Raw genomic sequence first — 576,716 nt, 5'->3', positions numbered from 1 at the left:
GCTGAATAAACCATTCCCTATGGGTCATGGTGCTTCATCACAGTGATAGCAACCTTGACTGAGACATTTACACACTCAGAATATTTTCTTCAGACATGTCTGCTGAGATTTTTTTCTTTTATTAAACCTTTGTTGACTGTTCAGTATATTTAAAAGTGTCTGTCTCGACTAACCACCAGGAAAATGCAAATCAAAGGAACAATGAAATACCACCCCACCCCTGTAAGAAGGGCTATCATCAATTAGACAAAAAAAAAATCTTCTCAGAAGAGATGAAAAAATTGTAAGAGAAAGGTGGTAGACTCCAAAGAAACACTGCCTTCCAGACATAACAGGACTGATCACATAAGAACTCACAGGACTTCGCCAGCCCATTGAGGCTGATGCACAAGAGAAGTTAGCCAACACCAAACAGACTCCATTGCTGTTTTTTCTTTTGGGGGGCATCATGCGTTTTGTTGGGTGTGGTATTTGTTTGTCTTGTTGAGGTTTTTTTTTGTTTGTCTATTTTGACCTTTGTTTTTGGTTTTTGAAAAATTTTTCAGGGAGAAGAAGGGTAGGGAGGGAGGAGGGGAAGATCTTGGAATAGTTGGGGGAAGAGAAAGAATGTGATCATCAAAATATACAATAGATAAAAAGAAATAATTAAAAATTTATATTAAGAAAAGATCCCACAAGGCAGATTGACAGGAAAGAGTACACCACACCAGGCCTGACGCCTGAGTTCAATCCACCTGACACACTTGACAGAGGGAGAGAACTGACTCTGAATGCTTCCCTCTGACATCCATGCATGCTGCTGCTGCTCCGTGTGTGTGTGTGTGTGTGTGTGTGTGTGTGTGTGTGTGTGTGTGTGGTGTATGTCTATATGAGTGTGCATGAAAATGTGTGTCTTTCTGTGTGTGTGTCTATATATGTGTGCATGAGAGTATGTCTCTGTGTGTCTCTCTGGGGTGTGTGAGTGTGTGCGTGTGTGTGTGTGTTGTGTGAGTGTGTGTATGGTGTATGTGTGTGTCTCTCTATATATGTGTGTGCATGAGAGTGTATGTCTCTGTGTGTGTGGTGTGTGTGTCTCTATGTGTGTGCATGAGAGTGGTGTGCATGAGAGTGTGTGTCTCTGTGTGTTGTGTGTGTGTGTGTGTGTGGTATGTGCGTGTCTCTCTCTATGTGTGTGCATGAGAGTGTGTGTCTCTGTGTGTCTCTCTGGGATGTGTAAGTGTGTGTGTGGTGTGTCTATATGCATGTACATGAGAGTGTGTGTCTGTGTGTGTGAGCGTGTGTGTGGTGTGTGTGTGTCTCTCTCTATATGTGTGTGCATGAGAATGTGTGTCTCTGTGTATGTGTTAGTGTGTGTGTAGTGTGTGTCTCTATTTGTGTGCATGAGAGTGTGTGTCTCTGTGTGTTGTGAATGTGTGTGTGTGGTGTGTGCGTGTCTCTCTATATGTGTGTGCATGAGAGTGTGTGTCTGTGTGTGTGTGAATGTGTGTCTATATATTGTGCATGAAAGTGTGTGTCTCTGTGTGTCTCTCTGGGTTGTGTGAGTGTGTGTGGTGTGTGTGTGAGTGTGTCTATATATGTGTGCATGAGAGTGTGTATCTATGTGTTTGAGTGTGTCTATATGTGTGCACATGAGTGTGTGTCTCTCTGTGTCTCTGTGTGTGAGAGTGTGTGTGTGTGTGTGTGTGTGTGTGTGTGTGTGTGTGTTAACAAATATTAACTAGGATGCAGGGGAAGGAGAACCCTTCCACACTAGTGATGGAAAATATGTTAGTACACGCCATTAATGGAGTAGACAGCATCGGTAGACTGTGTACTCAGACACAGACATACTGTTGCATATTAGTACGCATCTTTGGTGGAATGTGTAATATTGTATTGGTGGATATGTTTTAGAAAAGCCATTATGGAAGTAGCATGGATTCCTCAAACCCTGAAGTTAGAAGCACTATATGACAGAGTAATATAACCTGGGTTTATGTCCACATAAAATTAGCTAGTCAGCTGCATGCCCATGTTAGCGTCTGAAGCCCACCGAGATATTTTGACAAGCTTGGGAACCAGTGGGTCATGCCTTCCACAGAGTACAATTTGGTGACCAAAGTGAAGAACTAGAAAAACAAATGAAAGTAGCTACAAAAAATTTTTAACTTCCCATGTATATCGAAGAGAAATCAGCTATTTATGGCCCATTGGGGGAAAAAATACCCTTCTTAATATTAGAATTATTGAAATAAAATGTTATGATCTTTAGGAGAAAATTATGTTCCTGCTCTTTCCCCAGCACAATACATCACTTTACTGTCTGAAGAAAAGACTTGGCGTCTAATTAATATTGTTCTCTCGCTTCCCTCCATTCGCCTTCTATTTCCTTGACATTAGATTTCAAATTACACATACGGAACAATTTCGAACACTCAAGATTTACAAAGAAAGAAACTTGATTAATTCAAAGTTTTACTGTATGTACCTACAATTTCCCAGTAGTCCTATTTCTCAATCAGAATTTGAATAATCTTTATAACGCGTATTCCCCCAAACTCAAATTTAATGACTCACTAGGTTCAGAAGGAGAAACAACAGCTGCAGCTTGTCCCGCCGCGTCGTTCAGTAATGACAATGTTATACCGCATTAGCAATTGTGACATTAATAAAAAGGAGCCCACAGGACTAGCCAGGGACAGCTGACTGTAGTCAAATGTAGGTCAGGCTTTGTTTGCTCAGAAACTGGTAATAAATTCCCAGGTAAGTGCTCTCGTGTGCCGTGCATATATGTCAGGAGCATAATTCCAGCCTTACTAAATGATCCACTCTTTTAAGTTCCTGGAAGCCATTTTTGAATTATTGTTAAGCATTTAATTCCACTGACAAACCTAGAGGCTCCTTGAAATTATTAACTTCTGTGACATTACAGCAAGTTTTTCCCTTTAGGCAACACTTCAGAACACCTTGGCGGGTTTCACATTCACCTCCTCGCTCCTGAAGTTCTTAGCAGAAGAGGCTGGGGGTCACCCTTAATTTACAACATAATCATGGAAGAAATGAGGTTAATGCTGAGGAAAGCCATCTGCCATCGCAAAGTTCTCGTTGCCTCGGCTGAACAATGAAGTCACAATCTCCACCCAGCCTTGCAATTGGCTTCCTACAAAGAAATGCAAAGTCTGAAAAGAGACTTCAAGATGTAAATACTTTGAAAAGCAGGATTTTGACTAAGAAATGAAGCTACATGGCCATTAAAACAGCCACAAGCACAAACGTTCCAAGCAATTGCATTGATAATGTCTCAAAACCAGAAAAAAAAATCAACGCAATGGGGGGGGGGGTAACAATGACACCCCTTACACAGTCAGCAATAGAGTAGGACCACAGACCCACACAATGGGGGGATAACGATGACGCCCCTTACACAGTCAGCAATAGAGTAGGACCACAGACCCTATATAAGAATCAAGGGTGAGTCTCTAAAACCATTAAGATTGGCGAAGGAGTTACTCCAAATGGTACGAAATTTGACTCCACGCATATAAGTGATAGAGACCAGAGCAGGGGAAGCATCGCATGCAAAGAGAAGGACAGCAAATGAAGAATGGGGAAATATTCTAATCTTGTTGAAGTGATGCTAAGTGCAAGTCTCATCAGTCTGTGTACTACAGTCTGATCTACAGCCAAATTATGCCTTTGCAAATAAATAAAAAGCGGCGTGCGGTTGTTATGCAAACTTTTCAAATCTATGCGAACATTAAAGTAAGCTTCCTCCTTTAAATCCTTAAGTAGCTCCGGAGCACTGTGAAGTCTTTGAGCTTCGAGAGCAAAAGGAGAGGAGATGCCACCTGACCAAACAACCCAAGTGAAGATAGCAAGTGACATCTTCAATGAGTGAAATACACAGACTATTTCAGTTGACATGCATTTTAATTTCTACTACATGGACATAGAATACTACATGTAGTAGAGCACTCTGTGCTCATGAATTGGGAAGATTAGAAAAATACAAACGTGCATTAATGGAGTTAAGTACTTGACGATAATTTATATTAAAGTGAAGAAGCCGTTGTACAATGAATCAAAACTACTAAGTGATACAAAAATTATTTGTATTTCTAATGCTCAGCAGAGCTTGCCTGACTCTTCCAGAATAAACATTGTCCCTCCCACACCAGGGATTTGGGATCTGATCGCAATGGTTAATTACTTGGGGAGTTGGTAGGTCTGTTGGTTTCTTCATTGCACCATCTTCTCCCTTTAAAAGCCACTGTATTAGCATAGCCTGAACATTTCCCAGCATTCACTGGGCTTGCCACAGTCAGAGCTGGCTTTCAATGCACAATCTGGTTGTCACCGGTGGCTTCAGGTGTGTCCACAATCTGCCTTTTTGTGCATGATCTCATGTCACTTCTCCTTGACTTCACATCTGTATAGAGGTCTCCACCCTGAGCAGCTGAATGGCCTTTGGGCCATTGCCACTGGGCCATTGCTCATGCTGCCCTTCCATTTAAGCTTTGTGTCCAGCTCATGAAGACTTTCCAGACTCATAGATTTAGCTGGGTGGCACAGAGAACCCCCATTTTCCCAACTCAGAGTAGTCTGTTGTCTCACATATACCACATTGTAAGTCTAGTTCTTTTTCCACTGTGCGTCTTGTCTGGAAAAAACATGGTTTAACCCTAGCTTCAGAAACATGGGGCTTCAAAACTTAGCTTCCATCAGTCTAAATGTAGCTAGTTACTTCTTTCTGTGTTCTGATCCTTCATCTGTTAAAAAATCAAACAGAAGCCAGGATTGATGGTACATACCTTTAATCCTGGCACTGAAGAGGCTGAGGCAGGAGGCTCATGAGCTCAAGGTCGATCTAGGCTATGGTAATAATAACAATAATAATAATAATAATCTTATTTATATTACATATACATGGGTATACATTAAAAATTGTTCGTCTTATACCATTGTCATTGTCAAGAAATTGGGTTTTATATTAAGTGTGTGTGTGTGTATAGACAAGCATGTATATATATATATATATATATATATATATATATATATATATATAGTCCAACATACATTTTAAATGCTCAGCAATATTTGCCTGAAAAGCAGCTACCTAGCATAGAATAAACTCTCTAAGTCAATGAATTACTGGAAAGGTTTTGAGGAATATAGAGAAACACCAGAAGGCTGGAGGTGGATAACTTTTGCTATTTTGAAAACAGGATATAATTTCAGTTTTAGAAACCACAGAACAGTGAGAAACATGTCAATCTGAGGAAGGAAGAGTCGGCTTCCTTAAAACAAAGAAAATTGGACAACCATTTCCGGTTTGCACAAGAAAAAAAACAGCCTATGTCCATACCCAGACCTGTATGTGTTACTGAGACAACCCTCATTCAGAACAACCCCAAACTACAAAAGATCCCAGCAGAGAGATGTTCTATGCCTACCACAGAAGATGGTGTAGGAATGGGAAAGGGAATGCTGTCTACAGAGTGAGAGCATGGGCTTCAAATAATCACACAGACTGAAGAAACTCCAACACAAAAGGCACGCACACTGCGATTCCATCTACGTGAACCCCTACAAGGTTCTAGGAAGGAGATGGATGGCGCCCGGGGAGTTGTGATGGGCCCCAGAGACTTAGGGGAGCAATGCCAGGTAACAGTATGTCCTGCCTCCTGAGCAGTGGTTTCGATGATGTAGGCATAATTCTGTCAAAACTCACCAAATTGTAGACTTTAGGCCATCATCTTTTAAATGAGACAGAAATGGTTGGAACACATTTTCAAGGAGAAAATGGCACAACTATTACACTGTTTTTCTTACTTCACCAAGGCCAAGGGTTACAGCTCTGGTATCTGCAAGCTATGTGATGTGTCTAGAGCTCAGCTGGACCTGAGAGAAGCTGACGGAACACGCTGCTGGGTCCAGTGATGGGTGCTGGCCTGGAAGCAAGGAAGACAAAGAGCTGAGTAAGCATCCTGTAGCATCCCAGATTCCCAGAAGCAGACCATGGGGTCCTGTGCCCACCCTGTTAAACCTTTGTACCAATTACTTGCGTGAAAACCCTGAGGGCTCAGCCATCAACTCCATGTTGACTGAGTAGAAATGTGTTAGATGCAGTAAGGATTTAAAACCTAAGAGAGGCTGAAACAGTAGCTTACATATAAGATGGAAGTCTAGTGGACACCTTTTTCTTTTTTGAGATAGGTTATCTTTTGGCTTTGGCAGGCTTTGAACTGACTAGCACCTAAGGATGAACTTCATCCCCTGATCCTTTAACTTCCAAGTGTTGTGATTATAGGCATGGGCCACCACACTCAGCTTAGACCCAAATTTACTACTAGTGACCCAAACTGAGCCAAAAATTTGGCTTTCCAAGTCCCTGTTGCATCCACAGGGCATCAGATAAAGTAGCCTTGGGGGCATAATGGGTTTTAAGCTCAGTGTCAATCAATTACAAATTGTAACATGTAAAGAAGTTAGCAAGAGCCTGGGTTGTATCATGGCATAAGGTTCAAGAGAGAGTGAAGGCCTTGTTCTATCCATTATAACAAACTTAATATTCAAAAATATCACATTAAGTTTTGGGTGAGTAACTGAGCTGTAGAGTATGTGAGAATTAGACCGCAGCAGGAAGAAACGAGTATCCTTTCTAGCTTTCAGCTCCCTAAAGAGAACGCTCATGTCCCACTGGCTCAGAATCACTGGCACCTGCCTCCATTCCTGATATGACTATCAAGAACATTGTCAAAGGAAATGGTGTTATTTACTGACAAGGCTTGGCTCGGTGTCAAATAAGTAATGGAAAATATAACAACGGATGTTTAGCCTAAAGGTAGAAGACAGGAGAACAGGAAGAAGAGGGTTACTGAGATGGATCCATTGGGGGACCCAGAATCTTTGCCACATCCTTTCCTCATGCAGCAGAGCTACATTCCCCAGCCCCTGAATCAAGACTGAATCTGGGGCCACGTTGACCAACAAAGTGAAGGAATAGTTGCCAGTTCTGAGCCTATTTGTCTAAAAGAACAAACAAAAAAACTGGAAACAGTCACTTTTTATTACCTGAAAGCCATCCGGCATGTTATAAGAAAGCCCAAGAATCTACCAGGGCACGGTCACAGTTGGTAGAACTGAAACACCACGTGCACTAACCAAGATGATATCTTCTGCTAAAAGGTAGAGGCCACTCGGCCTGTGTAAAGGGCTTAGAAATAAATGGTCCCTTAGCTAAACAGCCACTCTACTTCACTTTCTCCACTGAATCTTGTGTGAAACTGTTAACAGAAAGTTACCATTGTGGTGTAAAGGAGCACCAAGTCCATCCCCATGAGGGAGTCCCTTGGATGTGGGACTATGAGTCCAAGCACTATAAAACAGTCACTTTTTCTACAGAGTCTTCTATAAAATGTTTAGTAAAGAAGCCACTGGTGTGGTGCAAAGTCATTACATTCCGAAGTGGGTGGTGATGCAGCGGCAGACAGCTTAAACAGTAACCACCTAAAACAGAAGAGGGACCACCATTAGCACCTTCCCTGAAATTATAATCAGAAGAAATGTGCAAAGTTAGGACCAAGGTATAGTTGTAGAAATTTCTTTCAAGATTAAAACCTTCCACCTTGAAGGAAAGCTTAAGAAAGATGGAGTGAAATAAGAGAAAGACCCAGAGATAAAGTATTCCCGCCTATAGGATGCTTGTCAAGCTTAGGAAGTGTACAACTCAAAGGCTTCAGGAAGTCCCTGCAACTGACCAGATTCACTCGGTTCTTCACCCTAAGCACAGCAATATAGTGAGGGCAGCTGAGAAACACTCTCAGACTCACCGAGCTGCCTAGATAAAGCAGAAATCAGCTAAGCTGCCTGAAAGTGGCTCAGGCCAACTGTACTGGCTGGCACAAGCTAGAGTCTTCAGAGAGGAAGGAGCCTCCATTGAGAAAATGCCTCCGTGAGATCCAGCTGTGAGGCATTTTCTCAATGAGTGATCAATAGGAAAGAACCCAAGCCATGGTGGGTGGTGCCATCCCTGGGCTCAGGAGCTGGGTTCCTTAAGAATGTAGCCTGAGCAAGCCAGGAAGCAGCACCTCTCTCCAGCTCCTCCTGTCTCCACAATTATGTTTGAGTGCTTGTCCTGACTTCCTTCCATGATTAACAGCAATGTGGAAGTGTAAAAACCAGATAATCCCTTCTCTCCCCGACTTGCCTTTTGGTCCTGGTCTTTCATCACAGCAAATGGAAACCCTAAATAAGACAGCAACTGGGTAACCTAGAAAAGACACTCTGCCTACAGGGTTGTGCAGTGTGCACTAGGTTCCCAGCTTCCATCAGCTGTCACCTTTGTTGGGGTGGGCTCTGGTGATGTTGTTGTCTTTGAGTCATTTCTGTTCCTGTCTGTAATTCCTCAACCATCGCCCTCACTGGTTTTTATCTCCTTGTCAACTTGACACAAGCCAGTGTTATCTGAGATGAAAAAACTACAACAGAGAAAATGTTTCCAGAAGACTGGCCTCTAGGCAAGTCTGTGGGGGCACGTTCTTGATCCTAAGATGAAATAAACCCTTTGCTCCTCAAGTCTCTTTGGGTCAGTGTTTTATAATAATAGAAACCCTAAGATATCCATATTTCTGTAAATAACTCCAGTAAAATTCATTGGTTCATGAAGTTGGACTTTGGTAGTATCGTGATTATGGAAACCTGAGTTGTTAACCCATGAAAATCTAGAAGAAAGGTTCATTCATCTGATATATAACCTAAAGTTTTAAATTCGTTTCCACCCCCAAGATTTGCTGATAAATACACAACATAATTACCAACTGAATACACAGATGCTCAGAAGGAAAAACAGTTCACGGAGAGATGGATGGATGGGTGAGTGGATAGACAATGCATTCAGACACCAAATACCTAGCACTGCCTGTCCGCAGACAGATTAAGCTGGATCCTATACAAAAGAAATAAAAATGCATTTGCGTCTCCAAGAATCTGCCAACCACTTATCTTGAATGGCCAGATAGATGGTGCATTTTTATGCTTATAAAAGTAATTTTCTAAGGAAAAAAATGAGAAATCCATATGAAAATCCCCTCATTTGTTCTGACTGACTGACTCTGAGCAGAGGTCACTGTGGCCTTGCCTCTGGAGGAATCTGATACATTTAATACAGCACTGCTCTAACTGCCAGAAAGCCACAGACCAGTCCAACAGGAGGACTTGTGCAATAGAGGCGCAGGGATGAGCTAGAGTCCTCATTCCCCACTGCCTTTCCTCCCAGCCCCTTCTTCTTCCCATATTGTGTGTCCCATGCCTTGTGCCTCTTTTCTGAACCCGTGGCCAGGCAACACCGTCTTCTAGGATTTCACGTGGATGGAGTTGCATCATAGGTGTTTTTGTCGTGTTGGGATGTCTTCACTCTGTGTTATGATTGTGAAAGCCACACATACTGTCGCCGTCAGCAACATGCTCCTTGGAGCGAGATGTTTCTGCAGGCCTCTGGCCAATACACACTGTCCTCTCAGTAACATGACTCTTCATGGCCAAGACTCTGTTTAAATAGACTTCCCAGCCCGTCCAACACAATATATTCCTATCTTTAAGAGTGAGACTCTGAGTTCTAAGGAGTGGCTTGCATGTTTTCATCACCAGAAATTCGATTTTAAAAATGTACATTTGAAATCCCAATCTAATACACAGGATAGATCTAAAACTGTATTTATTTTCCTGTATACCTTGCATCCCAGTATTATCTATTTTGCTTGAGTTTTCAAATTGTGGGTGAGAACCTACCCACTAATTTGAGTTTATACAATCGAAGGACCTTAATCAAATAGCAACATTTGCAGGGGTTGTGGCGGAGGCCCAGGGCCCCCAAAATGTGTTACCAACACAAAGAGACAAAAATCTTACCCCCAAAACCTATAAATAATGCTGACACTTTCTAAGAATGAAACTAGAATTCCTACATAATGGATAGGATAAGATAAACCAAACTGCCATCACTCATTAGGATCACTCATTGAAGGAAATCTGGAGCTGCAGGGATTCAAATAAAGTTGTGTCCTACTATATGAGTCTTCCAGAGTTCTGATTTGCCATGGTTTGGACGACCCCGAGATGCCCATATATTTGAATACCTGGTTTCTAGCTTGGGCACTGTTCTCTAAGGCTGGACAACTTTGGGGAATTGGCCACTGGGGTGGCCTTTCTAGTTTATAGCAAACCAACCTCCTGACCTCTTTCTTTTTCCTGTCCTGGTAGAGATACGATCGAGCTGTTAGCACACACTCCTGCACCACAGAACTCCCTGTTGCCTTTCTGTCCCCAATGACAGACCATGTGCCTCAAAACCACAAGCTAAAATGAGTCTCCTTTAAGTTGCTGTTTGTCAAGCCTTTGGTCACAGTGACAAGAAAATAATATATAGGGCAGTGGTGGTGCACGCCTTTAATCCCAGCACTCGGGAGGCAGAGGCAGGCGGATCTCTGTGAGTTTGAGACCAGCCTGGTCTACAAGAGCTAGTACCAGGACAGGCTCCAAAACCACAGAGAAACCCTGTCTCGAAAAACCAAAAAAATAATAATAATAATATATAATTCTACTATAAAAATTCGAAAATGATGGTTTCCTATTGCTTTACCTGAAAAGAATATCCCCTTAATAGCAGACTAACAGACACTAATGACATCAGGGTTCTGTAAGTTGGAAGTCAAGTGATAAGAACTAAGCAGGTGTGGCTACATGCCTGTAGTCCCAGTCCTAATGAGTGACGGCAGGAGGGTCGTGAGTTAAGAGACCATCCGAGGCTACCTACAGTTCCAAGTCAAGCAGGACAATGAGCCTGCCTCAAGAGGGGGAAAAGAGCTTATAGCCGAAAGAAAGGTGATGTCGACTCCCCAACACATCACGTCTCCTTGGCAACGGAAAACCAAAGTTGTGCCTAAGACACTCTGAGCTTAGTGATACCCACCCACTTCTCTTCATCTACTTCCTCTAAGCAGTGGAGAATATAGACATTCGCGTCCCTTCTGTGTCTTCCTAAGGAGGCAAGAACACGCTGGCCAGCTGATTTAAACATCTCATCTACTTACCGTCTATATCTCTCATTGTAACTAATAGACAGGGGTCTTGATTAATACACACCAGTCTCATGGGTTTGATAACATGATCCTTTCTGTGCTGAATGAAAAGCCAAGGTTGTGGAAGCAATGAAGCGAGCCTGGAGTCAGACAGCACTTATAGAGTGATGGCACTCTGGAGAGATGGCGGCACTCTGGAGAGATGGCACGGGCAGCCAGCCAGCCTGTCTCAAAGAAATCCCTCTCTCAACTCTATCGCTCTGTTTGTGACAACTTACTCCAAGGTTAGTAAGTGACAAACAAAATGGCAATGCATTGGCTTCTGAGAGGGACACCTTGGCTGGGTATTTCTCTAGTGAGCTAGATTGAAGGAGGCTGTTGATTAATTTTCAAAAGATTACACAATGTTTGTCATACAGCCTGATAGCTGGCATAGCTCATATTACTGACCAGTTTTAAGGCTTAATTTTTTGTTGCTTGCCTTGATGTCATTTATTCACCCCACATATGCTGGGTAGCACCCACATTCCATGATCACAAGCCTGGTAAATATTCTACACTCAGGGGCTGCACATCCAGAGAGAACAAGAAATTGCAAATCACGGTTAGGAACAGTGCTCTGTATAACATAAAGTCAGACCAACTCAGCTGGGGTGATGCTATACACATCCAGTCTCAGTTCTTGGGAAAGATGATGCAGGAGGATCACTTGAAGCCCCGGAGTCTGAGAATAGCAAGACTCTCTTGTCAAATAAAACAAATAAAAGCTTTCAAAATAAGGACAATGGTCACAGATTTCATGGAGCCGTGGAGTTCACTGGAGGAAGGCTGCAAGGAACAACAGAAGGTCACAGAGCAGACTGGTGGAGAATGGCTGATCCAGGAAAGCACACAGGCACCTAGATTATCTAAGCAGTCATGGCAGCTTTAATGAGACATATTTGTCTTTAAATTCTTGCTTTAATTTTAAGTAGAATAGCAGAGTGATCAGATTTGCAGTTTCCCATAACCCTCCAGGAAAAGGTGCCTGGAATGAAGAGGTAAATTAGTGTACTAGAGACAGGGTCCAGTGAGGCTATTTAACCTTGAACATAGGATACTTTCAGGGGTGGGAGCTGCTTAGAAGGTAGCATGGGAAACAGCGAGCCGTGTTTCATTTATTCATCTTGTTTGTATTGTGCTCTGGTTTTTGCTAACAAAACCGAAGTTACAACTGATATGAACTCTTGCCTCAGGACACACAAATGCTTCTGATGATAATAGGGAAATCTGTTTTACTTAAAAACATACTTATAGCTCATTTTTATTCGTTTTATATAATCGTAAGGCAACTGCTTTTATAAAGAGGGATTGGTTAGAAGTGCTGATACCTAGCAACTTCACACTGTGTTTGCTAAACCATGCCTAAGACGATCGCTCTGCCTGGGTGTCCAGTTCTATTGAAGGCTTTTAAGGTCCAGCCTTAAAAGTCTTCACACATGTTTCAAAAGAGACACTACAGTAAGTGAAAGAACGAAGTCTGAGGGCTGCAGAAAAAGAAACTTCTCCCATGTTCTTTCTATTTATATGCTCTTTATTGCTCTGTTTCTACTCTAATAGCCCTGGCCTACTTCTGATGCCTCCTAGCTTCTCCTTCCTTAGTCTAGTCTCCCTAAAGTCTCTCTTCCCACAGAGGCTTGAAGCAAAAGAAGGAGTTATAAGAATAGCTCTCGTTGGTCAAAAGCACATCCCTAGGCTTAGCAATAAGGGCAGAGCCATTGCCATGGCAACATAAGGATCCAAGGTTACAGAGGTGAGACTGTGACCAGAGAATGGTGGGTACAGTGAGATAAGCTTTGGAGACACAGTTCTTTAGTCAATAGACTGGCAAGCAATGGGCATGCTTTAAAGTTAACGTGAGGTCAGCTTGGGACAACACTTTCCTATCTGCTGGCAGAGTGAATCCAAGACTCCCTTGTTCGCTATCTTTCTGAAAGCTAAGACTCAATAACTTTAGACATTGCTATCATTCTTGTCCTTGGGTGTCTGTGAAGGTCTCCATAGAAGTCTCTTTGCCTGGACACTACCGCTGACCAACTGTCTGCCAAGGAAGATAATGACAGGAGAGCAGAAGTTTATATAAGGAGCTGGTTGAGAGACTGAGGATATTGTCTGTGATTACTTTCTTGCCAGAATCGTGCATTGATGGTAAAGCAAGCCAATACACCAATGCATAGGGGAAACTGTGTCCTGTAAACAATGGACACACTGTAGTGCTGCGGAAAGAACCCTCAAGCTGTAGTGTGGGGGAAGAAATCTGCAATGAGGATGGTTAACACTTTCAGAAGGCAGCATTCCTTATTGCCCTGCTAGATAAGGTATCTCCATCAGCTGGGCACCTCCAGTAAAGTATCCCTTATCACCTTGCTAAATAAGGTCCATGAGATATGCATCTCTAACAGGTTGACCCTAAAGGGCTTTCTGAGCCCTCACTGCATAATTCTGTGGTCTGTAGCACACTTCCCACTTATTCCTGGATTAGGAAATCCCTGAAGCAGTTCCAGGTGGATACTGACGACACCCGGGTCCAGCATCCTATACCAGTGGGGAACATGGCTGTCTAAGTCAGGACTGACTGCAGATCTAGGGTGTCATTCAGCTTACATCACACAACACAGGACGGTCTGGATGTGCAAGCAACAGGGAAGACACAGGGCCAGTAGTCAAAAGCAACAACCAGAGATCAGAGAGAGGGACATTTGGCAACACAGTAGTGTCACCTGCAGGGAGTCGATGACAACGAAATTTCTTTCTCTCCATATGGTTAAGAAGAAGCCATGCTTCTGTCAAAAATAGATCCTATTCCTTAGTTTTAATAGGAAGTGGGTGGATCAAGGTCATGACAGGAGAACCCACGGAGACAGCTGCGCTGAGCTGAGCTTGTAGTTCATGAACTCTGGACCAATAGCTAAGAAGCCTGAATGGGACAAACCTGGGCCCTCTGCATGTGGGTGACAGTTGTGTCGCTTAATCTGTTTTGTGGGCACTAGCAGTGGGATCAGGACCTGTCTCTGGCACTTGAGCTGGCTTTGGGAACCTTTTCCCTACAGTGGGATGTCTTACACGGCCTTGATGCAGAGGGAGGAATTTGGCCCTGCCTCAACTTGATATAGCATGCTTTGTTAACATCCATGGAAGACCTGCCCCTTTCTGAAGGTGGAGGTGTCCCTTTCTGAGACAGAGGAGGAATGGATAAGGGGTAGATGGAAGGTGGGAGGAGAAAACAGGAGGAGAGAAGGAAGGGGAAACTGCAATTGGTATGTAAAATAAATTAAAAAAATATAGCACTTTGTGGATATAAGACCATCTACTAGCCTTTCAGGAGATATATCCCAGAGGAAAACTGACTCTCCCTCCCTCCCCATAGCAGTCAGCAACTGCCAAAAGCCCCTTGTTGAGGGTGGGACTTCATCAGCTCCTCCCTGTGCATGCTAGCTTCACGCTGTGCAGGTTCTGTGCACATGGCTCCTTTCTAGAGTATACAAAAAAAGGTTGAGACATTGTCTAAGATCTGACTGTATTATCTCAATGGCAGAACATTTCTTTTCTAACATTTCTGTTCTAACATTCCTTTTGACCTGTATGATTTATGAAAGAAGAGAAAACTTACGTTGCCTCTGCTCCTTATAAAACCTGCGGGATGTGGCTTGTGGTTTTGTGAGATGTAGCGCATCCATTGTTATAGTAGTTAGCTTTCTGTCTTGACAAATCACCTGATAAAAGCATCTCAGAGGAGGAGGGATTGACTTTGGATCATGCCTCGAGGGTACCATCTGTTATAGCAAGAAGGCCCTGGCAGCTGCTCACATTCCGCTCAGTCAGGAAGCCGCATGATCAGTGCTGGTACTCAGCCCATTCTCCTTTTTATTCATTCTGAGAACCTAGGCCATAGGATAGCTGCACCCACTCAGTTGAACCTCTCCAGAAATGTCCTCACAAACATATCCAGAAGTGTGTCTCCTAGGTGATTCCAAATCCAGTAAAGATTAATGATCATAGTAGTCAATTATTTCAGAGCTATGGAGTAAAGCCACCGTGGTGCTTGAGAATACCCTCCATAGGTTCATATGGAGGTAAACGATGCTGGGTGTTCTTCTGTATGCTATGAATATGTGTTGCTTTTACTGGTTCATGAATAAAGCTGTTTCAGTCAATGGCTAGGAAAAACATAGCTATGCAGGAAATCCAAACAAAGATGCAGAGAGAAGGAAGGAGTTGGGGAGATGACATGTAGCTGCTGTAGAAATAAGATGCCAGAACATTACCAATAAGCCACAGTCACGTAGTGATACACAGATTAGTAAAAATGAGTTAATTTAATTGTGAGAGCTAGTCAGTAATAATTCTGAGCCATTGGCCAAACCATTATAACTAATATTAAGCCTCTTAGTGTTTATTCAGGAACTGGCAGGCAGGAGACAAACCTCCATTTACAGGTAAGGCCTTGTTTGGATAAAGTGTGACTTTATTGTAGGAGACATGGCCTTGTTTAAAGAAGATGTGTTACTGGGCATGATCTTTGAGGTTTCAAAAGTCCACACCCACCCAGTTTCAAAATTCTCTCTCTGCCATGTCCTTATGAGCCAGACGTAAGCTCTTGGTTACTGCCCCAGTGCCATACCATACTTCCTGCCATAATGATCATAGACGATCCCTCTGAAACTGTGAACAAGTTCCCAATTAGCTGTCATGGTCGTGGCATCTCTTCACAGCAATAGAAGACTAACTAAGACAGCACCATCTTTAATAAACAAAAAGCTGTCAATAATTACTGCTCTGTATCCCAAATAATTTTAAAGCTTCCAATCAATAGTCCTTGAGTTTACTAAAGAAAAGATGGCATGGAACTTTTGCCGTTCTTAGTAAAGATATTTTAGGCAAAAAGTTCACTTTTCAGTGACAAGATAGTTATATGTATGTAAGTGATAGAACAAGTGTATAAAGATGTCTTCTGCCACTTTCATGTCCTCTCAATAAAGGGCAAACACTAAATCAATGCTTTCCATCCCTTAAGTCCCTAGGCTAATACTTCTCTTTATCTTTTATCAATTAACACTGAAATTGTTTCAACTGTAACTTAACAAAAGGAAGATGAATGAGTCTAGACTTTAGAGCAGTTTCATTTCTGCAATAGCAAAAATTATATTCTTATCATTAAAATCAACTAAAAAGTCATAGCAAAACAATGAGTCTTATCTATTTGAGATGAGTAAATAAAGGTACAGAACCTTTTGAAAATGTAACAGGAGTATAACAAAATCTCAATCTTGGCTATCTATTGTTACATCACATATTACCACTAGACAAGACCTTGTCTCATGTTCTTCCATGGATAAAGAGGGTGGTTGTGGTCTTTCAGGAAGCTGTCCTCGGAGTATTGGCCAGGTCCAAGTTCATCTAAGACATGTTCTGTGGCTATAGTATGGTTCTAAAATGACTCACTAGCTGGACTGGGAAAAGATACATGTCAGGAGGCTGTGGGTGGAGTCATCACACGGCCCTCTCCACAGGTCCAGCATGTGGAGAGACTTGAGCATGCCCTGAAACGTGTTAACTGGCTTCTGCAGGACCAATGACCCAGGAACAGGCTTCTGCTGACATAATACCAATGTCATCCACCCCTAGTTCTCTCATTATTTATTCATTTGACAGCGAGTCAGTCACTCCTCACACTGACGAGGAGAAAACATGGGTCATTATTCGAAGGAAGAACTATCAAAGAAATTTTGAACAAATTTTATTACCACAACAAGCTTCTACTATAATATATAAGAAAACATAAGTGGAAATAAATGTTAAAAAATAAAAGTTAAAATATTAAAATCAGTCACGTTTGTGTATTGGAATTAAATGACTGTATTATCCATCTGCTTTCAATATTCTACACACTACTGCCCTCTGCTCAGAGCCTGGAGCATGTTGTTATACAGATTGTATTCAGTGCTCTTTTAAGACTTATAAATGTCATATTGTATTCAGGAGTTTCCTGTTACTTAATAGGAGGATTCCTCTTTTCCATTTTAAAACTATCAAATAAAATTCATGATTTAAATTATAAAACCTCAACCCAAATGACAGAGAAAAACAGTCATTTCTAGTTATCACCAGTAGTGATGGGAACTCATGTGTGGATGAATCCATCCGCAGCTATCTGACTATATTCACAGGGGTCCTGTCAGGCAGCTGAGGAAAGGAGATATGCAGTGATTGGCAGCTGCAGGTGGGGTATCTGAGTACAGGTGAGGTTCACAGCAGGCCCCAGGAAGGAATTCCTGGACCAGAGGCTGAAGTGGTGCCCTGTGCAGGCTCTCAGGAGCTCACTCTGGAATTCCTATAGCTGGTTCTTCTAGATGCCCCACTGTGAGTTTTCCAGAAGACAGGTCAGCAGGAAATGACTGCATGAAGAGTCTAACTCAGTTCCCTCCTTCTGAATCTTCCCTCCCATCTGGTGCTACCCTTGCTCCCACTGATACCCTCTGAGCAGACTATGCCTGTGCTCTACACCATCCCTCTGGAATCTTTCTTACTAATGCTAAATGTCCATGCCCCCATTTCTGAGGGGTTTTGTTTCATTATGTGATGTGGGAGTCTCCTCTGTGTGCTGTGATTACCATTAATGAATAAAGAAACTGCTTTGTACCTATAGTAAGGCAGAACTTAGGTAGGCAGGGAAAGCAAGGCTGAATGCTGGGACAAAGAAGGGCAGAGTCAGAGAGACGCCACAGAGCCACTGCCAGAGTCAGACATGCTGAAACTTTGCCAGTAAGCCACTGCCACATGGCGATACACAGATTAATAGAAATGGGTTAAATTAATATGTAAGAGTTAACCATTAAGAAACAAGAGCTAATGGACCAAGCAGTGATTTGATTAATACAGTTTCTGTGTGGTTATTTCAGGTCTAAGCTAGCCAGGCAGCCAGGAACCAACAAATGGCCTCCCTTCTCGAGCAATTATGTATTTTCAGAAGAGTTTATATCTACTGCATTCTTCAGAGAGACATTTCTTTTGAGCTGCTGGACTACTTTGACTAGAAACACAAGCAGTTGAAAGTGCTTGGGAATTGACATCTCACACATTCACATCTCACACCCTCACTGCTACCATTCCCATGAACACACATACACCAATAAGCAAACACACACTCACAAACATACCATTGGGGGGCTGGAGAGATGGCTCAGTAGCTAAGAGCACTGACTTGCCTTCCAGAGGACCCAGGTCCAATTTCCAGCACCCACATGGCAGTTCACAACTGTCTGTAATTCCAAGATCGGACACCCTCACATAGATATACATGCAGGCAAAACACCAATGTACATTAAAAAATAAAATAGTAAATTTCTCATCTTTATCCCAGTTTCCCTGTGTCTCTTCCTAATAATCTCTTTGCCCAGTCTCAGCTTCCAGGGTTTGCTTCTGAAAGTGAGAGCAACCAAAAGATGCAAGGCAATAAACTAGTTGGAGAGCAGAGAGGAGAAAACCTCCAATGCACAGAACGTTCCACCTAGAAAAAGCATTCCCTATTTGAAAAGGCCATAGCATTTTGACTAGGAAATGCCAGAAGAGAAATCCAATCTGCCCCATAAAAAAAGTTCATCTAGGGTCCAGGGACCAACACAAGATTTAACTTCAAGGGGGCTGGAGAGATGGCTCAGTGGTTAAGAGCATTGCCTGCTCTTCCAAAGGTCATGAGTTCAATTCCCAGCAACCACATGGTGGCTCACAGCCATCTGTTAATGAGATCTGGTGCCCTCTTCTGGCCTGCAGACACACACACAAAATATTATATACATAATAAATAAATATTTAAAAAAAAGTTTTCTAAAAAAAAAAAAAGATTTAACTTCAAAATTAGACTCGGTTGAGGGAAAATCTGCTGACAGAGAGAGAAAGAGCTGCTAGGACAGAGAGGCAGCAGCCAGGGGAGGGTAATGTATAGAAACCATAGGAACTGTTTTCTAAAAGGGGTGCCAGCTGTGTTTGGTGAGGTTGAGATCTAAGAACAGAGAACCAAAATGAGAGTCTTCAGTGCCCCTGACATGTAGAATTCTAAAGAGCAGGGAGAGCGATATCAGCCTAACGTAGGTGGCAGAATGATGAAACTCCAGGAAGGAGGAGGGAACGTTTGCTGGGTGTTTGAATGGGTGCAGTCAAAGGAGACTGACTGGCGAGAAACGAGAGAGCAGAGGAAACTTTTAAAGAATGTGCGAACGTAATGGCAAAAATGATTCGAAGCAAAAGGAGCCCAACTGATGCATAAGAAGAGAGGCCGAAAAGAACATGACTTGGGCAGCTGAGAAGGGTGGACCCAGAGCTCCAAACACCCTTTAACGTGCCCCCAAGTTCTGGGAGAGTAAAACAGGTTCTTCTCAGCAGCCTGCCTCTGCCGCCTCCTTAAAGGAAGGAAACTGCATTCATGTCACAGAGAAAACTCACCCTCCCCGAGGAACAGATTGAAAGACTCCTTGCCGAGCCACACAGAAACAGTGACAACACACACAAGATTTACTTCTTGCCCTATGTGCTTTGGATTAATAGTCAAGGCAAGTGAGAGAGGGAGACCTTGAAATTAGAAAAGTACATTTCTCCTCCCTTTCCGCCTATGGCACCTGTGCACGCATCTCATTTCAGGAAAGAGTTTGCTGCCGGGAAGGTGGCAACGGCAACATTTTTGTGATCACGCCAGTGCACGCATGGAGATTGTGCCTTCCCAGGCTGCTCTCAAGGGTAGTTCCAAAGGGCTACCAGTCCAACACTAAAACTCCCGTCAGTCTTGGTTAGCTTTCTATTGCTGTGATAGACACCATGACTAGATTAACTTGGGTAGGAAAGGGTTTATTTCACATTAGGCTTCCATCTCACGGTATATCAACGTGAGAAGTCAGTGCAGATTCTCAGGCTGGAAGCTGGAGGCAGGAACGGAAGCAGTTACCCTAGAGAAATGTGCTTACTGGCTTGTTCCCCATGGCTTGCTCACCTTGCTCTTTTTAAGCAACCTAGGATGACCCGCCCAGGGGTGGCGCTGCCCACAGCAAACTAAGCTGTCCTGCATCAATCATCGATCAAGAAAATGCCGCCACAAACAGGCTGAGGCATTTTCTCAGTCCAAGTTCTCTCTTCCCACATGACTCTAGCTTGTGTCAAGTTGACAAAGTACGAACCAGCACATTCTCAGGGCTGCCATGCAGTCTGGGATCCTATAAATAAATGCTTGTGGCTATCCCTTTCCTTTCATGCTTGCAGCCTGATCCGAAGGGCCGAGCTCCTCTGTGATCCCTTCCTTTAGCATTCACAGAAAGACTCTTAACAATGACTCTCTCCCACCTTTAATTTCATACTGCACTCTCTCTCCCTGGGATCACAGCTTACACCAATTCTTCTTCCTATGGAGACCCAAGATGCACCCCAAAACTGGTATCCTGCCAGCATACCAAAGTCAGTCTTTATCTTACACAGATAGCATTGTTTTTCAACCAAACACTTGGCATATAAGAAGCATTCATTCAAATGTCTGTGCTTTCTAGAAGTAGATAATTTAAAAATTACTGTTATTGGTAGCTAGGCTAGTTTGTAAATGATTGTCATAACTTCTGAAAGATCTTGGCACTCACTCATAGCGATCTATTCCCCATTGAGTAAGCAGAGTTCAATAGACCATTATTCTTGTTGTTTGTTCTGTTCTAACAAATGAATCACAGTGTACGGTTGCCAAATGAATGGGGCTAGAGTAACAGCATGGCAGGAAGGCAGCAAAGAGTGCCACCTAAGCCTTCCATGTCAATGGGGATCTTGGCTACAAGCTCTGGCTTCTCTTAAGCAGCAGGGAATTTAATTTGTCAATGTGATTTAGGGGGTGGGAAGAAGAGGACTGGCAGAATCAACCAAAGCAAGCTTCAGAATTGCTTATAAAGGCCAAGGAATCTCAGGGGCTGAGAACATGAAACAGGACTCAAGAGTCCTGGTTAGACTCTTTCATGGTTAGAAAATCATGGGGGAAAACCAAAGCTGCCATTGCTCCAGCCAAGTCACAGCTTTTGACATTTAGGTGTCCAACCTTGGCCTGCAGTCAAAAGTGACCATCTGTCTGCACCAGGGGAAGAAGACACGAGATCTTGGATAATGGCCTTGAGTGGCAGGAGGAAAGGTGTCCCCATTGTTAAGGCAAAGAGTAGAAAACATTCCTTCAGAGAAATTCAGAAGGTATTACGTGCTGTGTACAGAAAGGGGGAGAGCTTAAATGTAAAAGTCATCCCTTATTCTAGGTCTGACACCAGCTCTTCTCTATTATCTCAAAATGGTTGCTTCAATTGTTCAATGAAAATGTTGGAACAGTGAGTTCTCAGCCATGGTTGATGAAGGAGTCAGCCCCAAAGTCCAGAGGCCAAACCCAAACTAATCAAGTTAGAATTTGGATGGCAGGACTCAGACATCAGCATCCTGTAACACTCGCTGTATGGTTTTCATGTTCAGTCATTGTGACGATTGACTGTATTAGCAGAAAGCCTATACACAGCACAGCACAGCAGAGTTAGCTGAAGAGATGCCCGCCCCTTCCCGGCTGGTCCCCTGGATGGCTCCTTAGAATCCTTTAACTGCCTCTTAAGACAAATTAGACATTTGTCAACTGTTCAGGTTCTCTCATCGCTTCACTTCTACCTGTCGGGCTGGCTCATCCTTCAAAAGTTGATCAGGATCCCACCTCGTCTGTCCTGACATCCTGGTCCGCCCCTCATCTCTTGCTTGCTTTGCTCAGATGATTCCTAACTGACCTTCCTGCTTCCACCCTTGCTGCCTACAGTCTGTTCTCAGCACGGCAGCACGACTCATTGTTACATAAGATAAAGCAAGCCGTGTTCCTGCTCTGCCACTGAACGAATAAAGAACAAATATTTGCCGATAGATATACGAAGCTGAACAGCATGGACCACTGCTCTTCCTCTGACGACTCCGACACCGCAGGAGCCGTTTGCCAACAAAAGAACCAGAATTACACAAGGAGTAGAGTCCCTTGGGAGATCAGTGTGATAGAATCAAACAAGCTAGTTCAAAGATGTATGCATATTTTATATTTGTATGTGTATGTCGATTAGAATATTCCACAAACTCTTAGATCATAGCAATATTAAAAATATAATAAAGCAATGCAGAAGCTAGCAAATATGAACTTGTCCCATAAAACCTTCTTAGAAGATAATTCTGTTTCATAGCATTGCTATTTTGCTTATTCAGGAAATAGTGATGTAAAACCAAAATTATTCATTTAATAAAGGGACTGACAAAGAAGACGTGAATAATAGTGAAAATATTTTATGTGACTTTGAAATACATTATTGACCTTTGTGCAGCCTGTCTTTAGTTCTACTGATTTTAACTTAGTATTAAAGGGCATGCACCTTTTCTGGCACCTGTTGTTTCAAAGGGAAAGTAGTCTAAAATGAGTCCCCGTGGTTCACAAAGCAGACAATGTGCAGGAAAAATGACCTCTGTCACTTTCTTCAAACAGAGAATCAAACACGCTGTGGAGACAATACACAATAGGGAACAAAGCGCAGGGCTGTGCACTCCTGACCCACTTAGGCACAGCAGAGAAATTCCTAGGAAACCCTGGGCTGGCTGCCACGTGAATTCTGAGCCAAGGTCAGATTCAGGAGGGAGGTAAATCCGATTCCTTTAAGACTGTCTGAAACATTTCCCAGAACAAAGATACTGACTTCCTGGGGATTGTAGCCTGAATCTGGGAACTGCCTGCTACCTGTAAAAGATGAACTAACCACAGAAAGTTATAATGTAGCCAAGGGCGATCCACACTGCAGCCACCAAGCTTGAGGCAAATGGATTCTGTCCTCAGTAAGCCTTTGACTAGAATGTCCCTGGGTTTGCCTTAATCTCCACCCCGGTTCACAGCAGCCCTCCTTCATTTAAGAGCTTCAGGGATTAACTGTTCAAGACGCTTCTGCTAGTTTTCCACAGCTTTGGTGTTATAACATATAACAGAAGGGCACTCTGATGTGAGGCTGAATCTCCAGCCATCTTCATGAATCCTGCCTTTTCAAACCTTGGCTGCGCAATGGCTCTCAACCCCTGGCACCTCCGAAAGACAGCAGACTGACTCAGGGTGAGAAAGTCACCTCCAAGGAGCTAGAGTTTCCATTAATTTATAAGAGATTCTCCATGAATGAGAAGCTGAATTACAGTATAATTCAGTGGAGCCGATAGCCTAGGAGAATAAGGCAAAATAAAACAAAACAACAGCCAAAACCAAGAGTTAAGAGTTAATCACACGACTGTAGAGATGAGGAGAGGGTGCAGGGGAAAGAAATGGCAAAATCCGTGCTGCTTTGAGCCTGTTGCCATGAGGGATCCTACAGAACAGAAGGTGCCTGTCTGTCCTCAACACGTGATCTGAGAATCACTTTCTTGGGGTTCTCCCCAAGTCTCGTGGTGCTTACAATAGTGACATGGAAACAATGGTCCTGATTTCTGCTTTGTGGCATTTTTTATAAAATGTTTCCTAAGCAAAAGGAGAACAGAAAGTTGCATTTGGCCCTCCCAAACTTTCAGCTTTGCCTAGAGAAAGGAAGAAACGGCAGCCCTCCTCTGAGTGTGGGTCCCCCACCCACGCAACTGACATCTACACAGGTGTCCGCAGCCACACAGCAGATGTTTGTCAGTGGGTACTGTGTGCCAGAGCCGAGTGAACACGTATAACCACCCTGATGAGCTTATACCAGCCACATCACTTTCAAAACTGTTTTCTTACAGGTTCCTCTGATCTTCAGACCATATTCGCAACAATTTGATTTTGTGCCACTGAGGGCCAAGCCTATAGAGCCTTGCATTCAGTAGACAAATGTTTTACCACTGAGATATATATATATATTGCAAGAACTCTGTGAGCTTAACTCATGCCCACCTCGTGATTAATGTAAGCCCCTTGCAAAGCGGTTCCTTTACATCACTGGTTTCTCACCTTTAGGTTAGCTGGGTTTCAGCTTTGCATTGTCTAAGTTCATCGCAATCAGATTCTTGCACCATTCCTATACTATGTCTCGGCCCCGCCTACTGCTATACTCTGCCCTGCTGAATGTATATATCCCTTAGAAAATGCTAGAGGGCAGTATGACCCTCGCTCCTTCACAGAATACCTGTTTTGCTCACAGGATGAGTATATGAAAGGTTTGAAAATCACCAGGTTCTGCCTAAATCTTCCCACAAATGCATATGGATGCTGTGTGATCCATTTCTGTAAGATTCCCACAGCTTGACAGAGTTATTTTCTGTTGTTTTTGGATGTTGCATTCATTCATTTTTCTCTGGACTCCTCAGAATCCTGCTGTCTGTGTTTAATCAATGCTCCCTATTCCTGTTATGCACTGGCCTTTATTTTTTTAAATTTTACTATTTATTTGCTTTTATTTTATGTATACTGCTGTTTTGCCTGCATGTATGTCTGTGTACCACATGCATGCCCAGTGCTGTGGAGTGCAGAACAGGGTTTCAGAACCCCTAGAACTGAAGCTAAGAGTTGTGAGCTGCCAAGTGGATGCTGGGAATCAAATCCTGGCCCTCTAGAAGAGCAGCCTGTGCTCTTGACAGCTGAGTCACATCTCCAGCAGCACATCAGTCTTGATTTGTAACTCTTCACTCTTTTCTCTACTTCCTGAAAGCAAATTTTCCATTTTCTTTTCACCAGCTCCTTTCTTTCACTCACGATGGAGTAAGGCAGAGCATGCATGCGGGTGCTGCTTCCTCCACAACAGGAAGGCTGGCTCCTCTAGCTCCTGGTTGTCCTTTCCCTCAACCTCGTGGGTTGTGCCCGAGGCTGACTGCCTAGAGTCAGTGATGTGAGGGGCAGGTAAAGGCATGTCCAATAGAGAGCTGTCTGTGCCCAGTCCCTCCCAGCACTGGCAGGGCTGCAAGGCTTCCAGCTTTCCACTTCTGCCCATTTGAGTTTGCCAAGCCTTCATGTTAGGTAATAGCTGTGGCTCCACCCACACTTTTCTCGGTCTTTCTGCCAGCTTCATCAGGGACAAGCTTTACCACTTTGCTGGGTATCTTTCTTGTAGATTCAGTCTGAAGCCAACTGCTTCTCGGGGGTATTAAGCCCGGCTTTCTAGGTTGCAAGGAGTGTAACACAATCTGTACTGGTTTCCTTGCCAATGTTGTGGTAAAACACTCAGGGCAAAAGAGAAATTTAGAGGCAGAAAGGATTTATTTGATGTATACTTACAAGTCACAGTCCATCATTGAGGGAAGTCAAGGCAGGGCCCCAAGAAAGAGCTGGAGCAGAAACCATGGAGGAACACTGCTTGCTAGCTTCCTTGGACATAGCCTTCCTATAGCGTGCTGGGCCGCCTACTTGAATTAACAGCCAAGATAATCTCTCACAGACAAGCCTACACACCAACCTGAGACAGACACATATTCTACCAAATCTCTTTTTTGGATGATTGTAGGCTGTGTTTAGTTGACAGGTAAAACAAGCTAGAACAGTCCCCAACAGCATGTTCCATCTGAGTCTATGAGACAATTCTGGACAGACTGGGGGTGGGGGGACAAATAACGTAACCAGAGATCCCCTTCATGGGTTTTGCATGCGGATACAATACCCTGGCATTCTATGAACATTTCCTTTCAGGAAAGGTGCAGTCTTCAAATTCTGGGGTTTTGCTTTGCCACTAACAAAAGCTGATCAGCAAATACAGACAGGAAGCCTCGGTGAGTGGCTTTTCCAAGCTGAGTGTGATCATCTGTGTTATAGATGGAGTATCCTTCCTGTGGTACAAAGTGACCTCAAAAGTTTATCAGTGGTTACATTTGTAGAACAGCCTGGTGTACAGTCAGTAAAGCATGTAAGCGTGTAGGAAAGGCAAGGGATGGCAGGCCCTGGGCAAACTCAGTAAGGATGAGGGTTATCACAGCTACAAGTCATAGGCAGAGAAGCGGGAGAATCCAACCAGGGGATGCTCTCAAATGCCTGCATTAAAACCCGTTAGACTCTCTCAATGGCCTCATCAGAGAGCATTTATTCTTTGAGCTCTTTCTTTATCTTTTTTCTTTTTCTTTCTTTCTCTCTTTCTTTTTCTCTATCTTTCTTTTGTTTTCAGTTTTGGGTTGGGGCTTGGGTTTTGTTTTGTATCCAAGGCTGGACTTGAGAGTGATGAACCCAGCCTTTGTTTCGCTTTCAGACATCTTGATTTCAGACAGCTCTTGGAGTGTCTAGAAGCACAACATGCTTTAAGTCATTTTCCATTTTGTCAACATGACGCCTTCAATCATCTGGAAACAACCTAGAGTTTCATTTCGCCTTGGTTTTGGTCCTGTGGCCACACATGTAGAATCTCCCTTCAGAAGTGTGACAAAGTCCAGTGTTATCTGACCTCATAGGCAAACAATGCTCTTACCTTCCATTTACTCCTCCACCTGACTATGGTATCTGAGGCCAGGCTACTGTGAAACACAAGTGCTTGGATTCACATGGTCCCGTATGCACAAATCTACACAATCCTTTGTAATAAAATCTCCCTTAAAGCTTGAAGATGCTCTCACTTGCTATTCATGAGAGCTATCATTATCTGTGTGTTACGGATGCCAGCTGAGGAGAGTATGTGGAACCTCTACCATTATCACCTCTGAGTTATGGATGACAGGTAAGGAGAGCATCTCAAACCTCTGCAGCATCCTCTGCTCTGGATCCCCTCTGATAATTTCCCCTTGCCTGCCCTCTCTCGGGCTCTGACAATATTTCCAACTTTCCGCCCAAATTTGCTTGCTCAGTTTTGCAGGCTTTCTTCTGTAGATCCTTCACTCTGCGTCACCGGGCGAGGGCTGGGCATGACCGACACACTTACCGCCACCATGCCCTCCCCCGGCCTGCATCCCTGGCTCCTGTCCCGCTTTGCTCTGAGTCCTCAGCTGAAAGCCAGGCCCTCTCACTCCCACATCAAGGCTGGAAACAGTCTGTGCAGATCCCTGGAATCTCCAGTTACCTGGGAAAGGAAGGCAAATATGGGCAAAGAGATAGGGCTGGGAAGACAGAAAATGTGGGGTGACTATGTGACTGCCAGCCCAGGCAGCCACAGGCTCACATCACACAAGAGGTGACCTTGAGAAGTGTCTAACCCTGGACACATCTGTTTATCGGCTGCCTAAAGGACACAGTGATGATGTGTCTCTTTCCAGAGGCAAATATTAAACAAGCCGAGTGTAGATGAAGAATAAGCATAATGCTGGGGTTGGGTAAGCTGTCATAAATGCTAACTACCATTATTACTGCTGTAAGGTCAAAGGATGATTAGATGATGGAGCTCAGAGCTGGATCTTCTGCTTTTTCATTTCATCTTTAATAACATGCAATTACAGAAAGTATACGATGGTAGACAGACACGGCTACTAAAGAGTCCTTGGCTAAATATGGAAATATTTGATTAAGAGCTTATTAGAGGTGAGGAAAATATTATTTGCCCTAGATAAATAATACTTAGAAATTTCTATCTGAAGTTCCGTTTTAGTAGACTTCTCTGGCAGGAAACTTGCAATTGGTGGGGTGAGATTCATCCTAAATGAAGACGTATTATTAAATGTGGTGCCTCTTCCTATGGATTTACAAGGACACACTGTAGAAAGTATCCAGAACGGGGGCTTTTCTCCTGATGCAGATAAATTTTCAATCACTGCATGGAGTCCTACGTACAATTAACACCAGCAATTTTGCTTGGGAAGCTGAGCATGGGTCAACTGAGGCATTCATGTTTGTGACAACATTGGAGTCCCAAGGGTCACTTCAGGGCTTCGCTATAGGAGTGAATTCCCTTAGAGCACAGATCCAGAGGTGACCTTCAAAGGCCATTCTCAATACAAGTGACTAATTGTGTGGGCTCATGCAGAATCTGTTTAAAACTCCTAAGATTTTATGGTAAGTTTTTATCTTCTCTGATCAACAAGTTGGCCAAAGTATATATTGTGAACCCAAGTCTTTATGATTTTGACACATTAGCCTATGTGAGATTCCTGATGCTGCTACATGAAAAGAGATGTGATTTCTCTCAAGTTACACAGTTATTTCATATGTTGCAAGATTTTAAGACTTGCTTCCAGATTTTTTGGGCAAGAAGATAAATTATAGGGGACACTAGATTTCTGAAGTAATCCATATAATATCTCTAAGAAAAGAAAGAGAGAGAGAAAGAAGGAAGGAAGGAAATAAAGAAAGAAAGACCAGTGAAAGAAAGGAGAGGAGAGGAAAGGGGAGGGGAGGGTTGGGAGAAGAGAGGAGGGGGAGGAGAAGAAAGGGAAAGGGAAGGAACTGAAAGAGAAGGGGGGGAAAGGAGAGGGAAGGGGAGGAGACAGGAGAAGCTTGGCTGTGGCTCCCGTATCCAGGGGTAGCCTACCCTGTCAGCTGGGTATCATTTTATCCTTCTTGTTCTGCCAGTGCCCTTGAAAACACACAAAATCCATGGAACATTGAACATTGAGCAATCAAGCCTCATCCGCATGAGAGAATGACAACTCCAGTCCAGTAACTGGGATGAACACCCCACATTCACAAGCCCATTTGATGCTCATTCCAGCCCTGCCATACAGATGCTATTAGAAAACACATCTAAAGATGAGAATGCTAAGGCTCAAAAGAAGCGCACAAGTGCTCAAGGATAGACTATGAGCTGAAAGAGAAGGATTCTACCAGACTCCTGCATTCAAGAAGTCAGATGTCTGCTGGATTGGTCACTGATGTAATGTCCTTTTTTTTTTCACTGGTTCTGGAACACTCTAAACAAGTCCAGCAGCTGGAACCTTGCTAGAGTACTCTTTTGTCTTTAAAGGTTGACGGTTGTGAAGATGACGATGGTGGTGGTGGTGGTGATGTATGTATCTGTGTATATGTGTGGTATGTGTGTGGGGCTGTGGAGGTGAATACAATAGTATCCATGTGGAAGTCAGAGGGAAGCTTTCAGGAGTTGTTCTCTCCGACTGCCATGGGCTTTGGGGAAGAAACCCAGGTCTTCGGGTTTGTATGTGTATGCCTTTCCTTCTGAACATCCCCTAACCCTGAACGTTCTTCTTCTGCCTGGTTTCTAGCTGTCATTCTCAGCTCTAGTGAATGCTTCTTTTTTGGAGAGATTCTGTTGGTCACATGGGATGCTCAGAATTGTCTCAATCCAAGCAAAGGGAAGGTGGCGGAGTTCATCTCCTGAGGACCACTGTTCCGGGGCATCCCTAGCATCCTCTACCCTGCCTATCAATTAAAAGTCATAGAAGTGACCTGCACCCACAGTCCCTCAACCATCACTCAAAAGTAAGCTTTAAGGTCATTTAATCTATGCATTCATTAATGTCCCAGAGAACCAGGTAATTCCATGTGATTTATTGGTGTAGGAGTTCCTTCTGTGTGTGTGTGTGTGTGTGTGTTGTTTTCATTGGTTAATGAATAAAGAAACTGCCTTGGCCTAGTTGATAGGGCAGAACTTAGGTAGGCAGAGAAGACAGAACTGAATTCTGGGAGGTAGAAAGCAGAGTGAGAGACACCATGGATCCTCTGCCTGAGCTAGACGGCAGTTAGAATCTTTCCTGGTAAGCCACTGCCACGTGGAGATACACAGATTAATAGAAATGGGTTAAATCAAGATATGAGAGCCAATAAGAGGCTAGAGCTAATGGGCCAAGCAGTAGTTTAATTAATACCATTTCTGTGTTGTTATTTCGGGGCTAAGATAGCCAGGAGGCAGGGACGAACAAGAGGGCCCTCCTTACAACACTTTATAGTACATTTATTTGTGTGAGAGTGTGGGTACGTGTGTGTCTGTATATGCTTATCTGCGGCCTGCCTGTCCCTCTTCAGACTCTTTGCCTTTTTCCCTTCATCTGCCTGTGCTGGCTTCTCTTCCTCATGAGCTTGTCTTACTGTTGCTGTTATTGAGACATGATTTCAATATAAAATGCACACAATTCAGCTCTATGAATATCTGCATAACCATGTCTTCCATCAAGGTAACTATTCCTACCCGAGCCATGCCTCCTATCCATGCCTACCCTCTCAAAAGAGCTCAGCCACTGCTGATGGCACAGGACATTTTAGTCCTGATACTTTCTTAACTTTTTTAGGTTAACACACTCCAGGTAAGACATTGCCATCTGCCCACCCTGTCATTCAAAGCAAAATGAGAAGGCTCAGGCTCCACTCTCTGGCCCTTTGGCTTAGCTACAGCAGTGACTCTGCCTAGGGGCTCAAGAAATAATGTGACAATGTCTATACACAACGTTGGTGGTCACAGTTGAGGCTGAGATGAGAACACTGCTAACATCCAGTGGTATAAATCACTCTGCTTAGCATCATTGATACACTAGACAGACATCAGTGGGTGATGCTGCACCTTGAACCAGCTGTCAAGTCTGATATCTGACATGACCTGGGTTTGATCCCTGGGTCCTACATAACAGAGGAGAGAACAACTCCCACAGAGAGTACTCTGAACTTCACATGTGTGCTATGGCATATCTGTGCCAACCCTCACACGTACACACACATATGCACAGGCACACATACACACACACAAGCACATGCTCACACACATACATACAGGCACACACATAGACATGCATACACAGCACACAGAGGGGAATCTCACATCAAGTTTCATATTAAAATAAAATGAATACCAGCATCATTATTTTAAATGAAATGCTTCTATATCTATGAAAGAGGGATAAATTTTAGCTGATGGAAATTCGAGGAGAGTAAATGGAATTGAAAAAAATTTTCTACAACTGTCAACTGCAGATTTTCCTACAGAAAGACTGTGGCAAGACATTTTTTAACAGCTTGTTCTGGATCAGGTTTCTGGGAAATGTATAGCTTTGTAGTGTGGGGCAAACTCTGTGTAAGTAGTCACTGGTGCCTCTTCACTCTAAAGTAACAAACACCTCAGTCAAGAGTGATGATGAGTTCCTGTTTGCCCCCCACCCTAGATTTTAAGGCTTCTCTTTAGTCTCATTTTCATTGAGATATAATTTCTTGTTTGTTTTTCAAGACAAGGTTTTCTTGTCCTGGAACTTGCTCTGTAGACCAGGCTTGCCTTGAACCCAGAGATCCACCTGCCTCTATCTGCCAAGGGCTGGGGTTAAAGGCGTGCACCGCTAAGATAAATTTTACAAGTATGTGGAACACAATTTGAAAGAAAATGCTTATAGAGTCATGATGCTTTTTTTTTAATGTCCGTTTAGCTTAATCAGAGTTTTGGAAAATGCTAACAACAAAGCATCCATATCCTCTCCCTCACTCTCACAGCAAAGTACATCTGTATTATCAGACCGAGAAATGAGGTGTTGGGGCTTGAGAGAAGTCTCAGAGGTTAACGGTACTTGCTACTCTTCCAGAGGACCCAAGTTCAATTCCCAGCACCCACACCATGCAAATAACTGTGAACAACTTCAGCTCCACGGGATCCAGTAGCCTCTGGATCCTAGGACACATGCACTCATGTGCACATACTCACACACTTGTGTGCCAACACACCCACACACACACAATTAAGAATAATAAAACTTAATCTTAAAAAGAATGATTTATAAAAAGATTTATTTTAAACAAGAGAAATGAGGTGTTTCGTGTAAATAAACTTTCCACATGGATGAAGCGTAGCCTTTTAGGGCAGGAAACATAAATAATTTTTTTGAAAGCACAAGAATGTTGTCCTGTCTGTAGAGTACCAATTATATTTGTGCTTCAAGACTTCATCTCTCCTGCAGAAGACTCTCTCATCAGAAGGGACCATCTGGTGGGATTCCTGTGGAATGCCATTACTTCTATATGTTATGTCAATTCTGACTATGAGTTCAAAGGTATATAAGGAGACTTTGAGTTTTCTCACTTAAGACATCAAACCAACACATGACAGACAAAAATGTGACAGAAATAGACACTTGGAAAAGAAGTAGGCACATTGATGTGTTTAACTGTGCCTGGCACATCACATAAGCAAATGTTACTGACTGTGACATTCCTGGAGAAGAATGTGTAGCCATAAGGGCAGAGAATGTGCTCATCGGCTGGAGGATGCCCACCCACCCTTGAAAGTTAAGGAAGGGCGCTAGAAGGCCATGGTTTGCTGGACTCGTAGCAGCAGTGTCTGGAAAACGATGTCTTTACCCAGGAGACAGGCTGTCTGACAAGGAGTGGGTCTATCTAATGTGCCTGATGGAGGTGTACTGACACCCATTATTCTTCCTTATTCTCATTCCATACTCACTGATCTGAATTATAAATATGTTTTTCAATTGAGAGATCATCCATGCTGTGCACACAACAGATGGCAATATGGTTCCATGTTCTAAAAACTGGATTGGTTGAGGTTTAAATCACAATCTGGGTTTCAGTGTCAGGTGACCTGAACATAGAGAGGCAACTATAGATTCCATGTTGACCTTCTGGAATGTTCAATCTCCTGTCAGTTAAGGAACTGGCATTTACTTCAGGCTCTGTGAGTTTCCTGAGCCAGGGAAGAATTCAATAAGGCATCCTGGATTTAACATATCCTCCCACTGCCGAGCATCACACCTACGTCTCCTTCAACTTCAGCCACATTTGAAGCATCATTTTGATTGCTCTATATTACAACCATTCAAGCACTTGATCACATTCACTTGTGAGCTCCATAAGAATAATCACCATCCTTGTTACCATTCCATATGCTTTTCAATATATGGAGTGTGGACAAGTATTGTTATACATTCATAGCAGGCGTGTGCCAACTGAGAAACATATTATGGAGATGAATAGATAGGATTTATCAAAATTTAGGTGTTCACACATTTTGACAAATTCCACCATTCAACACGTACTTAGAGAAAAATTGTAATTGTGTATAATAGATGTGAATAAAACTGATGTCTAGTAGGCTGGGGATGGCTATAAGGAAAGCATTTGCTTCAGAAGCATGAGGATCTGAGTCCAGATGCCCATGCGTAAAGAGCCAGGTATGAGAGCAGAGACCAACAATCCCAGGCCTGGGGCTGAGAAGACTGGAAGATCCAGAAGGTTTGGTTCCCAGAACCCAAGGACAGTTTCCAACTGTCAGTTACTCCAGTTCCAGGGAATCCAATGCAAGCCGCTAGCTTCCTGTGCACAAGTAAGTGTACTTACATATATACAGGCAATACATAAGATGAGGAGTCATAGGGGAACATGTCTATGTCAATCTCTGACTTGTGCATGTGCATGCTTGGGCATATGCACCTGAGAATGCACATGCAAAAATGTAATTTTAAGTTGTTTAAATCTTGAGAAAATCCACACATCTATCAGCAGGAAAACCAGACTATATCCCTTCTGTTGCATACTAGTGACCAACTGAAAATAATAAAAGAATTATAATGTGCTTACTTGGAAAAATCCCTAAGCCAAAATTTTAAGCAGATACATTCACATGTGCACATTCACATACACACACACACACACACACACACACACATACACACACACACACACACACACACAGGATTTTAGGATACTGTTCATGTAGACAAAACAAATCATAAAAAAAAATCAAGATCCCACATCTGGGTACATCTACACACATACCAATGCACAGAAAAGTTCTATTAGTTACCTTCCTAATTGCTGAAATTGTAAACAAGCAGAAATTTGAGGGAGAAATGAGTTTTGGCTCACAGTTTGAAGAGATACAGTCCATCGCAGGATGACTTGGCAGTGGGAAGGTGAGGTATCAGGCCCTGCAGCACCCACAGTCAGGAAATGAGAAAGATGAAAACCTGTGCTCAGTAGCTTTCTTCTCTGTATTCACGCATTTCAGAACAGTAGCCCATGGAATGATACAACCCATAGTTAGCATCAGTGTCCCTGCCTCAATAAATCTAACCTTGAGCCCCTTCAGAAACATGCTGAAGTCTACGAGTGTTAACCATCAAGGAGAGGAATGCTAAATATCCTGATAGCTATGGCAGGCCCATCAATGGGAAAGTGGAACCCTAATTTAGAATTAAGGACTTATTGGTCATGGTTCTGCGTGATTTTTGTTGTTGTTGCTGTTGTTGTTTTGTTTTATTTTGTTTTGAGACAGGGTTTCTCTGTAGCTTTGGAGTCTGTCCTTGAACTGGTTCTTGTAGACCAGGCTGGCCTTGAACTCACAGAGATCTGCCTGCCTCAGCCTCCCAAATGCTGGGATTAAAGGTGTGCACCACCACTGCCTAGTTGGTTCTGCGTTTTAATAAAAAACACATGTTCATGAATGAAGCGTGGGATCATAGTTAACTTTTAAAATTATAAACAGTTTCACAATAGTGTAGGGAAAGAGACAAAGTGACGTCACAGCTCTGGATGAAACACAACTCCTCTGCGAGCTACCTCATGCAGTGTGGTGTTTCACCACAGCCATAGAAACCTCAGCTAAGACAATGGTGCAACTGGTAAAAGCATTTCCATTTAGCTTAAGACCCAAGTTCAAGGCCCAGTACCATCATGTAAGAGAAAGCCTACATATCTAGGTTGTCCTCTCCCATCACATACATGACGCAACACATGGACACCTGCACAGAAACATACACACAAAATAGCTTTCACATACACACATGCACATACACACATACACACACAAGGATAAATAATATACAGTTGATATAACCTTTAAGTAACATCATTGTAAATAACTTGAATTATTAAACTATATTACAAAGCAGTGAAATCCTAACAGAGCTAAAAAAAATAATAACCCCCAAATATGCAAAGCAAACACTGCAAAAATAAAGGGCAAAAAAAGTCCTCTGCTAAGGAAGGAAACTCCCATTTTTATGAGTACACATTGAAAGAGGTGCTTAAGAAATTTTATTTTTATGACTCTACCTAAACTCACATCGATGTTGCAGTTAAAAGCTAGATAAAACTGCCACTGTCTGAGCTGCAACTTGACTGTCTTCCTCTTCCTGAAATTGAGAGAGTTATAAGTGGACAGTTCAAGGAATCACCGAGGACTGAAGAAATTCTGCTGGTCAGGAGGTATGTAATCACCAGGGGCCTTACATAACTCAGAAGTACGAAACTGTGTCATTCTTGAAAAAAATGAGTGAAATTAGACACCATCAAACTCGGTGAAATGAACCAGATTCAGGAAGAAAAAGATCAGGTTTTCTCTCGTCTGTGGAATTTAGATTGATCCCTAAGGTATGATAGTAGAAAAGGGGTTGGTGTTTGAGAAAGGAGGAGGGTTGGTTGGGGAGGGACAGAGAAGAGAATGGGGGTGAACATGATGACACTACATTATATATAGATATAGAGACGCCGGCATAGAACCCATTTGTGGTGGTTTGAAAGAAAATGGCCTCCAAAGGCATGACACTTTTAGGAGGTATGGCCTTGTTGGAGTAGGTGTGGCCTTGTTGGAGGAGGTGTGGACTTGTTGGAGGAAGTGTGTCTCTGCAGGGATAGACTTTGAGGTCTCCAATGCTCAAGATACACCCAGTGTCACCAATTCCTTCCTGTTGCCTGTGGATCAAGATGTAGAACTCTCAGCTCCTTCTTCAGCACCATGTCTATCTGTACATCATCATATCCTGCCATGAAGATAATGGACGGAACCTCTGAAATTGTAAGCACCCCTCCCCAGTGAAATATTTTTCTTCATTAGAGTTGTCATGGTCATGGTGTCTCTTCACAGCAATAGAAACCCTAACTGAGACACTATTCTTTTATATGATGAATAGATGATAAGAAAAAAGAAAATACAGAGCACTTCCAACCATCAGAAATTCTCCTTCTTCCTTTCCAATCCCTGATCCTCATTATCTCCCCTAAATTAATCCTGACTTTTAGGACCATTTTGTCTTCGAACTTTACACAAGTAGAATCACATTGGGCATTTTACTTTTTGTCCTTTAACGTATCTTTGAAATTCATCGCTGTCTTTGCAGAATTACACAGTTCATTTTCACTGCTGTGCAGTTTTCCATTCCGTGTTTATACCACCAACTATAGATTCTTGCGTGCCTCCCCCAATTTTGTAAGTGGAAAATTCAAGCCCCAGTTTGTTAGCGTAGCCTTTAGAAGGTAATTAAGTCATGAGGTTAAAATGCCCATAAGTGGGATTGAAGATCCCATAGAAGACATTCTCAAGAGTTCCCTCACCTCTTCTAGCCTAGAGATAATAGGTGTCTATGATCTATGGAATGGGGCCCTACCAGACTCTGGCTTCCAGGCATCCTCATCTTGAACTTTGCATCTTTCAGACCTTTAAGAAAGGAACATTGTTAAAGACATCTGACCGGGGCCTGCTTGTTATAGCAGCCCACACTGACTATGACTTCATTTCTTAAGCATCCATTTTGCTGCTCTTAAACAAATGTTCTTGCCAGTTACATCCATCACAATAAAGCAGAACAATGGGTGCCCTTAGATCCCAGGAGTATGCCAGCACTCTGAGAAGTGATTTGACCTCTCTATGGCCCAGCAGTTCTGCTTCAACTAAACATACACATAAATATATGTGCTTGGCCTTTCTGCTTCTGTCTTCCCACAGAAATCTTTGTATTTTCCTTCCTCTTGCGTGAAGGGTACTTTTGAGCAGAGCAGATTGCTAAGTTTGTTTTTACATTGATTTTCAAAGTCTTAAAACCAGGACAGCCCAGCCTGGGCTTACATTATGATAATAATATGTCATATTTTGAAATGTAGCCTCAAAAATTGCCATCCCCCAATAACTATGCTTATTTTGTACTTAAATACGGATTTGTAAAACTGGGTTTTGCAATGCTTTTGAAATGTTACCATGTTAAGATAAAGAATGTCTTAGTGGTTCAGGTTTCAAATATTGAGAAATAATTCCTATGTGCACATGCGGTTTTTTACCCTTACTGCTCAGCTTGTGATTTTATAAAACATCTGTGAGAAAGAAGATGCTCCCTAAATTTCTGTTTAACACACACGGCATATGGAGTAATTTCTCTGACTTTAACATGATTTTCTACGGAACAGGAGGTTTGGAGACCACGGAAGGAGCACTTATTCCCCATTGTTTTCGCTACTGGCATCCTTAGCAAGGCCCTTGTATTTTTTAAGTTAATGAAGTGGGTTTCAGGTGCTATTAACTATAATCTCAGATGGCGATTCGATCATTAGTGTGGCTAATTATTAAATGGAATATTCACTGCAGTACTCAAAGGCATATTAATAAGAGCTTAGATCAAAATGTTGTGTGAAGACCATAAGCAAGGCATCCACAGCTCTGACATAAAGTGCGAGGAAGGGGATGGGGTGCAGAGGAGTGGACGGGGCACTCCTATGCTCGGGGTGATGTGAACAGTCCCGATGTTTACTGTACACAGTTGCTCATGGCCAGGATTACCTCGGCTAACTCACACGGGCCATAAAGCACCTTGTTTCCTCAGTATCTCCAGTAGTGTGTCTAAATACAAACGTAGCCATTCTGTGTATCTCATTTATCTGGAACTCACATGGCAGGTATGGTAATTGACATGCTTATTACAATGAAAATAAAGCAGGGTTGATGCTGCTGTTAATGTTCTCATAGCTTCACTCTGGTGAGCAAGAACATGAATTTCTTTAGGCTAGGTCCCTGAAGCAATAAAACTCAGCTGTCCATCAGGCAGTGAAGAAGAAGCAAATGTACTGGAGGCGTACAATAGAACGTTGCTCAGCAATACGAAGCAATGAGACGATGCTCTGTGCTAAAATGTGGATGGACTTCACAATATGAGGGTAACTGAGAAAATGTGGGTGTACTGTATGGTTCCATCCCCACAAAATGTCGACAGAAGACAAGTTTAGAAAGACAGAGTGTGTATTAGCGGCCGCCCATGACTAGAAGTGGGATGGGAAGTGACCGTTGCTGGGCAAAAGGTTTCCTTCTGCTGTGGTGGGAGTGGGTGAATTAGAAAGGAGTGTTACACACACTGGCAAAGATGCTAAAAGACGCTGGCTTATTCACTTAGATGGGTAAAGTGTGGAGATGGAAATTAAGTACCCTCAGAAAGTTGTCATTAAAAGTAATAATAATAAAATAAAATAATGTTTTTAAAAAGATTGACCTTTGAAATGATCTGGGACATGGCTGGTCAGCCATGGTCTGTCTTCTGTGCACACGGTTCTGGTTGTCTTCTCTGTGGGTCCAGTGTAGCCAGGTAAGGTGGCATGAGCTTGTAATGCCAGCACACAGCACCGGGCATGATGGCATGTGCTTAATTGCCAGCACTCCGCAGGTTGAGGCAGGAGGGCCAGAAAACTGTAAGCAAACCTGAGCTACATAGGGAGACCCTGTTTTAAAAAGCCAAGGCCCAGAGTACGGTCTCATGGTAGAGTTTTCCTAGATTGTGGAAGCTCCTAGAGCCTATTCCAAGAACTAGAAACCTTTCTAAGGGATGGAGTGATAGCTCAGTGGTTAAGAGCACTTGATGTTCTTCCAGAGGTCCCAAGTTCAATTCCAAGCACCCACATGAGGTAACTCACAGTCATCTGTAATTCCAGCTCCAGGATTTCAACATCCTCTTCTGACCTCCATGGGCTCTAGCACAGGCATGTTCTCTCTCTCTCTCTCTCTCTCTCTCTCTCTCTCTCTCTCTCTCTCTCTCTCTCTGTCTCTCTCTCTCTCACACACACACACAAATAAATAAATAAATATATAAAATGAGTTTTTAAAACATTTCTCATGCTGCATCATCCACATTTTCAAATGTTAAAACTTGCTATGCAAAAATATTAATAAGACCTAATAGAGTATGGAAAGATATCCCATTAGCTGACATGACAAAGGATCCAAGAAAAATTATAAAGTAATGCCACCTCTTCAATTTTTTGGCTCGATGGGGAGCACAATTGGCTCACGAGGATTTATTTTTTTTATTTTACTTTATTTATTTTTAATTAAAATGGTATTATATCATTTTCTTCTTCTTCCAGTCTCCCCCATGTCTTTTCAAATTCTTTAAAATCCTTTTATTCAAATCTTGGTCTTTAATTCTTTAATTATTATTGTTAGACACATACACACGTGTGTGTGTGTGTATGTGTGTGCAGATATAAATGCAACATGTTGATTCCACTTAGTGTTGCTTATATATACTTTTTTAGGACTGATCCCTATGGATTAGATCCTTCACAAAGTTTCTTTTCCATCTAGGAGCCAGACAAATTTTTCTAAGCCTAAAGCAGATACACAACTTCTGCTGGGAGCCTCATGCTCTTAGATCAGTCTATAGATCACTCCTTTGTGTGTTTTGTTTAGGACAGGGAGGTTTTCTTTGGGTTCACAACTTGAGGGTTCAATCTAGCAGGAAGGCATGTTGGCAAGATCATGAGACAGCTGTTCATATTGTATCCACAGTCAGGGAGCCAGGAAGTAGAAGGGACTAGAGTTGGTGATCAGCTCACATATAATAAATGTATGTACATATAGAAATCATTTTCGAGAATTCATACAAATAGAAATGCCTTTTTATCATGGTTGCCATCTACTCTCCCTTTCAACCCCTCAGAGACCCTAGCCACATCCCCCCATCCTTTCCTGCCCCCTTTTTAATAACATAGTAAGTTCAATTAGTGTTGCACCTGTGCACAGGGGCATGGCACAATCCAGTGAAGCATTTGAAACCTATGTGTGGCTACACCCTTGTAGACAAGTGACTCTCCCCGCCTCAGCAGCCATCAGCTGCCAACAACGCCCCAGCTAGGGGAGGGGCTGCTTTTATCTTTGTCTTATTCCTGTTAACACATTTGGGTCATAACACATGACCTTCCAGACTAGTGACAGAAAGAGAAACCATCTCCTTGGGCATCTTGGGGGGTCCCAAATCTGGCCTATAGGAAACTGCTCCACCTGCAGAGAGACTGCCATGGACCACACAGTTAATAGCAGAATCCTGCTGCAAACTGACATCCAGGGAAAGAAGAAAGGAACGTGAATTTACCAGCACCTTTCAAGTTGCCAGAACACACCAAAATAATACCACCACTGTTGTAGGAGGGCTACCCGGCTAGCTTAGACCCAAAAGAATAACACACAAACTGTACTAAGTAAATCACTGCTAGGCCCATTAGCTCTAGCTTTTTATTGGATAACTCTTTCATCTTAATTAAACCCATGTCTATTAATCTGTATATCGCCACATGGCTGTGGTTGATCGGAAAATTTTCAGCATGTCTGACTCTGGAGGCTCCATGGCTTCTCTCTGACTCCACCTTCTTCCTCCAGCATTAGTTTTCTCCACATAACTCTGCTTCCCTATAGATCTGCTATAGGCCCAAAGCAGTTCCTTTATTCAGTAACCAATAAAAGCAACACATAGACAGGAGGACTTCCCCCACCACACCACCTAAGGACCCAGGATTCACATCACCCACACCATAACAGGTTTGATGCCTGCATGTCTCATATCTGCAGTGGGATGAACTCTTGGTTCCACTGGATGCCCTTTATTAGGTCCCTCTAAACCTGGGACCAGGGCTAAAATCCCACCTCCTCATTTAATCCTTTCTCAGAAAACCCTTCACAAAGAACGCTTTGCCACATTCTTGCCACATATTCTTATCACACATCTGTCTGCCACAGCTCTCTTCTGCTCCCCACTTGTCCCATGATGACTGTTAGTCCTCTTTTGTCCATATGCATTAATTACTTTATCCACTGCATCTAAAGCTCAGAAGAGAGAAGGAGAGCTGCTCAGTGGGAGAGCACTTGCCTAGTCCACAGAGGCCCTGGCTTTGGTCCCAGCATAAGGAATGATAATGAAGCACACAGTGGGCGCTAAATGTTTCCAAGATGAGCAAATGGGAGAAGGGGTAAATGATGAACTGATAGAGACTAATCCAGATATGCTTTCTACCCCAGATGCACGATACACTTGACTTTACTATACAACAAAAGCATCATTTCGGATTGATGAAAAGGATTTGTTTCTAATAGTTCCTTTTGAGATAGATAAAAATTTGGAAAAATTAAATTAGCTGCTTATAAAGTAATACATAATAGATAGCAGATGGCTTAAAGAGTTTAATACAGGAAAAAAAGGCTATTGTATAAGAAGAAAATGGGAATACAATTTAATTATTTCATATGGAAAAGGATTCTCCAAAGGCAAAAAACTACTTTCCTAGGATTGATAAGTTTGATAACACAAAAATTCTTAACTTCTATGCAGCAAAGCCATTATAAACAAAATTAAAACTGCACCATAGAGCTGAGGCAGATGAAAGGAACCACACATGGAGAGCAGTGGGATGAGATCTTCTGCACACAAAAGACATTCAAAGATAAACACAGTGAAGAGAAATTCTCCACCCAAAAATCTGACTGACGTTAAGAAAGAAAGAATTCATTAAAAGGGTACAGACATTTTCAATAAACCTAGGAGGTTAACTCAGTAAGTTAAATACATGCAGTTTAAGCACAATTTGCCAGTCAGGGAGGTGCTAAGTTAGCACAAGCACTAGTATTGGCCAACACAGTCATCATTTACTCTCGTTCATTTAAGTATAAAGTGATGCAGCCCAAGAGGTGACTGGGTGGTACCCAGCAAGCATCTTTAAAGCATCGTTAACCATTAGCCACCTGATTCCAGTTCTTCTAAGGTAGTCATCCAAGATGTGCATCTAAAAGTCAGTGTCTCCACATGGAATAGAATGGCTGCATTACAAGAGAGACAATGAAACATTCTCCCTAAAGTACATTCTAAAGGGTAATTAAGAAATTACAAATGAATGGTTCAGTACAATCTGGATTTTTACAGACTTTAGCTTTTTAATTAAGTGTGTATGTGTGTATTTGTGTCTGTGTAGATATGAGCATTTGAGTGTGAGTTTCTAAAGAAGCCAGAAGAGGGCCTAGATCAGGTGGGTATAAGCCACCAACATATGTGTGTTAGGAAATGAATTCAGGTCCTGTACAATTGGAGTATGTGCTCTTAGATCTCTCTATCCCCTCACCTCAATTTTTTAAACATACATAAGTGTGATGTTTAGGTTTAGACATCAACTTGACCCAATCTAGAACCCCGGGGAAGAGTCTCCAAGAGGGACTGTTGAGAGTAGGCTGTTGCAGGCTTGTCTGCAGGAGAGTATTTTGATGATATTAGTTGATGGAAAGACTAAACTGATTTTAAAAATGAGAAAACAAGCTGAGCAATGGCAGGTGTGACTTGACTGTGAACTTGACCGGCTGCTTCATGTTCCTGTGGCATTAACTTTCCTCCAGTGACAAGCTGTAGCCTGGAATGGTAAGACAGACAAGCTTTTCTCTCTTAAAGATGATGGGGAGGGAGCTGGCATTTTATCTCAGGAACAGGAAAGAAAACTAAGGCAGTATATAATTGTATTGTGATGGTTCTACAAGTAGAGGTAAGTAACACTGTATTATATACACACACTGTGCTGGTGCCAACTTCTTGGCTTCTAGTACTGTGTTACAGTTATATAAAATGTAACTATGGACTATAACTTGGTGAACTACACACAGGACATACCATGGTATTTTTTTAAGGATTTATTATATATATAGTGTTCTGCCTGCAGGCATGCCTACACACCAGAAGAGAGCACCAGATCTCATTAGAAATGGTTGTGAGCCATCATGTGGTTGTTGGGAATTGAACTCAGGACCTCTGGAAGAGCAGCCAGTGCTCTTCTCTGAGCCATCTCTCCAGACCTCCATGCTATTTTTTATAACATCAACTTTTAGAGTATCTATAATCATCTCAAAACAAAAAGATTTTATGAACACATGTAACTTAGAAAAGTTCACTAAAATTCAAATTATTGTCCCTGCCAGTTCATGATATTTGAAGTGATTTTTATTTTCATCTCATTTTTAAAATTATTTCCCAGTGTAAAATGCATTTATAGGGAGAAAATATTGTGTTATTTTTAGATAATGTCAAAACCTGAAGATTCCCCCTGGGGGGAAAATGGCCTTTTGGAGTATATGTTAATGCTGCATACCTGTATATACTGAATATAGGTGTGAGCAAAACTGGATGGATAGATAGGTGGTTAGTAGGTAGGTAGATAGAGGTGGATAAATACTGGAATGAATTATCACATAGTGCTTAGTAAGGCAAAGAATGTGGCCGCATGAGCAACAGGCAGAGCTTCAGAGTTAATTATCACCCGCTGACCAGCTCTGTATCACATCTTCACAATTTTGTGTTATCTACTAAGCCACGATACAGGTGCCAACTCTAGCAAATCTCAGAAAAGAGTTTCCTTTTTCTCTTGTCCATCCGCTTCAATTCAGTGTCCTTCACCTCCTTCCCTTTCCTTGTCTCTATGGGTTTAGACTGAAGTGGTTTGAAGTAATTAATTCCCAGTTTCAATCTTGTTTCTCTGATCCTCTCTTACCCCAAGTAAATCCTGTGTAAGATGGAAATACTAGCTGATGTATCTGGGGTTGTTCTGATTGAGGTATGTTCTGGTTTTATAGCCCAGGTTAGCCTCTAATTTTGTAGCCCAGGCTAGCCCAGGATCTTTTTCACTTGGTCTCTTGAATTCTACGATTACCAGTTGGTTCTTAACAAATGCAAATTCTCCCTTTGATATCAGATATACTATGATTCCTTCATGCGGTTCTTCATCTCATAAAGAAAAAGAATTTAAAAGAACAGTCTCAAGAGGAAGCCAGAGGACAATTTTATTAGTGTTTCAAAGAAAACCACCAGACAGACAAGCTGTCGATCTTGGGAGCACACCGGAAGAGAACAGAAAGGAAAGGGAAAACAAGAAAGCAACTCCTGCTCACGCAGCACAGAGTTCTGACACACTGGAGACAAGCAGCAACACAGAGGGGGCCTGAATGCTGAATACAGCATCTCATTAAAGGAGTAATGGTTCTGTCTGTCTTTTGTCAGGGCTTGTGGGGAGTCTTGCTGATGACAGTCTGTCCTTCCTGAAGGGTGTGGATCCTTGGCCCAGTGATTGACAAGCCTTACTGCATTCACTATTAAGGGAGGAAACAATGGCTTGTCTATATCTAGATATAGATTTCATTGTCAGCATTACCAGAACTTTTCTTTCTCCACTTGCTTTCCTTCCCATGTTCTCAACACTTTTTTTGAAGAAGAAAAAAAGAGCATTTCTTTCACTGAGTGGGTGCTTACTTTCTCATCAAGGCCACATTTTAATAACCAAGCATGTGTGAGACTCTGTGAGAAAGGAGGGGATAGAGGGAAGGACCCAGACAGTCATCACTAAGAGCCCAGTGGCCAGTATGAACAGTTCCTCCCAAGTAGATCAACCAAGAGCACCCGTCTTGAGAGCTTCTGTGGGTCCTGAGGGGGTTAAGGCCATTCTGCATGTCAGCCACTCTGTAAAACACCTATGTTTTGGTTCAACGGTGATCATTACCAAAACTATAGCAATTTGTTTTCCAGAACTCAAATGACTTGTCTGTCTAGACTCTTGCCCTCCTACTGCCACGGTCAAGTCAGAGCCAGCCTGACTACAAGCACCAACTGTGGACTACTAATCACGCGCATAGACCCTCGCCACTTCTTAGGAAACCTATGAGCAAGGGTGGTGGCTCTGGGCTATGCCGCTGTCTGCCAGTCTGTCCAAGGCATTAAAATTCTCCTAATAAGTCTTTTACTCGAAATGACAGTCCACACCAGTGTCCCCCTTGGACTCCCAACCCCAAACCTTTCACTGTTCACTAAGCACTGTTCCTTCTTCCTGTGACTTTGAATGCTGCCAAATGCCATTCACAAGGATTTTAGCAAAGAACAGCTTTTCCAAATGGCCTGTTTCCTTAGGATCCCCAACATTGCATCCTGCATTTCAAGTGGCTGAAATCAAACATTACATCAGCCTGGCTGACTGGGGGAAAGGAGAGGGGAGGGACTGGATCTGCCTCTAAAACAAGCTGCTCCTTAAGTCCTTAAGATTCCTGCACAACGTGGCTTTGACCGTTCTCTGTCCATGGAGACACAGAAGCAAGGGTTTACAAGCTGTCTGGACAGCCCTTGTTTCACAGGTCACCCTTCTGTGCCCACCCCCACCAGTTAAATGAGTCTTTGCTCTAAAACAATGATTCCTGAAAAAGGCCAGCCTGTCCTCTCAGAGACCAAAAGGACAGGCGAGGTCTACAGGAGGGATGTTCAGCATACAGCCTCCGTCACTCTATAACCCCTCTGCTTCCAGCCCACAACAACCCTCCAGCAGTCTCCACATTGTTAATCTTGGACATTTTTGGCCTCCAGCCCATGTTTACTTCATCTTTGCTTGAGTCTAAATAAACAGAACAGATGTTATTGCACTCAAGCAGGTAGAACCATTGCTAAGGAAACTGCAAGGAGTGAATTCGGAGAATTTCAAATACTGTGACCACTAATCAAAATCAAAATACATACTTGAAAGAAAGATGTTGGGAGGGGACAGGAAATTCTGTTGACAAGAGGAACTTACCAAACAGTGTGCACCCTATAGAAAAATATATGTGCATGCACTTACAGTATGTACACTGTAGAAAAAGAACATATGCATGCACTTACAGTATGCACACTATATGAAAAGAATGTGTGCATATATTTACCCATCAAAGCGACCGGAAGGAATGATATGGATACAAAGCTCACCTGTGACTTGAATTTCATTCTTTTTGCTGCTCTTATTCAATACAGTTTTGACCAGAAACATCTATTCTATGTGGAAAAGAATAATAAATGTATTTTAAGGCATGCTGCTCAAGGATGAAGTTCCAGGATAATTAGGGGTTACTTACTGATTGAAAACTATGAGGATAAATTAATGAAATGTTATTCCAAGGACCTGCCTTGCCAGCAGCTCTTGAACCTTAATACCACTGGAATATATCACAAGATGAACCATGACATGCAATGCACTCTACTAAAAGGCTTCAGCCAAGCACATCATCAGTCTACGGGGGAGGGGGGGTGCTCCTGCTATTCAGGGACTCCAAGCATCTTTAAAATATATATTTTATTCTTTGAAAGCTTCATATATTTATACAACTTATTTTGGCCCTCTCTAATCACCACTACCTCCCTCCTACCATTGCGAGCCCACCCACTCTCCTAACTTCATGTCTTCTTTATTTGATTGTATTAATAACATCCTGAGCCCAATTAGTGCTGCCCTTTGCATGGCGTGGGGCCAACCACTGGGGTATGGGCAACTTACTAACCGTGTCCCCAAAGGAGAGTAACTCTTCTTCAGTAGCTACAACTGCCAAGAACTCTTCCTCTAGGGAAGGGGCTGCAGTAACCTCTCTCCTACCCATGTTGAATTTTTTTTCAGTTCTTTCATGGGTAATCAGGCGCTGCTGGGAGGTGATGCACGCAATGGCATGTCATATCCCAAAGCCAGCATTTCATAGCTTTCCCCTCATGCAGGCTCTTGATCACTTCCTGCCTTCTCTTCCTCCAAGTTCCCTGAGGGAGGCTGATGTAAAGAACCCACTGACATGCAAGCATTCAGCTATGTATATCCAAGTATGTTTTTTTCATGATTCATACATTGCCCTAACATTTGGCCAGTGACTTGTTTCTCATATCATTTAAAATAATGCATCACAATCGGCAGCATACAAGAAAATATCAATAAGGGAAATTAACCTAATAGTCCACTTAGTGTTGTGGATGGAAGGTTGGTGCCCCCCCACACACACACACATTGAAAGGAGACAGGACTTGTGGGAAGATAACAAGGTCATGGAGGGAGGCCCTTCTGTATGGGTTAGTGGCCCTTAAAGAAAAAACCTGAGCACTAACTGGCATCCAAGACGCATTTTAACATTTAAATCCATAAGATTCTGTCACTGGTTGAGAAAACAGTGCAAGGCTGGTAGCCTGTGACACAGAGGAATCTCCAGACTGTACGTCAAGAACTATGTGACGTCAACTGATAAGCTACCCACCTTGTGAGCAGTATTATTTTACAACAGCCTAAGCAGAGGGAGACAGTCAGCTAGACTGCAATTCCAGGATAATTTCTCATGTTTTGATAGTGAAAAATTTAAAATGATTTTAAGTTTCCAAGTTCCCTGCTTGCACAGTTTCCCCCCATAGGTCCAACTGGCTGCCATCACACAGGTGTGTTATGATGCTGCATAGTTTCCCCCATACATCAGACTGGCTGCCATCACAAAAAATATATTGGGATGTTACATAGTATCCCCCATACATTTGACTGGATGCTATCACATAGATGTATTAGGATGCTACATAGTTTCCCCCATACATCAGACTGGCTGCCATCACAAAAAGTATATTGGGATGTTATATAGTATCCCCCCATACATCTGACTGGATGCTATCACACAGATGTATTAGGATGCTACATAGTTTCCCCCATACATCCCCCATACATCCGACTGGCTGCCATCACACGGATGTGTCAGGATGCTCTAAAAAGATCAGCCTGCTTCTCTCTCTTTCACCACTTATTATGCATTGTATACAGTTTTGATCTAATGTTGGAGGCAGGCTGCTAAGTGTAGGACTTATTTATCCCTATTATGTTTGAAATAAACTATCCATAATAGTATAATCTGTGAAATGTTAAATGTTAGAAAAATCTCCTCGGCTTTGGCCATATCAACTCGCACTCACGTGATTTCGGAAATTAAGCAGAGTCAGGTCTGGTTAGTACATGGGTGGAGACACTGCACAGTTCGAGAGTACGTCATTCCTAGTGCTCAATCCAAACTCACTTCTTCTTTAACATTGATGCTCAAGTCTTTTGGTCCCCAGGGCTCTTTATACATTTTAAATTACCAAGAACCCTCCCAAAACCTATTTCTTAATGTGGGTATTCACTAACATTTAACTACATTTTAAATTAAAACAGAAACAATTCATAGAATTGATTTATAAATAAAAAATTCAGGAGATGGGGAAGTAGTTCAGAGGCTAAGATCACTGACTGTTCTTCAAGAGGACCTGGGTTCAATTTTCAGCGCCCACGTATTGGTTAGCAATCATCTAATTCCAGAGGCCTGACACCCTCTTCTAACTCTTCATGCACTGTGTGCACAACATACACAAACATACATGCAGGCAAAACACCCTTATGCATAAAATAAATCCCTTAAAATTGGTTAATTAAAAACTTAAGTCATAGGTGGGCGGTGGTGGCGCACGCCTTTAATTCCAGCACTTAGGAGGCAGAGGCAAGCGGATCTCTGTGGGTTCGAGACCAGCCTGGTCTACAAAAGCTAGTTCCAGGACAGGCTCCAAAATTACAGAGAAACCCTGTCTCAAAATATCAAAAATAGCCAGGTGGTGGTGGCGCACACCTTTAATCCCAGCACTCGGGAGGCAGAGGCAGGCAGATCTCTGTGAGTTCGAGGCCAGCCTGGTCTAGAAGAGCTAGGTCCAGGACAGGAACCAAAAGAGCTACGGAGAAACCCTGTCTAGAAAATTAAAAAAAAAAAAGATAAATAAAAAATAAAAATAAAATAAAATTAAGTCATTACATTGCCATAAATAGTATGCTTCATAAAAATTAATTATAGTTACCAAAAAGAAAAATGTTAAGAAGTAGCAATATTTTACATTTTTATATATCCTTTTAATGTTTGGCTTAATAGAGGCCATCTGGTTATCCTGTTCAGCAGGGAGGGCACAAAAACACAGCTACATAATGTCACCCTCAGCAGCCTCAGGAATTCCCCAAGAGGTTTCAGAACCTCAACTTAGGCCCAACAGGAGTTGACGGCTTCCATGAGGACAGAGAGACATACATGGATTTATATAGGAAGGTGAAAAAGATAAAATCTCCTGAGTAAATTTGGAGTGTGGCAGTCACAAGAGAGGGTAGAAGAGGAAAGGAGAGGAAGGGAGGGGAGTGGAGAAAAATGTATATTCAATAAAATAAAATAAAAAACTCAGTGGCTATGAAACTCAAAATCCTCTTCAATGTTACATATATGTGTTCTGAAATTGGATGTCCTCTGCTCAAATATCAAAGGAATAACCAATTAAAAAGTAATGCATAACCCGTGACTTTTTTTTCTGAACTGATATTTGTCAAACAAAAAGAAACCATTTAAAAAGAGTTTCAGTGCTGAGTATGGTCAAACACTTAGAATACTGGAACTTAGTAATCTGAGACAGGAAGACAAAAAATGTTTCCATAAGACCAGGCTGTAAGGCATTTTCTTAACTAGTGATTGGTAAGGGGAAGGCCCAGCCCATGGTGGGTGGTGTCATCCCTGGCCTGGGTTCTGTAAGAAGGCAGGGTGAACAAGCAATGAGGAGCAAGCCAATAAGCAGCATCGCTTCGTAGCCTCTGCATCAGCTCCGGCCTCCAGGTTCCAGCCCTGTTTGAATTCCTATTCTGTCTTCTTTCAGTGATAGACTATGAGGTGAGAGCATAAGCCAAATAAGCACTTCCTCCCCAACTTGCTTTTTGGTCATGGTGTTTCACCACAGCAATAGGAACCCTGACTAAGACGCTAGCCGACCTACTAATCAGAGTTGGAGGCTTTTGTGAAAGATATTTTCATATCAGCTTAAGCACAAGAGTTAAGAAAACAGTGCTCAGAGGAAAGTAAGTGTGGGTGGGCACCTAAAAAAAAAAATCACAAAAGACCCAAGTGTGGATATGAGCTTCTCTTCCATATAAAGAAAGCAGCTGATTGTTTTAGGATTAACATAGATTCCTTTTTGGAGACTTCCCAGCTAATCCGCCTTCTTTTGATATGTGAGATTATAATGCAGCACCTCTAAGGAGGGAATTAAAATCTGATAAGGTAAAACCAGAGACCACTGGGAGTGAGCAGGGGTTTAAACAGGGTTTGTGGAGAGATTCCTGGAAAACAGCAGGTTTATGGCTGAGAAGGGAGAAGGTTCTTAAGTAGCTGTTAATTGTGCTGAAATTCTACCTTCTCTACTGGCAAGAGAGGTCGACTGGATTCCCGATTCTTCTTCCATCTCCAAGATTCTTCCTGCTTTCCTATCCTGCCATGGCGTCTGCTTCTGAAATCACTATGGCATTATCACTTAGCTTCTAGAAAACCCCACTATGTGCCCATTGAGAAAGAATGAATGGAAAAGACAGAAGACATCTTAGTGGCATTAGTAACGTGAACTCTCTCAATGAGTCTCCACAGACCATACTCAGAACAATTGCCCTTCATGAAGCCACCTGAGACGTGGAATTTGTGCTAAATAGGCGCTAAACACAGGGTGCTGTTTTCTAGGTCAAGACGCCATTTCTCCACAAAAGCGGTTTCTGTCTCTATGAAGTAACAACAGACTCAACTTCCTTGGGCTTTTCAGGAAAACATAAAGAAGACTGCCTTGCCTTCCCAATGTCAGACTAGGCCAGGTCCACAAGCATGTTAGCAGACCCCAACCCTCTCCATCTCAAAAAGACAATGTCTGTTCCTAATTTACCAAGACACCCCTGAAAAGTGCCATCTCCATCACTGAGGGCTCCTAAGGCTGTCGTAAACATATCGCCAGCCTCCAAAGAAAACCGTGTTCTTAGTCAATGAGCATCAGTCAGACATCTGGGGCCCTCTCTACCTCTTACTTCCCTGATTCCTGTTTCCATGTTTTTCTTAGTTCACAGAAGAAAGGTTCTGACCTTTCTCCGTCACACACCACTGTTACATAAGAGCACTTGCTTGCCATTCTCTACCGCAACAATCATTTCACAATCCACCACCACCGAATTATCACCTAAAATGGTTCTGAAATAGCATAACGAACACAGAACATTAATCTGGGGGGGAGCCCTTCCACTCACTCTGCTGGGCCTAAGTTGACTGATGCACCCCAGTTCCTCCTGGAGGCATGCTGACCAAGAACATGTATGCTGACTTCTGTATTGCTTAATGTTCATGGCACAGTGACCCTTGTGACCAGTGCGCACACACCTTGCTCAATGGCAGGACTGCACCAGTTTCTAGATACATTTTTTTTTTTTGCTTGCAATGTATTAATGTCTTTTTTTTTTTTTTTTTTTTTGGTTTTTCGAGACAGGGTTTCTCTGTGGCTTTGGAGCCTGTACTGAAACTAGCTCTGTAGACCAGGCTGGTCTCGAACTCACAGAGATCCGCCTGCCTCTGCCTCCCGAGTGCTGGGATTAAAGGCGTGTGCCACCATCGCCCGGCTAAGTATTAATGTCTTGTGTGCCTTTTTATGATGATGATGATGATGCAATTAGTTGAACATTCTCTGACTCGAGGAGGATGAGGTGATACTGCTCTTGCAGAGGAGCGGAGTTGGTCCCCAGTAAGTCTGATGGGTCACAACTGCCTGTGACTCCAGCTCCAGGGGAACCGATATTGTCTTTGAAACTCTGCAGCCGTCTGTACTCAGGCATACACAGCCACTCACAGACATATACATACACACATAATTAAATATCATGGCAAATCTTTTTCTTTTTAATCTCAGAAAAATGCTTCCAGAAAGTTTCAGTAAAATCAAATCCCAGAAGAACACTAGAGTTGACTCATGCTTGGGTGTAGCAGTTTTTAAAGGACAAAAGAAATGACCACATGATAGGAGGGTCTTATTTTCTCTTAAAAAAATAGTTATTTACAGGGCTGTTTTTAACACTTTTCTCAATACTTTGAAAATTCTATGATTCATAATGGATCCATTTTATATAGGAAACATAGTATGTACTTGAGTCAACAAATTTATATTTGAAGAAATTATTCTTGCCTTATAATGAAAAATTGAAAAGGGAATATCCACTTATATTTCAAAAATAGAGCTGGACTGTTTTCCATGGGATTCTCAATCAAGGAGATCAGATCCTAGTTAAACCTGAAATGGCCTCAGCAAGAATACACGATGCGGAACTGGAGAGGTGGCTCAGCAGTTAAGAGCACTGGCTGCTCTTCCAGAGGACCTGGGTTCAATTCCCAGCACCCAAATGGCAGCTCTCAACTGTCTATAACTCTAGTTATAGATCCAGGGGATCTGACACCACCCTCACACAGACATATGAGCAGGCCAAACACCAATGCTCATGGTATATGTATATACACACATAATATATACATATATGCACATATAATGAAATATATATATATGTATGAAAACAGATGAAAGAACCTCTGTGCTGTCTTACCCTTCACAAAATTGCTTGTGGTATTATGAAGTAGTGTTTATTGCAAACTATAAAGTTTAGAAAGCAAACTCTGACTGGCCTAAGCCATCAGGAGGGGTGTGCGAAATAGACAAGGTGTGAGTCTGGTGGGGAGATTTGCTGAGTGTGGTTCTTTCTCCTGTACTCTGTGACTCTGCAAAGATGGTGCTGGATGACTTGAGTGCGCCAGTACATCCCAAACCCAATTCACTTTCCCACGTCTATGCATTTCCAATTTTGGAAACGGAGACTGCACTTTGGTTTCCTGGCTGCCCAGGCCCAAATAATCACACAGAAACTATATTAATTACAACATTAATGGTTTGGCCTATTAGCTCAGGCTTCTTATCAGCTAACCCTTACATTTTAAATTAACCTATTTCTATTATTTTATATTTTACTATGAGGCTCATGGTTTGCCACCTCTTGCTTCTTGGGCAGCTACATGGAGTCTACCTTTTTCAGCAGCTACATGGCAACTGTCTGACTCTGCCTACTCTCTTTCTATATATCTATTCCCACCTGGCTATATTCTGCTCTGCCATAGGCCAAAGCAGCTTTATTCATTAGCCAATAAAAGGGACACCTATACAGAAGGCTATCCCACATCACCAATTGTGCTGGCATACCCGCTGGTCCTTACTTTTATATTTCCGTGTTTGACTTTGCAAATTCCCATCCAACTGCCTCTGTAAAAATACCTCTTCCTCGTGTCTAACAAGACTACTTTGCCAATTCCAGAGTCCTCCACCATTGACCACTCTGCATGTGAATCTCTTTTTTTCTGGCTTTTATTAAGTCTTTCTTCCCTAATTAAAAAAAAAGATATATACAAGTGTCAAAAAGACTGCTCTAACGATTCTATGATGTGTGTATATGTTTTAAAATTATGTAAACACACTTTAGCACATTCTATTTTACAAGATTCAAGATCATCACTCATATCTACATCCCTAGGCCTCTTGAGCCCTTTGACCTGGAACTAGCTCTCATAGACCAGGTTGGCCTCAACAGAGATCTGCCTCTGCCTCTCAAGTGCTGGATTAAAGGCACGTGCCACCACCACTGGTCTTTTTCTTTCTTTCTTTTTTTCTTTATTTCTTGGTTTATTTATTTATTTATTTGGAGCTCAAAAATTATTATAACATTGCCTGTGCATATTCCTTCATCGTCACTCTGCTCCTATTCTTCTCCTGGGAGTTTAAAGGATGGTTCCTCGCAGGGCGGTGGTAGTGCACTCTGGAGGCAGAGACAGATGAATCTCTGTGAGTTCAAGGTCAGACTGGTCTACAGAGAAAGTTCCAAGACAGGCTACAAAGCTACAGAGAAACTCCAACTCAAGAAACCAAAAGAAAGAAAAGAAGGATGGCTCCTCCTCATTTTCAAAAGCCAGGTTAAGTTATACTAACCCACAAGGATGATGCAAGACTTAGCAATAATGGAAAGGGTACATGAACTACTCCTGTAACCAGATTGGTGACTACCCTAACTGTCATCATCATAGAACCTTCATCCAGTAACTGATGGAAACAGATACATAGATTCATAGCCAATCACCAGGCCAAGCTACAGGACCACAGTCAAAGAGAGGGAGATGGGAGGGGTTACGTGAGCAAGGATGGTCAAGATCATGACAGAAGAACCCACATCAACAGTTGACCTGAACTTGGGGGAGTGCTGGGAATCCAGACCGACAGCTGGGACTGAGCCAGGCCCTCTACATGCGGGTGACAGTTTTGTAGTCTGGTTAGTTTTTGGGACCCCTGGCAGTGGGAACAGGATCTATACCCAGTACATGAGCTGGCTTTTTGAAGCCATTCCATATGGTGGGATACCTTGCTCAACCTTGATGGGGTGAGGTGGAGGGCTTGGTCCTGCCTCAGCTGAATGTGACAGGCTTTGTTGACTCCCCATGGGAGGCCATACCCTTTCTGAGGAGTGGATGTGGAAGGGTTGTGGGGAGAAGGTGGGGAAGGAGGGAGGAGGAACTGTGGTTGGTATGGAAAATGAAATATAAATATATATATAATATACATATGAATATATATTATATATATATTTAAAAGCCACGTTAAGTATTAAAGGATTACTTCCCAGGAAACATACCACTAGCACCCAGGCAACCCAACCTTGCACCTTCCTGTGCTGACTCACTTCGTCCCTGTGCCCTGTCTCCTTGTGAGCACACAGCATCAGCCTACAGGTCTTATCTATACTTACTAAGATTTCCCATTTCCTCTGGGATTCGAATGCCACTGGAGGATGGTGAGTGTCTGCTTTATTTGCAAATGCCCAACCAAAGCTCTGCAAGGTGCCTAGTATCATGGATATTCATACAAGGAAAGGAGGGAGGGAGGGAAGGAGGGAGGGAAAGGAGGGAGGGGAAAATCCATATTTTTTTCAGGAAACGTCAACTTGAAACACTTCAGTGAAGATATTTTCAAAGTTTTCTTATGGCAGTACATAAAGAGAGTACATGAATATTTTTTCATTACCTGAACAAGTAATACTTTGCTATCTTTAAGAATCTCATGCACATCTTCTCTTGGAAGAAATGGTTGATCGTTGTTTTTGAATGCAACAAGGTTTCCAAAACATTAGAGGTATCCAATTCTCTATCTTTGAACATTCAGCCTGATTCCTCACTAATTCAGTTATGTTAAAACCTCTGTTTTCTGAATTTGAAGAGCCCTGAGTTTTGCTTTGAGGATTCCTCCTGCAGAAACGGTGATGGACTTTTCTATTGTATCATTGGAAAACACTCGTTTTCCATTCTTCCTCCTCCAACGTGTGGCTGTGTGCTCTGCTCATCCTACTCCAGTTTGATGTTTCTCATCTTATTTCCACAAGGGAGGAAAAATAATAGTTATTTCCCCCCTCCCAAACAGCAAGAATATTCTACTCGAATTACGGTTTGTACCCGAATAGCAACACTTTCTATTGACTAATTCTGTAGGTCTTTCTTCTGTCTATAACTACCAAACTTCCTTCTTTGTATCTACACACATTCTAGTGGTTTTTAAATTTTCACATAGTATTCCTCTGTCTTATCATCTGCTTCCCATGTATACTAGAGATTATATTAATAACAATTTTCTTCCTCATTATTATGGTGCTATGGTTTTTTTCAACTATACTCAACCTACTCATTTGTGTGTTTATCAATTAATCAACCAGCATGTAGGGCAATAGCATGGCCTCCCAGATAAGTGATTCCTTAACTTTCTTAAGCATATAATTAAATCTTTCAACATCTCTGCTCTACACTCTCTGTATGGCTCTATTCTCCTGGTCAAACAGCATTTTAGTTTTTCTTATGCCATTTCTACTTAGAAAAGACAATAAGGCCACAGAACACAGGCTTCAAACACACAAAGGGCAAAAGCAGATAACCCATGAGAGTCAAAGAGAAATGGAAATACCACAAAAAAAAGAACAAGAAATTAGTTGAACTCTTGGGAAATGTCTCTCAGGAAGACCTGTTAACAGTGGGGAGCAACTGAGCCAAGGCAGTGTTTTGTAAAGACAGCTATTCCACTATGGCGTCCCTCTAGGACTTAGGCTGATGTCTGATACAGACAAGTGGGGATGGTTACTAATGTCAGAGGACATTGTGGACCACGGAGCACACAGAATTCCAGACAGCCCAGAATGCACAGTGCATGTGGCACAATAGAGCAGGTGCAGATTACCCTGACATAAAAGGATGAGTCTGGATTATAAAGGTAATTAATTTGCAATCCCACGCCTCTGTGGACTATGAAGACAGTTGTTGTGGGTGGTTGTGGCCTTGTTGAAGGAAGTGTTTCACTGGCGGAGATTTCAAAGCCCAAGCGAAGCCCAGCGTCTCTCTCTGCTTCCTGCCTGTGGATCTGGTAGAGAGCTCTCAGCTCCCTCTCCATCGCCCTGCCTGCCTGCATGTCACCATGTCCTGCCAATGACGATGATGGTCTACACTGCTGACACTGTAAACAAGTTCTAAATAAACAATTTCTTTTATAAGAGTTGCCGTGGTCATGGTGCCCCTCACAGGAATAGAACAGTGGCCAAGACACTAATCAAACTTATAAGAGAAACAAAACTTTCCCTAAAGAGTACCTCCTGCCTTCAGGATAACTCTTAATAATGAGCCATTGTTATCTGACTTAGAATTTCGCCTCCTTTTCAACTTAAAACATTTGAAGCTCAGACCAAATCTGAATGAAAATAAATATGTAAAAACTTCATCTATATCCACTAGCATGTAAAGCAGCAAGAATTCCTCCTCTTGATCCATGGTGGTTTTTGAAAACGCTTTTCTTCCAGACCATATCCCACAGCAGATACTGGGCATGACTGTACTGCTAGGCACCCGCTGGGCAGCAAATGAGATCCACGCGTCTAATCCTAGAGACATGTCCTCATTTACAGGCAGTTTGGAGGGGAAATATCCAAGCCCCATCCAGCCTGTCCAACTGCCTTCTCTCACGACAGAGAGAAACTTTACTAACTAGCACAATTATTTTACCACCTACTGGAAAGTCTGAAGTAAAAATTTTCCTCCCCTAGTGCTAACGAGAACTGGGGCTGATTCCACGCCTGTGAAATGAAAAGCCACAGTAACCCGATAGAAAAATCTTTTACAAAGTTTGCTTTTATGAACTAAAGCAAAAGCAAAAATTCTTCAAATTATTAAACCATTGACAACTCCCATTACAACCATTCAGAGAAATACCAGTGATAAATGATTGATTTGTCTACGTTTGAACTGGCCAAATCCCCTTGAAATAGCTGAACATTCCTAACTGAGAAGTGAGCGGCCATTAAAAGATTAAATTACTGAAATGAAAAATAATGTTCACACTCCAGCATACCAAAACTGGCATCTACAAATTACCCGTTTCCAGGCATGGTGGTGCATTCCTTTAATCCCAGCCTTCAGGAGGTAGAGGCAGGTGGATCTCTGCAAGTCCAAGCCCAGTCAACAAAGTGAGTTCTAGGGCAGCTAGGGCTGCATAATGGGACTATGTCTCGAAAATTAAACAATATCAATTAATATATTCAACTAAAAATCAGGAAAGTTAACATTATTATCCCTTTTTGCAAAGAGTGTCTACTGTGATTAAGAATCACGAGGAGGGAGGAATACATTAGTTCACATTTCCCTCCCTTCTCCCCAGTAAAATTACTGGTAGAAAAAGAGCCACTTCATCTGTACGTATACAATTTCACACACAAGTTCAACTCTAGCTTGCGTACACATTGTGCAATGACTCTCGGTACTAGAAATGACCACATTTCTCTGCATTGTTCTGCAGCCCATTATACCGAAGACCTGAGTGGTGTTACTCCGCCCCCGAAAAGATACAGATAAACAAGATATTCCGTACTTGCATCCAGGGGTGACATTTGTAAGTGCAAAGGGTCTTAGAACATCCACATTACCATCACTGAGCACATAAGGGAGGAGCTATGGTAACGCTGCCAAAATCTTCAGGGCTCCTTTCAGGCATGGGAAGTCAACAGAATATGATGAACGAGCTCACACATAAGCCACTGATTTGATGACATCTAAAATATGAAGAGATGGATGAAAGAAAAAGCAGCAATAGGAACCCAGGAGGGAGCAGGTTTGACAAAGCTCAGGACACCACGGGAACAAGTGAGGGTCGCGGAGCACAGGTTTAGGTATTTTATACTCCATAAGCCCAGAACAGCTTGGGGGTTCTCATTTCTCTCTTAAAACTGTCAATCAAGATGAACATCCTCTGACTGTCCCCAAAAAGGTCAATTTCACAAATGATAGTGTGCCAAGGGCCTTAAAATGTCAGAGGTCAAAGGTCTAGAGGACCACAACCAAGATAACCAAACATATCCTAACCCAAGCCACTTGATCACCCCACATCTCAGTTGTCCAGTCCGTGTGTACATGTCACCCTTCAGATGACTGAAACACTAGCGGGGAAAATGAAAGTCCATCGATTGAAATCAGGATGTGTACAAACCTTAGTGTACAATAGAAAGATGAGCAAATGTCTCAGAGTGGAGTTTGAGTATCTGTATTTTGTAACTAATAATTTTCGGCCGTACTAATGTTTAAGTGGGTGAATTGAAGGTAACTTTGGAGGGTGGAGGATAGGGTCTCCCTGAGTATTTCATGATAACCTAGAACCTGGGCTAGAATGTAGCCCAGGCTGACTGGTGATTCATTATCCTCTTGCCTCTGCCTCTTAAGTGCTAGTAAAACAGGAATGTCCTACCATGTATAATTAGTGGCATTAATAACTTTTTAATGTAGTATATGGTGTGTTTTTAAACTCTCTCAAGTTAAGGTTCAATATTAATTATACTATAGAAAAATTTGCTCACATTCAGTGAGAGCTTCAGGAAATCTAGGGCCATTCAAACTGTACATAATTTATTTCTTTTATTATTCTTGTTTCTCTACTAAATATGGATGTATGTAGAATCATTGTTTTAAACATAAATAATTTGTACATATGGATTTTTTCCTCTGAAGATTACTGTGGGATGCCACAATTGTTTGGTAAGATTTAATGTATAATTACTGTTTCAGAAGTGAAAGCCTATTAAATATATATGAATAAGAAATACTTCCATATAATATATAGCTACAGATTAATGTGGAATTTATGGCTCAGTTACTGTGAGATCAAATGTGATGGCTATTCTTGGTTGTCAACTGGCTACATCTGGAGTTAACTAAAGCCCAAGCATCTGGGTTCAACTGTGAAAATTTTTTTTTTATTAATTAAATCATTTGAAGTGGAAGACCCACTTTCAATCCAGATCTGCTGAGTTGGGAAGAGGCACCTTTAACAGGGGCTACACCTTCTTCTGGCAGCCTCTATAAAGGTCATGGAAGAGGAAAGCCTACTCTCTTTACCTGCTTGTGCTTGTTCTCTCTGTAAGGCCATTGCTTTGCTGGCATTAGCGCCTGCTTCTTCAGGATGGCAGTGTCTACTGAAGACCAGCTGGGACATCTGGCCTTGTGGGCTGAACAACTACTAGATTGTTGGAGTTTCTGTTGGTAGACAGCCATTGTTAGACTTGCTGGGCCACAGCTTGTAAATCACTCTAAATACATATATTAGATATTCATTATATACAATATATATTTATTCTGCAAGTTCTCTACTTCTACAGCAGTGATCCTCATCCTTCCAAATACCGCAACCCTTTATTGCAGCTATACATGTTATGGTGATTTCCCCCCACCCCACCCCCGTCATAAAAGTATTTTCGTTGCTACTTTATAACTGTAGTTTTGCTACTGTTATGAATCATAATATAAACATCTGTGTTTCCCAATTCGGCAGCCACTGCGAAAGGATCACCCCACAGACTCTGCGTTAAGATGCAGTGTGAGTTGGGACCTTTGCGGCAAGTCCCACGGCGGGTGAGGACCGCGATGGGAGGTAGAATATGCTGTGCAGACAGAGCTCGAGTGTAAAGTTTTATTAAAAGGGATGAAGGAAGAGAGAGACAGAGAAGTGGGGGAGAGAGTGGGGAGCGGGAGAGAGGGAGAGAGGCAGAGGCCCGCCTGCCTCTGCCTCTTTAGAAGAATGGTGGGGAAGAGAGAGATCAGGAGCGGATGGACTTTGTCTCTCCAGGGGACCTCTGCACCTTGGTACAGCCAGGGAACTGCTTGCCATACTCAGGGGGGTGACTGCCAGGTTCCAAGGAGCACCTGGATACTAACATTCTGAATCACTACTCTAGAGAGCCCTGGATAATACAACAAACATCAAGAAATAGATTGAAATGCTTTGCAAAGTGATAAATTTGAATTTGAATTTGCAAGTGAGTTTTCAGAAAACAAAGAGAATTAATTTTTGTTTTACCCATGCTGTATCTTTCCAAAATCATAATAAAAATATCAACTCCCTGCAAACTCACAGGCTACTCTGGCTAGGAAAGCGGCAGACATTCTCTGGGGACCCACAGGCCATGCTGAGCAGGGAGGCAAGCTGGGTAACTGCAGATCTTCACCTCCACCTTCATCCCCCCAAGTCCAACCCCCCCAGTCTCATCCCCATTTCTTTAGCAAACCTTGCGCTGTGGCCCCTCCACACTTTCTGCCCCCATTCCCAGGGGACTAACTAAGCAGACTCTAGAGGAATCTCCTGATTTCCTCTCTTGTAAAGCACCTCTACCACCCAAACACCTCCCCATACCTAAGTCCCAAATCCTAACACATAGAAATACATCTTATCTGGAACCCCCACTGCCCATACATATCAGGATGCCAGAAGGTTTTTCTATAGGCAACACACAGCCACTACACTTTCCTAAAAACCACAGAGGAAAAAAAAAAAACAGAAGAAAAGACACCCACATGCTTCTTTGATAACAGTCTAAAAACACAATAAATTACAGCCCCATTGGAATCTCCAAATAACCCAGGTTGTGGCCAAGACTATACTCCACAAACTGACAGGCCCCAGTGCTAAATCAAACACCTACACGATTCACTGAACATAGAGAGCTGGTGTCTACCTAGAGCCTTCACCCCTACGTTTGAGCATCTTTGGTATGCTATGAGAAGAGGAATGAAAACACCAACTCAGGCACAAACACTTTATTTACAATGGTGTACGACCTGCAAGATATCCTGGGGCAATAGTGGCATAAACTTTGCAGGAGTAACCAACCAATAACTGATTTGACGTGATTTCATCCACAAGATGAAACCCATACCCAACCCTGCTTAGAGCTGATAGTAGATAGCCCAGGAACCTAGGGTAAAACCAAGAAACAATGGTCTAAAATAAGAAAAAAAATAGTGAAAATGACTCCTAATGATATTTTTGCTATACTCAGAAATCAGTACCTTGTTCAGTTAGTATCAGAGAAGCTTCCTCCTGCAGCAAATGGAAGCAAATTTAGAGTCCCAAAGCCAAACTTATGCAGAGAGTGAGAGACTTTGGAACACTCAGTTGTAATGGTTTGTTGCTGTTGTTGCTGCTGTTGTTGTTGTTGTTTTAACTCTTTTGGCTCTTTGCTCTTTGGGAAACTGCCACCTAGCTTTCAAACAAATCACACGGGCGGTCTTAGCTTGGCTTCTTTCTAGCCAGCATTTCTTAAGTTATCCTGTCTACCTTTTGCTACCTTTATTTCTGTATATCTTTTCTTTACTTCTTACTTTGTGGCTCCCTATGTAGTTGGAGAACTGGCCCCTGATATCCTTTATTTCTGTGTATCTTTTCTTTCCTTCTTACTTTGTGGCTCTCTATGTAGTTGGAGAACTGGCCCCTGATACCCTCTCTCCTTCTTTTTTCATACTTTGATCCTCTATCCTCTATTTATTTCTCCTCCTATTTATTTTCTCTGCCTGCCAAACCTGCCTATCCTTTCTCCTGCCTTGCTATTGGCCATTCACCTCTTTATTAGACCAATCGGGTGTTTTAGACAGGCAAGGTAACACAGCTTCTCAGAATTAAACAAATGCAACATACAAGAGTGCAATACATCTTTGCATCACTAAAACAAATATTCCACAGCATAAACAAAAATGTAACACATCTTAAAATCATATTCTACAGCACTCAGCCCTAAATGGGATGTCTCTATCAATTCCTCCCTCAGTGCTCAAGCAACCCTGCCAAAGAGGATGCAGAAACAGTGTAAAAGTCAGAGGGGAAAGAGGACACCAGGAGAACAAGGCCCTCTAAATCAACATGAGCAAAGCTCAGATGAACTCGCAGAGACTGACGCAACAGGCACAGGATCTGCATGGCTCTACACCAGATCCTCTGTGCTTATATTATGGCTTTTAGTTTAGTGCTTTTATGGGATTCCTGAGTGTGTGACTGATGGGGCTCTTACTTTTGTAGCTTCTCTTGGGCTCTTTTCCCTCTGGTAGTTTGTCCTATCCAACTTGTGTGTAATAGTTTTTGTTTTATCTTATTATGTTTTATTTCTTAAGAATTAATTAATAGGGTAAGGGTAAACAACTTGTGACAGTTTGAAAGAAAACAGTCCCCCGAAGGAAGTGGTATTATTAGGAGATGTGGCTTCGTGGGAGGAAGCGTGACACTGTAGAATTCTCCATTCCTTCCCCAGCACCGCGTCCGCCTGCATGCTGCCATGTCCCACCATGAGGACAATGAACTAAAGCTCAAAAACTGTAAGCTGCCACCAATTAATGCTTTCCTTTGTAAGAGTCACCGTGGTCGTGGTGTCTCTTCACAGCAATAGAAACCCGAACTAAGACACAGCTGAACCGACCTTTGTTCTCTATGCTACTGGGGGAGGTAAAATCAGTTTTCTCCCGTGGAGTGAAACTGAGTGTCTCAATCAGTCCAGGGCAGGCCTCACGTTCAAGAGTAACTGATCAGTCTGCAGTGGACTCCACAGTTTGTTTTCTGTGCTTATGTGCTTTTATTTGGTTACAGTTTGGCAGGTTTTTTTTTTTTGCCTTATTTTGTTTCTTCCTGGGTGGTGTTTTATTTTATTTTCTTGGTTTGGGGGAAGATTTGTTGTATTGATTTTGTTTGTGTTTTGAGAAAGAACTTAAATTTGGGTAGGTCGAGAGGGGGAGAGGCTATGGAAGGACTGTGGGGAGGGGAATAGTATGATCAAATATATTTAAATTGTAAAATTCTTTTAAATTATAAAATACAATAAAGAATTTTAATGTGAAAAAGTAAAATGTTATGACGTCAATGACAACTTTTTAACTATAAGACTAAATAACAATTTTGCAGAAAAGTAGATGATGAAATTTTAATGAGAGTTCAAAGATTTAAGCAAGTACACAATCATATTTTAGATCAAAAGATTCAAATTTGAAAAGATGTTGTTCCTCTGTGAAGTAACAAATGAATATAATATAGTACCAAAGCCCAATCTGAGACAATCTGGGGTCTTGAAAATTTATTTTATTTTTGTTTAGAAGAACAAACATGAAAATCGAATATTTAAAACTAGAGTGAAAAAATGATGCGAGGAAATGAATTCTGCCAGGTTTTGAAATATACTTGAAAAAATACAAAAATGAAAGGGGCCCGATAAGGAGCCAGAATAGACATAAAAATCACCTTACAGAACAGTGATAGTAAGTGGCTAGCGTGTTAATGGGCCTTGTACCAGAAGTATTGATGGGTCTCAGCAAGCCTTGCTGGAGGGGTGGAGAAAACTGCATGGCAAGATGTTAGAAATATTGTTCTTCAGACATGCCTTCACTCAGAATAAAACACAGGTGGATTAAAGATACAAAGATAAAAGCTGTAAGTATAAGCACACAAAAATAAATTGTTCATAGCTAAGTTAGGAAAAATATTCTGATCATGACATAATCTGAAAAACGCCAGGAAATCCAAGTGGGTATAATAACAAATAAGAAAACTACGGAATGACAGTTGGCAAAAATGTTAAAACTAAGTTAAATGAAAGGACGTTGCAGTACATGGGGCTCAATGTCCACCGTAAAATGAGATGCTTCTTTCAAAATTATTCAGCATCAAGGTTGAAAATGCAGGGCATGCTCCGGCATGGTGATTGCAGGAGTTTACTTAGTGAATGTTTTACAGTGAACGGACAAGCTAAGGGACACTGTCTTAGGGTCTCTGTTGCCGTGAGGAGACACCACAGCAGCTCTTACAAAGAAAAATATTTGATTGGGGTGGTTTACAGTTTCAGAGGTTTAGTCCACCACCCTCATGGCGGGACATGGTGGCGTGCAGGCAGACACAGTGCTAGAGAAGGAGCTGAGAGTTCTACTTCTGGATCCAAGGCAGCACAAGGAGACTGTGTTCCACACTGGGTGTAGCTTGAGCCTTTGAGACCTCAAAGCCAACCCCCATAGTGACACACTTCCTCCAACATAACACATCTACTCCAACAAGGCCACTTCTCCTAATAGTGCCATTCCCCGTGGGCCACGTATTCAAACACATGAGTCTGTGGAGAGCATACCTATTCCCACCATCACAGACACCAACCATGAGAGTCAAATGGATCCAAGACCAGCAGCTGCCCTGCTGGAAGCCATTCTCCACTTCCAACCACAAACGGCAAAGGAATGAGAAGGTACTAGAAGCCAGGGTGAGCAGAGACCCCCAGATAGGACCTGTGGTCTTCGCTTGGATGGAGTTGACACCTACCAACTTGGCAGACGGACCAGAAGACCGAGTGCCTTGACTTCCCTTTACTCTGCTCTGTTCAACTCCTACTAGTGACTACAAGGACTGGCCTAGGAGAAAGTCCATCTGGGAGCAACAGGCCACTGAGGCTCTGGAAGTTACAGAGAGTAAGAACAGGAAATGAGGGCAGAGGTAGGAATGGTAACATTCCCATTGGAAAACACTAAAATAATTATTTTATCTGTGCAGAGGAAGGCACAGAAGCTGAAGATTCAAAAACCTGTTTGTAGGTATATGAAGATTTCCACGCTCCTGAACATCAAGTTGATAAGCAATAGGAATATCCTGCAATCCAGAAGTTCTACGACCAAGGCTCTGCCATTCAGAAATATAGAAGTGTCTTGTGTGTCTGTACACATTCACATATTATAAATATTTATCATAACATTGCTCATTACCATGAAAATATTGTAATAACCACAACTTCCATTGCTATGAAATGAATTAAATATGCTACTGTATTTATGAAATGAACTAAAATGCTTACAGTAAAATTGATTATTCAAGCTCATATCCCTCAGCCAGGAAAGATGGTGGCAATAAACCACTCAGTAAACAATTACTATATAAGAGTATATTTGTGCAGAAAACAAATCAGAAAAGATACATGCCTAGAGGAGATGGTAGAATTATAGACGACTTGCACTGATTAGTTTTGTTTTTCTGTCTATGTGGCTTTTCAAACAGTAGAGTGAATTATTGTCTTACAGAACTCATTGTAGGGAAGAGAAAAAATGATGTAAAAGCAACTCTGACAATAGATTTTTGGGAAATTTCTATGATTTGGTTTCTCGCTGGTTTTAAAAAGAAAGTGTGTGTCCTTTGTTCTTAGCCCCAAAACACCAGATAGCGTTTGCGTCAGGGTAAATGAGGGCCACAGTAATCAAAAGCACAGGGAACGAAGAACCGTAAATATTCGTGAAGGAACTGCATTTGGTGAGGAGAGGAGAAATAGAGAAAGGTCTATTACGGAGTTGCTTCGCCCACAAAAGGGATAAGACCACTACTCTTCAGCCTTGTCTTTTACTGCAACTTCTAGAACACAATGTGAGCCTCAGAGGACAGATCCCAGCACAAACTACAGACTTTATTTCTTGCTAAGTCAAAACGAGACTAACAGCATTTAAACCAAAAGGAGCATGACACACACACTGTGTTGCCCATGTGTGCAGACAAACTGAAGTTGAAAAAAAAACCTTACTATCAATTGGATTAGCTAGTCATTCTTGGCTATTAGGGAAAGACAATTTATTCATAGAGACAATCAGAAAATTAGTCTATGAAATAAAATTATGTGTTGCTCTGGAAGCTGGGTTTAAAATCTCAGCTTCCAGCTCCAAGTTAAAAATGATAGACTGACCAGCGTGTCTGTGTTCATTGTCCTAGAATCTCTCTGCTGATGGTGACGAGCCCACGGGCGGGCGTCCCCTGGCAGATGGGAGACTGCAGGAAAGTCTCTAGAAGGCTGGTGCTGGGGAAGGGAACACAGCGCAGTGTGCAGACAGAGGCAGCTCTGGAGATGAAGCCACCCAGTTTCCCGAGATAGAGTCAGAACCTAGAAGACTTAGAATCAAAGGTCAAATTACATTGGGAAAGTGGGAGTTTTATGAAGACCTAAAAGTAGGAAGACCAATTGCAAGTAAATGTGGCAGCCATTTTTTTAAAACGGCTCCAACAATCCTTAGTTCGTTATAGTCACTTGCTTATCTCCTTCCTGTATTAAATAAGAAACAGCCTGATGTGGCCAACAGAATATAGCAGAGGTAACAATAAATCACGTCTTGATTCTGATGCAAGGTAGTAAGAGTATTCCAACTGGTTGTCTTGACTCATACACCCCAGAGAAGCCCGGATGTCATGCCGCATGGATTCCAAAGGCATCCCCAGAGAACAAAGGAGGAGGCGAGAGGGTCAGAGAGAAGAAAGAATATCAGAGAGGCAACAGAAATGTGACCCCAGTCAGGGCAACAGTGGCCAGCTGTCTGTTATGACTCAGCCCATCAAGATGACTTGAGGCATGAGGATTCTCTTCACTGGAGAAGTATCTCATGAAACTCCAGCTTCTTGACCACACACCTGACCTCCGACCCCTCCCCACCCCACCCTCATGTTTTCTCTCAGAAATCCCTTGTCTTTCCTGGGACTTTCAGGAACACTATCCAAGCCTACCACTTAGTATCTTCAGGGAGAAAACTCTGGTGGCATAGAAACAAGGAAACATGTCCCACAAAAGATAGGGAGCATGTCCAAGTCACAGGAGCATCAAAGACAAGATTAAAATGGAACTATCAGACTCAGCAGTCTGTATCCTCTGTCTAACCTTCTAAACTCAACCTTCCAGGAGCAAGGCCTTACAGCCGGGCAGCCCAGCATTGCCTTGGATCCTCAGCTAAGTGCAGACAGCTAAGGCTTCACTTCGGGCAATGATTTGTAGTCTCTAGAAGAAGGAGGAAACGTTCCATGGGGATTGCGGGCCTTGGGAATCCTGGAATGCGCTTTGCTTCATAAAGGTCACATTCAAGCACATAGAAACACACCTTAGAAACACTGATGAGATTCTCACGTTTATCCTGAAAATATGGTCTTTGCCTTCAAGGGTAAAAGTGAAGTCCTGGGGTTCTGAAAGCAATGCCTTTCTGGAAGATGTGATATTACCACACTGTTTCTGAGGAAAGGATGTTCTGAGGACATGGTTCTCAACCTGTGGGTCACAACCCTTTCTGGGGGTTAAATGACCCTTTCACAGGGCTCACCTAAGACCATCGGACAATACCAATATTAAAGTTGTAGTTCATAACGGACAAAATGACAGTTATGAAGCAGTATCAGAAACACTGTTAGGGTTGAGATCACCACAACATGGGGAACTGTGTTAAAGGGTCACAGCATTAGGAAGCTTGGGAACCACTGCTCTAGGGAGACCGTGGTCAAGAGCCAAGTACGCTGGGTGCAGATGTCAGACTTGGGAAATGACCCTGGCGGAATTCCTTGAGCTATTAAATCAGAGTTTTGGGCTAAGCGGCCGCAGGCCCAGCTGCAGAGCCGTCTGTTTGGGTTGCACAAGTGCAATTACTAGAGTTCATTGAATTATTTATTCTCCACAGCGTACAAACATCTCGTAAACTGGCTTATAGCATTCCCTCACTTAGAGATCAACTTTTTCCTCTCTCAGTCAAACAAAGAGGAATCTTAATTAAACTGCTTCCCGAATTACCACAAATTTAAAATTGGTAGTGTCGCGATTAATGAGATTTTAAGATATTAATAAATTATCTTAGATTTTGAGAATAAGCGGTAACATCTCTGTGGTTTCCCTGTCACCATGTGACACCTCTAATAACCACATAGTCACTAAGAACAACAAAGCCAAAATGTCTTAATGCATAGTGAATTAATTCTATTCTCTTAACTATGAGGAGAGCTACATGTTTTGACAAGCTTTTTAAAACACGCCCTTTTTCCTACAGTTTATTTTGAATGCAGTGAGACTATCAAATAGGTTTTATGGCCCCAATAATAAGTTTCTCCACTGACGCAGTAAGCCAGACCAAGCTGAATTGAAAAAGTATAACAACAGACATATGAGCAAAGCAAATTCCAGACCGGTTCTCAGGTCCCAGAGATGGAGGCCAGAGAAATCATGTGCCCAGGCCAAGGCAGGAAAGTTTTATAGATTGTAGGTGAGGGGTGACGATGTGTCTGCCACAAGCTGGGTTTGTGCCCAAGGGTGGTCAAAAGCCGAGCATGTGGGGTCTTGAGTAGTTGACAGCTACAGGGGAGGAAGCTGCAGATGTCATCCAGAATGCGGGACTGGGGTTTTTGGTGCCTTTCCTTTGTTCAGAGACTCTCTGAGCAGATGGGGTTTGGAGAGAGAGACATGGGAATGGGGCTTCCTGGATGCTGCAGGGGGAGCCAGAGGCTCCAACTGAACAGTTAAAAAGTTACAAAATCTCCTTGTTGATTACTTGATCTATCAAACTTTGAAAAATGCTCAATGATCATAATAAAATCTGTAGAACAGCAAAGCCTTAAAATGTGTATTTCAAACCAGCATCCTTCCAAGAGGAGAGAGATCACACTAATAAATGCCCCAACATGGTAACTAACTACCCCAGCATAACGACTACCCCAGTATGATAACTACCCAACATGATAACTACCCCAGCATGGTAACTATCCCAACATGATAACTACCCCAGGGTAATAACTACCCCAACATGATAACTACCCCAGCATGGTAACTAATTACCCCATGATAACTACCCAACCATGATAACTACCCTAGTGTGATAACTACCCCAGCATGAGCCTCTGGCCTTAGCACATTAAGTAGTGTGGTCAGCCAAGCTCAAGAGTCCCCATCCTGAGAATATACCCTGAATAAAAGCTCTCAAAGGAGAAAGATAAGGAAATCGGCATTCACCGCTATGGAATATATGTTACTGAGAACCAGCAAGAGCAGGCTGAGGGGAAAAATGAGATATAGATATGCTAACTCTGTATAGCGGATCATCATAAAGATAGAGTCACAGAATCTAATGTCCTGAAAACATACTGATAACTGTGAGATCAGAGAGAATTCAGATACACATATGCGCTGCTCTCACAGCCAGATACACATACAAATATGTTTATATAGGGAAGTGAGCACCTTGTGGAGTAAATGAAAAATGAAAATGAAGGAGCTAGAGAGATGGCTCAGCAGTTAGGAGTGCTTGCTCCACCACCACGAGAGCTGGAGTTCTGATTCCAGCTCCCGTGCAGCATGCCAGGTGGTTCTGCAAACGCCAGCTCTGACTGGGTCGGAGACAGGGGATTGACAGGCTTTGCTGGTTTCCAATCTAACACAGAAAAAGCCCCAAAGGAGAGGCACTGCCCCAAAGAACAGGCAGAGAATGACAGAAAGGGACCTAGGGGTCTACACAGGTACATACCTGCACACCAAGTGCACAGTCACAGACACACAAACAAAGCCAAAAACATAAAAATGAAGGGGCACCTGTCCAAAGTGATCAAGAACCCAAGGTAACAGCAGAGCTCTAAGCAAAGCCAGAATGTCCTACGTATGGAGCCCTGTGCCACTGCCAAGGTCCAGCCAAGAAGACTAAAAGGCAACCTGAAGAAAAAGTGTGAGCCAGCAGCTTGCTGGTAGGGGCAATGGGTTATTTTGTTTGTTTTGTTATCATTAATATAATGTTATCTTTTGTTTGAATTGAATTTGTTTCAATGTATTACCAGGCAACACATTATAGTGAAATAAACTTTGTCTCAGCAACACGACCATTTTATGACCCCCTGAGAAAAGATGCCCCACTCTGAGCCTCAGTTCTGATGAGGCACTGTTACCCAACCACTGTTAGCATCCAAGTATACCTGGCCCCACCCCTTGATGGCCTGAGTGTGTCACCCCTGTGCAGGGCAGACAGTACCCTGTCCTTTTAAAAGGCAAAACTCTGCTTACTTCTCTCTCTTCTCCCTCCCCTCCCCTTCCCTCCTCTCCCCTCCACTTCCCTCTCCTCTTCTCCCTTCCCTTCCCTTCTTTGTAATAGTTTAAGTAAAAATGGCACTGTTACCCCGAGTGGCTGCAGGGGGCAGTGGGTCCTGAGACCATGGTGGGCCATGAAGGCAGCCAGTCCTAGGCAGGTAGCCCCTGAGTGGCCCATGGACCACGAGGGGCAGCAATTCCCACCCAGGCAGAGAGTCTAGGCAGGGAGCTGCATGGCAGATGAGAGACCTCGGTGGGGCAGCCAATCCCACGAGGAGCCACAGCCCCCACAGGTAAGAGAAAGAAGGATAGGCATGCCATGCTGTGTAAGTGGGTATTTATTTAGTGGGTTATAGAGGGGAATGGGGGAAAGGGAGAAGGGAGAAGATCAGAGAGACGCAGAGAGAGAGAGAGAATCAGAGGGGTGGAAGGGGAGAAGCAGGGAAAAGAGAGCAAGGTAGAAGCTGGCCCTTCAAGAAAAAGACAGAAAGGAAGGGGCGCAGATTAGAAACAGAAGGAAGATCTGTCTGCCTCAGTGGTAGACTGGAGTGGGAGTGGGTGGGGCTTGTCTCTTAAAGGGACAGGACAGACCATTACACTCTTCTCTTCAGATGCTCCTGTCCCCAGAGGCCAGTCTCCCCTTACCCTTTTCCATTCCCCTCTCTCAATAAAACCCCCCACATAAGTTCTGTCTGCATGGCACGTCTGTCTCTCACCTGCTGTCTGTCTCTCACCTGCCATGGGTTCAACACCATAGTGGGACAACTTGGACCCATGAGGTCCCTCTCTCACAAAATCGCATGAGGCACCACATCCTAAACAACCACCCTTCACCCCTGTAGATGTGGATGTGAGCAGCCGGTAGGCCTGTAGCAAACCGAGGGAAATTAGTCAGGGTGCCGCAGTCTTGACTACCTCTTGCAGCAGCAAGACTTCAAGAGTTGGTTTTGGCTTCTGGGACCTAATTCTCTTTCAAAAATAACAGATTTTTCATGACTTAATCATGACTAAGTGTCCTGTGCAGGGGAAGTTTACCTATTTGCAATTTTGACTTTTATGTTCTGTTTGGGATTTTTGTCTATTTTTACCCATTAAATTTATTCCCTTCAAAATAGGAAACGTCACTGTGCAGTCAAATAATATTATGCCTATAAGAAGGCCAAGAAGAAAGTTCTAGAATCAGAGTAGGGTATCTGCTGAGAGAATGATTGAGAATTTTCTGTGTGTCACCGAGAATAATATCTGGCATGGCATGCTGGGTGTGTGGCTCCAAGGGAAAATCCTTGCCTGGCATGCGAAAGGTCATGGGTTCCATTCTTACCATGGCAAAAACAAAATTTAAAAGAACAGGATCTGGAGTGGCTTTCAATGGAGTTTGCTGTGGCCAACCCCAAAACTAAATAGGAAAAACAGAGTGCCTATAACTGGCAATCAAACAGACTCATGGGCAATTTCTTCACCCAGGTCAGCAGGACACCCTCCATGAAATCGGCAGCTTGGCTTTTCTGCCATGGATCGTTGTCCTGGGTCCTCACTCCCTGGTGTGGGTCATGCACTTGCACAATCTGTGGGAGCCAGTACCTCCCTAGTGCTCTTCTCGGGGTTGCTCCCATGCTGCAGTTTATAGCATCTATCCATATTTCTGTATTTTTGGCTCTAGAACCAAATAATTTCCCCTTAAGAGTGTTTAATTTTAAAGAGAAAAATCTCAATCGTCAGCAAATAATTATGTTAATTGGATAGAATCTTTAATCTGACTTCCAAATATTCCTTAACAAGATGTCAAAGGACCGCTAGTTATAAATCTTTGGATGACATAAATAGGTCTTTGCTAGTTATGCTGTCTCATCAAACCTTCAAAAGATCTAAAACTCACTGTTACCCATTCTGTTCCTATTCCAGAGGAGATAAAATCCCACCCAGAACCCTGGACATAAACTAGCTCAAATCCAGCATGCCAGTCTTCAGCAAGCTCAGCCGGGGGGGGGGGGGACACACAGTGGAGGAAGGGAAACTAGGGCATAGGGGAAAGAAAGACCTGAAAGGTGGCTCCTGTCCTGGAAGCCGTAGGATCATCTCAACTGATGTCACTGTTTCCAACAGCAGTGACACTCTTATCAACTCAGGAATTCAGAGCTGGTGGAACATATGGGTGGGGTACTAGCAACTACAGCTATGCACCTAGTGGAGATACAGACACTCAGACATCTTCACCCAGACTTACCACATAGTAAATTTCAGGAAGATCCCAGTTGATCTGTAGACTCAGGCATACTTGAAACGGGCAGTCTATTCCAGCCGATCCCATGCCCACATTGGTTTGATGTAGCATTTCTTTCCTAAGCAAAAAGAAACATATCAGAAAGTCAGAGTGTTTCCAGGTATCTCTTAGAAGCTATAACACTTGATCCTTGAGACATCTGTCCAGCCCTTAAATGGGTTTCTGCCACGACTGCTCATTAGAAAACTGAGACGCCTTCTCCACCTGAATTTATATTCTGTAAATCCTACATTGTACCCCAAAGCACTTAGGAAATTTGCTGGGTCAGATTCTGTTTATCACCATGACTTAAGCATGCTGTAAACATTTAGTGTCTAAGTTTAGATGATGATAACCATCCTGAACACCATGAGGTAGAAAGTTCCATGTACAGAGAGCATCTCGCTGTAAGGGTCTATGAAAACCTCAAGACTTTTACCGGTAGTTCCTGTAGATAGAAAGTTTGTCTGCAATTCAACTTTGCTTCACACATGAACACAAGGTAAGTTCTCAGGAATGCCATACTGTGAAAATTAAGGGAAAAGGAGACTTCATTTTAACCAAAATTTTTACCAATAATTATTCATAAGGGCAGCACTATGCCTGGTAATTTAATTGCAATTCAACAACCTGTACCAGGCTCCATTTGCAAACATTCTCTTTCATAGTTCAGTGCTCTGGTGATGTCTTCATGTTTGTGAACCAAGCTACCAAAAATGTATTTCAGGAGCCCACAGCATCAACATTGCCTACCCGCCTATGAGAAATGTGGACTCTTGGAACCTACCCCATAGCCACTAGTATTAGCTGGTTTTCTTTTTTTTTCTTTTTTTTTCTTTTTTTGGTTTTTCGAGACAGGGTTTCTCTGTGGCTTTGGAGCCTGTCCTGGAACTAGCTCTGTAGACCAGGCTGGTCTCAAACTCACAGAGATCCGCCTGCCTCTGCCTCCCGAGTGCTGAGATTAAATATTAGCTGGTTTTCTGCTACTGTAACAAATAACAGAGATAATTCAATTTGATAATAAAGATTTATTAAGAACAAAAGGTTATTTTTTAATAATAAAAGGATAATAAAAGGTTTATTCTTTGGTTCAAAGTTTGGAACGTTTCTGTTGCTCTGAGCTTCTCTGTGTCTGAGTAGCCAGAGACAGGAAGGGGCCGGACCCCAATATTCCCTTCAAAGTCATGGTCCTGTGACCCATATCATTCGCTAGGCCTCAGATCCCAAATGTTCTACCACCTCCCAACAGCACCATACCCTGTGGACTGTTGGGGGCTGCAGACCCCTGGCCCCTTGACTTTCTTCGCCTGCCTCAGACTCTTTGCCTGCTGGAGTGAACTGAGCAAAACAACTTGTTGTCCTGTGTTTGCAGCTGCTCTGAGCACAAGACCCTCATGAGTTCCTCATGGCAGGGTAATAAATTCTGCAGGGTTTACAGCTGGAAATCCCAAGAACTGGGGTGTGGCTATCAGTTAAGGATCCCTATATAAGCTTCCCTGGAGCACAATAAAGTTGGCCTTCTTGTTTCAAGGATGATCCGTGTCCCCGTGTCTCTGCTGTGTGTGTCTGTGTGTTTTTAAATCTCCAGAGTAGTTCCTGGTTCAGGAACCATCCCATAGTGCAAGCGCTACAGGGGACCAAGTATTCATCACATGGACATGTAGGATATAATGGAGGAGAAAGGAAGTCGGCATTTTAATGTATCCACAGTAAGTTGGGGAAACACTGTGAAGCATTGTATAATAAAATATGCATTACTTTAAAACTTTGTTTCTATGTTCCTACTTGGGTCAACCCAAGACCCAGATGTGGTTCTGGGTGGTAACTGAGCTGGTCAGTCTGGGCTACTGGAACCACCCTCCTCAGACAAGGCATGAAGACAGCTCTCCTAAGCCCATGCCATCAGGGCCAGTTCAACTGTGTGCAAGGTGAGGGGTGGGCCATGATCTCAGATGTCTGACCAGACCTGGGGATCCACATGGCCATTGGTGGTAACAGTAACCATGAACATCAACTTAGACCCTAATTGTAGCAGGGTCACAGACCCAGACATGTCCCTCAGCAGCAGCCCAGACTCAGATGTCACCATGGCCCATGGTGGCAGCACTGGCCACTCAGATCTATATGTCCCTGACTGTAACATGACCCTCAGACCTCCACTTGACCTCAGGTGATGGCCCAGATTCTGGGTATCTGCATGGTCTTTCATGGTAACAGGAGGCACAGGTGTCAGCACAACCTGGTAGAGCCATGGATCCAGATGTGGGCCTACACTGCAGCCTGAGACCCAAACATGACCATGGCCCTGGGTGGCAACACGGGACATTCAGATTTGCCCGGTCCCTGCAATAACAAGGCTCTCAGATACCAGCATGGTGAATGACCAGACCTGAGCATCCATGATGCCTTCGGTGGTTACTGAAGTCATGAGCATCAACACAGACCCTGGCTGCTGTAGGGACACAGACTCATACATGGACCTTGGCAGGAGCTCAGGTCTAGATATCATCATGTGTCCTGGTGGCAGCACAAGCCACTCAGATCAGAATGACCCTGGCAGTGGTATAACCCTTGGACACCAAAATGGTCCCAGGTGGAGGCTCAGACCTCAGGCACTGTTGTGGGAGCTGCGGGCCTGCTTTTCGTCCCGCCCGGCTCCCGCACGGCTAGCTTTACACCAGAAATAACAACACACAAACTGTATTCTTTTAAACACTGTTTGGCCCATTATATATAGCCTCTTCTCGGCTAACTCTCGCACCTGGACTAGCCCATTTCTAATAATGTATGTAGCGCCCCAAGGTGCACTTACAGGGAAGATTCTAGCCTACGTCCATCCTGGGTCGGGAGCTTCATCACATCTGCCCCAGAGAGGAGAGCTATCGAGTCTGAGCTCACTTCCTCTTCCTCCCAGCATTCTGTTCAGTTTACTCCACCTACCTATGTTCTAACCTATGAGGGCCAAGCAGTTTCTTTATTTTTTAACCAATGACCTTCCTCCATCAAGGCACCCTTGTGGCCTTTGGTTGCAATGTGGGTCATGGATGTCAACACAGACCCAGACATGACACTTTCGAGCAGGACATCACCCTGGCCTTAGGTGGCAAGGAGGCCACCTACATCAGCTTCATCCTCACTGCCTTGGCTTCCTCAGCTCTGCCTCTTTCCACAGCACATGAACCTGTCTGCTCCTCCTTCTCTCCTGTTTCCCCACCATGTATTTGCTGATCACAATGGCACCTTGTTATCATCCAGGCAAACGCAAACCCTTGGGGACCTGGCAGAGGCAGAGTGGTCATGCATGGCTCTATATGCAGGTCGTGCCCTGACTCTGTACACAGGTGCAAAGGTCCCTTTAAGGGACAAGTCCCGCCTACTCCTGTCCTCTTTCCACCATTTCTCTGGGGAGGCAGGTCTCTGTCTCTCTCTGTCTCTATCTCTCTCTTTCTCTTCTCTCTCCGCTCACTCCCCTCCTTTCCTAATAAACTTCCTTCCCCATGTAAGTCTTGCCTGGTTGTGTGTTTGTCCCATGTCCCCACCTTGCAGCCCCTGGTGAGCATGTGGGTGTACTCAGCCAGCTGGGACTATGAGGACCCAGGCTGGCCCGTGGCTGTCTTTCAGCCGCTTGTGTGGTGTGGCAGGAGGCAGGCCTCTTTCTACTATTTTCTACTTTATTTTTTTTTTAAGGAAAGTCTCCCACTGAAGCTGGAGTTCACCGATTGACTGAGGGCCCCCAGGATCCTTCTGTCTCTGTGTCCAAGTATCCACCATGTCAGACTTATTTTTCACCTCAGTGCTGAGGATCTGGACTCAAAACTTCATGCTTCTGCAGTCAGTTACATCCCTGCTTCCCAGACTCATATTTTTTTTCTGGTTTTTGGAGACAGGGTTTCTCTGTAGCTTTGCAGCCTGTCCTGGAACTAGCTTTTGTAGCCCAGATTGTCCTCGAACTCACAGAGTTCCGCCTGCCTCTTCCTCCCAAATGCTGGGATTAAAGACGTGCGCAACCACCGGCCAGCCACATATTCATTTTTAAAAGTTGTGTTCCTATATAGATCATTTTGTTAATGAATGCCAAGTGGTGGGTATAGCAAAATGTTTGTTTGAAATGGAGGAGATAGGGACAGGATTAAAAATCACTTCACTGGGACCTAGCCATCTGCTTAGCACTGGAAACTACTTTATAACCAATGACTAGTTACAGCAACCAGATGGATCCTCAAGGCAATCCCCCGTGGTGAACACATCCCAGAGGTCCTAAGCATCAACATTATCTTTGTTGACTGGCCATACTCTTTCTCCTGAAGGCCAGACCTTTGGCTAAATTAACCCCACTCTGCTACATAATGTTCTTCCAGGCCCATGCAATTTTCTCAATCCCCAGGACATTCTGCAAATAACCCCTCCACAGCGAGGAAGAAAACACAAATACGGCCCAGATGTATTCAAACTCGAGGATTCTTTATGAAATTGTCTGAGTGTGCAGAATGCTGCATACACACCCACATCCAGCTAAACACAAAGCTACATCTCCAAGGCAATATATTTGGCAAGTGATCTGGCAGAGACGCATATGGTTGGCACACACCCTTGTGTGATATGTCATCTCCCTGTGGCATAAACACTTAGAAAATTATTATAATTTTACAAGATGGATGGATTGATCATAGTTTGAATTTTGCCACGAAGAGAACTTGGAAGCTTACTTATCAAAGTTTTATCTTCACAGATCATTTAGGAAGAGGTAATCATTTCTAAATACAGTAACATTTAGTGTGGGTAGCAAGCTGAAGCTACCGCAGGAGCAAACTTTGGGGCTTACACGATGTTAGCACGTTTGCATTTCTCAACGCTGAATTGTTGCTTCCCATGTTTCTCAGCAATCAGAGAAAAGTGATTCATTTCCCATCTTCATATCCTGGCGGGAACGTGTTAAAAATCATTTACAAGAATGTCTTGGGTAAATTCTTCATGAGCACTAGAATTTGTTTGTTTATTTTTATTTTAACTTCCCTGCACTGAGTAAGTAACCTTCAGACAGTGGCTTCTACCAGACACAGACCTTGCTTCACAGAACAACTTAAAGACCTCCAAGATGGTGCGGGAGAAATGGCTCAGTGGTTAAGAGTACTTGTTGCTCTTCCAGAAGACTTGAGCTGGGTTCCTAGCACCCACGTCAGGCAGCTCACAACTGCTATAAACCCGGTTCCAGGAAATCTGATACCCTCTTCTGCCCTCCCCTAGGACACACAAGCACACACCCAAAAATAAGATAAATCTTTAAGGAGCCTCCTAGGCTATACAGCTACAAAGCAGGAAAGGACATTTTTGGAGTCAGACTACCAGTGTTTATCTGGTTCTGCCAGCTGTGAGCTGTGTGATTCTAGTCCACATCTCAGCCCTACAAACCAGTTTCCATTTTCAGTGCAGAAGGGGTGGATCAAATGTTACTGTAATATTAAGTTGGGAGCATCACTCCAGCCCCTGGCCTGAGAGTTGCCTTGGTCCAGACTCCAACTCCCAGTCTGCTGAGCGCTGACCCCTCCCTAGAGGAAGGTCAGGACCACTCCCATAGGCTATTTAGGCTCACACTGTAAAAAGGAACATGTGGTTTGGGGTTTTGCGTGTGTTCTTCCTCTGTCTTCCCTGCCATACTCCCGGCCACCCAAGAGTGCTGCATTTATTAAATGCGGGCATTTTTAATTCGATCTAATCTGGTTTGATAGGAGATGTTTGCACCAGCGGAGAGGCCCGTCTTATGATTCTTCCTAACAGTTACCAGTTTCCTTCCATCCTTGCCATTTTGTGATTATACCCAAAAGCCAAGCAGTGGACGTGTGCAGCACTCTGTCAGCTGTCAGGCAATGCTGCCAGGGCTTCGGGTCAGCTTTAGTATGCACTCAGCTGATTTCTCAAACAGTTCTCTCAAGCCTTGATTATATTTGCTTATGGGGGGGGGGGGAGCAAGGTTATACTTGACAGAAAAATCACACCTAATCAATTGCTGAAAGAAGTATTTTAGCATTTCTACCCTCATGAAGAAAATTAGCATTTCTAACTAAAGAGTTTGGAGAGGCAGACCTCTACAGGTGGTCCTGGAACCCTGCAGCCATGGGAGGCTGTAGAGCAGGCAGGCCTTGAAGAACCCAAGGGGAAAATTAATGCTTGCAAATCAAGTGACAGTAGCTAACTTCCTGAGGATCTAAACCTTGCCTAGTGTCCAAGCTACCATCGAGTTTTTTTTTTGTAAAAGCTTGCTCATAATTTTACAATAGTGTACAGCAGGTGGTCAGCAAGCTGTAACCTTCTTTGACAATTTAAGAAACACACCAAACTGTAACGTGTGCACAGCCCCTGACTCAACAGTCCTGCTTCTTAACTCTAGTCGACAGTAGTCCTGGTGTGGGTATAGAAAGATAGGCGTACGGGGGTATTTCCTGTAGGAACGTAGGAAAAATGGCAGACGTCAAACAAACAGCCCACCACGGAAAGGCAGGTTTCATCTGGATTGTGAATTGCCCCACAATTCGTACCAAGGATTCTCGCATATTCTCAGAGTCGTACATTCTGTATTCATGTGTCATGTGTCTGTGAATCAACGCACATACATACGCATGCACTTCATATACATCTCTCATATGTATAAACGTGTTTATTTGTTAATTGTATAAATTTGTTTCTCCTTGCATTTCATTATCATCCCACTTGAGCCTCCTCTAATCTTCAGTAATTCCTTGGCTTTCTTTGGCTTTTCATGCCTCTGACATTTTTGGATCCAGTTAAGTCGTAGAATGTTCCTCAACTAAGATATGTCTGATATTTGCCCATGATTAGATTATACAGTCATTTTCATTTAAGTAAATACAGAATGGCATTGGAGACCTCGGGATATTTTGCTAATGGAATAAAGAAGATTTTTTTTCCTGGCCACAGCAGGAAAGAGGTGATCCTCTCAAGCATATGGTTTAAAAGAAGAGACGACTTTGCAGAGATGTGGACAGGGTGAAAGGAATGGCGTGGCTTGAGGGAATCAGCACAGGACTACAATGCTCAGGAACTGGCCACAGCGGGAAGCCTTCCAAGCCATAGACTGAAGAAAAGGGAAGAAAGAATAGATTGAAATGGTGAATTAAACAGAGGGGCAGCAAGTAACCGCTATCATCGCTATCATCACGAGGATCCTGGTTTAAAACAGAGGACCGGGATTATAAACCCCTGGTCCCTTATCACCACTCAACAAACCTTCTGCTGATGTCCTGTGCCCCTAGTCAAAACCAACCAGATACAAGGAGGCTGAGGAATCAAGGCGAAGCAGCCCACAGAAGTCAGCTTTCGGGTGGACTCTGCAGGCAGGAGACTAGAGAACAGATCTTGAGCAGAGGACCAGAATGGGAGCAGTTCTGCTATCTAGAGATAGGAAGCAAGATGGCAACTTGGGTTTTCTCATAGTGCAGAATTCCAGCAGAGGGTCAGGGCTGAAAAAAGGAGGAGGAAGAGGAAGAGGAGTGGCATACTCCCTATCTTATGGTACTACCTCCTCTCTTAGAGACTTCAAGTACCTTTTACTGTTTTGAATTTTGTGAATGATATGTAGCAGGGGTGTTGGGGGGAACAGCAAATATGCATGTGTGTGCAGATGCCTGCAGAGATGAGAGGCATTGGGTCACTTGGATCTGGAGTTACACACAATTCTAAGCCATGAATGTGAGCGGTAGGAATTGAATGCAGGTTCTCTGGAAGAGTGGTACCTGCTGTCACCCACTGAGCCATCTCTTCAGCCTTTTCCCAGTGATTTTAAAGCAAGGAACTGCCAGAAAAATACAGAACTTCTCTCCACCACCTGGCTCCTCTCCAACCTACGTAAAAACAGAATTGAGAGGGGAGAGGGTGGCCTATTTAGAGTGGAGATTTACAGAAGGGGCAGAGACATCTTCTCTCCTGAAAACAAGGTAGAAAATCCCACCAGGGCCTAAGGGAGCCATCAGCACTGAGCCGGCTAAATCCCTAAAGGGCGGTGTTGCACTCCCTAGCTGATGTCCGCTCAGCTGCTCCCCCCACCCCGGCTCCTCTGCTGTGTGCCCACTCTGGAGAGATGTGGAGAAAGGCGGCAGGTGAGTGGAGATGAATGCAGATGGAGGCAGTGTCGACATCTCCTCTGCCACTTCCGTTCCTGCCTTCTCAGAGTTATGAACGGTGGGATCTCACTTACCTTTGCCAGGCTAGAGGTGGGTCGTTTTGACAAGCATGTCAAGTTTGAGACAGGAAGATGTCTTCATAGAATCACCATGATTGAATATAAAAGAATATAATATCCCATTAACAAACAATAACGTGGCTCACATCTAGAATATCAGCCACTACAGGGCAGAGAGTTGCACGTTCAAGGCCAGTGGGGTAATTTAGCGAGACCTGTCACAAAGATACAATTTTTTTTTTTTTTGGTTTTTCAAGACAGGGTCTCTCTGTGTAACAGCCTTGGCTGCCCCTGGAACCCACTCTGTAGACCAGACTGGCCTCGAACTCATAGAAATCCACCAGCCTCTGCCTCCTGAGTGCTGGGTTTAAAGGTGTGTGTCACCACTGCCCAGCTACAAAAGTACATTTCTTTAAGGGCTGAGGCTATATCTGAGTAGCAGAGTACTTGCCTAGCATGCCAGGCCCTGGGCTCAATATGGGTAAAGTATGAAATAGATTCCATGGTGTGAAAATACATCTAAGAATAACAAGCAGAAATTGATGCCAACCAACCCTTGATGGAAATGGGCTTTGCCAAGGTTGTGTGAAACTTCATTTACCCTCATTGGCCTCATAAGCTGGAACAGCAGATTCAACAAACCAAGGAAAAGCTATAAACAATCACCTCCACCATTCCCATATAGTGTTAGGATCTGCTGGCCTGCCACCTAGGTATTCTGTCCCTTTAAGAGATAAGCCTTGCCCACTCCCAACTCCCCCACCCCTTCTGTTGAGGCAAGCAGATCCCTGGCCTCCTCCAGTCTGTGTTCTCTCTCTCTCTTTCCCCCTCTCTTTTTTCTCCCCACCTCTACCTCTCTCTCTCTCTCTCTCTCTCTCTCTCTCTCTCTCTCTCTCTCTCTTTCCCCCTCTCTTTCTTCTCCCCACCTCTACCTCTTTCTCTTTTTCCCCCTTCTCCCCTTCCCCCTTTCCTCTCCATAACCCACTAAATAAACTCTATACTCTACAGGGTGTATCTCTCTGTCTCTCACCCACCATGATCTTCCACCTGCTATGGGATCTTGAGGGACTGCCCATATCTTTAAAAAAGAATAACACATAGACCACACAGCTAAAGGCACACTCAATCCTAGCCACCACTGCGCTGGAGCAGACACTTCTCCTCCATCCAGCATTTAAGACTACAATTGCAAAACCAAACAGGTCATTAAAAGCAAAACCAAGCTGCTTAAACACAGGAAGTTACAATCGAGGTGAAAGCTAAGATTTCACTAAGGAAGCTATACACAACCTAACCAACCAACAAACCAACAACAAATGTTGTGCAAATGGCACACTTAAGAGAAAGACCTTTTTTTAGAGAGTAGTTTCATGTCTGTGTTCCACTGAATTGTGCACCTCAATAACTACATCCACACTTTGATGCACACCTTTAATCCCAGCACTGGAGAAACAGAGGCAGGTGGACCTTTGAGTTCAAGACCAGCCTGTGTTGTCTGAAGTTTCTGTCCTTCCTAGTTCCCACAGTCGTTAAGTCCCAAATAATCACACAGAAGTCTGCATTAGATATAAAACTAATTGGCCCATTAGCTCAGGCTTCTTATTAACTTTTATAACTTATATTAGCCCATTACTCTTGCCTATGCTAGCCATGTGGCTCGGTACCTTTTTCAGCGGGGCAGTCACATCTTGCTTATTCTGTGGCTTGGTCAGGACTGTGTCCTCTTCGACAAATTCTCTTGTTTTCATTGCCCTGCCTCAACTTCTTGCCTGGTCACCCTGCCTGGCCAATCAGCGTTTATTTAAAATATAATTGACAGGATACAGACCATTGTTCCACAGCAAGCATGGTCTATAGAATGAGTTCCAGTACAGTCAGGTCTACACAGAGAAAACCTGTATCAAAAAACTTGTTACTAAAAAAAAGTAAGCCAGGTGGTGGTGGTACATGCCTTAAATCCCAGCACTCGGAAGGCAGAGGCAGGCAGATCTATGTAAATTTGAGGCCAGTCTGGTCTACAGAGCTAGTTCCAGGAAGGCTCCAAAGCTACAGAGAAACCCTGTCCCAAAAAAACCACAACAACAAAAAGTTAAATGTATTCAAAATTGTGTTAATTACACACATGAAGGAAAGATATAAGAAGTTTCATGAACTGGAGGCAGAGGTAAAATTTCCTGTCTTATCTGCCTTCTCTGCCATTTGAAGCTCCTGAAAGTTCATTTGTCTATTATAGAATTATTCTAAAGGAAAGCCAAAGGGTTTTCTAGTACTTTTTGTACGAGGCATGGTTGGCTCAAGTGCTAGTAATTTATCTTAGGGTCAAAAGAGATGGTACATGCAAAAGCCTTTACCATTAACCTTTTTAGAAAAGATGTTTGTGTGGTTTGCTGTCCTTAGTGACCCCCATCCCCATGACCTCCTTTCCATGTGTGCCTTGCCCTACATGCAATCATTCTTTTATTTTACACGGTGTTTTTAGAGATCAGAACTCTCCATCACTGAAATCAGCATTTCTCTCCTGGCTCCTCCTCCTTGCTTGGTTCTCAAGTGCCTGCTCACCCTGACCAACCACTCCTCAGAGCCCTGCTCATGAAATCCTGGAGGCCAAGCACAGGTCAGTGGAAGAATGTAGAATGTATCAGAAAACCTCAGCCACTTCCTCCTGCGTTCCAGCTCCTGTGACCTCCTCAGCTGTCACCTGCTTCCTTTCCAGGCTCTCACACAGATTACACAGCCAGGCTTTCTGAGGCCAGCTGGAAATGCCATCAAACAGAGCCCAACGTTTCACCCTGTGAACGTCCTACAGATATTTATGGAAGGCTGAAGAAGTATCTAGCCTGGGTTAGGGGTGGAAAGGTAACTGGGAATAAGGCCAGATCTCGCAAGCCACACTTCAAACTCAACCTTCCAGATCAGTAGGATCCTGTCTCCCATGCCAGCAGGGATATCACCCCTTTAATACACTGTTATCTTCCAAAATGGGTATCATCATGGTAATATTTGGTGTTAATAGTATAGTTTCTGGCTATGATAACCTGTCTCTCATGATCATAAAATAATGGCAATGTGATCCTATTCTTATAAGTAGTGAAAGCTGCTAACTGTGAATTTTAAAGTCTGTTTAACATAAACCTAGACATGCCTGCGGCTCTGATCCTTGATCCAGAACAAGGTTAGCAAGGACCTCAGAACTGTTGTCATGATTGTCATGATTGCCACAGAATATCAAAGAGCTCAATTCAGTTATGCAATGAGCGTCTTTGGCACAGAGTGGGATCTGAACCTGATCAGCGGTCTGCAATTCTAGTTAGCACACTGCATGTAACTCCATCTCCCAGGAAGGATACAGAGGGTCTTGTGCTGATGGCTGCAGTGGTGACTGAACACAGGGCCAGACCCCAGAGTTACACCCCCAGCCTGCAGTGGTAGCTGGAAATAAATGGCTTGCCGATCATCCTAGCAGTCTGCTAATTGGTGCTTTTGAAAAAAAAATTTAATATTAATCCAGATATGTGTATCTTTAATTAACTTCTAATTAATTTCTCTTTTATCAAAATGAATCTCCTGATAGAATTGTTTCTCTGCATTTAATTTCTTTCATCTGAGAAGAAAAGAAACAAAATTTCAAAGAAAATGAAATTAGTTTAGAATAGAAAGGATATTAATATTCCCATGACATATGAAACTTACCTCTGACTCTCCCTACAGGACAGACTCGGAAAGATTTCTGTAGCGAGGTCATCTTTGTGTCGTGTGTGGGGATAAACATCCTGCCTTGTACTTCAAAATTCTGAGTAGGTTTTTGTTTTTTTTTTTTTTTACGATTCTTTTTAGCAATTAGCTGATCACCAAAGAGTAACCAATGACGCCTTCTGCTTCTCAGATGACTTACAGATAAAGTGAGAAATTGTGTGCTTTTCTGTGCTTCTGATTTGCGGTTTTTAAACAACTGCTCTTTCTTTCTCCTTCAAATCTGTTTCTGTTCCCTTTCCACTCAGCTGGAGCTGACTGTTTACCCTTCTGTCGCTCCCTCTCAAATCCTGTTCCTTTTTACAGGAATTCTCTCAAGTCTTGTCCTCCAAGAAACTCTCGCCAAACTGACTTGACAATATTTCCATGGAGCCGGATCAAAACTTCCAAGAGAGGGAATGTGACTGCAAGCCAGACCCTTATCTTTTTATAGAACAGAATAAAATCCACCAGTGTTGGTCTTGCCCTGAATAATGTTCGTAGCCAATGTCACATGCACTAGAGTTCAGCAGGACAATTTGGAAACAAAATACCCTGGGTGAGTCTACGGCCATGCCACCCTGAATGTGCCCTGTCTGGTCTGATCTCGGAAGTGGAACAGAATAAGGCCTGGTTAGTACTTGGATGTGAGACCACCTAGGAATATCGAGCGCTGAGAAAAGAAAAACGCCCTGGGTGAAAAAGCCACGAGGAAGAGCCAGACCATTTCAAAGCAGTGAAAAATCCTGCAACAAATTTAATTCAGCCACCAAATTGCAGCCCATAATTGATAATAGCAGTGAAAAGAAAAACGTACAAGTTAATCCTTAGGCACTGTGCTTTAGATAGATATTCAATTATGGGAAACGCATATAATAAAATACACCAGGAAATTAATGCCTACAAAACTATTAGCCTTTTCAATACCCCTTGCATTTATTTCAATATGTGTAGGAAGGCATCTAATAGAGATGAACTCATTTGTAGTTTGAACTGCAAACCTAACCCGCAAAATTAAGCATTACTGTGGGCGGTGGTGTACGCCTGTCAACCCAGCACTTGGGAGCCAGAGGAGGGGGTGAGTTTCAGGCCAGCTGGGCCTACACAGGGAACCCTTGTTTAAGAGAAAGTTACTAACAAAGATAAGTGATCGTTTTCAAGTACTCATCTAGTCAGTGTGTACACAGGATGCTTCTTCCGACCCCAGGAAAACCAAACCGTGACTTGAAAGTATAGCTTACTCATAGCAACGCTGATTAAAATCTCAAAGAAATCACAGAAGGGCTGGAGAGGTGCCTCAGTGGTCAAAGTATGTGCAGCACTTGCGGAGAACCCAAGTCCAATTCTGTACCTACATGTAGCAAGTTACAGCTGCCTGGAGCTCCAGACCCAAGGGATCTGACATCTCTGACCTCTGTGGACATCTGCACTGATATATACACAACCACACAAAACACACACACACAGATACAGACACACAGATACAACACACACAGAGAGACACACATAGATACAGAGATCACACACAGACATACCCACAGACATACCCACAGACACACCCACACGGACACACACAGACACACCCACACAGACACACTCACATAGACACACACAAGCACACACACAGATACAGATACACGCATACAGAGATACACACACACAGAAACACACCCACAGAGACACACATACAGAGATACACACAGAGACATACCCACAGACACCCACATAGACACACAGTCACACACACAGAGATACACACATAGACATATCCAAACACACAGATACACACACAGACACACCCACAGAGACACACATATACACAGATGCACACAAAGACACACAGAAGACACACACAGACATATATACACACAGACCCCACGCACAGAAAAACACACAGAGACACACATATACACAGATACATACAGAGAGACCCCCTCACACACAGACACAGCCCCCCACAGCCAAACACGACCACCATATTCACCCACACTAGATTAAAAATAGATTAGTGAGGCAACGGTAGAGCACACCTTAAATCCCAGCACGCAGAAGGCAGAGGTAGGAGAATCTCTGTGAGTTCAAGGCCAATGTGGTCTACAGAGTGAGTTTCAGGACAGTTAGGGTTACACAGTGAAACCCTGTTTTGAAAAAGAAACAAAATAAATAAATAAAGTAGGCACTGGAGAAGTTGGTCAGCATTTAACAAAAGAGCTTCTAACACAGAGACATGCCAGCTCCCACAGTATCCCATAGCTCCTCCAAAAAGATGCATCGTTGCAAAAAGACCTTCTGCTTTAAGGCTTGCCTTTTTATACAGCAAAAAGTGGCCTTCAATTTCTTCAGCTTTCTGGATGCTACCTTGGGGAATCAATCTTCTCATCCTACCAAGACAGGTAGACTGAGTCTCCCCCACACCCCGACATGAAAATCTTCAGGCCTCTTGTATTCAGCAGCTTACGGCAAGCACTGCTTCTAGGCTGGTGTTCTCCAGAGACTACAGAGAGACTTGGGATTGCCTGTGTAGCTAAAGAAGCTGTCTCATTTATCCTTCCCAAATCTGTCTATTGGCATTTGATGACTTAAGGAACTGGTAGCTCATTACTTCATTTGTTAAGTTTCCTGCCAAAATACAGACAGGTGTGCCCCTTTACAGGCTTCATAGTCCAGGACTAACAGGTTTCATGTATAACTTCAGAGGTTCAGAATTTCCAATTCCGTTTAATTGTCTTCTAAAATGTTCATACCTTTTAACCTAAAGCAACAGCCTTTTGCTATGACACCAAGATGTAAATCTGTTCCAGTTGTCTTACAGATACATACAGGTTCCTGGGGAAAAAAAGTTCTGCTGCTGTATCAAAAATCAGGTCTGGTAAAAACTAACAGCTTCCAAAGCCTATTTGAACCTCACCCATTTTCAAGCATATTTTACAGGTCACTTCTGCTGTCTGGGCCAAGACCAACTTATAAAGTGCTCTCCAGATAATACCAACACCTACACCAGCTCCTGGGACTTCACCATTGGTATCAACTCTCATGGATCCAGGACACCTACCAACTAAAATCTGGTTTTATCTGCTATCGTGTCCCACTTATACACCTGAGCTTCACCTATACAACCAGGACACTTCTCTGTCCCATTCTTTCTGGCAGTCAATGACTCTTCCCATGTCTAGCCCCATTCATAGGGCCAAAAATAACAATATATTTTTCTCCTAGCCAGCTGCCTTCTCATGTCCCTCAAAAAGCAGCTGCCTGAGGTCTCCAGGATGACAGTAAAACGGATGCCACTCCAGCCACACCTCTCGCTGAGCATGAATGCACCAATTCTTAGCTCTCTCTTCTCCCACATCTCCCCATGCCTGCTGGAAGCAACCAGACTTGAGCCAGTGCCCCCAATATCCAAGGAGTCTAAAATGTTTGGTTGAGGGGCTTTGCCTCAACTCACTGGCACCCCTTTATCCAAAAAGTCTGGAATGTTTGGTCGGAAGCATCACTTCAGCTTCCTAACACCCCTTTATACAAAAAGTCTGCACTGTTTGTCTGGGGGCTTTACCCCAGCTCCTGGCATAAGCTTCCTCCCCTGGGAGTTGCCTCAGTTCAAACTCCACCTCTGAGAAAGCCCACCAAACGGTGACCCGCTCCCCAGGGAGAATCAAGAAAGCCCACCAAACAGTAATCCCTCTCCAGGGAAGGTCAAGACCACTCATACAGGCTATTTAAATGCCCCCCCCAAAGAATGAACACATGGTCTCTGGCTTTCATGTGGTCTTCCCTCTCTCATCCCCTCTCCTCATTTTCCCGGGGCCACCCAAAAGTACTCCATTATACATGAGCATCTTTAATTTGGTTTGATTTGGATTATTTGCATCGGTGGAGAAGTTCATCTTCAGAAAATACTTAGCAGAAACTGGTAAAATTAATTTCAGTGGTATATTTTACTTAGTACATCCAACTATCAATTCTTTAGTAAATATTTTTAAATGTTAATGAAAGTCAGCCATAGTGGCTGCTGGCAAGATTGAGACAGGAGGATCACGTGAGCCTCGAAGCTTGGGGATAGTGTGGGCAAGACGCTGGCATCCAATGTGGTGACTTGAATATCTATCTCAACATAGAGCCTGGGAAAGCTAAGAAAAGTTATCGACAAGGAGCTAGACATTGTGAATGTAATTCTTACTTGATAGTTGTTCTTATTGTATATAATTTTACTCTATCAGAGTTAAAGCCTTTCCTTTTTATTTAGAAAAAAAGAGGGAAATGTGGGGTATCTGTACATTGTGTAAAGGTGTATGGCTGTGGTCGCTATAATAAAAAACTGAACGGTCAACAGCGAGGTGGAAGGTATAGGTGAGTTTTCCAGGGAGAGAAAGGAAGAGGAGGAGGAGGAATCTAGGTACATAAGAGAGGCCAGGAAACACAGAAGAAGCAGGGTAGACAGTACATGACAGAAGGTTGATTTAGAGAAATAGGCTAATTTCAGTTATAAGAGTTAGTTAAAAACAAGCCTACCCTAAGGCCAAGCTTTCATAATTAATAAAAGCCTCCATGTTGTTATTTGGGAGCTGGCTAGTGGGACAGAGAAAGTTTTGTTACAAGACCCTGTTTTAAAAAAAAATCAATGAGCTCTTTCTCATTTTGTGTTCTAACATGGCTTTTAAAAGTCTCGTGTAAATTTTACGCTTATATCACATCTTGATCGGGAACACATGTGGTTCCTGGCTAACACATGGCTTTGTAGCTAGTGACCTATAAACTATTGCTCCCAGCACAATGCTAATCCTGCTTCTTGTGTCTCAGGTCACGACTTTATGATAGGTGAAGAAACACAGGAAGCAGAGACGAGGCAGAGAGAGGAATGGCAAGGAAAGGGAACTAAGGTGAGGGCGTTGGATTAGACCCAAGTACAACTGTCCACCCCCACTCATCCCATCACCTACTGAGATGGGCTGAGGTTTTTCATCTGCACAGAAGAAGACAGTAGAATTCCTTTGTCATCTTCCATCCCCCGCCAACCCAGAGCCCTTCTTAGACCTTTGCAAAACCCTGATTCCTACCGGCCCTGATCAGATTCATCTTCCTGATACTCTTCTAACCTCAGAGCATCCCACACATGGTGAGCAAAGCCCAGGGCAGCCTGCAGAAAATGCACAGCAGAGACAGCAAGTGGAACGTGACTGGACTGGACTGTGCCTGAGTACATCCCGTTGCCACAACAGTGAAGGAAATAGCCAAGGGCCCAAGGGACAGGAATGTTAGTGAGACTGAGGGGTGGTACATAAGCCACATCTGATGCAAATAGGAAAAGAATGAGGAATGACTAAGCTACCAGGAGTGCCTGCCTTCAGGCTAGCAAACCAAACTAATTCCATCTGATGCCTTAAGTCACCAAACAGGTGTGTGGAGTTACAGCGCGCCTGGATCTCCAGCCATCCATCATTTCTTTGATCTTCAAATCTGATTGTTGTGGGTGACTGTCTCCCAGCCAAGTGTATAAACTGATGACATCACTGCTCCATGGTGTAGTTAAGGGGAAGGTTTTTATTGTAGATATGAGGGAAAGAACAGCCAGAGGCAACCAGAAGAGTCCAGAGCAAAGAGAAACAGTAGTAGACTAAACATGCCCAGCAGACTGGACCTGGCCAGGAGAGAAACAGGAACAGAAGGGGGGGCAGAAAGAGAGGGAGAAAAGAAGACCAAGAGAGGAAGGCAAAGAGAGTGTGGGTGAAAGAGAGAAAGCATAGCAAAATAGAAGGATTATAAAGGAAAATGAAGAGCTGGGCAGGATGGGTGGAGCACATGAAGTGGAGAGGTTTAGGGTAGGGGGCAGGGTGAGAAGAGCTGAGAAGAGCCAGGATGCCAGCAAGGGCTCTGAAATATATAACAGGTATCTGTGGTACTGAGGAAGCCTGAAGAGCAGCACATGCTTTGGAAAGCTAATAGGTGTCACGGATACCCATCTGTCTTTCCTTCCAGTGAAAAGGGAAATGCTTCTTTTTATTGAGTTTCACAAGTTCCTGAGGATCCCTGGCTTTTGTCTAGAATTGGGGGAAATGGAGTTTCCTTCGGACCTGACACAAAGCAACCCCCTCTTAGGACTTCATCGATTTCCAAAAGAATTATCCCAGCTGGACCAGAAGACAACCCTTCATGGAGGGGTGAAGAGGGTCATGAGATTCCCAACTTAGCAACCAGCTCCTCTCCATAGCTCTGTCTTAATTGCGCGTGGCTTCAGGGAGGTGAATATAGGACAGGGAAGACTAGTAAATGGGGTACCCATCTATGAAGCTAAGGTGAAGTCCTCATCCATGCTGGGTCAAGGCTTTCCAGGGGCAGCCTGTTGAGGGGGAGGAGTATCCACACCCCTGTAGGTAACCGCTTACCTCTGTAAGAAAGCCCAATAAACTCATTGGTCCTCCAGAGTGAACTTTGGTGGGATCATGCTTCTTTTTGTCATTGGGACCTTAGGAAAAGAGGTAGATGTGTGTGGTCTGTTAATATGAGAACTTCTGAGATTTCATATATGTCTCTCAATTCCCTTCATATCTGTCCTCTCCTCCTTCACATTACTAATCCCCAAGGTCCTCAGACCTCAGGTATGCTCTGCCAGGGGCCTTCCACTGTATCCCTCTGCAATATTGCCCAAAGATTCCTGCAAGCCTGTTAATAGGTTTGCCTCCATATCAGTTGTGCTTCTAAAGGGAGTGCCTAGAAGCCGCACCCCCTAAATCCTTGTGGAACCCACACAATCCTAAGACCCTGTGGCCCAGCACAGTGCTGAGTGTGGAGTAGAAGCTTGACCTTTTCTCTGGGGGAAAAAAAGTGGGAAAGACTACTGAGGTCCCTAGTTGATTGAACTCACTCCTTGAGAAAGTAGGAGTTGGGTCCAGGCATGAACTAAGGTCTCTAGTGCTGAGGCATACAATGTCCCATCATCTTCAATATTTGTGTGTGTGTGTGTGTGTGTGTGTGTGTGTGTGTGTGTGTGTGAATGGCTTGGCTAGGATAAACTCCTTTCTGACATGCAAAGATGGGAAGGAAAGTTAGTGTATTAGGATGTGACCAATGTAAAAGTATAAGAGACTTTGAAAAGGATTGTGGTTTAGAAAGTTCTAGAAAGTCCTATGAGTGTTCCACAGGAGGTGGGAGGGATGAGGCTCGAGGTAAGCATGTGCTCCTGTTTATCAGAACCCCTTGCTGTTGGTCTTACCCCTCACCCAGAACAGTGGCAGACGTTCGGATTTTATTTTGCTCCAAGGTCTCTTTGGAAGTAGCTTGCTGACAGGATCCCATAAATGGATCTGCATGTTCCTTTTTCACTCAGGGTAGAGTTTATAACATCCTTGATTGGAATGCAGCCTCCTCTTGAAATGCACAAAATGCCACGTGGCTTGTTCTCCCTTGGATGGAGGTTGCTGGGGTCTGCTTTATTCTCCAGCTTGTTTACATCCCTGAATGTCTGTTAAAGGTTACAGGAGAGAAGTTGGTATAAACGGGGCCACGGAACCCATAACTCTTAGATGATTGACAACCTTCTATCATAGTCTATAAATTTTATCTAGTGTATTCCTCGAAGGCACTGACTGATCTTGCCATGCTTTTATGTATCTATTGTCCTGTGGTGTCTCCACGAATTAACACCTATAGTAAACAGCAGGGTTCTGTCAATGCTGGCTCTTGGAAATAAATATAAAATTGACGCTGCTATCTATAGGTGACAGCCTTTAGTTTACACACACACACACACACACACACACACACACACACTACTGAAACTCATAGGGAATGGTGCAGATTTATAGTCTGCACACACCTAAGCCCCACACAAGCCAAAGGTTAGCTTCAGCCATATACGGCAAGCGGTCAGCGGGTGATATGTGGGTGGGTCAAACTGAGGTCAGCTTATGTGTGTTAAACGCACACTAGTTTGTAAAGACATAGCACAATAAGTATAATTAGTTCATTAATCATTTTATATTATTTATTGTACTGATTCACATGAGAATCTCGTCTGACTTTTCCATCTTTAATATAGCTGCTAAAACTCTAGCCCCGTGTACGGCCTGAGTATGTGGCTCATGCTGTGTTTCTATTACACGTGGCCACATTCCGTAGTCACTTCTATATCCCAAAAGTCACTTATTCCAAACATCTGTGACCCTTCCCTCTCAGAGCTTTCTCCTGGCACCAGATGCTTATTGGCCCGTGCAAAAGAAGTCAGAATTTCTGAGGAATTAATGCTTCAGAAGCAACACTCACTAAATGATAAGACAGAGTTGGGAAATGAAATTCTCTTGCTTCCCAGTAGAAATAACTCTGAAGTTCATATTCTGTGCTGATGCCCAGGGATCCCCATGTTGTGTGCTGATGCCCAGGGATCCCCATGTTGTGTGCTGATGCCCAGGGATCTCCATGTTGTGTGCTGATACCCATGGATCTATATGTTGTGTGCTGATACCCAGGGATTCCCATGTTGTGTGATGATGCCCACAGATCCCCATGTTCTATGTTGATGCCCTGTTGTCTGGGTTTTTGTCCTGCCTGGTTTCTGTCCTCCTACCAGGTCCCAAAGAATCACATAGAGGTCTACATTAGTTATAAACTGATTGGCCCATTAGCTCAGGCTTCTTATTAACTCTTATAACTTTTATTAGCCCATTATCCTAGTATATGTTAACCACATGGTTCGGTACCTTTTTCAACAGGGCAGGTCACATCTTCCTTCTTCCATGTCTGGGCAGGACCGGAGAGGAAGGGACTTCCTCCTTCCCAGAATTCTCCTGTTCTCATTGCCCTGCCTCTACTTCCTGTCTGGTTGTCCTGCCTATACTTCCTGCCTGGCTACTGGCCAATCAGCATTTATTTAAAACATAATTGACAGAATACAGAATTGTCCCACACCAATGCCCAGGTATCCCCATGAGCTCCAGCTGTCTGTGGTGATGACTTCCAGGTAGCTCACCCTTTGCTAGCTTCCTTCCCCCTCCTGTCTCACTTGCCCACTTCCCTTCTGATGGGTCCCACCTTTCCCTTCAAAATATTTGCACCCGAATCCTTCTTTTAGCTTAGGAAAAAGGCCCAAGATGAAGGAATTAAGTAATTACTTCATTTGTGTGCATATGTTTGCTTACCGAAGAATTGTGGACTTTGTTTATGTTTGGATTTTGTGGGCCTGTTTTTTTGATGGTGTGTTTTGAGAGAGGGCCTTACTATGTAGTCCTAGCAATTCAAATATACAACAATCCTCCTGCATCCACCTCCAAGTGCTGAGATTATAAGCATGAATTCCTATGCCCAGCCAAGAATTACTTTAGTCTATTTAAAATCACCAATCTTAAAATAATTGAAAAAATTAAAAACTTGATTCAGATCACAGTTAATTATCAGGAAAGCAAATACTTAAGTGCAGATCTTCCTGACCCCAAATCCCTTCCGATGATTCCTGTCCTGTGAGTTCTTGGTTCTCAATAGTATCTTTTGCCTATGATGGGGCAGTTGGCAACTATCAAATCATCTGAGAACGACCCATACGGCAAGTATGGAGGGCAAGAAGAGCCCCTACACACAGCTGACTGCTGCAGGCAATGCTGAGGACCCACCCAGAGCCCTCTCCCCCAACTGTGTTCTCAACTCCTGGACCCACTTCAAAGTCAAGTGTGTATGTGGAGGGACAAGGAGAGCAAGAAAGAGCAAAGCAAAAGACATCACTTCCAAGATTAGGTCCTAAAAACTCTGTAGCTTCTATCTACATGATCTCTGGCTTATGCTCTCTTCTTCGCAATTCACAGACTAAATTGTTCTCTCCTCCCTAAAACACCCAATTCCCAATCTGATAATACTTGTAGGAAAGACCTCTGAGGTTGTAATCAAGTATAATAGTAATAATAATAATGATAGTAATAATAATAACACACACCAGAGACATCTGTGTTTCTCACCATTCCCACACCAAGCAAAGGTATATAAGTGCACAGGTTGAAAGCAGTGTCTACGAGGGAGGCAGGGATCATTCACCACACATCAAAGCCACACCGGTACTTGGTACCTTATTTGAATGTTGGCTTATTAAGCCACCAGCCTATGGTACTCCCTCACAACAGCCAGTATAACTTGCCTGGCTTGTCAGCTGCTAAGAAGCCACTTAAGAGAGGTTTATTTTGGCTCATGGTTTGAAGGTGCAGCTCGTCTTGGTAGGGAAAGGTTTGAGGGTGCAGTCTGTCTTGGTGGGGAAGGGTTTGAGGGTGCAGTCCATCTTGGTGGGGAAGGCATGCAGCAGAAGCAACAGGAGCTTGCTCACATGGGGGGAGATCAGAAACCAGAGAAAGGAAGGTTCCATTGTCCTTCTCCCTTTTTTCTTTGCACTCTTAGTCTGGGACCCTGGTCCTTGGGATGCACTGCCCACCCTCAGAACAGACCACCTCCTTCAGTTACTCTGTCACACCAGAGACATGCCTCGCTAGGCATCTCGCAGTCCAATCAAACTGACACCTGAGCCATCCCACAGCATCAGCTAATACACCTTGTCACAGAGATAACCTGCAGAGAGGCCCCTGTGTGCAGGGACCAGAGGATTCTAGCCAGCAGGGGACTGAGTCCGGAAGCTGAGGTCCTTCGGTTGGACACTAGTCTGAGCCAGCAGACGGGGTTCCTCCTTGTGATAGACTGAGCAGAAACACCCTTCTGTGAGATGCTGAGCGTTTGTTGTAAGACGTCAGATTTTGCTGGTAATTGTTTCATAACAATAGATAGCTAAAACATAAGACCTGCAATATTAAAAGTAAGTAGGTGGGTAAACTAAGCCATGAGGATCAACTCCAAGTGCACAGACACTTAAAAAACAGAGAAGGAATCAGATAATTCTAGGACGAGCCCAATGGGATAGAGATTTCTTTTACTTGTTACATTTTTTATTCATTTTACAAACCAACCACAGTTCCCCCCCACACACACACCTCATCCTTCATCCACTCCTCAGAAAAGGTAAAGCCTCCCATGGGGAGTCAACAAAGCCTGACACATCAAGCTGAGGAAGGACCAAGCCCCTCCCATCTGCATCAAGGCTGAGCAAGGCATCCCATCATAGGGATCTAAAAAGGCAAAGCAGCTAGGGAGTTGGCACCATAGCTATGCAAACCTGATACCGTGAGTTCAATCCTCAAAGCTCAGGGAAAGGAGGTAGGAGAGAACCAATTCTGCAATGCTTTCCTCTGACTGCCACATATCCAATGTGATATGCATGCCCATCCACCCACCCACAGCACACACATAGAGACAGACAGACAGACAGACACAGAGATACACACACATGCCTACTCAGCTCTCTCCTTCTCTCTCTCTCTCTCTCTCTCTCTCTCTCTCTCTCTCTCTCTCACACACACACACACACACACACACATACAGAGAGAGACAGAGACAGAGAGAGATACACACATGCTTACCCACTTCACACACACACACAGATTCTTACAGATACACACACATACACATACATACACATACACACATGCACGCGCGTGCACAAACACACAATGGAAAGCAAGTTGTTTTAAGGGCAAAGGCAAAGAATAACCTTGTGTCCAGATGCTCTCTAAATCCTAAAACTGGGAATTCAAGGCTTGACTGAATTTCTACACACTGAGGACCAAAAGATTTGCTCCCAACTTTCTATAACCAGTAGGTACTATGGTGTCTTCCTTGGGCTTACAAGGGAAGTGGACTCAGGCAACAAGGAAGTGCAAATAGTTAAGAGGAGAAAATACCACTGGAGAAGTGAGGCAAGAAAAAGGGGCTGGGCACTAAAGAATGTAGGCAACTGAATTTTAGTGCCCCTTTGGAATAGGAATAGATGGATAGAGTCCAGACCTTTGAGGCTTCCCTTCCAGAAGTGAAGGAGTCAGAACGTCCATCCACTGTTTCCCACCAGCTACTGCTAGGGAGATTATTGATGCCCCGGCACCTCTCCCTTTGAAGACATACGGATGCCATCCCTGGGCCTCAGTAGCATGTCAATGGTCAGGAGTGTGACACCAAAGCATCTGCCACGTACCAGCCCCTTGACACAGCTTAGAATCATCATTCAGTCAACAACGCCATACGATCTCACTAAATGCAACTTTTGAAACCCATCATGAAGATGCATTGAAATGAAGAGACCTGAAGCTCTCCAGTTCAAGTGCATTTAGTCTCACGTTTGCTTTAACTGGCTTTTCTTTTCGCTGAAATAGGTTTGATTCTTCGAGTTTAAGGACACACTGACGAAGCAGATGTTAGTACTCTGGCAGAACTTTTCTCCATACACTAGTGGACAGCTGAACTTTGATAAAGAAAGTTTAGCTGTAACGTGTGTGTATGAAGCACAAACTCCACTTGGTGAAACGACATGTTTACAAAGAGCCTGCGGTGCCTGTTAACTGTTACTGAGATGCTGAGAAGCCTACTTTGCCTGCTGCATGGGTGCTCTACCTCACTACATTTGCAGGAACTGATATGCAATTCAGAATACTTTATTGGGGTCTGGGGACACGGTTAATAGAATGCATGCCTCGCATGTACATGGCTATGAGTTCAATCCCTCATACAACACACAATGGCATACGCCTGTAAATCTAGCCCTTGGGAGGTGGGGAGAGGAGGATCAAGAGTTCAAAATCAGGCTAGCTTGAACCGCATGAGAATCCATCTAAAAAAGACTAAGTTGTTTGGTACACCTGTGGGTAGAGTCATTTCTTCTCATTTCCCTCTCCCGATGGATCTCAATCTTATCAAGTCTGAGTCTCTGGCCTTTGCTGCTGCGGCCACTGATCTGCCCATTTCTCCGCCGCTGCACTTGGTAGATACTTGAAAAAGCTTGAATTCAGTGATGCAAAGGACAAGCAGGCTAGAGCATCAGATGTTCCAAAGACACATCCCTGAAGGATAACCAGGATACACACTGCTATGCTCCTGCATACGTACCAGTCGCAAGCGCTTCTCTATCTAAAGGGCTACCATTTATTGTAGAAAGCTTTATAGAAAAGGCTGTCCCAGCATAACAACTCTGAAAGGTTTGAAAAGAGCATGGGCTTTGTTTGCTTTGGGGTGCGGAGAGCATGTTGATATCTGTTTTAACTCCTGATTGGAGTCAGGGACCTTTCAATGGATGCTTAGTACAACAGAGTCAAGTCTCCTTACTGTAGAATAGGTTTAAAAAAAGAAAGAAAAAAAGTGACCCTCAGGCAGATCATCACTTTAAAAGGCAGAGATAGTTTGATGGGGGAAATGGTTCCTGTACAAAGATTGCAGCAGGGAAATGCAGCATTACTTCAAAGCAAACATTAGTGAACTTTGTACCAAAGCTAACAGTGCCTGTGAGTGTTGAGAAGCTTACTCCAGAGACGTTGTACAAATTCCTCTTGCTCTTTCTTTCACATCCCATTGTTTCAGTAACATTAAAAAACTTGTGATGCTTTCAGGCGCATTAAACTAAAATTTGAGTGTCCTTTATGCTTTTTTGTGAATTTTACTTTAGTTAAAGCTGTTACTCATAAGGAAAAGAGATAGAATGGTAAAATGTAGCCCTTAGGTTATTCAAAATAAACCCTGGAAAAAAGCAAGGTTGGTAATGTGACTGAAGCGGTAGCTCAGCTCTAAAGTGCTTGCTAGTTTTGCAACTATGAAGACTTGAGTTCAGATCCCTCAGCACCCATGTAAAAAGCCAGATGCCTGGGAACATGTCTGCAGTCCTAATTCTGGCGAGGTGGGGATGTGTTGACTGAGCTTTCTGTCCTGTCCTGCCCGGTTCCCACAGTCATTAAGTCCCAAAGAAATCACACAGTGGTCTACACTAATTATAAACTGATTGGTCTAGTGTCTCAGGCTTCTTATTAACTCCTATAATTTATATTAGCCCATAATTCATGTCTGTCCTAGACATGTGACTTGATACCTTTTTCAGTGAGGCAGTCACATCTTTCTTCCTCTGCATCTGGGTCACGACTGCAGACTAAAACGTCCCTCTTTCCAGAATTCTTGTTGCTCCACCTCTACTTCCTGCCTGGTTGCCCCACCTATACTTCCTGCCTGGCTACTGGCCAATCGGCATTTTATTAAAAATAATACAAATGACAAGATAAAAGACCATTGTCCCACAGCAGAGACAGGTAACTCCTAGATCTCACTGGCCACTCCGTCTAGCTGAGCTCTGGGTTCAGTGAGAGACCCTGCCTCAAAACAAAAGGTAGAGAGTGATTGAGGAAGATACCTAACCCGTGAGTGTAAAAAAACACACATTCTTAAACACATGCTTATAGACACACAACACATGCCCACAAATCAAGACAGGTAAAATGAAGAAATGACAGCTGGCATCCTTGTGAAAAGAATGGTAACACATTCATTTAAACAGTAAATGAACTAGAGGTTGGAAGCATCCCATCCACTTTTCATGACTCTGTTTCTGGAAACCACAAAACTAGAGATACACTTAAATTGATGAACAAGGGCCAAAGAAATCAGGCAGACTGAAGTGGTTAAAATGAATAGACACACACCACTTCTCTAAAATAAAAATACTCAAATACCCTGAAAATTGGTGAAAAATAGAGATCTGTAGAGCACATAAATTTGGCTATTATCATGATGCCCAAATTACCTATACACAAGCTGGGGCACAGTGGTGTAGGCCTTTAATCACAGCACTTGGAAGGAAGAGGCAGGCAGATTTCTGTAAGTTCAGGGTCAGGACTACTTAGACATTCAGGCTTCTCCAAAATACCAACAACTAATAACAGCAACAACAATAATAATATATCACCTATATACAATACACTCCGATGGTCTGAAGTATTTATGACATTTTGTTTAGTTTCCCTGGAGCCCCAGCAAACTGACAGTTCTGAAAAAGATGTCAGTTCTACCCCATTCGTAAACAGGCTTGCATTACTGTTAAAGGAAGAAAAACCCAGAAAAGGATTTCTGAGGCCCACCTTCAAGGCAAGTCACCCCAACCCCAGTCGGGAGTCAAACAGGAAAGTTGCCATGGAGAGCGGAGGGGTTGTCTATGAAAGAAAAGAACAGTAAAGAATGAAGGCAGGATCTTGGCAATACGGGGAGCCAATCAAGCACCAAGCCGGCCATAGTCTGATAGCCTAGCTTGCACCCCTAAAACATCATCAAACAGGTCTAGGGGTTTCACAAGCAGAGCCTGAAACAAGCAGGGGAAATGGGGTAGCTCAGAGGCTAAGGCTAAGTCTGTAATTTCTAATGTTTCTTCTATGGACAGCTTGGGTTTTGTTTGTTTTATCTTTTTTACCAAAACAGAAAATCAAATTAGTAGAGTGAGTTAAGAAAAGAGGCCAAGTCCACTGGCAGCTTCTGCTGTTGTCCTGTGTGTGGGCCTTGTCATGGACCGGGAGACAGCGGTCCAGCGTACCCACTCGTGGATGCTCCGTCTGCAAGACTCAGTTGCTTCTCCACGGAATTCCTAGCCATCAGGCCTTGTCTGCTAGTCTTTCCCGAAGATCTTTTACCGAACATGAGGTTCCCTGAACAGCAACAGAAGCCGCAATCTGATTTTCTGGTTTCAATATCCAACGCTGGAGAGTAAGGCATTGCCTTGCAGTTTTCTAAGCCCGGCACAGTTAGTCACGGAGAATGTGAATCTGGAGGCACGGACACCCATTGCTATGCTTTCAGCGGTCTCCTCCAAGCTCAGCCTGAAGCGATCTGCCAGCCTGCACTTGCGCTCTGTGCCGGATGGCAGCGATCAGCGGAGGGTTCCCAGGATCCATTAATCAAATTCCTTTCATGGGGCTGGAGGCAGTTCTGTTTGGGGAGTTGTTAAGCAGCTTTGTCCTGATCATCTTGAGTTCCTATTTGCCAGGGTGCTGAGCCACCCATTCATTGTCAGCGGGGCAAGGAGCTCTGCCCAGACAGCAGCTGCCGTGCCAGTTCAATCTGAGAACGCCTCTTGCTGAAGGTTTCACAAGAGAAAGGGGGGGGGGGGAGCACAGCTACTCCGGCTTTGCATTTCCCTCGCTCAAAATTATTTTCTTTGCAAACCTTCGATATGGCTTTGAAGAGGGTCAAATAATGACCTCATTCTGGAGGCCCCAGGCCACCCATTAGCACCCCTGGAAAGCTGTCCCCAGTCTTCTCCTAGACAGCCCTGGTCTCCAGATGACCCAACTACGGGCTCAGCCCAAAACAACTCCAAACGTCCTGCTCGGCATTTGCTAACAGCGGACTCTGTTCTGCTGAGTGGCTAGTGCTACTTGTTTGGGATGTTATTACTTTTTTATCCTGTGGCTGTGATAAAATAAAGACAGCTTAAGGGAGAGAGAGAGCTAGTTCTAGCTCATTGTTCAAGGGTACTGTCGGTCGTGGCAGGGAAGTCGAGGCAGCAGGCCCTTGAAGCAACTGTCACATCATGTCTGTAGTCAGAAGACAGAGAGCGAGCCACGAGCTTGCTTTCCCCTTTTGCTTCGGTCCAGGAATCTAAACCCAGGGGATGGTGTGGCCCTCTGACCCTTTCCACCTCAATCAACTCAAGATAATCATCTCCCACATGCCTGGCTAGGGACTTAGCTCTCAGGTGACTCTGTCCACTCAAAAACTAACACTTCCATTACTGATACTAACAAGCAAAAAACAAAACAACAAAAAAGGATGCCTTGTTACCAAAATAGTCATCTGCTTTGGGTGCTAATTGCCAAGCATGAAGGAATAATCGAGAATCTGCAAATGTAGCCCACTTCTCACCACCAGATCTGATTTTCACAGAGCATTCAGTCACCATTCCACATCCTAAGCATGGAACCATTGTCTCTATAGAAAGCCCCACGAGCCACCGTCCGACCATGTTCCTCTGGTTTCCACATAATGACCCCAGGATCTGACAGATACTTTTAAACCCAGATTTACCGCCTACGTATTCCTCCAAGCTGCCGAACAAGTCTCAGAGTTCTCTGCGTTTCAATTCTATTGTTTGTAAAATTCCAATGACTCATTTAACAAGCATTGAGTGCCTACTACACATCCATCACTCTGTGGAAGCAAAGAAAACAAACAAAGCATAAAATTCCAAGTTATCATGAAACTTGAGCTTTTATGGATTGTTCGAGATTGTTTGGAAGAATACAAGAGCTAACACACAATATTATTGTCCCAAGGTAAACACATAATGTTGGTGTTAACGTATATACAATATAATAATGTATATATAACAATAATAAACTCTAATGGACATGCTAACAATACCAACACATAGTAGGTACCTAACGCTACGTCCTCTGGCCGGTGAAGCTCCATTCCTTTTGTCTCCTGGTGGAAAATGTATGGAAAGAATATGAGAAAAATGTGGGGTGTTGCCTCTTACAAATCAAAACAACACGCACCTCTAGGTCAATATTCCCTTCAACTTCAGGTTGCGACATGCTAGTGAGCTATAAAATCAACTAAAGCGGGGAAGTCCAAGGTTCTCCTTAACAAGCAGGCAGAACGGAGAGGAACTGGACAGAATAGGGAGGGGCAGATGGGGCCAAAAGATATGAGCGGACTAGAAACAGAGCGCACACAAGAATATAACGTCAGGATCCAGCAGCTGCTTGGGCCACCAGGGCCTTGGGGCCACACTCCCTCCTCATAGATACTCATGTCCCCCTGCCAAAGACACTGTCTGTGAATCTCTAGCTAACAGACGTCCAGACTCCTGGGTTTCTCATCTGGAAAAGTATTGGTGGCCACGTCCCCCGCTCCCCACCCACTTCCCTGCCTCTGGCCTGGGAATTAAGGACCTGACTTCAGTCTTATGCTATGAAACCAGTCAAGTCCTCAGGAAGAAGAGGAAGAGACTGCCCCTCTGCCACACGGGCCATGATTTCCTCTCCACAGCCCTCACCATGCCGTCTGTCTCTCATGCTGGGGCCTGGGCTTTCCTTCGAGCTCCTGCCACCCTATTGTCTACCCACCTGTCCTGTCTGTGGCATTAACAACTCTTCTAATAAACTCTATCTCCCCCGCAATACTATCTTAGTGTCCCTCTCAAACCGCATCTGAAACTTCATAGTAAAAGCTAAGCATCAATTAATGCTTCTGTTCCCATTGTGAGTGTGTGTGTTCGGGTACACTAGTACACGTCTCTCCGTTAGGATAGACAACACAGTTTTGGCTATAGGGAACAGTTTTTAAACAAAGGAATCTTTTCTCTACTTTTTCTGTTACCCTCAAATTCCTAGCTTCTTACCTAATATTTAGGATGGTGACAACTCTAAACAGGTGTAGAGAGATACATTTATTTTTGATAAAATGAAAAAATCTATAGAGCATCAAAAATTTGGGTGTTATGTCCTATTATACACAACCATTTCCCAGCGTGTAGTGTGTTGAAGTGGAATAGGTACAAGGAAGGTTGACATAGGGTGTGTGCTTGATCCTTGTTGGTAAAATGTCCAAGACAATAATATCATCTCAATAATCTCTAAACTAATATGCTTGCAAGATGGTATTTGAGATGATTATGAATGATATTAAAAGAGAAAGTCAAAATACAACAGCACAGCGTGAAGGCAAAGCAGATACATGGGGCACTTGTCCGCTCAGCCCATGGGAAGGGCTTGCCCAGGTGCCCAGATACCCAGGCTCACAGGCACAGTTTGCCTCCTAGAGGGACACTGGTTTCACTTTGGCATGTAGAGCCTTGCCAAGATTCTAGACCAGCTTAAAATCACGTAAACCAGACGGGCACAGCAGCTCCAATCTAGGCCCACATTTCCCATCAGTATTATACTGGTTCAAAGTTTAAAGTACATTTAACTATGCTGTGTGTGTGTGTGTGTGTGTGTGTGTGTGTGTGTACACACGACATGGCATGTGTGTGGGTGTCAAAGGACAACTTACAGGAGTCAATTCTCTCTTACCATTTCGAAGTCTGGGGATCAAACTCAGATAGGCTTGGCACCAAACCCCCTTACCCACTGAGCTAAATTTCAATCAGTGTCACTTTCACACCGCTCTCTCCCCAGTGTGAGTCACCTTCTAGTGCAGTGGTTCTCAACCTGTGGGTCATGACCCCTTCAGGTCTCCTAAGACCATCGGAAAGTACAGATATTCACATTATGATTCATAACTGTAGCAAAATTACAGTTATGAAACAGCAATGAACTAAGTTTACAGTTGGGGTCACGGCAACATAAGGAGCTGTCTTAAAGGGCTGCAGCATTAGGAAAGCTGAGAGCCACTGCGCTTTTGTAAACTAACCTCATAAACCACTCATGGGGAATCAGCAGGCTTCCTTTTTTTTCTTTTTCTTTTCTTTTCTTTTCTTTCTTTCTTTTCATTTTTTGGTGGATTTATCCTAGATAGTCTCAGAATCAGCATTATAGTTCAGGCAGGCCTTTGGCTTATGAGCCTTTTGCTTCAAAATCCTGAGTGCTGAGATGAGAAGACATGCTTTACACTTAAATCATTCGGCTTTTTTATTTTATAAATCCTTATGACTTCTAAAAGGTAAGTACTCTAAATTATTTGCATGTCTTCTCAAAGTGACATTTTTAAGTACAGAAGAAGCGCATAGGGAATGACAAGGTGGCTAAATGTATTGACAAACAAGCTGGAAGTTTTAAAAAATATATGTGATATAAAAGAGCATTATTCTCTGCAAATCCTTTTTAAAATAGACCTATTAGTGAGCCTAGCCTCTTTATGACTTCAAAGTAAAGATGACATCAAATGACATGCTAAGTTATATGTAACATTACTAATGTGTCACAACACTAAATGTAACTCCTACTAGTGACAGGGAAAAGTTATTGGCATCCTGTTGTGTTGGCTACACTAATAGCAGAAAAAATTCCATACTCGAGGGAGAACTAGTGAAAGCTGAACACGTGACTACATGATCTCTGAGTGTGAACTCTTTTTCTCTGTCTGTACAAAGAGTACATAGATTGAAGATTTAAGGACCCTGGACTGCCGAGAAAGATGGCTCTAGATGTCTTTCTTCATGGTTACCAAAAAGTCCCGTGGCTAAGAGTTCAGCCACTTAATTAATATGTAGACCAACAATCATGTAGAACCTGTTCTTTAAACTTGAACTTATTATTATTATCAATATTAGAGAAATTCATACAGTATATTTCACCATATTCTTTGCCATTCCCCAACTCTTCCCAGATGCTCCCCAACACACCCAACTTTGTGTTCTTTCTCTCTTTTATAAATAAAAAGTAATTAAAGGATAAAAACACCAAAAAACATGGATTCCAATTTGTGCTGGTCATCTTTTTTTCTTTCTTTTTCTTTTCTTTTCTTTTGAAGGGACTAACAGTACCTTGTAGGGAAGAGTTACTCAAACCAGACAGCTCCACTAGCTGCACATCAAAGCATTCAGCCACAGAGGCTGGGCACAGGGCGTAGGCATCACAACAAGGCATTGCCTAGGGTGCTACACACAGCTCTGTCTGCTGGGCACTGCATAACCTTTTCAGAAGCAACATTCCCATTGCCAACTCTAAGGGGACAGTGTTCTGGGACTGCTCATTCTAGCATGTTCCCAAATCTCAGGGTTAGCATGAGAAAATGACATCCAGTTAGCATAGAAGCTGATCATACACACCCTGTGTATCAATAACAATATGTCTGATTAAACACACCCTGTGTTCTGATAACAATATGTCTAACCATACACATCCTGTGTACTGATAACAATATGTCTGACCATACACACCGTGTATACTGATAACAATATGTCCGATTATACACACCCTGTGTACTGATAATATATCTGATTATACACACCTTGTGCACTGATAACAATATGTCTGATTATGTACACCTTGTGTACTGATAACAATATGTCTGATTATACACACCCTGTGTACTGATAACAATGTCTGATTATACACACCTTCTGTACTGATAACAAAATACACATCCTGTGTACCAATAACAATATGTCTTATTCAAATTTCAACTTTGCCCTATTTATACAATATCAGAGAGAGTCTTCTAGATAACTTTCTCATCTGGACCATTAAACCTACCAACGAAATTTTATTTCTAACATTTAATGTGCTCACTGAGGAAGTCTCTAGCATTGATAACATAAGTAACATGTCCGCCAGCAGTAGCCATTCCTGAATGGCAGCCTCTTAATTCAGTCTGCTTAACAACATCTAGGTGGTATAGTCTAGCAACTATAGCTGGTATATGAATTAAAATGAGCACAAATATATGTATTTGTCACAAAAACATATTGAACACTGTTTGTGTTTGGGTTTCCATCCTGTGAAGAGGCACCGTGACCATGGCAACTCATAATGGAAAACATTTAACTTTGGCTGGCTTACAGTTCAGAGGTTTAGTCCATTGTCATCATGGCGGGAAGCTTGACAGCAGGCCGGCAGACACGCTGCCAGAGAGTAGCTGAGCGTTCTATGTCTGCATCGGTAAGCATCAGGAAGAGACTGAGCCTGGTTTGAGCTTCTGAAACCTCAGAGCCCACCTCCAGTAACACACACTCCAACAAGGCCACAACTCCTAATAGTGTCACTCCCTAATGACTCAAACATATAAGCTATGGGGACCATTCCCATTCAAATCACCACAAACACTTTTCTACATTACAAGTCAAGTACCCAATTATCAATACCTTGACGAAAATCTATTAAGTTTTTAACCTACTGTTTTAGTTGGGGTTACTATTGCTGTGTTGAAACACCATGACCAAAAGCAACGTGGGGATAAAAGGGTTTATTTCACTCGTGGTTCCACAGAACTTACTGTCATCAAAAGCAGTGTCCTCAAGCAGGGAGGAACCTGATGCAGGAGGCAGGAGCTGATGCAGAAGCCATGGAGGGATGCTGCTTACCAGCTTGCTCTGCCTGCTTTCTTATAGAAATCAGGACTAACAGCCCAAATGGCCACAGGCACAATGGGATGGACCCTCTCCCACCCATCACTAATTAAGAAAATGCCCTACAAGTTTGTCTACAGCTATCTTATGGAGGCATTTTCCAAATTGAGGCACCCTCCTCTCTGACTCCTCCAGCTTGTGTCAATTTGACATAAAACTAGTCAGCTCGCCTATCATATTATTTCTGAAGACCTCCTGTAAACATCGTTGAAAGACAATCATGGAAATTTTACCATTGCATTTGGGTGCTGTGGTTTCCCCTTCATTAAATGCTATTTTGCAAGCTTTGGAGAATCCCCGATGTGTCCTGAGGTTTTAAAGGAATCAAATCCAGGAGGGAGATACTGTCATCCCCCTTAGGAACCATGAAGGGATAGAGTCTCTAAAAGCCTGTCTTCTGTGCTCAGAGGATCAAAGACCGGAGCATGGAAAGATCAGGATGAAAACAGAGGATAGCGTTGTTCTATGGTGACAGAGACTTCAGCACAACAGCAGGATGAGTGAAGTTTAGATCTTTGGGCATAGGTTTTTATCTGCCAACCTGGCATCAAACCAGTCACAATGTCAGATAATCACAGTGTCAGACAACAGTGTGCGTTCCACAGCCTGGTGAAATACAGTTGAAAAGCAGCTGGAAATTCATGAAGGTAAGCGTTTACCTAACCCAGGGAAATGGTAACTGAAACAGGGGAGAAAATGCATAGGGAAAACAGGCAGCTGTAATAAAAAGATGGAAACTCAGTGGGTTCTCATAAAAACAGAGCAATATCCCATCAGCTCTCTGGTCAGGAGAGAACCTCTTTTCTGAGACCAAAACAGGAAAAAAAAACCCTGATTTTCTAATAGAAGACAAACTATATTATAATCAAAACAAAGATAAAAGGACTCGGTGATAATCAGGATTATATTTTAAAATACTATTTTGTTTTTTTTTTTTTGAGAAATACTTAGAATTTCCTTTCCAGCATCCATGGTAGCACATAGGGTCATGTGACTAAGTTCTGACCATTTTAGATGTCATGATGAACTTCATTTTGTACCTAGCCAACCTTGCGCTCTTTCCTCTACTTTTTACAGCCTTAAAAACTGAAGGGTATTGAAGTTGCAAGAAAACAGGATCACAAAGGACCTGGGTTTCTAGGGGGGAAAGCATAGAAAAAAATCATTGTACATAAAAAAATACGGTTATTTATGAATACACTTTTATAAATGACTGTTCTACTTCTTTTTACTTCCTTTTCTTTTCCAAAATTCATATAATAAGCAAACATCATAAAATACTGATGTTATTATCTAGCAATTTAATAAATAGTAAAATCTAAAAATACTTTTTAAAATGTGATTTATTTCTGCTGTCTTTTGGTGAGTCCAGATGTGTGGATTTATGTGCGCTTAATCATAAATATAGTCCAAGCACTCAGAAAAAGGCCAAGAACATTGTTATCATGGTCCAGGACCAGCCCAGACCATAAATTATTTCTCAGAGCAGTGGGGAGGCATGGGAATAATTGAGGCACAGCTCAAATGACTTCATCAGGAGGGAGTTTTCAGGGATCTCTCATGAAATCTTGCAAAATTTAAACTGAGGGGGAAATTCCTTAGCATTCTGTTTCCTAGGTAGCCAGGCGAAAGGCTGAGGTCATATCCACACCTTTCTATGCCCATTTTGTCATGTCTTCCTATCTACGCCTGCTCTGTCATGTAGACTGAATTAACATCTCTTTCCCAGGTGACCTCCCAAAGTACAAAGAAGAAGCATAGCGACATTAGCATATCCTGACCCTTTGTTTAGGATGGGGTCAGTTTATCTCGGAAGGCTAGGTGACCACCTCCTGTGTGGCCAGGAGGTACAATGTAGAAATATGGACCTATCTAAGATGGCCCTACACATTGTCAGCTTTTAATAAAAGCAGTTTGGAAGAGTGAATAGCTTCTAATCCCCTCAACATGTTGTTCGTTTGTCAATAACCCTCTCGAAATTGTTTCTACTCCAACTAAACCAAACAGTGCAAACGAAGAATTCTTAGTCCATCCCTGTGCTTAAAAAGCATCCTGCAACTGTGGTCCTTACCTCTATCTGCTATTGTGTCCAAGAGCACGACCAAAGACTGCACCTGAGATGTCTTGGATTGTCCTTAGAGAACATCATAGGACCCACTCATTCAGATCTTGTCATCAACTAAAACCTTCACGTCTTCACACAATTTGTGGCCAAGCCTGGTTTCACTCATTCTGCTCTAACACATTCTTACCTCTAAATGTTAGACTCTAAACTGATCCTTGTTAAATTTTGTCTTTCTTGTTTTGGTCTGTTACTGAAGTCCCTTGAGAGGATCAGTGTATCAAATCTTGTATATTTCTTGCCTCTCCACATGTGTCTTCTGATGGCTTTATTACTTTCTAAGCCTCTTGAAGTTGAGCATAAAACAATTAAATAGCTAGGACCCAAGAGAAGGATTCTGCTGAACACAGCTAGAAATCTCTTCCAAGGGAACCCTGATCTTCACTAGTGGGCTGTGACGAGCAAAAAAAAAATGCATTTTAGACACTAAAAATAGCTTAATCAGGAAGCTCATTTCACCCAAGACTGCACCTGATGACTAGAACCCCACGACATCACTTACTCAAGATAAGGAGACACAAGACTAGAATCCCCTTGACACCCACTAGAGAGTATACATGAGCAGAGACCAAGGAAAATGCTCTGCTCTGCACCTCTGCAGAGACACCACCCTTCTTGGTGTACCCTGTGGCTGGAGAGTCTCCCCCAGTTCCTGACGCTTCCATTAGAGACTGGACCTGACCTTTAGCTAGGAAAAGACACATAGGTGAGCAACCCTGGGGAGATAGGCTTAGGGCTGTAGTTAGGAACTTAAGAGTATGAATCTAGTGTGATGACCCTCAGCATAATAAGATTTAACTTTTGTTATAGCAACTACATGCACCTACCTTCTTGCTCGTGACACGAGCCAAATATATTCAGACAAAGGGAGATGTGGACTCTGTTCATCTCTGACCATGAGTGTTAGAGGCTTGGGGAGATTTTAGCCTCAGTGAGAGGGTCTCATATTGTTTCCAAATGATATGACTAGGTATAGTCTCGGTCTCAGGGCACCAGCTGGGAACACAGACTTCCAAATATGAGCTGTGGCGGGGAGGGCTTTTCATATTCAGATCCTAGTAACTCCCTTTCAAGTTCAATTTTTTTTTCCTTTGGGGGGCTGTATGAAGAAGAGGAGGAAGGAGAGAAGGGGAGAAACAGAAAGAAGAGGAGGAGGAAGATGAGAAGTCTGTTTTAGATTTATTGCCCTTGGATTGAATCAACACATTGCTTTCTAAGTGCTCAAAACCAAGTGATTAAAGATTTATCATCAAATGTGTCTGTACAAAGATTTTAGCTGTACATGTCTTTAGTTTTCAAGGTCTGTATGTGCCCCTTTTAGAGGATGTAATGAATGACTTCTGCCACTCTCAGAGGCTTCAAATACTATCTGCCAAGATTAAGTAATCCCATGTGAAATTCTATCTGTATCCTGGAGTCGGGTTTTTTTAGATGCTTGAGTTACTTCAATGCTATATAAACAACCATCCAAGTGGCCACTCTCTTAACTACACTTACCAATTTTCCCCTTGGTAAGTGTCAATTCCAAATTGTTCATCTTGGGTGCCTCTTGACCTAGTCTTCTTCTCACCTCCCTAAACCCTGTTATATTTGCATACTTAGGACTGATGGACCCTTCCCCTCTTCACTGACTCCCTCCTCCTCCCTCTGCCTCCACAAGCACCACCCTTGTCCCAGCTGTGAAGAGTAAGCAGAGACCACACGAACTCTGGCAACTTCTGCTCCAGGTTTCTCATTGGGAAAAACAGAGGAACAGGTTTTCTCTGTGTTCACGAGCTTGGGAAACAATCACGCCTTGTATCTTTCCACCTGTCAAATCTGCTATAAATGTCCTAATGGATCCCCTCGACTCCTGGGCTGCTCTCACAACACAGAGGTGACACATCACCCACACTCCAGCAGCCAGTTAGGGTTCGCTCCTCCAGGGCATCATTTCTACCTCTTTCTTCCAAAAACACCTAAAGTGACCTTTTAAAATGTGAGTTAAATTATGACAACCCTCAGCCCATAAAACATTAATAACTGTATAAGAGGAGAATCAAGATTCCAGACTCAACTCTGAAGCCAGACGGCTTGGGTTTAAATCTCTACTGTGGCACTTGGAGTGTGATCTAGTTCAAGCCATCTAATCAGCTAATCTTTTTACAGTGCTTTAATGATGTCTAATTTAAAGTAAATGTGATTGATGCTTCTACTGTTATTTAGGATTAGCATATCCAACAACATTCTGCTTTTATTCTTTCTTTTTTGGGTGTTTTATGTGGTTTTTGAGATCAAATCCAGGTCCTGTGTATGCTAAGAGGATGCCACATTTCCTAGCCTACCATCCGGTCTTCATCAATGTTACCCATCATCGCCATTGTGACTGGTATCGTTACCATTGACAGGGCCTGCCCAGGGTCTCTCTTTATCTCCCCAGGATCATCTATCAAGTCTTTTACCTCTAAATAGGGAAAAAAAAGGCACTCAAGGTCATTTGTGGTAGATTAGGACGTCGTTCAATCAATGCCCACCCCTCCCCTTTACCTCCATTGGAAAACTGGCACTTGTTTCTATGACTTGTTTTAGACAATAAGATATTCCTCCTGTGATGTGGAAGCTGGGCCTGATACAGTTGGCCTCTGCTCTACACCCTCTGCTGCCTCCATGAGAAGCGTAAGTCCTGGGCAGCCTGTAAGTCACAGAAATCCTTGCCTGAGATGCCCCGCAATCCTACCAGCCACCCGTGTGTAATTCTTCCCTAATTGCTGATGGCCCAATACTGCAGTATACGGGCTGGGAGGGTACATAGAAAGGGGCTCCATCTATGGGGAAGCCATCATCCATTCTGGAAGTCTTTCCAGAGAGCGCTGCTGTGTTGGGGTCACCCACACTCCTGACCACAGCCCCTCAAGAATGTTCTATGAGTAAGCAGATAAACTCAATGTCTTCCAACTTCATCAGAACTGTACTTTGGTTTGTTCTTTGGACCTTGAGCGGAAGGGGTAGATGTTGTTTATATCACCCTAGGGAAGGGATTCTCATCCATTCTCTCATCTAACATAAAATCAAGCAGGCTTGTATGTGTGTGCATCCATGTGTCTGTGCGTGTACGTGTGCATGTAAGCCTGTGTGTGTGAAACAGAAGGGCACTGGTCTGCACATCAGGAAAGCAATCATTCATAATAGAAAAGGGGATAAATGAAGTTATCATCTTTTCCTTTTCTCCTAGACAACATCTAATAAAGAAAAAAACTACTTAGCCCTAGAGATCTTAGTTCTACATCCAAATTAATCCTCCCCTCGCCCTCAAAGATGTCCATTAATTGGGCATCAGGGTAATGTTTGCCTTAATACTCAAATATTTGCCTTACATTTTTAGTTAAGATCTTTTATAAATATGTCCTCTAGGTCATTTTGCAGATTCATGACACGGTCCTTCCTCCTGATGAGAACAATGTCAAATGGTTATAGCTGTGGGTTTGATGACAGTCCCTCTGGGTGTACAACAATTGGGTCTAGTCTATTACAGAGTGTAGCTTATTCTTCAAAGAATCCGATTGTGTGTTAGCCACGGTGGATCTTTCTTACTGTAGCTTAGGTTAATGGTGCAAATCTCATTCCCACATATCAAACATATAAGCGTTTAAGCAACTCCTTTAAAGTTAGAACTAAGTGGAAACAGGTGATGGATTGGGTCAGTCCGGACACGGTGGCTGTTTTCTAATCAGGAGCTATCCTGTTACTTTATCTCCTTGCTTTTGAACCCCATGGAGATAATGACATGTGACGTTGGACTGGCCTCCCGGGGTAAAGGAGGACTGGGCTATTTGAAGGTAATATTTGCCATTTTAGACTTCACTGACCTGTATGAAATGAAAACTGCAATGGTTTTTTTAAATCCACACTTCAAAGGTTTTGTTCTCTTCGGCTTTTGGCCATGACTAAGGTTCACTGGGTTTATGCTTGCTTTGTAAAATACACAAAAACTCCTACATGCCGATCACTAACATGTTAGCAGTATAACAATATCATGATCTGTTCAACAGTCCATAGCCAAAAGACAGAGCACAATCCACCTTCCAGCTGAATGAGCAAGGCCATTCTGCAAGACTAAAGATAGCAGGTGTCCCCTGAAACGTCAGAATACCTTATACCTAGAAGAGCCAGGGCTACTTCATGAAAGTCTTTGGATCTCTCATTTGTTTGCTTGTGCTTTGTTTGTTTGTTTGTTTATTTGTTTTCCTCAAGGGACCGAAGCTAGCACCCCTCTTAGTCTGGGACACAGTTGAATCTGCAGGTCAGCTTCTACCCCAGTGAGTACCGATGGATTTTCACATTTGCCTGAGTCTCAGAGAGGAGCTTGAGAGCAGGGGCATTTTTGTCCTCTCTAAAGCACTAAAGAGCCTCACATCATCCATCTTGTCTGCCCTCCAAGCATAACTCAGGGGCGAATGTGGGAAATTATGGGAGAGTGATATAGCTAGTAATGGGATTTACATATTTTTAAGAACAGTTTCTGACAGAAACAAATGTTCGTGATGGAAGTTTCCTCTCCACAGATAAAACACATCAGGTTGAGGTGGTTGATTTAAGAGGCACATGGAAAGGCTTTCTCGCAAGAGGCACAAAATTATCAATCAAACTGAAAGCTGCAGTGGAGGTTTAGGACAATTCTTACTGCAAATAGCAACAAATACACAATCACTCTTTGGTGCCTGCAGGAGGCTGGATCCAGGACATCGTACAGATACCAGAATCTGGGATTGCTCAAGTCCCTTTCATAAAATGCCATAGTTTTTGTAGTTAGCCTATGTATGGCCTATACCTTAACTCCCCCACCCCCATCCTGGGTTCCATGTGATGTTAAACCTGACATTATGTCAATACTTGTTATGTTGAATTGTGTACATGATAAGGACATGAAAACAAGCACACATGTTCAGGACAGATAGTTTTTCCTTGTTTTTTTTTTCAACATTTTTGACTTGATTCAATGCATGGTTGTAGAACCATTAGTATAGAGGGTTGGCTTGGCTATATTATGAATATACTTACATATGTAATATACGACTGTACGTAAATAAAGATGAATCCTTTCTTAGAAAACGAATCCTAATATCTGGGAGAGAGAAAACACGTTTCTTGATAATTCTTGCACAAAAGAAATGTTTTTTTTTGTTGAGCAGTAAAATGCTAACAGCAAGGTGTCAATGAGTCTTTCAGAGAAGAGAGACCTGGGTAGAGTGTGAGCCATCCAACCCTGAGAGCTGGCTGGTTTTTACTAGGGTGTGAGAACCTTGCACAGATGGAGACTTACTCACATTTATATGCTGTTCTACTAGGCTTGGGGCTTTGATATGATTCCTGAGAAGGATGGGATTCTCCTTCAAACACTTGCCATCCCTCCCTAAAGGGAACCTCATTCCCCAAGAGAGATCAGACCTTATACTCTTCTAGTGTCACCAGGAGGCTGTCCCCCTCCTTCTGTGTCAGCTAGCAATGTCCCAGGGAGAGGCTGCTCCATCAGCCTGATCCCACCGCGGAGATTTCGGCACAGAGCTAGCCCATCATGTACCTGTAGCATAAGCTGGAAATGACCCTGCTGGGGATTGTAATTGAAGCAGAACGGTCTAAGCTTGCTGACACAATCAGACTGATGGATTAGGGTTTCAACCGAGACTCGGGAAAATGACGTTTTCAGGCTTATGGGAGCCCAGAGGAATAGGTCGTTCATTCTCCTGTAAGTTCATCTCGTTTCTCACTTCCTTTCCATGTCTGTTTTCTGCTTCCAGACTTGAGTTTTACAGAGGTGCTTCTGCAATATTTGCCTTCGTATTAAATTCTTTAGTGTAAACCCAAAGTATTTAGAAAACTTCCACAAGCCCTGTAGCCAAGTTCTCTGATACGGGCTTTCACATCTTGCTCCTCTGTCATTGTGTTGTGGGTGTTATATCCACCTGCGTGATCCTTCTCCGATTAAGTTGCATCCTCTTTTGTAAGACAAGTGGATGGTTGTTTCTTTACCTCATCGTTGATGTGCCTCAGCATCCTCCAATAAACACTTGAAGAACTTGCCCCTTAACAAGCCAGCTCATAATTCAAAACTAGCGGCAGCACTCAGGAAACTGAGGCAGGAGGATTGACATTCCAAGGTTACCACAAGTCAGTCACTCAGTGAATTTGAGCCAGCTTGAGCTACAGTAAGACTATCCAAAAAAGAGAAAAAGAGAGAGAAAATTTTATTTTGTTTTGAGGAAGCCAGAGTTATCCAAAGAATAAAGCATGGATTGTTAGGATTTTAAAGGTGACAGAATTTCTTCTATATTTTTCCTATTGTCTAATTCCCTTCTGTTGGAAAAGAATTGGATCTGAGCTAGCCTCGGCTATTTGTGTAACACAGTGAAAGCAGGTCACATGGAGTGCCATGCAACTTCAGGACTTGTCAGTCTAAATCAGAGAGGGCAAGGCTACTTCCCCATTCCTTGGAGCCCTCGCTCTAGGGCCAGGATGTGAGCACTGCTGCTTGCCTGCCATGCTGTGAAGGTCAGGCTACACAGAAGAGGTTCCAGGAGACAGCCCCAGAAAAGCTTAGGTTTGTGATCATCCCAGGCTATACACCAGACACATACCTGGAGAAGATTCTAGAAAGTTCCAGCACTCTGCTCTTGTTGTCATGCCCAGTATTTTGAAGCTTCTGAGATGAGTACTAGATCTTATAGAGACAAGGAATCCTCCCTCCACCCTGTGGAAATCTCCAACTCATAAGATCCTGGAGTGTAATAAAATGTTGCTTTATGCTAATAATTTAGGGTTGGATATGCCAGGGCAGGTAACTAGAGCTGTCTGTAAAAGTCAACCTGAAGCCAGGGTGCAGCACAGACAGCCACGAGGAATTGTGTGCACGCGTGCTTTTCTGCTTTGTTTGTTTTCACTAGGGTGTAACAGCCTATCGACTGTGGGGAAAATACTCCCTAGGAAGAGCAATCTGGAAGACGGGAGTATTAAAACGTCAGACAGAGACACAATTGCATTATTAGCAAGCATTTGCAACACAGAAGTGCGGGCACAGACAGAATCCCAGGGCCGATTACTTCATCACACAATTGCAACCTAACAAAAACACCAGTCAGAATCTGCGATCACAACGATGAAATCAATACTGCCTCTAAAATACATTACAGGGCACTTTAAAATAAATAGATCAAATCTGCTTTAAATTGATCCTAGCTCGGTGTGGAGCACAACCGCTGTGCCAATTTTTTACATCCAAAACCAAGAGTCAAGAGCAACCTGCAGCTGTCTGTGGGGACACCAAGTCCCACTCTTGAAACTCGCGCTGTGACACACTCGACCATGTCCTTCACACTCCAGAACAGATATGGTCATCGCGTGGGTCTCCGAAATTCTGCTGGTGAGGGAATAAGAAGAGGACATTCAAACTGTAACTGCTGCAGAGCGGAGATGAAGCTGAGTCCTCGTTCTTGCTGGATGAGTAGCTAAGAAGGAGACGTTGCAGTTCTGGGTCCTGGGTGTGGTTCTGTTTGAGCGTCTCTTTTGCATATATATATATACATATATATACATATATATATGTATATATATATATATGATGGGGGAGAGTCTTCTGTTTTGTGTTAATTTCATTGGTTAAATAAAGAGACTGCCTTAGCCCTTTAATAGGACAGAAAATTAGGTAGGCGGAGTAAACAGAACAGGATGCTGGGAGAAAGAAGCTGAGTCAGTGAGTTGCCATGATTCTCCCACTCCGGACAGATGCAAGTTAAGATCTTCCCTGGTAAGCCACCTCATGGGCTACACAGATTATTAGAAATGGGTTAGATCAATATGTAAGAGCTAGCCAATAAGAGGCTGGAACTAATGGGCCAGGCAGTGTTTAAAAGAATACAGTTTCTGTGTAATTATTTCGGGGCATAAGCTAACCAGGCGGCTGTTAGCTGGCGGCAGGAACACAGCCAGCCACTCCGCTCCTTCAACATATATATGTGTGTGTGTGTGTGTGTGTGTGTGTGTGTGTGTGTGTATAACATTTAGCTGATGTGCACTTACCACGGGCTTACTGGCATCTCTGTTGCAGGCCACAGAGCATCTATTTTGCACTATGAGGGTGGCAGTCATGGCATGGACCCGGCTCTCCTATTTACATATTAATAGAAGTAAGTGTATACACCGAGGACATAACCACTCCAAGATGTGATCGAGGGGAAAGTTTTTTAATTGTAGATATGAAGAAGGGAACAAGCCAGAGGCATCTGGAAGAGTTCAGAGCAGGAAGAAAAAGTAGTAGATGATCGATCATGGCAGCGGGGCAGGGGATGAGTGGGGGTGCGGGGGATGCGGCAAGCAGAGCAAGAAAGGAAGATGGAAGAGAGGACCAGGGGAGCCAAGAGAGCACTGGCTAAAATGTTATATGGGAATGAGAAGCCTGGAGAAGTTAGGGTGGGTGGCAGGGTGAGAAGAGCCGGGACGGCAGCATGGACTCTGTAACAGGTATTAGGGATGCTGAGAGAGTGTGGGGACCAGCATGCACTTGGGTGTTTGAATAGGCACCACCGTTAGCCACTTGTTCTGGGTTCATTTTGAACCTGACCGTAATCCAGAGAGGTCTAAATGTAACTACCAGGGCTGGAGAGCTGGCTCAGCAGTTAAGAGCATTGATGCTCTTTCCGAGGACCCAAGTTCAGTTCCCAGCCGCCCACCACCTGTACCTAAAGCACCAGAGACTCTAACGCCCTCTTCTGGCCTCCACAGGCACTGCATTCACATCCACATACCCACACACAGAAACAATACACATAAATAAAAGCCAGACATAATGCTTTTTAAATGCTCTGGTAAAAGTAATTTCTGTACAAAGCAAGAACTATTTGCTAAAGAATGAAAGGCCTGTCTCATTGGGGTTAAACTCAATTTAATTTGGACATCAAATTGTCTAAACCATATACTGATATTGTAAATCTATAATTATAAATTTACACACACACACACACACACTTCCTTTTTAAGAAGTCAGCTTCCCCTGACAAAGGAGCTCTTGATTACATGGTTGAAGTCCCTCACCATGCCCTTCAGGTATATTGCCTGATAGCAATGCACAGTGAATATTAATGAAATCACAGAGTATAGTATATTTGATGTACAAATAGAGGTAGCAGCCCAAGAGAGTTTGGGCTGTGGTGTCCCCAGCTCTCCTAACCTACTTCCAAAGTGTCCATTTTCCCTGATCTCGTCTTCCCACTTTTAAAAGCTGCCAATGTGACTTTACTGAGATTTGAAGTATCGCCTTTAAGATCTTCGTTATTTGAGCCTTATCATGAGTTGTGGGGTGCAAAGGTTTAGGTCTCTAGGTAAGCAAATGGTGCCTCTTGGTGAGTTTGAAATCACATCGTCCATAGAGGAGGTGGGTTTCACCTGCAAACGTGGCAAGCGCAGCTTCATTGGTCCCCTTTGCAGCTGGAAAGCAGACTGCTGCCGGCAAAGGGCTCGTTCAGTGTCTCTGGCTTAGCAAGGGCTTCTTAGATGTCTGAGCCCTGATGGAGGGCTGATGGACTCCAAAGTCTGACAACAAACCCGCAAATGGAAAATGGTCACCAGGTGCCTTCGAAGCACAAAGCGCTACGGCCTAGACAGCTACACCTTGGGGCAACAGAGATATGCAGAAGTTGTGTTCAACATGAGCATCAGGAAAGGATTTTGCTATCAGGATTCAGGAGGCCCCGTTATTTGCCACCTCTGTCTCCGTTCTCCCACTCTTTCCCCCCACCCCAACATTTTGTCCTAACAAGGCTCTGGCTTTGGTTTGATTTGGTTGGGTTTGCTTTGGTTATAGGCAGTTGTGGGATGGGACTCAGGATTTTATACACACTAGGCAAGTGCTCCACCCCTGACCCCAGGGCTCTGACTTTTTTTCAGATATCACCACCCCGTCTTCCCCAAGAAGCCTCATCACCAGTTCTTGAAATAATCTTGAATCCTCTAAAGTTGCTATCATCACCCACACCCGAATTGGCAGACAACTCAATTCTAGCTAAGAAGATTGGAAGTGGGACCTGCTGGGGCTCAGGGACACAGCTAGTGGTAAAACAAGGGACCTGAACTCAGTCCCCAGCAACCATGTTGAGCAGCTCACAACTGCCTGTAACTCCAGCTCCCAAGGGATCCATGTCCCTCTTCTGGTCTCCATGGTAACCTGCATACATATGGCATACACATACATACACATTTATAAGTACAAATAAATAAATAAGTTTCAAAATAAATTTAAAAACCAAATAAGTTTCTTTGTTTTTAGAAGGAAGGAAGTCTACTAGACGCCGTTTGTTTTGGAGAAAGTTTCTGCTCTCCTAAAAGAGAGGTGGTCCCTTGGGCTTTGCGCGGTTTAAATGACATGTCCACAATCATCTCAGGTATATGAATACTCGGTCCCCAGCTGGTGCTGCTATTTGGTGTACGTAAGGGGCGTGGCTTGTTTAGAGAAAGTGCAGCACTGCAGGAAGGCTTTGAGAGCTTAAGGATTCTTGCCATGCCTGGTGAGCTCTCTGTGCTTTCTACTTGCTTTTCAAGATGTGAGTCTCTCGGCTTCTGCCCCTGCCATGCCTGCCATTTGCCGCCATCCCAGACTCTTACACCTAGAAGAGTAAGCTCAAAGAAACCTTGTAAAAGTTGCCTTGGTCATGGAGCTTTATCAAAGGAATAGAAAAGTATCTAATAGAGCCCCCAAAGTTGTTTTTCTGGGCTGAACGTGACATCTGTAACCGTGCATAACCATGCCAAAGGCTGGTGTCAACTCTACTGAGTATCTCAGAGTGACAAGAGAAAAGAAAACTGTGTCCCTGCTTACATAGGCGAGCCGCTGAGTGTTCCTATTGCAAGGCCATCCTCCCTCGACATTCTCTCTGTTTAATCCAGTTCCTGTGTGTCTATGTTGTTTTTTCAATCTCTGCCCCATCATCTGACTAAGAGGAAGATGTCTGCCTTCCTACTCCCGCCCCCTCTCTCATCTTCAGCCCAGAAGACACCAAACACCTTTTCTCTCACTGACAAGGGGGATCCTAGGAAGCTGGCTATCCCTGTGTGTCTAGAACTCATCCTGTCTCATTCTGATGCAGGGCATCCATGTGTAACAACAGCTAACTTCAGCCCTTGGCTTGGCTCAGCAGGTCAATTCCTACTGGATGGAACCTGAGGACCATGGGGATTCCCACACATAAAGGTATCTCCATCAGGTTCCCACCATTAAAGCCAAGTTACTGTATCACAGCGCAATACCAGCTGGCCCTGTCTGTGGCCACTGTAAGCTCACCCGTGTCCTGTGGAACAATGTGATAATCAACAGGCACTCTAGGAAATCACGAGGTATATAATTTGTCACATAGCATCCGAAAGGAAATAAAATGGAAGCCATATACAAGAGCTTTAAATACACAAAACCAATAACACATCTGGGTCCAGCGGTCTCCAGTACACACGCTAAGGAAGGTTCACAGATTTTCAGAGGTTTATAAAACTCACTCAGAGGAGCTGGAGTGCTGTTGTGAGAGAGGGCCTGGGTTCAATTCCCAGGTCAAGCGGCTCACAGCTGAATGTAACTGCAACTCCAGGGGGTCCAGAGCCCTCTTCTGGATTCTTCAGGCATCTGCACACACACACACACACACACACACACACAGAGGCAAGCATGCATGCACGCACACATGCAAATGAACACACACGCACACACACGTGTGCATGTACATATAAGAACACATGCACACACACAAATGGATGTACACACACGCACGTGTGCACACACACAGACACACACACAATTAAAAATAATACATAGTTTTTATAGTTGGAAAAGAAAGATATGTGACAGAGGTCGGATGTGGTCCTCCAGACCTAAAATATTCACTGCCTGACTTTACAGAGTTTGGCTGGCCCTGCCAGGTGTCGTCAGCTGGGTTTTTCTGTGCAGGGACAGGTGCACCGACGTGTCTAAAGGCACTCCAGACTCACTTCGGCCACCTCTGGGCCATTTCCCAGCTCCCCCCCAGTCCTAGGGGGTCAGTCTGCTCAGGACCATCTCAGTGTCTCTGCCTTCTGCGTGGGTGTGATGACAAGGGATGGTGCTAGGAGCCAAGGGTGGGGGGGTGGAGGATGGTGGCTCCCGGGGTCCCCTGCTCACTCTCAGACAGGCTGGGTTCCTCAGCCACCAGAGACACCACATGAAGGATAGACACTCTGCACAGCTGTCTCCTAGGGAAGCCAGCAGCTGATCCCCAGGGCCACTCACATTGTGATATCCCTGTGACTTTTCCACATTCTGTGACGGGAGTGTAATGGTCTCTTTCATGAATACTTGGAGCAAATCATGAGAGCAGTTGTGTCTGCTTCCTGCAGGACCCTGACCAATAATCCCCACTTAATCTGTTACAGTGGAGAGGGTGGACTAAGGCTTGGGGAACAGAAAATCTTGCTGGATCTAGAATGTGTCTGTAGGCTTCAGTTACAGAAGGGCTTGAACCGAAAATGGCAAGTTGTTAACACTGAACGGCATACACACACATAAAGTTTGATCTGGTATTGGTTTATATTCTAATGGCTCCAAACCAAGGCTTTGCCATCCTTACTGATTGCTCAGATGATTGAGGCTATTTGTCTGAATTTTTTAAAAAGGGCAATCAGTGTGGTTAATATTTATTATTAATTTTTTTACATTTGTTCACTAGGAATACACATACATTTGCACAGCACATGTGTGACGGTCAGAGGACAAACTGAGGGAGTTGTTTCTATCCTACTATATAGCTTTGGGGAATCGAATTCCGGTCATCACATTCAGTGGTAAGTACCTTTATCTTCTGGTCTACCTTACAGGCCCTCGGTTTTGAACACCAAGAATCTGCCTCACTAACCCCAGTTGGGCTTTATTGGCAAGTGAATCACTTAACCAGTCCCTCCTTTAGTACAGCCCGCAGGTCACAGCTCCACACGACCTGTCTTGCTCCTCACCGGCCAGGACACACAGTCACACAGGCAATGCCGCCCAGGGCATCTCTGCAGGCACTGTTGTGTGTGTTTGCGTTTCATGGCTCCCAGTCTCCCCAGACCTTCACAGCAGGCTCTGTGTGGTGTTTGGGGGATGAAGTAATCAGCTTTCCCTGCCAGTACTTATAAAATGTCCTGGCTTTACAGGACAGCATCTCCTGTTGCTTCGGGAACACGTCCAGTTAAAGCGAAAACTCTGGACGGAGAGGAAGGAGCCAGTTTTATAATTATTGCACTGAGATCAACAGGGAGAAAATTTAAGGTCATGATGAGAAGAAAGAAAAAAGTTTGTCTTTGAACATTGTTTTTCCTTAAGTAGGGTGACTATCTTGGATCTGTCAATGAAGGTACAAACAGGACAAGCTTATGTTGCCATACTTTATACGGAAAACAGCCTACCCTGACCCACAAAGTCCCTGCCGTCACTTGTCACTTCCTCTACTACCAGGCAATGTCGTCCCCACTGCCCAAGCTGCTCATGTTCATTGTGCCTTCTTCTTCTTAAAGTGCTGGATTTTAGGAAGAAACCTTGGGAGAGTTATGGGCACCCAGTGATTTTTACTTGTACTTCATTTTTTACTGGCTCTGACAAGATTTTTAATCTTCATACAGCAGAAACCAAACCCATGCAAGAACAACCTGTCAGGAATACTTACAGCCTTGCCGTTAACTCTCTCCTGAGTATGATTTAATCAGCAAGGTGCTGCTGAGGACGCATATAACAGAACACGGCAAAGGCTACATGTTAATGCCTCTGTGGGCACCACGGGAGGCACGCGAAAGGGCAGGGCAGAGAGTGAGAAATGATTATTATTTAACATTTATTAATCCTGGGTGGTGTGTTCAGCACCAACCAAAGCGGAATGCCTTTCACATCCTGTGCACTCCTTAACAAAAAGGAAAGGCCATCACGGGCTCTCCCTTTCTCTAAATAACAAGACGCAGCAGAAATACCCTAAGCCCATAAACGAAGACAGAAAAGTACCAAACTAAAAGCCAAATGGAATGGCGAGGCCTGTGTCCTTCACTCACAGCATGTTTCATTGAGAGCACAATCTTGGGCATCTAGACTCAGGTCAGTCAGATACAGCCTGGGGCTCTACCTGCAATTTACATGGGGCTTCCCTAGGACACAGGTGTGTGTGTTTGTCTCCAGATTGTGCGTGGTGGGAGTTGTGTACGTGTGACAGGAACAGCATGACCTACAATGCAGAACTGCCATCTGACCTTTTATGGAAGAGATTTCTTGACCCCTTGACCTAGTTAGACCGGAAGGAATCGTTTTTGTCGATCTAAGGTTTTCTTTATACATTAATATCGTCACTTGTATGTATTTGCTCAAAATCAAGATTCAGCTTGATTCACCAAGCACATCTTAACAGGCCTGTGCATTGGCGATCAAATGGAAGATACACACCACAGTGGCAAGGTGCCCACCAGAGTAAAGGTGTTCTGTGCTCCGTCCGTATAGCACCGGACAGTTCTGCAGCCGTTTCTCAGAGCTGAACAGTCTATCCTGGGAGGAAGTGCTCCGAGACTCACACGTTCTAATGGGAAGCTCTTAAGACTCAGAAGGCCAACAACTTACAAGTCTCAGGACGTCACTGAAACTTACCTGGTGGCCAAGAAGGCACCCCCTCAGGTTATAGAAGCAGTGAGGACTGCGGAGAAGAGTCAGCTGGGTGCAGTTGCCTGTGAGTCACGCTGGGAGCTCCAGGGTTGCAGCCTTGACTCGTCATCGCCATGTTGGGGTGGGCTTTCAGTAACGCAGCTGCCTTTGCATTACCCATCCTCCGAGTAACCCCAGCAAACATTGGTTTACCAAGCTGAACTTGGGCGGCTCTTTACTGCTGTCTGCCGTCAGCTCCCTGTATGGGGTGAGTAGACATTTGTGCACATCTTCCGGGAATAGGGTCCCACAGTAAAGGTCTTCTCCCAGACACAACTAGTGGTCCTGTGTAGCGGTTTTGATGAGCCTGGCGCTCATAAGCTCAGATATTTGAATACTTGGTCCCCAGTTAGTGAGACTAATTTGCATAGGCCTAGGAGGTGTGGCCTCACTGGAGGAATTACATCATTGGGGGAGGGGCTTACATCACTGGGGGAGGGGCTTTGAGACGCAGAAGCCTGGTGTTACTTCTAGTTCTCTATTTCTCGCTCTCTCTCCCTCTCCCTTCCTCTCTCCTTCCATCCTCCCTTGCTTTCTCTTGTTCTCCCTCCCTCTTCCCCCTCCCTCTCCTTGTGGTTACAATGCCAGCTCTCAGTCGCCAGCATCCAGCTCCAGCTGCCCTGACTACTGTTAGCTACCACGCTGTTGCCCCCATTAACAGCCCTAAGGTTTTGGTGCTGTAAGCCCAAATAACCCCTTCCTTTTCTACATTGCCTTGGTCGGGGCATTTGGTCACAGTAAGAGCATAGGAGAAAAGCAACGAAAGTCTTTTTCTCTTGGAAAGGCCAAAGATTTGAATAGACAGCTAAAAAAAAACAAAAACAAAAAAACGCAAGCTCACCCCAAACATCACTCTCTATAGGATAACAAATACCCCATGCTTTAATTTCTAGAACAATTCTAAATAGCATTTGAAAATTATTCAGCAATAATGGAGAGAGTGCCTGACCTGGCTTTCTCCTGTAATCAGATTGGTGACTACCCTAATTGTCATCATAGAGCCTTTATCCAGTAACTAATGGAAGCAGATGCAGAGATGCACAGCCAAGCACTGGGCCGAGCTCTGGGAGTCCAGCTGTAAGCAAGGGGCGGGAGGGTCAAGTTCATGATGCCGAGGAGCACAGAGACAGATGACCTGAGCTTCTGGAAGCTTACAGACTCTGCATCTGGGTGACCGGTGTGTAACTTGGTCTTTTGTGGGACCCCTAACAGTGGGACCAGGACCTGTCCCTGATTCTTGAGCTGGCTCTTTGGAACCTATTCCCTATCCTAGGATGCTTTTCCCAGCCTTGCTCCAAAGGGGAGCTTAATCTTGCCTCAACTTGATATGTCTGTCGTGCTTTGTTGACTCCCATAGAAGGCCTTACCCCTTCTGAATGGAGACAGAGGAGGAGCAGACGGGGCGGTGGGGCAGGGTAGGAGAAAAAAGAGGGAGAGGAAGGAGGGGAAACTGTGGTGGGTATGTAAAATAAATAAATAGAAGAAAATTATTCAGAGCACTGAGATATTTGTGAGGATTAGTTCTAGGCCGCTGAGCTCTTGAAAAACAAACAAACAAAATATGTCATTTGCAATCCACATCTTTAGTCTGCGGTTACAGTATCTGAGCCACACACAGTCCGGAGCATGATAAAATCAAACAGCATTGTTGACTCAGAGGCTACAAATGGCTCTCTTTTCATGAATGCAGAGCGAACACTGTTGGCAAAGTCCTAGCCTGAAGGGTTGCTCTTGAAGGCTTTGAAGAAATACTTTTATCACTCCAACAAATGCAGGCCATTGGAAAACTCCTTTTTCACCTGGCTAAGTGAGTAATGGTGTTTCTGTCTTCCAGATACATGAAAGGATGTGGAAGGAGTTTGTCATTCGGGGTTTGTTTGCTAAAGCTTCAGGCCCTAGTTTGTGCTTCAAAAACTGAACCCAGTGACTTCATTTCCAAGCTTAGCACCCAGGGCTGTGTTCTAGGCTTCTGACAGCTCTCCTGGGCTTCCCGTGGCAACTGCATGACAATACCATTGAGTTTGAAGAGGGAAGAAAAACCAGAGCCTTTCAGGTGCTAGTGCTTCATGAAACTATCTTAAAAATCAGACTGAACTAAATTGCTGCCTTTCTCTCACAAGTATGCCTTCATTTTGTAATGGTTTTCAAGCTTCCATTCCAATAGGCTACCTCCCGCATCCTCCTCAAGGTTGAACATGAACACTTTTGTAGAAGGCACTATGAGGAAAACATAAGTGTTTTCAGATAACTGATACTAGGTTTTTAAAAGGGATTTATTTTATATGCAGGCATTCAGACATACCATATATATATATGGTATATATAATACACATTATATTAATACACAATTTACATATTTGTATACACACACTATATATATATAGTGTGTGTGTGTGTGTGTATACACCACAAGTATGCCTGGTGCCTAAGGAGGTCAGAAAAATATCCAGGTCCCCTGGAACTAGAGTTAGAGCCAATTGGGAGTCACCATGTGGATGCTGAGAATTGAACCCAGGTTCTCTGCCAGAGCAATAAGGGCTCTCAAGCATTGAACCTGCTCCCCAGCCCTGGTAATAGATATTCTTTTTTTTTTTTTTTTTTTTTTTTTTTTTGGTTTTTCGAGACAGGGTTTTTCTGTGGTTTTGGTTCCTGTTCTGGAACTAGCTCTTGTAGACCAGGCTGGTCTCAAACTCACTGAGATCCTCCTACCTCTGCCTCCCGAGTGCTGGGATTAAAGGCGTGCGCCACCACGGCCCGGCTGGTAATAGATATTCTTAAACAGAAGAAAACTAGCCCAAACCAAGAGAGTTTGTGTCCTACTGCAGCTCTGCTGACTGACCAGGGAACTGGCATCTGTTTGAAAAAAAAAGAAGTAATTCAAGCCTTTCTCTCCTGCTTCCAGTCCAGCACGCAATGGTGATGAATGCCCGGCATCTACTGCATCCTTCGTATAATTGGCTCTAACTTTCCTCTAGCCTCATTCTCTGCCAGGGAAGGGAAGAACACAGCACAACAGACATGAACGTCACTCTTCTTGATTTAGAATGACTTGTTAGATCACTGTGAAGAAACAGTAGCGGGGTTCTATTAAGGAATAGCTAAAGGGGAGCTAAAGATCTGAGGGTAAAGAAATCTACTCACAACAGGTTCCGTCTACCCATAATTCTTCATTCTTCTCTCTTCAATTCATCATTTTTCATTGTTCCTTCTTGTTCTCCCTTGTTCTATATTGTTCTTAGGGCTACATCTGTTCTACCCATTACAAATGTCCCAAGTCATATTTGTAATGTTCTGTCTCTTTAAGAGACAAGCCACACCCACTCCCTTCCTGCCTGCAGCCTTAGTCTCTTCCTTTTTTTCTGTTTCTCTCTCAAAGAAGCAGCTTTTGCCTCTCCCCACTTCTCCCTTTCTCACCCCTCTCTCTCTCCTCTCCTCCCCTTTTTACCTTCCCCTCAATAACCCACCTAATAAATGTTCAACTTTACTCTGCATGGTGTGCCTATCTGTCTCTCTCTCACTCACCCTCGGCCACCACATGGAGATATGCCATGTGGTCTCGTGTGCAGTCCCTGCCTGAAACTGGATGCTTTCACTGCCCACTGCTGGAGACTTGCACCATCCCGGGACCTACTATCTGCTGTCCCTGGGACCCTGCAGCAAGCTGCCGGGGACTCGCAGCAAACCCTTTACATTGGTACCGAGACTCCTAAACCAGGTTTTTTTTATTACTCCAACCATCGGCTTCCATTGGTGAGTCTCCCCCCCCAATTCTGCTATGGTTGCTTCCCTCAGCTAAAATTGTGTTTGGACTGACCCGGGGTCAGTCAGCCCACTCTAGCACTGTACACTCTGTGTGGTACATTCAACTGGGGGCCCAGGGTCCCTCAGATTCTTTCTCTTTTTTTCTCTCACCGTAAAAGGCCACTAGGAGAGGCCTCTAGCCTCTCTGGCTTCTGAGTCACCCCGACCAGATCCAACCAGGCCATAGCACCCCCCCCCCAGGGTCAGGGGACACCCTCCCATGGGTCCCTGTGGTGTTCACACCAATTTGTACCCTGCCCACAATTTCAACTGTGGGTAGCGAGCCATCCATGTCTGTCCCCCGGCTATTTCAATTCCAGCTGTGGCATGGTGCAGCTTTTTCAGTTCCAGCCTTTTGCTCCCCTCTGCGACTGTGGCACGACAGCTCAGCCACAGGCAGATCACACCTCTAGGTCTCTTACTAAGCTTAAAATCCCTGCAGCTCAAAAATTGTGCCCTTTTCATACAACATGTGACTGCCACCATTTTGATTGGGGTCAGGTGACTTCGCAGCCGTCTTGGCTGAGAGCCAGGTCAGATGACCAGGTTCTCCCATCTTTACTGAAGGACACCCTGCCTTGTCCCCTGGTTTACTTATCTTTTTTTCACTAAATTCCTCTTGTTGACTCTGTTACATGCGTGTTTTGCACAGTGGCATGCCTTTGGTAGGGCCCACCAAGAGCATCCACTTTCCCCAATTCCTCTTTACTCTGTGTGTGTGTGTGTGTGTGTGTGTGTGTGTGTGTAGTGTTCATACATGTAACTTAAATGCACCCGTGTTTACTATGAAATGTTATAATTGTTCATTGCATCTCATTTCAGACTACAAAAACAATAAGTCTCAAGTTTTAAACCGGTATGTACTTTTAAGTCTCTTATAAGAATACTTTATATTTAATCCAACCTTCATTTAAAGTTTTTTAAGCTGTTCTCTACTATTGCCATTCTGTCATTAACCTTCTATTGCAAGCAGGGTTTTTTTTTTTTCTGTCTTTTTACGAGTGTAAGTCTTACCTGTTAATTTGAGAGCCAATGCAGTCAAGCTCAGACCCAACCTTCCAGGCATATTCTATACTGTAGTTATACCAAAAAAAAAAACAGCCCTCAACTGCTCAGAGATCTGGAAAATATAGCATTTATTAAAAAACTTTTCATAACAAAAAGGACAGGTTGGCTCCCAGCAGCAGCACTTAACTTCCTCCAAAGAAGACAGAAGACAAATGGACACAGAACAACGTCCATCTGCAATTTGCTTCAACTGCCGAGCGCTGACCACTGGGAAAAACTGCCTTTCATCTAAACTTAAGATCTCTAGAGGTGAACAGAATCACTGGAAGAATTGACAGCCTAGCTGCTCAGGTCAAGGTAGGCTTGTCTTCCTACAGATTTCTTAGCCCACAGGATCTTTTGGAGCCTGGCAGGCCCTGCGCTAAACAGCAAAAGTCAAATGTGACCTTCAGCAACATGGAGGACCCTGAAAAGTAGCTCTGGATGCCAACCAAGTAAGTTCTCTGTCATTTTTTAATCAGTAACTCAAGTAAAATTTTATCCTTCTCAAAGAACTCTGAAGTAGTTTGACAGCTGAGAGAGAGGTTTTGTCAGTATAAAAGGACATCCTCACCAAACAAATTTCAGATCAAATCTCTCTCTCATGGTGCCTTCCATAGTCTTAAAAATACTTTTCATTGTGCAAAAATATCTGTCACAGTCATTCTGACATAGATAATGCTACTGTTTATACAATGTATATGTCTAAAACTTCTGTTTTCACAACCCCAAAAAATTCTAGTGAGTTCCAGGGAGCCAAATCGAAGGATCTGCCTTAAACAGATACATCCCCCTCAATTCCCTGGTCCTAAATTTCTTTTCTTAAACTTAACTTTGTCCTCTGTTTTGCCAATACCTTAAAAAGGTGTAAGAGACACCAGACATTTCCATACTACAAACACCAGACAGTAGCAAAGAGACCAGCTATGCCAGGATGTGGCCAACACCCAGCCTTTTCAGGTTCCACCCCCCCCCAAAGACAACACCCACAAATAAGCAGGAAGCAGCCTTGAGAATCTGCCAACCCCATTCCTTTAACCTGTGGTGCCTAATCTCCTGCTTTTTATTATAATAAAGAAATGGGAATGTAATGTTCTGACTCTTTAAGAGACAAGCCATGCCTACTCCCTTCCTGCTTGCAGCCTTAGTCTCTTCCTTTATTTCCATCCCTCTCTCAAAGAGGTAGCTTCTGTCTCTCCACTTCTCCCCTTCCCCCTTTCTCTGTCTGTCTCTTTCTCTTCCCTCTTCTTCCCTTTTCCTTCCCCTCAATAACCCACCTAATAAATGTTCAACTTTACTCTGCATGGTGTGCCTATCTCTCTCTCTCTCTCTCTCTCTCTCTCTCTCTCTCTCTCTCTCTCTCCCACCTGCCCCCAGTCACCACATGGAGATATGCCGCATGGTCTCGTGGACAGTCCCTACCTAAAACTGGCTGCTCTGGCTGCTCACTGCCAGGGGAACTTACACTGTCCTGGGACCCACCACTGTCTGCCGTCTCCAGGACCCTGCAGCAAGCTGCTGGGGACTCGCAGCCTGCTTGGGACTGGCTGCTTTTGGGACCCCGCAGCAAGCTGCCAGGGACTCCCAGCAAACCCATTACAATATTTACCTTTAAAACCAGCAATTCCCCAGTCCTAGCAGGTTCCAGGGCCAGGATTCTTTTGCCTATAAAAAAAAATCAGATAAGAGTTTTTACGCACATACACAGATCCGTGGGAGTGGCTAACACAGATTCGGTGAACTCCTGAATGGAGAAAGTTAGTTAAGAAAGGAATTAAATTATCTGGGAAGTCTAGAGGGGAAAGTTAGTGCGCTATGCTGCATTTTGAGGTGGTTAGTAAGAGCTAGAAGGCTTATTTTCTGTAAAATGATGAAGAGGGCACAAATTGTTTAAATCAGAGCGCCACTTCTTTTCTCCTGGTATACACAGAGGATACCAGGTAACCAGGCAACCTACATAAACAGTCAGGGAGAAGCTGATAGCTCTTGATCAGACAGCGCATACACAAGGCACTGTAGTTTCTATGGGCCTAGATCTGGAGTTAGACTTACTGCCCTAAGCAAAGAAGAGACCCAGGTCTCTAAATGATCAGTTCTAGGCTATGCTGTTATCAGCCGTTCTGATCGTGGGGGTTGTGGGTCTTTCTCTGGGTTGCAGTTCATTATCCCTTCTGCTGTCCTTGAGAGCCCTGAACTAAAGTCATTAGTAAACTGAGGTGAACATGAGCATAAGGAGTTAAGAATCTTTTAAGTGGGGTAAAACCAGAGTAGCAGCTTCGGCAGGCAGTAATTCTATGTCCTTGGAGATCTGTGACTATCTTAGATGGGATGCTCTGTGCCTGGACCCTAAGCGTTGACCTGCTGATAAAGATAATTGCAGGAAGGCAGATCTCTGTGCTTTCCTAGGAGAGAGGAACAAGACCTGGTCAATGGGAAACTGTCTTCACTAAACAGTTCTAAACTGTGGGAATTAATCCCCATATATGTAACAGAAAAGAAGTTAGCTACAGCAAAAAAAAAAAATCTACAGCCAAGGACAGCCACTTTACTCACAAAGCAAAAATGCCAAAAAGCCTCGCCTTTTGGTTTAGCCTTTACCAGCTTCCTTGGTCCTGATAAGTTGCTCGTGAAAAGATGGCTGAGCAATTACTGTACAATGTTGCCGCTTGTAGCAAAACAGGAAGCTTGTTTTCTCTGCATCGCTTCACGCAAGCTTTGACATACTCTCTAGGGCTATGTCAAGGAAGAGAATAAAGGATATTTTTTAAAGAATGTAGAACTCTGGAGCCTACAACTCAACGCGATGGTACACTGTGGAAACCATTTTAATCACCCACAGCATGGTGCCCACGGAGCCTCAGAAGCTACCCCCAAGAGAGGGTGTGGGGTGACTGGGGATCGCAGGTGCAGAGGCAGAGTAAGGCAGGAGATTAGTCAGGAAAGCCTAAGCAAAGTCTTACAGAATTAATAGATGACAAAACAAGTTGGCAAAAGGGAAATGTTTAAGCTAGAAACCTTTGGCCCAGGGCCAACTGAGCCCAGCTCATGCCCCCGGCACAGCACAGAGGCACCCTCAGAATGTCCCAAAATATCTCTGACTCGTTAGAATACTAACTCACTGGATCCTGGGTGGAAGATTCAAGAAACCAATGAGTCATGCAATGCATGAAGTTGTATGTAGAACCACACACAACAGATAGCTCTTACTCCAGAAAGCCAACCTTATGCAAATGAGCCAAGAATTCTGTGTCTTGTGGCATAAAAGCCCTCATCTTTGCACAACCTTTGCCATTGGAGCTTCTGAACTTTCTCTATGCCCTCCCGCAAACTGCCTCCTCCCTCGAAAGCAAACCTTTCTCTAATAAGTGATCTCTTCTGCTCCTATTTGTGCGTCTCTGTCCAATTCTTTGTCCCAGAAGACAATAACCTGAACTCCTGCAGAGGTGCCTACCAAATCCACTGATACCAATAAGGAAAATTAAAAAAGGGAGGGGCGGGCTTTGAGGAGCCTTGACTGATGAACTGAATGTAGTTAATAACCGGGTTGGGAAACTCTGTCAGAATGACTTGGAGCATTCAGCATCTCTGCTATCAGGAAAGATCAGGACCATCCAAGCAAAAAGAAGACAATTAGGCAGACCATCCTTTCTCTGTGATGAGGAAAGAACCTCCAGGAGGTGAGGGGTCTCGGAGAGAGAGAAGAAATTAAAAGCAATGGAGCACACACTGCATGCTGGTTGTTGCCCAGGAATTTCTTAAACGGAACCTATATAAGAAGCCGCAAAGATAGTAATATCCTTGAGCAATAATTCCTACTTTTCAGTCATCTGAGTAATACAATCAAACCCAGGAGGGGAAAGAAAGGGAAAATGTTTTGACAGTGTCACAGATCAACAATAGCTGACTACCCAATGTGGAAAGCTCAGATAACACCTCCACTTTTTTTTTCCTAACTGGCCCAGGCTGGTCTGTGGTCTTCGTCATCTTGCAGGCTGGCATTACAGGTGTGTGTCACCAGGCTGGCCTACATTCCAACATCTGACACCTAAACTACCAACTTTCATGACTTGTGCTCCAAATTCCACTCAGGCTACAAGCGACCCCATTTGTGGCTGTTTCTCTTCTCCATCCCTCTTCTTTCTAGCTTCACCTTCCAGATAGTTCTGGAACTCCCTCCAATGGAACCCGCCCCTTAAGCTGTCACACCAAGCATGCCTTCTGTCTTTGGAGTCCATTCTCTCTCTCATCTCCTCATAGTACTCTGTCTTTTATTGTCTTTAAACTTGATTCTTTGACCGTTTCACGTGTGTATATATTAATCATATTTACTCCCTGCTCCCTACCTTTACTCTCTGTGGATACTCTCCCACATATCCCCTCCCACCTTCTGAAGAGTTCTCACTCTTCACTGTAACCCACCAAGTCCATGTAATGCTGCCTGCTGCAATGCTGACTGACCTTCTTAGCTTGATCGTGTGCGGGTAGCCACAGCTACAGTGAGTTTGTACTGCAATGACCACGTCACATCCAGAAGACACCACTCACAGCACCCGTCCCTAGGCTCTTCACATTCTTTCCTCCCGCCCCCTCATACTGCATCCTTGTCTTTCAGCTCTCGGTGGAGTGTCTCTTCTGGTTCCCCACACATTCTCGCTAGTGTGTGCTCCGTGGGAAGCCTGCCCTTTGACTACTTTGTGCTGGGTAGTGTGAAGGAACACATGCTAACACTTGTTAAAATCCTAAGAAAGGCTTTACTAGAGACAGCTGGGGTAAGAGTTAAACCATAGTGGAGAGCAGACTCCACTTCAAATGCAGCCAGGATTAACAAAAGACTGGTGACCAAGGAACAGAGTGACAGGGTCCGCAATGAAATCAACTGAGAGAAGACACGAAGGGAATTACTGCTGAGCTGACCTAATGGGGTTCTTGTTGAAGGCAAGTTGGGGTGATCAGAGATCAAAAGTTGGGGAAACTTGGCAGGCCCCAGGGAACTCCAGGAATGCCATGGTTGGGTCTATTCAAGAGGAACAGGCAGAGAAGCTAACTAAACCTTGATGAAGAGGAGAATCTTTGTTAGCATGGAGTTAAGAGCTTGAAAGTTCTTGACCGATGGATAAATGAACTATTTCTTTTGCTCCAAAGGAAAGGAATAGACCTGATGTTTAAATTATTTCATTGTTTTGCTTTCTACTTTGACCTCAGGCCTATAATACCAGTACAGACAAGAGAAAACAAGGAAAGACTGCCAGTCAATAAAGTGTCTATGATCTGGCAAAACAATCCTCAAAAAGCCTAATAATCAATGATGTTTTTATTATTTAATTATTCTCCAAACATTTATAGAGTACTCACTAACACAATGCACTGGTTACTCTTTCAGGAAGACAGGCAAATACAAAGGAAAGAGTCTGTCTCCAAGTTCATTGTCTACTGAAAACATTGTCATTATCCATGGACAGACAGGGTTTGGGGAACAGTGTTGGGGTTACTGAGGTGAAGAAGGACAGGAAGGGACCACCACTTGGCAAAGGAGAGGAACAAGAATGATTCAGCAGAAGCCATTGTGAGAGTTTCCTAAGTCAAGTACCTATGATGCAACCTACGTCAGCAGGTACTAAGCCACTCTGTCCATCTTCCACAAAAGGACAACCCTAAGCCATGGGTTGTATGAGTCACTTTCTCAAGGAAGCCCGGAAAGGTGTGGGTGGGTGGAGTCAAAGGTCTGTGTTGCGCTTAGGCAGCCAAGCAGTGGAGCAGCTGGTCCTCCATGATGTGTTCAAACTGGAAAGTATGGCTGCTCGCAAATAAGAAAGCCAGTCCAACTGTTGCAGAGTGGATGTCAAAGCAGAAAACTTGGCCTACCTACCCATGAGAATATGACCTTCTAATGAACTCAGAGAGATGGGGAAAGGAAATGCACGCCTCACACACATGGTCCTGCCACAGGACAGATGCTCTCATGGACAGATGTTCAGACTTCCCACAAGAGAAGAGGCCAGGAGAGGAGAGGCGGTGAGATGCTCAGCCCTGGTACCGTCTAAGCATGCTCTCTGCTCTCTATGGAAAGGTGTGTGAGCCACAAAGCTGAATAGGAAACCAGAACAATGCCTATGCATTTTTTAATTTTTATTTTTTTAATTTCAGCATAACAACTATCTGAGCTTATCATGACATTTTCCAATAGTTAGTAAAAGAAAGTAGGTTTTTTTTATGCTCTTCAGCTTTATGTGAAGAGCGTCACACCTCAGTAACTATATGATTCCATGCTGGAAGAGCAGGAAGGCTTACAAGGAGAAGACTCTCGGTGAGAGGCAGGATGAATGGCAGCGGGGACTTCAGTGCATGTTCTTGGGGACTGTGTTGATTGGAAGCTCCACTTTCTGCATGTGGAAACAACTAATAAGAACTTGATAACAGCCAGACAGGTATCTGAGCCTCAGGAGAAAATTACAGATGGAATAGATACCTCTGGGTGCATACGAGACTTTTAAATCTAAATTGAATCTTTATTTAGAAATCAATTTGTGTGGGCAGACTCATGGCCCAGGAGTATTTGTTTGTTGGTTTATGAATGTTTCAAGCCAGTGGTTTTTTTTTCTCTTAAGGTTATAAATGACTCTGACTAAATAAAATATGAGTATAGATTTGTGTAATAAATACGCCTATGACATTATCTGTCTATTTGTCCTTTAAAATATACAGACTTTATCTAAAAACAGTTATCTAACTATCAAACCTTTTATTTTATAAAATTATATTGTCTGTAAATAGCTCACTTCTCCCTATGGACTCCGAAGGAACTAAAATAATAGAACTTCAATTGATTCTGAAGGTTGTGAGGTCAACACGACTCAACTTCCAACTACAGGAAAAGCTAGGGAGAAAGATATAACCTCTATTTCCTGTAACAAAATAATTTGCATAATTTATTTTTAAAGAAAAGGACAGATAATCTTCTCTAAATCTTCAGGAGTTGATCCTTTTTATATCACATCTCTGTCCTGAAAATCATAGTGTCTTGAAGGCTAGAGAGATGACTCGGGGTCTCCAGTTGCTCTTCTCGAGAACCCAAATTCAGTTCCCAGCACCCACGTTGGGAACCTTAGAGCTGCTTGTAACTCAGTATCCAGGGAATCCTGTATCCAAATACACACACACACACACACACACACACACACACACACGCAAAGATAAGTAAATAAAGATTTTTAAATTTGGGTCCCTGTTCTGGCAACATCAGCGTGTTGACACGGGGAAGGCAGGGAAGACGTTCTCAGCACCACATTGGACAAGGACAAGGAAACTGACACATCCTGGGTCCAGGACCAGGGCTGCCAGTCACCAACGTTCATTCTCACCCCCAAAGGAGAAAATCAACTGCATCTCCTTAACATGATACCTGAGGAGTCTAGAATAGTGCTCCAGTTATGATGACATCATGGGCCTATTGAATCCAGCTGGCTTGGGAACAAATTATAGCAGGGGTATGTGGAGAGTAGAGACCACATCTCAGCAAAGACAAGAACTGGAATCTAAAAATAAATGTCTGTGAGGAGCTACAGAAGCATGTCCTCTGGCTAGACAAGATTGCAGCAGAGATGGGTGGTCTCGGAGGGATCTGAGTGTAAATGAGCAACACAGCTTCTCAGTAGCACACAGAGAGAGAAATCCCTATTCCTCTCCCTCTCATGATCATAGTAGCCTCCAAATTGTAAAGCAGTATTTACTTAGATATTTAGGATCCTATGAGAGCACATAACAAGAAGACTTTCCAGAAAAAAAAAGCAGAAAAAAAATTCAACATCCTGGAGAAAGAAATGTGGAAATCAGAAAAGCAATAGCTGTACCAAGCAATAAGGTAGCAAGGAAAAGATGGATTTTAGCTAGCATCTCCGTAAGTTGGAAGTGATGGGTGTTTAGTGCTAAGCCTGGCATCAAGGCTTACAAGCAGAAGTCAAGCCCCATTTCTTCTCGATCATCGAGTTTCCTATTTAAGGTTCTCTTTTCCAGCGAAATCTCCTGCTGTGCTCCAGTATTTCTTAATTACATTTTCATGTTTTCTGCTGTCTTGGCAGAATGCTACAGAAAGTAATTATGGAGCTAATAAAAAGAATGAAAACTTTTTCCTTTAATTCTCCCAAGTGTCTGCAACAAGGCAGAGTTGTACACAGACACTTATATAATTTGTTCTACATTTGCTTAGACAGATTAATATACCATATGCCGTTTGCAAAGGAAATGTGGATGGCGAAAATAAAACGCGAAAGGAAAAAATAGTTGCTGCAGACCAAACTTCCCTTCAAAGCCACCGTGGAGATAACTCAAAGCTAAAATTAGAAAAGCACAAGACATTTCCAAACTGGCCTTTTTTTATGACTAAAGGTATAGTAAACATTTTTGATAGGAATGTTTATAAATATGGACAATATTAATCAATAAATAAACTGGAATATTCAAAAGTTCCTGTGAACTCCATTCTGTATTGAGGACTCATAGTAGCCCTAATTGTTTTATCCCTTCTCCTTATACAGTGATAGTGTCCTCCTGTGATAGTGTCCTGGAACTCTCTCTGTATACCAGACTGGCCTTGAACTCATAGAAATCCACCTGCCTCTACCTTCCAAGTGCTGAGATTAAAGGAATGCACTGCCATTACCCAGTGACTACGAACTAATTTAATAACAAATTATTGTTGATGGAAACCACTTGTTTGTTCCCAGATGCCCACACCCAAAATAAACACACAGAAACTATATTAATTAAAACATTGCTTATTTTGTTAGCTTATGTGTATTTCTAGCTAACTCTTACATCTTAAATTAACCCATTTCTATTAATCTGTGTATTACCACATGGTTGTGGCCTCCCAGTAAGGTTCCCTCTGATGTCCGGTGTCTGTCTCCCATGGCAGTTATATGGCTTCTCTCTGACTCTGCCTACTCTTTCCTCCTCTATCTGCTTGGAATTCCTGTCTTGCCCCATTCTGCAATGCAATAGGCCCAAAGCAGCTTCTTTATTAACAGCATACAGAGGGGAATCCCACATCACCTCCCCTTTTCTGTCTAAATAAAAAAGAAGGTTTTAACTTTAACATAGCATGATTACATACAAGAAAACAGTTATCAAGCAAGAATTATAGTTGCAATATTTGTATCTACTTTATCTGTTACCATAACAAAGGAAAACTATAACTATCCATTCTTCAACTCCATCAAAAACCCCAGAAGGATGTAATATTACCTAAGTAACAGGAAGTGCATTGTAAGCAAATTCCAAAACTCTAAAAGTGACAGAGAAGTCTTGCTGCCTGGATAGTCACACAAAGTTCTTCTGTAACTTTGGGTCACCCATCTTCAGACTACAGGCCCATAGTATCTGACAGACTTTTCCATGAAGCAGGAAATTTCAAATATAGTTCCACCTCTACTTGCGTGGAATTCACTAAGTAGGCTAGAGTCAAACGCAATCCTGTTGTTGCTGCCTCGTGACTCAGTGCTGGAAGTTCAGATGAGGCTCACCATGCTCCAAGATCATTTGATACGGCTCCAAGACCATGGACAAATAAGAAAGCATTAACTTTAAGTTCTCTAATAGTTTCATTTTTATGCTTCATCTTTCATCTATCTAGGATTCATGTTGGCCTTATTTTATAAGATTTTGATTCCTTTCCTTGCACCCAAACACTTGACTCTCCACTTTCTATTTCTGTGATTTTTTTTCAAGCACATTTTTAAAAACAGTGTAAAACGTTCTCCAAGCAGAATGTCCCTTCCAGCAGAAGCCATTGCATTTGTTACAAGTGAGAATGGAGCTGTCCTGGCTGAAGCAGAAGCAGTGATGGTCATGGAAGGGGCTTTTGCATGGGCCTGGAAGAGTCTACACAGCTACCTGTAGTTCATTAATTCTTTCTTCACTCATGTACAAACTTGTCCTAGATAGACATGAACAAGCGTCTGTTCAGCCCTCATAGGGGGCCAACGGCAAACCACAGTTTGATCCCACCAATGTCCCAATTGGCAACCTGACTCATGTATGGGTGTTTCTCGCAGAGCATCCATGAGGGGTTACTTACAGGAGTGTGTGCGGCTCCAAAGTCTCCAGGTTCTCACCCCAGCACTAATGACCACTTTCCCCTAGCTGCATAGGCAGAGCCCGCCGCTAGGATAACTTTTCATGGACTGTGTACTCAAGTCCCTCCCAAGACCTTGAAACCACGGTGGCTTGAGCAGGATTCCACATGGCTAGAAAGAAGGCAGGGCAGGTTGGCTACGATCTCAGGCAAGGTCCTCCCACCTCTTCTTCTGTGCATCAACATGAACAGGCTTGACCTTGAAAGTCTCTTGAAAAACAGTCACAGGTGCACCGATGATAAGAATGCTGGTTGTTATGTTCAAGGGACAGCATTCTCCGGCACTTACAGATCGAAATGCCACTGTTGTGATACATTCTTGCCTGGCTTTGATCTGCTCCAATCTTCACCTTGTATCCAATTCTTTGTTCATCTGTGATTTTGCCAATGCCCTGTTGCTTTAAATATTTTAACTCTAAAACACACTTTCTCATGTATGCTGACATACATACACATCATTCTTTCAAAAATATATTTGATACTGTGTTCTTTCATAGGGAGGCACCATGTGGTTGCTGGGAATTGAACTCAGGACCTTTGGAAGAGCAGGCAGTGCTCTTAACCACTGAGCCATCTCTCCAGCCCCCTGTGTTCTTTCATAGTCGCATCTGAATTTTTTTATAATTTTATCAGTCTTATTCACTCCCATAACTGAGAATAATATTTCAGAAGGATCATACCAAATTCATGAATTAATCTGAGACTGACTGACATACTCATTTTGAGTTTTTTATTAAAAACTGTAATCTAATGATGCAAATTTCAATTCAGTTTTCCTTTCACAGAATTAATATGAGTTTTATGCATTTATTACTTTTCCATACTGAGATTGGAGTCATCATGAAACGTTTCCTATCTCACTATGATCAGTTAATTAAAAAAAAATATAGTTCTTTATGTTCTTCTTAGTGATTGTCAGGTTGTTTGCTTTGTTGTTTAGGATCAGTATCAAATCATTATCACCACACTGCTTCTTTTTCAAATTGAATTTAATTTCACTGGATAAATATTTCAGGAAACGTTACACCTACACCATACAGCCGCTAGAGACAAAGGTACCTCAGGTACTAGATACTATATAAAGTGATTGGAATGCATATTGCAAGATGTTCGCTAAGAAAATAGTTTTTCCTCCCTAACTTTAGGCCTTTTTAATTTTTTAAAAGTAAATGGGAGGTGGAGGTGCTGAAGACACACTTGGTTGGCAAACTGCTTGCATAGCCAGTATGAAGGCCCATTCTGGACTCCTGAGAAACCAGGCATGTGGTTCACGATTGCAAGCCTTAGTGATAGAGAATAGGAGACAGGAAGAGTACTGGGCTCACGGGCCAGCCAGTCTGGCCAAATGAGCAAGGCCCAGGTCCCAGTAGGAGAACCTGTCTCACAAAACAAGGTAGGCAGGCTCCTGAGTGACCACCGAGAGGGGAGAAGGGGTGGGGCAGACAGACAGTATGGTTGTTTGTTGATGGTTTGCTAGTTGCTCAGCTACTTACTTGGTTGGTTTGAGACAGGGATTCTCTTTGAAGCTCAGGCTTACCACAAAGCTCACAATCCTCTGGCCTCAGCTTTCCACATCCTTGAATTATGAATAATGATTTTCATCAACTCCTCTTCCCACAGTGGACTGTTCTGCTCCTCTCAGCAGTGGGCGTGATTAATGGTATTGATAGCTGTCTCCCATTAAATCATCTCTGAATTTATGGACATTATTGGTTAATTTCATACTGTTCTTTCGTTCTAATGCTGGATTTTATTTGCTAGAACATTTGAACAAATTTTGCTTTTGTGTGTGAGAGAAATTAGCTGATAGCATCTGAGCTTTTGATACTTGGCTAGGAATTGCGATCCCTGTTACATTAAACCTTAGATGATTTAGAAGGCTAAATTTGATATCAACATCTTAATAAAGTGTGTGCTTCCAGGGTAAATTGCAAACACTGCTCATTATCAATTAATGATGAAATATTCTATTTATATCTAAGTGAAGTTCCATAAGACAAAAAGACTCCCTGGTGAGGTTAGGCAATAAGTTGTCCTAAAGATAATGGGAAAAACGGAGTGCAGTTAGTATATTAATAGAAAGTTACAGGAGTAATCTACCGTAAAAACGAGTATTAAATCTGATAGACAAGAATCACCTCAAATGTGAAAGCAGACATCAATATGGAGTAATGGAATGGCTGTGAGCAGGATTCGCTCTCTCTGCGGAACTTGTTGACTTCAGGTGTCTCCCTGGATGCTCTCCCACTTCTCTATGATAGTGTCATGATTGTAGGGTAAAAGGGCCAGGCAGAGAAACCCACCCTGGCCCTGAAACCAGAGCTAGCGAAAGAAACACGCCCTGACTCTGAAACCAGAGCCAAAGAAACACATTTTGGCCCTGGAACCAGAGCCAGTGAAAGAAATATGCCCTGGCCCCAAAGCTAAAGCCAAAATGCTTTAAAAAAAAAAACCACAACAATAAACAAACAAACAAAAACTGTGAAAGAAACAGTTTGGCCCTGAAACCAGAACTAACTCTGCCTCTTACCAACTAAACTAACCAATCCCGGATTCAGAAAACTAACCAATCCCTGAGCAGAAAATCTTCTCCCTGGGAAAACTCTGCCCCCAAGAAGCCCTATATAAGTCCCCCTCAAATTCAGTCGCTGGCTGTCCTTGACCACCCTGGCAGAGGCAGCCACTCTCCTGAACGCCTCCTTGCCAAATGCATCTTTCTTAAAAGAGTTTTGGGTAAAGGTCTTATTTTGCAGGTGCAGAAAAGAAGAACCTTTGCTGAGACTTTCCCTTAGAGGAGCTGAGCATAAACACCAGAAAAACAGTTACATCAGCTAAGAAACTCCCAAGGGAGTGTAGCAGAAAAAGTAACTTTTCACCAGAGCAGGAGGAGATTGGTCCATTTCTGCAGGGGCTTCCCCTTTAGCAGAGCCAAGCAGAAGAAGTAAGATCTTGGGCTATAGCAGCAAAAGGAGATAGATCTGCTAGGACATTCCCTTAAGGGAACGGAGCAGAGCTCAGCTGGAAGTGCTCTGTCTAGGAGAGGGTCAGGATTGCTACCTCCCCCCCCTCCCAGGGAGACCATCTCCCCCACTGCACCCCAGCTCCAGATAGCACCTGTTTTCCCAAAATACCTTTCCCTCCAGTTCTCTCCCTTAACAGCTCCAGGCATCTCCTGACTTCCCATCAAGTCAGGATACCTTTCCCTCTAGAGCTCTCCTACTCCAGTCTCCAGAGCTGTCCTTCCGCAGCTCCAGAGCTGTAACACTTGCTTACAGATCTCTCTAGGGACAGTTAGTTATAAAAAGCAGAATTATTCTGTGGTCATGCCAGGGTTCCGTTCCCAGATAGTCCTCTCAGCCTGGGTTCAAGATGCTGCAGCAGAGAGGCTCCTGTGTGCAGACCAGTCTGGTGGTACCCATGGAAATAGAAAGGGCCTTGACGATCCATTTCCTGGTTCTCTGCCTTGCCTTTTCCAGACATCCTGAAAATCAATCAAGAAGAAACCTTCCCTTAGGGTCCTGGCTCTTCTCCTCCTTCCAGGGAAGTGTTTTAAAAAAAAAAGCTAAGAAGTATACATAGCCTTTCTCTGATGTAGAATAATCCTTTTGTAGACTGTGAATATATGCCGTTGTGATTGGTTTAATTAAGCTGGGCGATGATGGCGCACGCCTTTAATCCCAGCACTCGGGAGGCAGAGGCAGGCGGATCTCTGTGAGTTCGAGACCAGCCTGGTCTACAGAGCTAGTTCCAGGACAGGCTCCAAAGCCACAGAGAAACCCTGTCTCAAAAAACCAAAAAAAAAAAAAAAAAAAGAAGCTGACTGGCCAAATAGCTGAACAGGATAAAGTTAAGCAGGAAATTCAGACTGAAAATGATGGGAGGAGGAAGGGTGGAGGCTGGGGAATTGCCAGTCAGACAGAGAGTAAGCAAGACATGCTGGAGAAGCAAATGCCACGAGCCTTGGGGCAGCATATAGATGAATAGAAAGGGGTTAATTTAAGTTGTAAGAGCTAGTTAGTAATAAGCCCTAGTTATTGGCCAAGCATTTATATGCAATATTAAGTCTCAGTGTGGTAACCTGGAAGCAGGCTGGTGGAAAAGGAAAGCTCCAAGAGTTGTGACTTCTCAGAGTGACACAGCTGAAAAATGAGAACCTTGTTTCTATAGATTGACAAAGAAACCTGAATGGAAAAGAAAATGAGAAAAAGCTCTGGCATCCAGGATCTAGCCTTGAGAGCCTACACTGGAGGGAGGCAGAAGAGATGACAGACGACAGTCTCGACACACACACAGTGCTGAATTTCTCCCTAGAGGGACTCGGAGTGCAGTTATATGGACTGGTAAAGGCTCTCTAAAGTGCCTTCTGAAGCAAACTCACCGTGTGTACTTGATTTTATGCTTATCTGAGGTGACTTTGAGAGGCCTGTGGGACTTACAGAGAGGTTAAAACCACCCTTGACTATGTGGTAACCTAACTACCACAGGAGTTGAACCCATTTCCCACAACAAACTAAGAAAAAAAAATGTGTTTTAATGTCACTAAAAAGAGAAAGAGAGCCTTGTGTGCACTGCAGGCCTCTGAATGGAGACAGGAGACCCAGGCAAAGGCAATTGCCGGTTAGGTTCCTGTGAACTGGGTTACTTGGGACAGAGAGAACTGAATTCATGCATCCGGAAAGGAAAAGGAAGAAAGAAAAGTATGTCGAAATCCAAGGAAGAGCTCTTAGAGCAGAGAAGCCAAGGAAAAGAGTCTGGAAGTGGTCACCACTGGAAGCAGAACTGGGTAAGAACTGGCAAAGAGATGGTGTGAGCGTTGGCAAGCACCTAGCCTTCCCAGCTGTAGGGACTTTGCTCACTGTGTTGTTTCCCGTCCATGTGACCAATGCCGACTCAAAGAGGAAACGTATCAATAATGTCAGCCTCCAGTACAGATGCTGGAGCTGTCCCTGACCACAGATGTGCTCTGGGTGCGTCCATAGTAACCAAATGACCATGGCTCTCCAATCTGTCCTTAGCCAGACTTAACAGCTAGGTTCAGGCCCCAGCCGGCTATTCCAAATGAGCAAGCAACTCAACACATTTCTTCTACTTCTCCCAGCAAACCACAGGTCTGCCTTGCCAAGGAGCTGGGCTGCTGCTCCATCAGATCAGGATTGGCAATTGCTGTCAACAACCCCTGAACTTGAATAAGGGCAGGGCAATCAACCCTTCGTTGGGCAGATTCAGCTCCTCTCCCATAGGTTAGCATCCGTGGAACACCCCAGGAACTGAGCTGATTTCCTCAGGGTATCATCTGGTACCATCCCCATCCTCCCTGGAACTTGCTAGAATTACTAATTTTGCAGCCCCATGCCAGCTCCACAGAAGCAGGAATTCTCCAGGCAGAGGACCAGAGGGTATTAGCATATTTTTCAGAGTATTCTGTGTGTTCTAATGTTTATAAGCCATCATTCTAGAAGTACGCAGGTTGCCAACAGCCCTACCTTTCTGGCTCCCAGGGATTGCCTTTAGGTGACCACCTTTACCTAAGCTGACTTCTTAACCCTGCTCACCCAAGTCATCGCTATTGCTTTCTTGAGGAAAGAGTGTGAGGAGATTCCTCACACTCAGTGGCAGAGCGCCTTCTCCAGACTTGGTGCCTTGGTCAGCAGGTGAGATGGAGACTCCTGACCCCGTGTATCCATGGTAAGACTCTTCTTCCTTTCCCTTAAACGCAGCCTCCGTCCATTATCTTCACTGCATCTGCCAACACCAATGCTTCCGTGTCTTTATTACTTTGTGCGGGAGCTCTCATCCCCATACGCGCCCGCAAACCCCATTTTCACATGCACTTTCCCCATTTCCCTATTCCTGACATACATCTATGAAGCCCAGAGGAATTCATGGTGGTCAGCAGCAGCAGAAGCCTTGATAAACTCAACCTCCCCTTCCCTCCCAGTGTTTTCTCCATTTTGATATGGTGGCAATGGCCTGGCATTCGGATTCTTACGTAGTGGATCTCATGTTCCAAGGCCTGAAGGTGGAACAGGAGTCCCTCATGCTCCTCACTGCCACTTCCTGCCCATTTTCCTCTGCCCCTCCTCCCTGACTGAAAGGCCAGCATCCATTTCCTGGTCCACTGTTGACACCTTCTTCAGATTTGCACATTCATACCTGTTCTCTGAGCTATCTCAGCGTCTGCTTCTTTGGCTGTATCCTAGATCTCATGATGACCAGTGCTTCATCCGTCCAGGATCTCAGACCCAGGAATCCCACTCTCATGGTCACTTCCTCTCCTTCAAGGTCACTTTCAGACAATGCAACAGTGCTTCAACCCAGCCAGGACCTTGTTCATCTCACTGCTGACTCTTCATTTCCTAGCCGGCCCAAGACTTGTGGTCTATTTTTAGATGACTCAGGGAACCCATCACCTGTTCTCTCACCGACCCCTGTCTAACTTCCAGTCATGCTGGATCCTGTTCGGCAGTGAACAGTTTCTTCCAGAGTCTAAGGCCCCAGTCCCTTTGTGCCCCCCCCCATCTTTCTCTTCAGTCTGTTGGTCATCACTCCTGTTATCAAACCCTTGTGGATTAACACCCAGACACGCCTTGGCACTACCCTTCCTCTTTGTACAATGGTCAGTGTTTTATTAGCATAAAACCACATCCTAATGAAACACACAAGAAATAACCTTTTAGTCTCCCACCCTCTAGCACAACATCCTTCTTTTGATTCGACCTCTCTTCTTTATTTAAAGCCTGTCACCTTTTTAGCAGTGAATGCTCGGGGAGGATCTATGATCCAGAGGACTGTTCACGTCATTTAGGTTAAAAAAAAAAAAAACGCATGGCAGCTTCCCTGGATGCAAAACTGTAGAACAGGAGTTGGAAAGAAATCCAAATGGCTGAGGGGATATGAATCTATAAATATATTTGAAAATAGTCTAGCAATATAATAGTAATAAAACTGAATCTTCTTTCCAGGGTAAGAAGCATTATCATAGGCATTCGTGGCCAGAATCACCCCTTTCCTGAGCTGGAATTTATCTTCATTTGATCAAAAACCTAAGATCCTTTCATTTTCCCACTACAGTCAGTGCCTCAATTTCAAAGGCCACTCACTGTTTCTGATCTGATATCAATCAGGCTGACTCAATACACACAGAAGGAAAGAGAAACGCTTCCCAGATGCTGCTGCCTCCTTTTCCCAGAAACACAGACTGCAGGGGCCTAGCTGCTAAAACACTCCTGCTCAATGCAGAAATGTAGACCTGGGGGCTCAAGTAAGCCAGCTTCGTATGGAGAAAGTGCAATATCTACTGAAAGGAGCAAAGATATTAAGTTCAGGGTGGAAATTTGTCTGATGTACCTAGATGAATCCCTTTGTTTCCAACCCAATCGCTCTCCTAAGACCAGGCTTCCTAAAAGAAAACTGCCAGGATATCAGGGGAGGTATACATAAGACATTGAAGCTAGCCAGGAGCTCAAACACACACACACAAAAAAAAAATAAAAATGTGTTCAGATACATAATACATGCCAGGACCTGCACAACCATTTTGAAAACAGAGCAAGCAACAGTCTAGAAAGGTGATCAGCTGTTAGGAGCACTGGCAGCTGGGCTAGTGTTCAATCCCAGCATCAGCGTGGAGGCTTACAATCTGTAACTCCAATTCCAGGGAGATCCAATGCCCTCTTCCTGTCCCCAATGGCATCACGCACACAGGTGGTACACAGACATACATGCAAGCAAAAGGTTCGTATATAGAAAATAAAAGTGAAAAAAAATGCAGCAAGTCCCACGACTCTCTCAGCTTGAAGAAAGAATGGCCCACGAATCTGGTGTGTGTCCACACTGCACCCTCCGCTGAGGAACTTCCAGCATTCTGCTTCTCGTCCCTGCGGGGCTGCAGGCTTCATCCTGTGAGACAACACCAGCTAGCGTCCACAGCAGAGCTGATTGCTCCCTGGGTATAAGGGACCTCAGGAGTTTTATCATAGAAGCTGCCACGTCATGGCAATAAAGTAGGAGTAAAATAAGATTCACCTCGTTTGACTTGTTTTGTGAATGAATTCATTTTAGCCATTTTTAAAAGCAGAAGTCACACACTCTCCCTGAAGACACACATAGACTGCATTCTGTGCTGTGCTCATTTGGATTCATTCACTCTTTCCCATCTGCCAAACAAATGTCTATGGTTTTCCACAAAGATTTTCCTACTTTTTATAAAATAATACTTTATATACTATTCTCAACAATTTATATCTTGCCATTAAAAAAATGTATCACACCCATGCCTTTAGATCCAGAGGTATGCTTTGCATTTGATTTTAGCAAATTTCAATTTATTGCTCTAGAGATGAACATTAAGGACTCATTCCAAGTTTTTGGTTACTGTTGCGATCTACTTTTAAAAATACTGTAATGTAGGGAACAAAGGAAGCCCTGAGGGAGTGAAGGCCGAGTGAATGTGTGTTGACACCGGCACAGCCATGTCCTCAAGGACCCCCAAGACCTCAGATCAATGGGACAGTTTGGCAAAGTCATTGTACACATGACCCAGGATCATTGCTAATATCTATGTTTGACTAACCAGTGTGCACAAAATCTAGCAGCTGCATTTTCCTTCTTCCAGATGTCACAGCCTGAGACGGCTTGCCTACAGAGACCTGCTACCAAGATGAGCTAACCCCTATTCTTGTTCTGTGCTTGCTAAGGTTCAGGTTGCCGTGATAGCAATTGCAGAACCCTCCTGATCCCAGCCTCACTCTTCGTGTCTCATGCGTCCATGATTTCTTCATTTGCACACCACCCCAGAGGATTCCAATAGATTTACTTCTCTTGGTGCCTTGGGTACGCATAGTAGAAGTCATGATACAATAAGATGTAGCCCGAACACAACAAGAGCTCAGGGGTGGTACACATTGTTTATAACAATAGTATTGCTTATTACCGAGTATGTAATCATGTAGATTACACACAGAACAGACAGGCCTCTTTTCAAGATACAGGACGTGTGTACCAGCCAATGAAGCTCCATTACGCCCTTGCCTTACCAAACCCGCCTCCATACTGTAGATCAGCCATCATCCTGATGTCTGCTTTGTCATTTGCTGCACTTGAATCGTAAGGTTTGTATTCTCTTGATCTGGCTTCTTTTGCTCAACACACTAGGTTATTCCACCTTATTATATGGATAAAATCATAGTAAGCATTTCTCTTTCTTCTCTCATGAATGCAAAGCAGACATTCATCCACCAAGCTACATTCTAGCCATTCAAAAACAATCTTTTCTTTCAAGACAAGATTTCCTAAGTTGCCCAGGCTGACCGCACAGTTGTGATCTTCCTGCCTCCGACTCTTGAGTAGCAACAGAGTACAGGATGCAGCACCAACTGCTTCCAGTGCATGGGCTGTGTCCCTTTGTGTTACAGTGCTTTGTAGAGAACACTTAAACTGTTGCTGATACTGTGTGGTAATATATTAATCCGTTTTTTTTTTCTGTGTAGCCCTGCTTGTCCTGGAACTCACTCTGTAGACCAGGTTGGCCTTGAACTCACAGAGATCTGCATATTTTTGCTTCCCAAGTGCTGGGATTAAAATCAAGCACCACCACCACCACCCAGAAAATGTGGCGGTTCTTTATCACAGGAAATAGCTGCCTGACAGCATTTTAACTCTTTAAGCTAATTTTGTTAGACACTGCCAGCGACCCTCACAGTAGATGACAGGGTTCACTCACCATTTCCCCAAATTTACTTCATCCTGACGGAGCTCCTCAGCTCTCAGGAGAAGTTTCTCTTAAACAACAAGCACCTGAACAAGGGATCTCTTTAGACTCACAGTTCAGAGGGATGAAACCCATCATGGATGGAAAAGAACAGTAGCAGGGACACACTAGCCCACAGAAGTAAAGAAAGGGGAAGTAGGAACTAGGAAGTAGAAACGGGGGCATCTTGAAATCTAACTGGCTCTCTACTTCTACCCCCCCCCCCTTTTAATCTAGTCTGGGACTCCTACCATGGATGGTGCTACACACATTTAGAGTAGCTCTTCCTCAATTAAGTTTCCCTGAACACTTCCTCACAGACACGCCCAGAATTATGCTTCATTAATGCCCTAAAGGCCTAGATGTTTCTTCAGTCAATAAAGCTGTCAACTGATTTAACAATCACAGAAAAGACTCCTAGGTGATGAAAAGCTGAGCAAGGCTTGCTTCTTAGTCCTCCTGTGATTTTTCTGAACAGAGAAGAGAGCCCTGCAGTTATCGAGGCTGAAGGTTTTCATGTGGTACAACAGGGAAGGTTAAAATTAGGAGGTCAGGTTAAAGCAGGTACTGATTTCGCACAAGGGTTGGCTGGATTTAGGAGGGAGGCATGGGAGAGCTGGGCATAGTGGCACACACTATTAATCCGAGCACCTCGGAACAGAAGCTGGTGGATCTCTGTGAGTTTAAGGGCAGCCTGGTCTACATAAGCAAATTCTAGGTCCCAGCACAGACAGGGTTATATAGTGAGACCCTGTCTCAGAAAAAGAGAGAGAGAGAGAGAGAGAGAGAGAGAGAGAGAGAGAGAGAGAGAAACAGTGTTCTAGACAGACATATGAGACTAAGCAAAGCCTAAGTGCTCACATTAAAAAAGACTGTAGGGATAGAACAGGGTCTTCCTAGATGCACACACGCACACACGTATGAACACACAAATGATATATGAACTGGTGAAATTTGAGTAAAATCTACAAATCAAATGCTACTATATCAAAGCTAACCTTACTGATTTTGGTAACTTCTCTATAAATAAGAATTTTAGTTTTTAGGAAATACCCATTAAAATTTGGGAGATAGAAAAAGAATAATGTCCAAAACATATTCTCAAATAGTGATGGAAAAAGAAAATAGGAAAACAATAGGTAGGTAGGTAGGTAGGTAGGTAGGTAGGTAGGTAGGTAGATAGATAGATAAATAGATGATAGACAACAGAGCAAACATGGGAAGATATTAAAAATTGGTGAGTCTAGGCCGGGCGGTGGTGGCGCACGCCTTTAATCCCAGCACTCAGGAGGCAGAGACAGGCAGATCTCTGTGAGTTGGAGGCCAGCCTGGTCTACAAGAGCTAGTTCCAGGATAGACTCCAAAAAGCTACGGAGAAACCCTGTCTCGAACCCCCCCCCCCCAAAAAAAATTGGTGAATCTAAATAAAGAATATATGAGGGTTTCCATACTAAACTTCTAATTTTTCTGTAAATTTAAAATTATTTAAAGGTAAAAATTTCTTGTTCGGGGATAGTGGCACACGGTACCTACTCAGGAGTCTGCAGCAGGAAGGCCAGAAGTTCCAGGCCCTTTCTGGGAAATTTAGAATACCCTGTGTTATTGCAAGATAAAATAAAAAAACAAAACACATGATTAAAGTGGGGTGATCTCAGTGGTAGATGACAGGGTGCCTGTCTATCTCCAATGGAGAAGGGATAGTTCTTGAAGAGGGAAAGAAAAAGGGAGGAGAGAAACTGAAACAAATACTTTTAATTAATACTCAGAATACAAAACTGTTGGAGGAGGGGGCTGCTTGTTCATCCTGGCCACCCAGAACCAAAATAACAACTCAGAAACTGTATTAATTAAATCACTGCTTGGCCCATTAGCTCTAACTTCTTTTTTGCTAACTATTACATATTAAATTAACCCAGTTCTATTAATCTGTGTATGGCCATGTGGCTGTGGGTTACTAGCTAAAGTTCTTGCATCTGTCTCCAGCTGGGATACATGGCATCTCTCTGAGTCTGCCCTTCTTTCTCCCAGCACACAGCCTAGCTTTCCCTGCCTAGTTCTGTTCTTCCCTGCCATAGGCTCAAAGCAGTTCCTTATTCATTAACCAATAAAAGCAACACATAGACAGAAGGACCTCCCACACCACAAAACCCTAACATGGTGAGTCAAGAAGCAAGATAGCTTAAGGGCCTAACTTGCTCTTAGTTTAACAACTCAGCTTCAAGGGCACTAAGCAGGCCCTGAGAGAACCGTACAGTATCTCTGAAGGTGCAACCCCAACATGACGCAGTCACAATCTACCTGACCCTGCCTCCCAACATCGCCACACTGAGGCCCATATTTCCAGAGTATAGATCTCGCTCAGATTGTATCCCCAACCCTGCCAATGAGTTCCAGAGTTCAGAAAACCCATGTGGGAACTGAACTTGGCAGGGAAGTCCTGACAGGAAGCATTGGTGTGACGAATGTCTCTGAAAGCTTTCCCCTACTCAGTCACTACGATGGCAACATTTTCTAAAGAAATTTCATTTTAAAATTTCTTCAGAGACCAGGGGCTGAGGCTGTAGCTCAGCTGGTACAGTACTTGCCTAGCACAAGGCTTCGGCGGCTTCAGCGGCTTCGGCTTCAATGCCCAGCACCATATAAAACCAGGCATCATGGTACATGCCAGTAATTCTGTATTCAGGAAGCAGAGGCAGGAGAATCAGTTCAAGGCCAGTCATAGTGAGTTTGAGATCAGCCCTGTCTTCCTAAACACACACACGCGCACACATGCACGTGCATACACACACATACACACACACACAAACCAAAAAATTGTTGTGGGACAATCTTTTTGTACACTGTGAAGATATGTCACTCTGATTGGTTTCATAAAAAGCTGAATGGCCAATAGCAAGGCAGAATTTCCAGGCCCTGGTTGCTGGAAGAAGAAGGCAGAGACTTTAGGAGACACAGAGCAGGCAACATGGACATTACAAGTAAAGGTAACCAAGCCACATATAAGAAAGGAGATTAAAACGTATGAGTTAATTTCAGTTGTAAGAGCTAGCTAAAAACAAGCCCAAGCTATTGGCTAAGCTTTCATAATTACCAAAAAGTCTCTGTGTCATGATCTGGGAGCTGGCTAGAGGAACAGAGAAAGGGCTGTTATAAAAAAAGATAAAATTTATTAAAATATTATCATCTATAAGTCCTTTGTAATACTATAATAGAATGAGGCTGAGTATTGATAAAGAACAGAAATTTATTTCTACTTTGGGAGCTGAAGAGTCCAAGATAAAGGTCGCAGTGAGTCTCCTCATCTGGTAGGGATAATTGGCTGGTTCCGAATCAGTGTCTCAAGGCTGCATCCTCCTGAGGGAAGAAGCATGGAAGGGAGAAGAGCAAAATAGTCTACTGTGTGGTCTGGTTTTTTGTTTTGTTGTTGTTGTTATTGTTGTTGTTTGTTGTTTGGTTGGTTGGTTCCTCACATTGTTATCCAATCTAGCCTCCAACTAAAGATCTACCACCCTCAGTGACAGCTTCCCAAGTGCTGGGATTACAGGCATGTGCCACCAAACTCAGAACGAAGCTTCCTTTTTGATGATTTTATTTTTATTAGTCTATGATCACATGTAGACATGCGTGTGCATATGGATGTGTGCGTGTAAGCACACATACCTATACAGGCCAGAGCTGTAATAACCTCTAGAACTGAAGATACAGAAGGTTGTAACCCACCTGAAATGGGCCCTCTAGAAGAAGATTAAGTGCTCTTAACTGCTTTCTCCAATCCTGGAAGCCTCTTTTCTGAGAGATTTAATCCCACCTCTGATGGGAGGAGCCTTCATAAACAAGACCCCACCTCTTTAGAAGACCACTTTGGAAGGGTCAAGGTCAAACCACGCAGCAATTCCAGCGGGAGTAGACACACCTTCCCTGCCCCTGAAACATGGTATATTAACACCGGTTTCCTATTAAAAGCACCCAGCCAGAAGCCAGAGATGTTTTTATTCAGCGCAATGGTGGAGGTGTTGCGTAAACTCCAGCTGTGGCTCACTGTCAGCTCAGCCAGAAGGGCAGGGTGACTGAAGGGCTGACTCATCAGCCCTGTCCCCAGCAGCTCAGACACAGTCATCCTCTCAGGCTCACCAACACCAAGCGAAAGCACTCTCTAAACCTGACCGTGTTCTACCACGTTGTCTTTCAGCTAAGAGGACACAGGATAAGTAGGAAGTGGAAGAGGGACAAACTATTCATGAGTACCCACGATGCGAGAGAAAAATATGTAAACAATTTTAGATATTTCTAGACTTCCAAGCAGACATTCTAAAATACCTCCAAAAAATTCATGTATTCAGCCATGAGACATAAATAAAACATATGAGTGGGTGTTTAATCACAACGACAGTAACTATTAAAATTGCTACTTATTGTTAGAGAGTGTGTTGGTTTGAACGAGAATGGCTCCCATAGGCTCATATATTTGAATGATTGGCCCCTGCTTGGTGGAACCATTTGGCAAGAATTAGGACTGTGGTCTTGTCAGAGGAGATGTGTCACTGTGGGCAGGCTTTGAGATTTCAAGAGCCCACCTATTCCTGGTTCACTCTCCCTATTTCCTGCTTCTGGATCAAGATGTGAGCGCTTATGGACTGCTTGCTTGCCTGCTGTCATGGTCCCCACGAGGAGTGCCATGGACTCTCCCCCTCTGAAACTGTAAGACCCAAATAAACTCTTTCTTCTGTGAGTCGTTGTGGTCCTGGTACCTATAGCAATAGGAAATTAAGACAGAAAAGAAAAGGTTCAAATCAAGAAGTTCAGGGGGAAAAACGTAGAGGACAAAAATCGATAAGGAAGGTAAATGAATCAACACACACATCCCAGCGTGCTGCATGTCCACTTGCGGAAGGATCCTGAGTTGAAGGCCAGACTCAGCTACACAGTGATTGAGGCAACTCTGAGCAACACGAGGTTCTGCCTAAAGACAAAAAAAAAGTAGAAAAATGGCAACATAAAAATAATGCCAAAAGTTTTATTTCAGAATATAAGAATAGGTAAGAGGGTTAAGACTCCAGATCGAGCAAACAAAGCAGCAGGACACACACAGCTGAGAAGTAATATAGGCAATATAAAAAGCACGGAGATCTTGTTTTATTCTAAGCAAGCTTTTTGTAAGCTGAAGCTTTAAAAAAGTGAAACACTTAAGAAAATGATTTATAGTCTTGAAATAGGTGTAGCTGTTCCAATAGCAATAAAGTTGGGCTGGGAGTGTAGCTCAGAGATAGCCCGTCCATCCAACAAGCCAGAGGCCATGGGCTTGATTCCAAGCACAATAAAATCAATCGTTTAGTGAATTTAAAAATAGAAAACAGGAATGAAATGAATATGTAAAAAACAAAATAAATAAAAATTGCCTCTGGCTTTAGTCTATTTGTCAAAGACATCTTCCACTCTCCCAACTCTGCCTTTTACTTTCTCCTTGCACTTTAGACAGATTTACACTCTAAATAAAATTCATACATTGCCTTTTTACTTGGCATAGTGAAGAAGGCAAGCTTAGACCTGTGGAACTCTCCTTGGGAAAGAAATCCAGTTCACCGTCTTCCTTGTCCAGCTTGAGGTGGGACACATCCTGGTAAAGGAGAGACTAAATAGCCCAACTTAGACCATGTGGGCACCAGCACTGTGAAAACTAATCCAGCCTTGAAGCATATGGAGGATTGGAGTGTTTGTATGCCTAAAATTATGGAATGTATGACCTATTTACACACAGATGGTCCAGAGTTATGCAACAGCCCACCCGTGCATAGGGTACCGTTCCACCCCCATGCCATGCGTTGGAATCTGCTGCAGACCCAGAAAGAACCTCAGAAAGGAACTGGGCTACTTGAGCTAAGCCTGCTCTGCCCACTCACACTCTGTGGAGTGTGTTCGCTGCTCTTACCCTTGCTTTTAGTGACTCGACCTCTCTGCTGCTGCTTCCCTATGTCCTGTTAAAAACCGCAAGAAACCTGAACACTGACGCAGAGGAACCTTGGGACCCCTCCAGAAACCAGACGAGCAACTGTGCCCTCTCTTGGAACTAAAGCTCCTTCTTCGTGATGTTCGTGAGAGCTGGAAAGCATCGGCTCTTACTAGGGTGCTGATATTAGACGTGTACATGGTTAATGCTTTCTGGGTTTGGAAATCACCACCCAATTCAACTTCTTTGTCCATTAATAATTTTCTACTTGGGGGTATTTTCTTCATCCTCATTGAATCACTCTGTAAAAGGAATTTTACCTGAACCAGCGATGTCGCTTTCCCAAAATTTATGCCACCCACACTTAACACCAAGAACTTGACAGTTTCCCTCTCCAACTGCGCTCTGCCAGTGTCTGAGTGAGTCATGCCATTTATGAACTAAAAAAAAAAAAGAACTCCATATGTGAACACAATGTCTCAACTGAAACGTCTGTGAACTAGTGACGCCATTACAAGTAGGTATTATTTTCATTTCCTGTTCTAGATTACCCTGTTCATATGATGAAATTTTTTTCACCTTAACCTTTAAAAGAACTCCTACAGGATAAGAATTCAGTCTTTTGCTTGCTGTGATTGCCACGTGCTTTTCCTCCTCATTCTCTTTAACTTTCAGAGTTTAGCACCACTATGAATAAAATACTCTGAGATTTTCTTCAGGTCTAAAATTTTAATCAAAAATGTCCCGTATTACTTTTCTCTAGCTTTGTAATTCTTAAAAATAAAATTAATTATTTTTCTAATGACAAAAATCTTAACCACCCACTATAGGAAAGTTGATAGAAATTTAAAAAAAAATCATTTTCAAGTCACATTTTTTTTTAGAAATTCAGAGAGAATTTAATATTAGGAAATCTATTAATGGGTTTATACTAATATATCATTAAGATAAATCACATGATCTATGTAGATGTCCCTAGATAATAAAAATAACAGTAGTCTTCAATATAAGAAAAAAATCTGTATAAAAAATATAAGTAAAGAAAGAAAGATTAGCACAGGCAGAAGAAAAAGAGAGAGCAAAGAAACAATTGAGGAAGTGGATGAAACCAAAACCAGTTACTTGAAAGAGTCAATAAAGCTGAAGAGCTTTGAACTAGACGAGCAAATAACTGGAGAGACTAGATGACTGAATTCCAGAATGACGAAGAACAAAACTGCTGACCTCACATAAGCAAGACAGAGACTGAAGGAATTCCAGGAGCAAGTGCACAGCAGCCAGGTGACCCAGACAAGGCGAGCGTGGGTTCTCAGGGATGCCGACCTGACAAAACAACTCTACAAGCAGAAAACAAGAGCGAAGCTACGCAGAGACTAAGTTAGAAATCAAGACTTTCTACACAGAAAACCCTAGCACGGATAAAAATGGAACGCCCTTGCCCACAAACTTCCTCCCTCAAAACAAATAAGAAGAAAACTTAACTCATTCTGTAAGGTGGTATCCCGTTAGCCACACCAATGACACCAAAGAAAAAGCCACAAAGCAGGATTTGCTGGGAAGGCAGATACAAATGAGCTCACTCCAATGTGAAGAACAGAACTGAGATGCATATGTAAGAGGTTTACACATATTCAAGCAAGATTTACCTGGGAATACAGCTTTTCCAGCATACAAAATATCTCTAGGTTTTGTGCCATAGTACAAGATTAAAGAACAGAAATCAAATGATCGGCAAATGCACAAAAAGTGTTTGACGCTGTAGGAACTGATCTGAGCAATAAGCATTCTCAGTCTTTTCTTGAAAAAAAAATATTTATTAGTATTTTGTGTGTGTATGTGTGTGTGTGTGTGTATGTGTGTGTGTACACATGAATACAAGTGTCTGTAGAAGTCAAGTTGCCTGAAATGGATTCTGGGACCAGGAATTGGGCTCTCTATAACATCAATGCACGCCCTTAACTGCTAAGCCATCTCTAAGGACCCTAAATGTTATTTTCTCGATTATCAGTAGATTCTAATGTGGAGGCAAAGTAAATAGCCTTTACTCTGTCTCTGGTCTATGTTTTGAGATAGGCTCCCTTCCTAGAGATCAGCTTGCATAATTTATTGCAATGGTCTTGAGCTACTAACATTAAAAATGGTGAAATTCCTAGATCCAGGTGGATTTTATGTTGGAAAACTTATCTGCCTCCTTCTTTAGGACCATCAAATCGCACAACTAACTACAAGGGAATACTAGTTTTCGTCAGTGTTTTGACTGTGTGTGAAAGAGTAGGCTGTTGAAGCAATTTGATCTATACACAACCTGTGAATATGTTTGTAGTTTGTAAAGAATTGCCCTCATAAAGCCATTAAATTGTGCCAGAAAATGATTGACATATTATCTTGACCACATCATCCATGAGTGTAGCCAGAGATTTTTCAAATGCAAGCAGTGGCCAGAGAAACAGCTGGTGTCCTTGGCTCAAACGGGATGCTTTAGATTATGAAGCAATGAATCATCCACGTCACCGGTAGAGCAACTCTGCGAAGATCTAACAGAAAATAAGGGAAGGTTCATTCCAACTCACTCTTCCTGCCAAGCTACTGAGGTTCTTCAAAGCTACTATCAAGTATATCAATGCATAAGCATATTAATATAACTAATTAAATATGTGTTAGGAGCATTCATTTTTATTCTTATCCCACTGAAGGTAGATCTGCTTAAATCCAACCTTTTGTTTCCCATTTGAATACTCCATTTGGGCTTTGGCACTGTGATACCAAAATTATTTTTGCACGGCTTTTTTTTTTTTTGAAGCGTGGTTCAAGCTGTCTATATATTTGAATGGCACCATTTGATACATTCTCTATACACCCACACGCCATCATAACCGTCAAGATAACAAGCATCCTCAAAGGCCTCTGTGCCCTTTCATGATCCTTCATGTTTATGTCACCTGGGCAAATTCTGCCACTAACATTAGCTTGGATCTTCTGTGACTTTTAACAAAATTGGATCATACACAGGTGCTTTGTTGGCCTCATCTCTTCCGCTCAGTGTGATCGTGCCGAGACTCGGCCATGCTGTAAAGTGGATTGATGGGCCATTCCTTTTTTAGCCAAGTAATATTCATTTTATGGATAAACCCATGTCTATCCATCCTGCTGTTTATGAAGGAGACGTTTGCGCCATTTCCAGTTTGGGGTTGCTAACAAAAAGCCAGTAGAAACAGTGAGGCACAAGCGGATGTCCTGTTATCTATTTTCCTTCCTTTAAAAATAAATCCTTGCAGTAAAATGACTAGATTACAGTCAGATAAATGCTTAAACATTTTTCTTGTCTTGTTTTGTTCTGTTTTTCAAGATAGGGTCTCTCTATGTGGCCTTGGATATCCTAGAACTTGCTCTGTAGGCCAGGCTGGCTTTGAACTTACAGAGATCCACCTGCGTCTACCTTCAAGTACTGGGAATAAAGGTGTGTGCCACTACTGCCTGGCTGACTAAACGTTATTTGATGTCAGTCAGTGTCTAGAGTATTCATACCATTCTATAATTCTGCCAGCCACATATGCCAACTCTAACTGCTCCACGTGCCGAGCAAGACTGGGTGGCCACTGTGGCTAGTCTGAGCCCTTCTAACTGGCGTGTAGTCGCATGTTAACTGGTGTGTAGTCGCATGTTAACTGGCGTGTAGTCGCATGTTAACTGGTGTGTAGTCACATGTTAGCTGGTGTGTAGTCGCATGTTAACTGGTGTGTAGTCGCATGTTAACTGGTGTGTAGTCGCATGTTAACTGGTGTGTAGTCGCATGTTAACTGGTGTGTAGTCACATGTAGTCACATGTTAACTGGTGTGTAGTCGCATGTTAACTGGCGTGTAGTCGCATGTTGACTGGTGTGTAGTCGCATGTTAACTGGTGTGTAGTCGCATGTTAACTGGTGTGTGGTCGCATGTTAACTGGTGTGTGGTCGCATGTTAACTGGTGTGTGGTCGCATGTTAACTGGTGTGTGGTCGCATGTTAACTGGTGTGTAGTCGCATGTTAACTGGTGTGTAGTCGCATGTTAACTGGTGTGTAGTCGCATGTTAACTGGTGTGTAGTCGCATGTTAACTGGTGTGTAGTCGCATGTTAACTGGCGTGTGGTCGCATGTTAACTGGCGTGTAGTCGCATGTTAACTGGCGTGTAGTCGCATGTTAACTGGCGTGTAGTCACATGTTAACTGGCGTGTAGTCGCATGTTAACTGGCGTGTAGTCGCATGTTGACTGGCGTGTAGTCTCATGTTGACTGGCGTGTAGTCGCATGTTAACTGGCGTGTAGTCACATGTTAACTGGCGTGTAGTCACATGTTAACTGGCGTGTAGTCGCATGTTAACTGGCGTGTAGTCGCATGTTAACTGGCGTGTAGTCGCATGTTAACTGGCGTGTAGTCGCATGTTAACTGGCGTGTAGTCGCATGTTAACTGGCGTGTAGTCGCATGTTAACTGGCGTGTAGTCGCATGTTAACTGGCATGTAGTCGCATGTTAACTGGCGTGTAGTCGCATGTTAACTGGTGTGTAGTCGCATGTTAACTGGTGTGTAGTCACATGTTAACTGGCGTGTAGTCACATGTTGACTGGTGTGTAGTCGCATGTTAACTGGCGTGTAGTCGCATGTTAACTGGTGTGTAGTCACATGTTAACTGGTGTGTAGTCACATGTTGCAGCTTCATTTCTGTTCTTACTGTGTTATAATTTATATTATTGTCATTTATATTTTATACTTATATTTTATCTTTCATGAAATATATTTATATTTTTCGTTTTCTGTTTCTGTAGGGACTGATAATATTTAACACATTCCACAAGCTTATTTGCCATCTGTATGTCTTCCTGAGTGAAGGACCCACTTAAATCGTTTGCCCATTTTAATTGAGCTCTTTTCTTGTTTTGAATACTAAAATTCTGTCTGCGTACTGGTTACAAGTCATTAAACAAATATTGTTTTCCCCAGTCGACGGCTCACTTGTATTTTTGTTATCCTAACAATTACTTTGAAGAGCAGAAGTTTTGAAATTTCATGAAATCAATCTTCTCTTGTCAGTTTTGCCCTTGGTAGCATAAATCTAAGCAATATTTGTCTGGCTTAAGACCCCAAGTATTTTTTTTCTTTACTATCATCTACAAGTTTTATAGTTTTACATCTTAGGTCCAAGAGTCGCTTGTGCTATTTGTATATGATGTAAGCAAGGCATAAATTAAAGTCGTTTTTTTAAAACCTTTTTCAGCTTGCACTTGAGTCTAATTCCTCTAATCCCTTCCGTCAGTGGCGTCCCTTCTCCATTGACTTGCGTCGGCACCTTTTACAAAACTCACTTGTGGCCAACAAATGTATGTCTTTCAAAATCCTCTCTGATCTTCCCCTGGTCTATTGTTAAGTTTGATTGCAATACCACACTGTTGTAAGGCCTGTGGTTTTTCACACAGAGTCTTGAAAGGAGGCGTATCATTTTGAGCCAGTTTTGACCGGTTCCAAGGGACCAGCCCTTCACGAAAGCACAATCACAGGCGGTATGATTAGTACTAGATATTCATCAGCATCAAATTCAAAGTAGGAAGCCCATCTTCAGAGAGAGACACTCCAAACCATGCCTGCTCTTCGACACTTGAATCTGCTCGTGAGCTCTGCAGACGGTTGGAGGTCTGCAGGGATGAAGGGTGGCCCTGCTCTTCCTGCTGACTTCTCGCTCTGATGAACATCATTCTCGCTAGTACTGCATTTTCACCCCAGAAGCTACCGTGCCTCCCCACACTGGCAAGCCAGATCCCTTACACTCGTGGACCTCTATGGTGGATACCCAGTTTTGTCAGCGCAATCCCTAGAATCCCTATCGTCTTCCCAGCGTGTGTTTTTGATACCTTTGCCAAGAAACAAGTGGTCACATCTGTGTTGGCTTATTTCTGGGTCTTCTATCCCATTATGTTTATCTGTGTGGCAGTTAGTATTATCAACCTGACAAGACCTAAAATCACTTGGAAGATAGGCCTTTGGCCTTGTCCCTGAGGGATTATCTTGATTGTGTTCATTAAGGTGGGAGGCGATGTTCATTGAGGTGGTGCCCTTATTTCCCTGGCTGGGGCTTTAGACCACATAAATGGAGAACAGAAACTGAGCAGCAGCATGCATTTATCCCATTCTGTTTGCTGATGGTGGATTCAGTGTCACCAGCTGCCTCAGGCGCCTGCTGCCATCTCTTCCTCATCATGATGGACTGCACCTTGGGCCGTGAGCTACAATCAGCCTTTCTTCCCCTAAGCTTCTCTTGTCAGAGGTGGTTTATCACAGCAACAGCCAAACAAACAAATCTGGAAAAGACAGTCCACAGAGCTCTTTCCAACAGTACTAGGTTGCCTTGGAGTCACTCTATCTCTGCGGGAGAATTTGGGCTCAGGTCCTAGGCAGCTCTCATGGGGAGGGCTTTAGTCCTCCCTGATCTTGTAGGTGTCCATGTGGTTTCTTGGGTTGTTATTTCCAGTTCTGAGAAGGATGACCTTGGAAATTTGCTTGGAACTGGGTTGACACTGTAGATTACTTTCAGTAGTATTAATTTTTTGTGAGGCTGACACTGTTCTAAAAGTATGTTAATAAAATTTTAACTCTAAACAAAATTACAGTTATTTCACAAATGAAGATCTTGAGGATTTGAACAGAGTGGATGGGTTACAGAAGATGCAATCACTGTGTGAAGGAGGATTTACCTGGCTAAGCATTTCAGAATAGGAAATACGAGAGTTTTACAATGTTTACACTGAAGGCACCTTAAGGACTGCTACCAGTAGGCTTCAACCTTGGGAGCAAACTGGCCTCAAGTGCAGATATTTAGATTTACTGAAGTTCCATGAGGCCTGTTCTAGCCCATCAGCTATATGGAGAGACACTGAGTCAAAGAGCAAAGGGAAGCTCCCACGATCGTGTCCAAGATTACAAGGCACCCCATTTTGACCTCGAAGAGTTCTTTGCAGGAATGCAGACTCCAATGGGAGAAGGCTTACCTAAAACCCACAAGTTCCTCTGGTCCTTTATATGTTTATAAACTGGGCCTAGGGGTGCATACCTGTAATCCCAGCTGCCAGGGTGGCAGAGGGAAGATCAAAAGTTCAAGGTCATCCTCAGCTACAAATCAGTCTTCAGGCCACCCAGGACTGCATGAGATGCTGCCTCAAAATATAAAGTATTATAAAAATATTCATGTCTAAGACAGATAGAAAGAGATAAAATTGTTTCTGATTACTTTTCTTTGAATGTTTAAGACTAGATGTAACACCCTTAAAAGAACTGATTAGTTTTTAGAATTTTCAAAACAACTCTGAGACTTGACAACCACAATATTAGAATGTGGTTATTAGAATGTGGTTTCTCTCCCCCCCCCCCCCAGCCCCTCTTCTCCCCTTCCTCGTTTCCTCATTTTCTGAATTGGCATAGTGCAAGTCCACACACCTACTGATCTCAAGGATAACAAAGAGACAATGTGGACCCCCTTCTTTTTCTTTTTTAAATTGTAGAGTGTCAGCATTGTCTTTACTCATAAGTTAGAAACTTAAAGAAAACAACCCTTGACAGAACACATCACAGACAGAGTGAGTCCCTCCGTACTCCTCAGCTGCTCTGAGGAAAAGTGTATGGTTTTTTAATTTATTTATTTTTATTTTATGTGCATTGGTGTTTTGCCTGCATGTATGTCTGTGTGAGAGTGTCAGATCTTGGAGTTACAGGCAGTGGTGAGTTGCCATGTGGGTGCTGGGAATTGAATCTGGGTCCTCTGGAAGAGTAGTTAGTGTTCTTAATCACTGAGCCATCTCTCCAGCCCCTAGGTGTATGATTTTTGAAGGGATAGTCTCACCTAAAAACTGAAGAAATCACTATCAGTAACCTCATGATTGTTTTCAGAATTAAACAACACTTTGAACAGTGTGTAGCACACAAAAGTTATTGAGAAAGTGTTGTGCCCCCTTTCCCACAGCCACTGAAATGTCTTGTTTATTCTGTTTGTTCTAAATTAAGGAATTCCACCACAAACAACAGAATGTACCAAGTGGTTCACTTGAACTGAGTGATCTGTCCCAGAGGATCCTGAGCAGAACAAAGAAAGTGCTGGCTCTTAGCTGGGAATAGTTCATGACCACCAGCGTGCCAGTTCTAATAATAAAGCATCAGCAGGCTATTTTACAGAGCCAATTGAGACGATACTGAAGTTCATAACAAGATTTAAAAAGTCATTTAGGAATGTACAGGCCATAATTTTAGTACTCAGAATCTGAGTACTAAAGAATTTGATATCGATCTGGGCTACCTAGAAAAATTCTGCCTAATAATTAATTTTTAGGGGACCAGCAAGACGACTCAAAGGATAAGGCCCTCTCCATGCAAACCTGCAAACCTGGTGACCTGAGTTAAATCCCCAGAACCCATGTAAAGGTGGAAGGTATAGTATAGACATACACATACACACATCATACACACACACTAATAATATTTTTGAGTACAGCCAGAAAATGTTGAGAAAGAAAAATATAAAAAACTATTCTACCAGTCATTGGGCGTTTGAGACATCCCCAATAATTAGAACAACCCTGGAGTGTGAATAAATAGGCGTACCCTTGGGATGAAGTACAGAAATACACCCAGCTTCGCGTAGAGCCCACAGCACGCGGAAAATGACTCTTTCCCCCAGTGGCACTGAAGTAAAGGATGGCCTCTGGGGAACGAAAAAGGATGAGCTAGATTAATTCTTCAAACCACACACAAGCACAGATGCTAAATGGGTCAGAGAGTGTAGACGAGCAAAGCAAATTCCTCCTTAGCTTACCTGTATTGGACATTTTCAATGACTAAATATATAAATGTAATAAAAAGAGAAGCTTGGTGAATTTGGGCACCTAAGAGCAGATTTATCTGCACAGAAAATAAGAGAAACACACGTCAAAAGGCAACAGACAAACCGGACAGAGAGTTGTAACGTGTCACACCCAGAGAGACAATAAACACGACAAACAGACTCAAACTCAGGGACAATAGGCCAAAATCCTAAAGGAATTTATGAAAATGCACAAAGAAAACCTAGGGTGTAAAAATAGCCCTGGGCTGCAAGGGCTAGGTGCTGCTGTTGCTGAGGTGAGGTCCTGGAACTGTCCTGGGGTGTTAGTCAGGGTCACTATTGCTGCCATGAAACACTGTTACCAAGAACAAGCTGGGGAGGAAAGGGCTTATTTGGTTTATACCTCCACTGTTCACCACTGGAGGAAGTCAGGACAAGAATTCAAACAGGGCAGGAACCTGGAGGCAGGAGCTGATGGAGTCCACAGAAGGCGCTGCTTACTGACTTGCCGTCATGGCTTGCTCTGCCTGCTTCCTTATAGAACCGAGGACCACCAGCCTAGGAGTGACACCCCCCCCATCAGTCACTAATTAAGGAAATGTGCTACAGGCTTGCCCACAGCCTGATCTGCTAGAGGTATTTTCTCAATTAAGGCTCCTTCCTATCAGATAACTCCATCTTGTGTCAACTTGACAAACAAACAAACTAGCCAGCACATAGGACTTAAAGTCTGTAGCTGCTGAGGACCCTTGAGAGAATGTGCCCCAGCTCACCAGTAGAAAAGAGAAAAGTGGGGTATGCAGTTCAGAACACAAAAGACAGCTCTTGCCCTGTTATTCCAGACAAACACCTGCTTGCCCTGGGACAAGTGGAAGGCCTGGATTGGACTGTGGAGCCTTCAGTTGATCGTAGGGAGGGCAGGGTCAGTTCGGAGACTGGCTGCTGCAGAAGGAACTCATCTTACAGCTCAAGGAGGATCTAGCACAGCTCTGTGAGCTCAGTACCCAGGTCCCACTGGCTGAAGAAGCAGTGTAAGTATCGCAGAGACTCCGAGAGCCTTTGGGTCTCCCTTTCTACACTGTTCTCTCCTGGTGACATCACACATTTCTGTAGGGGAAGCCCCAGCCAATCACCTTGCTTGTAGGGCGGGGTCCCCTGAGGATATTTTTTACTAATAAATATTGCTGGTGTGCTCCCCTCCCCTTCCCTTCTGCTTTCCTGTTCTCCGCAGGAACTTCGGTTCTGTAAGTCTTTTCCTAATTAAAGCTGAATATTTTATTATAATTTCTGTCTGCCGTTAATATTTACGCCACTACACATTTCCACGTGGGCAGCTGTCTTCAGTCAGTATTCTATTGCTGAGAGGACACACATGACCATGGCAGCACTTATAAAAAAAATTTAATTGGGGCTGGCTTATATTTCAGAGAGTTAGTCCATTATCATCATGTTGGGAAGCATGGTGGCACACAGGCAGACACGGCACTGGAGAGGTAGCTGAGACTTCTACATCTGACTCAGCAGACAGCAGGAAGAGAATCACTGAATCAGACTTGGGCTCTTGAAATCTCAAAGCCCACTGTCTTAGTTAGGGTCCCTATTGCTCTGAAGAGACCTCATGACCACAGCAACTCTCATACAGGAAAACTTGAGGAGGTGGCTTACAGTTTCAGAGGTTTAGTCCATTATCATCATGGCATGGAGCGTGGCAGCATGCTGGCAGACATGGTATTGGAGAGGTAGCTGTTCCATGCTGATATGCAGGCAACAGGAAGTAGACTGAGTATCACTCTGAGAGAAGCTTGAGCAAAAGAGACCTCAGAGCCCACCCCTATACTGACACACTTCCTCCAACAAGGCCACACCTACTCCAATAATCCCTCACCTCCTAGTGTTACTCCCTCAGCATTCAAACCACCACAGCAGCTTCTAGGTGGCATACAGTAAGTCCTTCTTCCAGGCTCTCATCATCCTCCAACCTGCCCCATGTATTGTGTGACCTTGTACTATCTCTGCCATTCTGGCCTCTATTAGTTCCTTTTCTGTTGTGGTGTTAAAATGTCATGGCCAAGGCAACTTAATGAAGAAAGGGTTTGTTTATTTTGGCTTACATTTACAGAGAGGTAAGAGTCCATTACGGCAGGGAGCATAGCAACAAGCGGCAGGCATGGCAGCAGGACCTGGAATCTGAGGGAAGCTAAGAGAACAAACTGAACGTGACACAAGGCTTTTAACACTTAAAGTCCCTCCCGTCAGTGGCGTATTCCCTCCAGCGAGGGCAGCCCTCCTAAATCTCCCCCAAACAGTGCCATCAATTGGGAACCAAGTGTTCGAAAGTCTGAACCTATGGGGAACTTTATCATTCAAAGCACTACGAGGCCCCAGAATGATCATTCTTAAAGGGAGGCAATTTCCATGGGTTTTGTAAATGTCAGCTATGGCAATTCTAAACTAGAATAAACCTGAAGACTTTTATAAGCTCACCCTGCTGCTGTTAAGGCCTGACCTGTATTACTCTTCATTGACGACGGAGTAAATGTGGTTCAGCCGACAGGGAGATAGGTGATGTCCCACCTGCCGATTCTGCGCTCACTGTGCCAGTGCCCATAAGTCTGGAAAAGGAAGCAATCCAGACCTGGACCAAGCCTGGAGCTGGGGATCAGCCTCAGAACTGCATTGTTCATTCATGTGTTTATCAAAGGAATAGGGTGAAGTTCTGGGTTCTGTTTCCAGATGCTGTAATCAAAACTCCAAAAGATTGTCACAGAAAATTTGAAGCTTTGAGAAAACTTTCTGTAATCCTGAATGGCATTGCAATAACTTATGAGTACCAATGGAGACATAAACGTAGCTTCTCCTTGCCCCCACCTTGCCTTGAGTCCTTAATTGGAGACCACCACGGTTCACTTGTACTGAACTTAGATTCTACCGTATGACCCAGGATGCAGGACAGGATTACTAGAAGCAGAGTGGCCTTGGGCGCATTCCAAGCCTTCTGGGGTCATTTACTCACCACCAAAAGTAGAAAGACTGCTTTTTTCAGAGTATACTCTGACTGTGTGCTGAAAACCAATTCAAGGTCAATCTTCACGCTGACACGGGGGTGTACGTCGTCGAAGAGCTTCGAGTCAGCCAGGGGCCATTGAATAAGGAGAGGACAGACACAGATGGATGCTTTCTCCTCACGGATTTACCTCACATCCCTGAGGGAAGTCATGGGAGGAACTTGAGACAGAATCCATGGAGGAACACTATCTGCTGACTTATTCATTGGCTCGAGCTCAGCTAACTTTCTGATATATCCCAGTCCCACCTGTTTATGGATGGTGTTGTCCATGGGGGCCCCCCTACATCAATTAATAATCAAGATAATCTCTCAGAGACACTGGACGGTGGCAAGCCTTCAGTTGGAGTGCCCTTTTCCCAGGTGACTCTATGTTGTGTACAGTTGACGATGAAAACTAACCAGGATATAAAGCTAGATCTTATCGCAAATAAAAGCAATCCTTATGAACTGATATAAATTTATTCCCAGGGTTTATTGTTATGCAACACATAATGTTTATGTATAAGATGCAGCAAATTAAATATGTAATATAGATAGGGGCACAGACTGACAGCTACCTTCAAGCAAGAACTCATCAGTGGGTACTAAATCTAAGGGAACACTCATGAGAGACAGCGTACCTGCATGATCTTAGTGGGTGTCCCACCTATGGCTACCCACTGAGCCATTTTACCATACCAGGCACGGCTTTGTTTTAAGCCTAATAATTCTTTATAGACCTCAAATATTGCAATTTTAAAAGTTTCTTGTACATGCACTTCTTGTTCAATTTATTTATTCATAAATTACTATATGCTTCAAAGAAATATGCTGTTTGTTCGCCTAGTAAGCTGAGTCTAAATAGCCCTTAGGGGCCACCAGTAAGTAAGATTGTATTGGGGATTTTATTTTATTTTTTTCAATGTTACTCTGCATAAGCACATGTAACCATTACTATAGCTATATATAAAAGTACCACTGACTAAAAAATGAATTGCGAAAGTTAACATTTAATTTCCTGCCATAGCCTGTACAAACAGAAGGAAATTTCAAATTTGTGAATTTTTGCTGTAGACCTCAGGTCATGCCCTTATAGCTCCAATTTATTTGTCTCTAATTGGCATATAATAATTTCAATATTGGCAAAGAGATAAAACGAGAACCAAGAACAGTGTCAGAAGAAAGAAAACACACATACGCAGCACATGGGGAAGGGACAAGGCATGTGTGCACACACGAGGCAGAGGATATATGTGTGCGACCACACATTAGGGGAAGGAAGAAGGAGAGGCATACATACACACAGGAGGGAGAAGGTGTGCACATCCACACGTGGGGGGGGAATGTATGGGGGATGTACGAGGGACATATGGGGAGATGTATGGGGATGTATGGGGGATGTACGAGGGATGTATGAGGGATGTACAAGGGATGTACGCGGGGATATACAGGGAGGTATACGGAGGGTGTACGGGGGATGTGTTGGGGGATGTATGGGGGTGTATGGGGGGTTGTGGAGGGATGTATGAGGGTTATACGGGACATATATGGGGGATGTATGCATGTATCTGACCCACCTTGTTCGTATTTTGATAAAAGGAAGTCTTACATTCTTAATCACAGAGAGCAATGTTTTTACATTTTTACAATGCTTCTGTTTGCTTAGCATCAATTTGTCCTATGTAGGTTAAGATAAAACAGGGCTTGCACAAAAGATTGCTTAATTCTTGTACAAGCTTTAAGCACTTGCTTTAGGAACGGGTGTTAACCACAGTAGATGCTGGGCTGCGCAACATGCTCGGAATCTGTAAGGATTGCCAGCTACCAACAAAGCAGTTTCCTTTCTGCTGTCACCATGTGCCACTCTTTGAAGCCTTCCCTGGGGAATATTCTTAAACAAGCTTAGATAGAGCTTGTCATGGTGTTGTGTAACCATATTACCGAGCCGTTCAGAGCTTTGAATCAGCCGTGTATCCTTTGTGTGGCGAAGAGAAACACGCCGCCAGGAAAGGGCACGGGAGCTGATTTTTATTTTTTTCAGTTTCTCGCTGCATTGCATATGTAATGGCTGCACAGGTTATATGTGACTTTCTCTAACCACGCTGTCCTGGAAATACATGTGTATAAATGTTTCTAAATACTAGCTTGGTAAACACACACTACATGCTCAGACTGTGTGACCTTCACCATTGCTGTGATGTACTGTGGTTTCCTGACCCTCAAACTCAACAATGTTCTGCATGTGAGCAGGAGCTCTTATTTATTTCTTTGTTTTAATTTATGATTAATTACAGAGAGATAATTAAAAAAAAACTGTCTCAGCTTGTCTTTGGTGTTTATATAATTTCCTTTCGGTACCTTAATTTATGATGAAGCGTAGTAATAATTCAAAACAACTATCTGAATGGGGGTTAGTGTTCATATAACGTTCCAAACTATATCAATTATTCTATAATGCTCTGAAATTATACAGCAAAATCAATGAGATTATTTAAAGGCAATTGTAGAAGAAGGGGAAATCCAGTACATTAATTTATCTAAAAACTAATTTTCTCGGACTGGAAAGAGGCCTCAGGGAATAAAAGCACTTGTCACCAAGCCTGGTGGCCTGAGATCCACTTCTTCAAGCTATCCTCTGACTTTCACGAGCATAGCATGGCGTGACTATGCTTGTAAGTGCTTACATGAACACATACACACACAACAAATGTAAAATACGTTGTTAAATAAAATAAAATTTATGTTTTTCTTTCAAACCTTCAAACTAGTGATATATATATTTGCTCTGGTTTTGGAAGCACTGACTTAAATGTTGAATGGCAATACCACCACAGAGTGATACACAAATAGTCTTTGGGAACATGAAACTCGAGGAAGGAACACTGGCTCTGTTTGGGTTTGAAGATGTCCCTAGAATAAACCAGAACTGTAAAGCGACAAAGAAAAATGGAGACAGGGATGGAACTTTGTACCTGTACAAAGCAGGGATTCGTACGTGCTTGGCGAGCTCTCCACCACTGAGCCGTATCCTCAGCCTTTGGTTTGGAGACAAGATCTCACCTTGCAACCCAGGCTGATATCCATCTTGTGATCTTCCTGCTGTAACCTCCCATGTGCTGAGGTTACAGTTACATCCACCATGATTGGTGGCGCATTTGAAATGTCCTATAACTTTGCCTCTAGAATGACCAGTCTAAACCATGCGAGCTCTAGTATAATGCTCCAGAATGTTTTGTCGTTAACAGTTCCCCAAAACCAATAGTCACGTGTTGGCTGGTTTTATGTCAACTGGACCCAAACTCGAGTCATCGGGGAACAGGAAACCTCATTCAAAAAAATGCCCCCAGAAGACCAGTCTGTGGGCAAGACTGAAGGGCATTTTCTTGATTGATAATTGATATGGGTGCTGCCACCCCTGGTCCTGTGGGCTACATGAAATCAGGTTTAATAAGCCATGCTGAGCAAGCCGTAGGGAGAAAGCCAGTAAGCAGCATCACTCCATGGCTTCTGCTTCAGTTACAGCCTCCAGATTCCTTCCTTGAGTTCCTGCCTTGGCTTCCATCAGTGGACTGGACCTATAATAAATCAAATCAGCCCTTTCCTCCCCAAGTTGCTTTTGGTCACATTGTTTTTTCACAGCAACAGAAGCTCCAACTAAAATAGTTACCACTGTACTTGTATCATATGTCTCTAAGTAGCATCCTAAACACACTGTATTTCTCTTGACTCCCCACACAGTTTTATCTGCCTTTTAAACAGGAGGCATCTGAGGTAAATTATAGAAAGGTAACTTATCAACTAATTAATTAAAGGTTCATTGTAAGCGGAGACTGACCTTTCATTTCCACGTCAACCCAGACCCAAATAATTGCATAGAAACTATATTAATTATAACACTGCTTGGCCAATAGCTTAGGGATATTTCTGGGTAACTCTTATATCTTAAATTAACCCATTTCTATTCATCTATGTACCACCATGAGGCTGTGACCTACTGGTAGGTTTTTCTGGTTTCTTTCTCCTTCCGCAGCTACATGGTATCTCCTTTACTCCACCTACTCTCTTTCTCTCTCTCTGGTCATATTCTGCAAAGTCATTGGCTGAAACAGATTCTTTATTAACCAATGGTAATAAAACATATTCACAGCATACAGAGGGGAACCCCATATCATCTCCCTTTTTCTAAATAAAAAGGAAAGTTTTAAGTTTAACATAGAAAAATTACATATACAAAACAGTTATCAAGCAAGAATTATAATTACAATATTTAGTCCGTTTACATTTGGCAAATTAAGGAAAATACTCTATCATCTATCTTATCTTTGTGAGTCTAAAGTTTTATAACTAATTTATCTTTTATCATAACTAAGGAAAACTATAACTATCCGTCTTCAACTATTCAAAGACCCCAGAAAATTATATAATATTACCTAAGTAAATAGGAAGTGCATTGTAAGCAACTTCCAAAACTCTAGAATTGACAGAGACATCTCGCTGCCTAGACAGTCACCCAAAGTTGTTCTTTAACAATAGGGCATCCATCTTCAGCCTACATGCCCACGGTATCCAGCAGACTTTTTCATGAAGCAGGAAATTTGAAGATAAGTTCTGCCTTGTAATGGCAAAGTTCATCAGTTGCTTTCTTCTGTGTCCTGTAGAATGTCTGACACTTTCTTCAGTGGCACAGGAACCCTGAAGGACCATCCTGTTTTGGAAAGTTCAGCAGCCACTTTTCTGTGGGTCTTGCATGTCCGATTCATACAGCATTTCATTGTAATTTGTAATCTTCTTGATGGTTCATTTAAGGTACCAAGACACCGCTTCCTCCTACCTGTGCCTGTGGCACTAATCTCAAAAGATTAGCTTAAGAATTTAGAACAGAGTTAAATGCATTAGAACACAGAAGCATAGAAAAAAGTCCTACAGAGCTAATAAAGATTTTAAAGATGCCATACTCAACATTTAAAAAGGAAACTGAGATCCAAAAATTGTGAGCTCTTCTGAATTTCAGATAGCTATCTGAAGGCACAGGGTGAGTCAGGAATACTTGGAAAGGGGCTGACTCCATTTGAGAACTACATAATGATAGTAAGAAAGAGAAGCTTTAGCAATATAAGTAGCTAGGCAGCGCTGCACAAGGTCCGTAAGTGATGATGGCTGCTGAGGACTGCTCAGAAAACACCCTGTGGCTAGAAGCACGAAGCCAGTGGGACAGAGTTGCTCCTTCAATATTGCTCCCCACAAGCAGCAATAAACGAGCTCCCAACCATCACCTCAGAATTTATCTTTAGACATTCTTTGTGAGATGCAAACATGCTTGATTATTAAAATTTTTACCAACAGAAAATAGCAGCCCTAGTCAGTCATGGTAGCTCACCCATAACTTCTCAGAGTTCTGGCGACTGCAGTAACAGTCAACTCAGAGTGAGTTCCCAGCCAGCTTGGGCTACAAAATGAATTTTCTGTTTCAGTGAACAACAACAACAAAAAGTTCCAACATAGAATCTGTGGTAGTTTGGATGTAATTGGCCCCCATAATCTCACAGGAAGTGGCACTATTAGGAGGTGTGACTTTGTTGAAGTGTGTCACTGTGGGGGTGGGCTTGGAGGTTTCCTAGGCTCAGGATACCGCCCAGGGTCTCAGTCCTCTTCCTGCTGCCTGCAAGATGTAGGACTCCCAGCTACTCCTCCTGCATCACGTCTGCTTGCATGCCAACTTACATGCCACCATACTCCCTGCCATAATGATAATGGGCTGAACCTCTGAAATTGTAAGAGAGCCACCTCAATGAAATGCTTCCCTTTGGGGGCTGGAGAGATGACTTCCAGACAGCCTGAGTTCAATTCCCACCAACCACATGGTGGCTCACAACCATCTGCAATGAGATCTGGTGCCCTCTTCTGGTGTGCAGGCGTGTATGCAGGCAGAGTGAACACTGTATGCAGGGCAAATACATAAATATTTAAAAGTTAATGTTTTCCTTTGTAAGCGGTTGCCGTAGTCACGGAGTCTTTTCACAGCAATAGAAACCCAAACTAAGACAGCAACCTTCAATCAAATGCACAGGACAAACATTGTGACTAAGGAGATAGATTCACTGTATGACCAAAATCAGCTTAGAGGAGAAAGGGGTTTGTTTAATATACAATTCCCAAGAGACTGCTGTCCATCATGATGGGGAAAGCTTGACAGCAGGAGCTGGAAGCCAGGCATGGAAGTCAGGAAGCAGAAACATCATGTTTCATCCACACACAGAGCAGACCCAGAGAACAGGAAGTGGGCCCATCTATAAAACCCCAAAGCCTGCCCATAAGGATGTCCTTGGTCCAGCAAGGCTCACCTCCTAAGGGTCATATACCCTCCCCAAACACAGTGCCGCCAGACAACTGAGAACCGGGTGTTCATACACGGGAGCCCGTGGTGGGGAGGCCATTTCTCATTCGAACCAGCACGCTTTCCAAGTGTTTCCACAGTGTGACTAAGGATGCAGCATGGGAATGAAGGACAGGAACCTAGTCACCCTGTGACTCAGAGTAAGCAGAGAAAACCTTTCGCCTTCAAAGTGAAAAATCCCCTTCTATTTTAAGGAACACTCCCCCACTTTAAAGAATCTCTTGGGTGAGTCACAATTACATCATATTCTCCCGGGACAGCCGCGTTCCAATGAATAAGCCTTTAAAGCACTGATAAGAGAAGAAAAATGTAATCTGACATTGAGGAAGGGAGCCAGACCTTTGCAAACGCCCTGTCTATTCTGGCCTCCTCAGTCCACAGAGCTGTCATGACTACAGTAGCAACAAAGATTCCCCTGGGGCTCCGCAGGCTTTTTTGGCAGCCGTTGGCCCCATAAGGCCTCTGTGTTGCCTTTACGCGTTAATGTCTCCAGCCTAGGAAAGTGGACATTGCGGTGCCTTGAAAGCTTGCAGCTTTCAGGATTAAATCATAAGTGTGCACTTTAAGCCAGGCTGGAAAAAGATATATATGAATAGCTGCTGTTTTCTCATCCAACCAATTAAAATGCAAATGGTGGTACCCAAAATTACCACGGTCTACGCTCCAGATGTTCCCATCATTCAACATGCTGTTCTTGCTCCGTGTATCCTCTTGTCTCTCTGAATTTACTCTACCACATAACCTTCCTTATGAAAACTACTTGTTTCTTAAATAATTTTGTTTCATGTATTTAAGGAATTAGAATTTTAAAAACCCCCTCATTTTCCTAAGTAATAAGGAAAATAGATCTTCATTTCCATATCTGCCAAATCAATTATGGTGAAATAAATTAGCGACATATGAATTGGCAGATGACCTATTTTTATTAAGCTACATCGATAGCTTTGTAAAAATAAAGGTGGCCCAGTTTCCCTCAACAGTGGGCAGGCAGAGCTCTGAAAAGGACCCTTAAGAAAATAAGTAAGGCTCTGTGATTGGTTCCCAAATCCTCTAGTGAGGTCAACAATTCTATTTTGAGCCTCTTAGGCATCCATACACAGACACACATACCAAGCCCAGGCTCCCTCCCCAGAAAGAGAAATCCCTGCTGTGGCCATGGAGCATAGAGCATGTTTCCAAGCAGAACAAGGGTCTCTTGTCTGACAGATATCACTCAAGGATTTCAGTGCAAAAATGAGCAAGACATACACTTACCTTCAGAAGCAAAGTCAGCGTCTGCACTATCCATGCTTTTCACTTATTCTTGAAACACAGAGAAACCTGGGATCCTCAGATTTTAAAAAAAAATGGCTTAAGTCAATCTCATCTCATAATCCTGTGATGAATATTCAATGGTATATCTTGGACACCTCACCTATCTCAGGGGTATATGGTGATAACTGTCCCCACGGATGCGGACTCTGCATGGTTTACAGAAGCAGCTTCACAAGAACTTATAATTTACTGGATCAAGAAATGCATGTTCTAATGGTATATTCCAGCCATGACAGAGGGACCAAAGTCACCAGGGACTCTGGCACTTCACATTGGAACTAGGCTAATTTCAGTTCCCAAGGAGATCTCACTTTGAGGTGGTGACAAAGTCACCAAGAGCTCCAGGCTTGCCCGTCACTAGCTTAGGAACTCCACTAGAAATACACTTTTGGTCCACATCTCAGAAGTGATGCTAATTTATCCTGCAGGGGATCATATTCCCACTCTTACCCATCCCGTGATCACATGATGGAACGTGTTCCTTAGCTGGGCCAGTAGATGGGCTGTGGGAGGGATGGTTTCTGTAGGAAGGTGGCTGCCATTCAAGAAGGAAAAAGGATGCTGATAAAGACAGAGATGTCCACTGAAACAACAGTGCAAGGCTGAGCGTGAAGGATCTGCAGCAAAGACAGTCAGAGGGTGCTAAGAAAAGTAGACATGAGACACGGAACTGTGGTAGAAGGAAGTAAAAATCCTATTGTTGAACAGGATCCTCTAAGCAAAATAGCCACCGTCTTTATCTGATCGACTTGCCTGTTTGCAAGTGTCAGTCACAACTGGGCCTGTAGACTTGACATTCCCTCAGAGAAAGAATGGTAAGGAGGGTCATTGGAGACTCACCCAAGTGTCCAGCCATTCCTTCCAGCTGTTTGTATGCAAGTCTGCCCCAACTACACATGCCTGAAGGTACTAGGGATGTGGTTCTCAACCTTCCTAATGCTGCAACCCTTTAATATAGTTCTTCATGTTGTGGTGACCCTCAACAATAAAATCATATTTGTTGCTATTTCATAACCGTAATTCCACTAGGGTTATGAGTTGCTATGTAAATATCTGATATGTAGGATATCTGATATGTGACCCCTTTTTTTGAAAGGGTTGTTTGGGCCCCGAAAGGGTTGTGACCCACAGATTGAGAGTCACTCAGCAAGGGTTGGTAGTCTGAGGAAGACTAAGAGAAAGGGGGTCAAGCCTCGCTGCTGTGGTAAAGCCATCATCTGTGATGGGTATGTAGGAATTACATTCTATTCTTAGCCAGTGTTCTATTGCTGTGAAGAGACATCATGACCAAGGCAACTCTGAGAAAACTAAGGGCTTGCTTACAGTTTCAAAGGTTTAGTCCATAATCATCAGGTGCTGGAGCAGTAGCTGAGAGCTACAACCTGATAGAGAGGGGGGGGGGGTTTGGCATGGGTTTTTAAAACCCCAAAGTCCATCTATTCCTAGTGACATACTTCCTCCAACAAGACAACACCTCCTAACCCTTCTAATCTTTTCAAATAGTGCCACTCCCTAGTGACTAAGCATCTAAAAGTATGAGCCCATGGGGTCATTCTTATTCAAACCATCACAGTAGCCTTGCACTGCAACTATCTGCATGTTCCTGTTAGGGACCCTTCACCCTGGCTCTGTGAGTAAACCCAATAAACTCATTTGATTTCTCTGAATGAATATGGATGAAATTAAACTTTTGTTTGTCATTGGGACCTTATGAGGAGGGAGTAGATGTTTTTTATGTATCTATCTCCAGGGAAAGGAATTCTCATAGCAGGGGCGCTTCCAAAGCCACTGATTCAGAAAAAAAGCTCCTGAACACCCCTGGAGTAATTAATCACAGTCACCCTAAAATCCTGCAGAGCAACTGTAGGGTGTCTACCCCAGCGGGGAGGAAACGGGTGCCCACAAAAGCCTTGCTCAGCCTGTGAATTCTCATAGCAGTGCTACTATTAACACCCAGAAAACTGACCTGATCCAAATGCTCACCGCCTGAGTATGAATCAATAAATGCAATATAGCCATCCAATGAGACATTATGTGGCCACGGAAGGGGACGAGGAAGTGTGGCTATGCATTCCCATGTGGATGGATCCCACAAACATGAGCATTAAACAAAAGAAAGTAGACTCCGGAAGGCATTTATCCTATGACTCCTTCCACACCAAGTGTCTAGAATAGCGAAGCAGAGATAGAAAATGGTCCTGTCGTTGCTTCGGGAAGGGGGTTAAAAAAGAGGACAAGGAGGTAAAGGCATGGAGCTATTTTAGAGGAATGGACTAGGTTGTAGCTGTCCATGCCTATGAACAGACTAAAAAGGTTCTGAATTGTATATTTTAGCTTCAGCATCCGTTTTGAAGGTGTGTGGTGCTGGGATAAAGCCCGAGGCCTCAGGCATGAAAAGCAAGCGCTGCACAGCAACAGCCTCGACTGAGCTCTGCATTTTAAACAGGGGGATGGTTCGGCTGGTGACTCGTGTTTCAAGTGCTAGTCTTACAAGACAGCATTAAAAAAACAGGCAAGACCTCAACATGAGTAGTGCCAACTTCAGTATGTTTAAGGCTGAGGACTCAGTAGAAGCCAGGCAGTGGTGGCGCATGCCTTTAATCCCAGCACTCGGGAGGCAGAGGCAAGCGGATCTCTGTGAGTTCGAGGACAGCCTGGTCTACAAGAGCTAGTTCTGGGATAGGCTTCAGAGCTACAGAGAAACCTTATCTCGAAAAACCCAAAATAAATAAAATAAAGTAAAATGTTACCTCACTTGGTTTGCCGAAGTGGTAGTTATGTGTGCCTACAATTGCTATTGCATGGGGCCTAGACTCCCTTTCCAGACATAAAGCATGGATGTCTACCTACAGCTTCTGGAAGTGTACCTGCTGGTACCCCTGTGCATCCTCTCTGGGGATGGTCCACCCTGGCCAAATTTGCCTGGATGCTGGTTATGAATATGAGAAGACCCAGAGACATGTCAAAGTCTCTGGAAGCCCTCTCTTGTATGCAAAGACTTGCATGAAGCCTTTGCTGACTGCATCAGATCCTAACAGTTAACCCACCCTATCCAGCTTTCTTTTTCCCTTCCCTTCCCTTCCTTTCCCTTTCCTTCCCTTCCCTTCCCTTCCCTTCCCTTCCCTTCCCTTCCCTTCCCTTCCCTTCCCTTCCCTTCCCTTCCCTTCCCTTCCCTTCCCTTCCCTTCCCACACAGCCTGCTATCCACAGTACCCAGTCCTCACCCAGAACGTTGTGGGTGTAAATAAAAGACCAGAAAACTAGACTCTAGAGGACCTTTATGGCTATCTGAGGAATGTGCATTTCTGTGGGCTACAGGAAAGTCTGAATGGTTAGCGTGGTTGGGGAAAAAGAACTCAGGAACTAGGTCAAAAAATAGTCTAGAATAAGATGTGACAAATGGCAAAGACACAGGTTAAGAGATCAGGAATATGGATCAAGGGAGGTTATTGGAGGTTATTGGAGACCATAGGGATTAAGGAATTGCAAACAAAGGAAGGGAGAGGGGTGGCAAGGTCACTTAGGCTAAAGTGCTCGCCGTCAACGCCAGTGATCTGAGTTCACTGCTCAGAACACGCCAGCTGGAAAGAGAGAACTGATTTCATCAAGCTACCCTCTGTCTTCCACACGTGTGCACACACAAAACAAAGGCCAAGAAGGTGTGGGCAGAAGGAGGAAGGAGAAACAAGGAAACTTTGGGAAACATTGTAATAGAATCAATTGGTTTTCAAAAGGAAGATTACAGTTGCTTAATGTAGAAGTTTGAAAGAGGCATCTCACGGATCTGAGACTACACTTGAGGAGGGCTTGTCCTCAGCTGCTGCTGCTGCTTTCTTTGTTTAAGGGGTCCCATGACGACGTGATATTGCTCCAAGCCAGTGATACTAGGACTGGACATGCAGGATGCAATGAAGATTGGAAGTGTTAAGAAAATCACACACAAGAACTCACCTCTGCTGCTACAGTGAACTACCTCTGCATGTAACAAAGCATTGCAAGAAAGATGGAGTTATAACAAGCAAAGAGAAAAGAGCACTGCCTCCATAGCCAATGCCACCACAGCTGCCACCACCACCTCCACAGCCACCATAGCCACACCACAGGCCTCACAGTAGTGACTACCACAGCCACAGCCATTTCCAGTCACCACAATCACCACAGCCCGACCACAATCACCACCACCACCACACCACCACCACAGCCTTTTTGGGTCCCACTGGTGTTCCTGACTGGCATGCTCGCATCGGCCACTTCTTCTCCAACATCTTCTGCTTCCCCGTCTTGTAAGGGAAGTTCACACTCGTTTCTCCTTATAGTGTTATGGGAAAGATCAGTCAAATAATACTTGCAATCTGGCCTCCAAAGTGAGGTTCTCCCCCAATAGGGAGCAGAGGAAGAAAGAGGAAGTCAAAGATAACAGTTAGTGATTGTCTTTGAAGGGGTCACAGCTCAGGCCAGGCTGAATTTGTTCAGGCTGTGTGAGTATCCTCCAGATCTGTTTTATTCAACATAGAGAGTTTGTGGCCTTGCCTGAGAAGAGCAAATTCTGCGTCAGACCATACTACTTCACTATTACAGGTTTGTTTGTTTGTTTTGGTTTGGTTTTTTTTTCTGGGATAGAAAATAGACAGGATGATGAGCAGAGAAGACTAAATATGCCCAGGAGCTGGGAAGAAGCTAAGAAACGGAAAAACAATGAAGTCATTGTCCTCTATTTCTAGTACCCTCAGGGGCTGGTGGAGCACTTGCCTTTTGTAACCATGGCCATGTTCCATCTCCAGTGCTACAACAAGTAGCCATGATCGAGCCCAAGAAGAAACACCAAAGGGTTGTGTGAGCTGAGCGCAATCACACTCCCAAGACCCTGGACTCGGTAGGAATGAATGATTGGCAGGGGCTGAGAATTTACATTTGCAGCAGGGGCCCAGCTAATGAGGCTCCTACACTGTGTAGAAGGTAAAAGCTCAACAATATTAAGAGGATGGTGTGGAGAAATTTATCAGACTTTCAAGATGCAATTCAGGGAGCTGATTTGCATCTTGAAATTTGCCTGATTTCTCTCTCGAGGTCAGACCCACCTTCTGCAATCCAGTCCTCCACGTCCTATGCCCCCTGGCACATGTCTGGAGGCAACAAAAAGGGCCACAAGCAACAGCTCGGGTTTTGTTCTTCCGGAGCTGCATGAGGAACCACAGGGTTGGAGGTAAGCGCATCAATGCCCTACTCTGGCCCTGGGTTTTCTTGTGTAGGAGAAGGAGCCTACCGACAGATGGGGGCAAAGCAGGTGGCACTGGTCAGCAAGCCAACTGAACAGAGATTCAGAAGTGAAAGAAGGGAAATACAGCAAAAGCCATCTCTCCCACCCACACAGGGTTTCTGTCCATGTTTAGCCTTTAGCCCTATTTTTAACTCATAAAGTGCTTACCTACCATGCCTGGAGCCCTGGTTCAATCCCCAGTACTACCTAAATCAGGTGGGGGTACACACCTATAAACCTGGTACTCAGCGGGTAGACATAGGAGGCTCAGAATTGCAAGGTCACTCTTTGCTACACTGTTAGAGGCCAGCATGGGATACATGAGACCTTGTCTTAAAAGAAAAAAAAAGTTGCTATTCTTTTACCTATCTGCCTCGTCTTTCAGCAAGTATCTGATGTCCAGCACATACCCTCTACAAGACAGATCTCAAAGAAAGAAGATCTTCCTGGGGCTGATTTCTGACTCAGTGGTAGAGCATTTGTCTAGCATTTGTGAGTGAAAACTTGGGTTTAATCCCAGGACCAAATAAATAAATCCTGTTCTTTCTCAAAAATGCTAGGTCTGGTGGGAAAATACGGTGGTTAGAATATATGGTCCCCTACAGATTGTTGTATACTTGGTTTCCAACGGGTGGCACTATTTTGGGCTGCTCTCACCTTCAGGAGAGGGGAAGCTAGCTGCAGAAAGTGGGTTGCTGGAGTCTTGTCTCAGAAAGTTCTTGCTCCTGACCTTTACTGCCTTTTTCTCTGCTTCTCATACCCTACCAAGTGAAGATGCTTTTTCAACACACACTCACGTCCACATGACGCTCCACCCATGCTTACGGCTACACAACCATGGACAGAACCCTTAAACTGTGAGCAAATCAACCCTTCCTCCATTAAGTTACTCTCTGGGGTATTTGGTACAGCCACAAGAAAGCCTTTGCATGGAGACAGACCCTGTGGTTGGCAGAAGACTGTCAGAAGCATCGTTCTGGAATTCCTAAATCCCAAAGAGTATATGAACGTCATGAGACGACAGAACATGTCACTCAAGACAGAACTGCAGCAAAATGAAAGAAAACCCTCTCGCTTCCCTGTGTCCTGTTGAGAGAAAGCAAGAAAGTCTTCTGTCAGTCCCCTGGATAAGAGATTGACATTTCGAGGTTAGATGGCTTTGGAGGGTTTTTCTTTGTTCAGGGACGGAGTGTCACTATGTCACCCAGGCTGTCCCCCTCCCTGAGTGCTAGGATAACAGTTGTGTCCCACCATGCTCAGCTTGCTGAGTATCTTAACACCTAAAAAGGAGCTCTGATCACCTAAAAAAAATTTCTGAATATTTGAAAGTCACAAGAATAAAATGTCCCCAAGTTCCTGCCAAACCATGGGCGGGAGCATGGCATCATTGTTGAGAAACTCTTGACAGACAAATAAAGCCAACTCTTTCTTGTCCTCGTCTTCCTGAAGGTGTCCCCTCTTCCTGAAAACAGCGAGCCCAGGGTCTCAGGGCCACATATACTAGAACAGGTATGTTTCTGCTTCATGCTGCCATCACAATCAATAGCATCTCACACCAGCTGGCCCGGCGAGCGCTACTTAAACTGCTGTCGTTCTTTACCGCCGAAGTGACTGGTTAAGAATTAGTCTCAGAGTAGAGAAGGTACCAGCTCTGTGGTTTTCTTCTTTGCTTGAGTTCAATTAGTGAAAATGAAAGCTGTCGGGGCCTTGAAGGAATTTGCTTAATCCACTTGTAATTCATTTGTGGGGATTTGTTTAGTTAAAACTGGGTATAATAATTCATAAATGTACTTAAAATGGTGCACATAAACTATACTAGCCACAACGCTCTGAATGCTTCTCTACATACACACACCACACACACACACACACACACACACAGAGAGAGAGAGAGAGAGAGAGAGAGAGATTCTACTCGTGCCTTGAGGCATTTCAAACATTGTAAGACACATGTTAGTCTTTCACGGCATCGGTGCCAATATGTATATTTCCTAAAGATATTTATCCTTAGAAAAGCATATAAATTGGTTCATTTAGACTCACTTTTAAACAAGAGAAAAATTTTAAAAACCTAAGAGTTCCAACCTTGTTTTGCTCTCCTTCCACGGGTCATTACCTCGCATCAGTGTTCATCCAGTGACATATTCAGGGCTCTGTTTGTGGGGTCTGCAAAGCCTAGCTTAGTTGGTCCTCCCGGCCCCTTCAAGATCCTGGCTTTTCCTGGGCCTTGAGAAACCACAGGGGATTTTCAGGGAACCAAGTTGTGTGGCAGCTTCTTTGTTTTTTTTTTTTGTTGTTGTTGTTTGTTTGTTTGTTTTGTTTTAGACAGGGTTTCTCTGTAGCCTTGGAACTAGCTCTTGTAGACTAGGCTGGCCTCACTCACAGAGATCCGCCTGCCTCTGCCTCCCGAGTGCTGGGATTAAAGGTGTGTTCCACCACCATTTTTAACCTTAAAACATGTCATTCTGATTCTTTCCCTGGACAGAAATCATAAAAGACAGGGAGAGGGATAGGCCTGTCCCAGCTAACATTCTTCCTTTCAAAGGATACAAAGTGTCTGTCCTTGAAGTACAGGCCAGTAAGCTAGGCTAGCCTTGTGGGAGGCTTTCTCCATGGTAGAATGCGGCTCTGTGGGGAGGACCCCCAATGCAGACCCAAGCCAAGGTCCAGACCTTGGAAGAGACTGATTGTTTTTGTTACCCAAACAAAAAGGGTCTAAACTATAGAGGTCTGTGCACTGGCAACAAGGACCATTTAAACTCTATTAAAAGTTCCTAGACTCAGCCAGGCACACTAGCACAGGGCCTGCAATCCCAGCACTCAGGAGGTGGGAATGGGAGCATCAGGAAGTCAAGGTCATTCTTGACTAGACAGTGAGTTCAAGCGAGCTGAGCCGGGGAAACCTTACTTTAAAACAACAAGGATGTCAGAAGAGCAAAACCCATGGAATTTTGCCAACTTCGTCACATCTATACATGTAAGGATTGTATTAATTCTAGTCGCTTTTGTGCTTAAATGCCAAATGCTGTTTCTAATTCAGAAGAAGCAGATGAGGTATGAAGCGGCACTCATGAGGCTATTACCCCCATGTATAGCGCAGTCTACCAGCCCGCCCCATCACTGCTGCAGACTTGCTCCATACTCACCAGTGCCCCTCCCAATATGGAAATAACCCCACCCACTGTAGTCCAGAAAACGTTTCATGAAGTAGCTCACCAAGACTGGGGACTGTGTTTTTTGCTTTTAGTAAATATTTTCTTCTCAATGCCTGTTTGTGATACTATTTGGAAAGCCATAGACAAAAGATGGAAGCTTACTTTTAAATGTGAACTGAAAACTCAAACATTCAGACTAAGGTACCAGGTCTGTCTATCACTGCAAGTGTTGACGGTACCTGTCATTTTGTCCCAGAGTTCTAATTAGAGCGTGTGCTTTAGTTCAGGCAATTCGCCCACATTCACCAATTCCTTCTTCTTCTTTTTAATTTTAAACTAAAGAATGAGAGGTTAAAAAATACTATTTCTAAGTTATTTTAACCAAGGAATATGTATGAAGAACAGAAGTTCTATTTTCAAAGATACTTGAAATGCTGAATTAACTAAGCTTCTAGACAAACACCCCGCTGTTGCCTTTCTGGAATTCTTGTCTCCTTCATCTGACTGTTCAATGGGAAAAGACCTTGAAATTCATAACTGATTTGGTTGTTCCAAAGGAGAAATGCAGCGGTCACCCTGGGCACCCCACCAGCCTTGCACCCCAGCGCCATGGTCCAGAAGCAGTGCTGGCTGCTCACAGCTCACCCTGGGCACCCCACCAGCCTTGCATCCCAGCGTCGTGGTCCAGAAGCAGTGCTGGCTGCTCACAGCTCTCAGCCACTCTTTTCTCTGAGAATTGCCCTCAGCCAAATTGGAACCATCCAGGACATCAGGCTGTGACCTGCGGTTGCCACAGGGACGGCCCCCATGCAGAAACTGACTGGTCTGAGGGTACCACTGCAGTCCCTTTGCCTCCAGGGGACCTGACTTTGCCTCAGTTGTATTTCCAATCGTCCCCAGGGAACTGGCCTGCCAGTGTCTCCACATCCTTGCCTGGCTCCTTCCCTTCCCCTTGTCCCTCGCCCATGAGCCCTTGCAGTAGGAACACTTCCCCAGTAAATCACACAAATGGAAACCTCTGTCCCAGGCTCTGCTTCTAAGGAATCTGAATTTAGATAGGGCCATAACAAGAGATATCTCCAAAAGAACTATGGCTGCTGGTGCTGTGGAATTAAACCGCAGAAGCCTTGCCCTCCTGTCCCGTATTTTATACAGAAAAGCTTACTTAAAAGCTATATTTGAATCCCTATGACATTAGAACATTATTTACCGTCTGTGATAGTATTAAATGTACTATATTGGGAGAGTCTCTGCAGAAATCCTTTAACAAAATCTCTTTAACAAAAGCAGAAGAGAAAAAAAAAAACCCTAAAAGAAAAAACATTAAAAGCATCTAGAGACGCATCTCAGCGGAGGGTACATGCCTAGCACATAACGGGCCCTGAGTTCAAGTCCTAGTACCCAGAACTAACTAAATAAATATTTAAGTAGTGAAATATTCTTTCAATATATACCTGAAGAAGCAATATAGAAGAGATACAGCAATAAAAAAGACTGCTTTGGGTAGCAATGAAGCTGGACACAAGAGTAACATTTCTAGATGTGGATTTAAAATAAAACTGAAGACTTTTTAGACAGTGACAGCAGCTTCTTAGGCAGCGTGTCCGTGGCTTCCAATTGCGTCCTACCTGTGTTAAAACACAGAATTGGTTCAGGTGTCTGGCCGACACCAAACAGGGTGATAACTGACCACCCAGTCCTGGGTCTGCATTCTCAACGCTCCCTCAATGCTCAGCCCTCCTCCAACTAAGTCTCTTTATAGAAGGAGAGAGATAGATGGAGGCAACTCTCTGTGTTTTCAGCATGAACGAAAGGACCATCCATCCCGCAAATACTGGTTCGTTATGAGCAAAAGACCTGTGTTAGGTGTTACATGGGGCTCAAAGGAAGCTACTAGAACTAGAAGACCAGAGCCATGCGCAAACCAGGTAACCACACTTGGCTGAGGCACACTGTACCATGTGGAACCTCGACATGTCAGTTTGGTGACAGGTCCACCCTCTCTGCCTCCCAAGCTCTTCCTTTATCTATTCAATTTTTCTCCAGTGAATTTTTCTCCAACCCTTTTTACCTTCTCTGTCGCACCCAACACGGCTCCAGGGATGGACCTGACTGGAGCAAAGGATGAAGAAAAGATAAACACAGAGATAAGCAGAAAAGCTGGATTTGGCTGTACTGGGCTCTCTGATGGAGAAACAGCAGCACTCAGGATGCTCGGTGTATTTATTTTATGTAGTTGAGCAGGAAGGCTGGGTTGTTGTATGCAGCTAGATCAAGGAAAGAGGTTTGGCTGATCTAAGTAGGAGCAGTCTCTGTAAGGGATTAGTCTTCCAGCCATAAATACCCGGTGAGAGAAAGCTATAGCGGACATTTCTTCACACACTACCAAATCTGCTCATGGATCCGAGGGAGGCTTTCCCAGGCCTCTGAGCCTCACACTGGATGGGAAGACTTTTCTGTCTTCCCATAAATCTGAGGCTTTGGGGTCCTTAACCTGGCTGTGCCCATATCAGCGACACACATTCACTCAGAATTTTATTCACTTAGGTTTCCTCTGCTCTCCACATTTCTCTCAAATAAATTAGAGAAATACCATTCCTTAAAAGATACACATAGCATCTCGAATCCACGATTCTTTTTTTTTTTAATTTTATGTTCTCTGTCTGTATCATTGTATCACATCCTCTTCATTGTATACTTCCTCTGGACAAGAGAGTAAACAGGATAATTCACTTTACAATGTTATGGCTTGTCTAGTCAAAGAATAAGAAAGTATCCTAGATTCAGTAAAAATTGTTCAATTGCAAGAAAACTCAGCAGGTCTTTCAACAGTTCTAAACTTGGCGTGTGTCAAAGTTGGACCTTGTGCGCTGGCAAAACAAATACACCTAAAGAATTCACTTTTGTTTACCTGATATCATAAAGGAATACAGAAAATCATTGCACCCATACATGCACATGACAAGAGACAGTTATTTTTGTCAAGGCAGGAGAAAAGAGCATGCCGAGAGCCAGAGGAGAAGTAACACCTCTAAAAGACAACCCCCCGCAGTGACCTGTTTCCTCCAGGGAAGCCCCACTTCCTTAAGATTTTAGGGACTCCCAAAGTAGGACCACTAGCTAGCACCGAGCTTTCAAACCATGAACCTGTGTGGGAAGACTTCAGCTTCAGGTAGAATGTCTAGTGTCACCCTGCAACAAGAGGAAAGCCAGAGCCTGAAGCCACATTTCCGCTCACCGTCTCCAGCTTGCCTACTCAAGCTTGTGGGACATCTGCATTCATGAAGCTATTTCCCCCTTCCTTCTTGCTCCATCCGCTACTCAAGATAACAACAATAAGACCATCCTTCCAAAAAAAACCTAAGCTTTGGGGCACTGCCAACAGCTCTACCCTCTGCACCAGCCAAATCTTTAGGCAATCAGGTAGATAATACATGGACCATCACTGCAGGGACGGTGATTACTAAGGTAATTACCAACTGACCTTCTTCCTCCCTCTGTTTGGCAGGCAGTGATGCTTCAAAGACACAGGATTCTCCTGGCCAGAATGGTCAGCAGCTGCTGCCATAAATGAGGGTGAGAGGTTGATGCAAAGCTTATCTTGCTAGCATTTCAAACGTCGGCTTTTGAAGTGCCCCAGTATATGAGAGGAGAAGAACGAGCATCTGCATGATAAAATGTGCTGGTCTCTAGGCCCACCCTTTATTTAGTCTCTGCTTCATGACTTCACTGCTTATTTTCTCATCTGAATTGTGCAGGGGCCGGAAATTAGTGTTCCCAGCTTGGGCATGTCATCTTATTCCCCTGGGCACCTTCCTACAGGATGTTAAAGTATACATTTTCTCTAGTCCTATCTATTGTGTCAACATTCCTACATATTACTTACTGGTAATAAATGTCTAGATCCATCACTATGCATGACCCTTGCCAATCCATTGACTCTGTGAGTTACAGAGAAGCAATATTTAGATGCTAATATTTTTTCTAACATTATCCAGAATGTTGAAAAAAAATTTGAAATACACACGTAAGAAACAGTGCATATAACAATAACCAAACACTAAATGCTATTACTGAATCGATTATTGATTGCTTATTATTCTACCATTTGGGTCTCACTCTGTAACCCACACTGGCCTCAAACTCTTGCATTAGTCTCCTAGATGTTGAGGCTACAGGCATGAACTTCCATGATCAGCAATGAATTAGTAATGGGCTCTGGGAGGGCAGAGATCTTAGAGGAGGCGCGGACAGAACACAGTGATATATAGGTTGAACAGGAAGGGTTAAATTGGATGGAACATGCAAGGGAAGGCCAGAAGAGGAAAGCCTCTGGGAAAAAATTGAATGGAAACCAACTATTGTGGTAAAAATAAAATAAGATTTTTACACACACACACACACGTTTAAATGGAGTTATTCTATAATGGGGGCAATAATACCTCAACTAGACATCATAGCTACCAAATAAAAACACAGTACCAGGAAAGAGTTATCTCTTTTTGAGTTGTTAGCCAATGGTGTCCCCTAAACCCCTCCAAACATTATAGATTATTAGTTACTCCCCACAATGTGATGATAAGATGCTGTTGCTGAAGACACCACATACATTCGTCAGAACATGGAGAAGCCCAGCTGGTACTGAGCTAGAAACTTCTCATAGGGCTGCAAGGTACAACATACACAACCAGAGGAGAAACCATCTGTTTCACCGACCTATGAACTCTTCCATCCACAAAGCCTGATATTTGTGATGAGATGTGCCCACTGGCACTTATAGTAGTATAAAAAAACACTTTTCTTTTAGAAGAAAAAGCTTTATTGTTGTCCAACAGTCGAAATGGATGGGAAAGTACAGGTCTAGCCGGCAAACACTGCCCTGATTGGCATCCTTTGCCCATTCTGGTGGGCATGAATGGACCAACAGTGCCTCACCACTCTACAACACTGTTTTCCCAAAGCCACCCATCAGCTCCAATCCCCCGTTCTCGTCCTGAGACAGGAGATGGGGCCTGCTGCACAGCACCCTGGCCACCATTCTTACGGCACAACCCTTGACAAGTCCATCTTCATGCAGCAGAAGCAGCTGGACTGGGACTGCCCGTAAGGACCCATAGCCACCAGTATCTCATTAGCTGCTGCGGTCACCCAGCTCCACATCTCACACTACAAGACCCACTGTTGGATTGGATTTGAAGCCCACTCCACAAGATGGAGCACATACCTGATACTATCAACAAGGACAAGACTCTAGATAGGTTCCAGGCACTAGGAAAAGACCTACCGCTATTACTCTGCTAAATAAACATGGCAATAAAGTGCCATTAATAGCATGCAATAGCTAAATAGATAAATGCTTAGCTCAACCTGCATCCGAGGAATTTCTATTTGCCATAGATAGCAACTGTGATGGCTATTCTTAGCTGTCAGTTTGACTACATCTGGAATTAACTAAAACTCAAAAATGAGGGCATACCTGTGAGGGATTTCTGCTTAACTTGAAGTGAGGAGATCTATTTTTAATATGGATCTTTGAGGTAGGAAGCCGCACCTTTAATCCAGATCTCATCTGGACCACACCTTCTGCTAGAAGCTTGTCCTGGGACATGGAAGAAGGAAGCTCTTGTTCTTTGCTTGCTTGCCCTCACCATGCTAGCACATCCTTCAATGGCGTTGGAGCCTACTTCTTCAGGATTCCAGGGGATGCTGAAGACCAGCTGAGACATCCAGCCTCCTGGACTGAAACACTACCAGATTCTTGGACTTTGCATTCATAGCCAGCAATTGCTGGATTAGCTAGAGTAGAGCCTGTAAGCCATTCTGGTAATCTCTCTCTCTCTCTCTCTCTCTCTCTCTCTCTATATATATATATATATATATATATATATATATATATATATATATATATATATATCTTAAGAGACAACTTTTACTTTTACATGATAGGAAATTTTAACTATATGCAAAAGTTGAAAGAACAGTTCAATGAATTCTCGTGTACTGATCACATCTTCAACAGTTTTCTGGAGACAAACTTTTCTGTTCTGGGCCTGGGGAGTTGCAGGGTTGGACAGTCAAGTCTCCCTTGTCCTTACCGCCAGGGTGAGTTCTCCTGCATTGCCTTGACTAGTTCATCCTGTGCAGGAATGAGCAAGGGAAGGAGGCCAGTTCTCCTGCTTTCACATCCAGAGGGTCCAGTCTTCCACACCTCCACCTTCAGGGCCAGCTCTACTGCGTTGCCCAGGTGTGGTATAAGAGCCTCTTTCCCAAGTGCTGCAGCTGATCAGGGGCAATGACAGCTCTTCTGGTTCTCATGACCTTGGGACCAGCCCTCCCATCTGCCTCAGGCACTGATGGGGGGGAGGGCATCTCTCCCCAACCCATGCCACCACAAGACAGATGAGTAGTGGGGACAGCTCTCCTGTGCTCACAACTTCAGAGCTGGTTCACCCACATCTCTGCTCACAGGATTGTTGCCCAGGCAAGGCACACGGTCTGATCTCCTGAGTGTTGCAGCTGGTGACCTCCCTCACTTATGCCAAGGAGTTTATCCTTCTATAGCAAAACCTCAGCATCTGCTGAGGACTATGGGGTACATAATGAAGTGACATTGGGCAGTGGCAGAGCATTGCTGTTTCTTTAATTGAAAGCAACAGCCACCATGGACCACAAAGCCAATGAAACTGGGGTAGCCCGGCAATGACAGTTTGGCCTTTTTCAGCCCCACTGTATTCCTTTCATTTATCCCCTTTGCTTCCTCTCTCTTCCTGACAGTACACATGAAATCTATATAACAATATCAGCCCACACTGTAGGCCTAAACTACAGATGTAACAAGAAACCTTCAGAACTGACTAACCTCTAAGGCTTCCCAAGCCAAGAGATTATGCCTTCCTACTTATTAATACTATGTCACTTCTAGAGGAGCCTCAGGCATAACCGTATCCATATTCTGCAATCATTGCCCAGACAGGCACTAGCGATGACAGGATGAGCATCGTTTCTTTAGTCCCTGTATGCTCACAGGCTGACCAGAGATGGTAAAAGAATGGGACCCCCTCTGTGTGTGTGTGTGTGTGTGTGTGTGTGTGTGGCAGTTCATTGTAACAGGTAGGAACGTGTCTGGCCAGTTCAAGGAAGTTCTCTCAGTCAACTGCTATCTCGTAGGTATCTGTTCATAAGTAAATATGATCATTAGGGCATGATGGGAACTTCCTAAATTATAGAAGCTTCTTGCGCGTGACACGGTGCTGTGAATATGGTTCTCAATGCTGGCTGCCAAAAGAGCCCTCTTTTTGTCTTTGTGAGAGCACAGATAAAGAGAAGTGCACTCGGTGAAGAAAAGATCCAAATGGTCCACCATCCTGAAGAGTGTTTGGGTAGTACTTGTTTTTGTTAGGACAAAATACGCATGAGTGAATACGGGTTTGGGAGTGCACCTTAGAAGCGGGGCTCTTGCATAGCGTGTTAGGCCCTAAGTTCTGTCCCTAAAATGGGTATAAAATAAAAAAGTGAAAGTTAGGATTTGAGAAGGAATGGGGTTTGAGATTTATAACATTGTGCAGACAGATAGGATATGAGAGCTTGGCAGACCATGAGATCTGTAGGGTTTCAGCCCTGGTGGGGACAGTGGAGTCTGGCTTTTGAGGGGAGCAAGTAACAGGCTTGCTAACAGGGAATGGGAAGTTGCTGTGTCCTGAGTAAATGGGTCCAAGGACAGCTGCCATCACCTCAGTAAACTAAGAGACACCGTTTTCCTATATTCCTAGCAGAGGCAAGTGTTTGAAAAGACCCAAAGACATTGCCAGATGAGAAGCATCTGGAAGAACAATGTGCCTAGTTTGTATGGCACTTGACAGCGGTCACGTGTCCTGTTTGTAATCTGTCACTGTTCAGGCTGTATGTATGGATTGGGCATGATACTAAATGAATAAATACTAAATGAAGTAAAACATTATTAAAAATTTAAAAGCTAGCCAGGCCGTGGTGGCGCACGCCTTTAATCCCAGCACTTGGGAGGCAGAGGCAGGCGGATCTCTGTGAGTTCGAGACCAGCCTGGTCTACAAGAGCTAGTTCCAGGATAGGCTCCAAAACCACAGAGAAACCCTGTCTCGAAAAAAAAAAATTTAAAAGCTGAAATCAGCTTACTACAGCTCTATGATAATTAAGGCTAGACATGTATTTAGGGAATTATGGTCAAAATAAAAGGAGTCCAGAGACAAACCAAGGTGGTTGGGTCAGCCCTTCTTATAACAGGTGTGACCATGGCCAGTCAGTCCTTAGCCAGGTGTGACCATGGCCAGTCAGTCCTTAGACCAGGTGTGACCATGGCCAGTCAGTCCTTAGACCAGGTGTGACCATGGCCAGTCAGTCCCTGGACCAGGTGTGACCATGGCCAGTCAGTCCCTGGACCAGGTGTGACCATGGCCAGTCAGTCCTTAGACCAGGTGTGACCTTGGCTAGTCAGTCCTTAGACCAGGTGTGACCATGGCCAGTCAGTCCTTAGACCAGATGTGACCTTGGCCAGTCAGTCCCAAGACCAGGTGTGACCTTGGCCAGTCAGCCTCTAGAACAGGTGTGACCTTGGCCAGTCAGTCCTTAGAACAGGTGTGACCTTGGCCAGTCAGTCCTTAGAACAGGTGTAACCTTGGTCGAACAATGTCACTCTGAGGTTCATTTCCAGGAATCTCTAAACTTTAGGTATCTGAGCTGCCCTTTTGGATTGAAGAATACTTTAAACTATTGAAGACTCTGGAATAGAGCATGATTCACTAGGATTGATGGGAGACGACCCTTGAGAACATCCATATGAGTCTAAGGAACACAGGATAGCATAGGGGGAAATGGTTTGCCGTCAATTGCAATAGCTTCTTAGCTGATGGTCCAGAGAGTGTTGGAATGAGCACAGGTTTCAAAGCTGTCCCAATCAAAACCAAAGGGGCCTCGAACTCTCACAGTGACTAGCCATGGCCCAGGACTGGCCTTCAGTTAATGGCAGTTCATGAGGAAGGATACAAACTTCTCCTAGCCACAAAATTAGTGTTTCAGTCATAAATGAGCAATCTGGGCAACGTCTACTATGAAGACCACAACATCGTATTTCCCGTCCCAGGAGAATGCTACATTTCACTCAGTTGTGTGGTCTGATGTCCATGACCCAGGCAAAGGATTTACACGAGTACACAGCAATAAACTGTCTTAAGAAACAGACTCAGAAATGAGGGTTTGTGAAAGTGCTTTATAGGGCAGTGTCTTCAACCCAACCCAATGGGAATGGGGACAGAATGGAGGCCAAGCACAGACATGCATGCCACAGTCCTACAGGTGGTTATGGGGATTCAATCCTATGGAAGAGCTTGGAGGACAGAGTAGGTTCCTCCTTAGTTTGTCTCCATCAGGGTACAATAGGGGTGGCTGTCATATCCATATGTCCACACTCATTAGTCATTGGTTAGGAACTGCTTCTGAGAAATTTACCCTTCCAAGTTCCTGAATGTAGGAAAACTGGAATCTGCTAAAGACATCCCTTCAATGGAGAAATGGGTACCATCTCTCCTGGCAGTAAACACATTCAGGAACCCAATACCATCAAAGTGGTCAAACAGAATGCGGTAGGTAGAGAACTCACTGGCCAAGACTATACTGATGGGCCTCTAATCAAAACACAGGCTGTTTTCTTAAGTTAGAACTGAGTTTCGTGGTTCTGGTTCTTTCTCTCATCCATGCTCCATCCAACACAAGAGGACAAGCAATATATTTTAGAGGAGAATCAAAGTACTGCAAAGTCCTAGCTGGCCTTAAAGAACCATACTCTTGCTTCAGCCACCAAACCCTGAGATTACAGGTATGTACCACCATATTTGACCAACAAAAAATAATTTTAGGTGAAAGCAACTTTTTTTTTTTGAGACAGGGTTTCACGAAGTCCAGGCTGACCTTCAACTCACTATTATAAGTGAGGATGACTTTGAACTCCCGATTCTCCTATTCCTGCCTCTCCAGTGTTGGGATTATAGATGTTTAACTACTGGTTAGGACAAGAATCCACATTAACAAAACACAGTTTAATTGTTATTATTATTATTACTAAAATTAATCACAAATTCACCAATACTTTATGGAATGCAGCCTCTTGAACTTGATTTTTTAAAATACAAGTTTTTAAATCCATGTGTGATTTTTTTTTAAATCTGAGATGTTTTGTTTATTTGCATAATATTCAGAAAGTTTACTTTTACTTCATTTTTTAAGGGTGTTCTAGGTATCTTTCCACTGCAATAACTTGTAAATTGCTTTTTTAAGTGACTTAGAAGAACATTCCGCAGTGCTATTCAATACATGCAGGGGTGAGGCTGTAGCTCCAGGAATAGCTGCCATCTCTCTACTAAATCTCTTTGCCTCTTTTAAGTATAAGCTATTTCATCAGGGGACTTCTATCATCGCCTAAATTTTGTATTATATCTCATTTCCAGAGTATTCTGCTTTTTTTAAAAAAGAAAAATACTAGCCCTAGATGTATCGCAAGGACTTGGGTATCTGGCACTTCCTTCTGTGGAGGACACTCTGAGGACAGAAGTTCTGCTTTCTAATGATAAGGAAAGTGGGAGGAAGCGACATTACCCACACTAAGCATTGGCTTTCTTTCACAGAGAAAGGTGGGGTTTTGGAGGGCACCCAGGAAGGCAAGCTTTATTAGCTGTGCTGTAAACAGACTGCATCTGGCTCTCGGGGTCTCCTGTGACATTATTGATCCTTTCTACAGAGATCTATTGGCAGTGTTGTAAAGCTGGGCCAGAGGCTTTATTCTCCTTCACCCCATGACTATTTTGAAGGAAAAACTTAAATTTAATATCAGGCTTCTCCTTTGATGTTGTTAAAAATGAAATGCCCTCTCGATTATCTTACTAATCCCTATTCTACTTGATAACATACCATTAAGCATGTAGTTTTGTAATATGTCTAGATGTAAAATCTGTATATGCTTCATAGAGACATAATTTTGAAACATCAGGGTATTTAGTGAAAGGTTATGAATACAATGTTTTCTACCAAGTTTCATACCCAGCACCACAAAACAAAGAAACATACAAAACAGATCCGACCAGAAAAAAAAAATCTTTCAAAGACCATGTTGTGAAGCCCGCTAATTAAGAGTATTTATTTATGTATTTTGCAGCACTGGGAACAAATTTGGAGTTGTAGTAAGCCTGTACGCTGTTCGGTTTTAAAGTTTGCATAGTGTGGGTCTAGTCACATCTGGTCAATTACATACAATTAGACCTGCTCAAGTAGATTCGATTAGCAATACTCAGGATAATGAGAAGGATAGATCAGAAGGTCTATAGAACTACCTATAATTTAGGGAGAATCGAGGGGAAATTTGATCACTTTCCTAAACATTGCTAAATACTGGTTTCTATATATCATATTACTAAGTCTATAAATTTCTATGAAACCCAGAAAACCCTTTAATAACTGAAAGCCTCGATAGACTCAGACAATTTAGCCCTGTTATAATCCACATATTTTTATCTGCACAGTGCAAAGACACAATGTCACATCGCCTGTGCTTTATCTGACTTTGATTGGGAATTCAGCTATGCTTCTTATTCTGTTGAAGACACACTGAAACCAGACAAAAGATCTGAAGGTAGCAAACAGGAAACAGATATTGATTTCCTTTATCCACCCTAGTCTCTTTGTATCTTCCTGTATTGTACCATGATGGATTAGGCCAGCGATAGGTTCATGGCTGCTACCAATTTGATGGGCTTTGGGGAAAAACAAATCTGAGCAATATTATAGTGAAGCAAAGAATCTTTAAAACCAGGTCTGGGGCAGTGTGATAAGTAGCAAGACTTATGTTTCTTCATCGCACATTCCCTAACCTCCTACTTAATACCATACTTAGCTCTCCCCTATCTTTTTACTACATACACACACACACACACACACACACACACACACAAACACATATACATATACCAATAATAATCAAAGGAAAAGAGACCATCAATTTAAGAAGGAGTGGAGGGGTCATGGGGGGGGGGGATTGGAAGGAGGAAAAGGAAGATGGTGTTATATTTATATTTTAATTAAATTTTATTAAAATTTACATATATTAAAAAACTTCTTGGAGCTCTTTGATAGTCATTAATAAAAGAAGAAGGCGGAATAAAGTAGTGAGGTCAGTTTACCTGACCTCATGACCGTGGCTGCTCCACCCTTATTCCTTTAAAACCTCTTTTCTCTCTCGGAAGTAAATTATTTACAGTATAATTTAGCACTCCTTGTCTTCGCCCTACCCCACGTCGTCCTTTTAAAGTCTCCCGACTCCTCATTCTCTTTCAGGAGAGAAGATGAAGTCTGACCATTGGAAACCTGAAAGCAGAACAATTGTAGTGAAACGTAACCGCAGGTTGACTGTCTCTCAACCTGACGCCACCAGAGATGGCCATGAAGGAGGCATGATCCAGTTGCTGAAGAGATGTTCCCAGAATGACGGTGACTTGTATTTCCTTCTGTTACATGTATCAGAGCCACAACGGTTGCCCTTCCTCTCTGCCCGTAAACTCTCTGTTCTGCTTTGGGAGTGAACAAAGCTAATAACAAACAATTTAAGTGAAACCATGACCTTTGGGTCATTTCTCATCCTGCATATTTTCTTTGAGAACGGTTCTCACGTAGTCCAAGCTAGCCTTAAACTGGCTTTGTAACTGAGGCTGGCCTTGAACTTCTGATCCCGCTGCCATCAACTCCTAAGTACTGGAACTATAGGCAGGCACTACCATACCCATTTTATGCAGTGCTGGGGATCGAACCCAGGCCTTCACTCATGCTAAGCGGGCACTCTATCCATTGAACTTCCTGCATCCTAAGGCTCTCTGTGCATGACTTTCTTTTTATAACAATTATATTTCTGAAGTATGATTTGCATGCAATAATACTCACCCATCTAAAGTAGATAGCGCAAAGATCTCCGACATTATGTACCTGTGTGAATAGCTCTACAGCAACTATGGTTTACTATCCTAGTTCCGTCCCGATATTTTGCAATTAAGTTTATCACCTATGTGACCTCCTGGCCACACCATCACTACCATCAATCTGTCCTTGGTAGTAAGTTTTACCTGCTCTAAACCTCCTCATACTAACATCCATGTAAAGTTGAGCCATATTGTGGGCCCTTTTTTCGTGTGTGTGTTTGGCTTTCCCTGCTTAACATAACGTCTTTGAGATGTACCACTGTTTGTTAGCCCGTCTTCTTCTACATAGATACTTGGATTATTTCCAGTTCAGAACTATCATCAACACAGTGTTATCACCTGTGTACAGTTTTTCTTGGGCATACATTGTCTTGGTAGAGCCAAGGGTGGGATGTACACAAATGCTTTGGAGAGGAACTGCGGGGGCCACCCAACAGTTTATAATAATCTAAACGATTATCTAAAGTGGTTGTATCATTTTACATACTCGTCAGAAATGTCTGAGAGCTCTAGTCTCCCAGTGTAAATGGTACTGTCACCTTCCAATGCCAGCCACTTGATTAGGCGGACAGTGGTATCTGCTTATGATTTTAATGTGCATTTCTCTGACAAATGATAAGCGTATTTTAATTGTCACTTGTGCAGCTCCTTTTCTGAAGTATCAACTTAAAACTTTAGCTTATTTTTTAGATTTATTTATATATTTTATATGTAATATGTTTGCTCCTTCACATATATATATATATTCCATATGTATATATTCCATACACACACATATGTGCATGTGTGTGCCCCATATACGTACAGGTACCCACAAAGGCCAGGTGAGGTGGTCAGACCCCCCAGAACTGGATTTTGGTGCTGGGAACCAACCTGGGTCCTCTGCAAGAGCCGTAAACCCCCTTAGCTGCTGACCTGTTTCTCCACCCCCACTTTACCCTGTCAAATGAGTTATTTCTTTGAGCACTCACTATACTTCTGATACTGAACTCAGTCAAGTGTTTTATTCTAACAGGCCCTAGAGACAGCAGCGAAGGGTGGGGCTGGATTTTGTCAGTGGGATGTAGACGTTTGCCCTGAGCCGGGCTATGGAGTCTGAAGCCTGGTATTAGTAGTCCTCTGGCTGCAGTTTGGTATGATGGACTGACAGGCATATGTCAGTGTATGTATGTATGTATGGACAGACACAGGCTCTGGAATCTCTCAGCCGTAGTCCACAGCTGGTTCCAGCACTTCTTAGAAGCATAGAATTGAGCAAAGTGTCCAGCTCAGTTTGCTCTATTGTAAAATAGGCCCGAGATGATGTAGATGATCCTTAACTTCTACGGAGGGTTCCATCCCAATAAACCCATCAGACCCTGAGGATTTTGTAAGTCCCTCCTCCTGGATACATGGTTAACTGGGAGTTGAGGCTCTTTACTGTTACCCGCTATCTCTAGAGAGCACATCCCGCATGCAGCGGGCATTAAGATGATAAAATGCGCTTGGAGAAATGGCTCAGCACTCAAGAGCGTTTGCTGCTTTTGCCGAGGACTCAGGTTGGTTCCCAGCGCCCACATCAGGCAGCTCACAACCACCTATGACTCCATTTCTAGGGGAGCTGACAACCTCTTTTGGCCTCTGTGGGCACCTGCAAGTATATGGAACACATACATACATGAAGGTACCAACATATACACATAAAAATAAACGAATATAAAAAGGCAAAGTATTTAAAAATGTATTTCAGAAAAGAGCTATACAAATGGCAACAAGAAACAATTAAAACGTGTGTATCATTTGTCCCAATGCAGAATCCTAATGCCTGTCATGGTAACAGCGGCATAAAGTGGAAAAGCTGTAAGCTGAACTATTACTAAGGTGAGGACCATCTTACTGACTTCATAGCATGACTGTGGCCTCTAAACAAAGCCATTTCATGCACCCGTATAGTCTAAACACAAAGTAAACATACAGAGAATCCTTGTGGAATATTACTATTAACAATGGAAAGATTTGTTACATTTGTTTATGATGTATTTGTTTAATTATATAAAAATGTGTTGCTGTTTCACCTTGCCTGCCTAAGGCACCTTATGGGTATACTAAAAAACTGAACGGCCAATAGCTAGGCAGTAGAGGGCTAGGTGGGGCTGGCAGGCAGACAGAATAAGTAGGAGAAATCATCTAGGATCAAGAGAGAAGAGGGAGAGAGAACGAGGGAGACTCCTGGGGCCAGCCAGCCAGCTGCCAGACAGACAGACAGACATGGAGTAAGCAGGGAAGTAGGACTTAGAGAAAGAAAGATAAAAGGCCCCAAAGAAAACGTAGATGAAGAAAAGCAGGTTAAATTAAGTTATAAGAATTAGTGGGACAAGCATAAGCTAAGATCAAATATTGATAATTAATAATAAGATCTGGGAGCTGGTTGTTGGCACAGGAGAAAGCCTGCGATAGAGAGCGTTTGCTTTTACCAGATGAAGAACCTAGGGTTGCTCAGTAAGCACTCACCCGCCCCCCACACCTCACATCATCCCTCCCCTTCGGTTCTCAATCCATTTCCACAACTAGACCCTAGGTCTAGGAGGAGTCTCTATAGTCCTGATAGAGACTATAGTCTCTATAGTCTCTATTAGGAGACTTCCTTCGCTCTTGCCAAGGCAGTAGAAAAGGCACGGCCCGGATTTAACCGATCATGCTGTCATTTGTACCAATTAATAGCAATTTTCTCTTTGGAAGTCTAGTTCACTTTAGAGTGTTTCAACCTTCCCGAGGACATTTAAAGCCTATGAGAAGGGAATCAACAAGCCCAGCGGGAGCCTGGAGCCTTAACATTTGACCATCTGGTTATTTGATGTCGGGGCAGAAAAGTAGTTGCTCCTAGTCATTTTTTCTAGGAGAAGCAGAAGGAGTAAAACTTTAGCCGCTTTTATCTTTAAACTTCAGGAAGCACTAAAACTCCTGAAAGATGTTTTTTGGTTTTTGGGCTTTTTGGGGGGGTGTTTTGTTTTGTTTTAAGAAGAAACCAATAAGATGTCTTAGGTTACTTTAATAAAGGACAAAAGATATTTGATGATCTCAACAAATACAGAAAATTGAAAAAAAACCCCTAATACCTAATGGTAATAAAAATTTTCAAACTAAAAAATAACTTCCTCAACCTAGTATCTTTATCAGCCAACATCATATTTCACTGTGAAAGACTGTATGCTTTTCTCCAAAGTTCAGGAACAAGGTAGGCATACATAGGAGATAGCTTAGCATGGGATAGCCCCCCTCTTGTAATAGGCATGAAGAGGCTATAGCTTAGCTTAGGATAGCCCTTTCTTGTAACAGTTCATTTGGCCACCTAACTCCTTCACCTATACACACTATGCACACATATCCCAACACACCTAACAAACTGTGAACCTCTTTTCCACCTCTTGTCCTCTTATCTCTGAAAAGTTGTGTGTTCCCCTAGCCTTGATGGTTAACTCCCAAATTTGTACCGTTTCTATTCAGATGAATTCTTGACACATCCAGATTTCAGAACGGAAGAGTAGATTCAGCCTGAAGAGGTATGGGGTCGTGTGTCGTCTGTTAACCTTTCAGGGAGAATCTCCTATTTATTCACTTTGATTTATGCATAATTAGGCATGCATATGATTAAGATCAGCTGCGTAATGGGAAGGGATATGCACAGTAGAGAAATTATTAGTCTAATTTGTCAATCAGGATACAGATCCACTCAAACCACGTTCCTTAGGAAACAGCCTCGCCCTTGAGTAAGGAACCACGGCCCTTAGTAACCAACTCCTCCTCCATGAAAGGAAGCCCTGGAAAGTAACCAGGCCCTTGCGCATCCTCACTGGAATCCACACAGCGTCAGCCTCTACTACCTGCTCTATAGCTTGGATATCAAAAGTTGTCTTGCATCTACCGCACATCTGTGTGAGCCCGGTTTTCAGTTCTGTAGCTAAGTGGCCAAGAATCCAGAAAAACTGGACCCAACCCCAACCACCAGAAGCCGTTTCCAACACTTTTATTCAGCTATTTTACTGAAATTTCTATAGTTAGTGCCACAAAAACAACAACAACAAATAGAGCAACCTTTAAAAGGTATTTGATTGGAAAGAAAGAAATAAAGCCGTCTTTATTCTCAGATAACATATTTTTATATGAAAATCTTAACGTCTTACTAGAACTTAAAATGCCTGTAGTAAGTGTACCAAATCAATGCAAAATTAAAGTGTATTTCTTTATACTAACTGAATTGTCAGATGTTTAAGTTATGAAAATAACTGTGTCACAATAATTGCGCAGAGAACAAAACACCTGAGAACAAATTTAACAGAAGAAATTTAAGATGTACATACTGAGAACTATTAAACCTTACTGAAAGATATTAAGGGATGTGTGCACGGGGGTGCGGGTGGGGGGGAAGACAGTTCATACTCAGGGATTGGAAACGTTGTTTGCCCTCCCATTGAGCTGAAGATTGGAAGACAGCTGTATCAAAACCCCACCAGGAGACTCAAGGAAGGAGCTCAAACAGTTGCTATCATAAGCTCTCGTGGAGCCACGTGGCAAGGAAATCCATGGTCGTGTTTAACTGGAGCATTCTTGAGAAGCTGAGAGGTGGGCTCCAAGTGGGCTCATGGATACGGCTCCCTGGATGCTTGAGAAGGAATCACAGAGGGGTCTTCAAAGCAGCGCTTCTCAAACTCTTCCCTGCCATGGACCCCTGGGGCCCTTTTTAAATGTAAGCTCAGCCTTTCCAAGAAGGTTCTGGGTGATAGATAACTAGTGATGAGCAGGGACAAGGGATCCTGCTCAGCTGGCCCTAAGGGCAGAATTCATCTGCGCAATGGGAATGATATGTGCTTTGCTGGAAGACATTCTGGAGTTGTCAGGGCTTCACCACCCAGATTCAGATATTGGTGATGGCTAAAGTCAGCAGGCAGGGTTTGCAGGTCTGGTTCTTACGGAGTTCATGGTCCTCATTTTGATATAAGCTGATGCTTGCAAGGCATTGCTTAAAGGGTAATAATAACTGTATACAGGAGAAACATAGGCGACACAGGAGGGAAGGTGTGACCTGGTTTCACTTCTGTTGCTCTGACAAAAAGGTGACAATGGGAAAAGGTTTTATTCTTACAGTTCAGGATGCAGCCTATCTGAGGGGACCTGAAGGCAGGGACTTGGAGTAGGTCACATCATAAACAGTGTGCTCAGCTTGATCTCTCCACTCGTATGGAATGCAGAAAGCCCTGCCTAGGGAATGGTACCACCCACAGTGGACTTGTTCTTCCCATATCAACCAATCCATTCACCCAGACAAACCCTGCAGGCCAATCCAATAAAGATGATTCTTCCACGAGACTCTCTTCTCAGATAATTCTAGAGTGTTTGATTTGAAAACTAAAGGTAATCACGACGTGACGACGGACTCATTGCTGATAGAGCATTTCAGAAAGAAAGTATTATCTGTACAGAACATTCAGAAATGACGTGGGTTTCATAAACAAAAAGAAAAAGGCTCCAGACCTGGGAAACAGCACACCTGTATTAGAATGTATCTTACAAAATGGATGCAACAATCTCTCTAATTCTACGTGTTCTCCTTGAAGCTTTCGGCTCCAGAACCAAGTGGAGAACTCTAGTTCCCCACTCAAGAAGTCTTGGTGGATTCTTAGGGTTGTTCTGGCGAACACTGTGTGGGATGTGACCCTGTGTGCTTGTGGACCTACGCTGGAAAACACCATGTGTCTAATTTGCTTTTCTTGAGATAAAGTTACCATGCTGTGAGGAAGTCAAGCAGACCACGATGTAGCACAGCGAGGAAGACCTGAGTCTTCTACCCAAACACCCACTGAGATCCTAACCGACAGCCAGGCAGCACCAGCTTCCCAGAGGATTGAAACATCTGGAAGGCAGGTCTCCCAGATGTCGGTCCAAATTCTTCGCATCTGCTTGCTGGTGCAAAGGGCAGAGCTAAGCCATTTCCACGCATCTCTGACCAAATCTCAATTCGTGAGAAAAGCAAATGGCTGTTGTTTTAGCTATCAACAGGATAATAAACTGGGAGTGGTGTGTTCTGTAGCGGGAGAATTCCTATGCAATCACTAAAGGTAGAGAGGTGTGAGACAGGCCACAGTTTAAATATGACACAAACAAGGGTGCGCTTACTCAGAACTCAGCTATTAGAAATAGAAACATAAAAGTGCGAGACATGTTGGGACTGTTAAATTTGTGTTGTGGGAAAAAAAATGTTTGGTAAGCAAGCTATTAAATGTGATATGGGATGAGGTTGTAGTGTGTAGTCAGCCGTGCTCGGACTAATTATCATTCATGGCGAGGCCAGAAAGTGTGCGAGATAGAAATGTAAACATGTTTAGGTAACAAACATTTCCTTTTTCTAATAAAGGAAACGCTTATTGAAAAAAAAATATTAGGGCTGGTGCTGTGGCTCAGAGTCAACAGTACTCACTTAGAATACAAAGCCCTGGGTTCAGTTCCCAGCACTGCCATGGGAGGTGGGAGGTGGCGGTGAAGGTGGCCTCCTGTACTTATAAATCCCAGGTAGTTTGAAAAGAAGCCGTTTCATTTCATTGTTTTTTTTTTTTCCAGCGAATTGGGAGAATGATACAATTTCAGGAACAAATAAACCCACCTGACTTTTAAAATTATAGTGCGTGCGTGTGTGTGGGTGTGTCTGTGAGAGTGTGAGCATGTGCCTCGTAGTGCATGTGTTAGGGCCAGGGGAGAGCTTGCAGGAGTCAGTTCTTTCCCGGGACTGGAACTCAGGCCGTCAGGCTCTCCGGCAAGCCCTTCACCTGATGAGCCATCTTGGTAGTTCCTCATGTGAATTCTTTTATGGAAGGAAAGCCCGAAGGGAGTGGAGGAAGCCCCTAGGGAGTGAGGTTCTGAGTGAATGTGTGATTTTGACAGGGATCCATAGCTTCTGACCCACGTGAAAATGGCAAAGTCCCCCACCGTGGTTAAAGCTCAAAGAGATGGCAAAGTCTTTGTCGGGTCCATGTGCCGATGTTGATAGGGTGTGTAGAAGATGCTCACCATAGCTTTCTCCCACCAGGTATTTACGGCCTGGACACTGATCCCCTACAGAGAGTTCCCTACGAAGACTGGCTAAACCTGTCTCCTTGATTGAGCTGGGTACACAAACCCTACCTCCTTGTTCATCTGTGTGTAATAGCCCTGCATCTTTGTTCAACTCATAACAAACACACAGAGCATCCAGGGGCTGTGGTCTTCTGTACATGTACTGGATCTCTCAGTAAGCCTAGTTTGTTCTCTCTCTCTCTCTCTCTCTCTCTCTCTCTCTCTCTCTCTCTGTCTCTCTCTCTCTCTCTCTCTCTCTCTCTCTGTGTGTGTGTGTGTGTGTGTGTGTGTGTGTGTGTGTATCTGGCTGCCTGGGTGTCCTTTCTTCATTCCTTCACTACCCCAGTCAAGCCAACTCCACGCAAGGACTCAGCAAAGTCCCTATATTCTTGCGATAAAAGTAGATAATTTGTCATCAATATCTTTGTTTTCCCCAATGACACAATTCTGTGATTCAATCAAGAAAAGGTAAAATTGATGACTATTTTTTTAAAAGCTGAACACCTTGTTTTTTATGGGCTATAGCAGTAACTTGAGGGGTAAAGGTTTACCACATGGTGAACTGAAATGAGACTGCAATCTGCTTTCTTGGCTTTTAAGTCTCCTAAAACATTTTAAAAAGTTACTTTGACCTCGATTTAATGATGGTTGAAAATTAATATTCCCACAGGAGATGGAAATTCATATGACATTCAGTGATCGGGAATGGCAGGCTTCCTGGGTCAAAGAAGCAGGCAGCTCCCTGTGCTCAGCTGAGCAGACGTCTCTTGGAATATTGTGTTCGGTTAATGGGACTGTATTTCCAGAGAAACGTGGACAAATTAGAGTGTGTTTGAAAGGGGTGCTTTAAACGATGAGGGTACGGCAAACCACGTCACGTGAGGGACAAGCGAGGGCAAGGATGCGCTAACTTCAGAGAGCAGTTCAGCCATTTATAAACAAGGCAACCTTCCTACAGAGGGGCTGTTAGCAAGGCTCCACAGCCCCAAAAGCATGGTGCGGAAAGAACTAGGAAGATCCTCGGGGGGGAAAGAATCAAAGCTGTCGTGGACATAGCTGGCAATCAATAGAGACAGTCCTGTTGCCCGAGGCATCTGCAAACTTTTGGGAACGAAGTCTAAATTGGAGGGTAGCTGGGCTTAACATGCTTCAAGGCCATTCCACAAACCAGACCTCAACCTCCTTACAAGTCCCCATAGTGGCCCCTCAGAACACAGCCTACTTCCTTCTTTTGTCTCCAGGCCCCAGGAAGTGGTTGCACTTCTGCAAGTCTCCGAAGGGTATGAAATCCCAGAGATCATAGGCTTTCTATAAATGGCCAAAGTCACTCCCCACAAATGGTCTTAATAGCACTGTGTGGATGCCTCCCTGGGCAACCCAGCCACCTACACTCTGTCCACACAGGTAACGTGCTAGCCTGTGACATCCTCCCTCCCATGTGTTGAACATACAGGGTTTGTGGGCAAGATCCTAGCTAACTCAGTTAAGTCTTTGTCATAGCGTCTTCTTCCTAGACTTAGACCAACATTACAGGGCTCGAAGTGGGATAAACAGGAATCGATGAACTGTAGGTCTTACCTAAAAGTACCTTTATCTTGGCTGGTTTTGCTTCTTTATCCTTCAACAAACTTTTGTTAATTTTTTGGGGGGTGTGTGTGGGGGAAGCCTGTTCTCACAACACTCCTGGTTCTTCATTTAAATCACAGCCTCCTGTAGAACCTATTCTACTACCCTGAGTAGCAGTCTAGGTTGAGGCTCAGTGGACTGCATCTGAGGTCCTTCTGCCCTTCACCTACCTGCCTCTCCACACTCATGGAGAGGGCCAGAGACTTCATGAAGTCCCAGAAAGCATTCTTCAGAATATATTCTGAATCTGCGGGAAGTACTAAAAATCTTCTGCAGTCTTTGAAAGGGGTGTTGATACAAGCACCTTTGAAGTGATGACCCCCCCCCCATGCTAGAGCTCCATAATTTGGGAGAAATGGATGCATTAAAAATGGTATATTTAGTCTCTTTATGATCTTGAGGGTGATGTCTCTTTATACTAAACAAGATGCAGGGACATAGGTAAGGTGTGACCTCTGCACTGGGCAATTACTGTAAAACCAGCTGCCACAGTGGACTGCTCTGGGAAAGCATTTACAAGACAAAACGGTAAGCGCATGCACAGTCTGTGCATTTCTTGTGTCTGTTGCAAAATATCGGATGAGAATCAAGAGAAATGTGTGGGGAGCATTATTTTGGACTATGATTTGAGGGAACCAAGTTCAAAAGGGCAGGTCAGTCACGGCAGCTAAGTGAGAGGCCCAGAGTCTACTGTCAAGAGACAGAGAGCAGACAGGAAGTGGGCCTGGCTATCAGACTTTGCTCCTGACCTAACTTTCTCTACCGAGGCTCCATCTCCGAAAGGTTGCACAAGCTTTCAAAATATACCGAGATGGACAGCTAGCTTCTTTTCTCCACCAAGTTCACACATGACCTTCTTTTCAGCGCCATCTCGACCCTGGGATAAGGATGTGGAGGGAGAAGGAACATGAGTGTGAACACCAGAGGCAGGCATTGCCAGGAGCGCCACAGAGACTGAAGACTGCGCGCACATAGGGGCTGGGGGTGGAGAACCAGCCACACGTGGGCATTCATACCGTTCAGACTTTTAAAATTTTATCTGTTTACTATTGTGTGTGGGCATGATGAGGGGGAGGCATGCCGGCCACAGCCAGCACGTGGAAGTCACATGACAACTTTGGGGAGCTGGTCCTCTCCTTCCATCTTTATGTAGGTTTGGGGGATGGAACTCACATCACCAGGCTTTTGCTGCAGGTGTCAAGGTCTGTTGAGCCGTCTCATTAGGGCTGGCGTTCACATCTTATTAAATATGACATGTTACAGTATACAACATATTAATAGTGCACGGCAGCCTGGGCCAAAGTTCCAGACCATATGAAGTCAGAAGAATCGGCTCTTCCATCCCTGTTAGAAACTCATTTATTTGTTGATTTATGTAGCTACCATTTGCTACCTGTGTACCAGTGCGGTACTAAGTGAAGGGGAGTTCAGTTGTCTTCTCTCTGTGTGTCTCTGTCTCTCTCCCCCTCTCCCTCCTTCCTTTCTGTAAGGTTTTACTCTAGCTCAGACTGGTCTGGAACTCACTATGTAACCCAGGCTGGCCTCTAACTCATGGGAATCCTCCTGCCTCAGGTTTCCAGATGCATTGCATTACAGAAGTGAGCTACCATTTTAAATAAAAGTTTGTGTTGTCCCTTCTTTAACATCTAGACTATTGGTGATCACATGAGCCTACAGACTTTAATCAAAAGATCATTCTTTTCTTTCTTTCTCTCAGGGTTTCTAATTTGTTCTCCATGTTAGGGATAGAACTGTCAGCCTTGGACAGGAAGAGCAAACGCTATACTACTGAGCTACAATTCCCAGTCGGTGGTTTTCTTTTTTCCTTTCTTACTTTCTTTTTCCTTTTTTTTGAGGGCGGGGGGAGAGGTTTGAGACATGGTTCTCTGTGTAACAGTCCTGGCTGTACTGGAACTCACTTTGTAGACCAGACTGGCCTCGAATTCACAGAGGTCACCTACCTCTATCTCCCAAGTGCTGGGAGTAAAGACATGTGCTACCACCGCCTGACAGTCTGTGGTTTTCTGAGACAGGGTTTCGCCAACCAGACAAATTCATGACCCTCCCAAGTGCTGGGACAACAGGTGTGTGTCACTATACCAACTCCAGCTTTCTAATCATTGGTCAATCCGAGCTAATAGATGTTTCTTCCAAGGAGTAGAATTGATGTTTCATAACCTCTTCTCATTAAGTGCCTAAGAAGGATGGAGGCTCACCAGACAAGGGGCAGAGTCCCTCACAGCGTGACACTTTCTGCTTACATCTCATCTTGTTACTCCCAGAAAAAAAAAATTGTCCTACCACTCATCCAAAAAGATAAATAGTGACTCTACTTTCTCCTGAACTTTTCTGTGAGAAAATCAGAGGGATCCTTCAAACATTCCTGTTTGCCAGTTCTGCTTAGAAGCGAATCTATATTAAAATTCAGAGACAAGAGACGTAGGAAGGATGGGTGAGTTCACGATGACAGGATGATATAACGGAACTGCAAACATGAGGACAGTGGAGAGGAGGAAATAAAACAGAGGGGGGAAAGGAAGTTCTGTGGGAGGGGCAGGAGGGGAGAGCGGTTGGTCTAGGGATAAGCAATGGTAAGCATTACAGTCTGGAAGGCTGGCTGGGGGCAGAGGGCTGAGGAGGAGGAGGTCACATAGCCATTAGGAGAGCTTTGCTCTTGATGCAGGGTGCAAAGCCATTGGCATTTTTGAGAGGAAGAGAGAAACAATTCAACCTATGTTTTAGGGTTGCATTTTTCTTCTTTTCAGAGCGGCCTCCAGTTTGGTGTTTTTCTGCCTTTGTCTTCTGACTACTGAGATCACAAAGCTGGTCCTGCCACTCTGGCTGCCCTGCTTTAAGAACTTGTGTGTCTCTGCACCCCTCCCTCTGTGTGTGTGTGTGTGTGTGTGTGTGTTTGGCGAGAGCATAGGGAATGAAAAAAAAAACAGGAGACTTCCACTGAGATTTCACAGTAGTTCAGACTGGGGAAATTAGCAGTAAGTAGGAAAATGGGAAGGCATAAGCATTTCTTGAGGGGGTTGATTTGAGAATTTCATATAAAAATTCAATGTATTTTCATCATACACTACTTTCTATCCCTCTCTAAGTCCTCCTGTATCTCTGCCCATGTCCCTGTCTCAAATCTTAAATCTATGTCCTCCCATCTCTTGAAATACACACATACACACACACACTATTGAGTTCAGGTCACGCTGCCTATATAATATGTACATGGTTGTAGCGCTAATCATTGTGGTGTGGGCAACCTTTCTTGTCCCCGAAGAAACCAAGCCTCCCTCAGAAGGCCTTGACTTCTTCTTGTAGCTCCTCCACCAGAGGGGCGGCCTTGTGAGTTCTCCCCATCTATACTGGCATTTTGACTGGTGTGCTTTCGTGCAGGCAGCGACACTATTGACAGGCTATGGGGACGACATCCCTGCCACACCCGGAAGACATTATTTTGCTGTCCATGTCTTCATCTTCCTTAATGTTCTCTGAGTCTTGGGGTGTAGGGGTTGTGTTACAGATGTCACATTTTATAATAGGCACCCACAGTTACAAAGCGCATAAATCTCGGCTTTGACTGGCTGTGGCTCTCTGGAATAACGTTCAACAGACATAGCAGACGACCGAATCTGGAGAATTCGCTAGTGAGTTGAATGCAGAGGATGAAGTTGACAAGGACCTGGAACACGCAAGTCCTCTGAGGACCAGGTTTTCCTCTCCGTTCGTAGTTATAGCCCGACTACCTAGACTCAAACTAGAACCTGGCACACAACAATTCGTGTTTCTTAAATGAATGAAAAGCGCGAATCAGACTTGTTTTCCTGTTTTGAATTTTGTAAAATATCCGTGAACACATCTGCAGAGTGACAAAACCCTGCTGAAGCACAGTTTCAACAGTATGGCGGCGAAGTCCCTCAATTGTTTCCACAGGATGGAAGGTGACATCACCGATTGTATCCCCACGCCCCGCTGTCAGTGACAGAAGTACAAAGAAGCCTTGAACATGGCTGGAGCAGAAGGTACTTTCTGATACAACGTCCAGTGTAAGGCAACAGCACACGCAGAAGCACAGGATACCAGAGGAGGGGGAACTTGCATGCCTGCTTAGCCTGTGGAAGTCCTGGGTCAAATCCCACATCAAAACAATTATTTTTTTTTGACGTTTCAAAACACAGGTATGGCTTTGCTTTCTGTATTCTTGAAACATAATCAGGAGAACGAAAATATGCGAAGATTTCCTGAGGGAAGATGAATTTTTATCCACACTTAAGACAGTCTATGAAAGTGTTCTATTTGATCATATTCCAAATATGATGCATTTCTGCTAATACACCGTACCACATCTAAGACATCATGTGACAGATGTAAGTGGCCACACAAACAACAAACCCAGGGCTCACCCATTTTGAACCCTCCCACGTATCCTCGAGCTGGCATTCCTGAAGACGCAGGTGCTGTCTTCTTGTTCCTCTGTGGTGTTCCAGGCCAGACACCACTAGCTGCTTTGGGCAGTTTTCAGGAAGGTGATTAATTCAAAGTCCGTTCTTGAAGAATGCATCTGGTGGACGCATTTTCTGTTCCAGACACAGGCAATGGCTCTTGCCTTGCTCCAGTCTGGGGTCTTTTTGGCACTAATTTCTTTAGGCTGTCTGATCGACTCAGGACTTCTCATGCCCCAGGGTGGCCTATGGCCGCTGGCAGGCTGGTCTCCCCACCTATGTATTGACTAGCATTGATCAAGTGACTTAGACTACATTGGGTCTGCTCTTCTCATAGATGGGTATGGAGGTCTGTCATCAGCTGCTCTACCGAGCAGGACTACTGCACAGTCTCAACAGCTCCCAAGTCTCCCAACAGAAGTCAAGAGCAAGCCTAGAACACAGTTGTTAGGAGAGGTTGGAGGTGGGTGTGTGAGTGTGTGTGTGTATATGTGTGTGTGTGTGTGTGTGTGTGTGTGTGTGTGTATTTGGTGGTGGGGTGAGTTATGGAAGTTGAGTTTACAAAACATGAGCATTTTTTTTAAGTGGCTATTTTGGGCCACAATGACAGGGGAACCTGATGTTCCTCAGGCCACCCACAGCAAGGCTACTACTGTCCCACACCGGTCTCTCTGGCTCAGAGGCAGCCTCCCACTCGCTCTGATAGTGTTGCACCCTTCTTCCCCGCCCTCCCATCCTCCCAGGATCCCATGGTGGCAGCCTGAGTTCCAGGACAGGACCAGGCACACCCGGAGCCTCCCTCCCTGCAGCAGCTATGGGGTAAACCGAGGCTTCACCCAGGCCCACGTGAAGTTTTCCCACCGCGGTGCAGGTGGGCCCTGCGCGTGCACGAGTTGGTGGGTGCACGGTGTGGGGAGATTCTCCTTGCCCCCCCCCCCCCCGCTCCCCTGCACAGCACCCTCCTGGGGAGCGCCCCCACCCCTTCGTCCGCGTGTCCCTTTAATGCGCGCGCTCGTCAAGGTCCTCGCGTCCCTCCCCGCCCGTCGCCGTCCAGCCTCGATTTCCCTCCTTCCTTTTCCTTTCTCCTTCGCCCGCCTTTGCCTCCTCCGGCCCGGCCTGGGACTCAGCTGTCACTTTACTTTTGCGCGCGCACCTCACCGGACCCCGCGCGGGCACGCGCCGGCGGGGGCGGGGCGAAAGCGCGGTGCGGGCGCGCGGGCGCGCCGCCGCGAGGCCGACGTGGGGCTCGCGCCGTTTCGGGCTCTCGGGGCGGGCAGGGCGAGTGCGCGCCTGGGAGGGGGCGCGCGCGGACGGCCGGGTGGCGGCGGCGGCGGCGGCGGCTCGCGGAGGCGGCGGCTTCACTCCGGGACTCGGCGTCGGAGCCGCGGCTGGAGCGCGGGCGGCGCCTCGAGGTGAGTGGGCGCGGGCGGGCGGGCGTGGCCGCGGCCCGAGCCGCGGCGGGGGGCGCACGGGGACCCCACGCGGCGAGGGGCTGCCGGGCGAGATCCCCGCCCCCGCCGCGGCCTCGGCTCGGGCTCGCGCCCGCGGCCCCGCAGGCCTCGCTGGCCCCTGCGCGTGCCCGCCGGGGCCCGCGTGCCCCTCCCCCCTCCCGCAGAGTGTGGCCCTCCTCCGCCCTCTAGGACCCCTCCCCTCCCCGCCCGCGCCCGCCACAGCCGGGAACTAAGTCTCCGCAAAGTCCAGGATGGATGTCGCGGTGCAAAGTGCCCGGCTGTCCCGAGCTCTTCCCTAATTGCATAATTGCTGCACGAGGTGTCCGTGCGGGCGAGGACCCGCCCGGGAGCACCGGCTGGGTGTGTGCGTGATGCCCCGGGGTGGGGGGCGTCGCACTGGTCTTTTGTAATGCCTGGTGCTTGGCACAGTTTGGCTCCGAAGCCGGTTTTCCTCTGGCTTCTCTGCAGCCCCCACTGGCTTGATTAGAAACTGGATTTCCCCCTGCCCCCCTCCCCCTTTGCTCCTAATGTTTTGATCTATTTACCCTTTTCCAATTTTAATGATCATAAAACCTGGCTTCTTGTGGCTCTTTTCCCACGACTAACCAGAAATGCCCTATCCATCTTCCCTAAAGGAAATTAAGGCCGCATTAGAGACATCATCACCCTGGGCTCGGTGGTTCTTGGACCCATTTGCTGGTTTGTAGGACTCTTTCACCCCAACCCTTGTATTGTGTAATTTTGAGGGTCTACGAAAGTATTTCCATTTTAAAGTACAAAAGGATGTGCTAGGACTTACCTCTGGTTACCTTACTGTTCAGAAAGATTTTTAAAAGCTGGTCTTAGTTTTAAATCCTTGGGTTTTGGAAAAGCACGCTGTGGAAATGTGATAATCGAATCTGAATCTTGGGAATCCAAATATTTGTCTTTAACTCAGGCAGCTGGGATGCTCCTGGGCGCTTTGCAGTTTCCTATGTGGGCGACGATGAAGATGGAGTGTTTTCATATGTCATACCTTGAGCTGTTTCCCTAGGGAACGGCTCACTTCCCCCCAGTCAAGAGCTCTACTGTTGTTTTCTGCATAAATATCTTTTCAGTCATCTGAAAAGCTGGATAGCTCTACATGTTCGGCATACAATATAAAATATTTTACATTTTGGAAAAGTTTAGAAATCCCAAGTAGTTTTTCTACAAGATGCTGAATACAAGTTCACATTTTCCTGTCGTAGCAGCTTAAACGAGTACTTCCTTTTTCAAGTTTTTTTTTCTTTTATCATCACATCTCATGATTTGAGTAGTAATGTGGACTTGACTCTTGTTAGTTTCATCAGTGGGATTTGCAGCCAGATTCTTTTCTTTTTATGGAAGAGGTGAATTTCATTCACCATGCTGGTAATTTGCAGAGTCCAATCACCACATAGAACACCTAGCGAAGAAAGCTTAGAAAATCAGTGTGTTTGAATTCTTAAATGTAACATGTTTTTGGAAAATCCACCATATTATCTTATGTTTAGTTAGGAACTAAGGTTTACTTTGAATCTGAAATGAAAATACCACTTTAGGTATCTTAAGATCTTTGAAACTGTCATTGGAGGATATATTTGTGTGTAGAACCCTGGAATTTAACATCCTTTAGGTTGGGTAATCGTATGGAATTAGCTCTTTAGGAATTAATTTTAAAGTGCCTGTAAAGATAATATTTAAAAGTTTATATTCAGGGACTTACTCATTTATACTTTAGAGAGACAGTTTTATACATATAGTTAATTAGAATGATCTATAGAATATTATGTTTCATAAAAATTCATTGTGCCTGCGTGTGCAATCACTTTGCCCCATATTTTTTTCTGTAATCAAGGATTCAGAAGACACTCAAACGACATTCCTTTATTTTTTGACTTCTGAAAAGGAGATGCGAAACCTTTATTTCTAAATGATTCAATAATGATTATCAGTGGCCTTGGATGGATTTGTCTTTTGTAGGTCAAGCTTTGGATGAAATAAGGTATCTTAAATCAAAAGTAGAAATAATTTTTTTAACTGTCAAACTGTAGAAATTATGCTTCTATTTAGACATTTAAATACTTTCCGTGGCAGTTTTGGATTGAACCCAGGCCTTCACATGTGTTTGGTGAGTGCTCTACCACTGAGCCACACCCCCTAAGCCATTCAGTAGTATTTTTAGTAGTTTCTCTTCTGGTATTCTGTAGTAGTTTATGAAACTTACGGCATTTTACATCATAGAGTATTCTATTCGGTAATTCCATAGTTGACATCTTATTAGGTGTATGTAAATGTGTGTGGCTGTATGGATAACTCCGTGCACAGCTGGGCACAGCTGTGACTTGACATAGCGCTCGTAGCTGTGGCTTCCGTGTAAGGTAACTTTTTCTGTGGTTCCTGTGTTTGCTGGGCGATGGATTGCCTCAGGTTTGGGATACATACCACGATTTTTCACTGGCTCACATCTCTTAAAAGTTTGCCAGCAGCACCTTGCCCTGAGAGACCTAACCCCAAGAGCGCTGCTTTTTCTTTCCCCATACATCTGCTCTGTCTAGCATGCTACAGTGCACATACTTACAGGGTTTTTAGCTTTTGGTATATTTTAACTCAAAGAAGCAAGCTGAAAAAAAAGAATACAAATATTAAACCCAATAATAAGAACGTTAAAGTCAAATAAAAAAAATGGAAGAAAAACCAAGAAATATGCTCAGACTTTTAGAGCTAGACATGAAACACACTGACATCAAATTTCAGTGTTCTATTAAGTGACTTTATTGTCATAAAAGGTGTCGTAGCCATGGAGAATGATGCTCTCCATTTCCAGAAGAGGGAGGAGAGTAGGCCCGGGTTCCCATGAGAGCCTGAGAGCTATTGGGACAGGCTATAAGGGTCTATTAGGGCTGAGGGTGCTGATGTTATGTGTGATGTCTTCTATAAGGGACTGTTAGGGCTGAGGGTGGCGATGTTATGTGTTGTCTTTTGATGCTTCAGCTCTGTGCATCCCGATTCTTCCGGTCCTTGGCCGTGCTTATTTGTCTTATACAGAGACGTTTGTCTCATGAAACTCTGCTAGAGGCCTGTGTTGAAAAATCACCATGGACTGATGATGGTGAGAGCTGATCAGAGTTACTGGGGCATGCCTTTGGACTAGGTAATGATCGTGATGGATTGCTTTAAGTGAGGCTTCTGGTTTTGGGTGCACTGAGGCGTACTCTTGGCCATATCAGAAGCAGGTTGAGTTCAAAGTTTTAATTTAAGAGTCTTTTTCAAGAAGAATTTAGATAAATCTCCTCCCACCCCCTTGTGTGTGTGTGTTGATGATGATGGTGATGGTGTTGATGGTGAGGGTATTTGTCACAGGCAGTCTCCTTTTTCAAAGACATGTCTGAGCCTTAGCTATATGATACCCGAAGTGATTACTGGTGGCTTGAGGCCCTGTAGAGTCCGGGCATGAGTTTTGTCAGTTCAGTTCTGGGTCTCTCCGCTTGTTGGGTCAGACAGGATGTAATAGCAAGGATCAAACTGGGGTGATTGCGATGGAATGAGATTGGAGGAGGGATATACTTTTCGCTCTGTGCGTTCTTGTGTCTGTTATCCGGGTTACAAAGGCAGCCTAGGTATCAGGGCATTGAGGAAATTGAGTTGGTAATCGGAGCTGCTCCAGGAGCATGAACTCAGAGCAAAGTGAATTTCCAACCTCGAGGGTGATTTCCTCCAGACTGAGGGGAAAAAAAAAAACAATCCATCAGTGTCTCAGTCCAGTCTCTATCTCTTGTGAAACGCGGTTGCTCAGTGGAGCTGGGTCAGTGCCCACACCCTCGTAAGCTTCAGTTCTTGTTTGGAATCATGTGGCTTCTGTTCTGTTATCACAAAGGTTACTTAAGACAATTTCCCAGCTTAGAGGATTTTAACCTTGGCTCAGCTCTGAGGATGTATCAATTGTGAGTGTGGCAGTGTCCTGTTTCTCAGCCCTGGGCCTCCTTGCAGTGACTTGCCGGGACACTTTGCAGGTCTGTTTACCCTGTCCAGACTTCCCATAGCTGAGCACAGAGTGCGCAGCACAGTGCCCGTGAAAATTAGACTCTGAATCCTTTTTTCTCTTTCTGCCTTTTAAAAAGATCTACTTACTTTTATTTTCTGTGTATGGGGTTTTGTTTGCTTGTATGTCTGTGTACCACATATGTGCCTGGTGCCCAGGGAGGTCAGAGAGGGTGTCATATCTGCTGGAGCTGGAGTTACAGACCGTTGTGAGCCACTGTGTGGGTGTCGGGAATGGAGCCCAGGTTCTCTGCAAGAGCAGCCAGTGCTCTTAACCTCTGAGCCATCTCTCAGACCTCTTCTGGTGTGTCTTATGCCAGTCCTTTTGAGATGTAACTCACCTTATGAAATTAGTCTCCTCATTTTTTGTATATACTGGAGCTTGAACTCTGTTGACATGCGCTCTGCCCAAACTATACCTCCACCATCTTAAAATGTACAATTTAGCCTGGGGGTTGAAGGTAGCTCAGTGGTGCTTGCCTAGCATGGTGAGACCTTGGCTTCAGTCTCCAGCGCCACAGAAGCAAAGCCAAACATGCTGAGGCTTTTCTACTCTGACCTCCGCTTAAGTTAAGAACATTGCTATCACTTTCTGTCCATTAAAAGTCACTTCCCTTCAGTCTGTCTCTGTCCCCATGCATTTACCTGTCTGGACATTTCTTACAAGAGAGCTTTGCAGTCTGTGGTCCTCCTGACTGGCTTCTCTCAATGTAAAGATTCAAGGTCTTCCCGCTGAAGCATGCAGATCCCAGACTTCATTTGTCATGTGGCTGCACCACGCTTTACTATCAGTTAGAGAATGTTTGAATTGTTTCCACTTTTTGTCTCGTGAATAAAATTCCTACCAATATTTGTGTCTAAATTTTGCATGTATTCGTAGAAGAAGAGTGTGGGCCACCCCCAGAGTTACTTGTTTTTATACCTAGTTTGACTTCCTTCGCGTCTTAGGTTCGTTTCTCCCCATTCTGGATGTTTCCTGTCCTAGTCCCTCCCACAGCAGAATAAAGGAGGCTTCATCCTTTGTTCCAGGATCTAAAATGTCCACGGAGGCACAGAGAGTGGACGACAGCCCAAGCACTAGTGGAGGGAGCTCCGATGGGGATCAGCGGGAGAGCGTCCAGCCAGAACCCGAGCGAGAGCAAGTTCAGCCCAAGAAGAAGGAGGGGAAGATATCCAGCAAGACGGCTGCCAAACTGTCCACCAGTGCCAAAAGGTACCCAGCTCCTGTCGGCTTTGTGTTTGCCCTCAAGTTAGAACCCTAAACTCAGCTTTTTGCTTGCATTTAGTTACTTTTCTGGAATGAAGATCATAGAGTTTATATATTTTCCCCACTTTAATATAATTTTTATATGAGTTTTTAATTGTGAAAAACTTTTAAAAGCCAGTTTAGAGTCACGGCATATTATAAAATCCGTACTTGTGGTGTATTGATATATTTCTATCTTAGAAAAACATGAGCACGGCATTATAAAAGTCTAATTTGATTTATGGTTATTTGATCGTGAATATATTTTTCCATTCAGTAACAGAATAGACATTAGAATCATTTGACTAGGGATGGGGAGTGGGGACATGGCTCAGTGGGCAAAGGGCTTGTTGCTGAGTCCAGATTAGTGTCACCCCTATAAAAACCAGGCATGCTGGGGCACATCTGTAACCACAGTGCTCTGAGTGGGGATGGTGGGGAGAGCGGAGGGAGTATGTGGGGGGGGGGGACACAGGTGGGTCCTGTAACTCACTGGCCATCAAGCCTTGTCCAGTCAGTGAGTTTAGTGAAGAGATCCTATCTCAACGACAGCAAAAAACAAACCAAGATGAACAGGAGTGAATGGGGAGATAACTGATGTTGACCTCTGGTTTATCCATACGTACACACACATACACACACACACACACACACGTACACATACACACACACATGCACACACACATTCTCACTCTCACAAATACACTTGTGCACACATGTACGCCACTATTGGAGTAATTGTTAGTGATAACCCTCCCAGTTGGTAAAGTCAGAAACACTAGTGTTAATGCATCTTGATTTCATTACATTTGGTGGGGGCTGGTCTTGATGCCAGCTTCCTCTCTCCCTAGAGAATGGAGAGATCTGGGAAGGAGATACTTGGATGATGCTCTATCGCTACTTCAACCTCTTACAGTGATCGGCACATCAGCGGGCTCAGAGGGAATCTGCTTTGATAGCATTATATTATAGCCTGGTGCTTGGAAGATAATTTGAAAGGCAGATTATGTTCTGTGGACTCGTGCTTCCTTGTGATTTTATGTTCATTAATACCCTTTTAAAGAATAAAAATAGCAAGTAGGTGTTAGTTTAACTTTCTTCTCATCACATGTAACTTCAGGTTCAGGAAACACTCCTGAATGATGGCTTTATAAACCACAGGAAGATATGATTAGGGAATGCATTTCCTCCAAACCAGAGACTGTGTCCTTCTAACTGAGTCCTACCCAGAGGCCCAGGGTGAGCCTTTGTAGGCCCTCTGGCGAAAGTAATGGTGACTGGTCGGTAAGACGTCCAAGCTGACTAGATACAGGGTATCCAACTGTCTGATATCCTGCTGTGACGCTGTGATCCACAGATGTGTTAGGTCACCGTCATAGCTGTTCTGATGCATGCAGCCTAAGTACGCCTGCCTGAATAGCCACTTTTTCCATGCCGGAATCTCTGACCACTGGTGAGAAATTTGTATAAAGGCAGATAGCTCTCGATATTTACACGTTTACACTGGAACACGCTAGGGCAGGAAAACGTTTCTGTTTCTCTTTGCTGTTATACCCTGTGTCCAGGGGTCCTTAGCCGGGTGACTTTTCTCCCCCTAAGGTGGAGTGCAGACACCTGCTCCTGCTAAGTGGGACTAGGATTGGGTGGATGAGAAAGGCCAGGAATGGAGCAATGTAGCATTCAGGTAAAAACTGGGTTGGGGTGTCTGGGTAAAACTGTTCAAATCCAGGTCTTATGTAGTTCCATCTAGAAACTCAATGCTCATGTTTTGTAAACTCAGCTTCCATAAAGCCAGCCCCGAGCTGCCGACACTGAAGGTTTTCAGAACTGCTTCCAGCAGGGGCGAGAGAGGACGAGATAGGTCTGTGGGGAGTGGTTCTGCTGGCCTGTCCTCTCCTCCCCTATGACAGGCAGGGGAGAGAGAGGATGAGACAGGTCTGTGGGGAGTGGTCCTGCTTGCCTGTCCTCTCCTCCCCTATGACAGGCAGGGGAGAGAGAGGATGAGACAGGTCTGTGGGGAGTGGTCCTGCTGGCCTGTCCTCTCCTCCCCTGTGACAGGCAGGGGAGAGAGAGGATGGAGACAGGTCTGTGGGGAATGGTCCTGCTGGCCTGTCCTCTCCTCCCCTATGACTGTTGAGCACTAGAGATTTTTCGTTTCTCTGGTTGGGGGTATCCCTACAAAAAAATCCTCAGGACAAAGCCTGCCTTTGAAGGAAAGTATGCTGTTTAGTGTGGAACCATTTACCACTGTGTTTTAGAAAGCACACCCTAATGGTTTCATGAATCAATTATGGATGAAAGGCCCCCTTCCCCGCTTTTTTGTTTTTGGAGTCAGGTTTTCTCTGTGTAAAAACTATCCTGGCTGTAGGCCTCAATCTCAGAGATCTGACTGCCTTGCCTCCCAAGTGATGGAACTAAAGGCGTGTGTGAAAGATCCTCTTTCTATAGGGGATAAAACCAACTTTAGAGATGGTTTTCTGTGCCTCATCCTGGTTGCCATCCAATAGGAAATACTGTTAATGCTGCTATCTGGTAAGTGTGTATAAAGTAAAGTATGTGAAGCCATTTTACATGTAAAAATGCTGCTTGGTTGCTAAATTGTTTATATGAAAAAGTAAGGTTTGTTTTTAAGGTTCTAAAAATGTGGAAAAATGGAGAATCACGGAGGGGAAGGGGGCCTCCTCACACTCACGCACTGACCCTGTGCCTAGGCTGGTCAGCTCACTCTCTTCTTGCTGTTTTAAAGCTTTGGGCTTGTTTCAGAAATGAGGCTTTCCTTTGGTTCTGGGGTTTCACTGAGGACCTAAAACAAAATTTTAATTTGTATTTTTTTTTAAAAAAAAAAGAGTCACTATTTATGTGAAAAGTCTTCCTGAGTGCAATAATTCTGTGAGATAAGAGGCAGCCACAAAGCTTGTACCCAGGAGACACGATCTGCTTGGAGCCCAGGTTCTAGTACTTCGTAGCTCTCTGCCTTGGACACAGCGTAGGGTCTCTATCTAGTCATTCTTTCCCTTGCTTCAGGATGGGGATGTGCTTGAGATAGACCCAGACCGTGTAGCCCAGGCTGGCTTTGAACCTGAGTGTCCCAAGGGCTGGGGTTACAGGTATGCTACCGTGCCCAGCTCACTCAGTTTTCTTTTTTGCAAAATTAAGATAATGGTGCCCTTCTCAGAGAGGTGCCATGAGTTTGTATTTTGCTTATAGTGAGCTCTTGAAAAGAGTCCCGTCAGCGAGCCTGCATGCCAGTTACTGTCTGCGAGGATATTTTTCAGTTCCATTTGGTGCAAGTGTTGGCACAGTGATGCATCTCAAGGACTTAGTGTTGGTGTTCTAGGGCTACTCGATGTTGTAATGAACCCATTTTGTAGTAACTCAGGTAACGTGCTTTCCACTTAGGGGCTCAGTTTCTAAGTGAATTGTAATGCTAGAGCTTTAAGATTAATAATTACTGTAATAAATCTACTATAATTGTAGAATTAATGTGTTGTAGAAATGTTTCCTTAAAATATCTCATTCTTGAGGTATCACAGAATAAGGTTCTACACATTTAAGTGTTGAAACAGCAGCCCGAACTTCTGCATTTTTTAGCGTCCAGAGGGAAGGTTACATTATGACACATTGCTCTTTGAGAACGGTTTTATCTTAGTGTGTCCCTACCACAGTTGCTTCTCCTGAAGTGTCTATGCTGCTCTGTGATATTTGCAAATATGTAGTTGGACAGTTATATGATGTCCAAAATGACAAATGTATACAATTTTGATTAAATTACTAGTCAGTTCCATAAAGCATCTATTTTGAGTCCTCATTGAATTGACTCTGCCTTGTTCACATTGGTATTTCAATAAATATGAATTTTGAAATCAGATTTATTTCAGATTAGTTTGCTCAGAGTTGACGTTGTATTGTCACTGGACTTTTGAGTGTAGTGCCGTTCTAGAAGGCATGTTAGGTTTTCAGCTTCACACTTTTGTTAGGCTGAAAGGTGGATTTTAGTGTGTTCCAGTGTGATCTTTTGTTCTATGATGGACTCTTCAAAGTTTGCTTATAATGACTGTGTTTCCTTGATGTGCACATTTTAAAGCTTTTCCATGTTTTCTGATCGGCAGGCATTTTACAGTTGATGCACACTGTGAATTGATGATGTGTCCTAGGTCAGCGGTCTCTTAAAATGACAGGTCCCTGGTACTTCTCAGCATTCAAAATTAAATTCTAGGCTTATGTGCAATGGCAGTTGTTTTATTCTAGAGACTGTTTTGTCATTAAAAGTATGAAAATAAAATTAGTGTGATGCGTTCTTGAGAACAAGCTGTCTGTGGCAGGAAGTGCTTGGTTGGTGAGGAGTGAGGATGTGTCTATCTTAAGGCATGCAGTCTGGGAGGGTATAGAAGTCTAGATGTAGGGGCTGGAGAGATGGCTCAGCAGTTATAGAGCCAACAGCTCTTTCGAGGACCCCAGTTCCATCCCCAGCACCCATATCAGACCGCTCACAACCACCTGTAACTCCAGTGTCAGGGGAGCTGACATCTTTGCCTGGCCTCCTTGGGAGTCTGCACACATACAGCTTACACATATCTGGACATACACAGAAATAAAAATAAAATTATAGAAAAAGTCAGGCCTAGCATTGGGAGACAGAGAGAGGTGGATGGGTCTCTGTCAGTGCAAGGCCACCTAGGGTGACGCAGTGAGAGTCTGAAAGGAAGGGAGAAGAACTTGCAGGCATGGTGAAATGTCTGTGCTGCTGAGGCTCCCCTCCCTGTCTGTCAGCCCAGTGTTCTTGCTGTGCTGAGCCCTGGGTGAGCGAGGGAACTTCCTCTAACCCAGATTTCTGTGTGCGTGTTGTACATGCGTACTGCTTCAGTTTCCTGAAGTGTATTCACAGAGCCCCCATCCGTCTAACTTTGGTTCCTCAGGTGAGTCTGAATGAATTATGACTGTTAACCACCCCCTTCCTATATCTTCTTTTTAAAAAAAATCAGCCAATAGCCTCACAGATTGACAGCATGGTCTGCTCATGCCCTCCTGGACACAGCATCATGTTAGTTACGTCAGATAAACTGGCACACAGGTGAACTTGGCTTCTGGCTCTCTAGGGAAGAGTGTGCACTTGCTAGCTTGACTATCAGAATCTTGGGTTATAGCATATCGGATGATGGGAATCAGAAACACAGCCGGTTATCTTGTTGGCTTATGGCTAAGACAGTTGTTAAAAGTAACCTTTTAGTTTGCCTTAGAAGAGAATTAATTGTCTCAGTCTTTCTTGCTTATGTGGAGTAACCGGCCTTAGTTTCCTTCCTGTAAATGAGGGTGGATAGAGCAATACTAGAGAATTCTGTGTGATTTGTTTAATTCACTCTTAGTGACCTCAGATCATCACATCAAAGGTCCCCTTTAAGGGTGAAGTACTGACACTTTCTCATTGTGTCTCACCCCAGGGACAGGACGTGAAATAACTCTCCCTTACTCCTTATTTAAGACAGAGAAACTTAGTAGATTCCACAATCACAGTTTTTGGAGATTGAATTGAATTGCTGTCATTTAATATAGCAGGGCCCCTTGCAATTGTTTAAATAGCAATTCTTTGTATAATCCTTTCTGTCCAGAGAAACAGCCATTCTTAGGTAACGGTAGCTCAAAAATACATTGTAATCTATTGACTTATTGTTTAGAGTTGTCGAATTTATCAGGAAATCACTTTTGTATTGAATAATATATGGACCCATGGATGCTGGGAAAGAAATTTGGGTTCTTTGGGGGGAATTCTCTGACAGGAAATTAGGATTTTTGTCAGATTCTTTTTTGTTTTTCAGATTGGCTTTTTGAAAATCCAAATAAAGTTCTTTTAGGTTAAAATAGTTTTCAGCTGGGTGTGTCTGGTACACGCCTGTAATCTTAGCCCTTTGGTGTTCGAGCTCAAATCGCCCAGCTATACTGGGTCTCAAAATCAGGATTCTTTCGTTGTTTAAAGGTGCTCTTTGAATGCTTGCTTCTTGATTCCTTTTTCTAATTTTAGAAACAGTTGATAGAAGTCACTTGTGGGCTGCAGAGATAGCTTAGAGGTTAAGGGCATGAACTGTTCCTGAAGAGAATCGAAGTTGCATTCCCAGCACCCACATGAAGCAGCTACCAGCTGTCTGTCACTCCAGCGCCAAGGGATTGGATGCCACCCTCTAATCTGTGTCTGCTCTCATGTGCGTGAGTTTACAAAGATATGCATGCTATACCTAATTAAAAACAAAAGAGAAGACACATTTGAAAAAGTCACACATCTCTCAAGCAAATCACCCAAGGTAGGGAGTTTTTTTCTTAATAGGAAGCAGTAATATTTTTGCCCCTGCTTCTTCCAGATAGCCCCCACAGTTTAGATTATTTTTAAATTTATTTTTATTTTTGTGTATGTTGGTGTATCGCATGCATTGCCTAGTGTTTAGAGGAGGCTCGAAGAGGCCATTGGATCCCTGCAATGGAGTCATGGGCAGCTGTGAGCTTTGTGTGATTGCTGGGAAGCAAACCCAGGCTCCTCTGGAAAAGCTAGTACTTTTAATCTCTGAGCTGTCTCTCCAGTCCTACACTTGACAGTTTTTGAAGAAACCTTGTAGATAAATCTGGTTTTAACCCTTCTTTTAAATTAGCAAATTCTACCTTTTGACATCTTGCTCTGAAATACTAGTATTTACTTAGCTTACCTAGCGCTCTTTATATTCTAAACAATGTATTTAAACTTCCATTTCCTTCACATTCCCATAGTGTTTTTTTGGTGCAGACCTTGACAAATGGTGATGCTTATACTGTAATTGTGTGATAATTTTTTCCTGCTACCCCTCATTGACCTGTAGATTTTTTTTTTAAGATTTATTTATGTTTACTTCATAGGTTTAAGATTTGTTTTCCCCTAGGAGGCCAGAATAGGGTATCAGATCCCCTGAAACTGGAGCAACAAACATTTGTGAGCCACCTTGTTGGGTGCTGGGAACCAAGGTTCTCTGCAGAAGAAGCGAGTGCTCCTAGCCGCAGAGCTGCTTCCCCAGCCCTCCGCCCTGGGAGTTATTAGCTATCATTAATGTTACACCTTCAAGGGCCAGCGTTTGTGATGTTTACATGGAATAGCAGCTGCACCCAGTCTTCTGTGCAGTCTGCTAATAAAAGGTCAACCAGTTGTCCGGGTGTGGATGGTCAACCCAGGCGGAACAGCGTGGGGAATTAGGTTTCCTGCAAACTCCCTGTGACTCCCGAGCTGCAAATTAAGTCAGAGCATTTAGTTAAATAGATCAACCCCTTCACATAACATGTCCTTTGATTAAAAATATACTGCATTTAAGCTTCCTTCATACTTGATTTATGCTTTCTTGCATGAGTTTCTTTTCCTTTGGGGATTTTAATTGTTTTTTTTTCCTGTCCCTTTATCCTTTAATCATTCATTTTAAGTTTTATTTTTATTTTTTGGTGGTACTGGGGTTCAAACCCAAGACCTTAGATACTCTGGGCAAATGCTATTTCACAAAACTACACCTCCATTTGTTTTGAAACTTTCTTATGTTTGATACATTCTAAAGCTTACTTTCGTCAATTACAGCCTGTGTGGTTTCCACTTTTCAGGCTCTTTTCCTTTGTAGTTTATTCTCTTGCATTTTTGCACTCCCTTTTCCTGAATGAGGATGTGAGTCTGCCGGTGTGGTGCTCAGCTTGCCTTAGTTAGCCCCGACTCACCCACTGCACCGAAAAGCCTGTTTTATGCCTCTTTTCAGGCCTTTGGTACTTGTTTTTTTTTTTCTTTTTCACTTTTCAGTCGGCTTATTCATATGCAAATGGTAATTACCAAGTGTTGAGGGTTCATCAGGCTCCTGCTTGTTAGCCTGTTCACTTTCTAGAACAGGAGTTGAGGCACACAGAACAGGTGAAAGCTGTGGCTTTGCTGGTGTCTGCAGCTAGGGGCCCAAAGGAAAACTAAAATGAAAGGTTTTTTTTTTTTTTTTTTTTTTTTTTTTACTTTATCAGTCTTGATCTCTGTCAAAATACCTCAACCCTGAGTGTGGATTAGAGACAGGAACATTATGGTTGTGTTGCTCTTTCTTTAGGAAGCTAGTAGCAGTCCTGTGGGAGGAATCATGTTTACGTTAGTCGTTCATTTGTTGGCTTAAAAGATATATAGGAAGAGGGTTGGCAAGATGGCTCAGCAGATAAAACAGTTGCCACCAAGCCAGACAAGTTGAATTTGATCATGGAGCCCACAGGAAGAAAGGAGAAAAGTAATCTCCCAGGTTGTCCTCTGACTGTGTGTGTGTGTGTGTGTGTGTGTGTGTGTGTGTGTGTGTGTAAGAATACAATAAAGGATCACATATAAATAAACGTAAACAAAGATATAGAATGAAGTAGTTTGAGCATGCATGTTATTCAAACCTTCTCAGCTTACTTAGTTAGCTGTCACTCATGCACTCTCCTCATAACCTCACTTATGAATGAAGCTGCTTTTGAGACTGCTGTATTTGTTGTAAGGTGTGAACCGTAGATAAGAGCGCCAGCGGCACTCAGAAAGCAGTGGGGGCCCCACTAGTGTCTGAATGCACACAGGTGTTAGGTGTGGCTACAAACCCAAGTAGAACACTGTGCATGAATGGACTGGGGTGTAGCTCACTGGTAGTGATGTGTTTAACATCTACGAGTCCATGGGTTTCATTCCTGGAAACAGCCTCCCACCCCCACCCCACCCCATAACATGAGAATAAAGGCAAGTGTCAGAATATTTTCTTTCTTCATGTCAGGCTCATGCAATGACATTAAAATACTGCATGCAGCATTCAGGTGGAGGAGGAGGAGCTACTTGTTCATTTCCCAGCCACCCAGACTCCCAAAATAACCACACAGAAACTGTATTAATTAAATCGATGCTTGGCCAATAGCTTAAGCATATTTTTAGCTAGCTCTTATATCCTGAACTAACCCATCTCCATTAATCTACATATTGCCACATGGTTGTTGTTTACTGGGGAAAGTTCCATCCAGTGTCTGTCTCTCACAGGGCTACATGGCTTCTCCTGACTCCGCCTTCTTTTCCCACATTTAGTTTAGTTTAGTTTTCCCCGCCTACCTCTGTTCTGCCCTGCCACAGGTCCTAAGATCTATGCCCTTTATTAAATAAGGGTATCCACAGCATACAGAGGGGAATCCCACATCATTCAGGTGTAATGTATACAGTATTCAAGTATACTACACACTCTATTTAGGTATGATGCGCACAGAATTCAGGTATTTACAGCAGAAGGAACGGATGGTGTCAGGCTTGAAAGCTGCAGCCAGCTGTGACTATTACCCGCGTCTGGGTCTCAGGTTGGAGTTAATACTTACATTTCTTTATCAGTTGATTGATCAGCCAGGATGTTTGATTCAACTTAGTGTGTTCAGCTTATTATCCTAAATGGGGGTGTTTTAAGACAAACCAGAAGTGAGAGTTTGTGTTAGAATTCTTACGACTTCTAAATCACATGGCAGCTGTTTGGAATTCAGCTCAACATTTTGGTAAATGCTGTTAATTTTTTTCTTATCTGAACCCCCAGTTTTGAAGTCCTGCAGTGGATCTAGCCGCTTGCCTATCTCTAGACACTACATAAAATATGGAAAATGGAAAAATTGATTGATTTTGACCCAAATTGAGGAGAGAGTCTTTCTCAGCCTGCCTTTATCTTCCCTTTCAAGGCTACCAAGAGTGGATAGAATAAAACCCAGAAAGTATACACACGAGGTTTACGCTTTCAGCTTGGGCCACTGAGCTCAGGGCAATGTTAGAGCTTTGGAGTAGAGTAGCAGAGGGGTGGGGGCGTTTGCTGTCTCTTGTACCAGAGCTCTGTTCCCTGAGAGGAGCTAGAGCTGAGAAAGACAATTTTCTGTTTTGGAAAAATAAAAATCCTCATTCTGAGGGTTGATGAAGCCATAGTGTTGCTTCCGTTGTGGAATAATGGCTGGCATGCCATTGGTGGATGGCTTCCTGCTACCCCGAGTATGTCCATTTTCAACACGGGGAGAAAGAAAGGGCGATTTTCTTGCAGTAGATGGTACTTCCTGCAGGTTAGTTTCTCATAAATGCGTGTGAATGGGAGACAGAGCTGTGCAAGTACAGCCTACTGAAACAGGTTGAGTGTGAAGACGTTTCAACATGATCGTTCTTGTCTTCTTTTAAAGAATTCAGAAGGAGCTTGCAGAGATTACGCTGGACCCCCCTCCGAACTGTAGGTAAGTACTCTGGTTTCATTTTCCTGTCTATTTTGTAGAAGGTGCATTTGAATAAAGAGTGAAGACAGCACGGTGGCTTGGACTTTAAGGAACCGGAGAGCGGGGTAGTGATCGGCTGTGCGCAGAAACTCTCACAAGCGTGACTGTGCTGTACTGGCATTGTTTACAGTGGGGCTGTGCCCTCGTGAGGTGTTGGCATTACAGGACAGTACATACAATTATCTCCCGTTGGAAGAGATTTCTTGGCCTTAAATGATGTTTGTAATGTCGTAGAATGAAAGTATGGCTAAAATATTTGTGTTTGATAGTTAACTCAATTTAACTTGTTGGAAATTGATTTTCAAAAGCACCAAAGCTCTCGCGGGTTTTTTTTATGCTTTATATCGTGTCTTTGGTTCTTGGTTGAGCTGAATAGTAATGAGTGGTTTGAGGCAGTAAGAGTGAAATTTTCTTTTAATGACTGCATTTCCCGTATTTTTTCTGGTCAGTGTTTATTTGGAGGAAATAAAAGTATTTGCCCAGAAGTGATTGATACACAGGTACATGGAGGAAGAAGAGAAAAATAACTTCCTGCCTGTGCTGGTCTCGGGCCAGCATGATAATTGGATGGTGGCTGTTGGCTATTTTAAGCCCTTTATTTTTGCTTTGGCTCATGAGGTCAGTATTGGAACCAGGCCAACATGGAGTTTCCCTGCCTTAAATTGAATGTCTCAAACATTGACGGTGAGAGGGCAGATTAACAAAGGACAGTGTTTCCCGTGTTGATTCAGTACAGTGCTGATCTTCTTTATCTCATTTTCATATGAAAATGAACCTTTTGCCGATGGTCACACGGATGTGTGGGTCCTTGGTGGCTTAGTTTCGTCTGGGAAGAGTTCTGATGAGGCTTATGTTTGCAGTGACTCTGTTTGGTTCTTTACTTAAGCATCATGCACAGTGCACAGAGCTGCAGGGATAATGTTCAAATGCTGTGCACTTAAGTGAGTTTCTTTGTGCTGGATAAGACCATTTACTGTCCGACTCTGACATGCTTGAGACCTAGAGTACAGTTATCTCAGGTGATAGAGACTGACTTGGGGAGAAATTCAGATGGAATTAGATTTAAAAAAAAAATTCTTTCTTGGGATACTGTTTGTTTTAATAATGTTACTTTTTTTAAAAAGAAAAAATAAACTATTTCAGCATATATATTTGTAACCTTTAAAAAACTAGTTGGTAAATATATAGTCTTCATTTTTTTGCTTGAATTATTATGTATTTGATTGATTCATAGTAAGTCTGTTCACCTGTATTTCTTTTTGTGGTATTGAGGGTAGAACTTGGAGCCTGGGATATGACAGACAAGCTCCCTACCACTGAACTGCATCTCCACCCACTGTTACTTTGAGACAGGATCTCATTATGTATCACACACCGGCTTTGAACCCTTCCTCTTCCTTCCTCAGCCTCCTGAGCACTGGGATTGCATGCATGTACCCCTGTGCTCAGATTAGCCCAATATAGTTCACTAGAAATGTGGTTAGCGTCTGCAGAAAGAGAAGGATGATGAACTCCGGTTTGCTTTTGTTCAGAGCTGACAATAGCTTTGTGGTTGATGTTTAAAGGATCTGGTGTGCGGACTAAGGACCTAGCTTACGATAATATAGCAAGTGAATGTTTCCTATGTGATGGGGGAGTCCCTCCCTGAGTCTTCATGCAGCTCTCATTTCCAAAGAAATGCTACAAAGTCTGTCCTTTGGTCCATGGACAGTTTGTAGTCAGCTCTCCCAGATGACGCTGCGGGGCATGTTTGGGGCTCTACTTGTTCACTCAGACAGGGAGGGGAGGAGGGTTTGATCTCTGGGTCACCTGGCTGTGTCTGTGGAGGTGTCACTTTGCACACAGTTCACGACTCAATCTGTCAGGCTAGGTACGGAGGCTCTGGGTTTTGACCCCTATTTTAATGTGATGTCTTAGTTAAAAAACACGAGGAACAGATTGAAGGAACAAATTTTTAGCTATCATGGAGGCCTTGAGTGAAATAGCTATTCCCCCACTCCAATTTCATATTCAGTGGAGACAGCCATAGTTGTGTGAGCCATTTCCAGAGGAAATTGTCTTGTAGTAGAGTATTGGCTCACTCCACCCATGCGATCTCCCAGTGACCTCTCCAGTAGTTCTTCAATAGAGCGCCCACAAGTGATTTAACAGGCTAAATTATTTTATGTAGGAAAAACACGTTTGCACGTGTTAAATTTTCTTTGCATGTTTTACTCTTGAGAAAGGTAAAAATAAAATATATGTTTTTTTGGGGGGGTGTCTGTGTTTGTTTTTTAAGGTGGGTTAATTTTTCCTTTATCAGTTTTCTTTTATGTACATCAGAGTGTAAATGTTTCAAAACAGTCAACTGCATTATGTGTCCAAGAAAAGGTTTCCGCTCATAGAATCTGCCTGTGGGGTCATAGCTAGAGGAAATTCTCCATCCCTTCTGAATTAAAATGTGTATGAGGTGTGAGATCGGAGCTGAACTGCAGTTGTTCTGGATTACCCACACCATTTGTTAAAGACAGGGCCTAGCTGCTGAGTTGTCTCTTTCTCTGCCTTTCTCTCACCGTTTTCTAAGTTTCTGGACAAACTAATGGATTCCATCATGGCTTTCTCTTGCATACATGCTGTTATACTTTGTTCTAACTTGTCCCTCTCTCCTGCTTGCCCCTCCTGTGACCCTTGCCCCTCCCAGTGGTTCCTTTTCTCTCTTGAGTCCTCCCTCCTGCTCTCTACCACATAGATCTCTTTATGTTCTCTCACCAAAATATTTCCCCACTGTCTTCAGGAGTCCCTCCTTTTTTTTTTTTGATGGCCTGCATACATGCATGTGCATGGACACACACACACACACACACACACACACAGAGTTTTAAATCTAGGTTCTACATGTGAGAGAACACGTGGTCTTTGAGTCTGTACACATTGCTTGACATAATAATTTCCAGTTCCATCTATTTCCCTGCAGATGTTATGATTTCGTTTCTCTTTACAGCTGAGTAACATTCCATTGCGTGTAGGTGCCACACTTTTGTTAACCACTCATCAGGATCAAACCTCAGTAAAGAGCCATGCGCGTCCCTCTGGTGTGTGTCACTTTGAAGGTCTTTGGTGATACTCTAGTGGCCCAGATGGCTTATATGGCAGTTCTAGCTGTGTTTTTTGAGGAACCTCCATACTGATTTTCCATACTGGCTACACCAGTTTACCCTCCCACCAGTAGTGAACAGGGTTTCCTCCCCTCATACTCTCTGGCAATTGTTTTCAAAGTAATAGTCATTCTGCCTAGAGTGACTGGGATCTCAGAGCAGTTTTAATTTGCATTTCCCCCCTAACTAATTGTGTATTTGACACCTTTTTTCAAGCGTTTATTGGCCATTGTATTTCTTCTTTTGAGAAATGTATTTTCAGCATACTAGCCTGTTTATTAATTGGATGATTTGTTCTTTAATTTTTGCTGTTCTTTATATATTCTAAATATTAATTCTCTGTCTGATGTGTATTTGGCAGAAATGTTTCTCATTCTATAGGCCATCTCTTTACTCTGAAGATCTTTCCTTAGTAATCTCACTTGCCAATCCTTGGGATTATTTCCTGTGCTTCTGATGAATTATCTTGACACCCCTGTTGGGAATCACTGTGTTGTAAATATGAAGATTTATTGCTGAACTCTCTGTTCTTTCTGTACATGTGTGTGTGTGCGTGTGTGTGTGTGTGTGTGTGTGTGTGTGGCTTTCTTATGCCAGTACCACACATTCTGGTTAGTGTGTCTTTCGTGAGCGTGAACCGGACTGTGTCTATCCTCCAGCTGGCATGCTTCTCCTTATCTCTCCCCATTATTCAGGTTTTCTTGGCTGTCACCTCTTCTGTGACACTGACCCACTGTAGAGATGAAGAGAGTAAGTTAGTAGAGGAAAAAGAATGTTCTAGATCATTGTTATTGAAACAGTATGAAGGGAAGGTATTCGTGTGTGTGTATGTATGTGTTTATGTGTATGCATGAGTGGGTATGTATGTTTCTTGAAACCGTATTGTAGCACTGGAAATCCGATTTCCAGTAAGTAGGATTCTTCTGTGCCTGTCTGTGTGGTGGTGTCTTAGGGAGAGTACCCAGTTCAGAAGTCTTGTTGGCCTCACAGCTTTTTTCCCTTCTGGTTGGTTGCTGTAAGAGCAGAATAACAGTCTGTGGATGTGGAAGAATGGTTGTACGAGATATTCTTTTTATTGCTTGGAACTTAAGCACCTTGCTCAGAGTTACACAGACAAAAGCAGATGATTTGAATTTAATAGATTCAAGTGTTTTTAAAATGTTTTATATTTTTTGAACATTTCATTCGTTTCTATGATGTATATTGACCACATCTACTACCACACCTCCAACTCTTCCCAGTACCCCTGCCCCACCTCCTTCCCAGCTGTGTGTTCTCTTTTATTTTGTGATTATTAATAACCCTGAGTCCTGTTACTCCTACACATGAGCACATGGGTGTGTGCCCATCCAACATACCAGCAACCACATCCCAAAGGAGAGTGACTCCCTCAGCAGTCACCAGCCACAGGTAGCCCCTCTGATAGGAGTGTGGCCCTTCCCCATCCCTGGTGCAGTGCAGACACCATAGCTCCTGTGATGTGATGCATCCTGCAGCTACCTCATGTCCAGGAGTCCACATCCCACAGCTCTCCTTCCCAGCCGCTGTTGTTTCTTTCTGGAGTTCCCTGAGCCTTGGGAGGTTGATGGAGAGGACCATCTACAGTGGTGGACTCAGAGTTATTTATCTTCAGCATTGTGACCAGTTAGAAGACAGCATTACTCCTTCAAGAAGAAAATTCTTTAACCAAGGTTTAGAGTGGCGGGGCTCTGTGGCTCTGTGGCTGTGAACATCTAGCATAGTGTTGACCACGTGATCACTAAGCAGAACAAGTGTGTTCTCCCTTCTCTCCCCCACCCAGACCCGTGATCACCTCAGTCAAAAGCATTTATATTCCTTTAGGACAGTGGTCCTCAACCTATGGGAGGGACCCCTTGGGAAGGAAGCATATTAGGTATTTACATTACAATTTATAACAGTAGCAAAATTAAAGTTGCGAAGTAGCCATAAGTAATTTTATGGTTGGGGTGACCACAACGTGAGGAACTGTATTTGAGGGTCACAGGATTAGGAAGGTTGAGAACCACTGCTGTAAGCATTCCCATTTATACTCTTGTTCTTCACCTCCCTTTTGGTTTTGAAGGTAACCCGTCATTGCTGGCAGAAATGCATGTCCTCTTCTCTTTTACCTTTGCCTCAGGGTGACTTCTCAGCCAAGACACAGCCAGCACATGGCCTTGCAGGGCGGTCATGGGTACATGTGCTGCCCCTTACCACAGCCTTGACAACTGGTGGATCAGAAATCCTTGCCTCTTAGAGTTGTGTTTGCTCATGGTTTCTTCCCAGCAGCAGAAACTTCAATGAACCGGGCAAATTCAGGAAGCATTATTGTTTCTATAAAGTCACCAGAAAAATTTCTTGCTGTTTTATTTAAAAATGTTATTTTTCAAGTCATTCTTTAGACAGTATTTATCTTCTGATAGAAATGCTGCATGGTAAAAGGGCTTCAGTGACCATTGCCATTGTAGTTTCTTTGTTTTGATTTTTGTTGCTTTTAGAACATATCAGGACGTGCGTGGAAAACATGTATTAAGTAATCATGCTGGGATTACATTTTATAATGGCTGTAGAACATTTTATTATTTAGTGTGCTCACACATATACCTGGGTATTATTTCAGGTTTATTGCTTAACTACTTCAGATATAAAGTGTCATATTACTTTGTAATATGCAGTGTTTGAACTTCCAGAGTGCTTTGTGTTTTAGTTAAAACTTTTGTGTCTCTAAATTATTTCCTTACAGTGATTATTATAGTTCACCAATTTTTATTTTTTTAATCAACTGATCATTAATCAACTTGAAGACAAAGCTTCTTGTTGGCACATTTTAAGAACCGTACAAATTTTGATTTTTGCATTTATGTTATTAAAACTTTTCTTTTGGACTGTTTTTTACAATCCAAATTTACTTAAATTGTAAAATTGAATAATGTGCTATCTTTATAGGTGTATCCAGGGCTTTATTTGTGGACAATCAGTAAATTATTCTAAAACGTCTCTGTGCTGATTGGTTTCTGTGAACTTGACAGAAGCTGGGAAGAGAGAACATGAGTGGCAGGCTGGCCACAGGCAGTTTCCGACCTGAGAGGGCCCAGCTGCTCACAGCGCCACCCTGGCAGTGAGCCTGGGCTGCCTAAGAAAGCAAACTGAGCTGGCCAGTAAGCAGCGTGCCTCTGTGGTCCCTGCTTCAGTTTCTGCCTCCAGGTTCCTCCCTTGAGCTCCCTTTCTGGCTTCCCTCAGTGATGGACTTGTAAGCCACATAAACCCTTTCCTCTCCCAAGCTGGGTTTGGTTATGGTTTCATGTGAGCAACAGAAATGTGACTAGAACAGTCTCATCGAGCCAGGCAAACCCACAAGCTAGACTCCGTCTTCTGCTGTTGTACCCATAGGAGGATTCTGTATGCTTTTAACTATGTGAGAGAAGAATTTGGTCATAATTTGAAATGACCGAAAGAAAAGGACTAATCCTCATGCAAGGGCCCCCGCCTCGACCTACACCCCTTTCCCAGAGCTCTTTTGCTGCCTGTGTCCTGATGTTTGGGGTTCAGCCGTTTTACACGTGCTGCCCACTTGGGCAAGAGATCCTTTACTTATCTGCTGTTTCAAATCTTTGTGTGCAGATGATTCTCAGGATGAATGGGAAACAGGGAGGTGTGATTCCTTATCGCGAGGAGCTGGCAGGCGTGGGATGCTTCTAGCCTTGGCGGCAATGGGCGTGCTTTGTCGGTGTTTTCCCATTTAATCATTATGAGGGTCAGCTGATGTTGATATTAGTTTTAGACACAGTTTTACAGATGGGAAGACAGTCCCTAAGGACACCTACCAAGTGACAGACCTAGGATTTCGTCCTTGGTGTTTCTGACATCTGAACTTGCTGTGAGGGCTCACTTGGCTGTTTCCATAGAATTGCCACATTACAATGCGCTCTCGTTCACCTTAGAACTGTGTGATTTGCGTCCTGGTTCAGAGTACAATGACCTGGGAACCGTAAGCGGTGATCTAGAAGGTGACGGTTGAAGCTGAAAGCATTGAAGTGTCAGTCCAGAGCTGGCCCAGGCTTCCGGGAAGCGGCAGGACTGTTCATGGCTTCAGCAGGTCTGCAGGAGGGCTCAGAATGGACAAGTAGCCTGGAGAGAAAAAGGATAAACTTGTATTTTAAGAGCATGAAAACAAAGACATTAAATTAACTACTATGTTAAATTGTTGTCAAATCCCTTAGACATTGCTAGTGTTGATGTACTAGGTTGTTTTGCTTTTCAAGGATGTCTTAATATAGTGAACTAAACTTTGTGTGTTTTACTGTAAAATTGTACATTTTGGGACTATTCCAGTAGCCTCCACTATCCCTGGGTAGCTTTAGTTTTATATTATGTTGCTCAAGAATTTCACACTTCTTCCTGAAGGCAGATGGATCCTCAGGTCCACACTACAGTTAGCAGATTCATTCTGTTCCTGAGCTACATCAGTGGGAACTTAACTCACTGTGTAGATATGGTGAAAAGAGGGAACATTTAAAAAGCACTATGTTTTCATCAACTGTGAGCCCCAAATAGAGTTCCAATAATATTTTAATGGACAGTCTTTTGAATATAAAATTTAGAGTTTATTTGTCAAATACGTAAGTATAAGTGTGTTAAAAACAATTTAATGCATCTCAAAATGATCATTTGGTAGCTGTGCTTGCTACTTTTATGTTAACTCCACACACGGCAGAGCCATTTGGGAAGAGGGAACCTCAGCTGAGAAAATGCCCCACCAGCCTGGCCTGTGGGCAAGGCTGTGGTTTACTTTCTTCACTAATGATTGATGTGGGAGGGCCCAGCTTACTGTGGGTGGTGCCACCATGGGCTGGTGGTCCCGGGTGCTGTAAGAAAGCACTGAGCAAGCCATGAGGAGCAGGCCAGTAAGAAACATCCCTCCATGGCCCATGCAGCAGTTCTCGCCTCCAGGTTTCTGTCATGACTTCCTTCAGAGATGGAGTGTGACCTGACACCTGTGGGATGAAATAAGCTCTTTCCTCCACAGTTGCTTCTGGTCATGGTGTGTGTCCTAACAGTGGAAACCCTAACTAAAAACGTAGTTATCTAAAATTAATGTTTTGCCATCTTCAAGTCATGTGTGGCCAGATGCATCCACCTTTTAAGAAGAAAGCCATCGGACGGTTGTCAGATGTTTGAGCTCGCTGGGATGTGGGTTAGTGGGATGGCTAACTGAGAGAATGTATGAATAGAGAAAGCTTGTTCTCCGGCTCACAGTATTCTGTTGTTTTTCAGTTTGCCATTGTTTTAAGCAGTGCTGTGTTTTCAGTTGGTGGCTTGTCACATAGGAAAGTCTGAGTCAGTTCAAGGTGGTATTGGGGACTAGGAGTAGCAAAGTAAAAGTCTATCTGTGCAGGAATGTGTAAGGTGGTGACATGTTCAGAAAACCACCTGTACTGGCAGTAGTGAGCAGGACAAGATCTAGAAGGTAATTTTGAGATCAGTAGTCATTTAACATTAAGTACAGTGTTAGGTGCTGGTATTCAGTTATAAAGGAGACACAGGGACCTACAGCCTCTATGGAGTTTATGTTTCAGCCGTGAAGACTGACCAGGAATTGTTTCAGAACAAGACAAAAATGAAAAGCTGCCTTTTAAGGGAAGGGGAGGAGTAAACAGATCTCATGGTTGCTGTGAAGAACAAGTGATGGGTTTCAGAGTAGGATTCTGTTTCTGGTTGGATTGGAGAGGCACTTACCAGAGATTGTTCTTAAAGTAAGAATTCAAAAAAGAAGGGATAGAGATGTTTATGTGCCAGAGTCCTAATGCAAACACAGACACAGCATAGCCACAGCCACAGCCACGGTACAGCCACAGCCATAGCCATGGTACAGCCACAGCTATGACACAGTCACAGACATAGTAACAGCATAGACACAGACAACACAGACACAGCACAGACAGTACAGACACAGACATAGTAACAACAGCACAGACACAGACATAGACAAAGACACAGACACAGACAACACAGCACAGACACAGACAACACAGCACAGACACAGACAACACAGCACAGACACAGACATAGACAAAGACACAGACACAGACAACACAGCACAGACACAGACAACACAGCACAGACACAGACATAGACAAAGACACAGACACAGACAATACAGCACAGACACAGACAACACAGCACAGACACAGACATAGACAAAGACACAGACACAGACAACACAGCACAGACACAGACAACACAGCACAGACACAGACAACACAGCACAGACACAGACAACACAGCACAGACACAGACAACACAGCACAGACACAGACATAGTAACAACAGCACAGACACAGACAACACAGCACAGACACAGACAACACAGCACAGACACAGACAACACAGCACAGACACAGACAACACAGCACAGACACAGACAACACAGCACAGACACAGACATAGTAACAACAGCACAGACACAGACAACACAGCACAGACACAGACATAGTAACAACAGCACAGACACAGACAACACAGCACAGACACAGACAACACAGCACAGACACAGACATAGTAACAACAGCACAGACACAGACAACACAGCACAGACACAGACAACACAGCACAGACACAGACAATACAGCACAGACACAGACAACACAGCACAGACACAGACATAGTAACAACAGCACAGACACAGACAACACAGCACAGACACAGACAACACAGCACAGACACAGACATAGACAAAGACACAGACACAGACAACACAGCACAGACACAGACATAGTAACAACAGCACAGACACAGACAACACAGCACAGACACAGACAACACAGCACAGACACAGACATAGACAAAGACACAGACACAGACAACACAGCACAGACACAGACATAGTAACAACAGCACAGACACAGACATAGTAACAACAGCACAGACACAGACAACACAGCACAGACACAGACATAGACAAAGACACAGACACAGACAACACAGCACAGACACAGACATAGTAACAACAGCACAGACACAGACATAGTAACAACAGCACAGACACAGACAACACAGCACAGACACAGACATAGACAAAGACACAGACACAGACATAGTAACAACAGCACAGACACAGACATAGTAACAACAGCACAGACACAGGCACAGACAAAGACACAGACACAGACAATACAGCACAGACACAGACATAGACAAAGATACAGCACAGACACAGACAATACAGCACAGACACAGACATAGACAAAGATACAGCACAGACACAGACAATACAGCACAGACACAGACATAGACAAAGATACAGACACAGACACAGGATCTGCAAGGCAGCTGCCAGGATCCAGACTGCTCAAGTCTCATCTGTGAATGCTGTGTGGCCCATCGACTTGTGTGCCCATCTTTGTGTCACTTACAATGTCCAGCGTGGTATCAGTGCTCTCTGTGTAGTGGTTGTACTGTCTTGCTTAGGGATGATGACAAGCAGAAGAGCCTCTCCTTTCAGAGCAGATGTATCCTCCACCCCCTGATTATTTTCTTAGGTGATTGAATGCACAGGTGCCTGAGAGGACCAACTCTCCATGCCATAGTGTCCAGGATGTGGGAAGAAGTCTGGTGTGGCTGGGTCAGAGGGGTGTGAGGAATGTCAGGGTGCTCCAGAGGGGTGTGGAGAGTGTCAGGGTGCACCAGAGGGGTGCAGGGAGTGTCAGGGTGCTCCAGAGGGGTGCAGGGAGTGTCAGGGTGCTCCAGAGGGGTGCAGGGAGTGTCAGGGTGCACCAGAGGGGTGCAGGGAGTGTCAGGGTGCACCAGAGGGGTGTGGGGGAGTGTCAGGGTGCTCCAGAAAGGTGCAGGGAGTGTCGGGGTGCTCCAGAGAGGTGTGGGGAGTGTCGGGGTGCTCCAGAGAGGTGTGGGGAGTGTCGGGGTGCTCCAGAGAGGTGCAGGGAGTGTCAGGGTGCTCCAGAGAGGTGCAGGGAGTGTCAGGGTGCTCCAGAGGGGTGCAGGGAGTGTCAGGGTGCTCCAGAGGGGTGTGGGGAGTGTCGGGGTGCTCCAGAGGGGTGTGGGGAGTGTCGGGGTGCTCCAGAGAGGTGCGGGGAGTGTCGGGGTGCTCCAGAGAGGTGCAGGGAGTGTCAGGGTGCTCCAGAGGGGTGCAGGGAGTGTCAGGGTGCTCCAGAGGGGTGCAGGGAGTGTCAGGGTGCTCCAGAGGGGTGCAGGGAGTGTCAGGGTGCACCAGAGGGGTGCAGGGAGTGTCAGGGTGCTCCAGAGGGGTGCAGGGAGTGTCAGGGTGCACCAGAGGGGTGCAGGGAGTGTCAGGGTGCACCAGAGGGGTGCAGGGAGTGTCAGGGTGCTCCAGAGGGGTGCAGGGAGTGTCAGGGTGCACCCTGGGCAGCACCACCCACAATGGACTGGGCCCTCCCCCATCGATCACTAATTAAGAAACTACCGTACAGCCAGATCTTATGGAGGCGTTTTCTCAATTGAATTTACCTCCTTTCAGATAACTCTAGCTGTGTCAAATTGACAAAAAAGAAATAGACAAACAAACAAAACAAAACAAAAAATCCACCAAACCACACAAAGAAACGACAAAACTAGCCAGCACAACAACCGTGGGACAGGAGGACCTCCAGGGCAGGCTGCTGTGAGCCTGAGACTGAGTACACAGGTCTTAGTGAAGACCCCTAAAGTTCTCCACGAATTAAATGTTTAAGTAGCTAGTAAAGCAAAATGCCACCACAAGTGCTCGCTGTCCTCAGCTGTCTGCTTGCATTGACATTTCAGGAATAGCTGCTTTCATGTTGTCTGATTCAGGCAGATTCTATAAATGGATTTGGGAGGGGAAGCTTTTATAGTGGGAAACAGAGCTGTCCATCTGAATGCCGACCAATCAGGCTCGCAGGCCTAGGAATGCTTTTAAGAGCTCACAGATCATTCCGTGCTGTGAATGGAACAGACAGAACCAGTTGGGCATATATCATTATTATAGTCTCTCTCTAATGAAGTGTTTTCCCCTCCACAAAAATCATTGCTAGTGGCCTGTCAGTTTGTGCATGGCTGGCTCTCATCTCTTGAACACAAAGTTAAGTGAGGCCTCATCACTCCAAGAAGGAGCTACTGGGAACGTTCTAACCACAGAATAGTAGAGTCTCCCTTAAAACCAGGCTGGCTTAAGTCTGCTCTCAGACATGGCCTGTGGCCTGGGGGCTGCAGGTCTCTCTGGTCTCAGTCCTGCTTGCTGCAAAGACTGAGCAGAGTCATGAAGTCTCTTTACACTGGCGCTCAAGTGTGGCCTTTGCTCCACTCAGACATCAAGGCCTGCCTTAAGCAGCACATGCGTTTATAGTGAAAACTCAGGGTACCCATGGCACCTGCTATTATGAGGTAGAGGCACTATTACACAGTGGTGGCTTCTCCAGAGACTGGACAGGCTGATTCTGTCTGTAACCTCCTGGTCTAGAGATGCAACTTCTGGGGACTCAGTTTCTTTGTCAAGCCCCATCGGGTGTCTTGAGGATCACATAAGTTAATGCACACACTTTTTAATTGGGGTATTGCTTATAACGTATGAATGCATGCACTTTCTGATGAAGGCATATGCACGTATTCATGCTCTTAATGTAACGTTGTGTGTATAAAAGACATACTCTTTCCCACATTGCCGTGGTCGAGAAGGCCGCCATGCTTTGCTCTAAGAAGGTAAGCATAAAAGTCACCATCTTGTTCCTTCAGTTGTCACTATCAAACCATAGAGGTTTTGTGTTTGTCATCTGTATGTGGATATCTTATCGGGTTCCCTGATAATAATAAAAGGAAGATGACTAGAACATTCTTTAGGCAGAATTTACTGTTGTGTTATATAATTTACTATTAACTCAGTAGGCTTTTTTTCATGTTTAGAAAACTCATTAATTGAGGTTATGCTTATTGTCAGCTGAATTCCTTCCTGGGAATGTAATTATGCTCTCCGTGAGGTACTTTGCTTTCTTATAAGTTTGTGAGCTGTTCGGGTCTAATGTCTCTTAGCAGAATCAGAAGGTTAGGGAATTTTAAAAGTATAAGCTCCTGTTTAAGCAAACACACACACACACACACACACACACACACACACACTATATTTACAAAGCAGATCCTTGGTTTATTCGTTGGTATTTCTTGAGAAGGTGAGCTTAAGTTAATTTTTAAGCTTGCATTTAACTCTCTAAGGGGAAAAAGATATATTTTTAAAAAATTCTTTCAGTTACTTTTTGATGACACAGCTCAGTGAGCATCACAATATTCCATGTTCCTGGGTTACCTGACATTTTCATGGCTGTGGAGATGTGGAGGTAGTGTAGGAGGTAACCTCTAGACTTAATTGTTATACTTGGAGGGCCGTATTTGAAACAATTAGAAAAATCATTGGAAAGCATACAGATGTGTGTTATAGCAGTAAAATAATTTTATTGATTTACTGAAAACCTAGTGGACACTTTCTTTTCATCGGTGTCGAAACCTTTGGGCTTCAGTTCAAGATCTGTCACTGCAAGGCTCAGCAAGTGCTTGTGCCCTGCTTATGTCAGAGGTGAGCTACGATAACGGATATCCATGAAAGCACAGTTAAATAGAAATATGTCTTCATATTTTTGGATGGAGGATGCATGGTAGCAATGAAAAGGGACAGAACAGCAAAAGCTGGAATAACTGGGGACCCCAGCTTGAGCTGTGAAGGGGAGGTGGTACTTTCTCTCCTGGGGAAAAGAAGGTTCCTTTAATTACTATGTAGGATTAATAAGACCGTTGGGGAAGGGATTTCTTTTAGTAAGGTGAACAGCAGATCCAGTGCCTTTTTGGAAGGTGAAGTGTTTTCTGTGGGTACATTTGTTAAACAACGAAAATATACCAAGTTCTCAACTTTTATATTTTTTTCATTTAAGATGTGTTTTAAAAATGAGTTACCCTGTCTTCCTTTAGCAGTCTCATGTGTATAGCATCTTTCTTGCCTGTTTAGGACTGTGTTGTGAACTTCAGTAATGATCTGTCATCTGTTGATCAGTCTTGGAAATACTTAGTTATTGAAGATCATGGGGCTTTGCCCTAAGTCCTAAAAAGGGACCTCACACAGCTGTAATTTGGAAACCAAAGGATCCAAACTCATATAATCCACCTTTTAAAGTGTCCAATTTAGTGTTTCATTGCTAACAAGATGTATAGCTGTCATTACTGTTGCTTCCAAAACATTTTCCTCATCACAGACAGAAGCTCTGTTACCCCACCCCCACCCCAGCAGTCATGCCTTCTTTAACTTAGTATAATGTAAGCATTCAGTTTTGTAATGAATGCTAAATAATTAGGTGAGGGAGACGTCTCAGTTAGGAGTTTCTATTATGATGAAACATGATCTTTTGGTGAGAAAAGGGCTTATTTCAGCCTACAGTTCTACATCACCAGCCACCATGGAAGGCCATAGGACAGGAACTCAAGCAGGGTAGGAACCTGGAGGCAGCAGCCGAAGCAGAGACCAGGTGGAAGGGTGCTGCTTCCTGATTTGCCCCCCATGGCTTGCCTGGTCTGCTTTCTTATAATGTCCAGGACCACCTGCCCAGGTGTGGCAGCACCCCCAGTGAGCTGGGGCTACCCACATCAGCTGTTAAGAAAATGTTCCACAGGGTGCATCTAATGGGGGCATTTTATCAGCTGAGGTCCCCTCATCCCAAATGAGTCTAGCTTGTATCACATTGACACAGAACTAGCCAGCACAGGAAGAAAGGCTGAAATGAGAGAAGGTAGAGAGAGGCAAGGTAAGATTAAGTTATAATCAGCAAATACTAAGGATGGCATTGTACCAAGTGTGCGAGGCGCTGTGCCAAGTTTACCAGGTGATAAGCAGTGGAGCCTAAAGGGCATGCTGGGGCATGGAGTAGTTCAGAACTGCCCAGGGTATCAAGGGCCAGGATTGATCCCTACCACTGTAAATGAATGAATGAATGAAGAAATAATTGACACGTTAAATAATAATAATATAATAAAGGCCAGCTGACTTTTTCTTTGGTTGGTAATTTAGATTTTGAATACAAGAGGTTGTTTGCCTTCTTTACGTTGAGAGTTATAGAATGAACTCTGAAGGGGATCTAGGAAACAGAAAATCAGCTTTCGTGAGAACAGTTAACCTTGTCTATTTTGAGGCAGGAGCTCAGGGGGTGTAGGCTGGCCTGAGTTTTACAGTTCTCTGTCTCAGCCTGCCAGGGTCTCCATGCTCCATACCCCACCCTCCCCCAGCTGCCTTTCTAGCCGTCTTTGACTTTTCATTTTGAGATAGGGTCTCACTGAATTACTCAAGCTGGCCTTGAACATAGTTCGTATGTTAGGCGGGCCTTAAACTTGTGATCATCTGTACCAAACTTTATTTTTGGGGGGCCATTAACCAGTCCCCAAATCATGACATGGAGACTTACGAGTTTTGAAAGTTTTGCCTTGGCTTATGCTTGGCTAGCTTTTTTTTTTCTCCTTTAACTTAAATTAACTTGTTTCTCCTCATCAACATTTTGCCTTGGGGCTTTTTACCTTTCATTCTATATGTCCTCTTTCTGCTGGCTGGAAGCTGCCTGGCTGGCCTCAGGCATCTCCGTTTCTTTCTCCCTCATTCTCTCCTCTCTTTTTCTCATTTTTCTTGGAGTCTAGATTTTTCTTCCTAGTCTCTCTGCCCACCAGCTTGCGCTATCCATCTCCTGCCTAGCTACTGGCCATTCAGCTCTTTATTACACCAGTCAGGTGCCTTAGGTAGTCAAGGTGAAACAGCAACACATCTGTACATAATTAAACAAACACAGCATAACCAAATGTAACACATCTTTGCTCAGTTAAAATAACATTCCACAACAATCCTCCTGAGTGAGCCAACTAGCTGAGATTACAGTTCTGTGCCACCAGATCTAACTTTCTGTATTTTTTAAAGTACATGTTGTACAGAGAAGTTTCTGTCCCAAAAGCTGCTCTAAAATAACCAACATGGAGACTAAATAATAATTGTAGATGCTCAGCCAGTAGCTCAGGCTTGTTACTAACTAGCTCTTACAACTTAAATTAACCCATTTCTATTAATCTATGCATTGCCATGTGGCTCACGGCTTTACCTTTCATCCAGCATGTCTTGCTCCCTCCGCATTTCCTGGTGACTTCCCTGACTCTTCCCTCGTTCCCAGAATTCTCAGTTTGGCTGTTCCGTCTATACTTCCTCCCTGGCTACTAGCCAGTCAGTTCTTTATTAACCAATGGGAGTAATATATATTCATTGTGTACAGAAGGATTATTCCACAGCAATGTGACTCATTTCTGTCTAGTTTTCATATACTGAGGGATATAGGGCACTTGCCTCATGTCAGCGCTCTTGGGTTAAAATTTTTTGTGTTCGAGGGCAGCGTAGTTCATTTGGGAAATTCGGAGACTGGGAAAACAAGGCTCTCAGTACCATCCTGCTTGCTGATCACTTCATGTGTAAGGTTGCGATGATATGCTAAAAAGATACATTATTGGCTGGCAATTCCCTTTCATGTGCTGCGTGGGCAAACCTCGGTCAGCCCATTTGACTTGTCTCTAAATTTTCATTCTTGGGTAGCAGTTCTTAAAAGCTATTTGAAAGCATCTCCCTTCCCTGTTTGGTAAATGACCCTGTATATGTCAGTGATACCCAGTTCTGTATTTGAACTGTATTACAGAATCAGAACAATAAAAAAAATGATGAGGTCCTAAACTGATGAAACATCTGATATTTGATGTAGTTGGAAATAGAGGGAGCCATTTATTTGGTCAGCCCCTAACTTAGGTTATGTTTGATGGCATCGTACAGCTGCCAGGCAGTTTATCAGTCACTTTTCTACTGCTATGAAGAGACAGTGTAACCAGGCAACTTATAGAAGAGTTTGGGGGCTTACAGTTCCAGAGGGTTGGAGTCCATGACTGTCATGTTGGGAGGCATGGTAGCAGGCAATCAGACATGATGGGGAAACATTAGCTGAGCATTTACAGCTCATCCACAAACAAGGCAGAGAGCTAACCAAGAATGCCATGGGCTTTTGAAACCTCAAAATCCAACTCCAGTGGCACACCTCCTCCATCAAGGCCACACCTCCTAATCCTTCCCAAAGAGTTCCACCAACTCAAGGCCAAGCATTTGAATATATGAGTCTATGAGACACATTATCATTCAGTCACCACACAGTGTGATTGCATTAACTCTCAATATGCTGAGTTTTTCTTAAAAAACCATATTATCCTGAAAAAGGATTCCATTATTTTGTTAAAGGTGAAAACCTATGGATGTTGAATGGCTTTGAGTCTGTGGAGTGCTCCATTCATGCCTTGTTGAGTCTGCATGAGCTTGCTAAGTGTGCAGTGAAAACCACATTGAAATCTGACAGGATCTGTTGACATTTTATTTCTAAGCATTATAATTTACCTTAGGGTGACTTGAACCTTTTATATTGTGGAATAATGAGTTAGCCTATTTTCTCTGTTTGCCAATATTCATTTTTAATTATACACTGAGTGAAATTATTCTTCTAGGATATCTTAAAAGTTCAGTGAGGATTTTTGATAGTGTTCTGGGAGTTTTATGATGAGGCAGTACGTTGATGTACTAAGTGAAAGTTAATAATGGAGAAAATGTATTATATTGTCAAATAGATGTTAGAAGTTAAGGTTTCATTTTATTGATTAGATTCTATTTGTGTGTAGCTGTCTGTAAAATAAACGGTCATCTAAAATTTGGCTCCTAAGTGCAGCTGCCCACTCGGTGCTTCGTTTGCCTGTGTAGTAAAGCCTTAGAAACGACAAGTACAGACTGAGATCCTTTGCACATCCCTTTTCTGTGACCAGAATCCCTTTGTAATTAGTTAATAGCAAACCTGTCTTCCCAGTTAGGCCAGAGACTTTGGGGTCACTGTAGGGTCACCAATGATCCTGGGGCTCATCCATGTTTGCTTCCCTTTTTACTCTAAGTTGTCACCCAATTTTTGTGGCCCTGTCTTCAGAATACATCCCGAGTCTACTTAGTTCTCTTGCTTTGTGGTTACTGTCCTGGCCCAGGGCACCTTCAGTTCCTGATTCAGTTGTTGCCACAGCCTCCCGGGAGGTCTCTGTGTTCGTCCTTCCTTCTGTACAGCCTCCTCCCGGCAGGTCTCCTTGTCTGTCCTTCCTTCTGTACATCCTCCTCCTCCCGGCAGGTCTCCTTGTCTGTCCTTCCTTCTGTACATCCTCCTCCCGGCAGGTCTCCTTGTCTGTCCTTCCTTCTGTACATCCTCCTCTCAGGAGCTGCCCAGTGCTTTGCTGAGAGCCAATGGCTTCCTGCCCTTAGATCACTCGTCTGTGGCTTGCTCGCGCTTTCCCCCTTCCCTCACCTTCTGCCCTCTGGACACTCTCCCTCCTACACTGTCCTCTGCCTTCCCTTGGTGGCTCTTTCCTCATCTTGTATTGCTCCCTTCCTGAACTGGCGCGTGGTTTTCCTCAACTCTAGTCTCTCTTTCAATGTCACCTCCTTCTGTGGTTCCCATACTGCTCCCCGAGTCTGTCTTGTGCTCTGCTCTGTTTCATTAGAATAGAACTCCAGACATTGACCTGTCTTGTTCCTCTGCTGTTCTGTGCTGTGTGTTCTCTTCGATTTAGTTGGAATAGTGCCTAGAACATACTAAGTATTTAGTACCTGCTCCTTATTGATGTGTATTGGCTAAAGAATATTTAGCATTACAGAAGCCCCCTCTTCTACTGTTCATGCCTCTGAACAGGGATTTCTTTCTTCTTTTTGACTGTGCTAGAGCTCAAACAGACGTGCCCAATATATGCAAGACAAATGCTCATAGAGCTATACCCTCAGCACTCATGCGGTGGTTTTAAAGTTACTGTTAACATGATCATTACTGTCATACAAATAAAGGGCATTCAGTGGCCTATGACACAGACCTTTGTTCCTTATGGAAGGTGTAAGCCAATGATGCCTTTTCATACTGCATTTTCTAGTAAAATCATAAGCATTCCACAGAGTCATGATGTATGTTTAGACAAGAACTGTTTGTTGATTTTGTGGAGGAGAGTCTTAAATTATCTCTGCAACCTTTGCACTCATGAATTAAATGTCTCAGAGATGACAGTCTCGATGTTTTATGAGAATTGTTAGTATTCAGAAGATCATTTTATACGGCTGAGTGCTTAGAGCACTATGGGTATTCAGTTGTCATACTGCAGCATGAAGTTGCACATTCTGACTCAGAAGCCCTCTGATGAGAAGATCTTACTTCTTAGTTCAATGCACTGTCTTTATTGGAGCCCCCCCCCCCCCCCCCCCCCGCTTCTTCACCAAAGCCTGTGATCCTGGTGATTGGGTAAGTGTTCTCATATTGAGCTGCTCCCATGACCTGGAAAGTCCCTCAGGTTCTTTAAAAAAGAATCACTATAGTATTGTGTGTGTGTGTGTGTGTGTGTGTGTGTGTGTGTGTGTGTGTGAGAGAGAGAGAGAGAGAGAGAGAGAGAGAAGGTACTGTGGAGGCCAGAAGAGGGTGGGTGCTGGAGTTACATTTGGTTGTGAGCTGCCTGCCATGGGTATTAGGATCCAAAGTTGGATTCTTTGCAAGAGTAGTAAGTGTTTTAACTGCTGAGCCATCTCTCCAGCACCCCACCCTCCCAATCTTCAATCCACTTATAACTGCTTTATTTGAGGTAGTAGTGCTGAAGCAGAACTAGCCGTAGGAAGATTAAATAGCTATCGTAGTCAAAGGGAAAGGCCATTGCCTTGATGGGGTGTTTTGGTAAGTAAAACAGTTTAGCTGTCTCATTAATGCCAATATAATGCAAAGATGGTTTCGGTGCTGGTGATAAAGTCATCCGGTGAGCACATATGTGTCAGATCACAGCCTCAACTGTTAGGAAACCAGCAGTTCTGCATGGCAGGTGATATAACCTCATTTTCCTCAACAAAAGCAACCCTACTCCTCTGTGGCTTGTCTTACTATTTCGGCTTTAAGGCACTGTGGCTCAGTGTTCATTCAGCAGAAGCTTGGCTTTTGGCTTTGAATTTTCTTCCATGCTAGGACACAGGAAAGGTACACTTGGTACTGGGAGCAGCATGGGCGGCAGCTCCCACATAATCACATTGACCTCACAGGACCTCAGTCACATGACCACATGACACTGCCCAGAGTCGTCGGGTGGATGGGGTGCATTCTCATGTTCTGTATATTGAGTCAGTTTACTGTGAACCAGGAACTGTGTGTGGATACTCAGTCCTTGAGCCCCAGTTCCCAGTGAGACATCCCCATTGTCTTCCACTGGCCCGTAGGGTCTTCCTGGTTTTTTACAAATTTTATATTTGATACTCTGCATTTTCTTTAAAGGTCAGCGTGTACCTACTTTAAAGTAGCGGCTTTACTTCAGAACTCAGTGTTTGTTAAGAATGATACTGTTTTGCGGCTCAGCCAGAAGTTGTCCCTCTGCTAGTAAGAGCACAGTTCTATTTTGCCACGTTTACTGACATTTTTTTCAGGCATTAATTAAGCTAATTAAATGTCTGAATACCTTTGTGCTGCTTAAGACATCTGAGATAGGTTTTACACAAATGTATTTCTTTTTCTTAGCTCTCAGGCCTTCATGATGAAGGATTTCCAAGTTACATTCCTGAAAATACTAAAGCTAACAGGAGCCAGTGGCTTCTGTTTCACCTCAAGTTCAGTTAGCTAAGGTTCCGCCTTTTATGTTTGCGGTCTCAGCAGCTGCCTTTCATGAGAATATCAGGGTGTGCCAGGCTCTCACCCGTCCGCTTCTCTCTCATGCTCAGCTGCAGCTCGTCAATGACTCACGGGTAGGATTTCCCTTTCCTAGCATGGAACATTTGAAAGCCTCTGCAGCCTTTAACTATTTCTTTTTTTTTTTCTTTCATTAGGAAAGGAGAGAGAGAGAGCACGCACAAAAGCATTTTGAGAGAGAGATTCATTGTGTAGTTCCATGCTGCTTTTTAATTTGAAATCTGGTAATACACCAAGCCACTATACCCAGCAAGAATAAATTCTAAATCAGAAAAAAATTTACAACTTGCTTAAAGCAGCAACTACAACAGTATGTACTTGGGAGACTGTCAAGGTGAAAAGCATTGTGCAGAAAATTTAATCAAGACGAGACAGTTGTCAAGTTGGCCTTTGCATATAAGATAGATTAGTATCGTGCTTTGCCCAAGTTTAGTTTGTATATACACCCTCCTCTTCTGGCAGGTTCCATGCCTCTCTCTGTGGCGGACTTTTCAGTCTCTGTGTTCATTATCTTCCTTAATGAAGATTTTTACAGTCAAAATGGAAGCGGGCCAACTTGTTATTGTTAGTGCAGCAACATAATTAACCATACAAGGTTTATTTATTAGGGCTGAATCCTAGAACAATGCCTCAAAGAGGAAAACACACAGAGAAGATTAGTAAGTAACAGCCATGTGTGAGGTTGGCTGTGCTGACTGCCTTCTGAGGATTGCGCTTACATTTGTAAACACGTGCTTAGATTCTGCAGATGATAGCAGCCAAAATATTTCATTTTAATTGCCATTTTTATTGACGTGTTATAAGGAAATAATGGTGTTTTGCTTGGGTAAGTGATTATATCGGAGAAGAATAATACATACTTTTAAACATCTTTGGGACAACCAAGAGTGTTTGAGGTCAGAGTTTTCTACATTACCTTTGCTGAGTCTGCCTTCGGCTACACTGCAGGTAGAGGTTTGCCCCAGGTCTACACTCTACAGAGCTGTCAGCATTGTGTGCAGTGCATGTGTCTACATAGGTCCTGATTTCAGTTCCAGAAAACCTTCCTTTCTCTGCATGTTAATACACTTGGAAAGAAAGATTTTGGGGGGAATTTAGTCTGGTCTAGAAAACACCATCGATCAACGTGAACAATCAGTATGGCTTTGTGAAGGTATTCAGAAAGTTGAGGGGCATTTGAGAGCTACTGGAATTCCAGTTCTCACTATATATAAACAGGAGGGTATAGGTGAACTAGCAGAATTCTTGTCTGGCCAGCAGTTTATATGTGGCTTAGGAGAAGATACAAGGAGATATTAAGTTCTCCTGTGTAGACATGCCGAATGCTGCCTTTGCCTTTATTCAAGTGTTGTGATTTCCTTATCAGCCACTTTTTATAGATGGAAAGACTAAATTTCAGAGAGCTTACATTGTTGAGGTCATATGAGAGCAAACTCGAGATCCTAACTTGAAATTCCATTCTCCTCTTGTAAGTCATTGTTTAGAAGTCAGCCAAGTTAGAATTCCTCCAGAGCTAAATGGACTGGCACAGACTCTTGACAACTTTAATCAAATACGATGCTGAGCATCATAAAGATGAAATAGATCTTGTTTAATTCTCCATTGTAGCAGTTCAGATGGTGGGGGGGGGGCTTCTGAGTCCCATAATAATCGTATGAGAAATCGACATCAAAAGAATAGCCAAGCGATGATTGGTTACATCAGAAAAGATTTAACAGTTCAAGAGAGTACGTTCATGTTTCCAACGCTTTTTACATTTGTTCTGCCAAATAATTGGTTTTGTTCCTTTCTGATCTGCTTCAAATGAAAGGGGAAAATGGCTGTTGGAGGTCGGGAGTCATCATGAATGTTTGTGCACACTTCTTTCTCTCTTCCTCTCGTTCTCCAACCCATGGACACACGTGGCTGAATAGACACTCGAGCATAAGAAGAGGAGCAGTTCCCACAAAGCAGTAGCTTCAGAGAGATCTCAGAAGCTATGGACATAAGCGGAGGAATGTGAGCAGAGTTCCTGGGGATTACCAGTTAGAGTGAAGCACAGTGGCCCCCCATGGTGACCACTGCAGACCACCAGGGTCATTGGCACAGAATAGCCTTTTAATCACTGCTACTAAGGGAGTGACTTCCACAGCAGAGACTACATTTTAAGTTATTCCTAATACTGTCTCAAAAAGTCAGTTTCCAGAGACTACAAGAAGAGGATTTATGACTGAAACATTCTAAAAGGACTAGTTTTATATTATTGATCTGCTACTTCACTGTCTTACTCTTTCTTTGTTGCTGATATTTAGATAAAAACAATATGTCTGTATACTGTGCCTCTCAGTACATCATTTTAAAAAAGAAGTGGTTTAGAACAAGGAGGAAGACTTCTCCATCAATGTGGCAATTTTTTTTTTCTCAAACAGTGAGGTGAATTTGGAATCTTATCTGTGTACCTCCTCAAGATATTAGCTTAGGAAGTAATTCTAACATTTTTTCTCTTCCTCTTTTTATTAAAGGGAGTAACTTGTGTGAAGTCACTTGCAGATTCATATGTGACTTCCTTCTTTCTATTCACATAGCAGCTCTAAGGTCCCTGTTAATGTCTCAGTGTTTGACCCCGTGGTGGGCTGCCATATGAATACAGTTGGGATCTGTTGCAGGTACACCCCCCCCCCCCATAGACCCTGAAATGTGCCCTCTTTTCCCACTGTTGCAGAGTGTCATATGTTACATTGCTAAATTCTGTAGCTGACTGCATTTGTCTTCTCACAGAAAAGCAATTACTGGCCCAATAGGTCCTAGGCTCATTTATGCCTATAGATGCATCGATTAGCATAAAGACAGACCCCAGAGAGCATCCTCCACCCTCGGGAGACTCATTAGGCAGCGTGGACAGGAGCAGCTCTCCTTGTAAGTAGATAGGCGAGAGAGCTTTCCCAGCCCTTTGCGAAGAGTGTCCCCTCCTCTCTGCCATCCTGAACTGAAGAAAGGATTAGGGATCAGGTGAGGTTTAAGTTCTGCTGACTGGGTGAGAAACTAAACTTTTAGAACACACAGAGCATCTTACCATGCAAACCTCTTTTAAAAGTTTGCCACATTAGCAGCTGAGGAGCTAGACCAGAATTCAGTCACCAGAAGCCTTTAGAAAAGCCAGGAATGGTGACATTCATGCGATCCCAACACTGGGAGGCTGAGACAGGTGCTGAGACCCACCAGCCTACGGTGCAGAGTTCCAGGCCAGTGGGAAAACCTGTCTCAAAAACAGGTGGACGACCCCTGAGAAATAATACCCAAAGTTCTCCTTTGCCTTCTACACACATGCATACATGTGCACATGCAAATATCATTTGCCATGTTAGAGAAAAACTATATGCAGTATTACTGTTGCGTGGCACCAGACACATTAGGAATTTTTCAGGGACACGTCACCTCATGTGAACTGCAGCTTTAACCTGCAGAGTTCACTCCTCCTACTTTATCCTGTTTGCATTGGGAGAGTGCATAACTGAGGAAATAGAGAAAGAGTGCAGGTGAGCCCCTTCTCCCTGACTGCGCCCCATGGTGGGAGCAGCTCCCTTCTGATAGAAATGTCACTGTCCTGAGTGCTGTGAGCTGAGACAGACAGCTGTTTGGCAGAACTGGAACACACACTGTAGGCCCTCTGGAAGCAACGCTCTTTATAAAAGACGAAGTGACCAAAGGAACTGCAGTTCTTGTCACTTACATTAGACTCTAGAACCGAGACAGTAAGTGAATTCAAGATGATCCCAGCAGAGCTAAGCCAAATCTGCGTGCCTGAGAACAAGGACTGAAAAATTTTAAATAGCTGGTAAGATACATGCAGAGAAATAGCTTCAATCAAAGAGTTGTCCTTAAAATTTGCCTATATTTCCAATTTTAAAGTTTTGGTCACTGAGAACAAGAGGAAATAGAGGATGGATGAAGAGAAACATAAACTAGGTGATAAATAGGACATTGATAAAAGTGTATATTAGCTGAAGCTTGGGGTTATTTTAATTAACTTTGTTATGGGCATTTTATTTTTGTGGGTTCTTTCCTTCCTTTTTCCTTTTCTTTCCTTTCCTCCTTTCCTTTCCTTTTTTTCTTTTCTTTTCCAAAACAAGGTTTCTCTGTATAACAGTTCCATCTGTCCTTGTAGACCAGCTCTGGTAGACCAGGCTGGCCTCGAACTCACAGACATCTGCCTACCTCTTCCTCCCAAGTTCTGGAATTAAAGGTGTGCGCCACCATCACCTGGCAAGGGCTGTTTATTTTAAACAGAACGCTAACCTTCTCTTTGAGGAGTGTCTACTTGCTGAAAGCTAGATCCTAATCAGTTAGATCATGGAATAACGGAGAGTGCACATGTCAGAGTTGACCTGAGAGACTTGACATCCCATGTGGTCCAGCTGGGCATGGAAGTTGTTCTACAGCATCCATGTAGATGAGCTCACTTGGCTGTCAGCAGCCTAGGGATGAGGCAGTTGCAAATAGAGACTAAGCAGAATGCTCAGCTCTGGAGTAGGTGAGCATGACTCAGATGCAGAACCGTGCAGAAAGCAGCTCTCTCTGTAGTCTGTGCTCCTTTCTGTGACTGTTGCACATACGGAGGGCTCAGATTCCACTCCAGGCAACCCAGAATGGCTGCTCTGAACATCTGGAGTCTGACTGCCCTCAGCAAAAGCCCTTTGGTTTTTGTACAAAAGGAGTTTTAGGAGTGATTTTGGAGAGCGGCACAATAACTTTATCTCTAATGTTATACCAAAGTAGATCACCAGGAAACCATTTAACCCTAGCTTTTATACTTCTAATTGGATGTCTGTACGGGATGTGTCTGGGCCTTCCCCATGGGTAGCCTAACCTCAGCTTTGGGCAGTAGGCAAAGGAAGGGTCTCAGGAACGGCTGGAATGGACTTTCAGATTTAGGGAGGGACTTTTCATGGGCAATGAGAATGGTGGGTACCGAAAGCATCCCTCCTGGAAAGGCTTGGTCCTTGATTGGTTGGTTATAACTGTGAGATGGGCCTGAGGGGTTGATTTGTTATCTGTTGACTGGTCTTGTACGTCCCATTGGACCTGTGGCCTCCTGTGTGACATGCAGGTGTTTTTAAAAGTCTGCATATTTCATTCCTAGAAGCTCTTTCAGTACAAAGATTCCTGCCTTTCCTATAAAGTGGCACAGTGCATTGTCTCTTACTGTGTTTAGCTCCTGTCATCAGAATTCACGTGACAGTCTCTGAGAATTTATTTTCAGAAGGCATGCTTCCCTCCTTATGATCTGGCATGGCTCCTCTGTGCACCAGAGAATTATGTAACTCATGTTTTCTGTTTGCTCTGGCTTCCAGGAAGCTTGGAGTCAAGTTTCCTTTTAATTATAGTAACTTTATTAGTCTGTGCCTTTGATGTGGGGAGTTTCTTCTCCAAGTCTCTGTAGCAGAAGTTTCAATCCATCCGCTGTAGATCTACTCTGGAATCTCACGGGTGCCTCTGAAGTTACAGGTAAGATTGTTTGCAAACAGTGGGCTTGGCAGGCAGCATGCCCTCAGTGTTCCCAGATTTTCAGAGACTTCTGCCAAGGACACCCCCAGTTCCCCCAACCACTCTCTGGCTTGGCTTTCAGTGGCCTGTCTGTAAGCCTCTGATAACCTCCTAACATTACCCTTGCTTGTCAATTTGTCCAGAAGTTAAAAAGCAGCCTCTTTTTAATCTCACAGAGGTTAAAAACACCTAGCCTTGAACACAGCAGGGGACTGTACAGGGATGCCAACTGTGGAACAACTGCAGTTATTATTATTTTTTTAATTATTAATTTTTAATGGAAACAGAAGTTTCCATCTCTTTTTAAAATTTTATTATTGTTTATTTGTCTGTGTGTCTCTCCGTGTACTTGCTTGTCTGAGTGTATACACAAGTGTTTGTACATGAGCATTAGTTTATATGTGTACACACAGAGGTCAAAAGAGGATGTTGACCCCTTGAGAGCTGAAGGTGCAGATGCTTATGAGACAGCCTGGCATGGGTGCAGGGCTTTGAGCGCCAATCTTCATGAGTACAGCATGCGCTCTTAACTACTTAGCCAACTTTCCAGCCCAGGACATAACTAGTGAGTAGTGATTTGCTATTGAATTATATTCAAACTCAACATATTCCAGCCATAATAAAAATGAATATATAGAAAAAATTATTAAATCACCCTCTTTAGTTTTAAATGTAAACAGAAAATATGACACAACCCTAACCATCTCTCTGATGTGTCAACTAGGGGATGTAACTCTCCCGATATGCGGGATAGGGTTACCGCAATTATTTGATTTCGTCTACTTAGAACAAGAGAAATTTACTGTGACTAATCTTAAAACTGAAAATTTGAGGTGCTTCAAAATCCAGGGCAGTTTCAGGGCTGACTTGCTCTGGGGGAGAATCGCACACCCTACTGACAAGTCAGGGCACAGGTGCGCTGGAGCCCTGCAGGAAGCATCCTTCAGCTGGGTGGAAATGGCTGGAAGAAGTGTAAGTGAATCCCACTGTGGATATAAAAACATTCTCAAACTGAAATCTGGGTGCCTCTGGCCCCAAGCATCCAGAGAAGGGACACCCATTCAGCATGCTTGTTTCGGTGTCTCAAAACTCACCAAGATTAACTCTCATGGGTGCCACCCTCGGTGTTGTTGTGGGCCTTGAGATGGAGATTAGATGAACGGATATTTTGCATACATACTGCAGCCTAGGGAGCACATGTATTATAGCTTATTATTTATTTATTTATTTATTATTGGTGCTGTGTTCTCTCTCTCTTCCTTTTTTTTTTTTTTGTCTAACCATTTCTGTGCAACAGAAAATTACAATTGAAGCTGGGGAGATGGCTCAGTAGGTAAAAACATTTGCTGTGTAAGCATGAGGACCTGCCTTCAGATCTAGCACCCACATATAAGCGGGCATGGTGATGTATACCCTCTAACTCCAGTGCCAAGAGATAGAGGATCTCACTGGCCAGCCAGCCTAGCTGAAATAGCAATTACCAGGTTTGCTGGTTAACCTTGTCTTTAAAACAAAACCCAAAATATAAGACGGAGAACAGTAAAGGTAGACATTTGATGATACCCTCTAGCTGCTGCACCTACATACATGTGCACAGCCACCAACTAACTGAAAAGGTAGTCAGGCTAGAAAAGAGGAATAAAACTGCTCCTCATTGGGTGATATCTAGGGTATTTAAGTTTGTAATCTCCATATATTAGTTTTCTATTGTAGAGTGGGTGATTGACAGGAAGGTACCAGTAGCAGAGTTGGATGCATGACTTGCATCTGTGTAAGTGATGGTGTGGGTTTTGTTTCTTAGTACAAACAGTGCACAGTGTGAAGGCGACCTGAGGACTGTGACGAATATCACACCATCCTAGTGTCTCTGAGACTGCCGACTCTATGAAAGGGAGTTTGTGTGACCACCAACAGATGCCAACACGCAGCTTGCCAACAGAAACAGCTTTTCTTAAACCATGCGGTTGTTGAGTGACTCTATTGCTGGGGACATGAACTAACTTTTACTCACCCCAGATAGGGATTCGATGATAGCTCAGAGGAAGATACCACCGAAGTACAGCTTGGTGAACAACGAGTTTGCTGAGGTTACTTTCAGGAGCAGAAATGACTCAAGAGTAGCATCTTCACCACAGCCCACCCCAGCATGGATGATAGCTTGTGGAGCTGGAAAGCCGGAAGGCAGAGCACAGTCTGTGGGCTGCCTGGCAGGTTGGAAATGTCTCTTCCAGGAAGTTTTGCTGGCCTTTGTCTCTTCTAGGTGGTCTCTCAGCAACAGTACTTACTGCTTATGTAAGCATGAGGAAGGAGGGACCTAGTCCATCCAGTCAGTTTCAGGGACTTTGTGAAGCTTTTGAGTTGTTTGCTTTCTGAGTTTTGAGGAACAGGGTGGAAGGCTTCCTTTAGAACATCCTGCCCTAAAGGCTTCCCTGCAGCATGCAGCTCTTCCTCTTGCAGGAAAATGCTGCACAGAAGGGGTTTATGTTCCTGCAATGAGAGAGAAACAGATCTAAAGGTTGTCTTGCTATTGGTTACAGAGTGCCTCTTGCCTTTTGTGTTTAGTTTGTTAATTAATTTGGGAAGAGACTAATAAGATTTCAGTAATGGATAGCTAGCATTTCCTAGTCCTTTAACAAAGACTAGTTAAGCACTCACTGAGTGCTGCATATATGAAACACACTGCAGTAGATTATTGGCAGGTGCAGAATGGCCCATCTCTCACTCATAAGTTAAAAGGGTAGGCTAAAAGAGGCCTACATTAAAAAAGAGTAAAATGAAGATAAACTTAGATGGTGAATTTTAGAAATGTTATATTTTTTATATTTATTTGTTTGTTGTGTTCATGCGTACATGCATGCGTGCATGCACATCCAATGTGTGCCATGTCATGCATATGGAACTCAGAGGACAATCTATATCATACGGGATTTGCAAATCAAGTTCATATCATTAGTCTTGTCAGCAGGCATCTTTAGTGGGCTGTGCGTGTAAAGTTCCTGCATCCTGATAAGCCTCTCGCTGATAATAATCCAAATCAGACCAAATCAAAGCAAATTAGAAAAAGTCCAGGTTTAATGGATACCAACACCCCCAGATGGCTTTCCAGCATCCCACCCCCGGGAGATACGGAAGGAAGATTGGGAAACCACGTGTTTGTTCTCTGGGGGAAGGGCAGTTTAAATATGCTGTGGTTTTGAGAGTCTCTGGGGAGGGGGTCATCCTTTGGCAGACTTTCTCGGGGGTGGAGTCTGAACTGCGGCAACTTCCAGGGGAAGGAACTTGGGATGGAACTTCCATCCAAACATTTCAGACTCTGGATATATGGACGCCAGTGGCTGGGGTAAAGCCTTAACCCAAACATTCTAGACTCTTTGGGTATATGGATGCCAGGGGCTGGGGTGAGGCTTCCACTCAGCCATCCCAGACTCTTTGGGCATACTCAAGTCTGGCTACTTCCTGTGGATATGGGGCAATGTAGGGACAGGGAGAGTTGGGAGTTGCTGGGCTCACACTCAGCAGGAGGTGTGGTGGAGAGGCATCAGGTTTACTGCCATCCTGGAGATCTCAGGCGTCTATTCCCTGAGGGAGATGAGAAGGCAGGTTGCTAGGAGAAAAAATAGATTGTTAATATTGGCCTTAGGAATGGGAAGAATTCATAAGGGAAGAATGGATGGAGAAGTGCCCTGGTTGCACAGGAGAGGCAAGGATAAATGGATGAGATAAGAACAGATCTGCCCTTTAAAACACAATTTCAGATGCTGGGTAGGTGCTCATTTGAGCCTGGAGAGGTGATACCAATGGTGAAGTCTCAGGAGCTGGTGCAGGTGTTGGCCTTATCTGGAGAACCCTCTGGTCTTGGTCCAGGCAGGAGGAGTGACCTGTAAAATATGCTCAAAAATGGATGGGGGTCAAAATAGGCTCTGGAGACTGTTAGTTTTTACCAGACCTGATTTTTGATACAACAACAGAACATTTTCCAGGTATTTGTAAGACAGCTGTAACTGATTTACATCTTGGTGTCATAACAGAATGTTATGGCTTTAGGTTAAAAGCATGAATGAAGGCGTAAGTCATAAACAATGCCACACCAGTTTGGAATTATGATTAATAGGGTGGTATTTATTTAAAGGGGAAAAAACTTACAGATAACAGTCAGCCCTCTGCGCAACCAGGAAGGTAGTCTAGTCGCCAGTGGAGCAGGAAGTGAAGAGAGAGAGGAGAGGGAAGTGGCCGCTTTTTTAAAGAGAGAGAGACCACGCCCCAATGGGCTGGTATCTCAGCAGCTATAGGCTGGAGGAACGGGAGGACCTCCCGCAACACATGAACATTTTAGAAGACAATTAAAGGAAATTTAAGTTTTTGAATCTCTGAAGATGTATCTGAAACCTATTAATTCTGGACCATGAAGTCTGTGAAAGAGGCACACCTGTTTATATCTTTAGCAGGAAACTTAACAAATGAGGTAATAAGCTACCAGTACTCTTCAGTCATCAGATGCCACCAGACAGATCTGAGAGAGACAGGTAAATGAGCAGAAGCGAGACAGCCTTTTCCAGCTTCCCTGGCAATCCCAAGTCTCTCTGTGGTCTTTGGCGAACACCAATCTCAGAAACAGTACTCACCTTTAGCTGCTGAGTCCAAAAGGCCTCGCAAATTTTTCTGTGGGGGTAGGGTTCAGTCTATCTGTCTTGGCAGGATGAGGCAATTGATCTCCTGGTATAGTATCCTGGAAGCTGATGAGGTGAAAGGCAGGTTTTTTGCTGTGTGGGTGGCTTTTCCATACCCAAAGGCAAGCCTCCATGTGAAAGATCTTCTGCAACCATGCATCTCTTTGGAGGAGCTAGAGGATTCTGCAGGAGCTGGCATGTCTCTGTCATAAGAAGATCTTCTGTTAAATGCCACGCTCTCAGATCTGTAAAGGCACTTGAGAGTTAGGGTACCATTACCTGTCAGATATATTTAAATTAGACATATAAGTTAAATTTAGACATATAGTTTACCCAGTTAGTTACAGCTTACCAATGTCAGTAGAGGCAAGAAAATTAGAATGAATATTTCAGTAAGCCATAGTATATTGGAGGCAGAATGTCCCCTTGTTAGGACCAGTGCATGTGGGTATATTTACCAAAGATGGCGTTGAGGTTTCTGTTTTGACCTCAACCAAAAATGGTGGCTCTCCACATTTGTATTTTTCCAGAGCTGTTGTAATCTGGAGTTAAAAGTTTGACAGATCTTAAAACAAGCACACAAATACACAGACACGAAACAAGCATACTGTTGACACATTATTTACACATATATATTAACAGATAGACGAAAAAAACTTTTTCCAGGAAACTGTATCAGCTGAACAACTTAAAAATCTTGGAATAGGCAGGAGAAGCTGGGGGAGCACACAGGTGGTTCCCACTGAGGGCCAGCTCAGCAGATGCTCCTGTAAGAGAACAGAAACATAAGGACAGAGGTGAAGGCAGGGCATAGTTTAAGGCCAGGCCTGGCTACATAATGAGGCTTGTCTCAAAACAAAATGTAACAGAAAAAAAAAGGGAAGGTTTATTGCTGCTCATTGTCTGGTGGTACAAGACGGAGGATGCGTGGTGATGCCCTTCTTGCTGGGAGGTTACTGTGCAGTAGGAGGCACAGGTATCTGAGTATCTTTTAGTTTTCTTCCCTTTTATAAAGTTAGCAGCATTCAGTCACAGGAGCTCCACTGTAATGACTTTGCCTGATCCTAATCCCCCCCCTTCCACCCTGCCTGTGAATACGTAAGGGGATTAAGTTTCCCATAATGTGAAGTCTCATAGTGGGGATTAAATTTCAGCCCATGAAGACTTGGAGAACACACTTAAACCTTACAGCAAGCAGTCTGTCTGTCCTGGTCATGCCGGGCGGTCCAGAGAAGTAAGAAGTGGCAAGAAGGTTGCTAGGTGAAGTCAGCCTGTGAGGGAAGCCTCGTGAGCAGACTGGAGAGCAGGTATTTCCCCAGCCTAGATAATGGCTTACAGGGGAGGTACCAGGGTAGAAGACAGAAAACACTAGAGAGAGCGATAAAAGCCCAGAAAGTTTCATTTCTCCTACCCGTGAGTGAGTTACTGCTACAGTCTGACAATACTTACTCCTCCCCATGGGCTTTTTGGACCTGCCCCTCCTGTGGTTGAGGTAGCAGGGACTGTTGGCGAGGAAGAGAGCTTGGCCTTGGTGGGCAGTCATTTGAAACTTGGTTGGAGTTGGCAAACAGAGTTAAAAGCTGAAGTCTATCCCAGAATATTCCTTTACACTGTGTGAAGGTGTGTCACTGTGGCTGGTTTAATAAAGAGATGAATGGCCATTAGCTGGGCAGAAATAGGTTAGACGGGACCTCTGGGGACAGAGGGGATTTGGAGAGGAGGAAAAGTGGGTTGCCCGCAAGACGTGGAGGAAGCAGGGTGGGCAGTGCAGAGTAAAGGTAACTGAGCCATGTAAAAGAGCGCAGATTGAAAAATATGGGCTAATTTAAGTTACAAGAACTAGTTAGGAACAAGCCTAAGCCAAGGTCAACTTTCAGTATTAATAAGAAGTCTCCACGTGGTTATTTGGGAGCTGGCAGGTGGGACAGAGAAAGACTGGCTACAGAAGCCCAAAGGCTTGATCTGTGTTACTTTTGGGGCCACACTGAAGTTAGGAACTAGACCTTATGTATTAGCTAGAAAGGGGCACGTATACTCAGGAAATGGACCCTCCCATTCCAAAGGGTTAGGACTGGGGATATGGAAAGAGAGAAAAGTCACACTATAGTTCACTGTAGTTGCACAGAACCACCTAAAAAGCTCAGCTGCCTGAGCGCTAAAGAATACACGAAATAACTTGTGTAGGACCCAGAACTCTTCAGGGGTCTAGAACATGAAGCCCATGATGACAGAAGCAGAAGGGGAGAAATCACAGAGGAAGGACTTACGCAGCTCAGTGGGGCCAACCACCCTGTGGAAGGAGGGGGGCTATACCCCTTTTGTAAGGGAAAAACAGTTTTTCCTTAGGCACCAAGGGACCATGTATCAAAATAGTGGTCATGGTAACAGCTCACGCTGTTTTTCCCTGAAAAGCCTTGATTGTAGGGGTGGGGTCTCCCATAAGCTCACTCTTGTGGAAGCCCATATTAGCTCAAGCACAGATGCCAGAAGAGTCTCAGGTGGGTGAGGAAAGGAAGCTGAGAAGTTAGGGGCACTGACTGCTCTTCAGAGGACCCAGGTTCAATCCCCAGCACCCGCATGGTGACTCACAACTCTCTATAACTCCAGTCCCAGAGGATTCAATGGCCTCTTCTGGCTTCTGCAGGCACTAGGCCTGCTTCTGCTTCACAGACATGAAGGCAGGTAAAAGATTCATATACATTAAATAAACAAAGAGACTCTAAAAATGACCCACTTCCCTACTCCCAACTGTCTACTACCATAGCTCCTCAGTAAGGCTGGAACCTGGAAGCCGTGAATGAACTTGCTGACTTACAGCTCATTTCCTCCCTTTTCTGCATAGTTTATTTGAAATGGACAAAGTGCAGACTGTTTAATGCCTGGTCCAGATGTTAGCAAACCTGACTGTTCATTGAATAATCATTGCTTAGAAGCCTTTTGATAAAACATGCAAAAACTCTTTTGATAAAATGTTACTAATATTGTTTTAGGTCTGTGAGTCTGGCTCAGTTTTAGAGAGAGCATTTATCTTGCATGAGTAAAGCTCTGGCTTTAGTTTGCAGCATTGCAAAATAAAGTTATTTTTAAAAGATTTATTTCATTTCTTTTTATTATATGTATGTGGGGTGGGGGTGGAGTATGTGCTCATGAGTGCAGGTACCCATGGAGGCCAGGAGAAGATAGCCTGTTCCCTTGTCCCCTGGAGTTGGTGTTAGTAAGCCACTTAAAGTGGCTGTTGGGAATTTAAGCTAGGTCCTCTGTGCTTTTTCCTATCCAGTAACTGTGAACTGCTGAGTTGTGCCCATCCCTGTATGGTGCTGGTATCTAATCTTGGAGCATATTTAAAACCAATGACAGTCTGTAAAGTAGCATTTTTTTTTAAGTTCTGAAAATTCATATTGTTAGATTGCTGGGATCATTAAGAAAATGAATTTTAGTGTCTGCATATTCTTGTGTCTGAATCACCCACACTTAATCTCTGATCAGTAAGTGGAGGTCTTTACTTTTAAAAATGATGGTCTCCTGGGAAGCATGCTTATTAATATTATGCAAAGTTCTCATCATTTGCTTTTTATCATTTTGTAAAATCCCATTTATTTATGTTTTGTGGGAGGAGGGGAGTGTTGCCACAACACTCATTTTGTGGAAGTCAGAGGACAACTTGGAGAAGCTGCTTCTCTTCTTCTCCCACATGGAGTGTGGACTGAACTCAAGTCCCAAGGCCTGGCAGCAAGTGCCTCTTCCTACTGCGCCGTCCTTACTATTTCTTTATAATAAATGCTGTGGACTTCATATAAATGGAGTAGAGCTGTGTCGAACACCCGCTTTCGAAGAGTTGTAGTCAATGCTGCCTAATTCAGCATCTATTCAGTGACACAGAGCATCCAGTGTGCTGATGGTAGCCAGGCCTTTATGTGGATTATTCAGTTTAATCTACAAGAGGACCTTATGAGATAAATTGTCGGCATCTGTGTGGGAACATGCAGATACCTGCTATGTTCAAAACCTGGTGCTAGGCAGTGTAACTGTAATGAGCAGAACCATTGCTGATGTCCTCTTCTGGAGTGAAGAATACAGCTACCGATGCTCTCTGGCGTATGAGGTTGGTACAGGCATAGGAAGAGAGATGTGGGCTACTCTGACAGAAGAGCACATGGGATAAGGGAGGCAATGACAGAAGGGAATTAGCCTTTGTTTTGAGTGGGTTTTTTTTTTTTTGTGAGATAGGGTCTTGCTATGCAGCATCATGCTCAGTCTTCCAAGTGTTGTGTGACAGGTTTAGGTGACCATACCCATAGGAAAACTACGTCTGAAGAAAATGCCTCTGGAGCCCATAGTGAGTGTCCAGGGTGGAGGAAGAGAATTGTAGGCAGAGGGGTCCCTTGTGCAAAGGCCCTGGTGGGATCTGAGGAAGATGTGTTCCTGAGCAGGGCAGCCAGTGATGCCAAGGTCCCTGGAGGAGTTCAGCTGAAGGTGCCCTGGTGCTGCTGCAGTCTTTTTTGGCCAGGTTAAGGGCATTGTTCCTTCTCTAAGAGCCTTGCAGAGCTTAGAAATGTTTCTATTAGAGGAGCCCCAAGAGAATAGATGCTTAAAAACCTTTACTCTGCTTGGTGAGTAGACTGTGGACTTGGAACTTGTGTAAAATTTTATCACCCTATGGTTTCAGTATCTTCATTATTGTCAGTTAACAAGTCGAGAGCACTCACTTTTTTTTTTAATTAAAAAGAAACCAAAACAAAATTTAAACTCTGTAATTGTAGGGTAGGGATGGGGTGGGGCGAAGGACTGAAGGGTGACCTGGGGACCAGAAGGCAGGAATTGATCTATAGCTCAGAAATCCTACTTTGCCATCCTGATGGGAAGACTGAATTTGTGTTTGAAGGAACAGATTCTAATTCATTAAAAAATGACTTTTTATCTTTGTGTTTATAATAAACCATTTTATCTGATTTTCACAAACCACATTTGAGACTGTTTCTGGTAAGGACTTACCAAAAGGTACAGAGTGTTTTCTAGACTGATATGGTGTGGTGTGAGGGCCAGAGTGCAAAGAGATAAGCTTCTATTTCTTTTCTTTTTTAAATGTTTCACTGTGTTCCTGGTAGAATGAAGCCTTTGGCTTATGTGCACAGACTGGCTCCTGGGCATGCTTCATGACCCCAGTTACTAATGTCTATGGCTTCTGGGCATACTCCATGACCTCAGTTACTAATGTCTATGGCTTCTGGGCATGCTCCATGACCTCAGTTACTAATGTCTACATTCTGCTTTGTTTAAAGGCACAGACTGTATTTCTGTAAAAGGCATATTTCTTGAATTTTTCGTTTTAGTTTTAAGAAACAAACATGTTATATACATTGACCATTCCTCCCTCCCTTTCCTCCTCCAATTCCTCCTAAATTCCTTCCCTCTAATTCCATCCCTGGGCCCCCTATTCTCAGACTGATAACCTCTTCTTCTGTGATTAATATTGTTACGTGTGTGTGTGTGTGTACAAATATATAAATACAACTTGATGAATCTGTTTTTGTTGTTGTGTGTATATAGTTTTGGAGCTGACCCCTTAGCTTTGGATGACCAGTTAGGTAACCATTACTCTCCCTTGGGAGAGGTTATCTCATCAGTTGGCTGCCTCTAGTTCCTTATCCAGTGGCATGACATGGTGACATCTTCTCCTGTCTTAGTAAGCTTGTCTGTTGAGGATTGCTATTGTTCAGATGTTCAGATCTTGTTTATGCAGCCATTCCTATGAGGGACTGATTGACAGCAGACTTCCAGTTATTATGGCTCTTACAGTCTCTTCTGTGGTACTTCCTAAGCCATAGATGCACGAGCTGTAGTGTAGATGGAGACCCAGGCCCCCCATGGTTCATTGTTCTCTGCCTTGTGTCCAGCTGTGGTTTTCTGTGATGGTCCCCTGTGGAAGAAGACCACTTGTTGGTTCCTGGCTGCTCAGCCCCAAAATAATCACACAGAAACTATATTATTTAAATCTCTGCTTGGCCCATTAGCTCTAGCTTCTTATTGGCTAACTCTTACATCTTAATTTAACCCATCTCTATTAATCTGTGTATCACCATGAGGTCGTGGCCTACCAGCAAAGTTTCAGTGCATCTGTCTCCGGTGGCAGCTCCATGGCTTCTCTCTAACTCCGCCCTTCTTCCTCCAGCATTCAGTTCAGTGCTTCCCACCTAGCTCTCTTCTACCCTATCAAGCCAAGCCAGCTTCTTTATTCCTTAATGATAATCACAGCATACAGAGGGGAATCCCACATCAAACCCCATTTGCTATAAAGAGAAGCTTCTTTGATGATGTATAAGGATGAGATTTATAATGTAGTTAAGAGTTATGCTGATATAGCAGAAGTTCATGACCTCACTAGCTGACACAAGTTAGCCAAGTTTCCTTTTGTTGAGTAAACCTTAATTCCAGTTAGGTAGCTGTAGGTGACTACCGACATGTGAGTGCCACTTGTCACAGCTTTATGCATCTTGCCAGGCTAGTCATTGTTGTTTCATAGGTGTCACCGCTGGGTTTAATTGTCCCCCGTCCCCCTTAGCAGTTTGCAAAATATTTTATGGTATCATGGAAGCTAGACCACAAGAAGAAGTCTTGATCCTGATTAGGTCATCCAAATCCTGTGTCCTAAGTGTGTTATATTTTCAGCAGCAGGGACTTATCTTCAGCCTCTGAGAGAGCCATAGTCTGTATTGCTTGGGAAACACTTGGATTGCCCTGACCAGTCATTCAAAATGAGATTTCTAATCCTGGTCCTGAGGATTTTGTTAATCTATGGTTACTATAGTGAACATTGTTAGTATCAGTCTTAGTGGAATAACTTCCTTTAAGTAATACATACACATAATGTATTAACAATATATACGTATATTACATATGATTTTAGATAAATATAGAAGAATTAGATTTCTTGAGGTTTTATCAAACAACCTTGGTATTATTTGTTCCCTCTCCTTCCTTTTCCTTCTCCTTCTGTATTAACCCCTTGGTTTTATTCCTGCCTCATATTCCCTATATTCTGCTATATATATCACATATATCATATATATGTCTCATATTCCCTATATGTATCATATATATGTCTCATATTCCCTATATCCTACTATATAGATCTCATATATGTCTCATATTCCCTATATCCTGCTATATAAATCTCATATATATGTCTCATATTCCCTATATCCTGCTATATAGATCTCATATATATATCTCATATTCCCTTTATCCTGATATATATATATCTTATATTCCCTATGTCCTGCTATATAGATCTCATGTATGTCTCATATTCCCTATATCCTGCTATATAGATCTCATGTATGTCTCATATTCCCCATATCCTGATATATATCTCATATATATATCTCATATTCCCTTTATCCTGATATATATATATATATATATATATATATATATATATATATATATATATTATTCCCTATATCCTGCTATCCCCTCTTGAGTGCTCTGTCTGTCTCTTTATACTTTCCTGTTTTTTGTGGTTTCTCCATGTACGCTCATATCTAAGGATTTGGAGCTAGAAACCACAGCTGAGAAGGCATATGTGACACAGAACACATTTTTAACATTGAATATTAGAAAGCTAAAATTACAGTTTTGTGGAGAAAGTTAAAAATAGTTTTTGCAGGGAAGCAAGGTGACTCAGCAGGTAAACATGCCTGCTACTAACCCTGATGACTTGAGTTTGATCCCAGGAACCATGTGGCTAAAGACATTGAAGTCCTACAGGTTGTCCCTTGGACTGCCATACTCATGCTGTGGAACATGTGTATGTGCCCCAAATACATGCATTAAATAAATAAATGTTTAAAAGAATGTTTTTTAAAAAATATTGCTTTTGTAATCATGCCTGCTACCCTGTAGGACATGTGAATCGTCTCTTGTGGTGGGGTAAAGGCAGACTTGTGTATATATACCCAGCTCACCCCTTCCTACCAGCGTGCAACCCCTGGATAAAACCCATAGGCAGACTCTGTGGCTTGTGTCTGGAGGTTTAGTAATTATGAACAGATTAAAATTGAAAGTTACTATTAAGATTTTGTATTTGGTTACCCATTTCCATTGTGAGCATTTTTGCCTGTGTAAAATCGTATTTCTGTTTCTAATCATGACTATGCTTTCTGTTTTTCATGATATAAATGAGAACTGGTAAAGGAAAGCTATAGTTCTTTATGCTGTTAATATTTTAGCAAAATGATTTTTGTATCTGCTTAGGAAGAGACACAAGGGGGCTTTGCCTTCTTTTTCATTTTACAAACACATAACAAAACATAAGGATGAGTTAATTTAAGCAGTTGTCATGTTTTGGGAAAACAAAGGCTTTGGTGAGCCAACCCTGACAGCAGACCGTGTGCCAAGTCCTGTAAACCATAGCAGATGGATCAACGAAGCGTGAGGCCAATCAGATTTAACCATAGTTGAAGCCGTACAATAGGTTAATGATCATGCAATGGGAAGTAAAGTCAGGTTTTAAATAAGCTACGTTAAATACAAAGTAAGCCATGGAAGTATGTGTTATCCCACACCATGTGCAGGACTCTGACTGAATTTTCAGACACTGGTTGCTGCGGGAGGCAAGGTGTGCTGATAATAAGATTCCCAAGATAATTGATGGTGTGGGTTTCAGGCAGTTATGATTTCCTGCAGGTTTCAAAGGTCAATGGTTTTATCTGTGTATTGTGTTTACTCTATAAACCCCTCAGGCATCCAGCCCAGCTAAGAACTGTAGCCCAAACCAATACTTACTTTTCTAGGGTCAACAAAAGTATTTTTCAGAGGAATAAAATAAGCATTTTCATTTTAAAATTTGTCAAAATATTATGAGAAGTTAATTACATAAGTAAGCCTTATCATGAGTTCCAGAAAGAGTGGTTGAGGGGATGAAGGAGGTGTTGGAGGGGTGGAAAGGTGCAAATACATTGTCCTCACAAAACCTTCAAGTTTAATAACAAGCCTTAAATTAGGAGCTGCGGCTTAATTATAATTCTGTTGTTAACTGTTTGTAGTCCAGACTTTAGTGTTTAATGAGATTAACCTACTAAATGTTTGGAGAATTCTAACCATGCACAGGCTACTCTCCACTTGGGGCTATATTATTGAGCAATCTGTAAAGATTGGCCCCATTGCAATCATTGTTTGATGTGCTCAGAATCTGCAGGCCTGAGAACTCGTACCCAGACTGCCGAGAGACTGGCATCATGGTTGTGTGCCATGGTTTATGGCAATGCTTTATTACTTACTCGCTGTGATGCCCACCTTCAGACTTGGCGTTCCAAAGCACTGACCTAGTAAAAGTCTTCTATCCAGTGCTATCCAGTTTGATGCTATCATTTGGAATTAAGGTAAATAATTGCTGATTAGTGAATGGGAAAGTTTGCAATGGATAAGGATCAATGCTTAGCATTTGAGAAAAGACTAACTACATTTCAGAGATCAATACATGCAAAAAACACTTGTCAGAGGGCATATCGCTGCACAGCTGTGTGCATGTGCGAAACATGATATGTATTAAATTCATCATGCCAGTTAATATTTCTGTCTTAAGTATATGGAAAGTCATCAATTTCTGCCATGAAAGTACAGTTATATAGTTAAGGAGTCTCCACTGGAAGACAGTATGAGAAGGGGTTTGGAAAGTCACCGAGCACGTGAAGCTAGGTGACTCGCTCAGCCTCCTTTAGACTCTAGTCTTGTATAAGACTAAAAGCATTGCAGATCCACGAGGAGTTATTTTGAGGAGTCTAAGTGCCAGTAAACAGAAGCTTACAATAAACACGTCTATTCAACTGTCACTGCAGTCTGTCTTTAAATGTGTAATTTGTCTAGGTCATGTTGTATTTGTACAGAAACATCGATTGAATTGAATTAAATGTCTGCTTCCTAAATGTAGCTCTGAGGACGTATTGAGCAATTGTGCGACTACATTAAATTATAAACAGCCGTCTCATAACTATTAATTAATGAAACCTGAAACCAATTTAGAACAATAAAAAGAATTGATGAGTGTTAGAATTCAGCAGTATATTTTGCATAAATAAACTGGAAAGACCTAAAAAGCCCAAATGGCAGCAGCATGGAGCCAGATGTAGAAACTGGGAGGTGTCGTTTATGATTTGTTGATAGACTTATTTAAACGGGGATGCTTGTGTGAATTTGCTGCTTTCATGTGGCTTTTTAAAAATGAATTTTACTTTATTAGAATCGACATACACTGGGCTAAGTTTTGAGTCATGATATCAAATTTTAAGGCTTACGGGTTGGATATAATGATCTCATTTAAATTATATTTTGAAATTATAAACATGGTCTTAAAATACTTTCACTTTTAAATTATCATATCTTTCTTTGATTTTTAAGGTATGTGGCAGATTTGGTTCAGTTAAGCGAACTGGGGTTCCAAAACCTCGCAGCCTGTTCACCGTTGTATCAGCTGGATGCTTAGACTCCTTTGGCAGTCTTTGTTGTCTTTCTGTCACCTGGTAAATGTCCAGGCGTGCAGATTTGATTCAGACCACTAAGTCACGTTGTTAGGTGGCTTTGATAGACAGGAGAACATTGTGGAGAGGATGGGGCTATAGAAAGGAAGGCCATAGGCACTTCTAATGACCTGTTGACCTTTCCGTTTGTAAAGGATTTGTCTGCAAGGCTTATTTTACTCTCTCCTTGGATCTCTTTGGTATTCAGATTGCTAGTGGTGTGGCTTGAATAGCATTAGTGTTTCTCAGGAAATCTGTGTGTACACATGCTGCAAGCTCCCTGCCTGCACCCTGTGGAGGGGGAGGGGTGCTGGCAGGACTGACCTCATGCCTGGGAAGTCTTCAGGGACTGTGAATGGGTATGGTCTCTATCCCTTCTCTGTTCAGTGTTCACTTTTTTCTAAATGGAAGTTGGCAGCTGAGTTTGGAGGATGGCATTTCCTTGATAAACCTTTGCTTTGATTTGTTAGCTCGGATGAGCACTCAGAAATAGCACCTCAAAAAATTCTTTTCTTTGATAGAGTCTCACTCTGTAGCCTAGGCTGGCCTCTTGCCCCGGCTTCTTGAGTGGCGATAGGCATGTGCCACCATGCCTGGTCTTCACATTCTGCAACAGGACATTCACAGTGTCACCTTGTCATAGTTGTTCAGATATTTAACTTGACTCAGTAAATATTTGTTGACTGAAGAAGTAAATGGGACATTGGCTTCTGCCGGTCTATTTCTCGTTCCTTTTGACTTCTTCTACACTAGTGCGGCCTCTCTCATTTCGCATCCAGAAGTCTTGATGGTGCCTCAGTTTGTGTTGCTGTACTTTAGCAGTGTAGGAGACGAGTCTGCCACGTGTGCTGTGCAGTGGGGGCAGGCGGCCTTCCTTCTCTTTGTGTCTCACACAGTTGAGTTATCTTCCTTCTTTCGTTCTTTCTTTTTTCCTTTTTTTATTTAAGAAACGCAAGCATTAAGCCTGTTAGGAGAATTGTACCCATAAGAACAGACACCAGTTACCTCCATTGCATCATTTCCAAATCTCTGACCTGGGGCTGTATGAAAAGTGAGGGGCAGTCAGTAGCAGAGGCTCTGTTCAGGTTTGCAGTCAGCATCGAGTCTGAGGTGACCAGATGATGGGTTCTCATACAGTTATCACCAAGACCGCAATTGCTCTCCTGTTAAATGCCCCCTGCTGTGTGTGTGTGTATATTTGTGTGTATGTGTGTGTGTGAGTGTGTGTATATGTGTGTGTGTGTGTTTTGGAGCTTTCACTAGTGTGTGATGTCTTGTTGCCTATGACTTGGTTTAATAGAATCTACAGAGTAGGCGTGCTTTGTTTGCCTCCCAGGTGACCTTTCCTTCCAAGGGAGGGAAGGAAGTTACTGAATCTGGCCACAAGTTGTTATTGAGGCAGAAGACTCAGAGATTGTGACAGGGAACCTAAGAAAGCTAATGTAGGAGAGGGAGATGGATCTAGGCTCAGTTTCAGGGGTATCGTTGCTTGGCCCCACATCTTGAAGCCTGAGATGACGAAGAGCATCGTAGCTGGGAGGCTGGAGTGAAAGAGGTGTTCTTATCTCACCTGGTGCTGAGTAAAGGCGAGGGAGGCCAGGCCCTCCATACCTGGGCACAGCTGCAGTAACCTTTCTTTGTAGAACCCATCTCATTCATTAGCTGAGGACTAGGCTTGCAGCCCAAAGACTTCCTGTCTGAGCCGCCCCAGGGACACTTTCACTGTGAATACCTAGGTCTTGGTGGCTCACCTAGGAAGCCCTGAGCATCTAGATCATTGAAGTTCACGTGGCTCTCCTCACTGTTACCTTGAACAGAATCCAGACAGTGTGATTTGTCTTCAGTTTTACCTGAAGTCTCCATAGACAAGTGTGATTTAAGCGGATATTCCTACTGTGCTGGGCAAGCGTAGCTGCTGCTTTAAAGCAAGGCCCCTGTTTCAGTTCTTGGCTGAAATGCTGTCATTTCTACTGCTGAAAAGTCACCTCCTGTCCTCCAGGGAAGCATTGATGGGACAACCTGGAGCAGCGTATATTTGGTTTCACTCCTCACTTTATACAAGATTAAAACTGACCCTGGCAGCTCACTTTTGACCTTAGATAGATCAAAGAGCAAGTCCAGTGATGTAGCAGAAGGTACAGATGTGCTCAGGTAGAGATGCTGGCTTGTCTTAGCAACATAGAGAGGTGGGTGAGATGACTGAGAAGGTAGAGGCCCTTGCCACCAACCTGACGACCTTAGCTCAATTATCTGAAATTCTGACCATCGCACACACATCATAGACGCTACAGGAAGGCTGCCTTGTGCACGGGTCTGCAAACTAAAAGTTGAAGTAGCTGTTTTCTCAGAAATACAGAGAGCCACGGTCACCTGTGACAAAAGTGAGTGAAGCCCCAGTGTTACCGCAAAAGTAATTTTTCCTTTGTTGGCCATCTTAAGGGCCACTGGATGACCGAGCACGCCATACCGGAAATCACAATTCAGCCCCTCATCGTAGATGCCAGTTCCTTCGTCTTCGGCAGCTTGAGCTCCTAGCGGTTCCTCTGTATCACTCACTTCATCGCTTATGTTCTTTGAAATGGGTGCTAAGGAAATTCTTAATCTTTCTAATACCGGCCTTAATTATTAGTTTTAGTATATTGCTCAAGTGTAAGCATGACTATATTGATAATAATTTCTAAATGAACCTTCAGAACTTTGGTGGTATTATTTAAAGATAGACTTTAGGTAGAGACTTTAAAATTATGGAAAATTTGTTTGAGAAACCTGCCCGCCCACTGAAATACTTAGAAAAACTGAAGTAGCTTTCATTTCATAATGATAATTGAGAATCAACTCAAATATCATGTGTGTTTTTCTCTCATTTCAAAGCAGTTCACTCTGCTTTGATGACCAGTTTCCCATTATAATTCTGGCATGTACAGGAAGCCGAGGTGGACTTCCATGGAAGGAAACAGCCCTTTTTGTGGGTTCACTAACAATGTTTCAGTTGTGGTTTTCATCAGAAGAGCAGAATTAGCTCAGTGCACACACACGCATGGCCGTGCATGCACACAGCACACTTATTTGACTTGTAGATACTGTCTGTGTTTGAGTGCTGTACAACCATTATCTGTCAACAAAAGTTAAAATGTTCTGGCTTAGGTGGTAGGCACAAAACAAAGACAGCGCCAATTTATATGGCTGCAGCCATTTCGCTTATGCCACAGACATCAGAGTACTTCATGGTACCTACTTGTTATTTATGGCTGGACATGTGTGTATTTCCGCACTTGACTCGCTGCTTAGGCTACTTTGTGTGCCCTCCGTCTGAGTGCCGAGCTCATGGAGGAACAGACGCTGGCAGAGCAACCAGTCCAGCTGAGACGGGAGCCTCTGTTTCCCACCTCGGCTGCTAATAATTGTGTGAATAGTTTGATTTGATTGTCTTGCCACCAATTCAGAGCTTGAAGTAAGGAAAATTGACATCATTTTTTTTAGTTTGTAGTAAGACTCAATTTCCTTATTAAGTTAGAGATGTGGGCTTTATAGTGAGAAGAAGCACTGAGAACTGACCTGGGAGTGCCAGGAGAAGCCACGCCCACATTTCCATCTCCAGTTCCTTGTGATTGTTACCCTCCCATCCTCCCTTCCCTTGTTCTCCCGCTCCCCCCATCTCCCCTCTTTTTCTGGCTAATTGTATATCTGTAATAATGGACCAGGTTTCTCAAAAGTTGGTTTATTTGCCTTCCAGGTTCCAGTTAATTTTCCTTCCTTACCCCTCCTCTCACTGTGTGGGTCTTAGGAATTTCTCTCGTTTTAATAAGACCTTGTAAAAAGGTGTTTGTCTTTTCCTCCCACGTTTACTTCTTTACACGAAAGCACCTGAGAGTCTTATTTCAACTGGAATCAAGTTTGGCAGGCAAATGCTAGTCACTATGATAGTTCAAAAAACACTTTAGTGATCACATTTTTATTTTGTGGATCTCATTAAATAGCTGTGGCTTCAAAGTGGTCACTTATAAATGATCATATTTATGGTGGTTCTCTGAAAAGGTTATGGTATTTTAAGACTAAATCGTGAATTATAAACCCCCCCCCCATTTTCTTTAATGTTTGGCAGCTGTAACCAGATGTAGAACTTATTAATGTTCAAGAACTGAAGCAGTGGCTCAGATTTTAGAGAGAGTCGTAGGAGTCCAAGGCTAGATTAAATACGTGTGGTTATTTCTGTGACTTACATTTTCTTCCGAGTGATCAGGTGGCCCCTCTAGGAAAGGGAGTGTTAAGAATCCTAGCCTTGAGTTCTTATGCACACCCTAAAGTACTGCACGTGGAAGTGAGATGATCAGTGGGGTGTCCCCAGGGCCAGAGTCAGCCAAGCCTGGTTTTCAAGCCTGGCTTCATTGTCTGCTATCTCTGTTCGTCAGAGGACAAAAGCAGAAGTGAGCTGAAGCGCTGCAACTGCTGCAGGGCCGGGCATGCAGGTTCTGCAGGGCCAAGCATGCAGATGCAGGCTTCTTGCCCTAGGAAGCTATTGTCTGGATTCTTCTCCTTGAGGGTGGGAGACAGATACCAGATCTTTCATCACTTTCCATTGCCTGTGGTTGATTTAAAACGTTATCACTCTTTACTGTGAGGAGTCTATTGTACACCATATTAAATAGGCAATAAAGTTGGAAGATGATTCTATAGTAAGAGAAAGAAGCCATTAAACACTAATGATATCACTTCATAAAAATGGGCTTGCTGTCTTTTTAAAACATGCTTTATAATGGAAAATAGTAAGTTTTGATCCTTTGAAGACAGGTATTCTTCTGATATTTGGTATCTGTTAATCTCAAATTTTACTGTGATTGAGACAGATTATTAGCTGGCAATAGCAAATACAGTTCCAAAAGCTTTTGTATTAGGCACTGTGTGGAATACCTGTGGGTTTTTCCCCCACTCATTCAGTCATTGGGCAATGGTGTCATCCAGCTGGACCAGGCCATAGTGGTGATGGTGAGAAGATGCATGAGTCACCGTCACTACATACATGGCACATGACTCTGTAGGTGGTGACTGTCATGTAGTTCTGTAACTTCTGAGGGTTAGGAGAGCAGGTGTGTAGACTTGTTAGCCTGACGTCTCCCTTTTGACATCTCTCAGAAGGTTGCTGCTGGGACACCTGCTGGCACCTTTCCTAGTATTTATGTGTATGAAAACGTTCTGTTGTGTATATGAGTATATATGTCACCTTTCCTAGTATTTATGTGTATGAAAACGTTCTGTTGTGTATATGAGTATATATGTCACCTTTCCTAGTATTTATGTGTATGAAAACGTTCTGTTGTGTATATGAGTATATATGTCACCTTTCCTAGTATTTATGTGTGTGAAAACGTTCTGTTGTGTATATGAGTATATATGTCACCTTTCCTAGTATTTATGTGTGTGAAAACGTTCTGTTGTGTATATGAGTATATATGTCACCTTTCCTAGTATTTATGTGTATGAAAACGTTCTGTTGTGTATATGAGTATATATGTCACTTTGACTTGAACCAAAAGTGATGTCTGCTGTGAACACTCTGGTATCACCTGAGGCTTTGCGAGGCTGGGGTATTTCAGCTCCTTACCTGTGAAATTGGACAGGGGCTTCTTTCCTCCTCATGTGGCCTCTTGCTTCAGTACCCTCCAGGTGTGGTGAGCTTCCAGCAGAGCAGGGAGTCAGAGAGGAGTAGGGAGGTAAAGAGGCAGAGGAAGGATGGGGAGCCCAAAGGCCGTCTATACCTTCAGGGGGGCAGAGGGGCAGCCTCACTTCTACTGCATTTTCTCATCAGAAGCAAAGCACTTTCAACAGAAGCGGGTTTGCACTTCCCCTAGAGGAGGGTACCATGACTCAGGGGTGGGAGTGACTGCAGTTCACTGTCGTGAGATGTCGCAGGGTTGCTTCCATGCTGACAAGAGCTGGGAAGGCGAGTGTATGCGCAGAGCTGCCTCTTTCGGAGAAAGTGTGGCTAATCCGAGACTTTCTGGGTTGTATATTCTAGTTTTAAATAGCAGATCTGTAAGCAGACTGGGCAGGCAGGCCCCCAGCCAGCTTCCTGTCTGTTTTGCTGCTGTTCTCCCTGTCGTTTGAGCTGAGACTGGGCCATGCTTACCACCTCCCTCAAGCAGCCCCCAGAAAGGCGCATCTTGTCCCTTAGCAGTGTTCTAGGGAGGTCACCTTCCTCTGTTCGACAGGTGATCCTCTGAAAAGGTCTGCATCCGTTTTTACCTAGTTAACATTTCTTTGGCCTGAATCCTCTCTCTGAATCAAGACCATGTGTTTGTTTTAGCTCATCAACTTTTAAAAGTCTGAGATCTGTCTCTCAATTTAACTTCTGAATGCTTTATCTCTCCTCTCCCTTTTCTCTCCCTCTCTCCCTCTTTCCTCCTTCCCTCCCTCCCTTTTTTCTTTTTCTCAACATGAGTTTTCTTCATTGAAAATAGAAAGATTTAATAAAAGTAAGATAGTGCTGTCCATGAGCAGGCACAACCCAAACTCCTCTGTGTAATAATGTTTAATTCTTAGATGTTCTGTAACCAAAAACTAACCTCTCTTTCCATTTTTTAATAGGTTTTTTTTTGGTTGACACCTGACCATAGACTATTATAGATAACCTAGATTTGGCAGGTCTGGCATTGTGATGTTTAGTGTTGATCGGCTGCTTAACAAGATCTGAATCTCTTAGGAGATGGCTCATGAGCGTAGCATGTTTGTTGGGGGAATTAATCTTGATTATATTAATTGATGTGGGAAAGCCTGTTTGCTGTGGGTGGTACCATTCCCTAGGCTGGGGCTCCTCCACTCTATGAGTGGAGAAAGTGAGCTGAATGTATTGACTAGAGAAGCCTCGCTGTCACAGGGTCGTGGCAGCAGCTGTGTCTGAAGTCTTCACCTAGGGACAAACAGGTTTAGCATGTTGGGTGGGGCTAGGTGTTGTCATCTGCTCCAGATACTGATCTGGGGTACAGAGGTTTGCATACTGTATTCTGCATTGGCTGCTGTTATAATCAACCTTCCTCTTAATTCCTCATGTCTGATCCACCAGTAACTCTACCAGCAGAGTTTCCTTGAAATTCCCTTCTCCCCTGTGCACATAGACAAGATGGAAACTGTCACCTTCACCTTGAGCTGTTGTATGCTGTAGGCCCCCACTGCTTACATATTACCCTTCCTACATATTACACCTCTTACATGTTACCCCTCCTACATATTACACCTCTTACATATTATACCTCCTATATATTACCCCTCCTACATATTATACCTCTTACATATTACCCCTCCTATATATTACCCCTCCTACATATTATACCTCTTACATATTACCCCTCCTATATATTACCCCTCCTACATATTATACCTCTTACATATTACCCCTCCTATATATTATCCCTCCTACATATTATACCTCTTACATATTACCCCTCCTACATATTTACACCTCTTACATATTACACCTCCTACATATTATTCCACTCTAGTCTCACACAAGTTGTGGCCAGATAGCTGCTGGCCACCTCCCCTCCCTCACTAGCCTTGTTAAGATAACATTCCCTAATCATTTACAAAATCTTAGCAAAGAGTAAGAAAAAAATCCCATATCCATACTTCAAAAAGTATGGGACTAATTTAGTACATTCATACACTTTTGCACGTTTCCCTTTAAAAGATAGTCTGTGCTCAGCCACTTTCATTTCCCTACAGGTAAACTAATGTACTTGTAGATGTGTCTACCATGGACATGTTTGAATTGAGTAATGCAGGGTGCTCTGTGTGTGTGTTTGTGTGTCTGTTTGTCTGTCTGTCTGTGTGAGTGAGTGTGGCTAGTTTATTTTATATAGCATATTTCAAGGTTGCTGGCTGCCAAGGACTCTGTCTGCTTTTCCCGAGGAGCAGCCTGGACTTGTGAATGGACTTGTGACTTTAGAAGGCTTTTCTTTGCCCCTCCATTCCCCGTGAAGCTCCACAGGTCATGTCTCTGGGGTAATGCTGTTGGCCTCTGCTAATTTCCGGATAGGTTAGTTTCCTGTTTCCTAGGGTAGCTGCCACAAATCTTCACATACTGTTTGCTTTGAAACAGTAGGAGTCTGCTGCATCCTAACTCTGAAGGCTGGAAATCCAGAGTCAAATACTGGGCAGAGCTGTGTTTCTTTAAAACCTGTAGAGAATTCTTCCTCAACTTTTCTGGCTTCTGGTGTTTGCTCAATGCCTCTGCCTCTGAATTTACATAGACTCCGTCTTCATGTGTCTGTGTATGTTCTTCTGTGTATGTCCTTAGTACCTTCTTATTAGGTCACCAGTCACTAGACAGAGCCCACTCTGGTGACTAAAGGCTGGCATCCAAGAACTCCATGTCCAAAATATGTAGCTACAGATTTGGTAGAGGGGTTAATAAATCTTCAGCTTTTGAGGTAACACCATTCACCATAAGATTAGCTGCTGTGCCTTTGTATTGGGGTGGGGGGGGGGCACACATTGCTTCTTAATCGGATCCAGAGAAAGCTTGGCTTCCTGGAAGGAGTGGGTCAATCGAATCTGTAAGACACATGTGCACGCTCTCCTGGGACTTGTACATGGAGCAGGAGCTGGGCATGAGTAGGGACTTGTTTTTCCCTGGTGTTTTCCCAGACCTGTGTTATGAGCGATTGTGTGAGTGTCCCCACAGGAGTTAGGAGCTGACCCTGCCATCCTGCTTTCTAATAGTGGGCGGGGGGTAGGAGAGGCAGATGGACATTCCTGGCTGCTGTCACCTGCATGGGGTAGGTTTCTTTGGGACAGAGGTGGGGGTGTGTGACACATGCTCATGTTATCAGCTGCTGCACGGTCCAGGAATGGCTTTCCTGCCCCAGGAAACGGTGAGCGGTGAGAACGACTGATGGACCTGTAACAGGACCGTGAGGAGGCTGCGAAGCTCTGAGTCAAACGGCCCAGCTTCCGCTGAGCGTGCAGCTCATCGGGTGTTGTTGAGGACATGAGGTACAGTTGTTGCAGGCACTTTGTCTGCAGAGGTGGCCTTACTGTGGAGAAGGAAGGAAGCCTCTTTAGGCTTCTTTATCACCACATTAGCCACCCTGCCCTGGATGGATCTTTTTTTTTCTTTATTGATTGCATTAATCTCTACATTTTTCTCTGGTCCCCTCCCTTCCTCTCCTCTCACATTCAGCCTTCTCCCATGGTCCCCATGCTCCCAATTTACTCAGGAGATCTTGTCTTTTTCTACTTCCAATGTAGATTAGATCCATGTATGTCTCTCTTAGGGTCCTCACTGTTATCTACGTTCTCAATGGTTGTGAACTGTAGGCTGGTTTTCTTTGCTTTATTTCTAAAAGCCACTGAGGAATGAGTACATATATTTGTCTCTCTGGGTCTGGGTTACCTCACTCAATATGATGTTTTCTAGATCCATCTGTTTGCATGCAAATTTCTATACGTCATTATTTTTTTTTCTGCTGTGTAGTACTCCATTGCATAACCGTACCACATTTTCCTTATCCATGCTTCAGCTGAGGGGCATCTAGGTTGTTTCCAGGTTTTTGAAGCACTGCTTGGAAGAAGGCTGGATGCCATGAATCAGACTAATCGTGGGGAAATGACTCCCATTGGTGCCAGTTCCCAAACTATTCAACCACTGAGAAATTTTTAGGATCCATTATCACAAAGGCCAAAATTGTTTCCTAATTCAAAGAATGTCTCTTTGTATTTACACTGTGAAACATGGAAAATCTTAATGCTTTGAGAAGAATAGTGATAATATTTAATTTCACTAAGTCAAACTTTCTTAAAATACTAAGTCACATCAGGAAAGCTGAGCCTTCTTTTAGCTAGACAGTGGAATTTAACATAATGAGCTAATGATAGTGCATCTCCTTCTCAGATTCTTAATTGATGGAACTATCACCGTGTGGGCTGTGGGTTTTTGTGCTGAGTGGTCCTGCAGGGCTGTCTGCATGGCTTATTGAAGAATTTGCTCCCACGGGTTAGTCTTTTTTCATTTCTTGGTTTATGTAAGCTCAGCACCGTAGGTAGAGAAATCTGGAATGGGGAATAGTCCCAAGTTTCTCTTACTTTACACAGACACAGGACTACTTTTAGATGTAATCACGGAGTGTCTTTCTGTGGTTTTCCTAAAGCTTTTAGGCTGTGATTTATGGGGTGATGATTAGTTCCTGTGTGTGTTCACTTACTGCTAATGTTTTCCTCCAGTGTCAGACACGCTTGAGCCTTAGGTTTTATTTAGTATCATTTTGATGCAGTAATTGACTCCATAAAGGTCATGAAATTTGCTGACTCTTACAATTAAAGCAAGAACATGTCTAAGGCAAGAGCAAACCACAGCACTTCTACAAATCCATCGCTGCAGCTTATATCCAGAATCACTAGGAAATGCCATAGGTTTTCTTTAAAACTTACTGTAATTGCTTTGTCTAGCATTAGTTTGACATCTATTTCAGATATTTGGTTTTAGGCTTAACTAAATGCTATGAGGCCTATGAATTTTGTGGTTTTTGGATGAGTATTTCTCTTCTCAGCGGTTATGGTTCAGTAAAACAGAAACTAAGTTATTAATAGCACAGATCAATATTATGCATGTCAATTATTACTCCTTTGAATCCACAAATCAGATATTTTCTAGTGTCAGTATTTATTAGGCCTTAACAAATAGTAATGGACTGTTGATTGACTGGTGGTTCTATATGGCAAATGCCCTTGTCTGCGTGCAGGCCTGAAGCGTGGGAGCCGGTGCTGTCTCCAGACAGTGGACTATTCACACACTCCATAGTCCAGATACCCCGGGCCTCAAAATCTACAATTCAAAGTTCACAACTTTTTCTTACAAGAAATGAAAAAAATGGTTTTTAAAAATTTTTTTTAAGTCTACAAGAGCTAGTTCCAGGACAGGCTCCAAAACCACAGAGAAACCCTGTCTCAAAAAAAAATTTTTTTTTTAAATGAGTTTATTAGGAGTCAATTGACAAGCCTCTAGAGCTAGTCCTGGTGAAGCAGAAGTTACACGCTGCTTGTGGCCCCTCCCCCACCTAGTTAACTTCTGTCCTTTAGTTTCAGCTCGGTGTCATCTTCAGTGTCAAGACTGTCTTGTGCCTTTTCACCGCACTCTGCTCTCTTCCTGTCTCTCCCTCTCTTACCGCGGTACTGGATTGACTGACCTGAGCCGGAGATCAAATGGATGGATGAAGAAATGCTCCAGTCTTGCTGGGGTGTTGTAAACTGTTTAGCCAGACAACACACCCTTCCAGATTCTGAGTTAGCTATGCAATGGTAAACGTTTCTTAGACTAACTCATACTATGTTTGTTGTTTTTATTGCATGAATATTCTGGACTCGAGTTAGTGCTCAGTTTATTACTGCTCTTCTTTATTGCTAAGATGCATAAGTTGAATATGTGACTACTAAAAATAAAGGATGTTTGTTATTCATGAAGTTAGGGTTTTTTATATGAAAAAATAAGGTTTTACTTTTGAGGGATCTCATCTTTGCATAAAAACTTTTAAGTTGTTATGTTTTTATTAATAGGATGTTTCATATTTTAATATCATTCAAATTTTTTAAGCTGGGCAGTGGTGGCGCACGTCTTTAATCCCAGCACTCGTAAGGCAGAGGCTGGCGGATCTCTGTGAGTTTGGGGCCAGCCTGGTCCACAAGAACTAGTTCCAGGACAGGCTCCAAAGCTACAGAGAAATTTTGTCTCGGGAAAAAAAAAAATAAGGATGAAGACTTGACCGCCCCAGTAGGTTTTCAAAGGACCAGACTTCCTGTTAATGAGGGAGAGAGCTGTCAGAGTTGTCTCTGGTAAGTGATGATGAGGGTCTGACAGCCCATATTCTCTCCTAGCTCCGCTGTCTCCTGTCCCCTTTAGCCGCCACTTTCACACAGGCCTCTGTTAGCTGCAAGATCGGAGAGTGGACTAGGAAATGAGGCTCACATTCTTCCATCTTGTTACACGTTACACAGCCTTAAGTCTTAGGTGTGAAGAAAGTTCAGAATAAAAATTACTCTCTGTGTCCTCTTTGTTTCTGCTTCCGTTTGTCACAATTAAGGATTTATGTAGACTTTTCCAAACCAGCACTGTAAGAAAGAAGAATAGGAAGTGGTCCCCAGGTTTCCAAGATTTGTTTCCCCTACGTCTTTCTTTCAGGAAGAAGAATTACAAAGAACGAAGATCTGTGTGTATTCTGACTGTAATTTTGTGTGTTTGTGTTTTGTCGAACTGAGTGTTACATAATGAATAATAGAATTGGGCACATATGATAAAGACTGTGGCTTTTATGTCTGTGCAACCATCCACACTGGAACAGAAATTAAGCCATAAATATTTTAACAACATGAATTGCTTTCCACCCCCAACCAGGACCAATCCTGATGAAAACCGGATTTGCAGACTCAGAGTAGATGAGAGGCAGAGTGCCTCGCCATCGTCAGGACTGCAGCAGGCTGGAGCTGTCCAGGCACAGAGGAGTTTGACCACCGACAGTGACATTATTGCATCGTTCACACTTTTAAGAATTGAAGGTTAAGGATGTAGGTCAGTGGTGCCAAGGCCCTAGGTTCAGACCTTATTATTCACCAAAGGGTGAAGAGAAACAAACAACCCTCCCCCACTCCACCACAAAAGAACAAACAAGAAGTCACAGTAAAACTAACATTTATTTATTTGTTGTTATTATTATGGGGTGATGGTGTCAGAATTTGAATTTAATAATAAAATGTATTTTCATGTGGTAGATACTTTTGAAAATAATATAAAAAATAAAAATATTCACTTTGTGTACTCTTTTCCCAGCTTGCTGCTCAGCTGGAAAAAGGAGACATGTGCAGATCACTAATCATCATCACAGTGCCTTCAGAGGCTGGTTTTCCAAAGAGGACATCCGTGAGCATTTCACGTTAGGATCTGAATGGTTCCAAGGCCTTTGTCCTCCCAGTTGTAGAGAACAGCAGAATATGTTTTAATGGGATAACTGAAATAGTTTCCTCCCTCCTCCTTTTCTTGGATACTTTGAGGAGCAGGGAGGGGCTCTTGTTTTTAAATCCAGACCTGTAAACTTATCATGTGCCAAGGAGTCTGAATGTGTGCCTAAGCATCTGTGGGGTGCATTTGTTCACCTCCCACATGTACGACATGTAAGCTGCTCATGAGTGTGCCCTGAGAAATGCATTTCCAGCTCACCGTATCATTGAGTTTCCACTTTGGTAGAGGACAGAGCATTATGAGACCACTAGGTTACCAGTCTCTTTCATATCCTGGCATAATTGTCATTACTCTTTTTACTTTGAAATGTCCTGCTTTGTCTAAGTTTTAAAGTTACACTGTGAATCACTATATTACCTTCATACCAAAGCAGTAGTCCTGTCTGTCTTATTGAAAATAGATTCTTCATTCTTCTCTCATGCAATACTGTTGCGGGAGCTCCTCCCGCTCCTTCAGCCAGTAGCTGCTGAGATACCAGCCCATTGGGGTGTGGTCTCTCTCCCTTTAAAAAAGCGGCCACTTCCCTCTCCTCTCTTTCTTACTTCCTGCTCCGCTTCCGGCGACTAGACTCCCTTCCAGATTTCGCAGAGGGCTGTTGTCTGGGACGGTGATCTGTAAGTTTTTTCCCCTTTAAATAAATAACCATTCTATTAATCATAATTCCAAACTGGTGTGGAATTGTTGTGACTTACACTTTCGCCTTCATCTGGCGCCCAACGTTGGGCGCCATTCTGTAGTAGGAGCTGCGGGTTGCATTCCGCCACCCAACTCCCGCCACCGGCTAGCTTTACCTGAAATAACAACACACAAACTGTATTCACTTAAACACTGCTTGGCCCATTAGCTCTAGCCCTTACTGGCTAATTCTGATATCCCCATCAACCCATCTCTAATAAACTGTGTAGCACCGGTCTTATCAGGAAAGATTCAGCATGTCCGACCTGGCGGCTTGCTTCATCACGTGCGTCTGCCCGGGAGAGGGGAGCATGGCCTCTGTCTGAGGCATCTTACCTCACTTCTTCTTCCTCCCAGCATTCTGTTCTGTTTACTCCTCCCACCTATGTTTTAACCTATGAGGCCAAGCAGTTTCTTTATTACTTAACCAATGACCTTCCTCCATCACAATACTTCCTGACCACAGTTTTCCTTCCCGCTACTCCTCCCAGCTCTAACCCATTTCCCCTCTCCCTTAGATCCACTCCCTATTCATCTCCCTTCAGAAAAGAACAGGCCTGTAAGAAACCACAAATACAACAAAACAAAATAATATAAGACAAGGCCAAAGCACTCACACTGATGCATTACAAGGAGGCAGAATCACAAGAGAGGCAAACAAATCAAGGACACTCCCAGTCCCGCAGTTAGGAGTCCCACAGAAACACCATCTAACAGCCACAGCACATGCAGACCCTGGGCTTGCTGTGTTAGGTCTCTGTGAGCCCGTCTGAGCCCTGCTAAGTTGAATCAGTGGGCCATATTCTCCTGGTGTCCCATCCCCTCTGACTCCTATGATCTTCTTTCTACTCTTCATTGGGATTTCCAGAGCTCGGAGGGGAGAGACCCAATGGAGACCTCTAGTTTAGACTCTCTCTGGATGTTTGGCTGTAGGTCTCTGTATCCACTCCTACCTAATAGCAGACTTCAAATGAAGCATTCTGGAAATTTAGAAGAAGGAGAAATTTAGTGTGTGAGGTGGTGAGAGATGAGCAGGTCAGAAACTCAACACAATGTCACCTTGATCCAGTTGAGAAGGGACTGCTGTTTGACAGTCGGAAACTCTCAAATAACCTGATCAGTTATTTCACATATAGATACATATATATTTTTTTATGAATTGTGGTCTTTAAGAAGACAGGGCAGGGGAGCATTCATTCTCCAGCATATTCATGTCCTGCCTCCACCACACCCAGATTTCCAGCTTGAGCTTTTGGGGACTTATTAAGCTTTTTAGTTTCAGCATTGAAAAGAGAAGAATTCAAGATGTATTTGCCTCTTGCTTTTTCTAACTCGCCCCTTTTTGTAGGAATATTCTATATTAATTGACAGGAAGGCTCTGATTAAAGTCAAACATCTTCTTTAAAATGTCTGAAGTTGTGTGCAGCTTGGCTTTAGAGATTCCCCACAGTCTATAGTGGCATATAAAGTGTGATTGACAGCCCTGGATGTGATTGTTTTCTCCATTTGCTCCAGCCTCAACTCTTCCATTTTGTCAGTAGAAACGCTGGTGCTTCTTAACTTGGAGAGGCTCTTGGAGAAAGCGGTGCAGACAAAAAATGGTTAATGTATCTACAGCTGGGTTTGTCCATGGGAATTGCTTGCCAGGCTGCCTCTCTGGGGCCTGTCTCTGCTCTTTCAGACAGCACAAATGTACCCCGGCATTCTCTCCTTTTTTCACTAAGCAAGAGTCTCTCTTGTCTAAGGATACCACAAAACAACCAATGTAGAATTTTTGGCTCACAAATACTTTATAGAATTGTTAGACCAGTCTCAGATAGGAAGAAGGGATACATGATGCAGAAGTTAGAATCACCTTCCTGATGTCAGGACTAAAAGCCAGTGATAATCTAAGAAGTTCTGGCAGAGTGTGAACATTTGTAAAGTTCAGATAAAAGCTCTGGGGTTGGCCTGGGGTCACCCCTAGGGAAGGCACAACAGAATCTGACAGTTAATAGAGTATTTTCCTGATGAAGGCATTGAAAAGGGGCAGAGAGCTGCATGTGTGTGACGTCAGGATATGTGAAGGTGGAGCACTGTGTGACGTCAGGATATGTGAAGGTGGAGCACTGTGTGTGACTTAAGGACGTGTGGAGGTGGAGCACTGTGTGACTTAGGGACGTGTGGAGGTGGAGCACTGTGTGTGACTTAGGGACGTGTGGAGGTGGAGCACTGTGTGTGACTTAGGGACGTGTGGAGGTGGAGCACTGTGTGACTTAGGGACGTGTGGAGGTGGAGCACTGTGTGTGACTTAGGGACGTGTGGAGGTGGAGCACTGTGTGACTTAGGGACGTGTGGAGGTGGAGCACTGTGTGTGACTTAGGGACGTGTGGAGGTGGAGCACTGTGTGACTTAGGGACGTGTGGAGGTGGAGCACTGTGTGACTTAGGGATGTGTGGAGGTGGAGCACTGTGTGACTTAGGGACGTGTGGAGGTGGAGCACTGTGTGACTTAGGGACGTGTGGAGGTGGAGCACTGTGTGTGACTTAGGGACGTGTGGAGGTGGAGCACTGTGTGACTTAGGGACGTGTGGAGGTGGAGCACTGTGACTTAGGGACGTGTGGAGGTGGAGCACTGTGTGACTTAGGGACGTGTGGAGGTGGAGCACTGTGTGTGACTTAGGGACGTGTGGAGGTGGAGCACTGTGTGTGACTTAGGGACGTGTGGAGGTGGAGCACTGTGTGACTTAGGGACGTGTGGAGGTGGAGCACTGTGTGTGACTTAGGGACGTGTGGAGGTGGAGCACTGTGTGTGACTTAGGGACGTGTGGAGATGGAGCACTGTGTGACTTAGGGACGTGTGGAGGTGGAGCACTGTGTGACTTAGGGACGTGTGGAGGTGGAGCACTGTGTGACTTAGGGACGTGTGGAGGTGGAGCACTGTGTGTGACTTAGGGACGTGTGGAGGTGGAGCACTGTGTGACTTAGGGACGTGTGGAGGTGGAGCACTGTGTGACTTAGGGACGTGTGGAGGTGGAGCACTGTGTGTGACTTAGGGACGTGTGGAGGTGGAGCACTGTGTGACTTAGGGACGTGTGGAGGTGGAGCACTGTGTGACTTAGGGACGTGTGGAGGTGGAGCACTGTGTGTGACTTAGGGACGTGTGGAGTTGGAGCACTGTGTGACTTAGGGACGTGTGGAGGTGGAGCACTGTGTGTGACTTAGGGACGTGTGGAGGTGGAGCACTGTGTGACTTAGGGACGTGTGGAGGTGGAGCACTGTGTGACTTAGGGACGTGTGGAGGTGGAGCACTGTGTGACTTAGGGACGTGTGGAGGTGGAGCACTGTGTGTGACTTAAGGACGTGTGGAGGTGGAGCACTGTGTGACTTAGGGACGTGTGGGGGTGGAGCACTGTGTGACTTAGGGACGTGTGGAGGTGGAGCACTGTGTGTGACTTAGGGACGTGTGGAGATGGAGCACTGTGTGTGACTTAAGGACGTGTGGAGGTGGAGCACTGTGTGACTTAGGGACGTGTGGAGGTGGAGCACTGTGTGACTTAGGGACGTGTGGAGGTGGAGCACTGTGTGTGACTTAGAGACGTGTGGAGGTGGAGCACTGTGTGTGACTTAGGGACGTGTGGAGGTGGAGCACTGTGTGACTTAGGGACGTGTGGAGGTGGAGCACTGTGTGTGACTTAGGGACGTGTGGAGGTGGAGCACTGTGTGTGACTTAAGGACGTGTGGAGGTGGAGCACTGTGTGACTTAGGGACGTGTGGAGGTGGAGCACTGTGTGACTTAGGGACATATGGAGGTGGAGCACTGTGTGTGACTTAGGGATGTGTGGAGGTGGAGCACTGTGTGACTTAGGGACGTGTGGAGGTGGAGCACTGGGACTTGGACATGTGGAGGTGGCATTTGCTTTAGGAGTTTGGTGAGATTTAGGAATATGTGAAGATGAAGTTGTTTGGTTGATGCCATGAATTATAATTGTGGATTTTTAAAACTTCTATGTGTAACAATTGGTTTACATATTTCCTCAGTTAAACAGAACAGTGGTCATAATACAGATGAAGAATACAGCACACCTTTTCTTTTTTTGTGACCTAATATGAAAATACATGGAACATTTCTGGATAGTATGACAAATGAAACTAATCACACCAATAATCTTGACAACTAGATTTCCTGATTTGTGAAATAGGAGGTTAAATAATTCTCAGAAATGATGTATACCTGTGTCTTTGAGTCTGTGTTAATAAGGCCCCTGTCATTGAGCTCAAATGTGGTACCCTCAGTCAGCAGTACTTTTGTGTACATGATTCAATTGAAGACCATATCACAGTGCAGGTCCTCCGTCACCTGCAGGTCGGTCCTCTGTCACCGGCAGGTCCTCCGTCACCTGCAGGTCGGTCCTCTGTCACCGGCAGGTCCTCTGTCACCTGCAAGTCCTCCATCACCTGCAGGTCCACCTGGCTCATATTTGCTGGAATAGATGATATTTCTGTTTCAATCAGCTGTCTCTTATGATACCACACCTAAGCTGAAGAAGAGAAGATGTTGTTCGACCTAATAGTTCCTAAGGTTCAGGTCCAGGATCAGTTGGTTCTGTGCTCTGGGCCTGTGCTGAGGCAGCTCTTTTGGATGGGAACATGTAGCATAGCAACCTGCTCACCTCAAGGTAGTTGGAAAGCAAAGACAGGAAAAGAGAAGGGAACAGGGCCTCAACATCTCCGGTGGTCCAGTGACTTTACTGTCTTCCCCTAGGCCCTATTTCTCTGAGTTCTGCCACTGCCCTGGGACCAGCATTTGTTCTTAATTGCTCGAGTCACTGGGGGACATTAAAGATACAGGTTTTAAGTTTCTTTTAAGAATGTGTCAGGGCGACTTTTGATGGAATTTTTAGTGCTTACTGATACAAAATTTTAAGATAATAATTCATACATATGTGTTGTGTGTGCGTGTGTGTTCAAAGGTATGTGTGTACATATGCATAGGAATGCATGAGAGGCCCGAGGTCTAGATTGGATGTCTTCCTTGAGACTTTCCGTGTTATTTTTTGGAACAGGTTTTCTCAATGAACCCGGAGTTCATGGTTTTGCCTATACTGACTGGCCAATGAGCTATAGAGAGCTTGCCTCTGCTCCCCAACCTCAACTCTAAAACTGGGATTGCAGATGCATGCTACTATGTCCAGCTTTTATGCAGGTACTAGGGAGCCAAACTCAGGTCCTCGTGACTCAGGTCCTACCTTCCTAACTGAGCCATCATCCCAGCCGCACTATGGGAGTTTATTGTTTGATAATAAACACTACATACAGCTGAAGTGAAAAGTTGAATGTTGCATTGAATCAAGCCAAGTGGACAGGTGTTGATGGAGCTTCTGACACGAGCGAGGCTCCATCTTCATAGTATGTTGTAGCAGGGGCTGCTATGCAGTTGTATTGTTTTCTTGTCACCTTGACTTTTCTGAAGGCGATTAGCAACAAAACTAATATTGCATCGCAGCATAGTGGCAAGGCTGATTCCTTGCCAAGAAATTGGTGTGCTGTGCAACAGGTATCATGCCAGACTGCGCTGTGCGAGCCACGCAAGGGTTCAAAGAGCTTTGTGGGGGACTTGGGAGTCTCTGCAGTGGTGTTACCACTGTTATGCAAGCTAATCACATAGCAGCTGACTGCAGCTCCAACAGCTGCGCTCACCATCCAGTCGTGCTGGTGTATAGATGTCAGAGCCAGCACCTCTCCTGCCAGGGTGTTTTCCATCATGGCTTCACTGTCACTGCCAGTTGAAGATCCTCCTAGTTGTCTCCAGGGAGCCTTGTCTCACATAGGCCTTTGTTAAAGAGGACTTTTCCGGGAAATCCCCCCAAACCTTCATTGTGATGTTGATGAAGTCTGTACTCCTCTTAATGTATTTTAGTATTCTCAAAGTGTTGCCACACTCAGAAGATGGAGAGATCCCCCATTTAGAAAAGTAAGTTGCTACAAAGCACCCTGCTTCTGTCTTAAGTGGTGGCTCACAGAACAGGATGATCTCAGCCTTAACTGTGTATAAGATTGACTTAAACGTGCGTACTCCCCTGACACTGCCCCATAAATTTCCATGCAGTAACTGGGGGATACACTAAACACTGTGGCTGTCAACCATTCCCTGCTGCTCCAGAATGGCACTCACCTCCCCAAATACCCAAGCCCTAGCGATTATACAAGCTAAAGTACCAATAAACACACACAGATTTGGTCAGTGAATATGTGTTTATGAGCCTTCAACCTCTAGGGTTTGTGAGGTGGAACTTGGGAAGCTCTTGTGTGAAAATTAACACCGAGAGATTAGGAGTCATCAAAAGTAGTATATTCTGCTCTTGAGGGATATTTGTTTACATTGAGAGATGTGTCTCTGCCTGAGATGCCTTCTGATTGGTTTAACAAAGAGCTAAATGACCAATAACTAGGCAGGAGAAAAAAGGAGGGACTTTGGGGCGGGGGAGAGAGAAAACCAGGAGGAGGAGTCTAGGTTGCGTAATTTCACCAGCAGACTCGGAGCAAGTCGGATGTGTCCTTCTAAAAAGAGGCAGCTGAACCATATGGCAGAACATAGATTTAAAAGGGGGGGGGGTATTTAAGGTATAAGAGCTAGTTGGGAAAAAGCCTAAACTAAAGCCAAGTTTTCATAATTAATAATAAATCTCCTGCTCATTATTTGCAGGCTGGCAGTTCAAAGATAGTCTGACAAGAAAGCTTGCTACAATGCTTGATGGTTGGGACACATTTATCTCAGTGACAGTTTTTAAAACAGACATACACTGGATGGTAGCACATGCCTTAATTCCATCGTGCTGGAGGCTGAGGCAAGAGGAGGCCATGAGTTCAAAACCAGTCTAGGGCATATAGAGAATCCCTGGTCAACCAGGGCTGCACAGAGAGGCCCTATCTCAAAAGAGGAACGCTCCAACAGAAGAAAAGAAAACAAAGCTTTTGACATGTGCTGCGTACAAAGGTCCTCTTCTAGCTGGAGTCTTGGTATGCTTTAGATGCTTTTGATTGTGCTTACAAGGAAGGAGAGCTTAGGGGTTACCCAAGCAGGAACACGGTGGACGGCTTACTCTGGAGAAGGATGGAGTCCAGGTACCTCCTTTGCTCTACAGCACTTTATACACTGGCTTTGGATGTAGATTAATTCTGGAATAAATGAGTTAGGAAAAATACTTGGAGCCCTACTTTTATGTGCTTACATAATTGCTTCTAGGATGAGACCAAATTTAGAGGCGTTGGCCCAAAGCACACATTTGAGGCTACTTTGTTTTGCCTAAAGAGTTTATTATTCCTCAGTAAGAATAATAGATAAGAACGGATTTGATAGCACAGAGAAAGGTTAGAATGGCGTTGCTATACTATGGAGTTATTTTCAACTATCCTTTTTGGATTCTATAACACCTGGTATTTTCTGCATGGCCATCACTACCAAACCTAATAATGTAAAGCTTTTACATGCTGTTTAAAATATGCTTTAGCCTTGGGTTCTTTTTCCTGCCCCTGCTGTCACTCAGTGCACCGGTTCACATGATATCGTGTCTCTTTAGACTCTTCTATATGGTGCAGCTTTCCTTGACTGATATTAACAATTTTGGGAAACAGCTTAGGTATTCACAGAATATCTCTCAAATGTTTTATGCCTCTGTGTACACACACATACGTGCATACGTGTGTGTGTGTGTGTAAGAGAGAGAGACAGACAGACAGAGAGAGTTTGTGTGTTTATGATGTGGCCATTGGTACCTAGAACTCACAGAGATCATCTTGCTCTTCCTCCTAAGAGCTGGGATGATTATACCCAACTCAGATTCCGTCCAGTGTATTTGTTCTGATTAGACTGGACTTTTAGAAGACAGTCACTTCCGTTTTCTCAGATCCTGTCAACGGTAGGGATAACCACAGTGACATCACTGACAGGGCTGAGGTTTGATTGTGGTATGAGTATGTGAATTGGGTTCTCCATTGTCTAGCAGCCGACCTCGCTCAGTGCACTGTAGGTTCAGAAGTCCCCATGTGCAGTTCACATGTGATGAGTCAGGAGCTGTGCTCCTCCTCACACAGTTCCATATGTGCGTTTTCATTTTCATTCCCAGCCAGTTCTGTATTTTCTCATTTACGTTGTCAAGGCTTCTTTGGAACATGCATTATTCATTATATGTTGTTTGAAGATTTTCCCATTGGGTGTCTAATAATTTGTACTTTGATTCTTTTATAATAGAAAAGACACTATGATTTTAATTCACTCAAATTTTTGCAAGTTTCTTTACAACGCAGGGTATAGCCTGTTTTGATGACTGGTTTTAATAGGCTCCTAAAAAGTGTAACCACTGGAAGAGTGTTCTGAACGTAGTTACACCCTGCTGTTGGCTGCTGGCTCAGTTGCCTTATTGAGTTTCTGTAAGCAGTTTCGTCTGTTGCCAGTGGACGTTCTCAGCCACACTTTTAGACTTATCTGTTTCTCTGTGTAGTGAACACTTCTGTAGGATACTGTTACATCTTCCTGATGCTGAGATCCTTCTGTCAGCAGCAAGTTCTGCATTTGCCTTCAGCAGTTTTCTTTGTTTTAAAGACTACTTTTCTAATCCTGATATAGCCACTTTGCTCTGTTGTTGGTTTTATGATTTATCCATTTCTATCCATGAATTCCATTGAGTTACTTTGGACTTTCAGAGTAAATTCCAGCTAAGTTCAGAGTCAGACTTCTGACACTTCTCTGCCTCAGCCTGCCAAGTGTTATGACTACAGTTGTGCACCGCTATGCCCAGCTTTTCAGCTAAAGTTTAAATTAATTTCTTAAAAGATGAAATTGACGGCAAGCGGGTAGTCCAGTGGGTAAAGACATTTTCACCATGCTTGGCAACCTGATTTTAATCCCTGGCAGGGCTGACCCTACAGATCACCTTCCGACCTCTACACGTGTACTGTGGGGCATATGTCCGTCCAGCTATACATAAACACACAAAAGCAAATAATGGTTTATAAAATAAAATGAATGAATTTGAATCAGATAAGTTTCTCCACTTTTAAAGTCATAAGTGTGTGTGTGTGTGTGTGTGTGTGTGTGTGTGTGTATGTAAAGCCTTATATTGATTTGAAGTAATGATCTTTAACTCTTACCATATGGAGAGTATTATGGAATAACTGTGTCTGCTAAAGAGGTTGCTGTGTGTTCCATGTATCCAGTGCACTATGTTGTTTAGACCCTGAAAGGGAAATGTGTGCATGATGGTGATTAATGAGAAGCCACTGAGGGACGATTGCAGTCATGTGATCACGAACTGTAATGGTCTGTATGGTCACTTACAGAAAGATTGACAGGGCCTAAGTAGCTGAAGGAAGAACAAAGGTTGCGACAGACAACTGGGCTAAGGGATGTGCCGCGTTTATGGACGATGACAGCGATGAGCTTTCCGGGATCCTGTCATGACTGTTTACTGTTGGCTTTGTGTGGCAGTTATGGGTATCAAATCATGATTCTTTTTGAACCCTGGGAACACATTGTTTCACTGAACCTTGAAATCATTTTGATAATTTTAAAGAAACTCAGCACCTTGTAAAAAGTGCTCCGCAACTCAGTGCTTTTCAGAAACGATGAAGGCGTGTGCATTTGTCAGGCGCACGAAATGCAGCGACGTACTTAGTTACACAGGGAAGAATTCTCTTTCTTTCTTTGAAGCAGAGACGTTTGAGGAAGATGAGAAGAATGACACAGGTGATCAGCCCTGTGCCCGCTCCCCACTCTGCCGGTCCAATGGGTCAGCCCTAATTCAAGTGGGTAGTATCTCCAGGTGGTAATCTGAGACCAGAGCCTTTCAAGCTGTGTTTGAGTTGTTTTGGTTGGGGGGGGGGGCAGCCATCGGGATTGGGGAGCTATGTGAAGTTTGGGGAAAGGCCCTCTTTTCCCTGGAAATATTTCCAACTACCACAGCATGAGCGCACAGTTTATCGCTGTGCCCAAGCAGCAAGGTGTAAGGCATTCTTCCTACTAGACCAGCTTCCCATAGTTTCTCATCAGACTGACAGTTATTCGGACAGAAGATCTTGGCTCAGTGTGGATGAGGGAACTTTGGATAGGATTTCTGGCTCTGAATCATAGCACTTGCCTACTTGACTCAATTTTTTTCAATTGTAAGAGAGATAAAAAACAAAACAAGACCCAGGAAGCTTCTGTAGCGTTCCAGTAGTCTTGGAAGCAGCAGTCAGAACGGTGAGTGACAGCACTAACATTACCTGAAACGGCTCATGGCCCTGCATGCTACTAGTCGTAAGGTGCTTACAGTTTACAGAAGGTCCAGTTAGTAAGTGGCCCTGTACGAGAGAAGTGTGCAAAGAGACACACACACTTACCACTCCGTTCAACAGAGGAACAAAGCAAGTCTCCCAGGTTAACTGCCCTAAAAGAAGACGCTAGTGAACACGAGCACCTGACGTCTGCATCCATAGCCTGTTCTTTCCAGTGCGCTGTCTGTTAAAGGTTTCAGTTGATCGCTCATGTTTGTACTCATAGGAAAGTGGGCGTTAATGGGATTACTCAGAAACCGAAAAGAGACGGCTTCTACCCTCACCAAAGACAGGTTGGGATGCAAGTGTCCACTGTCATCTAATGAGAAGATACTTATATTTAATAATAAAAATATACTGTTTCTTCTCAAAGGACTTAACTATTTGGGGTGGGGTAATGATATAGAATAGACCAGGTTAAGTCTTCAGTTTGTAAAAATCCTCCTGTCTCAGCCTTGCGAATGCGCTGATTATGGGCCTGAACCACCATGGTTACTTCGTTATTTTAGTAAAGCTTACAAGTGCTCTTGAGGTGAATATTTTTATTGGCTTTTGAGATTTTGGGGAGGTTGTCATGAAATCACCTTTTCTGTCTGTTTTCTGAGCCCTCTTCATCAGTGACTGCCGCTGTGTAAACATCTCTTCAGGCCATGGTGGTACATGCACATAGATGCCAGTGTGGAAAAAAGCAGAGTTTCTACATTTCATGCTTTCTTAATGACCAAAAATATTAAAATGAGATATACTAAATGAAAAGCAATCATAGTCACAGCACCAAAGAATCCTTTGGATCATGTAGAATGACTTTGCTGTCATTGGGTGCATTTAGTAAAAATGGACGAAATGATGCAAGCATCCACAGAGCTGTATTAGCTCGTGTGGGTGTTCATTGGAGGTCAGAAACCGACCACACTGTTATTTGTGCTAAGGTGATGGTTTTTCTGGTCAGGAGCACATTTACCCACAGGCTTTGGAAAGAGGCAATTATCTGTGTGATTCAAGCTGAGAGATTGTCTGCTGAGATGTGAATTATCCAGAGTAGCTGTCTTTTCCATTGAAAATTCAGGTAATTTTCATTTTTTCTTTGTCTGTTCATAGAGATCTTAATGGGGCAGTAAGTCATTATTGCATGCAAATTTGAGAAAAACTGGTCCTTGCGGCATCAAAAACTGTGGCAAATGTAACGTTCAATCTGCACATTAATGAAAAAGGCTGGAAAGATAACTAAATTGGCAAGGAGCTTTCCAGGTTTATACAAGGATCTGAGTTCAATTCTAGTACCTATCCAACAGACTCCTGGGGCTTTCTGGCCAGTCATCCAAGACGAATCTGTGCTCCCAGGTCCCAGAGAAAGACCCTGTCTCCTAAACAAGGTGCACGGTGCTTGAGAACAGCACCCGAGGCTGAACTCTGCCCTTTACACATGGGTGCACATTCACCTCCACCCATGTGCACGTGGACATACTGCCTGCCGTATTTAGATACAATATAAATCTTAGCCCATTTTCTGCTGCTAACACTGAATATCACACAATAAATTCATAAAGAATGAAAAGCCCGTGTAGTACACAGTTCTGAAATAGCTCCACAGTGTAAGCAGAGATTGCACTTTTGTTCCTGGCTGTCCAGACCTGAAAATTCACACAGAAACTATATTAAAAGCACTGTTTGGCCTATTAGCTCAGGCTTCTTATTAACTAACTCTTAACATCTTAAATGAACTCATTTGTATAATTTTATATTTTACCACAATGCTTGTGGTTTGTTACCTCTTGCTTCTTGGGCAGCTACATGGTGTCTTTCTCCTTCGGCAGCTGCATGGCAACTGCCTGACTCCACCTTCTTTCTACCTGCATTCAGTTTAGTTTTCCCACCAAAGCAGTTTATTAACCAATGATAATAAAACATATTCATAGCATACAGAGGGGAATCCCACATCACCACAGCTTATACTTATACTCTATGGTTTATAATTTTTGAAGAACTATTTTGGTTTTAGATGTACATGTGCTGAGATGACAGTTTTTGTCAAATTGACACTAGAGTCACTGAGAGAAAGGTACCTCGGCCGTGGCTATTCCTCCATCCTCTTGTTCTGCGAGCATGTCTATGCGGCATTTTAATGATTTCATGAAAGGTGGCCCTGCCTCATAGGAGAAAGCAAGCTGAGCAAGCCAGCAGCTAGCTTTCCTTTTCCACTTCATTTTTAGCCTCTGGATTCCTACTGCTGCTCCCTTTCAGTCCTGGTGTTGATCATAGCAATAGATGCAAAGTACAACAGATATTATATAAATATGAATTAGTGGCTGTTATCATGTGGTGTGTGTGTGTGTGTGTGTGTGTGTGTAAGAGAGAGAGAGTGCCATCCAGGTATGTGTACACACACACACACACACACACACACACACACACACACACACACACACACTGAGGATCCAGAAAGGGCTGTGTCCCTTCTAGGCAAGTCCTAGCACTAAGTGGCATCCTCAGTGCTTGGATTTTTGAGTTGTAGCTGGCGTTGAACTCCTGATTCTCCTGTCAGCTCATGAGTCTTGGGATTATCGGCTTGTACCATCATGCCTGACTAATATTTTTTCTGCATTGTTGTAGTTGACTTTTAAAGGTGTTTATTCACCTTAGTTGAGCTCTGTTCTTGTGACATGCTTTCTCTGTTGGGCCTGGAGTCTTTAACAGTGTAAAATACAAAGTCTTTGTCCTTGGAGAGTATAATTTGACTAAAAAGGCTGGTTTTGAAATAACTATAAACATGCACAGATCACCGGAAAGCATTGCCAAGTGCTTTCGAATGAGTACAACTAGGGGCTGTCCCAGACTGGGGGTTCAGGAACAGCTTTTGGCAAGGAGATAGTTCTGTGAAATTTCAATATTGTTTAGAAGTTAGTGGGAATGGGGTAATAGGACCCCTTTAGGACAGTGAGAAGACAGTACATAGGACTCAGAAGAGGACTGTACAGATGGACCAGAGAGACTAGGAGGTCGGTACTGCAGGAGTTGAAGCTGGGCAGATTGGGAGAAGTCAGAGCATGTAGTGTGTTTAAAGTTACATGAAATACTTAAATTTTTGTCTGAAATACAGAGAAGAAAGAATGAAAGTAAAACAATTAGATTTGTGTGTTTAAAAACCGAAGGACTAGCCTGAGCCTCATTCGGTTGGAGAAGAGAAATGAACGTGTGGGTAAGCAGTTTGAGGGCTCCTTGGAGAGACAGTGGACAGGCCTTGGTAACGGAGAAGAAATGATGATGTATTTCTTCTTGACGTTGCTGTGTATCAGTGAGAAAGACTGGAACTGGTGTTTATTGGTATACTTCAGGGTTGGCTGGATGAGCATGTACTTCGTGCAGTTAAGATCAGTGCAGTCCGAAGGACCATCAGAGGCACTGCAGTCTCACCTGGGAGCGAGCAGTTATAACATTTCATATGCTAAGACTGAATAAATAAATGATTATGGTTATTAAAATTAAGTTTTTATATCAGAAAATATCATATAAGGTGTTAGACCACAGTGGTCTTCAGATTGAGTTGTACCTGGAGATATCTATTTGAATGAATTGGATAAATAGATATGTGCATTCATTTTATATATATTCATTATGTATATTGATGTTTGTATGAATTTACATGTTTATACATATATAAAACATACATATATATAAGCATGTAAATTTATACACACACATATATATTTGTGAGGATGCAGCAGCAGTGAAATCACAACAGCAGATGTCATGGCTTCTAGTGCCCATATCTTGGTTACTTCCTGTCACGCATCATGAACTTGTAGACATAGCTGATCCCAGGACAGACAGAGAAAGCTTGGAATCGAAGTGCGAGAGAGAAGGAAAGTGTTAAAAAATGGGAGCTTGTCAAGAGGGTGTAGGAGGCTGGGGAATACAGTTCGATGGTACAGCCCAGTATGAGCGTTAACATACAGCGTGCATGCATTCACCAAAAGCTGGACCAAGGAGTTATCTGTAAGAAGTCTCCACAGCCAGAATAGGGACGCCTTTGGACAATACTAGAAATGTAAACTCAGTAGACTAAAAAGAAATATGTCAATATTGTATCTAAGTAAATAGAAGAGAATTCTCCATCTTGCTATAGAATTTCAGTTAATAAATGTAGGAAGAATGGGAGAGAAAGGAAATTGCACAGTGCTAACTGTTTCAGCAGTCACTCAGCAGTGGACGGCAGTGTGCTGATGACCAGGATAGTGACTCAGTGAAGAGCAGTGTCACGAACGCATCCATCCCACTCCCCTGCCCACGGTGGGTATTTCAGAAACCTCCAGCAGAGCCCTAAAACCGTGGGTGGAAATCCCAGAAAGATCACGACTGCTTAATTGGTTTGTTTTGTTGAGACACAGTCTCACTCTCTCTCCTGGGCTGACCTTGAACTCAGAACAGTCTCCTTCACCCTTTTGAATGCTGGAATTATAGGAATGACCCACCACACCTGACTTAATGTATTTTTCCCACTATCTTTATATATCCATGTTAAAGCTTAATTCATAAATTAGGTGCAGTAAAGAGATTAACAATAACTATAATACCATTATAACTATATACTTAGTACATTTTGGAGTGTCTCTCAAAACGTCTTAGTCTGGCCTCCTCCTTTCTGTTGTGAGAAGGTGTGATGCTAGAGTGTCCTTGTGGTGAGAGGTAAGGTGGTAGGGTCATCTGACAGCAGCACTGCTCCGCCAGGTGATCTGAGCATGGAGAAGCCAGAAGGTCACACGAAGGTGTGCGAGTTAACCGTGCTCCTCAGAACGGCACGCAGCTTAAGCGTGTAACTCACATTGGGCCACCATCAGTCCCTGCACTTGGGAGGCAAAGGCAGGTGCATCTCTATGAATATGAGGGAACCAAGTCTCTATTAGATAGAGTTTCAGCTCAGCAAAGGCTGTGCCGTGAGACTGCTCTCAAAAATAACAGAAACAACAGCCATACAAAGGGCTGTTTATTACTAGAAGCACTCACTTAATGTTTGAAACTGTGTGGTTGGTGAGGGAAACTGAGACCTGGGGAAATGATAGTGATCACAAAGGGAGGCGTAACTCTCACAGTTGAAGGTATCCAGCCATGTGATAAGACACACCTGGATGCCATACTTTTTCTGACAGGAAGGCTCCAGAAGAATAGCAGAAGCGTAGTCCCGGAAAATATCAAACTTGAGGCTCTGGGCCGTGCTAAACAGTACCATGCTTCGGGAAGTAGGACTGAGGACCATGCCAGCCTAAAGGAATGGAGAGTTGGCAGCTCGATGCCAGGCAGGGTCCTAGTGGAACCCCCGTGAAGAAATAGATCAGAAGACAAACAACAGCATTGAAATAAAGTCTTTCAGTCAGTCACTAGGACAGCTTCAGTTCTGATTTGTGACTGGGATGCTAATTTGGGCACACCGTGGGGAGGACACGGTGCAGTTCTACGTGGAACATCTGTGCTAATTTGTGACTTTTTGAAAGACTGGAATCATTTAAAACTTTAAAATGAAAAAACCCAGAGCCTTTCATTAAGGCGTTGTCTTCCTTGTGAGGGTGAGTGATACAGTGGGGTTGGCCTTGTTCAGCTGAACTCTAGCTCCCTGTGAATCCCAGCTTCAGCGCCGCTCCTTGGCTGTTGCTCCAGCGTGAGAACACAGTCTTCCCGTTCTCTTCTTAAAGAAGTGTCTTTGAACTGAGGGTATTGTTCCTGTTGGCAGCAGCATGTACCTTCAGAATATAATCTTAAAGTTTAATAACTATGCTCTAAGAATCAACTTTATTTTGAGCTGACTTAAAGAAGTCAAAGTGATTAATTTTGCTTTTTTTTTTAACTGGGGGAAAAGTGGAAATATTGGAATATTTATAAAAAAGGAAGCAGAGTAAAACAAGGAAAGCATTTGAGAAATATTGTAAATTTTTATTTATTAAACTCTTTATACTGAATGGTAAGCTGGAAGCTCTTACCATTTGGCTGGGCCACAGCATTAGCATATGTTGAAGGTGGCATTTAGCTTCCCGCTGTCTGGTAATAGTAAATAAAGCACATATGCACGTTTGCCCAGCCATTACTGTTGAAGTGTTTTCTCTTTGTTTGGAACTTGCCTTTTCAGACGGTAGGATTTTCAGTATTTATTTACAGCCATGTTTTAGCTAAAATATGAAGTATTTATGACCTGGATTTGAATTTGCATCTCCTGCTCACCATATCCTTTGTTGTTGTTGTTGTTGTTGTTAAGCGATTGCAACTGCCTGACATGCTTCTGAAAAAATATGGACTATGAACAGCTTGTGTTTATAAAAATAATTACATGTTGCCATTGTGAAGTGCACAATCACACCTAATCCTCCTCAAGATAAGAATGCATCTACCTACACTCAAATACATGCTTGAAAGTCTTAGATAAATTTAGAAGAGAACCCTGAAAAGTGTTTTTTGTTTGTTTGTTTTTTGACATATTATATGAGCATATGGTAGAAACAGTAAAAAATGATTAAAAAAAATAAAGTCTCTAACTCTGGGAATCCTTCTTGACTAATTCTGGAAATAATTTTTTAAAAAGTATCCTGTATATAAGTCAAACCCAGGAAGCGAGAAGACCAGTTGAGGTGTGTTTGTTACCTCTGCTAGTGGCTCAGAACCGTTTGTGAAGGAGTTGGGTTAGGTACCATCTTTAGGGCAGATTTATAAGCTACTTCTCTCCGAGTGTGGTACATAGCTCGCTTTCCCTCCTAGTACCTCTGTGTGTGTTCTTTGCTGAGTCCGGCTCACCCAGCCTCAGCCCTGGAGGCCAGGACTGAGGAAACAGCTGCTCTCCAGGAGGTTTGCTTCCTTGGCCTTTCTCACTGTCTACTTGGTTGAAGAAGATTATCTTCTTCCACAAAAACAACGAGTGCTTCTTTTGCAGTGCATACTGTATTCCCAAGAAGTGCGTAGTCAGAGACCGAAATATAAGGATATAAGCTGTTAGTAGCCTAAAATTCTGCGTTCTGTTCAGCCATGGTGCTCAGTCCCGGAAACAGGGCTTCATTCCTGGACCATGCTGCTCTCAATGTCACCCGAGTGGTGGTTGCCGGTTATGGCAGCTGTGAACTGCTGTGGGTCTCCATGTCACTGTTTTAAGGGATCAATACCTAGGAGTTCCTTCCGTCTTTGTAATCCTAGTTACTAACGCCATCCACTTTTCATGAAGGAAGAAATTGCGTTGTTTGCAGAGGAGGACGATCCCCAGAAACAGTCTGGCGTGTCGCTTTGGGGCACTTGCTTTACACTTCCACAGCTTATTGCCACAGAAGAGAGGGCAGTAAGAGCTCTTCCAGAGGGAAATGTTTTCTTATTGCTTTATGAACAGTTCACTGTAATCTCTGACCCATTTTATAAACTATCCTGCGTCATAGATTTGCCTTCTTAAACCGTGCCTTCCATTCGAGAATGCAGGTGCATTTTGTAATACAACTGAGTATTAATTAGCTTTATTACTTACCCACATGTATATTCAAAAATTTCTAATGGTGCACCTGATACCTAGAGTACATACGTTTTCAAATGGGAAATAATAAGAAATCGAAGTCGATATTAGGTTGGCTTGTATTATCAAGTAGATTTTTTTTAGAAATGAAAGTAAATGTCCTTCAATAAACCCTGAGTCCATGGAAAGAATTTCGCATCATTTTTCCCCATTTTATAACTCTAAAGAATATAGCAGTCTTTTACTTCAGGACAAATAGTGTACAAACTTACAGTGTCTTTGGGGAGCTTGCCGCTTGTCATTGTTAATATGTTGGACTAATGGTGCATATGGTATTGGTAGCATATGTTTTTTTAAAAAGCTACCTTTCATATCCATTCCCAGGGTCTAGCCTGGTGATTCTGCCTGACCCTTCTCTCAATACGCCCTCCTCAGCCTGCTTGCTCTAGCCTGGGTCTCACATCTAGTGCCCTGGCCTAGCACGACCATCGATTGCCTGCTCTGCAATCAGCTTCTAGGATTTTGCCAGAGCCCCCAGCCAGATTTACCCCACACTCCAGCCTTAGACCAGGACACACGTTCTGTACATGAGCCAGTTCCTCTTGCCCACCTGCCTTCAGTCCACCTAAATCATTTTATACCTCCAGACCCAGCTTGCCCCCATATCCTTTCTATTATCTTTCTGGGGAGGGGGAGAAAGATAAATACAAAAGGGGAGACAAGGGCGGAATAACAGTAAGGATGCCTGAAATAGTCTGTTACTTTATATGTAAAGTAAACCGTATAATGCATGTAAGTTTGCATGATACATTTATCATTTAAACAACATTTTCCTACCTGGGCTAACCAACAAGACCATCTATCAAAACTTGGAAAACCAGGCATGAGAAGCCTGCCTTTGAGTTGTTGGTCAGGGCTGTCCAAGAGACTCCCCTATTGCAGGCTCTTGCTATGTCCTTGTCCCCCAGAGGTAGAAGATAAGTCCCAATTGCTGAAGACACTTTTCACATCAGACACAGGGCCCAGAGACCCCCGATCTCTAACTAGCCTGACTGCCTTCTCCCTCGGGACTAGATTCCATAGTACCAGAAGGCATCACACAAGTTTCCAAACGAGAGGAGCAGCCAGCAGTCCCTCCAGGCAGAACAGCAATGACACCAACCAGCATGGCAAGGTGACCCTCAGGGTACACTAGTGGCCCACATGCTCTGGTGACAATCACTCTAACTGGATTTAAAACCTCTTAACAAGAGGGAAACCATGCCTGGTACTGGAAACAGCTAGGGAACCTTGGAAGAAAACGTACAAGCCACTAAACCAGCATAATTCCTTTTTCTCACAGATAAGTATAGTCCTTATTCCTCATCAAAGAAATGTCTCTTTGCAGCAGAGACCATTGCCAATAACCATAGTCAATCAAAATGCATAGTTGTGAACCTGTGTCTCAAAGGATATGTCTGAATACAATACCTGTCCTTAAGGCTTGGGGATCATTTTGAAAGAGCAGGCAGACACTGTAAGAGCCAGAGATCAGGGAGTTTGCTGTTGTGAGATTTTTGTCTCCTGAGCTTGTCAGGAGCTGCACCCGCGATGCACCCGTGAAGTCTCACAGACACGGCTACCTGAGCATGAGCTGAAGGAGAATGCCAGGAGGCATGCTAATGTGGGCAGGGGAAAGCCCAGGAGGTCTCCGCCCTTCACCGAGATCTACGTGCAGGTCACGCTGAGAGCGGGAGAAGTAGTCTTCCTTGTGGAAGAGCACCCCATTGGTCCTCCAGTACCAAATCATCAGCCCTGAAAACACACATGCAAGTAACATACAGACTGAGCAGGTTGTAGTTATATATATATATATATATATATATAGATAGATAGATAGATAGATAGATAGATAGATAGATAGAGATAGATAGAGAGATAGATAGATAGATAGATAGATATAGATAGATATATATCTGTGTGTGTTTGTATACGCATATTCGTATGTCAGCAATTAATGTAAAAAGAGGCCAAGAATTTGAAAGAGGGGATATATAGGAGAGGTATATAGGAGGGGTATATAAGAGGGGTATATAGGAGGGGGTATATAGGATGGATATATAGGAGGGGGTATATAGGAGGGGTATAAGGAGAGGTATATAGGATGGATATATAGGAGGGGTATGTAGGAGAGGGTATATAGAAGGGGTATATAGGAGAGGGTATATAGGAGGGGTATATAGGATGGGGTATATAGGAGGGGTATATAGGAGAGGGTATATAGGAGGGGCATATAAGAGGGGGTATATAGGAGAGAGTATATAGGAGAAGGGTATATAGGAGGGGTATATAGGAGGGTATATAGGAGGTGTATATAGGAGGGGCATATAAGAGGGGGTATATAGGAGAGTATATAGGAGAAGGGTATATAGGAGGTGTATATAGGAGAGGTATATAGGAGGGGTATATAGAAGAGGTATATAGGAGGGTTGGAAGCATTTAGAGGGAGGAAAAGGGGGAGGGTAAATGACATAACTACTATAATTTCAAACAATAAAATCACTTTTAAAAATGGGAAACTTTTAGTAAACTTGTAATAATGCAAAATAATACTGTGTTTGCAAGAAGAGAAGCATATTGTTTTCCTGCTTTCATTTTGTTTCTTGCCTATATCCTAAAAGTCGGAAAGATGAATTTTAGTTATGTTAGTATGTGTAAAACCTAGAGTCGATGTGTCTGTCCATTTATCAATTTTATATAACAGATTTTTAAACAAGCTTTCTTTTCATGTTTTTCTAAGTTATATTATTATTATGATAGTATTTTTTAAGTGTGTGAATTCAGTACATTCTTTTTTTTAAATTTTACATTCCAAAGAAGTTTCTCTCTTCTCTCCTTCCATATCCTCCCCACTCCCTCCTCCTTTTCTGTTCAGAAATGGTAGTACCTTCACTCTGGCCTAGGAAAAGTGGGCTTTTGTTTGTTTTATTATTTTAAAAGAAAATTTGTTGGAGAAGAAACTGTAAAGCTGTTGCTGAGAATTTAGTTGTGGACACTTCCAAGTTTGTAATCTTGAATGATGGAAACAGTGTCGTCATGTGTTACTAGCAGAGGAGGGAAGACGTTTGGCCCCCAGCTGATTATCCCCCTGACTCGCCTGCCTCACACAGGAGTTCTGTCTGACTGACTCTGGAGGACACTGAGAATGGCCCCTGACTGTAACGAGTTCTCTGTGTTAACAGAGAAGGGAATGGGAGCACACGAGGTCCTGTCTTCTTTCTTTGGGACTTACATTAAATTCTAGTAAACACTGGTGTGCAGGGCAGCTTAATGACAGCGTTTTACTAGTTCAGCAGCTCTCAGTGCTGAACATCTATTAGATCCAGTACATTTTTTTTTATTATTTTGTTACCTATTTTTACCATATGTGGCTTAAAAATAACATCACAAATCACTTTTCCGCTTCAGTTGCAGTAATTACTACAAAATCCTGTTTTAGCTATCGCGTGCCTACAGGTGAATGTGAGCACCACGCGCGTGATCACGGGGCTAGTGGCAGGGAGGAAGAGTGTCGCTGAAGCTGCAGTTACACACACCAGAACTTTGCAGCCCGTGCTGAATCACGTTAAACATTTCAATGACCTCTGAAAACATCCTTCACCATCCTCTCTGAGCAGCTGCTGCTCTCTGGAACTGCAGGCTAGCAGAGCCTGAGGTGCTTAGGACAGTGACAGACAGACACTGTTCTTGAGCAGGGAGGAGCTCCCAGCAGCTGTGCATGAGGTGTTACCTCACTGGAATGCATTCTGCTTGGGTTAGACTTAGGCCCCACTAATGCTGGGTTTCCCTCTCCTTAAAAGGCCTTTTCTAACAGTGTGTTTCTTTTACAGCTAATAATTAATGGTGAAGGAAAAGCTGGCATTGTTTTCAGTTTCTACAACAGTTAATCTTTTATAGGATGTGCACAAATAGTGTTCTTTATTTGTGATAAAGATAAAATAAAGCCCTCAACAATGTGGAAATATATCCTGCGTTTTCTGGATGTCTCTATTGCATCACTGTGTTGTAGCTGCTCATCCACAGGTATCACCTTTCATCTGTTCTATGGAGTCCAGAGCTGTCAGCCACTACTGTCACCCCGTCACCTGCAGCCTGCACGGTGGCACTCTGCTCCACAGCAAGGCGCAGCTTCGGTGACGGGCACAGCTGTCTAGGACAGTGGGCAGTCCACTGTTTAGAGTGCCTCTCTGACTGAGAGTCTTGAAGTCTTAGCTGCCAAGTTCCTCTTTGTTAAGACATTTTGTGTTTCACTGAAGACTGCGTGTAATAATGTGTTCCTGTTTAAAGGCTCCAACCTAGATGGTTTTTTTCTCTAACATTATCAAACTTTAAAAATGAACTGATAGCACTAGAAACGGGACTTCTCTATGTTTTCAGAATGCTTTTTAAGTTGTCACAACCATTGGAAGAAATGTTTTGTCAATTCCTTATTTAAAAAGAATATATATTTGTGTGTGTCTATGTGTCATTGTGCACACGTGTGTGGATACCCAGGGAGGATCGGAGAAGGTGCTGGATCTCCTGGATCAGGAGTTATAAGCAGTTGTGGATTTGCCCAAAATAGGCACTGAAAACTCAACTCTGGTCTTCTGCAACAGTGTGTTCTCTTTATAGCCGAGCCGTCTTCTAGGCCATACTTAGTATGTTTTTGAACACTTGGTTAATACCCAAGAGCTTATCCCTTGCCTGCGTACTAAAAGAGAAGACTCAGCCATGTGTGAGTGCACTGTTGTATGCGCTCATGTCAGCGTCATAGTAGGCTGTACTACGATGGTTGCAAGCAGAGGTATCCCCCTGCTGTGGTGCCTTTCTCTAGTAACCTCTTAGGCCCTAGGGTAGCACAGAATCCTCTTGAGTGCTCCTCAGTGCCAGTTTCTGTTCCAGTCATATTTCCCCCACTTTCTGACCCTCCCCTTACCTATTCCTAGTCTCATCCTGCACCATGAAGAATATTCCGTAGTAAATCAGGCACGCTGACACGAGCCTGTGGTCCCAGCACTAAGGGCGCTGGGGCAGGAGGCTCATAATGTTCAAAGCTAGCTAGGATATATAGTGAAACACTCTCTGGAACAGAATAGAATAATAGCCCATAATGCAAGAGCTTATTACTAGTGACGCCGCTACAGTGGACCTCCCCAGACATCATGCCAGGCAGAGGAAGATAAGAGTCCTCAGAAAAGCCAGAGGAATCCCTGAAGCTTCAGCCTGGTGTTTAGTTTTCTTAGCATGGACTACAAAAGCCAGCAGCATTTTCATAACTCCTGATGGACTTTATGTGAAGATGGATCTCTTGGTGACCAGCCTCTGGCTTAGTCAGATGCTTGCTGAAGCTGTACAGGTCACCTCTGAGAAGCCAGAAGCTGTGTGCTGCACCAGTGTTCTGTCCAGCCTGGCCACTTCCCTAATTTGACAAAGGGCCAGTTACCATTGGAGTTCTGAGAGTGTCAGGACCTGCTCTTACATATTTATGAATGTGTAAGTGTGCGTATATGAATACGTGAATGAGATGATAAGAACACCCGTATGAAATGTTTAAGTCAGTGGTTCGCAATCTGTGGCAACTCCTCGAGGGGTCAAATAACCCTTTCAGAGGGGCCGCCTAAGGCCATCAGAAAACACAGGATATTTATATTATAATCCATAATAGTAACAAAATCATAGTTATGAAATAGCAACAAAGATTGCTATGGTTGGGGGTAACTAAGGAACTGTATAAAAGGGCCACAGCTGTGGGAAGGTTGAGAACCACCTGTTCAAGTATTAAGTCCTTAGTACCTAGTATACATTCGGTAGTTTGAGATTATAAAGGTTATGTATGCAGAGTTACTTCAGAGGATTCAAGGTTCTCAGGGTCCATTCAAGGTCTTGCCAATCTCTCATTCAGCAGCTGCTATTTCAGAAGTAAACATTGCATAGTGAGGACGTCAAAAGCGTGCAGAAAATAAGTGTGGGAGGGGTCTGAGCTGCAGCCCTTCCTGACTCTGATCTGAGAGCACATGACAAAAACAGGTACAAATTCTTCCTTTGAAACTATTGAACCTTCACAGATGGGCGGGATCGTGTTGAAGGGAAGGAGAGTCATGTCAGAGCCAATGGAAAAGAACATATGTATTCTAGGCAGCCTTTGTGATTCTCTCAACTTTTAATTAACTACTGATATTTTTTTAATGCCAGAGAGGTCTGTTAAAATGTCCCTCTAAATATGAAATTACCAGAGCAAAACCAAAACAAATATAGTGAATTAAGTAAAAAAGAAAGTTTTGCTTGTGTTATTTCCAAAGCCAGTGTTGCTCTAGGATTCATTAAGCCCTGCTAATAAAATGCTCTAGAACATGGAGTACATTGTCACAGTGACGTGTTCTGATGTTCCTTATAACAAACCTCTTTTTTTAAAAGCATGAAAGCTTTAATAGCAACATCAAAAACTACTTCTGGGGGAAAAACACCCTGAAGTATAGTTGAGACTTTTGGGGTTTAAAAAATACCTGTCAAAATCAAATTATATGGTTGAAGACAATTGTAACTTCTGTTTTGTTTATATCCATCTCTTCCTTTCCAAAGCAGCTGTCAGAACACAAGGGTACTCAAAACAAGACCCGAGTACTGACATTTTTTTCTCTAGTAATGGCAGAAAGGCACCTCTCAAGTTTCAGGTTACCATGCAGCAGACCACCCCAGCTGAGTACAGCCTGCTTCAGAGCCTGTTCATTATGTGTGTACGGAAGCTCCTTTAATCTTATTTAATCTTTCTGTGATAACTGGGACTCACAGATACTCTATCAAATATCAAATGACTAGCTAAGATTTCCCAAGGGTGGGTAGCTAAGGATGGAAGCAAAGCTGGGCTTAGTGTGTTCCTTCTCCTTGCTGTGTTCTGGCGTCCTGAGGTGTGGGGTTGAGATGGGAGTGGGAGGGAGAGACAGTAGCTGATAGAGAATGGCTGCTGTGTGGTCCCAGCCCTCTCAGCTGCTTAGTATCAGGGGCCTGGCTTCTCTCATTGTCTGGACAGATTGACAGCTTGTCTCTCATACGGCTCTAAGCCCGTGCTGTGGGGCTGGTGGTGTTGCCAAGGGTGGGCCCTCTGGTCGTGTCCGCCATAGTGCTCTCATCCTCTTCGGAAACCTGTTTCTGCCAGACTTTGAGAAGATGGAGCTGAGATAGATGCTCTGAGCCTGAGTCTGGAGAGGTTGTTCTGGGTCCTCAGGTAGTAATCACACAGGAGAGACTGGTGTCAGGAAACTACCAATGTCTTTTCCAAACCAAACACCATCTTCTCATTTTTCTTGTAATTAAATGAACAGTGATGTGGAAATAATTTCTCACAGCTGTTCCAACTGGTATCTGCGTGTGAGAAGCCTCTTTGGGGCTAGCATATTTAAAAGAGGCGTTGATCCACGAAATCAACATTTTTAGTGAAAGTTAGTATTAGTATTCAGGATTTTTTTCCTCTTCTTCCTCCTCCCTCGTCCTCCTCCTCCCTCTTCCTCCCTCGCCATGATCATTGTCATCTTCCTCCTCCTTTCATCTTCTTCCTCCCCTCTCCATCATCATCTTCTTCCTCCTCCTCCTTTCTTCTTTCTTTGATTGGATGTTCCTAATTGTATTTTTATCTTAATCAATTCTTAACTGAATATTCATAGGATTTTGACTTTATATGAAACTAAAGATTAGGGGCCAGCAAGAGTGCTCAGTAAAGGTGTTTACTGCATGCCCGATGACACGAGTTCAGTTCCCATGACCCTAACGGAAGGAGAGAAATGACTCCCACGAGTTGTCCTCTGGCCTACACACAAATTCTGTGGCATGTATACACACACACACACACACAAACACATATACACACAATAATTTAAAATTAAGAATTTTATTAGGTATAATTATAGTTTCATCTTTAATAAAAAATAAAATGCATTTTGTTACTTAAAATTATGCTTCCATCTTCAATAAATAATTAAAATTTATTGAAGAATTTTATAACTTAAAAAGTTATACGTCTGTCTTCAAGACACTTTGAAATTCCAGTGTACTTAGGAAAGGGGAACCATGAAACAAAGAAAATGGAATTAAAGATGAACTAGTTTCTAGACTCCCGACTGTAGGAACAGGCTGTGCATCTATAGGAGTTCAAGGGTGCTCTTCATCTGTGCTGCCGTGGTGTCAGCCCCTGGCCTGCAGCTCACCAACCATCCAGGCTGTCCTGAGCGTTCAGCTCAGTCTGCTTACTTACCTCAACAGACCCCTTAGCAACCACTGAGTGCTGCTGCAGGTTAAACATTCCAGAAGAACATCTCTTAGCAGATGAGTTCCTGGAACAGGGATTGGAATAGACTGAGAAGTCTCAGTACAGCAGAGGAGTTACTGCTGTTTCAGACTGGGGTCTCAGGTCATCCACAGAAATTTGCCTGTCTGTTTTTCTGTGCAGTAACTAAGAGAAGTAAGTGCTACAATTGCGAAAAGCTGTTTGATTCATTATGGCCAAAGAACTACTTCTTGTGAAGTTATGTATTTGAATATAAGTTATGCTTTAAATATTTCAACAGTTTTATGTAAACTTAATTTTATATATTGCCTGAGAATAATTCCATGACAGTTTTTGAAGTAGATTTACTTAAAATTGGGTCCAGATATTCAGAGTATAATGTTTAAAACGTATAAATAAATAAATAAATAAATAAATAAATAAATAAAAGACTTTATTTCAACTAAGAAAACTTTATAATTAGAGTTGAAATTGTGTTCTATTTAACAAGTAAAAAGTAAACATTGGGGACCAGGTATGGTATTGCATGCCTTTAATCCAGCATTGCGAAAGAAGATCTTTATGAGTTACATGAGTTAGAAGCCAGCCTGGTCTGCATTCTGAGTTCTAGGCTGAAAAAATAAAATAAAAGAACAAGAGTAAAGTTGGGTGCTTTCCTTGGCATGATTTTCTGTGCATAAATAGCTCATAAATCTTTTTTAGTACGTATTTGACTATTGTATGAAGACACATTATGTTGACTAGAAGTATTAGGATTGTTGAGTTTCTCGAAAGGCTTTGCTTAGTCCTTTGGTAAACAAGTCATTCTGAAACATACCATGTTGTCACCTTTGTTAACTGCTCACTTCTGAGCAGCTTTACAAACATCTCAGTGGCCTTTCATCGTGATTTTATGGTCTTTCTCGAGTGATTTACAGTTTATGACTTAAGTTTTTGTATATTTGTTGAGAAACTGATCTCTTTGAAAGGATGGATGTGTGTGCGCGCACACACACACATACATATATCTTATGTATATTAGTATTGGTGAGAGGAGCGACACTGGAGTTCTGGCTTGTTAATTTGGAAGTGGTACTGTGCTGGCTGGGAGTTGACACTTTAGTCTTGCAATGCAACTTGTTTGTGTGTGTGTTGACTTTTAACTGTGGGAACTAACAAGACTGATATTTGTAGCTTAATAGAGCATATCACTTAATCTCTTTTATTTATTTGTAACATTATGTGTAGTTTGCACTTCTTAAAAACAATAGTCCTACATTAGAAACAAATAGACAGAGGGTCATAGTACAGATGGTCACTCCTGTTTGGAGCCAGCTCTAGTGCTGAGGTGTTGATGTGGTGGTGGTAGTCCTTCCTATACTTGACCTCATGACTAAAGAAACTGAGGACATGCGTGTGCATAGTGAGGGTCTGGTGGTTAAGCCTGAGCCCTGTAAATGCTGGTTTGTGGTCTCCCCAATGTACTGCTGCTTCCTTGGTAAGAAGATATGTTTGCTTTAGCATGTTCACTTGCAAATTAGATTTTGGTTTTGGTGCAGAGTATAAAATTCATGTGGCTGAAGAGATAACTCTGTGGTTAAAGCTTTTTTCAGAAAACCAGAGTAAGTCAGACTCCAGTAGAGACAGTGCCTTCCTCTGGGCACCCCTGACTCATGCACACATGTGAAAACACACACATACACACACACAAAGATAGCAAAGCAAATTTTTAAAATTCATAAAATGATTGCCTGCAATTTTAGGCATGCATTTCTGGTCTACATATGCTGAGTATCATTTCTTCCCTGCTTGTCCCTCAAAGCCATTCCACAGAGTAATTCAAATGATTCTAGTCAGAATAGAATGGAAGGCATAAAATTGGTGAAATTGGATTTTGACAACAAAAGCCATGAAATACAGTAATTTTTTAAAAAAAAATTGTTTGACTGCATGAAGGACATCCATACCTAATAGCTTATTATCTTCAAAAGGAGAACTGTGTGCTATTTCCCAATGACTACTTAATGGAGATTGTGGTTGCCACTAGAATTGCAGCTATTTTACAATGAGTATTTTCATAACTCCTGGTACTCTGAAATACCAGGATGAAGCTCTAGTATTTTCTTGTGTTGAACAGCATATATTTAGATACAGGTTCTTTATTATCCATTGTCTAAAACCCTGTGCTCCAGTAGTGTTTCCGACTTTGGAGGGCAGGGGCAATGTTACCAGCATGTCCTGGATGCTTGCGCAGACTGTTGGTTCAGTATTCCTTATCCTAAGCCAGAAGTGGTCTGCAGTCTGACAGCTGTGAGCTCCTGTCAGTTCCCAGTCCTGTACTGTGGATCCACAACCTGTACTCTATAGATTCCTGTAACTGGAAACCCTGGGCTGTCAGGTGCTCATTTGATACTGTGGTGAGTTTGCAACTCTAGGAAAATTTTGCATAACTTTGGGCTTGGCGTTTAGTTCAAAGTTGCTGTTGGTATTTAAAAAAGAAAAGAAAAGAAAAGAAAACCTTCTCAATATCAAATGGTATGTAAGGAAGAATTCCAGAACTAGGCTTTGAGTGAGGCATGCAGAACTCTGAATGAGTTCAGAAGCTACTGCTTTCCAGCTTGGGTTGCTCACTGTCTTCTACCATGTGTTTCTGTGTGTGAGATGCCCTGAGTGGTCTTTTGTACTCAGATCTCTTGTTTTCTCTCCAAGAAAATCATGGAATTGCATTCCTGTTCTTTTTAAATTGCCTGACTCTGCACATTAATCTACACACATCTCACGTGGTTTGGGTCCAGCTGATCCAGATTTGCAAGTGCGCGCTCGCTCGCGCTCTCTCTCTCTTTCTCTCTCTCTCTCTCTCTCTCTCTCTCTCTCTCTCTCTCTCTCTCTCTCTCTCTCTCTCTCTCTCTCTCTCCCTACTCCCATCCCCACCCCCACCCCCACCCCCGCACTTCAGAGCTGCAGAACCACCTAGGCATTCAGTAGGCATTCAGCACACTATTTGGGTTGCCCCTAGAAATATGGAGTAAGGGGAGTAGGGAAGCCCTCCTGGTTTTGTTTTTTTCTTCCTGCTTTGAAAGCATTTCTGTCTAGCATTAGAGGTAGGCATTGAAGCCCTGGATGTTGCCTGCTTGGGCAATAATGTACCAAAGGGAGACATTTCATTTTGATTGCATTCAGTGATCTTTTTATGCCCTAAAGCGTAAAGACTGATCTTTTATAATTCTGGCACAATGTAACATTAGCTATGTTCTTATTCATATAGGGCCCTAAGACAACCCTCTGTTGAGGGAATTTTAGGCTAATTTAGGTTAATTTTATGTAATCGTTAAAAACAATCTTTAGAGTCCCTTAGATACTTTATTATCTGGTACCGGTGTGTATCTAAAACCCCCAGGTGTGAAGTGGGAAAGGTCAGCCCTCAGTGCTGATTGGAAAGTTTGAAAATGTCTCAACCTTAGTCAGCAGACCCTATTTCTGAGCTGCTGCAATTTTTATGTTTTGATTTTCTGTTTCCTTCTGATTTGTATTGCCTCTCATGATCCGGCTTCTGACAAGCTTCTGTCTACAAAAAGTTTGTGAAGCACTTTCCTCTTCTCATTGTTGTCTGTGCTATACTTCTATCACAGCTTGCCTTTTCTATGGTAAAGTCTACCGTATGAGAAGCCATATTTTATAAGAAACAATCAGGCTTGTCATAGTGGCCCACAATTTAATATCTGCATTCCAAAGACAGAGGCAAGTGAATCTCTGTGAGTTCGAGACCAGCGTGGTCTCACATAGTGTGTGACAGCCAGGACTACATAGTGAGACCTTACCTTGAAACAACAAAACATCAAACCTATACGTAGCATTTATGAATTAAGTTGACGGTATGGTGCGTGAGAACAAGCCTGGACACATTTGCTCAGACACAGCAGGAAACGGGGAGCTGTGAGGATGCGCTTCAGGGCCTAAGAAGCAGTGGGGGATGTGGAATCCCAGACTTACTTCTTTAGAAAGAGAAGAGTGTGTTGTGTTCTGCAAATGAAGAGGGCTAAAAGCTGCGGGTGAGTAGACTCTAACATGTCAGCCCATGGCGAAATGTGTTGGCAATTATGAACCTTTTTTGTTGTCAGCATACACTCCTGGGCTCCAGGGTCCTGCTGTAGTCTGTCTGCATCTAGCTTGTGACCATCTTTTAAGGGATGCTTTTGAGTTGTTACATGAGCATAGTCTTCACCAGTTCCCTCCATCATTATAGTGTTTGTGATTTTGCCCAGTGTCATGGATGGCACCTTGTATTTTCTGAACTATGTGTTTTCAAAGTAGCAAGTTTGCCAGTGGGGCATTAATTTTGTTATTCAATTGAGACTTGCCTGTGAAGTAAGAGCTGGTCTGCCTTGCCTTTCTCTCCCCACTCCTTTTTCCTCTTTCTCCTCCTTTCTCTTTTCTTTTCCTTCCGTTTTTCTTGTTCTTTCTTCCCCTCTACTCTGCTTTACAGGTTTTTGTTTTGCTGTTCTTTCCATTGTTTAGTACTGGGAATTGAACCCAGGGCCTGGTGAGTGCTAAGTGAAGTCTTTAGCCTGCTACTATTCAACTATATCATTTGCCTTTGGATGCGTGATTAATAAAAACTCAGAGAGAGAAATTGGGGTTCAGCCTGAAGGTTCTAAAAGCAAAACAGCCAGCCACTGGCTCTTATCTCTTCCTCAGTCAGAAATGGTGATCTTGCCTCCAAGAATCTCAGAATCAGACCGTGACTGAGAGATGTTTTGTCCCGTTTTATAATCCTCTCTAGGACTGGGATTAAAGGCATACGCTGTGGCAAACTAGTGTAGCTACTGAGATTAAAAGTGTGTGTTATCACTACCTGGTCTGTAAGACCAGTGGAGTTGTTCTGATCTTCAGGCAAGCTTTATTTATTAAAATACAAATGAAACGTCACTACAGCCTTTAAAATAGTCTGTTTTCTTACATTTTGAAATGGCATTCCTATGAAGTCCATAATGCCTTTGGGTTTGTGAGCCTCCTTCCCTAGCCTCTGGAGTGGCAAAAGTGGAAGTGTGGTGAGCGTTGTTGATTCTGTGCGGGAGGGACCTTGGCAGCAGTGAGGGCCCACAGCTGGTGAAGGATGGACAAACACACCATGCAGAGCTTAGGTGAGGAGTTTATTGAAGGGTAAAGGGGAGGGGAGAGAAAGAGAGACAGAGAGACGGAGACCTATTTACCTCTTCAAGAAGAACATCTAGAAGAGAGCCAGGACGGGCGGAGCTTATCTCTTAAACGGACTTTTTGGACCTGCATACAGACTACATAGTGAGGTAGCAGCCATAGGACCCTGGTCTGGCCAGGGTGCTGCTGCCTGACTGCGTTCTGCCAAGTGATAGGGGCCAGCACAATGCCAGAATCCCAACATTCCCATCTTTTATTATAAAAAAATGGGGGAATTAACGGTGATATCAGGTGGCACAGGGGCAGGGGTGCCAGGTTCTCAAGACTGCTTCCTGCTTATCTGGGGCATTGACCATCCTTGGAGGCCCTCAGAAAGCTGGGATGTTGGCCACATTGAACTTGTCCTGGAGTAGCTGGCTGTTTCACTTCACTGTCCAGGCTATGAGGAACTGTCTGGTGTCTCTGGGACCTGGCAACATGTCGGCAGAGAAGAGGGCAAGATTAAATTTAGGGAAGAAAATATTTCCTTAGGTCCTGGTAATTGAGGAAGAGGGGTGTCAAGATCAGGGAAAGGGGGAAGCCTAGGCTGTTTAGATCCTGTTTTAGGGGGGTTCATCTGACCTGTTTGAGGTGAATGCAGTTTGACTTCCTGGCACTTACAAGAATTCTGAGTTTGTGAAAGTATAAGTTTTATACACATTAGCATTCTCACTGTTTATAATCTGTATTGAAATCTACACTGTATAAGCCGTAATATATTCTTGCCAGAAATGACTGTGAAAGAGTTTTTTGCACAATGAAAAGTATCTTTGAGATCTGTAGTTAGGTTGTGACTGTGATGATAGTGGTATCATATGGTGCTTAGTATTCTGTCGGAGTTGGATTAGTAGCTTATTAGAACTTCACTGATTAATATTAAGACTGTGGACCCTCAGAATCCTAATATAGAAGTAGCATAAGGAGAAATCTGGAACCTGTTTTATTGTTTCAGTGTCTCACTCACTTGCCTTTGTCATCACTTAAGCTTATCCACAGACCTTCACAATTGTATTTGCACACCTGAAGTCACTTTCTTGCACCTTAAAGCACTCTTAGATCCTCACAGCTTAAGCTTTGCATCTTAAAGCACCTTTTATTTAAGCAAAGAAATGGTAAGAAATTATACTGAAATATGTTTTGTGGGTTTATCTCTTTTAGAGTATGGTAACAAAGTAAATTTGTCTAGACTTAGCCTTGGTTCCTGCTGTTAAACTGCATCAGAGATCTTGAGAAGGGTAAATTTTGCCCGAGCTAATGATTAAAAATAACTGAGACTTACTTGGTTGGGTACCTAGACAGCCACCCCGGGGTCTTCCATGATCACTGAGGGCAGGTCTTAGGACAAAATCTGTCTTCTGGCTGGTAAAGGTAGGCCAGGAAGACCCCAGAAGATCCCACAGACTGCTGTGAAGTAAGGTCCCATGGGAGGACCAGCCTACCTTTTGTCTAGGCGATATGAGGCATTTGATCCCAGCGTCTTGTCCACGGTCTGAAGAGGGTCTTAGCAGCAGCTGAGGTTAACGGCAGGTTTGCTTAGTGGCTAGCATTTTCACCAGAGAAACGAGTTTTGGGCGGAGGGTCTTCTGTGCCCGTCCATCTTCTTTGGAGAAAATGGGGCCAGGAGCTGAGCTGTTTCTCTATTACAAAAAGCCGTTTTAATTAAGCATTGTAAATGCAATATTCCCCAGCTCCCTGAGCATCTGAGAGCTGTCTGTTGGGTATATATGACACTAGTGCAGGATCTGCCTGGAGAGCTGGGTCCAAGCTGAGAGGCCGTGGAAGAATGTCTTACCCAGAGTCCTCCAGCTTGACTGTAACTGGCTTAACTTGGCAGGTCAGATTCATACTTGTGAAGAACGAAGAAGTAAAGAAAAATTCTCTCTTAAACTAGAAACTTCACAGTGAAAACTGACAGTAGTGACGGTCTTGTCTTCTAAACAGCTTACAGGAAGGGCTGGGCAGTATAAATCTCTAGGGTAGCTTTTGTTAATCTGAAATAGATCTTTATAACCTTACATTTTTATCATATAAAATGGATTTGGAAGCAGAGTTAAATCACTTATATAGTGTGTTGCGACAGATCCAGCTATATTTTTATCATCATTTAAAAGGACATACCAAGTTAAAATATTTGAGACTTTTTTTTTTGTCTAGAAGGAGATACAATGAACAGAGCTCATTAGGACTATTTAAAATATTTTTTGGACAATAATTATATGAACATATATGCAGAGTTGAATTTCAGTTGCATACACTTATAGCATTGAAGCTAGCTTATATTCACATATACAGGGTTAAATCAAAAGTTACATACATACACACACACACAAATATATATATATGACAGGAATTGAGTAAGTAAGAAGAAAGGGAAAAGCAGTGTGTGCTTGGTAAGATGAAGCTTCTTTCTCCATCTCTGATTCCCATGTTGCACACCTAGCTACTGGTCCTGAATGAAAGACAAAGCAGATTTGTTACAGGTGTGAGAATGCAGATCCCTTACAGGCAGCTGGGGTCCCTGCATGAAGTGAATGCCTTGGCGGGCCTGGCCAAGGCATACTATCACGCAAACATGCCACATGTAACAGTCAGTGTAAGAGGAATTTTTAAGAGCATAGCTAATGGCGTGAAGGCAGCTGGTGACAGATGATGATGTAGCTGTTCTGGCTGTGGGGACAGACTTCTGTAGGCACCCTTGGCTAGAAGTGGAACCACACAAGTCTGCAGCTCCTCCTTGCCCCAATCGCCACCTTGGGGCTGTGTGGTGCAGTCATGTGGCCACCCTTAGTAAATATGGCGATTAAGATATCTGATCCGCCCTTAGCAAAGATGGTGCCTGCCCATGTGTTATGAGGTACTTATAAACCATGTGTTTTTAAAGAGTGTTTGTGCCCCATTAGCAAGACACGAACATAGGATGCATAAAACATGCATTTAAAACCATCAGGATCACAGACGTGTGGCCACACCATTTACACATCCTTTCATACTCATGAAGAAAGCAGGAAACATCCCCAGCATATGCTGCCAGCCCACAGCTGGGTTTAAAAGAGGGACCGCTCCTTTGGGCAGCATTAACAGCACAGCCCAGCAGGAAAGAGAGAAAGAGAGAGAGGCAGACAGACAGAGACCTGCTGGCCTCTTCAGAAGAACAGCAGGAAGAGTGCTGGAATGGGCAGAACTTGTCTCTTAAAGGGGTCTTTTGCACCTGTGTACAGACTGTGTAGTGACGTAGCAGCCATTAGTACCCCTGGCTGGCCAGGGTGCTGCCTGAGTGCATCCTGCAAGGTGACAGGGGCCAGCATCATACCTGAATCCTAACAGTGGGTACCATTCTTGTTGTGGAATAGAATATTTGTCTAACTCTGGAAAGATGTGTTGTTACAGAATAACTGTTTGACTACATAAAGATGAATCTGGGCAGTGGTGGCTCACATCTTCAATTGCAGCACTCAGGAGGCAGGGGTAGGTGGATCTCTGTGAGTTCAAGGCTAACTTGGTCTACAGAGCAAGTTTCAGGGCAGGCTCCAAAGCTACACAGAGAAACCTTGTCTCAAAACACCAAAACACACACACACACACACACACACACACAAAACCCCACAAAAAAACTATATAAAGATGAGTTGCATTTATTTATGCTGCATTTGTTTGATTGTGTAAAGATGTGCGGCTGTTTTACCCTGCCTACCTAAGGCACCTAATTGGTCTAATAAGAAGCTGACTGTCCAATGGCTAGGCAGAGGTGGGGCTGGCGGGCAGAGAGAAAAGGGAAGGCAGCCAGACATGGAGGAAAAAGGAAAGCAGGACGGACAGTTTATAGATGAGATAAACAAGCCTTGGCACAGCACATAGATCAATAGAAATAGGTTAATTTAAGTCTTTTTTTTTTAAGCTAGCTAGAAACAAGCTTAAGCTGAGGCTGAATGTTCATAATTAATAATATGTCATGATTTGGGGGACTAGTGGTCCAAGAAAGCCTGCTGAAATTCCTGCTGAAGAATTGCTTTTCGCTAGTCGGTAGTGGCGCATGCCTTTAAAAATCCCAGTACTCAGGAGGCAGAGGCAGGAGGATCTCCGTGAGCTTGAAGCCAGCCTGGTCTACAGAGCTAGTTCCAGGACAGCCAGAGCTGTTACACAGAGAAACCCTGTCTCAAAAAACAAAAAACAATGAAAAAAAATGGCTTTTCATTTAGCAGGGTATGAGGAACTAAGGCTGAGAAAGACAGAGGAATTGTTCTGGAAATACAGGAGGTGAGGCTGCAGTTTTAAAGTAGGGTGTGTGTGCTCTTGGGTATGGGCCTGCATGTGACTTGAGAGGAACCAGAGGACTAGAAGTCGTGCCCGAAGCAGAGAGAAGGATGAGATCGTGTTGGGTGCTTTGATCTGAGTGCTAATTTGTATAGATACATATCTTTTAAAAGATCACCGAGCTCTATAAGGTCTAATAAAACATTTACACATTTTGCTGCATGTTAATTAAAAACAGAGGAAGACACCCAAAATCTCATTAACGCTTCTGCTGACCTATTTTTTTTTATATCAATTACATATGTGTGACTTTTTTCTTTGCTACTTTAAAAAATATTCTCGAAATGATAGCCAAGAAGAGAAAGAAGCCAATATATTTCATTTATAGCTAACCTGGGTTTCAGATCCCTGCTGCTGCCTTTGCACTGTTAGTTGTGCCGGTGGGGGGTTAACAGCATTCAATTTAACCTTGCAGTTTGTATTCTGTGTTGGAATTTTTCTTTTTTCCTCGTTTGACTCCCTTGTATAACGGATGCTCCGTGGGCTCTGCTCACTGAAAAGGCTAGTGCAGATAAGCACACAGCACAAACACGCAGCAAGGCTGTCTTTCAGTGTTCCCGGGAATGTGGAGGAATCGCCTGTGAAAATATCCCTGGAACAAGAGGAAGAGTGAGTCAGCTCATATACACTGTGATTTGTGTGAAAATTATAGACCTGTCCAAAGCTTGTGAGAATTGTGGAAAAGTTATATGTTCACATGGTGGGCTATCTCAGTAACTACCATGGCTGTTCCCACCATCCCCAGAAGACTTTCTCTTCTGCAGCGTGTCCCCCACCCCTGCACATAAACACACATTACTGACATTACTTTTTGACTTAATACTAATCAGTCATTGATGATAAAATCCTATGTAAGAGATACACCTTCTAATTATTAAAGTTCATAGTCTCCAGTGATCCTAATGTCCTTACAATAGGACATTAAGCATGCAGAACTCATTAAATATCACTTGTTAATATTGACTCTAACTTAATTTTTCTTCATCACTTCAGTGATGAGCCAATTAAAAATCATTATGTTCCTATTCAAAATGTGAGTTTGTTAGCACCCACAGTAGACATTTGTGCTTGGACCTTCAAGATGGAATTGCCTTTGGGGATCGCCAAGTGAAATTATTAGTTTCCTAAAAATTATATTTTTATTAGCATGCCATTAAATCAGTGGAGAGTTACGTTATTCTACAATAACAAAGCACAAAAGTAAACTTATGCTCATTTCTGTTTGAACATTATAAGAGAAGACATCAGAGATTGTGGTACAGTAAGAAGATTCGCTTATGGCCGAGTCCTGTTGATGTGCACTGGGGAAATTGGTGGTTGATTTATAGGAATGTATTAGAGACTCTGACCCTGTCCTCTCCTGTACCATTCTCCTGAAATCTAATTTTATCAGTTTGCCCATGGGAATCAAACTCTGAAAAATTAATTTGTGCTAACCAAACTCACAAGAGATTGATTTGTAAACCAGTAAATCACTTTTTAATTTACTGTGGGAATGCTACCTAGCCCAAGAATGAGGAAATTTTTTCTGATGTTTTGAAGTTCTCTCTTTAGAAGAGGCACTTTAGTGCTAGGAAGATGGGAAACACCGAGCTTCCCCGCCCTCTCCCGACTGTATGTCCTGATTAAATGTGTAGTGGAAGTCCCTTCCTGTCTGAGGAGACTCAGTAGAAGCCAAATTGCACTTGAGTGAATGTACTACTATTTTAAGGATAATTTTCTTGAGCCCTTATTGAATAAATTATCTTTCTCCTGAAAATTTCTCTGTTGCTCAAGAGCAGCTGTCTTTGTAGAGCACCCGGACTCAGGTCTATCCTGCTCTACAAGAGTAGCTGTCTTTGTAGGGCACCTGGACTCAGGGCTATCCTGCTCTACAAGAGCAGCTGTCTTTGTAGGGCACCTGGACTCAGGGCTATCCTGCTCTACAAGAGCAGCTGTCTTTGTAGGGCACCTGGACTCAGGGCTATCCTGCTCTACAAGAGCAGCTGTCTTTGTAGGGCACCTGGACTCAGGGCTATCCTGCTCTACAAGAGCAGCTGTCTGTGTAGAGCACCCGGACTCAGGGCTATCCTGCTCTACAAGAGCAGCTGTCTTTGTAGAGCACCTGGACTCAGGGCTATCCTGCTCCACAGAGCAGCTGTCTTTGTAAAGCACCCGGACTCAGGGCTATCCTGCTCTACAAGAGCAGCTGTCTGTGAGGAGAGCATGTGGACTCAGGGCTATCCTGCTCTACAAGAGCAGCTGTTTGTGTAGAGCACCTGGACTCAGGGCTATCCTGCTCTACAAGAGCAGCTGTCTGTGAGGAGAGCATGTGGACTCAGGGCTATCCTGCTCTACAAGAGCAGCTGTCTATGTAGAGCACCCGGACTCAGGGCTATCCTGCTCCACAGAGCAGCTGTCTGTGAGGAGAGCATGTGGACTCAGGGCTATCCTGCTCTACAAGAGCAGCTGTCTATGTAGAGCACCCGGACTCAGGGCTATCCTGCTCCACAGAGCAGCTGTCTGTGAGGAGAGCATGTGGGCTCAGGGCTATCCTGCTCTACGAAGCTTTAAAGACAGCATTTCTAGATCTCTGACAAGCCCACACACACCACCATGGCTCTGACGAGTTGTCTGTGTTGCAGAGAATCTCCTAAGAAGGACAATGAGAGACTGTCTGCACTGGGTTGTCCTGTGTATCTCTTGGAGATTGTCTTAATTAAGTTGGTTGATTTGGGAAGACCTAGCCCACTCTGGGTAGCATTGTCCCCAGGGTAGAGGGTTGTGGACTGTGTAAGAAAGGAGAAGTAAAGCAAGCACATACGCTTCTCTCCACTCCCGATTCTAGGTGTGCTGTAACTGGCAATGTGAATGAAGTTCCTGCCTTCCCTACAGTGAAGTTCCTGTCTTGCCTTCCCTACAGGGAAGCACTGCAGCCTGGGGCTGTCAGCTGAGATCATCCCTGCCCATTAACTCATGTCATGATTTTATCACAGCAGCAGAACTGAAACTAGAGCAGTACAGAAGATCAAAACTGAATTAGGGTTAGTCAGAGTCCATAAAGCCCCCAAATTGTCGTGTGTGGTGGCACACACCTGAAGTGCCGTGTATCAGGAGGATCATGAGTTCAGGGGTCAGCCTGGGCAATGTTTGTGAGCCCCTGTGTCAAAAATAAAACAGTTAAGCAAGAGGCACAAATCCTATAGATAGTTTATAAAACAGTACATTGGGCTTTATGATAGTATTCAGTCATAAATAAATATAAATGTGTCTTATTTGGTAGCACATAATAAAGTATGCACAGCCCAGATATACTGTTAGAGTACTTTAATGTTTGCAATAAGGAATTTGTATCAATGTTACATCATGTGTGTGCTTTGTGATACTGTCCTCAAGTTCGTGGTTCTTCTTCATTGGTGAGGTCTTAGGTGACGTCTACACAGCGGTGTCAGTGGGGCTTGCTGCTCTCCCACATCCAGTTCATGGTAGACATTTGTGTGGCTTTATTGCATGAGGTGGCTCATGTGTGATCTCCCGAGTCACCCACTCAGCCCCTTGGATCCATAGCCCTTGAAAAGGGAGAGCGCAGTGAGAGAAGACCTCACAACAAACTCTGACACTGAGGTGCACTGAGCGCACAGTCGGAACCATTGCCATCTAGCTGTTCAGCAAGGCTGAAGGAAGGACGGTGTGAGTGCCCCTGTTTTTGAGAAGTTCCTTGGGGAACAGCATGGTGGAGTACCATGGTGACCTAAGAAGGGTGGAAATGTTGGCTGGCTGGTTTCTGGAGCTACCCCCGAAGGCTGACTGGATGTCACTTCTTTGTTTTAATGTCACAGCATCGGCTCCATCTGTCGCCTGAATTCTCCATGTTTGTCAGATTCTTAGGTTTATCTTTCCAGTTCTTAAATACACAACATGTGTATCATACAAGTAGCAAACCTTGGTGTCATGAGAATTTTCACTCTGGGGAGATGTAAACACGTATCTCTTCCTTGTAAGGTCCCAGTGACAAACCAAAGTATGATTCCACCAGGATTCACTTGGTAGCCAGTGGGTTTATGAGACTTACTTATAGAACACACGTGAGGAGTCACGGGAGAAGTGTGGGTGGCCCTAAAGCAGCCATACTGGAAGGTTTACATGCAGTATGGATGATGGTTCTCCATGGCTACATAGATGGAGCCCCTCCTCAATTAACCACCTCTGTCCATGTCCTAGTGCTTCCTGAGAATGAATGTCCCATTTAATTAGAGCAGACTTGTACACAAAAGTGTGTGGGAACTCAGGTAAGGGTCCAGTGTCCCACCCCCCTCCATCCTTCCATGTCAGCAGCCCACAAGCCAGATAGTAATGCATTCTCACAAGGAGGCACAGCTCATCTGCGGCTGTTTTACTTAGAAAATAATGCTTTATACATGTAAATTTATAATAGTTTCAAAGCTGAATAACGGAACTCCTGCCGACATCTGTCCTGGGCATCTCTTCTAGAGTTTCATGTTCATATTAACAGAACTCCTACTGACATCTGTCCTGGGTATCTCTTTTAGAGTTGAATATTGGTAATAACAGAACTCCTGCTGACATCTGTCCTTTGTATCTCTTCTAGAGTTTGATGTTTGTATTAACAGAATTCCTACTGACATCTGTCCTGGGTATCTCCTTTAGAGTTGAATATTGGAAATAACAGAACTCCTGTTGACATCTTTCCTGGGCCTCTCTTCTAGAGTTTGATGTTCGTATTAACAGAACTCCTGCTGACATCTGTCCTTTGTATCTCTTCTAGAGTTCGATGTTTGTATTAACAGAATTCCTACTGACATCTGTCCTGGGTATCTCCTTTAGAGTTGAATATTGGAAATAACAGAACTCCTGTTGACATCTTTCCTGGGCCTCTCTTCTAGAGTTTGATGTTCGTATTAACAGAACTCCTACTGACAACTGTCCTGGGTATCTCTTTTAGAGTTGGATGTTGGTAATAACAAAACCTCTACCAACATCTGTTCTGTGTCTCTCCTGTAGAGTTGAATGTTAGCTGTGCTGCTCTCTGTTAATATGTTCACCTGAATGTACCACGCAGGTGCCTAGCACTGTGCCCCACAGTCTGTCTGCAGTCACGAGTGGTTTTCAGGGAAGCAATTCTTTCACCTCCTGCTCTGCTGCACCATACTAAGGCGAGCCTCTGAGGCTTATACACAAAGAATGTCAGAACAGTCGTCCTTAGCGAGCAGTCGGAGCTAATATATGCCTGCATCTGAAGAGTGTTGCTGTGTGGCTTTCCTCAGTGGGACAGTCATTTGTAGTAGTTAATACTGATGCTGCTGCCACTGCCTTTAGGGGACTAGAATTCAAGGGACTGCAGAATCCTTGATTTGTTCATTTCAGATCATGGTTGCCACTCTTTGACATTACTCATGACACCTAGAGGCTTGCTCAAGAGTGTTTTTGCAGGCTGGTGTTGGAGGTGTGTAGAACTTGGGCTCTGGGATCCAGCAGGGTCTGTGGACTGTGCATGCTTAACTTACAGGGTGAGTGAACTTCAGCAGGTCACCTCAAACTTTCAGAGTTTCCACTCTTTGTCTCCCTTAGGGTTTGAGACAGCAGAATAAATATAAAGTACTTAGCGGAGTGTCTGAGGTAGGGTGGGCACTTAATGAATGCCATTTGGGGTTTGGTCTTATTAATGTTTGGGATTTCAGTTTTCCATCTTGTATATACACATAACCATGTGCCTTTAGCTGAGATGTCATAAATCAACAGTAAATCACATACTTTTCCTAAGGTAAGAATATAAAGTGTGCTGAGCTACCTGATATTTTAGACCTATCTGAAAAGGAAATGTATCTAGTGAACACAATATTCTCAAAGCTGACCTATAATAGGAATGAAAGTCGGCCACAATTTCCTTTATGTATATCCTGCTTTTGTTAGAACACATAGACATTTAAATTTGAACATCTGTTTAATTTCAGGACTGTGTATACATCACCTGAATAATTTTCTCATGGTGTGGGCTATACTCTAAAACTTAAGTTGAACTAAAGTTACTTTGTGCTTTCAAACTGTGGTAGCATTCAGGCCATCTCACCAGAGCCTGTGCTCTCAAGAACCAGTAAGTTGTGCCCAGATTTCTTTATGTGAGCAGTGAAGTATGAGCATGCACATGTGCTGGTGTGTGTGTGTGTTGTGGAATATTAAATATGTGTTATGTTCATTTATGCTGTGGATATCTGTTTAATGATGCAAAAGATGTGTTGCATGCTTTTATGTTTCATTTGTTCAACTCAGTAGAACTGTGTTATTTTGCCTGCCTAAAACACCAGAATGTTCTAATAAAGAACTGAAAAACCAATAACTGGCAGGCAAAGAAAATAAATAGAGGAGAAATTTAGGGAAGAGAGCAAGGAGTGAGAAAGGGAGGAGAGGAGGATGCCAGGAGCCAGTCACCCGGCCACATGGCCCCACAGCCACACGGCCAACCACAGAGTAAGAAGGAATGAAAGATATGCAGAATAAAAAAGAGTAAAAAGCCGACAGGCAAAATGTAGTTAAAGAGAAATGGGATAATTTAAATTAGAATAACTGGTCAGAAACAAGCCAAGCTAAGGCTGGGCATTCATAAGTAATAATAAGTCCCCATGTATTTATTTGGGAGCTGGGTGGCAGACCTCCGAAGAGTAAGAAAAAAAAGCAACTACAACAAAGTGTGTGTGTGTGTGTGTGTGTGTGTGTGTGTGTGTGTGTGTGTGCAGAGAGTGTTATGATGACATCGCTACTTGCATAGGAGTCAGCTTTTGTCACTTGATATTAACCTCCACCCTCAGTTACCCTTTGCAGTGCTGGGATGTCTGTCACTGCACACTTGCTAAGCAAATTCTCCATGAGTAACTATATCCCCTGACCTACTTTATGTAGCTGTGTCGTTTTTATAAATTAAGAACTTAGCTATATATGAAAGCATGGTATTCTGGTCCTTATTTGATGCTACCTTCCACCGTTTGCTAAAGTTTGATGGTACATACTTTTATTGATGGCATATACTTACATTGATGTGATGTACATACTTACATTGATGCTATACATGTGTAAGATTTATTTTTCCGGGTGGGAGAGCTGGCTCAGAAGTTAAGAGCACTGGCTGCTCTTCCAGAGGTCCTGAGTTCAATTCCAGCAACCACATGGTGGCTCACAACCATCTGTACTGAGATCTGGAGCCCTGCTCTGACGTGCGGGCATACATGGAGGCAGAATGTTGTATACATAATAAATAAATAAATCTTTTAAAAAAAAAGAAAGAAAAAAACAATTAAAAAAAAAAGATTGGCCGGGCGATGGTGGCGCACGCCTTTAATCCCACCACTCGGGAGGCAGAGGCAGGTGGATCTCTGTGAGTTCGAGACCAGCCTGGTCTACAGAGCTAGTTCCAGGACAGGCTCCAAAGCCACAGAGAAACCCTGTCTCGAAAAACCAAAAAAAAAAAAAACAAAAAAAAAAAAGATTTATTTTTCCTCATGCTAGGAACTAAACCTATGGCTGTATGCAAGTACTCTATCCATAGGCTACCTTAGAGGCCTTCCTAAGTTTTCTTTACTGTTGTGCCAGTAGCAATGAATATTCACAGGCAAATGCAAGGAGAATTCTATGTGACCATTGACCAAATGCATTCTTTTTCATGGAAACATACCAAGTTCCATTTTATAGAAAACCAACAATAAGTTAGTGCTATTTTTCATTTAAGATGTCTTCGTCCAGAGGAAACAGAAATTAGCCCTGTGAACGGACATTGGCTATGTTGTTAAAATGAAGCCCAGTGTAATTTTAAGTTCTGTCTTAGAGTGACTGGGTCACTGAACCTCACTGAGGACATACTCCCAAGCAGCATTTGAATCTCTTTCAAGGAGGAATGTGGTTAATCCTGTTCATAATGGTTAAACCGTCCTTTGATCTGAGGAGCAGCTATCATTATAGATCTGCTTCCTACTTGAAAGCAGTTGTTTAGAATCATGCCTCTCTTGTGCTTTTACTGTAAAGGGATCTCTCAGTCCTGATTACTGTGTGCACAGAAACGATACTTCCTGGCCACCGTGAGTGTTGCTCTGTGATCTGACACCGTGAGCCAGTGTGCATTTGTCCTCTTCTGATTTAGCTCACTATATGGCAGCTGCTTCAGCTGTCCCCTGCCCTCTCTTGCAGTAGTGATACACCACATTCTGCTGGGCTACAAGAATGATCACTTGGCAGGACTCCTGGGCTTGCACTGTGGTCCTGCTTTTCACTTAATGGGAAGGAATCTCACAGCTGACACCCCACAGAACTGCTTAAGAAAGCAGATAAAATTCTAGTGGTCCAAATCTCTCTTTCATCTGCAGGGTTAGTTGTGTTCTGAGCAGCGTTTCAGTAAGTTGAGTTACTCGTTAATGTCTGTGCCTTTTCCGCTCATCTGTACAATTCTCGTTTGTTCGAGTCCCGAGGTGGATTGATGATTTGTATTTGGACTAAAATCTGTCCCCTCAAACAGACTGGTGGGCTCCATCCATCAGCATATGATTTCACATTACTTTCCCCTGACATTGGAGTCATATTTTTTGCTATTTCAGTCTTGGCAGTCATACTTGCTTCTGGTTGTTGGAGTTAATTGCTGTTTGTGGGAACAGAGACTTTAAATCTTTGCTTAGTGTTTCCTAGACAAAGCAGGGCAGCTGCACATCTGAACTCACAGGGATTGTGTCAGCATGCAGACCTGTGCAAACCCAAGCCAGACAAAACTCTCAGTCTGGAATCAGGGGGGTGAGAATCCAGCCCCTAGCTGCAGACCTGTGCAACCCAAGCCAGACAAAACTCTCAGTCTGGAATCAGGGGGGTGAGAATCCAGCCCCTAGCTGAGTAGTCATTAGCCTTTGACAGCTCCCAGGAAGAGACTGCCAGTGTTCTTTAATGGTGTCATCATCTGGGAAGCTGATCAAACCTAGGGCAGGCTCCACACCCAAGAGTAGTTGTACAACATAAATTAGACTCAGTAGATTTAAAAGAAAAAAGAGACAACACAGAGAGAGTTGGGAGGGAGGGAGGGAGGGAGGGAGGGAGGGAGGGAGGGAGGGAGGGAGGGAGGGAGGGAGGGAGGGAGGTGGGGGCATCTGGAAGGAGTTGGAGCTAGGTGAGTGACTAAGTACATGAGAATTTCTCAACAGAATTAATAAAAACATTTATTTTTAAAACTTTGCTTATTGAAACTTGTTTATAGAAAAATAAATTCTCAAAGTGCCAAAAAGAAAGAAGTTAGTTTTGAGTATGTTGCTTCAGGTTGTGCTTGGAGGAGCTTATTGGTGTAGATGTGAAGTCAAAGGGACAAGAAGAGTAATCACCAAGGAGTATACCTTTACATCATTAACAAAGGCTGCAGAAACAAATGTACACAATTTAAGTAATATTCCACAGCATACACAAATGTGTAGCACATTTTTACATCATTAAAGCAATTTCCACAACACTGTGTCACAGAAGCTTCATGCAGTTAGGACACTCAGGCATGCCACATAATGCCAAGCGTAGAGAAAGCTGTCTGGTTAAGAAGGACAGTCCAAAAGTAGGTAGTGCTTGATTGGGAATACACATGACCTCAGCTGTCATCATCATTTTATTTTTATTATTCTTGTGTTGTGAAAACTGGAAAAATTAAGAATAAAAAATGTTGCTTTGTGTGTTAGGATTAAACTTTTAAGAAACGAACCCAAAAGTTTCAACTTATTGTCCTCAGATAGGTCTAAATGTTCAATCTCTTTACCAACTTCATATTACTTGGTATACATTCTAGTTGTTAATAATTTTAGAACAAAGTCTTAGGTCATTTGGACTGCCCTGTGTCCTGGCAACAACTCCCAAATGATTCCTCAGAGACTTATTATTAATTATAAATGCTCAGCTGATAGCTCAGGCTTGTTATTAGCTAACTCTTATATTTTAAAATAACCCATACTTCTTGTCTACCCTCTGCCACATGGCAGTACATTCTTTCATCACGGTGGGTTCATCTTCCCTCTGTGTCTACTTGCAAGTCCTGAGACTCAGCCCTTCTTCCCATCCCAGTGCCCTCAATGTTTGGCTCTCCTGTCTGTACCTCCTGCCTAGCTATTGGCTGGTCAGCCCTTCTATTAAACCAATCAAAAGGCACGGTGTACAAAATGATTATTCCATAATACAGGAGGTTCATACACAACAGAATCTTGTTTCTTGGTATTCTGGAGGACAGGAAACACAGGATCAGGGAGCCATGAAGTTCACTGCCTGCATCAGGCATTGGTTTGCTTCTCTGTACTTTCTTGTATGTGTTCACTGGATTTAAGGATCACCTGAACTCCTTTAGTCTGAATTGTAAGGATACTATTCATATCCCTCAGGCTCTTTTTATGTGTATTATCCTGACTAGGTAATTGGAGAGATAGGAAAGAATGTTTCTTTTGTGTTACAGTAGAGCTTTTTAAAATGAACGGAAGTCCTGTCATACACGACAGGCCCCTCTGCCTACTCTATTACCTTAGAGATTAGGATTACAGTATATAAACTTGGGGACATGTTAGATCTTATCATAGTGTCACCACGTATCTAACACTGACAGCTGAAAGGAGAGACACGATCTGCTCATGATTTCAGGAATTTCCATCCATCCGTCATGGGGGAGAGGGCGTGCCAGAATGGATGGGCAAGAATGAAAACAGGGCAGCAACAAAAGGGCCCTGAGGGCATGGCCTGAGTCATGGCCTTCAAAGCAGGCCCTATCTTCCAGTGAATTAACTGTCCATTAGGCAGAGTCCTCATGACACGGTCCTCTCTGGAGATGGGCTCACGATGCCTAGAGGTGCCCTTCCTTCACCATCTTCATTGTGTTTCTCAGTGTCAAGCCAGCAAGATTAACCATCACAGAGGGCACACACATATGTGGACCATAGCATAGACTAGAAATAATTGCACATGGTTCAGTTCTGAGCTTATTCTGTAGGGAAGTATAAGATATGTGTGCAAGTGATATTATCAGATGAGAGCTGTTGCACTAGTACATTAATGTTAATGGGCTTGTTTAAATTTATACCATTTTAAAATATAGGACAGGCATATTTGACTAACAGCTATCGTCAAATGAGGATTTGTGGCATTGATACTACTTTGGGACGTTTGCTAATCAGTACATTTTAGAAAAATATTTCACATATTCAGATGAGAAAGTAGGATTTAGATTTGAGATAAAAGTACGTGCTTTTCCTTTTTAGATACAGATAGCTAAATCTTATGATTGTTCTGGGCATTTATTTTTAACAATAGATAAATCATGACCTGCTGTCAAACTCCATATCTTGTTATTTGAGTCAGAAAATACTCCCATTACTGACAATCCTCCACCCAAGAGCACTCGCTACTGGACAAGAACCTATAAAGACCTGGAAAGGTTCCAGGCTGGGACCTGCGAAGTCTTCCTGGTTCAGGAGTGTGAGTTGGGTTCATAATGGAGCATAGTGAGACACAACAGTATGCCAAGACGTTTTGATTGTATAGGGATATGCTGCGGCATGATTGGATTTAAGTACACTGGTTGCACCTGCTTCTGGTGTGGGCCAGATTAACAAAGGCTGCAAGGTTCTCTTCATCTAACATGTGACATTATGTCTTTGGTATTTATTTTTAGTTTTTTTTCAAATCCTGAATTGGGTTAAATTTTACTTTATGTCTCAGATAAAGTCTATGTTTCTAACCTCTGTAAACTCTGCTCTACTACAGTACTCATAAAAACCAGTCTCCGTGGATATAGCCATAGTGTATGTAATGAGGCTCAGTCCTGCATTTGTTACACCCGCACTATCAGGAATGTGGCTCTCCATCTGTGGGATGTGCAGCTTCCTCTTGTGTGTCTCTTCTTGCCATGACCTCTGCTGACACCCTGGGAAAGCTTGTGGAGAGGCCCCCAGAATCCTCCTGAGTTTTGGGTTGTTACTTGCTGCTGTCATGAGCTGCCATTGCTCCCTCTTCTTAGGACTTCCTCTATGCAGCTCCTCTGCCTGCTCTTTGCTTGAAGCACTCAGTGGTTACTGTGAGTTTAAAGTGCCCAGCAGGCTGTTGCAAACAAGATCAGCTGCACCTGGCCAAAAGCTACAGTCTCTGGTTTTGATTTGGTACCTCTGTGCTGGCAAACTCTCTAAATGCCCTGTTAAACTGTTCTAAAGAAATCAAAGTCCCATGTAATTCTGCCACTGGAGTCCTGTCTTTTGAAGACATCCAAAAGAAACAACAGGCTCATGTGTGGCAGACAGCTGGGCACAAGCAGCCACGTCCTTTTAGAATTCTGTTAGAGTAGCCAGCGAGGCAGAGAGTAGTTGCAGTCTTGAAAATTGGAATCTGAGCTTCAAGTGAATAAAACGTGACCTCATTCCAACACCCACCTACCCCGCCCCCACTGCCCAGCAAACCATTCAGAACCTTTACCAGCTCTCAGGGACACGCAGGGTGTGCACAGCTGGGCCTCATTCCCCAAGTTGAAGTCTTGCTTCATGATTAGGAAATAAATGTGGTAGGACAGTTGGTGAGGTGGCTCGTTGTTTGCTTCCGTAATTACATTACAGTTCTTCTTTGACCTTCTTGACACAGCAGGTATTTCGTGTGTGGAATTCTCACATTAATCTCTTTTAAAATAATGGTGTTTAGTTAGGGATATGCTAATTAACTGTCCTCATATACCTTCAGCCACACTGAGAGAGCCTTGTTAATCTTAGGACATCAAAGGGGACAAAATACCTCACTCCAAAGATCTCATAACAGTATGAGATCAGTTATCAATGCATTTTATTGAAATTTTAGCTAATATCAAAGAAAATCTGATTAAAAAATAACATTTTACTGATACTTCATAACTGTACTGTACAATAAAGCTTGAGTTGATACTCTAATACTAATGAAATGGTTCAGATTATTTTATGCATCATAAAGTACCACATATCTGACATTATCAGGTCCTGTTCTGTTGATTTTAAATACTGAGCTCATATTTGTTAAAGAAAGTGGAAATGTACCAACACAGAAATCGGAGCTGGCTATTCTCTCTGTGCTCATACTCAGACGTGTCCTTGTATGGCCCACAAGTCAACTCAGTGCTGAAAGTTCTGGAAGCCTGTGTGGTGGGGTGTGGAGAGTGAATGTGTTCGCTTCTCTGCGGCATTTCATGAGCCCCCAAAGGAGCTTGTTGGCAGTCCCCCCACTAGTGGTCATTCTTCTGGAACTCTAAGTACAAATCACTTCCCCTGGGAGGTTGCTCCCAGAAGCCTCAGCAGTGCTGCCCTGAGGTCTGTGCCTGCTTGTCCTCAGCTCACTGGGAGAACTCTGGGAGAGAAAATCTGTTTGTCCAGAAGGGGAACCTTTCCTTCCTTTGAGACACTTGAATAATTCTCAGCTGTGGGTTTTAAACTGAAAACAATGCACACACTTTTAGTATTGCAGAAGTGAGATTTTGACATAAAATTCCTAAAAGCACTGTTCAGGATTGAACTTGGTGCCTAATTTTATTAGTTTCAAGTACTTTAAAGAGATTGGAATTTCTTTTCCTTTGCAGCTTTTGAATGCAGATTTAGCATTCTAAGCCTGTCCCTTTTCCAGAGTGAACTGAAGAGGTGATCAGCTGGACAGTGGAAAGAATAAACCCTTAGTGTCTTCTCTGTCCTAGTGTGCAGCTCCTGTCCCTGGCGTTGAGCTGATTAGTGGGATATTTGACTGATCACATATCCTGTGAAATTCAGTGCTGCTTGGGTATACAGAAACATGTGTAAGACTAAAAAATCTGGCATATGGTAAAGGAGAGAAATCCTCAATGGGTTGTAATATTTGGACGTAAACCTACAGTTATAACTTGAATGTTCTTTAGTAGTTTGCCTGTTGGTAATATTAGTCTTATAAATGACATTTTAACCTACATATAAAATGGAATGAATATGCATGCCATTAGAAGTCAGAAAGTCTAACTAAAAGCATGGCACAGATATACAGTTCAAGACACATTAGTAAAGGAAGCCATCCTTTTCTGGCATCAGAGAAATAGTGTGGTTTTGTCAAGTGTTCTGCTTTTAGAAAGAACATAGCCACTTTTAATATTATGGCACAAAAAGGCCAGAAGCAATAGTGTCTTCATACAAGAGGCAATCACAGAGCTAAAGACTGTGAGATAATTAATGCCCAAATTTAGGAAACCCTGTGTGGGCGAGCTGAATTCTCACAGTAGGAAAGGAAACAGAAGCCAGAGGTAATTGTTGATTTTCACCACAAGCCATTCTGAGTTTTCATCTTATTGTGCACACACGTTTTGATTTTCAGCTTTCCACTTAAAAATATAGGAAGATATATTATGTAGGTAGAGCCTTTAAAAACTCTTAGTGCATAAGTAAAAATAGAAAATAGGTGGCTGCCTGATAGATTCAATTTCTCTGCGTGTGCTGAAGGAATTAGAATGTGTTTCATGTGAGGAAGGCATAGAAGTGGGCAGAGGGGGCTGCAGCCCTGCGCTGGAAAGGGAAGGCGAGGCAGGGTCTGGTGCTGACTGACTGTACCGCTTACCTCCAGCTTGTCTGAGCTCGTGGTTTCATGTCCTGACAGCCGTCCAGGAGCTCATCAGCCACTGACCTCTGCTCAGGTTTGCTGTCTCCAGTCGAGTGATGGTGTGCAACAACCTACCTCACCCAGCGGGGAGAAGGCTCCTGTAATGTTAAAATTACATTGGTATTGTCAGTCTGAGCTCAGTGTTTCAAACTGTGTTTCCTGCTCTATCCATCAAGAGACAGCAGGAAGCCCTTCCAGTGACAGTGAAAATTCCTGGTGCTAGCTCTTGTTCTCTCACCCCCAACCCCAGACTCCATGGGAAAACGCCAGTTTCAGCCAGGAGGTCATCATGGGATCCCAGGATATTTGGGGCTAAAACACAAGGAAGTCCCCAGATGCCAGCGACACTGCTAAATCATGAGACATTTTGGAATGAAAAGGATTACTAACTGTAATCGATTCAACATGGAGCAAACAAACAAAATCCATTGTTTTATATTCCACGGGTCTAGATCTCTGCTAACCTGTCACTGCAATAGCCCCATTGAAAACAAAATTAGCATATTTAGTATGACTTCTTTGAAAGTATACATGTCTCCTTAGAAATTACTGCTTCTCTTCCCAGGGGTAGACAGAATCCGCCTTTAGCCAGGCGGTAGTGGCACACCCCTTTAATCCCGGGCACTCCGGAGGCAGAGGCAGGCAGATCTCTGTGAGTTCAAAGCCAGCCTGGTCTACAAGAGCTAGTCCCAGGACAGGCTTGATATCTACAGTGAAACCCTGACTCGAAAAACAAAAACAACAACAACAAAAAACATTTGCTTAATTTGCTATCTGTTGCCTGCATTCTTACTCTTCTTTAAATAATATGGAAAAATTGTTTTAATTTAATTCTGTGTGCCTGATTTAAATTGGAATGCTTCTGATTTATCACACCAAAGTTAGCTATCTGAACCCAAGTACCTTTTTTTGCAAGATCCTTTAAAATTACGAATATATGTATGTGTCTGCATTGGGGTTTGTGTATGTGAGTGCAGTGCCTAAAGAGGCCAGAAGAGGGCATCAGAACTCCTGAAGCCAGAGTTGCTCGGCATGTGCTGGGAACCAAACTTGGGTCTTCTGTAAGACCCGATGTTCTCAACCACTGAGCCACCTTTCCAACCCCACAGATACTTTCCTGCTGGCACCTAACCTTCACTGTCAGCTTGGCTTGTATAGAAGAAGCCTGCCAAGGTGCGCCTCTGGGTATGTCTGTGATTAAGGAAGGGACAGCTACCATGAACGTGAGCAACTCCATCCCAAGAAAAGGGGAATGTGGAGAAAAGGAAGAATGGCAAGTGTCTAGCATCCTACCCACCTCTTTGAGTTCAGTGGTGTTGGAGAGAGCTTTAGCATCCTGAAGGCACAGAGGGCAAAGGTCAGAAGGATCTTGGAGTATGTGTAAGAGACCAGGCGCCATCTTGTCTGGGTCACACCAACTCTGAATCTAGCAGAACTGTTTGTAAATGTCTTCCAGTTTCTTGGCTGTGGGTCAGTGGATGTATGGTTGGAAGGAGCTCATCTCGTAACCTATTTATATTATACGGTGTCATGAAGTATGAGTTACAAGTGTTTGCTTGAGAGTAAAACTGGAAACAGCCTTGAGTAAATAAAAGAGACAAGCACGTGATTGCATTAGGCAGATTCACAAAGACAGGAAGTAGAAGAGAGATCATTGGAGCCATGTGAGAAAGAAGCCTTTGAGGAGCTGTTATGTAGCAGGTACACAGTTTCTGTTTTGAGTGATGAAAAGACTAGTGAATACTCAATTGTATTGTTCGTACAATATTGAGAATGTATTTTGTATGGCTAGTTTTATGTTAACTTGACACAAGCTAGAGTCATTTGGGAAGATCAATTGAGAAAATGCCCCTACTAGGTTTCCCCACAGGCAAGCCTGTGGGACATTTTCTTAGTGACAGATGAAGGGGGGCTGGTGGGGCCCTCCCCCATCAATCACTAACTAAGAAAATGCTTTACAGCCAGATCTTATGGAGGCATTTTCTCAATTGAAGCTCCCTCCTTTAAGATAACTCTCGCTTGTGTCGAGTTGACATAACAAAAACCAGCACACTCAGGTAATGACGTTAAGTGATGGTGACCACTTTTTTTTTTCTTTTTTTTGGTTTTTCGAGATAGGGTTTCTCTGTGGCTTTGGAGCCTGTCCTGGAACTAGCTCTTTAGACCAGGCTGGTCTCGAACTCACAGAGATCCGCCTGCCTCTGCCTCCCAAGTGCTGGGATTAAAGGCGTGCGCCACCATCGCCCGGCTGGTGACCACTTTTGAGTCAGATAAATATCTATGTTTTTTAACTCGGTTGAACACAGTAGTTGAAAACATAGCTGGGGGATTCCTGTAGCTAGAAAGCTTGGGGAATCTTAGCCAAGTGCCAGCTGATGGAACCACCCCTGTGAGCCAAATAAACAATCATTTTTTTTAGATAACATTTTCTTGGGGACTAGAGGTATTACTCGGTGGTTAAAAGTATTTGTTGCTCTTGCAGAAGACCCAAGTTTATTTCCTACCCAGATGGTGTCTTACAGTCTCAAGTTTCAGGGACTTCAATGCCCTATTCTGATTTCCGTGGACAGCAGTCATGCATATGGTATACATACATCCATACAGACAAAATACTCATACACATAAAGTCAAATAAATCCTTTGAAAATTTTCTGGTTTATCCTTGTAGATATTCATCTACTTTGGACATCTACTCATGAAAGGGTATGTAAAATTCACAATGACTTGTTATGGTTTTTCACTTATTGTAAATTGACAAAAACCACTATTATGTTTTGTTTTGAACTTTAATACTAACCTATAATCTATGTTATAATAGCCACCTCATTTTAATTAACCAATAATAAATAATGTATATATACAAGGCTATATCTACATAGAACAAGAAATTACACAGCAGCCAATACTTTATTGGATATTTATTTGCCTTCCATACAGTGAAAACATTCAGTCCTTAGTAATTCTGGGTGATTAGTATATTAGCTTCATTTTGTCCATGAGAAATCTAAACCTTTTGTATGGTTTTTACTTTTCTAAAGTCATTCACCTGGCAAGTGGCATGAATAATACTTCATAATCAGAGTTCTTTCTATTCCTTTGTTTTGCCTTAGTGTACACAGACTGTGTGTGTGTGTGTGTGTGTGTGTGTGTGTGTGTGTGTGTGTGTAAGTCAGAGGACAGCTTTGTGGTGTCTTTTCTCTCCTTCCACTTTTATGTTGGGTTTAGGGATTGATTTCAGACCTTCAGTTTTGCACAGCAAGTACCTTTATCTGCCAAGCCATTTGCCGGATCCACTAGCCAGGGTACTTACCTGTAACTGTAAGTGAGTGAATACGTAATGACTAGAAACCAGGTTATTGCCTGTATTAACTGCTAGTTCAGCTATAAGTTTAAAATTACAATAATAGGGTCAAAATAAAATTGCAGTGCATATGTAGGATTGAGGATCCTGTCGTTTGTGTTTTTATGCATTCACCCAACATTTCTATTAGGAAGCTACAATATGAGGTAGAGAGATAACACAAAAATTTAAGACTATGGCCTCTGTCCCCAGAAAGCTTTATAATATAGTTAAATGTTTCTCAGCGCTTCTCCCCCTCCCGCTTAACCCCTGACTCTATTGGATCAGCAAACAAAATGGCATACTCTTGAAATCCAAAAATAAAGTTGGACATTTCTTACCATCTGCTTGGTTTCTGGGTTTGTACAGTGAGACATACTTTGCTATCTAAATATTTTTGTCTCAGTCCCCTGGCTAGTGAAGACATCTGAAAGTTTGAACAGCAGAGAATGCCATCCCTGCCTAGAGAATCTGTCTGTTCACTCCCTGCATTGCACGGCCTCAGTCTGGCAGAGTTTGCATCACGAGAAATTATGTGTCGTAGCTTAAAGTAATAAAACAGCAGTAAGCAGAATGGAATGTTGTTTAAGGACCTGGTTCCTCTGGGCTGGGAATCTGGCTTATGGTTGGGTATGACCCTTGCTGCTGATGCGGCCAGGGGGGTTCTCCACCCACTGTGCTAGCCCCTCCTGATGCTGTTTCGTGGGAATACATCTTGCCGCACAGTCCTGGGCTGGTGGTGCAGATCAGTGGCATTGCCCTTGGTTCTCATGCAGGAAGCCCTGGGCTCCATCCTCAGTACCACCAAAAAAAAAAAAAAAAAGATATGTAAGAGATTTATTACTGGTCTCTCTGTCATTTTCTGTATTATACCTTTGAATCTAAAGATACTTCACAAGAATTCCTGTTTCAAAATGATCACCAGTCACAGAAGTACAATAGCTAGGTTATATCGTCCGCTCTTAAAACCTTGCTGGCACACATTTACATGTAGGTGGGTGGAATTGCTTAGTATCCAGCTATAAAGGCTGGGTATGAAAAGAATGAAAGGGCCTGACTTTGATACCTGTGACAAGGTGGATCAGTTAGGGGTTGTTGCTGAGAGCAGTGGTGGAGTGGAAACTCCCTTTTGTGAAGTCAGCCTCAGTGACTCGGTCTCTCAGTGTAACGTGTTCTTTCTGTGTGGGCCTCTGTGAAGCCCTCTGCTTGGTGCTTGGCTACATGCAGATAACTTGTGGAGTTCTTTATTCTTCCAGAGATGTAGGTGCTGTTTTGGTGCAGATGCATGGATTTGCATTCTGGCTCTCCTACTGGCTGCTTGACCTTGTATGAACTTTGTAACCCCCTAAGCATGGGTTCCCTTGTAGACATTTAAGAAAGAAAGAAAGAAAAAAAGAAAGAAAGAAAGAAAGAAAGAAAGAAAGAAAGAAAGAAAGAAAAAAGAGGAAGTGGGAGGTAGGAGGATATCTACAAAGTCTACTCACCCTGTGGTTAAAGGAACACAGACTGAGTGTGGAGTGAAATCTAGGGTAATCGGTGTAGACTAGTTCTGTTATCTGAATGTGGAGAGGACGCTTAGAGCAATTGCGTAGTGGTAGAATCGGCCCAGCCAGGGAGTCATGGGTGACTTTGCTGAGGGTGTGATATAAGCCCAGGAGGTGAAAAGGTCTCTAGTGTTAACTGAGTGAGGGGGACAGCAGTGAAGTGAGACATCAGTTGGAAGAGGAGGGAGAACATGGTGGTTGCATGAGACAGTGTGGTCCAGAAGAGCTAAGCAGGGTGAGGCAGAAGAGATGATGGGAGCTTCAGAAAGCCTCTGAAGGTTGCTGTAAAGCAAGGAGGTACCTGACTTGTTATTTTTTGCATTGACTTCTCAGCATGTATTGAATTGGGATAGAGTGGGTGTGGGGAGTATAATCAGAAGGCTCTTAAAATTCAAAATTAATTCAGTGGTAAGATAGGAAACAGAAGTAGATAGAGTAATACATATTTAGGAGTTAATTGGTCGAGGCTAAATGATTTGTTTATATGCAAGATGAAGGAGAGGGAAGTGTCAGTGGGGATTCCCCAGTATCAGGTAGAAGGCAGACAGCTTGCAGATCCGTCAAGAAAGTGAAGAGAAAAGAGTGATCTAAGAAACTGAAAACAGCTGTTATCAGAACAGTTGGTCCCCCATTGGTGGCTCTGTTTGGTGAGTTATGGAACCTTTAGGAGGTAGAGACTTGTTGAAGCAAATGGATCACTAGCAGTGGAATTTGAGGGTGTATTTCTTGCCCCTTCTTTCTCTAATCTTATGTATGGGTAAGGATGTGATCTTTCAGCTTCCTGTGTCTAGTATCATGCCATGCCTACCCCACCATAGTGGACTCTGTACCCTGGAAATATAAGCCATAAAAACTCTTGGTCCTTTAAGTGGCCTTCGTCATGGTATTTGAGCACAGCAGCTGAACAGTAACTCATACAGTTGACTCGTAAACTCACCTTCCTACCAAGAACAACTAGCAAAACAGTGTGATGAAGCAAGATGTTTCTGAAGCCATTGGTGAGCTGGCCTGATGGTGATGTGCTGAAAACTGGGACCCCAGAGCACAGCAGCATTGGCAGATGCCGAATGTTTGCCCCATCTCTGCACCCCTGCCTGCACATTTGCCATCCTCTGGGTTTACCAGCAAGGAGTGGCCCAAGCAAAGACAAGGCTTCCATTTGAGAGTTCCAAAAGATAGACTTGAGAGTCCCAGTCTCCAGTGAGCACAGGCCTCCTCAGTTGGCATAGGTGGTCTGCCAGAGAATGCCTTTGACTTCAGTGTATTGCACCAGAATCCCTGTTAGTGTAGGCTTGAAGCCCAGTAATTAGGTCCTCTGTAGCTCTGGGGAAAACCAAGCTAATAAGAAGGAAACCAAAAACAGAGAAAAAAACCATTTATTTGATTAAATCTGCAGCTACTCGTGACTAGGAGGATAAGAATGGGAAACCAGAAAAAAAAAAAATGTTGCTTGGAAGATGTCTTGACAACCACCTGCCTGTAAATAGGCCAGGGAAGTGGCTCAGGGAGTAAAGGTCTGTAGGCGGTGAAGGCTCGCTCGTTTCCCAGAGCTCAGACCCGAATAATCACACTGAAACTTTAGTAATTACAATACTGTTGGGCCAGTGACTCAGGCATATTTGTAGCTAGCTCTTACATCTTGAATTAACCCATTTCTATTAATCTGTGTATTGCCACAAGGCTATGGCTTACCAGTAAGGTTCTGGCTGGCATCTTTTTCCTACAGCTGCTACATGGCATCTCCCTGACTCGGCCCACTCTCTTTATCTCTGTTCAGATCTTCTGCCTAACTTCACTCTGCTAAGCCATTGGCCAAAAGAGCTTTATTCATCAATCAATAAATCAACACATATACAGAAAGACATCCCACATCAAAGGTGGTTGTCACCAAGCCTGTCAGTTTGAGTTCAAACCCACATGGTAAAATGAGAGAGCCAATGCCTGCAGATTGTGCTTTGGCTCTCACATGGACGCTGTGGCTCCATACAGACTTGCATGGATACACACACATACACACACACACACACACACACACACACACACACACGTATAAAGTATATTGAAAATTAACTTAATTCCTCATTAATTTCCTCATGAGAAAAATCTCAACAGGAAATGGGAGCCAGGGACTAGACTCTGGTGAAGCCCTGTCCCTGTTTTTCCTTGTACATTTTTCAAAGTTTTAAGTTGGCATATAAAATTACGGGTGTGGTGGTATGTGACTGTAATTCATCACTTGGGAGGCAGAGTGAGAGGAGTACTAAGAACTCAAATCCAGCTTGGTCCACACAGTGAGTTAGAGGCCAGCCACGGGCTACCTAGGGAGACATGTCTCAAGAAACTGAAGCAAACCAAATGAATGGGTTTTATTATGACCTTGGAGACATATATTATTATACATGGCTTTTATTTATTCCCTTTTTTGCTGTCCTCGCCGACATCTTTTTCTTGTCTCTTTGAATCAGAGTCCCAGTGCCTAAAACTTCAATACCTTTGAGTGTGAAGCTGCAGAAGAAAGATGAGCAGCTGTTACCATTTCTGGTGTTCTTTTGGCTCTTTCTTTCAGGGAGGCTTTGAGTACGACTTTGCTTGAAACCTGCAAGTAGCTTATAACATGAACACGATGCAGCTAAGCAGAAATGTAGTATATAACCACAGCCACGGGTCTTCGGATGAGGAAGAGCAAAATTAATGTGTCTCTGATTTGGAGACTTTGAGTTTAGTAATTCTTTTAGTGTGTTTATTCTCTTTGAAAGGCATTGGTGTGTGTGTGTGTGTGTGTGCACGCGCGCGCACGTGTGCATGTGTACATGTCTGCATGCGCGTGTATACGTGTGTCTTCATGTTCTTTTCTGGATTCTAGGAATCCAACACATCACCTTGTGTACACTCAGCAAGTGCTCTGCCACTGATACATTCTAGCTCTACCACCATTTGGTTGGCTGCAAGTGTGAGTCAGCTTCAGTTTGCAGGCATAAAAAGAACAGAAGCCTTAATCCTTCTTCCTGTTAACTGCACCCTCTGTCTATCTCCAAAGTTAGAAAGGAAATTCTGGGAGGGATGCGTGATGCGCACCACAGTCACACTGGCAGTGTGTGAAGGGACTCTCAAGGTAAACTGTGCCTGCTTGCGAGTTGGCTTTAGTTCCGCTGTGCATGAGTGGCTGTGATGAAGGCGAATTGCGTACAGCTCAGTGGAGCCCCAACCCATGTTCAGTGCTGATTTTTATTGGTGAACTTAGGGACGCTCCTTACATTGTTATTGCCACAGTGAATATGTACTCAATTTCCTCATCACGTCTCTGTTGTAAAGACAAGTTCTCTTTTGAAAACTATTCTCCCCACCAACATAATATTTTTATTATTTGGGAATTTTGTACAATGCACCCTGAGTACATTCAATTCCCATTCATCTCAGTTCTACCTTCCCATCCTTGAGCAGTCCCCAAAACAAGCAAACAAACAAAACAAAGAAACCCACCAAGTCCAATTTATGTTGCTCATATACTCACTGGGGTGTGGTCTAACTCCCAGTGGTCAGCCCCTTAGAGAAAACTGAGCCCTTGCCCACCCCACCATCTGCCAGAAGCCATCAGCTGTGAGCAGCTACTCTTCAACATTTTATGACAACTTTTAAGGACTCTCTTTAGTAGCTTTCTGTGTGGACTGTTTTTTGTTGGTTTGTTTTTCAAAGTGGGGAGAGGTTGTCATAAAAGCCTCCAGTGTCTCTCATTCTCAGTCATGAGTCTGCAGTCATGGACAGCACTGTAAAAGAAGCGTCCTTGCCCATAGCAGCCAGTGGCAGCAGGGATCACGAACCTCTACATGGTTTCTGACAGCCACACAGATGTTGGTGCCCTCACTGACACCAGGGCCCATACTGGTGTCTCTGATCCTGCCTTGACAGAGCTGCTGCCAGAAAGCTGTGCTTTTTAAGACTTTAAAATTTATCTCTTATATTTAATCATTTCACAGATTAGCATAATGACTATAATTAAGAACATTTCTTCTCATATATAGCAGAAGTTTCTTTCTGTAAATGACTAGAATATTTTCAGAATTTAAACTATCTCAATTTATACTTTAAATATTGGAACTTAAAGCTGAGCTTGGTGACCCTGCTTCTCTGGAGGCAGAGACAGGAGGGTTACAAGTTCAAAGCCAGTCTGTGTAACCTACCCAGAGTCTGTCATGATGAGATAAAATGACAAGATTTGGTAAATATGGGAAAAGATAAAACAAAATGAAGCACTTGGTTACCATACAAGCGCCTCTGAATTCAATCCCTCTTAGTCCTGAAATAAACTACTGATCCTCTAGCAAATGCCAAGAGCAGTACTCTTGCCACACTCAAACCTAAGGAGAATGTTGTACATAGATTCTTAGGAAATAGTCAGTGTCGTGTAGCAGGATCCCCAGCTTATTGCTTGATAGACACTGACTTGCCAAACTGCCAAGTTGGACAGTCTTGTACCTATCAAAGGAAAACATGAGTATCCTTACAGATTCAAATATTTGGCTGATTTTGTCTAATAAACCACTACTGTAAATGGACGTTACTCTCCTGACCACTGGGTATTTCTAAATATCCAGTGGCTGCTTTGTAGCTAATTGACTCAGAGGCTTAATATTACTTGTAAATGCTCAGCTGATAGCTCGGCCCTGTTGCTTGGTAACTTTTAGACTTAAATTAATCCATATTTCTACTTGCACTCTGACACATGCCATGGCAGATTCATCTCCTGCTCCCTCTGCATCTGGCTGGTTACTCCTGACTCTGTCCTCCTTCCCATCATCCTTGGCTTGGTTGCCCCACCTATGCTTCCTGCCTGGCTACTGGCCAATCAGCATTTTATTGAACGAATTCAAGTGACAAATCTTCACAGTGAACAAAGGGATTATTCCTTAGTAACATATGTCCAGTGAGGGGGAGCAATGGAATGAAAAATTCAATTTATTTAACTTGTAGTTGGAAAGTAGTAGTTGGTTTTATGCATTCTGTGACTTAGAACAAATTGCTAATAATTACCTCTGAAATCTATCCCAAGATCTCTGGGTGGGTGTGGAATAAATGAGTTTCTCCTTGTTTGCTTGTTTTGTGCCAGTCAGTACTATTTAGGCATAGAAACGCATTGTGGTCCATCTGCACAGAATCAAACCCTCTATCAAATCATAGTAGCGTCTAATACCTCCCACCCATCTCCTTATAGGTTCAGACTTACCGCCTTCCCAGTTGGTTTCTCCTAAGTGCTAAGGACCAGTCTATGGACAAGTCTGCAGTAAACCTCTAGTCAAGTGTAAAGACATACTAATCCAGTCAGACTGTCAGGTGTGCAGCTGTATTGAGTAGGTAATTGGAACACGGTTCTGCTGGCGAATGGCTGAGATAATTTCTGAGGATGGTCTTATTATTGTTACTATGACGAAGTGTTCAAAAGAAACAACAGAGAAAGTGTGTTTTGCCACAGTTGGGCTGGCTCCATGGCTTCGGGCCTGAAGCCAGCGGAGCGTCACTGTGAAGAGAACATGACCAAACAGAGCTGTGTCCCTCATGGCAGCCCGTGAAGAGAGAAGAGCAGGAAGCATTCAGGGGCAATGGAATATCTTGAGAGTCCCTCCCCCAGTGACTTCCTTCATCCCGCTGGCCCCAACTCCTACTAGACTATTCCGCATGAAGTCACTGATGAAGGGGACAACCCCATGATGCAGTCACCTATCAGGAGCACAACCAACTAGAGCAGGTTTTCAACATGAAAGCCTTTGACATGGAAGATCTCCTTCAGAACTGAGTTTTAAGTCTGCATCTCTAAGAACAGAACATCCTAAGCAGGAGAGCCAGCTAGGAACCTGCTCTTCTCTGTGGCAACAGAAGGAACCAGGCACATTATACAGAAAAATTAGCACAAGATGAGGCTCAGGGAGTGGGCAGGAAGCAGTCCCACATCCCTTGGTGGGCCAGCTAAGATGCACGAGGAAGAGACCTGGGGAGCAGTGGCAGCTACTGGTTCTTGATTCGCTTCAGTGTGTGCCAACTACCCTGCTAAGACATGTCTTAGGTGTTGGGATTTAATCCTGAAACCCCTCGTGGGTACAATTGATCAGTTCCATTTTTCAGATGTTAAAATCAAGGCTCAGAGAGAACTCACTCAAGGTCAGATTGTCCTAAACAGGGTGAAATTGTGGGATTTATTTGAACCATGGTCCAGTGGGTTCCAAAACTTGTGCTCTCAGCTGTCCCAGGAAGAATCTGCTGTTGCTCATCCTCCTTCCCATCTCCCTTCCTGCTCCCTTTCACCCGCTGAGCAGCGCTGACTTCAGGGAGAGTAGTTCTGAGACACCGCTAGAGAGACCCACTACTGCTGGGGACTGATTTCCATATTTGTGTACTTTTTATGCTCCTACTCAGCACTCTGTTTGATGATGTCATCTTGTTGCGTCTCTTTGCAGAGAGCCTTAGCTCTCTTAGTTGAGGTGTTGAAGAGTAGATTCCAGGTGATGCCAGAATTAAAAAGAACCCCTCCTTTGTGGTCATAGGTGCTTGAGGGCAGGTTTGTCACAGAATTGGGGAAAAAGAGGAGGAACTCTTCAGAATGCTTTGAAGTGCCCTAGTTCCAATAAGTTAGCGGTCCTGCTCCTAAGTAAGAAATGTTAAGCTGGATAAATTTTCATTGAGGAACTCAAATTCAGTATTCGGAAATAACTACTTTAGCCACGTGCCTTGAAGATTTTTGGCATCTTTAGTCTGGAAATTGAGTAAGCAACACTAATGCCTGCCTTTCTTTAGATGCTTACAGAAGGTTTCACACAACGTCTTCCTCTGAGTAGCCAGTACCACAGCTCTCAGCTGTGGGGGCTGCTCAGCACCAAGGCTTGTTTTTACTCAGAATGCCCGCCCCCTGTTTCACCTCAGGACACTCACCTGAAGGCTCAGGGTGAGTCCCCCTCACAGTGGCCCTATGCCTCAGGCTGCTGGGGAAGAGGGAAGAGAGGACCCCCCCCCCCCCCCCCCCCCCCGACTGCAGTGCAAGGTTGGTGCTGCTGTAGAAAGTGAGCAGCAGACCACAGGGGAGATGTTAGCTCTCACTCTGCAGATGGTGAGGACTTACTCAGAATCAAACTGATAACAAAAATTCATAAAATTAGCCAAAATAAAAAAGCATGCGAAAACTAAAATTAATTTGGCTTCCAGACGAAATGTAATGACTTTTTGCAGATTTCACTTAACTTGTATTTTGTAGTACTTTCTCACAGTTCAGAGAAATGGCCTTAGGCAGGACTTTCGGCATAAGCAGATAAAACTTCACACCCTTCAAGTGTTCTGTGTTTCTTTTCTAGCACCCAGTAAGGTGTGTCCTTTACCAACACTGACCTCGTGTTTTGTTTGTCTGACAAAGGTGTTGTTGTCTTGAAGAGTTCTTTGCTGGCCCCCTGTGGACATTGTTGGTTTTTCCTAGATAGCACTGTAAGCTAGAACGTAACAGACAACATTATAACTCTCAAGGAAAGCATGTGACTGATAGAGGACATTAGCGTCTTTGAAAATAGAGCAATCAGTACCTTATCTTTCCATTCAAGAGAAGAAGCAAAACTCTCCCCTGTGTCTTTTGTGTGCCATGTGCCTCTGCCATATCTTTTCCTACCCAGAGGGACAGGTTCTCGGGGAGAACTCTTGACTGTGGTCCTGAGACAAAGCCTTCTGTTGCTGCCTGTTCACACCACGCTTCTCCTTGGACACCACTTTCTAAGAGAACATCGGAGATTGCATCTGTACAAAACCATCGGATGCAAATTCAAAGGAGTGAGATTCCATGTGCTGGCATACTGTATGAGAACTATTTCTACCAGTACATGTTCGATATCGGCTTTTTATCTGTCTGCAGTTTGATGACAGCTTCTGAATACTCTCCCATTCCACCATTTCCATTTGTTTTTATGACATGACACTTGTCCATTTATCAAAAATAAATGTCCATGCACACCTTTGATCTCAACACTCAGGAGGCAAAGGAAGGCAGATCTCTGTGAGTTTGGGACTAGCCTGGTCTACATAAGAAGGTCCAGACTAGTTGGAGTTACTTGGTGAGATCCTGTCTCAAAAAACAAATAAACGACAAAAATTGTCTACTCAATGGATTATTTCTGTAATGATAATAATTACTGGGCCTCACTACTTAGAGCTCACGCTCTTAGCTTACTAAGCTCTATTTGATAACCTAATTGTTTCTACATTAGTAGAAACCAGGAGCCATGAGTTCATTTTGTTGTTTTTTGCATGAATGTAGCACTGTGATAACTGTTAGAAATCCAGCATTTAAAATTGTGTAAGTAATGGATTGAGACTTCCTAATGTTTCCTTAAAACTGTTGTTAGTGATTCTATTTATAACCCCAAGTATCTTATTTGCACATATTTTTGTTGAAATCAGCATTCTTCGCTATTATAAAACCTGATTTCTGTGCTTTGTGTTGAAAATAATTGTCAATTCTAGCATCCAAATATTTGCCCAGCTTAATATGTTTATATTCGGAACTCTTGTGGCAACACGAACAAAGAATTTGCCTGTGAATTCATCGCTTCCTGGCACTGTCAGGTCGTGCTATGGCCCTGCAGGTTACTGAGCTGTTACTGAGCTGTACCTCTGCAGCTCTGCTCAACTGAGCCACTTGGTTATAAAATCTCTCTTCTACACTTCGACTCCAGTGTGAAGTTGTTTTCTGATTCTGAATAATGTGAAACAAAGGTAGGTCTTGACTGGCGGCTAATGCTGTGGTAACCTATGTGGTTTTAAACATACCTTTCAGGGGTAGTTTCTTATATGTAATGGTTGGAATGAGAATGGCACCCATAGGCTCATGTGTTTGAATACTTGGTCCCCAGTCAGTGGAACTGCTTAGGAAGGATTAGGACGTGTGGCCTTGTTAGAGGGGGTGTGTCATTCGACTCCAACTATGAGGTTTTAAGAGCCCGTACCATTTCCATTTAGCTCTCTCTGCCGCGTGCCGGTGGATCAGATGTGAGCTCTCATCTACTGCTCTCCTGCCATGTCTGCCTGCCTGCCTTCTGCCGTGCTCCTTGCCATAACGGTCATAGTCTCTAACGTCTGGAATTGTGAGCCCCAAATCAAAGATGTTCTTTTATAAGTTGTCTTGGTCATGGTGTTTTGTCATAGCTATAGAAAAAAAAAACTAAGACACTATAAAATGGCCTTGGGATCTCTTGCATTTTAAGATTTTACAGATGAGAAGTTGTACAAGACAGTGTAACAGGTTCGAATCCCAAATCTCTCCAAACCTGGACTTGCTCTCTAACCCTATGGCCTTTGTAATAAGCAATATGCCTGTCTCATTAACTTTGGAGAATGGAATGAGGTTGTGTGAAGCACTGATCGCAGATGCTGGTGTGCTCCTCTGGTCTGAAGATCCCAGAGTTGGCTAGTGCAGAACGGCAATCACACCAGCCCCGCTGACACGCACAGTGCACCTCGTGGTCATGATGCTGTGTGGTGTCCTGGGGTGGTGGTGTGGCTGGCAATACACAGAGCTCAGATTTGTTTCAGATAACTTTTAACTTTTTCCAAGATTTGTGTGAGGCTCTTGGTTTGAGCCCCACACTGTAAAAAGAAAGAGAGAGAGGAAAGAGAGAGATGTTAGAGACTTTGCTCAGCGAATTGGGTGAAATGCCATGGAAGAGTGCAAGGTGTCCAGGTTCCCCTGGGCAGCCAGGAGGAGCAGCAGCACAGCAGGTAGGATGAGGCCAACAAGCACAGATGGCACAGGTGCTAAGGTTTGATTTGGGGGCTTTAGTTACCGCTGTTGCCCACTTTAGGGCATTTATAAATTCACATACCCTTCCTTTATGAGACACCCTTTAGCTGCCTCCTAAAAGTTTAGTGCAAATCAACAAATTTCGCGTCAGAAGCACCTTTAATTACATGAGCTGGTCCCACAAAAGAGTTACCTTTTCTATAGAGTTCCCTATCATTAGGGCCATGCTAAAAATCTCAGCCTTCTTTCTTCAGTGAAGATCTCAGTTAGGATCTAAATTGTGTTTTTAAAAAAAGAAAAAAGGTAGTAAGTAGGCGGGAGCCTAGAGCAATGGCTCCACGTTTAAGGGCACTTCCTTCCCTGGCAGAGGCATGTGAGTTCTGTTCCCAGCATGCATATGGCAGACCACAGCAGTCTGTAACTTTAGTTCCAGGAGATCCAACACCCTGTCAACTTGCAAGGGCACAGCATGCACACGGTACACATACATCCATGCACCCATACATACAAAATAAACACAAATAAAACTTTCTATTTTTGAGTGAACAGAATAGGGTGAAGTTCAGAGATTGAGCATCTGTAGTATGCTTCAGATCCAAGGTTTGATTCCCCAGTGCCATGAAAATAAATATGAATAAAGAGAAACAAACCCTGAATTTCAAACTGGCTCACTTAGAGGTTCTGCACTGTAGTTTTACACTGACTGCCTGGAAGGAAAAGACATTTTCCATCTCTTCCAGGCTTACATAGTGTGGAGGAATCTGTTAGCAGAATTTTATTCCTGCAGCTTCTATCTTAAGCTTCCATCTTTCTTATTCTGCTTTTAGTTTTTCTTCTTTTTAGGTGATTTCAGTCTATTAGAAACAGTCTCTGCGGGCCAATTAGATCCTGGCTGTTACACACTTGGTGTGTGGACTCAGGCTGATGTGTTTAATCTTCTATATTAGCAGTTCTGCTCCACCTCTGCCCACTACCTGTGGACTCAGCAGATATTCCACATTCCTTATATATGTAAATTCCTGGGGTTTCCGCTGGAACCTTAGCTCAGTCTCACAGCTTCCCACACTGCCTGCTACTTCAGTCCTCACATGCACTCCTGGCCTTGTCTTTGACATCTGGGTGCAAGTTTCTGTGATTAGGCTGTAACTCTTACCTTCTACATGCCTGCAAAACTTGCATGGCTGATAGTCAGGACTTTGGTCTGCTGATAATGTAATCTGTGTCCCCTGGGTCCCCTTAAAACTCCAGCTGCTACAGCCTTCGAATGCTTCCCAGGGAGACAGTTCCCTACAAGTCCCTGTACAAGGAGGATACCCTGGAGCTATCTTCCCAAAGTAAGTCTTTGAAATAAATCTATACTTCTACACTCTCATGATCTATAGCAGATGGAGTCATGCTGAGTCCTAAGATAACCTTCAGACAGCTTTCTGCTTGTCTTGCTACAGTAACTTGTTTCTTTGATAGCTCTAATCTCTTTTTCAACCTTCTCCTGGTTGAAACTTTATGCATGTATGCTTGCTTCATCCTAGGCCGAAGTGTGAGTTTACATCCTTCCACTCTATTTTTTGCTCTCATGTTTCATGTACGTCTGGCTAAAATCAATCAGTACTAGCTCTACCATGACCTGAATACTAGGGTGTTTTGAAATGGTCTCTCTCAGATGGATTAGTCCCCTGCTCTGACACTCAGCCTCGCGCACAGTCAGTATGACAGACTCTAGTTCATTTCCCAATACGTGGTTCCAGGAGTCAGGGATTGCTGTGACAGGCATGTAGCTCACTGGTAAAATATGGACTTTGGGGTTTGGGATTAGGAAAGAAGTTGAACATTTTAAGTGGTCCTTAATGGTCCCTACTAGTAGGAGGGTGCAGTGCGGTGGTGCTGAGAGCAGCGTAGACAGTGATGGACTGGCGCAGGAGGTCTCTGGGGAAGAGTATTAGCCAGTGGTCTAGAGACCATTGTGTGGTATTTTAGCAAATGTAGCTGTTTAGTTTGGGGTTGATGATGTTTGTAGAAAAAAATGTCAAGACAGCCTAGCATTGACTTTGTCATGTGGTTATTAGTGGTCACTCTTAGGCAGATCTAGAGTGAAGGGGAACAAGCATGGTGGAAATATCCTGATTGACTACTTAGAGGAGAGAGCAGCTTGGGCAAACTGCTTAGCTCTTGTGGTTCATTTCCACCAAGCAGAAGATTGGGTTTGAAAAGTAAGTAGCACCTGCAGCCTTCTAAGGACTGGCGAATACCAGCTGCTGTTATAATTAGATATAATATTTTGGTCAGTTTATGAAAATCTTTGATACATCTTTGTTAACCATTTACTAAAATGAATTGTTATAATTGAGAGAAGTGTAAAATCACATTTTTGTGAGGTTTTGTTGTTTTTTGTGTGTGTGTGTGTGTGTGTGTGTGCATGTGCGTGTGTGTGTGTGTGTGTGTACTGGCTATAAAATGAGTTGGTATAATGTGATTACTATGGAATCCATATGTTGAGTGGTAAACTTTCCAGCGATGGTGCGGAACCAGTCATCAGTTATACTCCCACCGATTGATTTACAGAAGATGCAGCATAACCTATATAAGCGTTGCCTTTGTTGATGAAGTGCACTGTAGTTGTTTATTATTTCCATTCTCACTACTTTGAAACCTATTTACTGTGTTTTAAAGGAAAACATTGTTGCTGGTGCTAAAATCCCTTCAGCTCTGGTAGGAGCTTATTGGTTCACTAGATCATTCTGGAAGATAAGGCTGTCTGATGGGACTGACAGCTGCAGGACTAAATGGGTTTTAGTGGCTTTCAGAGGCTCAGTGCTCTTTCCAGGGGATGTTTCTTGTGAGCCATTTTTGAAAACCTAAAACTACTTGGCACTCTTCATGAAGTTAGCTATAGACTGCCAGTAGAATCCTATTAGTTCACAGTAAATTCAGACAGCAAGATTGGAATGCCGCTTTTCCAAATGGTTAGAAATACAATTCTGCTCCAACCCTGGACTCAATTATATCTGGACAGCTGACTGTTGTGACCTTGATGAAGAGTTGAGAGCAGCTGCACTTTCCTGGTCCCTTTACTCAGGTTCGCTGGTGCATGGGGCTCTGGTCCAGCAATGTGGTCTCAGGGGTCTAGCGTTTGCATCACCTGGACAACAGAGAGTCGTGCAAATCTCCAGTCCCCACTCCAGACTAGAACTGACACTGAGCAGGGAGCCAAGGGCCTCCTGTCCTCAGCAGCCTTCCAAGTGGGTGTGGTGTAGCTAAAGCTTGACCATCATTACTTTTCTATAGTGATGACTCCTGGACAACCGTATGGAAAATTTGACAAATTTGAGGATTCATTGCATCATAGATGGAGAACCAAGATGTAAATGCTCATTGGAAAGTTAATCTAGGGGAGATGGGATTGGAAAAGAAAACAAAGAAAAGGGTTAACCTGAACTTTCTAGTTTAGTAGTCATGTGGTCAGCACTAACTGGATACAAACTCCCTCTAACTCTGTGACAAAAAGTAATGCTTCAAGTCAACAATATGAAATATACATCATAGTTAGTTCCTGGAATAGCTTAGCTGGCATAACAGTGTCATAATAGCACAGCTGGCTTAATAATGTTGTAACCATAAACCTTTAGGGAGAGACTAAAAGTGTTCAATTTTAATTCAGCCAATTATTCTTCTGGCATTTTCCTGCCCTAACCTTATTGCTGCATCTCTTCTGTTTCACTTCTGTGAGGGCATAGGAGAACATTGGTGTAGGATCTTGTTAGATAACCTGGGCTCACAACACAGCCCAGGGTGACCTGAAGCTTGAGGTCTGCCATCACCTCCCAAGTCATACATACATACATACATACATACATACATACATACATACATACATACATACATAGAATTATAGGTATGTATCAAATCTGCCTCTTTTTTTGTTTTGTTTTCGAGACAGGATTTTTCTGTGTCCTACCTGTCCTGGAATTAGCTCTTGTAGACCAGGCTGGCCTCGAACTCATGGAGATCTGCTTGTCTCTGCCTCCCAAGTGCTGGGATTAAAGGTATGTGCCACCACCTCCTGGCTTCTCTCTCAGTCTTTGTCTTTTTCTCCATTTAATAGAAAGGATTCTCTTCCTTGGGAACACCTCCTTACCCCATTCCTCCCTTTGGCCAGCTAGTTCTTTAGGCTTTGGTTAAAATGTCACTTTATCAAGAGTAAATGTCCCTTCCCTCTGCGTCTGTAACCTAGGGCTTCTTTTCTCACCTTAGACCATTAGAGAATAATTGCTTAGGTGCTGAGGTCAGAGGTTCTCCTCAGCCGCTCAGGGTTTCGCATGTCTCAGACATTTAGCATGGAATAACCTCAACATGTGTCATCACAGATAACTAGCAACTACATTCAGAAAAGCAGAGTAGACACATGTGTATTCCCATATCGCGTGGTATTTTACATTTTCCCATCGTTTTTGTGTTTGGAAAGTAAAACCCATAACGACTCCCTGTACCCCTTCCCTAGGACATTTTCCTACTTGATTGCCATCCCTCTTGTCTGACAGATAGGACCCAGGTGATGGTCCTCCCACTACTCAACAGCTCAGCATGAGAGCTTCTGTCTGAGCATGAGGGATCCTGCCGTGGAGCTCTTTCCTCCATGCTAGCCATGACCATGGTTATTTTGATTCAGAGCTGCTGTGATGACTCACGAGACCCTCACAAGACCAAGATTAAAATCGAGATGAGCTAGTATGGATTCCCTCCTGGAGGGAATAGGGCAGGACAGGACGCCGATGGCCTTCCTGAGATCCTTAGGCGGCACCTCTTCCCAAGACTGAACTCTTGTCTGGGGTTAGACTCTGCAGTAGTGTGGCTGTCCCCAAGGTGCCCAAGGGACTTCCTGATGGTATTGAGTTACTCGTGCTCTAATATGTAACCCCAATAACTCATTGATTTACCAAGCTTGACTTTCAGAGAATTCCTTCTTTGATTAGTTGATATTCTTCCTGTATGGATGAATAGTGTCCCCTGCCCCAAAGTCACATGACAGAACCTTTGTCTGTTTGGGTCTTAATGCCACCTCTGAGGAGTTGTTCCTCAGCTGGCATGCTTTGATCTTGAACTTCTCTGCCTCCAGCACTGTGATAAGTTTCTATTGAAGTGTTTTGTTCCCACAGCCCAAGAGGTCTAAGACAAGTGGTGTTTGATGCAGAAGACCTGAGGAAGGAGCTAGGCGACGTGGCTCAAGCCTGTGGTCCCAGCACTTTGGGAGCTGAGGCAGCAGGATTTAAATGAGCTCAAGGTCACCATGGGCTTTACTGAAAGCTTGATAATTACCTTAAAGCAAAACAAAGAATAACAATGAGACACTAAAGACTTCTGTAATCTTGGATTTATTTTTTATTTCCAAGGGTAACAAGCTGCTGATTGCCAGGATGTGGCACTCCTGTCCTGCAGGGTGACAGAGCTTTTCTGTGTCTGGGGATGGACTCTGTTTGGAAGACCATGTATTTTCCCTGTGTAGTTTGTTTTGAACCCATTTCGCTGCTTGTAGATGATTCCTTGGAGGAAGTGCAGCTGATGCTTTTAGGTGCAGATTAGATTTGTTTGCCTCTGGAGTTAGAGCCCTGATGAAGTCCTTTACTTGTGCTACAACCACCGCCTGAGTGGTCATTCCTGATTCGATTCCATGATTGTCTGCTCGTGCAGAGGTTCATTGTGTTGTCTGTACAGTTGATTTTTCTCTTGAGTGTCGGGTTGTGCCGAGATTCATTGTTGTGGTTGGTGCGGTTGACTTTTCTCTTGAGTGTTGGGTTGTGCAGAGTTCATGGTGTGGTTGGTACAGTTGACTTTTCTCTTGAGTGTTGGGTTCTGCAGAGTTCATGGTGTGGTCGGTACAATTGACTTTTCTCTTGAGTGTTGGGTTCTGCAGAGTTCATGGTGTGGTTGGTACAGTTTGTTTATAATCACAGGTCTGATCTGTCAATGGGTTGTTAAATTAAACAACAAAACCAGCGTCTTTGTCTTTTATTGCTTATCATATTTGGTTTTGTTTCTTTTGGACGTAAATGTAACTAGATGATCTTAGATATAATGTATTTGCATGGGTCATGGAAAAATGTTTGAAATCAATAGTATTTTAAAGTAAGTTATAGATGATAAAGGATCATAAGTGTAGTTAGTCGGGCCTAAGGATGTGGTGGATTGGAATTTATGACTTCTTGGGAGCGATTTCTGAACTTACATCATTCTTTCAACCGAATTGTCAGGCAAGATCATAACTGGAAAAACTTTGTTGAAGATCCAGTCATTAGGCATTCTGTCTACAGCAGATTGTTCTGGGGGTGTTGTGATGGAATTTTCTTCTTACTACCTGTGCGGACACCCGGGTCTTCAGAACAGCAGTGGGAAATGTGGGGGCTGCCATGATTACACAACACAGGCCCCAGGTGCTGAATTTTGCAGTATTCAAGTCACACTATTACTTTGCATTAAATATGCTTAAATATTGGTATATGCCTTTGGTAGTAAGGGCATTGGATGGAAGCCTTAGCATGCTCCCAGTCTTTTTGCTTCTTTGTTCCCAAATGTTACTTCCTAATTAACTGGTGGTGATTCCTAAGCTTTGCCCTGTGGCTGTGCAGAGGGGTTTACCCTTCCCCTCAGAATGCGTTCCTTCAGTTCTGTGTAGACAGTGACTGTCAGCGGTTAACCCTTTCTCTTAGGAGAGTACACCTTTGGGATCACCATAGTACTGCATGCTGCAAAAGCCACTCCGCTGCACAGGGAAAGACCATAATAATCACCCAGGAAGGTTCCAAGAGGTCATGGTGTTGCTTGAGAATTTGCTCAGTTAGGTAGATTCCCACTGAGGTTACTGTCATTTGTCTGCTGTATATACAGGCTAGACTGTGAGCTCAGAAAGCAGGAACACAGGAACACTCCCCTTTCTCTTGGCTATGGCTTCATGCCTTCCGAGAGGTGCACGATACCGAGAAAAGGCTGTGGAATGAATGCGTGAACCAGCGAGCAAACATGAGTGATTTCTTCAGCTCTGATTTCATTTAGCACCTCTCTCCATTCTTTAGCATTAGCTTCTCTCAAGGTACTCGCCCTGAGGGTCTGGGTTGCCTGCTACTATATGCAGTAGGAGCTTGCTTGGCTACCCGTCTAGTTCAGGTCTTCAGAAGCTCAACACTTTTTCTCTAATATTGCTTTAAAACCAAGGGTAGACCTCAAGGCAGCTGTTGCTGCTGCTCATTCTGGACTGCAACCCCAAGAGCTCATGCTGTCTCCTGGGCATTTCAATGGGGCAGATGCTAATGGGACCACGTCCTGAAGGAAAAATTGTAGTGAGCAGCCATTATTTATTATAGAACTTGTAATTTTATAACAGAACCATGATTATTGCTCAGAAGTCTGGACGTCAGCTCTTTGAAGAAATGCCTGTATACATCCTAAGTGTGACCTCTAGAGAATCTCCCAGATGGCATGCGAGACGGGGGAGCCCAGAAAAGGCCAAGTGGAAGTACGTATGGCCAGATTGCCCAGAAGAAATGCTGTACATGATTTTCTTTATTAAAAAAATTAAAATAAGGAACTCCAAAACTTCTATGAGACATCCCATCTTTCATCACAGTGCTGTGAGTTAGGGATAAAATCTTAAGTGATAATCTGTCATTTCAGAAGTATCATGTTCTTAGGATGTAAATAGAATTTAAAATTCATATTTAATCTCTTTCTTAAATAAGGAAGTTGAGGTTTGTTTTGCTTTGTTGTTGTTGTATTGTGTATATACACATGTACCAAAGCACATGTGTGGAGGTCCTAGGACAACTTGGAGTTAGTTCTCACCTTCCACTATGTGGGTCCAGGTGTCAGCCTTGGCAACAAGTATTGTCACACACTGAGCCATCTGACCTGCCCCATATTGTTGTCCTCTTTTTTAAATTGTTGCTACCTTTTAGTCCACCACTGTCTGAATCAGCAACTGCAGCTCCACCACTATCAGCAGTTAGGCCTCAAGGGAAACAGGCTGAGGGAATTCTGGTCCTTCAGGCACCGACGCTTTCAAAGCAACTAAGGGAACTTAACTAAATTTCTGTCCCTTTAAAAACCTCAGGACTCACGGTTTGAGGTGGAATTCTGCTCCTCAGAGAGGCTGAATAGCAAGTAGCTCACCTCCTCTCCTGGCGTAGCTCCAAAAGCCTTGCTGCTTCTCACCTCTCCTGGCTCCCCCTACCACTTCCTAACAGCTAGTTGCTGATGCAGCCTCCTGATCGCAGGTGAATTTTATTTAATCAAACACATGTCTGCATCATTAAACAAATGATCCAGAGCAAAAACAAAAGTAACACACCTTAAAATAATATTCTACAACACATCTCTGAATAATAAATGCTGTTCAGAGATGTAACTCCCGATACACTGACTATGGTCCTTACAGTGTCCCTCATTGTAAAGAGGAACACAGTCTACACCAGACCCACGTGTGAAGCAAGGATATTCAGTGCCTTGAGTTGGGATGGATCTGGTTTTTATGCTCAAAAGTGCAGCAAATTTCTGTTTTTCCTAGACCCCTGATTTCTTTCTTGGGAAAAAAGTTATCTTTGCATGTAACTCCTCCATTTTCTGTATAGAAACCTCAGAACTCCTACCCGAGTGTTATCCATTAGGAACCCTGAGCTGAAGAAAATAGAAACTGTCTTCAGATGTCAGAAGAGAAAGTCACAGGGCCTGTAGATGAGGGAGCAGTCTGTCTTCCTTTTGCTTCCAAATGCATAAGGGGAAAATGTACAGGGAACAAGATTTGACTTCAGTGGAAAAGGAGGACTTTTGTGAAATTGGGAGCCCTTTCAAGTGAGCATGGGAAGGACTAGCGTGTACACAGCCAGGACTGTGGGGACTTATGTGAGGATCACTGTGTGGGTGCTTGCTCTGAGGACTTGTGTGAGGGTCACTGTGTGGGTGCTTGCTCTGAGGACTTGTGTGAGGATCACTATATGGGTGCTTGCTCTGAGGACTTGTGTGAGGATCACTATATGGGTGCTTGCTCTGAGGACTTGTGTGAGGGTCACTATATGGGTGCTTGCTCTGAGGACTTGTGTGAGGATCACTGTGTGGGTGCTTGCTCTGAGGACTTGTGTGAGGGTCACTGTGTGGGTGCTTGCTCTGAGGACTTGTGTGAGGATCACTGTGGGTGCTTGCTCTGAGGTAAACTAAGTTACCTGAGAGCCACTCGTTAATGCAATAGCAAGTATTTGAGTCTGTGGTCACAGCAATGAGAACTCTTTATTGGGCATTGTCTGGTATCTGTGGCCATCAACCATCATTTGGCTTAGAATGTCCTTGCTGAACGAGGCAATACCTGGAGCAAATGCTAGTCACCAAGTTGGGTGTTGCCAAACAGTGATACAGTTGTGAATGAGAGGAGTGCCTATAGGAGGCGGCAGGAGATTTATTGGTCAGAGAATCAGAATGCTACTGGACTAGCAATAAAAATGAATGGTCTCTCTGTGCTGTCTGAACAATTTTCACAATTGTAGATCCGGGTGTGCATGAAACCAAGCAGTAAGGGAAAGTTGAGAATAGTGGTGATCACATCATCCTTGGGGCCAAGTCCTTTAAGATCAGTTTCTTAGATACTGTGGACAAGAGATGACTTAAGAGAAGTGCCTGAGCGGGGAAGAGGCATGGAAAGCTAGGCGGAATGTCCCATCTCCCAGCAGGGCCTGTTTAGCTCCTGCAGGCAGTCCAGAGTGGCCAAAGCTGGTTTTTACAAGAAGCCATGAAGCCGTACTTCTTGATGATTTTTTAAAAATCATCATCAAGTCAGCAAGCCTGAGAACTGACAGTTCTTTCCCATCAGCCTGTGTCCTCTCTGAGGAGTGAGTGTTCCAGGTCCTCAGCACTGTGCAGGGAGCATCGAAGGATCCTGAAACTGGTTCATGCTGTAGGTTTGGAAAGACGGGTTCTGTTTCCAGCCAGTTGAAAGGGAACTAGCCGAGAAAGCTTGGGGGAAAGCAGGCTCGGAGCCTGGGAGACCCAGCAGAGCAGACCAGAACTGGCGTCATGTATGAGATACTGTTCAAGTATGTGGTGGGTGACATGTGGCCTGAACTGCCAAGCAAGGTTTAAACAGGGTGCTAAGGCCCTGCCAAGCTTCTCTCTAGGTTTTTATATTCAACCAGTAAGCTAGCATCCTTCCATGGGACAACATGGTTCCATGTCTACTTAAATGAGATAGTCGTTGCTCTGTGGTTCCTGTGAAAGATGTCCCTTTCTTGGTAGAGTCACAACACTCATGATCGAAACTTTAGAATCACTGATGCTGTCCCCAACATCACATAGAGCAGTGTGGCAGCTCATGCTGCAGTTGAAGCCATTTCTGAACCTGGAGCTCCTCCCTTAGCGACGCAGGGTGACAAATTCAACTAGAATAATAACTCTGCCATTCTTTTTCTGATATATATAAAACCTTTGAACAAAAATTAATATAGAAAAAGGAAAATTGTTAATATAGCAATGTGTCTATTTTTATGTTTCTGTGGTTTACAATTGTGTAATGTCTCACCAGTATGGGGATTGAAATTCATGTATTTTTCATGTGTTTGCCAGCCTAGATTAGAGCCCCTGCCTACCTGATGGTATAACATTTTATGTGTGGGGTAGAGGATGACATGCAGTTCTCTCTTTCCACCGTGTGGGTCCTAAGGATTCAACTCAGATTGTCAAGCTGGCCCCTTGTTCTTTTTTCATAGACTCCTGTTTTAACTCGTTTTCCACGCAGTGCTGTCATCTGAATATATGTACATGGCCAGTGAAGAAGCTCAGTTTTAAGTCAGCTGATGTAACAAGCACTAGGGGAGAATGTAGTCTACGTCCCACATCTCCTAGGCTCAGATCGGTCATAACGCTGCCTCCTCAGGGGGAGGAAGGTCCTTCCTTGACCTCCTGACTTGCGACAAGGGGATGCCGCAAACAATTTTGAGAGAATTGCGTGTGGCGGTATAGCTTTCTAGATTTCTGCCAATTTTTGTTTATAACTGGTTTGAGAGATAAGCACTATGTTTTGAGATATTTGATTACACTGTGTAAAGCAATGTTGGATAATTTTATTGAATTTTGCCATTATTTATTCTGCTAGATTGGAGACTACGAAATTGTATAAGACATAAACCTTTAAGACTTTATTTTTTATATTCATCCAGGTAAGTGAAAGAAATAGAAGGGAAATCCATGTAATGTGTAGTGGTCGATGAGAAGGTGGTGGAGGTTTGCAGCTACGTTGAGGTACAAATGGTTTCCTAACTGACTCATGCATCCACAATTAGCCACTAAAGAAGCAGTGGTCTGGGAGAGGCAGTCAGTCTTCGTGGGTGGGAGGAAAATGCTAGTAGGTATGAGCACTCTGACTGGCTCTCCTTCTTGGATGCCTAGTGTCGTGGCTTTTTCTTTGGCTTTCTATCATGCATTCAGAAACATTTAATCCTGCTGTTTGGATGAATGAGCATTCTTTTTAGAATCTGGGGTAAATTGTACAATTAATTGAAATTTTGTCTGCTGCAGGCAAAATACTTTGTTTAAGAATGAAAAGGCAAATTGAGCATTATTGTGTAAGAGATTTGTACTTATATAAAGTAATGTCAGGTTCATCTCACCTGGGGCCAAGGTATTCTGAAAGCTGTAAACCTTTAATGGAGTTCAGAGAAGTCCAATGGCATGAATGTTGTGTCGGTACAGCAGTGTTCTTTGTCACTGGCAGAGTTGGCTTTACCTCTCTGAGTTACTACTTACACTGAGCCAGAGATCATTTTTAAGTCTGTATCACATTCAAATGAATGTTTGTACACTGTGGGTTTGTATATTGCCTTTATTATGTTGAGATATGTCTGTCCCTTGTATCCCTAGATTTTCTAAGATCTTTATCATCAAGGAATGTCGGATTCTGCCAAAGGCCTTTTCTACATACACTGATATGATCATAGTTACTGTCTATGAGTCTATTTATGTGGTGGATTATGTTTAGTGGTTCACATATGTTGAATCATCCATATATCTGTGATGAAGCTGCCTGGATCATAGTAGATGATGTGTTTTAACTTAATTTTTAAGTCTTCCATGTGTGTATGTCTGTCTCTTCCTCTCTCTCTCTCTCTCTCTCTCTCTCTCTCTCTCTCTCTCTCTCTCTCTGTGTGTGTGTGTGTGTGTGTGTGTGTGTTGTTATCAGAGTAATAGTAGATGATGTGTTTTAACTTAATTTTTAAGTATTCCATATATGTCTGTCTGTCTCTCCATCTCTGTGTGTGTGTGTGTTGTTGTTGTTGTTGTTGTTGTTGTTGTTGTTATCAGAGTAATAGTAGCTTCATAATAAGGATTTGGGAGGCTTGAGTGACGGCTTAGCAGTAAGGAACACCTGTTGCTTTTGCAGAGGGCTTGAGTTCAGTTCCCTGAGCCCACGTGGCAACTCCCAGCCATGTGTAACTGAAGCTCCAGAGGATCCTTTAAGTATAAAGTGACTTTCCTATCTCTTCTGAGTAGTTTCCGTTTGAAGTGTATTTCGTCAAATACAAAATAGCTCTGCCTGCTTGCTTCTTAGTTTCATTTGCTTTGAGTACCTTTCTCTCTCCTTCTACCCTAAAATAGTGTCTGTTCTTGATGGGGAGGTATGTTTTGGAAGCAGCAAAGAGATGGATCCTGTTTTTTAATCCAGTCAGCTAGCCCATGTCTTTATGATAGGGAATTGAGACTGCTAACATTGAGAGTTATCCCTGAACTCTGTGCATTAGCTCCTGTCACTGGGTTGATTGTGTGCTTTCCTAGGACCTCTTTCGCCTAACTAACATGGCATTTTTTATTCTCAGTGACATCTTGAGTGTGTTTATCATTCTCTTCAGACTGAAATGCCCCTTACAGTGCCCTAGGAATGACTGAGTGGCCACAAGTCCCTTTAATCTGTTTTTATTGTGAAAAGATTTTATTTCTCCTTCAATTTCGATAAACAGTTTTGCTCATGGTTGACATTTGTGGTCTTTCAGTACTTGAAATATGTCTTTACAGGTTCCTCCAGCTGTAAAGGTTTCTGTTGACTAATCGGGTATTCCTCTCAGCCCGCCCTTATAACTAGCCTGGCCTTCCTCTCTCCTCACTTTCAATGCCAGTTCTCTCTTCTGCGCTTTTACTGTTCTAGCAGAGACAGTTAGTGGGGAGGATTCGCTTGGTGCTCAGTAGGCCTCTCACACCTGCATGGGCACCGTTCTCTAGGTTTGGGAATTTTCTCCTATGATAGTACTGAAGATATCCTGTATGCCTCTGCTGTCATCTTTTCTCCTTCTTCCAGGTCCGTAACTCAGAGGTTAGGTCTTTCCATGGTGTCCCACAGCTCCCCCATTTCCCAGTCATGATTCTTTGTAGTTTAAATTTCTCACTGACTTTTGGTGAGTGATCCAATTCCTGTGCTTTGTCTTCCAGCCCTGGCTGTTTTCCACATTCTGCTGGGGAGGCCGCGGAGGCTTTCCACTGAGGATTTCCTTGACTCGCTGAGTTTTTCATGCCCATCATCATTTCAGTTTCTATTTCTTCAGTAATTCTGTTTCTGTAATGAATTCTATTTTCATATCTTGCATGCCTTGTGAATTTCATCCCATTCTTCATTTTTATTGTCTTGGAGTTTATTCTTATCTTCTTCAAGTGTGTGAGCATTATTATCATCGTTCTCTTCAGTTTCTTGTTTGGGACACCTTCCAGGTCATTCTCAGTAGGGTACATGACTATGGGTTTAGAAATTGGGAGGTGGCCTTCCTCTCTCCTCACTTTCAATGCCAGTCTTTGTTGATTCACGTTTCTCTTGTTTCTGCGTTGGGACTTGTACATCTGAAGTGGTTTGTTAGCCTCATCTTTCTTCCCTCTGTTCAGATCATCTTCTTTCAGCGTAGGCCTGTGTGATGCTCAGGAAAGGGTTAAACTGTTAGAGGGCCGAGGTGCTTTCTTCTGTGGCACCAGCTCCTGAGAGCTGCGGGTTCTGTTCCCAGCCCTTCTGATTAGAATCTGCTAATGTGTGGGCGGACAGACAGTCCAGTAAGCGCACATTAAGTACTTTCTTCTCGCTGCAGCCCTCCCCTGCTGCCTTCAGGCATGACTCTCTGAGTCTGGTTGCCATACCTTCAGTAAGCTCTCAACAGATTGCCCAGCCTGGTTCCCCACAGCGGGTCAGGCCCAGTCAAGTAGCAGTTGGGGGCAGAAGATCTTGGTGACCTCGTTGTATAGTCTAGTGGAATGTGGGGTTGGGAGGGGCAGGGCCTAACCTGGGAGAACTGGAAAATAAAATCCCAGAGGAGTGGATTGCTTCTAGGTTGGAGAGGAATTGGCCTAGTCTGCGGTATGGGGAGATCCAGAAAGAGCCATGGCAACTGGGCAACACTTATCGGCAAGATTCTGGAAGAGATGGGAGACCTCTGTGGGTAGGCAAAGCGATGCTTACCCAATGGCTCTGAGAAGTGAGGCTGCAGAAGGAATTGTCTGTCTGTGAGGTGAGAAGAGGAGCAGGGCCTACCTGAGGAACAGAGAAGGAGGTGGGGCCTCTGGGGTGGAGGGAAAGTGACGTACCTGGTGCCACCAGAAAGAAGAGTCCTGTCCCTCAGTTGCTCTGTCATGTATCTTATCCCAGCAACAGAAATGAACCTAGGACCAGGTGTCAATCAGACCGCTCGGAGACGTTTCCATGAGACAGACTGCAACCCTCTAATTCTAAAGTCTGAAGAGGGGAGCGGAATAAGGACACTCCGTGTCCACAGAGAGCATCACTATGCTGTCAGGACTACTTGCTGTGAGAAAACAGTGCAGCCCCAGTCAGAATGTCAGCCTTTGGGCCCCTGGATTGAGAGCAGCCTGACTTTCCCAGCTTAGTCTCAATTAGAGGCTTTAATGACCCTGTGATACAGCGAGAGTCTTCATGGATGAACGGGCACACCATAATGGATCAGAGTAGGAGTTTGCACTGAAGAGAACAGGGCTTGAGACAGGGAGCCCTTGAAATGCTAGCTTGAAGCTGTCTGTGTAGTACGTAAGAGTGAAGATTGAGTGTGCAAACAGCCTGAGCACACACCACCTCTCTCACCTTTCCGTGTGTGACCTCCAGTAAGTTATCACACTCCAGCCTTTGGTTTGTTTGTATTGCTCAGATGATGGTAAGGGGAGTATCTACTGCCAAAGGTTGGTGCACGGATTAAGCCAAAGTATTAAAACAGCATCCAGCTCCCTTTGAACTCTTAATCTGGTGGTGGTGGTAGAGCTTCCTTACATGCATACTTAATAGTTTACAGGCATCAGCAAACATCCAAACCAAGCAGGGAAATTATGAAATGCTGCATTCCATGGCCAGAGACTTGATTAATGAAGTGTAGACTTGGCCGAGTGTCTTAACAAATGCATGGTAATTGGCCGTAGCTAACCTTCGAGCATCAGAGACAAACTGCAGGAAGCTCTGGTGTCAGTAGGGCTCGCTCGGCAGTGGGACATGGTAAGACAAGTGGTCCCCTGAGAAACAAACAATCTACTTGTATTTTTATAGGGAACTGGAAGTTAGAGTGGAGACATTAAAAGGTCTTGAGGTATATGCTTGAGGTATAACAGGATTTGGGCAGGATTTTCCGTGAAATACCATCTCAGATTCGGAGCCTGTTGCAGTCAGAGAATGCTCTCACCATGAAAAGAACGAGAGTTTACAACGGTGTTTGTCCGGGACTTTTTTGTGTGATTGAGGGGATTTGGGGCCACCAGTGGGCTCTTTAAGGAGGGGTACCCAGAGGTTTCTCCAGGAGAGGTGGGAAGTGAGGGGCTGCCTGAACGAGTGGTGTCCACTTGCCAGCCATCCGTGTCTCAGCTAGGCTCAGGCAACAGACAGCAGCGCCATTCTGCCTGCAGGTGCAGGGCCACCGCAGCTGGCACTCGGCCACTGTTTCTTCGTCTACTGACAGGATAAACAGTTCTCCATAGCTTGCCAGTCTCCAGCTGTCATCTTTCTTACTTGTTGAAGGCCTGGTTTAGATTCCTTGTTTTCTAAGACCCAAGTTAGATTGTCACCAAGATCTGCTCAGGAGCCCTTCCTCTTGTGTGGTTTGTCATTGGTAAGCAAGCTTAGTGTTTGTGTTTGTGTGAAATCTGCATAAGGACTTCTGTACTGTCCTGCCTTTGCTCATGTTGCATGTAACAGGCAGGTGAAGAATAAATAGATCCTGGTATGGAATTTTTCTCTGTTAATAAAGAAGGCTAATATTTTGGTGTTTTAGCTTTCATATCCATCTCTTCTCACATGAGACATCAGATCTATTTATTCTGTTTTAATGAAAAATGTCTTTTTTTCTCCAGACTGTTCGTATTTCTCCTTCTTCTAACTTTACTGTCACAAATAAATTACCACAGAATAAAGCTTGTCTTATATATAAGAGAGAAAGATAGAAAGACAAAATCTGTTCATTAAAACATAAAAAGAAATGCCTTTATGTTTCTGAGGCTAGGAGTGCTAGCTCCCATCCCAGCTGTGAGTTAATCCAGCAGTTAAGTTTCTAGCTGGATTCCAGGTGTGCTGAGAACCCTCACTATGTTAGCCAGCGTGGGTGCAAATCATTTAAGAACTGAGCCCGCAGTGTAACACTGGGCAGGATGTTTCATAGAGCCTGGTGAAAGGTTTAGCACATGCTAAGAGATCCATGCATAAGAATGTGGGGACCCTGGGAAAACACTGCAGTGTAAAAGCAAGCCCCTTCCCTTCTCTGCCATCATGGGACTTGTTGTTTGTTGTTGTTTGCTTTAAGTCCTTTGAAAGAAAATAATCTTCAGAAATACAGTTTTTGTTGAAGCCCTCAGCAGTAGAGAACAAATGGGCTGCAGTGATGACCGCACTCTCGTGGCTTTCTAGGAACTCTGGGAGTCTCGCCGCCTTTGCCTGCCTCCTTGACAAACGCTGAAGCAGGAAGGACAGACACACAGAGGCCATCGAAGTATTGAACTGTCGCTGGTGTCTGCATGTGTCTCCTGAAAACCAGTTTTACAGTTTGGAATCTTCTCCACCTTCCAGCATTTTAAGGCTATTGGACAGCGGAAATGGAGAGATGACGCACCCTGCATTTCTGGGACTTTCCATTTCCTTCCACTTCCTCCCCCACCTTTCACTGGCTGCCTTCAGGCCTCTGAAGTATAGGGGAGAATGAGTATGGGGGGGAAGTGAGGCTAGGGGAGGGGAAGACAGGACAAAAGCTACATTGTCAGTTTTGTAGTAGTTTAGATCATGTTTTTGGTTTTCATAATTAGCTGTGGTCAGACCAGATGTGATCCAAAACTTGAGAACATGTAAATCCGGGTGCTGCTGTGTTTGGAGCAGGATCACAGAGCTGAGCCCTCCTCGCTCATAAACTGCCACCTATCCTGAGTGTGGGAAAGAAGCTAAGGATCACCCTTGGCTGGTGAAACTGCGCAGTAGGGAAGCCCAACAACCTGGGTCCAACCCCCAGGCAGGACCCGCATAGTGGAAGGAGAAAACAAGTCCTCAAAGGTGTCCTGCTGTGTGCAGACTGTGCCACGTCAGAGAACACACACACAAGCACATACACACACAGACAGATGAATGAATGAATTCATGTTTTTGTTTTTTTTTAATTCATTGCCTTGCACCACAGCCACACTTCGCTTTGGCATGTGATTTGAGTTCAGCCTGCCATTTTGAAAGATCTGCCTCCAGGCCCCAGGGAGGAAATCGGGAGACTGTTTCATGGCATCAGGTAGCAAAGGTTTGTGTTGCTGGAGTGTGGCTCAGTGATGATAGTGCCTACCATGCACCGGGACCTAGGTTTGGTCTGGCACTGAAAAGAAAAGAATTAAAACTGGAAAGGTAGAGTAAGACCTTGGAGTGTCCGGGTGACCCATGCCCCCTCTCGTGCTCTTTCCTCTTGAGATTGCTCTGTTGAGCAGAAAAGGAGGCGATTTCAGATTGCTGCTGCTGTGAAAAGCGGTGTGATCCAGTGCGTTCCCATCACAAAAGACCCCCTCAAGTTCCTCTTTCCTGTTCTTCTCAATGTTCATGCCTGTGTGTGTACAATTGCATACATGTGTGGGTGCTCAAAGGCCAGAGGCGACTCCCAGTGTTATATTCCACAATGCCACCTGCCTTGTTAGAGACAAGGTCTCTCACTGGCCCACAGTTCACCTGTCAGAGCCTCCATGATGTGTCTGCTTCCTCCACACAAGACTGAGGTTACTGAAGGTTACAAGCCGAGCTTTTAATTTTTTTATAATTTACTCTTTGATTCTGTGGATGAAACTTGGGTCTTTGGACTTGCCAGGAAGTACTCCAGCAACTGAACTGTGTCTCCAGCCTTTTCTGCTGTGTCCCAACCTGTAGTGTACGTCAGCCATTGTGTGACATTCAACAGAGCTGTCTTAGAAGCTACATGGTTTACATTACATATTTCTTATTGCATCTGACATCTTTAGCTTTCTTTTTAAAAATGCAAGATGTGAGGGAGGAGATGGCTTAGCCAGCGACATGTATGCTCAGCCAGTGTAAGACCTGGAGCTGCAATCCCTACGTAAAACATCAACACTGCTGTACAGGCCTGAAACCCAGCCCTGGGGAGGAGGAGGCTGAGGCTCCCAGGAGGCTGCTGACCAGGTCGTCTCGTCAGATTGCATCAGTGAGTTCCAGGTTCAGTGAGAGATCTGTCGGTAATTAATAAGACGGGGAAGGATAAGATCCTGACATAAACCTCTGGCCTTCACAAGCCTGTGCACATGTCATGTGCATGCACCGCTACATGTGTACACACGTGAGCACACATACATAGCACACAAATACAAAATATCACCAGGCGGTGGTGGTGCACACCTTTAATCTCAGCATTCTGAAGGCAGAGATGGGTGAATCTCTGTGAGTTCGAGGCACGCCTGGTCTACAAAGTAAGTTCCAGAACAGCCAAGGGATCAAGAGATCCTATCCTGTCTTGAAAAAAAAATATGTTTTCAATAAGAGTAAATTGGAGTGAACAAATTTGCTAGTGTCTGAGAAATATTTTGTTTATATTACTAACCACTGCATGTAGACTTGCTTACTGTTCTCACTGTCCGTCAGAGCCACTCCAACACACTGATTGGGCTGTATTAAGTGAGGACATTTTAAGAAGGGCCGTTACATTAGTGTTGAAGCTAATTTGAAATGTTTTGAATTATACCGTGGCCAGGTTGGCTGTATACTATATCACAGAGGGACAAATAGCAGTTGGAGCCCTACATTGTAGAGTTACCCAGTAACCTCACAGACCCATGTTCTGCAGATGTACAAGAACTCAGCTTTGCAGTGATTTCTGCAGAATGCTCTCTCTGTTCTCAGATATGCCAACCGCATCACAGTGTCAGATTCTAAATGTTGTATGAAGAAGGGGAGTGAGGGAAGAGTGTCAGATTGCTACAGATTAGGGGGAAAAAAGCTGATTTCCTTTTTGATTAGCTAGTGTTTCAGGACGGTGGGTACCATGAAGTACAAATGACTTTATTTGTATAAAAGCCTTCAGACTTTATAGGCAAAAGGTAGAAGAAAGAGAAGGCCAAAGTTCTACCCAGTGGTGTCAGCATTTAAAATTCGTTTCTCTAAGTGATTGTTGTATTAGACTCGAAGCCAGCTTAATATCAGAGGGGATGATTTTAAAGTTTTTCTAGTATTGGGAAGGTTTCCATATTCCACCTTTTAGCAAAACAGTTTAAGTCTCTCTGTGATCTCAGACTTGCTTGCTTGCTTCCTTCCTTCCTTTCTTTTTCACTTTTTGTCCCAACAAGTTTAGTGCTGAAAACATTCCCTCATTATCTGGCAGTCTGAAGTGTATTCTGTTCAGTTAGAGCATACCTCACAACCTGGACGAGTACGCTCACTAACCCTAATGAGGGTCAGGCACACGGTGGAGTCATTCATGTGAGACAAGATCTCACACCATATCTCAGGATGGCCTGAAGTCAACCTGTAGCCCAGACTGTGGCCAAACTTCAACGCCCTCCAGCCTCGGCCTCCCAGGTGCTGGGATCACAGGGGTAAGCCAGCATGCATGCCTGGCTTCTAAAGTGTTGTGGTGTAAATGAAGGACACTCTGGGGTTTCCTCTGGGTATACACAGCCCCGGAGAAGGGATGGATGAGTGTGTATACATCCTCCTGGCTCTTTTCTGCCCTGTAACGTGTTGACATTCACATAGACTAGGAGTGATAGAAATGTCTAATTACTTCGTAAGGAAAACGGAAATCCTCTGTCTTTCTCATTTGTGTTGAAATAACTTCTCAATGCTGGACGAGTTTATAACCTATATAGAAGTATTCCACCTGGATATACAAACATACAGATGTTAAGTAATCTGGAGCTGATAATATGCACTTTTTAAAGCTAATGGATAGCGTAGCACAGCTGCTGTTTGAGCAGCAGTGAGTGCCTCTGAGCCCAGCTGGGATGTTAACTACTGAGTGTGAGCAGTAGGTATTCTGCTTATTTTTATTATAAACTTTATGACTGTACAGTTTTCCTACATGTTAACAATAATCCACTTCAAGCTAGTACTTAATATTTCTTGAATATGATATAGCCAAAGAGCTATGTTTAAAAGGTGCATTAAAAACATACCTGAATGTAGCATTCAGCTACTTACTAAGTAACATAGCCAAGATGATGGTTTGCCTCCGCTCTTAAGTGATAAATTACATTCCAGTATCAAGTGAATTTTGAAAAAAATAAATTCTGCATATGAAAAAGACACATTTGAGTATGAACTTTACTAACCTGGGCATTAAAAGTCAGATAGTTAATAGAAAAAAAAAGCTACTCCAAAACCTTACAAATGGATTTTTTCTATACTAATGTTTCTTCGCCACTCCATTTTCGAGATTTTTTAAATTATGTGTAGAGAGGATGTATGGACCTATGAGTGTGGGCGCATACAGAAGTGGAGAGGCCACCAGAGCCTCTGGAGTAGAGTTACAGGCAGCTGTGAGCTGCCTGATGAAGGCACTAGGAGCCAGACCCAAGTCCTCTGCAAGACTAGCACGTGCCCTTAACCACTGAGACCCCTGAGCCATCACCCATTTTAAAGCTCTCAATTTTTATTTTTATGAATAGAAATAAAATTACTTATTTTGTAAACTCCCTCGTCTCTAAATACACAAGTACACAACTCATCTAGACAAGGCACTTACATAAACTGAAAATGCATTAGGTACGCAGCACAAAATGCTGTAGATTCACACAGGCAGGTGCAACTGAGAGGTGAGAAAGAAAAAACAGTAAAGGAATTCTTTTAGGTAAAGTTGTATGAACTTCCCGTCTCAGAAGTAAACATTTTTAAGCCCTTGCACACAATATATTAGCTTTTATAAATGGTTTTATTGTTATAAATTAGGCCTCATTTGCATGTCCTGATTCACGGGTCAAAGTATTATGAAGCAGTTGTTTGGCATCCTGAAAGCAGTCTTGGTTTCTTGACTGTTGGCATCATGTAAACTCTCTGGAGGGAGGTTCTGTGCTGGCTAGTCGGTAAGCCAGATAGGTGGCTTTTAAAATCAAGTCTGGTTGTTTGTCAACAGCTTGCATCCCAACCTGTGGTTTTAAACTCTCAGTATTAATCTTAACATGATAGGTTCTGAATACGTGTAGCGGTCACAATGGCTGAAGAAGGCAGTTGGGCTAGATGGTACTTGGGAGACCAGCCGTGATGAAGCACTCCATGGGGAGGTGGTATGTGTATGCATGATCCCTAAGGGAAGTCTTAATCCTAACTCCCCAAGGAAGGAACTTGGAGATGAAAATTAAGTAGGTCGAGCTCTGGGCTCATCGCCTTGGTTTGGAAGAGGCTCTGGATCCTGCTGGTGAGGGGAGTCTCCTGCTATGGGCAAGTGATGGCTGAGCACACCTTACCAGATGAGGTGGACAGTGGGCCATGAGTTACTCCAGCAGAACACAGCGCATCCACAGTCCCACAGGCAGCTCGCACCTGGGAGGAGACTGGGCAGCAGGCTGTGGGATGCAGGCTTTATTGTGTGTAGAGAGTAGGGGAGAGAGTGGTGAACCTCTTGGATCACCCCTGCTGGAGGCAGCCAGCAGAGGCTCCTACTCCCTAAGCAGGAGCTGCAGCCTAGCTGGAGTCCATGTAGAAAGTACCCTGTGGGTTAGGTCATTGGAGGCTATGCCAGATGTCAAGATAGGATAACATGTAACATTAGACCTTAAGTTTCAGTTTGATGCCACCTTAGCTAAGCTGGCCTTCTGAATGTGGGCTGTCTAGCTCAAGGCCCAGATCACTCCATTGTTCGAGTTGTTTCTCTGTTTTGGGGGGGGGAATCCTGTTCACATTTTTAAAGTAGTTGTCTTAGTTAGGGTTTCTTTTGCTGTGATGAACACCATTGCCAAAAAGCAAGTTTAGGAAGAAAGGGTTTATTGAGCTTACACTTCCACATCACTGTTCCTCACTGAAGGAAGTCAGGACAGGAATTCAAACAGCAGGAACCTAGAGACAGGAGCTGATGCAGAGGCCATGGAGGGAGTGTTGCTTACTGGCTTTCTCCTCATGGCTTGCTCACCCTGCCTTCTTATAAAACTCAGGACCACCCACCTGGAGATGCCCCACACACAGTGGGCTAAGAACCCCCATCAATCACTAATTAAGAAAATGTCAAGGTCGGGCAGTGGTGGTGCACACCTTTAACACCAGCACTTGGGAGGCAGAGGCAGGCAGATCTCTGTGAGTTCGAGGCCAGCCTGACTTGCCTATAACCTGATCTTATAGAAGTATTTTCTCAATCAACATACTCCTTTCAGTTAGCTCTAGCTTGTGTCAAATTGACATAAAACTAGCCATCACAATAATATATTTTTATTCTTTGAAAATGCCGTATGTGTATACAATGTGTATTGGTCTCCCACTGCTGACCCTTTCCCTCTCCCTAATGCTCCCCACCAGATCTCCCTCCCAGCCTCAGGTCCTCTTCCTGTTTTCCGTGTTATTAGTCGCCCTCTGAGTCCAGTCTCTGCCTTCCGAGTGCTGGGATTAAAGGCATTAGCCACCATCGTCCTGCAGGCTGAGATGCTTTTGATGAGTTTACTGAACAAGTTATTGCTGCCTAGGGCCCTGCCCCCATAGTAACGGAAGGAAGCACTTACATTGTTTGAACTGTATTTCTTCTGAAACCACAAGAGCACCAGAATGTAGGCTTATGACTGTCAGGTTTGCCACCACGGCTCCAGAGTCTCTAGTGAACATCCCTCTGTGGCCCTGCAAACATGCCTGCATATCCGCCACACCATGCACTGCTGAGCAGTTGTCGTCTTTGTGTTAAGATATTACTGAGTTTGACCCAAAGATTCCAATGTTCATTTTCTTTCACCAGGAATGTAATCTGAGACAGGATTTAGAAGAGGGACACCCAGTTGCTCTTATAAATAGGGTTAGACGAATCGAGATTTTTCTTATTTCTTGATTTTGGGTTTAGAGTGTTTTCTTTCATGTTTTTGAAAGGTATTGTTTATATAGGGCACTTTTCTCCAGCAGCTGTTGCCTCCCCTGTAGGATGTGGACTCTGCTGCGGACCCGGGCTTCTGAAAATGGATAGGTTACAGGTGCTTTTGCTTCAGTGTTTTCAGTTAATGAAGTTTCAGCCAAAATGCATTGTACTTACATCGCTTGCACCCATCCAGAGGGTACCTAGAGTATGTGGCCAGCCCATTCTGCACTCGCCCTTCACGGTTGGTGGCTTCAAGACCCTGAAGCCTGCAGACACCCTGCAGTCCCTCGGGGAGTCACTGGTGGAAGCGGAGCCGCTGTGCTGCTTACTTTTCGGCATTCCTGTCCTTCTAGAACAAGAGCCTGAACATATGTAAGCTATTGATCTCTGCTATCTCTGCTTTAACACGCCACCTCGGAGTCTTTACCAAGATCACACTGTGTGAACAGAAGTCTGAGCAGCGAACAAAAGATGTGTTTCCTGATAGAAAGGAAATGGGCATAGGTCATGCCAGAGATAAACCTGGCAGCAGTTTGAAGTGTAGAGCCGTTAGGGGAGATGCTGAGATAAAGAAAACATTAAGAAAGACCTACATGTTTCCAACAAGTCAGTTTGTATACTTCTTAGGAACTGTACTTGGGGAGGAATTGCTTTCAGACTTCAAATAACCCTGAAGATCTGAGTCTTCTTTTAAAGGCAATTGTAAGGAAAGAAAGTGGTGCTGCAGAAGTGACTTGGGGGTTAAGAGCACATACTGCTCTTGCAAAGTGCCCAGCATGTCAGCAGGCTCACAGTGACATGTAACTTCACTCCAGAGCACCCAACATCTTCTCTGTCCTCAGGCACCTGTACCCACATGCACACACACACAATGTGCATCATTTAAAATAAATGTTTGTTACAACTCTGAGATTCCATCCATCTTACACATGTAAGAATGACCAAGATCAAAAACACTGATGACAACTTATGCTGGAGAGGTAGTGGGGTGAAGGGAACACTTCTGCATTGCTGGTGGGAGTGCAAACTGGTACAGCCATGTTGGATTTCAGTATGGCGATTTCTTAGAAAATTAGGAAACAACCTTCCTCAAGACCCAAGCAGTACCTCTTTTGGGTGTATATCCAAAGGGTGCTCAATCATGCCACAAGGACATGTGCTCAACTATGCTCATAGCAGCATTGTTTGTCATAGCCAGAACCTGAAAACAATCTAAATGCCCCTCAATCAAAGACTGGATAAGGAAAATGTGGTATATTTATGCAATGGAGTACTACACCTCAGAAAAAAATGACATTTTGAAATTTGCAGGCAAATGGATGGAGCTAGAAAACATCATTTTGCATGAGTTAACCCAGACCCAGAAAGACAATTATCACATGTACTCACTCATAAGTGGTTTTTAGACATAAAACAAAGAAAAACAGCCCACAAACCACAATCCCAGAGAACTTAGGCAACAATGAGGATCTAATCTAATCTACATGGGAAGTAGAAAAAGACAAGATCTCCTGAGTAAATTGAGAGCATGGGGACCATGGGAGGGGGTTGAAGGAGGGGGGGGAAGGAGAGGAGCAGAGAAAAATGTAGAGATCAATAAAATCAATAAAAAATGTTTTTTAAAGGAAGGAAAAGGTTGTTCTGAGCAGTTTCCTACCAGTTTCCCCTCACACCTGTCCTCCTGCTCCCACACCTGTCATCCTGCTCCCACACCTGTCCTCCTGCTCCCACACCTGTCCCCCTGCTCCCACACCTGTCCTCCTGCTCCCACACCTGTCATCCTGCTCCCACACCTGTCCTCCTGTTCCCACACCTGTCCTCCTGCTCCCACACCTGTCCTCCTGCTCCCACACCTGTCCTCCCGCTCCCACACCTGTCCTCCTGCTCCCACACCTGTCCTCCTGCTCCCACACCTGTCCTCCTGCTCCCACACCTGTTATCCTGCTCCCACACCTGTCCTCCTGCTCCCACACCTGTTATCCTGCTCCCACACCTGTCCTCCTGCTCCCACACCTGTTGTCCTCTTCTCCTAAAGAGAGCTCGTGCTTGCTGACCCCTAGCCCTGCAGCTGGCCATTTAAATTCCAAGAAGCTTGTTTATTCAAAGCCTGGTCCCTAGTCTCTTCCAACTAAAGGAGGAAAATGAAAACACTAAAGACTTCTAGAGACCCTGGTCACTAGCATCTTAGAAATCTGAAGGATTCTGGACTGGTTAGGTAAATACTGAGTTCTGGCGGGAAAGTACCAGAGCTTCAAGTCCAGTTTCAAACTACCAACACCATTGACCTTGGATTGGATCAGTTGGGCGTCCAAAACACAGGCAAACCAGCGTTGGCTGGAGTGGGAGCAGCTCTCGGGTCGCTCCCATAGTGCTGAAATAGATGTGCCCACATGCTCGCGGGTGGAGGAACTGGGAGAGAGGACAGCTTGGTACGCCGAGGCCATGCCACAACCTTTGAGTAGGGCAAATGGGGTACCACCCACCCCTCCAAGTTACCTCAGAGAAGCCTCTGACTGGGACTGGTGCTTCTGTGGCTGAATCAGCCCTGAGTTGCACAGGCAGCATGGAGCTTCTGTTAGTGTTGCTGACGGCATGTTCCACATAGCTCTAAGACATGGGCCTTAAAAGGCATTTACTAATTGTACAACACTTGAGACATGATTAGGAATCAAAAAATTACATGTGTCATTTTTTTTTACTTAATAAATATAGAAACAAAAATTAGAAATGCCCGCTGGGGACCTTTAAATACTTAACATTTACCCTTGTTGTGACATTATATTCAGGGATGTTTCATATTCAAGCATGTTATTATAAAACATTGGTTTGTAATTTAAATCAAGGCTTTCCAGTGTTTTTATTGTTAATTATGATTTTAGATTTTAGCCCCTGGCTTTTCTATAGTTAGTTATAACTTTGAATTGTGAAGCCTGCCACACAAATAACACTTGTCTAGCAGTGTTTTTAAAATACAGGCTGGGAGGTGAGGATGTGGCTCTGCTGGATTGCCTAGAGGGCAAACACCTTAAATTCAGTCCCCAGCTGAAGCAATCAGCCTGCCCCCTCCACCCCAGTGTGATCACCTGGCTGTCCTTCCGCCTCGGATAGAGGTGTGGTCTGTGCTGGTCGGGAAATCTGCAATGGCCTTTCCACAGGCGGCGAGGGAGCTTCCCGTGACTCTGCTAGCCCCATTGTGTCAGTTTTCTCGTGGACTGCGTGGGAGGCTGGCTGACAGCCATAGAGTGAGTCACCTTCCCAGCTCACTGTAGACAGTGGACTTGCATATGGTGACTTTTGGCACACATCTCCTGGTAAACATTAGGACACAAAGCACCTGACTTGTGTCTAATCCATTTTCCCTGGGGGTCCTGATCCTGCAGTAATTCTCTGATTTCCCCAGGGCCCCTGTCGACACAGCAAAACACCTCCCCGTCCAGCAGTCTGGGATAAATATCGCTCAGGATATTTCCTCCTCTTTGTTGCGGATGAGCAGGCTCAGGGCTGCAGCCGTGGCCAGGCTCTCTCTCCGTGGGTTGGAATTTGGCTGTAATACAGCCACAGCCGGTTCAAAGCTAGGTCTGACTTCCTTTGTTTTGTTTTCTATCACTGGGTCATGAAAAGGACAGTACTGGAGGAATGGGAATCCCGGTTACTTGTAAATGTACTTTTCCTGTGTCTTTCAAGCCTGTGTCGGCCTAACCCAGCGTGCTGTTTTCTTTGTACTGCCCACTGGCTTTGTGTCTCTGTAACTGACCCAGTGGGCACTCAGTCAGAATGAGCATCTTAGCCTCGTAACACACTAGGAACTTTGTTTTTTTAAACAGGAAATTGTTTTCTGTGGCAGAATCCCAGTAATCTGCATGTGACTTCTCTTCTTGGTCTTACTGTGTAACCCACTGAATCACTGGATGCGTGATTCCTCTGTAGCCCCCAGAGCCCTGCACCACTGTGGTCAGCTGTGAGTCCTCTGTGTCAGCCCCCAGAGTATTACATCACTGTGGTCAGCTGTGATTGTCTTGGTGCTTGCAGATATGCCATGAATCCTTTATCTCCCAAGGACAAGTCTTGTGCCATCTGATCCACTGGTCACAGAAGTGTCATAGCCTGGACCCACTAGAGAATATTCTTTGTTCCTTAGAGTCGTCCTAAGTGCCTCTTGTTAAAACAGTATTATTAAGTATGTATATGCCTCCTGAATGCACAGCCTCCTGAATATATAGAAGTTTACCTCTTTCTAGATAGTGGCTATGGAGAAATACATATTCTTCCCCTTAGAATCTCCTCTCTGTCTCTCAGAACTTCCTTAAGAATTCGAGATGCGTGCCATATTCCTTAATCTTACTGGGTGTATGGAACGTATGTTGTAGATTGTCTAGATTCCTTTCCACTTCTTGGCTTGAGATCAAGGTACTGTGTAATTGTCCTTGTGGTGACCTGTGGAGATGAACCAGGAAACACCCAGGGAGTTGATGGTATTCCATGACAAAGCCGCAGCTGTCCCCGCCAGGGTGACAGTGGTCTGCTATTGATACCATCCTGTCGGTGCCTCAGCACACGGTGCCAGAAGCTGTTTAAGACCATCTCTAGCTTGACAGCTGTTGGGGACTCTACCAGTCTCAGAGCATAGGTCCGTATTCATGTTTTTATTCCATATGTGATAGAGACCACGTCTCCATGACTGTGTCTCTGGCAGTGGGGCTCAAGTCTGCATTCCTTCCTAGCATGTTCAGCTTTGTTCTGATTTGCTGTGTTTCAGGATAGAGCGGGTGGGGGTAGATTCCAGCCTTTCTCAGGGAAAAATAATCACGCTCATCCCCTGCTGTGAGGCCACACTCCAGCTGCAGTGCCTGGGGACAGCACTCTAGAAACCCAAGGTGTTGTCCTGTACTTGTCCTTCAAACAAGGTGTGGAGCTGAGAGGCGGCTCGGCTGTTAAGAGTGCTTATCCTTTCAGAGGACCCAAGCTCTTTTCCCAGCATCCATGTCACGGAGCTCAGGACCACCTGGAACTCCAGCTCCAGGAACTCTGTCACCTCGTCTGGTACCTACACGGGCACCTACACATATGTGGCACACATGTGGTCCTCTCCTTCTCTCTCTCTCTCTCACACACACACACATATACACGTGCACAAATAAAATAAATCTGCTTTTTTAAACCTGGCTTTTCCCTTTCCTTAAAGCAGTTACCCATGCAGAGAAGTTCTTCTCTGTGTCTTCCTATAGGGTCTCTTCCCTGTGTCTTAACGCATTTCTTCCTCCCCTCCTTGCTTAGGTGTTAGAGTGTGGTGGTCAGGCTAAATATGCTAAATGTTACTGACCCTGTGCCCCACTTTTGGTAGTGGCTACCCCAAATGTATTTCATATTGATGTTCTGTGCTTCCTTAATACCAGTCCCTACATAGGTCCCTAAAGGTCTTGTCAGTGTCTGGCTCTTGAATTTCCCTTTCCCTCATTCAAGGTCTGGGTCACAGATGGTATAATTAATAGCTATTAACATCAGAGCCACTTGCTGACCTAAGATGCTGTTCTGTTCTTGGTCAGATGGCCGTTGAGATTATTACTGCATGTATAGGCACACACAAAGGAAAATTAAGAAAAATAAATACCAGCAACTTGGAAGACTGTTCTCAGGGCAGCAGCAAGCGGCACTTGGAGACACAGTGCATCAGGCTCTGTCGTCACTCAAAGGACTGGACTGTAGGAAACAGCCATCCCGGACCTGAAAGGGAATCCCAGAGATGTGGCTCCAAACGGGAAGCTGTTCCCATGCCTTTTTGTTTCACTCACGTAATCTTGTCTGGTGCCCAAGATTGAACCTATTATCAAACATCCCCATTTCAGCGAAATAAAATATTTATGTCTGAAAAGAAATCACTGTTATTGACTATGGTGTTTTCCTAGTGGTTGATTAAATAACAGCCATTCTATGACCACTGAAATCAGACATTCTGTAGATGTCTTCAAAGTCTTTGTTAACATACGTGGTCTATTATGTGGATTTTAAAAAAGACATTTCTTCCTCAGGCCAGACAGCCTGAATCGTGCATGAGGTGGCAGATTTCAGCTTCTCTCCACCATGCCTTGGGTAGGAGACCCCACAGACAGCAGCTTCAGCTGTCTTCACAGTGGTCCATGCTTTAGAAAGAAAGGTCTCACGCAGAGCTGGAATAGGGCTCTCTCAGCTTTAGAGATCATTGGGCTGTAGAGAGCTGATTGCATGTGGAAAGGCTGTGACTCTAGCCGAGTGGCTGTCGTGGGGTCAGTGGAGTGAGCTTCTCTTTTTCAGATCATTCTGTTTGTTTGGTTGGTTTTATTTTTCGAGATGGGGTTTCTCTATGTATCTTTGGTAGCTGTTCTGGAACTAGCTCTTGTAGACCAGGCTGGCTTCAGACTCTCAGAGGTTCCCCTGCCTCTGCCTCCCGAGTGCTGGGATTAAAGGTGTGAGCCACCACCACTCGACTTCTAAAATCATTCTTAATCTAAGACAGTTTTTGGTTTTCGGTTTGTTTGTTTGTTTTTCCCTAATAGCTAAGCCTATTGTGAAGAAGTTTTTATCTGTGGACATCAGGGTGTTAGTAGCTAGACAGGAAGCCTTACAGAACTTAATTTTGAATGGGTATGTCTGGGTCAGTGACCTCATAATCTTTCAGAATGAAGCTTGGCCGTGAAGCACTGACATGCCCCACCTCTAGGAACTTTGGTCAGCTGCTGAGAAGCAAGCATGCTTGCCCTTCATGGTCGATAACAATCTTTATTTCTGTGCCTTTGGCAGCGTTTTTATCTGAGTGTACACTGGAGCTGTTCTCAAACTGAGGGCCTCAAGAATTCAATTGTATTACCCTGCGCTTCCAGAAGTGAGCCTGACTTCCCTCACACATGGGGGGTTCCGAATCAGTTAGAACTAGTCTGTGTAGTGGACTCTTTTCTTGTTGCTCTGTCCAGTCACCTCACAAAAGCAAGTTAAGGAAAGGGTTTATTTTGGCTCGTGCTTGGAGGGGGTATAGTCCGTCTTGGTGGGAAAGGCAAGGTGGCAGGCAGGTGGCTGCTTCGGCAATGAGCGTATGAGACTGTTCACAGTCTGCTAAATTAAATTATTCTCATGGCAACATATCCTAAATACACCAACAGCCAAGTCGGGAGCGACTTTAAACTAACAGTAGCATTAACCTCGTGACTTACAAATACCCTCTGTCCTCAGTCAGTTTCTCCCACTGCTTGGAAGATGACATCATTTATGTCCCCATGTGTAGATATCTTTTCCTGCTGACGCACCCCCCTCCGTCCTTCCCTCCATACCACATTACAGACAGAGAGGCGGAGCTGAAAGCAGCTGACCTGGGAATTGCAGCTGTGCCCCAGCTATAAAACAGCAGCCAAGAAAGCTTGGGCCTGGGCTCTTCGGGTGACGTGAGAGGCACCTTTGCTGTCGGTAGTCATTGTGTGCTGTACCTAAAGCAGTGGCTGTTCATCTCACAGAAGTAGAAACACTTGGAAATAGAAGGGCTTTGGGGATTTTTATTGTTAGCTATGATTTATGTGTCAGCCAAGTGCTTACATGGATTTCTTATAATTTCTTTGAAAAGGAATTAAAAACCCCAGCCCTTCTTGTTTTTCTTGCCCATTTAATTAATTCTGTGTCTTAGGATTTCTATTGCTATGATGAAACATCATGTCAAAAGCATATTTGGGAGGAAAGTTTTTTTGATTTCTACTTCTATATCACTGTTCATCATCTAAGGAAGTCAAGACAGAAACTCTAGCAGGGCAGGAACTTGAAGGCAGGAGCTGATGCAGAGGACATTGAAGGGAGCTGCTTACTGGCTCACTCCCCAAGGCTTTCTCAGCCTGCTTTCTTATAAAAGCCAGGACCAGAGCCCAGGATTGGCCCCACCCACCATGGGCTGGGCCCTCCCACACTAGTCACAGATTAAGAAAATGCCATACAAGCTTGCCCAGCCTCTCAATTGAGGGCCCTCCTCTCGGATGACTTGTGTCAAGCTGACATGAAACTTTCCAGCACGTGCTGTTTGGTATCAGATTCCAAAGTGGTCAGAAATGGATGAAATTCGGACGTTTGCTTCCGTTTTCAATACTAATTTTAAAAGCTCAGTTGCAGTGAGAACTGGGTTTAGTGACCTTTGCAAGGGTTCTTGCTGCTTTTGGGGGGAAACCACTGCCCAATGCTGATAATATAAAAAAGCAATTACCATTATTTTTTATTCTGATCAGAAAAGCCGTTACCTGGTTCAATCCCATCTGTGAGGCATTTAACAAAACCTAAGATTCTTGTCCAGTCCAGTCAGCTGCACCTCAGGGACTGAAGAGCAGGCAGGATGGTCCTGCATCTTAGTTAATCAGTACTGAGAATTATCTCCAAGACTATGATTTGAATTAGCTAAATAGTCCAGTAAGCAATGATTTAGATGGCTCAAGGGGAAAGCTGACTAACCGTGAAATTACCATTTTTCACTGACAGGGAGTCCCCCATCCCACGTGGGGGTGGCTCCCCCAGTATGAAGGCCTCCCTTGAGGCTCTTCCCAAGTTAAGACATTTACCTCTGAACCGAAGAGGAGCCTTTCTGGCCCCTGGGCCCACTGCTAACCTGCTGCTGAGTACAGACAACCTAAGCTCTGAGTACCATGTGTTCCTCCTCACCATCCTCAAAGGAGATAAAGCCTCTGTTTTCCCATAGCTTTTTCTGCAAGTTTAATTTTTTTAAAAAAAAAAAGTAGCCTGGAAAGAAGGCTCAGTGATGAAGAGAGCTTGCTGTTCTTCCATGGAACCCAAGCAGTTCCCAGTACCCATGTGGGGCAGCTCACAATCACCCGAAATTCCAGCTCCAGAAAATACAGCGGTCTCCAAGGGCACTTGCAAACTCTCTCTCTCTCTCTCTCTCTCTCTCTCTCTCTCTCTCTATATATATATATATATATATATATATATATATATATATATATATATATACACACACACACACACACACACACGCACACAGAGTGTGAGGCACACACATATACACATGAATAAAAATAAATCTTTTAAAGAAGTTGTTCGGCCAAGAAGTTATGAACCTGTAGTCTTATAGAGACGAGAGCTCTCAGTAGACCTTTGTGTATTGGCTGGAATCTTCTAGATTGTGTGCTCAAACACAGTCCCCATCAACCGGGGGAACTGACTAGTATTTTAAAAGTAGCTACAGACAGAATAATTCACTTCTCAATTTTATTTTGATGAGCTTAATTTGAGCTTAGTTCACTCTGGGACCCATGATGAGTAGGAGACAGTTGTGTTTACTGCTGTCAGACATACGCACCCTGAGCTTTCTAGAGACACTTCTTTGCTCCTTTGCCTCAGCACCTTAGAAAAATGAGCCCCGTGTTAATAATAATCATAAATATGGTCCTCTAAGGAAAAGGAACTTTGTAAGAATTTTCACTTCAAAATTCATTCACCTGTATTGGCCTTACGTAGTTTAAATCCTTTATGATATTAAGAAAATTTACTCAATATTAAAATTACAGATTAATATCTGTTTAAATATCTCAGGTTTATTTTCTGCCTTACATATTTTAATTTGCAACTTCAATATATATGTAGAAGTAATTACATGCATTAAAATAACCTTTTCGTTTTATTATTCCTCTTTAATGAGACTATAAAATACAGCACATTAGCAGGGTGTGCAGGCAGCGCTGTGGCAGCGCTCCATTTCATGCTTGCTAACCAAAGTGTGGTGCTTGGAAGTCTCAAAGTTTGGTTCCGATAGGTGAGATACTGAAAATTTAAATTTATTTTATTTTGCCAACAGAGCAAATGTCCTTCCACTTCTGGGCCATCATTCGAATTTGCCTGTATCAAAAAATGCTTTAAAAGGGGACTGCAGTGGAGCCGTGTGAGCCAGCCTTGAGCTCTTCCTGTCGCTGTAAAGTTGCTGGCCTTGTGGCTGGTGCGGCGTGCGCCTGTAGTTGTGCATTCCACAGCTCCATTAGGAGGCCTGTAAGCTCCAGCCCAGGTCACATAGTGAGACTGTGTCTAACAAACAAAATGGAAAACAGGACAGATTGTCATGAAAAATCACGCCTGTCCCGCTATCCATGTGGCTTCTCTACCAAGTGTGCAAGCATCTAACACAAATTCCACATCGCTGGCGGGACGTACAGCTCACCACGTGGTGTCACTAGACTATCCCTGATAGTAGCGTATTCACAGCTGCGGCAGTGTGATAGAGGGCAAAGAGTGATTGAGCTGGTCACTTAGCTCATTCACGTGAAAACATACGTCAGCACTTTCTGAGACTACAGCAATGTGTTTCTTAAGTGGGCACAGATAGAAGATCTGGCCTGTCTGCTGTCACCTGTAGCAGGACAAACTAAACCATACAGAATCCAAACAAGCGCATGGTCAATAATGAACCGCTCTTACCCTGTGAAGGCAGATACGTTATTTCTGCTACCTACACGCGGACTTCATTCTCATATGCTGGCTAGTTGCTTTTATGAGCGAAGTTCATATTCTCTTGACAAGAGTGCCCATGTTGTCTGTCTTTTAAAAATACATTTTCAGTGCCTGAAGATGGTAGAATGAAAGAAAGAAGGAAGGAAACATGCACACAGGGGAAGGAGGACAGCTGCAGCAGCTGTAGGGATTCAGAGTGTGTAGCTTACGATTCCTGATGCGATTACTCCAGTTGTTGAGCCGTAATGTCAGTTAATGAATGTCATTCTTCTTGTGTGCAAAATTTGATTGTTAAAATTTAAAAATGGAAAGTTATGACATTCAGCATTGTGGGCTTTCAAGGGAATTTCTTTGGATGGTAATAGAAAATAAAAAAAGATGAGTGTTAGGGGTATAGTGGAAAACCGTAGAGAGGGAGAGCATTATAGCTGGTGTCGCGCTTGGTGTGGGTTCCCTACCCGTACATATGTACCTGCCACATAGATGAGGCTTGTTGTGACCATGTGACACAGTGGACAGCGCCTTAGGAGAACAGACGTCACAGCTGTACGCTGTTCCACGACCCTCCTGTCGGGTGTGTGTAATGACGGTTATTTCACAGAGACATGGGAGTGAAAAAAACAAACAAACAAACAAAAAGGCTTGAAAGCAAAGAGCAAAACTTAAGCTTGCAAAATAAGGGAATTATAAATTTTAGTAAACATTGACTAGCTAAATTAGAGACTTCTATTACTTTTAATTATGTATAAGTATGTGTCTACATATGTGTATGCCCCTATGGCAGAGCCAGTGCGGTGCCAGCAGAGCCATCAGTACCATTAGGAGCTACCCTGAGTTAACTTGACCCAGGAAGAGGGAAGCTTTGTCCGTAGGAAGGACAACACTTTAATTCTCATTCGGAAAAGGGAAGAAAGCACACACACAGCAGGGGCTCTTCTTGGCTCAGGAGTGGGCGGGGCTCATGGATTGATTAATCAAAATGCCCCAAGTCCATCCACTGTGTGCTTTTTTGAGTCTGAAGAACTTTGAAAGCATAGTGACCAGGTAATCCAGCATGGGGAGCACAGCTCAGCACCAGGAAGAGGTCCCGCTCTCACCGTTAGAAGGCTTAACCAAGCTACATGCTTGTCACACACTTAGCTTGGTTCCATGCAGGCTATTTGAATAAAAAAAGAAAAGAAAATAGGAAGTCTAGCGAGTACTGAGTGGGGCACTGCAGACAGACTGTAAGACAGTGAGTGCGATAGCCCTTGTGGGTTTCTCTAACCTCGGGACCCAGTTTTCTCCACTGCAGGTGTGTTTGCACACTGGTGTGCCAGCCAGGCAGCACTCCTTCCCCAGCTCTCCCTCAGAAGAGTAAGGATGCCTGCTGTAGTGTCCTCCAAGTGCTGTTTCCTCTGCTCTTGAGCTTCGGAGAGGGGCAGCTCCCTGAGATAATTACAAATCATACACAGTCATTCTGCTGACTGCGGGTGTAACCCGCCTGCATTACAGGCCACTGAAGTCAAAGGGGAGGTGAAGAGCTACGCTGTATTTTCCTCGCTTTTGTTTGCTTCAGTTTTCTTTTGATGAGATTATATATATATATATATATATATATATATATATATATATATATATATATATATATATATTAGATGACCATTGTGCTGGCTAGTTGTATATAAATTCAGCACAATCTTGAACAATTTGGGAAGAAATTCCCCCACTAGACTGGCCTGAGACCCAACATGTGGAGTGTTTTTCTTGATTGGTGATTGATGTGGGAGGGCCCTGCTCACTGTGGGTGGGGCTTCCCCTGGGCTGGTGGCCTGGGGTCTATAAGAAAGCAGGCTGAGCAAGCCACGAGGAGCAAGCCAGTAAGCAGCATTCTACCATGGCTCCTGCATCAGCTTCTGCCTTTAGGTTCCTGCCCTGTTTGAGTTCCTGCCCTGACTTCCCTGGATGATGGAAATAAGTCCTGTCCTCCCCACGTTGCTTTTCATCATGGTATTTATCACAGTGATAGCAACCCTAATCAAGACACCCATTAACTACTTTAAAATTAATAAGTATATTAACCTTCTCTATATGATGTGTTTATTAGTTATTATTTTATAGGAGAATTTCTTAGAGTTTATTATTTTAGAAAAACAAAAAAAATGTTAGAAAAAGAAGTCTCATGTTCTGTCTTGCACCTTGAGTGTCATCTAAAACTTTAAGATCCAAGTACAAAATAAACTGTGAGGAAACCCAAGACCAGAGCGGCAGGCTAGAGGAAGGGTAAACAGTGCTGGGGAAGTGAGTATTCTGCACAGCGTTTCTTTTACAGCATAGAAAGGTCACCTCATGGCCTCCCGCGGACAGTGCTGCAGCCTGCATCTCAGACCCCTTAACCCCACCCCACCCCGTGTGTGATTCCCACAAAAAATAATACTGACAGGATACACCCAGAGAACAGCCCTTCCAAAACTACCTGAACTAAGAAAAACCCCACGCTGCTGAACCACTTCCCCACGGCACACGAATGTACACGAATGTTCCCTCTGTTGTTGTACGTGGCACTTACTCAGCTGAAGGAAATTTTGAGTTTAGCTGAGCTGCACTCAGACTCTACCCTACATGAAAGTCTTGTGAGGGCCGGGATGGGGGGTTACCGCACACACATCGCCGTGTGCTCTACTGTTACAGGCGCAGTGTTTCTGTGCCCGTCACTGACACAGAAAGTGGGGTCTGCCTCCCTTTGTCCTGGCAGCCTCCCTGCCTAACCCAGGCTAGGGCAGGTTTTGTTCTCAGTTCCTTTTGAGATGCATGAAGCGTAGTTTGTAAAGGCTTCCCAACATGCAAAGGAAAGAAGGGGAATGGAGACGTGATTTAACAATTCCACTCTACAACTGAGCTGGCAAGAATACAGTTTGTGTCTGTCTTTGGTGTATGTGTGTGGCGGTGGGGGAGGGGGGACTGGAAACCAGGGTGCTGAGCAATCACCTGTGTCAACACATTGGCTGTGATTATTCAGACTCAATCTCATCATTGTGTGAATAATGGTTTGAACTAGAGTTCTATTTGGCTTCAATTTTCCACCTTAGTTACACGGGCACATGTATTGAAACTGAACAGAGGTCATGCATTATCTGCCTGTTATGCTTTGAGTTTGCCAGATGCTTCTTTCCGAGCCCACCTGCCCAAGAGGGAGTCCATCAGGCTGCTCTTTGGCTCTGAAGAGCATTCTTCTTTAAATGAATTTTTATTATTTAGTTATTTTGTACCTAATAAAATGATTTTCTTTTTTCTTTTGTAAGCCTTCTTTTTGTAAGCCTACTCAGGTCAATGAAGATAAAAGACAAAAATACTAGTGATAAAACTTGTAGCTAATAGATAGACATTGTAAATTACCCCATCATTCATTGCACAGCCATTAAGAGCTATGTGATTGATAACTTTTAATTCATCTCCAAATTGTAATTGTGGAAAAACAAGCAGGACTAAATGAATCATTGCCTTGGTAAAACAGCACTTAAACTATCCAGAATCTGCACAGGCAAAGAGGGAAATGGAGCTGTGTGCCAGGGAGCTGTCACACCCCAGGACTTCTGTGGTGACCCTCCTCTGGAGCTGTGTGCTGGGGGGGGGGCTGTCCACACACCCCCCAGGACCTCTGTGGTGACCCTCCTCTGGAGCTGTGTGCTGGGGAGCTGTCCACACACCCCCCAGGACCTCTGTGGTGACCCTCCTCTGGAGCTGTGTGCTGGGGGGGGGCTGTCCACACACCCCCCAGGACCTCTGTGGTGACCCTCCTCTGGAGCTGTGTGCTGGGGGGGGCTGTCCACACATCCCCCAGGACCTCTGTGGTGACCCTCCTCTGGAGCTGTGTGCTGGGGGGCTGTCCACCCCCCAGGACCTCTGTGGTGACCCTCCTCTGGAGCTGTGTGCTGGGGGGCTGTCCACCCCCAGGACCTCTGTGGTGACCCTCCTCTGGAGCTGTGTGCTGGGGGGCTGTCCACCCCCAGGACCTCTGTGGTGACCCTCCTCTGGAGCTGTGTGCTGGGGAGCTGTCCACACCCCCAGGACCTCTGTGGTGACCCTTCTCTGGAGCTGTGTGCTGGGGGGCTGTCCACACCCCCCCCAGGACCTCTGTGGTGACCCTCCTCTGGAGCTGTGTGCTGGGGGAGCTGTCCACCCCCCCCCAGGACCTCTGTGGTGACCCTCCTCTGGAGCTGTGTGCTGGGGAGCTGTCCACCCCCCAGGACCTCTGTGGTGACCCTTCTCTGTTCCAGGTCTACCACACAAACCCAGCATGTAAGTAGATTATACATGCCTGGGGCCATGTTGCAGTGTTAGGGAAGTTTCTGGAAAAGGTCCATGGGCTGTTGTGGAGAGCTGTTTTGCCTGTTGTAATTGTGTGCGCCTTAGGATTTCTGTGCCCTGGTACAGGCCAGAATGAAGCCCCCTTCCTCAGATGTTTTAAAAGTATCAAGTTGATGTACTTGTGCTTCCCTTTAAATTTTGAAAAGAACACATCCTTTGGGCCGAACAGTTTTCTTCCGACAGCTAAAAGCTTCTTCCCACGCTTATCTCAGGTCGACTGGACTTCAGTAGGGTCAAGTGCTCATCTCTGCTTTGCTCATCTCCCGACAGGGAGCTAAAGTTGCCATTTCTCACAGAGCACAGCTGTGCCAAGCAGCCACCACTCACTGCGTGACACTGACTAGTTGGTACTTTGAGCCATTGAGTTGCTTCTCTAAGATCATCAGATACACGATTGGAGTTAGTGTAAAAGCCAGACATACAAGAAAAGTTGAGTTGAACTTAAAACCTGGTTCAAGCCTCGGCTACATCATCTGCCTGGGTGACCTTCAGGAGAAATGGCCATCTTGCCTGCCACACAGTGTGCTGCAGAGATGACAGTGCCCACTTACATGGGCACTCAACCACTCTGCTCTCTGATTTTTCATCCATGGTTTATATAAAAAGCTTAGCATGATGCTTTTTAGGGAGATAAGCCATCTGTGGATGGGAGCAGGAGTTGGGAGGATGCTCTGTTTGCCTTACAGTCAGAGGAAAGGAAATGGGGAGCTTCAGCAAGGCAGCAAAGACCTGAGGCGTCATCCCCAGACTCCTGAGAATCCAGAAAAAGGAAAGTCTTCTCAACTGAGTGTTCTTTAGAAGACAGATTTGTAGGTTGGCCCTAAAGGATACTGAAGGTCAAATATGTTAGAGCTGAGGCAGGGACACCCTGAGGGAAGCTGAGGCATGACTACCCTTAGGGAAGCTGGAGGCATGGACACCCCGAGGGAAGCTGAGCCATGGACATCCCTCAGAGAAGCTGAAGCATGACTACCCTGAGGCATTTGGATATCCTTGGGGCAAATAAAAGATGATGAAAAAGAGACGCTTTCTTGTTCATTTGAAGAAGCTATAACGTCTCACTTATGATCTTGTAACTGTCCAATAAGAGCTGAGCTGGCATTCCAGGTTCTTGTCATAGTTATAATTCACAGGACATTCAGTTCACTTCTCTTAGGAGGCATTGTTTCCATTTGAACTAAGGAGACCGAGGTTCTAACACAGTAATGAGAGAGCACCAGTGTGCAGGTACTGGATTCAAATGCCGTACATTTCCAAGGCACTCGGCTGTCTCTGAGGCCCTCAACCATACCTGAATGAAGATTGTTTTCTTAAGATGTATGCTTTTAATCTGAAAGGCTAAGGAAAGTTCAGAGGCCCTTGTGTCAGCTCTGCAGCATGGCCATGAGAGAAACCCTGAACATCCAGAGCCCAGTCACAGAGCAAGAGACCTGTGAACATCTCATGGGGTCTCTCCCACCACCCACAGGGAGCTGAGGTTTCCCAGGGTCTCAGTTGGGGTCACTGTTGTTGTGGTGAAGCATCATAAACTAAGCGACTTGAGGGGAAAGTGTTGTTCTTTTTTTAAAAATGCTGCAAGATCCCTGGTGGCAGTAGGCAGCAGAAATGCTGTAGGTACCAAATGGTGGCGGCAGGTCATGTGGTGGCAGGCAGATGGCTCTGGGAGCAGCCAGTCCCAGGCAGAAATGGCTGCCGGTCCCAGAGCGGCGGCCCGAGTGGCAGCGGCAGGCCATGTGGCGGCAGACAGCGGGCCCTGGGAGCAGCCAGTCCCAGGCAGAGACAGCTGCTGATCCCAGAGCAGGGGTGGCGAGCCATGTGGCAGCAGGCAATGGGCCCCAGGCAGAGACGGCTGCTGTTCCCCGAGCAATGGCTGGTTCCAGGCAGGGAGACACATGGCGGGCAGGCAGAAGACAGAAATATGGATAGACACGACATGCAGGGTGAGGGTGAATGTTTATTCAGGGGGTCATGGAGGAGGAAGGGTGAAGGGGGGACAGAGAGAGAGAGAGAGAGAGAGAGAGAGAGAGAGAGAGAGAGAGAGAGAGAGAGAGAGAGAGAGAAGAGGAGAAAGAGACAGAGAAGGGGGGAAGCAGAGAAGTGGGGAGAGAGAGGCAGAAGCGAATCTGCCTCTCCGAGAGGAAGATGGAAAAGAGAGAACGAGCTCAGGCTGGAAGCTGAAGATCAGCCTGCCTCAGCGGATGGGGAGGGGAATGGGTGTGGCTTGTCTCTTAAAGGGACCAAAATCAGAACAGAAAGGGTTTTGTCTTATTACAGTTTCTATTGTCTAAAGAGACACCATGACCACAGCAGCTCTTATAAAGGAAAGCATGTAATGTGGTGACTTACAGTTCAGAGGTTCAGTCCATTATCATCATGGCAGGACATGGCTGTGTGCAGGCAAACATGGCGCTGGAGAGAAAGTTGAGAGTCTTACATCTTGACCTGAAGGCAACAGGAAGTGAATTGAGACAGTGGGTGTGTCTTGAGCATATTTGAAATCTCAAAGCCAACCTCCATAGTGACACAGTTCCTCCAAGACCACAACCACTCCAACAAAGCCACACCTCCTAATTGGGCCACTCCCATTGGAGGCCATTTTCTTTCAAAGGATCACAGATATATTTCACTTACTCTTCCAAATCTCAGTCCATCATCCAAGGCATTCAGGACAGGAATTCAAATCAGGCAGGAGCTGATGCGGAGGCCTCAGAGGAACACTGCTTACTGGCTTGCACTACTTAGCCTGCTTTCGTACAGCACCCAGGACCACCAGCCCATGCGTGGCGCCCACCGTGATCTGGGTCTGACCATATCAGTCACTAATTACAGAAATGCCTGCAGGCTTGCCTACAGCCTGATCTTAGAGAGACGTTTTCTCAGTTGATGTTCCCTCTTCTCTGATAACTCTAGCTGATGTCAAATAGACTTTAAAAAAAAAAAAGCCAGTGTAGGCAGGCAGCGTGGATACCGGTATCATTGTGTTTAGTTAATTAATGAAACTAACTTGAAGATGATCGAGTCTTAGTTTTTCCTCAGTGTGATTGATACATGGATCCTGTTCTTAATTGTTTTCTCACAAATACTTGGGGGTGGGAGAAAGGAATATGGGATTTTACATGTTGATAAGTTTATTATGGTCAAGTCGTCAGGTCATTACATAACAGTATCCTGTTTTATCCACTAGTGTGATTTCTTTTTAAAGGCTGTACAGATAAAATGTAATGACTTGCATTTGTGACATGGTTTGGTTTCTGGAATAAAACACAAACACTAGTGGCTTTTCATCAGCTGTCCTAGGCAAATATCTGTGGTATTAAACAAATACAGTCTATTTTCCGTGATCATGTTATTTGAAGTATATTATATCTTGGATATGAAGATAACATATTCTGCTTGAAATGTCTTGATTACATTGCATGTTCTAAAAGCTCCAACCACTGCGATAAAACTGCTACCTCCAGAATAATGTGACACCGTGATGTGACATTTATATTAAATGTGATTTTTCATCTATTGTGTAGACTTTCTGAAATTATAACAAACTGTAATTTCATTGAGCTCTGGTTGCCATGTAAACTTGGGAGTGAGCGGAAGTGATCTGTCATAAATATCTCACTATGGAATTTATTTGAAATGCATTGTAGCATTTTTAATAATACAAGCTTTTAGCATCATTCAGGATGAAGCATTATATTGTTGCACAGCATAATTCAGAAATGTTTCCCTGTTGCTGTCACTGTATTGTATTAATTTCAACTTGATGTCTTCATTGTTAACACTTTCTGTACTTTATACGTTGCTGTACTTCATATTGCTGAGAACTGTTTGAGAACATAAACCATTGCTTTGGCGGATAGATACCTCAGGAACAGTAGCTACTGTTTTGGAAAAGAACCAGGGCTTGCAAGATAACGTCTTAGAAGGATCTGAGTCCGAGTCTGAGTCTCGTGTGGTAACTCATCCCAGAAGTCTTGAATTTACCTGGAGAGCCCAGTGCGTCTGTTGGTCCTTGATGGTGTTTGTCTGCGCACGGGTGTGCTGGTGTGCTATTGGAGACGGTAGCTTCTCATATCCTGCATCTTCAGGCTTCTTCCTCTTACACCAAGAACAACACTGTCCTTGTCCTGCCCTCTGTGCCAGGCACCTCTAGGGAGACAAGAAACAGTGGATGGGTTTAAGAACAGCACAAGAGTTAAGTGGCACCTGGGTAGCAACAGTGTTAGCTTGGGCAAGTTACTTAAGGTCTCCGTGTCTTAGTTTCCGAAGCTGTAGAACTGTAGTTGTGGTGAGACTGCCCATATCTATAAGGGTGTAACGTGAGCACAGCGGTACACACCACGGAGCTGGCATTGCCCTCAGGTAACAGAAGTGATGAGAGGAAATGGTTGCTTTGCAGGTTCAGTGGTTAGCACGACTTTGCAAGTATACCTAGAAGGGACCCTAAAAGTATTAACTAAACTTGCAATGAAGGTCTTGTCATTTCTGACGCTCAGAATTACTTTCTGTTCTTGTCTCCATAGTAAGGGTGTGTGTGTGCAGGGAGGGGTGTAATAATCACCAAACTGAATGGTTCTGATATTCCTAACGGCCAACAACCGATGACATCTGGACACATGTGCTCTGTGTAGCCTGGATTCAGTGACAAAACTCTAAGCAAGGTAGAGTTAGAGAGAGGGAACTGCGCCTGTAACCAGGACACCCAAACCACCAGCAGCTGCTCCAGGAAACACTACTGTGCTGTCAGCCGTGAGGTCCTGGGGGGCAGTGACTTTGGTGGTTTGACCTCCTGTGGGCCACACAGCAGCTTCTGGAACTACTCTCTTCCTCCCGTTAGTTCTCTAAAATGTTCGGGTGGCTTTTAAAAAATACTATATTCACTGCTAATTATTTCTCCCCAGTTACTACACAGTCGCTGTTGGCCACCTTGCTAATTGTATTTCAAAGCAAATCATCTTCTACTTTTCCTGCGCGATTCCGAAGGCTGCTCGTGCTTAGTGAAGTCATTTGTTACAACAGCAGAACTGTGAGCATCAGTTCTCAGCGTTCACTCCAGAGAATCAGAGGATTGATGCCACCCGTTTGCAAAGATCGCAGTGTTGTTGATAAATTAAAATGGGCAGCGTATATGAGCTGACTCTAGGCCCCTTTGCCAAGCAGGGCGTTTGTGTGCTGTTCATACAGCTGACCTGTACTTCTGGGCATAAGCTCCTGGCCTGCCCCCAGCTAGAAAAGCACGGTCAGTTCCAGCAGAGACGCTTAGCCTGGCAACAGGTGAGCAGGCGTCTGCATTCGCTGTGAGGATGGTCTGTGAGGGCCAGCGGTAACCCCAACACAGAACAGACTGCCCATCGGGTGTCTTTATCACCGATAGAAATTAGCTCTGTAATCTGTTGTTAGAGGGCATTGAAAAGTCACCTCAAAGTCTTAAATGTTGAGTTCTTCAAGCCAGTATTAGACCATTAGTGGGAATATCCCGCGTGGACTGCTGAGTGATTGTGTGCTCTACAGGAATTCTCTACAACAGCGGGTCAGTCTAGAAAGACAGTCTGCTTAGCGTCTTAGTGACATCAACTATTGACAGAACATGTGAGGTTCCATAAATTAATAGTCCAGCACCTGTCAAAGTGATAAATCACATATAACCTAGAGAGCCGCACATTCCTGGTCCGCTCGTGTGAAATGATTTAACCTACCAGCAGTGTGACTGTGAGCTAGGAAAGGACCCACCTATTCACCTTTTCTCATTGAGAGTGGGTGGCAATGTCACTGCCCGATTTTAAGATGAAAGTGCTTGGCTGGCTGGCCTCTCAGAGCCCGTCAGTGCTTACGCGGTGGCCGCATTTGAAATTCCATAGTAACAAGAGATACCCACGGAAGGAGCCCAAAATTTGAAATTCTGTAGTAACAAGAGATAACCACGGAAGGACCCAACATTTGATGTTCTGTAGTAACAAGAGATACCCACGGAAGGAGCCCAACATTTGAGATTCTGTAGTAACAAGAGATACCCACGGCAGGAGCCCAACATTTGAGATTCTGTAGTAACAAGAGATACCCACGGCAGGAGCCCACTGACTCTTGCCTTCCCAGTGCTGGTCTGCAGATTGGGCATGTCAGCTCACTTAGCCCTCATCTCCCCAGCTCAACACAGCTGGCTTTTTTGCTTAAATGTTAAGTGTTATGACTGGTTTACAGAACTGCTTAGGCCATTTTAAATGAGTGCCTACAAAACCCTCTCAGACAGATCTCAAAGGAAGAATAAATATTCATCTGTCTAACCATAAGTTGTATTGAGTCTATTTCCACCACCCCCTTCGTTTTTTGTAGGGCCGCCAATCAACCCCAAGACCTTGTGTCTGCTAGGCAAGCACTCTACCACTGAGCTTCATCCAAGCCCTACAAAATTTTTTATTGACTTGTTTTTTTAAGCACAGTGCAATTGGTGAGCACATGTTTTATAGTTAGGTCACGCTCTGTAACAGAAAATACTTTTTTAAAAAAAGATTTACCTCTATTTATTTATTTGTGTGTGTGTGTGTGCGCCCATGCATGCACGTGCCTGCATGCCCTAAAGCGTGTATATATACACATGTGAGTACAGGTGTTTGTGGAGACCAGAGAGGACGCTGGATTCCCTGGAGCTGGGGTGACAGCTGGAGAGCCACCTGACGTGGGTCCTGGGAGCAAAATGTAAATCCTCTGTAAGCCCTGAGCCATCTCGCTGGCCCCAGAACCCATTTTGAGGTCTTACTTCATCCCTGCAGTGGGAAACCACCTCTAAATATATTGCTGAAAAAAAAAATTGCCTTACCGCTAAAGCTGTGCAGAATGGTTTCTGGTAGTAAAGAGCAAGCACTGTGAAAATTTAGAATTATATGTGTTAACCTTAACCTATATACATCAAAATAGACATCAAAGCATGGTTTCATAATTTTTTAAGCCAAGGCTAAACTAACATAAGTAAAGTAAACTAAGTAAGTTATTCAGAAAAGGATTTAAATATTTTCAAGTTAATGGAAATATTAAGTGAAGAAAAGGTTCCTGAATAAGCAGGTGTCATATAGCTGAGATGTGGAAAACACTGGCCAGTTCCCCGCCGCATGGTGTCCTGGGTAACAGACACTGCCGTAGAAACAATGGTGGCTCCAGGATGCTCAGCTGCCAGTTGGTCCCATGTCTGTCTTTTTCGTGACAGTGGGTCATTCCTCAACTGCTTCTCACTGGGTCAGGCTCCTTTAGGGTTACGGCAATGCACTTGTGGAGTGAATGCAAAACAACACCTATTTTTCAGCATTTTAGCTGAAATCTTGTGGGAAAGTGATAAAACCTCAAAGCTGTTATTACCTGGAAAAATTAAGAACTCAATAAATAAAGTTAGTTACGGGAAGAATACTGATGGCCTGTTGAGTACGAAGTGTGTGTTCCTTTAAGATTTAAAAGTAGCTGATGATCAGGTAATATAACTTTATTACATGTAGTTATGTATATATTCTTCATGTGGGCACGTGAGAGGCCTCACACTTAAAGGTGTCTTTTCTTGACTTTTGAATTTTTTTAAATCAATTCCCATTGAAAATTTTTTTCATGCAATATATTTTAACTTTTAATCTTTGAAATTTGTTTTATCCATTGGAGATTTTGAAAAATAATAAGATAAAGGACTAAGATTTATTCTTTGGAAAAGTTCTACATTGCCTAATCTTGTGGTTTTAATTGAGAACAACCTACTGCCAAAAATAATGTGGGTTTGGGAATCCAACTGACTTAGATTTGCATACTGATGGATTTACTTTCTCTTTCGTGGTTATAAAAATTGTGATGGGCCTGATCATTCTTCCTGTGTTGCCATGAGAGTTGGTGGGGGTTGTTCTAAGGGGCTTCTGTAGTTCGGAAAGAGAGTAACAGATCATGGTATCAGTTTTCTTTTCAGCAATCTGTAGTTGATACATCACCATGCTTATGTAACCTCTGTCCCTAACACACACACACACACACACACACGCACACACATACACGCTCACACGCACGCACCAGGAGCCTTACTGTGGGCAGCCTATTTATACACAGCTCCCACAGCCTCCTTACTCTTGCTTCATGTATACCACTCTGGATTTTGGTCCTCAGCAAATGTGTACCCACCCCTCCCCATTCTGATCCTGCATCTTATTTTCCTGTTAATTGTCCCTGCTGCTGTCTTCCTTGCCCTTGAGGTTGACAGCACACCACTCACCAGGGTGTTCTCTCTATTTCTATTTAAAGATTATTTCTCGAACCAAAAAAAAAAAAAAAAGGTGCTTAAGATCTAAGAGAAGTCCGTGTGGCCTCCCACATCCTTCACAATTGTGTGGCATCATGCCAAAACTGAACAAATGGTGTTAAATCAGACCCACTGAGAAAATGGCCCAGTGGTCCCTAATCCAGCAAACACACCACAGAGTGAGTCACTTGGTCTGGGAATAGTCACTCAGAAGCAGTCCTAGATGTCTGCTTAGTTGACAGAGGTACCTAAGCACGGGTTAGCAGAAACACATCAGGGTAGAGGAAGAGGAGTGTAACCCTTGGTGTCACACCTGGGTTCAAGGTTTGCTGCTGTCGCTTCATGACTCCAGGCAGGACGCCCCAGCAGGTGTGACATGTGACATGGTGGAGCAGTGGGACGGGAGAGCAGAGCAAACAGCTGACACCAGAAGCCTAGCTGTGAACCCACACGCTGCCTTGCGTGGTTTTGAGCCAGTCGTGCATCCCTTGATTTCCCTGATCTCTAAATTGAGCATGATGAAATCCATCTCACAGCCTGGTGGGATCCCATTAGGACACGATGTGTTGATGCCTGCTGTACTTGGAGTATTATTGGATCTCCACAGCCTCCTGTGGAAGGAGGGAGGGAGGGAGGGAGGGAGGGAGGGAGGGAGGGAGGGAGGGAGGGAGGGAGGGAGGGAAAGAGGAAAGAGAGAATGCGTGTGTGTGTGTGTGTGTGTGTGTGTGTGTGTGTGTGTGTGTGTGTGTGTGTGTTCTGAGATGAGCTCTCACTGTATTGCCCACAGGCAGGTCTTAAAGCCTTAAGACACAAACAATCCTCCCACCTCAGCCTCTGAGGAACAGGAACCACAGGTCCGCACCTCAGTGTCCAGCTTAAGACAAAGGTCTTGTTGATCACCAGAATCCCTCTGAGCCCTTCTCAGTCCAGGCTACATCACACAGCCCCGTGGACTGGTAGACTCAACAATAGAAACTTGCCATGGCTGGAGAGTCTGAAAGTCAGTTCAGGAGCAGGCTGCCAGTCTTCTCAGGGGCCAGTGAGGACTAGTCATAGCTACTGACCACCTCTTGAGGGTGACAGTGCTGTCTGAGGTCCCTTCCCATGGGATTCCATTTCCTAGGACTGCGGCCTCCCAAAGATGTACCTCATGCTAATCCCCCTGCACTGGAGACTGGGATTTCAGCATAGGAATTTGTGTGGCAATAGGCACCCAGAGTTCAGTTCATAACAGGCTCTACCTGCATCGAGCACCTTGCAGATGGAATATAACAGGGAAGACATGAAAATTGTTCGTAAGCTCAGGAGGAGGTTCGAAAGGAAACTGTTGTCGCAACTATGAAGAGAGAAACGGATCTATCTAAGCTAAATAAGGCCCTAGTGGACAGATAAGCACAGTAGAATATGGTGTTCACATTACAACTTCGCCTTTGTAGTGTATGCTGGATGCTATGGCCTGTTTCCCCGGGGTTGGATGTTCACCACTGCCTAGTAAGAACCTCTATACTACGCAGAGGTTCTCAAGTGCCCTGATAATGACTTCTAAAGCAGAGTTGACCATCAAGGTCATGGGTGATTCACTGAGGTCTGTTCCATCATGCCTACATCGGGTTTGCTTTCTCGTTCTAGTATACATGATTAAATAAATTACATGGGAATTAACATTGATCTGCCCATTTTTTAATGAGTGAATCTATCTTATTGAAGATAAAAATGAAGTCTGATGCCATTTTAGGTTTTGTATTTGAGGTCCTCTACCTTCTAAAATAAACACCTTCATTTTTAGGACATGTCTGCACACACATCTTGAATGTGGTCTTATCTCTCAGATTAGAAGGTTTCCAGAGAAGATCTTGCTTACCTGTATGGAGGCCCAACTCACGCTTTAGAACCTCCAGCAGCTCTTCAAGCCAGACAGTATATATGTCCGGAGTTACTGCTGCTGTGCCGTTGCCTCCCTGGCTTGCTACCATTCCCAGCGTACTTCTGTCCTCCCACTGATCACAGTGTCCCTGGAGGGAAAAGCTCTCTGCTCCTAAGAAGGTTGCAGACTCGTCCATCCTCTTTGGTCAAGTGGACAGACAGGGCCAGTCCAGGAGCTCTGTCTCCATGGGCATGTGGTTCACCACAGCATATGCCAGAGTATTTGGTTTAATCACGGTGGGGCCCTATCTGCTCTTTACAGACGGCTATGTTTGGATCTTAAGGTTTTGATTTGTTTGGGGTTTTTCTTTTCCCCTAAAATTATGTTCTTTCAAATAGTCCATCTATAACATCTCTTGATGGCAGTTGGAATCTTGAACAGATAAGGCCAAGTGGGAAAATGTAATTTGGTTGATCTTTCCTGAGATTTTGAGTCTGTAATTTAATTTGAAATTTTACTTTGGATCTTAGAAAATGGTTCAGCACAAGAAGCACCATGCCTGTGCCAGGAGTGACAGTCTGGCAGATGTTAAAGGGGAGGCCGGACCTGGGAGCACTCAGCTCCAGACCCGTGCAGAGCGCGCCTGCAGCCGCTTCCCACACCTCAGAAACATGAGGGCTCTTTATACAGCTCCTGATGGAACTCCAGGCCTTGAAATCGACTTTCTTGTCCCAGTTTGTCCCTGCAACACTCTTTTCTGAGAGCCAGTTCACCCTCTGAGATTTGGAGTTCTTATTTATACCCCAGCAGTGGTATTTGCTTTAAACCTATTACCCTTCACACAAAGCATTCCACAGAAGTCAAAATAAACGCTTGCCCCTTGAGCATGGGAAATGCAGCTGTGTGTCCATGAATCTCTACAGTTCCAAAGACGGTGTTTTGAAATCTCTAGAGTTTTCACTTTTTTGTTAGAATGACTGAGAACCACAGCTTTTATATCTCCAACAATAATTAGAGTTAAAAAAAATACAAATATTGGGAAAAATCCTGAAAGATGGTGGTAGAGTCACATTCCTGCAAATGCCCCAATAAACCAGGGAAACAAGCCTTGAGGACCAAAGTCCACATGCAGCAGCTGTTTTGTTTAATATTTATTTATTTAAGCAGGGTGGTTGCGGCGGCGCACGCCTTTAATCCCAGCACTCGGGAGGCAGAGGCAGGTGGATATCTGTGAGTTCGAGGCCAACCTGGTCTACAAGAGCTAGTTCCAGGAACCAACAGCTACGGAGAAACCCTGTCTCGAAAATCCAAAAAAAAAAAAAGTTTTATTTATTATCTATACCATGTTCTACCTGCATGCATTCCTGCATGCCAGAAGAGGGCACCAGATCTCATTACAGATAGTTGTGAGCCACCATGTGGTTGCTGGGAATTGAACTCAGGACCTCTGGAAGAGCAGGCAGTGCTCTTAACCACTGAGCTATCTCTCCAGCCCACACCAGCTGTTTTAAAGCTGGCCATCTCCGCATACCTCTGTGTCTTACAGGTTGAAGTCAAACCATCAACAACCATAAGATGAGTCTGTGCTGGGCCACTGTGCCAGGGGTATGTGTGTGTGCGTGTGTGTATGTGTGTGTGCAGGGAGCAGAAGGAGGGAACAGGTAGTGTGTTAGCTAGAAGAGAGCCCTCACCCTTCCCTCTAGTCTTTACTGGGGTGGAGCTGGCCACAGAGGGACCGCTGAGACCACTAACGGATGCTTTAGAGCCTAAACCTAGTTGCCCACTGGGAAGCCATCAAGATGACAAAGCTGCCCCACAAATTCCAGGCCCTTCCTCTAAAATATTCCCTTGTCTTCCTCCGGGCCTGCAGGTGCTGGTATGACGGACAGGTGGGCGGCACACGCCGGCACCGATGTCTTACACTGCGGTTACTGAAAGCCTTCTCTTCTCACTCCTCCAGTGTCCTAATGTAATGTCGCTGCCTTCCCTGATATTAGAGCGATCTTCTTACAATAAACATCTGCTCCAATTTGTCACTCCTTTTACAACTTGTCAGAGGTTCCTTTGTCCTGAGGATATGTCTGCCTTCACGTTGCATGGCAAAGACTGTCTTGATGTGCCCCCACGTCACTCTGGGACTCCGTATTACAGGGTGCAGTTGCCCACACGCCCACCCCACTGATCCTTGCCTGGCTGGGTTTTTCCTTTCCTGCCTTTCTCGCTGTTCTCTGAAACCTAGGTAGCCATCACCCCACCCCACCGGCCCTAGAGACAGCACTCACTGCCTTGAATTCTCAGACTCTGCAAGAGTACAGGGCCCTCTTATACCAGTGTACTCCCAGGATGTGAGGTGCAGGTATCTCTGATACCCGTGTACCACCAGGATGTGAAGTGCAGGTCTCTCTGATACCAGTGTGCCCCCAGGATGTGAGGTGCAGGTGTCTCTGATACCTGTGTACCCCCAGGACGTGAGGTGCAGGTATCTCTGATACCTGTGTACCCCCAGGACATGAGGTACACATCTCTCTGATATAGGTGTACCCCCAGGACATGAGGTACAGGTCCCTCTGATACCAGTGTACCACCAGGATGTGAGGTACAGCTATCTGTGATACCGGTATACTCCCAGGACATGAAGTGCAAGTCCCTCTGATACAGGCGTACCCCCAGGATGTGAGATGCAGGTTTGTCTGATACAGGCGTACCCCCAGGACGTGAGATGCAAGTTTGTCTGATACTAGTGTACCCCCAGGATGTGAGGTGCAGGTTTGTCTGATACAGGCATACCCCCAGGACATGAGGTACAGGTTTGTCTGATACTAGTGTACCCCCAGGATGTGAGGTGCAGGTTTGTCTGATACAGGCGTACCCCCAGGACGTGAGGTGCAGGTTTGTCTGATACTAGTGTACCCCCAGGACATGAGGTACAGGTTTGTCTGATACTAGTGTACCCCCAGAACGTGAGGTGCAGGTTTGTCTGACACTGGTGTATCCCCAGGACACGGCATATGCCTGGTTCTTCCTGTGGGCAAGTTTGTGCACCCTGTTTGGCTTTAGTTCAGACCTTTGCCACTGTGGAACAAAGGAACTGTCGCTGTTCCTTACTGATAAGGACCCAGTGCTCTCCCCGAAAACCTACCTAATTGTGTGAATGTTCTTAGACCTGTGGAATAAAAAGGTGTTTTTTATGAACTTCAGTGTTACCTAAGAACAGGTGTCTGACCTGAATATCAGGTGGGTGACAGTAAGTGCAGAACACGGCCTCCGCACCCTCTTTCTAGATGGCATGCCAGCAGTTCTGATTGGCATTATTGCTGTGTGTGCCACCGTTGACACACTTTCAAACTCTACCTTTGTGCTTATCAGTGGAGGGGCAGAGATTATTTTACTGAGGGGGGCGGTGTTGCTTTTTTGTTTTGTTTTTGTTTTGACCCAGGATGTCACTCTGTTGTGGTTTGGTCCAGAACTCACTGTGTAGCCCAGGCTGGCTTTAACTGATGGCGTCTATGCCTTAGCTTCCTGTGTGCTGTGGTCGCAGGTGGGCTTCCCAGGCCCAGCAGGACGTATTGCTTCCATGCTTCCGAGTGCAGTGCCCCCTCTATGGCCCTCCTCAGTGCACCTACCTCTCAGGGTCTCTCCGTGCTCTGTCACCAGTGACTTCCAGGGTGGAGCTGGGCACATTGCTCAGTGTCTGGCCCCTGTCTGGTGCACATCTGCTGCTCTCTTCCCATAGGCCCTTTGCTGGGAACTGTCTTCTGACAATTATCTTTGGTCCCATTATTTTTCTCTAGTTTATGTAGTAATATGGGCAGCGGCGGGGCTGTGTCCCCAACACCCCAGCCGCCTGCCCGGCTAGCTTTTGCCCCGAAATAATTACACAGACACTGTATTCATTTAAACACCGCTTGGCTCATTTCTACCTAGCCTCTTCTAGGCTAACTCTCACACCTGGACTAGCCCATTTCTTATCATCTGTATAGCACCGGTCTTACCGGGAAGATTCTAGCCTAAGTCCATCGTGGGTCGGAGCTTCATAGCGTGCATCTTCCCTGGAGCGGGGAATATGGCGTCTCTCTCTGAGGTGTCTGCTCCCGAGAGGAGAGCTGTCAAGTCTGACCTCACTTCCTCTTCCTCCCAGCGTTTTGTTCTGTTTACTCCTCCCACCTATCTCCTAACCAATGAGAGCCAAGCAGTTTCTTTTAATTTAACCAATGACCTTCCTCCATCAAGTTTATAATCAGGGCACCCTCCTCACCTGAAATAATGAAAGTCTGTGCTTATCTAGCATTCTTGATATTTATATAGTTTTAACATATATTAATTATACAGATAATGGACTTCATTATAGTTCATGGATGTCTAAAAAATAATTTGATCATACTTACCTTTGATGTTGATTTAACAGTCCCATCTAGATGCTTCTGTTCAGGTACCTAGTATGTCTTGTGCTCTGGTTCTAACACAGTGGTTCTCAACCTTCCTAATGCTGCGGCCCTTTAACACAATTCCTCAAATTGTCATGACCCCTCAACCATAAAATTATTTTCATTGCTATTTCATAACTGTAATTTTGATACTGTTATAAGTCAGAATGTTAAGTATCTGTGTTTTCCAATGGTCTTAGACAAACCCCTGTGACCAGGTCATTTGACCCCACAAAGGTTGAAAACCACTGTTCTAAACCCATTCTGCTTAAGGTCTTTGAGGAACATTCTCCAGAAGAGTATCCTGTTCTCTCAGGTCTTCTCTCCTGGATCTTCACTGTTGGCCTGTATTCACACCTGCACTGCTCACAGGCTGCATTCATACCTGCACTACTCAGTCTGTATTCACACCTGCACTGCTCACAGGCTGCATTCACAGCTGAACTCAGTCTGTATTCACACCTACACTGCTCACAGACTGTATTCACACCTGCACTGCTCATGGGCTGCATTCACAGCTGAACTGCTCACGGGCTGTATTCACACCTGCACTGCTCACGGACTGTATTCACGCCTGCACTGCTCATGGGCTGCATTCACAGCTGAACTGCTCACGGGCTGTACTCACACCTGCACTGCTCATTGACTGTATTCATACCTGCACTGCTCACGGGGTGTATTCACACCTGCACTGCTCACAGGCTGTATTCACACCGGCACTGCTCACGGGCTGTATTCACACCTGCACTGCTCACAGGCTGTATTCACACCTGCACTGCTCACAGGCTGTATTCACACCTGCACTGCTCACGGGGTGTATTCACACCTGCACTGCTCAGTCTGTATTCACACCTGCACTGCTCAGTCTGTATTCACACCTGCACTGCTCACGGGCTGTATTCACATCTGCACTGCTCACGGGCTGTATTCACACCTGCACTGCTCACGGGCTGCATTCACACCTGCACTGCTCACAGGCTGTATTCACACCGGCACTGCTCACGGGCTGTATTCACATCTGCACTGCTCATGGGCTGTATTCACACCTGCACTGCTCAGTCTGTATTCACACCTACACTGCTCACAGGTTGCATTCACACCTGCACTGCTCACGGGCTGTATTCACACCGGCACTGCTCACGGGCTGTATTCACACCTGCACTGCTCAGTCTGTATTCACACCTACACTGCTCACAGGTTGCATTCACACCTGCACTGCTCACGGGCTGTATTCACATCTGCACTGCTCATGGGCTGTATTCACACCTGCACTGCTCAGTCTGTATTCACACCTACACTGCTCACAGGTTGCATTCACACCTGCACTGCTCACGGGCTGTATTCACATCTGCACTGCTCACGGGCTGTATTCACACCTGCACTGCTCAGTCTGTATTCACACCTGCACTGCTCACGGGCTGCATTCACACCTGCACTGCTCATGGGCTGTACTCACACCTGCACTGCTCATGGGCTGTACTCACACCTGCACAGCTCACTGTGCACAGGAAGAAGAATGCAGTGCCTTTCTTTACTGCTAATCAGGATGCTGAGATCAGATGGAGACTAGCCGCACCTGGGTCACAAAGCCTAGCACAGTAGGATGTTTGCATTTTAAGTAGGGTCAGCTGTGGAAGGGAAGTTGGTCTCCACTGGTTTTTCTGGACTCTTCAGGAAGACCAGTAAGAGACTCCTTTGAAACTGAAGAGATGAATCTGCAGATTACATTTGCCAATCATCTCTTGGCAATAGGCCCGTGACAACAAACAGAGACATCATTATCCAGTTTATCTTTTCTGGCATAGTCAGGAGTTGCACTGTAACATCTCTACGTGGCACCAGGTTATTCCAAGAGAAATATACTCGTAAATCATAGTTTCATAACTCAAAACACAGGTCCTTACCTATTGCTGGCACCATAGTGACTGTCTGAGACCAGTAGGCCTTCCTGCATACAGAGTCATAGTGAATCGGAGAGTTTGTAATATGCCTGTACCCAGCTGAGCCCTTTGACCTGGTGACCTCTGCTTCTAGAGTTCAAATGAGGGAAGTCGCTGGTCACTGGGGTTGGGAAACTGAGTGACACCAATCCATGGAGAGCAGGAAAGTCCCCAAGGCTCCCTTTCCCTTTCAGTATAGGGAGTCTGGTTAGTTCCATGTAGGACGCACATCCGCCCCTCACCCCTCAACACTGCTGTCTGCATTGTTTAGGTACCAGGTAGATTGTTGTTCCTTTAATCCAGAATTCTTTCATCAGTATTGCTTTGCCTTCTATCAGCCAAACCGAGGAACTGTCTCCTGTTTCTCAGACTTTGCTGCTGTGGACTTTGAACTCGTTCTGTTGTGAGAGCCTGAGCATCCTCTGTGTATTGTCAGCTCTGTGGACAGACAGTGAGCATAGTTATTATACTAGATATTCTGAAGCCTATGACATAGGCAGTCGAACACCACTCAAAGGTGTTTAACATAGCCAGATGCTGTGCTTTTGTCTCTACTGTGCTGTGTTTAATAAGCTGTTACTCCCATTCTGTGTGTTATGCATGGCCCGTGCATCCAGAACCTTGGAGGCGTGGTCAGGTTGGGATGGGGGATGGGGGCACGGAAGCACCATGTTGACTGCCTGGTGCTCATGGTGATTTAACTCTGGAAGTTTTATTTAAATTCCTTATTGTCCTTTTTATTAAAAAAATTTTTTTTCTTGTCTGTATTTTTACATTATTACACTGAACTAAAGAGACGTAACCATTAACCAAATTGTCGTTTGAAAAATTGCTTTGTGAGTGCTTAACATGCTCTGGTCATAAACAGTATAATTGTATTTTCAGTGAATAAATTGTCAGCTTAAAATAGAATTTTACATAAATTAGGACAGAATTTCTCCTGGTGTTTTGCAAACCCTTAATCAGCCATGAGTACACGAGCTGTTTTCCCAGGCAAAGCCCTGCGTTGGGCACTGACAGGAGTTTAGCGGCTTTTGTATGATTCATTTCTAATGGGAACATGCAACTTCTGGAAGTAATTTCATAGACTAATACCTAAATGCCCTTACATAGAAAGGTTTAGAGGATTTTACTTGGTGAGCTTAATAACTGTTTTTGAATGACCACCATAACCAACTTTCTGGTTCATTGTCGTCCCTCACCTCCCCCTGTATCTCTAAAGCTGTGTGCACACGTGTATTCACACATGTATGTATGCACCCTGTTTCTCTAAAGCTGTGTGCACACGTGTATTCACACATGTATGTATGCACCCTGTATCTCTAAAGCTGGATGCACACGTGTATTCACACATGTGTGCACGTTGTATCTCTAAAGCTGTGTGCACACGTGTATTCACACATGTATGTGTGCACGCTATATCTCTAAAGCTGTGTGCACACATGTATTCATGTGCACGTTGTATCTCTAAAGCTGTGTGCACACGTGTATTCACACATGTATGTATGCACACTGTATCTCTAAAGCTGTGTGCACACGTGTATTCACACATGTATGTATGCACGCTGTATCTCTAAAGCTGTGTGCACACGTGTATTCACACATGTGTGCACGCTGTATCTCTAAAGCTGTGTGCACACGTGTGTTCACACACGTGTGCACTAGTGCTTTCACATGTACTGATGTGCATATGTACAGAGTTCATTACTCCTCTCCAGAGGACATGCTCTGTGAATAAAACCATGGAGGTGTTTACCACTAAGTCTGCAGCACCTGAGGCGGTGCCTAGCTCATAGAAAGAGCTTGGAATGAGTATATTTTTAAGTTCTTACTATTTGAGAATTTTGCATATGGGTATAACGTCTTTTGATCGGCTCCTCCCCCGCTCCTCCCATACCTCTCTCTCAGCACTACTTTTCCCTTCCAGATTCATCGTGTGCTTTTCACTTCACACATTTTGAGGATTTCTCCATGTTATCAGGTTGTAACATACATTCCAGGGGCAGGATGTGTACATTAAAGCATAGGTTTGCACTTAAATATAATAAAATTGTGAGTTGATAGTTTGTGCGTCTTGTACTCCGGTCCACCCTTTCTCTCCCACTCCCGGGGGTGGGGTGCACCAGTGCATTAGAGTGAACTTTATCCTGAATTAGTGAAGACACCGCTCTCTCTTAACAGAAACTGGCCGTCACCCAGTGGAGGCCATGTACATGTGCACACACTCAATGACATGCCGAGTGACCACGGCCTGTGTGGACAAAGTTCTCCTGGCAGGGAGGTGGGCTCTGTAGTGAGGGTGGGCAGTGACGTGCCTGAGAGAAAATCCCTGCCGGAACTCTTTAACTCTTGAGTGGAGAGCAATTGATCTTGCAGCCCCCATTACCTGCCCCCCAAAAAGAACCGTTGCCTGGTGAGCTCTGTATCACTTCAACATCTCTCAGCTGATTCTGTGTGTTCCTTACATAAATGTATGTGAAGCTGATATCCCCCTGTTCTGACAAACTTAAATAAAAATTCTATAATCGGCAATTTCAAGGGAATTTTGTTTTTCTCTGCAGCCCTACCGGCTTCAGATGGCCATGCCTCTTCTTTATATACTTTAAATGTTGTCTAAACAAAGTACATTTTATGTTCATCAAGGCTTAAACTGAAGTGGGTGATAAAATTTGATTCTACTAGCATTTAAAATTTCAGTACTAAGTTATAAATCTGTGCTGCCCCATTTTAATGTTCCTGTTTCTACTCCTACTGTGCTTTTTCCTTCCTCCCTTCCCTTCTCCCTTCTTCCCTCCCTCCCTCCCTCCCTGCTGTTCATCGCCCCTTTCTCTTCCAAGTCAGAGGCACAGCCTGCACACACTTGCTGCTGACCCACTCCTGCCTTTCCCAGGGTTCCCACAGCTCACCACTCTCAGCACTTCCCATCCTGCACTGCTCTTCGTCGGCACATTTTGTCACACAAGTGTGTAGGCGAAGAGGGACTTCAAGGACACTGGGAAGAGATTTCTAACAACTCTCTGGAATGTGATTATACTGGACCTGCTTTGCTAACCTTGGTTGATTCTGTGCATCTGTTACAGAAAGTTACAGGAACGGTCAGCTCTATTCTCTGTCCATTTTCTTGCCTCTTAATAATTCTTAAGAACTCACATATCGCCAGGTTGGTGCACACCTTTAATTCCAGCACTCGGGAGGCAGAGGCAGGTGGATTTCTATGAGGTCGAGGCCAACCTGGTCTACAAGAGCTAGTTCCAGGACAGCTAGGGCTATCTCAAAAAAAAACAAAACAAAAGAAGAAGCAGCTCACATATGAAGGGGTAGGTTTGAACATTAGCTACAATGACAGTAATGTCAAACATTTCACATTATGTGGGAGAAATCTCCACCTAAAGAAATGGGTGAATAATCATATACATTCATTTAAACTTTAAATACGTTATTGAGGCTAAACATACAGGTGTTTTCATTAAAGGAAACCAGGGAGATATTGAGATTCTCATTATGAACTTCTTAAAATAGCATTTCATTTCCTAATAACTTCAGCTCTGCAGGAAATTTGAAAGATAATACAGAACTTCTGCTTAATTGTTCCATTTCTCAACTTAAGTTCTAAAGAAGCGTGTCTCCTGCTAGGCTTGAATATGTTTCCCTCCACAACTCCTGTTAAAGTCAGTTCGCATTCTGAGATGAGTGAGTTGGGACCAGGTAAGGCTCTTAAGCCAGGAGGGGCTCTGCTTTTGTGAGTGATGAGGCACTGGCGTGGTTTATCAGTCAGTGGGTCACCCTGCAAGTCGGTCAGCTACAAAATCCCATGGGGCTGGGTATTTGATGGCCACCTTGCCCTCGCCGATGCCCTGCTGCCTGCACCGCAGTATGATTCTGCTCGCAAGGACAGCCCTGGTAGATGACCGTTAGCCCTTGGCCTTGAACCGCAGGCAGAATAAATCTTTATGCGGCCTCATTCTGTGGCTTTGTGACATTGGCAATGAACTGTGACTGACAGCTGCATTATGCATCGTGCTGTCCCGAATGGAAGCTGGGAACAGAAAAAGAACATTAGACAAAAATAAAGGTAGTCTCAATTAAGTACGGGTTCCTAGTTAGGATAGAAACTGGGAACAGAAAAAGAACATTAGACCAAAGTAAAGGCAGTCTCAAGTCGGGTTCCTAGTTAGGGTAGAAACTGGGAACAGAAAAAGAACATTAAACCAAAGTAAAGGCAGTTTCAATTAAGTACGGGTTCTAGTTAGTTAGAGACCATGACAAAAATACCATTGTAACAGAAGGTGCATGGTGAAGGAATTGGAGCCCAGCACTCCAGAACCCTGGCTTTGCACTGTTCCCATCAACTTCCCTGGTGCTGAGGATCAACCCAGAGCATTGCCCATGTAGGCAGGCTCTCTACCACTGTACCCAGCCGGACTGTAGCCTAGCCCTTAAGTCTAGGACCTTGGAAATCAAATTTTAATTTTTAAAGATGGGCATCCCCAAAGGAGAAGAAAATTTGGTTACTCACGTATTCACTCAGTCCTCGGGCTGTGAGGTCCCTGTGAATTCACAGCTTCAGTCAGAACGTGTCCTCATTCCCGTGTCTCCACTCCCGTGCAGCTGCAGAACACGAAGGTGAGGCAGGCCAGTGCAGCCCTGAGGCACTGCAGTCTGGAAAGGCCGGCTGTGGCAGACAGGGCCAGTCTGTCATCTCCTGCCAGCTATTAATCTCCAGGTTAGTACACAAAATTCAGATAAGAGCCAGAGAACTGAAGGAAGCATTTCAAAACAAAAAAAAAAACAAAACTCATTTTACAAACCATGAAACAGCTCAGTGCAGGAAAAAAGCTTTGATTTCCTAACTTCCCAGGCTGCACTGACATCCTCCTGTCTAGGACGCAGGTGAGACAGTGTGGGGCCGCGGCAAAAGGGGTCAGCAACCTTTAGAGAAAAACTTCCTAGTGGAAAAAGAAAATTAAGCATCCGTGGCTCATGTTCAGTCATGTGGGAAGCTTCCCCTTGCTTCAGGGGATGAGCCTGTGCTTTGCTGAAGGTCTGGAAGGAGGTAAACACGGAGAGATTGGATCAGTGATTGGAGGCTCCCGGCTCTTCCGATAAATGGAGTACTCCTCGACTTAAAAATCATGCGGGTAGTGACAGAGCTTTAACATGTTCTGTCACTGCGCTTCCATAATCTTAACACAGAATTACAACAGGTTTGCTTTCGAGCATTGACCTCCCCAAAGGAAAATTAAATCCATCAAAGCAAAGAAGCCCAGCTGGCTGCACACTCACAGAATCAAGGAAGGCCGCCCTGTCATGTGCTGCCCCTTTGTCTCAGGTCTAGCCCTGAGGGCTGCTGCAGCCAGTCCCCCTGCATCTGTCCGGAGCGGCCATTCACAGGTCGGCATGGAGCAGGAGAGCCCGCCTGAAAGGGTGGTTTTCTTCTGGGAATCCCACTACCCTACTTCTTTTGAACTGATCACTTGGCGCTCTCCAAAGCGTTGCTTTTCGTATTGTGCATGCACAGTGGCCACCCTGGGTCCCTAGCATTTGTTCCATTGGTGCTGAGTACAATTAGCCTTTTAACTGAACTGCTAGGTTCAGTCGCAAATTAAAGCTCCCCCGGTGGTCAGGGTTGGTCTTTCTGAGGCTGAGAAGGTGGCTTTAATTATGCATCCCTCAGTCTGTTTCTTTTAGGAACCTCAGCTGCACTTTATTGTTGGGGGCTGATGCAGACCTGCAGCTGGGGAAGTGGATCGATTAAGCCTGCTTGGCATCGGTAACCCACAGCACCCCCTCCAACCCCACGCTGTGAGATGGACATGGGCAGTTATTTCTCAGTCTCTCAGAGACAGCCCACCTTGACAGGAATTGAGACTTTCGCAGCGCGGTGGCTGGCTCTCAGAACAAACCTTCTGTGGACTCTGTGTGCTTTGCCTACAGAGAGAGAAGGCAGAGGTTGCAGTCTGAAAAGCAGCAATAGCTGCTACAGAAAATTGATGTCGATATCATGACTAATGAACTGTGGAGATCCCAAATCACCAAGCTGGGTGCTAAAAGTCACTTCCCTAAATGTTTTACAAGGGCAGACTGCAGGGTTGCTCAGGAACGCCAGAAAGTACTGGGCAGCCCTCCACCAAGCTGTTGAATAGTAGCATGACGTCATTGGGAACAGCTGTCAGGAGAGCTGTGAGGAGCGCCCGGTTCCCACATCCTTGCCCCCCCTCTCCTTTGGAAAACTCGCTCTTCAGGGCTATGTAACAAGGAGGGTTGGGGACTCCAAAGGAGAAGCTGGATGGAAATGCTGACCCAAATGGTGGGTGCAGGGTAGCTCCTTTAATTGCGGAGAATAATGTCAGCGAGTAAGCTGCTTAGTGGTCTGGTTGTGTTTCCCTCCTCCCTTCCCCCCCCCACCACCCCCAAGTCTTCCATGCATGCAGCTGCTTTCTTAGTCATTTCCAGGTGGGGTGGCAGCGCTTTGGGGCCATGCTAAGCCCTGCTCCCACAGGCGTCCATCCTGTTTTGGTCTTTAATCTCTTCTCTCCAAACACACAGACCACCCTGAGTGCCGGTGGGCTGCAGAAGGAACGGGTAGGAAATCAGAGCTGCGCATTGGAGTGTTTTGTTGGTTTTTAAGCACAGAGTCTGATTTCGTGAAAGGCGCTGAAAAGCTCTGGGAAACCAGGTTTCCACGTGTTTAAAGAGAAGTGGGGCACTCTCCCTTAAGAATAAAGCCCACCTGGGGAGCTGTAATGGTCAAGATGATGCACACGTCACAGTCCCTTGCTGGAGTGACCGGCGTGGAGAGCATGGCCGAGTTACTAGTGTCTCGGTGATGTGAAGACGTATGTTTCTTCAGACCGTGGCTTCTCTGGTGCGCCTCTAGCCCACTTGGCTGTTGTTTTGGCCAGCTCTAGCCTCTTAAGCAAAAATGTAAAGAGCTACATTTAGCTCATTTTTGGTCATAGATTCTTACTTTTCCTGTGCACCATCGCACAGAGAATTGCTGTTAGTGCCAAAGACACAAAAATTTTTTTTCCCCTGGTTGGAATCAGTTCTAACATTTACTGGGTCACTGTTGCTAAACCTCTTCATTTCTTTACCCCTTAGTTTTAGCTATGATATTGAGTAGCAACTATTTGGAGGAACAGACTTTAATAGTAAGATGCTGCTTTTAGAGAACTAAATTGTTCCCCAAATCTTCACTTGGTTCTGTAAATATATTAATATAAAATATCCAGTTCTGCACCAGGTGGATGGCTCAAAGGGTAAGAGCAGCCAAACATGGTGACCTGAGTTTCATCGTGGCTCCCATATGGACAGAACTGTCTCCCACAAATACTCCTCTGACCTCCATATGTGGGCCATGGCATACATACATGCACCCACATACAAAATTAATTAACTCATTAACCTAAGCCATTAAATTTAAAAGTCTAATTCTTAAGATCCCCTTCACAGTGTTCTCTTTTACAGACAGGAAAAGTGAGTCTGAGGTCTAAGAAGTGACAGTGTCTGAGCCGTAGGAGGCCTCAGTCAGTGATGATCACACGATTTCACTTTGTCTTCCCTGCTTTTGAGTCTCCATCAGTGCTGTTCCCTCTCATGGACACAGTCACCTGCACATCTGTCACCTAGAATGTAGGTTCCGGCTCTGTGCATCCAACAAGCGCCACACCCTAAGCCCTCAGTCACTCTGCCGTGTTGATGCTTACATCATGATGCTCCCAGGTGCCAAGTCAGTTCTGCTTCAGATTTGTGTGGTCTGCTTTGGGGATTCTGGAGGCCTTTTCTTTAGTAAGTTATCAGTCAGCAGAGACTGACAGTACCAAACATCCATTGATTACTTTTGTGAGGTAAGCATCTACAGGAGAAGAGGCCCAGGGGATCTTTAGCATGCAGGACACCGTATGGCAGGTGTATGAGAGGCAGGTCACAGAGAGCGGTTGGCACCCGTAAACAGAAGCTCTTCTATCACCGTGTCCTGCCCAGGGTCAGGAGAGATGCGGATTTCCAAACCACTCAGCTCTCTGGTCCCTCTCATCACCCATCACAGCAGGAGCCTAAACCTTTGTAGCCTTGCTGGCAGGCCAGGCACTGTTGTGAGCGCTCCATGTATCACTGCCTTGATGCCCCTGCGACTGAAATGGAGCCTCTCTGGAGAGGGCTGAGACACTAGGTGGTTTGATAAATTGCACTGAGCCATGGCAGTCCCAGGATTCAGGGCCGGCAACCTGGAGTCGGATGCATGACTTTTTACCTGTGTACGGTGCTGGTAATCCAGTGCCCTGCTGAGGGTTAAGTTCCTCATTCTCCAGCAGACCCTGTGGAGTACCCATGTGTGCCGGCCACTGCCAGGGTCCCTCTTCCTCTCCCGACATTCACCCTGGTAAGAAAGCTTAGTGATGGAGTTAAAGGGCAGCGGGATTAGGGGAGAGGTGCATGTGTGCCTTAGGAAGAAGGGGGAAAGGAGCAGTGACTCCCATTGAGTTCCTGCTGGACTGAGAAAACAAAGTAAGGAAGGGGTTCTGAAAGTGAAGTGACTGATTGGTACCCTGGATGCATGCCTAGGACTAAAGGCGGGTTCCCAGACCTGCAGCTGTGGCTTGGAGATCTGCTCTCCAGCTGTGACAGCAGCAACAATGCAGTTACTGCACTAGGGGTCCCTGCTGTAGGGTTAGGGGACTGGGGTTCCCTTCCAGGAGCACAGCCTCGAACAAAACCCCAGACTTTGCCAATCCTGAATTCCCAGGAGGAGAAGTTTTGGATTTACCTGTTTATTCCTCCTATCCACCCACCACCATCACCCTCCTGTTCCTTCCTGTGCACATGCTGAGAATTGTTCCTGACCTGGGTCCTTTTCTCTAGGAGCTGCAGCGGGTATACTGGGGAACAGGAGTGTCTTAGGTAGGGTTTCTGTTGCTGTGATGAACACCGAAAGGGGTTATTCTTCTTAAGCTGGCTCTCAGGTCCCTCCATCACTAAGGAAGCCGGGCAGGAACCCAAGGCAGGGGCCCAGAGGCAGGAAGTGAAGCAGAGGCCATGGAGGAGTGCTGCTTATTGGCTAGTTCCCCAGGACTCACTCAGCCTGCTTCCTTAGACCACTCGGGAACATCTGCCCAGAGGTGGCAATGTCCACAGTGGCCTGGGCTCTCCTACATCAATCATCCATAAGGGAATGACCCACAGACATGCCCACAGGCCAGTCTGGTGGAGGTGTGTTCACAGTTGAGGTCCCCTCTTTCCAAATGACCCGAACTCATGTCAGGTTGACAGAATACTAGCCAACACAGGAAGGAAGGCCGAAAGCATCCGGGTACTCATTTGTCATTCCTTCCAGGGAACTGAAGGCTTAAACATACTCAACTCTGTATTTTAAGTGCTCTGATTGTCTGGCTCAGTGGACTCCAAGTTCTGTTCTAAGCTTGCTTCTGTTGAAGCACATGCTTTCCAAACCTTTATACTTTAATGGCACAGATACACACACACTCAGATGCACACATATGGACACACACACATAAATGCACAATATAGACATACATGTGCACACAAAAAGGTACACAGAGATGCACACATACAGACATACCCACACATAGATATACACATACAGACATACACATGTACACACACCAAGATACACAGATGCACACATGCGGACATACACACATGTTCACGTGCACAGATGCATACATATGGACATACACACTCACAAATGCACACATACAGATATACACACATATGCACACAAAAAGATACACACAGATGCACACTTACAGACATACACAGAGTAAGATTTGGTTCTGTTCTTTGGCTTCTGTTCGTGTCCTAAGTGTACGTGACTTACAGAGTATCACTTGGAAGGATGAGGACTGTGTCTCAGTGGCCGAACACTCACATAGTACGTGTGAGGTACTGGGTTCAATCCCCAAAACCACAGAAATAAAAAGGGAAAGGAAACATTTTTCCAGCAATGTTCCCTAAACATTCAGTACACCGTTTGCTAGCATTTGCATAGTGCTAGGTGTTGTAAGTAACCTAAAGGGGATCTAAAGTACACGGGGAGATGTTATCCACCGATTCTGGTGTCTGAGGGGTTTCTGTCAGGACAGAAACGGGACAAGAGACGAGTGGCAGCAACCAGCTGCGTTATTCGCCTGGCTAGTTACACGTGACCAGCACTCCCAGTGGCTATGCAGCATGCTCTGGATTTCTAAAGACTTGGGAGCATTGCTGACCCCATGTGTACAAATCCTGATGTTCAACTACGTCTGCTGACACATCAGGTCTCCCAGGTGACAAGCTGTCGTCCACTGTAATGACGTCACAAGTTCTGCTCAACCCAGATGTGTGTCAATGGTGGGGTCACGAGACTATCACCGTCACCTTTGTCACGGCTTTTCAAACGTTCCACTCCTAGCCCTGTGAGTCTGAGACCCTGCTTCTACATTATAGCTAATTAATTTTTGAGTGCATTTGTGAATGTGTGTGTTGTTCACCATGCTCAGCCACCACAACAGCAGCTGACATTTCCTCACTGGACTCTTACAGACTGGATGTCCCAAGCTTATGGTAAAATTCCGCTACTCAGTGGGGTTAATGTCGTAATCAGCTGGTCATACAGAGCAGGAAGCTAGGACACGGGCACTCTGCGTGTTCACTCATCCTCGCAGCAGGCTTTAACTGACAGGGCCGCAGTTCACGCGAGTACGTCTGAGGGCAGAGCCGTCCGTGTGCCTTCCTGCAGCTCAGTATTCCAGATGTCCTCTGCCAGCAGGACAGCTTAGGGAAGAGTGGCCACTGAGATTACAAACCAGTCACCAGTATGACTCCTCACACCCACGATCTGGGTGAAGAATACACAGACCCGTCTGCTTTGTGCAAGGCAAATAGTCCGTGACACTCAGAACCACTTTGGCTATTCTTGATTGGCCCAGGCTCTGAACGCTGGATCTCCGGTAGAGTGGCTGCTGGCCACATGGAACTGTTTAGATTTAAATTCCTTCTGACCAAATGAGGTTGTAATTCCCATTCTGCTCCCACAGCCTCACTCACTCCGGGTGTTTAATGGCCACATGTGGCTAGTGGCTGCCGAGTCAGATAAGGATGAGCTGAGGCAGAACCCCATGTTCTCACACAAGTTTTACTGGACAGCTCCCCCAGGACAGCACTGGGCAACAAAACTGTACTCTGAGCTTGTAAGACCACATAAGTTCTTTATAATGTATTTGGCCCAGCAGATGTAAAATATTACCATTTGAGCATGTAATATCTTAGATCAGCGGTTTTCAACCTGTGGTCACAACCCCTTTGGGGGAATCAAACAACCCTTTCACAGGGGTCACCTAAAACCACTGGAAAACACAGGGATTTACATTACAGTTCATAGCAGTAGCAAAATTACAGTTTATGGGGGGGGGGTCACCATAGCACAAGGAACTGTATTGAAGGGTCACAGCATTAGGACAATTGAGAACCACTGCCCTCGATGGCCTTCATTAATAATATATACTTCCCTCTGCATTTACAGCATTTGTCCCTTGCTCCTAATCATGTGTCAGTCCCTCCGTAGCACATGGCTGCCGTAGAGTATAGCACACTTCAAGACTCTGTTTCACTCCGGCGTTCTGGGGGAGGGGTGGAGACCTGTGTGACTCTAGTGCCACTGTCCTGACTGTAAGATTGTAAGTAGTGCACGCATGCTTCCTAAGGTGGCCGGGGGAGCAGACAGCTGAGGTGCAGTCTGAGGAGTGAGTGGGCGAATGAGGTTTAAAACCCAAGTCTGTTTTCCAGACCGCTTGTTGCTACTGACCGAGCACTTTAAAAGGCACACCACGGCCAGATAGAGCAACCCGAAGTGATAAGATCAGCCGTGTTGATTTTAATCCGACCTCAGCTGCATACACAGCTGACTTCAATAAAATCTGGCTTTCTGATTGGAAGGCAGATACAGTCTGTGTGCAGAAATTCAGTTTAAATAGTCCAGAGCCAGTGCCCTTCTTGCTAACGTATCTGTCTTCTACTCCTGAGTCCCTCTCTTGATGGCCCTGTGTTGTGACAACTTACTTGACCCATGGTTTTCATTCCTGGAAGATTATCTTAAAACTTCTCAGAGTGATCCCTGGAAATTAAGTCTTCACACTTGAAGAGGTGTTTGTACATAGTTTCATCGCTGTGTGTTTTTTTTTAACTGACTTTCATCTGCCTTGAGATAATGTTGTAAGCAGAACCTATAATTTACTCTCCTTAAGCTTTTCCTCATGGTAAACTCCTCTATTCATCGTGGGTTTAATTATAGCTCAGAGTGTAAGTGTGTGCATTACTCATCTAAGAGTGTGCTCATGTGGCAGCGAGAGGCTGCGCTGTGAAAGCAGCCTTGTCTTCTGCACGGGACGCAGTCCTCTGCCTCACCGCCAGCTCAGCCAGTGGGAGGATGGGGCAGAATATCGTTGTGACCCCCTTGGCTCAGTTTTTGCAATGAATTAGGTTAACTGCGTTTTTTATGACAGAGAGAGGGGGGGGGTTGCTGAAGAGATGTTCCAGTGGCTAAAAGCACTGGCTGCTCTTCCAAAGGACCTGGGTTAGTTCCCCAGCACCCACGTGGCTGACCACAACCATCTGTACCTCCAGTTCCAGGGAATCTGATGTCCTCCTCTGCCCTATACAGACACCAAGGCACACATGTGGTAGACTTACATACTTTCATGCAAAACACACACATAAAGTAAAAATAAATCTAAAAACAAAAGAGAAAAGAGAGAGAGAAAACAAATACTTGAAATAAAATTGAATGGGCCTTCATCTTCATTGCTGGATCTGTCAGATTCCGCTTCCCCCATCCCCCTTAACCCTTGTTCTTACGGTCACTTGTGAATTGAGGTCCATCTTAACAGTCCATGTCTTTTGAAATAGATTCATTTCTTTGTTTTGTGGGAAACTGAGCTCAAAGCCTCATAGCTAGTAGACAAGTGCTTTATGACAATGTTGTGTTTACATCCTTTTCATCTCCTCCTTTACCCTTCCAATTCCTTGTCCCTCCCCAGTCTCAAATTATGACTGTGTGTGTGTGTGTGTGTGTGTGTGTGTGTGTAAAACCTGCTGACTCTGAGTGTTGCCATCTGTGTATGTATTGGGACTAGATAAACTATCAAAGAACTTCTCCCTCTCCCAGCAGCCATTTATTGCCTGCAGCTCTTCACCTGTGGGTCAGGCCTTGTGAGATGCCCGCCATCCACACTTGTTTGTCAGTTTGGGTTGTCATGGTACAGGTCTTATTTAGTCAGTCGTATTTTTTTTATATTTAATGGGTGTACCCTTCCGATCATGTATGGTAGACATCATTTCCAGCAGATGGCCTCTTGATCTCACAGTCTTCCCATCTCCCCTTTCTGTGATGCGCCCTGAGCCTTAGGTGTTGGCGTGGTATTATGTGTATTTGTTGATGAGCGGGGAGAGCTACTGTGAGTAGCAGAGTCGGTGCAGAGACTACAGCTGGGAGTCTTAGACTGGTTTAAGACAGTGGCAGCCATAGTAGGCTCTCCTAGGACCCATGACCTCACCCGCCATGGGTGGTTGGCTGGGTTTATGGGACCGGGCATGAATTCCCTGCTATTGAGCAGGCCTTAAATCTAATTAAATGGCTGTTCGCTACTCGTAAGAAGTAAGTGCCACTATTGTACCCTTGGGGGCATTGTGCCAAAGCCACTCGTTGTAGTTCATGAACTTTACAGCTGGGTAGAACACTAGGTCATTTTTTAATGCACAGTAGGTTCACAGAACCTTCTCAATTCACATAGCATCTTATGGCCTTTTTAACATACTTTCCCACTTCCTGTTGTTATTGTATTTGTACTTTGTGTGCACGGATGTGTGGATATGTATACATACACATGCCCTAGTTCATATTTGAAAGTCGGAGGACAACTTGCAGGAGTGGGTTCTCTCCATCGTACACTTCCTGGGGATCAAATTCATGTCATCAGGCATCTTTACCTACTGAGCCTCCTTACTGACTCTCAGACTTTCTCTTTATATAAAATTTGATACATACAAATGAACATACTTGACACTACACAATTAGATTATCAAACATTGCTCCTAAGATCACCACACGGTGTGTAGTAGAGTGTGGTTGTTTGATACATACAAATGAACATACTTGACACTACACGATTAGATTATCAAACATTGCTCCTAAGATCACCACACGGTGTGTAGTAGAGTGTGGTTGTTTGATACATACAAATGAACATACTTGGCACTACACGATTAGATTATCAAACATTGTTCCTAAGATCACCACACGGTGTGTAGTAGAGTGTGGTTGTTTGAATGAGAATCCCCCATGGGCTCATGTGTTTGAACACGTGCTCCTTACTTGGTGGAACTGTTTGGGAAGGATAAGGAAGCATGGACTTGTGGGGGAGACCTGTTACTGTAGTGAGGCTTTGAGGTTCAAGAGTTAGCTCTCTCTGCCTCTCACTTGTGGAACGAATGTGAGTGAACGCTCAGCTAACTGTCCTGTTCTATGGCAGCTGCCATGCTCCCAGCCATGAGGGTCATGGTATTTTAATCCCAGCAATAGAAAGGTAACTAAGACATAGGAGAACGCCAAGAAACCATGCCTCTGAACTCGTCCCTTGTTCAGTTTCTTGTTTTACACCATGGCTGTGTCAGCAATATATTCTCTTTCCTGCTGGGTTCTCCCGTGACTTTTGAACTTGAGAATCTGCTCCTGCTGATATGCAGAGTCTCACAACCACATGGCTTCCCTCTAGGTAAGTTTGTTTGCTTCCAATTAGAGTATAGATAGATACACCACCATGGCTGTCACAGCGACCCTCTGATGTGTATACACCACTGCGTCTGTGGGTTTGCGTGCAGATGTTCTGCTCTATGGCAAGGGTGTGTTCAGTTGAGCCAAAGTCTGCATTCTTAATTAACATGTGTTTTTATTTTTAATTGAAGTGGCCATTGGATATATAACAAGGCACAGCGCAGCTCCGATATAGATGTGTGTAGGGATCAAAGCGCTAGCTGGTGTATCCTTTACCTCAGGCATCCACCGTCTATTTGTGTTTGGAACATTAGAAGAAAAGTTTGCTACTAGATATTTTGAAATATTTAATGAATTCTTGTCAACTATACTGTAGTTGCCCTGATGTGACACAGGACATTAAAACTGACTCCTGTTATTTAGTTGCACCCCTGAGAGATGTTATCTAGAAAAGCTTTCTCCTGAGTTCTTGCCTTCTCAAATGAACGATTCTGCTGAGAGGCAAGGAGAGTTTAAGCGGAGGTTTACTGAGCAAAGCATAGCAAAGCAGTAGTGTGCTCAAGGGAGTAACTGGAGTGGGCTGACCAAAGGAGGAACATCATTCCATGTTGTGCATTTTAGGGAAGTTTGCAATTTTTAAATGGGTGGTATGTTAATGGGCTACAGTGACTTTCTTCTTTCCCAAATCGTGATGTGTGGCTTCTCTCTCTTAGGGCCTTTCTGCCGATGATCCACGGGTGGAGGGAAGGAGGGAGAGGGTCTAAAACACAATGCAAACGATAATGGAGCCACAGTCTTCTGAGGGCACCCCCGTTAGCATGCATGTGTGGCAACTAGCAACGTGCCCTGCTGCCTTAGTTCCTGGTACAGCAGGAAGACCCTACTGCAGTATCAACAATGTCTAAGCACAAAAGGCTGGCACAGCTGCCAAGATACAGTTGCACTTTCCTCGCCTCCCTTACTAGCTCTTTGCCCAACCAGGAAACACAGATCTGGTGATAGAACTTAATTTGCTAGGCTCCCTCACATCCAACCCCTTATCTACCTGGCTCATACCCACTAACCAGTCTGTCTTCATACCCAGCTCTCAGAGCCGCTGTTCTGCTCTCCACTGCTAAGATCCCAGTGTTGGGCGCCATTTGTAGTAATATGGGCGGCGGCAGGGCTGTGTCCCCAATACCCCAGCCGCCGGCCCTGCCCGGCTAGCTTATGCCCCGAAATAATTACACAGACGCTGTATTCTTTTAAACACTGCTTGGCCCTTAGCTCTAGCCCTTACTGGCTAATTCTGATATCCCTATCAACCCATCTCTAACAATCTGTGAGCACCGGTCTTACCGGGAAGATTCTAGCCTAAGTCCATCCTGGGTCGGAGCAGGTAGCATGGCGTCTCTCCTGCGTCTGCTCCGGAGAGGAGAGCTGCGGAGTCTGACCTCACTTCCTCTTCCTCCCAGCGTTTTGTTCTGTTTACTCCTCCCACCTATCTCCTAACCAATGAGCCAAGCAGTTTCTTTTAATTTAACCAATGACCTTCCTCCATCAGTAGCTAGCACATACGGGGGAGAAATCTCAGCATTTGACATCCAGCACCTGCCTATGCTGAGCTCAGCACCTTCCTGTCCACCCATGGCACTGCAAAGTACAGAATTTCCCTCCTTCCTTTATAAAGACTGGTGTGTTCTCCAATGTATTTGAACATACTTATCTGCAGTGTGTAGAAATCAGATTTTCCCAAGTCCTTATCTCTGCCAAGTTTTTTTTTTGTTTAGCATTTACTTTTGTCAGTTGGATTGTTATTTTTCCCAATTTTGACAAAACTAAGTGTTTTAATTTTTATTTCTGTCTCTTAGAAATGTCTATTTGTGTCTTTCTAGTGGATTATTAGTCTTTTTCCTATTAATTCATAAGACTTTCTGTTTGGGCTCTAAGATTTGGTTAGTTTTACATGATCTAGATATTATTTCTTAGTTTATAAACATGAACTGCCATTCAGACTCTAAAGATTTTATTTTTGCACGGAAGAAAAGGAAGAGGGTTGGGGAAGGAGGAAGGGAAGGGAGAAAGAAAGGAAGGAAGAGGGAAGGAGGAGGGGGAGGAAAAGAGAGTGGAGGAAGTCTCTTTTTCCGTAACCTCAGAGTGATGTTTTCTTGCTAGTGAGGTGAATTACTCTAAAAGTTTTGTCACTGTGTAGTCTCATCTTGGTTCTGACCAATATTTTTACAGTGACTTAGGAGTAAAATCATCCCTAAGCATTCATATGATGGAGGAAGGTCATTGGTTAAGTAATAAAGAAACTGCTTGGCCTCATAGGTTAAAACATAGGTGGGAGGAGAAAACAGAACAGAATGCTGGAAGAGGAAGTGAGGTAAGATGCCTCAGACAGAAGCCATGCTCCCCTCTCCTGGGCAGACGCACGCAATGAAGCAAGCCGCCAGGTCAGACATGCTGAATCTTTCCCAGTAAGACAGGTGCTACACAGTTTATTAGAGATGGGTTGATCGGGATATCAGAATTAGCCGGGCGATGGTGGCGCACACCTTTAATCCCAGCACTTGGGAGGCAGAGGCAGGCAGATCTCTGTGAGTTCGAGACCAGCCTGGTCTACAAGAGCTAGTTCCAGGACAGGCTCCAAAGCCACAGAGAAACCCTGTCTCGAAAAACCAAAAAAAAGAATTAGCCAGTAAGGGCTAGAGCTAATGGGCCAAGCAGTGTTTAAAAGAATATAGTGTCCGTGTAATTATTTCGGGGCATAAGCTAGCAGGCGGCCGGGGTGCTGGGGACGCAGTCCACCGCTCATATTACAACATTTATATAGTTATTTTTATTATAAATAATAGCCTGATAACACAGAGAGAATCCCGGATAACATTTTGAGTTATTTGGGGTTTCCCCTACTCCTCCTGGGCAGGGAAAAGAGTGGCTCTGAGATCAGGCCCAGGGCACCAGGAGCACGGAGCACGGTACCACTGAGTACACCCAGCTCCTGGAACGCTGCCTTTCTGCGGCACTGCTGCTCTCTGATGAGTAACCCTGTTCATTTTTACCCGGGCTTTATTCTCCTTAGTGAATGTGATAGAGATGCAGATTTCTGTTGGCCACGCATTGTCACATGACCTGCTCAGGGGTTAGCCTGTCATTGTCCAACAGATGTGCACTTAGAAGGAAGTCTACTCCCCAAAGAATTTTTATTCTAGGTAGGAACAGAGACAATGTCATCAAATACAATCATGAAATAAAATATCACTTCTTATCATCTAGGAGATGGGGGCAGGAGGGAGAGGTGGCATGTCGCAGGGTGGATCTCCTGAATGTGGCTGTTTCTGGCTTCGTGGTGCCTGTTTTCAGTTCTTCGTGCTTAGGGGAGGGTGACCAGCTGCTCTGCATTAGCCTCTCACTTGGAGATTTGTGTCGTGGGCTCCCAGGGCTACGTCACCCTTCTCAAGACTTCACAGATAATTTCATATTTATACAAGGCTGGTGTCCTTGGAAACTTGCTCCGTGGTGTTTGGGTTATGAGCCTTACGGGCAGAACCTTCAACTCTGTTGCATTAAGTAACACCAGAATGTTCCATTTCTAGAACAATGATGTTGACCTGAGCAATATGTGAGATAAAGTTAACCTCTTAACTTTGCTAGATTTTATGGAATTACTCAATTTATTATTACATAAATATATATTTTTTTAATTCCAAACTTTATGTAGTTTGTAAGCACATTTCATTTCTGTGTCTTATTTCAGCGCTGGACCCAAAGGAGACAACATCTATGAATGGAGGTCAACTATATTGGGGCCCCCAGGATCTGTGTATGAAGGAGGGGTGTTCTTTCTTGACATCACCTTTTCACCAGACTATCCGTTTAAACCCCCCAAGGTCAGTATGATGCATTTATCTGTTTTTAGCAATGTGTATTGTGTGTGTACATGCTGAACGTATGCCTAGGGATGTGTATCTGCTCTGTTGGTGTAAGCAGCTTCCCAGGGGCCGCCATGCTTCAAAGGAGACAAATGGGAGACATTATACATTGTTCCTCCACCTCGGCTTTCACCCGTTTCATTGCTCCTCCTTGTTATCTCCTCTCTGTAATACAGAAAATGTCATGTCTTATGGGCCAAATGGGAAAGTGGGGTTGGACACAGGCAGAGGAGGTTGCCACATCTGCAGGACTCTGCTACCTGAACAGCTTGGCTGCTCACATGAAGCCCAGAGAAACTGCAGCAATATCAACAAGATTCATATGGAAATATTTTGAGGACTGGGAGGATAACTTGTTGATGAAATCCTGGGTTTAAGTGCTAATTCCAAATATGTGTTTATACATATATATGTATTTTTAATAGCCCATTAATGAAATTAACTTTTTTCATGCCTGACACAGTAAGAGTACAATACAGTCGGAGCATTGCACTGTCTTTTATTAAGATGAGGTGGCATACTTTAAAGTACCTTGTCATTGATCTCTGCCCCTGCAATTAGCACTTATTCTCCATTCTGGCAGAGGAGAGACCCTGAGGTTACTGGCTGTGTCTTCAGTCACCTGGAAAAGTCCCATCTACCTCTGAGTTGTCGTTTGCATGGAAAGGAACAGGCATCTGCGCTGTGTTTAACTTCACCCCATTGTCCATGGCCTTCCCCGCTCTTTGTTCTTGGCTTTCTTCCTTCCAGTCCACTGATGCCCAGAGAGCATTTGATGCCAAAAAAGTAGCAACTCCAGCAGCTTATCAGCAAAGTGTGGGGGACAAATCAGGGTGTCAGGATTTAAGCTGGGAAGTCAACCCCAAACCTTTTACCGCATTACCCAGCGTGCTTATGCAAGCCTACAGGACTGCTGGTGCCGAGGCCACCTAGACCCCGTTTGCTGGGTTTCCATGATAAAACTGTAGTGAATCTCATGCTTCCTTTCCCCGTCTGCTGGACAGCAACCATTTGTCCTTCCATTCTACTTTGGAATAGCTTGTAAGTCACCTGGAGTACCTGCTGTCCTTGTAGGGGCGTGAGGGCCTTCCTCTGGCAGCCCCTCCAGCTAGGGTATAGAGTAAAGAAGAGGAAATGTATTCAGGAGCCTGGGCTGCTCTTAAGTCCGGTGTGACCTGTTCATCCACCTGTGTGACAACGGCTTTAGATCAGGCAATGCTAAAAGTAAGAAGTATTAAATTGGGTAAAAGAATTTAGTGTTTGAAGAGGCCTTGACACAATGGGAGAATAAGCCAAAATCGCAGAGATGGAGGGGACCAAAGAGATGGCTCAGAGGCTAAGAGTAGTGCCTGCTGCTCTTCCAGAAGACGCAGGTTTGTTTCCCAGAACCACATAGTGCTAAGTTGTCTAAAATTCCAGTTCCAGTAGATCCAGCATGCTCATCTGGCCTCCATGGCTCTGCCTGCCATGTGGTGTACAGACATCTATCCAGCCAAAATACCCATACACATAAAATAAAAATAAATCGATAGAGATGGCATTTGCCATATCTAAGTATAGGAAGCATAAAAAAAGTCATGATAATCAAGATGGAAAGGCGAGACCTCCTTTATAGTCATATAAATAGGATTTATGGGCTGGGCGGCTGGGGCTCTTGTTCCTTTAAGGAGATGGTTTTAGGAGTGTTGTTTCTGAGCTAGTCACCTCCGGAACTTCCATCAACCTTTGGAATAGGAGGGAGTTGTGAGCATCTTTGGTCAGCTGACTTTGTTCTCTCTTGGGGCCCTCAGTGGGGTGCTCTCTGTTAGAATAGGAACTCAGGTGAGGCCTGGCAAGGCTTCCAGCTGCATTTCATCAGCAGTCTTCAGACCATATACTCTGCAGCAAACAATCCAGCGCCACCCTGCAGGGCTTACCTTGAGACCAGAGCTCAGGAGGAATGCGCCAGGGATAGATGTGCCAGGACCTCGGTGGGGGCCAGCTCACCCTTCATCCTGGATGACTGAACGGGACGGAAGGAGAAGCACGAAGCTGTTGGCTACAGGGATGTAGATGTCTGTTCTTCATGAGAAAACCCTGACTCACTTTGAAACTGCCCACTTTTGATTGGCTCCACTTCCAAGACACTGGCTTCCCTTCATCCAAAGTGTCCAAGGAAAGCTGAATTACACGGAATCCTTCCACTGGCAGAAGTGAGGTGGACAGTCTGTATGGGAAAATTTGACTTTGGCAGCTGGAATCACAATTTAACCATTCATTTCCCAGAATCATATAGGAAATTTGAAAAAGCAAAGTGTTGCCTTCTAAGCTCCAGTTTCAGAGCTGGGTGTTGAAGGTTGGTCCCTTAAAGGAGACAGCAGTTAGCCCAAACCAGGCTTTTGTTTGCCTTTAAAGTGCTTGTCCAGGCCTCTCCAGCCCCTCTTCCCCCTACCATCCACCTTCAGGGTTACCTGTATCCTTTGCCCACCTCTCTCACCTGGTGCATCTCTTCCACTTAGTGCAGCATGTCCTGGTACTGTGAAAACTGAAGTATCTGTTTAGATGCCCATGCCAAGAATATCAGTCAAGACACGACATGTTGTTACTGTTGCTGCTGCAAGCTCTGCTTCAGCCCTTCAGTGAGAAAGATAACTTGCAGCAGAGCTAACTGCAACTTGGAGGGTCTGGGAGGGAGCGAGAGCATCATGTCCTGCTTTGTGAGCATAGGGAGGGCCGCATCAACTTGAAGACACCACATTTCAGTACCTAGTTTTTCAAAAATCAGTTAGTTCATTTACTCAACAATAATATTTCTCTGTGACGGTGCCTGTTGAATGGGCGTCTGTCTAGGAATAGCACATTAATACCAAAAACGGGAGTGTAATAAACTGTTGGTTTTTATATCTAAATGGTTTTTAGTGCCATTTGTATTTTGTAGTACAGAGAAATAGTTTGTGTTAGGATTCAGATATCTGCTTATTTATGAAGGAGAAGTAGCTTTGTATTTTGCTGGGGATTATATTTTCTTATTTATATTGTAAACATTTCTATTCTCAAAATTTGTGCTTATAAGATTTTAATTTTGCATTCTGCTATAGAATAAAAAGCAGTTGTAACAAGAAGAAAGAAGAAAATGTACCTATAATTTAATCACCAAAATAGACTGTTCACACAGTTTCAGTCTGTCCCTTTGGAGATTTTTGTTCTTTTTTATTTTGTATATGTGCATGTTGATATGTATCATGCTGACACACATGCACACACTGTTATCAGAACAGTTCCTCACTCTCCATGACTTCATGACTATTGTGTTTTCTCCTGGTGCTACATATTTCCAGTGGGCATGTCACTGTATTACAGTTCCAGAACCTACATAACACTCCATTGTGTAACTGTACCAAAATAGATTGCTCTCCTGTGGTTGAACACTTGGGGTCCTGTCAGTACTTGTATTATAGTTGGTGATGTGGTGGCATCCTGAAAATTAGCATTCTTTGTGTTCTTGTACATTTATTCCCTGAGGCTAAATTTGTTGATATGAAATTTCTGAGTGGGTAGGTAAACTTGCACAGTTATAGAGGGTTTTTTTTTTTTAATAAAGGTTGACAAATTTACCCTCCGGAAAAGCTACAAGTTCACATCATGGCCATCGCCATGTGACGATGGGACAGAATTTCCCTATTCTACCCTCAGGGGTTTTTTTTTTTGAATCTCTAAAAGTCTGAAGTATGAAAATGACACCCCCAGTTGTTCTAACCTGTGCTGACTTGACACCAGTAAGGAGTGGGATGGTTTGCATTTTCCTGTGTCCTCTTCCCCACTTGTCCATTTGGTGAAAGAATGTCAAACTACTTTTCCTGAAGGTGCCACTCCACATAAAACCACCAGGAGATGTAGTAACAGACTGTGTTAAATTCTTGTACCTGTACTCTTTCTTTAAAAGAAAACAAAACCAGAAAACACTTTGAAAGTATCAGACATTCTATCCGATGCCTTGTGTTCCAGAGACTTTAATAACACACATCTTAATTAACGGGTGAGGCTAAATAACTGGTCAGCTGTTTCTCTGTAGAATAGAAACACATAGCTTCCTCTGCTTTCCCGGGGAGCTGCAAATTTTATACAATAGGAGTGAGCTTTCGGGCCCTTGGCAATTAAGTCTGCTTGTTATTTATGCTTGTTCAGGCAGCCTGTCCACACAGCAGGCATGCTGTGTCAGTATTCACACCCATGACTAGTAACTATCTTTATAGGCAATGGTATATATCAGTGGACGTTCTCCAAAAAGCAATGGTAAAGTGTATACCTAGGGTATTTTTTAAACAATATTAAAGTTACATATATACATAGTATTTGTATATGCAAAATTAAGAAAAATACCAAGGTATCAGTAAATGACCCAATAGGTAAAGGCACTTGCCACCAAGTGTGGCAGCCTGAATGTGATCCCTGGGACCCACACAGTAGGAGAAAAACAACGCATGCAAGTTATTTTTTTGTCTCCACTTATGCCTTGGTACAGACATGCATACATGCATGCACGTGTGTGCACACGCACACACACAGACACACTAAATAAATAAATGTTAGAGTGTGATTACATTTTTTTAAAGAATAATATTAAAAAGCTTTTTAAATGTAGTTTTTTTTATTAAAGTTACCAAGTACATCTTAAACTACATCTGAGTTAATCTGAAGTGTGTCTTATTTGGAGAGGCTGGACAGTGGTTTCCTTTTTCAGATCTAAACAAGTTGTTTAATAATGGAAAGATGTTATCTATGCTAGAACAACAAGAGAGACTGCTGAAATCACTGGGGAATACATTTATGTATTTATGGTTCTTGTTAGGTTTTGCTTTAAAGGGCTGGGTGAAAAAGTCTCCCTGGGAAAAAGGAAGGTGATCAGTTAGTAAGAAATAGTGATACCCAGCATTTGGAAGCCCAGAGTACTCTAACTAAAGCTCAGAAAAGAGCTGTGTAACCACCTCCTGCCTAGGCGATTGTGCTTTACCTGTCGTCGCACACACACACACACACACACAAAGGGTGTGTATGCCTCCTGTAATTTTTACAAAGAACTGGTGTAAAGCCAGCTGCCAACTCCTGAACACCAGCCTTGCATAGAGAACAGATGGTTGTCATGAAGTCACATGAGTTTATAAATTTTTTTTTCAAGTTTGCCCAGGACCCAGTCCCTTCTATGTATTGAATTGACTACTTGTAATCTCTCCTTGAATGTAGACAGTCATCTCAAACTATTGACCATAAGCCCTCACTGCATCCCAGCAGACCACATCACCCACCTCCCCTCTCTCACTGCATCCCCGCAGACCACATCACCCACCTCCCCTCTCTCACTGCATCCCTGCAGACCACATCACCTGTCTTCCCTTCTTTTCAGCGGCCTCACCTCTTTCCTATTGGCTCAGACTGAAACCTTGCAACCATACTGGATCCTCTCACGCACACCATCCCAGGCCAGTCCTGACTCAGTCCTCATCATCTCCCTCTCTTGTCTGGTCTCTTCCTCTACAAAGCCTGACCATACCCAGCTCCAAGTAATGGTGGAGGTCTCTGTGTAGCTGTTCTCTGCTTCAAACCCTCCAGGGGCTTCCAGCTTGTTGAATGAACACCAGAATCTCGATGCAGAGTCCCTGCCCTCTCCCCAGTCAGGCGCCCACACCTGCTGCTTCCCCCCCCCGGACCCTGGCGTTTGTTCTTCCTTCTTCCTGCTTTTGAATTTTCCCAGAAATGTATCTGCCTCACGCCACTCCCCCTCCATTTTTATTCAAATGCCACCTCAAAGAGGCTTTCCTATGTGATAAATTCCAGTGTCCCTCAGTTCCCTAAAACCTTCTTACCGTGACCTTCGGATGCTTTAGCATTTCTTGCTCATGCATTATGTATGTCTTTGTCTGTTGTTTCCCTTCCTGCAGTTCTCACCAAAACTCCATAAAGACAGGATTTCTCTCTGGGAAATCATACAAGTCCTCTGGAAAGAAAATGTGGATTATTTCCCACTTTATAGATAAGAAAACCAAGGCCTTTGAAGGTTAAGTGACTGCAGGAAATGGTAGCTCAGCTGGAACCCAGCACAATTCCAAACTGAGTTTTTCTTACATCCTTGGAGAAGGACTGCTTCTTTGTTTATTTTTGTTTTATTTTTGTTTTTTTCAAGTCAAGCTTTGTCTATATAGCATCTCCGGCTGCTCACTTTGTGGACCAGGCTGGCTTCGAACTCACAGAGATGCGCCCGCCTCTACAGTATTAAAGGTGCATGCCACCACTGCGCGACTTGAGGACCACTTCTTAAATTCCATGTTCTGGGTCAGCTAATTACATCACACTATTCAGAGATGGCAAGTCAAGATCTGATCCAGGGAAGAAAGACTATTTAAAAGAGAGTTTGGGTGCCTGTTCTGGAATTTTCCAAGAGCTTTTCTTTCCAGAAGCGTGGGAAGAAGGACGTTGGAGAGAAGCCTCAGTGGTCAAGAGGACCTGCTGCTCCTGCAGCAGTTCCCAACACACACTTCCAACAGCTCACAGCTGCCTGAAACTCAAGCTCCGGGAGAGCCAGCATCCTCTCTGGCCTTGCCTGGCACACACACATAAAATTAAATCAAAAAGCTTTTTCTGAAAAGGCATGGGAGCCAGGCATGTTGGTGCACACCTTTTCCCAGCACTCAGGAGGCAGAGGCAGGTGGATCTTGTGAACTCGAGGTCAGCATGGTTTACATCGTGAGTCCCAAGACAGCCAGGGCTACATAGAGAGAGCCTAGCCAAAAAGAAAAAGATGAGGGACTCTAATTTGCAAAGACTGTGACATAAAATTATGTTGAATGCTTAGGTACTGATTTCTGAAAACCATTTCCTGTTTCACAGGCTGTTTTCATATTTGATTAATGTCCAAAGCACCTTGCATTCTCAGTATCACGACTGGTGGGCGGGGGGGGGGGGGGGGAAGCACTGCTTACATTTTGTGGTCAGAGTAGTACTTAGATCTATGCTTCTCTCTAGGATTTGGGGCAGGGTGTTGTTTGGTTTTGCTGTAGTTAGACCCCACCTAGGCTCCTTTTTTTGTCAAACCCCAGGTAATATCATTCTGGCCTTTAATATGTAAAATGCTTAAATTGATGTGATCATCAAAAGTAGAACAAGATAAGTCCATGTGTGTGCCTGCCATCTAGTTCTCAGAGGGAAGAGAGAGGCAGGAGGACCATGAGTTTGATGCCAACCTGGACTATCTATAGTGAGAGCCTGTTTCAAATATAACTAATTAATATTTCTGTCTTCATGCTTTTTAAAACTGTGCACATAGTAACTGTATTTGTTACAAAATTAAAAAAAAAGACCAACACTCCAGGATTGGATGTCAGACGTTCAAAGAATACCAGCTTTATTGATATAAAACAAATTAAATATACCTGTAAGCTAACAGGACATCAGCCACTTGACTGAGAGGAAATTGACATTTGTGTTTCTTGGAGGGACCGCCTGTGTATACTAGCTTTCTATAGTATGTAACAACCTGTAGTTTGGGGGAGTTTAGTCTCCAGTAAGATGCTGATTGCCCAAACCAATGTCATCTTTTTAGACCGTGTCTACTCAGCCCCTCTGAGCCCTGTGAGCTGGCATTGACTTTTACTACTGCCAGCATAACTGTGCTAAGGCCCTCCTCCAAGATCAGTTCTGTGAGCAGGAGACAGAGAGACATTCAGGAATGTGCGGAGTAAGAGGCTTCTCTGCCTCTGGGACTAGGAAAAGATGGCCAGTCGCCTCAGAAAGGGGGCTTTCCAAGAGGAACACCCTCCCCATGCTTGACTAGACTAATTCTTCACATTTATGTCTTCAGTGTCCCACACACGATAGCTAGTAAGTGGCCTGCTCGTCAGTCCCAGGAAACATTCTTTTATGAAAGTCCTTGAGTTACAGACTGATTGGACTGGTCTTATAAAGAGAAACTCTTTCACTTTAGCTAGGTTGAAGAAGCTTCAAATTTGGTGTTTCCTTAACCTTGTGGGAAAGGCCCCTGAGCCCTGATCAAGACTTTGCTAGGGAAACCTTTCCCCCAGAGCAGGGCTGTGTAAGCAGCTGCGTTTGGGGTGACTTTATGGTACTCTTTGGCTCCAGACTGCCAGGATCCCTTTCTGCTGGAGCTGTAATGCTTACAGGTGATAAGCTGGCCACGTGCAGATATTATACGGTCTTTGCCTCATAGGAAGTAAGGAGAAACAGGGTCAGGGGGAGACGGTGATGAATGGCACCAATCCAGGACTTTGGATACATTTTCATTACCGTCTCAGTATGTTAGCAGAGACTGGCCCAATTTTCTGAGGTTGTTTGTGTTTTAAAATCTCCGTTTTAATGCTAATTTATAAAGACATTCCTGAACCCCCTACTTTCAGGCCTTTATTCTTTGTAAAGGAGAGAGGCGCAGCCCAGGAGCACGCAGGCAGGAAGGCACTTAGGCTCCAGCTAGTGCCGTGGCCGAGGCTACAAGAGCAGCAAGGCTAAGCTGCGGGACTCAGAACAAGAGCAATCCTGTTTGAGTTCTTCCCTTCCTTTATTCCGGAAGTGCACAGCGTGTAGCCATCCAGACGCTGAGCACACCAAGCCGGGCAAGAGGGGGCCCTTCCAGGGTAGAGTTCACATCCAGGATGATAGAATAGGCCTTTCTCAACTTGGGCTGAAAAGACATTTGAGCATAACTGTGTGCTGTGGAACAACGTCCCTTGTGATGTAGTATACATAATGGCATCCCTGGCTCCTGCCCACAATATGCCAATATTAATTTCTTTTTGCCTCCTTGGGACAAAGAGAAATATCTCTTGTTGCCAAATGTTTCCTGGACGAGCAGTATCATGCCTGGCTGGCAACCACTGTGTTCTATTGTCAATCCTGTCTATTAGCAACTGACTCAAGACATTTGTGAGGACTCTGGGCTCTGATCTCAGTGGTAAAATGGGCGTTGCCTCTGAGGAACTCACTGGCACCTGCTGGGACATGCTCAGAGTGCCCAGCTGACAGGCCGGAAGTTCAGGTTACAGATGGGTGCTTGAGAGTCAGTAGATAGGGATTTGGGCCTTCCTAGACCCAGGAATCTGACCATAGACATGTGCTGATTTGACCCAAGCTGATTTTTTTCATCTGTACATTTCCAGAATGAATTTCCCAAAAGAAAACATCAATTATTGAAAAAACTAAAAGTAACATTTTCTCCATTTCATGTTCTCAGTTCTTGGAGATTAGAAAGATATTTCTCATGTGAAGTATTGTTGCTGGCAGCCTTATACAGCATTACGTAAAATATCTTAGTAAAAGAAATAGCTTAATGCTAATAAATTTTGAAAACAGCTGGACCAAGCAGATAATTCCTACAGGTTTTCAAATCAGTCTTTAGTAATTTACTTTTAAATAATGCCCTGCTGTTCAAGTTGGTCTCTGCAGGGGTGGACTGCATGACCTTTCTCGGGCTTTCTGTTTCAAAAACAGACATCACAGGAAACTTAATCTTACATCTAGGAAGCGATTACAGTTATGATCCTATAGCTAGTAAGTCCCAGGCCAGGGACCTCCCACCTCCTGAATCCCCCGGCTTGTCACCCCCTATCTGAGCCAGAAGACCCTCCAGGTCACAGTGCTAGACAGATCACCCCGGCACCCTTTTCTGAGGCAAATGGAACATACATGTTTGGCTTCTGCTCTGGGTAAGAATTAAGGAAGCATTAAATAAGGATTTTTTGTTTTGTTTTGGTATTTGCCAAATTATAGACCTGTGTATGTACAATGGTTGCCACGTACCTAACTTACCTTTCCTCTGTCCTGTGGTGTGTAAGACGGCAGTGTGTTAAGGAAAAAGTGCAGAGCGCAGCATGTCCATTACAAGGTATTTTCATTTCCATTTGTTTTCTTACTTCCTTTCTTCCTTGAAAATTTCCTACTTTAGCAATTCACTTTGAAAACCAAAATATTATATTTTTAAGATAGTTTTTAAAAAGCATAGTAAGCACTGGCATCCACACAGCCCAAGGGCCATGTAGTGTTGTTAATGCTCATTGCCCCATTGCCCATTCTGTTTTCCGTATTTTCTTACTGTGTGTCCAGAAGTCTCTCCCATGCATGTGGATCAGTATCATGCTTCCATAATACTTTGTCGATGTGTGCTTTGTCACCTCAGCAGTCTCCTGTGATGGACAATTTTTCTGATTTTGCTTTTCATCAAAAGCAGTGTTTCACTGAGTATCTCTGTGGGGGTGTACAAAATATAAACAGGATAAAAATCCTAGAACAGGAATCAGTAGGTTACTCTCTCAGGTATTAAAATGAGCAGTTGCAACATTGCTCATCAAAAACGTGTGAGCCACTCCAACAAGGAGGAAAGAAAGTGTATTATAATTGCATTGTTCTTGCTGAGAAATGCCTTGTCGAAAGCTGTGCTGCCTCAGCACCTCATTACACCCTCCAAACTTGTAAAACTTGTAAAAGGGCAGCACGACCCTTTCCAACTTAGTAGATTGTTTTTAGTTGGTTGTAGTCTGATTTATGTAGCTCAAACTAGCCTCAGACTCACTGTGTAGCCGAGGATACCCTTGACCTCCTCCTCATCCTCTAGCCCCTGTTGCTAGAATGCTGGGATCATAGGTGTGCTCTGCCATACCCAACTTGGACTTGGTATTTTCATAACAAAAGCAGAGAGTTCATATGATATGGAATCTCAGTCATGTCTACCCAGCAGTTCTGACCACCTGTATAAAAGAAACATCAGGATAAGAGGTGGGCTAGACAGGACGACATGATTCAGCAGGAGTGATTAAGACTGGGTAACAGGCTGTGAAAGCGATCTCAATGACATCTCCTCACGTGTGAGTGTCACACATAAGCGCAAACATGAAAAAAGAGCCTTATCCACAGTCTGCAGGACTGCTGTGTCTTATCCACAGATGATTTCCTGCCCACAGGGCACAGGGCCCTGTGCGGTCTTCCCACCTCACTGCGCTGTTCCTGTCTGACGTCTAGAATCCTGTGCTTTCCTGACACATGTCCCATCCAGATACATTCCTCAGTCCTCATCTTCAGGGTTCTCGCCCATGTCTCCTGACGACTTTACACAACTATACGATCCACTGCATTTTCTCCCTCCTCTCCTCCAGCTCAGTGAAAGCAAAACCTACCCATCCCGCAGATGGTAGGGTTGATGGAACAAAGAGATATTCCTCCTTCTTCTCATATCGGAACATTTCTGGATCTGTTTTTGCTCTGCTGGCTTTTTTGTATCATAGTAATAGGATTCAGTAAGCGTGCATTCTGCGACTCCTCTCTCCTTGTCTCCGCTCTGCTCCTTTTCCCACAGAATTAGATACACTTTGAAGACATGAGCTTTCCGTTCTGCAGAGACAGCTGCTATAGTGGCATTCAGACGACTACACAGAAAGTAATACGCTTCACTTGAAAACCTCAGATGGTAGCACAGTTCATCTTCAAGTGCTTAAAATTGTTGTAGATGCTGGCATCTTACTTGGCTGTCTCAACAAGAAATTAATCAATCTTAAAGAAGTTTGTTTCTTTACTTCCATCTTGTTAGAAATTGGATGTTCTTAGTTTCTTTAAAGTATCTAAGCAATGCAGACCATCTGCAACCCAAATGATAAACAAACATTGGCATCTCTCAGCGTTGGTTTAGATAACCCCTCCATGTGCAGGCAGAACTTTGCAGAACAAGATAAGAATCCAGGAAGGAAGTGTTTCTTCCTGGGGATATTACCCCCTGCAATATAAACATGCTTAATTTTCTATACTTAATTTTTATAACTTCAGAGTTTGAAGTCACATCATAAAAGCTTAATACACAAGCTCATTTTCTAAGCTAAACTTAGGGCAGGTGTGTGAGCTTTGTCCTCGTCTCCACCTTTGTACGTTGCACAACTAGTACTTAGTTTTATTTGAACAGAAAATTACTAGAGGGAGAGACCCATATGTAATAGAATAGAATAGCAAACTCTGCTATATTTATATAATGAATAGTACATGATGGTGAAATTAAAGTGTAGAAGAATTTGCCACTCATGAACCTCACAAGTATGACATTCAAAGAAAGAAGCCATGAGATTATTGATTCGTGTCATATATAAATCAAGGAACAGGAAGACTAGTGGATAGGAGCAGGAAGCAGAATGCTGGCCACCTTTAGGGTTGGTGGTGACAGGGAAGAGGCGCAAGGAGGATTCTAAGGTACTGTCATGTTCAGGGTCTCATTCTAGGCAGTGGGTACTGACTGGGCTGTGTTGTCTTCATAATGCTCCAGCCCTACGGTAACTGTCATCCAGCTTTATGTTAGTCGTAGCTTGGATGAACCATTCTTTTGTGCCTCTTCCTATTGGTAAAAATACTCAGCAATCTACATGTGGCCATGTTTTGTGCCAACTCCACTTATTTGGTTTGAATATCTTCACCAAAACTCATGCTGAGATGTAATTCCTAAAGTGAGGTTTCTTGAGAGTAGAAGGTCAGTCCAGCTGTCGTGTCTGAACTGTTGGGGCAGTTAGGATGGAGAAATAGTTTGATGGGATGATCCGATAATCTGCCTTCTGGGGAACACTTGAGACTGTGTAAGGCTGTCACCTTACACAGCCTCTCAAACCCCTGACTTCCAGAGATGAGGCAAAACAAACTCATTTTCTTCATAAATTGCCCAATCTCAAGTTTCCTGTTATCACAGCAGAAATCAGGCTAAGATTTGCAGTCAGGCCCGGTCCATGGCTCCTAGGCTGGGATGTCTTTCAGCGTGGAGAGAACACTGGCCCACGGGATGAGCCCAAGGGAACCTAGCAACCCAGTTTGGTTTTAGATCCCATTGTTTACAGTCGCTTCAGTCATGAATAATACTTCCCCATAATGCTTCAGTTTATGATTGCCAAGCCAGCCCGTGTATTTAATATTATATCCGGCTTTAGTTGCATACGAGCTTGACCAGAACAGTGAGAACTGCCTGTGGAGATAAGCAAAGGATCTGACAGCCCCAGGGGTGTAACTGGCTGACAGAGCACCCACATTCATGGAAACTGCATAAGACCCAGGATGTGATGTGACTTCAGTCCTTCAAAGGACTGAGGCCCTTAGAGTACTGTGTCTGCCCCGTCTCCTCACAGTGAAGCGCAGTTAGAAAGGACATGGAGTCCCACATCATTCGGTTCGTTGTCGGCTTCTGTGCTTAGACCCAGCTGATCGCAATGTCATTTTTGGAGGTATAAAAATAATCTCTTTGAGAATCCTTTCTAGAGTATTGTTTAAACCCATAGCGTTCTTCTTGTTAATAAAAGAAACAGAACCTAATAAAATTGAGCTGAGTAGAGCTGAAAGTCTTTGCTCCTTGCCATCTGATAATATGTTATTGTCACTTACTGTAGAATGATTCTCTTACTTGCCCTGCGCTTTCCTGGAAAGGTCTTTTCTCCCCTAAAATTTATTTCTGGATCTGTTTAAACCTATGTAATGATTCTAATCACAACATTTTACAATATTAAAAAGTAAAGAGTGCCTGTTCGGAAAAAATGACCAAGCGCAACCCTGGTCCTCGTGGAATTTAGCACCATGGGAGACAGATGTGCCAACCACTGCCCTGTGGATAGCAGCATCGAGAACTAGAGCAGACCCCAAGTCCATCTGAGGCATCAGCAAGGTCTTGAGAGAAGATGTTCAGACTAGGACCTAAGGACAGCGCGTTCTGTTTCCAGTCTCCCCTAGCAGCTAACACACACCCACGTGCATAAGCTGCAGAGTTCAGTAACTGCATCTTTGCTTTGCTAATAGACTGATTCCGCTGAAATCGGGTCTGAAGACAAAGGGAACAGAACTGTGACTTCTCTCCACCAAGCCACTTTAGGAGTCTCACCTGTCTGGGCTGTGCTCACCTTTAAGCACTAACAAATGAGTTTGTGCTAGCAAGTGTTTGAAGCTTGTTAGGGTTAAGTAACTAACCAGCACAGGTAACTAACCAGCACAGGTAACCAACCAGCACAGGTAACTAACCAGCACAGGTAACTAACCAGCACAGGTAACTAACCAGCACAGGTAACTAACCAGCATGGGCAACTGTCTAGAATCAAACCCCACTGTCTGTCATATCCACACCTCCTAAGACTAGACATCCCAAACTGCCTGCATTAAGTTAAGACTTAAATACAACGTTTTTAAGTTTTTAATTAGTAATATATTCAGATGTCCTAAAAAGAATACCATTTATTCACCCAATAAGCCTACACACATGCGCACTAACACACACACACACATACATGCACCCTACTAAATGTGTATAGTGGTTGGTACCCTGAATATTCTAAAGCAGTAGTTCTCGACCTGTGGGTTGTGACAGGTTCTCTCTAGAGGTCAGACAACCCATCCATACAGGACTCATATCAGATATCCTGCGTATCAGGTACTTACATTGTGGTTCATGGCAGTAGTAGAATTACAGTTGTCAAGTAGCAGTGACAATAATTCTGTGGTTGGGAGGGTCAGCACAGCATGAGTGTGGACTTTCACATCTGTGTGTGAAATCTGAGGACCTGAAATGACAAGGTGGACTAGGCTAATGGTGTAGACAGCCTTACTTCACTTTTAGTGTTCTATCATACACGAATGAAGCAAAGAAGCAGTGATCCAAGGAAGGTTGTTTGGTTCAGGAAAAAACCATGTAAATAAACGTCACTAAGCACATACTCAATATTACCAGCCCTTTCCCAGGACAGACCAATTTAAACACAATTGCCTGGTACGTACTATAGGTTAGGTCTGGGAAAGCAAGGCAGAAGGCCATATCCAGGTTCAGGGTACACTGACCACACTGGCTTCTATAGCTGTGTTTTGACGTCTAACAAGAATGAGCATGTCTTATAAGTTGAATGCAAATATTTGTTAAGGGAGGCACGAAATCATATCCAGGGAACAAGATGCTCCTGAGGTCATGGCCCTCAGCCTTTTTTTCCTGGAGCCTCTCACAGCTCCCCAAGGCATTGTTGACCATGCGTCATTCTTTGGACTGTGTTCTGACACCTGAGGAGCTGTATTAAAAGACTGCAGCATTAGGAAGGTTGAGACAACTGTTGTAAAGGAATTGACATGTCCTACTCTCAAATAACATTTCCCTATGGTCAGTCTATATAAGAGAAAGATGCGCACACACAGACATGTACAAGTAATATCAGAGCTGTTCAGAAATGTTGAGTGCTGTGTTCTGGGATAGGCAGGGGAGAGATTACCACAGAGGACAGAGTGTTTTCATAGGTGATAGAAACCAGTGGGCTGTTGAAATGGTGGGCCTCAGAGGCCTTGAAAAGGCACACTGTTCCACCCTGTATCCTAACACAGTGATCTCTTGCGGGTAGGAAGGCTGAACGCAGTGGGTTACTGCATCCAGAGCAATGTGAACTGAGATGTTGGTCGGAGTTTAAACAGAAGAATCAGTATATGAGATGTGGAGGGCGATCTGACCATAAAAGTTCCATGTGAAAAGAGACCCAGAGAGACTAGCTCAGAGGTGGCGCTGTATGTGAGCACGGGCCCCGAGCCAACACAAATGAAGACAACTGTCCTGGCCAAAGGCAGGGTTGTGGTCAACCCGAGAGTTGAGAGAGAGTGGAAATCAAGACCAGAGTGTTGAAATGGCAAACTCTGAGACTGTGACAGTGCTGATGAGACTCAGTGTTACCCCAAGACAGTCAAGGGGTAGGAGTCAGATGGACTTCCTGCTCAACCCCAGTCTGAGATGTGGCATTGGTCTCTTCCTTTGGAAGACCAACCATCCAGCCTTTTGGATTGTCACTTTTAAAACCTCTGAACTTGACATGATCAGTAATTGTGTAATCTGTTCCCAAAAATAGCCTTTATAGCTTTTGTAATATAAATAGTTTCAGGGGAAAAATAGATTGTTCAAGTTTTGTAGAATAGATTTGGAAAAGTGTTACAGTTAATGAGTCCATTCACTATATTTGGGTTTTTTTTTTCCTTTTCTGGTTTTTTGAGACAGCCTTTCTCTGTGAAGCCCTGGCTGTCCTGAAACTCACTCCGTAGACCAGGCTGGTCTTGACTTCACAGAGACCTGCCTGCCTCTGCTGGAGTTGAAGATTTGCACCATCATTCCCTGTTTAGTTTTTCTTAAATAAAAGGTTGCAAGTAGGAAGCATTTCCTGCTTTCAGCACACACTTTAGAACACTGCTATTAGACAACCCCATAGGTGTAGACAGCCTTGAAGGACTGTACAGCCAGCACAGGGCAGACGGGGACAGCCTTGAAGGTTGTAGGGGCAAGACCAGGAAAAAGAGAATCTAAGTTTCTCATGCCTCAGAACGGCTATTGTGGAGACTGGAAATGTAGACTTTTTGCACCCGTCGGGTAGAGACACTGGGAATTATATTAATGCAGACATATTAACAACATCTGCACTCAACTCTACAAATAAGAGAAAGACATACAAAATTATACTTATTCATATGAATGTATGAAAAATATATGAATAAACTTTTAAGAAGTAACCAGGATGATGGTTCTTATAAAGATTTCTTTTTATTTTATGTGTAATAAATGTATCCCTGCTTGTACCCACGGAAGCCAGTGGAAGATTCCCCAGAGCCCCTGGAATTGTATTGTAGATGGTTGTGAGCCATTTTACGGGTGCCAGGAACTAAATTTGGGTCCTCTCAAGAGCAGCCAGTTTTCTTTGCACTGAGGCATCTCTAGCCCCAGATTAATATTTTTATGATTATCCTGTTTCTATATTCTGCTCCAAAGATACCACAGTTCATTTGCCCGCTGAGAGCTGGAAGGCAGCTGACAGTGGCCTTACCGAAATGCCTCTTACTGCTTTTTTACAGCATGTCTAGGTCCCGAGCTAGAAGGAGTGTGCGTGTGCGTGTGTGTGTGTGTGTGTGTGTGTGTGTGTGTGTGTGTGTGACTGTCAGTGTATTTGAACTATTTGCTTATAAAATAATTTAAAGCATTTTTTATTGATTATTGGTATATATGTGTGATGAGGGAGTGAAGGTGCACATTCATGGCAGGGAGGTCAGAGGACACCTGCAATCAGGTCTCTCCATGAGCCCTTACACAGGATACGGGGATCGAACCTAGGTCTCCAGACTTGACCGCAAGCACCTTTCCCTGCAGAGCCATCCCACTGACCCGTGAAAGCGCCTTCCTAGAGCAGCACCAGAACCTCCATTACTTTAGCAAGATCGCGGGGAAACTGTGGACAGAATCTACAAAGCAGATAACTGAGGAGGCGTGGTCCTTCAGACATCCTCAGGAACTATTAGCGAGGCGGGAAAGCTCTGTCACAAAGAAGACTTAGAGCAGCAACATTCCTAGCCAAAGCTGTCTTCACGCGAAGGGAGCAAATGTACTTAGAGCAGCCAGCATGCATGAAAATGGTGTTCCTGCTTCAAACTGAAGTGCGAAGTGAAACGGGTGAGGCTTGGGTGTGGCTCAGTGGCACATGGCGGCTTAGCATGCAGCCCTGGCTCAATCCCCAGCCAGGCATTAGCAGTATAAAACAGAAATAATAAACGGTAAGGAAACTGGGAGTGTTTAAAATGTGGAGGTGAGCATGGTGGCACACACCTTTAATCCCAGCACTCAGGAGACTGAGGCAGGCGAATCTCTGTGAGCTTGAGGCCACTCTGGTCTATAAGTGAGATCCAGGACATCTAGGGCTGTGTAGAAAGAAACTGTTTAAATAAATATTCAGTCATCAATATTAGAGGTATTCTTGTGTCCTCTCTTCTTAACCTCTTTCATGAGATGATTTTTTTTTTTTAATGGGTAACTAGGCTTTTATTTTACACATAGAACCTTTGGGAGTCTTGCCTTTGGCATCCGGGAGATCCAGACACAAGTGAGGTGCCAGAAACAGAGTTGGGCTAATCCCGTGATTACAGAGCTGGGATTTCCAGTAGGGTTCCAGTCAAGTATGGCTTCCGTCTCCTGAGGAAGAAGTGGGGATATGTGGGGGATGGGGTAAACTAGAGAAGTCTAACAAGCCTCCCTGTGATATCAGGGACAGGGTCTAAGCAGCCAGTGGTGACTGAGGGTTCCAGAGGTTGCCAGCCCTTGGTTTTTTTAGCCAGAGGAGTTCTCAAGGACCTGATGGCAAACTTCGCCTTCATGCCAAGCCTCAGTTTTGAGAATTTGATTTCGTTGGCCTGGTGCTTGTATTGGCAAGGCGCACACCAGTATGTCCAGCGCTTGATGTGCTCACCGCCAGGTGGGTCTCTCCCCAGAGCGATGGAACACCACAACGCCCCAACCTTTATGTTGAGCCACCTTGCACACCTGCAAAGACTGAATGAGAGCCAGTCTTGTTCACTCTGAGCAGGGGACAAAATGAACTTGTCACCTATAACCTTGGCAGTCTGCTTAGGGTTGATTGCCATGGTGGAGAGCATCCTCAAGCACCTGGATGCCTGCACTAGCTGTGGACTTCTGCCAGGCTTCCCAGTCATCCTGGTCAAAGGGGCCTTCAGTGGACACCACTGTATACTTCCATATGATAATTTATACAGGTCAACCAGACAGGCCAGCATGATGAAACTGTTAGCGTCATCAAGAATCTTGAAGTCCAAGTCATATTTGCCATCTCTGAGGACTCTGAAGCATCCCACATCCATGCCGATGACAACTGGGTCAGTGTAGCTGGCTGGCCCTTTGCAGTCTTCAGCAGCCACAGAGATTCTTTGTTCCCCAGGATGTTTCGGTTAGGGTGACGCCCACCTTCATCATGTCACTTGCATGGGTGACATCTTCCCCCTTTTCTGTGGCCTCACCTTTGCAGACAGCCACAGACACCCCCAGGATGGCCATGCCCCAAGTTTGGATTTGTGCCTCTCTTCTCCACAGCATTTGTGTTCTGGCTAGCCAGAGCAGGCGCAACATTCTGGTGGTGTGCTCAGCAGCCGTTGAGTCACCCTGTCCCATGTGCCACGTCTTCTCATTGTCCCAGAGTCCCAGGGCCTCACAGATGCCTGTGGAGGCAACAATGGGCACGGCAGCTGGGGAGAGACCTTTCCAGGTGCAGAGATTAACTCAACAGTGAGCGTCCCAGGGGAGCCGAAGATCTCTCCCTCTCTCTCCCTCTTCCTCCTTCTCTTCTCTTCTCTTCTTCCTCTCTCTCTCTCCCTCCCTCCCCCCCTCCCCCTGCCCCCCCCACCACCAGTGGATATCAAAGATAGACGTGGTGAATTTCTGAGTGCCAATCACCATGCAGGAAAGGAGCAGGGGGTGCCGACACTGGGGAGAGCACTGAGGAGACATAAATGTGCACCTCGAGTTCCTGAGGTGCTCTATCATAAGATGACTTCCGTGGTTAGAAGGAAATATAATTGCTTCTAGTCAGAGCAGAGCTACTCTATCATATACCTATAAAGTAATGGCACAGCTTTTAAGTGCATGCTTGGAAAGAGAGTCTTGCTGCATCCAAGAAAGTGAAGCCATCTGTCATCGTAATTGTGAGACCATTAGCATGTATAGCCTTATTGCAACCTTGAGGCTTATTAGCGTGATAGTGAGTGCTCCCTCTTTATTGTTCTGATATACTTACTATTTATTACAAACAAAAGGTCGATTTCTTTGTTCTTTAATCCATATGTCAGAAAGTAATGCTAACCAAAAGAGAGATATGGAAAAGAAAATAACAAACATTGACCGTGTAGCCCTCTGAAAATTGATCCATTCTTCTAATACTGTCAGAATAAAAGGATAGGTCTCTCCTGGAAGCAGAGTCTGTTGGTCAGTCTTCTGTCTCGGGCTTTATTTTAAAGTACGTGTGGAGTAGTGGGATCTGCTGGTCCCACACCTTCTAACTCTACAGAATTTGAGACCCTTAACCCAGTGCTTCAGATAATGGTTAAGATGCCCTTAAATCTCTACTAACTAAACTATTAATCACAAATTTGCCCTAACATAAATCAAAATTTAAAGAACAAAACAGTTTTCTTTAAGAACTTAGGGGAACTGTCAGTTGACACCTCAAAAAAGTTACCTTCAAACTGAGAGTTGTTCCTAATGCATTATTGTCACTTTTAATTATAGTATTTATGGCCTCTTTGCAAATATAAATATTCTGTATTTTTCCAGCTAATTTATTTGTCAAACAAATACACGCTGGCATTCTATTCTTCCCTAGAGGCAATAAAAATCAGTATTGTATATAAATTGTTTATATAAATTCTTACATAAAGTTATTCTCCAGTAAATAAACATCTTTGCTAGCCTGTCTACAGAAATTCACTTCCAAGATCCTTATTTGCTAATACACACAGCTATGGGCTTTGTAAAATGAGGCTGGCGCTGTTGATAAAAGCCTCGTACCGTGCAATTGTTTGCTTTCAGAGGTAATATTTGTTGTTACTCTGCAGCAGCCAGTTTCCTACAATACAAAGATGAATGTTACAAATTACAGGGAAAGGAAGAAAGCAGCCTGGTGTGTGTTTAAGATAGGATTTCAGATTTCTCTTAGGGACACAAGACTCAGCAGGGTGACACACTAGAAAACGGATGTGTTTTTCCATACAGCTCTCAGCCATCGAGGTTGGCCTTCTTCCATCCACTGCCACCACCACTTCCTCACTCCTCCTTTTTTTAAGATTTGATTTTTGTGTGTGTGCAAGAGATGGGAACATGCGTACAGCCTTAGGGACATTTAACCTATTTTTAGAACAGTATTTGTATAGAAAATGCTGCAAGAAGGAAAAAGCTAAACTCAAAGGTAGGCTTTGGGATTCCTAGGATGTTGATGAAGCAAGATAACCCAAAAGGTGGAGATGAAGATGAGAGAAATAACTTTAGTCACGAGTGTCAGCCAGCTTGTTGTATGTGTTCTCCACAAACTCTTAAAGACTAACCTGCTCTAAATACTGACATTAAAACTGCTCCATGGTTGGAAAGATGTTAGTTAACTGATGTAGGTCAAGTCTATAATCTGTCAATTATGTTTTAAATAAACGCTGATTGGCCAGAAGCCAGGCAGGAAGTATAGGCAAAACAGGAAGTAGAAGCGAGGCAATGAGAACAGGAGTATTCTGGGAAGAAGGAAGCTCTCTCCCCAGTCCTGTCCAGACACCGGAAAAAGCAGGATGTGACCTGCCCCGCTGAAAAAGGTACTGAGCCATGTAGCTAACATATATTAGAATAATGGGCTAATGTAAGTTATAAGAGCTAATAAGAAGCCTGAGCTAATGGGCCAATCAGTTTATAACTTATGTAAACCTCTGTGTGATTTTTCTTTGGGACATAACATCTGCGGGAACCTGGCTGGACAGAAACCTCATGTTACAGTTAACAGTTCTCAAATCATGTTGGTTTGTTCCTGACTAACTTGTCTTCCTGTAAGCGCAGAGGTGCCAGGTCAGTGCATGCAGGAATACTGATCAGTGAGTGGCACTCTGCATGGCTTATCTATGGTCACTTTCCGTGCCTCCTGTCTCATGAGAGCTCAGTTCACTAGAACTGTAGAGACCCTGTATCATCAGCTTTCTTCACTAAGTTAAACTGTTGAGACTTAGGGGTCATGTAATTGCCTTTATTCCCTTCCGACTGCCATGTTTTAAAGTCAGGTTAATGTGTTTGTTTTCTTTCCTCTCTGACTTTCCTCGCTATTAGACTTGACTCAGTGATGAGCAGTTAGTTGAGTATCCCAGTTTCTTATTTTGTAAAATGAGAGTAATAATAGTCTTTTTGGTGACTGAAAATTAAATTGTATGAATAAATGCAAGTTCTTAGAACAGCGTCTAAGCATAACCATAAACATTTCACAGTTTTGACTGTTTTCGTTTGTGTTGTTTTTGGTCACAGCGTTCCATGATGAACACACAGAAATTTTAAACTTCATGCTGTAAATTTAAGGCAACATAACTCTGGCTCCGAATAGACATGGAAACTCGCACTATTCAAAGCTGTCCACCTCTCCCAAAAGTGCGCCTTTTGAGCTGAATGTGGTAGCACACGCCTTTAATTCTAGCACTCCAGAGGCAGAGACAGGTGGATGTCTGTGAGTTCAAGGCCAGCCTGGTCTTCATAGCAAGTTCCAGGCCAGCCAGGGCTACAAAGTGAGATCTCAAGCCCTTCCCCCACCAAAAATGGGTTTTGGTGTGTTATTTAAGCATTCACTAAGAGCACAGGCATCTGGCCAATTCTGTAATTGCCACAGATTTACCATATTGTTAGCATATTAGTCTTTGTTTTACTTTAAATCATGCTAAGATATATTTTACCTTTATGCTGCTGTGGGCTACATAGAAGATGAATCATCACTTCTAGCCAGTGTTTACAGATATTTTGTGTTGTGCTTTATATGTATTGATTGTTCATCTCTTAAATTAATAACTAACACCCCATGTGTCAACAAGCATAAAACTTAGTAATTGTTTCCCGAAAGAGGAAGGAAACCTGTATGTTCCTTCCAGTTTCCATCTAGATTAATTTATATTAATCTCTAAATGTGCTGTGTCTTACAGACTGGGCTAGGTGGTGTGAGACCTGTGAAAATGTAAACAAAGAGAAAACAAGACAACTCCTTCTGTTTATGTTTCTGTTGTCTTTAATAGTGTAAAGCTTTTTACGGCCCAACAAACCTCTTCACCCGATGCAGTAATCCAAATTAGACCAAATTAAACCAAATTAGAAAAAGCCCAGGTTTAATGGGTACCAGTGCTCCCGGGTGGCCTTCCAATCCCCAGAGAGGAAGACAAGGAAAACACAGAGAGGGGAAAGGAAAACCAGAAAGACCACATGTTTGTTGGGAGGAGGGGGTGCAGTTTAAATAGCCTTTGGGGTGGTCTTGACACTCTCTGGGGAGGCGTGACCTTTTGACCGTCTTAGAGGCGGAGTCCAGACTGCAGTAGTTCCCGGGGGAGGGGCCTTGGAATGAAACTTTCCACCAATCAAATAGCAGATGATGCTTGTCTCTCATTTATTATATTTGATAGAGTCATTTTCTCAGTTATTAGGTTTCCTAATAATTGTTATGTATTTGACACTTTGCACTTAAAAAACAGAACAGAATCAACTTGTCTATGAGTTGTAGGTTTATTGGAGTCTGCTTTGTTGTCTGTATGGTGCCAATTATGAAATAAGTATCATTGGCATAGCACAACCCATGTAATGGTTGTCAGTCCTCGGCTCAGGAGCAACTGCTGTGGCGTCTGGTGTGGGGCCGATGCTGCTGGGGGTCAGGTAGACGGGTGTGTCCTCCAATGCACATTGTGTTTGTCTCAGCAAACCAACGCAGAGACTGTGTAAGCATGTCTTTGAGAACCTGCTTAACTTAGGTCATTTCTACCCACGGTTTGTGACTTGGCAGTTATTTAACCTACACACAATTATGTTATTGGGAAACCCATCCCACTCTACAAAAATTCACTTGTTTAAAACACTTAATCCAAATTTCCCAAGCTTCTTAATTGTTTTACATTGTTGTCTTGGATTAAAGGCTTGTTAAAACCCAAGCATGCTGATGGTAAATTTCTACTCCTAGACCCCTGTGATGCTTCTGTTCTCTTTATCTCTGTGTTAACCCCCTCAAGGAGGCAAACCTCTGTCTATACTTCACACAGTTCTCGGTTAAGCTGGTTTCAGACTCTACTGTGTCCTTTCCAGAGAGTATGTTATTCAAAATAAAGTGGTAGATCCCTTCTACAACGTTTGAACTTCATGTAAAGAGCTGAATGTGAACCTCTTCTTTTCCTAACAGCTCTGTGGTTTTGATTTTATATCTGAAATATGTGGGCAGTCCCGTCCCAAGCTAATATTATCCCTGAGGCCTTTGAAGAAACAAATGTAATGTACCCCACAATCCCTGCCTCTAGGACTTCTAGAAAAAAGTAAACACGGCTTCACACCATGTGAATCTGACACAGAAAGAACTGTCAACAGTGCCATTCCTGAACTTTAGACAACAGAGCAAGTCAAAAGAAGTGTGATGTAGAATAAGATGAAAGACCACATCTGTTGATGGAGAGATGGGCCTGCTTTTCGTCCCAGCCGCCCGGCTAGCTTACACCTGAAATAACCACACAGAAATGTATTCATTAAATCACTGCCTGACCCATTATCTCTACCTCTTACTGGCTAACTCTCACATCTTGATTTAACCCATTTCTATTAATCTGTATATCACCATGAGGTCGTGGCTTACCGGGAAAGGTTCAGCATGTCTCATTCTGGCGGCTCCATGGCGGCTCTCCTACTCTGCCTTTATTGATTAACCAGTGAAGGCAATAAACAGAAGGACCTCTTATGCGTGAGACAGAGCCCCAAAGCAGGACTGGGAAGTGCATATGTGTAATTCCAGCACTGGAGGGGCGCTCTCTCTCTCTCTCTCTCTCTCTCTCTCTCTCTCTCTCTCTCTCTCTCTCTCTCTCTCTCTCCCTCTCTCACTACACACACACCAAAATTGTTTTAAGTTATTTGGTATGTAGGATTTGGGTATGACTCAGTGGTGAAGTACTTGTCTCTTATGCACAAGGCCATGGGTTCAGTCCCAACACCTAAGTTTTTTTTTCAAGGAATGGTGACTCTATGAAATGCAGAAGTACTCACTTATCTTAAGAGACTTTTTTAAAAATAGCAAAGAAAGGATAAAATTAGTAATGGGTTTTCTGGGGTGGGGGGATATTCTGCCAGATGATCACAAACTCACTGGCTCAAAACAGTTTGGCTTCACTCTAGGAAATAGTCAAGGCATGATGAGCTCTATTTTAAAGGCTTAATGAAAATCATTTAGTTGGCTGTTATGATTTCCAGAAGCCATCTGCATCCCTTGGCCCTTGGCCCCTTCGCCTATCATTTAACACATCCCTGATCTTCCTGCCTCCCTGTTGTTAATTCCCTTATGAATGTATTGGGCCCATCCAGTAGACCTAGGAAAAATCACCCAGCATTAGGACTCCAAGTTGATGGGAGATGACAATATTCATGAGTCCCAGGGACTTGAATGTACACATATGAGAGAGAAGGCCATTATTCTGTCTACTACATACATGCGCCTTATGTGCCTATAAACCCTGTGAATTAGCCATGTCCAAGTAAATTCATTTTCTGTGTCTTTCTAATCAGATCATGTTTCTGAAACACCTGAATTTATGGGGAATGTTTGGAAGTTACAATCTTCCCTCTCCTTCATGAGGGCTGTTGCTGTTTGAACAGTCGGGCTGTATTCCGAGGACAGCTGTAGATGCAGATGTAGGTGTGAGTTATTTGGTACACAGAACTCAGTCATTGTAAACTGAAGCTGCTATGTGGTCATTTTCTTATCATTTTTTTCTTTGTCGGGAGCATGAAGGGAAAGACACAAACACAACCTCATGAGCAAGGGCGAAGGAGCCTGCATTGGGAGGTGTATTTTCAAGAGGTGGGGGTAGGGACTTTCATAGCCTTTGAAATTCTCGCTGTTTGTTAATATTCAAAACATCCTTTCCCGTTCTGAAGGACTGGCATCTAAGGCTGTGTATCCCCTTATTATGTGGATTCATCCCCGTTTCCATATATTTCTCAGGTCCTGGCTGTTCCGACACTTCACTAAGAAGTTTTTGCCTCAGTTGCAGGACATACTTGTTGATGTGACTTTGCCACTATTAACATTTTTTTATAAATGAAAAATAGAAACAGCAAAAATATTTATATTGAATGCTTGCTAGTTTACGTTTTAAGAATGCTTGCTAGTTTAAGTTTTATGACCTATCTTCTGAAATAATCTGCCAGAAAACCTAGTAAAGTTGCATGGGACAGAAAAATGTCCAGAGCATCTTCTTATCCAGGCATGGTGTTAGTGGTACGTTAGTGGCCTGCCATCCAAGCCATTGAAGGTGAAGACAGAAGGATCTGCAGTTCAAGTCCAGTCTAGGCTACATAAGCAGTTTGAGGCTAGCCTGGATTACATGAGACCCTGTCTCAAAAAAAAAAAAAGTCACATACAGTCCCCATGCCTTGAATTGCATTCTTGTAATCACAGCTTCAGAAGACTGGGACAGGAGGATCGCAAGTTCAAGGCCAGCATGGCCTACTTGTGACACCACGTCTACAATATTAACAGAAACGACTCCTGCTCCCTCCAGGAGTTCCTTCTCATTTCCTATTGGCCTTGTTCTAAATATCTAAGGAACATGAGATGTTTGGTGTCTGCCATTTCAGATTCACATCTGCTGAGCACCGAGTGGGCTCTTGCTCAGTGCCAGGCACTGGAGCTCAGTTGAAAGAAAACACTTCAATAAATAACTTAGTACAGTGAAGGGGCATGGCCAGTCTGGGACCAGGATAGGAATGTGGCATGGAATGCTAGCCAGATCCTGCATCATATTGCAGAAGTGGAACCTGCTCCAGACTCTGGGACCTGAGTCTTTCTTCCTTCTGGGACCACCATTGCATCAGAACGTGCACAAGCATCTGTTCCATCGGCATTTGTAAACACACCAGAACACCCACTGTCCAAGGCATTCTTAGGACTCTGCAGCTTTGTGGCTCATTATTTTTTTAAACAAGTGTATCTCAGTTTCTGTTAGGAGCAGAGTCTGGTAACCTGTGCTTGCAAGCCCTGTACTCGGGAGATTTAAGCCGTAGGATCATGAGTTCTAGACAAACCTGGTATGCCTAGACACCTTGTCTCTAAAAAGCAACCACCAACAAGATACCATTAGAGTCACTAGTAAAAAAGCAACACTCAAACATCCTTTAGGTAGAAAAGAGAGCAGAGCATAAAGGTTCCCCATATGGTACAGGAGCGCATGGTGTACAGCCTCATCAGCCATGGGAAATGCAAACTGAAACCCCCACACCCAAGCAGGGTGCTCTAAAACAAGCAAAGGGAGGCACCCGATGCTGGCATCGTGTAGAAAAGCTGCATCACAAAGCCATTGGGGTTGTAAATGGTATTGCCGGTCATCCAGCTGACCCACCAGTTACATGTGCTCTTAGATGTTTATCCCAGAGAGAGAGATGTTCCTAACAGCTTTGTTTATGATAACCAAAACCCAGAGTATGCCAGTGTCTCCTAAGTCTAGGTATTGGCCAGTGATGTAATCAAACATGGCCAGGCAGTAAACCCCGACCATCAGGGCTCAGGAGCGTCCATGGAGGTGGGTGTACCAAGGAGTACCACCCCTCCTTCTGCACACCCTGTGTGTCCTCTGTGATGTTTAGGACAGAGCTGGGATGTGGGTACAGACGTATTAGAGTACAAGACGCCGGTGAGTGGATGCAGGGGAGGGGCTGAGGCAGATTCCAGCTGCAGGCCATTGGTCAGAAGTTCCATAAGCCCAGACTAGAGAGTGATGTCTGAGGTAGGAGGTGGCAGCTCTCTAAAGAACTGATTCCTTAGGCTGCGGGACCTGACTTCCTTCTGAGGATAGTTGTCAAAACTGAATTAGCCCAGCTGGTGTCAAATAAATGTTATTGGCAGGTAATTCCCACCCCATGTGTAATAATAAAAATATTCTGCATTGTGTATGAGAGTAGGGGAAAAAAGAGGGATTTTCTTTGCTTTTTATTGTTTTATTTTTGTCTTTGGAAAACCCAGATGTCCTTTACGTAGAAAGTGGCTTGAATTAGCACGGCCTCCATAGGCTTGTATATTTGCATTCTTAGTGCCCATTTATGAAGTTGGAAGGATTAGGAGGTGTGGCCTTGTTGGATGCAGTGTGTCTCTGGGGGTGAGCTTTGAGGTTTCAAAAGCCCATGCCAGGCATTCTGCCTCCAAATTGGTATATAAAGCTCTTAGTCAGTGCTCCAGTGCCCTGCCTGTCTGTCATAATGATAATGGACTAACCCTCTGAAACTAAAAGCAAGCCTCCAATTAAGTGCTTTTCTTTATGAGTTGCCGTGGTCATGGTGTCTCTTCACGCAATAGAACAGTGACAGACTGACACATCCATGCCATAAAATACTGCTGAGCATCAGAGAATAAATTACTGGTATTGAGTGAAAGGAGCAGTTTGAAAGGTTTAGTAGTGCATAATTCCATGGTTGAATTTCTTTCTTCTCTCTTCTTCTTCGTTGTCGTCTTCTTTTTTTTTGTTGTTTGTTTGTTTGTTTGTTTGATTTTTCGAGACAGGGTTTCTCTGTAGCTTTGGAGCCTGTCCTGAAACTAGCTCTTTGTAGAGCCAGGCTGTCCTAAAACTCACAGAGAACCGCTCCCCTGGGAGATGTTTTGGGAAGTGTCCAGAGGAGAGCAGGAGGGGATAGGATATAGATATAGTATATGAATTATGAAATTGTCAACAAGTAAATTTTCAAAAGATAGTATTTGTGATGGGATCCTTCTGTATCTTGACAGTATACACATACATACACATAGAAATAAATGTAAACATAAAATAAAATGTAAACATAAGATAGAAAATTAAGATCCAGGAAATATGTTTCTGCAGTATATGATACTTTTGAGACATACTGCCATAATAGAAACTGGACTAAGAATGCATGTGGTCTCTGAGTGTTCTTTCTTACAGCAGAATTTACAAGTATCCCAGAATTAAAGGTGAAGTGTTGGAGAAAGGGCAGAAGCGCCAAGGCTTCATGGCTCAGTTTCCTGAACTTTGACGCTCTCATCGCTGAGTTGTTTTGAGAATTAACTCTGTAGTTAATACTTGATGGGGGTTTTCCATGTCACACATGCATGAGCCACTCTTCTTTACAATGAATTGTCAAAAACCATTCGGTCTGTTCATTTAGCACTTGGGGCTGAGCAATCTGGCTTCTCTGAAACATTGTCATGATGAGTGTTTGTATTCTTCATCATGTCTTTCTTCTTTCAAGCTGTTTATCCCCTCATTCAGTTTCCTAGGTCAGACACTTGGCTCATTTTTCAGTGAGTCTTTCACTTTGTAATATAAACATTTAAAATGTATATATTTTATGGTCATGTCTATTTGACTGTTGTTTTGGCTAGAGACAGATTTTTATATTGGCAGCTCAACCTCTGCGTTGTCATTTAGCTGAGTCTTGTGGGGTTGGGTTTGGTTTGGTTTTAATCAAAGAATTATTTGCATCTGGTCTTGATGGTGCACATGGTGCACCTTGTCATCACAGCATGTGGGAGCATGTGGACCAATAGTTTGGGGCCAGCCTGGGCTACATAGCTAGAGTCTATCTTGAAAAATAAAAACAGAAAGAAACAACAAAAGGGAATTATTTGCAGATGTGTTTTTCAATTTCCAAAGATGACTGAGAGGCAGAGGGGGCTCTTTCCTGTGTTGATTCTGATCTTTCATTATGGTTTTCATAGCCATAGGTTTGCTCTGTGCCTCAGCATGTAGCCAGTGTTTGTTGGTGTTTCATACATGATTGACATGAATATATACTCTTTAGTTGTCAAATGTAATGATTGTAACCATTCAGTCCTTGATTTTGTTTGTGGTTTAAATTTTCAGGCTCTTGCCAGCACATGGCCTGGCTGACCTAGCAGTTACATGGTGATGCATTCCTCCTTGATTATAAATACACCATTTTCTCATTGATCTGCCAGTTTTTACTGTATAATTTTTGGCTATTTAGCTACAGCCAATTTCAAATTGATGTTTTCCTGGTGCATTCTTTCATAATACAGTGTTCCCCAGTTACATCAGCCCCTGGCCTGTACTTACACCAGTAGTCACAAAATCGTGTCAGCTCTTCGTTGGCGGTTTTTGTGTGTGATGAATCCGTTTGTAGTGAGAATTCCTGCTTCGCTTTCACTATCAGTTCCCTCACCGTCTCCTCTAAGGCACACACTTCCTGCACATGAGCCACTGAGGGTCCTGATTGAGGTGCAGGCTCTGGTTTCAAACCCCCGGCCACATACAGGCCTACAAGCTCATCTGCCTTCTCCATGAAGGTTATCAGAAATCAAAGCTTTCATTTTGTTAAGGCTGCCTTCCACTCTTCAGCCCTTCCTTGTCCCCAAACCTGCCCCAGCACACACACGGCCCACTTGTCTAATGTAGGTTTGGGATCTTAGCTGTGGCCTCCAGGAATTCTCCTAGCTGATTCTGCTGTGCATTTTGAAGAAGGTTGGTTCTGCTTTCCTCAAGGTCTCTGGACATTTAAGATCTGTGTGGGGAGAGAGGTTGAGAGTGGTCTGGAATGATGCTGGATTCTGATCCTACCTGAGAATGGGGTATGGCGTTCAACAACCTTTGACACATTGACTCTGCCCTCCTGGAATGTGGCTGCTTACAACTTACATCAGCTTCTGGTGTCTGAACGGATGCTGGATGCCTGCTTGAGTGCCAGGCCCTACAGCGGCCTCCCTCTCATGGGTGTTTTTCCTGTTCTTAGTGATTATAAATTCAGGGTACCAGACTAGTCTCTAGAACACCAAGATTTATTTATAAATTTGAGAACATTTACAAATTTATAGTCATAATAAATAGCATTTAAATATTGATATTGCTTAACCAAAACTGAGCTGGACTTGTTGTCAATATTAAAGGTTTTTAAATATTAATATTTAAGGTTTTTATTTTACTTTATACGTATAAGTGTTGTGTGCACATACATATATGTGTAGCATGTGTGTGCCTGGTGCCCTGGAGACCAAAAGAGAGCAAGGGATCCTCTAGAACCAGTTGCCAGCAGTTGTCAGTCACCATGCCAGTCAGTGCTGGGAACCAAGCCTGGGGCCTCTTACCCACTGAGTCACCTAGAATACTTTTTGTTATAACTTTCCAAATTATATTTAAGTCAAGTTTAATGGTGATTCTCATAGGAAAAGACTGTATACTCAAAATATAAAATTTAATAAGGAGTAGGTTTGTAAATTGTAACAATATGGTAAGATAATTATAACAAATGCAGTTTTAACACACAGTTGTATAAGAGGCATATGATATGCTTACATACCCTCATCCATGTTTAACACGCAGTTGTATAAGGGGCACGTGATATGCTTACATGCCCTCATCCATGTTTAAAACAGTACTAAAGGACATTTATCTTTATTGTATTATTCCCAAGCTTTCTGGTGTTTTGGATCTTCTAAATGTAAAGCAACTAGAATCCACCAGAAGTTTTTAAAAATATTTCAGGGGTCAGAGCCCATTTCTGCTCATAAACATCCTGTGGTCACACCAAGTTTGAAGTCCTCAGCCACACCCAGAAGCTGTGTCCTGATTCTGCTAGGAGTGTTGTTTTCTGATGTGAAATAACTCTATTTTTAATATATTGATTATTATCATGTACCTAATTTTTTTTAAAAAAAAGTGACTTCTAATTACAGCATCTCCACTCACAGCGACTTTGCATTTTCTCCCAGGTCACCTTCCGAACGAGAATCTACCACTGTAATATCAACAGCCAAGGGGTGATCTGTCTGGACATCCTCAAGGACAACTGGAGTCCAGCCCTGACCATCTCGAAAGTCCTCCTGTCCATCTGCTCGCTCCTCACAGACTGCAACCCTGGTGAGTGGCCCTGGAACTGGTAGCAGACTGAGAAAGAAGGGCGCAGCTGCCCTTGAACGTGTTGCTGCTGCGAGCGTTCCTGATCCCGCTGCTCATTACTGTTGATTTTAACTTTCCATACTGCATAACTGTGTTCTCTTTAAATCGGTTCTTTTCATTTACCTTTTTTAAACCTATTATTTAGCAAAAAAATTAAAACAAAATATGATAAAAAAATTAATGAAAAATAATTTTAAATGAGAAAAGTATATTTTAGAATGTATTAAATTCTTCTACCAAATAACAATAAAAATTCAAATTGACACGCTTAATCTTTAATTAGATGCCTACTAGGCATGTTAATTTGAGAGATTTGGGGGATTAAAATCTATGACAGCCACAGCAGCACCACACAGATGTGACCTCCAGTGTGGTGGTAGCAGCCCTGTGTCCTGACAAGCTGTTAGCAGAAAGCTGGCTGGGTCTGAATCAGGAAACAGGGCTTTCCAGGAAGCTAAGGTGGTTATGGACACACCTTGGTGGCCCCTGCCCTTTGCACTCAGTTCTCAGCCGGTTCCTTCCTCTGCATATGATCGTGTGCCTTTGACAGCTTTCGTTTAGCTACAGGGCAAACCAACTACAGGTTGTGCTCATATATGGGATTACTCTGCAAAATTCAGAAATCGCAGAGTAGTCTTTGTTCATGTTCTCCATGGAACTTGCTTTTTTCAGTATTTTATTAATTGCCATAAAATCCCAGCTCCTGTGTAAGGCCACTGTGAAATGTTTCTAGTTAGCTCACCAGGTAGATAGTAAACTCCTGTCAGATGAAACCAAGAGAGTTGATTGTTCCTGCAGGCCCACCCCTGGCAGAGCCCGTTTCTGTCTGTCTCCTGAGTGACTTTACTGAGAGGTGATGCTGCGAGGAGACTTTCTTTGCTGTTGCTTTTGTTTTGACGATTTGTGACCTGTTACCCTGTGAGCCCCTACTTTCAGAACAGGTCCCCTGAACTTGTCCGCCTTTCTCTAAAGAGACAGCTGTCAGTAAGTCAGGAGGTGGGCGGGAGGGGTTGGAACTTTTAGTTATTGGTTGGATTTTGTTTGTTTATTTCTTCGGTTAATATTGCTGTCTCTCAAAAAATTACAGACCCATCGTCTATAAAGGTAAAACTCACCCCTGAGCGAAGCAAAAGCTCAGGGGTGCTGGCCTGAGCCGGGGGTGCTGGCACACATCTGAAATCCCCGCACTCACTTGGGAGGCTGGAACAGAAGGACTGAGGTCCAGGGCAGCCTGAGTGACATAGTGAGACCCTGCCTGACGAGTCTCATCCCCACAAAAGAAGTCACATTTTTTTAAACACTGATGTTTAGTAGGAATATCAGGCCAGAAAATAATAATGACCCTTAGAAGATGACATCTTTTGTGCTAAGAGACTAGAAAAGGGGTCAAAGAGCACTGACAGCTCTTCCAAAGACCCCGGTTCGGGTCCCAGCACTCATGTGGCAGTTCACAACCATCTGTAACTCCTGTGGCAGGAGATCCAACACCTCTTTCTCACCTCCTCAGGCACCTGGCACACAGGTGCTGCACAGCCATACCTGCAAGGAAACCCCCATACACATAAAAAAAAATTTAAAAAGATACTAGAAGCGTTTGTGGTATATGCTAATCATCACTTTCTGATGCGTATATGAAGATCTCCTGAGTGACACCTCACTGTTATGAATATTGGCATTCCTAGAGTCTTTCAGTAGAGTTCAGTTTAGTTTTGACTTTTTGTGATTGCATCTTATATAGCCCGGGCTAGCTTTAAACTCAGTATGTGGCGCCAGGGGTAACCTTGGACTCCTGATCCTTCTCACATCTTCTAAGTGCTGGGAACTTAGGACCATCACCCTGGCTCTCATTTTTAAAGAAAAGTGTCACCAAGGCATGGCTCCTCATCTGTGACCTCAGCATTTAGGAGATGGATGCAGGAAGATCACCTCAAACCTGAGCAGTCTGAGCTGTGCAGCAGGAGCCTGTCTCAGGAATGCTCGTAGCAAGTTATCTGCCTTAAGATACCACAGCACCCAATCCGTGAGCTTCTTCAGTGTTATCTGAAGTTATTTTCAACCTCTTCAGAACTTTTTTTCTCCTTAAGTATAAGTTGAACTCAAGTCTAACTGATCTTTAAATTATCAAAAAGATAAATAAGATTGTGTTGGGTGAATCAATGATGTGTATTTATTGATCTCTAAAGATGCTGACAGTGGTCCTCCGTGGGCTGATCATTTTCATTCTCCTCATAATTTATAGTTGTCTATCTCAAGAATTTTTGACTCACCACAAAGCAAGTGCCCGCAGGTGTGGTGAGGTCTACCTGTAATTGAGACTGCCTGAGGCAGCAATATTGCAATTTCCAGGCCAGCCTTAGTTACGCAGTGCTACACTGTCTTAAAAAAATCAAAGCAATGAGCCAGGTGTGGTGATGCACGCCTTTAATCCCAGCACAGGTAGATCTCTGAGTTCGAGGCCAGCTCTGGTATACAGAGTTTCAGGACAGTCACGGCTACACAGAGAAACCCTGTCCCCAAAGACAAAGCAAACTGTGGTATGTCCTGCTAGGGTGGTGCTCCATGTCCTGCTAGGGTGGTGCTCCATGTCCTGCTAGGGTGGTGCTCCATGTCCTGCTAGGGTGGTGCTCCATGCCCTCCTTAAGCTACTCCTCTTAGAAAGCAGAAGCCGGTTTTAAGCCGGCTCCTGAGCCAGCTCACATGGGGACCTGAGTGTGATCCCCAGAACCCACATGGTGGAGAGAGGGAAGTGACTCCCACAAATTGTCCTCCGGTGTGGTTTACCGCTGTTCAGCGAGCAGGATTCATGCATGTCCCAACACGAGGGTAGCACTAAGAAAGAGAATCGCCGCTCTCCGTGGAATTCTGTGACTTTCAAATCTGTGTTCTCAAGTGATTGTTCTACACTTACAAATTTTAAATTCTGATCCCTGTGTTCTGAGCACACGCCTGTCATCCCAGCCCTGGGCAAGCTGGGGGAAGATTGTGAGTCCAAGACAGCCTGAGCCACATAGTGAGGCCTTGTCTCACATTTTGAGATTTGTTTGTTTGTTTGGTTGGTTGGTTTAAAACCAGTCCTGTGCATATGCACAGCATTATTTAGACTCAGCAGGTTATTTTTGAAAAGGATATGAAGTTGGGAAGGGGTATAGAAGGGGACCTTGAAGGGGTTAGAAGAACATACTTGTCTATATTATACACAGTATGAAGTTCTCAAAGAATAAATGAAATTATTATCATTTTAAGTGGTAATTTTATAAGAACCCTGTTTCTTTATGTATTATTTTAAGTGAGCTTATGTTGAGGTATTCATACCTATAAACAAAGAGAGTTTGTCACATACTTAATCAGGCACACCGGGAGCAAAGCAAGGAGAGAAAGGTTCCCTGGAGTCAGGAACTAGAGATACCCCCCTGTTTATCTGAAAAGCGAGTGGCACCGGTGATCTGAACCTCAGTTTGCCTTTCTCATCTGCTGCTGTTGCTGCTGCAGTTTTGGAGATAACATCTCTCCACACAGCCCAGGCTTCGGGGGACTGCAGGTGTGCGCTACCAGGCCCCACACAGCGCTATGACTCATTGCAGCATGAGGGTTTATTTCCTTAGGCATATTTCTGGTGTGATATCATTTTTTAAATTCCAAAGCCCTCCTAACTCTTATGAAGGAACTGGAAATTTTAACGAAAAGCATTTGATGTCGGAAAACTTCTGTTTTAGTCATACTAATGAGATCATGAGTGTGAGGTTTTATAGGACCTAAGCTGTAGACTAAAATGTTTGCAAATACAATTTTGGTAACTAGAATTTACTTCTGGATAGTCTAGAAAGGTTGGAGGTGGGATTAAGGCTATCAGAAACCAAGATCCACCATTGTAATAATTAATTCGAAATGAGAAATATGTGAAAGTTCTTAATATTTTTCTTTCTACTTTGATTATGTTTGAAATTTTCCAAAATAAAGATTTTTTTATTACTATAATTTGTAAACTATGGAAGCTGGCTGTTGTCCACCTCGTGGATCATCTGGGCTCTAGCACTGGCCCTCGGTGCCTCCTTCCACATCCTCTGCCCTCTTAAGCCCCCTTGAAGTGTTATCTGCCTGCCTGCAGTGGGAAGAACAGCTCAGGCCAGGGCAAAGCACACCACAGACATCGCCTATCATCTTTCCATTAAATATTGAATACCAGGGGGTTGGAGAGATAGCTCTGCAGTTAGGAGCACTTGCTGTTCTTGTAGAGGGATCTGGGTTGTGTTGCCAGCACTCACGTGGCCACATATAACCTTTTGTAACTCCAGTTCTGGGGCCACATGCCTGTCTTTGATCTCCACAGGCACCAAACTCATGCATGGTGTATGTGCATACATGTGAACAAACACTTATACCCATGAAACAGAAATGAATCTAAAAATAAAATAAAATTTGAGTGTCAGTTGTCCCAGTCTTAAATTTATGCAGGTCTTTATTAGAATAACTCATTAGCACACCCTCAATTAGGCTGGGGGCCCTGAAGCGGCAGTGTCAGGGTCACTGGTAAAAGCTACATTTCCTCAAATGCACTGAGCCAATGAAGACAGTCACTTGCTCCCAGAGCTCTTCTCCTGTGATCTTTGAATGCCAGAAGCTCGCTGATTCGGGTCACTGAGGACCATGCTCTAGCCCAGCAATGCTCTTTCTTACCTGTGGCCACCTCCAAGGCCTTAGCTCGTATTTGCCTGGCTCCGAGTGCATAGTGAAGGTTATTACGAAGCATTGAGATTTTATGCTTGATAATGGCTTCTGGTAGCTTAGAGCCTGTAACACAGGATTAAGTATTTCAATTGGCCGAGATCTGTGTGGACGGCACTGGGTCTGTGAGCTGCTGGAGGGACTGAGGTACCTGGGCTCTTTAGCAGAATCTCCCATTTTCCTGTTGCAGGGCTGTGCTATCTCATGCCCCATTCTGCCTCACATAAGAACTGGACAAGAACAGTTCTGTTAACTGAATGAAATCCTGTGAAAATACAAGCAACCAGTTATTAAAGTAGGCTTTCCTAGCAGGCATGCAAAATACCTTGGCCTTTCCTAGACAGCCACTGCAGCTGGTCCTGCAGATACAATTTTCTTCTGCGGACTACAACCTTGGTTAAAATAAGAAACAAGTGGCCTAGGGAGATGGCTTAGCTGGTATAAAAAAAAAAAATCTTGCCCACACCTGAGTTTAGATCCTAAGAACCCACATTTAAAAGCCTGGTTGTGGAGGAGCACCCTAAAACTCTTGCTGGAGGAGGGTGGTATGGAAACAGGCAGATCCCCGAGGCTCCTTGGCCAGCTAGCCTAGCTGAGTCAATGAGCTTCAGGGTCCCTGGGACGCTGTCTCAAAATAATAGAGGCCATCAAGGAAAGCTAAGCCCCTGCACAGCCGAGCACACGCATACGTGCACATGAACAATACAACATGCCCACACCAAAAGCATTAGTGAGAGCCAAGAAGTGCCCAGCACAGCACGTGGCTAGCTGCCTTGGCACCACTGGCCTGTGAAGAACTGGTTTCTTCTGGATTGCCACGGGCTGAATTCAAGTCCTGCTCTGTGTGATCACATATGGAGCAGACGAATGTAAGATTACCAAGGGAAGGGCTGGGGTCTAATGAGTCCGGATGTGATGTTACCAACTCTGAGCAGGGTTTACGTTTGAGCTTTTTATATTTTTATAATCATAAAAATCTTAAGGATGGGGATCAGAGTATGGTCTTTCACAGCTGGATTCACTCTCCAGCTCAGTTTCTCATCTGGTGAAAATGATGTTTGTGAAATGTCAGGTTCACTGTTAGTGTGCGGCCTCAGTGGCTTCTCTCTCTCTCTCTCTCTCTCTCTCTCTCTCTCTCTCTCTCTCTCTCTCTCTCTCTCTCTCCATGATTAGAAGACCATGGAGCCCAGTGTTGATTATAACAGGACTTGCAGTTTTGACACACTGGTAAAAGAACTCACTTAAAAAGCAGTATGTGAATTTGTTCAAAGTCCTAGCCTATTCTTTGCATAATAGATGTGTTCCCGGGAAAATGATAAATTAAACTATATTAGCTCATCATGATAACACTAACCTTAGTACTTGGGCAGCAGAGGCAGGAGGCACTGGAGTTCACAGTTGTCCTGAGCTGTATAGCAAGTTCAAAACCAACCTAGGCAACCCAGGGACCTTCTGTCAAAACACCATCAATAAATAAATAGTAGTAGATGCATTTGAAAACCTTTTTGACTGAGAGTGTCCTACGGAAAAACTTCTTGTCAAATTAACACTTTAAAAATTGAGTTTATCTCATTTTGAAAACACAGTGAACAGTTTGCCCTTGAGTGAGCTCTGCATTTCCTCCGAACGTGTTGCCTTCAAGTAAATTGTGTTGGTTTTGGTGCTCAGGTGTCTAGGCCAGCCAGCAGAGTCCTGTCTGGCTGTGCAGTGGGCAGGTTCAGGGCACCCCTTTATCGGGAATGTTCAGTCTGCTACACCACCCTCATTCTGTTGAGAGCATTGCCGCCATCTGGAGCTTCCTCCTTGTGTGGCACTGAGGCCAGCTGCTTTCCTGTCCACACTGGCTCCTTTGAAGGACACACATCGGGTACAGTCTGAGGCAGATGCACCCGGTCTCACAGCTCATCTGGCTTTGGGGTCAGCAGTGTCTTTCATAGAAGAAGTCTATGGCTGAAGACATAGCTCTGCAGTCGAGAATATTTGCTCCTCTCACAGAGGCCCACGTTCAGCTTCCAGTGCCAACATGGTAGCTCACAACCATCCTAACTCCAGTTCCAGGGGATCCAAAAGCACACGTGCTGAACATACATGCATTCAGACAAAACATTCATCCACATAAAGTAAACTAAATAAATATGAGAAATGTAAAAAGAAGATAGATTCTAGAAGCAAACGCTCAGCTGACAGTGTGTGAAGAACGTAAGTGGGGAGTCGCCACCCTGTCCCCTCCAGAGGGCACACTTACCTGAGGAGACATGCATGCTGTGACTCGGGCTGTCCGCACAACTGGAAGGGGTCACATCAGCATCACTCAAAAGGCTTCTGTGGCTGCTTGAATACGCCCGTCAGTCATGTTGTGGGCAGTGCAGACCGTGATTAGCCGTGTGTGCGCTCAGTGAGTGAATAGCCTGTCTCTAACTTGATAAAAGTTTTTGTGTGCAAAATATTTGGAGGAAAGTTTTATTTTGTTATTTAAAATGATTTAAAGTATCAATATTGTAACTGGACACACACACACAAAAAAAACCCCACTCCTTTACATTAGGAGTAGCATTTGGGGAGCTCAGGGCTCAGGTAGATTCAGGGTGTTCATGTGCTTTGAGCCTGGGAACGTTTTGTTTTTTATTAAGATGGTCCCTCTTATTAACATTTCTAAGCATCTAGAGAGGTGACATGTGTGTTTGCAAAGGACTCGTGTTCCGTTCCCAGTGCCCCCATAGCAGCTCACAGCCAGCTGCGACTCCAGGATCCCATGCCTCTTCCAGCCTCTGAAGATACCAGGCATGCACAATGTCAGGACACACCCAAGCAAGGAAATAAAAGTAAATAAGTCTTAAAAGTCTTTCTTCAATGAAGCATCATTTGAAGGTCAGTATTTGCTTTTCACTTGAGCCCCTTGCTCTGGGAACTCAGTTTTAGCTGGATTCAGCAATCTGACTAGCACTGGGTGGTCTCTGTGTGGAGACAGGCCGCAGCTTCTAACCCTGGCTTTGACCTTCTGTTTGGCTGTTCTCACTGCAAACTTTCCTGGCCCCTCTCAGTAAAAATCTCGTCACAGATTAGCTGTTGCTAAACAATTTTTATTGCTCTCCAATTTTGTCAGTTTGGACGTTGTTTGCATTAAAAGCTTTTATAACTGAACTTAGTATGAAAATCTCTGTTTACTTTTTATCGACAACGTCCTAGAGTTTTCCTCCTCACAGATCACCACTTATGTGCCATTAGCTTCTCTCATTATTTTATTCTTTTAGGAATGGAACCTCATGCCTCCACCTGTGACAACAGTGACTTGATTTTGATGTTGGGTGGCCTAGATCCCCGAATGCTTATATATATATACATCCACGCAAATTGAGGTCTTCTCTAGTAGAACCAGCCTCTCCCACTGTTCAGTGTTATGCTATGTTAGTATCTTAGATGTTTCTTCCCCCACTTACCTAAATCTTGTGTGTCTGAAGTTCATTAGGGAACTGGGCAAAGGTGTCAGAACTATGCATTTGTCCACTGTCAGTGGGAGACACTGAAGACATAAATGGAACAGTGAGAAGATCTGCAGTGAAGCTTGGCTGCAACCCCTGAACTTGGGGCTGTGGTGGGGGCGGGGGTCTAAAGCAGGAGGATTGCCAGTTTGCAGCCAGCATAAGCTACATAATGAACCTGTTGTGTGTGGGGGAGGGGGGATGAAAAGATTGCCAGGAAGTGATGATGCATGCCTTTAATCCCAGCACTCGGGAGGCAGAGGCAGGCAGATCTCTGTGAGTTTGAGGACAGCCTAGTCCACAAAGCAAGTTTCAGGACAGCCAGAGCTATTACATAGAGAAACCCTGACCCCCCCCCAAAAAAAAAACTGAAAAAGAGACACAACCCCTCGATATAAGCAAAGGCCATTTGCTCACTCCAGTCTGTCTGCTCAGAAGGGCGCCTCACACAGACTGGCCCGGCCTTTGATGTCTGAGGACTCGAGGGCATTTGCTGTGGGTTTTAATGGATGCATTCTTCACTGTTCTTTAGGGGAAAGTAACTAAAGATGGTGACTTAAGACTTTGGATGGTTAACTCTTCCCATTCTAAGGTTAAAAGAACATTTTTTAATGATGAGAAAGACTTGTGTATTTTGTCAGATAGCTTTTCCTTTATTGATATATTTATGTTGGCATGCCGTTTTTGTTTTCTTACTGTTTGCTGTTTTACTCTGACCAGCTGTTTAGAAACATTTTATATATCCTGGTATATAATAACTGCTTCTTTCCTGTAGCTTTATCTATGCTTTTTTAAATAACGTCTGTATCTGCTATAGTTATCTTGTTGAGCAATTGTGTTTCACTAAGTTATTTGACTCTTGTACAGCAAAGTGAACTGTGTAAACAGAGACTGAAGATTTGGCTTGTGGTGGGCTCGAGAGCCTAGGTCATGACCGCTGTGTCCTTAGCGTTTGAGTCTGTTTACAGCTGGAAGTGTCCAGCCGTTCTGTGTTACAAGGCCTTGCCATCTGCAAGGCTCACGCTTTGAGAACTCGGCTTTTGTATACTTGGTATTTCACACACACACACACACACACACACACACACACACACACTTTTTTTTTAAGCCCGTATTTGAAGGAACTTTACAGACTTGACTCTGGGAAGTACACTTGGCCACTGTCGGGAGTGGCACAGCCATCAGGCTATGGGCTGCAGTTTTGTCCCAATGAAACTTACTGTTTTTCCTGTGTCCACATTCTAGCTGTGCAGCAGACACTTGGTGACAACATAAATAGAAAGATTTTATGTGCTGTGCACAGCCGATTTGCCGTGTACCACAGCATAAAGTGCCTAGAAGCAAGCCAGCGTGCAAGGCTGAGGTGGCTCAGTGCCTAACCAGGTACACAGACCTGGGATTAACTGCCAGCACAGTACACGTAGAAAGTAAAAATAAAACCCTGGGCTCAGTGGCACACACCTACAGGTAGAAGCAAGAGGATCAAGGGTTCAAGGCCAGTTTGGGCTATAGAAAGCTGTGTCTCCAAAGAAAAGAAAAATAATAATATACAATGAATTAAAATGCTATCATTAAGTACCTGACTGCGGTCTGTGTGGTTGTCCTGACACTTGAGAAACTAAATGCTCTTTTTCTTGTTAATTTATTTTGCAGTTTAATTTTGACTCCTCTGAGTCCATGTCCTGTGGCCTCTTGTTAGTGGGAAATGGTATCACTCAGTGGGACTGGCTCTCAGAAACGTCTGTGCATGGCTAATACTAAATTGCAGCAGGAGTTTTCACTTCATGTCAGTTTAAAATCAGGGAAGAATGTAAACCATTCTACAAGATGTGGACTCCTGCGCTGTGCTCATAAAGATCCCCAAGCCAAGAACCATGGCCTTGAGCCTCTCTTGTTAAACTGTGGGGCCTCTTCTTGGTAAAGTACAGTCCCTATGTGCCCGCCACATCTCCACCTCCCTCCACCTCTCAGAGCGTCCTTCCATCTCGGGCCACTTAATGCACTTGCCCGTCAGGGAGGACACAGATGTCCTAGGTCAGTGCCCCTGGCTGTACCCCAACCCCAGGTGGACTCTTGGTGCCTGAAGATTTATTACTGCATGAACTCTTCAGTTTCATTCCTGGTGTCTGATGTCCTCAGGGCACAGGTATGAGAACGAAGGGAAGATGATACTCTGTCAGCCTTCAGGGCTGCGGCCATAGCAGCGTGACTAGCCAGTGCTCACATTCTCACTTGGACTGTCCAGGACTGCCTTCTGTCCATCTCCTTCCCTTCCAGATTCTTGGTAGAAAAGGCAGTTCAGAGGAGAGTGAACCATGTCCTAGGCCTCAGGAAAGGTCTGGTGGCAGATTGCCCAAGCCTGCTTTGTCCCCTCTGCTCCTTTGTGTCCCACACCAGAAGTCTTGGGAGCTCTCCACTCCCTTCATCAGTAGCTCTGACTGTGTAGGGGTCTATAGCATGAACTCTACCTCCACCCAAACCAAGTGGACTCCACCTTGAGCCCGATGTATGCCTGTCCCCAGATAGGAATCCCTGAGCTGCAGCCTCTAACTGAGCAGGCAACAGCAGTGCCCTGCCCTTCCACCTCCTCTCTACCCTGCCTCCCCCACCTCTGCCCTCCTGCCTCCCCCACCTCTGCCCTCCTGCCTCCCCCACCTCTGCCCTCCTGCCTCCCCCACCTCTGCCCTCCTGCCTCCCCCACCTCTGCCCTCCTGCCTCCTTGTGCCTTGCGACTTCTCACTTATACCTGCTGCCCGCTTTACTTTTCTATCTTTTCATGCACCCAGAAAAATGTGTAAAAACAGATTAGGGACTCTAGCTATTTGTTTATTTATATTGTGTGTATGTGTTTTTGTGTGTGTGCACTTGTGCATACACATGTGTGTGTGCATGTGTTTGTGCATATGTATACATTCATGTGACATGCCTGTGCATGCAGAGGTTGACACTGGATGTTTTTTGCTCTCCATCATATGTCTCATGTATATGGGTGTTTTGCCTGCATGTATGTCTATGTATATTACATGTATGCCTGGTGCCCTTGGAGGTCAGAAAACGTGTCAGATCCCCTGGAACGGGAGTTCTAAAGGGTTGTGAACTGACTTGTGGTACTGGAAATTGAACCCTCTTCCTCTGGAAGAGCAGCCAGTGCCCCTAACTGCTGAGCCGTCTGTCTAGCTTTTTAGCTTACTTTTTTGGCATAGACTCACTGCATCTGGCTGGTCAGTGAACTCTGGAATCCACCCGTGTCCTGTCCCCACCACCCCAGCAATGAGATTCTAGGCGCCTAGTGTGGCCTCCAGCTTTCGTGTGGGTGGAGGGGTCAGAACCTGGTCCTGAGGCTCGCACAGCAAACACTTTCCCACCCAGCCGTCTCTCCAGCCTGTTAGTCTGTTCGAGCACTGCTTTAGTCGCTGTGAGACAGCTGTACGATGGCGGTGCCTAGTAGGAAGCCGTGATGTGGACTTGAATGACAGGGCCATGACTTAAAATGTGCACATTCTCCACACAGAGGTGGACACTGGACAACCACAACCCGTTATTATTCAAACACCATTCTCATCTGAATGGTTTTTGCTTTTATTAGTAACTGTGGTACAGAAAGAATATTTTTACATGTTTTAGGTCAGTAAGTTTGCAGGGAAGGAAAACACCGTTCGGGGAAGGGCTCAGACGTTTGCAAGAGCTTGAGCCCTTGAAGCCGCTCACAGATTCTACCTGTGCTCTCTGTGTAAGGAATAGCCTCCATGCAAGGCACCTTGTTCATGCTTAAGCTCAGACAGCTTGTTGTTGAATGAATAGTTAACAAATTGATTCATGCCAGGGCCAGGGGAATAGTTTTTTTTTTTTAAAGAAGAAGAAGAAGAAGAAGAAGAAGAAGAAGAAGAAGAAGAAGAAGAAGGGGAAGGGGAAGGGGAAGGGGAAGGGGAAGGGGAAGGGGAAGGGGAAGGGGAAGGGGAAGGGGAAGGGGAAGGGGAAGGGAAGAAGGAAAGAAAAGAAAAGACAAGACAAGACCAGCCAGGCATAGTGGTGCATGACTTTTATCTCAGCAGTTAGAAGGCAGAGGCAGGTGGATCTGATCTCTGTGAATTTGGGGCCAGCCTGATCTACATCTCAAGTTCCAGGGCAGTCAGGAATTGTACACAGAGAAACCTGTCTAAAAAAAAAAAAAAGATTTATCTAGAAATCCATGTTCACCCCCACCTAATGCATTCCTGTGACTGCCTCTCCTTAGGGAGCTCTGCTTGCTTTGCTTAGCATTTCTGTAGAACATCATAGCTCTTCCAGGTGGGGATGGCATCTAGCTGTGTCAAAGGACTAACAAGGTGGAGACACAGGAGAACAGCGGCTGTGTTCCTGTAAATCAGCTTCCTATAGGACCAAACATGCAGACCTGAAGGTGAGCATCTACACTGTACCCCACCTCCCTAGCAAAGGTGCTTATCTCAGACCCCAATTCAGAGGACCTGCAGATCTCTGGGGACAGAGCAGGGCTTCTCTGTGGGGACTCTCAGAAGCAGGCTTGAGAAGAGTCATCCCAGAGTGAACAGATCTTACCTGCACCCCCTCCTGTGTGAACAAGCACTTACAGTGCCCCAAGAGTACAGTCTAATGGACTTAAATTGGCTTCACAGGGTGAGGTGGGGTTATGTAGTTATGAAAGCCTTTTAAACTTTTTTTTCATTCATTCTTTGTGTCATTTACAACATGCATCTTAATGACATTCATTTCCCAATCTCTTTAAAATCGTCCCTCAGGACCTTTTTATACAAAAGCCTGGAGTAACCTATAAATGCCCTTGGAGTTTACTCCTGGGACCTTGTGTAGAATCCTTAACCCCTGTTGACATCTGGTGACTGCAGAGTGTCATTGTCTTTCCCAAGATGCCTCTGGCCATTGAGTGCTTGCTCTTGGCATCAGAACGTACACTGTGATCTGGCTGTGAAAGCATGGGGAAGCAGTCTATCAAGTGAGTCTCTGTCCAGCCTATCTTTTAATATCTACTTACACACTTACTCCTCGTAAACACCATTCCTGCAGGTTCCCAAATGTGAAATTGCAAACTTTTCTGTGCACCGTTATTCATCCGAAATTGCCCCTCACAGTCACTGCTTCTGATGAACTCACAGCATCCCTTGGGCTCTCCGTTTAGTAGATAATATTTTCAGTGACAGAAGCTGAAGGCAGCTTGGCTCAGATGCTCTGGAGACACTCCCTCAGCTGCCCTCAGGAAAGCTCGCCTGCAACCAGTGGGCAACACCCGAGTTGTGTCAAGGGAAAAGTAGAAGTCTTCTGTTCAGGTTAGAGCTTCTATTGTGTGAAGAGAGACCTTAACCACAGCAACTCTTATAAAGGAAGCCATTTAATTGGGGCTGGCGTACAGTTCAGAGGTTCAGTCCATTATAATCATGGTAGGACATGGCTACAGACAGACATGGTGCTGGAGAGGTAGCTGAGAATTCTACATCTTACATGCAACAGGAAGTGAACTATCTCACTGGGCATGACTTGAGCATATATGAGACCTCAAAGCCCACTTCCACAGTGACACACTTCTTACAAAACCACACATACTCCAAGAAGGCCACACCTCCGAATAGTGCCACTCCCTTTTGGGGCCATTCTCTTTCAGACCACAATTTCTCACGTTTTTTGAAATAAGAGCTAGCTCTGTAACCCAGGCTGGCTTGAAACTTACTATAAAGTCTACCCTCAAACTCAGCATTGGTCATCCTGCCTCAGCATGTCAAGTGCTGGAATTATACATGTGATGAGCCAGGTACTTACCTGTTACTATGAAACTCCACCCCACCCTCTAGTAGCCAATTTAAATTCACTAGACTGTACTCTTGGGGCACTGTAAGTGTGTGTTCACACAGGAGGGGGTGCAGGTAAGATCTGTTCACTCTGGGATGGCTCTTCTCAAGCCTGCTTCAGAGAGTCTCCACAGAGGAGCCCTGCTCTGTCCCCAGAGATCTGCAGGTCCTCTGAATTGGGGTCTGAGATCAGCATCTTTTCTGGGGAGGTAGGGTACAGTGTAGATGCTCACCTTCAGGTTTGCATGCTTGCCATGAGGACCCAAGTTTGATCCCTAGAACCCATGCTGAGAAGCAAGAAATGATGGCATGCACTTGTAATCCCAACCCTGGGAAACCAGAGACAGGAGGATCCCTGGGGCTCTCTCACCAGACAGCCTATGCTACTCAGCAAGGTCCAGCTCAGCCAGAAACCTGTCTCAGAAAAAAATATATGGCAACAAGGATGTCATCTGAGGTTGTTCGCTGGCCTCCTCACACACACACACTCACACATACACACGCACACAGGAAGAGGAAGCCTACACCTTATTTAAATAAAGGTTTTAAAATTAATAAATGACTTGGCATGTCTCCTGTTACCAAAGCCCAGAGTGTTCTGCATTTTCTTCCTCGAGTGTGATAAAGGTACAGATTATACTCTGGGGAAAGCAGAATGCTTACCAAGGATCTGTGGGCGTGTGAAAGAGCAGTTTCCGGTTGTAGTCTCTGTGTTCGTTTTGGTCCCTGTTTCAGCACATGGCAGCCATAGCATGAAGACCCATGTCTTGTTCACTGATATGTAAACTATCATGTGTGTGAATAAACTGTAGTGATTGTGTATTAGCCACCTAAAATTTGCCCTTTGTTTTTGAGGGATTGGATTTGGTTTTCCTAAATGCCTCTTTTCCATTTGTGTTTGTTTTTCTAACCATTAACAGTAGTTCTCTGGATTTAGACATAAAGAAGCTTTCACATAAACTATGACTGTGAAATAAATAAATTCAGTACAAGATATAAAAACAAGAAATAAAAGTCTAAATGTTCTTATATACAAACAACTGACCGAACTGAAGAAGAAAGAAAACAGTTTGATTTATAATAGCATCCAAAAAGTCCTTATGAAGGCAGGAGAGATGGCTCGGTGGTCAGGAGGCAGGAGAGATGGTTCAGGAGGCAGGAGAGATGGCTCAGGAGGCAGGAGAGATGGCTTGATGCTCAGGAGGCAGGAGAGATGGCTTGGTGGTTAAGAGACTGGAGAGATGGCTCAGTGGTTAGGAGGCTGGAGAGATGGCTCAGTGGTTAAGAGCACTGGATGCTGTTGGAGAGGACCTGAGTTCAGTTCCCCCATGGCGCTCAAAACTGTCTCTAACTCCAGGTCCGGAGGATCTAGTGTCCTCGTCCAGGCTTCATGGGCACCAGCCACACAATGTGGTACACAACACAGAAATGACAGCGCTCATGCATACACATAAAATTAAAAATAAGCAAATATTTTAAAATAAACACTTAGGAATAATTTAACCAAGGAGGTCAACAGCCTGACGCTGAAGTGTACTCCCTAGAGAAGTTCAAAGGGCATTTCATGGTTATGGCTCAGAAGAATTCGTGTTCAGATGTCTACATAGCCAAAGCAGTGCCCTGGAACCTCAGTCTCTCAGGTCCACTAATGTCCAGTGATTTTAGGAGACTTGGGCCATTCAGAGTCTACAAAATGAAAAGCTCTAAGAAACAGCTTGTTGCAAATACATAAAATACATACATAATAGCCTCCTGTATATTTCTGAAAGACATATAAATCTATTAAAAGTTATTATATGTGCACAAGCACCAATTGTTCTGATCAAGACCAGCTTAGGGAAGAAAGGGTTTATTATACTTCCTGGTCATAGTCCACCATCGAGGGACATCAGGACAAGAAGTCAAGCAAGAATTGAAGCATAAACCATGGAAAAATGCTCGCTGCCTCTGGCTCTTGTCAGCAGTCTTTCTTATACAACCCAGGAACCTCTACATAGGGGTTGTACCACCTAAAGTGGGTTAGGCCTTCCTAAATCAATTAAAAATTGAGACTATGTCCCCATATACATGCCCAAAGACCAGTCTGTTCAACACAATTGACCCTTTAAGACTCTCTCAGATAACTCTGAACTATGGGAAGTTGACAGTTAAAACTAAGAGACTTCATCCTCCTCAGCTTGACATACAAACACACTACCTTCAGCCATAACCTTTCTTTTCTTATGTGTCCCCAAGATCTCACATTAAATTATTATAAAAAAACACAGGACAGCTTTAAAATCCCACAGACTTTAAATTTTAGAAGTTCAGTTTCCCTTTAAAATAACAAAAGTCTCTCAACTGGGGCTTGTGCAAAATCAAAAATAAGTTAAATACTCTCTTACTCAAAAAAAGGGGGAGAGTTAGAACAGAGCGGAAATGCAAAACCAGCATCCAGTGGTGTAAACCAGGTCTGTAGCTCGTTGTTTAGAACCTGAGATTTGTGGCATAATCCTCTAGACTCCAAAGGGCGCACAGTACCACCTCTCCAGGTCTGCAGTCCGCAGCTCACACAGCTTGTCTCATAGGCTCACACCAGCTCTACTTCTCATATGCCCAACCCTTGGCAGACATCCCACAATCCTCACGTCTCCAGCATCCTGGGATTTCCTTTGTAACCGAGGCTGCCCCTGTACAAGTAACCTTTCTGGGTCTGTCTTCAAGGACTCTGATTCTGCCACATGGTGGCAAGCCTCAGCTTCTCTCATAACTCCTTCAATCCTGACATCCTCACTGCAGCTGAGGCTCCACCTTCTCCAGTGGCCCATTAACGCCTTAGCTCCTCTCTGCAGTGGCTCGTACCCTGACTCAGAGCCATACCAAAAGTGCTCCCCGTAACCTCTTCATGGCTTAGAACCAGTGCCATGTAGGAGACTATTGCACAGTATTTGCCAAGTTCTGCAGCAAGCTTAGTGTAGCCTTGGCCCTTGTGCCACCACTGGTGCTGCTGCCCTCCTGCTAGGCATGGCTGATTCTTAGACCCAGCGAACCAGTATCCTCTGTCCCAATGATTCTGAGGTTTCTTAAACCACAGATTCTTAAATGCGTCACACGAGCAACCGAACAGTCTTTGAACTTCATCATGTGCCTTTTTCTCTACATTGTTCCAAGTTCCCACAATAGAGACCATCAAATTCTGATCACTCAGATGGTTTTTCTCTAACTCAGAGTTCCAGACACTTCTGCAGTCCTCCCCTGCCGCAATAACCCCTCCCCGCCACACACACACACACACACACACACAAAAAAAAAAAAAAAAAAACATAGTTAGGTCCATCACAGCAACACACCATTCCTGATACCAATTTCTGCCCTGATTTGCTTTTGGTTGCTATGTCAAAACACCATGACCAAAAGCAGATTAGACAAGACAGGGTTTATTCCAGGGTATGTTTCCAGGTAAGAGTCCATCATTAAGAAAGTCAGAGCAGGGGCAGACACGGGAAACATGGAGGAAGCTGCTTACTGGCTTGCTTCCTTTGGCTCGTGACCAGATAACTCTAGACTATATCCAGCTGTGGTTTTGCTCAGTCAGGATTTAATGCTTACATTTGTTTATGGTTTTTTCTCATCTGCCAAAGGTGCCATGTATATTGTAAGTGCCCTAGTTAACTTCGGCTGTCAACCTGGCACAGCCACACTGCTGTAGTCACTTCTGGCCATGAGCACTGTGGTGCTGGTCACCTCTGTGCGGATAGTTAGTTCAGTCTCCATACTGTTTACTGTAGTATACTGTAGTGATTCTAGGGGACTCTGGCATACTTCGTACCCTGTAGACAAGACATAGAATATTTGTTCCTTAGCTGCTTATGTTCCTGGTAAGGAACATCCTATGAGCAGGCTACCAGTAGTTACATTTGTTAGGGGTCAAAAGTAATACACGGATTTTTGGCTCTGAGTTGAGGACTGTTCCCTATATATTTGCAGTCAAATATACAGATTTAGTATGTTCCCTATCAAAATATTGTGAGCATTCTTTACAGAGATAAAAAGAAGAAAATGGAAAACAACCTAAAATCATACGGAACCACAGAAGAGCTCAAATAGCCAAATTAATCCTTAGGGGTGGGGATAGCTGGAAGTAAATCCTCTGATTGGAAATGATGTCACAGGGGCTGGGATGAAGCTTCCTGATGGTTTCCTGGCATGCACCAGACCCTGGGTTCCGGCCCAGTACAAAACATAATACAAACATATCACAAAGTTATAGGACTCAAATTAGTGAGTACCAACATAAAAACAGACATGTAGATTAAGGATCCAAATAGAAAGCTCAGGCTGACTAATTTTGACACGGGCCCAAGAAGATAGAATGGAAAAAGGGAAAAACCATGAGTAAATGAAAATTGGGTTCCCGTGCAGAAAACAAAAAAGAAAAAGCCATTAAATTAAACTCCCGATCTTGTGTCACACTCAAAATGGTTGGATGGACGGACGGACAGATGGACGGACGGATGATGATCTGCAGCCATGAAAGTCCCGGAAGATAAGGTTGAGGAAGGATTCTTTAGTACTGGCATTGGCAGAGTTTTTTGAAATATCGTGCCGAAACCTCAGGTACAAAGGCAAAAGAGATGAATAAATGGACTATGTCAAACTGAAAAGCTTCTACATGGCAGAGAGAAGCTTTGAACAAACTGAAAGGGGAACTTGCAGGAGGGAAAATTTGCCGACTATGTGTCTGATAATCAGATCAATTAATGTGATAGACACACTGTCCAGAATGTACCACGAACCCATAAAACCTCAAGAAGTGGCAAGAAAGCATGCAACCCACTGAGCTTGCCGTCGCATGCGTGTAGCACTTGGGAGGCTGGTGCAGGAGGAGGCTAGTGGTCTTAGGCCAGCCTAGAGGTAGAACTTGACAAGATCAAGTATATAGACACAGGATGTATAAGTAGCTCCCAGGACGGGAGTGGAAAGACAAAAATGAGACACAGAGAAGCCAGTCCGTGCCGTGAACTGGTTAAAAGTTGCTTATGATACTTAGGATTTTGTATTAATGGCAGTTATAGCTGGTCTGGGTAGCTGAAATGAAGCTTTGTTCATTGATTTAACTGTAGTGTCCCTGCAAAAATGTGCCTCAGATACAGTCAGAGATAATTTATGAGTAATCATGGCCCAGGCACACAGATTCAGGTCACCCCAAATATCGTGTTCTAATACGGTCACAGTTTTATTATGTTTTTATAGTAATAAAAAAAATTTATAAATCAAGGCATTTTTAAAATATGTTGATGGGTTACTGCCAAGCAGAAAGTTCTCTGCTGAGGGTTCAAGTGATGTCTGCTATACTTGGCTTTAGATTGTAAGAGTTAGTGGTTTGCTAATACGTCTCAAAAGTTGGGTCGGGCATAAGGATGGGCAACGTCCCTTCAGAAGGACTGAAGGTAGCCCAAGATAATTTGGCTCCGGTATGCAGCATTTTAACTTCCAGTCATTTGGCCATTTTACCATAATGCAAAAAGTACATTTCATAGATAGCTTCATTCTGCATTACTGGTATCTATTAAGAATTTCTTGTGGAGGCGGGGTTTAAGAAAATGTGTCAGTTTGTAAGCTTGTTACTATCTATTGAGGGAGGTTTATATATGCAAAAGTATTCCAGCACTTGGTGGGGTGGGGAGTGAGCAGCAATACAGGTGAACTCTGGGGGCTGCTGACCAGCAAGTCCAGCAGAAACTGTAAGTCGTGTTCCATGAGAAACCTCGTCTCAGAAGTTTTAGGTGGAAAAGATGAAGACTCCTGATGTGGACCTTGAATTCTACACACACATATATACCACAGGTATATGTACCCCACACACATGTACACATGCATGTACACCACACACACACACACACACCAAAAACTAGAAATTGTAATGAGGTCAGTGAAAGAAGGCATAGGAAAATTCTTGTCTCAACACAAATGCAGCAGGGTGTTTGCTGGAGATACGGGCCGAATGCTGTTGACTTTAGTTTCGACAGATTAAAATAACCAGCTACTGACATTAGCCCACTAAAGTTTTATTCTTATGTTTTCCCTGGAGATATAATTATTCATCTTAATTTTAGTTTATAACTTCATTGTAAATTGAGATTGACTTGTTAGTATAGCTGTGAGCCGTTTAAGGACTCCAGGTGTATTTGATTAAGCATTTCTCCTTACTCCAGGGCCAGAGGATCTCGGTACCACTGGGCAGGATGGCTAGAAACATCCTGCTTGCCTGCCCTGTGATCAAGCTTCCTGTGGGGCTCTCTGATGTCAGGAAAGCTTTACACGGACTTAAACTTAGTCATCGTGAGAATTGGACTTAAATTACTAAGCTAATTTTTCTTTCCAATCCTAGTCAACTAACTTGAAGCAGAAATTAAAGGAGGTCTCATGTTTATGGAATACCACAGTGCGTACACTCTGAGCAGTGTCTGTCCTTCCTTCCTTCGTTTCCTGTCATCTTTCTTAACACTGTTGGGTTGAGGCATAAATACCTGCCTGTCCCTCCAATAGTAACTTTCAGGTCTGACTCAGTGCTTTGGCTACGAATTGACAGCTGAGTGACTGTTAAAGGTCGAATCCAGATGTTTAATGCTCTTATCTTTGCGTATGTAATTATTAATTTAACTGATTTTTTTGCCATTATCAGACTAGGTCATTTAAATATGTAAATTTCCATAGGTGCTTGCTTGACCTAATTTGCAAGACAAAAACAATTATTGTTTCTGCAGAGAGCCTGGTCTTTAGGGCTCCTGCCCCTTTGTCCCTGTGGAGGTGAAGCTCAGTGTGTGTTCAGCATGAGCTCAGCGGGTCACCATATTCTCCTTGATGTCTTTACTGTGAAGCTTTGCATTCTGTCTGGACTGCATCCTTCAGAGGCTTCAGTAAACTTCAAAGTTATCGTCTAAGGATGAAGCAAGCATCCTCAATAAAAGCATTTCATGTATGACATACTAGCAAATGGATATAATTAAAAGGGCATCCACTCTATTAATGTTTGCCCACAACGATTACTGAGGTGCATATTTTCGTGGGCCTGCATTGTTTGTTTTTGTTTTTCTCTACGTAAAGTAGATGACATAGTAAGTGTGATTTGCAAAACTCTACTCCCAGTTCCTCGGACAGAAGGAAACTTTAGGCAGAGAAGGTTACTTTAACCTTGCAAAACAGTGTCTGCGTGTTTATACCACCCCTCAGAATAGTCCCTGCAGCGTTAAGAATAAGCAAGACAAATGAGAACTCATTTACAAGCAAGACAGTGTATTTGTTCATGCAGATGTGAGCACAGTCTCATTTAGGGATGGTGGGTGTATTTCCAGCCTCTTTCCCCGCCCCCGTACTGTTCTAGACATATAATTTCTATGCAAATCCAGGCAGCATATTTATAACAGAAGCAAATGTGGTGAATTACAGGAAAAATAGGTGGAGATATTTTAAGTATTCGTTAAAGCTTTCAGGGCAAGAGAGTGAATTAAACTTCATAAGGCTGCTGTAAAAATAACTATTTTAGAATTTAAATGGATTGTATGATTTAGATCATGTTACAAATTTAATTTTGACACCAAAATGCAGCCTCCAAAACATACTCCAAATGAGACTCATTTGTGAACTGTGACCGTGCCCACCAGGCAAAGCATTTAAATATTAGGGCCTTAGCCCATTTTTTATTTTTCTTATGCAGAATTAAAAGTGGCCTTTGTATTGCTAATGCAAATTCTGTAATGGTACCTAAGCTCATTGGCAGATCACCTGTTTATCATGTACCAGGTCCTGGGTTCACTCCTCAGCTCCCCCCAAAAAACAAATTTCATGGTTTGACCGTGTAATGTAGGTGAAATCTGGTGGACTTATCCACATGGGGAGTGTTGTATTCTTCACCTAGTCTACATGGTCACAGCCCAGTGTCTACAGCCTGCTCTCCTAGGTGCAGAGAAAAGGAAAACAGGGTAATATGAATATTCATTCATACTTTCAAAAGCCAAATTCTTCTGCCCAGTCCGTGGGGGACCCCAAAAGACCACCAAGGAGATCAAGTCACCGAAATGCGAAAAGCAAGGTTTATTGTGTGCACATTACAAGCCGCAGGGACCCAGTCAGCACAGGAGCAAGAAGAGGTGTCCCGTCCCCCCCACCCTGTTCCCCTGCCCCCCCCCACCACCACCACCACCGCCTGTGTCCAGAGGTCACTATTTAAAGGCAAGAACCAGAAAAGTTACTTTAGCAGGGTGTGGAGTGACAGGCTTAGCCCTGATTGGCTGCCATTTGTCTGGGGGGTATCTTGGTGAAAAGCTATGGGCTTGTGCTGGCAGGCGATCCTACCTGCAATGGTTGGAACATTAGGAATTTCTTTTGGATGGTCTGTTTCTGGGTGGTGCCTGGGTGGTCTCAGTTTGTGTTCTTTCTCAGAACCAGGTATTGCCTTAGGGTAAACTACTGAGACGTGGGCCTTTATTGAGCTACACAAATCTCTTGGGAGAGGCAAGAGGATCTAAAGGACCAGGCCAGCCTTGGGCTGCACAGTGAGATTGTCTCAGAACAACAGTTAGTGAGATAGAATCATCCAAACTTGCCTTAGAAGGAGAAGGTATGGTTGGCCCATGACGCTTTGCTGACTGCAGTGGTGGCGTAGATGGTGATTCCCAGGGAAGGTGGGGCTGAATTCACATCCCCCTCTTTCTCCGTCCCCCTCTCTCCCTCCCTCCTGCCCATCCCCACCTCTCTCACAGGAGGGTGGAGCCGTTGGTCACGTGACCTCACAGCCTGGAAGCACAGCTTGAAGTGCATTCCTGTGGAGCAGATGGTCCTCAGGTGACATCACAGCTGATGAGAATCAGAACAGGAACTTTTTTTTTCTCAGTAGAATGTCTAAGTCAGGAAAGGGCAACAGGCCTGAGAAAAAGGCAAATGATGCCAGCTGGGCTCACAACTGTAGAGTCACTCTGTAGTCATTGGAGATGCCAGCTAGAATCTCCACGCTCCTGTGAAGGCTCGGGCACTTGGAGGAGTCATTTGTTGGTCCTGGTGGTTTTGTGCTGGTTGTTGTGTTTTAAGTGAGAGAAACTTCAGTTAGTGTTATGCTCAAATCCATGGGTCCCCACAAATCCAGCAAAGGAGACCGAGTCCCATATGTAAAAGCAAAGAGCCTTTATTTTAATCAAGTTTGCAAACTCGGTCTCTCAGCATGTCCAACGTATTGGAATAAACCGGAGAGCCCCGAGGTCAATTAGAATTGGGTTTTTATAGTAGTAAAGGTGGGGGTGAGGGGTCTCTGAGGTTCAGGACCCCTGATTGACTGACATTTGTCTAGGGGTGTCCTGGTGAAGTGCTGGCAGGTGTTTGTATCTACAGTGCTTGGAATGACAGGAATTTCCTTTGACTGGTCTGCTCTTGGGTGGGGGTCAGGTAGTCTAGGCCTGCCAGGCACTGTCTCAGGGTAAACTATTGAGGCTCTAGGCTCCATTTAAATTTATCGAAGGCCAGAGTCCCAGGTGATAATGGTTGGAGGCAGTAAAGAACTTCCTTTCTGCCCAGACTTAGATTATCTTGGTTGGCCCTCAGTTAAAGAAGTCAGCAGGTTGCATAGGCCAGTGCAACTGTGTGAAATGTTTATCTAATTATTCTTTATCAATAATAACTTAGGAGTCATATGTCAGGGTGAGAACCTGAATGATCAGAGAAGCAGCAGAGAACCCAGTGATATTCTCTCTCTCTTTCTCTCTCTCTCTCTCTCTCTCTCTCTCTCTCTCTCTCTCTCTCTCTCTCAATCCCTACTACTTCTGTATCTCTCTATTTGTCATTGGTCCTCCAAAATCTCCATGTCTAATTTTGGTCATCTCATAGTTAGCTCTGCCCTCTGATTCAAAGTAAATTTAATTACTAGTCTCAGGAGTGTCAGAATGCGATCAAAATATCCCACAGCAGTGTGTTGGGGGTCCTGAGAGATGCAGGTCAGAAACAGCAGAGGATCAAGATTTCTGTCCTAGAGCGCTCACAAGGCCAGCTGGCCAAAAAGAAGTTGCTTCTGTGTCTAAAGGATTTAGAATCTGTTTTGAAGTGCTGGTTAGAAAAACCTCCTCCTGGTTTGCCCTTAAGTGTGGAACAAGGTTCCGCTTGAGTCCAGCACTGCTCGAGAGGAAGTGATGCTGAAGATCACCTTTACCAGAGTTTCCGTTGTCCTACTCCTGTGTCTTCCTGTCAGCCGACGCCTTCTGTCAACCCACAGCAGCCTGAGGAGTTCACTAATCCTCTAGGGACCTCAGCTCAAGCAAAACTGGATCCTTAATTTCAAGGCAGAAATGACATTACCATCTGGCTTGGTGGGTAGAGCACTTGCTGCTCAAGTATGAGGACCTGAGTGTTCAAACCCCAACTCCCTCACAAAGCCGGCTTTGGGCTGTGTGTCTGTAATCGCAGTGCCAGGGGGCACAGACACGTAGTTCCTAGGGGCTCAGTAACAAGCTGCAAACCTAGTGAGCTCCGGGTTCAGTGAGAAACCCTGTCTCCAAAAACTAAGATAGGGAAGTAATTGAGGAGCCTCCAGGCACATGTGCAGGAATGCTTGTGTGCACATGGAATGCCAGTATGAAGCAGAGCTGTGGTCTGTTAGAAATGGAGAGGAAGGCTTTGAAGGAAAGAACAAAGGACACCCAAGTGTTGGGGGCCGTGAGAAGCAGGTGGCAACTAGTGTTAGATGTCAAGCCACCAGTGTCATGGCTATCTGATGGAGGATTACTGCTGCTCAGACAGGGTCTGCAGGACCATTGCCTCTGAAAGATGTTGCTCGCTTTTGCTGAAGCAGCTTGGTGTCTCCCCATTACCATTGTAGTATGTAATCTCATGTGATGTGTTTATGTAATCTCATGATTGCATCTCAATCTTACAGGCTCATGTATCTGTGAGTGGTCAGGGGGATGATCTTTTATTTAGCTATATAGTTCTGATATATAGAACATATACTGGGACTTACTTCATAACTGGATCTATTTGTCCTACACGGACTGTGAGCATTTAAAATCCTGCCTTGTTCTTTTGCCTACTGGATAGCTTCCACCACCCCATTAGACCTTCAATGAGAGAATTTAGTCACCTAGCCAGAAACCTTGGTTCCCACAGTGATATCTCTGTTCTGCTCCCTGAGATAGATTAGAAGCCACCTCCCTACGACCATCTTACCTTTGGCAGGACATGCAGTCAGGAAAGGAGTCTTTCGTATAGATCACATTGGGACCTCCAAAGATAAAGGAACATCCAAGCTCAGAGAATTGCCCTTGTTTGGCATGTGTATATAAACGGGAAACTTTGCAGAACTAGGGAGAATGGCAGGAGAAAAATAAAGAAACCGACGCAGAAGAGTACATGGCGAAGAGTTCACTTCTCCCGCAAAGCCTTCTGAGTCCTGCTCCAGCTGTGCTCCCTCTGTCTGAACCCTGAGGGGACACTGAGCTGGCCCCTGGTACCCAAGTGCTTGGATGGGAGCGTCTCAAAGAAGCAATTGCAGTGTATTAAAAGAATCTTTAAATTATTGCATTTGTTTAGAGGGAGAAGGATCATTAACATGGCACAACACACACACAGAGTCAACTTTCGGAACCGTCCTCTCCTTTGGACTTGGAGATAGAACTCAGGCCAACAGCCTTGGCAACAAGTACATTTCTCTGATAAGATGTCTTGCTGGTCTTAAAGATATTTTTACCACACATTTTTAGCACAGGATTTAAAAGAAAGAGACACAGGCAATGAATAAGACAGACCCGAGCGTGGATGTGAGTGTGAGAGTCACCACCGTCTTAGCGTTAGCCTCATGGACCGTTTTTGATGACGCAGTTTATGTGACAAGATGTTGCTTTAAAAGATTTTCTCCCTTTTCTTTCTCTTCCTAATAAGTTAGCTTTCTAATACCCAGTGGTGACTCTGAGCCTCTGTGGTGATTTGAATGAAAATGGCATCCAAAGGCCCATAGAGAGTGGCACTATTAGGAGGTGTGGCCTTTGATGTTTCAAATGCTCAAGCCAGGCCCAGTGGCTTACTCTCTCTCTCGCTGCTGCCTCCCAATCCAGATGTAGCTCTCAGCTCTCAGCTGCCTCTCCAACACCATGTCTGCCTGCATGTTACCACACTCCCCACCGTGATGATAATGGACTGAACTTCTGAGCTGTAAATCAGCCACAATTAAATGTTTTCCTCTGTAAGAGTTGCTGTAGTCATAGTGTCTCTTCACAGCAGTAGAAACCCTAACTGAGACAGAGGTCTTAGATGGGATTATCATCACGATAACATAGGAGCCCCTAGGTGCTTGGAAGCCAACAGGGACTTGGGATATGCTTAAATGGTTAAGTGTTGTTTATGGTGCAAGTTCTAGGAAATTGGGGGTTTAAAATAGATGAGAAAGAAGAAAGCCCCTGAGTAAATATTATTGGGCTAGAATTATTTTTTAAGATTTATTTTTTTTAATTTTTTATGATTTATTTATCTTTATTTTATGTGCATTGGTGTGAAGGTGTCAGATCCCCTGGAACTGGATTTTCAGACAGTTGTGAGCTGCCATGTGGGTGCTGGGAATTGAACCTGGGTCCTCTGGAAGAACAGTCAGTGTTCTTAACAGCTGAGCCATTTCTCCAGCCCCTTTAAGATTTATTTTTATGTGTATGTTTGTAAGCCTGTGGGAATATGAGTACAATATGTGTACGGGGGTTGCAGGGAGCAGCTCACAGAAGCGGACATTGGATGTCCTGGAACTTGATCTTTGTGAGCCACCATATGGGTCCTGGGTCTTCTGCAAGATCATCATGTGCTCCTAACCACTGAGCCATCTAACCAGACTTGGAATTCATGATTCCGACCATGTAACTGGCTTCAACCAGGCTCCTACATGAGGGACTCCTTTTTCTTCTTATGTCCCCTTACTTTTGCCTGAGCCGCTCTCCTGCCCACCTCTTCCTGGGCACTAATGGCCCCTTGTATAGTCACTGGTCTCTGCTTTCTCCTTTCTTAGATGCTGGTGTGTCTAGGAAGAGTAATCTGACTGCATAGACTTGTAGTTGTTATTCCTGAGGTAACCTCATGTGGTACATTGACTGAATACAGGCCAGCCATGCCTTTGGTGGGTAGTCCTTCCTACAGGGACTCTCCCAGCCCCTGGACCACAGGCTTCCATAGCCAATGGTAGGAAGAAAGCTCTGGGAAACTGAACCACCAAGGCTCTGAGCCAGGGTATTTGTGCCTATGGATTCAAGTCCACACTCCTAGAACGGTGTGTGTGAAGTTCCAGAGTGCAATCACTGTGGACACCCATCCTCTGGCTGCCCACAGCTGCTGAAGAGGAAGTGAGCAGAAAGTCCTGGTATCAGAGTGTTGGCAGAGGCTGCTTGTTCATTCCCAGCCGCCCAGACTCAAAATAACCACACAGAAACTATGTTAATTACAATACTGTTTGACCAATAGCTTAAGCATATTTCTAGCTAGCTCTCATATCCTAAACTAACCCATCTCCATTAATCTGTGCATCACCACGAGGTTGTGGCCTACTGGCAAAGTTTCGACAGGCTCAGGCGGAGGCCTCTGTCTCCTGTGGCAGCTACATGGCTGCTCTCTGACTCTGCCTACTATCTCCCAGCATTCAGTTTAGTTTTCCCGCCAGCTTTATTCTATCACAGGTCATAGCAGCTTCTGTATTCATTAATCAATAAAAACAACACATATACAGAAGGACTTCCCACACCATCAGACAACATGTGTTTGTCCTGAGTAGACTGCGTTTGACCACATGGGTTAAAAAATATTTTAAACAAAAGTCACATGACACAAACAAGTCTTATTGGATTGCTGTTGTTTTTAGACTTCCATCAGGGATAGGCAAAGGGTAGGGTAATTCACCTCTCATAGAGAATACTCGGTGAGCAAATTTCCTTTCCATAGCTGTCAGGAACAAGCATTTGCAGAGAGCGTGTTTTTATAAAGCAAAACACCTGGACACATGATATATGAAAGCTCACAGCATTTAGCTCAGTGGTAGAGCTTGTGTCTTGCATGCTTGAGGTCCTGGATTCAATCCTCAGAACCAGGAATAAAATAAGATTAGCATCTACAGATACTAGCAACTATTAAGGAGGATGTGGAAAACTGGAAACTTTATACATTGCTAATAAGAATGTAAATGGCACCTGGGCCTTCAGTAGCATGTACCAGTTCCTTGAGTAGTTAAACACAGAATCACATGACCAAGAAATTCTGCAACCCAAAAAAAATGAATATGTGTGTATACATCTGTACATGGGCTTGTTATCATGGTCCATGCTTGTAATCCCAACACTAAGAAGGCCGAGTGAGGCATGAGATCTCAAAAGAAAGTGTGTGTGTGTGTGTGTGTGTGTGTGCGTGTGTGTGCGCGCGCGCGCGCGCGTATATGCACACGTTTTCTTTATAGCATTGTTCGTAATTCACATATTCATTGGTGAACAGATAAATATGATATGATTATTTTAGCTAGCTTTCTGTGACTGTGTCAGAATACCTGAAATATATCAGCTTAAAAAGAAAAAAAGGTTTCATTTGGGCTCATAGTTGCCAAGATTTCAGCCCCTGGTTGCTTGGCCCTGGTGCTGTGGGCGGTGGGAGCGCAGCACATGGTTGTGGGAGCCCTTGGCAGAGGAACTTTGTTCATCTTAAGACAGCTGGGAAGCAAAGAGACACCGAAGGTGGCCAGGGTCCCACTATCCCCTTCAAGAGGATATTAATGGCCTAACTTCCTAACTCTATGGCCTGCCTTCTGAATGTCCTGTTTCCTCCAAGGGTCCCAAGCTGAAGGCTAGGCCTTCAGTACATGGGACATTTCGAGGGACTTCTCACATCCAGATGCCAACATAGGTGGACCCGTACAGTAGAGAGGCAGATAGCAGTAAAAAGAATGAACCAGAGATGCATGCCAGCATGGGTGAGCCTTGAAACATGCTCTAGGTATGGGAATTCACGTGGTGATTCCATCTGTTGATATGTCCAGCAAACCTGTAGACCCAAGAGTTCCCTGGGCACTGGAACAGTTGTCCGGGGGCTAAAGGAGTCGTCCAGGGGTCTGGAGGAAACATCTTGGGGTTTGGAGGAATTGGCTGGAACTTAGAGTAGTCTGAGGGACTTGGGGAGCCATTTTGGGACTGAAGTTGTCATCTGGGGACTGGGGGAGCCGTCTGGAGGCCAGAGGATTTGGGTGGAAGAGAAGTGACTGCTAATGGACTTCTTTGAGAGAAAGTGAAAGCTATTAGCAATTGTGAGAGCGATTGCACAACTGTGATTAGACTACGGACCGTCGGCATGCAGACTTTAATGAGATGAATTGAATAGTGCATTGATTGTGTGTCTCCTTAATACTGTTCACATGCTTTAATCTCTTCCCATATCTTGGCATTTTTGTTTCCAGGACTACTTGCTGCATCTGAAGCTTTGGGCTGTAGAATTTGGGTCAAGAAATGTGTAGGTCCCTTGGGTCTGAAGTACCATAAAATGAGGGCAGGTTTTAAGTCCCTATTGGGAAATAGTGCTTAACTGTGCCTGGAATTGCTGCCCGCAGCTTTGTAGCAGGTGTCGTTGTCTGTGCTGAACTCCAGGTCAATTCTCCACAGCACACTCCGTAGTTGAAAACACATTGATTAAATGTGCTAACACGGAGACTTGAAGAACTCTTCAAAGTTTTAGAACTATATATATCGTGTGTATGTTCATCTGTGTATTCAAGTTTGTGTGTGCATACATGTAGGAGCCAGGGTTGGTGTCAAATGTCTTCCTCCGTCTCTCTCCACCTATTTCTTTTGAGGCAGTATCTCTTACTGAAACTGGAACTCACTGCTTCAGCTCTCCTGGCAGGCCAGAAGCTCCAGGGCTCCTTCTGGGTCTCCTTAGATCACAGGCATGCAACTCCCCCCCGCCCCCGCTTTGTATTAGTGCATTAGTACCAGCGTGCCCACATGGTTACAGTTATGTAGCAAACGCTTCCCCAGCTGAGCTATCTCCCAGCCCCTGAAAGTATCTTTTGAGGCGTGTGTTTTTACCATTTACTGGGCAGCCTTAAGAGGCATTCCTCTGCAGCTGGTTTCCTTCTCCCTCACTGCCCCCACCATCCTGCTGATTCTCGCTTTTTCCGTCCCTGGACAATGTCCAGCAGATCCTCCACTCTTCCGGCCACTTTCTGTTCTCCGAAGGTCAGTCAGGTCTGTCTTAAAACCATCCCATGCTCAACTGAAATCATTTCCTCCTCCCTCTGCGTGACTCTCAGATGCCAACCCTTACTCTTCAAGGCCTGACTCCTCGGGGCTGGGAGCTGAGAATTGTGCTGATGGTGTCCCTGAGCCCACCTTCTCACAGGTACCATGCTCCTTGCGTCTTCCACAAACCTGTCATTACCTGCATGCCTTCTGGTGACAGGATCAGAGGCCACTTCACATCAGGGAGTTTCACGCTCCCTTCCCAGTTCCTTAATGCTCAGGACTGGGTACTGACTCAAGCTCCTTGGCCATGCCTTCCCCAGTGATGTTCTGGTAAATGCTTGACAGCGCAGGGGCAGGGACTGTGTTGTTGGTTGTTTTTACTCTTTTCTCTTTTGGGAGCCCACCACTCAGCTCCCAAATAAATCACATTGAGGCTTATTGTTACCTATAAATGCCTTGCCTTAACTTTGCTTGTTTCTTGCCAGCTTTTCTTAAATTATCTTTTGCCTCTGGACTTTTATCTTCTCCTATTTCTGTATACCTTTCCTTACGTCTACCCCGTGGCTTGCTGTGTAACTGCGTGTCTGGCCCCTGGAGTCCTCCTCTCACTCCTAGATCTCCTCTTCCCAGATTTCTCCTCCTATATGTTCTGTCTGCCTGCCAGCCCCGCCTACAGTTTCTCCTACTTATTGGCTGTTCAGCTCTTTATTAAACCAATCAGCTGTTTTAGACAGACATAACAAATCTCTAACTAGTATTCCACAACACCTGTGTGTGCATAAATCTATTTCTTGCTCTGCTATGAAGTGAATCCATAATCTACAAACAAGGACACTCTGTGCAGTGTTCTTCATACAGGTCCTGTGTGGTCAAACAGTTCTTTCAGAAAGCTTGAGCTGGTTTTTCCTTCACTTTTTGTCTGCTTTCATCCTATGGTTATGGCTTGCAAATGAATATAGTGCCATTTTCTTTTAAGAAATGAGACAGAGGGAAGCACAGGCCGACATGGGAGCCTGCACATTAGTGCCAGCCCCTCCCTTGTTCAGACACAGACACATGGCGCTGTTTTCTGTTCTTGCAGTGACTGCAGTGGACTGCATTCTGAAACTATTAAAACTCCAGAAATAAGCAGATTCCACATTTTAAATTCCGTGCTGTTCTTAGTAGCAAGATGAGACCTCACGAACTGTCTATGCTATGAATGCCTCCCGACCCTTAGCCATCAGTGACTGCTGTCACTGTCGGGTCAACTGCCATATTGCCGGTCTCACACCAGGCAGTCCTTATTCTGCTTAGTAACAGTGCTGAAGCATGAGCTGTCAGGGAAGGCCTGGGCTGTAGACAAGGAAGGCGGCATGAACGCTGGCTAGTGTCAACGGTGACAAGCAATGTGTGTAGGCTTTGGTCCCATCCACAGTTTCCGGCTTCCCCTGCATGTCTGAGAGGTGAGGGGAGACTCCTACAGTAGAGTTCAAGTTTTGTGCAATTAGAATGTCAGGCATCGGGTACAGCGTACCTGCAGTGTGCTCTGAACTGTTTCCTTGTAGCTCATCCCTTCTTAAGCCTAGGATGGGCAGTCAGCAAAGCAGTGGTCAGGTCCAGTCTGTAGCGTATGCCGATTTCAAGCTGCCAACGTGATCCTTATTGAATGCACGGTTTAAACAAGGTGTCCAGAGTCATGCTGGATCTCCCACCATGCCGGGAAACACAGAAGATGTGAGCAATGATAATAACCAAGGGTGGGGAAACTATGAAGTGCAGAGGTGTAGGTTTTATCACCCTTGTCTTTAATATCATTGTAAGTGTATGTAATTTTACTTTTAATAGTGGCCGAGTTTGAATCCCTACAAAGTTCAGAATTGGTGGGCAGATAGGCTTGAGAGCACACTACCCTCCCTCATGACTGTCTCTTACCAGAAGTCTCTTCACCCCTGGAGTGCCCTCTGCCTGCCAATGGCCTCCTGACACACAAGCAAGACAGCAGTGACCACGCAGGCTGCATCCAGGAGCAAATGGCCAGCTGCCGTGCAGCTCACCTGACTCAGCCTCAGCCAGGGACCACACTAACAGTTGCCTTCCTGCCAACACCCTCTACAAGCTTGCCACAGGTGCCGCTCCACCCCCACATCTGGAAAGTCATCTTTTCACATTTTCACAGAAGCCAGGAGACAGGGCATCCCCCCATAGCAGCCAACACCTTACTCCCGAGGCTGGCGCTCCCTGCTGGTATGATAAAGACTTCTAGAGCTGAGACAGAGCATCTTCCTCCTAATTAGTCCCAAATGGAAACATTACTGTCTGTAGAACATGGGATACTTGATGCCTCTTTTAGCATTCTTAACCCTTAACTAATGACAGCACATCTTGCTAGATGTACACAGTTATATTTCATATTGTCAGCTTTAAATCTAGTTTAAGCATGTCTTCCATTTAACTAAAATACCTTTATCCCTGATGTGGCTTGACTCTCAAGTACCCACAGGCTTGGTTCCTGGCCCGAGGGCCTGCTGGGAGGTGGTAAAGCAGCTAGGACTTGGGACATGTCTTAAGGGTCCATGGGTGCCTGTCTCCTTCCTCTCTCCTTTACTCACCAGAGTAAAGTCCCTTGTGAGTCTTCTGAGCAGTTCCTCCACCCTCCACCACTTTCTTCTGCCATGATAAACTGAGCCAACACAGGCCCAGAGCAGCACCGCCAAACTGAAGCCTCTGAGGCTGGGACCATCTCTCTTAAAGCTTGTCTTGCTCAGGTGTTTTGCAGCAATTGAAAGCTGACAAACTCCTTAGAACACTCTTTATGTTGCACACAGGCACACATAAAGCACATCTTTCAAGAGAATCTTTCTGCCTTCAGTTAGATGCGTAATTATTGGTATAGTTCCCCCAACATACAGATCCCAGCTTTGTCTGACAGCAGCTTGGTCCTTAGCTAGTTAAACTAGCAGAGCAGAGGAAAGCCGGTCTTCCAGAGCCGTGCAGCCTGCTACAGACGGACAGGAGTCTTGCAGGCCTGAGGTGGAAGAACTTGAATTGCTCCGAATCTGATCTCATCAAGGCTCTGAAAGGTCACAGAAGGAAAGGCAGCAGGTGTGTAGAGGCTCACCCAACCAGTACACCTCCTACAGCAGTGCGTATTCCAACAGGAGCCAGGGGAGCCCAGTGATGCGAAGTGTTTGTCTAGTGTGTGCAAGGCTCGGGGTTGGTACTGGAAGAGAGATTGCTTTAAAAAGGGACTGGTGAGATGGCTCCGCAGATAAAGGCTCTTGCTGCCAAGTCTAATGGCCCGAGTTTAGTCCCCAGGACCCACATGATGAAAGGAGAGAACCAAACCCTGTAGGCTGTCCTCTGACCCCCAGACATGTGTGCTCACACACACATACACACACACACACATGCACCCACAGATGTAGTAAATAATAATAAAAAGTCAATAAACTGTGCATCCAGATCCGCTGAGCAGCCTTGTGTCTGAGGGGAGGTGGCCTCGTAAACATGACATCACACCAGAAGATACTAGAGAATGATTTGCTGCTTTCGCCATGTACAAACTTTAGCCTGTACGTGGCAGGAGATCTCAGAACTGGGTTAAAGGACAAGAGATGCTCAGGGACCATCTCCTTCTCTCACATAGCGCGGCTGGCCGGCTCAGGGACCATCTCCTTCTCCAACATGGTGCGACTGGCCGGTGTTGTCCTGAGACAGACACCAGGGTTTATTGGATTGAACCCTGCGTAGTGTGCAGTTGGAATCAATGAACAGCCTGAGGCAAAGTTAAATGTTGCCATTGTAATACGAACTTCTGTGTTACAAGAAGAAGCAGGAAACTTGGGGGTTTAAGACCTCAGTAAACCCTGCAGTCTTATTACAGTGTTGTGTGGTGTGTGTGCAGTCTTATTACGGTGTTGTGTGGTGTGTGTTTACAGTGTAGTGGTTTCGTTTCTTAGTACTGCCAGCTGCTCCACGGCCCCTCTGCGTACTTAACTAGAAACTGGTTTCCAGACGATGGAAAGTACGGATGTTAGATCCACATGTGCCAGCACAGGTTACTATGGGTGGAGATGGTCCGGTCAGCGGGCTTTTCTTCTCTTCCCATACTGATAGGAAGGTGAGGGCTACTCCGCTCTCAGAGTCGGCTGTCGGTGACAGGGAAGCGTTGGCGAGGCTGTCCCACGCACTAAAGCTCCAGCTTTTGCTCTGATTTTTCTGTATCCTTTTCTTGTGTCTCCCAGTCACTGGAGATACGGCTCCCAGACAGATGCATTGGTCCTTAGCAAGTCCTTTCTGTGAGTGTCAGACTCCACAGCAGACACTAGTAAGACCTATTTTGTTCCCAAGTCTTCTTTGATTGTGGGGCAGCTAGTCTTTCTGCTCACATGAGCACTTGTGTAAATACGAGTGTAGTCAGTTCTGAGTCGGGGGGGTAGGGTAGCTTGGTGATAGACAAGGCCTTGACTCCAATCTCCAGCACCACCAAGTATGGCAAAAACAAACATGATAGTTGCAAGCCTTCCCATGTGTATTCCGTCTTATCCTTGGTTTTCAGCCCCATGTCCTACTTAGGACACTTACCACACTTAAAAAGTACTGTGTGTTTATTAGATGTCACCGTGACCAGTGTGATCCTGGCATGCCGCATATTTAGGATGAAAAACTGAAGGAGACATTTGACTTTTGAGTCTTCCAAAGGCCGAAGCAGACACTGGCTAAGACGAAAGCTGACCTTCAGTTCTTCTCGCATACAGTGTGTAACTTGGTAAAGTACAGAGGACACAGCAGGCAGCTTCTAGAAGACGAAGTGCAGATGAGGAGCAAACGCCAGAAGAGGTAGATCTCGGTCAGCATCAGGTCAGACACAAAGCCATCAAGGACAGGCACTTTTTTTCCTATTAGAATGGGAAAAAATAGTAATTAGTAATAGCTGGTAGGAATGTTTCAAAAAGAGAACATTTTCTTCCTGTCATTGAAAGGCACTCAGACAATGTTTGCTCAAAGCTTAAAATGTTCACCCTCTGGTCCCCAGTGTGTCTTGGGCATGCCCGCCCTCCCGGGATCCTCCAGATTGGAACAGCAGCTCTTTTGTATTTCCTTGTCTGTTTGGTTCAGTTCCGTTTGGAGTTTCGTGTCTTTGAGCAATCTGTCTCTGAAGCCCAGGGTGGCCTTGAATTCATGCTCCTCCTGCCTCAGCCGCCTGTGTTCTGGGATCAGAGATATGTGCCACCATGCCTGGCTTATAGTGTTAGTTCTCCTGGCAGCGATAATCAAATGTGATCACCGGAGAATGGGAAGCAGTGCTGACAATGGGGAGGAGTGTGTAGGTGGCTAGTAAAGATGGCAAGCGTGACCTGCGGTGCCGCCTGGGAAACACAGCTCCACAGCACCATGACAGAGGAAGGGAGAAGCCACAGAGCATCCGTCATGAGATCCCGTCCACTGAGACAGGAGGGGCGTGACATACTTTACTTCATATTTCTTCATGTTAGATTTTATTATGGTGCACATCTGTTACCGATGTGGGATTCCCATCTGTATGCTGTGAATATGTTTTATTGCCATTGGTTAATAACGAATCTGCTTTGGGCCTATAGACAGAGCAGAATAGAGCAAGACAGGAAATCCGAACAGAGATGTAGAGAGAGAATAGGCAGAGTCAAAGAGATGCTATGTAGCTGCTGAAGGAGACAGACATGCAGGAACCTTGCCGGTGAACCACGAGCCTCATGGTAAAATATAAAATAATAGAAATGGGTTAATTTAAGATATAAGAACTAGCTAGCAATGCGCCTAAGTGAGTGGCCAAGCAGTGTTGTAATTAATGTAGTTTCTGTGTAATTATTTCGGGTCTGGGCAGCCAGGAAACAAGCAGCCTCCATCTACATATTACTAGTAAGTTTTGCAAAAGCTTTAAACAAACTAGAACCAGGCTAGTTCTGTGCAGGAAGCAAAAGTGAACTCTTTATCAGTCCATCCACACAAAGCCTCCAGAGACTCCGTGGGAACTGAAGAGAAAAGCAGAATGTTGACTGCGTGGGTGAGGGCAACCGGAGAAGCAACGGGCATAGCAGTCTAGTAGCCACACGGAGGCACAGTGAAGAAACAAGAAAAGACTCGGGTTAGAAAGAACTGCCACATCACAGGCTCTGACGTGCGGGAAGTCTGCAGAGAGGACAGACTTCCTGTTCTGTGGAGGGCACAGGACAGTCCTAAGCATGTTCCTCACTTTCTGTCTTGTTTGAGACACGGTCTCACATTGTTCATTACTGTGTATACCAGGCTAGCTCCCCACTGTGTGTATACCAGGCTAGCTCTCCACTGTGTGTATACCAGGCTAGCTCTCCACTGTGTATACCAGGCTAGCTCTCCACTGTGTATACCAGGCTAGCTCTCCACTGTGTGTATACCAGGCTAGCTCTCCACTGTGTATACCAGGCTAGCTCTCCACTGTGTGTATACCAGGCTAGCTCTCCACTGTGTATACCAGGCTAGCTCTCCACTGTGTATACCAGGCTAGCTCTCCACTGTGTATACCAGGCTAGCTCTCCACTGTGTATACCAGGCTAGCTCTCCACTGTGTATACCAGGCTAGCTCTCCACTGTGTATACCAGGCTAGCTCTCCACTGTGTATACCAGGCTAGCTCACCACTGTGTATACCAGGCTAGCTCTCCACTGTGTATACCAGGCTAGCTCTCCACTGTGTATACCAGGCTAGCTCTCCACTGTGTATACCAGGCTAGCTCTCCACTGTGTATACCAGGCTAGCTCTCCACTGTGTATACCAGGCTAGCTCACCACTGTGTATACCAGGCTAGCTCTCCACTGTGTATACCAGGCTAGCTCACCACTGTGTATACCAGGCTAGCTCTCCACTGTGTATACCAGGCTAGCTCACCACTGTGTATACCAGGCTAGCTCTCCACTGTGTGTACCAGGCTAGCTCTCCACTGTGTGTACCAGGCTAGCTCTCCACTGTGTATACCAGGCTAGCTCTCCACTGTGTATACCAGGCTAGCTCTCCACTGTGTGTACCAGGCTAGCTCTCCACTGTGTGTACCAGGCTAGCTCTCCACTGTGTGTACCAGGCTAGCTCACCACTGTGTGTACCAGGCTAGCTCTCCACTGTGTATACCAGGCTAGCTCTCTGCTATTGAAAGTAGCTAAATTTCAATTAATCCACTGATAAGTTTTGTATAGAGGAAAAAAACTGATATAGATTAAAAAAACAGAGATTAATGATGGTTTGGGAAAATTGTAACTATCTTTTTAAAAAAAAATACAGTAATGAGAGAGAATTTCTATTCAGAGCAGATTGTTCCAGAATCGCTCCTTGAACTACTAAAGCCTGTGAGACCATTCATAGTTAAAGATGAGGAAAAATAACGTCCTGACTCCTCTTTAGCCACTTTGACACTGCGGATCTTTGACTCAGTTATCTTGGGTCCTTTCAACCCTCAGACCATTTAACCTCAGGAGCGACTTTATTGGTGCTGAAGAGATGCTCAGGGGTTCAGTTCCTAAAACACTCTCATAGTGGCTCACGACTGTCTGTACATCACTCAGCTGGAGCATCCATGGGATGGACCAAGTATGTCACTAATGCAGGTTCTGTAGAACAAAGCGCATGTCCCAAGTCCAGTGTGTCGGGACACTGAGCTTTGCACTGTGAACTGCCGATCCTGGAACATGTCATTAGTCCAAGGCAGAGAAATGTGGCACTGGCCGCACTTCTGCCCCCACCCGTGGTACCTGGTCTCAACTTAGAGATCACGTTTTCAAGAAGTGCCGTGGCCAGTCTGCACTAGGTCGTGTCTGTGGGTTGTGACTCCTGGCGGGGCTGGCTTGCAGAGGTAGTTTCCATGATGTGAGAGCCAGGAGGAGGGTCATGGAAGAACAGCAAGCCCAGAGACTTCTGTGACCCCACAAATGTCAGGCCCGGCCTCTTCCATGGTCTTGGTTGAGGGGACGGCTAAGCTTGGAGCTGTAAGCTGATCCTCCTGTGGCTTCTGTGAGCCTTGCTAGCTCACTGGCAGCGCTGACCACGGGTGTCTTCCACACACTCTGCTTGTAGTCTAGATGTAGCATTAGCCCTTGCTGCCTTTCCCCTCTTAGTCCCTTTGCGGGTAACTGCCAGGAAAAATCCACATTTTCAACACAAATATAAGGGAAATAAAATTCAAGGGAAAGAAAGAAATTAGAGAATTAGAACAAACTGGGTGGAAAATGGGTGCTCCAGAAAGCTCTTGGTGCTTTGAAATTTGACCTTTTTTTCCCAATAAATACAGAGGCCCCTGTCCCACGCCCTGTGGCCAAGGGCAGCCCCCTGGCTCCAGGCCCTCCTCTTTCTCCTTCCTCCCATCAGCCCTGTGAGATCGGTGCAATGAGCTTATTAAGCTGTTACCAGTATTTCTATAATAATGAACCACATGGACCTTGGTTGGCGGAGGTCTTCTTTCTCCTGTTTTGTTTGAGGTGCTCACCACTCAGGTTCCACTTAGCTGTGCCCATACTGTGGAACAGGAAGGCAGGGCTGAGAGTCACTGCTCTGGTGGTAAGCCCATGTCAAAGCCGCCAACCTGTCTGAGCCACCTCCCAGCAAATCTCCCCTGGACTCTGCAGCCCCCTCCACAACCCAGCTGCACTTCCCCAGGGCACAAGACGAAACTCGTCAAGAATGTGACTTGTCTGCCCTGTGGTGACGCTCCAGTGTGGGCATTAGAGCATCTCCTGCGCCCTAAACTTGGACCACCGTGCAGGGCCCTCTCCTGATGTCACGCTGCTGTGTACTGACTCCTGACTCTGCCTCTCTTACAGCCGACCCTCTGGTGGGCAGCATTGCCACACAGTACATGACCAACAGAGCCGAGCACGACCGGATGGCCAGACAGTGGACCAAGCGGTACGCCACCTAGGGGCCTCCATGTGCCTGCTGTGTGCGAGCACATTCACCAAGTGCATCGATAGCCCGCCTGCCCTCCAGACCTCCGTTCTGTTTCCTGTTTTTATTAAATTTTGAACTGTTTTGTGATGGTATGTCATTTGTCCCTCCTCCTTCCTACCCTCACCCTCCTCCCCTTCTCTCTGGCCCTCTTTTCTCCCTTTTATTCTGTTAACTTGAAAGATTTGGGATTCCCCCCACTGCAGTGTGGACGGGAGCTTCTGTTTTAAGTGCAAACCATGTCAGATCTGTGCTAGTAAGAGCTTTCCTACAAAGCTTTGTATTACTGTGTGGTTTGGGGTTTTTTTTGTTGTTGTTGTTTTGTTTTATCTTTTTTTTTCTTTTATGTGCTCTTCAGAAAAACACACATTCAGAATTATATCTCGTTTCTACTTAAAGGTAGTGCTTAGGGTTAATTTTTTGTACTGAAGTCTTTATTGGTGGGTGCATGCTACTGGGAACAAGGTTTTGTACAAAAGGTCCAATCAGAATCACTGTGCATCACTGAGACCCTGTTTATCACAAGCCTTCTGTCCCCCACGCAGAAGACTGTTAGACTGAACAAAATAATATGTATTTTGATTTACTTAAGTGCTTGTAAATTTCCTAGGGACCTGCCACTGTTGACTGTGGATCGGTTGATGTACACTTGTATTATTAATGCCTCAATAAATCACTGTGGCGGATCAGTGCCCTTCTGCACCGGCCTTTGCTTTGTGTGCTGTGACCCCGCAGCCGCACACGCACCGAGGCCTGCCCCTCCTCAGTCCTTCAGTTTCCCGTCTCCTTCCCTCCAGGAGCTGAGGCTCTTTGTAGTGGAGCTGCTGCTGATTAGCATGTGGATCTCTCCAGCTGCCTGGTGATTTCATGGTCATTTCAGACCCTGGCCCTCCTTCTTTCTGTTAATGCCATCTCCATTCAGCGGTGACAATATGACTGTAATAACAGCCTGCTTGTGAACGTGCGTGCTGAGCCGATGATGGGCCCAGTCGCTTTCAAGTTCATCCTTTTCTGTTTCCTGGCGTAGTTCACACTTGCTGTGTGGCCTTCTTTTGTTCTGCTTTTCCCCCCATGATTCTGGCGGCAGCAAACCCTCTGTGTGTGTCACGGTCACACAGTCAACGGCATGCACAGTGGCTCAACATTCAGGGGCTGCGGGAGACGGAGCCGTGATCCGTGCTGGTTTAGCACTGTTATGCAAGTGGTTTTCAGGTTCTTCTACTGGAACTTCTACCAATCGGCACACTGCACTCACGAACACCTTTACAGCTAAGTGATATAATTTATGAAGCCATATAGGCCTGACTACTTCACACTTTAAATGTCTGTCATAAAAGATGCTGATTTTGCTAGTCTTAAGTGGTTAAGATTTCTTGAGAAATTTAAATATTTGAAATGATAATTTTTAAAACGTATTTTATGCATATGGGTGTTTTACCTGCATGCGTGTCTGTGTACCAAGTACATAAAGTGCCCAGGGAGGCCAGAGGAGGATTTCCGGTCCACTGGAGCTGGTTGTGAGCTGCCAGGTGGTTGCTGGGAATTGCAGCTGGGCCATCTAGAAAAGTAGCCCGTGCTCTCAGCTGCTGAGATCTCTCCAGCGCTTTGAAATATGTTTAAAGCAAAGCACCCATGGGTGTCTTTTAAGATGTAATTCTGTTTGTGTGTATGTGTGTTGTCTGTGTGTGTGTGTGTGCGCGCGCGCCCACCAAGGCCAGAAGGTGCCAGAGCCCCTGGAGTCACAGTCGGTTGTGAGCTGCCTAGTATGGGAACAGCAGCAAGCCCTCCAATGGCTCAACTCCATCTCCGATCCTTTCTTTATCTTTTTCATAATGACTCGAGCATACGTTATCTAAAAGCCTGCCCCAGAATCCCAGAACTGTGTGATCTCTGCTGAATTTTGTCACTTCTGTAACTAGCAAAAGGGGCCACAGAGGGCTCACCAGCTACAACAGTCCTCTGCACAGCAGCGTACCCACATATGGCTTGTGGCTTTGCCAGCCCCTGACACAGGCCAGGTCACAGGACTAGGCCAAGTGCTGGGTCAGCTCTTTCTTCACGATAAAGCATTTAGAATTGGTGCACTACAATGTAGTAATAAGAACAGCGGGGCTGCATCCCCGGCACCCGGCCGCCCACATGGCTAGCTCTAGCTTATGCCCCTAAGTAATTACATGGAAACTGTATTCTTTTAAACACCACTTGGCCCATTATATCTAGCCTTTTCTCGGCTAACTCTCACACCTGGACTAGCCCATTTCTAATAATGTATGTAGCCCACGAGCTGGCTTACCAGGAATGATCTTAACCTGCGTCTGTCTGGAGTGGGAGAATCATGGCGACTCCTTGACTCAGCTTCTTTCTCCCAGCATTCTGTTCTGTTTACTCCACCCACCTATGTTTTAACCTATGAGGGCCAAGCAGTTTCTTTATTGCTTAACCAATGAAATCAACCGATTGATATATGACACTCCCACATCACTACAAGAATAATCCTTTTTTTCAGTTGCCAAGAAAGATTTATTGCTCTACAAACTCTCCATGCAGGTTTATTTTTACTTTAGATTTAAAAACTCAGGCATAAAAATACCAAGCTTCTGTAAATTTTGTTTTATTGAGTTTTTGGACTGATTACAGCAGACTGTGCTGCGGCTTGCACAGACAGTGTACTGAGAATGTCAGCTCCATTTGACACATATTTTAATAATACATTAACACAGCACTCCCATTCCCTACCTGCCCTGACTCACGTTACTTCACAATGGATGGTGAAGCTGCAGAGATGGCTCAGTGCTTAGTACCACACAGGACCTGGGTTCTGTTCCTAGAACCTTCAGGCAGCACATAACTGACTATAACTCCAACCCCAGCGGACCCAGCTCCCCGTCTTTCAACTTCTGTAGAGACCCAATACCACACACACAAGCAAATAAAAACTAATAATTTTTAAAGAAAAAATGTTGCCAAGCAGTGGTGGTACATGCCTTTAATCCCAGCACTCGGGAGGCAGAGGCAGGCAGATCTCTTTGAGTTTGAGGCCAGCCTGGTCAACAAAAGTTAGTTCCAGGACAGCCAGGGCTACAGAGAAACCTTGTCTCAAAAAAAAAAAAAGAAAAGAAAAAGAAAGGAAAGAAAAGGAAAGGAAGGAAGGAAGAAAGAAAGAGAAAGGAGAAGAAGAGAATGTTATTTCAGAGGTAGAAATTGAGACAGTTCTCATAGGAAATCCTGTGCCAAGTCTGTTTGCTTGTCTAGAAACCATTTTTGGGTTTATGCCAATCAGATATGAAGAGACTATAAAATACATCTTTGTGAGCTCTAAATACTTCATGTCAAACACATCTACTTTGCTCTCAACATGTGAAAGCTAGGGAGACTCCAAAGATAGCCACACACTCTTAGGAGATCCCATTGAGTCCGAACTCCAGATAACAGGGTAATGTAGTCACAGTAGGTGAAGCAATCCCAGGAAGCATTTTGTGAACTGTTTATAAAATGACTTTGGAGGGCGTTTGGCACCCAAACTACTAGATAGTCTTGATGACAAATACAGACGTTATATCTCAAAAATGTAAGCACGGTTTTGTTCCGTAAGTCTATGAAATTTTCCAGACTACTGGCAGTTGTTTGTGTTAAATTTAAATATTGGCAGATCCTCAGTCACTGACAAAGTAGTCTGAGGTGTTTATTGATCCTAAATCATTCAGAAGATTGTGGCCTTAATGTGTAGACAAACAAAATCCACAGAGTGGTCTTCGTCTGTCCTGCGGAAGCCATTGAGGTACAATTGCAGAAATAGTTCATCTTGAAATCTGTGGATTAGACCCGGCCACTCACACATGCCAGGCAAGCACCCTACCACCGAGTCCCATCCTGGTCTTAGGTTCCGTCCCTGTGATAAAACACCATGATCAAAAGCAACTTGGAGAGGAAAGAGTTCATCTCCTCGCACAGCTCACAGCCCATCCTGAAGGGAAGTCAGCGCAGGAACTACAGGCTGGAGCTGAAGCAAAGGCCATGGAGGAACACCGCTCACTGCCTTGGTCCCCTGGCTCCCTCAGTTTGCTTTCTTACACATCCCAGCCCTGCTCCTCCAGGGGTAGCACTGCCCACAGTGAGCGGAGCCATCCACATCAATCATCCATCAAGGAAAGTGAATCTTCATTAGACCCTCCCCTCAGAGTTCTCTCCTACAGAAGAGGAGACCGATTGGAAGAGCCAGAGGCATGGGTGGCACCAAGGAAACAGTATCTTCCAGACACAATAGGACTGGCATACATATGAACCTTCCGAGACTGTATAAGAAGGCGTTAACAGGTTCTAGCCGGATGGGGTCCCAGCACTGGAAGGGAGAGGTGGACATGAGCCCTATCCCTAACCAAGAAGCTAACTTCAAGTGTCCAGTGCTTCCAAAGAAGTCTCACTGAGTGGATTCCTTATATACCCAGCAGGGGATGGTCAACACAAAAACAGAGATTTGCTGTCTCATATTTCCTTAGACATTTTTTAATCTTACTATTCTTTTTCTTGTATATTGTGTTCCAATTGTGTGTGTGTGTGTTGTACTTTTTCCTTGTTTTTGTTTTTGTTCAATTCCGGTTTGTTTATTGGTTGGTTTTATTTGCTGTTTGATTTCTGAAGAAAGGAGGAGGAAGGCATAGAGTTGGACAGGTGGGGAAGATCCGGGAGGAGATTGGGGAGAGGAAACCATGAAGAGAGTATATTGTATGAAGAGAGTATATTGTATGGAGAGAGTATATTGTATGAAGAGATGTATTTTTCAATCAAAATAAGGTTGTAGGCCAATCTTATGGAGGTATTTTCTCAGTTGAGGTCCCCTCTTCTCAGATGGCACCAGCCAATATTAGGTTAACAGCAACAACAAAAGCAACCAGGACAGCCCCCGGGCCTTTTGTACTTTCTGCTTTAAGACAGGGATTTGCTAAATTGCCCAGCATTCTGATTCTAAACACATGCATTCTGGCTCAGTTCCTAACCCTAAAGTCAGGTGAGGGGATTAAGCCAGCTGCAATGTCTTTCATATTGCAAACATGGCTGAAGCTGTGTGTGCTTTTTGTGAATGAGTAACTCAAAGCATAACCTAGCACAGCCTGCCTTTTTGACGGTTTATTTAAAAAAAAAAAAGGCATTCTTTCAGCTGTGTATAAATAAGTCCACATGATCAGAACCAACCCAAGCCATTTCAGAATGCTCTTGTGATGACTGTTCTTGGTTGCAAAAAATGACCACATCTGGAATTAACTAAAACCCCCAAATGGAAGCGCATACCTGGGAGGGATTTTTGCTTAACTTGAAGTGGGAAGATCCAGTTCTAATCTGGATCTTTGAGGGGGGGAAGACACACCTTTAAATTCCATGTTTTGAGGTATGAAGACCCACCTCTCATCTGGGCCAGGCCTTCTGCTGGAAGCCTCTATAAGGACATGGAAGAAGGAAGCTTTGCCCTTTGCCTGTCTGCTCTCACTTTGCTAGGAAGACCATTCCTTCACTGGCATTAGAGTCTCCTTCAGGATTGCAGCCTACACTGAAGACCAGCTGAGACATCCAGACTCCTGGCCTGAGCCACTACTGGATTCCATTCGTAGGCAGCCATTGTTGAATTGGCTGGACCACAGCCTGTAAATCATGCTGATAAATCCCCTTTTTAGCATATAAAGAGATTCATACTATAAATTCTGTTATTCTAGAGAACCCTGACTAATATAGCCCTGTCTCAGGGTTTTCTCTGCTGGCTGTATGGCAGAGTTGGGGGAACCTTACCCAACTATAGGGGCAGCTCTTGGTACCATGTAACAACCTTTAATCCCACTCTGCAACGGCAGCGCATCTGCCTTTACAGACGAGATGGGAGGTCAGAGTTTGCAGCAACAGTCACATCCTGGAGTCTTCTGAAAGGGTCTGCTGAGCTCTGCTGGCAGAATGGCAGATGCCTTCTGCAAGTTGCTCAGAGCACAGAAAATGCAACAAGGGTTTCCTTAATCCCCGGGTGCAGGCACAGGCAGGGAGAGGTCATGGTCACGGTCTGAGACAGCTGCCAGCCTCCGTGCTGAAATCGCCCAGAAGTAAGATGAGCCTGTTCTCATCTGCTCAGGACGACAAACTAATAAATGAAAGAGGTTGCCACCGTGAACTGCGCCGGCACTGACCTGCTGCATGCCACCAGACAGCTCCCAAGCGCTGTGGTTTACAAGCTCTGACCAGCCATGCCAGCTGCAAGGCTTCTGATGGGAATCCCCAGGAGCTGGTCTGAGCCCCTGAGAGCCCCAACTCCCTGCAACAGCATAACCCAAGCATGACGCTGCACTTTTCCTTAGACCAAAGAATTCCCAGATTCCCTTGTAGGGTTTTTTAAAAGGGGTGTGTGTGTGTGTGTGTAAAATAGTAAGAAGCGGTCATGAAGTTGAGAGGGGATGAAATGGTACAAGAATATTTGCAAGAAGGTGAATGTGAAGGAAATTACGTAAGTACAGTATTCATGTATGAAATTCTCAAAAATAAACATTTCAAATGTACTCAGCAAGAGAGTGCAGGAGACATCGCTGAGTGAACACTGGGTCAGCAGCAGAGATCAAGGAAAGTCACAAATGAGAGCTGTTTAAGAAGAATGAAAAAAAAGACATTTTTCTAAAGAATGAAGTTTTTTCCCCACAGGGATAATATTATTTGTGCTGAGAATTTGAGAGTGTACTTGAGGGAAGATGAACAGAGAACTATAATTCTAAGACAAAAATCTATAAATAATAAATAATCCCTCCTACTATCTTATTTTTTCTAACTTTTTATTTATTCTCATCTCCCTTCCCACCCCCAAAAAGTAGAATAACATTTAAGAGGGAAAAAAAAGCAGGTAGGGGAGGAGAGAAAGGGGAAATCTCATCGTAGAAGCTGCAGTGTGGCGCAGGGAGTCCCACAGTAAACCCCTTTATCTGTACAGCTTTACATGCAAGTGTCGATCACAGAGAATCACTGGTCTGGTTCCAGGCCCCTGTTCACTGGGACTCTTCCTGGACATCCCTGAATCATGAAGATCCTGAGTCCTGGGACTGTGGGACCGACTCCCCACACACCCCCGGCCACGCTCCAGCACATCACAGGATCACAGATGGGGTGGGTGTTGGGGTGGGCCAACACTGCCCCCCAACCCTCTTATGAACAGAACCGCGGACCAGGACTGTGCTGGCTCCTTTTCTATCAAGTTGACACCAGCTACAGTCAAGAGGGAACCTCGACTGGAAAAATGCCACACTGATAGGCCTATGGGCAAACCTGGGGTGCATTTTCTGGATTGATGATTGATGATGGAGAGCCCTGCTGTCTGTGGGCACTGCACCCCTGGGCTGAGAGCCGTGGGTGGTATAAAGAAGCAGGCTGAGGAAGCCATGAGGAGCGAGTCAGTAGACAGCACTCGCTCAGTGGTCTCTGCTTCCTGCCTGACCTCCCTGGATGATAGATAGCTACAAAATGAAATAACCCTTTTCCTCTTCAAGTTGCTTCGCTCATGGTATTTCATCACAGCAGGAGAAACTAGAACTTAGACAAAACGGTTTCCTGGTGCCCTTCTGGTAGTTGACGACATAAAAAGGAAGTGGTCTCAGTGCCTGGTTCTTCACAATCCTTCCATGCTTCCCAGAGCCTCGTGTGAAGAGATCACGCTCTGCCCTGACCCAGACTTGGGCTATGCTGAGCTGCTCGGACCAGCGCATTGGTAGAGATAGCCTCTGCCCATCTCACGCACTGGTGGCTAGGGTTGTGCACACCCCCATTTTAAAGACCCCACCCCCTGCCCTGAGAGTGAACCCAGATCAGCCTCTTAGAAGATGACAAGCCATGTGGAGAAGAATTGAGACTATTCTAAACCAATCAATCTGCCAGTGTGGAGAGACCAGCCACTGCCCATCAATCCCCTGCCACACGCCGAGGAAACTCCCGGTTCTTACACTGGGTTGGAGCACTAAGTGGTATTGTAAGCCAGTCGGAGTGGGCCGGTCACACAGAAATAACCAACTCAAGTACGGAAGAGGATTCTGATCGAGGGGAGAGGGCAAACTCCAGGCCTCAGCCTTGGCTCCCTCTTTCTCTTCTCTCTAATTACGGTAGAGCTGTTCCAGCTGTGAGCGTGCCACCACGGGCAACAGTGAGACCGCGAGCAGCAAGAAAAATACCAGGCGGTTTCCAGTGTGCTGAGGTCAGGGGCGCCTGGGCACTCACCAGGCACAAGGGGCAGCCGCTTGGTACGTCCCCCACCTCCTCGGAAAGGCTCATATTGGGGTCCTAGTCAGAAGGGACACGTGTATCCCGGAAAGGAATGATGTTTGGAGAAGTTAGTGTGTGGGTGAGAAGGCAAGACTGGAGCCGAGCCTTGCAGGTAAACACTTAGCTTACTAACTACCCATCCTGCCTGGAATGCCCAGGTGGCATTTTAGTACTTCCTAGTTAGAGCTGGAGACGGAGCACATGCCAGCCAATGTTCTGCCCTCCCCCAGCCCAAGATGTTTGTTTCTCAAATATTCTGTAATCCTGACGAAAATAAAAAGGGCCACCAGTGGAAGAAATGCTCTGAGAAGAATGGGAGGGCAGAACAAGTGGGGTTTGGGGTGCAGTCCAGAGGAGACCTGAGGTCGAGGTGCAAAAGCCCAGGGGACTGTGGGGATTTGGACCAGAAATGTCTCCCCAGGGCCTCACGTGTTTGGACCTTTGTGCCCTGTTGGTGGCACTGTTTAGGGGTGCTATGGAACCTAAAGGGGGTAGTCTTGCTGGAGGAAGTACACCCCTCGAGGCAGGCTTTGAGGTTATAACCACCCCACTTCCTGACCTCTCTCTGCCTCCTGTGTGCCCGGGAAATGTGATCTGTTCCTACCTCTGCTGCCATGCCACGCCTCCCTGCCGTGCCACGCCTCCCTGCCGTGCCACGCCTCCCTGCCGTGCCACACCTCCCTGCCGTACCTCTCTCCTCTGGAACCTCTGCCCAAACAAACCCTTTTCCCCAACAGCTGCTAACAAATACAGGAATAGTCTAGACTAGAGTGACCCACACTCCAGGGTCATCCCTACCTCTCAGTGCTCAGGGGCACTGCTTGCAGCTGACCTGAGCCTAAGAAATTTACACACAGGCGGGGCAGTGGTGGGCACACCTTTAATCCCAGCACTCAGGAGGCAGAGGCAGGTGGATCTCTGTGAATCCAAGGCCAGGCTGATCAACAAGAGCTAGTTCCAGGACAGGCTCCAAAGCTACAGAGAAAGCCTGTTTCAGAAAGAGAGAGAGAGAGAGAGAGAGAGAGAGAGAGAGAGAGAGAGAGAGAGAGAGAGAGAGGAGGGAGGGAGGGAGGGAGGGAGGGAGGGAGGGAGGGAGGGAGGGAGGGAGGGAGGGAGGGAGGGAGGGAAGGAGAAATATTAACACATACCCTGATGATCAATAGCAATGGGCCCTAAGGAGCAGCCAATGCCAGAGGCACTAGGAAAATGGTTCTGTTTTCTCTTATTTGTTTTTATGGTGCTATGGAGTCAGAATATGTGGTGTTGACACTGTGCTAAGTATATAGGTGAAGCCAGTATATGCGCTTTGACGCTGTGGTAAGTATATAGCTGTTTCTTATGTTACCGCCTATGTTTATCGCTATGTAAATTATTTCAAATTAAAAAATTAAGATGAAAAGAATAGATCAAAAACAAGCCTTCGGGCCAGCAAAATGACTCAGCCTGTCAACCTTTGATCCTCAGAGCCTACATACATGTGGGAGAGAACCGACTTCACAGCGCTGCTCTTTGACCACCACCCATGCACAGACACACAATTAAAAATACTAAATCAAGCTTTTTATAAGGTGGAAGCGCTTTAGTTTCTATGTTTCACACACATGTGATGTATATCCACACACAGATATAATGTATGTTACTTTTATAATAAAAAGTGTAAAGATCAAAAAATGGTAAAATTTGGGATAAGTGGAGGCTGCCTAGGTAGAAAAGTCCTTGAGTATTGCTTTATCAGGAGACAGAGATGGGAGAGTCTAGCAACCACTGCTCTCGTTGCTATGGCAAAACACCTGACAAAGCAACTTGAAGAAGGGAAAGTTTATTTTGCCTCATAATTTAAGAAGGAATACAGTCCATAGTGGTGGAGGAAGGCATGGCAGCGGGAGCCTGAGGTGACTGGTCACGTGGTTCTCACAGTCAGGAGGCAGAGATGAATTCTGACCCTTAGCTCAATTTCTCCTCTCTGGGATCTCATGGGATGCTGCTACCCACACTCAGGGTGGGACTCCCCCTCCTTGGGTGGACACTTGTGCAAACACCTTCATAGATTACACACGCTAAGGTATGTAGATTAGCCATCACAGCTAGCTCAAGAAAGGTGTTTGGTCAAAGGAAAGGGTTAATGCTGCTCTTAGCCTTAATCAGGGGAGCCTCCGCGGTGAGTGCTGATTACTGCAGCGAATCATGGCTGCACACGGTGTTGTGAAGAGCTAACAGCTGAGTGCTGAGCAGTGCCTCCGCGTGTTTCAGGGGCACTGCAGAGAGAGCTGTGGGAAGGAGGTGAGAGCCGGAAAATAGGGGGGAGGACTGTCTGTTCACATCTGTACACAGCTGTGAACACAGACAGAAGCTGCCGATACCTGCACAGGTGCGCAGAACAGGTCTGTCAGCAGTCAGGCAGGCTGGAGACAGCTCTGAGGACCCGTCGAGGAAATGAGAAAACCATAACCTTCAGTCAAGTGCTGCTTGACCCCAGAAGGCTCCAGTGGACACTTCCAGTTTGGTGGTTATGCAGATGGCCCGGGTTAAACTAAATGGGTCAAAACAAAACCAAAACTCAATGAGTCTGGGAAGAAATGGGGAGGGTGTTGGCAAGGATGGGCAGGAGATAATGGAGCAAAAGATCAGAATAGATTATAAATATGTATGAAATTGTCAAGTAGCAAAATTAGTCAATAAAAAGTATAATGACAACGAGGGGTTTAAGAATGGAAGGTAGCCATGCCTAGGGGCATAGGCCTGAAGTCCCAGCTAATCCATGGGCGAAGACTGAGCAACTGTGCAAGACCTTGTCTCAAAAAGTAAAAGGAGAAAGAAAAGGAGGAAGGGAATGGGACTGGAGATATAGCTCAGTGGAAGAGTACTTGCCTAGCATGCAAGAGGCTCTCAGTTCAATCCTTATTACCGCCAGAGAAAAAAAGCAAAAAATATGGACAGTATGAGGAACCTGCCTGTGGAGAAAGCCACCGGGAGAAAGGAGGTCATCAGAACGCCATTGGCTGCTCGGAGCACTGGCATCATCAGGATCACGACAAAAATGCAGTCCCAGGGACGTGAACTAGACATACAGAAAGAACCAGACGACTTCATAGCACCCAAGGCCTGCAGAGAAGGGAGGACAGCCCCCTGTGGCCAGATGGCTGCACTGACTGAGGATCCTGCGGGCTGGATCTCCAAGACTCTGAGCAGGGTCACTCTACAGACTGGGAGGAGACAGGTTTCAGGGAGAGGTGTCTGCGAGAGCGGGGTTGTCGTACTGATAATGCAGTTGGTGACGGCCAAGGACGGGTCTCAGCCGACCGGGAGGCTGAGTGGGGGATTGCACATTCAGGCTGCAGAACAAATTCAAGGATAGCTTTGAGCAACTGATGGAGACCTGGATTCAAAATTAAAAATAAGATGGGTCAGTTCTTGCCCAACATGAGTGGGAACTAGGCTGTGTGGATCTAGCACAGGTCTGGGACTCCATGTGTGTCCTAACAGGAAGGGAAGATGCTCAGGAATGGGCTTCGCTGTGCCACAGGACAAGACATTGGAGAAAGGGCTCAAGGAGTGGACAGTGAACTCCATCCTGCCAGGAGGCATGCAGCAGCCAGGGGAGGATGGGAGAAAAGTGGTAGGTAATTAGGTTAATTGTGTTGCCCTGGCTGAAGATTAGCCTAGCCAGGCTAGGAGCCAGCTTAGCTGTGAGTCGAGTTTGGAGATGTGGCCCTCTGTCTCTGTGGGCTGGCACCGCAGAGTCGGGGTTCAGGTTACAGGTAGACACAGATCTAAGAGCCACAATAACCTGAACCACCACAGGCTGCCAGGGGTTCTTGACATCTCTCTCCTCAGATCCCCAAAACAAGCCCTCTAAGTTAGGGAGCAACGCTGCCTCCCACTTATCAGTGAGGAGGTGAACCCGGAAAGCCTGTGACCTTAGCTGAGGTGGTCCAGCTAAGAAGAGTGACTTCCTGAAGACCTAATCCTCTCAGGCTCTGCAGACTCCACGCCTATCTTCCCACCTTTCTCTGTATGAAGGCCAGCCTGGGTGAGCAAGTATTCAAACCACACACACTGCACAGCCTTAGTTCTGGCCACATTTTAATTAAAGCAGCAAGGGGCCCTGGACAGTACATTCTCATGTGGGGATAAGGCAGAGGCCTTCCAGGGGATGCTAACTAAAGTTCCTTTTAGGAAAATTCACTTTCATTTATTTACTGTGGGGAGGGGGAGGCATATGTGCCATACCACTCCTGTGAAGTCGGAGGAAAACTTTCAGTTGGGGATTCTCTCTCTCCCCCGTGTGAGTCCCAGACCCAACTTAGATGGTCAGTCTTGGTGGCTGGCATCTACCCATCTCACCGGCTTGGCCTTTCAATCGAAAGGAAACACTTTAGTTTGAAAACCAGGGCTTCTCAACAATTGAGAAGATCGCATGTCTTTGGGTAATAGAAACGAGAATGAATAAAGAGATCTGTCTACTGGGATAGAAGTCTGCATTTATCTCATTATTTCTACATCGCTGTCTCTGCCATCATTGTCTCAGAATAATAATTCCCCTTCTCCTCTCCCCTTTTTGGTCTTGTCCCTAACCCTTCTTAATTCTTCTCAATAAATGTTCAATCCAGTGTGTGTGTGTGTGTGTGTGTGTGTGTGTGTGTGTGTGTATACACTCTTTCCTTCCTCTAATCCCCCAGGCTCTACACCTCTACACTACTCATTCCCCTGTGGACAAGCTGGCTGAGCCGGTTTGGATAGCCACTAAGGAACTGAACCTTAAACGGATGTCCGAGTGGCTGGAAAGCTCACATGCAAAATAACCTTGTGCAGCACGGCTTCCCAGTGCACATGAATTTGATGTGCATAATTATAAATTTACTAATTGCTTAATTAGGAGCCCAGACCGTTGAACCAAAGGCATGCTGGGCCAGCTGTTGAATGGACCTCAGGTAATGAGTAAATGGGGTGAAGCTGGAGGAAATTGGAGCAATCCTTACAGCCTGGTATTTGGGCAGGCGACCCAGACTGCCTGCAGCCAGCGTGGTCAGCTCTGGGACTCGCTTCTCCTGGCGGTAAGGCTCTGCGCTGCTGTGTGGTTTTGTTGTTTTTGTTTTCTCTTTCCAATTCCCATAGAAAGATTTCCCGTTGTTTTAGAGCCGAATGCAGTGGGAAAGCAGTGTTTATTCGTTTCACGGCCAATTTGGACCGAACCCATTTCTGTTCCCTAAAATAAAGCGTTGGTGCATTCATGAGTCAGGATTACAGGCGCGTTCCTGGGTCTGCTTGTGTTCCGAACTGGGTAAAATTAAAATATCACTTTCCTTCTGCTTTCCTGCGGGTTCTCTTGAGTTCCCCTCTTTAGTCAGAAGGGGTGCTTTGGGGAGAAATGCCAGACTTTGGAATAAAGGCTTAGCCAGCCTATCCTGGAGAGGCTCAACAGCCACAGAATGGAGGCCAACAGGTTCTAGGGTAAGTCCTCTCTCCTCCCACTTCATGTTTCTCCCCCACTCCTCCTCTTTCTCCTCTCTCTCCTATCCTTCTCCACCTCCCACTTCCCCGCCTCAGCACTATCGAAACCACATCTTGAAGTGACCAAGGGCAGAATAGAATCACTGCTTGACTACTTTCCAGAAGCCCTGCTGGCCTCGTCCTGCAGGTAGGCAAACTTCATTCATTTCTAATGAAGCAAAGGTAATAGGCCCTGGACCTGTTGGAGTGTGTCCACAGAGCTTTCTCCATCCCTTACTGTGACCCAGACCTTACGCATTCTGTTGCTGAGCAGAGACCTGATCTTGTCACTTCTAGTGACATGGGTTTGGTTTTGGTTTTTGTTTGCTTTTTTGTTTGTTTGGGGCATTTTTTTCGGGGGGAGCAATAGAGCCTTTCTCATCACTTAGAGTTAGGACATGGGACAAACCATGATCACTAAAGTCACCCTGCGCCAATGGCTTCCAGACTCATGGTCTCAGGCCCAAGAAGAGTAAGAAAACATGAACCAGGAGGGAGGAGGATATTGTCCTGCCCAGTGCCCTTTTGTGGGTCTTGTGGTAGGAAACAGTTGGAGACTGAGGTATTCTTTATTGAGGTTGGTCATTTCTGAGTATACTGAGGGTCAAACTAGTGAGCATCCAACACACAGGACTCAGCGGAGTGCTCAAACCTATGTCCACCTGCGTCCACTCCCTTTCCGAACTTGTCTTTACTAGTTTTGTAGGCTATGAATTGAGTCTCTCTCTCTGTGACTCGCATGTCCCACAGGCCCTGCCCCTTCTTCCTGTGGGGCACCAGCTCTGGTTCTCATAGCAAGTGACATCTAGTTTAGAAAGAACTTTCTCTTGAGTAACCGCTGTGCAGCCCCAGAATGCTGTACGGGGAGGTTGCCTGTCTTGTCGTTGAGGCCTCTGTGAAGGGGATTTGAGTTGGCTTCCATTGTCTCTACCCAGGAAGCATCAATACTGTGTCCCAACCACAGGGCTGGCCCTTCATGCAAGTCCAGGACTTCACATGTTCTCAGTCTAGAGACAAGTCCCTGGGTATAAGCTTCTCCAAGATGATGGCATGTCACTGACCACACTCTGGAGAGCTCAGCATTATAGCCCTGCTTTGAAGTTCCCTGGGTTTATGAGGGATCCATCTTTCCCTCCATTTGCCTTGCAAAGTTTGCCCTGAAAGAGCAGCAGGTGTTTCTCAGAGCCTTGATGGAAACTCTGCATCTGTCCATCCTCTGCCTCATCTTAAGTGAGGCCCAGATTTCAAGAGGATTATTGTGTTTGCGCCCTCTGTCCTTCTAGGCCAGTATCTAGGTGCCACCTCTGCACCAACAGCAGCATCTCCTGAAGACTATGTATGTAGCCAGCACCTGCCCTACCCTGGACGGCTACTGAAGAGCATAGGATGGTGAACTCCTTTTTGGAACTCCACTCCCTCTGCTCCCATCCAGATGGGCCACAGTTTGAGAACCATGTCTCTAGTCCCCGCCCCCTGCTCTTGCCCTGGCCAGCTCTTGGTGTTCTGAGTAACTTCTAGAACTAGGTATGGCACCTCAGATTTCCAAAGCCCGGCTGGGTCTGAGGAGCCAAGCTTCAACATCTTAACTGCTTGAGAGATAGTCTACCCACAATCAACTGCAGACGTTCCGAGTGCACTTTGTCAAGTTTGGGCTGTGCCTGCCAAGAAACTGCGACACCCTTGTGACCATAAACTCTCTCAATAGCAGAGCAGGTTTCCAGTTCCGTCTGGACTTGGCTTCTGTTTGCAAGTTCCCTGCTCCCAGGCAGGGCAACCCTCATTTTCTTGGGCGTCTCTCGTTTCCATCACATCTGCTGAGTTAGTTGAGCATGCGGCCTGGTTTCTTGCTCTTCTACAAAAGCATGTACGCTGTTAACTAATGTTTCACTTGCAGAGCCAGTTATGATAGAATAAGAATGAGCAGAAGTTGGAGAAAATGAAATTTTCAGTTGGCAAATACATTCTCTTCCATTTATGAAGCACCAGCTTTTCAGGAAAATATAAGCAAGCTTTTCAGAATATGAAGGAGGTGTTATCTGAAGCTTCCGAGTTGATCCACCTGAAGAGAAATGAACCTACACACACAGACAAAGTGACCCCATCATTCTGCTGGGGTTTCTCCATGCTTTTGTGCATTGTCGCTTTTCTGTATTTTCCATCTTGGTTTTGAGGTCCCTGTTTATATAACACCTACTTTTGGGCATCACAGTTTGCAATATGTGTGTGTGTGCATATGTGTGTGTGAATATATGTATACATGTATGTATATTCCTAGACGAAATGGCAGACAGTTATCTTAGAAATGCTGCAGAGAATTCCTTAAGCTTCTGTAGAAGGTCAGTTTCTTAGCATTATGCTGGGGTCAGGCTGCCAGAATGAAGAATCCAAACTTTGATCCTGAGCCAGTTATCTGGAAGAAATGTACACTTCCATTCTGAATGGTTCCAGGTTTCAAACTCAAGGGGCCGCTGAGGCAGACTGTCCTCGGGAGTAAGACTTACTCATAAAGGAGCTGTAAGGAGAAACTGGTGTCGCTTCTCATAGGAAACAGGGAGGTTCTGAGCACGTGACAGGTCAGCCCGTAGTCTGTGCTTGCAGACAGGCTGCCTTTGAATCCAGGTAGAGAAAGCAAGAATCTCACAAAACAAGTTGCTTTGGGTCTGGAAACTGAATTACAATAGTTTGGGGAATTATCCCAGGTCAGCAAAAACGGAGGAACTTTACAAAATAGCCCCGGATGACTTGGTATTGATGGGTATTGGGGCTCAGTGGTCCCTTCAGGGAGGGGCTCTGAATTCTTGTGTCATTAAACCAGGAATTGCACAGAGACGTATGGACAGCTGCAGAAGATCTTTACCAGGAAAAGGTCTGTCCAAGAAGCAGGAAGCAGGCCAGAGCAAAGAGAAAGCACAGAAGCTCAATTGGCAAGGCTGTTCAGAGCAAGCAGATAGTCTCATGGTCTGAGCTTTAGGGGTCATTTGCATAGCAAGGCTTGCGAGCTCATTTGCATAGCATAGGCTTTCTCACTCCTCTGTGACACTTAGTTCTACACACAGCCCCAAGGCTGTGCGCCTTGTTAGCGTTTCCGGTGTTCACCGATAGAAGTGCATTCTAGTATGATATTGACACTGGCAGTGACTCCAGGAGTTTCTAGCCTTCCCTTTTGCTGGTGTGTGTGTGTGTGTGTGTGTGTGTGTGTGTGTGTGTGTGTGTCAGGGGAGGGGGGTGTTCTGGGGGAGGTATATTAATTTCTCAGCGTGTGTGCAGAAGCTCCCCTGAACTTCACGCTCTCCTTCAGACCGAGCCGGGGAAGCTGGGAATATAGTTCAGCGGATAGACGGCTTGCCTAGAATGCACGCAGCCCTGGGTTTGATTCTTCGCACCGCATAAACTCAGCATGGGGACACATGCCTGTAATTTAATCCCAGCACATAGAAGGTGGACGTAGGAGGAGCAGAAGCTCAAGCTCCTCCCCCTCATGCGATGGAGCATGACAGTTTCATTTGAGGCCAGCCTGGGCTGTCTGAGCTGATGTCTCAAAGAACAAACTAAAATAGTCCAGTAGAGAGCAGAGTAGGCCAGGCGACTCTTCTTTGAGAACCCTACACCCATGCTCTCGGGTGTGTCTCGCTTTTCTCCATCGTACCCCACACTTTATATGCTATAGGTGCCAAACGGTGGAGGCCCACACCTTTAATTCCAGCACTCGGGAGGCAGAGGCCGGCAGATCTCTGAGTCTGAGGCCCGCCTGGTCTACAGAGCAAGTTCCAGGACATCCAGGGGTACACAGAAAAACCCTGCTCAAAAGACCTAAAAGAGGGGGAAAAAGTTTTAGGCAAGCACTCCACCAACTGAGCTACGTCCCCAACTCTAAAAATGTCTTTTAGTAAGCTCCAATTCAACTTTTAAAAACAAAACAAAACAAAAAAACAAACACACTGGAGTCAGTTTCACGGTAAGGGGAAAAAAAGAAAAAGTTTGGCCTTGAGCCTGGTTTGAATCCACAGAGCAAGCAAGTTTCAGGCAGCAAAAGCGGGTAGCCACACCCTGCCAGCGCTGGAGAAGGGGCTTCGCAAGCTGCCCTCCACTCCTGGATCTAGTCTTCCTCTGAGTCGTTCCAGAACTCTGGGGACAGCCTTCTCTCTGCTCTTTGTATGTAGCTTGAAGAACTGGATCAGAATTCTGCAAGTTATAGATTAGCACATGGAACATTCATTTGTGTCTCCAAGGTGGCATTATAGGACAATACTCATGAGCTGCTGACCCATACAGTATGCTTCATCCCTGTTCAGCATGGACTGACAGGTACCCAGGGTTCCTTTCAGCCCCACTTCCGTCATGCGCTTCTAGTCCCCAACAAGAACCTTGATGTTCACATCGTCTCATGGGCCAGTTAAGGCTGGTGTTGGCCCTAGGCAGCTCTAGGGATGAACTATCCCTGAACCCAAGGACAAAGGCACTCAGGATGTCAGATAGAGCTAGCGAAACCACACCAACTTCCTGGATGAACAAGCCTGCTTACATGCAGGCGTGCACCAAATAAAGAGGGGAGAAAACACATCAAGATAGAAGTGGAGGGCTGGAGGGATGCCTCAGCAGGCAAAGGGTGGGGGCTAAAAGGAACGCGTATTGTCCCCACCACCCTCAACCCCACAAGTGACCTGTAGACCGGCGTGTTGCTGTGGCACCGAGGAAGGGCAAAGTCAGGCGGGACCCAGAGCCCAGCCCTGAGGCCCTGTGGCGGTAAACTTGGGAAATGAACTGGGACCTCTCCAAATTGCTCACTGCGGAGATGGCGGCACATGACTACCGTCCACTCTTGGAGAGCAGCCGTTATGGAAGGCCAATGGCCCCATCTTCCAAATTATCCCCTTTAAGATAAAAACAAAGCACGGTCATTTTCCTGCGTGCAGCGTGGGGAGATGGCGCTGCCGTTGCTGCAGCTCCTCAGACCAGGCAGAATTGATTTTGTTTCTGATTTCTCATCTTTTTTTTTCCTTTAAAGGCTTTCCAGAAGTGGCAGATCAGTCCCCAGTGCCATCAGGGAAGCCATTAAGAGGACCCATGTGGCTGCTCTTGGTGGCAGAAGGGCAGGCCAGGGTGGGGATTTGTCACTTTCTGGGTACCATAGCATTTTCTGCACCGACTGGGAACAGAGGACCCACGTACTGGGAAAAACGGAAAGAAAATTCCATAAAGGGGGCACTTTAGATGCTTCCTCCACCTTCTCCCTAGGGATATGGATCGATGATCCTGTGGAGCCTGAAAGGCAGGATGGAGAAACGAACCAGATTCGACTCTGTCCAACAGAGGCTCCCTAAGCAGAGTGCCAGGCGACAGATACAGTTCTCTGAAAGGACTGAGATGGGGCCTGTGCCCTCGAAGGTGCTACCCAGTCTGGGGGGAGGGGCAGACTAGAGAGGGGCTGGGATGTGCGTTGGCATGGCTCTGAGTGTGTGGGGGGGGGAGGGTCATGGTCAAAGCCCTGTGGGATGTGGGGATGCAGCAGAAAGGCCAGGCTGGGAGTGAATGGGAGGGATGCTGGCTGGTGAACTGTGGTCACAATGTATCACTGTACACCTGGCCCTTGAGCATGCACAGGCAGGCCTGGGATGGCTGGCAGGCTGGCTTGGATGGGTGGCCCTGTGACACTCTGATTAGCTCAGTGGGCTTGCCTCCTCATGTTGTAGGAGAGAGGCAGCTTGTTCATTCCCGGCTGCCCAGACTCGAAATAACCACACAGAAACTATATTATTTAAATCACTGCTTGGGCAATTACTTAATCGTATTGCTAGGTAACTCTTATATATTTGGTTAACCCATTATTATTATTATTTTTATTTTACCATGAGGCTCGTGGCCTACTGGCAAGGTTCCAGCTGGCATCTTGAGTCTTTCCCCTCTAGCCGCTCCATGGCTTCTCTTTGACTCTGCCTCCTTTCTGTATGTATCGTTTTCAGCCTGGCTATATTCTGTTAAGCCGTTGGCCGAAAGCAGCTTCTTTAGTCATTAACCAATATAAAACAACACATATACAGAAGGACTTCCCACACCATCCTCAGTTTGTGGAACCCATGCCTGTGCCAACTTGGCTCCTCTTGTGGTGACTCTGAGGAACGAGGGGTCACTCCAATGGCTCAAGTATGCTCCAGCCTCTGCCTGTGTCCCCCACCAACCGCCACTGACCACCGGCTAGAGCAAGTAACGTGGCAAACTCAGGAAGAGGAAGAGACTCCAGGATGAGGGGGAGAGCTGGAGGTTAGAAGGGAATGGAGGCACACTACAGAATCGTGGATGGAGGGCAAAGGTGAGGAACTGACCCCGTTTCTCAGACTGCTTGAAAGGACCAGGCCCAGGGTAGGAGTGTGAGAGCTGAAACTGGAGGAGGCATTGAAGGCTGAGTTAGGAGATGGCTGAGAACAAGAGATACTCAGGGTTAGAAATGCAGGACGGCCGGGCAGTGGTGGCGCACGCCTTTAATCCCAGCACTCGGGAGGCAAAGACAGGTGGATCTCTGTGAGTTTGAGACCAGCCTGGTCTACAAGAGCTAGTTCCAGGACAGTCACCGAAGCTACAGAGAAACCCTGTCTCGAAAAACCAAGAAAAAAAAAAAAGCTCCGGAAAGCCTTAGAGGTTGTTTGCCTGGACTCTGTGCTGCCTGGCCCTGTCCTGGCTCAGACCCCGCCCTCCCACCAGTCACTACAATCGGACAGATGCCCCTGAGTGACACTAGACACAAAGTGCCACGAGAAAAGTGGTCAGTCCGTATGCGAGTCCCTCAAAGTGTTAAAGGTGACCTGACCGAAGCACTTCTTGCCTATTCCACTCCTTGGCTTATGGAAATTTGCTATCAATAAATCTCTAATTTAGTTTCCTGAGAACTAAAATCTGTAGTAAGCTATCTCCCAAAAATCATGTTTCCAAGCTAAGTCACTTGTGCATCAAGGTGTGTGGGGGGGGGAGGTTGTGTATGTGTGAGGTGTTGTATGTGTGTGGAAGGGTTGTATGTGTGTATGTGAGTACATGCATGTGGAAGTAAGTCAAAGATCATCAACAGGTGTCTCAACTACTCTTCACCTTATTTTTTGAGACGTGGTCCTTCACTGAACCTAGAACCCACTGGCTTGGCTGGCCTGGCCAGTGATCTTCCTGTTTCTGTCTCCCCAGCACTAGGATACATCTAGACAAGTGCTACCTTGACCAAGTTTGGGCTTGGGTATTGGGGATCTGACTTACCATCACCTCTGCAGACCCGCGATCTTTTTTTCTTATTTATATATTTACTTATTTACTGCTTATTTTGTTTGTTTATTGTTTTGAGGCAGTGTCTCCATCTGAAGGCCAAGCATATCCTGCAACTCATTACGTAGCTGCTGATGGCCTCTGACTCTCAACCCTGACATTGGAGGTTTTTCTCCCACCCACCAGTTCCCAAATATCTACTCAGAGGCTTAATATTACTTATAAATGCTTGACCAATGACTCAGGCTTATTATTAACTAGCTCTTACATTTAAATTAACCCATTTCTATTAATCCTTGTATTTCTGCGTGGCTGTGGCATTACTGGTCTGCTGGCATGTTGTTCCAGGGAGAGGATGGCCTTTCCCTGACTCCGCCCTTCTTCTCCTCTATCTTTGCTTGGATTTCCCACTGGCTCCCTCCTGCCTGGCCATAAGTCAAAGCAGAGCTTGTCTCTTAAAGGGGGCCTTTTGTGTGCAGAGCCTTACACAGCCACATGGTGCTTGTACGTAGATTATGTTGTGACGTAGGGACGGTAGGACCCTAGGCTGACTAAGTATTTGCCTGAGTACTGGCAAGCGCATCCTGCCAGGTGACAGGGACGGGCCAGCATAAGCCTGAATGCTAGCAGTGTGTAATGTCAATCCAGCACAGACCTGCCCTCCGCTTCATGACGCCCTCCACATTGCCAGCTGCTGTAGGTATTGGTTGGCTTGTCCGTTTCTCTGGAGAGCAGAGACTGCATCTGTGTGACACCTGTCCATCTTGGTCCAGGGTGGGGCATGTGGAAGTTTCTCAGCGAAAACACTTGTGGATTCCAGAATTATATTTTCTGAAGAACAGTTTGTGTTTCAAAAGCCTATTCTAGCTGGCATGTGGGTAGGATAAATCCTACTGGTTACAAATTCCTTAGAAAAGACACGTTTTAAAATCTCCCAGGATCTTGGTGTTTGCCAAAGCTTATTTCTGATGGCATCAGATCCAGGTCTGATGGCTTTTGATAGTTTTCTGGGTTGTTTCTACTCACTAATAAAAACCCTAATGAGGCTTTCTAAGTCACAGACTTAACATGGGGGTTTCTTCCATGGGCTGATGAAATTCACAGGTGCTTTTCCACTCCCTAAGCCAGCTAAGCTGGCAGCTCTGTGGCAAAAGGCCGCATTAGTGTTAATGGTGTTGAGGGGGTCTCAGCAGTTTCCATGTTCAAATCCCTCCTCACCTTTCTCTCTCCTGCTAGGGATTGACACTGGCGCGGCATACACTAGGCACAAGATTTTCTACTGAGCTGCATTCCCAGGCCTTGCAAAAAGGTTTGTATTTGGAGACTGTGTCTTACTAAGCTACCCAGGCTGGCTTTGAACTCACTCTGCAGCCCTGATCCTTCTACCTCAATTCAGCCTCCCAAGTGCTGGTATCCCAGGACTGCCCCACTATACCCAATGGTCTCCTGGAAACAGTTCGTTTCCATGTGTGAAGTACAGAGCTAACTAATATGCTTGTGCTGGCTCTCTCTCTCTCTCTCTCTCTCTCTCTCTCTCTCTCTCTCTCTCTCTCTCTGTGTGTGTGTGTGTGTGTGTGTGTGTGTGTGTGTGTGTGTGTGTGTGCATGCGTGCGTGTGTGTGTGTTACTTTATATTTAGTGACACAGACCTCACTCTGCATAACTATGTGTATCACAGAATCTGCCATTCTCCTGCCTCAGCTTTCCCAATGCTGAGATTGCAGATCTGTACAAGCAAGATTCCCAGGAAAGGCAGCCTGGTTGGCTAGCTAACTCCTGTTGGCTGGTAGGATAGCAACGTATGGAGGCCACCAGGACCACTTGGCCTTCCTGATACAAGGGCTAGATGCCATAGCTTCTACCTTTTCCCCTTCTTTCTTCTAGTCTGAAACCAAGTACAGAGGAAGGGGAGGTCTAGCACACACTTCAAGTCACTCTAGGGTCTAAGGAGAGGTAGCAAGGCCACTTTGGGGTTTGAAGTGCTGTGACTGTCAGAGGAATCCCAGTCTCCTGGAAACAGACCCATGGCGACAGCATCTGCACCAAGTCCACGGCTGGGAGCCGCTGTGGAAAGCAAGGCTTTGGCACACCCTGAGAAAGGTGAAGGGCAGCCCTCATCTAGATACTTCATACTTCACAAAATCTGTGATGCAGGCATGAATATTGTCTCTCTTTACAGACAAAGGACTCTGGAGCAGAGAGATTAAGTGATTTGCCCCAAATTGCACACACAGCTGTTAAATGTTAGAGGCAGGATTTGACCTTAGACAAACTAGACCAGATACAGTTTTCTACTGTAGTTTATTAATATGTTCAGAATAATGATATGTATTTGTTGAATGCCTAATCATCCATTCATTAGTCATAATGGATGACTAACCATCCCATTAATTTGGTATGTGAAAGGTTTTTACGTCCCAATAAGCCTCTCTGCCGTTGCAATAATCCAAGTCAGTCCAAATCAAACTGAATTTTAAAAAGCCCAGGTTTAATGGATGCCAGTGCTTCCGGATGTTTTTTCCAGCCTCCCCGGGAAGACTGGGAAAACCACAGAGAGGTGAAAGGAAGAATGAGAAGACCATGTGTTCATTCTCTGGGGGCAGTTTAAATACCCTGTGGGAGTGGTCTTGACCCTCTCTGGGGAGAGGTCACCATTTGGCAGGCAGGCAACTCCCAGAGGAGGGGGGCCTGGAACGGAAAGTTTCACCCAAGCATTCTAAACTCCCAGGATGTCAGGGGCTAGGGTGCAGCCTCCAGACAAACGGTGTGGACTAGATCCATTCCTGGGAGCTCAAAGACACATCCAAATCATTTCTATAAAATACCCCAAACCATCCGGGTCGTGATGGCACATGTCTTTAATCCCAGCACTCAGGAGCCAAGGCCAGGCTGATCTCTGTGAGTTTGAGGCCAGCCTGGTGTACAAGAAGTAGTTCCAGGACAGGCTTCAAAGCTACAGAGAAACCCTGTCTTAAAGAAGAAAAAAAAATGCCCCAAAGCATGAAGATCGTATATTTTCTATTGAGCAACTTTGGATACTATTATATCCTTAATCTCCTGTGCCTTCTGGCTTTCTGCCAGGAAGAGATGTTTGTTATCAACGGCTGTGTGGCAATGTATTCCAATGCACTTAAGTATCGCAAATGTTGGGGTTCTGTGTGAAGTAAGGGTAGCTTGTTCTCGCCCCTCTCCTGGAGGATATCCTCGCTGAGTATCAGGTAGTGTGGAGCCCACAGTTATTAGGAGGTCTGTTCACATTCCTTGCTGGCAGTTGATGTTAGTAATAACCCAACCACTGTCAATGTGGGCTTCCTTCTAATAGGAAAGTGAGTAGCTGGTCGTTGGGCAAGTGACCTGGAGAGAATCGAAGACCAAGTCAAACAATCAAATCAAACCAAAATATAATCAAAGTTGTCTTGCCTTTATGACCTCCAAAACCACATAATTCACACCTCTCCTGCTTCCTGCTGTCACAGCAGCTGCAAAGGTCAGCTGGGTTCAAGGGCATAGATTCTGCCTCTCAGCCAAGGATGTGGCAGGTCCTATTACATGGAAAGTCATAGAGTTGAATGCAGGAAGCCATGTAATAAATTCTCTTTTGAGACTGAAAGGGGGTAACATTTTGGTTATCAAGACGGGTTCCCAACTCTTTAGTCCAAACCAGCTTCTGATTCTCTGTATCTCAGGCTGGCCTGGAGCTCGCAATCCTCCTGCCTCCACCCCCCAAGTGTTTGTCCTACAACCATGTCCTACACTGGGCTTCAGAGTTGTTCGGGGGTTTTTTTGTTTCTTTGTTTTAAACTAATTGGGTCTCTTTAGTATTTGTGAGACCGGACTTAAACACAATGCCTGGTACTAAAGTCTCTGCTTCTGCAACAGCATAACTATTATCATGGTTTTCCTTTAACTCTTCAATTCTTATCAAACCCCTCCCCCAACACTGTAAGACAGGCACTGTTGGAAACTTCTAGAATGTTCTCTCTCCAGCAACTGGAGCCAAGTTCCTCCCTACCATGGCTTTGTGAACTAATCACCTACAGGTCAGTCCAGCTGGGATAGATTCATCAGCCCCAGCTTCACCTACAGTTTTATTCATGACCGTGAACAGATGAGCGTGAGGTTGGGGGTGCTGCAGTCCAGCAAGTGGAAAGGAAGAACCACTGTTAGGCTTCTTTATACACCTGGAATGGAGCACAAGTAATTCGTGTCTTGAAGAAATAAAGCCAACACCCCATTCAACAGTTCAAAAAACTGTGAGGGCTTATAGTTTTGGATCCATTTCATCTCAACTAAAGGTCAGAGGGTTCAAACCTATTCTTGCTCCTCAAGGGTAAACAATAGGACATTTGACCAAAGGTGCGGCTACTGGATGTTATGTTCCTCAAAAGACAGACAACAAGGTGTTTGACTCGGGACGTGGTTACCAGGTGTTCTGAGACCTAAGGAGGTAATTAAGCTTGCTTGTTCTTTGTGTAAGGGAAGTTTATGCCCTCTCCTTTTGATTGGGCTCTGTAAGGGACTGTGAGTAATAAACTCTAGGCTTTTTTTTTTTTACAATATTCACTGGAAGCCCTTCTTTCCTCAGTTCACACTCCCCTTTTCAGGAATGTAAGGATCTGTTGAGCCAGACCCAACAAAAGACTCACTCTTTGTCCTGATGGAAACAAGTATCTACTTTCCAGAAGCAAGCAGGGAAACTGTAATAAAGGGCCGATGCCTCTTAGAGAAAAGGTCGTGGCATCTCTGCCTTGAAGGAGAACTGCAGATGTGTGGAGGGCACAAATAACGTTCTCCTTAGGTGTAACCTAAGAAGGAGCTAAGTATGCTGAGTTGAGGCACATCTGTCTCCTGTGAGTACACGTAAGCCTCTTGGCAATGTGTGTCTTGCTGGAGGCTGTCTGTAGAGCACGTGGCTCTGATGGTACTGTTTGTGGGCATCCTTGCCTCTCTGTTGCTGAAGACTCTCCCATTTCCTGTGACCGTGTGGTCTCTATTGTCAATGAATAAATAGCTCTGTGGTTTGGCCGGAAGTTTCCTAAGGAGTGAGGTATTTAAGGCCTCTAATTTAATCATCTCCAGATGATCTCCCTGCCTCCATTTAATAAAGAAAATTAAAATGGCTTGATTTTTGAAAGTCTCCTCGGCCACCATCTGCTTAACAGTGTACATGCGATATCCGCCTCTGCAAAGGATGGGAGCAGATCAAGTCTATAGGGAAGTTTCTCTTTTTCTCAAAAGCATGTGCATAAAAATTTTAAATCCCCAAAGGGTATGGGGAATCTGCCAGAAGTTTTAGCTGAGATTTCATTTCCTACAAGAGCAAGTCATGTAAAATGATCTCTCTCAGACATAAACCCCAGCTTCCTGGTAATTGTCTTATTTTTAAACAAACACAGAATTTTAAACATCGTATTGTTTTCCAGAAACCCTTTCTGCCATCGGTCTGGTAGCAGTCAACCGGACCAAATTCACGTCACCTGTTCCTGTTGCTTTTCAGTCTTATGTGTCTGGAAAATGGCTCTAGTCGTCTTTGCCTCATACAGATTATTCTGGAAGGACAGATATGTTTTTTATATTAGTATGAATGTTTTTGGAAGAAAGGGAACTAAGATTTTTAAACTGCTTGGAAGACTGACAATTGCTTTTTTCCTTCATTAAGGAAACAATGTTTTTTAAGCATTATTATTAAGACAGAATTAACGCGCAATTAATTTAAGGCATGAACTCAATTTTTTAGTACTTTCATAAAACTGAACACCCGTTATGTCAACCTTTAGAATACTTAAAAAGCTAAGCCATCAGCTTTCCTTATCAGTGGCTCCAGTTTCTCCCACTAGCACCTCAGGTCCCCCTGTCTGATCTTCCTGGTGCTTAAATGCCATGTGGTTGTTTTTTAAGGTTATGTAAGAGGAAGCATCAATAGCTGCTCATAATTCATTCCTTTGCCTTGCCAAATAAAATGATACTCCATTATTCAAGTACAACACATTCATTTATGCATTCATCAGGTGGGAAGCACTCAGCTTGTTTCAGCTCTTTGGTTATCATGAATAATGGCGCCCCAAACAGTCATAGACAAGTCTGTGCGGAGACACATGTTTTAACTGTGTACATTCTGATGTGTATATTTTCCCTTGGTGATACGCCTATGAATGGAGCTGATGGGTCATCGATAGTTCAGTATTTAAGTTTTAAGGATCACCAAACTGTTTTCTATAGTCGTGGCGCCATCTTGGTCTTTCACAAGCAGTGTACGCGGTTCTAGATCTTGTCATTTGCTCACCCATTGTTTTATTCGCTTGAGTTTCAGGTTTAATGACTGCACTTGTTCTTTGTATGCATGGCCATCCCGATGGATATCGAATACTGTTTGTTTATTTTCATTTCTGTTGTCGTTTTTTTAAGGCAGGGCCTCACCAAGTAGCTCTGGCTGTCCTGGGACTCTCTGTGTAGACCAGGCTGGCCTCAAACTCACAGAGATCCACCTTCTGCTGCCTCCAGAGTTCTGGAATGAAAGGTGTGTGTCACCACACCAGGCCTTCACTGTGGTTTTGATTTACATTTTCTAATGAAAATGAAACATTTAGCATGTTTTCATTGGCTTATAGGCCATTTTCTTTCTAATACAGGGGGAAAGGTTCAAATACTTTGCCCATTTAAAATTGATTATTGAATTACAAGAGGTACCTACATATTTTGGAAATATCAGGTATATTTAGAGTATCAGATATATGACTTGTCAATGTTTCATTATTCAGTAGCTTATCATTTCACCATGTTGATAACATCTTTCTCTGAACATTAAAAATTTTTATGAGGCCCAATTTATCTGCTTTTCTTTTTGCTGTCCACACTTGGTGCCATACCTAAAAATCCATCACCCAATGGAAGCTCACACAAACTGTCTGCTTTTTCTCTTTTTGTTTTATAAATAAGGAACTTAAGGCACGCTTTCGTCTCCATCATCTTTGATGTGAACACATGGCAAATCTTACGCATAGCAATAGTTCTTCTAGCTCCTACATTGATATTCTCAGCCCACTTGTACAGGGGCACTGAAGGCCACCCACTATGTTGTTTGCTATCAGAACACCCAGGTGTCCCAGCACTGCTGATAGCAAGTTTCTTTCCGCATTACTGTGACATAGACAAGAAACAGGTACTGCCTCTGAATCCAGCTTTCTTCCTGCTGAGGGGCTCAGTGGCACTGCAGCCATGTTTAAATGAGTCGTGAAAATGACAGACCTCAGTGTCCATCTGAACATGGTTCTTCGGGTGCACAAAATACAACCGTCATGGGGTCATAATGAAGTCCACCAAGATTTCAAAGAAAAGTCTGGGAAGCTTGACAAAAGCATTCCGCAGGGTTTGAAGCTCCCTGGAGAATACTGTGGGGGCAATGCCTAGCGGACCCTTAGTGGGGACTTTGGGAAGGTGAAAAAAACAACAGATTGTCTTGTTGATCTTGGGAAGATGCATAGATTGGTGTGCATTCCCCAGAAATAACCAGGAGGCTACAACCAGCAAAACCACAGGAAGGACATGCACAGGCCTGAGGTATCCATCTCTCACCTCAGTATGCATGGGATGCTAGACTTGGACTTGAGGTTCATGGTCATGTCTTTTTTTTTCAAACCCCTTACTCCTTCCTATTTGTATCTCCCTCCCTTTTGGAATAGGGATGTATGCCCTGTGCCTGTCACACCAATGTATATTGGAAATCAATAACTTATTTTAACATAGTAGGCTCATGACCACAAAGAAATTGCCTTGAGTCTCAAATGAGACATTAGATGGTTGAATTGCAAAACAAGTTAAGGCTTCAGGGTTTGGGGAGATGGATTATTTTAATGAGAAGGAGATGAGCCATAGGGGCTGGAGTAAGGATGTTATTGGATGTGGTGTGTGTTTCCCCAAGGGTTCGTGAGTATAAACCTAGTCCTCAGTGAAGAGGTAATAAAAAAAGAGAAACTTAATCTGTGTTGTCTAGAGGTGGGGCCTTGGGGGCCTGATTAGAGTTTGACAGTGTCCTTGCAGAGGCCCATGACTCAATCCCATGGGGCTTCGTAAGAGGGAGAGGTCTCTTGTGTGATAGGTATGCAGCCTCTCTGGAATCTCCCAACAAGAAGGCCATTCCAAGACAGAGTGCGAAAACATGGAACTGTCAACCAAGGTAAATCTTTTTGTTAAAATATACTTCACCTGTGGTATTGTTACATACAATGCATTGATAGGGCTACTGGCAGCCTTGTTGATAGCATGGAGGCTCATCCCTGGCTTCCCAGTTCTGTTCTGCTGGTGTTCATGATCAGCACTCAGTGCCACCGTCTAGAATATCATGGATCCGGAGCAAGTTTTAAAGTCAAGGAAGACACGCCCACTGGCTTTAATCTTTTCTGAGGTCATTTTTACTTATCCTGGGTCCCTTCTATTCCTATATGCATTTTAGGGTCTGCCTATAAAATTATGCTGAGATTTTGCCTTTAATGTGCAAATCAACTTGGGGAATGTTGCATTCTAATGGCACTGCCCTTCAGGCCACGGTTTGGTCCCTTCTGATTAATGCAGGTCATCCCTCCTGATATATTAATGCAGGTCAGCATCAATTTCTATGAACATTTTCTGTTTTCTTGTGTAGGAGTTATGCATTTTTGTCATTGTTGAATTTATGCCTATTTTTGTGTTGGTGCTATTGCCAGTGACATTGCTTTTGTGGATTTTTAGTGCATGGAAATGAAGTTGACTATTGCTTATTCATCATATGTCCTATAACCCCGATAACTGAGCTCATTAGTTCTAATGGTAGATTCCTCCAAATTTTCTATATTCAATATCATGTCATCAGTAAGATCTCTAATACATATATTGTATTCTATTAATAGTGTATACCATATTCTTTCACTTCTTCCATAAGATTATACTCTGTATCCCGGGCTAGCACAACACTTCCTGGGTGGTTCAGGCTGACTTGAGACTTACAGTGATTCTTTTGCCTCAACCTTGGGGGTGTTAGGATTGCAGGCATGTGCTATCATGCCCACATGACATTGACTTCTGGCTATGAACGTTCCTCACATTCCTGATATAAACCTGACTTGACTGGGTGTATAATCTTTAATTTGTTGCTGTATTCTTTTTGCTACCATTTTGTTGAAATTTTTTACAGATTTTCATAAAGAATATTAATATTTAAGCTTCTTAAGGACCACCGTCTCATTTTGATATCAGAGTACTGGCGGCTTCAGAGAATGATCTGCAATGGGTTACTCTTCTATTTCTGGAAGAATTTGTCAAGAATTCTCCTATTTCTTCTGTAAATGTTTGGGAGAATTGGTCTGTGAGGACAACTGCATGTGGGTTTTCTTTCCTGGAATGTGTCTAAGTGACTAACTTGACCTCTTTGCTTCATGCGGGTCTACTCAGAGTTCCTACTTCTGTAATCAGTTTCAGGATCATATGTCTTCCTGGGGAATTTGTCCATATAATCTAAATTATCTAGATTTTGCTTCTTGTGCATCACAGGCTCCCCTCACACTTTTCTATATTTCTGTAAGGTCTGTAGCAATAGCTCATCCTTCATTCACATGGAGGCCACCATACACACATACATTCAGCTGAGCTTGACCCATTTCGGTCTCAGCTCCATGTTTACAACAAAACTGACCTACAGACACACCATGAAATACAGATCCATCCATACACACAACACAGACAGACAATTACAACAACAAAACAAGACGTTTTCCACATGAAACAGACAGAACTTTCCAACCAACCAGAACCAGGTAGGGCAGCTGACAAATCACTTTTTGCCCTGGATGGGAAAATCCTGGAGTCCTATTGAACCCCCTCCACATCCCAGATCAGGATCCCACAGAAGAGAACAGACTGTTACTCACCAGAAGGGCTCTATATATGCTTGCTGCCGAATCTAGTGCCCAATGGGCAATAGTGCCTGCCTGCATCATAGGGGAAGGGAAGACAATGGATCTTCTGATGCGATGGTATCAGAAGGCTGCTGATTAGTGCTGATCCAGCAGCTGGCTGCTCCAGTCACAGAGCCATGCTGCAGTGGCCACCCACCAGTTTCTGCACCAGGCCCAAGGCTTTTCTTCAAGGCTGCCCACCAAGTCCCTAGCCTGGCTCTGGGCATTGCACTCTGCCCCTGCCACAGATCAACCCCCGCATACTAAACCCCATGCTCCAAAAGGTCCACCATTTCTCAAGTGACCTCTCCAAGAGCAGCACAAAGCTACCCAGCTTAGAAGTCTTGTTCGTCCGTTCTGTCTCCTCAAGTCAGCACATACAGACAGGAGACTGGTGCAGACACAAGACAAGACACAGCCAAATGACAACAGAAAACATGCAGACAACATCAACAATTGGAGTCATTCAGAGAGATCCACCCGTCTGACCTTGAGAAATCCTCTTAAGCACTCCTCCTCCCCTTTAAAAATAAAAAATAAATAACTCCAGAAACCAGGGAGGCCGCCACTAAATAAAAAAATAGTGGGCGCTTGCTATCGCCTTTTTCAGGCATAGTGTTCACTGTGGGGGTTCAAAGGAGCAGTGCACACCTTTGGGGGCAGCTCAGCTCTTCTAAGGTTCTGCAGTGAAGGGTCCAGTGCACAGTCCTTCTTCCTGGGGAACCCCAAATGTTAATCCTGAGAGTCGCGAGAGAAAGGCCAGTTTCACAATTTTTTGAGCCAAATTTGAAGCAATCTTTTTTAATTAAATGCTGGCCAAGAATATGGGCTCTGGCCACGACCTTTCTGGAGTCTCCAGGAAATGGCCACAAGTCACATTTTACAGAGGCTTAAAAAGGCAAACCCATAGGGCCCCCGAATTTCCCATCAGGTCCAATGAGGGCCAAGCAATATCCTGATGTACTTCCTGCCTGCATACCGCCTGCCTACATCCAATCAGGGGCAAGCATTTAGTGGCCGTGCACCCACCCACTTGTGATCAAACAGATGCCTCAAACAAAGGACAAGCAGGAACCGATCCTTAACTGTCTTCACTGCAAACAGATCCCCTTAACCCGCAAGGTGTATTCCTTCTGTTCTGGTCTTCTATTAACTTGCAAGGTGCCTTGTCTCTGTGCGTGCGTGGTTAACATCCTACTGACTGATTTATAACCCTGGCCCCTGGCATCTTCTCTTGATGAGACACTGTCATCTACCTCCCTTTGGGTTTGGGCGCATGATTTCCTTAGTTCATTGCTGCTGCCGCTGAAGTCCATCCCTAATCTCTAGACACAGCCCTGAGCTCCCGATCCTGATAGTAGGTATGCTAGGACAAGCGTGGCTTGTTTGCAGGGAGGGCTGGCTGAGAGGGTGGAGACAGCAGAGACCCACGTCTTCGCAGCCTGCGGCGGCGTCTGGAGGAGCGTGGGTGGGCAAAGATTCCCCCACCCCCACGTACTGCTGGAGAGAGCTTCCCGAAGCAGGACCAGGCTGGGAGCTGGCGGGTTAGAGTGAGGGCCCGGTGCAGGTAACACTTCACAGCACAGAGCTGGGAGGCAGTAGCGGAGGCAGGATGTGGCTCCCAGCCCACAGACTCTCACTCTTCTAAGATTTCATAGACTTTCTTGAATGACTGTTCCCGTTTCCGGTACCTCCTTTTACATTTTTTTTTTAGGTTTGTTACTGCCCTCCCCCACCTCTGTTGTTAGTTGGACGGCTAAGGTCCTTTCTCAACCCGGAAGTCCTGGCTCTGCCTAGATGCTTTGATCTTGACAGTTAATTGGATTGATGAGTGACTGATCCACTGGGAAGACCAAAAGCTAAGACAGTCATTAAGAGCTGAGAGGAGGAAGTAACGGTGTGTGGGCGTGACCTAAAACAAGCAGTTGCTTAATGCAAACCCTGGTTGCCGCGTAAAATTCCAAGTGCTGTCGTACACACACACACACACACACACTCCCCCCACCCACGCCACCTGTTGTCACGCAGAACACTTACCCAGTGTTCTTGTCACACACATGTAATAGAGTATTTTCAAGTTGGCAGGAAAGCCCGCAGACGAATGAGGACAGGAGTCCCAGGAGGACAGGATGACGGGCGATTCTTGTTTTCCAATTTTTCTGCGCAAAGTAAGAAATGATCATCAAACAACAGACGGTGTCCAAATCAACCATGGTTTCTGGGTAACGCGCTTTACTTGTTCCTCGGCTGTTTCCACACCGGGTTTATGTTCTCCAAAGACTGTCTTTTCTTTCCGGAGTCACTGGGTTTCAGACAAAGAGACAGTGAAGGCATTCTAGCATGCTGGCTACAATTTGTGAACTTCAATTCAAATACAACTTGGAGTCTAAAAACACTTGAATATAACATTTGAAAATTCAAAAAAAAAATTTTTTTCCTCCTGGCTTACTATGTCATTTGTGTTTAAAAAGAAAAAGCATGTTTGGGAGATACTTCTTTGAGAGTGATAAAACCACAATTTTTAATATTCTGTGCCATCCTTGTTCCGCTAACATGATTGTTCCTGAGACTCCTAAACTGAGAATTAATTTTTCTGAAAATCGCTCTAAATCTAACAGAGCATTTTAAGTTTCCATTCACAGATCTTCCAGGTGGTTTTGTTGTTGTTGTTGTTGTTGTTTTACCTAAGTATATGGCATAGAGACATGACTGCAGTGTGAAAATAGTTTTAATAATTCTGTTCATTTCTGTGTCCCCATGTCTCTCGGCCACGGGTGACTGGGCAGCTGTCTCATAATGCTTACAGCACCTTACCAAGTGTTTACAGGAATGTTCTAGAAAGCTATAGAGTGCTAAGATATAACCTCTGGGGAAATGAGACGAGGGAACGGGCACTGGTTTTTCCCAGACCTCAAAATCAGTAACTAGTTTTAGATAAAAACTAAAATCTAGGTCTTGCAAAACAGCAGCTACAGAACAGACAAAGATCTTCACCAACCCCACATCAGACAGAGGCCCAATCTCCAAAATATACAAAGAAGTCAGGAAATTGGTCATCAAAAGAACAAATAACCCAATAAAAAAAATGGGGTACAGACCTAAACAGAGAACTCTCAACAGATGAATCTAAAATAGCTGAAAGACATTTAAGGAAATGCTCAACATCCTTAGCCATCAGAGAAATACAAATCAAAACAACAGTGAGATTCCATCTTACACCTGTAAGAATGGCCAAAATACTAACGACAACTTATGCTGGAGAGGATGTGGGGTAAAGGAAACACTCCTGCATTGCTGGTGGGAGTGCAAACTGGTACAGCTGCTTTGGAAATCAGTATGGTGATTTCTCGGAAAATTAGGAAACAACCTTCCTCAAGACCCAGTAATACCACTTTTGGGTATATACCCAAAGGATCCTTAATCATACCACAAGGACATGTGCTCAACTATGTTCATAGCAACATTATTTGTCATACAAAACCTGGAAACAACCTAAATGCCACTCAGCTGAAGAATGGATAAGGAAATGTGGTACATTTACACAATGGAGTACTACACAGCAGAAAAACCCGGTGTTGGTGGCACACATCTTTAATCCCAGCACTCAGGAGACAGAGGCAGATGGATCTCTGTGAGTTCAAGGCCAGCCTGGTTCCAGGACATGCTCCACAGTTACAGAGAAACCATGTCTTGAAAAACAAAACAAAACAAAATGACATCTTGAAATGGCAAATGGCTGGATCTAGAAAACATCATATTGTGTAAGATAACCCAGACTCAGAAAGACAAATATCATATGTACTCACTCATAAGAGGATTTACACATAAAGCAAAGAAAACCCAGCCTACAATTCACAATCCCAGAGACCCAAGACAACAAAGACCCTAAGAGAAACATACTTGGATCTAATCTACATGGGAAGTAGAAAAAGACAAGATCTCGAGAGTAAATTGGGAGCATGGGGACCATGGGAGAGGGTAGAAGGGGAGTGGGTAGGAGAGCAGAGAAAAAATATATAGCTCAATAAAAACAAAAAAACTTAATGGCCAGCCTGGTCTACATAGTGAGTTTCAGTACAGCTGGAGCTGTGTAGAGAGACCCTGTCTCAACAAACAAACAAAACACGTACGCACGCACACACACACAAAGTCAAACTGTCAGTAGAACAGAGCTAATTCACCTGGTACCAAGCTGGTGTTGGAGGGCCATGATGAACAAGTATCACTTTGAGGGCAAGTTCTGCTCATCATCCTCCTGCCTTCCATACACGGGGACTAATTCCACACGTAAGACACGGCTCAACATTAACAAGCCAGACTTTGAGGCACTCTTGTAATTCCAGTTTTGGGGAAGGACAAGACAGAGAGATTGTAGGTGTGAGGCCAGCCTGTGCTACACAGGGACACTTGGTCTTCAAAATGAAAAAAAGAAAAAGAAAGAAAAAGAAAAGGAAAGGAGGTGTGTAATATTGAGTTGGAAATGTCACCCCAGCCTCTGGTCTGGGAATTGCCCTGATCAGGACTCCAATTCCCAACCTGCCAAGCACTTGGACTTTAATTCCCAGCCTGCCAAGCGCTTGGACTCTAATTCCCAGCCTGCCAAACGCTTGGACTCTAATTCCCAGCCTGACAAGCGCTTGGACTCCCAGCCTGACAAGTGCTGACCTCTCCCCGGGGGAGAGTATTTAGTGTATTTAGGCTCACACTGGAAAAAGGTCTCGGGGGTTTGCTTGGGCTCCTCTCCCTGCCATGCCGTCTCAGTCCGCCCATGAAGCATTTATTAAACGTGGGCATTTTTGATTCGTTCTGATTTGGTTTGATTGGAGTTCTTTGCGCCAGCAGAGAGGCTCTTAGGAATACTCCTAACAAGGTGGTGATGATAACTAGGACCACAAGAGAAAACATGAACTAGGAAGTTTCTCAAGCAAGATAATGATAGCTCAGTCAGTAAAATGTTAGCCTTCATAAAGTCCTGGTTTTAATCCCTAACTCCACACATAACAGGTTATAGTGTTATAAAAATTCTAACACTTGGGAGGTAGAGAGAGAAGAATCAGATGTTCAAGGCCTTCCTCAGCTGCACTTTGAGTTCACGGTCAGCCTGGGCTACACGAGACCCATCTCAAAAAAAAAAAAAAAAAAGAAAAGAAGGAAGAAAGGGAGAGAGGGAGAGAAGAAAGAAAGGAAGAAAGAAAGAAAGAAAAAAGAAAGAAAAAAGAAAGAAAGAAAAAAAGAAAGGAAGGAAGGAAGGAAGGAAGGAAGGAAGGAAGGAAGGAAGGAAGGAAGGAAGGGAAAGAAAAAAGAAATCACCCTGTCTTAGTTAGGGTTCCTACTGCTGTGAAGAGACCATGACCACCACAACTCTTACAAAGGAAAACACTTCATTGTATCTGGCTTACAGTTCAGGAGTTCAGTCTATTTTCATCATGGTGGGGAGCATGTACACAGACAGACATGTGCCGGAGAAGGAACTGAGAGTTCTACATTTAGATCAGCAGGCAGAAGGAAGAGAGAGTCACTGGGCATGGCTTGAGCTTCTGAAACCTCAAAGCCCACCTTAGTGGCATACTTCCTCCAACAAGGCCATATCTCCTAATAGTAACACTCACTTTGAGTCTAGAGGGCCATTTTCATTCAAACTATCACATTCCACTCCCTAGCCCCTATATAGCTCGTAGCCATATCATAATGCAAAATGCATCTATCCAACTTTATAAGTCCCCATAGACTATCACAGTCTCAACAACATTTAAAAGTCTGAAGTCTCTTTGGAGACTCATGGCAATCTTTTAACTGTAAAACCCCTGCAAAATCAAAATCAGAAAGCATATCACATACTTCCAACATGCAATGGCATGGGATACACTTTATCATTCCAAAATGGAGGAAAGGGAGCATAGTGAGGAAATACTGAACTAAAGCAAGACCAAAATCCAGCTGTGCAAACTCCAAACTCTACATCTCCATGTCTGATGTCAAAGTGCTCTTCAGATCTCCAACTCCTTTCCATTTTGTTGACTGAAACACACTTCTGTCTCTTGGGCTGGTTCCACTCCCTGGTAGCAGCTCTCCTCAGCAGGTATCCTACAGTTCTGGCATCTCCAATATCTTGAGGTCTCCAAGGCAATCCAGGCTTCAACTTCATAGCTGCATGCAATGGTCTCTCTTGGCCTCCATGCAGGGACACCCCTGCCTCATGCCTGGCCTCATAGCTTTCTTGAGCTGTGGATGGCAATTCTATAACCCCTTTCTTCTGTCCTTGACTCTAAAGCCAGAACCATGGGACTGAAGTTGCCAGGTTCTGTTGCTTGCTGAGGCTGGAACATGGCCTCTCATTCAATTACATTTTCACCAGCTTTCTGCTTTCCGTGATTTCCTTCACTGTCTAAGATGACTGTCCTGGAACTCATTCTGCAGCCCAGGCTGGCCTTGAACTCAGAGATCTACCTGCATCTTCCTCCCAAGGGCTGGGATTGAAGGCCATTCAAACTACAACATGCCCCCCTCCCCTCCCCCCTACTCTCTGCCATGCAGCTTTAATTCTACAGTTAAAGTACTGCCTCTCTTCCATGAAGGCATTCATTCTGCATTCCCTGACAGCAAACTGAATGTAAGGATTGAAATATCATCAGCGAGGGCTGGAGAGAGTTGTAACTGAGAAGTGGCCGCTGTCATTTATTGGTCCATAGCAAAACCACTCCTCAAACTCAGTCTTAAACAGCAATGAATGTATTATTCCCCCCTATTCCCTAGTGCTACCTGGAGACACTTAAGCAGCTATGGGCTGACATCTCTGCTGTCTTTCCCATAGCCCCATTCACAAAGCCAGCTTGGGCTCTGAAGTCAGTGAAGGGTCAGGGTTTGAAAGGGCACAGACAGAGGCTGCCAGGCCTCTTAAGGGTTAAATAGAACAGCATGATTGTGAGTCACAAGAGTCAACTCAGACTCAGGTGGAAGTGGGACTTGCCCGTTAAAGAACAGAAGAAGCTTGGCAGCTGTGCTCTGGTTGGGCCTTTGGCTGGGTTTTGTCACAAAGGCAGGAGTCATCTGGGACAAGGAGCCTCTGTTGAAGAATTGCGGCTACTGATTGGCCTGCGAGCAAGCCTTGATTAATGATTGATGTGGGAGGGCCCAGTCCTGCACCTGTGCGGGTAGTTCTGAGGTGTAAGAAAGCAGGCTGATGAAGCCTTGAGGAGCAAACCAAAAAGCGGTGTTAGCACAAAATGCTTGGCAGGGTTGGCGGGGGTGGGGGATGGGGTCGGGAGATATTTAAAGAAAGAAAGATTTATTTGGGCTCAGGGTTTCAGACCATGGTCAGCTGGATCCATTGCTTTCAGGCCTGGGACAAGAAAGCAACACTGTAGTAGAAAGGTGTGACAGAGGAAAGCCTCACCTCGTCTTAATTGGGAAACGGAGCTAGTGAAGAGGCTTCCAAAAAGACCCACAACTGATGCACTTCCTCTGTTTTGACTCTGCTTCCTAACAACCCATTCATCTGTGAACCCATCAATGGATTAATCCCGGGACTTGTTCAAGACCCTGTGATTCAATCACTGCTCAATAGTGCCACCCTCTGGGAATTAAGTCTTTAACATAGGAGTCTTGGGGCTTGGAAGAACTTTGCATTCAAACCACAGCAGTAGCGGTAAGGGACCAGTTGATCTGTTCAAGTTTAAGGAGGGATGATTCAGTCTTAGGCCTTCAGGAAGCATTCTCCTCCGGAAACTGCACAGGAAAGACTCTCCTCTCCTGAGAGGAGTTGGGGCCAAGCTAAGTAAAGCTTTGGAGGCCGACTGATACCTGTATCAAAACCTATACGTCGACATCCCAGCCTGCAGAATCACAGAACGCAACTGTATTTGGAGATAAGGCTTTCAGAGAGCCAGCAAAGTGTTATGCTCTTGGCCCGGAATGGTGAGGATGGAGCCCTGGCTTTTTGCATTATGTAAAGGCAATTAGCAGAGACGAGTATGAAAGAACAGAAAGGCCTAAGGGAAGGAAAGCTCTGTGATCAGAGCCGCTAACTCTGAGACACCCAGAACTGGTGTGACTGCAGTGTGTGCCTGAGTTCTGGGCCCAGAAATTAGATGAACAAGAGAAATAGCTCCAAGCATAGTCAGATGACTCAGACTGGTCTGAACCGGTTTGATCCGGTCGGAACCGGTTTAAACCGGTTTTATCCGGTTTGAGCCGCGGAACTGGTTTGATCTGGTCAGAACCAGTTTAAACCAGTTTGGTCCAGTCGGAAACCGGTTTGGTCTGGTCAGAAACCAGTTTGATCCGGTCGGTTCCAGTTTGATCCGGTTCGAGCTGGTCAGATCCAGTTTGATCTGGTCGGAACCAGTTTAAGCTGGTTTTATCCGGTCAGAACCGGCTTGATCCGGTCAGAACCAGTTTGATCCAGTCGGAACCGGTTTGATCTGGTCAGAACCAATTTAAGCCGGTTTGGTCCAGTTAGAACCGGTTTGGTCCGGTTTAATCCGGTTGGAACCGTTTTGATCGGTCGGTTCCGGTTCAGGCCGGTTTGATCCAGCCGGAACTGGCTTGAACTGGTTGGAACCGGTTTGATCTGGTTTGAACTGCCTTGATCCGGTCAGAACCAGTTTGATCCAGTTTGAGCTGGTTTGATCCGGTCAGGACCAGTTTGATCCGGTTGGAACTGGTTTGGACCAGTCTGAACCTGTCTAATCCAGCCAGAGCTGGTTTGATCCATTCAGAACCAGTCAGAACAGGCTTGATCCAGTCCCAGCCGGTCTGGACCCTTTTGATTGGGTCCGAACAAGTTTGAAGCTATCTGTGCCGGCTTGAACCGTTCTGAACTGGTTTGAACTGGTCAAGACTGGTTTAAACCAGTCTTGACCAGTTGGAACCGGTTGGGACCAGACTGAACCGGTCTGAGCCGTTCAGAACTGGTCTGAACTGGTTCCTTTATGGGCATTCCTGTCTTGCCATTGTGCTACCCAAGGGTGTGATTCATCTGCTGGGCTTTGCTGATTTACCGCAGTGGAAGTTACATAATTAGCCATGCCCAGCAGCCCTGGAAGCTTCCACGGCCCAAGTAGGGCTTTGAAAGGGCTTTTGCCATCCTAAGCTGAGTTTTTATAGTTGTTAGTGTTTCTAGAAGACATTAGAAAGAGCTTCAAGCATCCGTGAGTGCTCAACTTCTGCTTGACACTCGGACGCACACCAGCAGCCACCAAAGTGCCTTGTTCAGTGCAAAGGAGTTCTCACTTTAACCAAGAGTGCCTCAGTTAAGCTCGCTGTGGGGGCGGGGTCTTGATTGAATTTCTAGGCTTTTGAGAAACAACGCTTGCTTTCTTCACACAGGAAGCCTGAGACAGAATTAGCAACAAAAAATACTGCTCAGCCCTGGCTTCCTTCCTCTCTTTCCAGGCACTTTGCATATTTGATGGAGAATTCTCCCTGTTCTGAGGTTAAATGAAATGGTTGGGTACTCTGGAGTCCCTTTCTTAGGCCCGAGGAACCTGTGCTGGAGAAGTCTGGGGCCAGCAGCTCACACCTGAGCTTCAATGAGACATCTAGCAGCCTGCCTATAAATCCTCGGGTAGTTGATTCTGCTCCCCCCAAGTCCCTTAGGTGGCAGAGCTAGGAATTAAGAAACCACTACATTGTAATGTCTCTCTCTCTCTCTCTCTCTCTCTCTCTCTCTCTCTGTCTCTGTCTCTCTCTGTCTCTCTCTGTCTCTCTCTCTCTCTCTCTGTCTCTCTCTCTCTCTCTCTGTCTCTCTCTCTCTCTCTCTCTCTTGCACACACTGTGTACACATACCATGCACACACACTCACACTGCTTTTCAGCTGTTCCTGGGAGAACCACACACTTCAGGCCTCGCTGGATCAATACTCCTGATGCTCTTTCCCCCTGATTTCTTACAGTCATTTTTTTTCTCTGGCAGCTGCTGTTTCCCTCCGGCCGACTAGTCCAAGATCCATCAAGGATGTGAGAACAATTGTCATCTGTCTGCCACCTTCTGGAAGTCCTGCCTCATTCCACTGCAGACCGGAATCCAGCAAGCAGGATTAGACACTGAAGCCAGCCTGTAATCATAGGGGTCATTCATAGACGCCTGACTGTGCTGGGGGTGGGGGGTCACGCCTCAAACCAACACCTCTATACACCAGGGCTCTTAGAGAACAGAAAACCAGGGCACACATTCACCTCCAATTCACACAGCGGCAAAAGCAGAGCTGACTGTTGAACCCAGGCAACTTCTACCTGGAGTCCTAAAGGTATGCATGCATTAACAAGAGTTGCTTCTGCATTTTTGCGAGTCCCACCTTGCTCCGGAAAGATTTCCAACAGTTCACAAAAACACACAAAGATCTAAGATAAGATAAACGGGAGCGTGAGGACAAGAAAGAGCCAGAGTGTGACTCACCTGTACCCCTTCAGGGAGCAGACCATCAGCAGTATGGACTTCTCCACAGTTTACACCCAACGGTATTTATTCCGGGGCTGACTAGGAAGAAAGGTGTGTTTTCTCCCTTTCTGTCCTCTTCTCCCGAGTCCTTTTTGGTGATCTTTGGATCCACGCTAGGGAAGAGGAGGAACTCAGTGGCTGGTGGCTGGAGGAGGGACAGGAACTGCCCTGCTGGCTGTGGTTTCTCTGCAGGATGGGTCTCACTCTTTCAAAAGCCCTGCTTCATGGGCCAAGGTGGCCACTCTCCTAGGGCTCACCCGGGCTGGCTGACTGTGAGGCTACTCCCTGAAGGGGACAGGGTATGGGTGTGGAAGATGCCAAGGTCCTTCCGTTGTTTTAGATGGGCACAGTCTAAACCCACAGTGGGGGTGGAGACGTTTAACAGGCAATTGCTAGAATATTCACCTAGCATGTCTAAGGCTCCACGAAAATCAGAAAAGATGCTTGTGGGCCAACTTCTTTGACTCCAGATCCTGCTCTTGAAGTAAAAATGCAGGGTGTGCTTTTTCCCCTAACTAACGTAGAGATCCATTGTCTAAATACAGGCTCAAACAAGGAAGGAATGAGTAGGTGGTTTTGGACTTTGAAATTACAGCTAATAATTCAGCTTCTCACACATTTTCTAGTGTATAAACAGGCGGTCGGGGACCATATCTGTTGGGAGAGAAACTGATTTTAAACAACCAAGACTCGAGGCCCACATGGCAGCGTGAATTCGGGTGTCTCCAGGATTTGTGGGCGCCAGGATAAGATGAGCTGAGCAGTTTATTGTCAGCCATGCTAGTGAGAGATGAAAAGTGACCGTGGAGGGAGCCTGCAGCCCGGGATGCTGGCCTGACCCTGTGAAGACGACAGGATTGGAGATGTCGGGCTACCGTGCAGGCCCAGGCACAGGGCCAAAGCTGACAGGCTGCCCTTGGCACAGAAACGGCCACTAGGGTTCTCTGTCACAGGGAATGGTCCTGCAGCAGCTCTGCTGCTGTGCTCAGGAAAAGTGTGTGGGAAGCTTGGCCTCAGCATCAGCCTGCTATGAGGCCTTGCCGCAGGAGGCCCCAGCAGCGCTCTTTGTGGTACCACAGTGACTGAACCTGGGTCAAGTCTGACAGCACCGTGATAGTGGGTCTTCATTAGGTACATGTCGGTGGCATCAAGGCTGGGGTTACCCACTTTCCAAATGCCTCCGTGGCCCAGGAGTCACCCCTAGGCCACAGGGAGAAAAGCAAATGGTACACCACCTTCACTACCAGAGACATTATCACTGAGCCCTGAAGAAGACCTAACAGCGGCGTCTCCAGCCCACACAGATGCTATGTTGAGCGGCTAACCCAGGATCCATCACGCTCTAGCAGGAGCTTCCCAGAGCAGCTGGCAGCTAAGCCTTGATGCGATGCATGGAAGTCTCCTAGAAAGCTTCCTAGGGGTCATCCTGGTGCAGGATATCACACAAATTAGGAGGTCATATCTGCCCTCTCAGGAAGGCATTATGGTTTCTATGAAGGGCTAACACTGTTGACTTAGAAGGGAAGAGGCTCATGTTGTTTGCTCACTCTACCAAATATAGTTATTTGTTTTTTTAAGTTTACAAACATTTCTATTCGTGTGTGTGGGTGTGTGTGTGATGTGTGTGAAGAAGGTATATGTCATATGCGTGCAGATGCCAGAAAAGGCCAGAATAGTGTGTCAGATGCCCTGGTTCTGCCGTTACAAGTGGTTTCAGGTGGTTGTGAGCTGCCCAGCTCAGGTGCTGAGAACCAAACTCAGGTCCTCTGCAAGAACAGTAAACACTCTTCACTGCTGGGGTATCTCTCCAGCCCCACCTTTTTTAAAAAAGCAAACTTTTGAAAAAGAGTTTATTTGGGGCCAAATATGAATGGCCCTGACCCAGAAATGTGAATTTCTGTGAAGACCTGACTTTGCAAACTCCATTTTAAAGAAGGGGCTTCATTTTAAGCCACGTAATGAGCTTGGGGGGGGGGGGTGCAGAGATCAGCTCCAGAAATGCTAAAAATAGCCAAGTAAGGAGCTAAGGAGTAAGGCGCTAAGGTCCAGATGTTCCTAGGAGGCATCCTGTCCTTGAAGATACCTTGTCAGTTATTTGTGGCTCTTTGTTAGGTTTTCGCACCCCAAAACTGACAAATGGTTTCCGAAACTACCTTACCCTATGCCCTCTTTACCCAACCCCAAGTCGACAGGACATGAACTCCCTGATTATGCTGTTTCTCCTTTGAAAGTTCTACCCTCCTGGGGCTCCCTGTCACACTTTCCACACCTACCATGCTAGGGTACTGGAAAAGGTGTTGGTCCAAACTCGAATTTGAATATTAAAAAACCCTGATGTAATTTGTAGCAGAAATCTGGCTCCATGAATTCATTTGGGAACCAGAAACTTGGGCAGAACATTTACATTTCCCTGAGTAATGTGTTCCTCAGGACCACCTAATCTTCACTAGGACCTTGTGCTCAAATCTGGAGCTAGTTTAGGCATCTGGGTTCGTCTATCTGGGTCTGCTCTACTCTGCTGTCTACGGCAGCCACAGGGGTGGGATATGGTAGGTGGGTTCATCTTAATCTTGGGTGGTCTGGATTAATCTGAACCAATAGAGGTGACCTCATTCTCTTGGAAGTTTCGTGGTTCAAAAATGGGCTGTGAGTTGGCTCAATGAGATTCAGGGGAAGGTGGCTGGAGCTTGGGGGAAATTCTTGTCTTTGAGTAGAGAGAAAGCTTGTCAGGGTCTAGACTTGATGGGTTTGTATGCTCCAGGGTAGGGGTGTGTGGATTCGAAATGCTAGACAGAAAATACAGGGATACAAAAGAAAAGACAGAGGAGACACAGAATAGAATCGGGAGGGCAGCCCAGCGAATACTGAATCCGCTGGTGTTTCTTTCTCATGATTTTTAAATAATTGAACCCAAAACAGAGGAAGAAGGCAAGATTTCTTTACCATGGTACAAGCAAGGAACAAAGTAATTGCCATCTTAAAACCCAAAACACCAAGTAATCACACTCTAGATCAAAACATCCTGTCGGTAGCCACACCTTGGGTCAAACCTCCTGTGAATGATCTCAAAGGAGCAAGAATAGGTCCGAACCCTCTGACCTTTAGCCGAGGTGGACAGATCTACCTCTGTGGATTCCAACAGAAACCCCTGGGACAGCTTATGTCTGTCTTCAGCAGACATGAACAAGAAAACTAGGACTCCCGATTGTTCCCCACCTCCATCCTGGAACCCTGAAGGGTGTCTCTGTAGGGAAGCCGGCTCTTTGGGCAGCAGCCTTAGAATCAGAACCAGGGTCCTAGAGAACATTAACTGCTAGGTGAACCACTTGTTGAAGCCTCTAAAATACGCAAGCGCGTAGGTATGTCGGTCCATTGTTCATTACACGTGCTTTTAATTTTTATTTTATGTGTATGGGTGTTTTGCCTGCATGTATTTGTTTGTACCTGTGTGTGTGCCTGTTGCCCACTGGAAGGCCAGAAGAGGGCTTTGGACTCCCTGAATTTGGAGCCGAAAAGGCTTGAGCTGTTTTGTATGTGCTGGGACCCTGTGTGTGCTGGGAACCCAACAGAACCTGGGTCCTTTGCAAGAGTGGCGAGTATTCTTAACCACGGAGCCATCTCTTCAGCCCCTCCAGGTGGCTTTGGTTGGTATCTCTGCTACACTGAAAGCATTCTACCTGCCCCCGGTCTGCTGCCCATTCTAGGGAAGGCTGAGCAAATGTGCTGGACCCGGAACAGAGGTCTGAATGCTGCCTCCACACCCTGGGAGAGCTGATCCACGTGTTTCAAGATTGTAGGATTACATTAGCATGAAGCTGGCATTGGGCATGGTGCACTTCCTCTGGGCTCTTTCCCAGGTAGCAGTGGCCGCTGGAACCTCAAAGACTTCACAATCATGGTAAGTGTCAAAACAGACTTATCACCAGGTCCAGGGCAACATCAATACTTTTTCTTCATCTTTTAAAAGCAGGCAGTGGTGTCGATAGAGGATGAGACAAATACATGGCAGATACAGGCTTTCAATTTTCACTCATCACAGTTGAAAAAATGCTCCATACCTTGTGGAAAGATTGTGAGTTAGGACGCATTGAGTCACCAGTAAGTTTTCATACTCTGTTAGAAACAGAGTTGTACTAGAACAAAAGTCAAAGACTTTTAACTCAGACCTGAGAGCAGTTGGTCCGGCCTCCCACCTATGGCAAATGCAGTTCCTTGCAGATGACCAAAGCCAGTCACGCATCTTGGCCTTTGGATGCTGGGCCAGGCTGGATTCTCCTCTCTCTCTTAGCTAGAGGGGCTTCCGTGCTTGACCTTGTCTTCTACTATAAACAGTTACTACTCTTCAGAAAGGAAAATTAGTGAACAGACGCCTGTCAAAGACAAACGCTGACAATTCATTTGCTACTGTGCTCTACACCCAAACGATAATTTGAGATGCCACTATTAACAGACACCCCAGGGGCTGGGGAGATGGCTCAGAGGGTAGGAGTGCACAAACTTGAAGACCTGAGTTCAAATTCTCAGCTCCCAGATAACCGGGCGTGGCCGCATAGGCCTGTAAACCCCAAATCTGTGCATGTGGAGTGCACACAGTTACTAGCGTACCTCTAGGTTCAAGGAGAGACACTGTCTCGAGGGAAGAAGGCAGAGTGATGATGTATCAGGACACTGGCTTCTTTCTCTGATTTCCCACATGTACACACAGGCAAATATATGTGCACAAACATATATACATACATACCACGCTACACCAGCACTAGTGCACCACCTGATACCCCCTGTGCAGTGACTATTATGGTTTGAGTCTGAAACATCAGCAGGCATGTGCTAAAGGCCTAGAGCCAGCCCGTGACACTACTGGGAGGTGGCACAATCTTTAGGCATAGGATCTAGCAGGAAGGACCCTGATGGGTGCCCTGGAAGGCTGTTTGGGAATGCAGACTCCTTCTTTTACTCTGCTTCCCAGTTGCCATGAGGTAAGCAGTTCCACGTCAACAGACCTTACCTACTGTGTCCTTCCGCCTTCCCACAGGCCACACAAAGAGACCAAGGGCCTACGCATTGACTGAAGCCTCTGAACTGTGAGCTATCCTAACACTGGGCTAAAGCTAATGTCATTATTATTCTTTCGGGAAGGCAAGGACTGGGCACGTACACCTAGATGTACACCTTAAGGGCCTGGCAACCCCCCCTTTTTATTTTGTTTTAAGTTCAATGAAATATTATTAAAAACCAAAACAGAGAGCTGGGTGTGGTAGCTCGAACCTCTAATCCCAGCAGAGCAAGGCAGGAAGATGATGGAATGGAGGCCAGCCTGGGTTCACATTCTAGTGAAATAGAGGCTAGCCTGGGTTCACATTCCAGTGACATGGAGGCTAGCCTGGGTTACATTCTAGGAATTCTGTGGACAGTAGTGAGAATTTTATTTATTTCAAGTAAATAAGTTAGTTAAACAAGCAGACAAACCTCTTGAGAGAATTCTTGCCTTGCTCTGGCTTCCTCTCTATAGAAGTAGACTTGCTCGGGATCTGGCTGAGTTAATGAAGCGCAGCTTAGCCTGTGCTAACATGCTTGTTACACTGCTTTCTTTTTCTCTTCTTTTTAGTTTTGTAGTCTGGTTTTCACTTTTTACATTTTTATTACCTTGATTTATTTACCATGTGTGTAAGTGGGTGCACACACACCACAGTACGTGTGGAAGTCCGAGAACAAGTTGCAGGAGTCTGTTCTCTCCGTGCACCATCTCGGACCCAGGAACCAAACCAGGCTGTCAGTCTTGGCAGAGACGGCCTTGACCCACTGAGCCGTCTTGCTCGCCCAGTTTTTGGTGAACATGGAGTCCCACTCTGTTTTAGGCTGACTTTGAACTCCTAGGCCACCTAGGTTGGCCTCCAACTCATGGCAATGTTCTTGCTTCAGCTTCCCAAGGTCTGGAATTACAGGCGTGAACCATCATGTCTGTGTTTATTTTTGTTTTAGTTTCTCAGACTTTTTATTTCTTTGTTGTCCTCCTTTTCTTCCTGGTTCTTGAGGCAGGCTTTGGTTTTGTACCCAGGCTGGCCTTGAACTCCCTCTACAGCAGCTCAGCTTCTACCCATCTCACCCTCTTCATAGACAGAAGACAGAAGAGGCAAACCCTCTTCATAGACACAGGGTATTCCTGCTGAATTCCTGCCAAGGCTGAAGGGAAGTCTAATTGATGAGGTTTATATTTCTTTGAATTGTCTCCGAAAGGAACTAATTCTATACAGCTAGTGGCCACCTTTCTTTTTGGTGTGTGGAAGAGAAACACAAACACTAATGGGGAGTATTGTGAGGTGCAGGGATAAGGGAGAGAGAGAGGAAAGGAGGGAGGGAGGGAGGGAGGGAGGGAGGGAGGGAGGGAGGGAGGGAAGGAGGGAAGGAAAAAGGGAGGGAGGGAATTGGTTATGTGTTGTGCCACCCTGGTCTCTCACCCCTAAGACTAATTTGGTCACCACGGCAACTCCAAGGGAATATTTGTAGTCTTGTTTTACTACAGAACACAGGCTCGGAGAGATTCCTGAGAGTACTCCATTGGTGGGCAGCAGTTTAGGAATTGACATCTAGATCAGCGATCTGCTGACTGCATGGTTGTTGATAGCATCAGAAAAACAGCCCTCTTCCCCTTATTATCAATTGAGGGCCCTCAGCGAGACAAAGGCAACCCAGTCCCACAAAAGCCCAGCTGCCTGGTGGTCTGTTATGGAGCCGAGACTCAGCCCCCAGTGTAATTCAGAGGTAACGTCTGGAGTAGGTAGGAAACCAAATGACTATGAGACTCTCTTCTGCTCTCTTCTGCCTTGCGCCCTTTCCAGGCTGGGGTAGCACAGCCAGGGCAGGCCTTGAGTACATCTGAAGAGATATGAAGGCTGGTCCCCTAATTTCTCTAAAAGACACACTGGCCTGTCACAGCTCTAGAGGCAGTGGGACCTAGGAGAATGGAGTCGATAAACCAGGTGGACTAAAGTCTCACGCGATAGCCACCTCTATTCAGAAGCCCAGACAGTGTGCACTCTGAGCAAAGGTCTCGGTAGTAAGGTTCTCATAAGTTCAAACTGTGTACAATCACAAGGACAAGCCACATGTGGGAAAAACAAGTTTTTCTCAAAGACTTAAAAAGAATGCTTTAAACATTTGCTTGAAAAACAACAGCAAACAATGCTGGTTAATCTGAAGTAAACTCACTCCTATCCGCTACACCTGAGAGGAGAACACACACACACATCCCAAGAACAATTCTGTGTGTTGAAGAAACTGAGGTCACACAACTCTTGTCTGTTTTCCCCGGAGTGTTCTCACAAGCACTCAGAATGGTCCTCACACGGCTTCGTTCTTGGACTGTGTTCTAACACTGGCCCAGCATGTACCTGCTCCAATCACTTTAAAAAACTATTGGGAGCTGGGGTGATGGCCCAGTGGTCAAAGCCTTTGCCATGCGTACCTGAGAAGTAACATTTGGGTCCCCAGAAACCCACACGAATGCTGGGTGGGTGTGGTGGCTTGCATGAGATTCCAGATGTTTAACTTGTGATAAAGGTCCTGCTCTTAGGATCTTATCATTGGCTCTTCATCCCCATTAAAACAAAGTGTTAGTGTTCAATGATTACAGAGAATTCAAGCCCAAAACCCTGTACTGAGTTGTGATGAGGGAAGTGGTCCAGATTCCTACTTCTTCATAGGTTCCTTCCCCTAGTTTCTACAAACACCCAGACCCTACTGTTCTAGGCAAGTGATTAGCATATCTTCATACTTAATAACAAGTTATTGGATCTATTACACACTTAAGAACCTGGCTATAAGCATGTAATTAGATCCCTGGGTGCTTTGAAGGAGAGGAGCTTCATATAAATCAAGATTCAGCAACAAAGCCTGTGAGCTGTTCTGCCAGGAGGCTGTGTGCTCAGAGCGCCCGTGGAGGGTTCCCAGGAAACACTTAAGGAATGTTGGTGGTAGAGGCTTTTCATGGGAGCCGTATCAAATTCCTAGTCTATATTTAAGCCAGCATTGAATGACTTTAAGCGTAAACTGATGGTCTTTTTAGAAACTCACAGCTAAAATAACAGGACTTTTTTCTGCAGAGGTTTTATATGCACAGAAGGGAGCAAGGGCTCACTTCATCTCAGCGGTCAGGACCTTGCGCAGCCTTCCTCTTCTTCTTGGCCTGAGGGGTTCCCCCTTTTCTTCATGAACTTGAGGCCCCATTTGTCCTTGGAGACCTTAAACACGTCCATGGTCTGTTGACAAAACCACACAGCTCTCTGATCGACTTGGCATGTTTTATGAAGAGCTAAGGACACCGTCCATTTCTCGAATCTTCTGCTTGCCATGTGGTCCCTGTTGAGCTCTTGGCATAGCACAGAGAGCCTCGTCTGCTGTTCGTTAGTGGCTTATGTGCCTGCAGGCAAATATCAGGGTAATTTTTTCTACAAGCAATTGTAAAAACCCTGGTAATAAACTGCCAGGAATATTAAGGAAAAGCAAATTGAGCCCTATTCTCAATTACAAAAAGGAATGAAGAGAGATTTGGCGCGCCATTAGCAGACTCCACGCTGGCGGACGGACCTTGCCGCTGGTGTCACAGCAGAGGTGAACAGTAATTGACCCACTACGGAGATGATTCTGTTCCTGGCCTGGAAGCAGAGGTGGCCTCGGGGTCCGAATCCCCAGCTCTGGCACTGAAACTCCTACTGCCCAGCTGCTCTTCCAGAGCATGACCTCAGTCCGCCTCATTTCCTTTATCTCTTTCCCTTAGCTTTCTTTCTGTCCACAAAAAGTATAAGAAATAAATTTAAAGTCCAGGAAACATTCTAAAGGGAATCCTCTCAGGTAAACCTTATTTGATCTCCGTTGTTCCTTTTCAAAGTTCTGCGGCTTAAGTAATATTTTTGATTTACGTGATAGAAATGTCTTAAGTAAAGCAGACTGAAAAAAAATACCTATATGCCCGTGAACCAGAATGAGAAAAGATTGAAATTTTATCGAGAAAAAGATGATCATTAGCTGTTGTCGGGCTACTCAAGAGAAGGGCAGTCAGGAGAGCCTAGAGCCTAGAGTTCTAGACCAGTTTGGTGGGAGGGAGATGGATCGGCGGGTGAAAGTGTTTGCTCCACAAGACCTGAGTTCAGATTCCCCAACCCACCGAAAAAAACCAATGTAGTATCACAAATTTCTGTATCCTCAGCACTCCCTCCAGGGAGAAGGGAGGCAGAAACCAGAGACTCTCAGGGGCTGGCAGCTGGCTTCTGCAGGGAGGAGACCTTGTGTGAAGGCTGATTTTCACTGTCAACTTGACCTAACCTAGAATCACCTGGAAAGAGAGTCTAATTACATAGGATTGGCCTATGGGCAGGCCTGGGGGAAGTGTTAATTGATGTGGGAAGACCAGCCTAGTGTGGGTGGTACCATTCCCAGGGCAGTAGATCCTGAATGCATAAATGGAGTTGAGCACAAACAAGAGAAGGTGTCATCATTTCTCTCAGCTTTTGCCTGTGAATGTGATGTTAGTGTCTCAAACTTCTGCCACTGTGATCTCTCCATCTTCTAACTTCGAATTGCGAGATAATAAATCCTTTATCCCCCCCCCCAACTTCCTTTCATAACAACAGAAATGAAGCTAAAATAACCTCTCTCGAAAGAGAGGGAAGGAAAGAACTGAACCCCTGGAGGTAGTCTGCCCATATTCACAAGTTTACACACACACACACACACACACACACAGAGAGAGAGAGAGAGAGAGAGAGAGAGAGAGAGAGAGAGAGAGCGCTTGTGTAATTTAGTGAGAACCTATCTTACAATCATGAAAATAGTAATAATCAGAAACACAATGTGACATATTAAAGGAAAGGTTCTGGTGCCTGATTTAATCATACTCTCCTCCCTTCCATGGCACACACAGCCACTAGCCTGTTCTAGATGTCTAATGAATTATTTTGCCTTTCACATGCAGGGATTTGCATCCTTCTATAAGTGCCGCAGGCATGAATTGCTGACATTCATCCCTTTAACTGCCCCACAGTGGTCTAGTGTGTCGTAGACATTGGAGTGGATTCCTTCCTTCCTAAAGGCCATCCAGGTTGCTTACCACTTGTAGAGATGGCCAAATTCTCTGCCAACTATGCTTACCCAGTTGACAGTCCCACCCACAGCTCCTGGACAGATGCTTGCTTTCCTACTTTGCTCTAGGAAGATTCTTGTATGAGAGAGAAAGATGGGCATCTTGCTATCTTGCACCCAGGGTAACTTGAATTCCTGGGCTCTGGCAGTTCTCTAGGCTCAGCTTCCAGATGACCGCCCTGCATATGGGCCACCACACCGGCTAAGTAGGACTTGATTCCAGCAAATCTGACGTGAGGTGCTGTCAAGTTTTAACCTGAGTTTCCCAGTGACTGGGAGCCTTGAGTCCCATGTTCAATGGTTCTGGCTGGTTGTGTGTTCTTGAATGCTCCCTCTTATTCCTGTGTGGGTTCTTTCTCTTGGGTTTTCTTTTTCTTATTAACTTATGCTTCTTTTATATTTTCAATATAATAGTTCATCTGTTTCATCTGCTGCAAATATCCTAGTCTGTCATCAGTCTTAACAATTTTGTGATGTCTGCAGATGGTTTTGGTTTCTGATAACGAAACACACCCACTTTTTAAAATGATTATTATTGCCTTAAAGCAGAGTCTAGCTCTGTGACTCAGGCTGTTCTGGAACTCATGACCTTCCTCCTACCTAGCTTCCTCCGAACCGGGATTACAGGTATACCCCTCCACATGAAGGTTCTTTCCACTTCTTTTTGTTTGGTTGATTTTGTTTTTGTTAAGACAGCCTTTCTCTGTGTAGCCCTGGCTGTCCTGGAACTTGCTCTATAGACCAGGGTGGTCTCCAACTCAGAGACCTTCCTGCCTCTGCCTCCTGAATGCTGGGGTCAAAGGCATGCCGCTTCATGCCTGGCCTTCTTTCCACTTCCTGTGGGCCGTGTCTATGAGACTGATGCCTGTGCCTAAGAGTTTAAGAATATATCACGAAGTCTTATTTTTCACATGCGAGACTTCAGTACCATCAAGAGTCTGTTTCCATATGGTAGGCAAAGTGGAGACCTACTTTTATGTTTTCTATTTGGACAGCCAGCTGTCCCAACTGATCCTGATTTGTAGGAAAATAGCAAGTACATTCAAATTCTCAAATACGTCTAGAACAGTGTCTGAGCTTTATTTAGCCCTCCTCTGCCCACCCCACTCCCACCTTTTATATTGAGTTCTTCTATACAGTCACTCTGTGAAATATTTATTTGCTGTAATAAAAATCTGCATGGGGAGTGGTAAGGTTTTGCTTCAAGAAGGCCTGCCCATCTCTCTGGGTAAGGTTTAGTCCATGTTTAATAAGCAAAGAATCAGAACCGGGGGACTGGTACAGACGCCTGTCGGGCCTAGCTGGTTAGCTTGTGTAGCCTCAACAGCCCTGTGAAACGAGGTTGATCTTGTTCCCACTTTTACAGATGGACGGTAGGAGACACAGGGAGCTCAGCAAACTGGGTCTGGAAAGCCCCCCGCTAGCTGGTCACAGACACAGACAGATAATGACTCTCTAGGCCCACCTGTCTCCAAAGCCGTTAGTTAGCCTTTCTACTTCCCCAAAGACTGCTTGAGCTGGGCCAGGCCATCTCATGTGGGAAACTGGTGCTTCTCAGCTAAGAGAAATCGCTTCACCTTGACACATCTGAGCTGGGGCTAGACCAGATGAGGGTGTGCAGGAGAGCATCCCCTTGCTGGGGTGTCGCCAGGTACTCCACACCTGCAAACTCGTCACCACAGCAGAACAGGAATTATTATTTCCTTCCGGATGAGAAGTCTGAGCTGCAGGGAGAGCAAGGATTTCCTGGTGTCTCACTGTTACTAATAAGCCACTGGGACCATGCACAACCTGTATCACAAAAGACAGCGGCCATTATCTCCTGAGCTGGTGGAGACCCTGAAACAGACCTCAGTTGGCAGACTGTGAGCTGAATTTCAACCCCATGAACCACATATCTGGAAGAAACACAAGCATGGGAAGATTTGGACGCATTTATTACCAACTGGCTGCATGATCTAGCACCCGTTCTTTCCCCCCTTGGGCGCTTTTTTGAGTGGAGTCTATATGACAACAGCTATCTGAGGCACACAAATCACTCTGTTGAGATGACCGCAACCTCCACAGACCAGCAAGAGAAAATGTGAAGGGGAGCAGAAGGGATGCTGAGGATCGGAACCGATTCACTCTGCAGGAAAAGCTATAATGGTGGCCATTACTGCCAGAAATACAAGTTTGAAGGACAGGAGACAAACGATTCAGCCGAAGTTCTGGGGAGAAAACGGCCTCCGCCTATCTTAAATCCAGCTAGTGTTCTCAAAAGATAAAGCACAGAACAAACAATGCCCTTCGGGAAGGAGAGCCAGAAGCAGCGGCTCCTACTCCGTGTTGATGGCTTTTCTCTCCCATCTGCCCGGGGCCCAACCTCCATGGAGTTAAGCCCACCCCTCTTCACTGTTTTCTGAGTGCACTGCCTGTTTATCATACATACAGTCGACCCTTTAAAGAGAAAGGTGGCAAAATAACGGACCCTGATTTACCCTTCTGGAAAATAAGAGGGAGAGATAACAATTTTCATTTGCTTTTTGGAAGGGGATCTTCTCTTGGTTTGGTTCCTGCTGCGACCAAGAGGATCGCATACCAAAGCTGACTTTGGCGACTCGGACATTCTGTGACCCCCACATTCAGGACTCAAAGATTCCCAGATGCTTGAAGACAGGCGTCTTCATAATTAAGGGTCCCTTTTTTCTCTGGCTTCATTTTCAATCGTTCCTCAAATAAATGCGACTCTGCTCTTTCAGGTTTAGGGGCTGGTGTGAGGCATTAGGTTTGGAGAAATCCCTTCCTTGGAATCATTATCACTGTGGCGATCCATAGCCCTTTGCTACCCTCGTGTGTAGTGGACCAGCCTAGAACACCAGACTGGCTTTTACGGCAAAGCCAGTAGTTGCAGCGGACCACACCCGTCTGCGCTCTATGCGCCACCATACAGTTCAAGAACCGGGCAAGGGACTGGAGATTGAAACACACAAAGACACAGAGACAGAGAGACAGGAGTCATCCTTGAAACAAGAATGCCCCCTTTATTGTGTTCAGGGGCAGCTTATATAGGGATAGCCACGCCTCAGCCAAACACAGCAGAAACCATTCCCCTGCCATTAGGAACCCCTGAGGGTCTCATGCTCAGAGCAGCTGTAGACGCTCAGATCAGGGGAAAACAAATTGTTTACAAGAAATTCAGGATCTGGGGGTTCACAGCTCCCAATAAATAGTCACTTTCTGGCAATGAATATGAATATTTAACATTTTTAACAGTCAGAAAAGATTTCTTCTTTCCCCTTCCCTTGACCCCTGCCACACCAACAATAACAGACAAGGAAACTCATCTTGACTAAGGTGAGCAACCAGCCGCTTAGCAATTTTGGCCACAGAAACTTGGGTTTCACATGAGTCCACCCACCATAATGTCACTGGTGGGCTTCAGCTGATATGAAAAACTAGAATTGCAGCACGGGATGAGATTTGAAAAGTCATTTAATACAGCTATCCAACGGAAGCTTCACTGTCCTCTATGCACCGGTGCCCCCCATCCCCCGCAACAAGGCTGCACACTGAAGCAACAGCAAGAATGGGCTCCAGATAAACTTGGCTTCACCTGGAGACACTCTGGCCCTGCCATCTGAGTGGGCGTGTTTCTCCTGAGTCTTGTCTAGGTGATCCTGATGAGGCCGGACCTTGCAGCGCCAGAGCGCCACCTGACCAGACCCCAGCGCAGGGACCCTGCCAGCAGTCAAAGCCTTTGCTTGACCTTCCGCAGCACCTAGTCCTTGCTGCCTTCCAAATAAACCAAACTGGAAGGCTCTGCCTGCTGCCAAGTTCTCCCTCAGTCTTGGCAGAGGAGCCCTTCCCTCACACTACTCACACAGAGACACACCGGAAGGCCTGGCCCTCATGGCCTCCAGAACCTTGAGGAGCCTGCTCATACATCTTTCCTGACCCTTGTCACTGGACATCCCCTACTCCTTCAGTCCCCCAGGGCGGGATTCTGACCTTCCCAGCAGGTTTCTCTGGACTCTGAACTTCGGAATTCCCACACGTAAGTCCATACTCTTCTGAGCTATGCAGCTCAGACTGCAACGTCCAGCCTTTGTGCCCCTCCACTTCGCCATCCACAAGCCTACATAAAAGTAGAGGGAGGGCTTTACCTCCCAAAAGCTGTCCTCAGACACCAACATGTGCAGCCTCAAATGTGTGTGCCTGTCCTCTCACATATACATCATACACACACAATAATAATAACATTTCTAAATTTAGAAAAATAAATAAAATAAAATGCTACCAGAACATAGAACTGACAATGCAACATTTTACAGCTTCCTCCGATCTTATTAGCGTCTGGTGTGTATCTTACCGTAATAGCACATCTCCATCTGGATTCGTTCTTTTCAAGTGCTCAGAGCTCCAAATAGTGACAGCATTGAACTACACAACTTGGCACATATCTGTCTGCTCTTAGACCCCGCCTGCGGCCTTTGCAAGCTCACAATTCTCCTCCTGTCTCTGTCTTGAATAGTTTCTTCATCTTCAAATAGTTGCCTGAGATCAGGTCCTCTCTCCAAGCTCCCAAACCTCAAGTAATAGTTCAACAATTCATTATCACCTGTTGAGTACCATATCCATCATTTCTTCCATCAGCATGACAAAATACCCTGGCACACACAGATGGAGGGAGGAAAGATGGATCTGGTTCACAGTTCCTGGGAGAACAGCCCATCACATCTAGGGAGACACCTTGCACGAGTTCTCATCGGGGTAAATGCTGAAAGACCAGAGAGAGAGAGACAAAGGCGGCAGCCACAGCCAACTCTTACCTGGCTAACTCCCCAGGCGATAAAAGGGCCGAGCTCCTGTCTCCTCCCGCCTTATATTCCTCTCTCCACCCAGTCATATCACTTCCTGTCTGGCTGTACAGACCTCCATGCTGGCTTCTTTGAGCCTCCATATTCCCCTAGTTGTTGCTAGGCCTCCTTATTCCCCAGCGAAAGGGGGGTGCGCTATCTGCTCATTCTGCAGCCCCAGGATGCAGGACAATCAGACGCGATAGGGAGTCCAGTCAAGCAGGAACTCTGTTTATTACTGTGAGTGTCAGCTTATATAGCGTAAGTGACATGGTGTGATGTGGGGGTACATCTGTCCAATGAGAGGCAGCCAAACCCACCCTCTGGCTGTAGGGGTGTCTACCTATTTATGCTGTCTCATCCTCACTCAAACTCAAGCCAGACTTTTCTCTGTCCTCTAGACCTCGAGGAACAGGCCCTGAGATAATTTTGATCCAACACCTCCAGACCCCTATGGTTAACTAGTGGCTAGCTCTGCCCTCTGATCTTCAGGAAGCTTTATTTGTTAGAGCACAAACAAAATATCCCCACGGAGACATGGAAGCTGGTAGGGCATGGTGGCCGGAGATGTGGCATGAATTATCCATGCCTTGGTGTGCCAGGAAAGAGAGTCAAAAGTAGGACTGTGTTTGCTCTCAGAGGTGCGCCTGCAGCACCCTTCCTCTCCGATCCAGACACCACTACCGAAACAGAAAACCTGCAGCCAGGGGACCAGGGATTCAAACATACTAGCCTGTGCAGGTGGGGTGGGATTCAATTCTATGCCCCGGCGAGAGCTAAGAACCAAGGAACCCTGTTGTTAACAAAACCCATGCTTGCCATCAAGGTGCCCAGAAAACTGTCAAGTCACTCCAGGATTATGTACACGAGGAATCAATATCTTCACGTAAACTCTTGCCCTCCTTCAGCCACACCGCCAGGTTGCTGAGTCAGTCAGACTCATAGGCAGCTTACGCGATGTGCTGGTTATATCACTAATAGCACTGTATTAGTCACAGAGGACATGGTAAAGCCACAAAGGTTGTGAGGACACAAGCATATTAAGTTAGTCCTACACGGACTTCTGAAACAAAGGCAAGGTGGCAAGGTGGGTGAGATGGGTGTCAGAGAAGGGCTGCTTGTTGGTTCCTGGCCACCTGGCTAGCTTAGACCCAAATAATCACATTGAAACTGTATTATTTAAATCACTGCTTGACCCATTAGCTCTAGCTTCTTATTGGCTAACTCTTACATATTAATTTAACCCATCTCTACTAATCTGTGTATCGCCACATGGCAGTGGCTTACCGGCAAAGTTTCGGCATGTCTGACTCTGGCTTCCTGAGTACTGTTTTCGGATTGCGTACATGTACCACCATGTCTGGTTTAAAAGCTAGTTTATTATTATTATTATCATCATCATCAAAGTATTATACAAAGTAATGGGTTTCATTATGGCATTTTCATTCGTGTGTCATTATAGTTTTTTAATTTGCCTCTCTCCTCGCCTGCCCTATCCCATACTCCCTGCCCCCTTCCCTTTTTTTGTCTTAATTTCATTTTATTTGTATAGGTGCTTTCTCTGTATGTCCGTGAACCGTGTGCTTGTATACAGTGCCCAGGGAGACTGGTGGAGTGCATCGGGCCTCCCAGAACTGCAGCTGCGGGTGGTTATGAGCTGCCACACAGGTGCTGGGAATCAAACCTGGGAGCGCTGCAAGACCAACAGGTGCTCTTGACCAGCCCCTTCCCTTTCTTAAGAATAAAAATTACACGTGGAAGCCAAAAAAGTTGAGCTGAGGGACTGGAGAGGTGGCTTAGAGGTTAAAAGTGCACACGGCTCTGCAGAGAACCGGTTTAACTCCTGTCCTTCACGTGGGGCGGCTCACAAACACTGAGAACTCCAGACACCTGCACTCAGGTGCACGCTGTTGTAGTTTAGCAACTCGGCAAGAACAAACCACAATATACAACAGACCCCCGTGGGAGTTTATTGATAGAGGAGCAAAAGGAGGGTTCACGATAGCTGACAGGGAAAGAGAAGAGGTGAGTTACAGAGCGAAGGGCAGGCGGAGCTTGCTTAAAAGGGATCCTTGGGCATGCATACAGCGGAGCCTTCCACAACCATGCAACACATGATGCAGCCATGCAATGCATGACGTAAACACACAGCGCATGTACAGCCATAGGGTTCCAGGGCTAGCTAAGTATTTGCCTGACAGGCACAAGCACAGCTGTAAGACTCTGAGGCTGGCTAGGTATTTGTCTGAGCGCTGGCAAATCTGAGAGGGGGTGGACTAGCATAATACCTGAATACTAACACACATAACTGTATAACTATATATATATATATATATATATATATATATATATATATATATATATATATATATATAAATAATTAGAGCCAGGAGGTGGTGGCACATGCCTTTAATCCCAGCAATTGGGAAGCAGAGGCAGGAGAATCTCTGTGAGTTCAAGGCCAACCTGATTTACAGCACAAGTTCCAGGACACCCCATCACGAAAACATAAAAAATTAAAATAAATATATTTTTAGAAGTTGACCTGAATGTAGAATAGGAATCACTTGAGGTTGAAATAGGGTAAAAGAGGGTGGTAATTTTAGTCAGGGCAGGTCAATGTGTGTATGGAAATAGCACCCAGAATTCTAATACATGTACAATCAGTAATGCTAATAGAAACTACCTAAGAGAAAAAGAATTCAAAAGTCTAAGATAGAGCTGATGTTATACACAGATGACTTCCCATCTCACTTCACAGCGTGTTATTGGTGATACCCATGAAATGTAATGACTCGAGGTGAGATGGCTCAGCAGGGTAAGGATGCTTGATGATCTGAGTTCAATCCCCGGAACCCACATAGCAGAAGGAAAGCATCAGCTTCTACCGCTGTCCTCAGACCTTTACACACAAGCCATGGCCCAAGTGACACCAACCACCTACCCACACATACAAATAAGTAAATAAATTTTTAAATGTGATGATTCCTGGTTTAACCTGGGCTCTGATTATCCTTGTGTTAGTGGGAGGGGGAGGGGGGTTCTGGAAGAACAGAACTAAAAAGATGACTATGTGATCATTAGATTGACTTTCAGAATACAGTTGTTATAATCCAACATTGGCTGTTTCCCATTAGAGAAGCCAGCTAAGGACCTGGTAGTTGATTGATCCATGAGACTGGGTACTTCAACAATCCTTCGCTAACACCAAAAGGCCTGGAGGATTCCTGGAGAGCTACTGGTTTTCAGTCCACATTGAAAGCCAGGGAATGGAGAGAAGGCACCATGGTGAAGATCACTGTCTGTTCTTCCAGAGGAACTCGCTTGGATTCCCAGCACCTATGTGGCTACTCGCCTTGGAAGCCCAAAGAAGCTGGTTTCAATCTTAGCAAAGGAACAGCAGCAATAGCTGGGAAGATGAATTCAGCAGAGGGTGCGAAGGCCAGGTCATCAAAATGTAAAAAGGTTTCCTTCAAGTCCATTCATCCGGGCTGTTCCCAGAAGGCACAGGCCACATTTAGGTGGGTCTTCTCACATTAGTTAAGGTGATCGAGACGATCCCCCACATATGGGCCAATAGGATAAGATAGGAAAGTCCCACGTCAGTGCTCTTCCCAGGCAATCCCCACATCTAGGCCAGCAGGACGACCTAAGATAGAAAACTCCCGCAAACACTTTCCCCAGGTGATTCTCAGTTGTGTCACATTGATAATAAAAACCATCAAAAGCCTCGCCCACCATTTGGAAAGATTCCACACCAAGAAGAACCCTACAATAACGGGAGAGGATGGGCATGGGGGCATCCACCTGTCATCCAGACTCTTGGGAGGAAGATCGGGAACTCAAGGCGATCCTCAGCGACAAGGCCAGCCCAGACTATACAAGACCCTCTCTCAAAAAGATGAAATAATAATGATGATAGTAATAACAATGGGATAAAGGAGCCAACATCAATTAATTATCATGTTCTACAAAGAGCAACCGAGTCCCTTACATGACGAGAAAGATGAACCATTGCTTGCAATGCGGGCTGGACCGTCTCCAGGAAGAAAGCTCAGTTTCAGCTGCCTGTTGATTCCTCTGACGCTCTAATGTCCCAGCACTCAAGGCAATATATTTTTATGACAGCCCTTAAAATATTGAGAAACATATCATGGAATAAGAAAGTATATAATATATGCACACCACTTAAGATTAATAATAAAGCAAACACAACGCACTTCATAAAAGAAATAACAGTGAGCATGTAAAGACTCAGTATCACCGGGGAATGAAATATTTGACATCCTATTGTAGAAATACCAACACACAAATTATCCTCGTTCATTTTTATTGCTGGAACTCCTTACTTCCCCATACAGGGCTGTGCAAACATTTTATCAGAAATGGAAAAAAAGCCACTGTTAACCATAGCCCATCAAGTAATTTGGTTGCAGCTATAACAGCCTTGGCAGCTGGGTGAAAGGCTAACACAGGTAAGAGAGCTGGCTCCTTTTCCAGAGGACCTGAGTTTGGTCCCTAGAATTCGTGCTGAGCCATTCACAGCTGGCTGTAACTCCAGCTCTAGGAGATCTGACGCCCTCTTTGGGCTTCTGTAGGTACCCACACACTTGTGACATACACAAAGAGAGAGACACAAACACATACAAATATTTTTAATCTAAAAAAAATAAAAGGTCAGTTATGTGGTGCTGGGGCGGTGCAGACCTTTAACCCCAGCACTCCGGAGGCAGAGGCAGGTGGATCTCTCTCTGGGTTCAAGGTCAGCCTGGTCTTCAGAGTGAGTTCCAGGCCAGCCAGGGCTACATCGAGAATCTCGGGGGGGGGGTCAATGTGCCATTATATTCCACCTTCCTGGTTCTACCACTTGCAGCCTGTTTTGAAGATAAGGCAATAGCAAGCCCATTCGCAGAGTGATGTCATGGACTTGGGTCAGAAGCAGATAGGACATGCAACAAGGGTTTGGGCCACACTGGAATCTGATCTAAAGGCTGTCTTCTAAAGAGCAGGCAGTGTGAAGAGGAGGGGGTGGCTAGGCCACTTGGGCCAGAGGCCTGGCATCCCTCCCGGTGGCTGTTTGGTCATGGGAGCTCCCCAACCCCTCCCAGGCCCTCGGCCCTTCCTCATCCCCTCACGGCACCAATCTGTGCATGTTATTTCTTTAGTGCATTTATTACCATTTGAAGGTTTTACTCAATTTTATTTCTTCGGGGATAGCATGAACAAAGTCCCCCACTGCTACAAATTAGGTAGTCAAATTTCCCACGTTGAGGCATAAATTGAAGGGTCAGAATATCCATAGTGCAGTGGATAAGCGTTACCCTGGGAAAACTGCCTTCACGGTTATGGAATCTCCCCTGACAAGTAAGTGTTGAAATGCACGTGTGCAGGCATGTGCGCATACACACACACACACACACACGTGTAAATATGTATGTGTACTATATATGTTATATATAATTATATATACATATATGTTGAAGGAGTGGTGGGGCTACTTTCCGCCGCCTGGCTCCCAGCTAGCTTTACCCGAAATAATTACATGGAAACTGTATTCTTTTAAACACTGCCTGGCCCATTCGTTCCAGCCTCTTATTGGCTAGCTCTTACATATTGATCTAACCCATTTCTAATATTCTGTGTAGCACCACGAGCTGGCTTACCAGGAAAGATCTTAACCTGCATCTGTCTGGAGCCGGAGAATCATGGCGACTCCTGACTCGGCTTCTTTCTCCCAGCATTCTGTTCTGTTTACTCTGCCTATCTAAATTCTACCCTATCAGAGGGCCAAGCAGTTTCTTAATTAACCAATGAAAGACAGATGACCCACCTCCATCACATATATATGTGTGTGTATATATATACATTTTTTTAATGAGACAAAGTCTCCCCTGTGTAAGCCAGGCTGGATTGGAACTCACAATCCTCCTGCCTCAAAATTCCAAATGCTTTAACAGGCCAGAGTCACCCCGCCTATCTCTTACCTTTTGAAATTATTACATTTTACTACATATTTGTTATAAGTCTCCCCACAATAGAGTAACCACCTTGCCCCAGTTTGCCCAGGACTTTCCCAGTTTTTGCTCGGGAAGCTTCCTATAAATGCCAGTCTAAGCAGCCTCTGCTCTGAAGTCAGGGACGAGTCCCCTGCTGTCTCTGTGCCTGACCAGCAACCATCCCACAGCAGCTCCCAGCTCACATCAGGGATAAACAAAGAATAAAGCAGTCAACACAATGGGGACTCAGTAGAGGAAACTCACTGTGAAGCGCAGCCGACTGACTCAGCAAGAGACAGACCTGGTGACACACTTCCATCATCTGTCAAAGCTGCATCAACACTGCCGCCTTAAGTGAGACTAGCCACCTGATTCTGCCACACTCACTGGTGTCTTTATTCCTGTCTCTATGGTTATTCAGACGCCTTCAAGGCCAGCAGCTCCTTTGCACCCCAAGATCAACACACACCATGTCTGGGGACTGGGTGATAAAGGCCAGGTGTATGTTTAGAAGTCAACCCAAAAGCACGCGTCATTTCCTTGTGGACTGAATGCCTGGAGGCAAACCGTCACATTCCCTCACCCTACAAGCTGTAGACAAAGAAAGGACTCTCTCTCTCTCTCTCTCTCTCTCTCTCTCTCTCTCTCTCTCTCTCTCTCTCCACACACACACACACACACACACACACACACACACGCTGTCTAAACAGGAGGAAGAGAGGTTAGAAGGATGTTTCACAGATGGACAGGTTTCTTTTTCCTATAATAAGCAAAGTCCTAGCTGGGCAGTGGTGGCGCACGCCTGTAATCCCAGCACTTGGGAGGTAGAGACAGGCGGATCTCTGTGAGTTCGAGGCCAGCCTGGAATACCAAGGGAGTTCCAGAACAGGCTCCAAAGCTACAGAGAAACCCTGTCTCGAAAAACAAAAAACAAAAAACAAAAAAAAAAAGAAGCAAAGTCCTACCACCTGGCCACTTAGGAAAATATAAGTTGAAAAGAGGAAGTCGGGAATCCCGCCCTGCACCCCCAGGTGACTGTGAGGATGACAGTGAGCGCCTCTCCTGTGTGCCTGAGAGTGGTACCTAATTTGCTCCAGCTGTTAGGTGGGAATGTCATTTCCACCCAGACTTTGCTCACGAAGATGTTTGTTCAATCCCAGAGACCCCAAGGATTTAACCCGAAGGATAAGTGATCTTAATTTGACTTCAGATGTTAACACTTAATATTCATCCTTGAAGCCACGAAGGTAAAATGTTTTAGAGTATATCCCTTTAAACAAGAGGGTAGGGACTTTGAGTTGCACACTGCCCTATGGGACAGAGGTGTCTACCGCCTGCAGCTGGCATCACAAGCCAGCGCGGTTTCTACTTCGGGAAGTGCTCCAGCTTTTTGGTTCACAGAAAGATCAACCTTGCCTGTCGTCCCTCCCTTAAAATTCCCCTGCTCTGGGCAACCTTCCCTCCGTACTTTTATTTACCTAATGCTTTCCTGCTTTTGATCTCCCTTTACAGCCTGGGCATTCTTCCAGTCTGCCCCCTCTCATGTCACCATCCCGGGAGCACACCCATCCCAAAGGCACCACTCTGTGCTGGTCCGGGAGGTCTCCTCACAGGCACCATTGGTACCTCCCCCTTCAGTCTAGACCAGGAACTTCTGCGGGCAGATCCTGTGTGCTGTTAATGCTGACTGTATTCTCCCAGAGCCCAACACAGTGCTCCGCTCAACACGGGAGCTCAGTACGTACTCATGAAATTGAATCCAGGTAGAAATCGGGGCCACCTGGTCTCCATAACAAGGCCCAGTCCAGCCAGGGCTGCATAGTGAAACCCTATTTAAAAAATAAAATTGAATCCAAGTGGGACAATCTCTGAAGTTGGCAGAACAATGGAGTGAGCTGAGGAAGAAGTGTGTCAGAGCTGAGTTCCTAGTGCCTCGGTCAACCTTGGCCTCAGATGAGTGGAATGTGGCTAATGTCACAAACATTTTCCACCAACAAGCAGTATGTGTATGTGTGTCGTGTATGCTGAGTGTGTTTTGTGTGTTGTGCAGTGTGTGTAATTTGTGTATATGTGTGTGAATTATGTGTATGTGTTTTGTGGGTTATGTGTGTGCAGTATGTGTGATTTGTGTGTATGTGTGTGTGTTGTATGTGTATTGTGTGTATGTGATTTATGTGTGCAGTGTGTGTTTTGTATATGTTATGTATATGTGTGTTGTGTGTATGTGTTATGTGTTGTATGTATGTGTTATGGGTGTTTTGTGTGTTTTTATGTGTTTGCTATGGTGTCATTTATCTGGAGATTTGGAATCTCAACTGGAAAGTGTCTCTTTCAAGAATCTTACTTCATAACATGGCCACTCAGAGGGAAACCTAGGTCCAATTCTTGTATGTGCTGGGCCACAGGTCTTGCATAAGTCACTTTGACGTCAGAGAACAGGGAGCCAGAAATGGCTGTGGACTAAGAGCCACGAGGACTTGTTTGATCAAAAGATAATCACAGTGAGAAAAAGTCTGCTGTCTCCGTGGAAAATCTCCACCATCTTCCACCAGCTGTGGCAGAGGGGTGGGGAAATGTGTAGTAATTTGCACCTCTGCCCAGAGTTGTGTGGCATTTTCCCTGCAACACTCTGTGCTGCTGGCTGACAGCATGGAATTTCCTCCTAGACTGAGCTGGCAATGGCTCTCACAAGTAGCCAATCGGGCTGTGCAACGGCTGCAGCGGCTTGCTTGGGTCTGCTAGAGGAAGGAGAAGGGAGAGAGAGGAAGGGCCAACTTGGCTTTTGCAGTCAACACTCACCAAGTTCTGTTCATTCTGTGTGATTTCATTCCTCAGTACCCTTCATATCCACATACCCCTACCTCCCCCCCACCGCCTTCCCTCCACCCTCAATCTACCCCCACTCACTAGCATACCTGACACTTGGCCAAAGTCCTTGGTCAGGCCCTGCCTGGGCCTAGGGTTGCAGGGCTGCTCTTCCATCCCATAGAGCCTGGGGCACAGTGCTGTATAACCCAGGGAGATTGTGGTGGCCCCCATAGGCTCCTGGATTTGAAGACTTAGTCACCAGGGAGTGATACTATTTGAAAGCATTAGAAGGATTGAGAGGAGTGGCCTTGTTGGAGGAAGTGTGTCACTGGAGATGAGCTTTGAAGTTTCAAAAACCCATGCCAAGCCCTGTCTCATTCTCTCTGCTTCCAGACCAGGATGTAACTCTCAGCTCCTATTCCAGCACCATGCTCCCTGCCATGCTGACAATGAACTGATCCTCTGCAACAGTAAGTGAGCCCCCAATTAAATGCTTTTATAAGCATTGCTGTGGTCATGGCATCTCTTCACAGCAGTAGAACACTGACTAAGACAGAGGTCTTCCTGGAATGTTTGCAGAGATGCTGTCTAGCTGCTCTGATAATTAATCTTGACTGTCCACCTGACTGGACCAATAGCTACCTAGGAGTAGTAAGATTAGCCTCTGAGTGTGCATGCCGGGGGTTTCAGGGGAGGACGACATGCGGAAAAGACAGTCCCTGAATGGGGTGACACTGTCCACTAGGTTAGGGTCCCAGGTGAAGTAAAAGTAGGAACGGCAGATGGCAGCCTTTCAACGCAGAATCATGCTACAGCTCCAGGGGCTTCCAGGCGCCCTCTCTGTCTGGGCTGCATCACTGGTCTGCCTTGTTCAGAAGCTTCCAACTTCTTGCCCTGAGCACTGCTAGGTTCTCCACCTGCCCATCCACCCACCCAGCATTCAGACAGCCATTGTGGGGTGACCCCACCTCCAATCATGTGAGCCAACCCGGCAAATCTTCTTTTATATTTAAAGCTATAATCTCCTATTGGTTCTGTTCCTCTAGAGAACCCCAACCAATACAGATTCTGCTACAACACCACTGTGTAGACAAGCACCCCTACATTCAATGGCTTATGGCAAAAATTATTTATTTTCATGGTTGTGTGGGTCAACAGGAAGTCCGATGATGGCATCTTGGTTTCTTTTGTTTTTCTTCTTATTCCTGGAACCTGAGGCCTAGCCTAGGAAGGTCCTTGTCATGGTGGCTATTGCTTAAATTTCTTCCCAGGAGGAAACATAAGCAATGCCTACTCCTCCTCCTAGGTCTCATTGATAAACTAAAGCACAGTCCCACCAAAGTTTACTCTCGGGCACCAATGTGTTTGTTAGGTCTCTTTACAGAGCATAGATGAGGGGTTACTTATAGGATGAAAGCCTTTACCCAGCAGGGATGAGGGCTTCCATGTAGCCATACAGATATGGTCCCTTTCCTCGTCTTCCTGGGACTAGATAACTTAACCCCTCCCTGTGGCCATGTGCGGAGTTGCACGCTTACAAGTGGTACTCTCTCTCTCATGGCCCTTCCTACCTCTCCATGAGTGGGTATAAGCCTAACTGCTGTAATTCTTTTGCAGGAGGCCACAGCTGAACTCCCAAGATGGCAGACGTTTGGCTTGGAGGAGTCACCGACAGCTCAGGGCGGAAGAAGCATGCCTCAGGCTTCTGGCAACAGTACAGACACTGGTATTTTGTTAGCCAAACACTTGACCCAGTAAATGACAGAACAAAGACAAACTGTGAAGGGTGTGGTATTAGGAGAGGCAAGGGCTTGGCCAGTGTTTCCTGGTCCATGAAGCAGGACTGTGGTTGGTAGCATGGTCTGACAGAGGGATCACTGAACACTAGATATCATCACAGTCAGGCCCAGGCGAAGGTTGTTCAGCGTCACTTCCAGTTTCTCTAAACCGTAAATCTCTCTCTTTCTATTCTAAGCTCCCATGACTAACACGGCTGGAATGGCACACAGAGACCTGCCCCGCCATTGGATAAGGTACCTAGCTGCTTACTTATCCCTTCTGCCTGCCTCATTCATGAATGCCAGATCCCAGACTTCTCATCCCATCCCCCAGGCTGTACCCGGACTGTGGCAAAGACCTGACCCGATATTCTACTGTTTAAACAGCTTCTGAGCCTGGTGCTGTTTCCTGAGCCACTGGGCAGGGTCCTGAGTACAGATCTGAGTGAAGCCGTCTCCAAAACCCTGCTCTTGAGGCTCAACTTTAGATTCTTGTACTTAACATAGTAATAGAAGCTACCTTCTGGAATGGTTTTCAAACTCTCTCTCTCTCTCTCTCTCTCTCTCTCTCTCTCTCTCTCTCTCTCTCTCCCCCAAGGATCAAACTTGGGTTGTAGCCTTGGCAGCAGGCACTTTACCCACAATGAGTCATCTATCTCACCAGCCCTATTTTCTTTCTTTCTTTCTTTTTTTTTTTTTTTTTTGAGATAGGGTCTCACTAACTAGTTCAAACTTCCCTGAAAGTATACAGTCCAGTCAAATTCCAGATCCTCCTGCCTCAGCCTCCTGAGTGCTAGGATTAAAGACCAGTGTCGTCATATACTGCACGTGGATGGGATAGTTGTTTTATTATCATTTTATTTTAGAGTTTGTCTACAATAAAAACAGTCCAGGCTGGCCTCAAACATACCATGCACCAAGTATGACCCGGGGCTTCTGATGTTCTTTTCTATATCTCCTGATTTTTCTATACCTCCTGAGACCTTGGCTGTCAGGCATGAGTCACCATGCCCAGCTGGGATGTTTATTTCAAAGGTTCCATGAGTTTTTGTGCTCGTCTGTCTCCTTGTATGGGACTCCATCTTGGTAGGGATTTGTGTAGGTTTTCTTGGCGGTTTTCTTATTATTATTGGCGGAGGGGGTGCATGCCACCACAAACTGCAAACCCCTGAAGGTCAGAGGACAAGCTTTGGGACTCAGTTCTTTCTTTTCTCCGTGTGGATCCAGGAATCAGCCCGGGTCATCAGGCCTGGCAGCAAGTGCCTCACCCGCTGAGCCATCTAGATGGCCCCAATTTCTTATTTTCAGTTTCATCTTTACTACCTCCAGTTGTGTGGCGGCTCTTCCCTTTCCTCCGATAACTTAGCTCTCCTGTTTAAGTCCCCTTCGGTTCCTTGTGTTGGTTCCTCGGAATTCTTCCCTGCGCTTCTCTTTATTCTTGCCTCTTTCAGGCTAGAATAAAGCTTTCCCCATGTGGCTGGTGGTCTTCAGTTCTGTGCTCCTGTAAAAACCACAATAGAGGCTTAGGAGCCTTCAAGATGTTCCCAGTGATTTCCCAAACCTATCCTCCTAGGGCTCGGGCTTCCTGTGTCATCCAGCCCAGTACCCCCATCCCCCAAATACTGAGTTGAACTGGCGAGTGTAAACAATGTGGCATTGCAGAAATGAGGAAGTGAGACGAGGCCACAGCATAAAAGACATTGCAGTTTCCACCTCTCAGCTACAACTCCCTAGCAGGGAAAGCAGCCGCAATGAAAGGTTACTCAGGCAGTAAATGTCTATGCACAGATGAATAGATGAAGAGAATGTGGTGTAGACCCCACGGGATCCTATGCAGCTCTAAAAATGAATGAACCCATGCCACTTACAGGAGAATGAATGACCCTGGAAATCATTAAGCAAAATAAGCCAGACTCAGAAAGACAAAATGTATGGCCTCTTTTATGCGCAAAAACTAGATTTAAAATATATGTGTGTGTGTGTATGTATGTATGTATGTGTGTGTGTGTGTGTGTTATCAAACTAGAAAAAGGATCATGTCAGAGGAGGAAGAGAACTCAAGAGAGGGGAGGAAGAATGGGCAAGAACAGATATGTAGTCAGGTAGAGGGGAAGCGACCTAGAGAGGGAAGGACAGAGGGCTCCATGTTGAGGGAAAACATCCTAACAGGGAACATTTAATGGAACAAAGCCACTCAGCTCATGGTGGCTGGGAATCAGGGTAAGAGAGGGGGGACGGGACAGGGTTCGCTTACACACGGAAGAGGTCCTTTCTCCCTTGTGACATACTTTTCCCACCACGGTCAATTCCAATACCTTGCAATAGCAACATCAGGTAGAGGCCACACCTTCAATGTCTTAGAAACCTTCCAGAGCCAATGAAAATGGACCCTGAGCCCAAATTGCCCAGCTTTGTTTCCCAGAATCGCCCTACAGAAACTGGGACATGATAAAGGCTCATTTTGATTCGGAGCCACTAAACCATGAGGCAGCCTATTATGCAGTAGTAGATATTAATTCAGAGAGGTGGAGAGGTGGTGTATGGGTAAAATGCCTGTCATGCAAGCATGAGGACCTGAGTTCAGATCCTCAGCATCTACATAAAAGCTGGGAATGGTGTGGACCTCTGTAACCACAGAGCTGTGGGGATGTGAAGGTGGGTGTGTCCTCCAAGTCATTGGCCAGCAAGGCTCACCAAATCAATGACCTTCAGGTTCAGCAAGAGACTCAAGTAGTAAGGTGGAGAGCAATGTTAGAAGACATCCCAAGTTGACCTCTGCCCTCCACATACTCAAATGCATACACAAGCACATGTACCCCCTCACGGAAATAGTCCACACGCTAGAGAGGGAGGGAGGGGGCATGGGGGAGGGATGCTGGCCATCTGGGCTGGAGGAGGGAATATGAGTGGCTAACTAGTCATCATTTAAAGCTCTAAGCAGTTGTGTGCCTTGCCCCTCCCTGTACCCAGCTTGCAGAGGTGCCTGCCCTTCCTAATCTTTAGCTTCTAGTTCTTACCAGATCTCAGTTTCTTTTTTCCGCTCAGTCCGCTATCGCTTTCCGATTTGCTTTTCCATTTCCAAACTACTGCCAGCATGGCTCCTCTGCTGCCAAGTCCTACCTTTTGTTTTGTTTCGTCGTCCCTGTGGGTTTCCGCAGCTCTTGATTTACTGTCCTTTGAGCAGCGTATGAGGAGAGGACAGACTTACTGATCTTCAGTCTGCCGCATGGGGTCAAATCAGAGGCTCTCTTTGGATGTGTGGGGAAACAGATGTGGGGGTGCACAATGAAGAGGCCAGAGGTTGAGGACGGCTTCTCCTATCATCCTCCGCCTCCGTTTTTGAGGCAGCACTTCTCACTGAATCTGGAGCACTCTAGTTGGCTAGACTGGCTGGCCAGTGAACCCTGGGGCTCCTCCCCGATGCTCCTCCCCAGGGCTAGGATTCCAGGAACATGCCCTGCATCCGGGGTCCTACATGAGTTCTTACTCTGCCAACTACCCCCCTCTACCCCATCCTCAGAGGTGACCTCTAACAGGTTTTCAAGTCTCCTTGGCTGCTGAGGACTGTGACTGCTATGGCCACTTTCTTATTTGTTTCTTTTTTCTTCCTCCATTTGCACGCGTGTGGTGCAGGGAACTGAACTCAGGGACTTGCATACATGCCCAAGTACTCTGCAACTAAGCTGCATCTCGAGAAGGATGGTTATTATATAGACAAGTGTTTAGAGGGACCCCGCAGGCCTAGGAATGTCTGTGTGCCCTGCGGGGTTGCACTAACCACAGAGGGGGCTCATCCCAGCCCTTTGAAGAGACATCAAGCAGGGTGGCTGGAAAAAGGGAAGATGCTGAGAATGAAGAACCTGAATGGGTTGAATCTGGAAGAGGAGAGGCTTGTGGGACAGCCGTGGGCGTGTGAAAAAGCCCAGACCCCTCCTTTGGCACAGCTGATGCGATAAATCACCCCAGAGTTGGTATGCTGATGCCCGCCTGTAATTCTAGCGTCGGAGAAGCAAAGGTACAAAAGGTTCTGTAAGTTCAGGGCCAGCCTGGTCCTTAAATAGAGAGAGTTTGGGGATAGCCAGGACTGTAAAGGGACACTTGTCTCTAGATAACTGGAGTGAGTAGAAAGAGGCCCATGGCTTCACACTGCAGGGTCTCCCGAGCAGATGCAGACGGCCAATGCGCTGTCCAGCACACAATGAAAGAACCCTGCAGCAATGTAGCAATTAAAGCTCAGGTGGTGTCTCAAGGCTGGCTGGACCTAGGCTTCCTCATTTTCTTTCTAATGTGTAGTCGGCTCTCAAGGTTGCCCGTGATCCAAGTCAGAGCAAGACACGCAAGGACAGAGAAAGGACTCTTGTTGTGGCTACTTTCCTAGAAGGCCTAACGTGTATCCATCTCCTTGATCAGAAGCAAGTTACATATTCAGATTTAGCAACAAGAATAATCAAACTGATTGATTGATTGATTTTGATACTGGGGATGGAACCCAGGGCTTCATATAAGCTAGGCAAGGTCCCTGCTAAAGCCACTCCCACATTCTAGGAAATCATTATTTATTCTTGGTCATGGGGTACCCAATTAGGAAAGAGGAAGTAGAGGAGAGATACAGGGGTGTTTGACAGGACGCAAAAGTCAGGCCTTGCACTGGGACATTCAGGGCAGAAGTGTTTCCAGGCTCTCAAGAGAATGCCTCTTCTAGCTTTGCCTGCTTTGCCTACTGAGGCTCTTCCTGGGAGGAAGACAAGTCTGCGGGCAGAAATATCCTAGTTTAGAGAGTTGTGTTTATTTATTCAGAAGCCTTGGACCCAAAATCAATTAAAAAATAAAAGTAAAGACTAGCTGAGCCTGCTCAGGTGGGCTGCAGTAACGATGTCCTCAGGTGGCCTGCGAACTAGACAAGGGAAGATCTATCCTGGTTCCTGGTCTAAAGGGTGTGCTTGCTTGAATGAGAAAAGCTCCCCATAGGCTCAGATATCTGAACACTTGGTTCCCAGTTGCAGATGCTGTTTGAAGAGGTTTGCGTGAAGCTGCCTTGCTGGAGGATCCTCCTTAGGGACAGGCTTTGAGACTATATTGCCCCGTTTCCTGTTTGCTTTCTCTGCTTCATGCTTGGGTTTAATGACATGCACTCCTAGCTTGCTGCTCCAGACACTATAGGGCGCGTGCTGCTATGCCTCCCTGCCATGATGTACCACTTATCACTCCGGAACCGTAAGCCCAAGCAAACTCCGCTATAACCTGCCTCGGTCACCGTGTGCCATCACAGAAGCAGAAAGTGACTGGCACAAAGGGATCTACCGTCCATTACCGTGGGGAAGGCAGGACGGCAGGACTGGCAATGGTTGTTCGCACCAGCTAGGACAGTGCTCCTCGTGTGACCGTGTGCGCCACTCACGGCAGATCCGTGCGCGCTTCTGTGACCACGGCAGTTCCGCAGCGCCCAGCTGTGATGGAGAGTATGCTCAGCCTAACGGGATCTAGAACCCACTTTGACGGTGAGCGACATCATTCCGTGGGCCGACGTCCCGGACAGAAGAAGAGAAAGCGAGCTGAGCAGCAGCACACACTGGTACTCTGCTTCCTGTCTGTGGGCGTGACATGACCTCGTGCTGGATGGTCTTAGGTCAACTTGACACACAAGGCAGAGTTCTCTGAGAGGAGGGAACTTCAATAGAGAAAATGTCTCCAGAAGATTCGGCCTTAGGCAAGCCTACAGGGCTTTTCTTAATTAGTGATTAACTGGGAAGGCTCAACCCATTGTGGGTGGGCCATCCTTGGGCTTGGTGGTCCTGGGTTCTATAAGAAAGGCTGAGAAAGCCAGTAAGTAATCAGAACTCCCCCATGGCCTCTGCATCAGCTCCTGCCTCCAGGTTCCTGTCCTGACTTTCTTCTGATGAAAACTCTGACGAAGGAATAAACCCTTTCATCCCCAAGGTCACAGTGTTTCATTACAGGAATAGTAATCCTGAGACCTCCCTCAGGTTCCTGCAACTGTGACTTTTGCACCATGACTGTCTAAACCCTTGAACTGCGAGCCAAACCCTCTCTCCCACAAGTTTTCTTCACTGGGGTGTTTTCTCACAGCAACACACCAACCTACCCCATTCCTAGATCTGTAAGACCTCTGAGCACAAGCCTGGGTGTGCCCCAAGGCCGACTTGCCACAGCCTGCACGCTGTTTCCTGGGGGAGAGGCCATGAACCAAGCCCATTGTTGTGGCACACACAGCCTGCTATGACAAAGAAATCCATAACCCGAGTGCCTTGTGGTATCAGTTACTCTTCTCACAGTGAGAAAACACCCAGAGAAACAGCTTGAAGAAGGGGGGATTTGTTGCGGTCTGTGGTCTAAGGGGTTACAGTTCGCCATGGTGTTATTAGCATGGCCGCGGGAACTTTTCAGGGCTGTGGCCTCAAGAACGTGAGGCGTCTTGCTCACGCGGCTTAAGCAGCCAAGCAACAGCAAGGGAAGTGAATGCTGACATTCAGCTGTCTCCTTTTTCCCTTTTTGTTCAGTCTGGGAATCCAGCCCACGCGATGGTACAGCCTATATTTAAGGCACTTCTTTTCTCCCCCTCAGTTAATCCTCTCTGGAAATACACCCAAAGGTATGCCTCACCAGTGCCCTAGGTATTTCTTAATCCAGTCACATTGACAAGTGAAATTAACCATCGCACTCACAAACAATGGATCTTTATTACTCATGGTTCCAGAAGCCAGGGAGTCCAACACTGGCCGCTGGCGTGTTTGCATCATAGACAAGGCCTTTTCCCTGTACCTTTATGGGATGGAGGAGGATATGGGTTCCCAAGGATGCTTGTCTAAGACCCTCTCCATCTCTGCCTTCCTATCCTCTGTATCTCCAAAAGGTCCTTATTTTGGCAAGTGTTGCTGCCTACCTGCTGGGTTTTAAAAAAGCCCGAATGATACAACCATCGTGGCACTGTTTTTACTAAGGTCTGGGGGTCTGTTTCACTGCCTCAAAAGAACAAAAAAGAAAAATAAATAAATCGAAACAATCATAGCTTGCTGATCACTAGCTGAACATTGACTATCATGAACACTGCAAGTAAAGCTCTTCTCAGACCCTGGCTCAGAGGAAAAGCAAGCATCTTGGCCATGTGTGGGATCTTCACATGTAACTTTGTCTCCTTACTGTCCAGTGCCAGCCCCCAGCCCCAATACCGGGGATCTGCCATCCTGTGTCATTTTATGAGAAAAGGAAGCACAAGAAATCACAACTTCCTTCTTGGTGGGGAAGACTTGGGCCTGCCCAGGGTCATGTTCTCTTTCAGGAGTTTGGGGGCTGAATGAAGGATACAAAGACCAAACACAGGGAGAAACGAGGGTGCAAAGAAGATCCCGCCTGCCTGCTACCCCTGCCTTCGCGCACACTGGCTTACTGTGACCCCTGGCTTCCTGCCCGATCCCACAAGACTGGGTTTGCTTCTGTTCTAGAAGCACCCCCTTTGGCTGCTGTAGGCACTTGGTTTCTGCAGCATGAACATCACTGATGTGCAGTTACTATGCCCACTGTGTAGAAGCCAAGGTGCCTGGGACAATGACCGTGATGGTTTAAATGTGAACCGTACCCCATGTTTTCACGTGTTTGATCCTCAGCTGCTGGTGATGTTTCAAGAGGCTGTGGAATCTTTAGGGGGTAGAGCCTCTAATGAAGGAAATGAGGTGGGGTGGACCTTGGGGTGCAATGGACCTTGGGGTGGAATGAACATTGGGGTGGGATGGACCTTGGGGTGGGATGGACCTTGGGGTAGGATGGACTTCGCCCAGACTCACTTTCTACTTATACTCTGCTTCCTTGTGGTAGACACAGTATGATCAGCCAGCCACCTCATATTCCTGCCTGATGTGCCTTCCCTACCATGACCAACGGTGCTTTCTCTTAAACTACATCAAACTGGGTTCTGGTCAGGCATTTGGACACAGAACAAGACAAGCAAAGGATACAGCAACTCTCCTGACTGCAAGGAGACAGAGGTTTATTAGTACACGGGCTAGGTAGTCCAGCGTTATCTGCATTCTGACATGCTCCAGAACCCAGGCGGCTGCTCAGTCCACAAAGAGGGTTGCCTCTGCAATCCTCATCTTATGCCGAGGCCTGGGGGATTTACAGAGAGCTGCTGGTCTTTGTCCATCTTGAAACATGAAGAAGCTGGGTTGTAAGGCTAATGAAAGACAGAAGAAGCGGTTACAACGGGGCAGACACAAGTGTGAGCCTGCTGCTTTTGTGTGCGGAGACATGTGTGAGCACACACACATACACACATACACAAAGTAACCAAATAAAAATTTTAAATAACCGTCACAAGGACCATCTCTTTCCATGAAGATACGGTGGTAAATAATACCATGGTGGCACCATGCTCACTGCAGCCCGTGGCTTTGACAATGGGCTTCTGCCATGTGTGCGGTGGCATAACAAGAAATAGATGCCCAGCCCGCGGTCCTGCAAGATGGTTCAGCAGGTAAATACGCTTCCTGCCAACCTTCATCAACTATGAGTTCATCCAACTTGAGTTCCATCCCTGGGCCTCAAGGGATGGAAGGAGAGGGTCCGCTTTCAGTGACTGCTGTCTGACCGCCATCTGCACAGTATCTGCTGCCTGCACACCCAAGCGCGTAAATGATACAATGTAGACGCGCACAGCTCTCCGCTTGGGCCCACGGGATCAACAGGATGATTCAGCAGGCCTTGTTGACTGTGTTTTCCACTGACCCGCTCACTGCGCATGCCTCTCCTACAGAGCTGAGCCAGAGCTGTTCGAAGTTTCCCCACCTTCCCTGGCTTAGCTGACCTTTACTTTTAAACCCTGATTCCCATCTCCACTTCGTGTTCACAGAACTTTAGTCTTCTGCACTGACAGGAGTAATTCCTCTGGAATTTGGCCTTTTATAGCATGGTCCTCACTAATATTCTTTTTTAAAAAATGCTGCAAGATCCCAGCAGCAGTAGGCAGCAGAAATGCTGTAGGTCCCAAATGGTGCGGGCCATGTGGCGGCAGACAGCGGGCCCTGGGAGCAGCCTGTCCCAGGCAGAGACAGCTGCTGGTCCCAGAGCAGTGGTGGTGGGCCATGTGGCAGCAGGCAGTGGGCCCCAGGCAGAGTAGGCTGCTGGTCCCTGATCAATGGCTGGTCCTAGGCAGGGAGACACATGGCGGGCAGGCAGAAGACAGAAATATGGATAGACACGACATGCAGGGTGAGGTTGAATGTTTATTCAGGGGGTTATGGAGGAGGAAGGGTGAAAGGGGGGACAGAGAGAGAGGGAGAGAGAGAGAGAGAGAGAGAGAGAGAGAGAGAGAGAGAGAGAGAGAAGAGGAGAAAGAGACAGAGAAGGGGAAGCAGAGAAGTGGGGAGAGAGACAGAAGCGAACCTGCCTCTCCTAGAGGAAGACAGAAAAGAGGAACGTGCTCAGGCAGGAAGCTGAAGATCAGCCTGCCTCAGCGGATGGGGGAGGGAGTGGGCGTGGCTTGTCTCTTAAAGGGACCAAAACCATAGCACTCACACTGTTGGAAAGCGTGGCCCTTAGGACTTGCCTTGGCTAAACAAGAGTACACCCTGTCGGGGAGGGGGGGGGACAGGCTGGCTAACTAGAGGCACACTGCCTGGAGCTTTTTCTTTTGTTTTTGTTTTTTTTTCCGCGTTGATTCAGGGAAAGGGGTCTGGGGGTGGGGTGTTCCAGAGGTAACTGCTTGCTTGTGAACACCACTAACAGGTGAAGGGGGAGAGCCTAACCCTCAGCTCCTGAGAAGGCTGGCCTCTGCAGCTGTCAGCTCAGCTTGTCACACTTCCAAGTGACCCACAAGCAGTGAAGACCAACGGGGGCAGAAAGGCCAGGCTGTATCAGCTGGGGACAGCTCTTATCCCTGATGGCTACTCTGGTGACTCAGCTCAGCTTGCCTCTCATTCTGCTCCCTTCCAGGAACTCTTCCCAGGAGCGGCCCCTGTTTAAGCAGTCTACCAAAGACAGCTTCCTGGGGCTTGTCTAGGAACACCCTTAGCACAGAAAAAGTGCAGTGGGATAGAGCAGGCCTTTACGAGAGATAATTATAAGTTGACTTTCAAATCCCCATTCACGATATGTGCTATATATGGTACCTTGTGTCTATATGGCATCTCTGGGTATCTCATTTGGAGATGTAAAAGGTCATCCTCGCAGTTACTGAAACCTCAGCCGAGGGATGGGCAGGCAGAAGAAGGCTTGCGGGAAGTGACACACCTTCCACAGCACCAGCATTTGACCCCAGACGGGCAGACTCTACGCTGAGTGCCTCTTCATCACGGGGCTCTGCCTGCTTTGTCTGTCTTGGGCCTGTCTCTCTCTACCCTGCTGGGATGTGAAGTCGTGAACACGGTCATGGCCAAGGGGGTAGAAACAAATACAAAACTGTGTGAGGAAAGAATCGCATGCAGCCAGATGTTGTGAAACACATCCCAGAGCTAGGGAGCCTGAGGCAGGAGGATTGAAAGCTCCAGAACAGGCTGGGCTACATAATGAGGCACTGTCCCAAGAAGGAAAAGGAAAGAGGAAAAGTGAGAAGAGACCAGAACCACAAAGGTTTCAGCACCAACGAACAAATGGCGAGGGGGGGGGGGGGAGGACGGGACACTTTTAGTTCACTTTGTTTTTTAAGACAGGGCCTCATTGAGCCCAAAATAGCCTCAAACACACTGTGTAGCTGAGGCTAGCCTTGAACTCTTAATCATCCTCCTGTCTCTACTTGAAATAACCTTAAAAACTGAATGGTTAATAGCATCCTGGACAGGAAATTTGTTATCTCTGGGTAATCTTTTCCCAAAGACAGGCTTCTCATTGGGCAAAGTGTCTGTAAGAGAACACATGAACCTGTCACAGATTCTAGGCCCTAACAATAGTAACTCGAACCAGGTCTATTTGCCAGATCCACAGGCTTCAACAGCGCTTCCTGGCTCCACGTATTCCACCCCTGTGCTGATCATCCACCACGCCTCCAGCGCTCATCGTGCCTAGAAGCTTCGGAGACAGCACAACTGGCTTTTCATTTCAAATCCATTTATTGCAGTATAGCCAGGAATGGGCTAGCAGGGCTGTGCTGCCTCAGCCGAGTGTGATGTGCTGTGGGAAGGATGCACTAGCTCAGCTGGGAGCACACAGCTGTAATCCTAACCACGTGTCTGACTGCGGCACTAAGTTCCTAAGTGTGAGACCTGCAGAGTGAGTGCAAGGTCAGCCTCGGCAATCTAGTGATGCCCTGTCTCAGAGAGAACAGTCTAAAAAGGGCGGAGGACATAGCTCAGTGGAAGAGCCCAGCCTGTCCAAGGCGAGCACCAGAAAGGAGACAGGGCTGTTGTCATACTTTTAACTATGCAGCCTACGGGGAACAGTAAAGACTGTGGGAAATGGAAATTATGTGTCTACAGGACCAGGAAAGACTTCCACATAGCTACAGTTCATCATTGCTTTGATGCCAGACTCTGTATTTTCATAAAAGATAGCAATGTAGGGTTTTATGCAAAGTCGTACTATTTACGCATTAGCCAGAGACTTGTGAACTCTCTGGAGACTCATGTCATGTTGAAGAAGTTCTCCTGTACCTAATATTCTCTGCTGTCCCGCACTGTGCGGGGCACATCTTAGAATCCCTAGCAGTACGAATCATCTCAACTCAAGAAGCATTCGATGAATGCCTAGTGAACAGTAGGAAGTAGGCCAAGATAAAAGAGACGAAGGGGCCACTCTCGTTTTCCTTGGCTCACGTCCTAACAGACACGACAAACAGTCCGTTGTAAAGGGAGGAATCAAGGCACCAGGCCCAGGGATGAGGGCAGCGGCAGCAATGAGGGCTGGAAGACATAACAACTGGACAGGAACTGGACCGAGTAAGCCCTGGTCCAGTGGTAGAAAGAACGTGCCGAGCAGCAGCACTTCTGGGTGAGCAGGGAAGAGTGTCCTCGAGCAGTGCATGGGTGAGCGACATCCCAGCAATCAGAAAGGACTAAAACATCGAATGTGAAGTTGGAAGGGACAAGAAGGATGGAAGAAAAAAAGGACAGATGGCAGTCAGTCTGTCGTGATCTAGTCTATGGTGCGAAGGTCTCATCTCTGGTTTGCCAAGCCCTTTCCCTCGGTCACATTTGGATAGCTTTATCTATTTTCATGCTCATGAACATAAACATCTTTACACGCATATCTTTTTTTTTTTTTTTGGTTTTTCGAGACAGGGTTTCCCTGTGGCTTTGGAGCCTGTCCTGGAACTAGCTCTGTAGACCAGGCTGGTCTCGAACTCACAGAGATCCGCCTGCCTCTGCCTCCCGAGTGCTGGGATTAAAGGCGTGCGCCACCATCACCCGGCACACGCATATCTTTTTTTCCCCTCTTCTTACCCATAATTTCCTTAGCTTAAATTTCTGGAAGTAGGAAATGAATGGGTCAAAGTAAATACTTAAGAATTTGCATTGCGAGTCACCAAACTGATTTACAGTGGATGTCAAAGGTCAGTGGTAAAAAAGAAGCTGGAGCAAAAAGGAGAGTGGGAGAAACAAGCAGAAACTGCAACATCACCAAAGAGCATATCCTGATTGACTTTTCTTCGCATGTATTTAGTGCCTGCCACACAGAAAGCAACCAATAAAAGAATGAGTCGCTGACTTCTGTATTCACATTTTACAGTTCAAAATTGATTTGTTTCAGGGTTCCGAGAGAGGGATCAGTGGTTAAGAGCACTTATTGCTCTTGCAGAAGACCGAGGTTCAGTCCCCAGCACGCAAATGGCAATGCATAGTCACTGTAGCCCAGACCCAGGGGATCCGATGCCTTCTGTGACCTCTTCTGGCTCCTGCACACACACACAGTGCACATAAATACATTTAGGCGCGCACACACACACACACACACACACACACACACACAAAATATAGTAAAATATTATTTAGATTTATTCTACTTTCAAAGATGTGTAAATGTGTATGTCTGTGTGAATGTATAGTGTGTGTGTGTGTCTAAGGTATCAGATCCCCTGAAGCTGGAATTTCAGACAGTTGTGAGCTGCCTGATGAGGGTCCCAGGGATAGAACATGGGTCCTTTGGAAGAGTACAGCATGCCTTTAACCACTGAGCCAGCGCTCCAGTCCCTAATTTCTCTTTGTAAGACTCATTTCTCAGGTGCCAATGAGATGGCTTAAAGCAGTGGCTCTCGACCTTCCCAGTGCTGCGACCCTTTAATACAGTTCCTCATGTTGTGGTGACCCCAACCATAAAACTATTTTCCTTGCTACTTCAGAACTATAATTTTGATACGGTTATTACTCATAACATAAACATCTGTGTTTTCCGATGTTCTTCGGTGACTCCCGCGAAAGGGTCTTTCAACGCCCAATGGGGTTGCAACTCACAGGTTGAGACCGCTACCTGAGAGGGTTAAGATGCTCACCACCAAGTCTGATGACCTGAGTTTGAGCCCTGACCCACACGGTGGAAGACAAGAACTGACTCCTGGCAGGTGTCCTCTGACCTCTACAGAACACATAGTACATAAAAATGTTTTTATTTTCAGGACTAGAGAGATGGCTCCATGGTTGAAGTTGCACACTGCTCTTGCAGAGGATCCAAGTTGAGTTCCCAGCAGCCATGTCTGGCAGGTCACATATATTTGTAACTTCTGGGATCCAACACTTCCAGGATCTATGGACATCTACGCTCACATGTACGGTGCTCCCCTCAGGTCTGTACATATAAACACGATTTTTTACAAGTTGTTAAAGTCTGACTTTCAAGTAAATTTGCTGCTCCCTGAAGAGCAGAAATTGAACAGGTGGGAGTGGAAGTTTTGCAATGCTCTGCTTTTGTTGCTCTGGCAACAAAAATAAAATAAAATTAATGTGGATTGGGAGCTTGGGAGAGGGCTTGGTGGCTGGAGTGCTTGTTGCTTGAAGGGAAGACTTGAGCTTGGATCCCCAATACCTGTATAAATGTCATGTGCCATAACCCCAGTTCTGGGGTCTTGGCCAGAGACAGGAAGATCCCAAATGACACAAGCTCCGGGTTCAGGGGCCGACTCTGTCTCAAAGGATGAGACGGAAAGCAATTGAGGAAGACACCCAGCGTTAGTTTTCTGCTTCCACGTGCACACACATTGACAAGTACACACACGTATCACACACACGTATCACACACACATATAACACACACACAATTAATTATTTAATTAAAACAAAAATAGTTTGCTCTAAGATGACATGATGGGAATCTGCTTCAGATTCCCCTCTAAATCCCTGGAGAACAACGCACAGACTTTCTGGACATGGGGTCACGTGCCTGCAGTCCTACCACATGAGAAGCTGAGGCAGGGAAATCCAGAGTTCCAGGACAGCCTGAGATACAGAGTAAGTTCAGGACCAGCATGGACAACTTAGTTAACCCTTGCTCCAAAGTTAAAGAGGGCTTGGAATAGAACTCAGCGGTAGAACACTTGTCTGGTATAGATGAACCGCTAAATTCAAGCCCCAATGCCGCGAAAAGAAAAGAAGGATGGAGGGAAGGAGAAAAGAAGGGAGGGAGGGACCATTAGGGTCAGGAGGAGAATTCTATGTGCGGTCGCCCATCCTTGCAATCTCAGAGTTTTGGTGGAGACAGGAGGATCAAGGGTTCACGGTTATCTTGTGCGAACTATTGAGTTCAGTGTTAGCCTGGGCTACATCAGGTGTGTCTCAAAAAAAAAACATACAATAACAATAAAAAGTAAATAAAGTCACCAAGATCCCATACATCTCATCTGCATCAAACATCGAAATCGGCCATAATGGTGTTTTTGTTTATTTAACTTTTTGGTTTCTGATAGCGCAGGTTGGCCTTGCACTCCTAATCCTCCTGCCTCCACCTCCCACGTGCTAGGATTATAGGCACACATGACCACACCCAGCCAGGTGTTTTGTGAACACATTCAGGTTCTCACATTCTCACGACACAGCCTAGATTGGCCCCGTACTCACTATGTAGTTCAGGCTGGTCTTGAACTCACAGCAATGCTCCAGCCTCATCCTTACTCCCCTACCTTCAGTGCTTTGATTACAAGTGTGGGTCACCAAAACTGGCTGACAAAGGTCCTATGGGGAATGGCAAAATCTGTATTGTGTGAGGGCATCAAACAAGCTGGCTACAGCCGAGGGAGGGAAACCACAGTCACAAAATTCCATGTGAGGCAACAACAGAGAACAAAATACAGTTTAAGAAGAGCCCGGTGTTAGAATGGCTAAAATCAAAAACACCAATGATAGCCTTTGTTGGAGAGGTTGTGGAGAAAGGGGTACACTCATCCATTGCTGGTGGGAATGCAAACTTGTGCAACCACTTTGGAAGGCAGTATGGCGGTTTCTCAGGAAATTCGGGATCAACTTACCCCTGGACCCAACAATACCACTCTTGGGAATATACCCAAGAGAGGCCTTATCATACAACAAAAGTATATGCTCTACAATGTTCATAGCAGCATTGTTTGTGATAGCCAGAACCTGGAAACAACCTAGATGCCCTTCAATGGAAGAATGGATGAAGAAAGTATGGAATTTATACATATTAGAGTACTACTCAGCAATAAAAAACAAGGACTTCATGAATTTTGCATACAAATGGATGGAAATAGAAAACACTATCCTGAGTGAGGTAAGCCAGACCCAAAAAGAGGAACATGGGATGTACTCACTCATATTTGGTTTCTAGCCATAAACCAAGGACATTGAGCTTATAATTAGTGATCCTAGAGAAGCTAAATAAGGAGAACCCAAAGAAAAACATATAGGCATCCTCCTGAATATTAACCTTCAGCAAGCGATGAAAGGAGACAGAGACAGAGACCCAAATTGGAGCACAGGACTGAAATCTCAAGGTCCAAATCAGGAGCAGAAGGAGAGAGAGCACGAGCATGGAACTCAGGACCGCGAGGGGTGCACCCACACACTGAGACAATGGGGATGTTCTATTGGGAACTCAGCAAGGCCAGCTGGCCTGGGTCTGGAAAAGCCTGGGATAAAACCAGACTCTCTGAACATAGCGGACAATGAGGACTACTGAGAACTCAAGAACAATGGCAATGGGTTTCTGATCCTACTGCACGCACTGGCTTTGTGGGAGCCTAGGCAGTTTGGATGCTCAACTTACTAGACCTGGATGGAGGTGGGGGTTTCTTGGACTTCCCACAGGACAGGGAACCCTGATTGCTTTTCGGGCTGGGGGGAGACTTAATTGGGGGAGGGGGAGGGAAATGGGAGGCGGTGGCGGAGAAGAGACAAAAGTCTTTAATAAATAAATAAATTAATAAAAAAAAAAAAAGAAGAGCCGCAGTGCGGAGAAGCAGTCCCCAGAGGCGGAATGTAACGTGGAAAAACGCAAGTGCTCACCAGGTGAATTCAGCACCCGCGCAGCCATGGAACTCTGCTTATATCACCTTCAGAGAAGGGGAAGCTGGGGAGCATGCCCAAATGGGTGGCGGCTTCCATCTTTGAATGACCCCATTAAGGATGGGCAAATGCCATCTAAGGGAAGGTGTGAATTAGAATCCAGCAAAGCTACATATAGCACAAGGTGACCCACAGTCTTTGCCCCTCAGTAGGACAGACTCCTTGCACCAGCTGCCTTCCCCACTGGGCCACCGTGTTTCCTGCTCAAGCCAGAGGCTCACCACTTCTAGGCTCTCTGGCAGACTCACAATTAGTTATGTAATTTGGCTTTCTGGCCTTACTCTTAGAGCACTTAGATTATCACACGGACTGCTTCCCAGAGCGTCTGAATCTTAGCACTTGGAGGGAAACTGAATAAGAAATGAACTCAAGTTCTGCAAGAGACTAGCTTGAGCAGGGAAGCTTAGGCGGAGTGGGGGGGTGGGGTGGATGCTTTCAACCATTTTGCTTCAGTTTCTGTTTCTAACCCTACCCCAAGGCTAAGACTCCCCAGATTGGCCTAACGCTGGCGTTCACCAGTTCCTTCCATTTGGGGGCTGGAATCTGGGTGGCCTCCTTTATTTCAGAACCCAGGGCCATTGGTTAAGATCAATACATTCTCACTTTTATAGGAAGCTGTCAATAGCCATCTCCTGAGGGATGAGACAAACTCTATTACCCTCTCTACAAAATAGGAAGCCTGCTGCGGCAGGGCAGCTCTGCCGGCTCTCTAAAAATAGAGACTGTGGGTTATTTTTAAAAACCCTCACCAAGGGAGGGATCCTGGCCGTGAGTCACAGTTTTCTCTGGTGTTTCTCTGATGAAGGAAAACCACACGGCCATGTGGACATTTTCAACCTTCTGAAACCTTGCCCTGTGGGCAGAACCAACCATGCCACCTCTCAGTGTGGAAATGCAGACAATGTATGTGCCGGGCTTGTCAAGGCCTGGGCTGACTATGTGCCGGGCTTGTCGAGGCCTGGGCTGACTATGTGTTAGGGTGCCGAGATCTGGGCTGACTATGTGCCAGGCTTGTCGAGACCTGAGCTGACTATGTGCCTGGGGTGCCAAGACCTGGGCTGACTATGTGTTAGGGTGCCGAGATCTGGGCTGACTATGTACCAGGCTTGTTGAGGCCTGGGCTGACTATGTGCCCGGGGTGCCGAGACCTGAGTTGACTATGTGTTAGGGTGCCAAGACCTGGGCTGACTATGTGCCAGGCTTGTCGATACCTGAGCTGACTATGTGCCTGGGGTGCCGAGACCTGGGCTGACTATGTGTTAGGGTGCCGAGACCTGGGCTGACTATGTGCCAGGCTTGTCGAGACCTGGGCTGACTATGTGCCTGGGGTGCCGAGACCTGGGCTGACTATGTGTTAGGGTGCCGAGATCTGGGCTGACTATGTGTTAGGGTGCCGAGATCTGGGCTGACTATGTGTTAGGGTGCCGAGACCTGGGCTGACTATGTGCCAGGCTTGTTGAGGCCTGGGCTGACTATGTGCCAGGCTTGTCGAGACCTGGGCTGACTATGTGCCCGGGGTGCCAAGACCTGGGCTGACTATGTGCCCGGGGTGCCGAGACCTGGGCTGACTATGTGCCAGGCTTGTCGAGACCTGGGCTGACTATGTGCCTGAGGTGCCGAGACCTGGGCTGACTATGTGCCTGAGGTGCCGAGACCTGGGCTGACTATGTGCCTGGGGTGCCGAGACCTGGGCTGACTATGTGCCCGGGGTGCCAAGACCTGGGCTGACTATGTGCCCGGGGTGCCGAGACCTGGGCTGACTATGTGCCCGGGGTGCCAAGACCTGGGCTGACTATGTGTTAGGGTGCCGAGGCCTGGGCTGACTATGTGCCAGGCTTGTCGAGACCTGAGCTGACTATGTGCCTGGGGTGCCGAGGCCTGGGCTGAGGTAAAACAGGTAGTCCATGACAGTAGGATAGACTTGCTTTCTGCACCAGCTCTCGGTGGTGGTGTTCAGCAGGGTGACTTTTTGCTTCTCGTTGGCTTTAATCTTCCTGGCTCCAGGAAGATTCATAACCTAATGGGAAAAATATTTGCTGAGGAGAACTTGCCTGGTGTGAGAAGGATCAGTCTTCCTGAGATATCAATTTAACTTGCTTTTCAGAACATGGAGAAGAAATCTTAAGTGTGATAAACGCATTAATCCACGGTTACTAGATTAGCCTGCTCTGGCTGAAACAGGGATGCATTATCTGCGAGACATCTTTCCTACTCCCAAGGCACTGTTAAAATAATGAAAACATATAAAATCATATCTGCGTAATTAAAGTAATGGCAAATAAAAACCTAGCTCTGTATGGAATTGCCTATCAGAGCAATGCATCTCTTTTTATAAGGCCTTTGTGATATTTCTATTAATTTTTAAGTAACAAAATATTGCTCCTGAACCAAAAATGGGATATTAACTAACACATACACAATTAATTGCTTTGCAAATGCAAAGCCTTAGGTTCTAGTTTACACAAAGGAACTTCTGTGGGTATCTAGTAAATCCTACACCTAGTGGCCATTTGCCTAGCATGTCAGCTGTAGAGGAGACTGTATTGGGTCTTTAAGAGAGAGAGAGAGAGAGAGAGAGAGAGAGAGAGAGAGAGAGAGAGAGAGAGAGAGAAGTCAGGGCTGTGGAGATGCCTCAGCAATAGAAATGTTTGCCAAGCAAGCCTGATAAGCCAAGTTCCATTAGCAGCTCCCACCTAAAGAATCAGATGTGCTAGCTCACGTCCATGATCCCTGCACTACTAAATTGAGGTGGTTAAGGTGGAAGTGGAGACAGGAGTGTCAGCTGAAGGCCCATGAGAGCACACCCTTTCTTAAAAACAAGATGGAAGAAGAAAACAGACCCTCTGACATTGTTCTCTGACCTCTCCATATACTAAGTCTCTCCCCTGACCCTCGTCCTTCTGTCCCTCGCCCTCTCTCTTCCTCTCTCTCACCCACAAACACACACTAAAAATAAAAAATAAAATAAATCTTCAAAGAGAGAGGGGGGAGGTCTTGCTCACTCACATCTATAATCCCAGGTGTTTTTGCACTAAGGACCATTGAAGTTCGAAGCCTGGGTTATCCAGATGTTTGAGGCCAGCCTCCGCTAGAGAGGGGACTCTCACTGGGAGTGGGGTGGGTGGGTTTTGAATCAGCTCTCTCGATAGTTGGATTTGTATGGGTAGAAAGCCTGGTCCTGTCTACTCTTTTCCCACCTCACTCACCTCAGGGTCCTCACCCTCTTCTTGAGTTGGCGACTTATTCTCTCATCCCTTTTCCTCCAGTGGACCATTGAGTCACAAAGGCCCTGTTAACACTTTCTGAGCTGCTGCCTTCTGACTGGTGGCCGTCTGTTTCTACACCGACCTATCAGTGACCTCCAGGACCATGTGTCTTCACTCACTAGAATGTGATGGATGGCTTTGGGGCATTCTGAGTTACCTAGTCCCAAGGGGACCTCTTTCTAGGGACTCCTCAATGCCTGTGTACACGCCACTCTTTCCCAAGCCCTGGTTAGCCTAACCACATGGTCTGAGTTGGTTCTCCTGGATTCAGACATGAGCAGGGCTGGCATTTGTGTACCTGGACACTGCACACCTGGATATGCACACCTGGACACTGCGCACCTGGACACTGCGCACCTGGACACTGCGCACCTGGACACTGCGCACCTGGACATGCACACCTGGACATTGCGCACCTGGACATGCACACCTGGACTTTCACTTGCTTGCAGGTCAACTTCTTCAGCTCTCGGGCTACATGCACATTTAAGTGAAAATGGCCAGCACAGCAGACAGGGGGTTAAAGTAGGAAACGACTCCAAGGTGGGCACAAGTCTTCCTTTTCCTACCATACTCAGGAATGCCCATTTCTTGTGAAACCTGTATATTTGGACTGGTGGAATAAATCCAATAGCTTCCGAAACAAACTTGATTTTAATTGATGAGCTAATATGTCTTACTAAGATTCTCACAACCTGGAGGTATAGCCCTTGAGTAACACATTTATTCATTTGTGACTTCACCTAACTATTGTATGAAACAGGATCTTACCTTGTAACCCAGGCTGCCCTTACATGTGTGATCCTCCTGCCTCAGCCTCCCTAGACCTCACAACACTGGCAATTTTGTTCTTAACAAAGTCTCCCAGACTGGCCTTGCACCCATGGGCTCAAGCAATCTTCCTGCCTCAGCTTTCCAAATAGCTGGAGAGACCAGCATACCAACTGACATTTTTGAGGGTGCCCATGTTACCTCTTACAGATCTTAAATAAATACTAATGTATTTAAGAATTCAAAAATTCCTGAAGGAGAAAAAAAGCAGTCGGTTTAAATTGGCTTTACCTCCTGTTTTGGGAGATGGGCACATCTAGTCTACTTGTGCAAAAAGTACTGGATTTGAACATCAGGACGCGGGACTTGGACCAGATGAAAGCCAAGACTCTTATAGCTAAAAGACAGAAACACCCAGTGCCTCTGCTTCTCCTCTCTTTCCCTTGGGGCCACCCTTGTCTGATGCTCCCATCTTTATTTACCAACGTACCAGCTCCAAGTTGGGGCTCTCCTTCTCACCTGCAGAACAAGAACAAGCTCTGAAGTAGACTTTTCCAGAACCCAGGGGAGTGACCTGAGTCTGCTTACACATATGAGAAACACATTTAGTCTGGGCGCAGCGCTCAGAAGTAGATCACTGGCCTAGCATTCTTGAGGGCCTGGGTTTGACTCCACACATAGCA

General features: G+C 44.5%; 1 protein-coding gene and 1 non-coding gene across 2 annotated transcripts; one reads left to right on the top strand and one right to left on the bottom strand.

Annotated features, from left to right (window-relative positions):
* Positions 1-208,734: 208,734 nt before the first annotated feature.
* LOC142858838 (ubiquitin-conjugating enzyme E2 E2) lies at positions 208,735-489,311 on the top strand. Its single transcript, XM_075988655.1, has 6 exons — positions 208,735-208,915; positions 214,025-214,208; positions 224,418-224,468; positions 417,861-417,993; positions 449,283-449,430; positions 488,499-489,311. Exons 2-6 carry the CDS (start codon positions 214,033-214,035, stop codon positions 488,594-488,596), a joined length of 606 nt encoding a protein of 201 aa, XP_075844770.1. The 5' UTR covers positions 208,735-208,915; positions 214,025-214,032; the 3' UTR covers positions 488,597-489,311.
* A 60,856-nt stretch (positions 489,312-550,167) lies between these two features.
* LOC142859256 (U1 spliceosomal RNA) lies at positions 550,168-550,332 on the bottom strand. Its single transcript, XR_012912168.1, has one exon. It is a non-coding gene; the product is annotated as a U1 spliceosomal RNA (small nuclear RNA).
* Positions 550,333-576,716: the final 26,384 nt, after the last annotated feature.

Source organism: Microtus pennsylvanicus, chromosome 10 (genome assembly GCF_037038515.1).
Source record: "Microtus pennsylvanicus isolate mMicPen1 chromosome 10, mMicPen1.hap1, whole genome shotgun sequence".
Taxonomy (NCBI): domain Eukaryota; kingdom Metazoa; phylum Chordata; class Mammalia; order Rodentia; family Cricetidae; genus Microtus; species Microtus pennsylvanicus.
The sequence above is the reverse complement of the archived record's forward strand: the minus strand, read 5'-3'. Positions and strand labels throughout refer to the sequence as shown.

Bases quoted from the DNA above. Each gene is read 5' to 3' on its own strand.
- LOC142858838 (XM_075988655.1), top strand. From the start codon at position 214,033: ATGTCCACGGAGGCACAGAGAGTGGACGACAGCCCAAGCACTAGTGGA. The intron at 417,994-449,282 runs GTCAGTATGATG...ATTTTCTCCCAG, and splicing joins ATCCGTTTAAACCCCCCAAG to GTCACCTTCCGAACGAGAAT. The intron at 449,431-488,498 runs GTGAGTGGCCCT...CCTCTCTTACAG, and splicing joins CCTCACAGACTGCAACCCTG to CCGACCCTCTGGTGGGCAGC.